Below are 576,716 nucleotides of genomic sequence, written 5' to 3'. Positions count from 1 at the left end.
TTAAATATGTATAACCAAACGACAGAAAGTCATTCAAAAACAACGTTAAGGGATACGAGATAACAGAGAAATCATATGCGCGCTGTGTGTTAAGAATGAAAGGCTTATGTAAAGATTTTATTTGAGGCTGTCCGACGAATCACTGATGCAGGCGGGAATGCTGATGCGTTTCCGCTTGGCCTCACGCAACTGTCAATGTGTTTTTTTCCCCCTACGGGCAGAGGATGTGTGACCGAAATGACATGAAACTACCTTTTCCGTGTTTCCACTTCCTTGCACATTCACTTCGAATGAAATGGGCATAACAGATGAGTAGGGGCGAATGGGTAAGCAAAGCCAACACATGAGACGGATATCAATTACTTTCTGATATTCCTAGCTACGCACGCATAATGTTTAGTTTCTAGGCACTAGAAAATCAACCGTATTGAAAACATTCATGTGTAACATTCTAAGATAAATGAAGTGGTGACTTACTTATATCAATATACCGCATTCTTATGGGTTAGTATCTAAGTCAAGACGAGGCATCTGGAGTAGACGACATTACCTCAGAATTCTTGTGATTCTTGGGAGAACCAACTATTATGTTCCTCCAGAGAATCAACTCTGAAAAATGTCCCATCTCTTAGGTGAAAAATATAAGACAGGAAAAATACCCTCAGACTACAAGAACAGTGTAATACTGCCAAAATTCCAGAAGTTGAGTGCTGACAGGTGTGAATTTTACCGTATCGTCGCTTTAATAAGACGTTACTGTGAAATACTAACAAGAATTACTGATGGAAAGTGGAACTACTAGCAGATGCCGACCTACGGTAAGATCGTCTTGGTTTATGGAGAAATGGATGACGCGTTTGTACATTCAGAAACAAAGTTATGGCTGGAATAAATTATCTGAGCTCTGAAGTAAACAGTGGTAATACACAGGAGGAGAGAAGGTATCTACAACTCGTTCAGAAACTGGATTAATCGTATATATAGTTAGTAATAGTTGGTAGTTGATATTCCTGAGATATATTGAGTCTCACCCTTCTCTACGATAATTTGTACCTCCTGCACTGGGATTTGAACCCGAGTCTCCTGCTCACTATGTGATTTATATATTACCTACGCCTGAGTTACAGGCAGGATTGACCTCTCCTGCTCACTATGTGATTGATATATTACCTACGCCTGAGTTACAGGCAGGATTGACCCCATTTCCCTCGTTGCAAAGATATTGTTCGAAAATGAGAGAGTATTGGCATTACTGGTGCGAGTTTGGATGGGCAATAGCAGAGGGCTGAGACGTGAGTTGTACCGGCGAGGAAGACGTACCAAGGTAGTCAGTACGGCAGTGGTAACTGCACCGCGAGTCTGGTGTAACGGTCAGTGTATCTGCCTAGTAAACAGGAGGCCTCGGCTCGAATCCCGGCACTGGTACAAAATTTAATTCATTGCTTTGGCTTAGATCATTACTTGGGAAAGAAAGAGTAGTTCAAAAAGTCAAAATACATGAAAAGAAGGCATTGATTGGGAAGATACTAAAACATGGTTGTAGCTTAACCTCCACGTTAATCATTCCGACAGTGAGGAGGCAGTTAAGAAAACTAAGGAGAACTCAGAAAAGGAAGTCAGGTTTTACTGAATAAATTAAAAATTTATTGAACAAAATAACTAACGACGATACAGGTAAAGCTGATGTAAAATATGGACTGTCAGTGGCAAGAAAATCTTTCCTAAAAGAGACAAATATATTATTTAATATACATTTATGTGTTAAGAAATATTTTCTGGCAGTGTCTAGAGTTTAGTCCTGTATCGAAGTGAAACGTGAACGATAAATAGAACAGGTAAGAGGAGAATAGTAGTTTTTGAAATGTGGTGTTTAACATGGAAGCTCAAGATTGTATTGGTATATTGAGTACCTAATGAAGAGGTATGGAATCTAAATGAGGAGGCCACTTTGCAGTTTGGTGCTCTTCGAGTTTTTTCGTTGGATATGAAGGAAAATACCCTCCGGTCATCAATCTCCTGAAACAGTACGACGCAATTTTAATTAAAAAAAAAGAAAACAAAAAACTCTAAAGAATCGCCATTGAAAATTAGAACATTTTCGAGCGTTGTTAAGTACAAATTATTTCAAGGCAATTAGCAGTCGCTGGTAGCTAAGTGCGTGGCGTATAAAACTTGTAATCACGTGTTCGCGGGTTCGAATTTTTAGTATAAACTTTTCATTCACTTTTATTTAAAATTTGTATTTATCATCAGATCTAAACCATAAATATCAACATTAAATCACGTTTTTAAATTTAAAAACTTATTTTTATGTTTTATTGCTTGTCACATGAAAATAAAATTTTATGCATACATGCGATTTGCCTTATTGTCAAGTGAAACACTATATATGAATCAATAATACTGTTCAATCTCTACAACTGAAAAAGTATTATATTTCCTATCTGATGTTTCGTATTTTGTAATAAATTTTAATTTATTGTGTACATTGCATTTTCGTGTCATTAATCAGTAAAAATGGAAAGATATTATTCGTATCAACAAATTATGATTCAGATTTTGTTAACTAACAGTTCCATTAGATAAGAAATATAAAATTTAGAGGAAAGTAAAAATGTTGCCTTTAGGGGGAAATGAACCTACAGTCTCGCGATTGCAAGATTAGCGTGTTACAAACTGTTGGTTAACTACAAATCTTTTATTCTCTCAAATGAATTACAACGTTTTACAGATGATGATGCAATGCTTAACCATCAGCAATACATCCTTCAAATTATTGAAATTAACGAAGGAGTTAAAATCAATAAAAAAAGATTATGGCAGTGTAGATTTTGTAACCACAAGAATATAATAAACTTTTCGTCATCTACCGGCAACTCTCTTGATCATATTGAAATGTTTATACAAAACGGTGCCCGGAAATTGTCTAATTTTTGAAGGCGACTTTTTTTAGCTGCAGCTCATTACGATAGAAAGTTTATATTGAGGCACTGACCTTCAAAATTAAGAAAATTGAAGGGGGGCTCTTCGTAACGTCGCCTAGTAAAAGAAGGAATTGCTTCATGTGGGGTATCCTGAATCGTAAATGAGTACTTAATGTTTTAATGGAGAAAAGTTGTGAGGGTAGAAATTGTAGAGGAAGACAAAAATAGAGGAAGTAGGATCTAATGGATTTACGACGCAGCAGTTATCCAGATATGAAGAGGTATCCCCAAACAGATTGTCGTGGAGAGCTGTATCTAATCAGCCTTCGGCCTGATGAGTGAAACAATGTCTTGAGGTAGTATTGTTAACCATAGCAGCTGAGTAACCATTGCAAAAATCGATAGACATAAACGTTTCCCTCTATGCGATAGGTAGTATCGTCAACTAGCACGTTAAAATTAACAAAACAATCGCAAACGACTCAATATGCAGATCTAAGGACAATTTTATGCGGTGTTTTTCATGATTTGGAATCTGGATCGTATATTGTCTATAACTAGTTTGGTTTGGGACATGGATTTCTCGCGTTACGTTTCATTGCCGTCCGTAAGATAGTTGATTTCCGTCAATTTACTGTTCTAAAGCTCTCTCTCTTTCTTTATCTCACACACGACAGCTGTTTCTAAAGTGTTAATGCGTGTTTAGTACTGCAGTTAATCAGCTTGAGTTGCAGAGGCGCTATGACGACTGCGTATACTTCCCTGCTATTGGTAAGCCTTGTGTAGTGTTCGTTGTTGCTGTACCAAAAAGAAGCGGCACCATCATTTTATAAAATTTTAATGAGGGCGAATCGCCGATTTTCTTGAAAGTGGTTTCTGGAGAATGCGGGTACATGTTTACAAGTTTTTAATCTGCATATATTGGAGGAGACAGAGCTGCGTGGTTTTGCTAAGGATGGTGAACATATTGGCCCTATCACAATACGTACATTTTCAGGATGTGGTCAGAAGCCTATGCGACACATCCTATCGCCTCTTGCCTGTCACTTTGTAAGTGGTGTATCTGACATCTCGATAGATACGACTGGCAGAGATCTGATGATGTGTTCTCATATAATGTAACGGGTGGTTGTGAACGCCATTCCGTGTAGAGGAAATAAGAAACACGTAACCACATCAAAGCTTCGGCTGTACTCCCATGTCATCCTACAAATGACTACATAAATTTCTGAGAACTGTAAAATATCAGCAAAATCAGCACACAAACTTAACGTTTTACCATTGATGAATGAGGCGAAGTTTGAAGATCAGCTATCGTGACCATTTTTCAAATGATGAAGTGCTGAGAAGCAGTGGTCTACGCAGCCTGCATAAAATCGTAGCTGAAATAAGGCTGAAGCTTGCTGGGCATTATCTAAGCATGAAAGACAGAGGAATTCCGAAACCAACGCTGCTGTAGGAACCAACCGACGGACGCCTACAAACGAACTTTTGCAAAGGATCTTCAGTGCAGGGACACGAACTGGGCGGAAACTGAAAACCTGGCACTGATCAAAATCACTGGAGGACACTAGTTGCCCAGTATGTTGCCTAGCATGTGAGCAACTAAGTCTAATAACAGCAGGAACAATTCCAGACAACTAGCTACAGCATTTATGAACGCCTTGGTGGAAAATGTCCGAAGCAGACACATTTCCTGCATTTCTCACTGCGTGAATATGGTCCTTTCTAATCATCTGACATGCGTGGAGTAATGGCAGTCTCCGCCCGAGAGACTGAGATTTGGAAGGGAAAAAAAAAGTTTTATACGACAGACTGGATTTCAAATACACCGACCAGAACTACTTGGTGAAGGAAAGAAAAAATTAATAAAATGCTTATTGACTATAAGATTTGACGTGGCAAGAACACAGAAGTTTTTACACGAGGTAACGTGACGCATCGGGATTTGATCTACTCAATGGGTGACATGGCTAGTCTGTTGTTCTGAATTTATTTTATTATATAGCATGCAGAATTCAGTTTCCTATAGAACGATTCTAAATTATCAACAAAACGAACATGAGAATGTCAAGCATTTCAATATCCTTGTCGAAGATCAATATGTAATAAACTCAACATAAGTAAATTCGTAATTTCACTTGAAGTTTGATGCAGGTGAGAAACGACTAGAAAGTGTTTCTGACATCTAGGGAAATTGAATATAATGCTGCTGTTAATCAAAAGTGAAGCCTGTCTCTTATTTAAGAAAGCAAAATCACAATAGTTATTTGCTCAGAAATGAGAAGAGCTATTGAAATCTGCAGCACAGCATGCGCCAGTTCTGCAGATCATCAAGACGCAGATGATGTGAAGAGCTAGCGGCAAGAAATTTACATCCAAATGGTTCCCAGTGAACTGCTGAATATATGCAAATTATTTCAGCACAGCGATTTCTCATTTTAATTCCCGCTTAGCTGTTCATACATATTCCCATTACAATTAATTTTAAAAAGTCACCGGATCTGAAAGCCAACGTTTTCACTGTAAATAAAATATTCGTGAGACGATAAAAAGGTGGGATATGAAGCACCTGTAATATGAAAGCTTTAGTGAAGCGGAGGGAACAAGAGGAAGACGTACATGCAAACATTGATTAGGAAAGATATGAAAATGCTTGTTACGTGTGAGAAATGAAATGGATTAGCAGTTGACTCTCAAAGTAAACAGATGTAATGCGAGTAAAATGGCGCAAAGAATAGTTACTTTTTGATTACATTATTGTCTAACAGTCACTGGAAACAGTCACATTCTATAAATATCCGGGAATAACGCGTACGATGCTACTTATGGTGAAACCATCATACACTCCTTGAAATGGAAAAAAGTACACATTGACACCGGTGTGTCAGACCCACCATACTTGCTCCGGACACTGCGAGAGGGCTGTACAAGCAATGATCACACGCACGGCACAGCGGACACACCAGGAACCGCGGTGTTGGCCGTCGAAGGGCGCTAGCTGCGCAGCATTTGTGCACCGCCGCCGTCAGTGTCACCCAGTTTGCCGTGGCATACGGAGCTCCATCGCAGTCTTTAACACTGGTAGCATGCCGCGACAGCGTGGACGTGAACCGTATGTGCAGTTGACGGACTTTGAGCGAGGGCGTATAATGGGCATGCGGGAGGCCGGGTGGACGTACCGCCGAATTGCTCAACACGTGGGGCGTGAGGTCTCCACAGTACATCGATGTTGTCGCCAGTGGTCGACGGAAGGTGCACGTGCCCGTCGACCTGGGACCGGACCGCAGCGACGCACGGATGCACGCCAAGACCGTAGGATCCTACGCAGTGCCGTAGGGGACCGCACCGCCACTTCCCAGCAAATTAGGGACACTGTTGCTCCTGGGGTATCGGCGAGGACCATTCGCAACCGTCTCCATGAAGCTGGGCTACGGTCCCGCACACCGTTAGGCCGTCTTCTGCTCACGTCCCAACATCGTGCAGCCCACCTCCAGTGGTGTCGCGACAGGCGTGAATGGAGGGACGAATGGAGACGTGTCGTCTTCAGCGATGAGAGTCGATTCTGCCTTGGTGCCACTGATGGTCGTATGTGTGTTTGGCGCCGTGCAGGTGAGCGCCACAATCAGGACTGCATACGAACGAGGCACACAGGGCCAACACCCGGCATCATGGTGTGGGGAGCGATCTCCTACACTGGCCGTACACCACTGGTGATCGTCGAGGGGACACTGAATAGTGCACGGTACATCCAAACCGTCATCGAACCCATCGTTCTACCATTCCTAGACCGGCAAGGCAACTGTTCCAACAGGACAATGCACGTCCGCATGTATCCCGTGCCACCCAACGTGCTCTAGAAGGTGTAAGTCAACTATCCTGGCCAGCGAGATCTCCGGATCTGTCCCCCATTGAGCATGTTTGGGACTGGATGAAGCGTCGTCTCACGCGGTCTGCACGTCCAGCACGAACGCTGGTCCAACTGAGGCGCCAGGTGGAAATGGCATGGCAAGCCGTTCCACAGGACTACATCCAGCATCTCTACGATCGTCTCCATGGGAGAATAGCAGCCTGCATTGCTGCGAAAGATGGATATACACTGTACTAGTGCCGACATTGTGCATGCTCTGTTGCCTGTGTCTATGTGCCTGTGGTTCTGTCAGTGTGATCATGTGATGTATCTGACCCAGGAATGTGTCAATAAAGTTTCCCTTTCCTGGGACAATGAATTCACGGTTTTCTTATTTCAATTTCCAGGAGTGTATAAAACTAATCGTAGGAAACAAAGATATTAGACTTACAGTCATTGGAAAAATCCGCACTAACGATATAGTTCACAGCACTCTCGTACGATCAACATTTGAATATTGTCCCTCAGTGTGGGATCCTATTAGACAGGACTAATACATGAGGTAGAGATTGTCCAAAGAAGATCAGCGCAGTTCGTAACGAGTTCGTTTAGTAAGAGCTAGTCAGTCACGGCGATGATCACCAAATTCCAGTGGTAGGTGCTACAAGACACACTGCTGCATTAGGGAGAACTCTATTGTCAAAATTGTGCGAGCGTACGCTCCCAGAAGAGTGAACTGATTGAGTGTTCCCAACTACAAACAGGATGGTTGTACGAGGGTCACTCCAAAAGAAATGCACACTATTATGTAAAAATACAGTTTTCATTCTACATGTGTGAAAGTTTTACAGTGTGTAGATACATCCTTCCCGCTTGTTTTCAAACCTAGTTCAACCTGTTCCCGTGACTGGTGCCGTCACAGCATGTCTTCAAGATGGCTGCTACACTTGACGTTCGTCAGAAGCAACGTGCTGTCATGGAATTCCTGTGCTGTGAAAACGAGACAGTGGGAAACATCCACAAGAGGTTGAAAAAGGTGTATGGAGATGCTGCTGTCGATCGCAGTACAGTTAGTCGGTGGGCAAGCAGGTTACGTGATGAAAGCGGGCACGGCAATATTGAGGAGTGTCCTCGCAGCGGCAGGCCTCGTACTGCACACACTCCAGACAATGTGCAGAGAGTTAACGAACTGGTGACTGCTAACAGACGCATCACAGTGAACGAACAGGATAGGGGATGGAAGTGTTTGCAGAATACTGCAAGTGTTTCCGTTAAAAAAGGTTAGTGCCAGGTGGGTTCCTAGGATGTTGACAGTGGCTCACAAAGAAACAAGAAAAACGGTATGCAGCGAACTTTCCGAACAGTACGAGAAAGGTGGAGATGAATTTCTTGGAAGAATTGTGACAGGTGATAAAACACGGCTCCATCATTTTTCGCCAGAGACGAAGAGGCAATCAATGGAGTGGCATTGTGCAAATTCACCCAAAAAAAAAAAAAATCAAAACCACACCTTCTGCTGGAAAAGTTATGGCTACGGTATTTTTCGATTCCGAAGGACTCTTGCTTGTGTACATCATGCCAAGTGGAACCACCATAAATTCTGATGCATATGTGACGACACTGAAGAAACTTCAAACTCGACTGAGTCGTGTTCGAACACATCGGCAAAAGCAGGATTTTTTGCTGTTGCACGACAATGCAAGGTCACATGTCAGTCAAAAAAACATGGAAGCGATCAAAAAACTCGGATGGACAACACTGAAACACCCGCCTTACAGTCCCGACCTGGCTTCGTGTGACTATCATCTCTTTGCGAAACTGAAAGACTCTCTTCGCGGAACAAGTTTTGAAGATGATGATTCCCTTGTGCACGCCGCCAAACAATGGCTCCAACAGGTTGGTCCAGAATTTTACCGTGCGGGTATACAGGCGCTGGTTCCAAGATGGCGTAAGGCAGCTGAGAGGGATGGAAATTATGTGGAGAAATGAAAATATTGTTCCTAAAGGATGTATCGACACACTGTAAGACTTTCAAACATGTATAATAAAAAATGGATATTAAAAACTAGTGTGCATTTCTTTTGGAGTGACCCTCGTAATTAAACTTTCGCTACTTGAGATATCCCCCATGAAAAAAGAGTGGACATTGAAACTTTGTGGCATTTGAATTTCCACTTAAGGGTAAAATTTGTTAATTACATACCATGTTTACGTTCCAGTTTACAAACGGTTCTCAGTGTGACTAAGAAGACAGCCTGGAACCACACTAGATACGCCATTTCACAATATCGTTCTCTGCACTTTTCGATCCGTGGACTATGGAATGTTCAGCTGTCATAAGACTGGTCGTGCATTCCTTGAAGGTAGCATATTGGGTCCAGCATTCTCAGCCATGGCAACAGTAACTTCTTCAACAATTTTTGTCGCAAATATCTGTAGACCTCTCCCAGGAGCAGTTCCCAAATCGCCACTTAATTTGAACTTGTGGATCATGTTCTTCAACCCCAGATGGAAATGGTACATCCCCGTTTCCCTTTAATGCGTCGATACTCGTGAAGAGCAGACATACTATTCTAGTTGCTTTGATAAAACAGCTATCGCTATGAGCAATGACCTGTAAACATTATCCAGTCCCATGTTAACTGTCTGCAACTGTTATGTGCACTGAAGCTGTAAGGAGGCAGATTAAATGAAGGTCAGTTTCGCACCTTACATAAGAGTTTTATACATCATAACGGGAAGGTGAATATGTCACCTGACATACTTCGGCGCAAATGAGCAGATTTGCCTATAAATATGCACAGCATGCAATGCAAAGGGGTGACAATCGACAGTACTAACACACCGAACCTATATCCTGCATGTCAATGAGGAAGAGGTGAAACAAGCTGCTGGAGGACACGTTTGATTTGGGAAGCAAATGTGAGGGGCGACGTCCCGGGCACATCATGGGTGGAGCACAACGGAAAGATTTTAAAAGCGACCCATAGTGAGAGACAACGAACAGGCTTTATAAAATGGCATTGGGGAATTTCCAGATGGATACGAACAAACCAGTGATGCAGTCGATCACGTGAACTGCGCATGGTACGCTCGTGATGTATGCATGTAACTTATGTAACTTTTAGGCATCTGGAGCGGGCACAAAATGTCTGATTTGCTGACACGAACTAAGAAGGAGTAAAGTGCCGAAATTTCGACACAGTTTAATGGTAGGCCCATTGCGATTGGCAGAGAGAGAGTTCCCAAAAAATAAGAGGAACGCTCCAATTGGTCGGAAACAGCCATGACGTGGAACATGAAAGGACCCAGGTGGGGGACAGTTTTTCTGCGAGAGACACAAGACCGAAAATTTTGGGGACTCTCCTCTGAACTGGTGTCAGGTGCAGAACGGGGGCATAACACTGTGTACAATTCAGAGGAGGAATTTTGTGTGAACACTGCATTCACTGTGGCTGACATTCAGCTAGATATAAGCTGTAGCATCGTTGAGCTCCAGCAACGAAGAAACGAACTGGCCACATAGTTAACTGTTCTTGTGAGAACTGAGCTGACATTGTAATATGCACGCTGCTCCAGCCATGCGCGTGCATATCGCCATAATTCAAGAGTAGGGATGAGTGCATGTTTTCTCCCCTAACGAGAAACATAGGAGAGGTTTTGCTGATGAAATAAGCAAAGGTTTTGATTAGCTCTTATAGGAATTTCAGAGGACGATAGCAGACATGTAGGCAACAGCTCATCGCAACTAAGGTAAATACCTCGAGCAGAGGTGTAAACTTGTTGGTTCACCAGCTTGTGTCCATTCTGAACTCGAGCAACCTTGAATAATCTTTACTCAGCTTGTCCCAAAAAACTAACCATCCTCCGTAGACTTGATTGTCATTCTAAATAGTACTGAACTTAAAACGAGTATTGGATGATTTGTCGTAATATTGGCCAACTTCATGGCGTAGTAGTAAGAATAATTTTGTAAGGAAACTTCTGGTAAGAAATTTGATATTGTTGTGTTTACAGTTATTTCGATTCCTCAGGACGAAATGCGTTATCTTAACAACTGTCCTAACATTGTCACATTACAACCTATGCAAATTCGTGTATTTCCTTGACAATAATTCTGCATTAAAAACAATTTGTGTACAGCTTCAATACCGTTGTGTTCTGCCATAGAATAAGGGTCCACTCCTTACCCCAGTCATTTATTCTATAGACACTTCTGCACTGACAGGCGTTTTTGCTGATATCTGACGAAAGAGAAAAGGAGTGGAGTGTCAGAAAGCTCATGTTTCAATCCTAAGTCGCCGTACCAGTTCCGGCGCCTAACAGCAAGTCATGACTCTAACACTATTGACAAGTAAATCCTGGAGCGCACAGTCTGAACATCATTCCTTTAGAGTTGCGTACCCATACTATAAATCGTATTCCACCTGCACTGGCTCAGGTAGCGAAAGTTTAATTATCATCATCCTGTGTATCTCACTAAAAGTCCGTAAAAGTAACATTAAGGAGAATCGAGCTCACAAGCAGGATTCGTGAATAGAGCAGAAAAGTGTTGAGTGATTGTGGTACACGGAGTAACCACCTCCTCACAGTTTAAGGTGGTTTGTGAGATGTACATGTAGATGTAGAAGTGTTCAGCGTGGGCAAGAGTGAAGAGTCATTTGATGAGCTAGTAAAGGATAATCCTACGCTTTAAATTTTACTGTTTCTGCGACACGAGTTCCACACCGTCTGAATTACGTAGTAATGCCGTTGTATTTATTTCTTAACTAGGAGTTAAACCCGGCGTGGCCTAGGTATTTATTTGTAGCTGTGAGTCCAAGCCTGCACCACGCTGCTGCTGGTCTTGTTTGTGACGTAATATCTCCTAAGCTATGTGTCGTACAATGACATAATTTTGTAGGTACATTTAGCGAAATATGTGGATACTGTCTGAAATTTATTGCGAATAAAGTTGGTAACAAAGAAGTAATAAATATAAGCGTCATGCATGATGCGGCAGCTTTTAACGCATCGCTTTGTTTGTGGCGTCATATCTTCTGAACTATGTGTTCTACAATGATATAATTTTACACTTAACAATCAGTGATATATGTGCATACTGTACGCAAAATGTCTTGCGAGTACAATTAGTAGTAAAGATATAATAAATTATAACGTCATGCCTCATGTGGCACTTTTACTGAGTGAACAGTGGAAAAGTAGCATGCGATAGACTTTCTTTCATCATTTTGTATGGGTTATCAGAGAGAAATAAATTAAGTAATGACTCTAAATTATGTGTAAAATTTGTTGAAAGTCGCCAAGTGCTCTCATTCTGAAATACTGGATGGATAAAGTCTGAGAAATTACGCCTCATGGGCGACGCTTCTTTTTCACCCCCTCCCCCGACCGTTTGATGGATAGGTGGGTCATACCTCCGTACCCACTGTTACCTGACAGTAAGATATACGAGGTGCGACAATAAAGTAATGAGACTGATGTGAAAAAAAATGTTGCTTACCGTTTTAGTCAAGTTTAGTGTTGTCTCCTTCAAAGTAGTTGCCTTCTGATTGCACACACTTTTTCCAGCGCTTCTGCCATTGATGGTAACATTTATGGAACTCATCTTCTGTAATAACCTCCAAGACCCTCGTCACAGCTTTTTGGACATTTTGTGTTGTTTGAAAATGATGTCCCTTGACAGTCGTTTTGACTCTTTGAAATAGAAAAAAGTCGCACAGAGCGATATCTGGTGAATAATGTGGCTGTGGTAGTACTGAAATATGTTTTGAGGTTAAAAATAGCTGTGCTGACAGAGCAGTATGGGATGGCTCATTATCGTGATGCAGAAACCAATTATCAGCAATGTTCGCACGGACAAAAAGAACTCTTTTACGAAGTCTTTCTAAAACTGTTTTGTAGTAAAACTAGTTAACTGTTTGTCAGGAGGCACGCACTCTTTATGAACAACTCCCTTGGAATCGAAGAAGCACACAAGCATGCATTTCACTTTTGACTTTGACATGCGAGGCTTTTTTGGTCTGGGTGATCCCTTTGAGCACCATTGCGAACTTTGGAATATTGTCTCTGGATCGTACTGAAAAAAACAACTTTCATCACCAGTGATAACACGGCTCAACAATTCTGGATTGGTTTCCGGTTGCTCTAACAGATCGGCTGCCACATTTTTCCTGTTTTCTTGCTGATGTAGTGTGAGATTTTTGGGACCATTTTTGTACAAATCTTTCTCTTACCAAGATCTTCAGTTATTATTAGACGAGCCTTTTCTCGATTGATGTTCAGTTCTTCTGCAATCATTTTCACGGATAATCTCCGATCAGATCATACGAGTTCACGCGCCCTGGCCAAGTTGACATCCATCCGTGGGGTTGATGGTCGTCCACTGTGCACTTCATCTTCAACATTCGTTCTGCCCTTACTAAACATTTTATGCAAATGAAAAACTTGAGCTCTTTACATAACCTCCTCTCCAAAAGCCTCCTGAAGCTTACCCTAAGTTGTCGTCGCGTTTTCACCCAATTTAACGCAAAACGAAATGGCATACCGTTGCGCAATATTATGCACTTCCATTTCCGTGACGAGAGACACAAACACGTGTTAACTTATTACAGCACAATTCACGACTCAGCAGTTGCATCGATGTGCTGCTTGGACTAGAAGCGGCTTATAGACCAGGGTCAAAGATATTGTGCCTACGCAAGCCTGCAGGGTTGCCACATCTTGCAAAGAAAATCAGTCTCATTACTTTATTGTCACACCTCATATGTTTACCAAGTTTTGTTGAAACCGGTTCTGTGGTTTAAGAAGCGTAGAACACACGCGCACACACACAAATATTTTTATCATTTTTATAATACACATGGATTTCAGAACTTGTATCAGTAAGTTTCAAATGTTTACTTCATGCAACTCTGAACGTGATGTACAGGTCAGAAACCCCTGTCGCGCCATTCAGATTTATGTATTCCTTGGATTAACTGAAACCGTCGACGGACCTAGTATGGTCAATTCCCCACATTCCGAGCTTGTATCCAGAGTTATCTCGTCGTCGAGAGGCCTTTAAAATTCAAACCTTTATCTTTCTTTCTAGAGTTTTCTGTAAGACGAAGTTTGAAGATACTGTTGTGGTTCAAAAATGGCTCTGAGCACTATGGGACTTAACATCTATGGTCATTAGTCCCCTAGAACCTAGAACTACTTAAACCTAACTAACTAAGGACATCACACAACACATAGTCATCACGAGGCAGAGAAAATCCCTGACCCCGCCGCCGGCCGCGGTGGTCTAGCGGTTCTAGGCGCGCAGTCCGGAACCGCGCGACTGCTATGGTCGCAGGTTCGAATCCTGCCTCGGGCATGGATGTGTGTGATGTCCTTAAGTTAGTTAGGTTTAAGTAGTTCTAAGATCTAGGGGACTGATGACCACAGATGTTAAGTCCCATAGCGCTCAGAGCCAATTGAACCATTTTTGAACCTGACCCCGCCGGGAATCGAACCCGGGAACCCGGGCGCGGGAAGGGAGAACGCTACCGCACGACCACGAGCTGCGGACTATCGTTCTGGACGGCGGCAATCGCAGCCAAATGTCCACAGCTTTATAAGAAGGCAAAAAGCACCGCTCTGGCAGTAGAAAGTTTTTTTTATTAAAAACACGGTCGGTTAGGTTCGTCCTCAGGTGATATAAATTATGTCTACAACATTATTTTGCGCTCTCCTGATGCCTCTCACGTAAAGGACAGGTAGAGGCTTCAGGACAGCTTAAAATTATGTTTCTACAGTCAGAGCGGTGTGCTTTGCCTTCTGTAAAAAAAGAGAAATGAGAGCTCGTCGAACGGGAGACACTCACCTCGTGGTGGTGGCGGGACACAGGGCACAGAAGATGCGGCCCTTGCAGATGTGTCGGCACAGCCACATCACGCCGGAGCGCACCTCCTCCTGTCAACATGGGGGTAATAGCACCCATTAATCCTGCAAGGATATGTCACGACATTGCTTAAATTCCCGCCCCCTTTTCCTGAAATTGCAAAAAAATAGGTCTGCAACAGTAATCAGATATTACTAGCAACTATCATCAACAATTGAACTCGTGCAGATTTTGCTTGTATACAGAGTGACTCAACTGCCCTTACTGATATTGTTTTATGCAGCCCACAATGTCACTTCTGGCTTTCAAAAACCATGTACGAGATTTTCATATTGTCTCGCTCGCTATGCGCAAACTGTTACTCCTACAGCAAAAATGAATAGGACCTTTTTGTATGAAATTTAACGTAGTTAAGTTTTGTACCGGGATACGTCTTTGCTAGAGGCCACGGTTTTCGATTTATTCAAGAGAAACATACAAAAGTGACCCTCAAACGCACCTCCGCCCCTACACTCATCCGTCACCAGTCAACATTTCTAGTACGTTGTTCGCGGCACTCCCTCCTACCATTGTTCAAAAATTTCTGACTACACCAAGTATTCCACACATTTGACCTTCTTTGGTCCCTATTGATTTGGCTATTACTCCAGCGGCATTGTCGGCTGTTCCGTTAACATTATCAATTAAGCATACCAATGAGAGTAATGAAAGAGTAACGACTTTTGTAAATGTTACACTAAAATTACTTACTTTGACAAACTTAACTCTTACAAGCACAGCAGTTTCGTAGTGATAAGGCCTAATGAATACAATGACGTAATTGTTTATTTTATGCTGTTAAAATTCGCAAAATTGATAGGTAAAATATTCACAAATATCACTTTTACAAATTGTGTGTGCTCGACTAAGCCGGTGGAGTAATAAGGCCAGTCAGTGAAGACCAAGAAAGGACGAATGTGGAAATAATTCGTGTAGTCGCAAATTTTTGTTCAATGGTATGAGGGAGTGTCATCAAGAACATACCGGAAATCCTGACCGGTATGGGGCAGAGCGTGGAACTGGGAGTACGTTTGAAAATCACTTTTGTAGGTTTTCCTTGAAGAACTCGAAAAGTATGGCCTCTAGCGAAAACGTATCCCAATACAAAATGTAATTACGTTAAATTTACTACAAAAAGGTCCTGTTCATTTTTCCGTAGGACTAATAGTTGGCGTATAACGAGGGAGAAATACGACAAACTCGAGCTTGGTGCTTGAAAGTCAGATATAACATTGCAGGTTGCATAAAACGACATTTGCAGCGGCAGCTGAATCAACTTGTATATGAGCTGAATCAACTTGTATTTGGAAAGTAACTCTAATACTTCATTTTATTCCAAATCTTCGACCAATTCCGCTATTCTCGTGCAATAATAATTATCTCTGACTTCCAAATATCACATCCTTTATGGCACAGCAAAAGTGATACATCATTATTTTTATGTGTTTTCAGCTTAAGTTTTGCAACATATTTCAAATTACTGTAGAACTAGTTAAAATTTATTCTACTTCGAATTTTATAGATTTACAAAGTAAGATAATAAAATCGAAAAATGTTTCTTTTCATATAGTTCAACGGCTTTCACCAATTACTTTACTCTTCCTCCGTTGTTCCAGGCGAGATTTAATTGTATTGTTTCAACAATGTGTCGTCTCAGCAGCGATCGGCAGCCGTCTTCAGAGCTAAAATAATAAAACAAAATGAAGCCTAGTTTGAAAAATACAAATGACCCAGAAGAACTTGCGTTTCCATACTGCTTTCCGTAATCTGTAAAAAAAAAAAAAAAAAGGCTAGGGAACAACAGGCAGCAAAAATACTGTGAGATAATGATCTCGGCCTTCTCAGGTAACCTGCAGGTGAGGGGCGCTACTTTCTGGATTCACGAACAAATTCCACCTCCCAATGTGATTACGCCAGCAGGATAACTGGATAACTGGCACTGCCAACGCCTTGGAAGCGGCCAAGCGCAGACCGCCAACGCTCCATTTCTACGTTTGACGAGTCTTGAGCGATGCTTTGGCTACCTCTTCATTAAAGATGGCACTGTGGAATAATGAGATAGATTGTTCGGTAACGTTTTCTAGTGAAGACACCGACAGCAGCGGCACACATGAGTGAGAACGAAGACGACGAGATCACTGGCACAGAGTTTCCAGGCAGGCACCATCCTCCGAATCTCGGCCGAAGAACAACGCCTGGTCACTCTAATCAACCTTGTGACTCCTGTTCTCTCGAAGTTCTCTCTGCAGTAGAGATGATATTTTGCTGCTACTTCCACTCTGCAGTGATCTTCTGTAGTGATTCAGTTATATCTGACTCCACATCTCATACTGAGTCCTCCTCCTGTACGTTATCTTGCTGTAGAGTTCTCGCTTCCCGCACAGGGGGTCCGGGTTTAGATTCCGGCGGGGTCAGGGATTTTTCCTGCCTCGAGATGACTGGGTGTTGTTGTGTTGTCTTCATCATCATCATTCATCCTCATTACGGTCAGAGGAAGGCAATGGCAAATCACCTCCGCTAGGACCTTGCCTAGTACGGTAGTGCGGGTCTCCCACGTCGTCCCCTACGCTCCTCGGAGTACGGGACCCCATCATCATCATATACAGGGTGAATATAATTAAAATTTCGCCACTTGAGGGAGCCCACATAAAAAACGAGTGAACGTACGACAATGAAACTTTGTGCAAACATTTTACTGACATACGGAAGAGAAATAACAAATAAACCGTTGAAAGACACGCATCTTAATTTTAACATCAGAGAGTTATTGAGTAGCATCGTTACGTTGCAGGTGACAAACTTCCTTCAGTGTGACGACCGTCTGCTTTCATTTGCATCCACTACAGTTCGGAAACGCACTAGAGATTGCTCTACTGCTGCGCGAAACGACGGTGGTCCATGGAATATTCAGCTATCGTGACACAAATCGTGCACTGACTGAAGACTGCACATTCCGTCCAGAATTCTCAGCCATGGCGACAGTAGCTTCTTCAACAATTTGTGGCGCAACTGGCTGTCGGCCGTCCCAAGGATCAATTCCTATATCGCCAGTTAATTCTAACTTCCGAATTATGTTCTCCAACTTGGTGCGGAAAGAGGATATCTCCGTATTTCTTTAATGTGCCGATACGAGGACCAGTTATTGCTTTTTTAACTAAAGTGGAATCCGTTGGACACCGCTGGTACCCAGTGACCGTTGAATATTTAATTGGAAATAAGGACAACAGTCAATCGCTGAATCCGTAATTTATTGTACATCTGTATTTCGACTGTAACATCGTCATCATCGGTGCATTACCAGAAGAGTTATATAGGGTGTTTCCGTAAGAGCGAACAGAAATGTAACAGGACAGAAAGAATGCTCCATTGTCCAATTTGTGGTAGGGAACCTAGGGTCGCAGAAGCCAGCCTAAGCAGATGTGGGAGCAAACTTGTCTACTCCTTTGTCTAGCATTACTGTTTCTCAACTTATTTACAGCTAACATGCCTACGAGTTTACCCATACTGTGCTGTTTATTTAAATGTACATACAGGGTGTTTCAAAAATGACCGGTATATTTGAAACGGCAATAAAAACTAAACGAGCAGCGATAGAAATACACCGTTTGTTGCAATATGCTTGGGACAACAGTACATTTGCAGGCAGACAAACTTTCGAAATTACAGTAGTTACAATTTTCAACAACAGATGGCGCTGCGGTCTGGGAAACTCTATAGTACGATATTTTCCACATATCCACCATGCGTAGCAATAATATGGCGTAGTCTCTGAATGAAATTACCCGAAACCTTTGACAACGTGTCTGGCGGAATGGCTTCACATGCAGATGAGATGTACTGCTTCAGCTGTTCAATTGTTTCTGCATTCTGACGGTACACCTGGTCTTTCAAGTGTCCCCACAGAAAGAAGTCACAGGGGTTCATGTCTGGCGAATAGGGAGGCCATTCCACGCCGCCTCCTGTATGTTTCGGATAGCCCAAAGCAATCACACGATCATCGAAATATTCATTCAGCAAATTAAAGACGTCGGCCGTGCGATGTGGCCGGGCACCATCTTGGTGTTCGCAGTGTCGTCTAAGGCAGTTTGTACCGCCACAAATTCACGAAGAATGTCCAGATAGCGTGATGCAGTAATCGTTTCGGATCTGAAAAATGAGCCAATGATTCCTTTGGAAGAAATGGCGGCCCAGACCAGTACTTTTTGAGGATGCAGGGACGATGGGACTGCAACGTGGGGCTTTTCGGTTCCCCATGTGCGCCAGTTCTGTTTATTGACGAAGCCGTCCAGGTAAAAATAAGCTTCGTCAGTAAACCAAATGCTGCCCACATGCATATCGCCGTCATCAATCCTGTGCACTATATCGTTAGCGAATGTCTCTCGTGCAGCAATGGTAGCGGCGCTGAGGGGTTGCCGCGTTTGAATTTTGTATGGATAGAGGTGTAAACTCTGGCGCATGAGACGATACGTGGACGTTGGCGTCATTTGGACCGCAGCTGCAACACGGCGAACGGAAACCCGAGGCCGCTGTTGGATCACCTGCTGCACTAGCTGCGCGTTGCCCTCTGTGGTTGCCGTACGCGGTCGCCCTACCTTTCCAGCACGTTCATCCGTCACGTTCCCAGTCCGTTGAAATTTTTCAAACAGATCCTTTATTGTATCGCTTTTCGGTCCTTTGGTTACATTAAACCTCCGTTGAAAACTTCGTCTTGTTGCAACAACACTGTGTTCTAGGCGGTGGAATTCCAACACCAGAAAAATCCTCTGTTCTAAGGAATAAACCATGTTGTCTACAGCACACTTGCACGTTGTGAACAGCACACGCTTACAGCAGAAAGACGACGTACAGAATGGCGCACCCACAGACTGCGTTGTCTTCTATATCGTTCACATCACTTGCAGCGCCATCTGTTGTTGAAAATTGTAACTACTGTAATTTCGAAAGTTTGTCCGCCTGAAAATGTACTGTTGTCCCAAGCATATTGCAACAAACGGTTTATTTCTATCGCAGCTCGTTTAGTTTTTATTGCCGTTTCAAATATACCGGTCATTTTTGAAACACCCTGTACTTTACTTCCTGCAAGGAAACAAGGAGGTCGAGCCTGATTACTCAGAAGTCATGATCCAAGTTTCGTTTACTTTACTTGTCCATAAGGTGGCTCCGTTGTACCGTACTTACATTGTCCGCCTCGCTGTTTGTGAGAGGATGTGGATATAACATGACGGTGCACCACCTCACTTCAATCTGGACGTCCGCAACCATCTCAGTGCTCTATTTCCTGGTCCCCATATTGGAAGAGGAGTTCCTATTCCATGACCTTCGAGGTCATCTGACCTGAATCGTCTTGATTATTTCCTATGGCGATATCTGAAGTCACTTGTGTACGAGACCGCAGTGGATACAGAGATGGAATTAGTTGCCAGAATTATGGCTATCTGTCATGTGACTCGAAACATACCAGGGATGTTTGTCAGGGTGCGTCACAATCTTGTTCGCCGATGTCATGCTTGAATTGAGGTTGATGGCCGTCAGTTTCAGCACATTTTGTAAGATACAGTACAAATTGGACGTTCATTGTATCAGTGACGGTATTTGGAGTTAACTGTAACTAATGTAAATAAAAAAGTACACAGTAATGTGATTTTATTCCTATTATCTCCTTAAGCTGGTTTCTATGACCCCAAGTTCCCTACCTCAAATTGTTCAGTGGAGCACACTCTATGTCATGTTATATATTTGCACGCTCTTATGGAAACACCCTGTTTAGGCATAAACATGCCAGGACATAAGCATGTGACGGTTATAGTCTAATCATAGATCTGCAATAAATTACGGGTTCAGCGACTGACTACTACCCTTCTTTACATTTGAATTTTGCTTTTGTTTGAATAAAACAGATTTTCTAGTAAAACCCTACTCACCTCGTCCTTACCCATTCTGACTATCTGCAACTGTAATGTACACTGATGCTTTTGTTTCAACCCTACGTCGCCTTACTAGTACCTGCGCGTAAAAGTAAGTCATAACATTAATACTATTAACAACACAAATCCTGCAGCGCAAGTCTGAACATTATTCCTAAAAAGTTGGAAAACATAGGGTAAATAGTTTTCCGTCTAGAATGACTTAAGTAGCGAAATTTTAACTATAAACACCCTGCAGTTACCTACTCATCCCTTTGCTACGAGAACAAAACGAAGTAGTATAAACTGCTAACTTCGTTCTTGCTACAGCGAAACTATTTTCCTCAGTCTTTTACGTCTAACGACATGCATTAAACTTGTTTTTCACGTGCACATGAACACACATAAAATGTCCAGGTAGTATCCTACGCTTTTCATTGACTACACGTTTGTAGCTTCCAACATACAGCCTCCTGATTCCCATAAAAACCTGTAATGGTCAGTTTTAAACAGCAACTACATCAAATGAACCTCTGAAAACATTTTAAGTTCTAAAAGTTTGTGCTAAAATGCAAATCTGAATCTCAATAGGATTTTTCAATCGCTTTTTTTGTAGCTTATACAAGGCGCCCCAGAGGGAATGCTCAATCTCAGGAATATGACAGGAACGATCATTCGAAGCAAAAAAGTCTGATAAATATGGGCTCTTAATTGCATACCCTGAGAGCTATGAGTATTTCTTCATCTTCGATACTGTGAAACAAATCTCTTCTATTTCAAGCCACATGTTTCCCAAAATTTTAGAGGTATTAGTATGGAACAAAACAAGAAAAACATGTCAAGTAACAAGGGTCTCTAAAGTGCATACCTTAAGAGTTATTGACCACTTGCTAATCTCCGTTACTGTGAAACACATCTGTTCTACAACAGAAGTGTTAATAGCTCTTAAGGTATAGACTTCAGAGCCCATGTTTACTAGCATTTTATCTTCGAATGATCGCTCCTGTCGTATCAATGAATATTGATCAGTCCTCTGGGGACAATCTGTATAAAACTGTACAGAGCAGCGAATCTGAAGTGATAAGTCTGATATCGTATCAAATGTGATATGTAAGCAATAACCGTGCATGAAGAACGAAAGAGAAATTTGTGAAAGGCTCTGTACTATTCAGCTGCGGGAAGCAAAGACGACAATGTGCTCTTCTACCTGTGGATGATGCAAATAGTACACTAGCGTGAAGACAAAATGTTTTCAGGACATATGAGAACGCACCGACAGTTTACCTTGTATGCCGCGTACAGAGAAGTGGTGATGTCCCTAGAATACTCATTACCCTCTTATACTATCACATTGTACCACACGCCTTCGCATTAGAGCTCCCTAACACTAGCCAGTGGGCTGACGTACTATTCGGAGGTAACAACATCGAATCCATTTGATGAAAGGTACTTCAACCACCAGTATTTGCTCGGCGAGGAGAGGAAAAGTGGTGTGATATGGAGTGATGCATTTCTTGATCATACTTCGTGCCTACGTCCCAGGTTAAATTACAAACCTATCTCCAGTGTTTCTGAAGAGATGGCATGTAACACTTTTGAAGGTGATACGTCGGCTGGATGGGGACGTTTATACTATCCGACAGGAACAGGCAAAGCACCAGCATCGCGTTTCGCCCTCTCCCTCCCCGTCATGGTGTAAGGTATCAGGCAAATCCAACACCTTCCATGAAAACCCTGACATGATAAGCAAATCCAGTAGTATGTCACATAGCTCCTAATAAATCGTGACATTAAATTAACCAAAGTAATTCGAGTAATGAGTGAGCAAATGGAATACCACAGACTAACACATGAATGCCTAAATGCATGTCATACCTTCCCACCGTGAGACAGACGCAGTTCCGAGGGGAGAAACGAGAACAGAAGCCGAGAGCAGAACTGTGTTAAGCTAGAAGGCCCTACGAAAAGGGACGGACACCCACGTCACCAGCTAACCACCAGGACCACCCCCCAGCCATTGTTAAAAGCTAGAGCCCTCTAGAAGAACAATATAGATCTTACGATAACACTAAAAGGGCCACACCAGCCGCAAGTTTTAGCGTGAGACTTTTTCGCGTCGCTGTTACGTTGCAAACGTTAAAAACATTGCCCCATCACGAAAAGTAACGGCCAGGACCACCCCCCAGCCCATGTTAATAGATAGAGCCCTCCAGAAGAACAGCATAGATCTTACGATAACACTAAAAGAGCCACACCAGCTGCAAGTTTTAGCGTGAGACTTTTTCGCGCCTCTGTTACGTTGCAAACTTTAAAAACATTGCCCCATCACGAAAAGTATAACGTTTCTCATTGGATAGACAGAATTTTTGTAGGCGGAGCTTAAGGTTAACATTGAGACCCTGATTGGTCAGATGAAAACACAGCCAGATAGATTTTTTTTTAACCAACTTCGGTAAATTGTAGTAAGGAGAAGTTAGGAGAGAGTTGCTTCCGAGATGGCGAGCTGTATGGAGCTGCGCCGGCCGACGCTCCCTGATGAACACCGACAAGGTAATGAACGCACGCGATGTCGCATTTTTGAGCGTATAAGGCTTCACTCAGAATTGCAGAAGTCTCATCTGTTACATCCCCTTTTTACGTGATACTAGTGTCGATCGTCAATTGAAGCTCATGGTATTCACATTTGCTACGTAAGTTAAAATCTGAAACGCGATGATTTTTCTGTTATATAATTATTGAGAAGCCACATCAGCCACTGTAATTTACGACAAGTTAGATAAGTAATTAAAGATCATTGAGGGTCACTGTAGACCATTTGGATAGTTTTCTCTTTTGTGAAACTTAATTTAAACCTAGATTGTAGATGTGATATGCCATAGGTCATCCTTCGATCCATTATAGAACTTGGAAACCCACTCAGGGAATATTCGTTCACGTTTTTGTTGAACGCAGTTGGTTTTTATCATCCTGTATTAAAATATTTCCTTTTAGCAATAGTTCAATTTATAAACAATGTTTTGTGAGTAGAATAAAATTTCCAATGGTAAACTTAACTGCTTTTTCGACGTTATTTTACCAGATAACTAAAAATAGGAAAACCTTGAACCCCTTCCACTAAATTTAGTTAGTATTAAGATTCTTTTACAGGGAGTGCAGTGGAGCTGACGCTGAAATCATTAAGTATTTGGTTATATCATCGCTAGTCTCACTGAACTCTTCTGAACTCTACATGTCATGTGTGGTCTGGCGTCTCCTTACCAGCAACAGGTCCCGGGTTCAAACCAGTCAATTCCCCAAAAAACACGCTCAGAGCGTCGTTGCGCGAAAGTGGTAGGGAGACACGACTTAGAACAAACAGACACCACGCAGAGTGTTAGAGAATGGCGACCCTGCCAGGATGGTAAAATACCATGACTGAAGGGTGACCACATGCCTAACTAGGTCAGAAAAAAATCCTGTTGAAAAATTGTCGGAGTAAAAAATTTTTCCCTAAAGTTGTAAATAGTCGAAAACAGTAGCTGCAGCGGTAGATAGTAAGAAAGTATTCAATAGAACGTGAGACATTCTAGCAGAGACAATAGCATAATTAAGTTACGAATTTTAATATTGTTAGAATTAAGTTTTTTCTCCAATGCAAGCGCACAGGTGGCGGATACATCGTTGACAAGTTAGTTCTGACCCAACAAGTAAGTGAATGGATTGTCAAGTCATGTGTGCAAAAAGTTTATGAAACGCGTGAGATCGTATGACCGCATGTTGACGCGAAGTAGGTCGTGTGAATTGCTTTTAAAACAGAAAATAAGGGATTCGTATAGATCAGCAATGGCAGATCGGGACCTTGACCGAATTGAGGAAGAGATCCAACATGAAGATGGACAAAGAATAGAGGACAGTACAACAGACGATGCAGTACCGCGAGAAATAGGACAGATAACGCACCATAACGAGTATAATGTACGCCAAGGCACTGAAAACCTATGTCAGCATACGACAGAGGAGCAGGAAAGTAGAGAGACAGCCGATGAGGATTCTAACTTGCGTCTTGAATACGTAGAACCCATAGCACAAGTAATCAGAGCTCCATCACCACAGAGTAAAAGGAATTCGAGCAGAAACGTGTCACCGCACAGTTCAATGCAATCGGTTGCAAACCAACACTTGGGCGAAAACACATAGCGTAGGACGTCGGAAGAAAACGCAATAGGACCCACCAATCTGCCAGAATTATTACAATTAATGACGGAAACCATGACAAGACAAAATAAAAAATTGCGAACCAAATTAAAATTCAGAATGCAGAAACGACGAACCAAATTGCGGAAATCACGAGACAAATGCGTGAGATTAAAGAACAAAACAAAAAAAATCAGTTACACCTAAGACATATTGAAGACGAGGCAAAAGAATCTCGAGAAGTGATAGGAAACTTAATAACAGGTCACAATCAATTGAGAACAGACATTGACAAGGTACAAGCGGACGTACAAACATTGCGTAATGACATTCAGGACGAGATAAAAACATTACGTAACAACACCCAGGTAGAAGTCAAGAAACTAGAGAAACAGATAAACGTAATTACTAGACAAGCAGCAGGTACAGCGCGTGAAATTGTGAAATTGTTGAAAACAGTGTGTTACGCAAACGTATCACAAAAGAAGCGCTGAAAAGATATGATAACCGCATAGTCAAAATAGAAGCGCAAGCGAAGCAACAATTTCAGAAATTGCGAACAGAGTTGTTACAAACTATTGAAGAGCGTAGTGAACAGGACCGAACAAGCACTGAGTCTGCAACCACATCCGTATCTGTAACAGCACCGGAAAAACAAGCAATTAACGAAGATATTACGCATTTGCGATTCCAATCACAGGCGGAAAGTAACATACGTGAAATCAGACACCTGCACAGCAACAAACACGCTTAGAAATTCTTGATGAACAAACGGCACCACGACCACATGCAGAGCCACAAATGTATGTGTCAAGACAGAAACCAATATCAACAAGCGGAGCAAGAAAAGAGAATACAGATAGAAGAGGCGGAGGTAAGACCACCAAACCCCCGAAAAACGTTCGAATTGATAGCTAAGCGCCAATGCCAAAGGGAATGACGCACCGACCCAGGACAATTGCAGCACCTTGAACAGAGAAGTAAATACCTTATCACGAGAAGAGAAGAAGGAAGAAACAAATCCGCAGGGACCAGATGAAAACGAAGACAGGAAAATAACAATATCGTGTTGGGACGAAATTAATTGGGAGAATACTGACTGAGGAAGATGAATTACCAGAGGCATGCACAACGAATGTAGGAGGAAAGGACGAAGTAATGAGTATTGCAGAGCTATTTGAGATGGAAACCAAGGAAAGCGAATTCATTGAGGATATTGCGCAGTCGACAGAAGTTGAAAATAAATTACTAGTGGGCACACAACCCAACGTATATAATGAAGGACGTTACGAAGCGATAACTAGAGCATTTAGATGCGATTATGTGGAAGTAGCGACGAAGAAGGCGAAGATACACGAGGATGAGGAAAAAGTAGAGTATGTTGAAGAAAGCGTAAATGAAGGAAGAAATAGAGAAGAGGAAATAAAAGAGAGAGAAGTAGCAGTCGAAGCTTATCCTACAGAAAGTTCGAATTCAAAAGGGAAATTCCTGAAAAGACTCATGTATGATTCAGTGGAGGATTCGTTGATGCAAGAAGAAGAAGAATAGAACCAACCCTTTCAAATTCAACCAATTGTGTAGGCCATGGTAAAGCATATCCCAGTCAATATTGTAATTGATAGCGGAAGTGAACTGGCTGCGATCTCAGAAAATTTATTCATGCAGTGTAATGCCAATGAGGAATTGCCAGTTCTGAAAACACATAAAATTTAAGTAAGAGGTCCTATTAGAAACAATACTGCGGAAGTTACGAGACAAACAAGGTTAACTCTTTCGTGTCAAGGTCAAAAGATCGAAGCCAACTTCGTGATTATACCTAAACTAACTGTAGATTTGATTATAGGTGCAGATTTTTTAAATGAGAGACGAGCGATAATAGATATGGGGAAAGGTAGCGTAACATTCGGGAATGTCACACTTCTCTTTGAGCAAAAGCTAAAATTAGAAGAAATACCAGTTATAAACAAACAATTGAGAATGACGTGAGATAAAGAGGATGAAGAATTAGAATGGTATGCACAAAAGGGGGAACCGCCTCAACTCATGTTAGAAGTCCATAAAGAAATCGACGAAAAATTGCAAGAAGTTCAAGGTATTTCGGAACACAGTAAAAGAGAATTAGAGGGTATTTTGCGAGATAAAGCAGAGGTATTTTTACCTAAGACTGGCAGTATTAAACACTTTCAGTACAAGTTTGAAGTAAAACAGCACAAACCATTTAGAGTGCCACCCTATACAATCCCATTAAGCTACAGGAATAAAGTATTCCAGGAGATATCTAAAATGTTAGATGATGATATTATTGAACCAGCTACCTCCACATATAACAGCCTGCTCCATATTGTACAAAAACGAGATGGGAGCATCAGGTTAGGGCTTGATTACAGACAGATCATCACAATCATAATCACTGAGACAGATCGCCCTGAAAAATTAGAGGTATTGATACAAAACTTCCACGGTGCTAAGATATTTTCATCAATTGATTTACGGAGTAGTTTCTGGCAAATAGAATTGGCCCCAGAATGTAGAAAATTTACAGCATTTATCGTATTGGATAGATGTTACCAGTTTAAACGATTGCCATTTGGTTTAAACATATCATCAGCAGCGTTTATTAGGGGATTTAATACTATACTCAGTCCTGAAATTTTACAAAAAATTACTTGTTATGTTGATGATGTGATTATAGCAGAACCCTCTTGGGAACATCACAACGACACATTAAATCAATTTTTACAGATCATGAAAGAGCATGGGGTCACAGTAAATATAACAAAATCCAAATTTGGAAGGTGAGAGGTCACATTTCTAGGACACATAATTTCAGAGAAAGGGGTAATGCCCGACCCAAAAAAAAGGTAATGGCAATCAAAGAATTCTGTACTCCATATAATAAGAAAACTCTCAGAGGATTTCTAGGTCTCACCGGATTCTATAAAAAATTTATTTGGATCGACTCTCTCGCTACACCACGCCTATGTGCATTGACTGGAAAAAACACGCCATGGGTATGGGATCAACAAGCCAATGAAGAATTTTTAAAAGTGAAAAACGCACTAACAACAGCACCGATTTTAGCACACCCTGATCTAACACAAAATTTTTGTATGGCTACTGATAGCGCGAAAAGAGGTTTAGGAGTTGTTTTATTCCAAGAATACGAACAGGCAGGGCTAAGATTATATAGAACAATTGCATTTGCCAGTCGGGTACTCACAAAAAGCGAGAAAAACTATTCAGTCACGGAGCTGGAAGCATTGGCCATTGTATGGGGTTTCCAACGTTTTCGATACTTCCTATTCGGAAGAAAAACAAAAGTATACACTGACCACAAAGCATTAGAATTTCTGTTATCCGCCAAACTGACTCATGGGAGGTTAGCCAGATGGATGTTAATACTACAAGAATTTCACTTCACTATTACACACATACCAGGACCAGCGAATGTATTAGCAGAAGGTTTATCACGATGTCCACAGGGTGCATCCAATAACATAGGTTTGGAAGCAGCAGAATACCAGTTTACAATGCACTATATAAAACAAGTACCTTTCGAAAACTACATTACGACAGCATTGAAAAACATAGGCAAAGAACAGGACAACGATCCCGAAATACTAGCAATCAAACACAAGTGGAGAAGTAAGGATTTTCCAGACATTCGACAGACTATCTTGTAAAAAACCATGTTTTATTTTTTAGACGAAATGTTGCAACGTATGAATGGTTAATTTAATTCCAGATGAACTAATTAATAAGTACATATGGTATACACATTCAAGTAATGGCCACTTTGGACCAAAGAAATGCTTTTTAAAAATAAAACAAATAAGCCATTTTTCTAATATGGAAAGACGAATTAGAACAGAATTAGTCAATTGCAAAAAAATGTATGAGGGCTAAACACGTCACTTTCCAAACCAAACTACCTATGTTTCCAATAATTCCTAAAAAATTAAAACAAATAGCTGCAACAGATTTGATGGGGCCCCTCCCACGCACAAAAAATGGATATATTTTCATATTTGACGTTTTGGAACTTACATCTAAATATGTTACTTTGACACCATTAAAATGGGCAACAGGTCTTACTATAAGTAAAGCATTTAGACAAGATTTTCTGAGACAAGTAGGTCGAGTGGAACTAATAATTTCGGATAATGGCCCACAATACAAATCAGTGCAATGGCAGAACACATTAAAACAACACAAAATAAAACCCATCTACATATCTAAGTACAAACCTAGTGTAAATCCAGCAGCATGATCTATGAAGGACATAGGCACTTTATGCCAATTATATGCAGGCAAAAGACACAACACTTAGGATATATACATTAAAGATTTTCAGGAAGTAATAAATGAAATGCCACATAGCACTACACTACTACCGCCAGTTACTGTACTTAGTAAATATTGAACCCCCAAACATAACCAGAGAAAATGTTAGATTTCCTATTGTACCACATAGACAACACAAACAAGTCATAGCAACAACACTCTCCAGCATCAGAAAGGCAGCCATTAAAAGAAAAGAAAGAGGAGATAGAACAGCAATTAAAAGAAGATAATCAGTAGGCCAGAAAGTATTTCTAAAAACACACCATCTCTCCAGCAAACAGAAACACAAAATACATAAGTTTTACGCTGCATACAAAGTACCTGTCATAATTAGCCGAATTGCTCATGATAATGCTGTGGAACTAATGAACCCAAAAACAGGCAAAACCTTAGGACTTCACCATGTGAGCCATATCAAAAAATTTGAAGATTAATTTTATTAGTGGTAAATAATCAGCAAAATATTTCAAGATTATGTTGCAGATAAGATCGTCAGGAGAAAGAAGAATGAAGGAAGAGGAAGGTGGGAAAAAGAAAGTAGTTTCAATAAAATCAAAAACAAAAATAACACCAATAGTAGCATAGATTAAGGTGAAGCGATAAAGCGTAGATAGTCTAAAAGTATGAAATACTAAAATGCTATACACCACGACACTACACAAAAAATAAGAAACGAATTTTAGGATTCTTGTAGACGTTAAGACTCAAAATATCTTAGAATTGTAACATGGAAAGGGCACAGAAATTGGTAAAGCTTTTTAAGAAAGCGTAAAACAATGGAGGTACTAGACAAATGTTAGATGGTTATAAGTGAAACTTTTTGTAAGAACCATTGTAAAAACTCCAGCAAAGACCAGATGCAATGACCCATAAGTTGCAACGCAAGAAGCATCAAGAAAGAAAAGGACGTAATTAGCAAGACACGATTCCTACAAGGCAGAAGCGTTGAGAGAAGGGAAAGGACAGCGAGACCAACAGAGGGCTCTGGTAGCCGAAGTGGGCAGTAAATCTGCCCGCTAAGCGGAACCCTGCTGGGACAGAACACGGAACCACAGAGTGGCGGAACACAGAAGGCCAAGACAGTCTTGCAACGCCCTGACTCAGCGGAGCGAGCAAAAAACGGCCCGACGAGAAGACAGCATGGGCAAGCCACCACTGGTAAAAAAATATGTGTAAAAGTCACACTACTGCTATTAAATAGCACGCTGATGCACAAAACTGAAGAAAACTTTCACAAAGTAAAAATGACACACCCAAACAATTTATCGAACTGTTACTAAGAGGAGAACTTCAAAGCAACTAGTTATCAATACATATTTCCATATACTGCCCAGAGAAGAACCAAGAAGCAAGTAAGAAGCAGAGAAATAGTAGGAAGAACAGAAGTTGAAGATTCACAAGATTGAGACCAAGAAAGAAGATGGGTGAAGAATAGATAACATACCTTCCCAAATCTCTATCCTATTGTAAACTAGTCGTCTGTAAAGTATTACAACGAAAAACGACCGCTTTCAGCGACACGTAACGATGACTTTCACGCATACAAAGCCAGTAAATCACGAGATTCTGCACTGACAGCTCCATATCATTATGGGACCTCCACAACAGCACCACACACTTGCAAAGCCAACAAGGAACGACGAATGAAGGTGTACATCAAATACTTGCCCACATCCATCTCGCTCAAGTCCATCACCTTCGTGCAAAAACATTCGCCAACCTCATGCTTAAGCATTCATAGGATTGTGCGAATGTGTGAAATCAAATTATGTGATGTAGGAACTGTGCAAAAGAAACGTGTGAAAAACTAAATACATTAAGCACACCAGACAACTAATAAACTACAAAATAACAGTCACTGACTATTGACTTAAGTAAAAAATAGGCTATCGATAAAAATAAGTCATTAGTTCTGAAATGGACAGTATATGAAGAACAAAAGTAAGGCATAATAAACACTAAAACTATTTTTTTCTCATAAAAATAAAAGAATGACTATATTTTACTTATTTTCTCCTTATAAAAACAAAGAATAAAAAATTATCTTGTTGGAGTTTTCCCTTTTTATTTAACATTTGTACCATTTGTTAGGATAATATCTCAATACTTGTGTATGTATATTTCTTTGTCAAAGCAATTCTTGGCAATAATTCTTATTTGTTAGTGTAACAATGTTGAAATGAGTGTCTAGAAACAAAAACATTTTACTTGTACATGATATTTAGAAAATGTGTTAGGAATAGATTTTACTTAATTACTACATTTATAAAAAAAAATATTTCTAAGAAAATCGATGTGAAAGACTCCTCACTTTTGATAACCAACTTCTTAAAAAAAACTAACTTCACACTTAAATAAAGAAATTAAAAATTAATAATAATAATAATAATAATAATAATAATGGCATAAAAATATTCTTCTCTTGTCAATATAAACATTTTTTGAGAATAATGTGGAAGAATATAAAAATATAAATTAGTAATACAAACTAGCATAAAACCAGAATAATGTGGCTGAACAAAATTTAGATAAAGAAATAATTTTTGACTGACTTAGGCAACGAATCAGTCATTGCCTAACTTCAGTGCAGAAATTAAGTTCGAAGGGTGGTGATATGTGAGGTGTCAGGCAAATCCAACACCTTCCATGAAAACCCTGACATGATAAGCAAATCCAGTAGTATGTCACATAGCTCCTAATAAATCGTGACATTAAATTAACCAAAGTAATTCGAGTAATGAGTGAGCAAATGGAATACCACAGACTAACACATGAATGCCTAAATGCATGTCATACCTTCCCACCGTGAGACAGACGCAGTTCCGAGGGGAGAAACGAGAACAGAAGCCGAGAGCAGAACTGTGTTAAGCTAGAAGGCCCTACGAAAAGGGACGGACACCCACGTCACCAGCTAACCACCAGGACCACCCCCCAGCCATTGTTAAAAGCTAGAGCCCTCTAGAAGAACAATATAGATCTTACGATAACACTAAAAGGGCCACACCAGCCGCAAGTTTTAGCGTGAGACTTTTTCGCGTCTCTGTTACGTTGCAAACGTTAAAAACATTGCCCCATCACGAAAAGTAACGGCCAGGACCACCCCCCAGCCCATGTTAATAGATAGAGCCCTCCAGAAGAACAGCATAGATCTTACGATAACACTAAAAGAGCCACACCAGCTGCAAGTTTTAGCGTGAGACTTTTTCGCGCCTCTGTTACGTTGCAAACTTTAAAAACATTGCCCCATCACGAAAAGTATAACGTTTCTCATTGGATAGACAGAATTTTTGTAGGCGGAGCTTAAGGTTAACACTGAGACCCTGATTGGTCAGATGAAAACACAGCCAGATAGATTTTTTTTTAACCAACTTCGGTAAATTGTAGTAAGGAGAAGTTAAGAGAGAGTTGCTTCCGAGATGGCGAGCTGTATGGAGCTGCGCCGGCCGATGCTCCCTGATGAACACCGACAAGGTAATGAACGCATACGATGTCGCATTTTTGAGCGTATAAGGCTTCACTCAGAACTGCAGAAGTCTCATCTGTTACATCCCCTTTTTACGTGATACTAGTGTCGATCGTCAATTGAAGCTCATGGTATTCACATTTGCTACGTAAGTTAAAATCTGAAACGCGATGATTTTTCTGTTATATAATTATTGAGAAGCCACATCAGCCACTGTAATTTACGACAAGTTAGATAAGTAATTAAAGATCATTGAGGGTCACTTTAGACCATTTGGATAGTTTTCTCTTTTGTGAAACTTAATTTAAACCTAGATTGTAGATGTGATATGCCATAGGTCATCCTTCGATCCATTATAGAACTTGGAAACCCACTCAGGGAATATTCGTTCACGTTTTTGTTGAACGCAGTTGGTTTTTATCATCCTGTATTAAAATATTTCCTTTTAGCAATAGTTCAATTTATAAACAATGTTTTGTGAGTAGAATAAAATTTCCAATGGTAAACTTAACTGCTTTTTCGACGTTATTTTACCAGATAACTAAAAATAGGAAAGCCTTGAACCCCTTCCACTAAATTTAGTTAGTATTAAGATTCTTTTACAGGGAGTGCAGTGGAGCTGACGCTGAAATCATTAAGTATTTGGTTATATCATCGCTAGTCTCACTGAACTCTTCTGAACTCTACATGTCATGTGTGGTCTGGCGTCTCCTTACCAGCAACAGGTCCCAGGTTCAAACTAGTCAATTCCCTAAAAAACACGCTCAGAGCGTCGTTGTACGAAAGTGGTAGGGAGACATGACATAGAACAAACAGACACCACGCAGAATGTTACAATGGTACTAGAACTACGCTTGCACTCATCATAGTCACCTACACTCAACAGATACACCTAGTACACAATTCTTACCGTTCGCGATAGTATGATGCTACGCAAACTAAGAAAACCTTTCCAATCAGGTAGCTGAGCCCACCCACAGTGACTCCTCAGTCTCTCTCCCTCAGTAGTGAATACGTTTATTATCTTTTTCGGGTAAGTGACTGCAGGGGCAAGATCTGGAAGCAAAGACTTTTCCTTACTGAGGGTGGACATAGCTAGACTGTGCGGTTAGTCTCTGTGTAATTACAGTGTTCCACTTTGCTGTTCTGCTGGTCACTCATAGTAAACTCCCTAGATTTTCGAAACGCAGTTGTACTTAACAAATAAATGGTACCTCTGCTATGTTGGAAAGTCGATAACAATAATGTTCCACATATTTAACTAACATTTTCTCATAATGGTCTTCGCGATTTAAACGAGCAAGTCCTCAGTCGGTAGTGTATAATACGTACTGATAATTTAGTGTTTAACAACCGAATGAATGTCCAGTACATCGTAGCCAATGCTTGAACAGTATGGCTTCGATAGCGTTACTGTTGGGTTCCTCTGAGATACTGCAATTGATCCGCCTGTATCACTATTTATGTTTTTCATTTATTTATTTATTTATTTATATATTTGTCGCTCACTCAGCCTGACCAGTTTAGAGCCTTAAGGCCCTCTCTCACATCTGACCAGGAACAAAACATACAAAAAATATTACGTAGCAATCACAATAATTATAATTTGCAATATTAGTAAAATAATAATTAGCAATAACAATAATAGTTGCAATAATAATGATAATAAATAGTTGAATTAAGAATGGTATTAATTTGTTATTGCATAACAAACTCAATAATAATAATTTGCATTATTAACAAAAAGTAATAATTTGCAGTAGTAATAGTAATAATACAGTAGTAACACTAATAATAAAGAAATGATGGAAGCATTAAGTATGATGCTGATTAATTTAACGCTTTTGAAGACTTTTTTGGTAGCAGAATAAGTGGAAGGGATAATGACAGAGGAGAGGATTGAAATGAAAGTGAGAATGGCTGCTAAGAAAGAAGAGAATCTCAATGGAGAACTCTGTAGATAATGAGAGGGAAAAGTGTGGAGGAGCCAGGGTTGATGAGAGAGAGCTGCAAGAAGAGATAGCTATTTCGATAGATGATGGGCCATTAGCTGTCTTTTGAAGTTCCAAAGGATTTTAATTTCTGTAAGGTTTTGAGGAATATTGTTCCAAAGTCTGGTTCCTGATACAGAAAATGATTTAGAGAATGTGGCAGTGTTGTGTAGTGGTATAGAGTGGATTTTAGTTTGTTGAGGACGATCATTTCTTCTGTGTCAGATAGTGGCGTAAGGGTTGAAGATAAACAGGAACGAGTGCAATGATTGAAAAGACGATGCAGTAAACACAGGGTACCGTAGTCTGTACGCGTATCGGTAAGTATCCATCATAATGGTTCGTAGGCAGAAGTAATATGGTCGAAATAGCGTACATCACAAATGTATCGCACACAAGTATTCATCGCCAGTTCCAGCCGACGTGAGGTCTCATACGAAAGTCCTTGGGGAATGGGATCACCATAATCAAGGCTGCGAAGCATTAGTGACTCTACCAGTTTTATTTTAAGCTCGAGAGGAAATACTTTTTTAGATTTTTGTTATCTGCAAATCAACCTAAGAAAACTTTGATAGTAACTTTAACAGATTTTAGTTGCTTCCTATAGGTGGCGGGAATTCATAGTGACGGAGCTATATTGACATGTTCCGCTTATAGAATAGCTTAGATTCTGGGCCTTGAATATCGTATACGCTTTCTCCCTTACGCTAAAAAGCCACATTTGTCCATTGTCGGCTGAATATTTCTTAATCATCAACGATCTGACTTGTTAGAAAGTTACTACTAAGGTTCCACATGTTCTAAGACTTTGTATAACATCGCCACTTGGTCGCTAATGACTATGTTTTCGGACGCCACTGCCCAAACAACAACAAGAATTTAGCCACTTTTGGAGGTCTACGTTGTCTTTTATAGGCTTTTCGTTTACTGAGGTTGGGCACCAAACCATAGTTCATATAACTGCTAAGAGACTTATGTATTATCTGGAGGGTTTGTTTAGAATCAGCAGGGAAACTATTGTCATCAGGTACACTGTTAAAGAACGATGTGGGTGTTGAGTTTGTATTATCATTAGTATTACAAACGTTTCGGGTTCCATCAGTCTTTGTACTTTTACTACGCCAAGTGACATCTTTCCCTTGGCGACGTCACACAATTTTCCTGCCCGGTAACTGTTGAGAGATATTCCTATCGTTTTGTCATGTAGTATAGGTAAAGGCATTGTCATACTTATCTTCTTTTATTCTACAATAAATATCTCGATTAAGACGATTTCGACTGCCGTGAATAAATTGGCACATGAAATGCTGTATACAGGTGTCGCTATGTCTCTGGATAGATGACACGTTTCTCTCGACAGAATGTAGGATCACATACATGATCGTCACAAATGCGGGGTCTGCTAATCATGTCACATACCACATGTAATAACGTAGTGCGTCACCTTATACGATAGTCGCTTTTAATGACAGGAAGGTGACTAATCACACAGCCGTTCAATTGAAAGACGAAAATTGTTCGACCTGGCTCCGACATACTGCTGGTATCTTTGATATTACTTTTTTATGTTGGTTCATGCCGCGCAGTGATACCTTCATCTGTTCAGAAGCCTATTTAAAGATAAACTGAAATATCGTGTCTCTATCAACTTATTTGTTTTGGTCAAGTTATTACCAAAGGAAACGTACGAATACTTTATACAAGTATTTAAAACGTTTTATCTTTCTCTCATGTACTGGGTCACTGAACCCAAACACAGTATTTTCACGTGTAAAATGACGCACGTGAAGAACGCCCAAAAAATGAAGCCACTGATGAAAATGCTGTGAAAGAGACCAATATAATAGCTGTCGCTACACACACATTATAAGAAAGAGTACGCTACACAAAGCTTTGTGCGCAATAGATGGCGTGTGTGTTGAATGCGAAGGACAGTTTTCTGAACTAACTATGGGACGTTTTAAAAATAACTAACAGATTATCTTCGCTGATCTATTGTATTAAAGGGACCTAAGTCGACCACTTCACGCAGCAGCACATCAAAGCCGGCTACGTTATAAATACAAAAGACGAAGCTCGTTTTATCTGCTGAAAATATTACGACTCTTGTTGTCTGGGATGCAAGAACGATTTGTTCTATGAACTGTGTTGCAAATGGTACAAAAATAATATGACTACTACACAAGTCTAGTGTACTAACAGGCTGAAAGTACACGTGAAAGTGGCCCAGATTACGAAAGAAAAAAGTCAATTTCTCTAAGACATTTCATCTGTCCACAAACGTTCTCTGACAAAACTGAGAGATTTGAGGCACAAACTGTCGCATCATCCTCCCCATTCACGAGATTCGGCATCGTTAGACTTCTACGTGTTCCCGAAAAAAAAAATACGTATTTCGCACACGTTTACTGTCCAATAAAGAGATTATAGGAGTCCTAGGCGGAAAATTTTCAGACTTCAATAATCAAACTTCGGCAGCAAATTCTGCTCTCTGTAAGACAGCTTTTTCTGTTATCTTCATGGACTGCGTCAACGGCATGGTTACAACTGAAGAATACCGTCTTGGACAAATATGTCTACTTTGTTGTTAAATTGGTGTTTCAGTGTGACTTGAATGGTAACCAAGACAAATAATTTTTATTATATTTAAGCCACTGTTATAATCAATCTGTAAATGGCAGTCACGCAGCCCTAAAAACAAAGTAATCATGTCTATATGGCTAACAAAATCACTTGTTCCAAATTATTTCGGCGGAAAACGTGCTAATAATATTTGCAACAATAAACTACTTCTTACTATGAATGTAGACGATTTTGTGTGCTAAGACTTCCATCTGGTTCATTATGATAGCAAAGCACAAAATTAACAAATATAAGTTGTGATTGGCTTTAACAGAATTATGTGACGACTGCCTATAACAATAACATTTTAGCTTTAGAAATTTTTATTAAACTATCTCTCACAGGCAATTTCTCTCCAGTAACGAATTCCATGTGTACTCGAAGAACATAATCTGTTTTTCGATGTTGAATTCCGACTTATGTCTCCCAGGAGTTTTCATAATGAAAGAATGTCCCACTTTAACACACAATTACCCTCGAATTTTCAGTAATTTATTATAATAATCAGAACCATTATGAGGTCAGACAAGGTATCACCTTATGTAAAGAAAATGTTTTATTCCTCTGGTATCATACACAACCAACACTAGATACAGTACAGTTCACATGAGCGTTCTGACTTAGGTGCTCTGTGGTTCTGGTCTGTATTACTGAATATATTTTAAAAAATTTTTCAACTACGGGGTAACTCCTAAATAAGTGAAGTACACGTAACTCCCATCCCATAACACACCAAGATTATTGATGAGTTCCTGAGAGGTACTTTGCCTCACATGATGAAGTGAAATCTCTGTAACAGTCATGACACTATGTTGCACATCTACATATGTCTGGCACCGTCTCAACATTTACAGAATACTGTATAATGACAGCCGCTGACGTTCATCTGATCTGACGTACTGAGCAACGCTTAGCCCCTGGCTGCAGGCAACTCTTCACACACCTGAGCGGTGGGGGGTGTCTAAGCGGTGGGGAAATCTTTGTAAATACGGCGTTGAATAGTATAGTAGAAACAGTCTATACACGAAGCTTGTTTTCGGAATTACCTGTGATGAACCGACGTTGTATTTTGTCTACACCTGGATTATAGCAAATCTGAAATTCCTCTTAGTCGCTATTACGTCTCTGCTTCATTGGTGCATGCTTCATAGAAGCCCTATATTCTTACGAGTATGTAGTCGTATAACTATGGTAATAATCTTCATCAAAGAACACACATTTGGTATCGAAGCGTTGCCTGCCGTCGCAGCAGAGGAAGATGAACTACATGACGGTTATAGGACGGCATTAAAGAGGATTGTTGCTTGTAATGAAAAACCAGCTGTCGCAAAAGTGACATACGAATTTATAATGGACGTAGGGTACGTAGCATCAACGGAAATAGTGCAATAGAAACCTCATAAGCAAAACATTTGTGCCTACCTGCTATTTCTCGACCTTTTGCAACTACGTGAATACAAAGAACGGATAACAGTGTATAATACTTATTAAAGCTTATATATCTACTAATGGAAACATGAAATTAGCTCCGACAAGTCCACTTTTACGACACTTGCTACTTTAGACGTCTTCATCAAACTGCGAAGCATTAACGATGCCCTAGAATAAATCGGCAATCGTTTCGTGATTTTGTGGGTGTCTAGTAGTAGCATTGACATGAAAGGAAGCTGGTTCGACCTAAGAAACCATTTCATGTAACCATGTTCATTAGACGCGTAAACATTATATCCAGCAGCTTTCAGGATTGTAATGCCCTCATTCCCACACTTGGAAACGTCCAGAATCGTTTGACGAGTTTGATGACGAAAATACACCTCTCCTGGGTCCCAACAAGCTCCATGTAATATATTACGGAGCCGTTATGTCGAAGCTCAGTATTGAGTTAATGTCATCATTTTGATCCTCGTCACACATGGATGATGTAACTCTGGACACCTGGGCGCTAGAGCTCTGACGTGGCCGAGCTGGCCCCTGTCTGCTCTCGTTCGTTTGATTATAAACTTCTGCTACCGTCTCGACCTGTATGCCTGTCTCTGTTTCATCCTCTACCTCACTATCACAATCACGGCCGCAACGCTGCTTTGAGATCGCGTCCAAATGACCTTCCTCATCAATGACCCTGGCGTCCTGTCCTGCTAAAAATGTGCCCATCTCATCTCCGAACCTATTCCCGTCAGTAAACTGCCCCTTATCCATTATGCTATCCTCTTCTGTTTTAGCTTCGCTCGATAATAGTCGTGCCTTCCTTCTCGTTAACATTCATGAAAAACAAATTTATCTAAAATGCACAATAAAATTAATCTACTCCATATATTTTTTACACATAGACATAAAATTTCAACAACGCCTCTCCAACGCTGTAATTATACGCACGATTTGTTGTGGAACAGAAACCGCACACAAACCCGACAAAATGTGATGTGATATGGACACATCATCAAAGGAACACAAAAACAATGAAAAAAGAAATATATACACTGAAAACAAAAACTGTAATCATGCGCCGCTACTTAAAACTAAACGCGGAACTACCAGAAAAAAACTTGGGTATTAATAAAAAAAATTAAGCAAAAAAAATTCTGAGTGTCCCTACTACTAATAATACTTGCTTATCAGAAGATTCCAGGAAAGATCCGAGGCTAAGGGTCGCCATTTTTATGCGAGGTGCCGGGGCTAGCAGTGTATTTAACACTCAATTCTTCTAGAATCTACATGTGTACATGATGCTCTAAGCCCCCCCTATTCTAACTCCAACTTTTGCTGTTGCACAAGGATAAAAAAAATACACGAACTGACTCTAATCAACCCTGCCAGTGGAGTAGAAGAGAGTTTGGCACCTGCAATAATTTAATTTGATAAATAAGTTACATAAACGAAGGTTTCATTAACATAGTGAGGAATCATGGGGTTGCTCTACTGATTAACAGAATGAAAGTTCTGTCCAAAATAACAATATGATTTATTAAGACTAAACACAAAATAATAAACAAAGACACATGAACATTTACAATACATCAAATTGGCTCAAATTGGATACTCAAACAAACGCTGTGAATGTGAAGTTGTCCCTAAACTAGATTGCGAGGATTATGACGAAGTGGTATGTGCAGCCAATTCCTTCCAACTCAAATCTTAGAGAAAACACATAGCCAACCCAACATTAATTGCTGCTACCCATGACAGAACAAGGTTAGAAAAAAGACGAACAGGCGCGCTCTGCTGAGCTCTGATTATCACCTAGGAAAATCCTTATCTGCCGGTGCTGCGGACATACATTACCAAACTGTCTTCTTGACTGCCAGGACACGATCTGGCGTACCGGAGCTGTTGGCTGGTTGCTTCGACGTCCTCGACCGAAAGGCGAGAGCCGACTACCCACAAGAGCACCCGTACAAAACCGAACACAGAACATTCCCGCCCCCACGACAGTGGCCGTGGTTAAACGTTCCAATCAGCAACTCGAAAACAGGCGGAAAATTCCACTCCATTGTCGGAACGCTACCATTCCACCAATGGAGATTCTTGGCGCCAATTTCTGCGCCGATCTTGCTACGTCACGGAGCTATGCCCTGAGCAAGCCAATCACAGTTACTATTTTGCAGAAAGTGCGGGAATTTTCCCACCACAGCTGCCTGGGTACACAAGTCATTCCCACGCCTTGCTGGTAGCCCGCCAGAAAGTGTTTTCGCTAAAGTTTCTGCGAAGTAACGGAACCTTTAGCCCAGCCGCTACTTCAGGCCCTGCGGGCGTGCCTCTTAACAATGTCGGCGTCTGCAAAGCATTCACTCGACTTCCTCACACCCGTCGGCTTAAAGCTTTCCAGATCAGCAGAGCCCGCCTGTCACCGGACCACCCGGGTGACGAGAGACGCTGCGTGGGAAGTCCGCGTGGAAAGGAATAGCAACTTTCCACCGCATGCAATTAGAGAGGAGAATCATAAGATAGAAATATGAGAGGGGGCTCATGCCACCTCTCAATCAAATGTAAATGAAAGCTCAATGTACTTCTTGGTAGTTCACAAGGAGTTATAAAAGTTTCTCTGCGAGGTGCTACAAATCACGGAGTTAACAAATGCTGGCCATTAGTACTGCAGTACCTTAAAGAAATTAAATACCGAAATTTTACTTATTGTGCCTATACAACAGGGTAGGAAAAATCTGCTATTAATTTTGAAGATGATACAGGGTCCGAAATTTAGGGCAGAGAGCTGCCACCATTGGCAACAACAATAGCTCTAATCCGAAGAGTATCTGGTCGAACTGAGCTTGGATGATAGATGCAAGTAGGTCACCCATACTCCTCATGTCAGAGTTCAATAATTTTAGTGGCTGGCGAGTGCTCGCATGTCAGTCTGTGGCAACCCATGACCAGCTGTTTTCAATGGGTCAGAGACGTGGAGAATGCGTAAGCCAGGGCATGTATGTCAGGACAGTACAGGCATCAAGCGACTTTGCATTATCTTGCTGAAAGATAACAACATAGAGACCTGCAAGACAGGGCACAGACACCGGTCTTAAAAACTCAAAAATGTAACGTTTTCTGTCCAAATGACCGGCAATGCAAACCTTAGGTGATCTTGTTGTGTACTCCATGGCATGCCATAGCCTCACTCTATGTGCTGGGCCTCTATAATGATGACGAATACACTCTAGCAACGTTCACAACCTTCAGAGCTTCCACACACGACTACGTCCACAGTGGTGGTATGCTCAAAACCAGAACTCGTCCGAAAAGAAAAGGTGGCGCCACTTCCGTGTGAAATCGTCGGTTGCGCCAGTGAGTTCTCAATGGAGAGACATCTACAAACGTTAAAGTAACCTCTGGCGTGCCACGGGGGAGTGTTATGGACCATTGCTTTTCACAATATACAGGGTGTTACAAAAAGGTACGGCCAAACTTTCAGGAAACATTTCTCACACACAAAGCGTGTTATGTGTACATGTGCCCGGAAACGTTTACTTTCCATATTAGAGCTCATTTTATTACTTCTGTTCAAATCACATTAATCATGGAATGGAAACACACAGCAACAGAACGTACCAGCGTGACTTCAAACACTTTGTTGCAGGAAATGTTCAAAATGTCCTCCGTTAGCGAGGATACATGCATCCACCCTCCGTCGCATGGAATCCCTGATGCGCTGATGCAGCCCTGGAGAATGGCGTATTGTGTCACAGCCATCCACAAGACGAGCACGAAGTGTCTCTACATTTGGTACCGAGGTTGCGTAGACAAGAGCTTTCAAAAGCCCCCGTAAATGAAAGTCAAGAGGGTTGAGGTCAGGAGAGCGTGGAGGCCATGGAATTGGTCCGCCTCTACCACTCCATCGGTCACCGAATCTGTTGTTGAGAAGCGTACGAACACTTCGACTGAAATGTGCAGGAGCTCCATCGTGCATGAACTACATGTTGTGTCGTACTTGGAAAGGCACATCTTCTAGCAGCACAGGTAGATTATCCCGTATAAAATCATGATAACGTGCTCCATTGAGCGTAGGTGGAAGAAACTAAAATGAGCTCTAACATGGAAATTAAGCGTTTCCGGACACATGTCCACATAACATCTCTTCTTTATTTGTGTGTGATGAATGTTTCCTGAAAGTTTGGCCGTACCTTTTTGTAACACCCTGTATATAAATGACCTAGTAGATAGTGTCGGAAGTTCCATGCGGCTTTTCGCGGATGATGCTGTAGTATACAGAGAAGTTGCAGCATTAGAAAATTGTAGCGAAATGCAGGAAGATCTGCAGCAGATAGGCACTTGGTGCAGGGAGTGGCAACTGACCCTTAACATAGACAAATGTAATGTATTGCGACTACATAGAAAGAAGGATCCTTTATTGTATGATTATATGATAGCGGAACAAACACTGGTAACAGTTACTTCTGTAAAATATCTCGGAGTATGCGTGCGGAACGATTTGAAGTGGAATGATCATATAAAATTAATTGTTGGTAAGGCGGGTACCAGGTTGATATTCATTGGGAGAGTGCTTAGAAAATGTAGTCCATCAACAAAGGAGGTGCCTTACAAAACACTCGTTCGACCTATACTTGAGTATTGCTCATCAGTGTGGGATGCGTACCAGATCGGGTTGACGGAGGCGATAGAGAAGATCCAAAGAAGAGCGGCGCGTTTCGTCACAGGGTTATTTGGTAAGCGTGATAGCGTTACGGAGATGTTTAGCAAACTCAAGTGGCAGACTCTGCAAGAGAGGCGCTCTGCATCGCGGCGTAGCTTGCTGTCCAGGTTTGGAGAGGGTGCGTTTCTGAATGAGGTATCGAATATATTGCTTCCCTCTACTTATACCTCCCGAGGAGATCACGAATGTAAAATTAGAGAGATTCGAGCGCGCACGGAGGCTTTCCGGCAGTCGTTCTTCCCGCGAACCATACGCGACTGGAACAGGAAAGGGAGGTAATGACAGTGACACGTAAAGCGCCCTCCGCCACACACCGTTGGGTGGCTTGCGGATTATAAATGTAGATGTAGATGTAGATCTCGCAGCGCGCCTTTCCCAGCTGCCTCGCCAAAGGAAACCGTATCGGTAGTTGGCGTGCTGACAGCGTTGGAGTTGAGACGTCCTTGCAGTGTCTGTGTGGTAATTTGTCTTGCAGCAAACAAGTCCATTTCCCGACTCAAAGTACAAAATATGGATTGCACCATACTGCACGGAAGAGTGAACAATCTCCGCCAAACTTGAAACTTACAGGCACATTAAAACTGTGTGTTGGACCGGGACACTAACCCAGACACTTGCTTTTCGCAAAAAACACTCCTTCTGACTGCGCTATCCAGGCACAAGTCACGATCTGCCCTCACAGCTTCACATCTGTTAGTACCTCAAGCATATCAGCATGGAGTATAACAACGCGGAGATCCTAGCGTGCACTATCAGCTACTGAGAAAGGGTTATTAAGGGAGCTATTGAAACTAGGGAGTGACCTTATAAACAGAGACGGTTGTTTTCGCTCACATTGTGGCAGTAATCCTTTTCTGTGCCTGCTCAAACAACAGAGAGAAATAGTTAACTCTGCTTGCTCAACCATTGTTAATTAATTTTTCTCTATCGATGGTTGTGAGGTACTGCTAGTTGTTTACGGTGAGTGTTGTTTTGCTGTATACGGCACATTTTGATACCTGGACACTACCGGGTGCTTAAGTTGCAACGCGCAGCGATCTCTCCTTTCGTTTGTGTCCTGAAAATGACGAAGTGCTCACCTGCAGACATATCGGCAGCTGTTGAGGACGGTAGCCGGCTGTATGCAAGTAAGTTATTTCAATATTGCGTACGCTGGGAGAAGCTTAAGTTTATCATTGCTTATACCTATGGGGGGGAAATGTCTCGCTGCTTGCTGATGTGTTATAAAAATCACAGTACGTGAGAGAGACTCCAATCTTCACCTTTGTTTTTGTTACGGTGTCGAGACCATGCGTTGTTCCAAAGTTTGCGAAAGTAGTGCACCACATAAGATCTCCTATTGCTAATCGCATCAAGAGATAGGCTTGTTTAGCTTCTGCTCGTGAGATTGACCATTATACTCCCCGACAGGTGGATTTTGTTTCTAAAGAAATATTTCGACCTTATTTGAGGTTTGCTCGGACAATTTCAGCATTTTCTTGTGACTGGCCGTCTCACTGGGAACTTCGTATTGTCACTGCGCGGCTACTGGCGAACGTTGAATGTTCCCGTTTTCTGGAGTTTGCTATTACTTCGCGACGTTCTGTCATCAATCTCATCGCGAAATCTTTGGGTAACTGTGCATTACTTATGCTAACGAAAGGTTTGAACTTTACACTGACGCCAAAACTTGTGACAATTGTTTTTACAAATTCTGTAAGACAGGCTGTTTTTAAACCACATTCGAACGCTGCTGTGGAGGCTAGGAGAGACGCATGTTCCGTACTGACTGGAGCACGTTCGCCCAAGTGTTGTATTACAACTGCAGACAGGTCTTCTTTGAGATACATAAGGGTGTATCCTTATATCGTCATCGTATCTGTGGACACGAGCAACGTCACGGTTGCGTTGCGCAAGCAGGATTATTTTCAGAAGATGCAGTGTTAACTATCCGATCCAGTGTGTTACAGACTCTGTGATGACCCAGCAACAATAATATCGAGGAACACTAACAACCTCCTGAAGAAAAGATTCTTCTGAGAAGACACTAACAGGTTTCTTAACTCTTACTGTGCTGCTCCTTATAGATTAGACAGCCTTCCGAAGGTGTATAAGGTAGTATTTCCTCTTAGGCCTTTTGTCAAAAATATAGGTACTCCAACATACAATGTACCAAAATGTATTTCTTCTCTGTTGAGCGTACTGGTGTGTCAGCGTGCACATTACTTCAGGAGTTAGTCCAGCCTACGAGCGGACAAGTGGAGTTTTGATAATGAGCCCTTTATCATCTGTCGTTGACAAGCTTCTTATGGAAGATTTCGAGGTGTCTTTCCTGGAGTCGGCGGCACTGAAACATGCATGCCTTTTTAGACACGTAACGATGTTTCTGTTGTTTGGCCTCAGACAGCGAGAATTTGGACAGATTTTTAGGTCATCACAATTCAGACCATCCGATTATTCACTTCACTAGGAAGGTGGAAAAGGATGGCGGGCCAACTAGAAACGATACACGAAGATGCAGAAATGACTGAATAAAAGGAAGGGGAATATACGTCATTCTAAATGAAAAGAACAAAAGCAAGGGATACCTCTTACAGCGAAACATCACAAATTAGCAAGCAAGATAAAGTGTATGTAAAATTATGTACTTTTTATACAGAATACAATATATAATGTTTTTCAGTGGAGCAGAGAGAGAGAGAGAGAGACTAGATAATAACGAGAAGAAAGATCTCTCAATAATTTTTAAACCTATAAACCGTTATTTCCTTAATTTTTATGTGCTGGAAATCACAGAAAAAAGGAACGTGATTTTACGTTTTATGAGGTAAGAACAATTAATTCCTGCAAGGAAATGTTCATATTTTTTATGGAAAGAGATTTTGTAAAATTATGAATAATTAAATTTTCATTTTATGGAAGAAGTTTATTTCAAGAAGAAATAAGTTTGATTTTTCTGTATTAGATAAAAATTAATTCGCAGCGAAAAGATCGTTGGCGAGAGAAAGCAATGCTGTAAGGAGACGTTGGAAGATTAACGTGACTGCTCGCGAATGATAGTTCGGGTCCCAGTAATTAGCTTCAGCTATCAATGGGAGGTTTCAAAATCCAAATTTAGAGATCTTCAGAGGAAGTATACTCCAGAGATTCGACATCATTGCAGATATTTATGAAGAAGGTTTTTCACAAAAATAGATGTATTTGTCAATTAAGTACTATATAATGCACTGTCAAAAATTCAGTTTTTATTGAACTAACGCCGTTGTTTACCAGAAGTGTATACTGACGCAACTGGGCATCGAGCAGTGTCGTGTCTGTGAGCTGTAAGGTCAGTGATTGTAGCCGGAGTGTTTTCTTCATTTGATAAGCAGTTGGTTACCTTTGAAAACAAAACGTCATTGCCGTTTGGTGTCCATTTTGCATTTCTTTCTCCCAGCTTCATTGTCGTCTTCATCCACATACTTTACTCTTAAAACACTATTCTTCTTCTCTTATTGAGTTCTGCACTTTAAACATTTTGGCTCTTTTCTTATGTTGCACATTATTATCTTCTAATGTGGACTGCCTCTTATTACAGGATAATTTGACAGTATCTTGTAAGATATGTACATTTATCCCAAACCATTCACCTCATAGAAGATACATATGTCTTGTGATTCTGTACTCATATTCTGAGCACACTTCAGTGTGTTTGTATCTGTCTGTAATACTGTCTTCAACTTAAGATAGTTCAATCAGCTGGGCTTATTACATCTTTCATTATTGGGAGTGTTGCGTTTCCGACAGACGTCTCCTGCATTTGCTTTGCTTAAACGGTTTATTTTTCAGGTCCTCGCGTACTGAGACGTATTGTTTTCGGGTCGTCACTGCCGATACCCTCGCCCTCTTCACTAAGACCTAGAACTCGTTGTCGGTGACAGCGACTGACTAATGAAGCGCTGCACTGTTCTTTATTAACTGCAGCTCCCTCTTCCTCTCACTCTCCCTGTCGCCAATGTTTCACCCCTCGTACTTCGTACGGTGTAGTGAATGAAGAAAGGCTGTCACTCTGCTTTCGACGAGGGAGCTGCATTTGATATTAAAACTTCTTATAAGCAGTTTTCTGAAAATAAATCAAAGTTCATCGAACAAGGTGGTTCCTCTCTTGGTGGCATCGGTGGATGGGCACGTTGTCTGCACGCTGCCCCTCTGGCCATTAATGTCAGCTTTCGGAAGCCATAGCCGGTCCCAGGCCCGGTTGAGAAAGGTGGAAGGGGAGGAGTAACCCATAGTTAAGGGGAAAAAAAACCTTTGTCACCTGCCCCGAGTAATAGTACCTCGAGAGGGACCCTTGCCAGGGATCAGGGATACGGTGAAGACCTCAACGGCAGCAAAGGCGGAGAAGAGGGACTTCGGTACGGCGGAGCTGGTGGAAGAGGCACCTCCTTTTCTCTTTGGGTACAAAAAGAGTGCAAGTAGCGACTGAACCCCAGAGGGGTGGCTACGGACAGCGTCTGACTCATGGTGAGCCACTGAATTTACGCTGGGCATCCTACTGCCTATGTGGAAAGTAACGGGAAACTACCACATTACATTCCCGAGCAGTGCATGGTATGTCTCTCCATGTGAAAGATTCCAGAGTTAAAACTTCCCCTCATTCGGATCTCCAGGAGCGGAACACATTGAGAGTATACGTATTTGAAAGGAAGAAAGGGGCAGTAAAAGGAGGAAAGATAAGGATTGGAACATGGAATATGAGGACACTACTGCAAGCAGGAAAGATAGAGAATGCAAAACAGGAGATGAAAAGGTATAGATTAGATGCCCTCGGTTTGTGTGAAATGAGATGGGGAGAGAATGGGGAGATAGAAAGTGGAGATTATAAGCTATTTTACTCAGGCGAAATCAAGAGCGATGAAAAGGGAGTAGAAATATTTATAGGGCAAAGGGTTGAAAAATAAGGTAATGAAGATACAATATATTGATGGAAGACTGATGATGATACGACTGAAGGGTAGTTCAAAAGATTTGGTGTTAATACAGGTATATATGCCAACCAGCCAGCATAGAGACGAGGAAGTGGAAGAATATTATGAGCAAATACAAGAACTCATCGAGAAAGAAAATACAAATGCCTGTGTTATCATCATGGGGCACTGGAATGCAGTGGTGGGTGAAGGAAGAGATGAAGATGCAGTAGGAAAATTTGGATTAGGAATAAGAAATGAGAGAGGCAAACGACTAATAAGTTTCTGTAAAGAACATTGATTAGCAGTGGGTAACACTTTATTTGAACTCCACAAAAGGAGACATTACACATGGATATCAAATTTGAACAGGGAAAGATATCAGTTGGACTACATCTTGATACAAAAAAGGTTTAGGAACTGTTTGAAGAATGTTAAAGCTTATCAAGGAGTGGATATAAATTCAGACCACAGCCTAGTAATGGGAGAAATACAAGTGAAGTTGAATAAAGTCTGGAGAGGTAAAGCAAAGGAAAACTAAACATAGAAAGGCTCAAAGAGGTTGGAAAAGCATGAGATTTGGAGAACAGATTTATGGAAAAATGGCAAAGAGGTAGTGTTGATGAAAGTGTTAATGACAAATGGATAAAAATGAGGGAACGACTCATGGACTCTGCCAAAGAAGTGCTAGAAATTAGAGTATCCAAAGCACCAGGAAAGAATGGATAACAGAAAACATGTTGAAGAAGATGGAAGAGCGGAAAAAGTGGAAAAGTGTAGGAACTGAAGAAGGCAAAAAGAGGTACAGGAAACTGAATAATGAATTAAGAAGAGAAACTGAAGAAGCAAGGGGAAAATGGATGAAACATAAATGCGACGAAATAGAGAAAATGGAAAAAGAGGGATAGTATGAAATGATGTATAGACTGGCTAGTGAGATAGTTTTTGAACGTAAAAGAAAGAGGAATAACCTGCAAATAGGAAGAGCGGGTGGTGCTCTAGCAGAAGACCCACAGGAGGTTTTGAATAGATGACAAGAATATATTGAATGTCTGTATAAGGGAGATGAAATTCAAAGCGAAATTAAGGTTGAAGAGGAGCAATATGTGCCGGAAGATGGAAAGAGATTCACCATCTTCGAAGCAGAAGTAGAAAAGGCGCTGCAGGAGATGAAGAATAGGAAGGCCTGTGGAATTGATGATTTGCCACCAGAATTGTTGAAGAGTCTGCGAAACAAGGCAAGAAAAGAAATAGTCTACCTCGGTAACGAGATATATGACAAATGAGAATGGCCTGAGGACTTCCTTGCAACAGTTATGATACCAATAGAGAAAAAGAGAAACACTAAAAAATGTGAAGAGCACCGGACCATCAGTCTAATTTCTCATACAGCTAAAGTCTTGGTGAGAGTGTTGAATAGAAGGCTATATGGCAAGCTGGATAGAGGGATTGCAGAGGAGCAATTCGGATTTAGAAGAGGAAAAGGAACAAAAGATGCTATTGGCCTGTTAAGAACTATGGGGGAAAGATATGTGGAAAAAGGTAGAGAAATCTTTGCTGTTTTTATAGATCTAGAAAAGGCTTTTGACAGAGTTCAGTTGAACAAGCTGATGGGTATTTTGAAGAGGAAAGGAGTAGATTGGAAAGAGAGGCGACTGATACAGCATCTATATTTACACCAGAAAGTAAGGATAAGGATAGGAAATGAAATGTCAGAAGGAAGCAGCATTGGACGAAGTGTTAGACAATGTTGTTGCCTTTCCCCACTGTTGTATAACGTATACCTTGAAGAGATTATTACGAAAGGCTTAGATGGGAAAAGAGGAATATGGATTGGTGGAAAGAGAATAGCATGTATAAGATTTGCTGATGACATGGCATTAGTGGCAGAAAGTGAGAGGACAGTGAATAACATGCTAAAAGATCTGAATGAAGTTTGTGTGGAACATGGGATGCAAATAAACACAGCAAAAACAAAGAGTATGGTCAGCAGTGCGAGAAGCAGACTGTCCAATATTAAAATAGGAAAATCTACCATTAGCCAAGTAAGTGCATTTAAATATCTTGGAAGCACAATAACTGAAGACTTGAGATGTCACCAGGAGGTGAAAACTCGAATGGCCATAGCGAAGGAGGCACTCAACAGAAAGAGGAGACTCTTATATGGCAAATTAGATAAAGGACTAAGGAAAAGGCTTGGCAAATGTTTTGTCTGGAGTGTGGCACTACATGGGGCAGAAACATGGACGGTGAGACGAGAGGGTGAAAAAAGGTTAGAAGCATGTGAGATGTGAATGTGGAGGAGAATGGAGAGAATAAGCTGGATGGAAAGAGTGAGTAATGAAAGAGTATTGGAAAGGGTCGGTGAGAGAAGATGTCTGCTGAAGGTTGTCAGAGAAAGGAAAACGAACTGGTTGGGACATTCATTAAGAAGGGTTGCTACCAGATGCTTTGGAAGGATTGGTTTGTGGGAGAAGACTGAGAGGAAGAAGGAGATACAAGATGATAGTTAGTAATGAAAGAGTATTGGAAAAGGTTGGTGAGAGAAGATGTCTGCTGAAGGTTGTCAGAGAAAGGAAAACGAATTGGTTGGGGCATTCATTGAGAAGGGAGTGCTTGCTAGCAGATGCTTTGGAAGGATTGGTTTGTGGGAGAAGACTGAGAGGAAGAAGGAGATACAAGATGATAGACGACATAAAGGGAAGAGGAAATTATGCAGACTTGAAGAGGATTGCAGAAGACCGGACAGCCTGGAGAACTACCATGTGAAAACCTGGCTTTTGGCAGAACACTGATGATGATGATTATCGGAAGCGGAACCACCACCCCTCCGCCAAGTAGTAGCTGCTTACAAGGAACGTACCACAGCTCGGACGGCTCAAAGCGCAAATAAAGATTATTTTAAAATCCGGAGACGTGTCTGTTCTGACACCTATCAAATCCATTTATCTATAAAACTCTGCATCTGTGTACAATCGATATTTGAAAGAAAAGAAATCTAAAGAGTGCAAAAACCGAGTAACAGGCAGTTGTAATTAGAACAGGGACAAGTCATGAACAAGGTATTACTTTGAGAAAAGCTAAACATTTGCTTGGAACAATACGCATTAATACATATTACACGCTATCTACTCGGTAGTCTCTACAAGTCTCAGTGTGGTGCGGAACTGACAGCTTGATGTCTCGGGAGGCGGACCTGGTAGTGTAAAAGGAATTGGGTGGTACTGGGTTGCAGATTGGGTAGAGAGGAGAGATTACTGACATTGAATGTAAACTAGTCATTGTATGTTATCTATGTAACAGATCCATCAGGAACAATTCAGTCCTTCTAAAGACGCCCAAGTCGACTGCCAAGTCGTGGTCTAGTGGCTAGCGTTGCTGCCTCTGCATCACGAGGTCCCGGGCTAGATTCCCAGCCGGGTCGGGGATTTTCTCCGCCAGTGGGACTGGGTGTTTGTGTTGTCCTCATCACCTCATCATCATTCGGGAAGTGCCGAGACTGGAAATGGAAAGATTTGGGACTTGTACAGGCGCTGAAGATCACGATGTTGAGTGCCCGACAAACCAACATCATCATCATGATCGTCGATGGTTGATGATGTTGTTGTGAAGTGGAAATGCGACTGAAGAACCACAGCTAAGCCAAGACCGCACGGACCTCGTGTACTCACAGAGACGGCCAAAAATTGTCCTGCTGAAGGTATGTGTTAGAAAGCGAATGGAATCACTTGTGATTACTGAAGTACATGCAGTAGTCCAGCTAGCATTGTCAATGACTATGAGTAAGGAGCTAAAAATAGTGGGTCACAATGGGTTGTCAGCTCCTCATAAGCCACAAATCTCTGTAGTCAGTGAGTGCTAAGCGACGCTTCAGGTGATGTAAGAACGACGCCACTGGACAGTGGATGACTGAAAACTAGAGATGTGGAGTGATGAATCACGCTGTACCCTGTGGAAATTCGATGCAAAGGTTCGGGTTTGGTGAATGTTGGAGAACGTTACCCGCCATCACGTATAGTGCTAACTGTGAACTACGGAGGAGGTGATGTTACGGTCTGTGGCCGTTTTAGTGGTTACGGTGTGATGTACTTATTGCACTTAAAATACCCTAAATGCGGTAGCGTATGAACACATTTTACAGCATTGTGTACTCCGTACAGTAGAGGAACAGTTAGGAAATGGTGACTGTCAGCATACAATGCAACCTGTCATAATGCGGCATGTGTGAGGCAATAGTCTGCGGACGGTAACATTCATGAAATGAACTGACCTTCCTTGAATCCCGACCACGTTTCGAAGAGGTTAGAAAATCTTCTTCGCTCCAGATCCGCTCCAACACAATTTCCTAGTTTCGGCTCTTAAGGAAAAATGCACTGGCATTCTCCACAGACTTTCAGACACCTTATTGAAAGTGTCCCCAGCAGAGTTCCATTTTAGCGTCATTTGTAGGTATCTGGATATTAATGATCAGATAGTGCAATTATAAAGACATATTTCCTAAAAAAAAATGTTTCTGTTTAATCAGACATTCTTGTCATATTTCCATCTCAAATAACCTCATTACGATGGGACGTTAAACCCTAATCTTCCTTTCTCCCTTCTACCCATATTCACCATCAAAGTGCAAATGTCATATTCTAGCTAAGTGATAAAAATGCTGCACAATGGAACATTAAATGGTAATGAACTGTATGATGTGACGTACTTAAAGTTCACAAGCACCTTTACGGAGTGTGGTAGTGGGTATTTGTGTACGACTAGCATTTCCCTCTTGCCTGTTACAATCGCGAATCGTGCGTGAGAAGAACGGTTGTGGGTTAACGTCCGTATGATCTCTGACTCCTCCGAATTTCTCGTCGTGATCATTTTGCGAGTTGCATGTGGGAAGAGGTTTCGAGTTGCACAACTGCTCTTGGAAAGAAAGCGTCTGCCACTGGAGTTTTTTGAGTATCCCCCAACGCCCACACGCTTACTAAGCGATTCCATGACGAAACTTGCCGATCTTCGCATCCGCTGTGTTTAAAGTATTTTACTGAAATTCCTCATTTGTATTTCGATACCAAACGTGGGAAGAACATACGGCAACACAGCAACTTCTATTATGGGGAACGTAACTCTGCAGTACCGCATACATTAACATATACCGGTTCAAGTGTATGGTGCGAAAAATGGCAATTGACCCTAAATAAGGAAAAGTGTGAAGTTATTCACGTGAGTACTAGAACAAATCAGCTAAATTTCGATTGCGCGATAAGTCACACAAATCTGAGGGCTGTAAATTCAACTAAATACTTAGGGATTACAATTACAAATAACCTAAATAGATAATATTGTGGACAGAGCAAACCAGAGACTGCGATTCATTGGCAGAACACTTAGAAGGTGCAACAGGTCTACCAGAGAGACTGCTTACACTACGTTTGTCCGCCCTATTCTGGAGTACTGCTGTGCGGTGTGGGATCCGCATCAGTTGGGACTGATGGATGAAATCGAAAAAGTACAAAGAAGGGCAGCTCGTTTTGTGTTATCGCGAAATAGGGGAGATAGTGCCACAGACATGATACGTGAACTGGAGTGGCAATCATTAAAACAAAGGCGGTCTTCATTGCGACGGGATCTTCTCATGAAATTTCAATCACCAATTTTCTCCTTCGATTGCGAAAACATTCTGTTGGCACCCACCTACATAGGGAGAAATGATCATCGCGGTAAAATAAGAGAAATGAGGGTTCGCACAGAAAAATTTAAGTGCTCGTTTTTCCCGCGCGCCGTTCGAGAGTGGAACGGTAGAGAGATAGCGTGAAGGTGGTTCATTAAACCCTCTGCCAAGCACTTTATTGTGAGTAGCAGAGTAATCAGATAAATGTAGATAGATGTAGATGTTCAGTGTTTTGTCAAATAATTCGTCATTTCTGACTCTTGTAAATCAACTGGTCATATTTGCCTCGTACTTGGTATAGTCTCTTGGGTGACACGAGCTTCCGTAGATCTTAATTTCTTTTTACGTTCAAAACAACAATTGTAGGATAATGCAGAGTATTACTGGTAAATGACCTCGATGGGTCAGGGAACTGACGTCCTATGTGTTTTAAAATTATCTTTAATCGTTTTTAGCCGTGTGAGCTGGAGTACTTCACTTGACACCTCTCCTTTCGGAAATGAAGTAGTTACGGAGCTTGCGCCATTCTCATGGGAGTGTGACAACGTTGACTCCTTAACTGTCGGGGCGAAGTATGAACACGAGCTACAACAAGAACAAGCGCTGTCGCGTGCATAGGCGTCCATAAGGGACGGAGTGAGAGGAGGGGGGAGGGGTGGAGGGGGTGGCGATAGGGGGAGGGAAGGCAAAAGGGGAACTTCCCACCCTCCCTCTGGAAACTAGAATACGGGGTTTTCATTTGTTACATAACTCTCAAACTCTTCTACAAGTAATTTCGCGGTATTCCGCTGAACCTCTCGTTTAGGCTCTTGTTGCATTACGTGCCTGATAGTAGTGGGACAAAAGTGTCAAAAACGGCAATTCTATAATTTGACCTTTCAAATAGTTCAAATGGCTCTAAGCACTATGGGACTTTACATCTCAGGTCATCAGTCCGCTAGAATTACTTAAACCTAACTAACCTAAAGACATCACACACATCCGTTCCCGAGGCAGGATTCGAACCTGCGACCATAGCAGCAGCGCGGGTCCGGACTGAAGCGCTTAGAACCACTCGGCCACAGCGGCCAGCCACAATTCGGCCTTTCTCCTGAATATATTTCTTCGTACTTGCACGGTTGTGTGCCACTTCTTCCGCTTCAGCCTGAATACGCGGTGGACAGCACTCACCAGGTCATCGAAGATAGGCTGCGGCGCCGGCGCGGAGGACGGGGCGGAGAGCGCGGCTGCACCCGCGCAGAGGGCGGCGGCCACAGCCAGCAGCGGCAGGGCGGCGGCGCTCCGAGGGGGACCCATGGCTGGCGGCAGGCGCGGCCGCCCCACGCCTTTATAGCGGACGCTGATTATGGCGGCGCACGCGCCACGGGCAACGCTGCGCTGCTACAAAGCACCTGCCGTTGCGCAGTCCTCTCCCTCACAATGAGTCAATCCACCGCGCATCTCACAGTCCCTACATCTCACGCGCTGCACATCGCCAGCCACGACTTTCGCTTACATGCCAAAACTCCTCCACCACATCTGTTAGTTCCTCAGATTTTGTATGCCTAAACCGTGGATTTACTTTCAAAATATTTTCTGAAAGAATTTACTTTATTTACTAGCGATTCATCAAGAACATTAACACATTTAATCACACTATGTGAGCGTGGAAGTAGTTGCCAGTGGGTAACTGATGAAAACAAATTTCTTTCAACAAATGGAAACTATTCCTAAAAACCCTTTCTTCCTTTTTTTTTTTTGAACAGATTTAAAAATTATAATTGGAAAGCACCCTCCAAATATAAAGTTACAATTTATGCAGAGGCAGAAATAACTTTTTCTTTTTTTTTCAGTATGAGCTTTCGAGCTGCGAACCTTGCTGCTCCCTTTTAACACGGCCGTAGTCACGACCGCTCACAACAACCTCTGAAAGACTACACTGGTGGCAATCTGCAACACACCAGATTACTTTAAACTAAAAATTTTAACAACTCACACAAACACATAAACTATGCACCCCGTAGGAGAGATGGAAATGGTACAAAACACTCACATTAAAAAAAAATTACTTGCCACCGAAAGTGCAACTTGTTTTTAAAAGAAAACTCATACGGTGTAAGAGTGGCAACTTTATATATTAAAATGACCATTTAAATAAAAACCCATGAAATGCAGTCTTACATAAAATGTACAAACATGCTCTACGTTACACATACACCGCCTCTCAAGTTGATAGGCAAGATAAAATCATATTTCAGGAATTCGGCCTTTACACCTTAAGCAATAAATTCGTTAACACCGAATCCGGCAAACATGGCAGAGGCAGCTATCAACGTATATCAGATTGACAGGGGGATTACTGAACAACCCGAACCGCAGATTGCTCTAACCCGCCCCAACTCCACAAGGGAAAAACGGACCACCCAATTCATAAGTAACCATCTTCCTGTGGGTGGGCAAACGGAGAGGAATGGTGGGACGACCCCAAAACAAAGCGGCTGGTGACCTCACCAAGAAAAAAAGTAGAATTTAAAAAGTAAATGAAACAGCGTATCTCCAATCACTTAACTTCTAAGAAACTGCGATTTCTGGCGAAGACCTGGCGCAGCACCCCCAACGCTCTCCCCGAACACTCCGCTGTCCGCCGCTTCAACGGACGCAGGAAGGCCCGCCGATCTCCTGTCTCACGGCGTCGCAGCTCGCACCGGCCAGACCGATGCCGTGGTTTGACTCCTGTTGCTCACGTGTCGACCGCGAAGCCACTACCCCTTTCTATACGGCGCGGCCCACTGGACTCACGTGGGGACCTCACATGCGCCGACGCTCAAGGCGAACAAGTCATGCTGTGTCTCAGTGTCCGACCGACCAACCGATCGATCCAACCGCCAATGACCGTTCCCCGAGCAACTAGAGCAGACTGGCGCCCTAACGTGCAGACTCTGATGCAGAAACTCATCCTCGACCGGGCGACCACTAGCTGAGTTCTGTTACTGGCGGAGCGACAAGACTCTCATTTTGCCGGCTTTAAAGTTTGATCCAAACGACAGACATACTAGCACTCCGAACGACAGACAGACACTAACTGCCGCACCAATGCGAACGAGAGACAGACCAACAACTGGTGACGCGAGACTGACCAGCCACACCCCAACTGACTAATTTTTTTTTTTTTTCCTTTATTGAATTTCAATTCCCCCCGAAGGGGGCGGGCTGGCAGCAGCTTAGGACACCGCTCTGCAGCCTACAGATTTTCTGACAAAGAGCAGGAGAATAAATAATAATAAAAAACAGGCGATAAAATCGGGGACTTAGTGAGTAACAAGGTGAAAAGAAAACGGGGAAATTAAAACAAGCAACAGAGGGATGATGAAGCGAATAAAAATACATACGGAGCAGACAGGGAAAACAATAGACAATTAAAAAAACACGGCGAATTAAAAAAACACGGCGACAACTGACCAACTGCCACTGGCCAACTTATAGCGCCCCTTAAATGCACGTGAACAGGCAACCTTTCCCCTTTTCCACCAGAGGGAGACACGAAAGCTGCGATTGCCACAGCGGCGCCACCGCCAGAAACGGAGGGCGACTGCTTCACACTTCGCGCTGCAGCGCGCTCTTCAAAACATCAAATTTTATCACGGCTCAATCCCTGTTTTTAAATTTGTAACATTGTTTGGTGATGATTATTACAATGGTTTCAGTCAGCTCGGTGATGTCACTGTCAACGCCTGTACTGGCTATAAACACAGGGTGTCCCACATATCTACATCTACATCTACATCGATAATCCGCAGTTCAACTTACGGTGCGTGGCGGAGGGTACACCGCAAATAGAACGAGGGAAAAGCAAATGTCTTTATGCCTCCGCATGAGCGCTAATCTCTCTTATCGTCGTAGTCCTTACGTGCAATGTATGTTGGATCGTTCTGCTGTCAGCTTAAAAGGACGGTTCTCTAAATTTTTCAGTACTGTTCCTCGAAAAGGCCGTCGTCTTCCCTCCAGGGATTCCCGTTTGAGTTTCTGAAACATCTCCGCAGAATTTACGTGTTGTACAACTCTAGCAGCCCGCCTATGAATTGCTTGCATGTATTCCTTCAATCCGACCTGGTATGGATCCCAAACACTGGAGCAGTACTCAAGAGCAGGTCGCACCAGCGTCATATAAGCGGTCTCCTTTGATGGTGAATCAATCTTTCCTAAAATTATCCCAATAAACCGAATTTGACCATTCGCCTTCTCTACCACAGTTGTCACATGCTTGTTCCATTATATCGCTTTGCAACGTAATGCCAAGGCATTTAAACGGCTTGACTGTGTCAAGCAGGACAGTAGCAATATCGCCTCCGAACATTATAGGTTTGTTCGTCCTACTTATCCTTATTAACTTACATTTTTCCGCATCTAGAACTAGCTGCCATTCATCACACCAACTAGAAATTGTGTCTAGGTCGTCTAGTATCTTCCTCCAGTCACCCAACTTCTACACCTTACCGTACATCACAAAATCATCAGCAAACACCCGGAGATTGCTGCACACTCTGTCCGCCAAAACATTGATGTATAAAGAGAATAACAGTGGTCCTATCACACGTCCCTGGGCACTCTCAACGACAGCCTTGTCTCTGATCTACTTTTGCCGTCGAGGACAACATACTAGGTTCTGTAACTTAAGAAGCCTTCGAGCCACTCACATCTCTGTGAACCCATTCCATATGTTCGTATCTTCTTTCACAGCTTGCAATGGGGCATCGTGTTGAACGCTTTCCGGAAATCTAGAAATACGGAATTTGCCTGTTGCCCTTGATCCATAGTGCAGTATATCATGCGAGAAAACAAGCAAGCTGAGTTTCAAGCGAGCGATGCTTTCTAAAACAATGCTGCTTCGTGGACATAAACTTCACAGTCTCAAGAAAATTTATTGCATACGAAGTATGTAATTTTGCGGATCCGTTCTTTTGCCGTTCTCCTGTCCTTCTTATCCACGGGAGTTACCTGTGCTTTTTTCCCGTCGCTTGGGACTTCGCGCTGAGCGAGAGATTCGCGGTTAATGCAAGCTAAGTAAGAGACCAATGTCGCAGAGCTCTCTTTGAAAAACCGTATTGACATTACAACCGGACCTGATGACTTAATTGTTTTCAACTCCTTCAGTTGTATCTGCACGTCAGGGATGATTATTGCTACGTCGTCACACTGGACTCTGTTCGATGGTCAAACGACGATATGTTTGTACGATTCTCCTGCGTGAACGATTTCTTTGAGCGTGAAATTTAAAATTTCGGCTTTCGTTTTGCTATCTTCAACTGTCACACCAGACTAGTCAAAGAGTTACTGGATGGAAGCCTTACATCCACTGTTTATACAGAGGACCAGAATTTTCTCGTGTTCTCTGCCAGATCTTTTGTAAGGTATGGCGGTGATAGTTGTTGTAAGCTTCCTGCACACGTCTGTTCACAGACGCACTGGTCTCTACTAGCCTTCTCTCGTCGTCATCTGCGCCTTCTCATTTGAACCGAGAGTGCAACAGCCTCTGCTTCCTCAGCATTTTCCGAACCTCATTATTAAACTACCGTAACACTTTTCTGTCCTTAATCCACTTACTAGCAAAATAAGACCATGATTCACAATCTCCTTAATCTTTGCTCATATTCCGTCTAAGTCCATCTTAATGGAATCAAGTGATGTTAGTCCACTGCATAAGTGATATGCAAACAACTGCTTATCCGCAATTTCTAGCAGAAACACTCTCCTAGCCTTCTTAACTGATTTAATAACTTTCGTAACCATAGTTGCTATAATGGCATAAGGATCGCTAATGCGCTTTTCTGTACTGACGTTATCGATAAGGTCCGGCCTATTTGTAGCTACAAGGTGTAAGATATTTCCATTGCGTATGGGCTTCATAACTAGCTGCTCAAGACAATTTAAGAAAAAAACATGTTCATAGGCACTTCGTATGCCTGTATGTCTGTACCCCCAGCAACGAACCTCTAGACATCCCAGTCTACACTCACCTCCAACTAGTAATGCGTGATCTGGGTATTTACGCGCTACTGACCATAGGCATTCTTTGAATCACTCTAGAACTGTCACAGCAGAATCGGGTGGCCGGTAAAAACCTCCAACAATTAACTTGGTTTCACCTAGACCTGTTATACGCGGCCAGGTAACTTCACAGTCACACTCGACTTCGACCTCAATACAGACAATATTTTTGTCGACTGCAACGAACACTCCCCCTCCTAGGATCTCTAATTTGCCTTTCCGATATATGTTCCATCGCTAAATGTCTACACTTCGGGTTTCAGCCAGCTCCCTCTCCAGTGAATAATTTGAGCGCGAAAACTTTCATTGAGCGCTATAAATTTAGGATCCCTATTAGGAATACTTGGACAGTTTACTGATAAAATTGTAACAGTCGAAGTGTCTTTATTCTGAACGCCGTTCGACTGGCAAATGTTCATCAGAGCACCTCAAACTACTGCCTAGCCCAAAAAGATCTCATGTGCACTCCACAAGTAATCTGACACCGTGTAGCTCCTTCCTTAATGTAATCTACACTTAACATACCAAGGGTAGGTAGAAATCTGCAGGCAAGAGTGTCACAGAGCCGACGAATCCACTGGTTGAGACGCTCCACTTGGTTCCAAACCAAAGAATCCCGATCGACTCTGGGGACAATGCTGCAAATTGCAAGGTCTGTTTGCATCGCATGCGTGAGGCCAGTAGCCTTCAGCACTTCTGAGCCGCTTGTATGAACTTAGGATGGACTCTGAATCCATGTGCCAGGCGTCGTTGGTGCCGATGTGAGCCACACGTTGCAGACAACTGCACGCTTCACGCTCGATACCCGCTGGCAAGGCCGTCTCCACATCTATGATGAGGCCCCCTGGTAGACATACCAAGTGCACATCGGTTTTCTTTCCGGCCCTGAAAGCTATCTACCTAAGAGTATAAAGCACCTAACGTTTCAGTTCCCGATAAGTAGTAAAACCCTCCCCCCATGTGGCTGCTGAAGGAGAAGGCTGAAGGAGCGGGCACGTGTACACTCACGGGGTGAATGGGCGAGGCCAGAAACCCGTCTCCACATTGCCGTTCCATCTCGAGTGACGCGAACGCGTCATCACCCGACAGTCACTCTGCTGTGAGGGTGGATTCACTGCGTCGGGAATACTAGCAGTTGTCTTGGTAGCAGAGCTCGTGGGCGAAACAAGAGACACCTGGGATGTCCCGTGCGACGCACCAGATTCTCCGCCAGCGCTGCACCCCGATGCAGCAGGTGAATGTGACTGACCGTACCCAAAAGCGCATTCAGCTGTTTGCGAAATGCCGCCAGCTCCTTCGGCGTCTGCACACAGCTTGCACACATCCTATCCGTCCTAGCGAGACTAGCTGAATACGTAAAAATCAGAAAGACTCCTAAGTACGCAACATGCTACCCGCCTGATGTGTCACCGATGGACGCTGATGCCTCAATGAGCTCCCTAGGTAGCTGTTCAGAAGAAATTAAAACTTCGCTACCGACTGCCAGAATTCAGGGTTACAAAATGTGAACTTTTTCCTCTTGATCGGAATCACGCACGAAATTTTAGAAAATAACTACAAGGAAAAAAAGGGAAAGATAGACACTTAACTTGCCGCTCTATAGACGTATATCAATCGAGGGCTGGAGTCTCTCTGTCTTTCTATAACCGGTACGCCCCACACCCGGGATCAAGTAACAATGAACTAACTCAAAACGAATAGATAACAGAAACGTCAAAAAAACATTTAGTTACCTCGTCTCCCACCTTCCAAACTTCACAGAAGCACTTCTGCGAACCTTGCAAATCTAGCACTCCTGGAAGAAAGGATATAGCGGAGACGTGGCTTAGCCCCATCCTGGGGAATGTTTCCAGAATGAGATTTTCTCTCTGCAGCGAAGTGTACGCTGATATAAAACTTCATGGCAGATTAAAACTGTGAAGAGCTTCTGTTAATAAGAGAAGCTGGAAGTGGTGGCCTTGGGCATCCAGCCATCGCTGCCTTCGTGTGATGACGTTCCCAGCAATACTCTCTAGTTCAGGAGGCATAATGTTGTTAGTTTTTCTAATAATGGTCCGTTTAAGATTGTCTATTGTGCGAAGATTTTCAGCATACATTTTGCTTTTTGGGGTGCCCTATAAATAAAAATCGCACAATGTTAAGTCCAGGGACCTTGGGGGCCCGATGTCTCTCCTGACACATTGGTGATGTGGGCCACACTTTGGTTGGGTCTATGAATTGTTGATCCATCTTGTTGGAATACTGTATACGGTTTCTCTGCATCTGTTAATTGTTCATATAAAGAGTCAAAGATCCCTAGATATCTGCTACTGTTTAAGGCGTAATTGAAAGATATTGGGTCATTCACGTGCATGCCAAACTACACATGTCAGGCACTTGCCTTCTCTGATTGGAGAGGTTCGTCATGCAGACCGGGCTGTTCTGCGACCAAATATCTGCAATTCTGACAAATGAAACGAGGCCTCATCTGATATGAAGTAAAGCAAGGTGTCCAAGCAACAGTTAGCAGTTGATGTTAACAACTCTTTTTTTCTCCTGATCCTCAGATTTCAAATCTTGCGCAACACTCACTTTTTTAGTTTCTTTCAGTTTCATGTCTTTAAGTACACGATGTACGACGTACACCAGCCTACTGAGATAACCTCCTTATCGACTTACAAATTCTGTCTGTAGTTTCAAGTGTTCTCACTGTCAGGCGCCTGTTCCTCTGTACATTCTAAACGGATGCCACAGTCCTCCATTTCCTGTAAATATCTTGAACAGTGCTGTCCGTGTCGAGTTTCCTACCATGATACTTCGCTTCGAACGTTACTTTACATTCCTTGATGAAGCCTGTCTTTCTGTAACATTCCATAATGTCAATTCGCTGTTATAATGTAAACTGCTCCATTTCTGTAACAACTCATTAATACGAGCCTCTTACAACAGCTGACGCACGAACACACAACCGCGCTCAACTTTCCGATAAAATAGAGTGCAGCCAAATTCAGAGATAGTGTTGCCACTTCGTAAGCAATTCTACTAGAGTCCGGGACACTGGTTTATGTGGAACACCCTGTATAAAAAATTATTGAGACGAACCACGTGTTATCTCACCCTTTGAGTCCCAAAAGAACGAAATAAATGTAATTTTAAAATTGTTCACAAAATTAAATTTTACTATCATAGCAAAAAACGAATAAAAGAAGAACTAACAAAAAGGAAACATCCGCTGCTTTAAGAAGTTGGTTTCTTTCGAATATAAATTTAAAATTTTTCACAAATTTAATCTTTATTATCGTTGTAAGCGACGAATACAAGAAAAAATTGGCAAAAAGTTAACCATCATTGTTTTAAATGAGGTGGTTTCACTTTGGAACCACTGAAACGTACAGTTCCTATCCACTCATTGTTAAAACAATTTCGGCGCCGACTGTTGCTTTGTTTCAACGCCATATGTCTATAAGAGACTGGCACAACGCACTGCATTCGTAGAAGTGCCTCAGTGTACCACTATATGGCTCTGTCTTGCAACAGCATCGGTGGTTTCATGCTAAAGGAACAAAATTAATAAAATTATGGTTTCAGGCAGAAGCCGCTGGTACTCGGAGAGTTAAGCAGACAGTGGCCCATATACACATATGCAGTCGACTCTAGCTAAGTCGAATTTCTTCATAAATAGAAGAAATTGTCAAGTCCATTGAAAAATCTAAATTAATGAAAGATTATGTGTTTGGTACATTATCAAAGCAGGTCGCCTGGAAAACACTCTATAATTCACTGTCAGTGGTTTCGTAACATTCGGTGATTCGAATTCTTTCGTCAGTTGTTCAGGTAATTATTTCGTCATTCAAGCCTTCGAGACAGTCCTTTATTTTTTCAACAATGCATAACTTACTTCAGCTCAGAAATCAGTTGTAAAAATGATTTCAAAGATCTACAGGTATATCGCAGAAAAGAATTGGGTTACTGAGATCGTGAACTGGGAACTGGAAGGAAAGTAGATGATGTAGCGAAAAGTTCTGGTATTGCGTAATGCACACTGTCAACAGTCCTTTGCTAAGAATATATGATTGCTGGAAACTTATCATAAGGAAGGAGGAAGCGGGCCCAGGGAGGAAAATTCTTGCGCCTTGAAGAATTGTTATTGGAATAGCATAGCCAATGCAAAAGATAAAACTTACCTGTCAGATTTGTTAACGAGTTACTCGTCCAGGCCTTGAAGTCCCAGCTGATATCGACCTGCTGCCATATATCCTCTCCCATGTGACGTGATGCGGATACGGCATAGAAGGACGTATGGCCAAGTAACTCCTCAACTGGCATGCTGAGTGCGCCCCGCACCAGTTCTCCCACTGAGGAAAAATCCTCGGCAGAACCGGGAATCGAACGCGGATCCTCCTCATGGCAGACCTCTACGCTAACCACTCAGATACGAAGATTATACGCTTTAAAAAAAGACTAAGTCATCCACTCTTAGTCTGGGCGCTGAAACCTTTGCTGCTGGGGAACGGTGGCTCTTAAGTGCAAAGAAAAATGACATCACTTTCTTTTTTTTTAAGAAGGCTTAGTAAGAATATGCGATCGCTGATGACAGTTTCTTCAGCATGAAAAAATGAATGAAACTGAAATTTTCTCATATGTTCTCGACTATCTGTATTTTCCTTTTTGTCAGAAATGTATACAAACAGTAATTACGTAGGTGAAAAATGTCAAAAAAATTAGGTTTAATTCAGGTTTGAGTACTAGTTGTTACTTTCTACTTTCTTTTCTAAAGAAATAGGAACCTTAGCGAAATACACGATCATTTTTTAACTTATACTCTTATTTCGACCCTTTCCAGGTTCGATATTATCACTCAAACTTTCGTCAAATAGAACTCTCAGTTGATCAAAGTTTCTCTGTGGTTCCTTGAACTTGGAATCTAATGTATTTAAGAGACAATCTGATAAGAAGAAACACCAAACATTTATGCCTGGAGCGCCGGCCGTTGTGACCGAGCGGTTCTGGGCTCTTCAGTCCGGAACCGCGCTGCTGGTACGGTCGCAGGTCCGAATCCTATCTCGTACATGGATGTGTGTGATGTCCTTAGGTTAGTTAGATTTAAGTAGTTCTCAGTCTAGACGACTGATGACCTCAGATGTTAAGTGCCATAGTGCTCAGAGTCATTTGAAGCCATTATGCTTGGAGCGACCACACGACGAGATGGTGTCGCCATGATGAATTTTCCGGACGCCACCTGTGTACTGGAGGCACGTGGGTGCTGACTGTCCAAACTATTAATTAACTGTACTGCAGGAGTACATCTCCGTACTGTGGTAGGAAAAGGTACAGAGTTCTCAAATGCCACGAGCTGGGTGGAAACAGAGTGTGGCACGCAAAGCAAAGTCTTCCACACACCGCCGAGGGAAAGGAGCTCACGACACAGGGGAAACCTCACCCTTACTCTGCGTCGGAACAACCCAAGTGCCCGAGTTCCTCATCAATCAGCATCAACTGGTATAGAAGTTTGTATGACCGTCACAACTGGGCCAGGAATTTTCCAGGACAACTGTATCTTATACAAGAGGGACGGAACATTCATGGCGTCCACACCTCGTACATTTTCTGAACAACCGACCCAGAATGTAGAGCTTTTGCAAGTAGTCGTCCATAATGAAGAGGATCCTCAATTTTCTTCAGATATGCTATATTCAGTTCAAGCCACTCGTTGATTATTAGTTTCTATAGAGTTATCTAATGGCGAGAATGTTTTCTGCTACGTAAACTCCTGTTCCACAGAGTCTCAGACGTTTCTTATGGGACTGGTGTTGTGGTTTGATGCAGCTCTCCATGCTACTCTATCTAAGGCAGATAATTTAGCGGGCTAGTTGAGGTGCGATAGGGTGCCTAACTTGGAGGATTTTTTCAACTTGAAAGGCGGGAGCGTGCTCAGCGTACTCGTCATGAAGATGTGGAACAAAATCCAAAGAATGGTTAACGAAAATGTTGAAATAAATATCCTGGTCCTTATTTACGGCGACCTGTTTGAACCACACCCCTCACGCACGGCGGGTTAAACGCCTCACTCGACGCCTTGCATCATTTCAAAAGCCACCTACTGTCCAATTTCTGTGTTGTTTAGTCCACTGAAGACGTGCAACTTTATGTGCAGGTCCCAGTGACGGCCTTTTGCGAGGTACCCGGCTCCAAATATCCGTTGCACGTAATTTTCCTTCGTGATTTTCACTATGATATGGACTTACATTCACTGACACAACTATTGAAAACGTTTTCATTGACAAGGCATGATATTCGTCTCCGCTTCCTGTTTGCCACTCCGAGGGGCGTTCAATAAGTAACGCAACACATTTTTTTCTTTTGAAAGCTGGTTATCCCCCACTCTTTTGTCTACGAATCGCTGTTTTTCAATATAACCCCTGTTCAGTCCGACGGCCTCAGACCTTACTGGAAGCGCCTCTATGCCTGCATGGCAACATTTTATTGATCAGCCTTGCTGCATAAATAACCTCGCCATCACTCACGTACTGCTTACCGCTGGTTGCATTGAAAGGGTACAGTACCACCCGACATTGAAAATAGGTACAACATTCTTCGTTATTCTTGTCAGTGCAACATATTTGTTGTAAAAATAACTCAATTACAATTAATACAGCGAAGCCGGATACCAGTGTGGGAAAGAACGACAATTTATTTATTTAGTTGATCACATGTGCACTCCCACAAAATAAATCCCTACATCCAGTTTGGTGAGATCTGTGAAATGAATGAATGTATGGTCGTCTGCTAACCGCAAATAGTGAATGTGAATATATGATCATCTTTGATACGATCCTTTGGCCACCTTTGGTGGAACCAAAGAGATGAAACTTACCGGAGCTTTGAGCGCCTGAAATGTGGCTGACCAATACTGTAGCATGGTCTTCCCCCACCTCGACAGAGGTGCGAGATGACCTGAAGAACGGCCATGTTTCAGCACTCTGCCGCTAGATCTAGAGTTGGTAAGACCTGTCTTAGGCGTGCTCCGTAAGGACAAAAGAGTGGAGACATGGTATGCATGTGAAATACTTAAGAGTAGTTTATAATAATAATTTCTCTATTTCAGGAACTTTTGTGGGGAGAATTAAATGTCAGGCAGGTAATATTAATGGGATCGTAGTAATCTTCGGAAGTGACCAACGGTCACAATGAAACCACGTGTAGCAATAAGTTCAAATACTTCCGAGTGCTTAAGTTAAGCTGAATTACTAGCGTGTGTACTATAAGTTGGAAATATTTAAGAAATGGTGTGTGCAGGACTTGAAATTAGAGACGAGTACTTCCACGTGGTGAGTACTGTGTGAGTCTCAATCTGTGTATGAGACAAGGGATAAAGAGAAGTACTCGTCCATGGTATCAGTTGAGCACTCGCGTGTGTGATGTATATGTTCTTAATATTACTTTGCGTGTTATGTTTCCGTGTGACGCTTGATTCAAACTATAATACTCTGAGAGAGAAGCAAGGTGAGTCAGCCGTCTATCCAGCAACGCCACTTCACTTGCATTGCACAGGAAGACGTGCATATAACGTCCAGAGTTCGAAGGAGGAAAGAAAAGTTACGAAGTGGGGCAGTGTCGTGTGGAATTGGTATGAATACTAATTGAAGTGGGAAAGCTGAAAGTGATGTGATTATAATGTTGTGACTATTCCTTATGTCGTATTCCATGTTGCAGTGTGGTGTATGTCATGTAATTTAAGTATGTGTGGTTTGCATGGGAGAGTAGCAAGGTAGTTTCAGAGGTAGTGGGTTATGCATGTTCCTTTTGTACCGCGCGGTCTGGAGGAAAGTTTCGTGATGATGGTTGTGAGAGTCGAAGTGTAAGATATAGAAAAAGATCCACCATCCTATCCAGAAAGTGCACTGTAGCGTTAAATAATTACGAGACCATAAGATAGAAAATCACCAATGTAAAGCCATGCCCACTGGGCGGAACTTCTCATGTGTTATTGTTGTAGGTTGTAGAATTTGTGTGTTTAGGTTATAGAATTTATCGGAATAAATAATATGGTGAAAAGAAAAAGATTGGTGGCCTTTTCCTTCGAATTGTATATTGCCATGATATCCATAATTTATAATGTGTGCGCCATTCATATTCAGTGCGATGGCCACGTGTTGATCAAAGCCGTTAAATAAAAAAAAAGAAAATGTGGTGTTGCCAGTACGTAGGGAACTGTCAGAGTTGTGTAGATTACTAATAGTCAGATGTGCGTTTCCGTTGCGTAATATCCAAACAGGAGAATAGCTTTTAACTTAATTGTGAGTACAAGAGTTCATGTTACTTGATAAATAAAAAATGAATCCACTCGCTTGGCAGACCACTCATCTCGCAGGCCTGACTGCTTGATGCCACAGTATGAGCAAGGCATGTGGGTGCCTCTCAGCATCATTCATTGGACGAAACATATGGAAGTCGGAAGGTGCGATATCTGGACTGTAGCGTAGATGAGGAACAAAAGTCCCATCAAGTTTTGTGAGCTCCACTCTGATGCGCAGACTTATGTGAGGCCTTGCGTTGTCTTGGAAAAGGCGAAGTTCGCTTTCGTTTTTGTGGTGACGAACACGCTGAAGTCGTTTCTTTAGTTTCTTGAGGGTAGCACAACACACTTCAGAGTTGATCGTTGCACCGTCGGGGAGGATTCAAGCAGAATAACCACTTCAGAGTCCCAGAAGACTGTCCGCATGACTTTACCGGCTGAGGGTGCGGCTTTGAACGTTTTCTTCGGGGTAGAGGTGGTGTGACGCCACTACATTGATTGCCGTTTTGTTTCCGTTTACAATTAATGAATTTATTCTTCATCATCTGTTACGATGTTCGACAAAAATTTGTCACGATCGGCCTCCTAATGCGCAAGTAATTCCGCACAGATGGCTTTTCGTTTCTCTTTATGGTCTTCTGTTAGGCGTCGAGGGAAGCGGCGGGCACACACCTTCCAGTACTACCAACAGAGACTTCCAGTTGTGCAGCGAGGTGTTTGATTGTGATTCGGAGATCAATTCGAATGAGAGTGTCCGCACGTTCCAACATTGCAGGTATCACAGCTGTATGCGGCCGGAGATCGGACACGTTTGCGCGACCTCGTTGCGACTACGACAAACGCCTTGCCCAACGACCTACCGTTCTTTTATTCACTGCCACAGCAATATCTAAATCAACTGTGGTTACAGTGGTCACATGTACCTCCAACACACCATCCACCGCCGCAGACCCAGCAGATGTATGCACTGCGGCTACCCAACCAGCTTATCCAGCTCAAGTCACAGCTGGTATCAACGACCAAGGTGCGACTCAGTGTCACCATACCTCGCAAGTTCCAGCATCACACAAATTTGGCCAGAACTGACAGATACTGAATGACGACACTAGGCACTAGAGTGCCCTCGAGCAAGTGGACGCAGTACACAGTATACTTACACCCAAACTGACTCCACAGGATGTCCAGATGGTAGAACCCGGGTTCATGCTAACAGACACCAGGGTTACCATTCTGTATCGTCTGAGACCCAGAAGGCATCGACGGGACACAGCTTATTTAAACCTAGAGGAAAAGGAATTCGGTGTCACGTAGCAATAGCGATTTCTCGCTGGAGATGGACATGCAGCTGGGGCTGGTCTCTGAACACACAGCAGTGCACTGCTGGCCACAGCAGGGTAGGCCATTCCATGTGCGGTGGGGTGACCTACAGTGCTATGTTTCCGTTACAAGCCGCACATTGCAGCTTGATAATTTCACTTGGTATTCATTTCTTATAGCACTGTAAACACAAGCTATAGCTGGACTGCCCTGCAGACAAGGACTCCTGAACTACCTGAATTACGTTATTGGATGTGATTTGGATTGACTGTGGAATTTCTATTGACAACTTGGGGTGAAATCTTCTATGGACTGCCACTTCAGCCTGGTATCTATTCTAACACTTCGTGTATCATTTTGCTTAATTATACACGTGGCGATTTTCGACTGTTTAAAATTAAGCACCGTTTAGGGTCTGCGAACCAATGTTAAAGACATGGCGAGATGTCCAATGTCTAATTGTACCACTACTTATGCTGATGGCATCAGGGTGATCACATCGCATGACTCCACAGAAAATTCGGATTCGGTGACCCGACCCGCTGAATCAATCAGTTTGATTCAGACATGTTGTTTACACTGCCTACAAATAAAAAACTTGTACTTCAGGGCAAGTTTGTGAGAAATCGCACATTACAGCTGTACCGCATCTCCAATCAAAGAGTGAGATATACAGTTGCCTGTTGGCCATTATTGACGAGAAACTGAATTTCCAAGCACATGTCAAAGAAATCAGATAACTGCAAAAGACATGCAGAAAATTGTAACAGTATTTATTAACTAATACCGGTTTTCAATGTCTGTGTTTGAAATATAACACCATACCTGTTCGAAAGCAATGGTTAGCTTTCTTCAGAAAACATATGAAGTGAAACTTACTAAGTGAACCCGTCGTAGTCCAATGTGAACCCATCGTAGTCCAGTTGCGTTGCATTCCAAGAGAAATATTGTTCTGACATGTGCTTTTAGTACACCGTATATGGAGACACTCCCAGTTTTGTTAGTTATTTGCCCAAAAGACATAAAAATACGATATCTATGATCTTAGCGCTGATCGTTTAGAGGCTATCTAGCAAAAGTGCAAGGCTACTGGACGATACATCACAGACTCGGAACGAGTAAATGAACTGATGCTTGCTGAATGTCAACGTGACTGGAACGTGTGAAGGCAGGTATATGGGTTTCTCCCAAACATCCATGAAAGCTTGAAACTAACTGAAGCCTTTCCAAAGGCCATGGTATATACCCTGTGCATTTTAACAACGTAGGAAACAGGCACACAATTATGGAGTGGTAAGCACATTTGAATGTGACCACTTAATGAATTTATAGAGGGAATGGACATGAGATCTTATTACGTTTACGTCATAGACCACAACAAGAGAAAGTGGCAGCTGCTTGATACTCTAGTGAACAATGTATCCAATGCGAAATGAAATTAATACTAAACTATAAGATGTGATCAAAAAGTTCCCGTTTGAGAGCCTTGCTGCAGCGTATATGCTAGGTATCGCAACACCGATGCGTGTATATAAGCACTGACATGTAAGCAAGGAATTAGTGTGGCAGTCGTGTCTTTCCGACGTGCGTGTGACAAATGCGGTATCGTGAACTATGGCGACGTTATCACCAAATACGCTCAAATAGGATCAACCTCAATGCTCACGGCAATTTTGCCTGATTGGCATACCAATTCTTGACTGTACGACCTTCGAACGTAAACTTTTTTATCGCCACTTATACAAGAAGTCTCCAGTTGCAAAGTGAGTGGCAGTCAAGGCATTTCATTAAGAATAGTAAACAGCACGTTTAGCGGCTCTGTAAGAAGGTCTGTGTGTGAAAGACAATACTTTCCGAAGTACAATCCTGTTGAAATATGTATGAGAAAATCCGAGTAAATTGCGATCGGTTAACAGATCCTAACCTTTCATTAAATCCTTCGTGGTTGGGTGCGCTGTTGAAGCTGAAGACAGAAGAAAGAAAACTGAAATATTAAATTCTAAAATCAAAAGTTTATTCACAAATAGAAATACTATCGTGCTAATATTTGACCACTCAGTTAGTAGTAGAAGAACATCTTTCTTATAAATTTTTACAAGCCATAGAGTCGCGAAAGCACCATACCCTATGATTTTCAATCTGCTCACAACTTATTTAGAGAAGGTAAACGCGTGCAGCATTCTTCCTTACGACCTATTCAGTGACACCTTTTCCGGTCTTCCAGTGCATGGCCTCACCCAAAAAACTGGATTCTATCTTTCTATGACTGAAGAACAGTAACATCAACTTTGTCAGAAGGAAGTGTAAACGATTGAGCATCCTGACGAAATTACTATGTAGCGCAGCCATCTCTGTAACACATGCATTGCCATTTTGTAGGAAAGATTTCGTCAGAGTCAGCTCAGTATCACGTCTTATTTCAAATGCTAAAATTGTATAAAGAAGCCGAGCTCATTCTTAAACAGCACTGGTATTGCTAAAACTTTTGAGGAAGTGCAAAGTTCAATCTTCTGGTGCAGTAATCCAGATGGTCATTTTACTGAAGGAGGGTCGAATAACAACTTAAAGTTCTTCACAAGTATTACGTCTGTGAAACTTTGGGGTCCTTCTGACTATCTCGACCTCGTGAACTGTATCAAATTTAGCTTATGTCGCACTATCATCTCAGTTCTATGGGTTGCGTGATAACTCCACAAATAAGCACGTTGGATGAAAAATTAGTCAGCCCAGGAGACATCAGGCTAATTCAGTGTAATTTCGCCTGTAGTCTTCATAATGGCCTCTATTCGGCGTGAGGAGAGTCCACAATCATATCAAGCTAAACCACCATCACGTAGAGGTCCCAAATTGCGGGAATACTAATTGTTACGTTTCAGCTGCAACTAGTCCCATACATTTTCTTTGAGATTAATATCGGATGATTCAGTGGACCAGTAAGTATTCATCAAACCAGAAATGTATGCAGCCAGCTTTGTAAATACGGCTGTTGTCATCTTGGAAGGCGGGAGTTCGGGAGTTCCACAACATACTGTCAGGAACATATATATCAAAGGGGAATATTCGGTTACCAAAAATATCAAATGTATTCAGTTAAACTACTGATGACATGAGTAAGTGGTCTCAAGTCATGAAATACACCCCAAAAGAATTAAAGGTCTGTCTCTGGCCTGAAATGCTCCCACCACATAAGGAGATTAAATGCGTCATTGGGCCATTGCACCTGTCGAAATGAGGAAAATCGCGACCACGCTACAGGCTTCCAGTCACTTACTAACCAGTTTCTATGTTATTTGGCCCACTGAATGTGTGTGTGTCGCTGTGAGTAATGACATTTTGAGCGATACCCGTACGCAGATGACCATTGCACACAGTTCCCATCGCGATGTCCACTCAGAAATTGGTGATATTGCACTAAATTCATTGAAAACAGCAATTCCTGTCGTCTTTGTAACCGACTTTCATTGACAAGAACTATCACTTGTAATTGGTTCCTCTCAATTAGGATATTCTTGTTACCACTGTGTTTCATGTGTGCCTCCTACAATACAGCAAAATGCAAATCTGCAACACACTAGCGTTCTGCGGGTGGCCGCGCTTCAGGCGTCGTTTGCCGCGATAGGCACAAGCGTCAACAAGTCCTGCAAGCCAAACAACGATCAGCGCTAATCCCGCATGTTGGTTGATTTTCTGGACAACAGTACCAACAAAAAACAGTAACACGCCGGTTTGTTGTCCCCGGAGTCTCTGGCAGCCGCCAAGAGATGCTCCAAATCCATTGCGAGCAGAGCAAGCTTCAATGAGCGCAGTGCTGCTATTGCGGGCACTAGTTTCCTACAACATGTCACGTACCCACCAGCAGCTCGCGGTGTATCCATGCGCCGTGACAGTATTCAGACCGGTGCTCAAGCACAGATCGGCAGTGTGGTCTCAGCTATCGAACCAGTTATTCCTTCGAGCTCTCTCGGGTAGGCACCAGCTGCATCCACAGTCCATCTATCAGGTGCTCGCCTAGGAACCATCATCGGTCAGTCGCCATGCAGTGTTTATCTTCGAATCACTGCCAGGCTTAGGGCAGTGACTTTATTTCGTCGTACTTTGGTCTTACACCAATGAAGTACTTATTGTGTGATTAACCATTGAACATTTCCAAGTGAATTTGTACAAGTCCGTGATTAGCACTTCCACACATTAATCTTTTGTTACTTATCGTGACCTTTGGCTGTTAATTCATTATTTGCTTTCCTTGTGACGAGTTACTCCACAAAGCAGCTTTTGTTCATGTTCTTTCATATTTATACAATATTATTCTACCTTGTTTACCTGTCGGTATTCTCATTGTTCATCTACTGGCGCATAACACATCAGTTTCTACGTCGTCTTACATGGCTGCGATAGGAACACCATTCCTTATCAACACGTTGGATAGTCTGCAGTGACATTCCATCAAGCTGAGCACCTTTATTCACAGTATGGTCCTGGACAAGTCCAAACACTATAGCTCCATTATGACATTTTGTCACGTTTCACTGCGCTCATTAAATAAAACCGACTGGCACGTAGACTTCACTTCACTGCCATGATGTACTTCAACAACAGCGAAGGATCACATGACCGTCAGATACTAGTTCTGCACCATCCACAGCGATCTAAATCGACCACTGTGCTCTTTTAAATGAGTGAATAATATTTTGTCCCGTGAGCTTACAGTCTCAGTACAGCCGATATAGGTTTTCAGAACAACATCAAATTTTCGACGGGTGAACAGATACTCTTTAACAATAGACGAACAAGACTATCGCAAAATTTTGTTTGTAGAATTTGACTTGGTAAAAAGATCTAACCTGGCCATTCTGTGGTGTACCTCAGAATCGAAGTACGATGATAGCTTCATTCTTTTGAGACTACATGATTGATTGACAATTCATACAGTACAACAGGTGTTTAAATAGATGTGTTAGAACTATTAAAACATAAAATTGAATGAATAGTCCAGTTGTCCGCTGTAGTTGTATTTGTTTAAGTCGATGAGACAGGTGCTCAGCCGGTTTCACAACTTTTTAAGTTGCATCTTTTGGTGTATATACAAGGGGTATTTGGATAAGTTCCGATCGGCTGCGAAATGGAAACGAGTGCGAAAATCAAAAATGTTTTATTTGCAACGTTCATTTCCAACTTCCGGTTACTTATCTACATAGTCCTCTCTCTGACTTAGACATTTGTCGTAGCGTTGTACCAACTTTGCAATACACTCGTCATGTTCGCTTTCCGCGTATTCTCTACGATGGTCTACACCTTGTCGTCTGTCCCAATATGTTGTCTTCATAGCCAGCGGTTCATATGAGCAGAGATGAAACTCAGAGGTAGTCAATTAGGGCTGTATTGTGGGTGAACAAACACTTCCATCAAAAACGCTACAAGAACATCTTCACTGCCCCTGCAGAACGCGGCTAGGAATAGGAATTGCAATGAAGACAGTTTTGTTATGTGCGCTGCATAGATTCAGACGAAATTTCTCACCAGGTCCTCGTATTTGACTGGAAACACTATTTTCTAGGCATCTTTACGTGCTCACTGCGCGCTCATAACTGAAAAGAGCGACGTGACGCGATCGACGGTCGTACTAGAGACACGGCCTAACATGTCTGTGCAAAGTTTCATAGGATTTTCACTGTAGTTTCCATTTCGCGATCGATCGGAACTTACTTTCTGAGTAACCCTCGTAAATGTTGTGAAATTTGGTACAGAAAATTATTACAGAACGCAGCAGAGTAACAGTTTAGGTCGCTAGGCAAAGTCTTAGAGCTCCGCAGTTGATAAAATCCATCATCAGTAAAGAATGTCCACTCGAAAGCCGACACGCTTATGCGTGTTCGTCATCAATATAGGTTGCGTAAGAAGCAATTGAAATTTGTATGTCGAAAGATTCAATTAATTATGAAAGTGATTTCTGCTAGTGTAGATCGTGGAATATGGCCGTTACTTTCATTAGTTTCACACATTTTGCGGGTTTGATATGCATTGACTCTTAATTTTCCACAAGCTATAATCTAAATACCTCACTGTATGGAATAGTATCACACTGCACTAGGTATATGGTATGTTGAATATGTGTGACAAGTTAAAACAATGCGTTGTCGAATGCTCGTTGTAGGTTGGGCAATGCACATCAGATTCTTATCATTCAATTGTGAGATACTGTATGTACACTACTGGCCATTAAAATTGCTACACCAAGAATAAATGCAGATGATAATCGGGCATTCATTGGACAAATATATTATACTACAACTGACATGTGATCACACTTTCACGCAGTTTGGGTGCATGGATCCTGAGAAATCAGTACCCAGAACAACCCTCTCTGGACGTAATAACGGCCTTGATACGCCTGGGCATTGAGTCAAACAAAGCTTGGATGGCGTGTACAGGTACAGCTGCCCATGCAGTTTCAACACGATACCACAGTTCATCAAGAGTAGTGACTGGCGTATTGTGACGAGCCAGTTGCTCGGCCACCATTGACCAGACGTTTTCAATTGGTGAGAGATCTGCAGAATGTGCTGGCCAGGGCAGCAGTCGAACATTTTCTGTATCTAGAAAGGCCCGTACAGGACCTGCAACATGCGGTAGAGCATTATCCTGCTGAAATGTAGCGTCTCGCAGGGATCGAATGAAGGGTAGAGCCACGGGTCGTAACACATCTGAAATGTAACGTCCACTGTTCAAAGTGCCGTCAATGTGAACAAGAGATGACCAAGACGTGTAACCAATGGTACCTCAAACCATCACGCCGGGTGATACGCCAGTATGGCGATGACGAATACACGCTTCAAATGTGCGTTCGCCGCGATGTCGCCAAACACGGATGCGACCATCATCATGCTGTAAACAGAACCTGCATTCATCCGAAAAAATGACGTTTCGCCATTCGTGCACCCAGGTTCGTCGTTGAGTACACCATCGCAGGCACTCCTGTCTGTGATGCAGCGTCAAGGGTAACCGCAGCCATGGACCCGAGCTGATAGTCCATGCTGCTGCAAACGTCGTCGAGCTGTTCGTGCAGATGGTTGTTGTCTTGCAAACGTCCCCATCTGTTGACTCAGGGATCGAGATGTGCCTGCACGATCAGTTACAGCAATGCGGATAAGATGCCTGTCATCTTGGCTGCTAGTGATACGAGGCCGTTGGGATCCAGCACGGCGTTCCGTATTACCCTCCTGAACCCACCGATTCCATATTCTGCTAACAGTCATTGGATCTCGACCAACGCGAGCAGCAATGTCGCGATACGATAAACCGCTATCGCGATAGGCTACAATCCGACCTTTATCAAAGTCGGAAACGTGATGGTGCGCATTATTCCTCCGTGCACGAGGTATCACAACAACGTTTCACCAGGCAACGCCAGTCAACTGCTGTTTGTGTGTGAGAAATCGGTTGGAAACTTTCCTCATGTCAGCACGTTGTAGGTGTCGCCACCGGCGCCAACCTTGTGTGAATGCTCTGAAAAACTAATCATTTGCATATCACAGCAGCTTCTTACTGTCGGTTATATTACGCGTCTGTAGCACGCCATCTTCGTGGTGTAGCAATTTTAATGGCCAGTAGTGTAGTTACGAAATGATCAACTATGTATTCACTGCAGCAAAATTTATTGCACATGTGCATTTATGTTAATTCTACACAACAGCTTTTACCCAACAGCTTGTCAATTAGAGAGCCCAGCTTCGTTAGTGGACCCGGCGTAACTCCCCCAATAATTGGCACTGTCGTAGGCGCCTAGCGCGCCGCGCTGGGCGTTGTGGTAGAGGCTGTGGTGGTGGTGGTGGTGACGATACCGGCAGCAGTGCAGAGGCGGCACAGCAGCGGCTTGTTGCATCGGCAGGCCAGCTCGCAGGCCCGCACCCAGCCGCAACGGTCCGCCGGCGCCTCCTGCGACGCCACAAAAGAGACGTCAGGGTGAGCGGCACGCATCAGCTCCACTGCGAGGTTCTGTTCCTCTCCCACAAACGTAAGTAGTCGGCTACCAACGTGTGAATGGCAACCGTGTACCACGTAAATATACACTGTTACCCATTAAAATTGCAACACCAGGAAATTTCATTTACCGCGTGCATACAATACTACCTGTGCCCAACCAAGCACTGCTCTGACTTAATTTGCTTAAATGAAAAAGAAAGGAAAGAGAAAGCACACATTTCTAACATGGAGCCGACCTCTGGTGGCCCAGCGGTCCTAGGCGCTTCAGTCTGGAACCGCGCGACCGCTACGGTCGCAGATTCGAATCCCGCCTCGGGCATGGATGTGTGTGATGTCCTTAGATTAGTTAGGTTTAAGTAGTTCTAAGTTCTAGGGGACTGATGACCTGAGATGTCAAGTCCCAAAGTGCTCAGAGCCATTTGAACCATCTAACATCGAATGGAACTGGATGTACGTCCTAAACTCCTTCTCCCACCTGTCCCTCTGCATCTCTTCCTCTCATAAGCCTTTCTCATCTGTTCCTCCTTCCACCTCTCTATATACATTTCCACCCACCTCTCTGGCCTTGAGCCTATTTTATTGTTATTACAACTTTATATTCCGTAGTAACATTCTAATCATAAGCCGATAAGCCAGATATACGAATTTCCTGTTCTGTGTGAAATCCGTCGGAGAGGAAAAAACAAACAGCAGATTGCTGTGTATACAATTTATGTTTAAAAATATGTATAATGAGAAACAATTTGTTTAATTGAAACTTCCTAGCAGATTAAAACTGTGTGCTGGACCGAGACTCGAACTCAGGACCTTTGCCTTTCGCCGGCAAGTGCTCTACCATCTGAGCTACCCAAGCACGACTCACGCCCGGTCTCACAGCTCTACTTCTGCCAGTATCTCGTCTCCTACCTTCCAAGCTTTACAGAAGCTCTCCTGCGAACCTTGCAGAACCAGCACTCCCGAAAGAAAGGATATTACGGAGACATGGCAGTTCCAGATTGAAATTTTCACTGTGCAGCGGAGTGTGCGCTGATATGAAACTTCCTGACAGACTAAAACTGTGTGCCGGACCGTGACTCGAACTCGGGACCTTTGCCATTCGCGGGCAAGTGCTCTACCTGCAAGGTTCGCAGGAGAGCTTCTGTAAAGTTTGGAAGATACGAGACGAGGTACTTGCAGATGTAAAGCTGTGACGACGGGGCGTCAATCGTGCTTGGGTAGCTCAGCTGGTACAGCACTTTCCCGCAAAAGGCTAGGGTCCCGAGTTCTAGCCTCGGTCCGCCACACAGTTTTAATTTACCAGGAAGTTTCATATCAGGGCACACTCCGCTGCAGAGTGAAAATTTCATTCTGAATTTGATTAATTGTTTAAATCCCCCACTTCCATAGCTACAACTGGGCGCTACTAAGGAAAGAAAACGGTACATATTTACAGCAGAACACAGAACAGCACCTTCTTTCTTGCCGTATTTTAAGAGAACGCTATATGTAACAACGTTTCACTACTAAACGTCCTTTATTCGCCTAATTTGTTCCTTACTTTTTGACTTTTTTGATAAGGTTTTCCCCTTCATATATCATATATATGTAGCTATTATATACATTTAAAAAATGAAGCCTACTATCCGTCGGAAAGTTCTTTAGAGTATGGTGTTAAAGTTGGAATTAAATCTGTCAAGAGCTTCTCAAGACATTTGCTAACAACGTTTCCACTCTATACTACATATTTTTTCAATATTATGTATATTGAAAATAGGTTACTATAAACTGGCATGTATTAGCATACAAGGTTGTTTCAAAATTTCGAGTCAGTCTACCGACTACTTTTCGAGTTTTACGTATTTATATGTACCACAGGCTGAAATTTCATAAACTGCGGAAAAGAAATCGCAACAACAAAAACGAACTAATGTAGAGAAATGAATTTTTGGGAATACATTCATCTAGATAACATACTTAAAAGAGTGACGTTACAAGATCACAGGTTAATAGGCGCAAGATAGGCCACTGAAAATGTGGAATGCTGATACATTAATAACAGGTGTAACTGTCAGAATGTTGACTGTAAGCATGCAAAGGTGCATACATTGTGTTTTACAGGTGCCGGATGTCAGTCTGTGGCAAGGAGTTCGATGCCTGTTGCACTTGACCTGGCGGTACAGAGACGGTTAATGCTGTTTGTGGATGACGCTGGAGTTTGTCGTCCAATGCTGTCCTGTATGTACTCGACTGGAGGCAGATCTGGTGATCGAGTAGGGCAAGGCAACTTGTCGGCACACTGTAGAGCCCGTTGGTGTATTGGCGAGCGTTATCCTGTTGGAAAACACCCCCTGGATTGCTGGTCATGAACGGTAACACAACCTGCCCTCCAACGAGCTCTACTTTGACACCACTGATGACGCAAATGGCATGGTGTGGTGGATTACACACTACAAGGCGTCTGGCTTGGAGCTGTCCTTGAAGAAACCGATTTGTAGTAGTTCGTTGTGTCACTGCGGCGTCAACTGCTGCTCAGATTGCTGCTGCAGATACAGTGCGATGCGCCAGAGCCATTCGCCGAACATGAGGGCCTTTCTTCTCGCTAGCGCCACGAGGCCATCTGGAGCCCATTTTTCTTGCGACCGTACATTGTCGTTACTACTGCTCCCAGCAATTACGTACAGTGGCTACATTCCTGCCAATTGTATCTGCTGTATTGCAGAGGGAACACTTAGCTTCTCGTAACCCTATTACACGACCTCGTTCAAACTGAGTGAGGTGGTGATAATGGTGTCTCCGTCGCCTGAAAGATGTTCTTGACCAACATCAACTCATCACGTACAGTTGAAAGGCAGCTAAAGCTCAAGACAATTACAGCATGTACTTAAAGCAAAACTGTTTTCCATTCTCATGACGGCGCTAGTAGCGCTACTCTTAAACGACTGGCGTGAAATTTTGAATGGTATCATTTTTCAGGCATAGAAACCCACCTACCACCTTTCGTTTATGCCGCACAACTCTTCTTGGGGTTGCCGTTTTTATCTGTCAACGTATGTAAAGATAGTGGGAAGAGTAAAAATACATAATTAAAGTTGTATTTGACATACTGGATGCGAAATTTAGAACACAGAGCTCCGACCTTTGGCAGCAAGAACGGCCCCACCTTGTTTGGGCATCGAATCGACTAAGCTTTGATGACAGTTATGGCTAGTTATGGGTACGTCTTCCATGCTGCTTCATGTCTATACGTGCATGCCTCTCGACGAACTATGAAAAGATATTTTCTACAAGTAAGCGATCTGAAGAATTTGCTGCCATGGCAAGAGATAAATACCTTTGCACAGAGGTTGATCTAGACATCATGAGCAAAATGCGGTCTTGAGCTCTCTTTTAGAGTGATAAAGTCATCGACGTTTCGAAGACAAGGTACGGCCACAGGTCTTAAGACTTCAGTAATGTAAAGGCTTGTGCCCAAATTATTGCCTATTCGAACCATAGTTTATGTGCCAAGTGATACTCCATATCATCACTCCTAATGCTAGATCCGTATGAAAGTGATGATTGCAATCTGGAAAGTTTCGACTTCCTTGGATCCTACACAAATGTATACGCTCATCGTGATGTACTTGGAAACATAACTCCTCTGAAAAGATGACGTGGTGCAAGTCCTGTGCACTGAGTTGTCATTGTGTGTTCCACTGCCAACGCACGTCACATTGCCGCACCAGTGCAATGATCGCCATGCTGACACTCCATAGTGCTCCAGAAGGTCCCACTACCCCGTCTTACTGCGAACGAGCCCAATCCTGGTCAGACATACGTGAAGCAGCTGTGCGTTTCTGAACAGACGAGTAAACAATATGTCTGTCCAGAATGAGATTTTCACTCTGCAGCGGAGTGTACGCTGTTATGAAACTTCCTGGCAGATTAAAACTGTGTGCCGGACCGAGACTCGAACTCGGGACCTCTGCCTTTCGCGGGCAAATGCTCTACCTTTCTGAGCTACCCAAGCACGACTCACGCCCCGTCCTCACAGCTTTACTTCTGCCATTACCTCGTCTCCTACCTTTCAAAATTTACAGAAGCTCTCCTGCGAACATTGCAGAACTATCACTCGTGAAAGAAAGGGTATTGGGGAGACATGACTTAGCCTGGGGAATGTTTCCAGAATGAGATTTTCACTCTGCAGCGGTGTGTACGCTGTTATGAAACTTCCTGGCAGATTAAAAATGTGTGCAGGACCGGGATTCGAACTCGGGACCTTTGCCTTTCGCGGGCAAGTGCTCTACCATCTTTTTTTTATGTGAGTCGTGCTTGGGTAGCTCAGATGGTAGAGCACTTGCCCGCGAAAGGCAAAGATCCCGAGTTCGAGTCTCAGTCCGGTACACAGTTTAATCTGCCAGGAAGTTTCAATATGTCTGTCCTCTCGAGCGCTAGTCATACATAGGGTTGAGTATGGATCTCCTGAACTCATCTGTTCCAAATTTACATGACACTGCTCGATCGCTACCTACGTGAAGAGCGGTATTGGGGAAAGATACATCGCAGTCTTGAAAGGCTATGTTCCCGCCGCTTTCAAATTCTGATACGTGCTGGGAGACGTATCTCCTCTTACACAACATTAAAATGCGTTTTCTAAATGAAAAACTAGATGGTGTTTCTCCTACCTACTTCGTTTAATTGATCTGAAATGTTAATAATTTGAATATCCAGGCATGTGGTTCATTTCATGTCAGTTTGGCGTTCTTCGCATGCCATCTACATGGTGTTCTAATTTTACCGGACAGCAGTATAGTTTTTTAAGAAGTGTGTACAATTTTTATTCAGTTGCTCCTTCCCACATCATAACATTCATCGCAGACACGACCTCTGGGGCTACATTACTATCTGACTGTAGATCACTGTAAATAAATATTTAAGTATTGTGTCACTCCCAAACTGGTGCTAGCTTGTCTATTTGAGATCGCTCTGGAGAGCTTGCATATCAACTTCCCTAATAACTCACTCATTTGAGTTCCTTTTGTAAGGCTTGCATATCAGTAATTACTCACTCATTTGAGACTACTTTGGAAAGTTGTGTATCAGCTTCACTAATTACTCACTCTAACGTGGCCACACTGGAAAGCTTGCGTATCAGCTTCACTGGTTACTAACTCATCTGAGACCAGTTTGGAGGACTTGCGTATCAGCTTCGCTAATTACTCACTCAAATGAGGCCACTCTGGATGTCTTGCATATCAGCGTCACTAATTACTCACTCAAGTATCTTCTAGTCTGGTCTCACATGAATGAACGGACCCCGTTCCAAATCTTTTCACAAGAGAACAATTTGAGATGGTTAACCAATGCGGACTCTCTTCATCCTCACCCCCAAATGCCAAACTGTTAGATGATTTTTTTCTTAACTTTATTTTTTGTGCTTCGTTTCCCGTCGCCTTCTATCCACCTTCGGAGGCAGCCTGTCGCTGTGAAATTACACACTAGTTACGAACATTTTATTTGCGTCAAAACGAGCTAAAATTCAGGACTCTAAAAATATATCAAAATCTGCGGACATCTTTTTATGAAATACTTCGAATTTATAACCTTGAATGCCCTTCAAATAGGAACAAAATATTTTTATGGTACACTGATGACAAGTTCGTAGGTTTGTTATGTAAGACGGAAGTGTTACAGGTTTTCAATAAAGATGTCGAAAGGGTGTATCTAAATATCATGTTAGTAAGTGAAACTGAAAAGGCGCACTGCACTTTTCTTGGGGATTGCCACAGCTGTGGAACCAGTGGTCAGTTGAGCCACGCAGTCTGAAGGAAGACAAAAGCGTGCCGATGTATAAATGCACACAGTTTCTAGCATAACGATGCTCCTTCGACTACTTTCTCCCACAACTTACGACGTTTGAGCTACAGTTGTTCAGCAATATTTATTATTTGTCAAGACAGATTACTGTCAATTATCTTGAGGTGACTTCTCAAGAAACAGAACATGTCCGTATCGTGTGGTTCTTTTTAGGTGGTGCTTGCATGTTGCAACATCGATTAATCGAATGATGTAGCAGATGATAGCTCATGTACAATTTACAAGAAGTGGGTAAAACTATGCTGAAAACTATCATTTTGGATGAGCAAATAGTAAAGCCGATACAAAAAAATGCCGCTCAGCCTTACTGCCCACTGACGTTCAGTCAATGTCATTTAGTCTGCACCAGTAAATGGCCACAGTTTTGTAAGATGCTTGGTTGTAAAAGATATCTCACCACCTCGTTGTTGAATCAATATGTATTTAGTTAGGCTTTAATCTACGTACCCACTTACCCACTTACGGATTATTAGTCTGCCGAGTTTGTCAATTATTATTGGTCTTACTTTTCATGGCTGATAAACTTCCATCAGAACTCATGAGGTCACTATATTTTGTGTAGGTGCAGTGGATGGTGTTAGACGGGTATGGGCTCTGCAAAAGCGTCATATCTTGAACGGAAAGCCGATCTTGTTTCGTGTGCTGTTAGGTATGTTCCCACTGCTTGAATACTGCTCAGCAGTGTGGGATCCGTACCAGATAGGGTTGATAGAAGATATAGAGAAGATCCAACGGAGAGCAGCGCGCTTCGTTACAGGATCATTCAGTAATCGCGAAAGTGTTACGGAGATGATAGATAAACGCCAGTGGAAGACTCTGCAGGAGAGACGCTCAGTAGCTCGGTACGGGCTTTTGTTGAAGTTTCGAGAACATACCTTCACCGAAGAGTCAAGCAGTATATTGCTCCCTCCTACGTATATCTCGCGAAGAGACCGTGAGGATAAAATCAGAGAGATTAGAGCCCACGCAGAGGCATACCGACAATCCTTCTTTCCACGAACAATACGAGACTGGAATAGAAGGGAGAACCGATAGAGGTACTCAAGGTACCCTCCGCCACACACCGTCAGGTGGCTTGCGGAGCATGGATGTAGATGTAGATGTAGATGTACACGAAATGTCTTTTTGCGCTTAATGGATACGAGATGTTCCCTCCGAAGCTCACTCCTACATGCCGGAGGATGGTAAAAAACAAGCGGGAAACATAGCGTATGCAGCCGAAGGCAGACACGGAGAACAAGTCTACAAGTTTCCACTAACTGAGCAAATGTTTTATTCAGGAGCACAATTGCGCGTTCCTCCAGAAACGAATTGATGACATTTCGGCAGTCGTTCGCCATTGCAACACACATAAATTCCCACAAACGTAGAAATAAATCTCTCAGTGGTATCAGTGGGCCATTAGAGATTACAGACAATCGGGTTTCTAAGAATGCTGGATTGAAGTACGGTAGACTGTCTTTGTTATGATAATAAGAGTTTAATTACTTCAAGCACTGTTGTGACGACCAACTTGCGACCAGAAAGAGGGGGCGTGCCGGGCTCAGCAGACGGGTCCCTCTGAGCTATCTAAGAACATAGCCCAAGCCTGGAAGTTATGTTATTCGTGGTGGCCAATGGGTAAAACCCATTGCGGTACTAAGCGCGAATCATCTGACCGCAGAAATAGCGGCAACGCATAAAATCAGGAATGTTGTTTGTTGTTGTGGTCTTCGGTCCAGAGACTTGTTTGATGCAGCTATCCATGCAACTCTATACTGTGCAAGCTTCTTCATTTCCCAGAACCTACTACAACCTACATCCTTCTGAATCTGCTCAGTGTATTCATCTCTTGGTCTCTCTCTACGATTTTTACCCTCCACGCTGCCCTCCAATAGTAAATTGGTGGTCCCATGATCCCTCAGAATATGTCCTACCAACCGATTCCTTCTTCTAGTCAAGTTGTGCCACAAATTTCTCTTCTCCCCAATTCTATTCAATAGCTCCTAATTGGTTATGTGATCTACCCATCTAATCTTCAGCATTCTTCTGTAGCACCACATTTCGAAAGCTTCTGTTCTCTTTTTATCCAAACTATTTATCGTCCGTACATGGGTACACTCCATACAAATACTTTCAGAAAAGACTTCGTGACACTTAAATCTATACTCGATTTTAATAAATTTCTCCTCTTCAGAAACACTTTCCTTGCCATTGGCAGTCTACATTTTATATCCCCTCTACTTCGACCATCATCAGTTATTTTGCTCCCCAAATAGCAAAACTCATTTACTACTTTAAGTGTCTCATTTCCTAATCTAATTCCCTCAGCATCACCCGACTTAATTTGACTACATTCCATTATCCTCGTTTTGCTTTTGTTGATGTTCATCTTATATCCTCCTTTCAAGACACTGTCCATTCCGTTCAATTGCTCTTCCAGGTCCTTTGCTGTCTCTGACAGAATTACAATGTCGTCGGCGAACCTCAAAGTTTTTATTTCTTCTCCATGGATTTTAATATCCACTCCGAATTTTTCTTTTGTTTCCTTTACTGTTTGCTCAATACACAGATTGAATAACATCGGGGATAGGCTACAACCCTGTCTCACTCGCTTCCCAGCCATTGCTTCCCTTTCATGCCCCTCGACTCTTATAACTGCCATCTGGTTTCTGTATAAATTGTAAATAGCCTTTCGCTCCCTATATTTGACCCCTGCCACCTTCAGAATTTGAAAGAGCGAATTCCAGTCTGTTATTAATACTGTAGAGGCGCCTGTAGAGTCGTTTAATATACTAAATCACTGGCAGAACGAGATTTTAAGATGAATCACTCGAAATAGGAGCCCATTAGTATCCCACTACCGATAATTAGTTATAGTTAATAAAGAGCAGTAAATTCACTAAAATTGTGAAAAGTAATGGTGCCGAAAATAATTAATTTACGATATCCTGAGACACACGCTTACTTCCGACTGAGTGAGAATTGTTTAACGACGCCACGTAATTTTATGTAATTATTTTATTTCGTCCACCACCCACAGTCAATATCCTTCAGTATCTACATCTACAGCTACATAGATACTCCGCAAGTCATTGTGCGGTGCGTGGCGGAGTGTACGCTTCACCTCTACTAGTCATTTCCCTTCCTGTTTCACTCGCAAATGGAGCTAAGGAAAAACAAATGTCAATATGCCTCCGTATGAGCCCTAATTTCTCGAATCCTACCTTCGTGGTTCTTAAGCGCAATTTATGTTCACGCCACTAGAATCGTTCGGCAGTCAGCTTTAAACGCTGGTTCTATAAATTTTCTCAGTAGTGTTTCTCGAAGAGAACGTCGCCTTCCCTCCAGGGATTCCCATTTCAGTTCACAAAGCATCTCCGTAACACTTACGAATTGTTGAAACCTACTGTGAACAAATCTAGCAGACCGCCTCTGAGTAGTTTCAATGTCTTCCTTTAATCCGACTTGGTACAAATCGCAAACAATCGATCAGTACTCAGAACAGGCACCCGTGTCCTATTCGCCATCTTCTTCATAGGTGAACCACTCTTTCCTAAAAGTCTCCCAATAAACCGAAGTCCACCATTTGCCTTCCCTACCACAGTTCTCACATGTTCGTTCCATTGCATACTGCTTTACGGCGTTAGGCCCAGATATTTAAAGGACTTGATTGTGTCAACCAGTACACTAGTAATACTATATCCGAATGTTACAGTTTTGTTTTTCCTACTATTTCGCATTAACTTACATTTTTCCGCATTTAGTGGTAGCTGCCATTTATCACACCAACTGGAAATTTTGTCAAAGTCGTCTTGTATCTTTCTACAATCTCTCAACTTCGACATCTTACCATACACCAAAGCATCACCAGCAAACAACCACAGATTGCAACTCACCCTGTGCGCCAAATCATTTATATATATGGAGAACAACAGCGGTCCCATCACACTTCCCTGGAGCACTCCCGACGATACCCTTGTCTCTGATGAACACTCGGCGTCGAGGACAGCATACTAGATTCTGTTACTTAAGGAGTTTTCGAGCCACTCGCACACCTGAAAACTTATTCCATGTGCCCGTACCTTCGTTAGCAGCCTGCAATGGGGCACCGTGTCAAATGCTTTCCGGAAATCTAGAAATACGGAATCCTCCTGTTGCCCTTCATCCATTGTTTGCAAAATATCGTGTGAGAAAAGCGCAATCTGAGTTTCGCACGAGCAATGCTTCCTAAAACCACGCTGATGCGTGGGCATAAGCTTCTCAGTCTCAAGAAAGATTATTATATTCGAACTGAGAATACGTTCAAGGATTCTGCAGCAAACCGAAATTAGGGATACTGGTCTGTAATTTTGCGGGTCCCTACTTTTACCCTTCTTATACACTGAAGTCACCTGTGCTTTTTTCTAGTCGCAGGGGATATTGTGCTGGGCGAGATATTCATGATAAATGCAGACTAGGTAAGGAGCCAATGCAAGCTACGTGAGGGGCCAATGCCATAAAATACTCTTTGTAAAATCGAATTGGGATTCCATTCGGACCTGGTGACTTACTTGCTTTCAAATCTTTCAGTTGTTTCTCTACGCCAGGGATGCTTATGCTTATTACAATGTCGTCCATACGAGAGTTTGCCCGACGGTCAAATGACGGCATGTTTGTACGATTCTCGTGCATGAACAATTTCTTGAACGTGTAATTTAGAACTTCAGCTTTCGTTTTGCTGTCTTCAACAGCCACACCAGACTGGTCAACAAGGGACTGAATGGAAGCCTTAGATTTTCTTAGTGATTTTACATAAGACCAGAATTTTGTCTGATTGTCTGCCAGACCTTTTGATGCGGTGTGACGGAGGTAGATCTTTTTACAGACCAACGAATCTCTACTGACCTTCACTTGTCGTCATTTGTGTTTTTCCTTTTGAACCGAGAGAGCAACAGCCTCTGCCTCCTCAGCATCCTCCGAATTTCGTTATTAAGCCATGGTGGGCCTTTTACATCCTTTGCCCACTTACTAACTGGGCACGTAACTCCCCAGGACACTAATTACAATTTAAATACCCTGTGCGTAACTGAGAAGGTAGATTCAACATTCTCTTACTGTGAGTTTATGGACTACACTGTGATATACAGAAATATAGAATTATTTGCGGGCAAGAATGCCATGACAATTGCTTTATGTAAATACTGATACTCTTTATTATCTAATTCAACGATTCTGAACATACCGTGAGCTTTTAGTTATTTATGGAGAATATTATGTAAAATATTAAGCGAATGTTGGCATCTGTTAATTTCTTATCCACCCATAGCCCTTCAGATGTATTGCCTGCATAAATCTAAGATCAATTGGAGGAATACTAAAGAGGTAAACATTATCCACGAAAGAGGTCGTAACGAAACCCAGACCTATATATACATCTACCTCACAAGAGACTACCATATATATAAAACTTCCTGGCAGATTAAAACTGTGTGCCCGACCGAGACTCGAACTCGGGACCTTTGCCTTTCGCGGGCAAGTGCTCTACCATCTGAGCTACCGAAGCACGACTCACGGCGGGTACTCACAGCTTTACTTCTGCCAGTATCTCGTCTCCTACCTTCCACTTCCTGTGAGTACCGGGCGTGAGTCGTGCTTCGGTAGCTCAGATGGTAGAGCACTTGCCCGCGAAAGGCAAAGGTCCCGAGTTCGAGTCTCGGTCGGGCACACAGTTTTAATCTGCCAGGAAGTTTCATATCAGCGCACACTCCACTGCAGAGTGAAAATCTCATTCTGGTACCATATATATAATTTTTCCATGCTGATTTTAAAATGACATTTTTAAACCTTTCTATAAGAAAAGAGACAGGAAAGATCTAAATAAGTATCGTTCAATTTGCATATTAAGAGTTACTAAAAAGTTCGGGAAGCTAATGTAATCAAGAATAGTGTCAAACTTCCACAAAAACAATTTACTTTGGTCACCACAGTTTTAAATCATGAATTATTGCTCGACTGAAAATGTTCACCCAGTATTACAACCGCTAAAGAGCGCAGCATCGCCATTTCGTATTTCTTGCGATGTATCCATGATGTTTGATTACGGAATCATAATATTCTCTTAGAATTGTGCGTCACTGATAAGCTTAGTCGTACAGTTTCTGAATTTTTAAAACTCCAACGCGAGGCAAGGAAGATAATTCTCTCGTAATTGCAGAAAACAGAAATTAGTACTGGTACGTATTATAGTCTCATTCATACACTATGCGAACGCTTGCAGAGAGCAAATGTAATTAGGAACAAAAAAATGTTTAGAGTTACTATACTGTAGCACATTCTTGACAATAACTTGGTGAAAATACATGGACCATGTTCACCAGGTCTCAGCAAAATATCAGTGTGATGGTAGAGTCTTCTTCACCGGTCGGACGAATGAAGATAGAAGTGGCAAGTAGTAAACAATATATTTTAGAACAGCAGCACTTTCTATCCTAGTAGTTTTACCAGAAACAGAAGTCAGTACGATACAGGATAAATGTTTTCTCATAGTTAAGGCACTTACTATACATTCATAGAAGTTATCTATATGTAGCCTAGATGGGCAACAGTCTCGAGAAAGCTCAACTCCATAATGCAGTCAGTTGTTGTTGGATTGGAAGACGATAATCTTGTGGCTGTTGTCTACGTTTGCGCCACATGCGCAAACGAGCTACGCTGTAGACTGAAACCAATGAAGATGCTGTCTGAACCGTTCAGAGTTGAACCAAACAGTTCTGATGAGCAAGCTGGTGTTGCCCACAGCAGCAGAAAGTGGTTTGTGTTGGTGTCCAGACTGTGTCTGCCTTTATGCTTATAAGGAAGGGGATAAGTTACTATTTCTCCAGTTTTTCATCGCGCACCATGAAAATCGCTGTGGTTACTCGGTCATATTTTTCAATACCTTTGTGATTTGTCTTCTTGCAAGAGAGGCAACGACTTCACCGTTACTCACATAAAAATAACTTTACTTTTATTGTGACAATACACATCGGCCACCTGTCCCATTTGTGTCGTTACACGTGTGATTTTTATTAACATGAACACTAAATCAGTACCCGAAATAAGACGTACGTTTTATAATCTGCCGGTATGAATGTCATGACAACTGAAAATTTGTGCCAGACCGATACAAATTTTCAGTTATTACCACATACAGAATGAACATTAATAAAACCGAAAAACTGGAGGGAGGGGTTCCCGACTGGAACTGGGAGGAAAATAGGTCCTATGAACATGTGTCTGGAAATGCATCGTTGCCACTGTAGATGGCGCTGACGAATGAAAGTTCCCCTGACCACATTCCGTGTATTCCTTGTGTATTGCAGTCTGTGTGACTGACGCAGCATACTGTAAGCAGCAGAATGGTCCGGTGGTCGTGTCGGGAACAAACCGAGGCGGTGTTTGTATATGGCCAAGCAGACGGAAACTGTCGAGAGGCAGCACGGTTATACCAAAACAAGTACCCTCGTAGACACCAATCACTTCACTCGACATTTCAAGTCCTTTTTGGGCGTTTGTGTGATCATGGGCCCTTTCAGACAGACAAACGTGCAAGGAGACGGCGGACTGTGCGTACACCAGATTTGGAGGACTGAGTTTTACTGGATATTGAGATGAACTCTACTTCAAGCTCCAGGCAAACGGCCTGCCAACATGTTGTACGCAAAAGAACGATTATGTGTGTCCTGCATTGCATCACATGGAGGCCACTTTTAACGTCCGTTGTGACGTCGATGCGATGCAGCTCTGTACTGTGTTGGGACAATTTGCTGTCGTAGCACGCAGACCGTCCATATACGATGTTCAAAGGACCTATCTTTCTCCATTTGCAATGAGGAATCAGTCCCTGCAGTTTGTCGGTTCTATTTACGTTCACCCTGCATTCATTGCACTGCAGGCTCTGCATATCTGAACTGTCTTCTCTGATATCATTTCATGTCACTGTAGCTTCCTCGATTTCATCACAGTGACTCATTCATTTCATTTTGTTGCATGTAATTCATTTCATACTCTAATGTGGGGAATTAGATTAGGAAATGAGACACTTAAAGTAGTATATAAGTTTTGCTATTTGGGGAGCAAAATAACTGATGATGCTCGAAGTATAGAGGATATACAATGTAGACTCGCAATGGCAAGGAAAGCATTTCTGAAGAAGAAAAATTTATTAACATCGAGTATAGATTTGAGTGTCATGAAGTCGTTTCTGAAAGTATTTGTATGGAGTGTAGCCATGTATAGAAGTGAAACGTGGACGATAAATAGTTTAAACAAGAAGAGAATAGAAGCTTTTGAAATGTGGTGCTACAGAAGAATACTGAAGAATAGATGGGCACATCATGCAATGAATGAGGAAGTACTGAATAGAATTGGGTAGAAGAGGAATTTGTGTCACAACTTGACGAGAAGAAGTGACTGGTTGGTAGGACATGTTTTGAGGCATCAAGGTATCACCAATTTAGTATTGGAGGGCAGCGTGGAGGGTAAAAATCGTAGAGGGAGTCCAAGAGATGTATACACTACGGAGATTCAGAAGGATGTAGACTGCATTAGGTACTGTTAGATGAAGAAGCTTGCACAGGATAGAGTAGTATGGAGAGCTGCATCAAACCAGTCTCTGGACTGAAGACCACAACAACAACAACAACTCTTAATGTGATCATACTCACCACTTCAGGCTGCCTGGCTTGCAGAGTTCCTCCCGCAGCCACGAGAAGCGCCAGCATCGCCGCCACCAGTAGGAGCGCAGAGCAACTGAAGGAGGAAGGCGCCATGGGGGTCGAGTCGTACCTCGCAACAGGCGATGACGCTGTCTCTGCCAGTCGGCAGTGCCTTGTAGTTTCGTGCCCTGGTAATAAGGGCGCTCCCGGTACTTGCTTGCTGAGTAACCTTCACGATTCTGCCATCACGCGCTACAGTATTGCTGTATTTTTTACTTGAAAAACGATTGTCAAGGAGGCGCAGCAGGCGTCAGTGGCGTAGCGAAAACCAACAACTCACGTAGGGAGCAAGAGGCAAGCGCAGTTCGTGCTCAGGTTCACAATTTCACATCTGTTCTATCAGAGATGTTAAGCTTTTATGGAATATGTAGTTCATCACATGCTTGGTTTTTGTTCTTATTTAACCCATTACTGGCCAAAACTCTATCGGATCATTTTTTTTTGCAAACTTTTATACATAAATACGTTACATTGAGAGAGTAATTGAATAAAAAGATGTTTTGAAAATTTTCAGTTTATTAGAACAAAAACTATAGACCGTCCCATTTTTTTTGGGACATTGGCCAAATGCGCTATCCAAATTCACAACCTTATTCTCCATGCATAAGAAACAACACAAACAATAAATAAAGAATGTTTTAATATTATTGAATGTCTATTCAGTATGAAATGAAGCAAAACAGTTGTCGTGTACACCAACATTGCACCTATCAAAAATTTTTGTTGTTTTTTTTTCTTGCAGTAAGCACATGTCTTCGTTGTTTTACTTGGCACAATGAAATGATTTCCAGGATATAGTCGTACATCTGTGCTCACCCATCCTCCCATCAATTTGCTTCCTTGTGGTCCTCTGCGTTTTGGTACTGATCCTGTTTTCTTTGATAGGTAAAACATCACTATTCTCCGTCGGACATCCAAAAGTGAGAGCTTCTCATTGGAGTTAGCAATTTGGTATGCACTCTATGTGTTTACTATGCAAATATCTATCATCTGTGTGAATAATGGCCACCACCATTTCTTTGACCTTATCTTCGTCCTATAAAGTGATATCTGCTTGTCAAGTAGCTCTACGCCACCCATATGGACACATCAACAATAAATGATAGTGTAACATGCCATTGTCCCATAATTGGGACGCATAAAATATATCGATATTGCACTTGAAAAAAATCAGAAGTATACGTAATCTTACACGGACATCCATATATTCATAACAAACACGCCCAGACAACTAAATCACAGCTCATTGTCGTCCAGGAACTACCAGCAGACATACAGTGCTGCCAAGTGCAAGAACAAAAAATCGGCACGTTTGTAATTTTCCTGACATGTAGTACTTAGTAAAAAGTTATTTATTTTACGTTTACAGGCATTATAGCAGTTAGTTGAACCTACAGGTGCAACAATAAAAGCAAAAAGCTCCATTGCTTACGTAGAAATAACTAAAATATACGCGTCCCAAAAAAGGGACAATCGCCAGTAATGGGTTAAGAAACAGAATAAACTGTCTGTCCAGTACAAAGAAGAACCCCATATCATTAGCGTGGATAGAAATTACAATGGGAGTCCCAGAGGGTTCAATCAGTGGCGCAGAACTGTTCTTCCTTTATGCTAACAATATGCTATTTTATTTGAATAAGGAGTCAGAATCCTGTTTTCAGATGATAACAGAAATTTTTCTGAAGCAAAGCAAAGAAGCAATAACAGGATAAATAATAAATGATGTTTCTGTGAAAGTTACGGACTGATTTTGCACAAATGGTCGGTCATTAAACTTTGAAAGAACCCCAGCTCATTTAGATTTATACTGCCAAAAATATCTCTCATCCTGTTAACATACACTACTGGCCATTAAAATTGCTACACCACGAAGACGACGTGCTACAGACGCGAATTTTAACCGACAGGAAGAAGATGCTTTGATATGCAAATGATTAGCTTTTCAGAGCATTCACACAAGGTTGGTGCCGGTGGCGACACCTACAACGTGCTGACATGAGGAAAGTTTCCAACCGATTTCTCATATACAAACAACAGTTGACCGGCGTTGCCTAGTGAAACGTTATTGTGATGCCTCTTTAAGGAGGAGAAATGCGTACCATCACGTTTCCGACTTTGATAAAGGTCGGATTGTAGCCTATCGCGATTGCGGTTTATCGTATCGCGACACTGCTGCTCGCATTGGTCGAGATCCAATGAATGTTAGCAGAATATGGAATCGGTGGGTTCAGTAGGGTAATATGGAACGCCGTGCTGGATCCCAACGGCCTCGTATCACTAGCAGTCGAGATGACAGGCATCTTATCCGCATTGCTGTAACGGATCGTGCAGCCACGTCTCGATCCCTGAGTCAACATACAGGACGTTTGCAAGACAACAACCATCTGCCTAACAGTTCGACGACGTTTGCAGCAGCATGGACTATCAGCTCGGAGACCATGGCTGCGGTTACCCTTGACGCTGCATCACAGACAGGAGCGCCTGCGATGGTGTACTCAACGACGAAGCTGGGTGCACGAATGGCAAAATGTCATTTTTTCGGATGAATGCAGGTTCTGTTCACAGCATCATGATGGTCGCCATCCGTGTTTGGCGACATCGCGGCGAGCGCACATCGGAAGCGTGTATTCGTCATCGCCATACTGGCGTATCACCCGGCGTGATGGTATGGGGTGCCTTTGGTTACACGTCTCGGTCATCTCTTGTTCGCATTGACGGCACTTTGAACAGTGGACGTTGCATTTCAGATATGTTACGACCCGTGGCTCTACCCTTCATTCGATCCCTGCAAAACTCTACATTTCAGCAGGATGATGCACGACCGCATGTTTCAGGTCCTGTACGGGCCTTTCTGGATACAGAAAATGTTCGACGGCTGCCCTGGGCAGCACATTCTCCAGATCTCTCACCAACTGAACTGTGGTATCGTGTTGAAGCTGCATGGGCAGCTGTACCTGTACACGCCATCCAGGCTCTGTTTGACTCAATGCCCAGTCGTATCAAGGCCGTTATTACGGCCAGGGGTGGTTGTTCTCGGTACTGATTTCTCAGGATCTATGCACCCAAATTGCATGAAAATGTAATCACATGTCAGTTGTAGTATAATATATTTGTCCAATGAATACCCGTTTATCATCTGCATTTCTTATTGGTGTAGCAATTTTAATGGCCAGTAGTGTAGTATGCCAATAAGAAATAATGAACAGGATAGAAGGTTCTAAATTCATGTGCATGTTAATGAAAATTTAAACTGGAAAAGCCTTATGGTAGAACTCCTAAAACGTTTCCCAACTTCGGGGATGTATAAGTCAGGAAGTTTACGTATTTTTTACATCCTTTCATTCACTAATATCTTGTGGGGTAATACTCTGGCGCAATTCAACGCTTACAGAAAAACATTTCTCACAGGTATATTTTGCAGCGTAGAATATTAACAGCAGCGTCACAGTACACTCATACGTCACCCACGGTACCTGCACCTGCCCATGTTAGGCAATAAATTCTGCCTGACTCATGTAGTACTATCACCGTAAGAGGGTGGTACGGGACTACAAGTCCCACCGCCACACCTCCAAAGTGAATTGCAGTGACAAAGTCACTGCACAGTGGAAATTTACTGGCCCACCAACACAGTTAGACCGCAACAGACCGGTGATGCTGTATTGTAACCTATCACCTCGGACTACAAGTCCATTAAAAAAAAAAAAAAAAAAAACACTCATACAGTTACGAAATTTCTTAAAAACAATCGAACTGACATTGAGAGTAACAGAGATATTCGAAAGTACTACAGTAGAAGGAAAATTCATCTGCATTACTCTCTAACAAATTTAACTTTGGCACAAAAAGAATATACAGATACAAAATTCTTTGACGATCTAGCATGAAATTAAAATGTCTAACAGCAGAAGCGCTTTTTGTAATTTGAACTACAGATGTTTCTCCTTGACAACTCCTTCTATACAAGAATTCTTGCGCAGAAACGATCAGTCATTTTTACGGAAAAAAATTCTAAATGTCCATGATGCGGCCATATAAATACTTTGCTTGGGTATGTTTTGTGTCTGTTCTTCTGAGACATTCCACGTCATACCGTTTATAGCAAACATGATCTATGGACTATATTAAGAACTAATTCAGTCTGTCACCTGTGTATGAATATAGCTGGCAATGGTGGTCACGAGAACGTAAGGTCGCTGGAAGACCGGGTTTCTGACGGTCAGGTGGCACTACCGAGAGGGAAGACCATCATGTTCCGTTTATGGCTCTGTCGCATAGTACTGCATCTTAAGCAGCAATCTGAGCAGCAGTTGGCACCAACGTGACACAACGAACAGTTATAAATCGGTTACTTGAAGGACAGCTCCAAGTCATACGCCCTGTAGCGTGCATTTTACTAACCCCAAACTACGGCTATTTGCGATTTCTGTGGTGTTGAGAGAGAACAAACTGGAACGTTGGGTAGAGGTCTGTAGTGTTTTCTGATAAAAGCCGGTTCTGCCTCAGTGCCACTGATAACCGTATGTTGGTTAGGAGGAGCCCACTTGAGAGCTGGCCGGAGTGGCCTAGCGGTTCTAGGCGCTACAGTCTGGAGCCGGGATTCCGCTACGGTCGCAGGTTCGAATCCCGCCTCGGGCATGGATCTGTGTGTGATGTCCTTAGGTTAGTTATGTTTAAGTAGTTCTAAGTTCTAGGCGACTGATGATCTCAGACGTTAAGTCGCATAGTGCTCAGAGCCATTTGAACCAACCCACTTGAGAGTGTGCAACTAACCTGTCTACGTGCTAGACACACAGAGCCTACACTGGAGCTATGGTCTGAGGTGCGATTTCGTATGACAACAGTTCTCTTGTGACTATCCCACGCACTGCAAAACAGTACATCAATATGGTGATCCGACCTGTTGTGCTGTCATGCACGAATAGCGTTCCACAGGGTGTTTTCCAACAGGATAACGCTCGCCCACACACCGCTGTTGTAGCCCAACATGTTCTAGAGAGTGTTGACATGTTGCCTTGATCTGCAAGATCAGCAGATCTGCCACCAATCGAGCACGTATGGGTCATCATGGGGCGACATCTCCAACGTCATCCACAGCCAGCATTAACCGTGACTGTACTGACCGACCTAGTGCAACAGTCGTGGAACTCCATACCACAAAGTGACATCTGGCACCTGTATAGCACACTGCACGCTTGTTTGCTTGCTTGCATTCACCATTCCGATGATTATACCGGTTATTAATACACCAGCATTTCACATTAGCAATCGCTTATCTCGCGACTACATTAACCTGTGATCTTGAAATGTTAATCATTTAAATATGTTACCTAGACAAATGTATTCCGGAAACTTCATTACTCTACTTATATTATTTTTTGGTGTTGTGATTTTTCCATTCAGTGTACATATGCGTAGTTATAAACGAAAGGAAAGTTGTGAAATGTCGCAACAAAAGAGTTGCGTAATTTTTTACTTCTGACACTCTTTTGCTGAGGGAACCGTGTAACACAGTTTATTATTCTTTGTGCTTCATAGAAACTCCTGTGCTGTCAACCATGACACCAAGACATTATGTTATGAGTCTTCACACCTCACTGCTACAGTGGTAAATTATACACAATTAAACTCCCAATACAATCTGTGTGCAAAATCTACACTGAAGTTAAAAATGTTTTTGTTCTTAGTTATCTGTATGTACATACAAGCAAAGCAGGTATAAAAATGAAACGAACATCCTCAATTTTTTGTTAGATTCCACTAATTTGCTTGAAATTGTTTCTTGTTTAGGCAAAGAAATTAGTCATCAGTTTAACACATCTTCGTATGTAGGTTACCAACTAAAACTAAACTGACTACATTACGTACAGTACACTGCATGAATTAAAAATTCATTGTTCTATATTCTCGGTACATTGACATATCACTTAAGAGATACTGTACGCATAAGAAATTCTTACTTAAATGTACTAAATGACTCCACCAAGCACTTAACAAAATGTTACACACTTAAATGACAGAACAAATGAAAATACGTACTGAGGTTCTTCAGGTCATGGTGGGGGTATAAACCCTTAAATTTATTTGAATCTGCATTAGACACTGTTAACAAAGGTCTACTGTATGGCGACAGTGACGTCTCTATAATTTCCCACTCTAACATTTCCTTTATCTCAATCTTAACTGCCTTTCTTTTCGACCATGGGATGGAATAGTTGGTGTAACAGTAAGTCTTACGGGTTATATCTTCGAGGTTATTTTTGTAGCTTTGTATGAGTCGTGGCTTGGTGTAACTGTAAGTCTTATGGGGTATAACTTCGATGTCATATTCGTATCTTCGGGTGGTTCTTGGCTTGTCTGAGAATACATCCACAAACTGTGTTAACAGACTGAATTACTCGGCTTGTTGTCAATCATTTAGATACCTTCAGATACCTTTTCCTTAATGAAAGCCGTATTGCATTCCACATCATAATCCAAATTGAATGGATGTTGTGCGTGCACAGAATGAGCCCTACGTTTGTCTATAAACAGCACCCTGTTTCTCACAAGCTTAACCCCCGTCCCTTGACAAAACTTAACATACCAGTCTCTAGTTCTTAGCAAATCGAAAACAATAATTTCGTCTTCAACTTTAAAATAGCATTTCCTACATCATAGGTCACTCCTGGTTTTTCTTATACGTAAAAAATCCATGTCAACTATGGCATTTACATATAACCCTTTCACAATTACAAATGTACAACTTATGTCTCCACCTCCAACATTTATCCTATTCTGCCCCTGCACTTTGACGCTCTGAGATTAGGCGCCGATAGGTCCAGAAATTCTGCCATTTTTGACTGTCAAAGTGAGTATCTTTTGAGTTTCATTTAGTCTATTAAAAAGATTATTGGATGAAACATTCACCATGGCTGTCGTATCAAGTATGTTAGTGGTTAATATGCCTTCTATTGTAGCAATGACAGCTGCTTGAACTAATTCTTTACTCTCTTCATTTCACATGGGAAGATCTTTCCAAAGCTCATCTCTTATGTCACTGTCCTACTTCTACGTTAACATGTGTAAACATTCACTACTGTTGCTGCCCCTAGTCCATCATGTAGCTGCATGCATTAGAGGGCCAAATGTGGTCACAGTTAGACAAACCATCAGTAACGGCGGCCGGGGGAGGGGAGGGGGGGTCGCACGTCTTCCACCTTCCTTACGTGGTTTTGTGGCTGCCAACTTTGTGTCGCACTGGTGTTAAGTACACAAACCTTTTACGTGTCTGTATTACTTGTAATTATTGACGTGGTACTCCATTTTGGTACCCCATTTATTTGCATACTGTTTGATGGATATCCATGATCTATTTGTGGTTTGCATTATAACCTGGATTAAAACGATTGCCTGTTGTCGGTACCTGTTAAAGGGCAGTGAATTACTGTTCAGACTCCGATCTTGTATTACAGGCCCTCGGGGTGGAACTGTGCTGTGGCAGCAATAATGACCATCCATGACATGATTGTTTGACCGGATGTCGGATGGAGTGGATTGTCCCACATTATTACCACCACTGCCTTTCGAATCCTTAGGTATTAAATTTATTGAATGCAACAGAGACACAAAGTGTTCTAAATTTTGTATCGGGTACCCATACGAGCTTCTCTCTAATATTATCGGCAACTTGGCCTTCAATATTCTCATTATATCTCTCTGTGAAATGGGTTCAAACCAATATCACTTCTTATTCAAGTAACGCTCAATGTATTTACGCAAGTTACCTTGCTTGCTTTTATATTGTTGTGGGTTGAAAACCTCTTAATGAAGTCGTCCCTGAAAACAGGTTGACTAAATTCTCGTCAGGGCGTCTCTTTCCAGTATCACGCTACTCGAGTGGTTTGTGTTGCCCAAATTCCTTCACCTCCCTGGACGTAGGATGCAGTATTAAGTATTTTTGTCCAAATTTTAGGAAGCACACATTTAAATCTTTTTATGTATGCGATGGGGTAATTTCTTTTCGGTATGGTGATTTCCTTCCGGAAGTAAACCCCTAAAACCGGCGATGTTTCCGCAAACTTTCCTCCATAAATATTGATGACATAGTGGATACCGCCTCCATATTACAAGCTGAGTGACTAGTTAAATGGTTAAACTGACCTGTATTGTCTCTGTACGCTCTGTTGTATTGCCCTGTGGTGGTATGCATCTGACCTGGCTGAGCAAAGGCAGTGCGCCATGAACATTACTTTTAACTACGGACAGCTCCCTGAGTAAATAATTCATCTGAGCAGCTACATTTATCACCACTCAGGGATATCCATCGTTAAAACAGTTTTTATCTGACTTAAATAGTGTTAACTTATTCACTGGTAGTGCCTTGCTTCAGTGAAACTTCTAAGCTAACTCACTGTACTGTGTCCTTCAATTCTGTGTCTGATTTTTCCTTAATTTTTTTCATTTACCCACTTTGCAGAATCATCCTAAAATATTTTTCTTGAGGTTTGAAACGCTCTTGTAACAGTGTATTTTGCTCAGACTTTTCTGACGTCTGCCGAACAGTATTTTCTATTGTCGTCTGTGCTATATGAAGAGATTTCACATCAGCCGACAGTTTGGTAATAGCTTTGGGTGTTCCTTCATAGGCTTATTTCAGTCTCCAAATTTCACACTCGTAAAACAAGTGGTTATTTGAGTAGGAAATTGTTTATCACCTGCCTCCATTCATGCAGCTAATTCTTTTTCGTGCTCGTTCATCTGCGCATCCAGTTCCTTATCGCGTGCGTGTAACATAACTGCAAGTTTTAGACACAGTTCCCTAAATGAATCAGATATTTCACTCGTTTAGGAAATACCTTCCTTTGTGTCTGGTAGTGCTTCTGTTTCCATTTCTGTCGAGTTGGGGCCTATATTCTCAGTTGTTGTATCAGCTGTATTCCGTAATTGACATGGGATTCCGTCTTAGTGTTATCTACGGGATCCATTTCTACGCGTTTTCTAAATATCACCATGCTGCAGACATTAACTAAAGTTTATGTTTAAAAAGAACTTCACTTTCCTTATACCAGCGCAACAAGAATGTGGCCAATAATAAATTGCAAAATGAAATGTGCAACATTACGAAACAAGCTAAAAATGACATTTCAGCTTTGAACCACACCGCAAGTTATTTGTATTGTATACATGATTCTTTAGTACAATGTAATTAATGGATTTAAAACTCCTCAAACATTAAAACTGAAAAATTAATATTTGGTGATGCACCATCTACTGTAATGACTTACGATTACAACGATGTGAAGTCGATCAATGATGTCCTTACCTTTGTTTTAGCGATGGAATTTTTTATTCAAAAATTTTTCGTAATTTGAAATCTCCTTCAGAGTTTTTGCTGTTTCGTGACAGCATCTTTAACAAACATATATTTAAGTTTCTTTTCCTTCAAAATAAAAATGGTACAAATGGCTCTGAGCACTATGGGAGTCAACATCTGAGGTCATCAGTCCCCTAGAACTTAGACTTACTTAAACCTAACTAACCTAAGGACATCACACACATCCATGCCCGAGACAGGATTCGAACCTGCAACCGTAGCAGCCACGTGGTTCCGGACTAAAATGCCTAGAACCGCACGGCCACCACGGCCGGCTCTTTTCCTTCAGGCATTGTAAATTTCTCATTTGTATTTTATATATCTAAACATGAAAAAGAGAAGACACATATTCTAAGTTCACACATAAAATTTCAGTTGTTTTACATATGTGTCCTGTCACAGTCGTCATTCGAAGCGTATCTTCACGTTTGTATATTTTAGTAAGTTCAAAATCTATCTCTAAAGAAGACTACGATTACAGAGAATATAAATGTACGTAAAGTTATCATATGTATAAGTTGTCGCATCGAGTAGACACATTTCCACAGCGATGGGACTGAAAATTAATGTCAATATATAAAAGATACTTTAAAACGAACTTTTAAAAATGTTTCGATTACAACTTATTATTCAAACAGACAGTGTGTCTCCTGTCTTTGTTTAGTACCGTTTGACTGTGTAAGTTATTGAGATCCTCATTCAATAAAATGCTAATTGTAGTATAATCGTACTTCAATTTGTATGAAAGCAGGCTATTTGCGAAAAATAAGAGAATTTGCGTGACTGGTGTATGATCGGTTTAACCACTAAACAATCCGGTCACTTTTTATATGGCCGATTATTCCAGATATACTCAATAGATTTCTTTAACGCAAGAAAGGAAATATGTGATTAAATAAATTTTTAACCACGTCTGAATTAAAGTTATGTTATTGTTAACATCAATTTCCTAATACAACACATGCAGACACTCTAGCACCAAGACAAAGAAAGGAGACAAATCAAGTACTGAAACAGACGATGTGTGCACAAGAAAAGACAAATGATTTTAAAAAGATCATATACATTAGTAGCTTCTTTGACTGTAAGTTTATACCACTAACTGTTTGCCATTCAATGGCCTTTCTGCGCAGATTCTTCTTTTGATAGACGGTCCTATATCTGTTACTTGTGTTTCACACAGACAGTACAAAAAAATTAGCCACTACAGCAACGCTAGAGGCTACTGCAGACGTTGGCTGTGCAGGTCAGACCTCCTTGCACCTACAGCCTTATAAAATCCACTGCCGTGCACAGCAAACATCAGTGTCAATCTCAGTTGCACTGCACTTGTCTTGAAAGTCATCGACTCTATTCTGTGTGTGCATAAACAAATGCTCTTTCCATGAACTAGGCTTTCAAATTTTTGTGTGCAACATATCATCCCAGAATTTATGACCGAACATACAGGAACGAAAATTTAAGACTAGGGGTCCCTCTCTTCCGTTTGTGATGCCTTTCGGTTTCGGTGGCTTGCGGAGCATCGTCCTTCCGGTGTCGTACGTTTTGCGTGGTGCGGCTGTGTTGTTAATAAACTGCAGCAGACTAAGTACCGAAATATACTTAACATGCGTGTGATAATAAGAAAGTGTGAAGGGCATTGTGGGAATGTACAAAATGTTTCGTGTACAAATATAGTAATGTTTTCTAATCGTTAGTATCATTAAATACCAATCACAAAAGCATGTAATTTTACTGAAAAGAAATATAATTTACGCTTCAGTGTTATGGTACCGATGTAAGAGCCATCTAATGGCTGTAACACGCTACAGACTCGTCGTCTTTGTAAGATTGCGTGTCAGTTGTACCGTATATGTCGTGAATGGAACATGTCAAGCTAACGTAAACAAACGGAGTAATGTGCAATTACTGTATATTGTGATTATTGAGACTTAACAATCATCTGTGAGCATGTGTTTTATTTATTTTATTTTATTTACACGTCTAGTTCCGTAGGACCAAATTGAGGAGCAAATCTCTAAGGTCATGGAACGGGTCAGTGCATGAAATTACAACGTAAAAGCAACAACAGATAAAATAAAATGTTAATTAACCCAAAAAAGTGAAGCCACAAGTTTAAGTAAACGCAGTCGACAATACAACATCGGAATCAGCTTAATTTTTCAAGGAACTCTTCAACAGAATAGAGGAAACTCTTTGGTTTCGATTTGAAAGAGCGTGGATTACTGCTAAGATTTTTTAATTCTTTTGGTAGCTTATTGAAAATGGATGCAGTGGTACACTGCACACATTTCTGCATAAGTGTTAAGGAACTGCGATCCAAATGCAGGTTGAATTTCTGCCGAGTATTAACGGAGCGAAAGCTGCTAATTCTTGGGATAAAGCTGATACTGTTAACATTAAACGACAGTAAAGAGTATATATATTGAGAGGACAGACTAGTGAACAGAAGTCGACAAGTGGTTCGCGTGCTTATACCGCTTATTACCCGAACTGCCTGTTTCTGAGCCAAAAATATCTGTTCAGAATGGAAAGAGTTACTCCAAAATATAATACCATGCTACATAAGCGAATGAAAATAACCAAAGTAGACTAATTTTCGTGTCGATCACTTTCACACACACACACACATATATATATAGCCAATCAGATGGACGGCTTGCGGGACTTGTTTAAGATGAGTCAAGCAGAGCAGAGCAATACGCAACAGCCTTCAGCTGTGAGCACTGATGATAATGAGTCTCTGAGCGGTGAGCAGCCGCACCTGGTGTGAACTCTAACTTTTCGCATAGTCAACGAGGTGGAGTATTGGACTTGTAATTCGCGATGAGATTGTGAACGATCGAACTGTGGCAGATGGATATGCGCTCGAGTGTAACAATAACTCCAAATACGGCCACTTTCGCTATTAGTTTGCTTTCTGAATAAACATTATTCTAACCAAATCGCAACTGTGTGAATTACAACATTTATGGCTGGTTAATTTAGTTCCCAATGTTATTATTACAGTTATTATATGTTATATTATCTTTGTATTTCACAAACTTGCAATTAGCCACACAATTTAACCAAATGGTCACAAGTATCTAATTTAGGGCGTGTAATGCGACACGTGTAGTTCAACCCCTAGGCGAGTTTGAGCCAAGAAATTTCGACGAAGAGGAACCGCATGTGAGTCCGAACATAGTTGGGATGTTGGATCGCAAGGCTGATCGAATTGTTGGAAGCATCAGCATGAGACTAACAATCACCACTGTTTAGGTTCTGAAACATGTATTTAAAACTATTCTTTGTTTCTACTGTGCACACTTTTGATACCAAAGACAGCCAACTTTGTGCACAAAGTCAAGAACTTCGTCCTGATGAATCAAAGATGTGGAAATCAGGTTCGGAAAGCAGTTCGTTCAGTCAAACAAACTATCTTACTTTGAGTCGCTGTCCTGGCAAGCAATTTATTGAAAAAAAGACAAACTTCAGCATAAATATTTGAATTATTTCATGCAGAAAGACCATCTGTCCAATTCAGTGACTTTCGATTAACATCAAAAAGAGATTAACTCCCTTAGAGTGTATCTTAAGTTGTAAAACACTCTCCATATGGAATATTATTTCGCAATATGACTTGATATACAGTGGGTAATGGAATGAAGACGATGGACTGAGGTTCTTTTGATACAGTACCTTTAGATGCATTTTATTAATTTTTGTCTGTATTTCCGCCAGAACAGACAGAAATACCAACGAGATCAAAAGTATTGAACCACAAAAATTCAAAATTAGTACGGAAGAAATTACAGCTCTCTGTATTCCCAATTAATGCAATTATACAGACTGCATCACATAACATTGTTAGTAACTGATTCCTGTGTTTACACGGTCCTTAAAATTACCAGTTTCCAAACCCGACACCTGTAATGATTTTGAATTCCTTTGGAAGAGCTCATTATAAAACCTTCGTACATCCATCTTCAGACGGACTTGGGGACGTCAGCTGTTATGTTTTTACAGACATCAAAGAAGTTTTGCATCACCCCGGTTCCAAGAACTCCTGAAGATGGACATCGACTGTGGATATTGTACCACAGACACAGTCCCTTTGACTCCACAGAGATGTCAGCAAACCTGCCCAAAGATGTAAACAACCCATGAGCAGCGCCTATTGGACGGAGGGTTCAAATGGCTCTGAGCACTATGGGACTCAACATCTGAGGTCATCAGTCCCCTAAAACTTAGAACTAATTAAACCTAACTAACCTAAGGACATCACACACATCCATGCCCGAGGCAGGATTCTAACCTGCGACCGTAGCAGTCACGCGGTTCCGGACTGACGTGCCTAGAACCGCACGGCCACCGCGGCAGACGGAGGGGGTCCGACAGCCGATCAGTTCTAGTTATTCCACCAGCAAGGAGGTACACGGCTCGTGTTGTCTCTAGTTCAACCATGATTAGACGGCAAATAGCGCTGTTCGATCGCGTCCGCATTGTTACTTTGTGCCAGAAAGTGCTTTCAACAAGGGAAGTGTCCAGGCGTCTCGGAGTGAAAAAGAGAGATGATGTTCGGACATCGAGGAGATACTGTCGATGACATGCCTCGCTCAGGTCGCCCAAGGGCTACTACTGCAGTGGATGACGGCTACCTACGGATTATGGCTCGGAGGAACCTTGACAGCAAACGCCACCATGTTGAATAAAGCTTTTCGTGCAGTCACTGGACGTCGTGTTACGTCTCAAACAGTGCGCAATAGGCTGGATGATGCGCAACGTCTCTCCCAACGTCCATGGTAGGGTCTATCTTTGCAACCACGATGTCATGCAGCGCGGTACAGATGCGCCCAACAGCATTCCGAATGGACCGCTCAGGATTGGCATCACGTTTTCTTCACCGATGAGTGTCGCGTATGCCTTCACCCAGACAATCGTCGGAGACGTGTTCGGAGGCAAGCCGGTCAGGCTGAACGCCTTAGACGCACTGCCCAGTGAGTGCCACAAGGTGGAGGTTCGCTGCTGTTTTGGGGTGGCATTATGTGTGGCCGACGTACGCCGCTGGTGGTCATGGAAGGCGCTGTAACGGCTCTACGATACGTGAATGCCATCGTCCGACCGGTAGTGCAACCATATCCTCAGAATATTGGCGAGGAATTCGTCTTCATGGACGACAATTCGCGCCCCCATCGTGCACATCTTGTGAATGACTTCCTTCAGGATAACGACATCGCTCGACTAGAGTGGCCAGCGTGTTCTCCGGACATGAAGCCCATCAAACATGCCTGGGATAGATTGAAAAGGGCTGTTTATGGACAGCGGTACCCACCAACCACTATGAGGGATCTACGCCAAATCGTCGTTGAAGAGTGGGACAACCTGGACCAACAGTGCCTTGGTGCACTTGTGGAGAGTATGTCACGACGAATACAGGCATGCATCAATGCAAGAGGACGTGCTACTGGGTATTATAGGTACCTGTGTGTACAGCAATCTGGCCCACCAATTCTGAAGGTCTAGCTGTATGGTGGTACATCATGCTGTGTTTGATTTTCATGAGCAATAAAAAGGGCGGAAATGATGTTTGTGTTGATCTCTATTCCAATTTTCTGTACAGGTTCCAGAGCTCTCGGAACCGAGGTGGTGCAAAACGTTTTTTGATGTGTGTATTTTGGTTGTGCTGTGTCCGCCAGTCACGGATGTAAGCGGAACCACGACTCACTCAGTAAGCGGCGCAGTGTGCGTGTATCAACAGTGCCAAAGGCAACATTAAGACTTACCTACTGTCACCGGAAGGAGAGCCCGTCTAGATATCGAGCTATTTACGTTACTCGTCGTTCACTGGAGTCAGACTTAGAATAGTGTTCATACTTGGAAGGACAAGTAAACTTTTAACAACATTGCCACGCATCGTCGTCATACAAAGTAGTGTAAAATTTCCTTTAATAAATTCTTGTCAGGTGCCGCTAAGTTGTGTTTCCAATGTCTGTCCTTTCCTAGTAGGGTCTATGACGACTCTGTTTAGTTGATGCGTGCTTAACAAGTCTCCTCAGTAATAGCAACTACTTTCAATGGTAGACTGTTCTCTTTCCGCTACCTTTATGTTGGATGTCAAGTGTTTTGGTACACACAAGTATGAATGAATCCTTCAGATGTATTTCATAACAAATACTATTGAGAAATTCATCTATACTCAATCAAAATTCATCATGAATTTGTTTATACTCATCAGATACGTAAGGAAGAACTGTTCTTACATCATTGGCCGATAGGCTGCTGGGTGACCGAATGCAGATCTTCCTGACTGAACTGCTCGGAATGCGTGATCATACTGTAGCATAGGCCCTAAATGATATATGTCTGCTAACGGTGAACCAAGCAGCTTGGCATAACACATGAACTGCTCAAAGCTGCAAATGATACTGTCGTTTATCGTCCAGTAAAATCATCGGAACACGAAAGTAAATTGCCAAACGTATTATGAAAGCTATCTCTATGGTGCGAAAATTAGCAATTTACCCTAAATAATGAAAATTGTGAGGTCATCCACGTGATTGCTAAAAGGAATCCTTTAAACGTCGGTTACACGATAAATCAGTCAAATTTAAATGCCATAAATACAACGAAATACCTAGGCATTACCATTACGAACAATTTAAGTTGGAATGAATGCATAGAAAATGTTGTGGGGAAGGCAAACCAAAGACTGCGTTTTAATGACAGAGCACTTAGAAGTGGAATAATAGAGGACCCTCTGGCAGGCACTTAAGTGTGATTTGCAGATTACCCGTGTATATGTAGATGTACTACATTTTCCGGCCTCGAGGAACGTTTGTCTTAGCAGTTTCTTCTGGCAGAAAAATATTCTAACGGAAGTTTTGCTAGAAGTTTTTAAAATGAAAATTATCTGACGTGTGCACATGCTTGACAACAGGCTAGCTGATATTGCTGCAGTTTACAACGATATCTCATGCGTACTGTAATTCGGTCATACTTTCTTAGCGACTGTTTTACAAGATCGAAGTTATCTGTCGGAAGGAAAAAATGAGACCTGCCTACAATGCCCTTGTAATTCAGATTCGACTCGCCCTTAACACTTGTACGTTTGATTTCAATTTGCTTCCTACAGGAGGTAGTTCTCAGTCTCTTTATGGACTTTACATCAGTTTCTTCCATTTATAAGGAATATTTATGTCACTTTACAAGAACGTACGACAAACTCCAATAAGCCGACCATTCGCATCCTACGAGATGAGAAACAGCAGGAAGAGGGGAAGTAAATACTCGAATCAACCATCTTCAGTGGTGCCCCTGTTACACACATACAGGGCCTCAGTCGCGGTCTGAGACCACTGCCCTGTGTAATTACGAAACTTATTTACCGAATACTTGGCTTTATGAGCGCGGGAGCAAGATCCTTCTGTCACAGTACTTTAAACCCACGGTGTATTTTTCTGGCAGCAGCTAATTTCCTCCAAAATTGTAGCTGAGATCCCTTCAGTATGAATCGATTCATGTGAGGAACACCACTATTTTTACTGCTTAGTATTATGACAATTATACAGCGGTCACTTTGTTAAACAGTCCTCACAATAAAATCTGCCGGTCACTTTGCTAATCATCAATACGCTCGAGTCGTTTCAAGAGGGGCGTAAGACTGAATCCATTTCTACCCAGATATCTTCGTCATGGAGCGTACGATACTAAGGAGAGTAATGAAAAGCCACAGTTGTGGCGGAATAATTTCTCCGATAATGGAGTTCGTTGTCATCAGATTGAATGCTACTATCCTGGGCTGAGTTCAGTTCTCTATATAGAGCATGTGACGCTGTTGGTAGTGACCTATGTTCTAAATAGGGACGTTAAACTCGGTGGCTGCAGTTGTATTACTGTAGAGAAATAGGTGTCTTTGTCTGTTTTTCACGCTTTCTCCTCCATTCAGTCCATAAACAGTCAACACAAGCAACATGAAGGTAAGTAGAAAATTATTCGACCTGGCCGCTGAACACTGTTTCTACGTCCTAAATGCACTTACCTTTCGATGTATTTTCCTTTTAGGACAAATACACATTTCCAACTTTTTCCAGGAAGTAGATTCCAGCCTGGTCTTTGACTTCTTGTCACGGAAGGTTTGCAAAGTACCCTTGTACGCTCCTCACAACCTTTCCGGACAATGCAAAAAAGCTCAACAAATTTACTTTGTAACTTTCATGTTTCTCAATTTTGAAACACCATTGAGGTCAGCTGCATTTCTCTGATAAAACATACTTTTCCCCTCTTTGAAACCCAGGTCGTTTCTTACGTATTGTTTGAGGCCTGTGGACTAAAAGAGCTGCGTAGTATTTGCCAGTTATCGTTTCACTCTTTTCAAGGAAATCTATAATAAGAATCCATTTTGGAATTTGGTCTCACATTTACATCAAAGCACATTCAACAAACACAGAATTCATTTCCACTAAGTTTATTCATAGTTAATTCTTCATTCAAAATGTACCTACTTATTATGTGTGTGCTACAGTTATTTAATCTTCCTCCAGCGCACTATTGCACACTTTTTCGGTTCTCTGATTGCATATACGGAATGTCTGTAAAGTAGATCTTGAAGACAATCACGGCTACGATTGAATAATCGTCTATTTCTTAACTAATAGAAATGATGTGGCATGTTCTTTGTAAGACTTCATCCAATTTTCCTGATTTTTTGTTTAAAGTCGAAAAATTTTTAGGCAGCATGGAATTTCAGTTTACGAATTTGATCAAAACACTAGTTTAAAAATCGTATAAACATTACTCTGTACATCAATTTCAGGTTTTATTTGCAATATTTCACAATGGAACAAAAGCAAAGATTCATAGATGTCATCGTCGTATCAGCGTCATACCTATAACTCTCGTAGCACACATTTACACGGTACAGCACATGCCTCAGAACGCATTGGTTACAATGCTATCTTTACCAAAAGATATATTCATTCACAACAGAAATCAACATTCAAAACTTATATGAACACGAAGTAGCTCTCCTCAGCCTACAACTAGAGTCTCATTTCCAGAGAATTCTGTGTTAAGTAATCGCTCCGATAAGAGTCGTCATCAGTCGATGAAATGAATACTTGCCTTGTTCTGTGTGTCATTGTGTTGACAGACCAATTGCTTTTCACGGTTTATGGTAGCCACTGTGTGCATTTATACGTAGGTGTTCATTTTTTGTTTTGTTTTCGTCTTCTTTTGGTGTTTTTGGGTCTATAATATATTTTCTTTGTACCTACGCACTCTGACTGCTGTAAGAATTGAAATTATTGGTGTATTTAGTCGATGTCAATGCCCTCCCTCTACTGTTACTGTTGCTGTTTTGTGGAGTACTCACTTGTCAAGTAATGGTGACTGGAAGGCACAATTCGATGAAAGAAGGAAAACGGAGGGAGGGGAAATAAAAGATGCAATTTAGTCATTTAAACTGCACTACCATAGCTCTGGTTTGTTTTACTACTCACCAGTAAAGCTTAAATTTGTTGTTAAGGCAAATCTATCGAAATAGATGTAAGTAAATAAGAGATAAGGAAGGTAATTTAGTTTTTAATCAAATGTGAGCCCGAATCATTCTCTTTAATATAATAAAGAACAATAAAAATTAATTTACAAATTTCAAAGTGATATAAAGTAAAGTGCATTCTACTACAAACTGTTACAGATGGTTCACAAGAAACATTAGCTATACTCAGGGAAAAAATTCTGTTTCCGTTAAATATAGCTGCTATTTTGTAACCACGACCTTTCTTTAAACTAGACAAAACATTTTTTGAGTAATTAAGAGAAACAATATTCTCAATATGCATTGATTTGAACATCTTGTCCAGCTGTCTTGATCTCAAACAGAATTTGTAACCAACACTGGGGGCAATAGCACTAAGTGCTGCTGGAACAAAACTATCAGTTGAATCAAGGGCAATAAATTGTTATAATTGTGTTGTTTCTCTTGCTGCACTCACATGTTATTTAACAAACTGTGATTAAAAACTGAACTATTTTATGCACACCATTTTAGAGAGCTGGAATTATCAGATCCGAAGAAGATCAGTAAACATACGTAGTGAAATTCTTATTTGCGTATTTATTCAAATACACAAATATGATCTTCACACCTGCTAATTCTACATCCCTAAAATTGTGTGTAGAATTTAGTTCAATTTTTAACCGCTGTTTCTTAAACAACAGATGAGTGCAGTAAGAAAGTCAGCATAATCATTAGAAGTTATTGCCCTTGATTCAGCTGATAGTTTTGCTACAACAATAGTTGTGTAACGCAGTTTTACTGTCCCCAGCGTCAGTTACTCATTCTGTTTGAAATCATAACAGTCGGACAAGATTTTTAAATCAATACATGTTGAGAAAATTTTTTTGTTTATTTATTAAAAAAATTTTCGTCTGGTCTAAAGGGTAGTTGCGCTTACAAAATAGCAGCTACGTAGGACAGTAACAAAATTATTTTCCTTATGGACAGCTAATGTTTCTTATATATTGTCTGGAACAGTTTCAGACAGAAAAAAGTAGACGTTATATCAGTTTGAAAGCTATAAATTAGTTTCTAATCTTCTTTGTTGCATAAAAGAGAGTCATACTGACTCATACGTAATTAAAAATTAAATAACCTTCCTTACCCCTTATTTACTCATACTTATTTCGGTAGAGGATCAGCTTTAACAGCAAGTATAAGCTTTACAAGTTATTAGCGATGCTGTTAACGAAACTGCATCTCTTATTTCCCCTTTTCTTTCTTTTATCGAATGTTGTCTTCCAATCACCGTTACTTGACAAGTTCGTTAATATTCACACAAACCAGCAATACCTACTAAATAAGCTAATAATTTCACTTCTTACAGCAGTTATACTGTATTTCGTAAGAACAAAGAAAGAATATTAGAGAAGCAAAAATGTCAAAATAAGACGAAAACAAAATAAATGAACACGTAAGTATAATTGCAAGCAATGGCTACCATAAAAAGAGCCAAATCATTGGAATGTATCAACAATAACGACACACGGAACGAGGCAAACGTTCATTTCATTGGATGTTTATGACTCTTATCTGAGGGATTATTTAACACAGGTTTCTCCGGAAAGGAGCCACGTTAATTGTAGGTTGAGGAGAGCTGCTTCGTCACATTTCACTTGGCGCTGTTGAGGTTGCGGCCGTGGAGCTGCGCAGTCCGGACATAGCAGAGACCCCGTGGAGTTGCAGTCCCTTCGGATGATTAGGAGCTGCAGCTGGTGCAGGAAGCGCCCGTAATATGCCGGTGTCATTCATTTTGGCTACACAGAAATCATACGATTAATGATTTATGCACGGATGAACAGAAACAATGATGAGTGTCAATGTACTAGTGTATGTCCTACGTAACAGTATTCGATAGTGGTTGATAACACTAGTCAACAAAGAAAAAAGTTTCAGTTACAAGAACAATGCAATCTGCTTCCGCAAGATGATTCGCTTCTCCATTCCCATCTAATTTCAGAATTTCTGAGCGAGTCTCAGTTTTCACGTAAGAATGAATTTTGTAAATGCTTACCGATAGCCAAAATATACTGACGGAAAATATCGCAACACAAAAAAATAATTAATGCAGAGACATGAAATTACGGGATTAAATTTGTCTAGGTAAAATATTTAATTTTTTTAACTTTGCAAGATCACAGGTTAATGTAAGCGTGAAATAACCCATTGCAAACATGAAATGCTGATAAATTAATAAACTACGTAACCGCCAGAATGTTGACTACATGCTTGCACATGTGCATGAAGTATGTTGTAGAGATGCCGGATGTGAGTTTGTGGGATGGAGTTCCGTGCTTGTTGCACTTGGTCGGTCAGTACAGAACGGTTAATGCTGTTCGTGAATGACGCTGCAGTTGTCGTTTGCTGGTGTCCCGTATGTGCTCGATTGGAGACAGATCTGGTGATCGAGCAGGCCAAAGCAAGCCAAGGGACATGTCAACATTCTGTAGAGCATGTTGAGTTACAACAGCGGTATACGGGCGAGCGTTATCCTGTTGGAAAACATTCCCTGGAGCGCTGTTCATGAATGGCAGCACAATCGGTTGAATCACCAGAATAACGTACAAATTTGCGGTCAAGGTGCGTGCGATAACCACGATAGAGCTCCAGCTGTCATACGAAATCGCACCCCACACTGCAACTCTAGGTGTAGGTTCAGTGCGTCTAGCAAGCTGCCAGTTGGCTGCAGGCCCTCAACTGGCCTCCTTATAAATAACATACGGCTATACTATCACCGAAGCAGAACCAGATTTCCTCAGAAATCACAACAGACCTCCACCCTGCACCACTGAAGTCGCAAATGGCGGTGGTTTGGGGTCAGTGGAAAGCGTGCTAGAGGGCATCTGGTTCGGAGCTGTCCTTGAAGTAACTGTGGTGCCAACTGCAAATCAAATTATTGCTGCAGATGTAGGACGATGCGCTTTAGCCACACGCCGAACACAATTGCCTTCCCGCTCGGTAGTGCAACGTGGCCGTCCGGAGCCCAGTCTTCTTGCGACCCTACTTTCTAGTAACCACCGCTGCCAGCAATCATGTACAGTGGATACATTTCTGTCAATTCTTTCTACAGTATCGCAGAAGAAACACGCAGCTTCTCGTAGACATTTTATACGACCTCGTTTTAACTCAGAGAAATGCTGATAATGGGGTCTTTGTCGCGTTAAAGGCATTCTCGACTTAAGTCATCAAGTCCAGTCTCATAGATGATTAAGGATGTCTGTGCACAGGCTACGCAATTCGCAGAAATTATGGCCCGCTGGTTTACTCACGCTGAGCTAGCACCCGTTAGCCTCACAGATGTGTTCCATCGAGTTCACATCAAGCGAATGTGGTGTCCAATATAGCAGAGTGAGTTCATTATTAGGCTCCTCAAACCACTGTAGCACGATTCGTAACTTGTGACACGAACAGTTATCCACCAGCCTTGGGGAAGACATCAAGCATGAGGGTACGCAGGTCGCCCGCAATAATATTCACGTAGTCCACAGATGCCATGATGGCTACGATTACTAGCACAGGCTCATGGAAACTAAATCCAATGTGCCCAATAGCATAACATAGTTTGTACCATCACGTTCATTGCTTGGTACACGTTTCTAGCAACCTTTCGCCTAGATGACGGGGTATCCGGACACTACTGTCGACTTTCTGCAACAACAATATGATTCATCCGACCAGGCGACACGTTTTCATAAGTTTGCGGTCCAGTCTCGGTTATTTCGTGCCCACTGCAGTCTTAACTAACGATGCAGTTGGGTCAACATCTTCCCATGTAGGGTTCGATTGCTGCGGAACCCTGAGTTCAACAATGTGTATTGAATTGTGTTCTCGAAACACTTGTGCTTGCACCAGCTTTGCACTCAATCGTTAGGCCTGCTGTATAGAGTCTGTTCTGCTGTATAGCGTAAGCAAGCCTCTAACTTTCACATTCTGTGATAAGGCGTTGCCGCCAGCGCCTTGTTGTCTGCTCCTGGTTTCGCCGCCCTTCAATAACTTTACATAGATGCTCACGACAGCTGAACGTGCACAACCGACCATCTTTGCCTTTTCCGAGGTGTCCGTTTCTCGGACTCCGAGGCATAACAACATTCCCTTTGTCAAAATCGCTTGCTCTTGTTGGTTTTGTTGCTATTGTTGTTGTTGTGGTCTTCAGACCGATGCAGCTCTCCAAGCTACTCTATCCTGCACAAGTCTGTTCATCTCCGAATAACTACTGCAACGCACATCCTCCTGAATATGCCTATTGTATTCGTCTCTTGGTCTCCCTCTACAATTTTTACCCCCTACACACACATACTTTCCTTCAATATTACACTGGTGATTCCTTAAAGTCTCAAAATTTGTCCTAAAAACCGATTCCTTCTTCTAGTCAAGCTGTGCCATAAATTTCTTGTCTTCCTAATTCTATGCAGTAGCTGCTTATTAGTTAGGTAATCGTTAGCATTCTTCCGTCGCACCACATTTCAGAAGCTGCTATTCTCTCCTTGTCTAAACTGTTTTTCGTACATATTTCACTTACTTAAATAGCTACACTCGAAACAAATACCTTCAGAAAAGACTTCCTAGCACTTAAATCTATATTTGATGTTAACAAATTTCTTTTCTTCAGAAACACTTTCCTTGCCATTGCCAGTCTACATTTCATATCCTCTCTACTTCGGCCATCATCAGCTATTTTGGGTGCCGAAATAATAAAACTCATCTACTACTTTAACTGTCTCGTTTCCTAATCTAATTCCTTCAGCACCACCTGATTTAATTCAGTTACATTCCATTGTCCTCGTTTGTTGATGTATATCCTATATCCCCCCATCAAGCCACTGTCCTTTCTGATCAACTGCTCTTCCAAGTCATCTGTGTGTCTGGCAGAACTACAGTATCATGGGAAAACCTCGAAAATTTATTTCCTCTCCCTGAACTTTGATTCCTGTTTCAGATTTTTCTTTGGTATCTTTAGCTGCTTGCTCAATGAACATATTGTATAACATCTGGAGTAGGCTACGATCTTGTCTCATTCCTTTCTCAAAACAGTAGTCCCCTTGCATATCCCTCGACTCTTTATAACTGCCGTCTGGTTTCTGTACAAGTTGTAAATAGCCATTCGCTCCCTGTATTTCATCCCTACTACATTCAGAATTTCAAAGAGAGTATTTCCGTTAACATTGTCAAAATCTTTCTCTAAATCTACAAATTATCGAAACATAGGTTTGCCTTTCTTTAACCTATCTTCTAAGAGAAGTCATAGGGTCAGTATTGCCTCGCGCGTTCCTTCTTTCTCCGGAATCCAAAGAGATCTTCCCCAAGGTCGGCTTCTACCAGTTTTCCCATTCTTCTGGATGGAATTCGTGTTAGTATTTTGCAACCATGACTTTTAAACTGATATTTCGATAATTTTCACACCTGTCAGAAACTGCTTTTTTTCTTGCAGTTGGAATTATTACATTTTGTTGAAGTCTGAGGGTATTTCTCCTGTCTCATACATCTTGTTCACCAGATGGAAGGGGTCTGTCTTGGCTGTCACTCCGAAGTCTACTCCCGGAGACTTGTTTCGACTTAGATCTTTCAGATCTCCGTCAAATACTTCTCGCAATATCATATCTTCATCTTATCTTCAGCTACGTCCTCTTCCATCTCCCTAAAATTGCCTTTAAGTTTATCTTCCTTGTATAGAGTGTGTATGTACTTCTTCCATCTTTCACCTTTCCCTTCCTTGGTTAGAACTCGTTTTCTATCTGAGCTCTTGATAGTCACATAGCTGCTTCGGTTTCCTCCAAAGGCTTCTTTTATTTCGCTGTAGACGGTATCTATCTTTCCCGTCGTGAAATATGCTTCTAAATCCTTACATTTGTTTTGCCTTCTAGCCATTCTCGTTTAGCTATTTTGCACTTTCTGTCAGTCTCATTTTTAGACGTTTTTATTCCCTTTTGTCTGCTTCATTTGCATCATTTTTATATTTTCTCCTTTCGCCAATTAAATTCCATGTCTGCTGTGGATTTCTAAGAAGCCTTGTCTTTTTACCTGCTTCATCCTGTGCCGCCTTCACTATTCCATCTCTTAAAACTACCTATTCCTCTTCTAGTATTTTCCTTTCCCCTGTTCAAGTTAACCGTTGCCTAATACTCCCTCTAAAACTCTCTACAACCCTTGGTCCTTTCAACTTATCCAGGTCTCATCTGCTTAATTTCCTATATTTTTGCAATTTATTCGGTTTTAATCTACAGTTCATCACCAACAAACTTTGATCAGAGTCCACATCTGCCCCTGGAAATATCTTACAAATTAAAATCTGGTTCCGAAATCTCTGTCTTATCATTGCATAGCCAATCTGAAATCTTCTGGTATCTCCAGGTCTCTTCCATGTACACAACCTTCTTCCAAAATTCTTAAAGAAAGTGTTAGGTATGATTAAATTATGCTTTGTGCGAAATTCTGCGAGGCAGCTTCCTCTTTCATTCCTTTCCCCCAAGTCCATATTCACCTACGATTTTTCCTTCGCTTCCTTTTCCTATTATGGAATTCCAGTCCCCCATCACAATTAAATTTATCTCCTTTTTTCACTACCTGAATAATTTCTTTTATCTCATCATACATTTCTTCAATCTCGTCATTATCTGCCGAGTTAATTGGCACGTAAACTTTTAGTATGGTGATAGGTGTGGACTTCGTGTTTGTCTTAGCTATGATAATGCGCTTGTGTCACTGGATTTCTGTACTACCTGCCCCTATCGACGCTAAAATCACTCTCCAATCGTTTATGCTCCATTTACATATTTTCCTTACAATGTCACGTGTCCACAATCCCACAAGGCGGCGTCCAGTCTCGTGGTGGGCAGTGGTCATAAGTGTTTGGTTCATAAGCGTATGTGTCTGGCAAAATTACACGCTTTCACAACAATACTTCCAAACGCAAATAGCAAAGAAATCCGTCAGTATACAAAGGAATCAAAGAAATCAGTAACATCAGAGTGAACAATCATCCTTTAAAATACTTCTTCCCCAATTTTCTACGATACTACGCCTCAGGAACTTTGCTTCGTAAGGATCAAAAGTTGTCGCTCATCATCACGACACTCCATTTTCCACCGTCATTTGCCATTTCTCTATTTGAGAAATTATCTGGTTGAACCGTTCTCCCTGTTCATCACTAACGACGCCAAGGTTATCCAATAATATGTTCAAACATCCATTCAAGAAATATAATTTAAGTAACGTATTACATCCGATAATATTTTATGATCTCAGTAGTTGCTCTACATCACGATAGTTCTCTGCCACATTGTTGGCTAAAAACTACTTGTAGGCACTAGTGAACGACAGCCATGCCATTCTTTCAACATCACTCAGTAAATCAAAGAAATGTTCACCTGACCTAAATTTCCTAATGTGTGGTCCTAAAAATATACCTTCCTGTTTTTTATTGGTTTGGCCTACTAAGGACCACCTGAAATAACTAATGTTTGAAACTTCCTGGCAGATTAAAACTGTGTGCCGGACCGAGACTCGAAATCGGGGCCTTTGCCTTTCGCGGGCAAGTGCTCTACCAACCGAGCTACCCAAGCACGACTCACGCCCCGTCCTCACAGCTTTACTTCTGCCAGTATCTCGTCTCCTACCTTCCAAACTTTACAGAAGCTCTCCTGCGAACCTTGCAGAACTTTCTTTCGGGAGTGCTAGTTCTGCAAGGTTCGCAGGAGAGCTTCTGTAAAGTTTGGAAGGTAGGAGACGAGATACTGGTAGAAGTAAAGCTGTGAGGACGCGCCGTGAGTCGTGCTTCGGTAGCTCGGTTGGTAGAGCACTTGCCCGCGAAAGGCAAAGGTCCCGAGTTCGTGTCTCGGTCCGGCATACAGTTTTAATCTGCCAGGAAGTTTCGTATCAGCGCACACTCCGCTGCAGAGTGAAAATCTCATTCTGGGAACTAATGTCTTCTTTTTCCTCGTCTTTCTTTCTTTCCTTCTAGTAGCTATCCATTCTTTCCCTGTGTTTTTCTCTTCTTTCTTCTGTCCACAAAGCCCTTTCTTTTTCTTTGTTTTCTCCTGGGACCTCTTGAAACTTTTTACTTTTGCTCTGAGCTTTTTGCTGTCCCCTATTTCTTCCTCCGTTATTCCTGGTTCTCTCAAGTCTGCTTCCAAATACATCATTGATTTTTTGCCTTTTTGTCATCCTCTTTTCATCTAGCCTCCTTAAGTTTCCATAGAACACAACTCTACTCTTCCCCATTGTGTCTGATATTAGGCCATTTTTTTTCTAAACTTATTTGTGATTTCTTTATTTCCATTTCCCTTTCTCATATTTTGGTCCCAAGACTTTCCTGATTATTTTCTTTCCTTCTTTTCTATTTCACCTAATTGTTTAGCTGTATTTAACAAAAGGCATTCTGAAGCGTAAAGACATTCTGATTTAATGACTGTTGTAGTGCCACAGTTTTGCACTTATGGACATATATTTCTTGTTGTACAGGTTCTTTGTTAGTTGAAAAGCCACCTACACTTGCAAAGTTAGCTGCTTTGTCCAAAGCATTTGACTGAATCATTTCACTTAGATATTTAAATTCTGTGGTCTTTTTCATTCTTCCATAATCAAGTTTCTATCTATACCGGTGCCTCCTTCGCATCTGTCATATATCCTGTTTTCTTTCAAAACATACACATAGGCCTGCTTTTGAAGCTGCCTCTTGTAGGACATTCATCTGCATTGCCGCATCTTCTATAGATTCAGATAAGTTAAGATCGTCTGCAAAAGCCAAGCAGCTGAAACTCAGAATATCTCCTTTTCCCCCAATTCGTAATTTTTTTATATTCCTTCTTCTTCTGTTTCTTACATTTTATTCTCTGGTTACCTTTTGTGGTACACAACTGAGGAGCAGTGGGGACAATGCCTTCCTTTATATTTGCTTCACTACTTCTTGGAAACTGATGTCGCAAATACCCAAATCCGCCTAAAGTTCTGTCCATGGTTCTCAGAAGTTGTTGGCGAGACCGCATTTAATGTGTAGCAGAGGTAGATAGGGTAGACGAAAGGAGTCTTCACCACGTTCTCCTGTCCAGATGGTCATTCATTCCGAACAGATCATTTTTTCCCATGATAATGATTTGTTCTGTCTCTCTTGTCTCACTCGCATAGAAAGCTGCAGCGGTTTGTGTACCCGAGCTGCATGCCTAAAAGAATTGCCATTATCTTCAGATGTCTACATGCATACATGTCATTTGTTTTCCTCATACGGGATAAATGTGATTAGTAGTTTAAAGTTCCCATATGCCTCATTCAGATTAACTGCATGACCTTTCAGAACAGAACGAAGCACTGCTTTCAGGCTGACTTTACTGGATTCTATGAATAGGTGCAACTCATTTACGCTAATATCATGGCCAAGAATTTCCATAACAAATTCGATATCCGTACAAAAACCATTCACTTTTCCCAAAAAAATATACAGAAGAAACAACATGGTGGTCACGATAATCATTAACTTACATTTTGCTTCAAAAAATTTAAATCACGGAGAAGATCGATGAGATCCTCTTGAGACAAAAAGTGTGGTTCACAGTTGCCTTGAAATGGGTCGGCGTGCACACCTCCTTCACTTCCTTCTGCGGTTAGTCACTCTGTTCTTCTTCACTCACAGTCACATACTCAGGAGGCGTTGGTTTTGGCAGTTCTTTACTATGACTTGCAGGCCTTACAGGAGATGATGAATTAAGATGTTGCATAGTTTCCCTTCTTTAGGAGGTTATTCCATCTATGTTTGTCAGACAAAAATAAGTCTTTTGTGTGATCCGTTAGTTACGTCCAATCATGGGGACGACAGAGGATTTGTGACGTGATCCTCTTAACCAGCCTGTCTGCAGTGTAGAGCAAGACGAGCAGCATACTTGGGAGGCCAAATTCGTGTTCTGATCACTAAAGCTACACCCGAAATAAAGCTCGTAATACTTCTTTAAAAGAGTCCAAGTTTCCGTTTTTGCTGTTTCAGAAGTAGCTCTTCAGAAATATAACAAAAAATAATTTGCGCAGTTTACACAGGCATGGGGTGTTTGTTTCTTCTTCTGAACTAACGCAAAACAAACCAAAAACCTTCACGAACTTAGAACAACAAGCAGTGTCTTTCAATGATTGCCAGAAGTCTCATTGCTCAGATGGAAATGGCAACATAAAATATGGCTCTATATGCTCAAGCATGATTTATCGGCAGTGCTGCCAAACTACTTTCATTTTCTGGAGTTAGGTTTGTGAATTGAGGGTCAGGTGTGGTAAGTCCTTTGCAAATATTTCAATTATTTTTCAGTTGCTAAGTCTGCAGAATATTTAAGTTAAGCCACAGTAAGATAAATAACATGTAGCGTTCTCAATTTTTTGTGTAGACCGAGGGTAGCGTGTCAGAAGAAAACTGACCGCGACAACCAAAAACTGATTTCATTTTTGAATACAGCACCCACTGCTTAACAAAGTACAACTTACACATTCGTTGGAAGAAAACTTTTGTTGACCAATATAATAAAAGAACAAAGACATAGTATTTATCAAAGTTTAAGGTGAAAATTTTGAAACCATAGCCGGAAACTGTGCTACATTGATGGATAATGTTGTCGCCAGAGCGCTGGTACAGCTTATCTCAACCTCAAGTTTATCACATCTGCAGGCTAACTTTACCAAATGTCTCATAGTAAATATGATCAAAAATTATACAGTAACATACATCGGACATGTATACTAAAAATAATCATGAAGTGTGCGCGGCTCTTGGTCTTGCGGTAGCGTTCTCGCTTCCCGCGCACGGGGTCCCGGGTCGGTTCCCGGCGGGGTCAGGGATTTTCTCTGCCTCGAGATGACTGGGTGTTGTGTGTCTTTCATCATCATTTCATCCTCATTCACTCGCAAGTGGCCGTAGTGGCGGTAAAGAGCTTGTGGAGCGGCGGCCGAATCGACCCGCGAGGGGTCTCCCGGCCACCAATGCCATACGCTCATTGATTGATCATAAAGTAACTCTTCTAAATCAATTAGGAACAACTATCACTGCCATAAATTCTTTTTGAGAACACATAAATCGGTAGCTCAGTATTCACTACACAGTTACGATACTTCAGTGTATATCTTCACCTATAAAAGAAAAAAAGGATTCGTTGCACAATGAAAGTGAACAGACTTTTTAGCACGATTCAGATGTTCACATCTGATGTGCTTCTTTTAAGAATACTATAATAATCTCACATATTTATTCACTGAAGAAATGTTTTGTCAAATATCCATTCCAGTGTTCGAAGAAGTATTGGTGAAACTCTTTATACTGCCTCCTCGTGAATCTGGCAGTAGTTGAGAATGATTTAAAAGTGCGCAACAATAAAATTCTTCGTCTAAGGTTATACCTTCAGAACTTCTTCGCCACTTTATGTAGATGGTTTGTTGACCGTAGATGTCATCACAGAATCTGATCGAAAAGGAATTCATCTTCATGACTTGCATACTTTGTGTTCATTTGATCGCAAACCTCTTTCTCAATACTACTTTGACACAGAAACTCGTTAAGGACAGTCGCCTGTCTAATGAAGAAGAACGTAATCGTTGATTCTCAGTGTGCTTCAGAAGAGCTCGCTATGTCTCCAACCGAGAATGGGGTAATGCGATGCGTGTACAATGTCCAGTCTGTTAACGTTCCTCGAAAGGTAATTTCCAGCTTGCACAATTCAGCAAGAAGAATTGTCAACACCGGAAGCTGCCCGCCGACTAATCGTTCACCACAGCGATTTCATTCGAATTTTAAACCGCTATCATGAAACACTAAACATTAATTATTTGTTTAGTAGTGGTGACCACCACTCAGCGCCACAAGCTGATGACGGCTATCTACAAAGCATGGTTGTTACGTTCCCCGAAAAGGATTCAACAGAACTGCGTGCTTCATTTTCTGCGACAACTGGGAGGACTATCTTGACAGACGCTACGACACACCTTACACACAACGAATCTCGCGTCTAGGCGTCGATTACAATATTACAAACTGCACTCCCCCACCCACTATGGTGGTGACGGTTGGTAAAGGAACACGTAGAATGAAACATGAGATCAATGGCGTTGGATTCTGTTCACTGTTGATTGCGGGACTTGTCTGACCCCTGTGACAGTCGTAGCAGACGAGATCAGAGCGGTCGAGATCTAGTGCACAGCAGAGCCACAAATGCTCAGCAGCGAGATACGTCAGCCACGTTTTGCGACTGTATAATGTGCGGATGTCGTAGCTTCTCAGCGCTACAGAGGTTAATTTCAGACCTCAAGGCAGAGTTCTTGCATCTATTGTCCAACCGTGTAGTCAGCATTTCGGCAAAGGATTCTCCTTTCAAGACAATAACACATGAGCGACCAATGCTCACTACATAAAAACGTTCCTGCAGGAGGCAGGAAGCAATTTAATGGGACGATCTGTGGTATCTGCAGACAGACTAGACTGAGGTTCCTTGGGTCCAGTTGAAACTTGCAGTGCGCCCTAGCAGGAACGCTCCTCATACACTGGGTGGGCACAGAAGACGTCCTGTGCTGATTGGCTTGAGCATCAGTGCCCCGACCATATTATAGACAGCATGCCAAGGACGATCCAAGCTTATGGCCGTCGAAAATAATAAACTGATGGGAAAAAATTGCAACCCTAAGAATGTGTTGTGCGACATAAACGAATGTTGGTAGGCATGTTCCTACATCTGATAGATGATGTCTATTCATATTTCGCGCCAGTCGCGTAAGAGTGGCGCTAGTAGCCCCATTATGAGGACACAGGTTTGCTTTAAATGCACGCTATAACAGTCATCAGTGTTAGATTGGACATGGTATGTTGATGTTGGTCAAGGATGCCTTTAAGGCGACAAAGACGACGTTATCGATAACTCACTGAGTCTGAACAAGGTCGTGTAATAGGGCTTCGAGAAGCTGCATGTTCCTTTAGTGATATTGTACAGAGATTTGGTAGCAATGTAGCCACCATATATGATTGCTGGCAACGGTGTTCACGGCAATGTACGGTCGTAAGAATACCAGGCACCGGGCGGCCATATGGCGCTACCGAGAGGGAAGGCTATTGTGTTTGGTGTATGGCTCTGGCGCATCTAACTGCACCTACAGCAGCAATTTGAGCAGCAATTGGCACCACAGTAACACAGTGAACTGTTAGAAATCGGTTACTTCAAGAAAAACTCTGAGCTAGCCGCCCTGTAGTGTGCATTCCACTGACACCAAACTACCGTCATTAACGACTTCAATGGTGTCGAGCTATAGCTCACTGAGGGTATGGTGGAAATCTTGCTTGTTTTCTGATGAAAGCTGGCTCTGCCTTGGTGCCAGTGACATGTCTGTTCTGGTTATAAGGAAGCTAGTTGAGGGCCTGCAACCAACCTGGCAGCGTGCTAGATACATTTAAACTACACCTAGAGTTATGGTCTACGGTGTGATTTCTTATGACAGCTGGAACACTGGCGCGGTTATCCCATGCAGTCTGACTGCAAATTTGTACGTTAGTCTGCTGATCGACCTGTTGTGCTGCCATTCAAATGGCTCTAAGCACTATGGGACATAACATCTGCTACGGTCGAACCTGCGACCGTAGCAGCCGCGTGGTTCCGGACTGAAGCGCTTAGAACCGCTCGGCCACATCGGCCGGCTGCCATTCATGAACAGCATTCCAGAAGGGGTTTTCCAATTGGATAACACTCGCTCACATACCGCAGTTGGAAACCAGCATGCTTTACGGAGTGTAGACATGTTGCTTTGGCCTTTTCGATCACCAGATCTGCCTACAACCGAGCACACATGGGGCGTCATCGGACGACAACTCCAGCGTCATGCACAACCAGTATTAACCGGTCCTATATTGACCAACCAAATGCTACATGCATGGAACTCCATCCCACAAACTGACATCCAGCAACTGTACAACACAATGCATGCACGTTTGTGTGCTTGCATTCAACATTCTGGCAGTTACACCGGTTATTACTGTATCAGCATTTCACATTTTCAATGGCTTTTCTCGCGCCTACTGCAACCTGAAATCTTGCAACGTTAATCACTTAAGTATGTTACCTAAACAAAAATGCTTTCAAAATTTCGATTCTCTACATTAATTACGAGTGTCGTTCAATAAGTAATGTCCCACATTCTTTAAAAAACCAGTAATATACATACAGACGTCCTTGTTGCTGCTTCACATCTGATGTTTGTTCTCTGCGCTGGTGAAGTTTTGAAGCACAGTTGGGCGACGAGTAAAGAAAGTTACAGCTTCAGGAAATACAGAAACAGAGTTCTACGATCAGCCACACTCGGGACGTCCTGTCACAGTCACTCTCCAGACATTCTGGATCTGGCGGATGTCGTTATTCGTGCCGACCGGCGCATCACAACTCGACAATTGGCTCTACAGTTGTCGGTCAGCATCGGCAGTGCGTTTGCAATGTTCGAGACTCTCTGATATTTAAAGAGGTGCTCACGATGAGTTCCACGAATGTTCACAGCGGACCACAAGATTCACAGAAAGGACATTTCATCGGAATTGTTGGACCGTTTTGAGACTGACAGAGAGACCTTTCTGTCACGGATCGTTACGGGGGACGAAAGCTGGGAGCACCACTTCGCGCCGGAAACAAACAGGGAGTCCATGGAGTGTCATCATCCTCATTCACCACGAAAGGAGAAATTCAAGACAATCCCCTCTGCCGGAAAAGTTATGGTGACAATCTTCTGGGATTGTGGTGGCGTCATTCCCGTGGATGTTGCCAATCAATTCTGAGGCATACGTGAAGACGGCGAATAAACTCAAGAACCGTTTCAGACGTGTTCGCTCGGACACGAATACAGTAGAAATCTTGCTGCACCACGATAATACACGCCCACGCACAAGTCTGAGAATACGGGAACACATCGCCAAATGGGGTTGGACATCACTGCCTCATCCACCCCACAGTCGAGACCCGGCAACCTCGGACTTCCATCTCTTTGGGCCTTTTAAAGATTCTCTACGGGGGACACACTATGAATATGACAAGAGTGTCAGTCATGCAATGAAAACGTGGATTCGCTTACAGGACAAGAGCTTTTACCATCAGGGAATACACGCTGTTCCACGTTGTTGGCGTATGGCCATAGAACGTGATGGAGACTACGTAGAAAAATAGGGCATGGACGAGATATGTTGATGCATATTGCCACCAAATTCTGACTCTTAACAATAAATAAGTTCTGAGGGAAAAATGTGGGGCATTACTGAGATTTTTTTCGCCAGTGTATTTATTGCAATTGCAGCGCTCGCAACAGCACAGACTGTATTCAATGACTATATTATGACTATGGATCCTTGGCACATAAAAATTACGGCATTGAATGTTACCCAACAGCAGTTTTTATTTCACATTCAAAGCGCTTGCCTTTATTTTAGTTAATGACTTGTTGTTATTTCACAGTAAAGTTATCTTTTGAATTTCATAACACTTACTCTCTAACTCCCTGCCCCCTTTGAATCTAAGTGCATACACGTTCGCGGAGAGGTGGGAGATGCAAAACGTTTTTGAGCGATTTTTGTGTGAACTTCTTCTTAGTAGTCACAATAATTAGATTATAACAAGTGCCTATATATTATGCATATGTGGGTCATACGCAAAATTCTAATTACTTCCTTTTGTGCAACTACTGAGTTTTACGTAGACGAAGAATTATAGTGAAATATATTCCGAAAGAGTGTCACCAATGAATGTATAATGAAAAATCGAACTTCCTAGACTTATTTTTACATAAATATTGCAGTAAGTCATAGTTGTGGAATGGCACATGATTCGTGGTCCTTATAGAATTATGGGTGCCATAGAAGGATTATTGCAGCTTACATTCTCATTAATACGTATCTCCAAAACTTACAGGCTTCTGCTATTGTTCGCACCGCCCCCACCGGTCTCACTGGACTTTGTGGTGGTTTCCGGTGCCTCGGTGGTGGTCGAGGTGGAGGTGGTGGTGGTGGTGGTGGTGATGGTGGAGGTGGAAGTGGTGGTGGTGGAGACCTTGCCCGCCGCTATGCAGAGCTGGCACAGCAGCGGCTTGTTCCAGCGACAGGCCAGCTGACACGCCCACGCACCACCGAATCTATCCTCTGGCGGCTCCTGCGGCAAACACACTTTGATCTACACTCAGCAGGTCTTACACAGTCCACATATGACACCTAACAACAAATCACTGGACATTGCCTAGTCATGGATATTAAACGGTTCGATGTAAGGACCCTTACTCTCCAGTGACTACTGACAGACAACTTCGCTAAGAGACTTCGTAATTCAAATATACACAACGTTCTACAGTTGCTGCGTTTAAAACACATGTTTATTTTTGTTTTTCAGCTACAGCAGAATCTGTGAAGCAATGGGTTGTGGACAGTGACATTCCTGAAATGGACTAGCCTGCCCATAACCCCACCTGACCCAATGTAACACCTCTGGAATACGGTAGAACGTCGATTTCGCTCCAGACCCAGCATGCAACATCACCGCCGTCACTGGTTTCGGCTCTTGAGGAAGAATGGACTAACCACTCCTCCACAGACATTCAGACACCTTACTGAAAGTGTCCATAGCAGAGTTCAAGCTGTCGTAACGGCGAAGAGTGGACACTAATATTAATGTCCACATACTTTACAATGCTCACATGCTTTTCATCAGATAGTGTATAAAAATGGACAAACGCAAGACTCTAGAAGTATGCTCGAATAGTGGAAATATAGCAGATATAGGAAAATTAAAGAAGCCAAAATGCTCAGGCGGCAAGCCGGAATCAAGCAAAGAAGGGAAAGATGACAGGTGGAAGAAGTAAGGGTTTTACATGGAAAATGAAGATATTATTATAACAAAGGAAGAGGAAATAACTGAACATGAGATGAGACGTATGGTATTGCGAGAGGAATTTGACGGAGCACTAAAAAACCCAAGTTCATTGTCCTTCGAGTATACCAAAGTTCCCAGTAATTACTGAGGTCCTTAGGAGAGCCAGAAATGACAAAACTATTCCCTCTGGTTTACAAGATACATAATATAGGTTAAATACCCTCAGACGTCAAGAATACTATAATAATTTCAATTCCAAAAGAGCCAGGTGCTCACAGGTGTGAATATTACCGAACCATCAGTTTAATAAGTGACGCGAATTATTTATAGTAGAGCGGAAACCAGGTAGAGGCCAACTTCGGAGAAGACCAGTTTGCTTTCTAGAGGCAACACTGGCACTACGACTTGTGTTAGAAGGGAGGGTAAACAAAGATAAATCTACGTTTATAATATAGCTTTTGAAACTGTCGTCTGGACTGCAATCTTTCAATTTCTGAAGACAACAGGGATAAAATACAGGGAGTGAAAGATTATTCGCGGCTTGTACAGAATCCAGAATTTGCATTGCATAATTAGACTAGGAGGACATCAAAGTGAATCAGTAGTAGAGAAGGAAGTGGGGCGGTATTGTAGCCTATACCCAATGTTATTCAGTCTGTACAACAAGCAAGCTGTGAAGGAAAATAAGGATAAATTGGGCAGAAAATTTAAGTCCAGGGAAAATAAATTAAAGCTTGAGGGTTAGCTATTGACGTAAGTCCATCAGAGACGGCAAAGGAATTGGAACAGCAGTTGAACGGAATGGGTAATATCTTGAAAAGACGTTACAAAATGAATATCAAAAAAAGTAAAACAAGCGAAGTGGAATAAAGTTGAATTAAATCAGGCGATGCAGAGGGAATTAGATGAGGAAATTAGACACTTAAAGCAGTCGGCGAGTTTTGCTATTTTGGCAGCAAACTGACTGTTGATAGTCAAAGTAGAGACGATATAAAATGCAGAATGACAGGAGAAGCATTTCCGAAAAAGAGAAATTCATCAACATCTATTATACGTTTAAATGCTAGGAAGTCTTTTCTGAAGGTACTTGGAGTGCAGGCTCGTATCGAAGTGAAATGTGGACAATGACTTCTTCATAGAAGACGACAATAGAAGTTTCTTAAATGAAGCGCTACGGAAGAGTGCAGAAGATTGGATGAGTGGCTCGAATCACTAATGAGAAGCTACTGTTCCGGAGTGGGGGACAAAGAAATTTAGAACATAACTTGCCTAAAGGAAGATACCTATTGATAGGATACATTCTAAGGCATGGAGAAATAGTCAGTTTAGTAATGAAGGAAGCGTGAGAGTAAAATTTACGGAGGGAGACCTAGGCTGGTGCATAGCAAAAATGTTTAAATATATGTGGGTTGCAGAATTTACACAGATATGAAAAGACTCGCAAAGGACAGGCTAGTGTGAAGAGGTGCATAAAATCACTCTTAGGACTGATACCAAAAGAATAGCAATATGGCTGTCAAAATTTCGAGTATTTATGTCAAACTTTTCACTTCATAAAATTATTTACTTCGAAGAACGTGACAGTGAATGTTATCTTGTCACTGGTACCTTATTCAGGTTAGACAGATCGGTCTTTGCATTGTATAATTAATATTTTAAAGACAACACAGTTTGGGGTAGCATGTGCCTCAGGGGAAGGTGATAATCGTGGTACGCATGCAGTTTTCAAAAGAATCAGACGCACGGCAGTACTTCACCCGAGAAAAGTATGCCGCGGTCATGCGCACCAAAGCCTTTGTGGTGGAACTGGAATGAAATGACTCCGTATATTAGCTCCAGAGATGCACAATAATTAGGAAGATGTTGTCACTATAAAGTACATACATTGTCCCCAACTGTATGTGTACGTGAGCGAGTACCAAATGCAATAAATGATCAACACTGAGAAGACTTATGACAGCCTACCTCACAGCATCACAGAAAATGGCACTGCGAATTCCTTCCGATTATAAAGGGATGAGAGAAATTAATCGCTATTTACTTCCTTAAAATTTTTTCCTAAATCATATCACCAGTGTGTTATTCTTTTCTTGGTCCTTAGCTGACAGAGAATCATTCAATTTAATGTTTACTATAAACTGATACAAGTGCAATAATGTAGTTAAAATAACAATTGCTGTTGCACAGTTTAATTCATTTGTTGACTGAAATAGTGCAGCACTACCAAACTGATACAAGCATGTGCTATGGACTCCTATAGGGTACTTAGTATTCGTAAATGTACGTATGTCTTGGCGATGTTTTATCAAGACTTGGAATTATTACTTGGGTCCCAATATAATTGTTGCGCGGTGTGTTTTGTACAAAAATACGTGTAGGTTAATTAGAAACATTTTGAGGAAGGATAGGAAAACAGCAGTCACTCACAGTCCCATTGGTTTTTTATTATGCTTGCATATCCAGATTTCCTCAGAACTGTTTTACATAAAACAATAAGTAAAACACCACTTTATCCAACAGAAACGAGCCATTTAGTCGACATACCACTTGAGTGAGCTATAATCCAAGAAACTCCCAGTGATACGTGTTAACATAATTATGATTTTACTGGTGTACAGGCAGAAGGAAGCTGAGGTTCTTGTTTACAACAAACATGACTCAAACTGAGGCTTCTGTACTTGTTGTAAACATCAACCCCGGTTTCCTTCTGTCTCTACACCAGTAAAGTCATTTGGTGACGTTTAGCGTTGGGAGTTTGTTGGATTATAGCTCACTCAACTGTTATGTTTCTATTGGGTAACGTGACGTTTCACTTATTGTTTTGTGTAAATCAGTTTTACTTTCGTAGTTTCCTTGTATTTTAGCACTGAGGAAGGCTATTTATAGCTGAAATCTGGGTATAATTAAAAACCAATGGGAATGCGACTAATTGCTGTGTTCCTAGCCTTCCTTGTAAGAATATACAGTAGCTGTGCATAACGATTCTGCATGCAATCAAAGTTGCTTCATTAGAAACGGTATAGGTTGTTATGAGACGTCTTTATACTAATTGGGCTGTTCAGTTTAATACTAGCATTGCAATTACAAAATCATGCTCTTCTTTTAAATATATGTAATAATTTTTTTCTCTAATTTTCTAATTTTTTGCTAGTACGTCAGTCACACTATTTGTCAAGGTAAATCACCATCCGTTGGTTATAGTATATAGCAGAAACGGTAATTACAGACCAAATACGATATTTCCTTATTTTGGATTGGCGATCGGTTAATTCAGATTACATTTGCTAAAAGCACGTTACACACTTTGTGTATTGTTTATGATTGATGATCTCTATCTTTATGCTTGGCTACAACATTTATTAAGATTCTTCCTTACGTAAAGTCACAATAAAATGTGAAACAGAATGGATAGGATTGCAACTGATTCAAAAGATACCACTAACTCTAAGGAAATTTAAAGAACTGGAAGTTTTCCTTCAGCTGCACAAATTTATTCTTTGTTTCATACCGGTTTCGGTCGCAGCGGCTGTCTTCACAGGAACACTGTATCAACAAAAACAAACGAACAATTTACGCACAAGAGAAAAGAAATTACTTGTCAAGTTTATCGCGATAAACATGTAAAAGTACTTACAAAAAAGCTGAACATTAGATGCATATGTAATTCAAACTTTCCACCACTGGATAACTGCAAACGACTAAGGACATAAAATATTTACAGAAGATAAAACATAATAGGTGATGACTTCGACACTAGCACGAAAGTGGCTTCACTAGGATTAAACAGAACGATCATTAAGGTAGTGTCACAAGGACTGACGATTACATCGACGAACATATGCATATCTGAGAAATCTAGATAGCTTACAATGCATAGTTCATCTTGTAGTAACCTATTTGTGTTCACCTCATCGAACTGTTACTTTAAGCAAGGCTGGCAGGTTCCCCAGCCTGACACAAATGACTATGTTTTAATAAGGTTTTTTTCTATTGTATTGATACGTACATCTTTTGCAAAACATATTCAACTATGTATGTGAAATAGTTCTTTTGATACAGCTTTTCAGAGTAATGAGATGATATATATCTCATTCAAATGTAATGTAGTGGGGCTGCGACACAATGAGCACACTCTGCACAATCAGGCCAACTCCTACAGTGTGGCTGCCCGTTCTCAGTAACATAGCCCCTCCTAACCTGCGCCGTGAACACGCTCTGGTTAGAGAATTTCAAAAAATCATGACCAACCCTCAATTACAAATCCATGAAGATACTCACGACATCCAAGGAAACCGACTCCGGTCTAGGAATCCTCCACTAAAGACCGCACAGGCTCTGCACCAAACCAACTTCAAAATAAATGACCGATGGAAAGAGGAATGGGAGAGCAGAACAGTAGTAAACTGCCACAGTATGCCATGCATCTTTAGTAAACCAAAAGGATTTGATTGCCCTCGCAAAGTTTGGTCAACTCTTAATCGCATCAGAACCAACTGTGGGAGATGTGCCGACTCCTTACACAGATGGGGTAAACTTCCTTCGGCCGCTTGCGACTGTGGCGCTGAGAGACAGACGGTCAAACACATCGTGCAGGAATGCCCACTAAGGGCATACGAGGGTGACCCACAAGATTTCCTAATGGCGACCCAAGAGGCAATCGACTATTTACTATCTAAGCTGGACGTCTGCTTGTGACTGGTCTTCTGTGAGTGTAACTTTACAATTGGCGGTGTCCTTATATACAAACTGTTATTTATTGCTCTGTTTATACATATGTGATTTTTTTTAATCGTGTTGTTTCTGTAATTTTTACTGTGATGTTATGAGCCATACGCTAAATAAATAAAATACGATGACTTCATCATATATGTCATCTGATAAGTCATGCATTGTTGCCAGATTTCTACCCCTCACCTTTCTGCCTCCCCCTCCCCCCTCCAGCTTCAAATGGACATAAGCCAATTGTCATATGTATAATGTTGAGAAATTCAAAAAAATGGTGGGAAATTCAAAACAGGACCCTTGCTCTAAGTATAAAATGGTGCAAAATTACAGGTCCGCAGCTCGTGGTCGTGTGGTAGCGTTCTCGCTTCCCACGCCCGGGTTCCCGGGTTCGATTTCCGGCGGGGTCAGGGATTTTCTCTGCCTCGTGATGACTGGGTGTTGTGTGCTGTCCTTAGGTTAGTTAGGTTTAAGTAGTTCTAAGTTCTAGGGGACTGATGACCATAGATGTTAAGTCCCATAGTGCTCAGAGCCATTGCAAAATTACAAAATCCAAGATGACAGACCTGGATATAGTAGCACAGCCTGCATGCTTGACTAGTCACTTGTCCTAATCGGTTTACCCCAGCACTATGACATCAGAATCCAAGATGGGACTTCAAGATGGTGCACCTGGGCATTAGAGTACATCTGCATACTTGCCAGTTCACTTGATTTACTGTATTTACCCTGGCCCAAGATGGCAGATCTGGTGTTACACATCCAGACTGCATGGTTGCCAGGTCACTTGTGCTAAGTTAAGAATGCAAGATGGAGGAATCTAGGAATATGGGCCCAGGTTGCATTGTTTCCAGGTCGTTTGTGCTAAGTTCAGAACATTATCCTAAGTTTAAGATGGCAGGTAATTTAGAAATAATGGCTTTTCCTTCTCTTATGATGTCACTCTTCACTTGTGCTAATAGTCCACTTGGCTAAGTTTAAAATAGTGTAGCTCACTGGAGCAGCAAGCATGTTTAAGCAATTTCCCTCATCCCAGTTACCCTAAGTTTAAACCAAGTACTGTTTAACTCATTGCTAGGCTAGGAATTATTTTATTTATTTACGCAGATGTGGGCATTCTCACAATGCCTCCCCTTTCCACTGCAGACTGTAGACACCTACCGAGGTGCACTGGGTTGAGCAGAGCAGAACCAGCAATAACATGGCGATGAGTCCCCTTGGCTACAGCAGTATCAGCATATAATGTCACAAGTATGAATATGTCATGACAGTTCCACAGCGCTAACATACAGATCTCAATGTCAAGGGCCTATTAATGGATATCCTTCACAGGTGAATCAATCAACCCATCAGGCATGCATATGTCACATCAGCTAGCCACACTCGGCTGACTTCTTCATTTCTCAGTGGTTTGGAATACAAATGGCAGGAAATTTACACAATCTGAGATATCTTCTGGAACCTCAAATGTGCTTAGTATATCTGTGGTAAATATGCAAATGCAAGGAGCACACTTACACATTACCCCATATTAAAAAATGCTGGGAAATTCAAAATTGTCCTAAGTTTAAAATGTTGTCACATATGCAGAAGCCCAAGCTTATGTACCACTGTATCCAGCTGCATTCTTTAAATTCCTGTTTTCATACAAGGAATTCAACGATCTTAGATGCACACTCATCCTCTGGCAAAAACTTATACAAAGGTTCTGAAACCAATATGTAAAGATAGTACATTTTTAAAATTCACTACAAATAAATAATATATGAGACCAGTGGCAGCTATTAAACAAGTACTTATCCATCTCATCAACAGCCAGCACCACATATATCAAAACACTTAAACCTCATATGCACCCATATGCACCAGCGTGTACCCTCTGAATTTGAGAGTGGAACACATTTATATGAAGTGAAGATGAATCATGAGCATCGCAAATTTTGCAAATATACACTCCTGGAAATTGAAATAAGAACACCGTGAATTCATTGTCCCAGGAAGGGGAAACTTTATTGACACATTCCTGGGGTCAGCTACATCACATGATCACACTGACAGAACCACAGGCACATAGACACAGGCAACAGAGCATGCACAATGTCGGCACTAGTACAGTGTATATCCACCTTTCGCAGCAATGCAGGCTGCTATTCTCCCATGGAGACGATCGTAGAGATGCTGGATGTAGTCCTGTGGAACGGCTTGCCATGCCATTTCCACCTGGCGCCTCAGTTGGACCAGCGTTCGTGCTGGACGTGCAGACCGCGTGAGACGACGCTTCATCCAGTCCCAAACATGCTCAATGGGGGACAGATCCGGAGATCTTGCTGGCCAGGGTAGTTGACTTACACCTTCTAGAGCACGTTGGGTGGCACGGGATACATGCGGACGTGCATTGTCCTGTTGGAACAGCAAGTTCCCTTGCCGGTCTAGGAATGGTAGAACGATGGGTTCGATGACGGTTTGGATGTACCGTGCACTATTCAGTGTCTCCTCGACGATCACCAGTGGTGTACGGCCAGTGTAGGAGATCGCTCCCCACACCATGATGCCGGGTGTTGGCCCTGTGTGCCTCGGTCGTATGCAGTCCTGATTGTGGCGCTCACCTGCACGGCGCCAAACACGCATACGACCATCATTGGCACCAAGGCAGAAGCGACTCTCATCGCTGAAGACGACACGTCTCCATTCGTCCCTCCATTCACGCCTGTCGCGACACCACTGGAGGCGGGCTGCACGATGTAGGGGCGTGAGCGGAAGACGGCCTAACGGTGTGCGGGACCGTAGCCCAGCTTCATGGAGACGGTTGCGAATGGTCCTCGCCGATACCCCAGGAGCAACAGTGTCCCTAATTTGCTGGGAAGTGGCGGTGCGGTCCCCTACGGCACTGCGTAGGATCCTACGGTCTTGGCGTCCATACGTGCGTCGCTGCGGTCCGGTCCCAGGTCGACGGGCACGTGCACCTTCCGCCGACCACTGGCGACAACATCGATGTACTGTGGAGACCTCACGCCCCACGTGTTGAGCAATTCGGCGGTACGTCCACCCGGCCTCCCGCATGCCCACTATACGCCCTCGCTCAAAGTCCGTCAACTGCACATACGGTTCACGTCCACGCTGTCGCGGCATGCTACCAGTGTTAAAGACTGCGATGGAGCTCCGTATGCCACGGCAAACTGGCTGACACTGACGGCGGCGGTGCACAAATGCTGCGCAGCTAGCGCCATTCGACGGCCAACACCGGGGTTCCTGGTGTGTCCGCTGTGCCGTGCGTGTGATCATTGCTTGTACAGCCCTCTCGCAGTGTCCGGAGCAAGTATGGTGGGTCTGACACACCGGTGTCAATGTGTTCTTTTTTCCATTTCCAGGAGTGTAGATGACAAAAAAGAATTTCATGCAACAAAAGTAGCGGTCTGTAACCTTGTTGTGTGTACCTTCGAAACAATGGACTATCAAAATTACTAGGCACTAGACCCCAGACCATCCTGTTCGATAAGATGGTGAACTCTGGCGCCAGGACAGCAGGCAGACGGTAGTTCACATGACCATGCATCACCATAACTGGGTCCACTCCCAGCTCTCATGGAAACTGGAGGTGCCATAGCCAGAGCACAGCTCCATCCACCCAGCCTTATGAGGCGTGCCACCTGTCCCGGAACACACATATTTCACTGTAACCTAGGCAATTTACTACATTCAACTCCAGCATGGGCAGTTTGTTATATTAATGCTGTAAGATGGAGCATATTGCTACAATTTAGCTGTAACTTAGCGTAATTTGTTACATTTGCACTGTGGCCATGACGTTGAATAACTCTAAGTTTGACGCTTGTCAGAAATGTTTCACAGTCTAACTGCAGGCAAACATATTCCATTGTCTCACAACCTAGCAGGCTTGCAGAATTTCTCCAAGTACAGACAAATTTCCACTTCACCTTTTATCTCCTGACACTTATTATCATGACCTTCCGCAATGTTGACCAGTAGAAGACGTCCCCCACAAATGACCTTGATGAAGGAACCACTCTTGTATTTGTTTGAAATTGTTTTTTTTTCCAAATCTCTGTCTTCCCCTACACTTTTTGTTCTCTGCAGCTCCCTCTAGTACCATGGAGGTAATTCCCTGATGTCTTAACACATGTCCTAACATTTAACACCATATCTCAAATGCTTTGATTCTCTTCTGTTCCAGTTTTACCATAGTCCATGCTTCACTGCAATACAAAACCATGCTCCAAACACACATTGTCAGAATTTTTTTCCTCAAATTAAGACTACGTTTGATAATGGCAGACTTCTCTTGGGCATCCATTATGGGTTATTTCGCTGCCCACGTAGAAGAACTTCTTAACTTCATCTTATTCATAACCATCAATTCTGATTTTATGTTTCTCGGTATTCTCATTACTGTTACTTCAGTTTATTGTCAATCCATATTCTTTATTCATTAGACTGTTCATTCCATTCAACGGATACTGTAATTCTTCTTCTCTTTCACTGATGATATCAATAGCATCAGCGAATCTTCTCGTTAATATCCTTTCCCCTAGAATTTTAATCCCACTCTTTTATTTCCATCATTGCTTCTTTGATGTACGGATTGAGTAGTAAGGGCAAAAGACTACACCCCTGTGTTACCCCCTATTTATGATAAGCACTTCGTTCTTGGTCTCCCACTCTTATTGTTTCCCCTTGGTTCTTGAACATATCTTATATTACTCACCTTTCTGTACAGCTTAGAATATCGAACATCTCGCACTATTTTATATTGCCGAATGGTTTTTCCAAGTCAACAAATCTTATGAACATGTCTTGATTTTTCTTCAGTCTTGCTTCCATTATCAACTGCAATGTCAGGAATGTCTTTTGGTACCTTTGCCTTAGCTAAAGCCAACCTCATCGTCTTCTAACATACCCTCAGTTTTCTTTTCCATTCTTCTGTATATTATTCTTGTCAGCAACTTGGGTGCGTGAGCTGTTATGCTAATTGCGCGATAATTCTCTCACTTATCGGCTCTTGTAATCTTCAGAATTGTGTGGATGATGTTTCTCTGAAAGCCTGATGGTACGTTCCCAGTCTCATAGATTCCATACACCAAGGTGAATGGTGGTTTTCTTTTTGTTTTTGTTTTTTTTTCTTCCTTTTTCACCACTTCCCCCTATACTTTTAGAAATTCCGGGAGAATGTTATCTAACGCTTCTGCCTTATTTGATGCCAAGTCTTCCAATGGTCTTTTAAGTTCTGACTCTAATACTGGATCTCCTATCTCATCCCTATAGACTCCTGTTTCTCTTTGTTTCATGGCATCATACAAGTCCTCTCCGTCATAGAGGCCTTCAATTTACCCTTTCCACCTATCCGCTCTGTCCTATCCATTTAACAGTGGATTTTCCATTGAAGTTTTATTGTTACCGCCCTTGCTTTTTATTTCACCGTAGGGTGTTTCGACTTCTGTATATGTTGAGTCAGTCCTTCCGATAATCGTTTCTTTCTGCATTTCTTCACATTTTTCATGCAGCCATTTCGCCTTAGCTTCCCTGCACTTCCAATTTATTTAATTTCTCTCGTATTTCTGTATTCATCAAATTATCTGTACACTTTTGTATTTCCTTCTTTCGTCGATCAACTGAAGTATTTCTTCTGTTACCCATGGTTCCCCCGCTGTCACTTCTTTGTATCTATGTGTTTTTCTCAACTTTTGTTATTGCTCTTTTTAGTGATGTTCATTCCTCTGCCAGCCGGTGTGACCGAGCGATTCTAGGCGCTTCAGTCTGGAACCGCGAGACCGCTACAGTCGCAGGTTCGAATCCTGCCTCGAGCATGGATGTGTGTGACGTCCTTAGGTTAGTTAGGTTTAAGTAGTTCCACGTTCTAGGGGACTGATGACCTCAGATATTAAGTCCCATAGTGCTCAGAGCCTTTTTTTTAGTCCTCTTGAACTGAACTGCCTACTGAGATACACATTATCGCAGTATCTGAATCCTTTAAGAACTTCAAGTGTGTTTCTTCATTATTAAGTACTTCCTTATTCCACTTCTTCACACATTGATTCTTTCTGACTAGTCTCTTAAATTTCAGTCTACTTTCATCATTACTAAATTGTGATCTGAGTTTATATCTGCTTCTGTGCACGCCTTACGATCCAAAATCTGATATTGGAATCTGATCATGATGTAATATCACTGAAATCTTTCCACATCTCCTGGTCTTTTCCAAGTATACCTTTTCCTCCTCGATTCTTGAACAGAGTATTCGCTATTACAACGGAAATTTGTTGCAGAACGTAATTAGTCTCAGGGATACTATCAAGCCCATATTCTCCCATAAAACTTTCTTCTACGCCTTCCCCTACAACCACAGTCTAGTCCCCCATGACTAGTAGATTAGTTTCTCCCTTAGGTACTGAATTACCCGTTCATTATCATCATAAACTTTTTGTATCTCTTCATTTTCTGCTTGCGACGTCGGCACATGTATGTGAAATTTGTTGTCCTTGTTGATTTGCTGTCGTTTCGAATGAGAACAACCCTGCCACTGAACTGTTCACAGTAACTCACTTTGTGTCCTATCTTCCTATTCATACCAAATCCTACCCCAGTTAAACCATTTTCTGCTGTTATTGAAGTTATCTAGTACTGATATGACCAGATATCCTAATCTTCTTTCTATTTCACTTCCCCGATGCCCATTATATCTAGATAGAGCCTTAGCATTTCCTTTTTCAGATTTCCTAGCTTCCCTACCACGTTCAAATTTCTGACGCTCCTCTCCCAGACGCGTAGAACGTTATCCTTTCCTTGATTATTCATTCTTTCGCTCATGATCACCTCCACCTTGGCATTCCCCTTCCAGAGGTCTGAATGGGAGACCAGTCCAAAATCTAATGGAGAGATCATCACGACACTTTTCCAATGACAAGCGTTATGTCCTGTGGGTATACATTATGTTTCTTTAATTCAGTGCTATCCATTGCCTTCTATATCCTCTTGGCGGTGATCATCGCTGAATCTTCCGCCTTTTAGGAGCCGTTTCCCACCCCAAGGGCAACGGAGTGCTCTGAGCTTCTGATTGCTCCTCCGTCCTACTTGCCATTGGCAGAATGATGGTGTTTCTGTACGCCAGAATTCTTCAGCCGGCATTGCTGATGGTTTTTAGTCAAAGTTTGATACTAGCCAAAGACGGTACCCCTAGGACACGGGTACGTCAGATCACACAAAATCCAGTTGCGGTGGCGGTGATAAACAACAATGTGTACAGTTCCGTGAATTTATTCTGAGCGTGGAAATGAGAGATAACAATCTCTTTTCATGTTCATTGTTCATTGATGAGGTTACGTTCCGTTTAAGTAGAGTACCCCAGGGAAGTGTGATAGGACTGCTATTATTTTCTACAGTCATAAGTGATCCAGCGGACAGGATAGATAGTAAACTGCGATTGTCTGCTGATGATGCTGTGGTGTACATCAACATGGCTACTCTGCAATCCACAAGTAAATACCTTGCAGAGGGGTCTTCGAACCACCTTCAGACTACTTCTCCAGCGTTCCACTCACTAACAGCGTGAGGGAAAAATGAATGCTTAAATATTTCTATACGGGCTCTGATTTCTCTTATTTTGTTGTGGTGATCATTTCTCTCAATGGGAGTTGGCAAAAATAAAATATTTTCACATTCAGAGGAGAAAGGTGGTGATAGAAATTTCGTGAAAAGATTTCGCTGTAACGGAAAACGCATTTGTTTTAATGATTGCCATCCCAGCTGTTTATCATGTCCATGACGCTCTCTCCCCCATTTCGCGATAGTACAAAACGAGCCGCCCTTCTTTGATTTTTTTCGATGTCTTCCGTCAGTCCTATTTGATGCGGATCCCACACCGCACGGCAATACTCCAGAAGATGGTGGACAAGCATAGTGTAAGTCTCTTCAATTGACCTGTTGCATTTTCGAAGTGTTTTGCCAATAAATCGCAGTCTTTGGTTCAAGAGCGTACGGATCTCGCAATGCACCATTAGCCTCCAAGGTCTCCTGGCCTAATGGTATTTGATGGTCTTTTTTCTTTTTTTTCGGCGTGAAAGACTCCATCTATGTGCCTTCCCTTCCAAAATATTTGGGTGAACTGCGACGCCGCCCAACGACAGCAGTAAATGCAGTGACTCCAGAGGTGCTCGCTAAAGTATGGGACGAGTTTGATTGTCATCTCCATGTTTGCCACGGAAGGTAGGAAATTTTTTCATGCTAAATGTATTTCTCAAGCGTATGTGTTAAAGATCCACCCTTGTAAAATCGGAAGGTTCTTTTGATTATAAAAGCTCTGTAGTCTTTGCATGTTAAAATGTATTTCTAGTTACAAATGCCTCATTATACTTTTAAAGTTTATACTCGCTCGCAGAAGTTCACTAAGTCTTCAGTGTCTTCCGACTTTTGTGTCCAGTTAATACTGCTCTTTGTGGATGGGTGCACCAAATACTCGGCAGTTTTGATATTAACAAACGTTGCCACAGGTGAAAGAAATGATAAGCGACAGCGAAAATCCTAGGATTAACCAAGGTTCGCAGCTGAGACCTTTATATTCACAGTTAGCCACTTTACCATTGAGTCACGAAGCCGCACTACTCAGTCAATAGTCTCAGATCCGACACGCGGTAGTCCTAGATTTCTCTTTATCCGTCAGTTAAAACTTCTTTCCCCTCTGGCAGTGTTCTTTAATGTGAAAAACGGCGACGCTCTGTAGTTCAGAGTCCACGTTAAACTGTAGGTCCCCGTAACTGGCGAGCAAGTCAGTTGGAAGGTTGGAGAGAGGCAAAGGTACTGCCCACTCCACCGCCTCCACAGATCAGCTTCTCGTGCTCAGCCGGACAGGGCGAAAATCTTCCCCTAGTGTCCTTAGGAATGCACCCTCAGGTGGCTTCAGCTGACCAGGCTGCGGGGACTGAAAATTCTGGCGCATCCCTCCGCAGAGAACAGCACTGACTGGAAACAATATTCGGAAGAGACAGAACACAAGAAATAGTTTGATGGCGCCCAAAAACAGAAAGGTAACCAAGCGTTGTGTGTGTGTGTGTGTGTGTGTGTGTGTGTGTGTGTGTGTGCACTCTAAAGCAAAAAAAAAAGAAAAGAAAAACGACACAACACAATGGAATTATCAGAACTGGTCGAAAATTGGGAAATATGATGTACATGTACAGACAGACAAATGACTACAACTTCAGAAGAACTGGATGATTTTTTCAAGAGAAAGATTGGAGGGACTGAGCAAATCAGTAACGTGTTTGTCCTGTTGTGGCCCCTTTGTACGCAGTTATTCGGCTTCGAAGTGATTGACAGGGTTGTTGGATGTCCTCCTGAGGGATATCGTGCCAACTTCTGTCCAATTGGTGCGTTAGATCGTCAAAATCTCGAGCTGGTTTGGAATCCCTTCCCATAATGCTCCATAAATTCATAGTTGGAGACCTTACTCGACATGGCAGGGTTTGGCAAGCACGAAGACAAGCAGTAGAAGTTCTCGCCGTGCGCGGGCTTGCAGTATCTTACTGAAATGTAAGCCCAGGATGGCTTGCCGTGAAGGGAAACAAAAGGAACGGAACTGTAGAATATCGTGGACGTATCGCTGTGGTGTAAGGGTGCCACGTGTGACAACGAAAGAGGTTTTTTTTTTACTTAAAATCTATTTTATGGAAAGTGAACAACAAAAAAACACAAATTTAGAAAAAACAATTGGGGGGCTCTGGTCAGCTGCTTCATGTAGTCTGCAAGCAGTTCACTAAAATGGTTGTTGAATGAATCATGGACAGAGCACATGACGTCCAGAAAATGCGTTAACGGTATTGATTCTCTTAGGCTCTATTGGACGGTTAACGAAACGTGGACACAGTACTTTCAAACTGAGAACGAAAATGACTCAAAGCAGATGTCTCCATGTGCAAGTACTCCAAAGAAGTGAACAACCACTCCATCAGCTGCAAAAAGCTATGGAGGTAATATTTTCATGTTCTACTAGGCATAAGTCACACATACGTATCACTGATGGAATGAGTACAAAATTTAACTAAGAAGAAAAATCGTCTTTTAAGAGAACAATGCACCCTCTGACATGTCAACGATTTCCGTGGGGAGAATTAACAAATTTCTCTGCTAATCACAATCTCATTCAACCGTTTTCTTCGGGTTTTGCCACTTGCGACAAATTTTTCTTCGTATATTCCGCTGTGTGGCTTGCTGGTAAAAAATTAGAGCCTAATGTAGAAGTCACAAGTCCTTTTATTCTGCCAAATCTATTACTCCTGGAGGTCTTACAAAAGTCGGAAGTCTGGTGGATGAAATATCGTCAGCTAATGGAGACTAGCTTATGAAATATATTGAAAGGCATTTGGAATAAACTTCTTTCGGTTACCATCCTGAGCCAGTTCAGTGTAAGATCTCAAGCTTTCTGGAACTGTTACCTCCCACACTCCCAATAGACCCTCTTTTTTCACGTTTCTTCTAAAACGTACAGTGGGCTCTTTGAAATATGGCTGATCATAGAGTCGCAATTGCTTCCAACCAGGTACCAGGTGAACTAGTAGTTGTGCTGAAATGTTGCAAATTGGGAACAAGTGCCGGTATTTATCTTACGAACAAGAGAAAGAGTTTGATCGGAAGCGGGCCGTGGGGGAGGGGGGGGGGGCAGGGAAATTGCAATTCTATACAATGTCCGTGTGTGTATGGGGTGGGGGAGATTTACTACCAACTGACGAAGCGAAAGATTTTTACTTTCAAGAAAATTTCGGTTTCTTTCACAGTCACAGACGTCAACTGCACCAATGTGTCGTGCTTTAAAACGAAAGCAGTGTATTTACAACGGACAGAAAGCGCTCATCCTTTAACATGTTACGTTTACCCACCAGTTGCAACGACTGCTGCAGGGTAGGGGATTCCCCCGCAGGCACCGACGGCAACAGCAGCGCTGCTGCTAGCAGAAGCAGGATTAGTCGCTGCCCAGTGACGGTATACATCCTGCGCTGTAACTCGGAACAAAGGCTGGTCGAGTGCTGCAGCGGCAGCGGCTGCGATTGCCTTATAGCGCACTGCGCAGGGCCGTAAATGCGCGCCGCACGCACTGCTCTTCACTGCTTTTTATGACCGCGGAACTGGGTCTTTCGCTGTGAGTACCTGTCCAGCAGTAACAGCGAGGAAAGAAAGTAATGGCTCACGAAGAGAGAAAATGAGGTCGGCAGAAAAACCTTACAGTTAAAGACACTGCCGTACTTTTAACACTTCTGAATTCCATAACTAGGTCAGAAAGAGGCTCAACTTCAGTTTCCGCTGTAAACGTTTATGGTATCATCATTTATGGGTTAGAACACCACGACACGTATTTACACTGTTCTACGAGTGCCCACGAAAGGTAGTCCTACAGATTTAAATATTACCTCGAAAAAATCAAGCTGCGACGAGCAACTTGGTGTTGATCGCTCTCTTCATCCTAACCCTTCAACGCAACATATTTTTCACAACGCTGGATGACTTGACGGAGACCGTGGATGCAGAGATCTTTATTTTGGCGTTCAGTATTACTAGCAGTAGTAGTAGCAGCGTTAATCATCCTTGCATCACTGTTACAGAACGGCTGGGCATCTCACAATATTATAAATTAAGAACAGCCAATGAAAACGAGTTCATAGATACAGGCACTTACATACAGGAGTTGGACAAAAATATGGAAACATTGCGAGAAATGCATGCTTGAACATAAATGCAGATGCTAACCAAGCATGCACGGTACGCTGTTGTATTGAGCACGAGCGACACCTGTGCAGTGTCCTCAATACATTGCAAGTGTCTGCCTTGGTCGGAACAGTGTTCTGTACAGTTTGTTCGAGCTAAGTGACTTAGAATGTAGGCATGTTGTTGGTGCTGGTACGATGGCTGTTTCTGTAACGGAGGTAACCGAAGTGTTTGGTATTTCAAGAGCCACCGTATCTAAGATTTATAGCGCATACAGGGAAAGCGGAGAAACATCATCCACTAAGTCACAACGCAGACGGAAGTCTGTATTGAGTGCTCGTATCATACATTGAAGACGTCTGTGACGAAAAATAAGAGGAAGACAGCGGCAAAAGTCAATGCAGAACTCAATGCCGCATTCGCACATCCTGTCAGAACAAAACAACACGAACGGAAGTCCAGAAGCAGGGAACTTCAAAGCGAGCTGAAGCCCAGAACCATTCATCGTTGACACAAATACCCGAAAACATGAAAACGTGCCACTGAAGCCATAAAACCTAGACTACGCAGCAATGAAACATAGCCATTTGGTCGGATAAGTCCTGTTTTCACTGATTTTAAGTTTTACCCGAGTTTACGTCCCAAAAGTGAAACATGGTGGTGTTTCGGTGGTGATTTTGGCAGCCATATCGTGGTGTTACATGGGGCCCATGGTTACGTCGCAAGGTTGCATTGCTGCCAACGATTATGTGGCCACTCTGGTTGATCAGTTCCGTTCCATGGTACAATGTTTCTCACCAATGATGATGCTGTGTTCCAGGACGACAGCGTCTCTGTTCACACAGACTGCTTCGTCTAGGACGAGGGTAAATTGTCGCATCTACCCTGGGCACCATAGTCAACAGATCTCAGTATTATTGAGCCTGTGTGACCCATTTTCGAGACAAGGGTACGTAATCGATACCCACTTACATCAGCGTCAGGTAAACTTGCCACTATTTTGCGGCAATAATGGCACAAGATTCCCTTGAAAACCATAAAGGACATTTATTTATTCATTCCGGGACGACTGGAAGCTGTTTTGAATTCCAGCTGTTTTCCCACACTGGATTAGGCGAGGTAATGTGTTGTGCGTATAGTGTTTACATATTGTTTACCGCATCTACTTACAAACCTCTGCTCCAGAACAGACCATGAAGACCCAAAGGTTACCGACCGGCCGCTGTGTCATCCTCAGCCCACAGGCGTCACTGAATGCGGATACGGAGGGGCATGTGGTCAGCACACAGCTCTCCCGGCCGAATGTCAATATACGAGACCGGAGCCGCTACTTCTCAATCAAGTAGCTCCTCAATTTGCCACACATGGGCTGAGTGCACCCCGCTTGCCAATAGCGCTCGGCAGACCGGATGGTCACCCACCCAAGTGCTAGCCCAGCCAGACAGCACTTAACTTCGATGATCTGACGGGAACCGCTGTTACCACTGCGGCAAGACCGTTGGCACTTACAGACCTACTTTGACAAGGATTCTAAAAATGTCTATCACGTAATGGTTTCTTCGTCCGAAGAAAGAGGGAGTCAATGAGTGCGATGCCACAAGAATACGTGGATGAGGTAAAATTTGAATCCTCATATTTGCACTGCTTGTTTTCCCCCTTTGTTTCAGAGTCATGTGATACTTTCAGCACTCTCCTATGGTGATTGGACATTAAAGAAGTCGTCTGCTGCTGTCACGGTTCTGAGGGCTTTTCGAAGTGGTCTCAGCAGTCGTGAGACCCAGTGGGCGACGCCCTTTGTCATGTTCAAAAAGCCGTGCAACATGTCGGAAGCTGATCCATGACTGATTTTCTCATTTTACAATATCCACTCGATTGTGATACGCCAGTCTTCGAGCACCAGGGCGTGCACGTCTTTCCCGTTTCGAGGTTCCTCACAGAGAAATAGTCTGACACTTCGTCCATTCACGCTTACGTCTACATTTATAAAAAAGGGTTCAAATGGTTCTGAGCACTATGGGACTTAACATCTGAGGTCATCAGTCCCCTTAGAACTTAGAACTACTTAAACCTAACTAACCTAAGGACATCACACAACACCCAGTCATCACGAGGCAGAGAAAATCCCTGACTCCGCCGGGAATCGAACCCGGGAACCCGGGCGTGGGAAGCGAGAACGCTACCGCACGACCACGAGCTGTGGACTCTACATTTATATCCTGCAAGACGCCTTACTGTGTGAGGCAGAGGTACTTCTGGCACCACTACCTTTTCGCCCCTTTCCTGTCAAATTCATGGATGTTGCGAGGGAATAATGACTGTCTGTGAAGATCCATACGAGGTTCAATATCAGTAATTTTTCTCGTCGTGATCATTGCGCATGACATCTGTGGAAGGAAGTTACATGTTTCTTGACTGTTCTTTGAACAAACACTCTCTAAATTTCAATAGCAAACCTCTGCGTGATGCAAAACGCCTCTCTTGTAGCGTCTGACATTCTCACACCGAGTAAACAATATCGTGACGGAACGCGCCGCTCTTCGTTGAATCTTCTCTATGTCTTACATTAATCCAACTTGGTAACGGCCCAGACTAGTGAGCAGTTCTCAAGGATCGGTCGAATAGGTGTTTTTTAAGCTACTTCTTTCGTGAATGAATCAAATTTTCTTAAGGTTCTCAGTCTGAAACCTGTTTTTTCTGCTATATGTTTTTAGTAGTAGGTCCACTACAGATCGCTTCGGAAGTTTGCTCGTAGATATTTTACGGTAGTTACTGTTTTCAGTGATTTATCGCCAATAGTGTAACCGTACAGTAATGGATCTCTTCATCTATTTATGCACAATGTGACATTTATTTACGCCCAGGATCAACTGCTAGTAGCTGAACCAATCGTCAAACTTCTGTAGATCGTTCTACTTTTCGCTACAGTCTTCTGGAGTTGTAACCTTCCTACAGACAATAATATCGTCCACGATTACTACCATGGAGTATCTAATCTTATCTATTAGATCCTTAATACCCTATGTATTGTAAACAACTGCAGCCATGTAACTCGAAATTTTATTTACAGATACATATACAAATTTTGTTCCGTCGAGAACGACGTGTTGAGTTCTGTCTGCAAGAAGGTCTTATATTTATTCTGAAGTTTGGTTAGATACTCCGTCAGCTAGTATTTTGTTCACTAAACGACAGCGCTGAGCTGTATAGAATAACTTCCGAAAATCAAAGAAGACGGCATCAAACTGAGCGCCTTTGTCACGGCACCCTGGTTCCTATGCACGAACTGAACGAGCTGAGTTTCGAAAGCATCTGCAACGAACAATACAAATGCTGCCTTGGTTCATGCTTGCATGCGGTACGATCGGCCCCAACTGAACAGCTCTGTCAGGAGAGTCAATATGGAGTTAGACCAGCTGCTTCGAGGGGCTATTTTGTCAGGCATGGGTTTGTTTCCTGTTGATACTATTGGTAGGTGGGACTTCACAAGGCACGGTCTGCATGGCAGTGGGAAAGGCAAGGATAAATTCGAAGGGATGACAGCAAAATCTTCATGGGAGGAGGAGGCAGAGAAACTCGTGGAAATATTAATTTTTCAGGCTGAGATCAGTGTCCAGTAATTCAACACTGAATGAAATTAAGCTTAATGAGAAGCTCAGACAGGCACATACTAGAGATGCTAAAATACCACAAGATTCTCATAAACGTACAGTGAAAAATAATGTTTAGTATATTGCATCAGAATATCAAAGGATTAAAAAACAAAGTAGATGAGCTTTTTCTTTGCTTAGAAGATTTAGAAACTGAGGGTGGAATAAGTGTACTTGAAGCTGGATATAAGCTTTCAGCATATGTAAGTAGAGACACTATGGAGAGAGTAGGAATTGCCATATTTGTCAAAGTAGTGTGAAAAGTTTAGAAACTAAAAATTTTTGTCTGGAGCAAAATACAGAAGCATGTACCTGTAACCTTAAACTAAATAATGATACTTCCATAACTGTAGCTGTAGTTAGGTCCCCATTGGGAAATTTTTAGCTATTTCTGGAAAATATGGATTCTTTGTTGTGCTATCTGCCAGACAGAGGGAAGCAAATTATTGTTTGTGGGTATTTCAATGAACACTTTCTGCAACAGTGTGATAGAAGGATGACCTTGAAGTAGTACTTGGTTCTTTCAGTCTGACATCAGTTATTGATTTTACTACTCAGGAGGTACAGGAAGCAGCACACTGAGAGATGATGTCTTAATAGACTAAGATAAATTTAATCAAGGGAAACATTTCCTGTTAAGATCAGTCTTTCTGATCATGATGCACAGCTAGTTACAGTATATGACATAGTTCTATACAGTAATGCAAAACAGTCCTCCAAAATAGTGATTCAGTTAACGATTTAACAACTGCAAATTTAAGGAAAGCTTGGTACAATTAGACTGGGATGAAGTGTACAGGACACCTGATGCTAATTTTAAATTTAATGTGTTTCATGATATCTCTATGAGTACATTTGAAGAGGGTTTTCCTAGGAAGACAGTGAAACGTTATTGTAAGATACCATCTAAAAAGCTGTGACTTGCTAAAGGGATAAAAAATCTTGTAAACAGAAAAGGGAAATGTATCTTATAGTAAAAGTAACAGCTCACATGGAATTTATGGAATTTCCCAACAGATAAGTAGGATTCTCAGCCACATACGCAGTAGCTCACTGAAATATTAAACCATTGCACAAAAAAGGGGATATGTCTGATGCTAAAATCTAGCACCCAGTCTCATTTCTAACAGCTTTATCCAAAATTAATGCAAAAATAATGTATTCAAGAGTAGCTTCACATATTTGTAAAACTGAAGTACTAAAGTACTAACAAAATGTCAATTTGGTTTTCAGAAAATGCTATATATGCTTTCACTGATCAAGTATTAAATGCTCTGAATAATCGAACATCCCCCATTGGAATTTTTTGTGATCCCTCAAAGGCTTTTGACTGTATGAATTATGAAATTCTTCTACATAAGCTTAAATATTCTGGTATGAGAGGGATAGTGCACATATTAACTGGAAGGCTGCAGAAGGATGAAATCAGTAGTATAGATAGTGTGAAAAAATCAGCAGAGTCATAACGTATTTCAGAAAATTATTATGTGTTTCTCGGCAAATGGACTCACACTAACTTTTGGGAAAACACAGTACATACAGTTCTGTACAGTAGATGACATAATACCATTGATAAATATAGACTTTGAACAGAAGTCTGTTGCTAAGGCAGAATATTCAAAATTTCTGGGTATGTGCACTGATGACCTGATGAGAAATTGAAATGGAAGAAACATATTGATGATCTGCTGAAACGGCTGAGTTCATCTACTTACGCTATTAGGGTCACTGCAAATTTTGGTGATAATCACATCAGGAAATTAGCCTGCTGTGCCTATTTTCATTCACTGCTTTCATATGATGTCATATTTTAGGGTAATTCACCTTTAAGAGAAGAAGTATTCTTTGCGCAAAAGTGTGTAACCAGAATAATAACTGAAGCCCACCCAAGATACCTTGCAGACAAATTTTTAGGAACAAGGGATATTTACAGCACTTTCACAGTACATATATTCAATTATAAAATTTATTATTAATAACTCAACCCAGTCCAAAAATAATAGCGAAGTGCATAGCTATAGCACTAGGAGAAAGGATAATCTTCACTATTCTGGATTAAATCTGACTTTGGCATAGAAAGGGGTGAATTGTGGTGCCACTTAAGTCTTTGGTCATTTACCAAGTAGCATTAAAAAAGTCTGACAGATAACCAACTACCATTTAAAAGCAATTTAAACGAGATTCTGGATGACAATACTATCAATAGGTGATTTTTTAGATATGAAATAGTAATGGTAAAATAGGCTTAATCCATATTATTTTTACAGGGAAGATTTTCGTCATAACGCATGAGTATAAAACGTGTTCTGTACTTCTACAACGTACTGTCAGTTACGTAAGACTACAAGCAAGAGCATCTTTTTGACTTGAGCTGTTTCCCAACCGCCACGTACCCTTCGTTGGTACAGTGACCTACGATAAACTACCGCCAGAGGAATTTGGGGGGGGGGGAGGGGGGGAGACGGTAAGTCCTTTCGCATAATCTCTGTAGAGCCTCACAGGTATCTCATCTGGTCCAGTTACCTCTCTACTGTTGAGCATTTTTAGTTGATTTTTCAGATCTGTGTTCCCTTATCTCAATAAATGCCATTTCGGCAACCGAGCGATGATTAAAAGCAAGAACCGTGCTAACATCCTCCACGGTGAAATAACTTCGAAATACCGCATTCAGTTTCAGCTTTCCTTCTGTCATCTTCTGTTTCGGTGCCAGTATGGTCAGTGAGCCACTAAATCGAAGATTTCAATCCCGCTTACTGGCTTTACAGAAGACCAAAACTGCTTAAGGGTTTATACTTAAAAATTCATTGACTGCCATATCGCAGCACTCTCCTCACTCGAAATTGGCATTTTTCATCTTCTCTTTGTCTACCAGGCTTTCGCTGCGTTTAAATAGGAGTAGAAGTTCTACTTGTTTTCGTAGCAACTTTCTAACACGGCTATTGGATCACAGTGGATCTTTTCCATTCTTCACAACCTTGCTCAGCACATATTTGTCTAAGATATATTGAACAATGCTTTTAAATTTTACCTATTTGTGCTCCACATCTTCGATGTCAGCGCTCAATATTTGGTGATAACTACTCAGGTACTCTGTAATTTGTATCCTGCAACGCTTTCTTCCCAAAAACATGTTCCCATCTTTTTTTACATTCCTTGTAACAGTCTTAATAGTGCTATCACAGCTTTATGACTTCGATTCCCCTCTCGACGTTAATTGTCTGAAAAGTTAGGGTCTCCAACACATAATACTGAAGTGTCGGTTCGTTAGCTATCTGTCCGAGGTAATTTTCAGACGAGAATTTCAGAACTATCACACGAATCCCGGTCTCTGACACCAGTTTTAATTGCATAACTCTCCCATTCTACAGATGGCAATTTGAGGTCTTAGGAAATTTGGAAATTTGTGGTAAGTTCCTGTGCGACCAAAGTCCTGAAGTAATCGGTCCCTAGGCTCACACACTACTTAATCTAACTTAAACTAACTTATGCTGAGGACAACACACACAGCCATGCCCGAGTGGGGACTCGCACTTGCGACGGGGTGAGCCGCGCGAACCTTGGCAAGGCGCCTCAGTCCGAGCGGCTACTCCGCACGGGATTGAGATCTTATCCTGTTACAATACCATGATCCGCAAAATTACTCGTGATTTCCTCCAGTTTGTCTGAGAATGCTCTGCCAGTACAGCTCTTTACACCAATGACCTATAAAAGCATCAGATTTCCATTCTTTTCATTCCAGCTTTCTGACAACTTTCTGTACCTAATTCTATGTGGATATTACTACGTTTATGCACGACACAAGTACTCTGCTACCAGAGTAGCCGCTTTGTTTGTGTAGCACACGCCTGAACTATTAAGAAGCGAGCCTACTATTCTCCAACCACATGATTACCGTCGGGTTATTAGCATCCGAGGTAGTCACAGAACCGTCCGAGTCCCTGCTTTAGGCCTTCAACTCGACTCAAAACTAGTGCAACGCAATCGACCCTGGATACGATATCGATGCTAGCTGCCTTCACCAATCTAGTAAACCACGTTTGTGAACCGAGGATAGCCTCAAAAACCAGGCAGCAGGAATCATTCGTGCCATTGTCTGCAGCTGCTTGCAGCCAGTGCGTTCAATAGCCGACGGCAGCGCCTGCTTCTCGTGTCAGATGACACCTCCCGGCAAGCGTAATAAGCGTATGCTGGAATTCTTTCCCGGCGTGCCTGCTGTTTCCCTGAGCAGCTCCATTACCTGCGTGACCCTGGCGCTCCCAATGAGCAACAAACTGATTCCGTGCTGGTTCAGATGCGTTACCAACACAGGGCAGCGTAAGGCGTTAAGAAACAGCCGTGTGGGCAGTTGCCACTTTCGCTATACACCCAGTAATACGCGAACTCACTACAGTCGTAAACAGCGAAGGAATTAAGAGTCTCACCGCCAGGATTATGACAGATCGATAAATCCTACAGGAATACGTAAGAAAAGATACTCAGGAAATTTTAATAAAAAATATTTGGAAGAAAAACAATGCTTCTCTCGCAAAACCCTGTTGCGAAAATTTAGAAAGCCAGTATCCGAGAAAGACTGCACGGCACATCCTTTGCATCCGTGGTATTCCTCGTGCGCGGATAATTGCTCCACACGCGAAGGATAGAGTGTTTTGTAGAGTATAAATACACGAAATGAAGATGTAGATATATATTTAATAACTGCGGTTACTAATGTGACCATTTTTTCACCGCAAGAAGCCCAACCCTGGGTCAGAAAGGCTACACTGCCCATGCAGTAGACAAGGCGCACTTACTTGCAGCGCCTTGCGAGCGGCAACCAGTACTACATTTACGTGCCACAAGAGGTAGTGCAAAGGGGCAACAGGCTCCAGACCGCACTATCAGCGAAGACAGGCACCGCCAAGCTGCAGTGGACGTACTTCTTTCTATGGTTTGTGTAGATAATTTTTGCAAAATGTGTCCTTCGCGCGAAATGTACAAAAACAACATGACTAAAGTTGCCGAAAAAGTATAAAAGTCCTTAGTTAATTATTTCTCATCGGTATCACTATTGTAAATTTTTTAGGAAGTGTGTATCAGGACGTCTGCACCATGGAGCCTATCACTAGTTTCTTCTTTGACTTACGACATATTTTCCCCTTTCGAAAATTTAATTCCCTTTAGACTGCAAATCGACAGCAATCACTTTTAGGTGGTTCAATTTAGAAATATTTATCGAAATAATAGCAATAGTTGCATGTTTGTTTAAATTGTGGATTTTTCTAATAACTTGACACCAAATTTCAACAGTCCCATCGCTATACTTGCAGCAATTACTGCATAAAGATCGTAAATGTGGAGAAAGTTGCAGTTAAATAAAAATATGCCATAATATGTTGCAGTAGTAGCAGGCACTAGCACCAGATTCATTTTTTTATACCACCATATCCAAACGGCGTTTGACGTTATATTATTTATTTCAGAATTTCATGAGACTAATATTTCAAAAATAGAAAGACTTTACCGGTCTTACTTTCTTCAAGAATTATCTCCACCTTTAGCTGCGGTTCTAGTGTTTGTGTTGTTGTTGTTGTGGTCTTCAGTCCTGAGACTGGTTTGATGCAGCTCTCCATGCTACTCTATCCTGTGCAAGCTTCTTCATCTCCCAGTATCTACTGCAACCTACATCCTTCTGAATCTGCTTAGTGTATTCATCTCTTGGTCTCCCTCTACGATTTTTACCCTCCACACTGCCCTCCAATGCTAAATTTGTGATCCCTTGATGCCTCAAAACATGTCCTACCAACCGATCCCTTCTTCTAGTCAAGTTGTGCCACAAACTTCTCTTCTCCCCAATCCTATTTAATACCTCCTCATTAGTTACGTGATCTACCCACCTTATCTTCAGCATTCTTCTGTAGCACCACATTTCGAAAGCTTCTATTCTCTTCTTGTCCAAACTAGTTATCGTCCATGTTTCACTTCCATACATGGCTACACTCCATACAAATACTTTCAGAAATGACTTCCTGACACTTAAATCTATACTCGATGTTAACAAATTCCTCTTCTTGAGAAACGCTTTCCTTGCCATTGCCAGTCTACATTTTATATCCTCTCTACTTCGACCATCATTGGTTATTTTACTCCCTAAATAGCAAAACTCCTTTACTACTTTAAGTGTCTCATTTCCTAATCTAATTCCCTCAGCATCACCCGACTTAATTTGACTACATTCCATTATCCTCGTTTTGCTTTTGTTGATGTTCATCTTATATCCTCCTTTCAAGACACTGTCCATTCCGTTCAACTGCTCTTCCAAGTCCTTTGCTGTCTCTGACAGAATTACAATGTCATCGGCAAACCTCAAAGTTTTTACTTCTTCTCCATGAATTTTAATACCTACTCCGAATTTTTCTTTTGTTTCCTTTACTGCTTGCTCAATATACAGATTGAATAACATCGGGGAGAGGCTACAACCCTGTCTTACTCCTTTCCCAACCACTGCTTCCCTTTCATGCCCCTCGACTCTTATAACTGCCATCTGGTTTCTGTACAAACTGTAAATAGCCTTTCGCTCCCTGTATTTTACCCCTGCCACCTTCAGAATTTGAAAGAGAGTATTCCAGTTAACATTGTCAAAAGCTTTCTCTAAGTCTACAAATGCTAGAAACGTAGGTTTGCCTTTTCTTAATCTTTCTTCTAAGATAAGTCGTAAGGTCAGTATTGCCTCACGTGTTCCAACATTTCTACGGAATCCAAACTGATCTTCCCCGAGGTCGGCTTCTACCAGTTTTTCCATTCGTCTGTAAAGAATTCGTGTTAGTATTTTGCAGCTGTGACTTATTAAACTGATAGTTCGGTAATTTTCACATCTGTCAACACCTGCTTTCTTTGGGATTGGAATTATTATATTCTTCTTGAAGTCTGAGGGTATTTCGCCTGTCTCATACATCGTGCTCACCAGATGGTAGAGTTTTGTCATGACTGGCTCTCCCGAGGCCATCAGTAGTTCAAATGGAATGTTGTCTACTCCCGGGGCCTTGTTTCGACTCAGGTCTTTCAGTGCTCTGTCAAACTCTTCACGCAGTATTTTATCTCCCATTTCGTCTTCATCTACATCCTCTTCCATTTCCATAATATTGTCCTCAAGTACATCGCCCTTGTATAAACCCTCTATATACTCCTTCCACCTTTCTGCCTTCCCTTCTTTGCTTAGAACTGGGTTGCCATTTGAGCTCTTGATATTCATACAAGTGGTTCTCTTCTCTCCAAAGGTCTCTTTAATTTTCCTGTAGGCAGTATCTATCTTACCCCTAGTGAGACAAGCCTCTACATCCTTACATTTGTCCTCTAGCCATCCCTGCTTAGCCATTTTGCACTTCCTGTCGATATCATTTTTGAGACGTCTGTATTCCTTTTTGCCTGCTTCATTTACTGCATTTTTGTATTTTCTCCTTTCATCAATTAAATTCAATATTTCTTCTGTTACCCAAGGATTTCTATTAGCCCTCGTCTTTTTACCTACTTGATCCTCTGCTGCCTTCACTACTTCATCCCTCAGAGCTACCCATTCTTTTTCTACTGTATTTCTTTCCCCCATTCCTGTCAATTGTTCCCTTATGCTCTCCCTGAAACTCTGTACAACCTCTGGTTCTTTCAGTTTATCCAGGTCCCATCTCCTTAAATTCCCACCTTTTTGCAGTTTCTTCAGTTTCAATCTGCAGTTCATAACCAATAGATTGTGGTCAGAATCCACATCTGCCCCAGGAAATGTCTTACAATTTAAAACCTGGTTCCTAAATCTCTGTCTTACCATTATATAATCTATCTGATACCTACTAGTATCTCCAGGATTCTTCCAGGTATACAACCTTCTTTTATGATTCTTGAACCAAGTGTTGGCTATGATTAAGTTATGCTCTGTGCAAAGTTCTACCAGGTGGCTTCCTCTTTCATTTCTTAGCCCCAATCCATATTCACCTACTATGTTTCCTTCTCTCCCTTTTCCTACTGACGAATTCCAGTCACCCATGACTATTAAATTTTCGTCTCCTTTCACTACCTGAATAATTTCTTTTATCTCGTCATACATTTCATCTATTTCTTCATCATCTGCAGAGCTAGTTGGCATATAAACTTGTACTACTGTAGTAGGCATGGGCTTTGTGTCTATCTTGGCCACAATAATGCGTTCACTATGCTGTTTGTAGTAGCTAACCCGCACTCCTATTTTTTTATTCATTATTAAACCTACTCCTGCATTACCCCTATTTGATTTTGTATTTATAACCCTGTAGTCACCTGACCAAAAGTCTTGTTCCTCCTGCCACCGAACTTCACTAATTCCCACTATATCTAACTTTAACCTATCCATTTCCCTTTTTAAATTTTCTAACCTACCTGCCCGATTAAGGGATCTGACATTCCACGCTCCGATCCGTAGGACGCCAGTTTTCTTTCTCCTGATAACGACGTCCTCCTGAATAGTCCCCGCCCGGAGATCCGAATGGGGGACTATTTTACCTCCGGAATATTTTACCCAAGAGGACGCCATCATCATTTAATCATACAGTAGAGCTGCATGTCCTCGGGAAAAATTACGGCTGTAGTTTCCCCTTGCTTTCAGCCGTTCGCAGTACCAGCACAGCAAGGCCGTTTTGGTTAATGTACAAGGCCAGATCAGTCATTCATCCAGACTGTTGCCCCTGCAACTACTGAAAAGGCTGCTGCCCCTCTTCAGGAACCACATGTTTGTCTGGCCTCTCAACAGATACCCCTCCGTTGTGGTTGCACCTACGGTACGGCCATCTGTATCGCTGAGGCACGCAAGCCTCCCCACCAGCGGCAAGGTCCATGGTTCATGGGGAGGCTAGTGTTTGTATATGTCTGTAATGGACAAGATAACCTCAGTTTCGATGTGGAGATGTAAATAATTTAAAATTGTATGCTGCAGGATCCTCTGTTCGAATCATGTAAAATATTCTTCATTAATTTTTTCTGAGGTATTTTTTTCTCTCTTTGAGCTTAAAATTGAGATTAAAAGTCTCTAGGTGTATATTGGCAGTAGTAAACACTCATAAGTTTCTTTATGTCTTCGTAAAGACGTTTTGGGCAATTCAATAGTTTTTGTGAAATTTGCACTGCCCGAAAATTTTTTTCCATTTATAAAACACCACTATCATTATGCTTGCGAAACTTCTGCTGCCTGGAAAATTTTGTTCTCTTTTATCCCTACCCTGCTCACAACTATGGCCCTTATCAACTATTTGACGCTAATTGGTGAAAAAACACCTTCAGCACACTCCTTTTTGTTTAAGTTGTCTTTTTCATTTTCATTACAGTCCTTGATCTGTTTGTTTGATTTCTGTTTGTGCTAATAAATTCTAAAACGCATCTCTCTTTTGCCCTCTGGGCAGCCCTCAACTTTTAATTAATTACTGCCATGAAAGTATACGTTTCGCAGTCGTAAGTGAAAACTGGTGAGACACAACGATTGCTAATTTTTCCGTATCGAGTACTTCGAAACTCAGTTCCAAAAGTTTTGTTTAGTTCACATAAATCATTCGAGAACATTTTTGAACCCGTAACTGTTTCTTTTCTTGCCTCTCTAATTGATTTTTGACTTTCATGCAGAAACTTTATCAACAGGTTGTGTGAAAACACTGTTAATTTTTGTGAAATCGTCTATAGGGCTTCCAGTTTTTTTTAATTATTCTAATGAAAGTCAGTTTTACTGCAGCTGTATTTTTTATTTTATTTTCGTTTTATCTAATGTTTGTACAATCGGCATCTAGAAAATATTGTCTCAACTTCAGGTATCTATTAAATGTGCTTGATGGACCGAAGGCTGTAAACACTGTAACTGTTGTTCCATGGCGGGAGATCTCTATGGTGAGTCTACCACGCAGTTTTTTTAATTCTTTCGTGTCAGTCACATTCTACTCTCTGTATCGAAATGATTTTCTTTTACTAATTACTAATTATCAAAATGTGTTGCAGACGCATCATAGACGCCTCCCTTGATGGAACAGCGCAATACTTACGACATTCAGTTCATGAAGCACGCCTAACCGATACATGAAGATGAAACAGTATTGTCTTGAAATCAGCTGTACATACATCAGATAAACGTCACACTAAATTAAAAAGTACAGCTCTAAGGACCTTGACTTTCATTAGAGCAAACATTTTAATTTATACATTATTTTCGGTTTGGTCACTATGATTTTGTTGTAGTCTTCAGTCCCGAGACTGGTTTGATGCAGCTCTCCATGCTACTCTATCCTGTGCAACCTTCTTCATCTCCCAGTACCTACTGCAACCTACATCCTTCTGAATACTCGTACTATATTTTAGGCTTGTTATAATTGATGATCGGTCCTAATTTCCAACCCGCTCTACTAGAAGCATACATTATGTTCTGAAGTTTATCTGCACTAGAAGTAAACAGTACCCTGCCATTACCAAAACGAATATGGCTCTCGTATGTTCTATTAACAAGCGTTCCTTTTTCGCTTTCGCAGTTAAAGTATCTCAGCACATTCACTATGGCTGAAGATACTTTTGATGATAAAGAACCTAGATTCCTGACTCCTAATTAAATTCTTAATTTCATAAAGTTTAGTAAAAGTTGAAATATTGAAGCATATATTGCTTTCTATATTAAGATAGGTTGAATAAATGTATGTCACTACATTTTTCGTTGAATTTTATTCAAAATATATACCTAAATGTATAAATCTTTGGCAAAGGAGTAATACATACTCATCTTCGCATTGTATAATTTTACTCTCGACTTCCAAATAGTCTGTTGTACTATACCCATTTTCAAGCCATCTGATTCCTTACTTTGACTAAAGTCCAGTGTTATTCCTATGCAGTTGTTAATGATTTCAGTCTCGTACAGGATGAAAAGCCTTTGTTTTTTATGTCATGTTTGCACCATATCTTGTGAAGCAAAACCGTTGCAACAATATTTCAGTATTGGGGAACTGTAGCTTTCAGAAAAAATTCTGTAAATAATTTTGCTACGATCTTCTGGTATTATTTCTTCTTCACTTTCAATCATTTCCATTACACTCCTACATTTCTTTTCTAATGGATTCACACATACCGCTTGGCATTACATCCAGAATGACGCTAGTTTAATTATTAACATGTCTGAGTCACTCTTGTGGTACACAGACATGGAAAGAAATCTTCGTACAATGTTCTCTCCGTTATAAGTTTCTATTTTATTTTTTCATACTCTTATAGTTTCCAATAGATTCTCTTTACAAATTTTGATTGTTCTTTTCCACATTCTCTCGAAGACATTTTCGAATAGTTTACTTAGTTCAGCACATTCTGTTATGTTTCTCATATAGCTCGCTTTATTAGTAGTCTTCTTCTATTTGAGATTTTCTTTAAATTTTGCTTCTCATACATGCAACACGTCTTACTGTTTGCTGAAGTAAATTTAATGCATAATCGTCCCTTATCGTCTATGTCCGTACAATTTCAGTTTCAAAGTTGCTAATTTCTTATGATTTATATTTATTATCTGCTACATAGTGAGTTTCTTTCCTTCAGACTTTGTAACTGAAGGGGGTTAGGACCGTCTCATTCTATGCAATACCCATAAAGTTCGATAAAGTAGTCAATTTCATCTTTACTCTCATTCAGTCCATTGCAAGTAAATTTTATACTAAATAATGTCTTCCGGATAAATATGTTCTTCTTCTCGACTCAGTCATTTGACCTAACACCTCTATCAATTTATATATCACATCCAAAGTTTCCAACTTAAGAACCTTTTCATTTTTTGTTTTATGTTTTTTTTTATTTTTGTTCTACTTTTGAGTTAAGATCCCATATCATCATTTTGCAGCTGTACTGACTGCCTTATATCAGTGGGTGTAATTCTTCGTAAAGGACTTTAGCTTTATCATAATGTAAAATTAGACGGATTTCCACGCAATATCTTTTATTTTGATAACAAAACTCACTATTCTTTGCAAGGTGCATTAAACGTCTGTAATACCGTTTTCAATTTACTTTCTTGTTGTAAAGACTACAAATAAATTGCCTTTCTTCTAAAATCAGTGCGTGAAATTCTCTTGCCTCGAAATAATAGATATAATATTTTCTTGACACTACAGCAGTCGGCATGTTCAGGACTTACGATTTGTCTCGATAGAATTTTTTTTTTAAAGAAAAAGAAAAATATTTTTTCTGTATCCGTTAAACGCACAACTTTACGTTATCGGAGTATCGAGACTCAAAATACACTCCTGGAAATTGAAATAAGAACACCGTGAATTCATTGTCCCAGGAAGGGGAAACTTTATTGACACATTCCTGGGGTCAGATACATCACATGATCACACTGACAGAACCACAGGCACATAGACACAGGCAACAGAGCATGCACAATGTCGGCACTAGTACAGTGTATATCCACCTTCCGCAGCAATGTAGGCTGCTATTCTCCCATGGAGACGATCGTAGAGATGCTGGCTGTAGTCCTGTGGAACGGCTTGCCATGCCATTTCCACCTGGCGCCTCAGTTGGACCAGCGTTCGTGCTGGACGTGCAGACCGCGTGAGACGACGCTTCATCCAGTCCCAAACATGCTCAATGGGGGACAGATCCGGAGATCTTGCAGGCCAGGGTAGTTGACTTACACCTTCTAGAGCACGTTGGGTGGCACGGGATACATGCGGACGTGCATTGTCCTGTTGGAACAGCAAGTTCCCTTGCCGGTCTAGGAATGGTAGAACGATGGGTTCGATGACGGTTTGGATGTACCGTGCACTATTCAGTGTCCCCTCGACGATCACCAGTGGTGTACGGCCAGTGTAGGAGATCGCTCCCCACACCATGATGCCGGGTGTTGGCCCTGTGTGCCTCGGTCGTATGCAGTCCTGATTGTGGCTCTCACCTGCACGGCGCCAAACACGCATACGACCATCATTGCCACCAAGGCAGAAGCGACTCTCATCGCTGAAGACGACACGTCTCCATTCGTCCCTCCATTCACGCCTGTCGCGACACCACTGGAGGCGGGCTGCACGATGTTGGGGCGTGAGCGGAAGACGGCCTAACGGTGTGCGGGACCGTAGCCCAGCTTCATGGAGACGGTTGCGAATGGTTCTCGCCGATACCCCAGGAGCAACAGTGTCCCTAATTTGCTGGGAAGTGGCGGTGCGGTCCCCTACGGCACTGCGTAAGATCCTACGGTCTTGGCGTGCATCCGTGCGTCGCTGCGGTCCGGTCCCAGGTCGAGGGGCACGTGCACCTTCCGCCGACCACTGGCGACAACATCGATGTACTGTGGAGACCTCACGCCCCACGTGTTGAGCAATTCGGCGGTACGTCCACCCGGCCTCCCGCATGCCCACTATACGCCCTCGCTCAAAGTCCGTCAACTGCACATACGGTTCACGTCCACGCTGTCGCGGCATGCTACCAGTGTTAAAGACTGCGATGGAGCTCCGTATGCCACGGCAAACTGGCTGACACTGACGGCGGCAGTGCACAAATGCTGCGCAGCTAGCGCCATTCGACGGCCAACACCGCGGTTCCTGGTGTGTCCGCTGTGCCGTGCGTGTGATCATTGCTTGTACAGCCCTCTCGCAGTGTCCGGAGCAAGTATGGTGGGTCTGACACACCGGTGTCAATGTGTTCTTTTTTCCATTTCCAGGAGTGTAGTTACTTGGCACAGTTGCTATTGGCTAAATTTGCTGTTGTAACTTGTAAGTTTAGTAAGTCAGTAAAAAATAAAATGTATGATTCTGTATTAACTAATTTACAAGGGGCAAACAGACGGATTTTCTGATGTACACATGATGTAATTTCTAACGTTATAGGTGCAGAGTTATGACACTGATTTTTAATAGAACTACGTACTTTCTTCTGTGGCATTAGAAAGAGCTTTCGAAGAGGACTTCACCAATATAACATGAGTGGAACGTGATCAAATAGTAACACGATAAGAACGTTGTAAACCACCGTCCCGCCTTCAGGAGACGAGGTTCCACAATCATCAGTCTCAAAGTACCAAACGTAATCAAACATCAACCCATGCGTATTATAAAAATAGATGTATTTATGCGTGCACGTTCGACATCTCCTCCTAAACCACTTAACCGATTTGAACCAAATTTATTACACGTATCGCTGACTGTCTGGAAAAAATCGCTGTGCGGTAAGAACCACCCACCTATTAAAGCGGTGGAGCTGAAAAAAAGCGTAGTCGACGACGCACGACTATACACACTTCGTTAATTCAGTATTTCAGAATGAGATCACTTAGAGATTTGCAACCAACTTTAGACATAATTTCAAACCTATACGAATTTTTTTCTCACTGACAGGTCTCATAAAATAAGCAAACGAAGAGACTTTATCGCTCACTACGTTTTCGCTGTTCGTGCAGTAAAACTGCCGCATCAGGCACGACGTTTCAGTACATTACTTGTCTACTATCAAAGACATTCGCGATGCACATTTTCCGACAGTTTCACATATACCACTAAAAGTATTAACAAAATTACATCATTGTACAACACATACACAAGAGATATGACATCTTAAACACTGAGATGCCTGAAAAACTGCAGCATCATGCGTCACGTTGCAATTCATTACTTCTTTGCTACTAATAATATTCGCAACACCTTTTGCAGACAGTATCCACATATGCCGCTGAATATACCGACGTCATAAACAATGAACTGCGTTAAAACGAAACTGTAGGACGAAATTCCTAGATGTACAGGTAGATTATGTGCACAAATATATGTGTGAAATATGTTCAATATATGTGACACGTACATACGCTGGCAAAGCCTTGGATAAAACAGTCCTAAACCCGTGGATCGATTTCAAATAAATTTTCTACTAGTTACTGCCCACAAATACTGTGAGGGTAATAAGCAGCAACCTACTATTGGCGTAGGAGTGATAATGCGGAGAAAGAAGAGTGTAGGAGGAGATTGATAGACTGAGAGGGAGAAGAAGGAGATGGACACAATAGGGGTAGGAGGAGACGGACAGTGAGAGTGGGAGGAAGAAATTGACAGGAAGAGAAGAGGAGAAGATGGACAGAGAGAGGGGAGAGAAGGAGATGGAGAGAGGGAGTTGGGAGAGGAGGATAATTGATAAAGACGATAAAGAAGAGGAGATGGGAAGAGTGAGTGGGGAGGAGGCGATGGACAAAGAGAGGGGAGGAGAAAATGTACAGAGAGAGAGAGAGAGGAGGAGGAGGTGTATGGAGGGGGAGAGATGGAGATGTACAGAGAGAGAGGAGGAAGAGATGGACAAGAGAGGGGGGAGGAGGAGATGGACATAGTGGGGGAAGGAAGAAATGAGCTTAGAGGAGGCGAATAGGAGAAGATAGAGGGCAGGAGGAGATAGAAGGGGAGGAGGAGATGGACAGACAGGAAAGGAGATGGACAGAGAGAGGATAAACCGATGGTCATAGAAAGGAAAGAAGAGGAAATGGACAGAGACAGGAGGAAGGAAAAGATGGACAGATAGAGGGAAGACGAGGAGATGGAGGTGGAGGAGGAAATGGCCAGGGAAAAGGGAAGAGGAGGTGTTGCACAGAGAGAGGAGATAGTTGGAGATGGACAGAGAAAGGAAAGAGGAAGATATGGACAGAGAAAGGAAGAGGAGGAGAAGGAGATGGACAGCAAGGGAGGGAGGAGATGGACAGATACAGGGAGAGAACGAGATGGACAGATCTATCCGGAAGGAGGAGATGTACAGACGGAGGTGGGAGAAATAGAAGTACAAAGAGAGGGAAGAGAAGGAAAACGACCATAAAGGAAAGAGGAGCAGATAGACAGATAGAGGAGAAGGGGGAGGAGATGGACAGGGAGAGTGGGGAGGCGATAACAGCAAATATTAAGAAACACGACAGGCGTTCAATATGTAAAGCAACACTTTTTTTCTGAAAGCAGATTCATTTCATTCAGGATTTCAAATTGCCATATTATTGCCCACTATTTTGGCTACAAAACCCTATTTTTCAACATGATCTTCGTTCAATGCGACAGCCTTACATCTCATTAGTGGGAGAGACAGTATGTCCGCATGGTACCACTTTAATGGTCGACGTCGGAGCCAATGTCTTGATGCATTAATAACCTCCCCATCATCCACTTACTGCTTCCCTCGGAGTGCATCCTTCGTTGGACCAAATAGATGAAGTCAGAAAGGGTGAGATCCGTCCTGTGGGGTGTAGAAGGAAGAACAGTCTAATGAAGTTTTGTGGACTCCTCTCGAGGACTCAGTCTTTTGTGAGGTCTTGCGTTGTCATAGAGAAAGAGAAGTTCTTTTGCGTTTCCGTAGCAACGAAAACGCTGAATGAGAGTATCTGCAAGTTCCACAGTTGCAAGAGTCACAGCAGTGCGCAGCCGGCCGGCACGCGGGGGATCGGATAGGTTTAGACGACCTTGTTTCAATGATGACAAACGCCTTGTCCAACTGCTCACCACTCTGTTGCTCACTGCCAGTTCTCCGTAGACATTCTGTAAGGGCCTATGAATATCTGACATGCTCTGGTTTTCTGCCAAAGAAACTCAGTGGCAGTTCTCTGGTTGGAACGCAGCTACACTACAGACGCCATTTTGAAGGCTACTCATAGCGCCGTCACCAGTCGCAACTTCATGAAACTAGAAGGGCTAAAGCAGGAATAATGCTCCATGTCTCACAACAGATTCCGAATTTTTCAACCAAACCTGATGGAGAAAAAGTGTGTTGCACTGCTTACTGAACACCCTTCGTACATAGAGTTTACAGCTATACGTTTAAGCATTTATGCACAAATCTGATATGTTTAAACTCTGAAGATTAATAATTCAGTAATACAATAGGAGAACATTTAATCTATATAACTAGGACTGTTAATTAAAACAGATACGTTTAATCGGAGTTCAGCATCTAGTGCATGAAGCCAATTGATAACAGGCGGAGTAGCATTAATCAAGTCACTGAGTGATCCTGGGTACTTTCTGAGACGGCAGCCTCTGACAGCATGCGGAGCGGTTTGTTATCGTAACATTGCACCTGGTTCTTGCCCTGTTCAGTCTTGTGCACAAGAAAACGAACTGCGACAAAGGCTCTTCTCAGAGCCAAGCAGGACCAAGTATCGATGTTTTTGGAGGAGCAGATAGACATAGGGAGGGGGGAGAAGGAGATGTTTAGAGAGGGGAGAGAAGGAGATGTTTAGAGAGGGGAGAGAAGGAGATGGACAGAGAGAGGGAGAGGGACGAAGGAGATGGACAAGTAGAGGACTAGAGTAAATACAAACTCCGGCAACGGCAGGTACTCAGTTAGTTCAGAGATATATGAAGGACTCAAAATGATGACCTTAAACATTGATGGACATGTGGACTTACAATGCCATAGGAATTTCATAAACTTAGGGAGTCATCATCGTTGCTGACAGACCTCTTGCTCTGATTTCCCCCTCAAATAAAAGCCCAGAAGTGTTAACTCATGTGATTGCACAGGCTGTTTTGTGTTTCCCCAGTGAGCGATCCAACGACCTCCAAATATTCTGCTAAGCATACCTGTAACTATGTATTCGGAATCGGAGGGACATCCGTCATGTTGTTATCGTAGGAACTGTCTTCCATCCAGTGGGTAACGTACAGTTAGGAGCTGTAGATACTTGTGGCTATTTAGAATCCCTTCAATAAAACAGGGTCCAACGACGCAGTTATTGAACAGTTGTTGCATACATTGACAGACCATGGACATTGTGTGCCCACTTTTCTCAGCGAGCGTGGATTTTCCACTGTCCAGTTGCGCATATAGCGAAGATTGATTTGCTGTCGGTTTGCAAACAACACAGCTACACTTTTAATTTTCGTAGACACCATTTGGAGAACTGTAACCGAGGTTGAAAGTCATTTGCTTGGAGCAATATATGGAAGGGTGAAATACTTTATACTGTAGTATTCGCAGAACATTCCTTTCGCTCACCCAACTCCCATATTCAAGCAGCCTCCTAGTGACATGTGGATTGTGGTTTTCGGTCACATACACTCCTGGAAATGGAAAAAAGAACACATTGACACCGGTGTGTCAGACCCACCATACTTGCTCCGGACACTGCGAGAGGGCTGTACAAGCAATGATCACACGCACGGCACAGCGGACACACCAGGAACCGCGGTGTTGGCCGTCGAATGGCGCTAGCTGCGCAGCATTTGTGCACTGCCGCCGTCAGTGTCAGCCAGTTTGCCGTGGCATACGGAGCTCCATCGCAGTCTTTAACACTGGTAGCATGCCGCGACAGCGTGGACGTGAACCGTATGTGCAGTTGACGGACTTTGAGCGAGGGCGTATAGTGGGCATGCGGGAGGCCGGGCGGACGTACCGCCGAATTGCTCAACACGTGGGGCGTGAGGTCTCCACAGTACATCGATGTTGTCGCCAGTGGTCGGCGGAAGGTGCACGTGCCCCTCGACCTGGGACCGGACCGCAGCGACGCACGGATGCACGCCAAGACCGTAGGATCCTACGCAGTGCCGTAGGGGACCGCACCGCCACTTCCCAGCAAATTAGGGACACTGTTGCTCCTGGGGTATCGGCGAGGACCATTCGCAACCGTCTCCATGAAGCTGGGCTACGGTCCCGCACACCGTTAGGCCGTCTTCCGCTCACGCCCCAACATCATGCAGCCCGCCTCCAGTGGTGTCGCGACAGGCGTGAATGGGGGGACGAATGGAGACGTGTCGTCTTCAGCGATGAGAGTCGCTTCTGCCTTGGTGCCAATGATGGTCGTATGCGTGTTTGGCGCCGTGCAGGTGAGCGCCACAATCAGGACTGCATACGACCGAGGCACACAGGGCCAACACCCGGCATCATGGTGTGGGGAGCGATCTCCTACACTGGCCGTACACCACTGGCGATCGTCGAGGGGACACTGAATAGTGCACGGTACATCCAAACCGTCATCGAACCCATCGTTCTACCATTCCTAGACCGGCAAGGGAACTTGCTGTTCCAACAGGACAATGCACGTCCGCATGTATCCCGTGCCACCCAACGTGCTCTAGAAGGTGTAAGTCAACTACCCTGGCCTGCAAGATCTCCGGATCTGTCCCCCATTGAGCATGTTTGGGACTGGATGAAGCGTCGTCTCACGCGGTCTGCACGTCCAGCACGAACGCTGGTCCAACTGAGGCGCCAGGTGGAAATGGCATGGCAAGCCGTTCCACAGGACTACATCCAGCATCTCTACGATCGTCTCCATGGGAGAATAGCAGCCTGCATTGCTGCGAAAGGTGGATATACACTGTACTAGTGCCGCCATTGTGCATGCTCTGTTGCCTGTGTCTATGTGCCTGTGGTTCTGTCAGTGTGATCATGTGATGTATCTGACCCCAGGAATGTGTCAATAAAGTTTCCCCTTCCTGGGACAATGAATTCACGGTGTTTTTATTTCAATTTCCAGGAGTGTATTTTAGTCTTCTCACTTCCAGTTTGTTGAAACGTTTTTATAATGTTTTCAATGATAGGTCATGAGAACTGGGCAAGATCAGGCTGCCTTTCAGTATACCAGAACTATAGCTACAGACTTTCAAAAGTTGTTTAGGCATACCTTCTGAGTGTTTTGGTACAAGGGTCCCACTGCCCCTGGCAACTCGTTACGGAGCAACAACGCAATTATGATTTATTCGGTTTGTTACCCTAATCATCCTTGTTTCTGTTAAAATATCTACAGCATAGTGAAGTATCCTGTAATACGCAGTTACCAAAACGTGCTATGGGGTGGAAGGTTGTAAGACGCCCCTCGATAGATCAGCGGTGCTCTACACACAGAAAGCAGCTACACGAGTAGCACGGTACTTGTGGCGTGCACATGGGTTTGTTTTTAGATTAGGTTCCTCCACACGGGAAACAAACGGTTGGCCTGAAAAATTACCAGTTCATGACACTAATTTGGGTGCGCCAAATGTAAAAATTGTTAGTTCGCCTAAGCAGATCATTCCAAAGGATTTAAATATGCTAAATCTCAGGTCAGTAAATTGGCGAAGTGTCTGTAGCTAGATCCCCGAACTAATCTCCTAAAGCCGGCCGTTGTGGCCGAGCGGTTCTAGGCGCTTCAGTCTGGAGCTGCGCGACCGCTACGGTCGCAGGTTCGAATCCTGCCACGGGCATGGATGTGTGTGATGTCCTTAGGTTAGTTAGGTTTAAGTAGTTCTAAGTTCTAGGGGACTGATGACCTCAGATGTTAAGTCCCATAGTGCTCAGAGCCATTTGAACCATTTTTTTAATCTCCTAAATAAACAGTAGCAATGCCAATATTGTATTAGGTACTGAAAGCTGGTAAAAACCAGACATAAATAGCAGTGAAATCTTGAACTCGGATTGGACACTGTTTAGGAAAGATGCTATGGGAGGTGGTATGTTCATTGTAGTTAAAAGCTGTTTAAACACAGTTGAGATCGATACTGTGTCGGACTGTGAAATAGTCTGGATAAAGCTGTCAATCAGACAAGGATTGGCCATTGTATTAGAATGTTTTTACAGACTACCAGCATCCGCAACGAACGTGGCAGAACGTTTCTGGGAAAGTCTTGAGTACATAGGAAATAAATATCCAAATTATCCATTAGTTATAGGTGGAGACTTTAATCTGTCATCAATTGACTGGGAAAATTACAAGTTTATCGCAGGGGGCAGAAGCAAAGACTCGTGTGAAGTTATTCTAGGAGCGCTCACAACATACAACCTTGAGCAATTGTTTAGGAAACCAACTCGAAATGGGAACATGGCGACAAACAGACCTAATCTCTTTGAGGAAGTTAACCTAGAAGAGGGTATTAGCGAGCATAATGTCGTTGTGGCTTCTATGTCAGTGGAATCTGGGAAAAAAAAAAAAAAAAAAGGATACAGCGTAGAGTTTTTCTTGTTTGGGAAAGCAAATAAAAGAGTCGTTAATATCTTCTTAGTCAGCTCCAAGCATTCACCGCGGGACACAAAGATATTGAGCATCTTTGGTCGGAATTTAAAGGTATTGCCCACCACGTGCTAGAGAAATATGTGCCTAACAAAAATATAGGGGAAGGAAAGGAACCACTTTGGTACAACAAACATATTAGGAAGTTGCTAAGAAAGCAAAGAATTTTGCACAGTCGTTTTAAACGTAGTCACTGCCCCGCTGACAAACAGAAATTATGGGAAATGAAAGCAGCTGTCAAAAGGTCAATGAGAGATTCTTTTAAATAATTTGAAAGCAATATTTTATCTGCAAATTCTAAAAATAACTCCAAAAAAATTTGGCCGTACGTAAAACCTATGAACGCTACAAATAATTCAATACCTTCTCTTGCTGACAGTACGGGTAATGTAACGGATGATGATAAACAGAAGGCTGAAATTCTAAACCTAGCTTTCAAAAACTCGTTTACGGCAGAGAACTGCAGCATCATTCCCCCTTTCAATTATCGAACAAACGCAAGGATGGCTGACATAGTGATTAGTGTATCTGGGATCCTTAGACGATAGGAAGGCATCTGGCCCAGACGGTATCCCTGTAAGATTATATGTCGACTATGTTACAATTATAGCACCATTCTTATCCATCATCTATCAGAGATCATTGGAACAGCGGAAAGTTCCATGGGACTGGAAGAAAGCCCAGGTCATAACAATCTATAAAAATGATAGAAAATCGGATGCACATAATTACCGGCCAATTCATGGTATACAACAGGCTCTAGATACCGGCTTCCAGGTTGATGCTATTATTTCTCGAATTTCGAAAGGCGTTCGACTCAGTTCCGCACTGTCGCTTGCTCCAAAAAGTGCGTGCTTACGGTCTATTCGATGACATATGCGGTTGGATAGAAATTTTTCTAACAGACAGAGAGCAGTATTTCGTCCTGAATGGGGTGACTTCAACAGGAACTTCAGGTGTGCCCCTGGGCAGCGTAATAGGTCCGTTGTTTTTTACGATTTACAAAAACGATATGGTTGATGGTATTGACAGTGGCATTAGACTGTTTGCCGATGATGCTGTAGTCTACAGGAAAGTAGTATCACACTAAAGTTGTGAACAAATCAATGAGGATTTGCAGAAAATAAGTGCATGGTGTAATGACTGGCAGCTATCTCTCAATATTAGTAAGTGTAACCTACTGCGTATAACAAGGCCAAAATCCCCATTAATGTACGAGTACAAAATAAATGCCCAATCTTTGGAAGCGGTAACATCCGTCAAGTATCTGGGTGTGACTATTCGAAATTATCTCAAATGGAATGATCAGATTACACAAGTAACGGTCAAGGCGAACTCTAAATTGTGGTTTATTGGTAGAATCCTGAAGCGATGCATTCCTTCAACAAAGGAAATTGCTCACAATATGTTATTCGTCCATTCTTATTGTTCGTCTGTATGGGACCCTTACCAGTTGTGTCTGATTCAAGAGACTGAGAAGGTCTAAAGAAGAGAGGCAAGATTCGTGACTGGCACATTTAGCCATCGTGAGAGCGTTACAAATCTCATTGAAAGCTGAAGTGGGACAGACGACGCGCTAAACGGAAGGGGCTGCTCACTAAATTCGGGAATCGGATCTTCGCCAAGGATGTAGAGCATATATTATCACCACCAACTTCCAAATCGCGCAATGATCACCATTCAAAGATAAGGGAAATTAGATCTCGTACTGAGGCGTTCAGGCAGTCGTTTTTCCCTCGCTCGATCCGCGAGTGGAACAGAGGGGGGAATATGACGTCGGCGTGAGTTGTTCCCTCCGCCACACACCGCTTGGTGGCTGGCGGAGTATATTTGTAGATACAGATACAACACGGCACACAGAGTAATGCAGCAACGCTCAGACGAAACACGAATATTTTTGTCAGACTGTGTTCAACCTGTTCCATAAGTGTGTAGTACAGCACGTAACAAATGTAGAGCTGTTCCCTGAGAGGTATTGAAATTGTCGACCACCATGATTACGGCAGAGTGTACAGCGACGCACCATCGACACGCTTAAGAAATGCAGAATTTTGACGTACTACTTCCGCGCCTGCGATAATCCTAGCAACGAGGTCATTGTAAATATCGACAGAAATCTCGTAAACTACGTTTTTCAAATGCTCCCAGAAGAAGACGAGAAGAAGTCCGTTAGTATCACATGCCGGTGATGTCCGCATTGTTGTGCACCGTCTTCAGTGCAATACAGGTACAGAGATAATTGGGGAAAGAAACCAAATGAAATTCAGTAACCCTGTAACGAGCCACAAGAGACCGTGGGTTTCGCCCGAAGAGAGAAACGGGGAGTCCCAATAAGCACCTGATTCATAGGACATTATCTCGAGCTGCACCCATTTCGTATCCCTGACTGTTGCAAGATTAATTTGTGTCTCTGACACCGTAATGAAAATCAGTCAACCATAATCCTATTTCACGTTATTGATATCGTAACTGGTGTGGGAGCATGAGCATGGGAGTGGAGCCTTTCAGCCATATCGTACACATAGGAGAGAAGGAGATGGATAGAGAAAGGTGGAAGGATGTGACAAACACACACAGAGATGAGAAGAACAGAGTGGGAGAGGAGGATATGCACACAGAGAGAGGCAGGAGGAAAGGAAGAATGTGGAGGAGGGGTAGTGGGCAGATGGAAAAGGAATAGGGTCCGAGGAGATAGACGAAGAGAGGGGGAGGAAGGGATGCACAGGGAGAAGGGGGCACAAGGAGATGGAAAGAGTGTGGGGGGAGGAGGGGTGTACAGAGACAGAGGGAGGAGAAGTTGGACAGATATGTGGATGGAGGAAGAGCAGTACAGACAAAGGGGACGATGATATGGATGGAGAGAGGGGGAGAAGGGGAAGGTGGAAGGTGGAGATAGGTAGTGGGCAGGTGGAGAAGGAAGAGCGGAGGTGGAGATGGACAAAGAGAGGGATGGTAGAAGATGGACAGAGAAAAGGGGAAGGAGGAGATTCACAGAGAGAGGTGGAAGGAGGAGATGCGCAGAGGGGAGGAGAATATGAACAGAGGGATGAGGGATAATGAGATGGGCAGAGAGAGAGGGATGAGGAGATGGACAGAGCGAGAGGAGGAGGAGGAGGAGGAGGGGTTGTGTGCAATACATTTGTCAAGTGCAAGCGAAGCAGCGGGTGAGAGGTTAGTCTCCCATGGGTTGCAATATTAGGCTACGAGCCAACCAGCAAATAGAAACTACTCATGCTTTCGAAAATTTCAGGTGACAGGAAACTGAACGCGTAATAACTATGATTCAGCTCCTTCCCACTTACGTCGGACAGGTGCCAACGATAATCATTTCTACAAGTGTCGAAAGAAAGAAGGTGATTTGAATAACTTGCTGTTTTCCTGCAGTTGTTTCGAAGTACAGCAGTACCGCTTGTTGTAACAAATTTGTAAAATAGGTGTAGCTTCGAATAGCAGTTCCTGTTTTATCCTGTGTTAAAACACGCTAAAATACACAAAGTCCTTCTTTGTCACGAGATAGTAACGTATGTTTATTAAATTTGGTGTACTGACCCTGGTTATTTAAACAATCTAATCTCCAGGTGTACGCCTCAATATCTGTTGAGCTTTGTTTTTTTTAATATTCTGTTTTGTCTATAGCTGGTATCATGTCAAGATTCTTTAGGTATTAGTCTTGTGCCTGTGAGGATACTGTTAAATTTAAATCGTAGTTGAAACTCTTTACAAGCACATCTGCATCTATACTTCACAAGCCACCTTACAGTGTATAGCGAAGAGTACTTTGTGTGTCACTGTCGCTTATCCCCTTTCCTTGTCTGCGCAAAGAATGATTGTTGGTACGCCTCAATGTCAGCTAGATTTTCTCTCATTTCACCTTCCTGCTCTTCTCACGAAATGAACGTAAAAGAAAGCAATATAATTGTTGACTCTTCTAGGAACGCACGCTCTCGGAGTTTAACAGTAAACCACACTGTGATGCAGACGGATCCTCTTGTAGTGTCTGCAACTGGATTTCGAAGATCGTTTCAGTTGCGTTTTTGCGCTTGCTAAATTAACATGTAGCGAAACGCGCTACTCTGCTTTGGACCTTCTCTATTTCTTCTATCGGTCCTGTCTGGTACGGATCCCAGACTGAAAAGCAATATTCATGTGTTGGTCGAACGAGGGATTAGCAAACCATCTCCTTTGTGGTGGGTTACAGTTCCCGAGGATTCTTTCACTGAATCTTATACTGGTACCTTTCTTAACTCTTCTTCTTTTTTCCGGCCTTTCTCCCGTATCTTCACGCGGTCGGCATGTTAATTTGGATTTGGCATTGTTAGTGTCATGTAGTGGTATGGGTGGCCCAACGTCCTTTCTGTAGGCACCCCTGTGTCCCCTGCATTTATCTGAATGTGATCTCGACAGACTAAGGGGTCACATTCCAGTCGATTATTTTAATACGACCGGCTCGTAATTCGTGTATGTAAACTACAGCTTTAATCGTCTTGTTGAAGCTCAGTAGCCTGCTTATATATGTATGTGTGTCGATGGATCGAAAATTCCATAAGAGAAATATACTGCATATGCTTTTACATGTCCTCAGCAGCAAGTCCGAATAGCCTTCTAAATGCATAAAAGCGCCTCTATTTTTAAAGCAGAGACAGTCGAACATTTGGAAGCACTCAATTTCGTATCTTCAGTTGCTTCCTGAAAGCTATTAATCGTCTCTGACTACCAGAGGGTCGTTAAAAATATTCAACACCGGAGATGGAACAAACAAACTACCGTTAATATTTGATGTCGCTTTCGAATATGTTCGTTGTGTACACAGGGGGCAGACAATCCATTTGCTGCGTGTGCTTTCCCATGCTGGCATCCGCTGTAGCAAAGAAGTTGACTTACTAACGAAGCAAGCTGCATCTCTATTCGTAAAGGTCCGTCTTCAATTCACAACTACCGGTTTCGGCTATTCCCATCTTCAGATCTGTTACAAATAGAAAAACAGTGGTGTAAGCAACTGAATTCAGTTATCTGAAGCAAACTCTGTATTAGGTCTAGTGGAACGCAAGAAAAATAAAAATATTAACGTGGTTAACAGTCATGCATACCAGCCATACATACCATAATAATATTCTGATGTAGGAATCAACGCCAAAATCTATATGTCCAGGTACATAGTAAGTGCTGATGTTGGTCTGGATGCGTGCAGCATTTATACAAATGACTGAGGCCAGTAGAGGGCACTACAGCTAGGATACATGATTAATCAGTGTCATAAAATCAATAGTTAAAATGGAATGTGTGAGGTCACTAATTAAAATTACCTCATATAGCAAAATTACAAATGAAGTGCCATAGCATGATCGCGTGCTCATGTACAGACTTTAATTCTTCAGTTGACAAGCTCCATCTGTAGGCACTGCCCTCGACCCGAAATTGCCGTACCGTATACAGACTACTTAGGTGAGGTCAAGTGCCAGGGAAAACATCAAGTACGTGAGATATCGAACGTGCCTCAACAAACGAGTGTTATAACCCCTAATTCTGGACATCTCTGGAGATATCGACGATTTCCATTGGAATGGTTCCTTGGTTTCCATATTTATAAATACACGCGATTTTCTGTTGTAATGTATCGTAAAGTTTTAAAGAAACAGAATCCACTTCAAAGGCTATAAAGAAGGCAAGGTATAATTATTTTCATTTTCCGATGACTTTATAATAATAATGATTTCTTTTCATTTAACAAGGTCAGACTTATTGATTTTTATCTCCAAAATATAGACGTTATATAAAGTGAAAATGGTCATTGTTAATTGACGACCTGCTTGATGACGAATAACCGTGTTAGTAGTTAGAATACACAAAGGAAATTACTTTGTACAAACTTGATCTGACTTCGTGTTAAGATGCAGGCTCAGCCTTCAAATGGTTCAGAACTAACAACAGAGCACTTATGGCGCTAGACTGTTGCGTCAACGAACAAGTGGCTCCCAGTGAGATTAAATGACTAAAAATCATTTACTTCGTACAAATGAAACAAGAAAATTGAAAGACAGATTATTTTACAAATTAAAACACATTTTGGGATAAATTGTCCAATTATTACTGGTAATTCGTGCCGCTGCCAACAGATGAAAAAGGAGAAGACAAAAGCAGAACTTTTTTTAATTTTTTTTTACACACACAGGTAAAGTAACTGTACACTCATATAACAAAGATTAACACGAAGTCAGCTATTTATAAAGATGAGTTTCAAAAAATACTTTGACTTTTCTACAAGTGTAGACCTGTACCGTTCATTTATCGAAACTTATGTTCACAGACACTGTAATCACTCACAAATCATTTACTTCTTACGTTTCACAAAAAGACGCGTTGTACCACCATCTCTCGATTCCGCTTTAACTACGCCTCTTTCCTTCTCCAGCTACGTAGAATCAACATTTACAGTTCTTCTACATGTGAGTGTTATTGTGAGTGTTATTCTGGATCGGAAGCTGACGTAAGCCACACCACGCTTGTAATATCCCCCTCACTTATCGACCTTAATGACAGTGAAAAATTAAACCGCGTGTACCTAATGGAAATTTGGGAAAAGCAATCGTCACCGAAGTCAATTTGTCGGTAAAGAGGGAGGAAAGGATTACATCTAAATGAAAGGAAAAATGCTAATGAAACTGGTGGAAATTAATTTTGAAAAAGGGGTAAAGTTAATAAAGAAAGTAAATGTGCGGCCGTTACGTTAACAATCAACTAGCGGTAATTAGATATTTGAGATTTGGGGGAAATTACGGTCGCCAGTCCTAAGGACAATTACCATAGTAACTGAAAAAGAAAGATTATTACACATATAATTAGCACTAGAAGCGTGGCAACTGAAGGTTGACAAGCGTAGTGTGAAAACTGAAAGTTTGTCAGAAGTAATAAATTTCGCTACACTCTGACTTAATTTAGCAAAAGAATTAATAAAACTGGAAAAATCGAAAGTTAATTTAGTGACTGAAGTTAGTAGTGACCTTTCTTTCTGAAGCACATCGAAATTCAGTAAAATACGGTTAGTCTTGGACTACCTCAAGAATCATTTCAAAAGCTACTTGAATCTACGCAATTTAGAAATAAGAGATTTAACTTTGAACTTGAATTAAATGATTCTGAACAATTAACAATAGTAAAATTTAGTACGTACCAAGCTGAGCTGCAGTCACAGGTAAGCTAGAATACGGTAACAAAACTCGCACTCTTAATTTGTGCTTGTGTAATCTAAATATTGTAGCCAGCTACGAATACCTTAACTGAACTTTGAAATTAAAGTAGTGAAATAAAACGATGCTGGCGTTTGAATTTCAACGACACTCGGGTTCATTCCGGAAAAGGAAGGGGCCCTGCTTGGTAATGCAACTGGGACAATGAGCAACAAATGTTCATGCTAAGTTGCTGTAATTTCGCGAGGCAAATGGAACAATTTTAAAAGCTGAGGTCTGCCATACAGTTCTAAAACTTTACGTGCTTCCAGTCTTCCTTGTTGGTTGATTGAAGGTTTGAAGCCGTCGATCGAGGAGGTGGCGACAGTCACTCATTGTCGGCCGTCGCTGTTGCAGAAGCTGGATGTTGGCGCGCCTTCTTCTCGACACGGTCACCAGACGAAACGGGCTCTTGATGTGCGCCAGCTAATGCTTCCCGTCCGCGACACCATGCCAGAAACTATCATCGCGAGTCGAGCGCAATTACATGCTGCCAAACCCCGAAAGCGCGGCAACTCGCGGGAGCTTCACACAACACACCTGCTCCACTCGCTACTCCAGCCAGACTCCCTCTGCCCGCGCTCCACGCGGCAGAGTTAACACTACCAAAGATCCTAAACACTTTCGTTCTCCACACGACCTATCGATGTATTCGTTCGATAGCCTAGCTTTCCCTAGGCAAGACCCAGAGTAAAAATACAAATAATACTTACAAAACAACCAATTATACATCGACATAAATGCATAAATATATATATATATATATATATATATATATATATATATATATATATATATATATACAAACAGTAAAACAATTACAATATATAAAGAGACAGAAATGTCATATCTTGAGGTAACAAAACAAGGAAAAAAAATTATAGTACAATAGATGGAAATAGGAGGATATGCATTTCCGGCGTTACACGCTCTCTGTCCCAGGTTTGACTATGAGAGGTTGGGCTTTTTCAAAATACTGCTGAGTATGAGGCACCATCACCCTCAGTCGGCTTCTTCTAATTTTATTATAAAATGATTGTTAATTTCTGTAAGAGTATTGGCAAAAATTTCTGGGTTTTGATGGTACGCACGTTTCATTTCTATGTCTTACTTGTAACGAAATCTGTCTCGGGCATGGACGTGTGTGATGTCCTTAGGTTAGTTAGGTTTAAGTAGTTATGAGTTCTAGGGGACTACTGACCTCAAATGTTAAGTCCCGTAGTGCTCAGAGCCATTTGAACCATTTTGTGACGAAATCTCAGAAATGGCGGGAAATGATAAGTCATAGCTGCCTAATTTACTTCTAGATCTATTTGTTAACAATTTATGGCGAGCAAAATTGTGACATCTTGGCCTCTTACATCTGTCAATATCTATTCTCTTCATATAATTCACTGGACATTGTAACCATGTGTGTTTGATCGCTAAATAGAGGCCCCTCTCCGGAGGTCAAATTAAAAGGAAAAAAAAAGAATAAATTACGTCTGCCAAACCGCGGCCGGTTTTTTCGCATCCCTTTACAATTTGTGTCAGTAAACATCTGTCAAATGAGTACTTAATATTGAGTTTTCTCTGTGTACAGCTTTTTATGTTTGTACCAAATTGTTGACAGCATGATTCAATAAACCAAACTCAAATAACAAAACTAAATTAAATTAAAAAAACTCAGGATGTCCGTAGTTAAAGTTCCAGATTCAGAACGCTGTAGAAAGAGAACACTGTTCACAGAATGACGTCAAATTTGAACAGCGTGTTATTTACGCATAGGAAAACGACATAAAACAAAAAAAGTTACAAATAGATGCCACTGTAAGCATCTTAACATAAATGGGGTTGGCTACAAACGACAGTTGAATTACAATACGACAACTATACTTGGACTTGTACTGTTCAATGTGCATGGCTACACAAATTCGACAGGAAACAGTTGTGACACTGTCATTTAGGTAAGCCCATCCACCACGGCAAGGTCGTACCACATCGGATGGTAAAACTCGTTTTTGAATTGTCCTGAAGCCAAAAACCGTGCAAAAAGTAACAGTGAAATCGATTTTGAATTTTCCTGGGGTCAAAAAGCGCTTAAAAAGCGAAATGACGTCAGTTTCTAATTGTGGTGAGACTGGCGCAAGGCATGTTCAGTATGCAGTCCATCGTTTTCTGTCGTAAGTCGGAATCGAGAAACAGTATGTTCCACAACAGAGTGGAGTGTCTGGAGGGTCACGTTCAGTTGCACAACGCGTGCCTTCCGTTCAGTTACATTCGTAGTTGGAACACTGAACACAATATCTTCCAGATAACCCCGCAGCCGGAAGTCACACGGATTAAATCAAGTGGTCTGGACGGCCAGTTCTCTGCAGCAGACACTTCACTGGTTGTGCAAATGTGCGGAGGAGCGCAGTCTTGCATTAAAATGACCCTACCCACACATCCACGTTGTTGAAGGTTTGGTATGACATTAGTGCGCAAAATACTCTCATAGCGTTTACCATTGATAGTGCAGGTAACAGGACCCGCAGGACTCACCTCCTCGAAAAAATGTCGCCCTACAATGAATGATGCTGTCAAGCCCCACCATATAGCCACTCTTGCAGAATGAAGTGAACCGGCTGATATGCGTGCGGATTTTCCGTTGGCTATATTATGCAATTCTACGTATTGATGTGCCTTATAGATGGCTTCGTATGTCCACAGAATGTTCCATGGCCATTCATTGGCCACTTCCATGACAGCAAGATATTCCAGAACGAACGTTTGTCTTAGTGGTAGGCCATCAGGATGCAACTCCTGAACATGGGTGATTTTGTATGGATAGCAGTTCCGTATGTTTCGAAGGATTTTATGCACCGTGCTCTCAGGCATGTCCAACTTTCGAGCAATTCCCCACACACTGCATGTTTGGACACCACCGCTCGCCCCCCCTGCAGTGCTGTGGCAACATCTTCTACAAAGTCTGATCAACTGCTTCAAAACGACCTGCGTATTCGAATTTTGAAATTACTTTCTCCAAAACCTTAGCATACATCGGAACATTGCCTTTTCTACATCTAAATCTACATCCATACTCCGCAAGCCACCTGACGGTGTGTAGCGGAGGGTACTTTGAGTACCTCTATCGGTTCTCCCTGCTATTCCAGTCTCGTATTGTTCGTGGAAAGAAAGATTGTCGGTATGCCTCTGTGTGGGCTCTAATCTCTCTCTTATTTTATCCTCACGGTCTCTTCGCGAGATATACGTAGGAGGGAGCAATGTACTGCTTGACTCCTCGGTAAAGGTATGTTCTCGAAACTTCAACAAAAGCCCGTACCGAGCTACTAGGCGTCTCCCCTGCAGAGTCTTCCACTGCCGTTTATCTATCATCTCCGTAACGCTTTCGCAGTTACTAAATGATCCTGTAACGAAGCGCGCTGCTCTCCGTTGGATGTTCCTATCTCTTCTATGAACCCTATCTGGTACGGATCCCACACCGGTGAGCAGTAATCAAGCAGTGGGCGAACAAGTGTACTGTAAGCTACTTCCTTTATTTCGGAATGCATTTCCTTAGGATTCTTCCAATCAATCTCAGTCTGTCATCTGTTTTATGGACGATTAATTTTATATGGTCATTCCATTTCAAATCACTCCTAATGCCTACTCCAAGATAATTTATGAAATTAACTGCTTCCAGTTGCTGACCTACTATATTGTAGCTAAATGATAAAGGCTCTTTCTTTCTGTGTATTCGCAGCACATTACACTTGTCTACATTGAGATTCAATTGCCATTCCCTGCACGATGCGTCAATTCGCTGCAGATCCTCCAGCATTTCAGTACAATTTTCCATTGTTACAACCTCTCGATATATTACAGCATGATCCGCAAAAAGCCTCAGTGAATTTCCGATGTTATCCACAAGGTCATTTATATATATTGTGAACAGCAACGGTCCTACGACACTCCCTCGCGGCACACCTGAAATCACCCTTACTTCGGAAGACTTCTCTCCATTGAGAATGACATGCTACGTTCTGTTATCTAGGAACTCATCAATCCAATCACACAATTGGTCTGATACTCCGTATGCTCTTACTCTGTTCATTAAACGACTGTGGGACATTGCACAAGTGGTTTAATTCGTACCTAACTGGAAGAGTGCAGAAAGTTGAAATAAGCAGTTCTCATAATATGCAAAGATCAGCACAATCCTCAAACTGGGGAACTATCAAGAATGAGGTTCCACAAGGGTCAGTCTTGGGTCCTTTGTTGTTCTTAATATATATTAATGACTTGCCATTCTATATTCATGAAGAGGCAAAGTTAGTTCTCTTTGCTGATGATACAAGTATAGTAATCACACCTGACAAACAAGAATTAACTGATGAAATTGTCAATAATGTCTTTCGCAAAATTACTAAGTGGTTCCTTGTAAACGGACTCTCACTGAATTTAGATAAGACACAGAACATACAGTTCCGTACAGTAAATGGTATGACGCCATTAATAAATATAGACCTTAATCAGAAGCATATAGCTAAGGTAGAATATTCAAAATTTTTGGGTGTGTCCATTGATGAGAGATTAAATTGGAAGAAACACATTGATGATCTGCTGAAACGTTTGAGTTCAGCTACTTATGTAATAGGGTCATTGCAAATTTTGGTGATAAACATCTTAGTAAATTAGCTTACTACGCCTATTTTCACTCATTGCTTGCATATGGCATCTTATTTTGGGGTAATTCATCACTGAGGAATAAAGTACACTCCTGGAAATGGAAAAAAGAACACATTGACACCGGTGTGTCAGACCCACCATACTTGCTCCGGACACTGCGAGAGGGCTGTACAAGCAATGATCACACGCACGGCACAGCGGACACACCAGGAACCGCGGTGTTGGCCGTCGAATGGCGCTAGCTGCGCAGCATTTGTGCACTGCCGCCGTCAGTGTCAGACAGTTTACCGTGGCATACGGAGCTCCATCGCAGTCTTTAACACTGGTAGCATGCCGCGACAGCGTGGACGTGAACCGTATGTGCAGTTGACGGACTTTGAGCGAGGGCGTATAGTGGGCATGCGGGAGGCCGGGTGGACGTACCGCCGAATTGCTCAACACGTGGGGCGTGAGGTCTCCACAGTACATCGATGTTGTCGCCAGTGGTCGGCGGAAGGTGCACGTGCCCCTCGACCTGGGACCGGACCGCAGCGACGCACGGATGCACGCCAAGACCGTAGGATCCTACGCAGTGCCGTAGGGGACCGCACCGCCACTTCCCAGCAAATTAGGGACACTGTTGCTCCTGGGGTATCGGCGAGGACCATTCGCAACCGTCTCCATGAAGCTGGGCTACGGTCCCGCACACCGTTAGGCCGTCTTCCGCTCACGCCCCAACATCGTGCAGCCCGCCTCCAGTGGTGTCGCGACAGGCGTGAATGGAGGGACGAATGGAGACGTGTCGTCTTCAGCGATGAGAGTCGCTTCTGCCTTGGTGCCAATGATGGTCGTATGCGTGTTTGGCGCCGTGCAGGTGAGCGCCACAATCAGGACTGCATACGACCGAGGCACACAGGGCCAACACCCGGCATCATGGTGTGGGGAGCGATCTCCTACACTGGCCATATACCACTGGTGATCGTCGAGGGGACACTGAATAGTGCACGGTACATCCAAACCGTCATCGAACCCATCGTTCTACCATTCCTAGACCGGCAAGGGAACTTGCTGTTCCAACAGGACAATGCACGTCCGCATGTATCCCGTGCCACCCAACGTGCTCTAGAAGGTGTAAGTCAACTACCCTGGCCAGCAAGATCTCCGGATCTGTCCCCCATTGAGCATGTTTGGGACTGGATGAAGCGTCGTCTCACGCGGTCTGCACATCCAGCACGAACGCTGGTCCAACTGAGGCGCCAGGTGGAAATGGCATGGCAAGCCGTTCCACAGGACTACATCCAGCATCTCTACGATCGTCTCCATGGGAGAATAGCAGCCTGCATTGCTACGAAAGGTGGATATACACTGTACTAGTGCCGACATTGTGCATGCTCTGTTGCCTGTGTCTATGTGCCTGTGGTTCTGTCAGTGTGATCATGTGATGTATCTGACCCCAGGAATGTGTCAATAAAGTTTCCCCTTCCTGGGACAATGAATTCACGGTGTTCTTATTTCAATTTCCAGGAGTGTATTTATTGTAATCAGAATAATAGCTGGAGTCCGCCCAAGATCATCCTGCAGACATTTATTTAAGGATCTAGGGATATTCACAGTAGCTTCTCAGTATATATACTCTCTTATGAAATTTGTTATTAACAACCACACCCAATTCAAAAATAATAGCAGTGTGCATAACTACAATACTAGGAGAAATGATGATCTTCACTATTCAAGATAAAATCTAACTTTGGCACAGAAAGTGGTGAATTATGCTGCCACTAAAGTCTTTGGTCACTTACCAAATATTATCAAAAGTCTGACAGATAACCAACAAATATTTAAGAAGAAATGACAACTCCTTCTACTCCATAGAGGATTTTTTAGATATAAATTAAGAAAAAAAAGAAAAAAAAGAATTATAAAAAAATTTAAAAAAAAAACAAAAAATAAAAAAGTTGTTATATTAACTTAAATATGTCGTTAAATTAACTTAATTATGTCATGTATTGGAAAATTTGACTCGTTCCACATCATTACGAAATATCGTATTGATGATCCACGGAACTAGTATTAATATAATCTGTATCGAACGCCTTCGGAAATCAAGAAACACGGCATCTACCTGGGAATCCCTGTCTATGGCCCTCTGAGTCTTGTGGACGAATAGCGCGAGTTGGGTTTCACACGATCGTCTTTTTCGAAACCCATGCTACTTCCTACAGAGTAGATTTCTAGTCTCCAGAAAAGTCATTATACTCGAACATAATACGTTTTCCAAAATTCTACAACTGATCGACGTTAGAGGTACAGGTCTATAGTTCTGCACATCTGTACGGCATCCCTTCTTGCAAACGGGGATGACCTGTGCCCTTTTCCTTTTCTTCATACTCTGTCTGGAACTTCTGCAGGATTACGGGCTCATAGTCACTGCTTTCTTGAAAGAGGTTTACCAGCAGTGCGCGATCAGTCATGGATACGGTCCTGTCGGGCGGCTCAGACGTGAACTAAGGAGCAGTTGTGTGCTGCGTGTACTTTTTTTCGTGACGTTTCCCCATATTCATAAATAAACTGTCAAATTTGACGTCATTCTGAGCCGTGGTTCTCTTTCTGTGGCGTTATCAAACTGAGTACGAGAACAAGAGACAGGAGGTACGCAGCCACTACACGGTGCTGCCGCAGCACGGTCGCTGGGCGAACTACGCGCCGACAGCGCCACCTAGCAGGCGGGCAGAAAGCCGCGGCTTCTGGGAGAGCTGGCGGCGGTCCAGGTAGAACCCGCCGGCCGACGCCGATCGTAGACTGCCGGCTGTTGGCGCAGCTGGGCGCAAGGCGCGAGTAGAGAGTGCGAGCGATGGACGAGCGCAGCGGCGGCTGTTCGGATGGCGACAGCTTGACCAGGGACCAGACGCTGCTGCTCCGCCAGAAGTATATCTCGTGAGTACTCTGCCGTTCTCAGCATGTGTGCTTGTTCGTTCCGGAATTCATTTTGTGGTAATTTGGCTTATCTCTACACATCTACAGCTCAGCAAGCCACCTTAACAGTGTGCGACGCATATTAATTCTGGTAACACTATCAGTTCCCACATTCTCTGTTCCATTCACAAATGGTGCATTGGAAGAACGACATTCTATAAACTACCGTATGAACTGCAATATTTCTGATTTTCGGGTTGTTGTCAATTCGCGAAACACATGTGGGAGGTGTCAAATATCGTCTGACTCTTCTTTGAACGTATGCTGTCGGAACTTCAGCTGCGACCCTCTGCGTCATACACGACGCTTGTCTTGAAGCAACTGCGACGGGAGTTTGTTGAGCATTTCTGTAATGCTCTCGTGCCAACTGAACAACATCGTGAAAATAGTTGCCATCGTCGTTGGGTTTTCTGTCTTTCTCCGTCTCTCTCCTCTGTTAATCCTACTTGGTAATGGTACCAGACTAATAAATAACACTCAAGAATACATCAAACACGTTGTTTGTAAGCCGTTTATTTCGTGGTTGAATTGCTTTTCCTTAGGCTGTTTCAATGAATTCCAACCCGGCATCATATGTTCCACAATTAGAGGTGTGTGGTCATTATACAGGTTGTCTCTGGAGGAATGGTTAATATTCAGGGCTATGACAGGAATGATCATTCGAAAGTAGAGTAAAAATGGGTTCTAAATTGTATACCTTAAGAGCTTTGGGCACTACTTCATTTTTGATATGCATTTTAGATCCCATGTTAACTAGACACTTTTTTCTTGTTTAGCCGGCCGGAGTGGCCGAGCGGTTCTAGGCGCTACAGTCTGGAACCGTACGACCGCTACAGTCGCAGGTTCGAATCCTGCCTCGGGCATGGATGTGTGCGATGTCCTTAGGTTAGTTAGGTTACGTAGTCCTAAGTTATAGGGGACTGATGACCTCAGAAGTTAAGTCCCATAGTGCTCAGAGACATTTGAACCATTTTTTTTCTTGTTTGCGTCCATACCACGATGTCTCAACACAAGGAAACAAAAGAACTTGCGCAAGAAGAGATTTATTTGACAATATCGATGCTGAAGAAGTGATCATATCTCTTAAGGTACGCATTTTAGAGCCCATATTTACTAAACTCTATTGCTTCGAATGATCGTTCCTGTCATGTAGCCCTGAATACTGAACATTCCCCATGTTAAACCCTGTATTTAGATCGCTCCGGACTGTTATCCATAAATACTGTACGGTGCTTACTGTTACCTTTCACCAACAGCATAATAGAGCAGTAATCGGTCTCTGCGCTTATTTACGTGCAGTATGTTCCATTTCGTTCCGCACATGTTCAACCGCCAGTGCAGATACCAATCTTCCGTACTCTACAGGTCGTCCTGCGTTTGGCTAAGTCCTCTAGTGTTACCACAGTCCTGCAAACGACAACATCATCTGCAAACAACCTCGTGGAGAGATTTCGGCGTTTTACACTAGATCATTTTTATATATTGCTAAGGACAGTGGCACTACAAAACTCCCTTGTGATACTCGGGAGTTACAAATCTGGTCTCATACTAGATAAGCTCGCATTTTGTTCACCAAACGAGAATGTGGAGCACTATGGCTAAGTCAAGTAAGTCAAACAAGACGGCATCAAAATGGACTTTTTTCTTATGTAACATTTGGTCCTACCACTCGTACGAATTTCTCTGCCAGACCCACCGACCGGTTTACAGTTCTTCTTACGCGACCTTCCACAACCGCGGTGTCTTACAGGAAAGCAACAGCTGCTCGTGAAACGGACAAAGCCTTTTGGTGGTATTCAGATCGTCGACCTCGTCTCTCTGTCTCTGTTAGATTTTTTCATTTGTTAGTAACTAACACCTCCACGGAGTGCATTACTTTTAATTAAAAAGTTTGCTTCAGTCAGTACACAGGTAAAGTATTTATGACTATACCAGTTTCAGTACCAGTAGTCCATAAACAGTTTGACATAGCCATCGTTCAAGAAGTGGGTATGAGGTATTCGAAATGATTAGTCAGTTGAAACCGTAATAGCCGTTAAACAGTTGATGTGAGCATTCAAATAAACTTTTACCTCCATCAACTCCTTTACATCCCAACTCCACGCTACGTGAAAATGCCGCCAAAGTAAAAGAACAATAGCGCCTCCTTTGCGATGTAGAGACTGACTTTAGAAAAATATCGTCTACACTGATCAGTAACACAATTATTCGATAAATGATCACAAGAAATGTGTTGTCCTATGAGACGAATCTGTAATTGAAGCTAAAATCAGCAATGTTATATCCTTCAGCTTCACATAACATTTCAGCAAATTTGCATTTCAGTCAATTACGTATTGAATTCAGGTCCCCAGAGAAACGGCCTGGTGTTTAATAATTCCGCTATTTAAGAACCGATGTTATTTGCGATCATAATCGGTACATTCATTCGAAGATTCAGTACTGGAATTACTTTTTCGTGGCGTCTTCCAGACATCTGCTGACAAATCTCCTAGCTGCACAACATTATAAACGTAGACCGTTACTATAACAGTGGTCTTTTTCACGCAATAAGACAACGCTAACAAGTTTTGCCTTCTTAATACGTTACATACCGATCCGTCATAAATCATGTAAAGATAAGCTCGTAACTCAGTATGTTAGATGCATTACACGGGGCTAACGCCGAAAAAAGGCATTATTAATGCAAATGTCTTATTCATGTTCTTTTTAGTGTGCTGAATCTTAATGTGGTGTATCATTACAGTTAGAATTGGTATATTCTCTAAAAAAATTTAAAAAAATTAAAAAAAAAACATTTTTAGAGATTTCAGTGAGACACAATTTATATATTACTTCAATTAAAAATAATATGAAGTTGTAATTTCTGTGCAACTGTTGTACTGCTTGATAAATATTGTAACTTTTATGATAATCTCTTTGGCCCTACCTCTTCTTATGCAGTAACCCCTTGGATCCGTAACAAAATCTGTCATTACCTCCACGTATTAAGCTGGGCCAAGTTAACAGTTTGTGAAAGCCTTAACCATCTTAACCAAAGATGGACACTGTTTCGAGTATGTCTTCCAGATTTTTCCTCAACCATGGGAAGCGAAATTGTAATAAGTTGTGTCTGTTGGACCTGACACACGAAAAGTTATGTTAGAGTCCTGTTTCGAATCAAAAATAGCTGAGTGAGGCTTGGTCGTCATTCTGGAAAGTTACAACTAAGTTTTTAAGCAACAAAAACGACACGTTTTACATTACTGTTGCACCTTAAATAATAATAACCGTCAAGAAGTTGGAGTGCTTGATGAGCTTCAAGATACCCTTTTTTTAGTTGCAGTGGTGTGAGTGTTAAGGGTGCAATTTGTGTTTGATTTCCGTAAATAGCCCAAGGAAATTTTAGAGAAAATGTTTATTGGTTAGCTGACCCCAACACATTCTAAATGAGCATTTAAAAATAAGTTTATATTAGACGTAAACATTTTTCTCTTATTAACGTGTTACATTTCGCACATCCCAAACATCATCTTTTCTCAGTTTACATCCTTGGTTAATAATTAATGAACGATATCTGTATTTCTTTGCTTAATGATAACCTTTGCATTGTAAACAAAAAAATTAAGTGCATAGCACATGTGTGATGCTCAATACACATTTTAAAAATATTACGAAATGTGCCACAATAATTTATTTACAACATGTATGCCATGTGGAATTCAAGAACATATACATCGAGCTAGAAAATCAAACGTACCGCAACAACACAAATCGTCATCTACTGGAACGTATGTAAGTGATTACAACTATTTGCATCATATATAAAAATGCGAGCACTTCAGCGTATTTTTATTAATGAACCAACTGACAAGTAGCACTATATGCTCGAATATTCTTGTACAGTGTGGAGCAGGCAGCACATTGTTCACCAAAACATAAGTGTAACGAAAAATATTATCCGTCTGAGGATTGGCATGCTAGCCCGAAACCGGCTATGGCGCTAAAATAAAACATTAAAAAAGTATTTGTGGCTGGTTGCGTCATTCACTAACTATCATTAACGGCCGCGGAGTTCACAAGATCCAACACGGATAAAATAACATCATATGAATGTGTTTTATATCGTGACAAGGTGCTAGCAATCAGTTCCCAGGTGAATGTGGCGCGAGTTGAAATGGTGGAGGCTGCGTCAGTCCATAAGCTAAATTGTTAGGTACTCTTTGAAGCGAATGAAAACTTCTCTTCTTCCTCAGTGATCGGCTAACCACAGTTCACTTTACCTATTGCTCTATTATTTTTCATGCCTCTGAACAAAAGATTCTTATGAATCGTATGCTTCTATGTGGATTTGTAATGAATGTATGATGCAATGGGGGGAATGGTTCTCATTAAATTTGAGGTTTAGCTTTTCAGAACGCAATTTTTGAAATATCTAACGACATTTGACTCAAACTATTTTAGTACGGGTACAGATAACCTCGATGTTGTGTTCTCAAATCATGGTCACCGCAATCACAACAGTCCACCATCGATATAATCTAGGACACAACTGTCTCCTAGCATGTATGTGGATGTGGCCACTAATATAGTTGACTTGGCAGTAATTGAATTCAGTTTTCACTGTCTCTCTCTGCACTTCAAGACACAATACCTAAGATATGACATGGTTAAACAATAATCCAGAACAGTGCTCAATTGGATTTCGTACGCCTGCCAAAGGAAAAGTTCAAGTGTCTATACGTGACTAGGTTCACAATTACTATCTACTACAAAATTTCCCTTCATGGCCTGCATCGCTTAAAGGAATACTTCTGTTCTTCGACCAAACACTAGTCTGTGACTATGGTACAACAGTTGAATGATTTCTCCCAGGGAAAACAACACAGAAAAGTATACAGGAGGGACTCCTGCAAAGCATGGAACACCAGCAGAGAGGTAACGGCAGATTGAGCATCTACATCCATATCTGAATTCCTAGTCACCTTATGCTGTGTGGTGGAGAATACGTAGTGATCCAGTTTCATTTTCCCCCTTCTTATTCGATTCGTGGAAATAAAGTCTTCAGTCCGGAACCGCGCTGCTGCTACAGTCGCAGGTTCGAATCCTGTCTCGGGCAAGGATGTGTGTGATGTCCTTAGGTTAGTTAGCTTTAAGTAGTTCTAAGTCTAGTGGACTGATGAGCTCAGATGTTAAGTCCCTTAGTGCTTAGAGCCATTTGAACCATTTGAAATAAAGAGTGTCGGTTCCCCTCTTTTTATGCCAGGATATATCTAGCTGTGACACCGTGATCATTACGCAAGATGTATGGTGCGCGAGGTTGGGTGTCCCTTGATTTGTTTTGAAACTTGAACTCGTGGAATTTTGTGAGTAAGAGTTTCCGTGATGCAGAATGGCATTCTTGCAACGAACAAGTTATCTGTTTCGTGCGTGAATTCCACTTCCTTGGAATTTGCCCCAGTAAAACTCTGCCTGGCATGATACTGCCCCACCGTCCTGCGTCCGCGGCACGATGCATGTCTCGAGTAGCGGTTCGCCTGGTTGATGGCGTATGCGGACACGACCATCGACCTTGTGTGTTGTGTAATAATAAACGTTGTTCACCTGACCAGGCGACATATTTCCATAGATCCACGGTCCATTTTGACGATCCAGTGCCCACTGCAATCATAAGAGACGATGCCGTTGGTTGAAAATGGAAACACGCATGGGTCGTCTGCGGCGGTGTACCAGGTTCAGCAATGGGTGCTGAACGGGGTGCTCTCAAACACCGTACTCTCTCGTCGTATTTCCCACCACACCGTCGCCTATCTTGCTCTACAGAGTGCGCTAGCCTCCAACCTCCACGTTCTGTGACGAGGCGTAGACGCCCAACACCTTGTCGCCTACTCGTGGTTTCACCGTCCTTCGACCACTTTCCGTAGATTTTCGCGGCAATAGCGCACAAACAGCCGACGAACTTCACCGTTTCCGAGATGCACGTTCCCAGGTGCCGGGCCATAAAAATCCGCCCTTTGTCACAATCTCTGATGTTAGTGGACTTCCTCGTCGATATCGCTGCCAGAATGAGTTCCCTTTCGTCTCTGCTCCGCTTCTAGATTTCCCTAACTGCGTCACGTGCCCGTAACGCCATCAGTGTTGGGCAGTGACCGTAATGTTTTGATTCATCATTGTACGCGTATGTATTTACGTGAGTGAGTATGTATGTACGTATCTAGGAAAATTACACGCTCTCGCAGCGAGACTTCCAAAAGCAAATAACACACAAAAGAATAGTACACAAAAGAACAAAGGAATATGTAACAGAGCAAGGAATCATATTGAAAAGTATTTTCTTCCTGATTTCCTGCAATACTTTGTCTCAGGAACGCCGCATCATAAGGATCACCCGCAGTCTCACAACACTGTGGTACTCCAATTCCCGTGATAACGTTTTTCCATTTGAGAAATGTCCTGGGGAAACCGTTTTCAGTGTTCGTCACTAACGGCGCCAAGGTTAGAAAGTAAGAAGTCCAAATCATGATACAAGAAATAATATATTAAATTCAATAAGTTGGTACGATCTCAGTAGTTTCTGTACATCGCAATAGTTCTGTGCCCTGCGGTTGGCTAGAAACTCCTTGCTGCCACTTATGAAAGAGAGCCTTGGCATACTTTCAACATCGCTCAACAAATCAAGGAAATGTTCACCAGACTTTAATTTCCTAATTTGTGGTCCTACAACTATTTCCTGCTTTATTTTTGCTCCTTGCTCCTTGCAGACTTCTCTCGCGAATGCATGAATGTGAATGAAGTTTTGCCCATAGTTTTCACTAAATCTTTTGACGAGACCCAATTTAATGTGTACCGGAGGTAGTCACTCATTCTTGGGGTAGAGTGGAGTAGACAGAAACAGAGGCGAGTTTTCATCACATACTTCTGTCCAAGCAGTAGTTCATAACGAGCAAGCGATTCTTTTCCCCAACAGCGATTTGTTCTTTCCCTGCTGTCCCGTTCGCGGCGATATGGGATGGGGAAATGTAGGACTCCCCTTCAAGGGTGCACTATACAAAGGAAGCAGCTACTCAGGTCACAGAACACTTGCGGGGTGCAAAGGGGCTATTTTAGGATAAACGGCAGTTTGATGTATTCTGATGAACACTTGCCAGAAGACACACGGAGGGCGAAGCCAGACCGCGTTCAGAGTAATGACACTTCGACTGTCAAAATTTTCTCACTAAATTGTCGATGTATAGGTAACAAAGTTCCCGAATTTACTGCCCTCCAGGAAATTGCACTTTCTCAAATTATTCTCGGGACCGAGAGCAGGCTGAAAAACGTAGCAGAAAGCTCTGAGATATTTTGAGATTCACGGAGAACATACTGAAAATACAAAGTAGACACAATTTCTAGTTGATATGATCGAGCGAGGTGGCACAGTGGTTAGCACACAGGGCTCGCATTCGGGAGGACAAGGGTTCAAACCCGCGTCCGGTCATCCTGATTTAAGTTTTCCGTGATTACCCTAAATCGTTTCAGGCAAATGCCGGGAGAGTTCCTTTGAAAGGGCACGGCCGACTTCCTTCCTCATCCTTCCCTAATCCATGGGGCCGATCACCTCGCTGTTTGGTCCCCTCCCACAAAATACGAACCAAGAAACCAACCTTGGTGTGATCAATGACAGCTAGCTCTAAGTGTAGCAAAATGTAAATTAATACAATAGGAAAAACAACCGCGTAACATTGGAATACAGCATTTTCAGTGTGCTGCTTGACGCAGTCACGTCGATTAAATACCCAGGCGTAATGTTGTACACTGATATGAAATAGAACGAGTATGTAATAACTGTAGTAGGGAAGCGAATGGTCGACTTCCGTTTATTAGGAGAATTTTAGGAAACTTTGGTTCGTCTGCAAAGGAGACGGCACACAGGACACTATGCTACCCACTCCTGAGTACTGTTCCAGTCTTTAGGATACCTACGAGGTCGGATTGAAGGGAGGATATCGAAGCAGTTCAGAGGCGGGCTGCTAGATTTGTTAACGGTCGGTTCGAACAACACGTAAGTATTACGGACACGCTTTAGGAATTCAAACAGGAATCCCTGGAGGGAAGGCAACGTTCTTTTTGGGTACACTATTGAGAAAATTTAGAGAACAGATATTTAAAGCTGCTGCCAATGTACATTATGAGGAAGGATCGCAAAAATGAGAAATTAGGGTCCGCATGGAAGTACATAGATAGACGTTTTTTTCCTCGCTCTATTTGAGAGTGGAACAGGAATAAAAATGACTGGTACTGGCACAGGGTACCCCGCCACAAAGCGTACGTGACTTGCGGAATATATACTCCTGGAAATTGAAATAAGAACACCGTGAATTCATTGTCCCAGGAAGGGGAAACTTTATTGACACATTCCTGGGGTCAAATACATCACATGATCACACTGACAGAACCACAGGCACATAGACACAGGCAACAGAGCATGCACAATGTCGGCACTAGTACAGTGTATATCCACCTTTCGCAGCAATGCAGGCTGCTATTCTCCCATGGAGACGATCGTAGAGATGCTGGATGTAGTCCTGTGGAACGGCTTGCCATGCCATTTCCACCTGGCGCCTCAGTTGGACCGGCGTTCGTGCTGGACGTGCAGACCGCGTGAGACGACGCTTCATCCAGTCACAAACATGCTCAATGGGGGACAGATCCGGAGATCTTGCTGGCCAGGGTAGTTGACTTACACCTTCTAGAGCATGTTGGGTGGCACGGGATACATGCGGACGTGCATTGTCCTGTTGGAACAGCAAGTTCCCTTGCCGGTCTAGGAATGGTAGAACGATGGGTTCGATGACGGTTTGGATGTACCGTGCACTATTCAGTGTCCCCTCGACGATCACCAGTGGTGTACGGCCAGTGTAGGAGATCGCTCCCCACACCATGATGCCGGGTGTTGGCCCTGTGTGCCTCGGTCGTATGCAGTCCTGATTGTGGCGCTCACCTGCACGGCGCCAAACACGCATACGACCATCATTGGCACCAAGGCAGAAGCGACTCTCATCGCTGAAGACGACACGTCTCCATTCGCCCTCCATTCACGCCTGTCGCGACACCACTGGAGGCGGGCTGCACGATGTTGGGGCGTGAGCGGAAGACGGCCTAACGGTGTGCGGGACCGTAGCCCAGCTTCATGGAGACGGTTGCGAATGGTCCTCGCCGATACCCCAGGAGCAACAGTGTCCCTAATTTGCTGGGAAGTGGCGGTGCGGTCCCCTACGGCACTGCGTAGGATCCTACGGTCTTGGCGTGCATCCGTGCGTCGCTGCGGTCCGGTCCCAGGTCGACGGGCACGTGCACCTTCCGCCGACCACTGGCGACAACATCGATGTACTGTGGAGACCTCACGCCCCACGTGTTGAGCAATTCGGCGGTACGTCCACCCGGCCTCCCGCATGCCCACTATACGCCCTCGCTCAAAGTCCGTCAACTGCACATACGGTTCACGTCTACGCTGTCGCGGCATGCTACCAGTGTTAAAGACTGCGATGGAGCTCCGTATGCACGGCAAACTGTCTGACACTGACGGCGGCGGTGCACAAATGCTGCGCAGCTAGCGCCATTCGACGGCCAACCCCGCGGTTCCTGGTGTGTCCGCTGTGCCGTGCGTGTGATCATTGCTTGTACAGCCCTCTCGCAGTGTCCGGAGCAAGTATGGTGGGTCTGACACACCGGTGTCAATGTGTTCTTTTTTCCATTTCCAGGAGTGTATATGTAGATACAGATGTCGAGAAGAATTTCATTTACCTTCAGACGTCCACTTACACGCTATTTGTATTTCTCATTCTGGATAGATGTGATCAGTACTTTAAAGTTCTCATATGTCTTCTTTAGATTAATTGCACGTCCAACTGGAATGGAAGGAAGTAAGCGTCCTTTGTGGAAAATCACTGCTTTCAGACTAACTTTACTGGAATACGCGCCACTCATTTACACAGAAATCATGGCCAGACTCGATATCACTAAACAAAAGCTATGTCATCTTCTTTGCAGGAATATTCAGAAAAAACACCATGGAGATCACTATAAACATTAATATAGGGTGAGCCAGCTACAATGTTCACCTCAGATGTTTCATGGACCGTTTAACATATTACAATCCTCTTTTTTCCTAGATGCAGTATGAGAAAGTCCTCACTAAACGGCATATAGTCTCCTTTCATAGTCGCGTTGGTTCCAGTGGGACTATGGTAATTATTACTGCTATATAGTATCGTCATTCTAAAACAGACGAACTGAATGGAGTTTCACTCTTCAAAATCCGATTGGTAGTTTCGGCGAGATCAAAAAATCTATGCACAAGTTCTGACGAACCAAGAGGATTTGAAAAGTCCATTGTTGCAGCATGTGTAATGACACGGGAGAATTTCTTCGGTCTGTCCAGAAGTTTTTGCACCAGCGACTGCAGCAGTGCACTACAGTGAACGATGGGTCTTTTAAGTAAGTGTTTATTATTGTGATTTCATTTTTATTGCTGTCACTGATGTCATTTTACAATTTAGCTGTGTATCTTGACATTAAACTCATGATGCAAAGTTAATACTTAACAATCTTCATACCTCAGTTTCCTTGTTTTACAAATCCACTCAATTTTTGACGTGGACCTTTCTTTCCAAGCTCTGGCAGAAACAAGAGTAGAAATGTTACAGTAGTTAACTGTTGAATTAACCTTAGACGCTATGTTCTTTGCCTGCTAGTTGGTGTGTCGGTGCTACCACATGTAGTAAAGTGTGATTATTATCAGTTTTAAACTAAACCTCTCTCCACATTTCGCATTTCTAAGAAGGCTCTTAGCTGCGTCAAGCTGGAGCGCCCCACAGCCTAACGCAGAAGTTCCGTATAACACGAACTTGTGCCTAAGACAGCAATAGATTTCATGTTCAAAAGAGATAAATCCTAAATTGTAAATATTGTAATTTCTCTGAAACCACTAATTGGATTTTAAAGTGAGGAATGCCGTCGAATTCGTCTCTTTTAAAATTTCGATACCAGGAGCAAACATTATTATATCCATGTGTAAAAGCGAAGTTGATAGTGATATCTTTCTAACTAATATGGCGATTAAAAGATGTAGTGCGTCGCTTAGTGAGGACTTTTTCCTAATTCAAGTGGGTGAACACAGAATTATGGTATCTTAAAAGGTTCATAAGCGCTTCAACAATTTCTAGCAGGTGATAATAAGTGAAATGACATGTATTTTACAGTGTAGCCAACGCTCGTAACCTTTCTGCCTTCCAGGACAGAGAAAAAACTACGACTTTTGTATCTATCTGTGTACTCTTTCAGACAGTATTCGAGAGCTTCGAAAAGAGGGATACGGTTCATACGACACGCGGTAGTTGTAAGTGATCTGTTCCACAAAATGTTGGAATGAATTTATTAAGTATGATGCGGAGACTGCCGACAATTCTCTAACGCCGTTAAAACATTAGATGATGCCTTCCATTTATGCGACGAGTTATTACAAAGTTATATACCAGGTTTCATATGAATCAATAAGAACACGATTTAGTGTATATGCCTAATCAGATCTTGCTCCTTTCTTAATTCAGTCCTGCATGCAATTTACTGTGGCACCAACCAACAAAACGCCAGAGAATCATTCATGAGAAATTGATGACTCATTTCAAACACGTATTCACAGATCTGCATGCTATCTATATATACTCGTAGTCCTCTCTGTCCGTCAGTATTTGCTTAGTAAATTGGCTATTCTGCTTCTGGAGGAGAGAGAGAGTTTTAACGACGAAGAGTTCTGACAAGATAAATATCTGGTTACCGTCCATCGTATCCTTTGCACGCGAAGAGGATTTAGTGAGAACAGCTGGCAAAGAATGTAGTCCTGATAGCTCCTAAAGGCAGAGGTTTGTCATTGTATTATACAGACTGCCGTATTCCATTCCAAACATTCCACAACAGCTCCGTTACAAGATTCCTAATTTGAACATGACATATGCATGAAGATTCAAATCGCCACTAACACCGTGTATCAGCACGACGACACTAACTCCCTTTCTCACAAGAAATGAAGAGAAAGTGATGTCTAAGGGAAACCACAGGATTAAAACGACATTTAAAATAGACGAAGGCTTTTGTGGTTAGATTCTCGCTTTGACTCTGACATTCTCATGGTCATGGCCAATTCAGATGTTTATTTGCGCTTATTCTCCTACAGGTATTTCTTCACCGTATCAGGCTTTTCCGTTACGTGGCTGTTTGCAGCCCATCTTTTCTTAGGCACCATTTCTTATATAATCATCAGTCTTCCGACACTACATACATCATCCTCCACTTCTTCCTGGTCGTTGTCTATCTCTTTCTCTCTGTATACAAACCGCAGACAAGCTTTGTCCCCTTCAACTACTGTTACATTCGCTGTACCCATCACTACTATGTTAATACCTTACCACATATCGCGCCATCTTGTTCTCCTACAATTATTTCTCCTTTTCCACTGGGTTTATCCAAATTTTGTAGTTTAACAAAGCATTGTTCTCGTTTCTTTTGCGCTCCTTTAGTGTCATCTTTGTTTTATTTCTCCCGACCTGTGAATTCTCTGCTATGTTTCTTGTCTATTATAACTTTCCCTTCTTTCAGCAGAAGGGGCCGCGCCCTTTATGGACCTCAGCTTTGGTAACTGTTTTGCATTATCCTTGCAGTTTATTATCGTTACCAGCCTTGCGTCGCACATTCTCTATTACCTCTTAAACAAACAAATTAAACGCCGTTAGTAATAAGCTGCAACCTTAAATCATTGTTAACATGAACTTCTTCATTTTCAGCATTTGTTACTCCCATTTAATTTGGTAGATATAAATATCTAAACACTGATCAAATGTATCAAAAACATGTAGACTATACTAAGAACTGCCTCAGAATGTCAGGTCAGTGACTATACTGTATATTCAACAGCTCATCACTGCTAACTGTTTAGTAGTGTTGGGTGATAACAGCAGAGATAAAAAGCAAAGTTGACAGTGTCGAAAAAATAATCCGGAAGCATCTACCGTTCTACATAGTGTTTACAAGATGGTTGTCCTACCGCCTTTGTGATACGTGCGTGCGTAAGTCGATCTGCTATGAATTGATTATGGGCCGTAGCCGATCCAATGCTGCATTCATCTGTCAAAAGTTGATGCGTAATTTTTATCCCTATGACGAAAGAAATCAGCAAGATTCCTAGAGTTTTGTGGAACGTCTGAGACATCAAATTCCACTTTCATGCTTGAGGGGATCTACAAGAGGTAGTGAAATGAAAACAAGGCACATGGGAAAAATTAAGTAAACAATTTATAATTTCAAAAGTGATCACCATAACTGCTAATACATTTATCCCTCTGCGAGACAAAACAGTCAAGGCCTTCATGGAAAAATATCTGCGGTTGCCTACAGAATCGTGATGGTACCCAGGCCTGGACATCTTCGTCTGAATCAAATCGACAGTCACGTATGTCTTTCTTCAGGGCTCCAAAAATATGGAAATCGCACGGTGAGAGATGGGAACTGTATGGGGGATGTGTAAGGCCTTCCCAGCGAATCTTGTGGTCCACCCATATGTTGCCAAGGTTGTTTAGACTACGCTGCAGAAGTTTCACTGGGAATCTGTTACACATAATCCGTACAATCCGTCTCTCCCCATGCGATTTACATATTTTTGGAGCCCTGAAGAAAGACACTCGTGGCCGCCACTTTGCTTCGGACGAAAGGTGCACGTCTTGGTACAATCATGGTGCCGCACGCAACACTTTTCCATAAAGGCATTGACTATCTTGTCCCACAGTGGGAGAAATGTATGAACAGCTGTGGCGATTACCTTCTTTCATTTGTACTGTTTTTATTTGACTGCTCCTTATACATATATACTTCAGAAGCCACTGTACGGTCCATGGCGCAGGATACACCGTAACTATATCATCGATTTTCTTTCTTCTATATTCGCGTAAATGAGCGATGGAAAAGAGGCGGTATGTGCTTCGATGTGTACTCTAAAGTCTCCCATCTTATTCCCGTGTTGCCTGCACGAGATTTACGTTGCTGACAGCATAACGATTGCACAGTCATTTTCGTATACAAGTTTTCTAAATTAACACAAACAGGTGTCGGAAGAACTACGTCGTGTTTCTTCCAAATCTTCCTATTTCACTTCCCAAGCACTGCTGTTCCATTTTCGAATGGGTTATAATCTGTTACGGTCTTAGCACCGCATCTCTGAGTCAGTTCACGTGTGTTGTCATACCTATTTGATGTCGTCTCCAAACGCTGTGACAACAGAACTGATCCAACTAGCGTCATATATGCGATTTGTTTCACAGGTCCATTGCATTTTCCCAGAGCCCTTGAACAAGTCTGAGTCCTCGATTCGCCTTACCCGATACTTATTCTACGTGATCATTCTATTTCATATCGCTTTTTATTATCCCGAAAAATGATTTGACGCTCACATACCCCGTGCAGTCAGATTAATGCCAAAAGCTTCAATAACCACCTTTTGCAGCGCGAACCACTGCGAGGCGTGAAAGAAGTGTCACTGAGCTTCTGGAAGGTGTCGACATGGACGTGGAGCCCTGCTGACTCCAGCACGGTAGCCAGCTGCGCTAGGTTTCTCGGTTGAATCTCCAGGGCGCGGACAGGCCGATCGAAGTGGACCCAGAGATGGCCAGGGGAGCATGGTAAACTCATCTTGGTGCACTTCGAACCACACATGTACACTACTAGCTGTGTGATACGTTACATTTCCCTGTTGGTAGATGCCACTATGAAGAGGAAAAATAAACTGGATGTGTAGGTGCACATGGTTCCCAATGATAAATGCACACTTGCACTGAATTATTGAGCGTTCCAGAATTATGAGTCCACCGAGGGAATACGAGGAACACATTACCCAGACGATAACGTTCCATCCTCTGGCGTGGACCCATTTGACGATTGCTGCAGCGTCGTACACGCCAATGGCCATCTGTCCGATGGGACATAAAAGTGGTTCGCCTGAAAAGGCCACCTCCCGCAACTCAGTAGACATCCAGTGTTGGCGTGCAAATTCCAGCCTTCGCCGCCGACGAACAGCAGTCAGTATGGCTGCATGAACCGAGCACCTGGTGCGGAGGTCCACACGCAGTAACGTTCGCTGAATGATAGTTGAGAACACACTATTGAAACCCTCTTGCCTCATCTCGGCGGTCAGTTTCTCAACAGTTGCACGTTTATTCACCCGTAAACACCTCCGCTGCCGTCGTTCACCCCTGTCGTCTATGGTTTCTGGTGCACCACAGTTGCCTCTGCGCCAGTTTTGGAAAGTGCTATCTTGTCAAGCACGGTGTACTTGAACTACATCTCCACACAAATAATTTACAAACTTTGCCTTTTTGGAAATGCATCCATCCTTGGCCCGAAACACAATGAACATGTCCGTTTGAACATCAAATAAATCGTTCCGTTTCCGCATTAAGACAACAGCTGCATTGTTTTCTGCGTCCCCCAGACATGCCATGTATACCCTCACTGATAGTGCTACCACCGACCGCCTGTGCACTTTGACGCCGAACATGGACGGTAGTCACATTTATATGACTGCACTGTGTGTGTTCATTATTTACGTTATAACCGGATACTATTGGGATCTTTCTTTTTGTTATGGGTGTTATATTTCGTTTATTCACGTTTAAAGAGAATTACCATTCATTACAGCAAGTGCAAATATTCGCCGAGACTTTCTGCAATTCCGTAAATTCTCCAAACAACGATATTTTCCTGTGCACAACAGCGAAATGTCTTGTAGTGCTGCTGATCCCGTGTTATATATTGTTTATATAAACTGAAAACATTAGAGGTCCCTTTCCTCCACCTTCAGAGACATTCGATGTTATTTTCGTTTCTGTGGAACATTTGTTGACCGTTATAACGGTCGGAGTTCTATTAGTCAAATTTTCCTCCAGCCAGTCCCCGTAAGATTTAGGAAACAATCACGTGGTACAGTGCGGAACGCCTCTCGGAAATTCAAGAAGATGGAATCTACCTGTTATCCCCTTCTAGTGCTTGTAAAATTTCCTGTATGAATAAAACAAGCTGTTTTCAAACGAGCGGTTTTTCCTGAATCTTCGCCAGTACTTTGAGAGAAGCTTGTTCTCCTTCAGGAACGTCACGATTTTTTAGCTTAGAATATGCTGTAGGCTCCTTCAACAGATATAGTTCAGTGGTTTTGATCTTAAATAGTATGCAGCCAATCTTCTTACCCTCTTCGTAAACAGGAGTGACTTACAGACTTTTTCAGTCTACAAGGCTATTCATTGTACAAGAGATTCTTTTATATATTTATACTAACTTTGTCATTGCGGTTTCGTCTGCGTATGTGTTCGACACATATACTGAACAGACATCCTGCTCCCCCTCCCTGTAACTACCTCTTCCTCTCTCTGTCTGTTCACCTCATGCGCCCAACTATATCTATCTCGTCCTCCCCACTCTGCCTGTCTCTTCATCTCCTCTTCCTCCATTTGCCCATTTCTTCCACCCCCCAACTCTGACCATATATTCCTTCCTCCTCTCTCTGATCATATCCTCCTCCCCCTCTCTCTTTCCATCTCTATTTACTTCTCTTCCTTTTCCATCTGCCCACCATCCCTCTACACTTCTCACCTGCCTCAGGCATCTCTCCCACCTCCCCTTTCTCTGACCATTTCCTCCTCTCCTTAACTCTGTCCATCCCCTCCTCTATCCATCTCAACCTGTCCCCAGCAATGCTCATTGACATGTGTAGCCCCTGGAATACAAATCAATAAAGTGGCCTACATTGCTCCCACAACATGGCTGTCATGCAGGGCATGCAACACATCAGGGGCTTGAATGTCATTTACTTGCCCTTGATGTACAGGTCACTGTGCGAAGTAGGACGATTAAGCAGGCCAACATTACTCAAACACAACACATCTGTGATACAGGGCAACGTACATTTCCAGACCAGAAAAATATTTGTTGCCCCTGACATGAAGGCTGACCTGCAAATTATGGTCATTTAGTAGGCCGATACTGTTCCCATACAACATACCTGTTATGCAGGGCAGCTTATATGCCAGGGGCTGGAAAAAACAGGTTTCTCTGTGTATGGAAAAAACAGGTTTCTTTGTGTATCTCCTCTCCTATTGGAGGTAGGAGGTTACAAATCCCACAGTGCTGATACACCTGAGGCCTGCTGTTTCTGTGTCAGATTTGACTGAAATCTATCCAGAGATTTGTGAGGAGATCACAGACATACACATATAGACACTACTATATATATATAAAACAGATTTACACGTCCAGTTCAAATAGGATGAAATCGAAGACCCAATCTCTATGGTTTTGCAATGAGTCAGTATATGAAATTGTATCAGAAAAATTAATTATAAATAAAATAAAATGCAGACAAATCCAATGCAGATGACCAGCTGTTGACTTTACTCATGTAATCAATAATATAACAAGGGAAGTTGCTTAAATTTTGTTCCAATAACTCCCAGAGAGAATAAAGGGAATGAGCCATTACAAAATTCTTCACCTTAGACCTCAAACAACGAAGATTATTGATAATTTGTTGTTTTTTTTTGTATGTTATCGAAAATGATTGCCGCAGAATACTGTGCCCTCTGTGCTCAAGAATCAAGGAGTTGTCATGCAAATTCAGATTGGATTACTACCTAATATTAACTAAATGAAAGCTCCTAATTCTGTGGAAGAAACTCATATCGCTAACAATAAACGACATTAAAGAAAATATATATAGAAAAGGCATGCCAGAATTCCCAGAATCCTGAACAGAGGTCGTCATAATATTCTCGAATTTTCACCACACATTGCTCTAACTGCCTATTTCTGAGACAAAAATGACCTTTGAAAATGGGAAGAATATAATGCTGCACATCATCCAAACAAGCAATTTAAATTAATTATCGTGCTGGAACATCATTTATTGCAGATACTGCTCCAATGGTACATGGAGCTGCATTCATCTTTTGAACAAAATCCTGTACATGGACGCTCCATGACAGCTTACCAGCTATCTGAACACTTTGGAATTTGTATTGTTCAGACTCACTGATCATATGCTCATTCTGTGCAATCAGAATATCAGCTTTAGCTGAATCATATGCTAGAAACTCTAAAAACTGAGTCTTCTTTTTTTTTGCATCAGATTACACCGAGGTGACAAAAGTCATGGGATACCTCCTAATATCGTGTCAGATTCTTTTGACCAGCGTACTGCAGCAACTCGACACGGCATGGACTCAAGAAGTCGTTGGAAGTCCACTGCAAAAATATTGGGTCATGCTACCTCTACAGTCGTCCCTAATTGCGAAAGTGTTGCCGGTGCAGGATTTTGTGCACCAACTGAACTGTCTATTACGTCCAAGAAATGTTCGATGAGATTCATGTAGGACGATCGAAGTGACCAAATCTTTCGCTCGAATTGTCCTGAATGTTCTTCAAACCAGTAGCAAACAAATGTGATCTGACGAAATGGTGCACTGTCATCCACAAAAATGTCATCGTTGTTTGGGACTATGAAGTCCACGAATGGCTGTAAATGGTCTCCAAGTAGCTGAAAACAACCATTCACAGTCAGTGATCGCCTCAATTGGGTCAGAGTACACAGACCATTTCATGTAGACAGAGACCACACCATTATGGAGCCACTGCCAGTTTGCACAGTGCCTCATTAACAACTTGAGTCCATGGCTTCATCGGGTCTAATATCTGCTCTTGTCAGGTGAAATCACCTGATCAGGTCACGGTTTTCTAGTAGTCTAGGGTGCAGCCGATATGGTCACAAGCCCAGGAGAAGGGTTGCAGGTGACGTCGCGTTGTTAACAAATGTCGTGCTGTTAGCAAAGGCACTCTCATCGGTCGTCTGTTGTCGTGGAAGAAAGGATATTGCGGAGACATGGCTTAGCCACAGCCTAGGGGATGTTTCCAGAACGATATTTTCACTCTGCAGCGGAGTGTGTGCTGATATGAAACTTCCTGGCAGATTAAAACTGTGCGCCGGACCGAGACTTGAACTCGGGACCTTTGCCTTTCGCGGGCAAGTGCTCTACCATCTGAGCTACCCAAGCACGACTCACGCTCCGTCCTCAGAGCTTTACTTCTGCCAGTACCTCGTCTCCAACCTTCCAAACTTTACAGAAGCTCTCCTGCGAACCATGCAAAACTAGCACTCCTGAAAGAAAGGATATTGCGGAGATATGGCTTAGCCACAGCCTGAGGGGTGTTTCCAGGATGAGATTTTCACTCTGCAGCGGAGTGTGCACTGATATGAAACTTCCTGGCAGATTAAAACTATGCTGGACCGAGGCTCGAACTCGGGACCTTTGCCTTCCGCGGGCAAGTGCTCTATCATCTGAGCTACCCAAGCACGACTCACGCTCCGTGCTCGCAGCTTTACTTCTGCCAGTACCACGTCTCCTACGTTCCAAACATTACAGAAGCTCTCCTGCGAACCATGCAGAACTAGCACTCCTGAAAGAAAGGAATTGCGGAGATATGGCTTAGCCACAGCGTGGGAGAAGTTTCCAGAATGATATTTTCACTCTGCAGCGGAGTGTGTGCTGATATGAAACTTCCTGGCAGATTAAAACTGTGTGCCGGACCGAGACTCGAACTAGGCATCTTCGCCTTTCGCGGGCATTGGCGGTAGAGCACTTGCCCGCGAAATGCAAAGATCCCGAGTTCGAGTCTCGGTCCGGCACACAGTTTTAATCTGCCAGGAAGTTTCACGCAATGTTGCTTGACTGTTAGCACTGGCAACTACACGCAAACGCGGCTGCTCTCGGTCGTTAAGTGGAGACCGTCGGCCACTGCATTATCCACGGTGAGACGTAGTGCCTAAAATTTGCTATTCTCGGCACACACCTGACACTGTGGATCTCGCAATAATGAATTCCATAACGGTTACCGAAATGGAAATTGGCGTGTATCTAGCTCCAATTACCATTCCGTATTCAAAGTCTATTAATTCCATAATTATATTGGAAACCTTTCCACGAGGATCAGCTCGGTATAAATGACAGCTCCCCCAATGCTCCGGTATTTTATACCTTGTGTAGGCGATGTTACCGCTATCTCTATATGTGCGTATTGTTATCGCATGACATCTGTTACCTTAGTGTATGTCTTGAACTACACTACTTGATACATCTACATATATATCTACATATATACTCAGCTAGCCACCAAGCGGTGTGCGGAGGGCACAACTCACGCCAAAGTCATATTTCCCCACTCTGTTCCACTCGCGGATCGCGCGAGGAAAAACCGACTGTCTGATAGCCTCTGTACGAGCTCTAATTTCCCTTATCTTTGAATGGTGATCATTGCGCGATTTGAAAGTTGGTGGTAATAATGTATGTTCTACATCCTCGGTGAAGATCGGATTTCGGAATTTAGTGAGGAGCCCCTTCCGTTTAGCGCGCCGTGTATCTGCAAGTGTGTCCCACTTCAAACTGTCTATGAGATCTCTAACGCTCTCGCGATGGCTAAATGTACCAGTCACGAATCTTGCCGCTCTTCTTTGGACCTTCTCAATCTCTTGAATCAGACCGAACTGGTAAGGGTCCCATACAGACGGACAATACTGTAAGACTGGACGAACTAACGTATTGTAAGCTATTTCCTTTGTTGAAGGAATGCATCGTTTCAGGATGCTACCGACAAACCGCAATCTAGAGTTCGCCTTACTCGTTACTTGTGTAATCTGATCATTCCATTTGAGATCATTTCGAATAGTCACACCCAGATACTTGACAGATGTTACCGCTTCCGAAGACTGGGCATTCATTTTGTACTCGTACATTAATGGGGATTTACGCCTTGTTATACGCAGTAGGTTACACTTACTAATATTGAGAGATAGCTGCCAGTCATTACACCACGCATTTATTTTCTGCAAATCCTCATTGATTTGTTCACAAGTTTCGTGTGATAATACTTTCCTGTAGACTACAGCATCATCGGCAAACAGTCTAATGCCACTGTCAATACCATCAACCATATCGTTTTTGTAAATCGTAAAAAGCAGCGGACCTATTACGCTGCCCAGGGGCACACCTGAACTTTCTGTTGAAGGCACCCCATTCAGGACGAAATACTGCTCTCTGTCTGTTAGAAAACTTTCTATCCAACCGCATACGTCATCGGATAGATCGTAAGCACGCACTTTTTGGAGCAAGCGACAGTGCGGAACTGAGTCGAACGCCATTCGAAATTCGAGAAATATAACATCAACCTGGGAGCCGGTATCTAGAGCCTGTTGTATATCATGCACAAAGAGGGTCAGTGTGTCTGGCATGTCTGCTGTTTCCTAAAACCGTGCTGGTTTCTACAGATGAGCTTCTCAGAGTCTAGAAACGTCGTTATGTCTGAACATAAAATATGTTCCACAATTCTACAAGAAATCGAAGTCAGTGAAATTGGCCAGTAATTTTCTGCATCCGATTTTCTACCCTTTTTATAGATTGCTATGACCTGGGCCGTCTTCCAGTCCCGTGGAACTTTCCGCTGTTCCAATGATCTCTGATGGATGATGGATAAGAATGGTGTTGTATTTGTAGCATATAGCACTCCGTCTTCAGGCCACAAGTGGCCCACCGGGACCATCCGACCGCCGTATCATCCTCAGCTGAGGATGCGGATAGGAGGGGCGTGTGGTCAGCACACCGCTCTCCCGGTCGTTGTGATGGTTTTCTTTGACCGGAGCCGCTACTATTCGGTCGAGTAGCTCCTCAATTGGCATCACGAGGCTGAGTGCACCCCGAAAAGTGGCAACAGCGCATGGCGGCTGGATGGTCACCCATACAAGTTCCGACCACGCCCGACAGCGCTTAACTTCGGTGATCTCACGGGAACCGGTGTATCCACTGCGGCACGGCCGTTGCCTATTTGTAGCATAGTCAACATATAACCTTACGGAGATACCGTCTGGGCCAGATGCCTTCCTGGCGTCTAAGGATCATAACTGTTAACAATTCCAGATACAGTAAACAGCTGGCCGGGATGGCCGAGCGGTTCTAGGCGCTACAGTCTGGAACCGCGCGACCGCTACGGTCGCAGGTTCGAATCTTGCCTCGGGCATGGGTGTGTATGATGTCCTTAGGTTAGTTACGTTTAAGTAGTTCTAAGTTCTAGGGGACTGATGACCATCGATATTAAGTCTCATAGTGCTCAGAGCCATTTAAACCATACACTAAGCACCATGTCAGCCATCCTTGCGTTTGTTCGACAACTGAAAGGGGGAATGGTCTGCAGTCCTCTACTGTAAACGAATTTTTGAAAGCTAGGTCTAGAATTTCGGCCTTCTGTTTATCATCATCAGTTACATTAGCCATACTGTCAGCAAAAGAAGTTATTGAATTATTTGTAGCGTTAATAGATTTTACGTACGACCAAAATTTTTTGAGGTTATTTTTAGAATCTGCAGTGCCCGTTTTGCCTTCAGCATCGTTCACTTCGATAAATAGGCGCCAGAGATCGGCTGGACCTGCCGCGTGCTTGTTGCTGTGCCAGCCGAGCGCCGTGCCCGCGCCTCAGCGGCGTCTCCAGACGAGTTGACCTCTGCCGCCAGCCACAGCCGCAGCCGCAGACGCCGGCCCTCTCTGCCGGCTTTCGCAATCGGCGGCGCCCGGCCCAAGGTGACGGCGAGGCGGAAGCGCCCAGGCCGTGGCCGCACGTATCGCGCCGGGCTTGAATTACGGCGGACACGCCGCGTAAAGTGGCCGCGACAGTCGCAGGCGCAGCCGCAGCCGCACTCCCACCGCCCTAGCGCATTGCGCAAGCAAATTAACTGCGCCGATGCTGCAGCCCGCGTGACTCCTAGCGCTGTTACTCGTATCGTTTCTTCGCTAGTGTATGTTCTCCCTCGCTCAGCTCAGTCACGGATCTCGAGCGATGGCCTTCAGCAGTGGGGCGTTAAAATACACTACTGGCCATTAAAACTGCTACACCAAGGAAGATGACGCGCTACAGAAGCGAAATTTAACCGACAGGAAGAAGATGCTGTGATATGCAAGTCATCAGCTTTTCAGAGCATTCACACAAGGTTGGCGCCGGTGGCGACGCGTACAAAGTACTGACATGAGGAAAGTTTCCAACCGATTTCTCATACACAAACAGCAGTTGATCGGCGTTGCCTGGTGAAACGTTGTTGAGATGCCTCGTGTAAGTAGGAGAAATGCGTACTATCACGTTTCCGACTTTGATGAAGGTCGGATTGTAGCCTATCGCGATTGCGGTTTATCGTATCGCGACATTGCTGCTCGCGTTGTTCGAGATCCAATGACTGTTAGCAGAATATGGAATCGGTGGATTCAGGAGGGTAATACGGAACGACGCGCTGGATCCCAACGGCCTCGTATCACTAGCAGTCGAGATGACAGGCATCTTATTCGCAAGGCTGTAACGAATCGTGCAGCTACATCTCGATCCCTGAGTCAACAGATGGGGACGTTTGCAAGACAACAATCATCTGCATGAACAGTTCGACGACGTTTGCAGCAGCATGGACTGTCAGCTCGGAGACCATGGCTGCGGTTACCCTTGACGCTGCAGCACAGACAGGAGCGCCTGCGATGGTGTACTCAACGACGAACCTGGGTGCACGAATGGCAAAACGTCATTTTCTCGGATGAATCCAGGTTCTGTTTACAGCATCCTGATGGTCGCATCCGTGTTTGGCGACATCGCGGTGAACGCTGTAAGTAGGCTGTTTATGTTTTCTTTATGTAAGTTTGCTGTTTATGTTGTCCTTTCCTCTTTGCTGCCTTTTCCAAATATGTAATTGTGTGTTGTCCTTTCCTTTTGGTGTTATCCAACTATGTGTTTGTGTACCCTTGTGTTTTGTGTTTTTTTTCTGTCTTTATGTGTTTAGCTGATGAGAGCTATGTTGTAGAATTTTTCTAATACTCTGTTATTTACCTTGTAAAGATGTTTAGACATTATTTATTCTGTTTTAATGCTCATGTGTGAAGTTGACGTTTCAAAAGTGATTCTGATCTTTTATTTTTGTACTCATGTCATCATTCCTGTAACACTGATGTATATGTTTATTTCTACTCTTTTGTAAAGCCCCTATTACTACAAATATTATCTGTATTGTTATGTCTTTATTGTTGTATTTTGTATCTTTGTAATTGTATTCTTATGTTATATAATTGTAATTGACGCCAGTTAATCAAATTAAGTAACTTGAAAGCATTCATTTCACTGCACACATTTCTGTTGGTCATAGTATATGGACAATATGTGAGAAGTAGGGACTGTTAGTGTTTGCACGTGTGTTACTAATTCAGCAAGGGACTGGATAACAGCATTGCTGGTTCTAAGGACAATTCCAAAAACTTTGTGAGTGCACAAGTGGTGGTTATGGACTTGCTATCTTCTCTGCAAGACTCTTCGATGGTGATTGTGCACCTGCACAGTCGCAACAGATGGCTGCTGGCCATCTCTAGAAGGACTACAGTGGGTCTACACCTCTGGTGGCCCACCAATACTCTCTACAAGGACTACAGTGGGTCTACACCTCTGGTGGCCCACCATACTCTCTACCAGGACTGCAGTGGGTCTGCTCTGTGATGACCTACCTACCAATCTTCTTCGAAACGTCGACTGACTCTGCTGTGGGTTTGCTCTGTTGTGGCCCATTACCTGTCAGCATGTCAAGAGTCAGCACTGTCTTTCTGTTGGAAGGACAACACTACTTCTTCAAGACTGCATGGAAATCCACTACTTCTGTGTGCAATTTCTTTTACTAATGAGACTTTGTGAAAAAAACTGTAATTACTATTATGATGAATGATCAGGACTGTCTTTATGGACTGTGAGAAAATTTTAGCTTTTGACCAACATTGTATCAATAAGTGTGTGCATTGGATATCTTTGTTAGTGTAATTATGAAAAATTTTATCAAATCATTATTGGCCACTGGCCAAAAACATTTGTAAAATTTTTTGTGGGGAGCATGGGGGCTATGTAAGTAGGCTGTTTATGTTTTCTTTATGTAAGTTTGCTGTTTATGTTTTTTATTGGCAACGTTACGTAGCGCTCTCTATATGAAAATCACTGGCTGTGCTGTGTGCAGTATGTGGCTAGTTTGAATTGTTGTCTGCCATTATTGTCATGAACTGCTATAGCTGGATGCGAACAGCGCGTAGCGCTGGGCAGTTGGAGGTGAGCCGCCAGCAGTGGTGGACGTGGGGAGAGACATGGCGGAGTTTTGATAATCTGTAAGACTGAATGTCAATTATGAATATTAAGGTAAATACATTGTTTGTTCTCTATTAATATCTTTCATTTGCTAACTATCCCTATCAGTAGTTAGTACCTTCAGTGGTTTGAATCTTTTATTTAGCTGGCAGTAGTGGCGCTCGCTGTTTTGCAGTAGCTTGAGTAGCGAAGATTTTTGTGAGGTAAGTGATTTGTAAAAGGTATAGGTTAAAGTTAGTCAGGGCCATTGTTTTGTAGGGGTTATTGAAAGTCAGATTGCGTTGCGCTAAATAATATTGTGTGTCAGGTTAAGCACAGGCTTGTATAATTGTTCTAAGTGGACGTTTCACATGTAAAATTGTTCTAAGGGGACGTTTCAACGCACATTGGAAGCGTGTATTCGTCATCGCCATACTGGCTATCACTCTGCGTGATGGTATGGGGTGCCATTGGTTACACGTCTCGGTCACCTCTTGTTCGCATTGACGGTACTTTGAACAGTGGACGTTACATTTCAGATGTGTGACGACCCGTGGCTCTACCCTTCATTCGATCCCTGCGAAACCCTACATTTCAGCAAGATAATGCACGACCGCATGTCGCAGGTCCTGTACGGGCCTTTCTGGATATAGATAATGTTCGGCTGCTGCCCTCGCCAGCACATTCTCGAGATCTCTCACCAATTGAAAACGTCTGGTCAATGGTGGCCGAGCAACTGGCTCGTCACAATACGCCAGTCACTACTCTTGATGAACTGTGGTATCGTGTTCAAGCTGCATGGGCAGCTGTACCTGTACACGCCATCCAAGCTCTGTTTGACTCAATGTCCAGGCGTATCAAGACCGTTATTACGGCCAGAGAGGGTTGTTCTGGGTTCTGATTTCTCACGATCTATGCACCCAAATTGCGTGAAAATGTAATCACATGTCACTCCTAATTTGTCTAATGAATACCCGTTTATCATCTGCATTTCTTCCTGGTGTAGCAATTTTAATGGCCAGTAGTGTATGTGGCTCAGCACGGCGCTGAGGTTGACTTCGTGATGATCCGGTTTTTTGCTGTGCGTTCTCAGCTACAGCGCTCTGGGACAGCTTCCGAATCAACCGCTTTGCTCTTCTATTGTTTAACTATTAGCTCGTAGCTTTTTCCCTTAAGTTTTATAAACACGACAGACACACGTAACAGAGACTTTAGTCATCAATAATATATTCTCCTTCAATATTTAGAACACTCTACCAACACTGGGGTAACTTTTCGATTCCGCGACTGTAGAAACCGGGTAGTTTTAAGGCGAGGAACCCTTCGAGCCATGTTCGGAGCGCATTTCCATCCGCAAGGGAAGATCCTTGATAGTTGTCCGATAGGCAGCGATAAACGTCAAAATCTAAGAGCGCAAGATCAGAATAAGGTGCGTGTGCGGAATGACTTCCCAACCCAATGATTGTGCAGCGTATCTGTCAGTCTAACAGAATGCCGGCGGACGTTACCGTGGAGTAGCATCACTGCACGCTGCCTTCCTGGTTGTTGTTCTTGGACTGAGTCTGTAAGACTTCTCAGTTGCTGAAAGTAAGTTTCAGCAGTTACGGTTACACCTCGGGGAAGCAATTCGTAGTTCACAACCCGTCGCTGCTCCATCACATGCCTAACATTTTTTTTGTGTATCCACGCATGTCTTTGTACGAGGAGTTGCTGCTTTGTTTGGGCTCAACCTTTCCTTTCTTTTCCTTGTGTTAGCATGAATACATAATTTCTCGTCACCAGTTACGATACAGGATAGGAATGGTCGGTGTTGTTCACCAGCCAGTTGATGACGAGCAAGCAGAGACGTACATGTGGCCATCCGCTGATTCTTGTGATTTTGGCTGAGCATCAAAAGCCAATTATTTGCAATTGTACAGTGAGCTTTTAATGCAATTTTTACTAATGCAGCTGGCCATTCCCCTTCCTTACCACCTTGTGAGATTATGATTTACAACCTGTTTCACTCAGATGAAGTTTTTAACACATATTGTCATACTCTTGTTGACCCTCAATAGGAATGTATGTATCTGCATGACTACAGCTAACGATGATAGTTTTTGCTGCACGTTCACCAGTTTTTTATTGTTTGCACGATCTGAAGATGGTTGTAATAAGCAACCGAAACTAGTCATCGTGCTTTAACTGTATAAGGAAAAATTCATGGCCTAGGCATCAGAAGCTTTTTTTTAACTAAAAAGAAATTATTTCATAAATTCTCGACATTTACACGTAATCTCATATACGAGCATTTACAACCCTTTTGCGACGTTTTCGGTACTGGGCATCGTAGTATCTGTAACATAAAAGGATACACAAGGAACAATTTAGAAATGCGAATGAAAAAGCAGGATATCACGAACTTCGTAGTTTGGTAAATACAGAACCAGATATTGAAAAGGAAGAGGACTGTCATCAAGATAATGACATAAATAATAAAGGACGGGATCAACATTTTGTCACTGTAGTACGTCAGGACCTGTATATGTCCTAAAAGATCATTGAAAAGGCAAGCTACAATTAAATTTTATAACATACTAAAGCCAGTGTTTGACATAAACATTAACATTTAAAAAAATATACAAAAAATTTTTAGTAATTTCGTCCCTCACAAAAATTCTCAAATATACAATTATTGGAACTATTTTCCGTTATAACACTGCCAATCACTTTCACTATTATAAGTCACTTGAAAGAGCTTTTTCAAGTTATTTTCAGCCTTCGAAAGATGTGAAATATATGAATTTGTATGTCTATGCAGATGCAAAGCTTGTTTCGTGATAACAAAGGAAGCATTTCGCACAACGAATCCATTTCTCTCGGACTTCGTTTTCTCATATGGAAAAAGTAAAGCGAATAAATTCAGTTTCTACAAAAATTTTCAAAAGGTCAAAATAGGAACTGCACGGGGGACGAAATTACGAACATCCGCAGATTTATTGTAACGGCCGCTACAGCAACATAAACTAAACCCTTGCTATAACGGTTGCACACGTGAAACTACAACACACGACTCAAATAGGACCCCAATAATTGAACACAGATCAGTGCTCACACTAGGAGCTGCAGGCTGTTAATTTGACAGCTGCACTAACTCATTTCAGCATAAAAAATTTAATTCCCTCCCCCCTACACGGAACTTACTCATGCTGCACACAACAGATTCTCCCCAAAAAAACAATGGACTGAGGCCACGCATAAACGCGCATGTAATCATTTAACATCTGTGGAAATTGGAAATTCCGTGTGGGACGAAATTAGGAATGGGAATGCTATTACAGCCCCTTACCTTATTTTTTATCAAATTTCTTCCCTTTCTCCAAAATTTTCTTTCACTATTTAGGAGAAAGTTGATTAAAACTGGATATACGGATCAAACCAAGTACATCAAGATCTCTGTAATGCCGCCTTTAGTCTGATAACGCTCGGAACTACTGGCAGCCGTCATTTCGGGGAGTTGTAGATAATAGTCATTAGCGGACGTCTGTTCTTTTCCTTCTAGAGTTTTTTTAATGTTTTGCTGAAATTTTCTCCAATGTTGGCGCTTCTTGGAGCAGTGTTTTGTAGAGAAACATTATCTGATAAGAAATAGGTGAGTAATTATTTCGATTAAGCACAGTTTCCAGTGTATATCAATGTTTGTGTGATGCACATTATGTGAATCCTAACTTTTCAATGCCACGTTTTGTTTAACGTACACCAGGTGGGGAAAAACCGAGTTTAAAGAAATAAACAAAAAAAAACAGAATCACAAGGCAGATCACCACAAGTGAAACTATTAGAAACTGAAGCGTTTCAAGATGATACTCCTCAAGCCAATGTGCTCCACGATGAAGTTTCTCAATCTTCTACAACCGGAAAAATTTTCCAGAACCGCATGATGAATTGGTAATTGGTCCTGCGACTTTGGAAATGACATCGAGAAGATTGCTTGCGTGACACGTACGTAAGCATCCTCTCTTATCACCTGTATCCATTCATGACTGTGCATCCCGACGGATGTCGGCAATTCCCGGAATACAGTGCGACACCCTACACGTCCATAATCAGTACAGAGTGGCTCCGGGAACGCTCTTCTGCGTTTACACTCTTCCGCTGGCTGCCAGACTCCCCAGACATGAACATTATTGAGCATACCTGGGATGCCTTGCAACGTGCTGTTCAGAAGAGATCTCCACCCCCTCGTACTCTTACGGATTTATGGACAGCCCTGCAGTATTCATGGTGACTGTTCCCTCCAGCACTACTTCAGACTTTAGTCGAGTCCATGCCACGTCGCTTTACGGGACTTCTGCGTGCTCGCGGGGGCCGTACGCGATATTAGTCACGTGTACCAGTTTCTTCGGCTCTTCATTGTATAAGAGGTAATAATTCGTTGGAAATCGGTAATCACCAGCTAGAGATATGGGTGCTCTTACCTCTGGAGGCAACATGGTTTTTTGGTGCAGCACATGTGACCAATCTGTAAGCCGTCTATCTGAGTTCTCCAGTTCTGTTCATGGGGGACCACATATTATGGCTTTTGCACAGAGGCTCTATGTGTTTTAAGTCAAACACTTTTGATCCGTTAAAGATATTTATAATCTCTTCTCACTTACACTAACTCTAACCACGAGCTCGTAACTTTATTAATCACTCAAGTAGATGCGTCAACTTCGTTTCCTGAAATAGAAATTGTAGTTTTTGGGCCAGAATAGCAGCTCAGTATAAGACATTTTCATAGGTATGACAAGAAGTGCAGAGAAAAGAAATATATGTAATATTGGTAATTTTGTGCTGTTGTCTCGACAGTCTGAAAGGCCTACCGTCTCAAAGTTCACTCTACTCTCACATCCCGTCGAGAGTGACGTAAACGTCACGTATCCCTCGCCTCGTCGGCGCTTGCCTCCATAGAGAGTGACGTAAACTTCCGGATGTACACCGTTCAAACGGCCACAGCAACAGCGCAAAATTTCCAATATTACACATTTTCTTTCTCTTTAACTTCTTATCAGGTCGACAGAAATGTCTCCTTCTGATCTGCTGTTCTGGCACAAAAAAACTGTAGTTTCATTTTACAAAACGAAGTTGGTGCCCGTTTCTAAGTGTTTAATGAACGCGTTTCTCTGTGTTTCATGAGCTCACGGTCAAAATTAATGTATGTGAGAAGAGATTACAACTTTCTTTACTAATCAAAAGTATATGAGTGGAAATGGTTTGGCGTCTTGCCCGTTCAATGGAAAAACTAATTCTCATTTCAGTGGACACTTAAACACACAACATTTTTTTGATTTATTTAGCGTTTTTCTTCAGTTAGCCTGAATATAGCTTCTCTTTACAGCGAATAAGTGGAAACTAATACATCAGACACCAGAAATGTGTAATACACAGGAAAACATTGCAAATGACTCTGCTTTTATCCTTCTTTCTTTCTTTCTACAATGCCTGTCGTTTTAGAGAAAGTCAATAGCAATTCAGTGAACGCTCATGAAGCGCCATCTGCGTTTTCTTTCCCATAACTCGCAATTTGGACCCAAAGAGCGCATTTTGAAGACAGAGTCTTGTAATTTTTTCTCGATACTGGTTTCGTGGACATCACTATATATCTTTCAGATTTTGAACTATAAGTATATCGGGTATCCATTTTCGGTGGCTTTGAGACAAGCCTAGGTCATCAGTGAGCAACAAAACAATGAAATATAAGGGAGACTTGCTGTTGATAAAAATATACAGCAACTGCTGGAAAGTTATAACAGGTGCCACTTTCAGGTCTTTTCAGCCTTCAGCCTCAGCATACGAGGGTGTGAGGTATTACACGTCATGTATATTACTCGGTCGACTTGTTACAATTGAGTTTATAATATCTAATTCTGCCCTTCAGCGTGACAATGCCAAATCACACGCGAGCGCTGCGATCTCTCCAACAATCCGACGCCTGGGGGTTCTCTGTCATCTATCAGCCTCCACCCATTCCCGATTTGGCACCACCTAATTTTCATCTGTTTCCAAAACTTAAAGAACACCTTCGAGGACTTCAATTTGATAGTGGTGAAGCGGTGCAAGTAGACGTGAGGTTGTGCCTCCGTCAACGAAGTCAAACTCCTACAGTGAGGGTATCAACAAACTGGTCTCCGGTTGAGAGAAATCTTTTCGTCGACAGTATGACTATTGAGAAATAAATATGTAGACGTGAAGAACAAAGATGTAGAGCGTTAATAAAGTTTGTTTAATTTAAAAAGCTTTAAGAATTTTCACATAAAAAATTCGGAGGCATTACTTCAGTAGGCCCTCGTTAAATATCAGTATTTTAGTATTGAGACGACAAAGCTGACATTTTACGCTGCAGCTAAGCTCTAAAATTATGAAAATGACCAATAACGGCAGACACCAGTAATCGTCGGTGTGAAATCGGAACTGTGACGGAAATGAATGTTCAGTTAAAACAGTGAAAGGCTCTGCTGTCGCGCTATCCTATCGAAGAAGTATTTTTGCGCGCCTGCTACGGGTGACATTATCTTCTATTCCAAGGTCTGTGAAACGCAGGTGCTTACGCTAGCCACATAGGCGGGCCGCTAACATGGGGAAAAGGAAACCCGGCAGCGAGAAGCAGATTTCCAGAATCGATTTTTGAATGTTTACATGACCAGCCGAAAGCGGTATTGGGATATTGGTTTACGATATCTGATTTTGGGAGCCCATGTAAACATAGTGACAGTCACAACAGTTCTGCCCATTTGTTATACACTGCAACAGCAGCGCTCCAAGCGGACAGAAAGCTACTTTTCTGCATACAATATCGAGTGAGTGCGAACGGTATCGGTTAAACTGATTTGTAACATAGTTTTTACAACAAGGAGCGTACGTAGTGCCATAAAAATCTGCATTAACTAAAAAACATGATATCACATATATGTTTCTTTAATTTTCTAAAGAGGCAGGGAGGTACGAAACGGTATATTAGAGGACAGTTTATTTACGATTCTCTTGTAACCTACAGATATTTATTGAAGAATGTCGTTTTCTTTTAAGCACAAAAAATAGCTAGTAAACAGCAGAAGAAAGATGTCGTGTATCTACTCAATGTCAATTTTCTTCGCTGCAATACAAATCAGTTGTCTGGAATTTAATACCGTCATTATTGAAAGCGGCAAAGACGCCACCACAGCCGTAGATGAAGGGAATGCCTCACAGACGTAATAAGAAACGTGAAAAACAACAAAACTGTTTCCGTATACAGAAGAAACCAATTTCACAATTGTTGCTTCATCTGAGAAAGGAACGCTAAGAATGTTAAATGCATTCGCTTTTGAAACAAATGTATTTACATTTACGAAAACATTCGTGTACTGGAAATTCGAGTGGAGCGTAAGAATGTGCGAATCATTAAACTCCGTACGAGATTGTTAAGTGTCAAGGAAAATGCCTATCCAAATAAGAACAGACAACAACAGAGATATATGCTTTTCATGTATTTATACTCTGAGCTATAATTATACACGTATTGGGAAGTATTTCTTTATGAATAAATTGTAGATCTCGTCACTGAACCAGTGAGGTTCTGCTATTTTTGCGTTTATTACACATTCATTCATACCTTCTGATAATTTACTAATGCTTTGAACACACAAAATATGAGTACTACTTCTTTGGTTAAAAAAATAATTGGAAACAAAAATTAATCTTACGAATGGCTTCCTCGCCGCTAGGGACGCTAGCGTTGTTCCAGCGGTCAGACGGTAACGATTTTCACGGCTGTGAATATGTTAAGCCTAGTTTACACGACGACATTGCGTTTCGCCACTCGTTGGGTGGAATGAGTTGCACACAAATTATTTCATGTTTGACTGTAGACACGGTGCCACCAGTATACACTTCAGTTTCGTCGTTTTGAGGGTCTCTGAGTCGTGCCTGAAATGAAAGTTTTGGCAGCAGCACGTCGCACGAGTTGTGATGGAGTTAAATCTTGTTGAGTGGAATCACTGCATAAGGAAAAAATAAGAATTGTGTTTCGATTCGTGACTGGATGAAGAACACACGTCAACTCGGTTGCTGAGCATCCTTGCTGAAATAATTTATAATGGAAGACCAAAGAAGTTCTTTCAGTTATCTTAGAATGTCCCCAGAACCGTTCACATTTCTTCTAAATAGAGTAAGTTATGCGATGAGGAGTAAAGATAAACTGACTAAACCAGAGGTTGTAGAGAGTTTCAGGGAGAGCATAGGAGAACAATTGACAGGAATGGGGGAAATAAATACAGTAGAAGAAGAATGTGTAGCTCTGAGGGATGAAGTGCTGAAGGAAGCAGACGATCAAGTAGGTAAAAAGACGAGGGCTGGTAAAAATCCTTGGGTAACAGAAGAAATATTGAATTTAATTGATGAAAGGAAAAAATATAACAACGCAGTAAATGAAGCAGGCAAAAAGGAATACAAACCTCTCAAAAATGAGATCGACAGGAAGTGCAAAACTGCTAAGCAGGGATGGCTAGAGGACAAATGTAAGGGTGTAGAGGCTTATCTCACTAGGGGTAAGATAGATCCTGCCTACAGGAAAATTAAAGAGACCTTTGGAGAAAAGAGAACCACTTGTATGAATATCAAGAGCTCAGATAGAAACCCAGTTCTAAGCAAAGAATGGAAAGCAGAAAGGTGGAAGGAGTATATAGAGGGTCTACACAAGAGTGATGTACTTGAGGACAATATTATGGAAATGGAAGAGGATGTAGATGAAGATGAAATGGGAGATACGATACTGCGTGAAGAGTTTGACAAAGCACTGAAAGACCTGAGTCGAAACAAGGCCCCAGGAGTAAACAACATTCCATTAGAACTACTGACGGCCTTGGGAGAGCCAGTCATGATAAAACTCTACCATCTGGTGAGCATGATGTATGAGACAGGCGAAATACCCTCAGACTTCAAGAAGAATATAATAATTCCAATCCCAAAGAAAGCAGGTGTTGACAGATCTGAAAATTACCGAACTATCAGTTTAAAAAGTCACAGCTGCAAAATACTAACACGAATTCTTTACAGATGAATGGAAAAACTGGTAGAAGTCGACCTCGGGGAAAATCAGTTTGAATTCCGTAGAAATGTTGGAACACGTGAGGCAATACTGACCTTACGCCTTATCTTAGAAGAAAGATTGAGGAAAGGCAAACCCACGTTTCTAGCATTTGTAGACTTAGAGAAAGCTTTTGACAATGTTGACTGGAATACTCTCTTACAAATTCTGAAGGTGGCAGGGGTAAAATACAGGGAGCGAAAGGCTATTTACAATTTGTACAGAAACCAGATGGTAGTTATAAGAGACGAGGGGCATGAAAGGAAAGCAGTGGTTGGGAAGGGGATGAGACAGGGTTGTAGTCTCTCCCCGATGCTATTCAATCTATATATAGAGCAAGCAGCAAAGGAAACAAAAGAAAAGTTCGGAGTAGGTATTAAAATCCATGGAGAAGAAATAAAAACTTTGAGGTTTCACGATGACATTGTAATTCTGCCAGAGACAGCAAAGGACCTGGAAGAGCAGTTGATCGAATGAACAGTGTGTTCAAAGGAGGATGTCTTGAAAGGAGGATATAACATGTACATCAACAAAAGCAAAACGAGGATACTGGAATGTAGTCGAATTAAATCGGGTGATTCTGGAGGAATTAGATTGGAAATGAGACGCTTAAACTAGTAAATGAGGTTTGTTATCTGAGGAGAAAAATAACTGTTGATGGTCGAAGTAGAGAGGATATAAAATGAAGACTGGCAATGGCAAGGAAAGTGTTTCTGAAGAAGAGAAATTTGTTAACATCGAGTATAGATTTACATGTTAGGAAGTAGTTTCTGTAAGTATTTTTATGGAGTGTAGCCATGTATGGAAGTGAAACGTGGACGATAAATAGTTTAGAGAAGAAGAGAATAGAAGCTTTCGAAATGTGGTGCTACAGAAGAATGCTGAAGATTAGATGGGTAGATCACGTAACTAATGAGGAGGTATTGAATAGAATAGGGGAGAAGAGGAGTTTGTGGCACAACTTGACAAGAAGAAGGGACCGGTTGGTAGGACAGGTTCTGAGGCATCAAGGGATCACAAATTTAGCATTGGAGGGCAGCGTGGAAGGTAAAAATCGTAGGGGGAGACCAGAGATGAATACACTAAGCAGATTCAGAAGGATGTAGGTTGCAGTAAGTACTGGGAGATGAAGAAGCTTGCACAGGACAGAGTAGCATGGAGAGCTGCGTCAAACCAGTCTCAGGACTGAAGACTACAACAACAACAACAACACTAATAATTATTAATATTAATAGCAATAATAATTCGAAGCAGGCCGCATTAAGAAGAGAATGGTTTGCAAACTATTTTCTTGAACATAGATCTATACAGTTGCAATATTTCAAAATCCTAACATATGTGAATGGAGATCACTGTTGCGACGTTTTAAATATATGATATTGGATAAAGAATACAGCTTCTTGATTTGTGTAGCCCTACCTCCTGTCAAGAGTATTCCTTAACAGACAGTCGCCAACTCAAACGATGGGATTTTAGTCTTGTAGATGAGAGCATTGCCACATCTAGAATTACTCGCTTGTCTTTTTCTTAACTCAGTTTTATAAGTGCTCCTAACCCAATAAATATTGCCCTACAGCTCAGATACTGTCAAACCATCTTTGTTCTGAGTTCTGATCGCACATGGCGGTCTCAGGAGCAGCGATATGTTGGGTATTTTTGTAATAAGTATCACTGAAATCCCACAGACACCTATGCAGAGCATATATATCCAAAAAGCGAACATTACTCTTCGTTCCCAACTTCATATTTCAGTTTGTCTACACTCTACGAATACAGAAAACCTCAAAACTCATGCAACTAGTGTCGCCAAAGTTGGAACATGCCGAAGGTGTTTAGTTTCACCAACGAGTTGCGCAAACGCGTGGCACGCATGCGCAGTGGCCGGTAGCATAGTTGCCTGCAACCTCGTGTCGTCGTGTAAACTCGGCTTTAGACTGTTGTAAGAGTTTCTATCAGCTTCAAGCAGCAATTTAGAAAGTGCACGCTACGCAAAGATACCGACAATACTTAACCATACTGTCATATGAAACCACTGTGTAAATTAAACCAATGATGACTGAACTAAAAACAATAGACCTTGTAGAAATAACTGCCCAATTTCTTTGAAGAATATCAGTGATTGTTGCAGTAGACTTGGCACTATTATAAGTCGGTTGGTACAGAATGAATACAACTAGTGACTATTACAATCTCATATTTTTCTTGCTTCTTTTGCAAACAACCGCTAGCCGTGGCTGCTGCGCCTCCACAGCATTTGTATTAGTCTTAACTAGGTCCCGCACGCCCTGGAACGTTCGGACATTCTCTGCAGAAGACATGAAACTTTTTTTTTTCAAAATTATTGATAAAACGATTTCTCCCAATTTCTGCTCTTCTCCCTTCACTCAGCATCACTTTGGCTTTCATTATTCTAGCTTTACAATTGTAATTAATATTTTAGCGAGAAACAAAAAACAAAGAAATGTTTGTAACTGGACCATTACAGGGTGTCCCATTTACAGGAATGTAAAGATAGTAAAAACAGTCGTTTTATATTCACAAAAAAGTTCTGTTGTCGATCACTGCTAGTTACTTTCTGCTAGTCTTTCAAAACCCGATTAACAACAACTGATATCCTTCCACTACTATGATTAAATTACGAGAACAAGAATGTGTACATTAAATTCATGAAATTCTCTGGGTCGTTCCTCTTGGATGTTACTTTTTGTTGTCCTGAGGTAAACGGAAAACTGAGTAGCGGACTATGACGATAATGGTTAGATGTGAGCCGTTAACAAGTGGTGAAACCCTGTGGATGCTGCGTGTAGTCCGTGCTGTGGTCTGAAGAGCACCGTCTTCTAACAGTGGCAGCCGTGCGCTGCAGTTGCGTCCGGGGCGGACTCGTGCAGGTGGATGCCAGCTACGACTCTCGCTCGAACTCGTCACTTAGTCTTGCGCACCTCCCTTCCAGCTGCTGAACTGCCTTCCTGTAGGCCTACCAGGATCCCTCCGCTGGCTTTCTGAGAAATTTTCTATGGGCGTGTCCACACATCTGACTGGCAAGATGAAAAACTTTACCTGACCAATCTATTTAGTTCGTTCAGTACTGATTGTGAGTTCCCCTGTAACTTCTGCAAAGTGGCATTTTGAAATGTGTGTCGTTGTATGCGTGAAGATAGACTTTAGTTCTGTCTACTGGCACCAGATGGCGTTCCTGCTTCCGATCGGTGCCGCAGTGCAGTAGCACTTGTTCGAGCTTGCGAGCATGCTTGGAGACATCGATGGGTACATGTAAGTAGACTATCATGGGTAACGGTGGACAGTGGTTTCTCTAGAGGGAGGGAGTGACTGCTTCAGACATCCACAAGAGGCTAGTAGCCATATCTGGGGAAACAACGAAGTAGCAGATCTGTGTTTCATTGTGTATCAGATTTCACAGACCGCAGGGATTGTGGTGAAAAACGCGAAAGCACTGGGCGTCCAGCAAACCACACAATGCCTAGAGTTCAATGACTTGATAATGGGCCACATGTGTACCATGTATGATGAACTAGAGAAAGCAACAGGTCTATCGCGAGGAACCCTCCACACCGTGATCCATGAGGATTTGAAGACAAAGGTGTGTACATAATGGGTGCCCCAGTACATCCATTGCGCCGAAACGGAAGCGTGTGGAGATTGCAAACAGTTGGTGCAACAGTACAGTGCAGATCAAGCGGAGTTCTTTGAGTGTATGGTCACCATCAACGAGTCACGATGGTTCCACCAACCTCCAGAAAAGGAACGCCAGTCTGTGTAGTGGAAGCATACTGGGAGCCCTTATCCCAAGGAGTAACAGCAAGGGCTATTCGTGCACAAATAATTGGCGACTGTGTTCTAGGATCAGGAAGGGATACTGTGACGGATTGTCTGCCTACTATTACGACCGTAAACGGTGATCGCCACCGCAGTTCACTGCACCAACTCTGCCGACGTATTCAACAATGCGGCATACGGAAAATGGGTCGTAGAGCTCTCCTCCAACTCGACATTGTGCTTCCACATGAGACCGTTGCCACCATACGTGAACTACAGCACTGCATCGCCCGGCGAAACAGGGTGAGCAGCTCTTACTCACGCGTTGCCCATCACTCACTTTGCACGCGCACGCGGAAGCACGCGGCCGGCAATCGCCTCACGCGCCATCACGCGGCACTCACTCAGAGCGGGACAGGCGGTACATGGCTCTGTCACGCGGGTAACAGACGTGGCGTGACAGACGATGTGACAAATGGCGTTTCAGATACGTGGCACTGGCGTCTCACTCGTTTGTCTCGACACTAATGGAAACCAGAATAGATAGTAGTGAGGCACCACATATTCCTTAGACATTGTTGGATACATACTGGGTACATCCTAATGTGAATGAACGTTGTGCTTCGAAGGTGTTTTAAAGTACCTTGCTTTACTGATCTTTTTTCTTTTTTCAAGGGCACACTACCATTCGAAGAATTGTTGCTAAATGACCATGGGAACATCGGAACTTCTGTAGCAACCTGAATATTTACTCAAATAAATAGATAAATAAAAACTTGCTGATCGCTACTGATAATTATGGGAACTGCTGAACTGTATTGGTAGAACACATTAGACTGAAAGCCGATAAGACTATATTTCCATTTCATAATTACAAACGGTTTTCCTTTTATAGTTTTGTTAGTTGTTTCAGATGCAGATGGATTATTTTCATCAACTGACATTGGGGAGTACGTCAGCAACAGTGATGGGAGAGTATTAATAGAAATCAGTTTTGATGTCACGGTAAAACTGTATTACGGTATCAGCATGAAAAATATGATGCGCCAGTTGTCCAGATGCTGTAATTAGTTTAAAAACACATGTTTCGGGAAGACATCGTCCCATTACAGGATGACATAATATTTTTAAAAAGCTTGATAATGCGAGCATATCTTCCTGAAACATGTTTTTAAATTATATGCAGCACACGTCTGGACAACTGGTGTGTCATATTTTCCGTATTGATAAAATGACCTCAGTAAAGCGTTATTTAGAGCGGAGCTCCCGCTTCCGGATCCTATACCTACACAAGACCGCAAATTTCCTTATTACTTCTTTGCATACGAAGTTCCTGCTCTCACAAAACACATAACGAGGTCACATTTTTTTTTTCTTTTTTTTAGTGATGAAATTTACATATTTGATTACAGATTAGCTAGGGGAAGGAGGTATGTAGAATGTTCTTTTGGTATGTTAGCGGCAAAGCTCTGAGCGTTGGTTCACAAGAAACAACATTACATATTTCTGTTTAGTTCTATATCTTCTTTCTTTCCACAAATTCCTTAAATTAATTTCGATTATTACGCCTGTCTCTGACATTTCACTTGCAATCGTTTGTCACTCTTTATCTTCTCCGTGCTCGTAGCTCTATTCAGCACTGTTGTTCAGCCTGATCTTTCAAGCTGGGTGCAAGACACGTGCCACACTTGTTCCGCAGCTGTCTGAACGACATCGCGTACACGGCTTGCCGCCAGGGTGGTTTCACATTTAAGAGGTACCTGTCCGAAAGAACACACGCCACACATTTATATAACTGATTCAGCGCGATGTGCAATGAATCCACAACCTTCAGTGTGGAAGCACATTTACATTCGACCTCCACTAGGAATCTAAAATTAATGAGCATGGACGACATAGATGGGAACTACAGATAGGTGGCGCTAGTTGGGCATGTGATGTGGCCAGAGAGTGTGCCGAGATCGTCCGCGAATTTGCAATAAACACTGTGTGCCGATGGCGCAGTGGTTAACTTAGTTCCCCAGTAAGCAGGAGATCCCAGATTGGAGTCGCAGTTTGGCACCCGTATTCACTCATCGCTCACGATTCTGCGCGAAGTCCCGATGCAGCTGATATCATTTGTTCCTTCCCTTTCCTTTCTCCCCCTCCCCCTTCAATTTACATAACACGGTAAGAACGTAAACACCAAAGGCTCCGTCCACTCAAGCTGTTGTAGACACACTGAACAATCTCGTACTGGCGCGTCTGATGGCATGTGGTTCCCTGTTATCTAGCTACAGTTTACGTCACAATGTGATGTCTTGAACCATGATTTTTCTGTTCAACATAAATTTCCTACATAGCAGATACACTTCAGTTATAATATCCCTAATAATTCACCATACGTCTGACAGACAGTACCACTCACTTATTTCAATGACTCATGACCACTGTCTGATATTTCGGATATGAACACAAGCCAGACTTGATTTAATACACTACTGGAAATGGAAAAAAGAACACATTGACACCGGAGTGTCAGACCCACCATACTTGCTCCGGACACTGCGAGAGGGCTGTACAAGCAATGATCACACGCACGGCACAGCGGACACACCACGAACCGCGGTGTTGGCCGTCGAATGGCTCTAGCTGCGCAGCATTTGTGCACCGCCGCCGTCAGTGTCAGCCAGTTTGCCGTGGCATACGGAGCTCCATCGCAGTCTTTAACACTGGTAGCATGCCGTGACAGCGTGGACGTGAACCGTATGTGCAGTTGACGGACTTTGAGCGAGGGCGTATAGTGGGCATGCGGGAGGCCGGGTGGACGTACCGCCGAATTGCTCAACACGTGGGGCGTGAGGTCTCCACAGTACATCGATGTTGTCGCCAGTGGTCGGCGGAAGGTGCACGTGCCCGTCGACCTGGGACCGGACCGCAGCGACGCACGGATGCACGCCAAGACCGTAGGATCCTACGCAGTGCCGTAGGGGACCGCACCGCCACTTCCCAGCAAATTAGGGACACTGTTGCTCCTGGGGTATCGGCGAGGACCATTCGCAACCGTCTCCATGAAGCTGGGCTACGGTCCCGCACACCGTTAGGCCGTCTTCCGCTCACGCCCCAACATCGTGCAGCCCGCCTCCAGTGGTGTCGCGACAGGCGTGAATGGAGGGACGAATGGAGACGTGTCGTCTTCAGCGATGAGAGTCGCTTCTGCCTTGGTGCCAATGATGGTCGTATGCGTGTTTGGCGCCGTGCAGGTGAGCGCCACAATCAGGACTGCATACGACCGAGGCACACAGGGCCGACACCCGGCATCATGGTGTGGGGAGCGATCCCCTACACTGGCCGTACACCACTGGTGATCGTCGAGGGGACACTGAATAGTGCACGGTACATCCAAACCGTCATCGAACCCATCGTTCTACCATTCCTAGACCGGCAAGGGAACTTGCTGTTCCAACAGGAAAATGCACGTCCGCATGTATCCCGTGCCACCCAACGTGCTCTAGAAGGTGTAAGTCAGCTACCCTGGCCAGCAAGATCTCCGGATCTCTCCCCCATTGAGCATGTTTGGGACTGGATGAAGCGTCGTCTCACGCGGTCTGCACGTCCAGCACGAACGCTGGTCCAACTGAGGCGCCAGGTGGAAATGGCATGGCAAGCCGTTCCACAGGACTACATCCAGCATCTCTACGATCGTCTCCATGGGAGAATAGCAGCCTGCATTGCTGCGAAAGGTGGATATACACTGTACTAGTGCCGACATTGTGCATGCTCTGTTGCCTGTGTCTATGTGCCTGTGGTTCTGTCAGTGTGATCATGTGATGTATCTGACCCCAGGAATGTGTCAATAAAGTTTCCCCTTCCTGGGACAATGAATTCACGGTGTTCTTATTTCAATTTCCAGGAGTGTATAATGATATACACTTCAACATTTATGACATAAAATGAAAAATTATATTTTACTTTCATTGGAGTATCCCCCTTGGATTTAATGTCTGCCTTACAAACTCAAAGGCAACGGCCTTGCCGCAGTGGATACACCGGTTCCCGTGAGATCACCGAAGTTTAGCGCTGTCGGGTGTGGCAGGCACTTGGATGGGTGACCATTTTTCGGGGTGCACTCAGCCTCGTGATGCCAATTGAGGAAGTACTCGACCGAATAGTAGCGGCTCCGGTCAAAGAAAACCATCTTAACGACCGGGAGAGTGGTGTGCTGACCACACGCCCCTCCTATCCGATGGGCCACTTGTGGCCTGAAGACGGACTGCATGTTACAAACTCGAGGCACGCAGTCAACACAGTTTTGTATCTGTTGCGGGTCTATATGATTCCACACATCCTCAACGACATTCCAGAGATGTTACTTACTTGTTACATGAACTTTCCTGATGCGTCTGTCCACTGCACTCCAGACAGTTTCAATATTATTACAATGAGGGCTTTGGAACGGCCACACCACATGTTTCAGAACCTTCTGCTTTTTCTTTGATGTAATGTACTTCTTACAGAACGCCGACCGGTGTTTTGGTCATTATCCTGTTGTAATGTGAACTCTATGTTCCCCCCACCCCCACCCCCAACCATAAATAAACACCCACCGTGTTTAACTGTAGGGAGAATGAACTTCTGGGTCACCCTTTCTCCATCAGATCCACAAAAAAACGAACTCCTAGCAAAAAAAAAAAAAAAAAAAAAAAAAAAAAAAAAAAAAAAAAAAAAAAAGTTTAATTTCCATTGATCGGTGAATAATACCTTCTTCCGTTCTTCATGTGTCCACTTACTATGTTTCGTAGCTTATCGAGTCTCTGCTTTTTATTTATGGGCTTCAGAAGGTGTTTCCTCGCTGTCACACGTTCTTTCAAGCTGGCATCAATCAGTATTCTTTTTACTGTGAAAAAAATTTTTTTTTTTCCTGTGCATTTCTATCAGTGCTGCGTGAATGACTGCTGCTGTTTTGGACCTATTTCTCGTACCAGTAATACTGATGAATTTCTCATAACTTTGAGATGTTTTACGAAATTATCCTGGTCATGAAAATCCTTATTGCTACCTGTTATCTTCTGGCGATGAAGGGCGTACTGCATTCCCCTTGCCGGCCGGTGTGGCCAAGCGGTTCTAGGCGCTTCAGTCTGGAACCGCGCGGCCGCTACGGTCTCAGGTTCGAATCCTGCCTCGGGCATGGATGTGTGTGATGTCCTTAGGTTAGTTCGGTTAAAGTAGTTCTGAGTTCTAGGGGACTGATGACGTTAGATGTTAAGTCCCATAGTGCTCAGAGCCATTTGAACCATTCCCCTTATCCCCTTATAGACGTGCCACATTGTTTCATATTTTTGGGCATAGATAAACCTGTATATCGGAGTGCTACAATAGTGCAGTATGTTTGTCTATATATATGTCCACTCTTGGAGCCATAATAACGATTTGCACACTTCAACTGTAACTAAGAAATTGTAGCGTAGTAACCATGTAGTATGAATCAAATCACCCCTTGAAGTGCACTGCCGATATTACAACACTGCAGGAAACAACAGAGCAATGTACATTGAGCATTCATTTGCGACAGAGGTAAACAAACATAGTAGGTTAAGATAACTATTTTGTAAGTACACAGCACTCTTCTGGATAATATTGCATGTAAATGAAAACACATACACTTGACATGTTTAAGTGTTTGATACTATTTCTTTTTTACTCAAACGTAGCCATGGTATTATATGGCATCTACAAAGACAGAAAAGGACTTGAAAGAGCATTTGAACGGAATGGACAGTGTTTTTTTTTTCTTTATTGTAATTCAATTCCCCATCGGGGCGGGCTGGCAGCAGCATATGCGCTGCTCTTCAGCCGAAAGACATAGAACAAACAAGAGAAGACATTTAAAAATAACAAAGGAGAGAATATGGTGAACATAGATATAAAAAAGGGGGAACATCATGGAAAAAAACTGTGAAAACTGTTTAAAAGTAGCACACACAAAAAGCCACACACTGCGACAATTAAAAGAACACAAGGCACAGTACGACTGGAGCATAAAAGGTATCGACGGATGGCGGAGCACATAACAAACACTGACGGCGAACCTCAAGGCAGTACACAATTAAAATCACACCTCTTGACGCACAGGAGAAACAGCACTAAACACAACACTGATGTGGCACACTGACGATGATCAAAACAGAGGATCTGCCAGGCGCAAGGAGATGAGGGAGACCGGAAGAAGTGAGGGAGGGAGGGAGGGGAAGAGATGGGGGAGATGAGCGGGGGGCGCGCTGAAGAGGGCCAGGTAGGGAGGGATGTGGGAAGGAAAGAGGCAAGTATGGGGTGCAGAATGGACAGTGTTTTGAAATTAGGATATAAGGTGAACATCAATAAAAGCAAAACAAGGATAATGGAGTGTAGTCGAATCAGATCGGGTGATTCTAAGGCTGTCAGGTCAGTTAAGTGAATGTGTTGTGTCTGTTCTTTCGATCATTCTCCTAGATGGGCAATGGATTCACCTTCTTCGGTGTGGATGCACAAGTACGTTCCACCTCCTCTGGGAATCACAGAGTAGCGAGCACGGGGAAAATCGACAGGGACTGCGGATAGGTGGCGCTCGATGGGAATGTGGGTAAGCCATGAGGCGTGCCGATCTAGTACATTCAGTTGCGATAACACTGTGCCCTGGATGGCGCAGTGGCTAAAGTACCTACCTACTGAATTTAAAAAGGAAGTGATAGTCCTTTGTGCACCATAAAATTTTCTGTTTACTACTTGGCAAAAAAAAAACTCAAGAAGACATTTCATTTCTTATATTGCGCAATGGCAGCCTGGAAATGATATATGCTTTGTTCATTCTATTCTCATTACAAATTGGAGCAAAAGTTTATTTTCCCTTCCTCATAACAAAAACGATTAAAAAATTAAAAAAATAAAAAAACCCTAAAGAAGGCATTTCATTTCTTATACTGCTCAACGGCAGCCTGGAAATGATATATACTTTGTTCATTCTATTCTCATTACAGATTGGAGCGAATGTTTATTTTCCTTTCCTCAAAAAAAGAATAAATAAAATAAAACAAAAAATAAAAAATCTAGTAGTGCAACGTAAGCGTCGAGCACCGTAGATAAGACGTCGCGAATAATAATAAAAAAAAAAGTGAACAGGAGTTCCCAAGTTCGAATCCAGGTCCGGCACAAATTTTCGCTTGTTGCCACTGATTCCTCGTGCAGCTGACATCAACAATCCCTTCCTTTTCTTTCCTTTCTCCCTGCTCCACCTTCAATTTACATAAACTAAGACTAGAAAAAGAGACACTTAAAGTAGTAGATGAATTTTGTTATTTGGGCGAGAAAATAACTGATGATGGCCGAAGAAGAGACCATATAGAAGACTGGAAATGGCAAGGAAAGCATTTCGAAGAACAGAAAATTGTTAACATCGAACACAGACTTAAGCGTTAGGTAGTCTTTTCTGAAGATATTTGTCTCGATTGTAGCTGTTTAAGGAAATGAAATACGGACGATAAACAGTCTAGACAAGGAGAGAATAGAAGCTTTTGAAATGTGGTGCTAGCAGAAGACGGCTGAAGATCAGATAGGTCGATCACGTGACTAATGAGGAAGTACTGAATAGAACTGGGGAGACAAGAAATTTGTGGCGCAACTTGACTAAAAGAAGGGATCGGTTGATAGGACACATCCTGAGACATCAAGGGATTACCAATTCAGTATTGGAGGGAAGTGTGGGGGTAAAAATCGTAGAGGGAGACCAAGAGATGAATACACTAAGTAGATTCTGAAGGATGTCTGTTGCGGTAGTTATTCTGAGATGAAGAGGCCCGCACAGGATAGAATAGCATGGAGAGCTGCATCAAATCAATCGTCGGTCTGAAGATCACAACAACAACAACTCACAGGGAACAGGACATCAGTTATTGGATTTATTGGAATTTATGAGCGTTAGTGTAATCTTTGTGTGAGTGTGTGTGTGTGTGTGTGTGTGTGTGAGAGAGAGAGAGAGAGAGAGAGAGAGAGAGAGAGAGAGAGAGAGTGATTAAAGTAAAGATATTTTTGCGTCTTACGTCATACAAGGCGTTTAGAGTTTGTATTAGTGATACGTTTTGAGCTCATCTTGAGGGTTTGCGGATACTGATAGAAATCTGATTTAGGCATTAATGTCATTCAAATTATTTTCGTCGAGCTCGGGTTTTAAGACTCACAGTTTATCGCTTGGAATATTTTGTCGATGAAGCACCACTGTCACACCTTTGGTGTCTTTGTTAACTTTAGTCTCCATCAGTTCCGAATAATTACTGCGATTCAAGCTTTTCTCCGTTTATGTTGTTGTTGTTGTGGTCTTCGGTCCAGAGACTGGTTTGATGCAGCTCTCCATGCTACTCTATCCTGTGCATGCTTCTTCATCTCCCAGTACCTACTGCAACCTACATCCTTCTGAATCTGTTTAGTGCATTCATCTCTTGGTCTCCCTCTACGATTTTTACTCTCCACGCTGCCTCCAAAACTAAATTGGTGATCCCTTTATGTCTCAGAATATGTCCTAACAACCGATCCCTTCTTCTAGTCAAGTTGTGCCACAAATTTCTCTTCTCCCTATTTCTATTCAATACCTCCTCATTAGTTATGCGATCTACCCATCTAATCTTCAGCATCCTTCTGTAGCACCACATTTCGAAAGCTTCTATTCTCTTTGTGTGTAAACTATTTATCGTCCACGTTCCACTTCCATATAAATACTTTCAGAAAAGACTTCCTGACACTTAAATCTATACTCGATGTTAACAAATTTCTCTTCTTCAGAAACGCTTTCCTTGCCATAGCCAGTCTACCTTTTATATCCTCTCTACTTCGATCATCATCAGTTATTTTGCTCCCCAAATAGCAAAACTCCTTTACTATTTTAAGCGTCTCATTTCCTAATCTAATTCCCGCAGCATCACGCAACTTAATTCGACTATATTCCATTACCCTCGTTTTGCTTTTGTTGATGTTCATCTTATATCCTCCTTTCAAGACACTGTCCATTCCGTTCAGCTGCTCCTCCAGGTTCTTTGCTGTCTCTGACAGAATTACAATGTCGTCGGCGAACCTCAAAGTTTTTATTACTTCTCCATGGATTTTAATACCTACTCCGAATTTTTCTTTTGTTTCCTGTTTTGCTTGCTTAATATACATATTGAATAACATCGGGGATCGGCTACAACCCTGTCTCACTCCCTTCCCAACCACTGCTTCCCTTTCATGCCCCTCGACTCTTATAACTGCCGTCTGGTTTCTGTAAAAATTGTAAATAGCCTTTCGCTCCCTGTATTTTACCCATGCCACCTTCATAATTTGAAAGAGCGTATTCCAGTCAACATTGTCAAAAGCTTTCTCTAAGTCTACAAATGCTACAAACGTAGGTTTGTCTTTTCATGATCTATTTTCTAAGATAAGTCGTAGGGTCAGTATTGCCTCACGTCTTCCAACATTTCTACGGAATACAAACTGATCTTCCCCGAGGTCGGCTTCTATCAGTTTTTCCATTCATCTGTATGGAATTCGTGTTAGTATTTTGCAGCCGTGGCTTATTAAACTGATAGTTCGGTAATTTTCACATCTGTCAACACCTGCTTTCTTTGGGATTGGAATTATTATATTCTTCTTCTCCGTTTATATGTTGTACGAAAAAAGTTTGCGGACGATGGCCGAATCGTCATGCCCTCCATGTACAATATTCCACGATCGACAGAGTTGTTATCGCAGTGTTGGTACTTCCTTTCAGCTCGTCACCCGAGTACTCCTCGTAGTCAACATTTATGTAAGAAGGAAACACTAATTTTCGAGGAATCTCTGTGGAGGTAATGTGTACAGCGCCTGAAAGTGAGCTGCAAGTGGTCGAAATACAAGTCTGATAAATACCAAAAAAAAGAAAAAATCACAAAAGCTCTACCCAGGAGCGCGGGTTATGCTTGTACGATAGCAATTTGTTTTGACAGGCGGCGATAGTGAACCCAGCGCTCTTGACTGTAGATTAAGTTATCGATGACCTAACTTCACCTTTGAGTAAGGTTATATAGGACGCTCTGCACTGCTATTCTGCAGCACGCCCTCTGCGTAATACGTCTCCAGCTCCGTGATTATCCTTAGCTAACATATAAAGCTCGTGTAGTTTTGGTTGTCTCCACATTCCACCTCTGTGGCTCATTAATTTGAAGTTGTATGCCTATCGTATTCTCTTCCTGTCTTGACAACGAGGCCTTCTAGTTTGTTGGTTTTATTGCTGTTTCACTGCAGTATCTAAGCTAATATTGTATGTAACATTCATCCACTGTCTATCACTTTATTCTTTTCCATAATTACCGTTATTTTGAGTACATTCTAAACAGCGTAGCTGTCGAGATGTTGCAGTGTGCACTATGATGTGCTTGCAGAGGGCACTTCCAGTCGTTCCATGTATTAGGGTTCCTTCTCGTTCCATTCAAGAGTGCAAATAAAGGGCTCAAGATGGTGTCACGCCTACAAAATGACACCCGCTCGATCCCACCTACTCGCGTTGACACACGCAAGCACTCCATGTGCCGGGTAGGTTTTGCTGAGGAATAATTCTTAAAAAAATTCGATACGTTGTGCTGTTTCTGAGTTAGTAGTACTGAAGTTGGCCAATCTAGCCGCTCTTCCCTCAAATTCGAGCGGACAGTCAGATACTATTGTGTCAGTCGTTCTCGTAGCGTAGATGATAGCGCACAAGACTGCTCAGCCTATGGCTCGGGTTCGATTCTTACTACCGTCCCATGTTCAATTTTTGCATCGCTCTCCTTTTTGGTTTTAGGAAACCAAACGAAGAACATGTTTGACGATACCGTGTCTGGTGTGTGGCTAACTCGGTAAGGGCGCAACGTACCGACTTTTTTTCTTAACAATTATTTCTCATCACAGCATAACCTGCAACACCCCTACAAGCTTTTCAGACTGTTTCTGACCACCCTGTGTAACTGCTTAACTGCTACTGTGCGTGTTTCAATTAGTCTAATCTTGTCTTCGAGGTCTCTACGGGTGCAAAACGCGGACTACGATACATTCATTCATTCCTCACTTAATCCTCCCTATTTCGCGGTACAGTTGTCGTTTATCTTCAAACATCTACAAGTTCAGGTTTTTCAGTCCATCCATGACGCTCTCACGCGAGCCTAAAATAACTGTGAACATTAGTACCGCCCGTCTTCAATATCGCTTGGTAGCCCTATTTGTTATTCGTTCCATAAACCTGAACAACATTCTAGGATGAGTCGTCCAAGTGTTTTGTAAGCAATGTACTTTGTAGGTTGACTACATTTTACCAATCTCCTACCAATGAACTGAAGTACATTTTGTTTTAGCTACTGTTGAGCCCATGTGATCATTTTGTTTCATACCCCCACAAAATGTCCCGTCAAGATATGCTACGACAGCTGAATCCAACTGCGACTCACTGATATTGCAGTTATAGGATCGACTAGTTACGTGCTGTTCTGTGCAGTATTCGGTGTCGTAATTCGGATGGAAGCTGGCACAGATACTTGTGCAGTCAGGGCAAGCGGAAAACAGTGTTATACTAGCAACCTTTCGCAGAGCTTAGCGTTCAGCACTCTGAAGGAAGAAGACATGAAAAAAAGGAACGAAAGTGCCCAGAGGTACTGCACCTTGTGATGTAACAAAATAAAAGTGATGTTGTTATTCAGTGGAAAAGTTGGAATTTGAGATTTCGCTTACTGTTTTATCAATCACAACTGGGATAAGAATCATGGATCGACCATTGTCATAAAATATTGCATTATGAAATGTGAATAGTCTTTACTTGCAGTTTGGCGTGGCTTGAAGTAGTCACAGCTTGCGTGCTATTGATTAAGAAATTGCATTATCGTCTTTCTAATTACTTCATGATCGTAGATACGATCATACCCAGTCGTGAAGTTATTGTTATGACAAAACAATTTCCTAAGGGACCAGAAAGTTCTTAAGGGCGCAAAAACAACTGTAACATCACACAAAAGGGAAATTCAATATTAAAGCTGATGTAATAAGACGATAAAACAGTTTTCTTTTTGTCAATGTAACACACACGTTGGACTGCTGATCGTGGTGTCTGTAATTTTAGAAAACTGCATACTTAAAATGATGAAAATAATACTGAGGAGATGATAGGAATGAGCACTGCTAAATGATTCAATACTTCCAGAACAAATTTTTATTATAACTAAAACATATGTCGTACCTTATGCTTAGTACTACAATGACTGTAGATTTTTATGTCCGTTCCATGTCCATTTAGCGCTCTTTTATATAGTCATTGTCCTCTTGAGTCGCCCGTGCGTCGTCACGGTAAGTTATAACAGTTCTTCCTTTTACATTTCACTCAAACTTAGACGGAACACGTTTTTATACATTTAGTAAAAAATTAGATCAGACCGCCAAAAATCTGCATCGTCTTGCTTAAGAAAAACAGTTCACGTTTATAGCGCTCAGGGCTTCATTTGTTCTCCAGCGAACAAAATAGTGAAGGATCGCATATCGATCTGTATTCTTCTGTTTATATTGCCACCCAAAGAAAACGAATTACACTATTTAGGATATTCCACCGTCGCTATGCGACATCTTATTATACATTAATCATTCTTTATAGACAAGTATTTGCCTTCTGGCTGAAAGTGTTAACTATTTGCTGTTTTAATGAAGCCAAAAATAACGAATGTCGCAACCTCCAGTAAATGAAAAATCACACCATCTTTTTAAAGGCATACTTTTCTCTTCGTTGGACTACACAAACTGTTTATATTTTTAAAATTTTTGTAGATGCGTAATGTAACAGTGTGGCCATGGTTCCGTAGTGAGTAGAGTACGAGACTCCAGACATGGACGTACCAGATACAGTCCTGAATATGAGCGAGTATATTTTCTCGTTCCAGTCTGTCCAGGACGGCCCCAGTTCCACGCAGCCTGATATCAAATGCGCACCCCTTTCCCGGGAGTAAAAGGCTGCCGCCGCCGCCCACTCCCTCCTAGTGCCGCGGCAGAGAAAGGCTACACTCTACCCGTGGTGAGGCTAAAAGCCACGTCACGGATTTGTGCCACAGACTACTTTATACTACAACGAGCTGATAAACGGACACTGACTGATGTCGGCGTTTGACCTCGCTACGTGGGCAGCCACTCTGTTCGGACGTATAAACCACAGGCCTCACAAGGGACGGTGACTTCTGCTGTGGGCGCCGGTTGCCCATTGGCCACTGCCGTTGCCGTGGTCCACGTCGTGGATTGGATGATTGGATCAGACAGAGGAAGGCAACGGCGAGGGGGGCAGTACCGAGTAGAAGCAAGCGCACGTAATCCAGTATTGAGTATGGCAGTTCGTGTCGTGTGCAAATAAAGCGGGAGTAAGAAGCACAGTTCACTGTTTTGTATGGCACGGTCGTTGACTTGGTGATTAATCGCCAGGATCATCACAGAATTAGAGTCTCAAACTCCAGTTGGTAAGGTAGCACAAATTCCGTCAGTCGTGGCGTACGGCCTCCAAAGCTCAATAGTCTGTTCAAGTAGCATCTAAAGAGTCTGTCTATTCTTTCGTATAGGCTAACCGTCCTGTTACAGGCGTAGCGGCGCGTATCGCTCGTTGTCTTCTGTCATGCTCACTTGATAATCATTGCAAACGCCGTTGCGGTACTCTAGAATTGATCTCACTTTCGACTTCCTTTGCTTCCCGAAAACAGTTCAAGCAAATCAAAGTTTTCCATCCGTGAGATTTCATACCACTCCCAAGTATTATCTGAAAATACGCAAGATATGTGCCGTGTTCCAGATGTTCGTCATTTACCTTACTTCCGGATCTTTCTCTTTGTTGTGGACTTTATTTCACACTTGTCTACCTCGAAAGAGAACTGCCATTCATTACATAAGATGAAAACTCTGTCCAAGATTTCCGGTATTTTCTTATGATTATCCACTGACGATACTTACTGCAGACAGCAGAATCGTCAGCGAACAATCTGACAGTGATGCTCGTCCTATCTGATAAATTGTTTATCTACTGTATACGAGGTGTGTTCAATAATTAAGGCAACACATTCTTTCTCTAGGCCAATTTCGGTTGAAAAAATGCGGTACTTGTTGATGGACATCGTGGAATATTCCCGCTTCAGTCGCTATCGTTTATGAAGTTCAGATAGGTCTTCTCTTCTTCGGTTATCAACCCACAGGTTGGTTGGCAGCAGCACGCCATTCCGTTCTTTTGTCAACTTTCTTCTTCATATCTGCATAGGTCCGGCACCCGATGTCATTTATTACTTGTTGAATGTAGGTTAATCTAGGTCGTCCTCGGCGAGTTCTTCCTTCAATGATTCCTTCTAATATTCTCTTAATGAAATTGTTATGCCGTAAAATGTGACCTATGAAGGTTATTCTTCTTTTCTGTATATTTCGCCAAAGAGATCTGTTTTCTTTCACTCTTCTGAGGACATCTTCGTTTGTAGCCTTGTCTCGCCAGCTGATTTTTTCCATTCTCCGGTAGCACCACATTTCGAATGCCTCTAATCTTCTCTTTTCTTCTTTTCCACAAGTCCAAGTTTCACATCCGTAAAGGGCTGTACTCCACACATAGGTTTTCATGACTCTCTTTCTTACGTCTAAACTAACATTTCTACTCGTCAGTAAGTTCCTTTTTCCATTGAATGCTATTTTGGCAAGTTGTATTCTGTTTTTAATGTCACTTTTGCTCCTTCCATCTGCTGTTATTTTGCTACCTAAGTAGTTAAATTCTGTAACCTGCCCTAGTTTCTCTCCCTTTATTGTTATTCGTATGGGTTCATTGTAGTTCAGGGCGCCACTCACCATCACTTTAGTCTTTTTCTTATTTATTTTCATTCCATACTGTTCTTTTAAGGTGTTTTCCATTTCATTGAGTGCGGCTTCTAAATCTTCTTTCCTTTCTGTAATTATGGCGATATCATCTGCATATCGCAACATATCTATTTTCATTCCGTTAAGTTTTATTCCTACTTCAATATTCTCTCTTATTTTGTCTATTGCTTCTTGGATATATGCGTTGAAAATTACTGGAGATAGTGGGCATCCCTGTCTCACTCCTTTCCTTATTCTTGCTGTTTCTTCTTTGTTTTCCTTCTTAACTAAGGCTGTTTCATTTTGGTATATTTTAAAGATTATCCTTCTATCATTATATTTCAGACCAGCCTTCTTCAGAATTCTAAACATTTCTGGCCATACAACATTGTCAAATGCCTTTTCGAGGTCTACGAAGGCTATAAATACTTGTTTGTTTTTGGAAATTTGTTTCTCAATTATTAGTCTTAAAGATAAGATTGCTTCCCTCGTCCCTACACCGCTTCTAAAACCGAATTGGTCTTCACTTAGAGTGCTATTCAATTGGTTTTCAACTCTTTTCAAAATTATTCTTATTAGAATTTTTGATGCGTGTGAAAGAAGACTGAGTGTTCGATGGTTTTCACAGTCCATAGTAGATGCTTTCTTAGGTATGGGGAATATGATGCATTTCTGATAGTCTTCAGGAACTTCACCTGTTTTGTATATTTTCTGTATGAGTTGCAGTAATGTAGCTTTCATTTTGTCTCCTGATTTCTTAATTAGTTCAGAAGGTATATCATCAACACCTGCCGCTTTCTTATCTGGTAGTTCTTTTAGTGCTTTTTCAAATTCATCTTTCAGAATTGTGTCCCCTAGTTCTTCTTTCTCTACTTCTTCGCTTAATTCTATCATATTATCTGTTAGAGGGTCTCCTTGATATAGCTCTTCAATGTATTCTTGCCATCTCTTCAGCGTGTCATATCCAAATAGTACCTTGCCCTCTTTGTTCTTTATAGTTCCTGAAGATTTTACTTTCCGTTTAGCAAAGTTTTGTTTTATTGTTCTGTAGGCCAAGTCAGTTTTTCCTTTAACCATGTTTTCCTCCACCTCTTTACAAATGCTGTTGAGGTAATTTTCTTTTGCTTTCCTAGATTCTCTGTTTATTTGGTTTCTAAGCTGTCTATATTTGTTTTCGCTTTGCTCGTCAAAGGCATTTTTGTATAGTCTTCTTTCTTCCATTAGACAAATTATTTCAGGTGTTATCCACTCTTTCCTGTTTACAGGTTTGGCTTTCCCAATAAATTCTTCTGCTGCTTTATGTATGCCTTCTTTGATTTGTTTCCACTCCTCGTTAGTACTCCCGGGAATAATGTTTGATGCCATCTCATCAGTTTTCCGTGCATAAGGGATCACTAGTTCTTCAGACTTTAGGTTATCTCTGTTCCATACTTTGTTCGTTTTTCTCTCTAATCGCTTGAGTTTGAGTAAGCATTTCATCATTACAAGGTTGTGATCACTATTAATATCCGCAGACGGGTAGCTTCTGCAGTCCTTGATTTGGTTTTTAAAACGCGATTTTACTAATATATAGTCGATTTGGTGTCTTCTAGTATCTCCTGGGGCTTTCCACGTGTACCTTCTTCTTTTATGGTGGTTGAAAAGGGAGTTCGCTATGACCAACTTGTTTTTGGCACAAAATTCAATTAGCCGGCTTCCTCTTTCGTTTCTATCTCCTAGACCATATTTCCCTACAATTCCGTCAACTTCCTCTTCTCCAACACTAGCATTCCAATCTCCCATTATAATTAAGTTCTCTTCACCTTTAACATAATTTATAACTTTGTTGATGTCTTCATACACTGTTTCTATTACATCGTCTTCTTCTGCCGATGTCGGCATATAGACTTGTACTATTACCGTGTTCTTTGGTTTGGTTCCAATTTTGACTAGTATTATCCTAGAGTTAAATTGCACATATCCTGTGACTAGATTCCCGAGTTTTCCTTTTAGAATTATTCCAACTCCACCGATTCCAGTTGTTCCTTGGTTAGTACCTGTATGAATGATACGATAATTTCCTGATCTGAAGTCTCCTGGTTCAGGCCATCGCATCTCAGATATTCCTATTATGTCTGTTCCCATTCTGTCCATCTCTAGTTTGAGGTTCTCTAATTTCCCGCATTGGAGGAGTGTTCTTACATTCCATGTTGCTATTTTTAGTGTATTCTTCAACTTTGCCTGACCTTCCATTGTCCCCACCCGGAGATCCGATTGGGGGACTATTACTCCGGATTTATGTTTAACAGAAGATTCTGGCATGGTGCGCTACTGATTCTTGGGATATCTTGAGTGATCTTTAATGGAGTGGTTTCCCGTTGCCTTCTCCATCCTATGCCGTTGACTGTGAAGTTCTTCCGCCTTTAGGAGCAATTTCTCACTCCAAGGACAAGAGAGTGCCCTGCCTCTATCCGCTCATCCGCTCTCTTTGAGACCGTTGGCACTTGATAGGGGGCGTTTCCTTATTCAGATAGGTGATGGGGCTAAACGTAGCCTTCAAAATGGCGTCTGTAATTTAGATGCGTTCCGAGTAGTTAGCTGTTATTGAGATTCGTTGGACGGAATAGCAGAGCAAAGCAGATATTCATAGAATGTCTACGGAGACCTAGTAGCGAACAAAAGCACGGTGAGTCGCTGGGCGAGGCGTCTGCCCTCATCGCAACAAGGTCGCGCAAAGTTATGCCATCTCCCGCGTGGCGGCCGGCCGTACACAGCTGATTCGTGCAATGTTAGAAAGTGTGATACTCTCACTTGATGTGATCGAACAACACAATCAAACACCTCGCTGCTCAACTAGACCTCTGTGTTGGAAGTGCTGACATAGTCGTCCACCAGTTGGGCTACTCAAAGGTCTGGACCTACTGGGTTCGATGTCACCTAACAAAAGACTTTAAAGAGCAACTAGGGACTATCTGTGCGGAACTGCATGCAAGTTACGAGGCTGATCGTGACAAGTACTGTCGAACATCTTCACACGCGATGAAACATGGATTCATCAGTAGGAACCGGAAACAAAACGGCAATCCATAGAGTGGAGCCATACAACCAGTCCGCCGAAGAAAGAGTTCAAAGCCGCACCCTCAGCCGGTAAAGTCACGGCGACGGTCTTCTGGGACCCTGAAGAGGTTATTCCGTTCGATGTTCTCCACTCATGGCGGAACGAGCAACTCTGAAGTGTATTGTACTACCCCAATGAGTTATAAGAGTCGAGGGGCACGAAAGGGAAGCAGTGCTTGGGAATGGAGTGAAACACGGTTGTAGCCTCTCCCCGATGTTATTCAATCTGTATATTGAGCAAGCAGTAAAGGAAACAAAAGAAAAATTCGGAGTAGGTATTAAAATCCATGGAGAAGAAATAAAAACGCCCATGACATTGTAATTCTGTCAGAGACTTATGGGACTTAACTGCTAAGGTCATCAGTTCCTAAGCTTACACACTACATAACCTAAATTATCTTAAGGACAAACACACACACCCATGCCCGAGGGAGGACTCGAACCTCCACCGGGACCAGCCGCACTGTCCATGACTGCAGCGCACTAGACCGCTCGGCTAATACCGCGCGGCCAGAGACAGCAAAGGACCTGGAATAGCAGCTGAACGGAATGGACCGTGTCTTGAAAGGAGGATATAAGATGAACATCAACAAAAGCAAAACGAGGGTAATGGAATATAGTCGAATTAATTCGGGTGATGCTGCGGGAATTAGATTAGGAAATGAGACGCTTAAAGTAGTAAAGGAGTTTTGCTATTTGGGGAGCAAAATAACTGATGATGATCGAGGTAGAGAGGATATAAAATGTAGACTGGCAATGGCAAGGAAAGCGTTTCTGAAGAAGAGAAATTTGTTAACATCGAGTATAGATTTAAGTGTCAGGAAGTCTTTTCTGAAAGTATTTGTATGAAGTGTAGCCATGTATGGAAGTGAAACGTGGACGATAAATAATTTAGACAAAAAGAGAATAGAAGCTGTCGAAATGTGGTGCTACGAAAGGATGCTGAAGATTAGATGGGCAGATCGCATAACTAATGAGGAGGTATTGAATAGAATTGGGGAGAAGAGAAATTTGTGGCACAACTTGACAAGAAGAAGGGATCGGTTGGTAGGGCATATTCTGAGGCATCAAGGGATCACCAATTTAGTATTGGAGGGCAGCGTGGAGGGTATAAATCGTAGACGGAGGCCAAGAGATGAATACGCTAAACAGATCACAGAAGGATGTAGGTTACAGTAGGTGCTGGGAGATGAAGAACCTTGCACAGTGTAGAGTAGCATGTAGAGCTGCATCAAACCAGTCTCTGGACTGAAGACCACAATAACAACAAGGATATTAAAGAAACGATTTCAGCGTGTTATTCGCCATAAAAATGAAAATGAACCTCTCCTTGTCCATGACAACGCAAGGCCTCACAGAAGTGTGTGCACCCGGGAGGAGCTCACAAAACGTCATTAGACTGTTCATCATCCACCCTGTAGTCCAGATCTCACTCCTTCCGACTTCCAACTGTTTGGCCCAATGAAGGATGCACTCTGCGGGAATCAGTACGTGGATGACTGGGGATTATTGATGCAGCAAGAGGTGGACTCCGACGTCGACCAGTAGAATCGTACCACGCTGGCATACAGGCCAGCCTAGTAGGGTGGCGTAAGGCCGCCACATTGAAATTATGTTGGAAAACAGGGGTTTTTTAGCCAAAAGAGTGGGGAATAATATGGTGTTTTGGATTTCTAAATGAAACCAAACTCCTTTCAGAAAAAATGAGTTGCATTGTTTATTGAACGTCCCTCGTATTAACTACATTAGTGGGCTCTGTAACATTCCTTCCAGATGTTGCGTTTCTGGCAGTTCAATATAATAGATTTTATTGTATTATTCGAAAGCTCATCGAACCAATAGCATACGGATAAAAATATTACATATCTATTAAGTCACTACTCTACAGTGTGGAACAGAGACGAATACCATTTGAAAATCTGGGTAAAAGGAATCTACTTATTCATTTGGATTTGCTATTTACAACATATCGTATGTAAATAAAGATGGCTTTTTGTCACACGAGTAGTTTCTCTTGAATCCGTGCTGAACCTGTTGAGGGAATTTTTCTATTTCCACCTGGTATATATTTATATTCAAGCTTAAGATACACTCTACGATCTTGCAACTGGTAGACATTAGGGGTTTTGTTTAGTGAGTCTGAACACCGTTATCTGAACCTTTCTCTAAGCAAGTACGATCTGCGCTCTTTCCCAGGTACGTGAGACAATTCTAAATAAATATGAGTTAGGATATGGGCTAATCTCGTGGTGTACTGAATGCAATATCGAATAGGAATTTCGTCGAGACCTGATGCCTTGTTCACTCTGATTAGTCTAAAAGTACACTTTCTTGAATAATGCTTAAATCATCTTTTTTAAGGATTAGGTCACGCAGATTCATCATATCTTCTGTTCTTTATTTTATATTTCTTCACAGGTACACCTATCGTCGTACGCGTCAACAAGCAATAAGAACAATAAAGTTTCCTCAGAGTTCGGCATTTTAAACGACATTTTCAATTTAAGACGTAGTGTATATAATACGAACTGACAGATATTCCTAGTTCTATTTGTGTGTGATGCAATGTTCCACTATTGCCGATATACGAGAAAAACCCTGCTGGCAAAGAGCAGTGATACCATCCACATTTTTATCAAGTTCCCATGGCACAGTGCTGACGGCACTGTCACTGGAAATTGCGTTACGACAATGATGTGGTGTAATGTGTCTTAAACGAAATATATTTCGCTGAAGTGTAAGAACAAATATGCGCCCATATATTGTGTACAGATGCCGAAAGAGAATGCGTACTTATTCTCGTTGTTACCAATACTGGCAATGTACGAGGGCTATTCTGAAAATGAGGAACGATGCGGCTTTACACAGACGTTTTGGGCAGTGTCTCTAGTATGTCCCGTCGATCGCATCGAGACGCTCTTCTCAGTTGTGAGCACACTGTGAGTGAGTAAAGGTGCCTTCCCTAGAACAACAATGTCTCCCGCCAAGTAGGAGGGCCTGCTGAGAGGCTTCGCCTTAATGAATGCAGCCCACCTAACACAGCTGCCACGCACTTCCTTCTTCATCGCAATTCTCAGCCGTACTCTGCAGGGCAGTGAAGACGCTCCTGCAGCCTTTTCGATGGGAAGTGTTCGATCACCCACAACACAGCCCTAATTGGCTCATCATCACTGCTATCTTTGTTCTCATGAAACGCTGGATACGAAGACAACACTTAGGCGCAAGCTATGCGCTATAGACAAGAGTAGAGAATTATCGGAAAGCACTGGCGACTGCTTTCTATGACGATGGTGTTGGAAATTTGGTATAACGCACCGACAAATGTCTAAGTCATAGCGGCGACTACGTAGAGAAGTACCTGGAAGGTGTAGTTAATTGTGCATAGAAAACAGTTTTGATTTTCACTGTGGTTTCCATTTCGCGACCGGTCGTACCTTACTTTCCGAACAACCCTCGTACTTCAATCCTTATCTCTGCAGCGACAGTTCACTTCCTCCTTGACAACTAGGAAATCATTAATACTGCGTTTACATGTACTGGTATTTTAGGCATTTAGCACACATTAAATTAGTAAGGCGGATATAAGTGCAACTATAACGTCCACAGAGGTGAAGAATAATACCATTACTGTCGTTTCACACGTCTAATAACACCAACAAGAATACAAAACAATATAAAAACACGAAAATAAGTAAATATTAGACGACTTGATACAGACATTGAGAAAATTTGAATTGGGAGACAGAAGAAACAGTTACAGGCACTAGCAATTTACTTTGCTGAAGTAAAATCTGGTTAATACAGCATTAACAAACACATAATGCACATGTTAGAGGAAAAAATCTAAAGAAGGAAGGCGAGTCTGAGATTCAAATGCAATATTTGTTTTGAGCAGTCTACCGGTATTTACGCACTCATCGTTTGGAACTACCTTTGAAATATAGGTTTGTATACGCGAAACGTACTTCCAGTTGTGAATGTGGACAACCATGTACTGTGTAATGGAATGATGACGATGAAAATTTGTGCCTCACCGGGATTTGAACAGGGATATCCCGCTTATCGCGAGCGGTCGCCTCGCCAATAGGCTATCCGAGCACGCCTCACAGCCATACCCAAACATCGATATATCGCAATCCATGTGTCTGCAAAATGCACTCGTACATTCATGATGTATATTCCCACTCGGGAGAGACATTTCGATTGAAAGTCACTTGCCCAGTGTCGGCAGATAAGTACGACATTGCAGTCCATGTCTTGTTCCAAAATAGACGCAATGTTCCTTCGTATGCGCTTGCATGCTCGACCTGCTACCACATATGTTCAATGGGAAACAGTTATAGTGATGTTCCTGGCCACGAGAGTACCTCAGCATTACGCATACAGTTCATAGAGACACATCTCATTTTTGAACGAGCACTGTCTTGTTAAAAATGTCACCAAGATACTATGGCATGAGAGGTACCACATGAGGACGCAGGATGTCTGTGATGTACAGTTGTGGCGCCAAAATTCCCTCAATCACTATCAGCCTGCAGTCATACCTAATGGCTCCCTACACCACGATGTAAGAAGCAACGCCTCTGCGCCTCCCCACAAGACTGAAAGAATATCACCCCTCCCCAGGTCACACTCATACTAGTCGTCGATGGTCATCCGCGGAGAGCAGAACCGCGATTCATCGCTAAACACAATGCGACGGCATTCATCAGCAGTCCACGCTTCCCGGTCACGGCACAACTCCAAATGCAGCCGTATGTGTTGTCACGTTAACTACAGCCTGCGCATGCGACGCTAATTCCTTATTCAGGCTGCTGTTACTCTCCGAGAAATAATGTGGCATGACACAGAATTCTGCAGGGAGTCCGTCAACTGTTCTCCGTTGGCAGGCGTAAACTTGAAGGGATTACAATGTGCTTGGTTTATAGTCCTCTCCTGTGCTGACCAGATGTGGTCGACCACAACCTTGACAAGTATATCTGCCTTCAGTTTCCCCTGCAGTCCAGTTTCGGGCCACTGTCTCATCTGAATGCCCTGGCAGTCAGGATATTGCACGATTCTACCAGTCGACCAAGTGGAGACCCGACTGTTAGGTGCTGATACTGCCGTCTCATACGAGAACGCGGCAGCTCCGTTGCCTTAACAGTGATCACAACATCTGATACTGTTCGTGCTCCTTGTATTCTATACCCTGCCAGGTGTGGTGACACCACTAAGCACGAATACCATTAATGTATTCTGGGCCGGCCGCTGTGGCCGAGCGGTTCTAGGCGCTTCAGTCTTGAACCACGCTGCTGCTACGATTGCCGGTTCGAATCCTGCCTCGGGCATGGATGTGTCTAATGTCCATAGGTTAGTTAGGTTTAAGTAGTTCTAAGTTCTAGGGGACTGATGACCTCAGATGTTAAGTCCCATAGTACTCCGAGCCATTTGAACCATTTTTTGAATGCATTCTGGTGGCCGTTCTACCTATGAAGCAGAATTGCATCTCTAATCATTTACATGCCGACTAATGGTGTGTGTACGAATACGAAGTTACATAGACATTCTACCATGTCTTGTGGCTGTTTCCCCTTTTCTGTCAAGCAGCGTATTTAAACTAGCCGTAAAAGTGTTTAAGCCTTTCCAGCGTGTAGCTAATGTAGTTTTCCGCTTTATGTATGGGCGCTGGTTTGGATCGACTCGGTTCTGTAGTTACGGGCAGATCTCCAGGCCCGCCGATTTGCTGGTCTCAGGCGTGACAAAAGAATCCTACTCTGGATGTTGGAAAAATTCTGCATAGCCTTTTGTGACGTGCAGGCTGTAGATATCTTCGACCAGTTGGCGCCTGCCTTTTAAAAGAATCTACTCTTTTATAAGTGTCAGTGCTGCTGTCCATCACTTAACCTCACAAGTGAACATGTGACCCAGCAGGAGGCGCCAATCTGCTTCCGAGCCGGCGCAGCGATAGCAACATCTCTCACGGTCACACAATGCGCCAACTGGCTTCAAAGCCTATACGTTGCAATAACAGAATTCGAAATAGCTGATGGCAATTTGGCGGATCAAAAACTAGAAATTTAGCACATTCGATTACATCTTCGGGTATAAAGAACTGTGAGGTCGCTAGACGACGAATTAAAAGTCGAAATTGCCCTAATGAAATGTTTTATTCAATATTTTACGTTTTTACATCGAAATCATAGTCTATCTGTTGCTTGCGTCATTACTGCTTTCAGAAGGGTCGTAGTCAGGTTTTCCACTGGGAGATGGTTCGAAAAGCAGATCATTTACCTCAAGTGTCATTTGTTTATCTTCTTTAACCGTTATTTTCAGAACTCTCTAGAGGAGTGGACGCGAAGATGCCTGAATGCAATGAAATACGGCATGCATCGTTTTCTTACGGGAATTTTTGAGTAAAATCTTCTCGGTAACGCCGGATTTCCTTATTCTGAGCTTCTTGCGCATCTTAAAACAGCCGTCCAATCGACAACGAAGTAGCTTCGATTATGGGCTATCCATGCATCAAAACTATGAGGACTGATGTCGTCATCGGGCAGTCCGCTGAAGCTGGCACCCGACTTTCGAGAAACATGTATTTATCTTCCAGAGTTCTCAATAGATCTGTTTTAATTCTAGAGTTAGCAGTACAAAACTTGAACAATTCTGCAGCATTTTGTGAAACTAAACAATATTACATGCGAAAATTTAAATCTGGTAAAAATTATTTCCCAATTTGCGAAAATAAAATTATAATCACAATTTCCAATAGCTCCTCAAGAATTCTACAGAAAACCCTAATGCCTTTTTTGTGCAGATAATAGTTTATGAGATAATGTGGCACTGGTGCACGGCAGAAAAATGACCGTCCACTAAAACGTGAAAATATGTGCACTCAAATACATTTGAACTCGTTACCTATACAATTAAGCTACTAGAAGCGCTATTTTCAAAAGTAGAGCCACACAGAGGAAATTTTGTAGCCAAAAATTCTGGATAAATTGTAGTAGTTTGGTTTTAAGTCGATATATGTCATTACACCGATTAAAATTGTCATAAACATTCCTTCTGGAGTGCCACCCTATATACTGACAACACTAGGCAGGTTCATTGTCATATATTAAACAGGCTACACCAAACGATATCTGAAAAACATGTCGTTGTCCGATTTACTGTATACCGTCAACTTTGACTGCACGTATTATATCGACTTGAGACTGGAATGACACCGCAGCATAGGAAAAATATGCACCAGTAGAGTCCGCGGGAAAAGTGCACCTTTTTTCTATTCTGTCCAGGTTTTGAAGCGAATCGGTGCATTGTGCGTCGGCTCAAAAATTGTCCTCAGGTTCAGCAGACCACAGACTGCCAGTTCGCACACTTGTGGCTCTGCTGCATGATAGTCTCGTAGTATCGGCTGTGTTGCTGATACGGAGAGAACGTGTTTATCTGACATTCATACGTCTGTAATTCTATCTCGAAATTTTTTTCTCGTGAAATCTGATGAACCAGTTTGGAGTTTATTTCAGTCTAATGGTCGCCAATCAATTAGCTAGTCGCCAAATAAGTAATGTATGAGCTACCACTTGCTCCTTTCATTTTCATTAATAATATTTATATATTGTATGTTTATTATTATTATTATTTTATTACATTCAGTGTTATTTTCATTTTGTAATTTTACTTCCATATTTCGTTATTACTTTTTTTGTTTCAGTGAATTCTGTGTATCTTATGACTTGTCACCTGACACTGTGTCATTGATACAACTGTTCAATTGAAAAAAATAACTTATATAAACGAAAAAAAGCGAAGAGAATGATGATATACAGTGATCTGCGTGTTTCCAAGAAAACTATAGGTTAGAAGGAGCGTAAAGGAGGGTTAAGCGTTCTGTCAGCGTCAAGATCACTGGAGACAAAATCCTTAAGTCAGATAGCCTCGAACGAGAGAAGGAATGGGCCATGGACATGGATATCGAATGATCCCTGTATTCTCCTGAAACCAGACAACGGCATAATTTAAGACAGGATAGCGAGGTGAGGATCTGAATCGGGTTGTTTACGAATACGAATCATATGACTGAACCACCATGATGCTTTGTTTGGTTGTATGTAATTCATTCATTCATTCATTCATTCATTCACTCATTTATCGTGTCCCGTAGATTTCCTCGAGAGGAAAAATTCCTTAAGAATGTGAAACGATCAATGTCCACACTAACAAAAAAACAGAAACTCTTAGAATAGCTGTGGTTACATAAGCTAGATGTAACACACCACAAACGAAACCCGCTACTCTGAAAACCGAAGCTGCTGCTTGCTCAGCTATACTGAGCAGCTGCTGTTTATCTTCTATTGGTAGCTTAATATATACGAGCTGCTCTTACAGCTTAACGCTGAGCACATTAGCTCGCCAGATAGGGAGGCGGATCGAATCCTAGCGGCTCATTAACGTAGTGTGGGACAGCGGCCAGCCTGAGTATGGTTTTTAGGTTGTTTTCGACGCACATTTAGGCGAATTCTGGACTGGTTATCAATCTCCGTCTCAGAAAATACGACACACAATCAGTGACAATACGATACATTTCAACGAATCGTAGTCAAATACTGCACATGACTTTCCTCTTTCAGGTTAAACGAGGACTATGGCGACAGAGAGGTGGGGAGAGGGGGGAGGGGCATCTGATCACAGAGTTAAAATAAATTTCATATTTACACAAAACATACATATTTTTATCATGTTTACACGACCACTGAGAATTGTGCTTCTCGCTGTGGAGCGGCGCGGGTATTCAAGCTTTCCTTCATCTGGTTGCGATTCTTTTCCTGTTCCACGCCGTGGGGTGGCAGTATTATTCAAGCGCTCTAGGCAACTGTTTCAATGTACTGACCTTTTATTTTGAAAGTGGCTTGAGTACATTCTTTTATAATACCGAGAATTCACCTAAAGTAATTTTACACTAAATTATTATGTGATGTCTCATTTTTTCAGAAAGAACTCTCGTTGAAGAGTCTAACAAAATTCTATTCACAGCTATTCGATGCGCCTGGATGATAGGTCATACATCACACACTAGTGTATTGTTGGTAGCATAATTGATAAGAGTCCGAGCATGCGCCACTAGTGGTACGTGCCGGCCATTGGTTCACACGCTAGTGTGTTGCTGGTAGAATAATTGATAAGAATCGAACACGAGTCACCAGTAAGTGGTTCATACTGCCTAATGGCTCATACACTAATATACTGCAGGTAGCGTAATTGGTAGAGTCGAGCCCGAGCCACTAGTGGTACACGCCGGCCAGTGGTTCATGCAAAGCTAGTGCATTGCTGACAGTATAATTGACAGAGTCGAGCATGAGCAACCAGTCGTACATGCCGGTCAATGGTTCATAGGCAAGCGTATTGTTGGTAACATAATTGGTGGAGTAGAGCACGAGTCACCAGTGTACCACGCCGGCCCATGGTTCATATACTAGTTTGTTGCTGGTAGAATAATTGATAAGACTCGAACACGAGCCACCACTGGTACCTACGGGTCAATGGCTCGCACACTCGTGCATCGCTGGAAGCATAACCGTTAGAGCCGAGCACTAGCCACCAGTTGCACACGTAGCCCAATGGGATAATCTGGCGCAAGTGATTGATGGTACACGCCTGCGTGAACGTGCTAAATAAAGAAGTCACCTGTATCTAGCAACACAGGTCAGTTTACAATATCATTACTACTTGCAGTGCAGATAACGGGAATTTTTAATCCTTGAATTCAGATAATCAGATAAATTGTAGAAGGTGTAGCTAGTAAAGTATCATAATAATTTTCCTTTGATTCGGTAGGAATCCCCAAATTCTTATTTTGTGGTAAGTGAGAGCTTGTTCAACTCTTTTGCATCAGAGTACTTAGCTCCACCCTGAACCCTACACTATGAAGCAAAATCTGCAGAAAGGTTATGTTTGCGTCTTGTATTGCGACAGTACAAATGGCTCTTCATATGAAATTGATTGTGTTATCAGTGAAACACATGATTAAGTAGTTCTAGGAAGTGAGGGAAAGAGTTCCTAGATCAGACACAGGGGAGAGACAACTGAGTGGGGAACGTCAACTAATGTTTACGTCAGGCAGTCTCGAAATTGTTTGGAAAAGAATGTGCTGCACTGAGTGCCTTTGTCGCCCTTCAAACAGCGGGTCCTTAAGACGCTATTACGGAAGACAACGGTCATGCACCAGATGGGAAAGGTAATTTACCGCAGGCGGTCGGCTCCGCTCCCTCAGTCGTGGGCAGCGCCGACACTTAATCCTTCAAGTGACTGCCATCCAATGCTTACATAGAGGACAGCAACTGTAGCCGGCTCGTGCCTTTCGATTGATAATTAAAAGAGAATCTGTTGCCTTCAAAATCTTTTGGCAGAAGTTGACACGAATGCTTAACGCGAAAAGTCATATATATACCGTTATTTGTGATTCACACACAGGGTTGAAAGCAAAATAGAAATATACAGGGGGTGGATAAAAATATGTTAACACGTCGAAAAATGGATACTTGAACGTAAATACAGATGATATCAAAGCCTGCAGGTTAGGCTGTTGTGTTTGACCAGAAACGGCACCTGCGCAGTGGCCTCAATATTTTGCAAGTGTTAGTCGCGGTCAGAACAGTGTTCTGTGTAGTTGTGAGTGCATTGTGTTGAAGCTAAATCAACTGGAACGTGGGCAAAATTGATGGCGCTCTTATGGTGGTTGCTTCGGTAACAAAGGTAGCAGAAGTGTTCGGTGTTCCAACAGGCACCGTATCGAAGACATACACCGCATACAGGGCAATCGGATAAACGTCATCCCCTAAGTCACAACGCAGACGAAAGTGTGAGTGATCGTAACAGACGGTCATTGAGGAGGATTATGACGAAAAATAAGACGACGAAAGTTGCAAAAGTTACTGCAAATACTTGGAATTGAAGGGGACCTGGAATTCCAAAATCAATCATCAGCGACGCAAATGCCGGCAACAGGAAAACATGGGGCCTAAGCCATGAAACCTGGACTGTGGAGCAATGGAAGACAGTCATTTGTTCGTGTGGGTATTGTTTCATACTGTAAACTAGCTTAGTGTACGTCCTCCGAGAGACGGGAGTTGGTTGAGGATTTGCGCAGCGATATCGTGGTATCTCATGGTGCCAATAGCTACTCTGCAAGGTCGTATTATTGCCAATGATTATGTGACCATTTTGGCTGATCAGGTTCATCCCATGCTACAATGTTTTGTTCCCCAATAGTAGTGCTATGTTCCACGATAGGCCCCTGTTCACACAGCTCACATCGTCCGGGTCTGGATTTGTGAGCACGAGGATGAATTGCCGCAATCCCCTGGCCACCATAGTTACCAGAACTCAATGTTATCCATGGACGCCATAGCTATCAGAACTCAATGTTACTGGCCTCTCTGGTCTACTATGGAGAGAAGAGTGCTTGATCGCCATCGTTTTTTAGTTTTTTGGGTGTGTTGTGCGATGGCCAGGGCACTACCTCCGGAGGAGGATGGTCCCTCGACTGTGCGGGGTAGGGTAGCTTATTGGGGACACAATTTATTTGAAAAATGGGGCACCTTGTTTTGCATTTGGGAGCCTTTGGGCACGGTTTCTCGGTCCTTGAGGCGCACAATCCTGGTATTTCGGAACATATTTTCTATGTTGTTGCGGGTTTTCCGTTGTATGTTCTGGTATTGCAGATTAATTTGAGATACTTCGTTGTTCTTTAATCGTACTGTAGGATGGATAATGGAACACGTACTTTATGCCACTGGGCTGGCTCAACTGTTGCCAATTCTCGGGGTTGTTGTCGAATAGGTCTGAGCCGTTCTATTTTGTCAAAGAGTCTTCTTGCGGTGGTGTTGATCTGGATGTCTACTGTCGGCATGTTGAGTTCTGCATGGATTTGATTTGTACTGGTCCACCATGGGGCGTTAAGTATGAGTTTGAAGCATCTGTTTTGTAGAGTTTGTAATGGTTTTCTGTTCGATTTGCTGGTAATGCCCCACGACGAGCAGCCGTAGAGCATCATGGGTTGTACTGTTGCTTTATAGATGTTGAGTTTAGTTCTATAGTACATTTCTTTACTGGCCAAGAGAAGATAAATTGAGTGGATTGTTCTTGATATGCGTTGTCCTTTGTCTTCGATGCGTTGTTTGATTGATCGCCATCCATCTCTATCATCCTGTCCTGTACTTCTTACTATTTTGCAGAAAGGAAGGTTGGAAACAATCCAGGACCAGTAAATATCCATTTTGAGACGACTAGAAGCTGTTTTGGGTGTCAAAGGGTTCCCTACACCGTATTAGACACGGTAATGTGTTGTGCTTTCGGTGTTTCCATGTTTTTCCTTGGCTGATTGATTTGGGGGAGGGGATCAAACAGCGAGGTCATCTTTCCCATCGCGTTGGGGAAGGATGGGAAAGGAAGTCGGCCGTGCGCCGTCAAAGGAACCGACCCGACATTCAGCTGAAACGATTTAGGAAAATCACAGAAAACATAAATCAGTATGGCCGGACGCGGATTTGAACCATCGTCCTCCCGAATGCGAGTCCAATGTGCTAACCACTGCGTCACCTTCGCTTGCTCCACGGTTTGTCGACCTCCTGTACGTGTCCCAAAGTTAGGTGATTAATCTAATACTATAGGTTGAAGGAATGATAAGCTAGAACAAGGGTAAATTATTAAAATTAATTCCTATTGCAGAAAAAAAATGCGGACGTGAATATAAGATGTTTGCACAGAGAAGGAATGTCAGTGTAGACTCACGCACGGTCATACAGGCAGGATGTTAAAGAGATATGAATCATTTAATTGGGTACTATCTATATCGATGTTGTAGCACTCCTTTACACGTACACATATTATGAAGTCAAACTATACACCTAAGAAGAATGGGAAAGAAAACTGAGATTTCTTTTTAAATAGCTACCAGTTAGGCTTTGCGAAGGGTAAAGACACCAAAGAGTAAGTTCTGCCGTTGCTCTTAACAACGGAGTTAGGACTCTACAAAAACTTAAGACACCTTAGTAGGATTTGTTGATCTTTGAAAAGTGGCAATCTAAAGTGGTGCAAAAGATTTGAATTCCTCAGGAAAAAAACTGACATACACAATAAGAAAAGACGTGTTGTTAGCATGGTGTTCAAGAACCAAGAGGGAACAATAAGAATGGAAGAGCAAGGGAAGTGATCTTGCTGAAAAGTGTGTAAGGCAGGGGTGGAGACTTTCGCCTCTGTTGTAAACGTTGTATATCGAAGAAATGTTACGGAAACAAAAGAAGTGACGTTTTATTTTAGGGTGAAAGAATATGAGTCATAAGATTCGCTGACGATCTTCTATGAAAGTCAGGAAGGAATTGCGAGATGTTAAGTGGAATAAATAGCTAAATGAACACCAAAGGTGGACTGGGAGTAAATTAAAGAAAGACGAAAGTAATGAGAGAAGCAGAAGAAATGGGATTAGACAATAAATTAACATGGAAACTGAGGAGCAAGTAACAGACAATGTGCGGGAATTCTGTTGACTTGTAAGCAAAATAACACGTGAAGGACGAAGCAAGGTGAATACTAGAAAGACTAACACAAACGAAGAGAACATTCATCACTGAAAGAAGTAAACTAGTAACAGACATAGATCTTAACTGAGTAAGAAATTTCTGAGAATGTACACTCTAAGACAAAAAAAGAACAATTCACCACAAAGAAGTTATGCAAAATTGGTCACAAATTGACATTCATACAGCTATCTACGGCAAACGAAAATTGTAAACGGATGAATGTGTGACGCTGTAGCGCAGTTCCACTGCGCAACTGGCAAGGATAGTAAACAGGGAACATGTCGGTACCAGGGTATAAATCTTTGCTAATTTCATTCCCTGTACTCAGTTGGACAGTAACTGTGCCTCGCTGACATATCATATATTCCAGCAGTCGTTATCGACGTATGTGAACCAACTTCTTTCACACTTCAGCCAGACTGACTCTGTTGTTGTGTGCCAGTAAAGTAATCCATTCGAGTTATGAGAATGCGCACTGATTGAAATACAGGGTTATTACAAATGATTGAAGCAATTTCACAGCTCTACAATAACTTTATTATTTGAGATATTTTCACAATGCTTTGCACACACATACAAAAACTCAAAAAGTTTTTTTAGGCATTCACAAATGATCGATATGTGCCCCTTTAGTGATTCGGCAGACATCAAGCCGATAATCAAGTTCCTCCCACACTCGGCGCAGCATGTCCCCATCAATGAGTTCGAAAGCATCGTTGATGCGAGCTCGCAGTTCTGGCACGTTTCTTGGTAGAGGAGGTTTAAACACTGCATCTTTCACATAACCCCACAGAAAGAAATCGCATGGGGTTAAGTCGGGAGAGCGTGGAGGCCATGACATGAATTGCTGATCATGATCTCCACTACGACCGATCCATCGGTTTTCCCCTTACAGAGGCATCCAGAAGCTTTAAACTGCGCATACCATCGCCGAATGGAGTTAGCAGTTGGTGGATCTTTGTTGAACTTCGTCCTGAAGTGTCGTTGCACTGTTATGACTGACTGATGTGAGTGCATTTCAAGCACGACATACGCTTTCTCGGTTCCTGTCGCCATTTTGTCTCACTGTTCTCTCGAGCGCTCTGGCGGCAGAAACCTGAAGTGCGGCTTCAGCCGAACAAAACTTTATGAGTTTTTCTACGTATCTGTAGTGTGTCGTGACCATATGTCAATGAATGGAGCTACAGTGAATTTATGAAATCGCTTCAATCATTTGTAATAGCCCTGTATTGCTATATACATCTCCATAGCCATGTTCCGCAGTAGTCAAATCACTCTGACGTGTTTGGCGAAGTTAAACTTCTCGTGTCCGTTCGAAACGTGGATGATTGTCCACCAGCATGGGTGTCATCAACGAACAGAAATATTTTAGAGTTACACGTAATGCTACAGGGCATATCAGTTATACAAATAAGGAACAGGAATGGCCCTAACACTGATCCCTGGGACACCTCCCATTTGACTATACCCCACTCAGATCCCACATTACAGCCATTCTCAACATTGTGAATAATGACGTATTGCTATCTGTTGCTAAAGTAAGAGGTGAACCGTTTGTGAGCTACTCCCCGTATTCCGTTACGATCCAATTTCTGGAGTAATATTTTGTGATCAACACAATCAAACGCCTTAGTTAAATTAAAAAATATGCCTGGCGTTCGAAACCTTTTGTTTAACCCATCCAGTACCTCACAGAGAAAACAGAATATAGCATTTTTAGTTGTTAAACGACTTCTGAAGCCGAACGGTACATTTGATAGCAAATCGTGTGATATAAAATGAGCAATTATCCTTACATACACAGCCTTCTCAACAACTTTAGCAAACACTGATGGCATAGAAATAGGTCTAAAATTGTCTACATTATCCCTTTCTTCCTTTTTATAAAGCGGCTTTGCTGCTGAGTACTTTAACCCTTAAGGAAACTGGCCATTTTTAAAGGAAAAATTACAAATATGACTAAGTACAGAGCTAACATATGCAGCACAGTACTTTAATATTCTGCTAGGCACTCCATCATATCCATGAGAGTCCTTAGTCTTCAGTTATTTAAATATTGACTCAATAACCCCCTTGTCTGTATCACAGAGTAGTATTTCAGACATCAATCTCGGTAAGGTATTTGCTAAGAATGTTATATGATACCCTGTAGAAAGTAAATTTTTATTTAATTCATCAGAAATGCTTAGAAAATTATTGTTAAATACTGTATATATATCTGATTTGTCAGTAACAGAAATATTTTTTCTACGAACTGATTTTATATCGTCGACCTTGCGCTGCTGAGCAGTCACTTCCCTTACAACCGACCATATGTTTTAGTTTTATCCTGTGAATTAGCTATTCTATTTGCATACTACATACTCTTTGCCTTCTTAATAACCTTACAGTACTGTTTGTAATGGGCTACTGTAGCTTGATTGTGACCACTTCCAACATTTTGATATAATTCCCGCTTTGTTGTACATGATATGCTTATCCCACTAGTCAGCCACCCGGGCTGCCTATTACTGCTAGCACCCCGTTTAGAACGTTCTAATCGAAAGCAACTCTCAAAGATCATGAGAAATGTGTTAAGAAAATCATTATACACTCCTGGAAATTGAAATAAGAACACCGTGAATTCATTGTCCCAGGAAGGGGAAACTTTATTGACACATTCCTGGGGTCAGATACATCACATTATCACACTGACAGAACCACAGGCACATAGACACAGGCAACAGAGCATGCACAATGTCGGCACTAGTACAATGTATATCCACCTTTCGCAGCAATGCAGGCTGCTATTCTCCCATGGAGACGATCGTAGAGATGCTGGATGTAGTCCTGTGGAACGGCTTGCCATGCCATTTCCACCTGGCGCCTCAGTTGGACCAGCGTTCGTGCTGGACGTGCAGACCGCGTGAGACGACGCTTCATCCAGTCCCAAACATGCTCAATGGGGGACAGATCCGGAGATCTTGCTGGCCAGGGTAGTTGACTTACACCTTCTAGAGCACGTTGGGTGGCACGGGATACATGCGGACGTGCATTGTCCTATTGGAACAGCAAGTTCCCTTGCCGGTCTAGGAATGGTAGAACGATGGGTTCGATGACGGTTTGGATGTACCGTGCACTATTCAGTGTCCCCTCGACGATCACCAGTGGTGTACGGCCAGTGTAGGAGATCGCTCCCCACACCATGATGCCGGGTGTTGGCCCTGTGTGCCTCGGTCGTATGCAGTCCTGATTGTGGCGCTCACCTGCACGGCGCCAAACACGCATACGACCATCATTGGCACCAAGGCAGAAGCGACTCTCATCGCTGAAGACGACACGTCTCCATTCGTCCCTCCATTCACGCCTGTCGCGACACCACTGGAGACGGGCTGCACGATGTTGGGGCGTGAGCGGAAGACGGCCTAACGGTGTGCGGGACCGTAGCCCAGCTTCATGGAGACGGTTGCGAATGGTCCTCGCCGATACCCCAGGAGCAACAGTGTCCCTAATTTGCTGGGAAGTGGCGGTGCGGTCCCCTACGGCACTGCGTAGGATCCTACGGTCTTGGCGTGCATCCGTGCGTCGCTGCGGTCCGGTCCCAGGTCGACGGGCACGTGCACCTTCCGCCGACCACTGGCGACAACATCGATGTACTGTGGAGACCTCACGCCCGACGTGTTGAGCAATTCGGCGGTACGTCCACCCGGCCTCCCGCATGCCCACTATGCGCCCTCGCTCAAAGTCCGTCAACTGCACATACGGTTCACGTCCACGCTGTCGCGGCATGCTACCAGTGTTAAAGACTGCGATGGAGCTCCGTATGCCACGGCAAACTGGCTGACACTGACGGCGGCGGTGCACAAATGCTGCGCAGCTAGCGCCATTCGACGGCCAACACCGCGGTTCCTGGTGTGTCCGCTGTGCCGTGCGTGTGATCATTGCTTGTACAGCCCTCTCGCAGTGTCCGGAGCAAGTATGGTGGGTCTGACACACCGGTGTCAATGTGTTCTTTTTCCATTTCCAGGAGTGTATTTATCATCTATGTTATCGGCACTATAAACATTCTGCCACTCTCCGTTCCTTGATAAGGTTTAAGAAACTCTCTTTTGCTGTAGGATTAACTTTCTTACATAGTTTGTAATTATGTGTGACATTTCTTTGAGTACAAAAGCCTTTTAGTATTAAACTCGTGCATCATGGTCTAAAAGGGCATTCACTCTTTTACTAACAGAATGCCCATCTAGTAATGAAGAACGAATAAAAATATTGTCTATGGCTGTTCTACTGTTCCCCTGCACCCTAGTCGGAAAAAAACACAGTCTGCATCATATCATATGAATTTAGGAAATCTACCAACATCCTTTTTCTTGCACCATCATACACAAAATTTATATTGAAGTCACCACATATAACTAATTTCTAGTGCTTCCTACAAGGTGAATCAAGAACTCTTTCTAGCTTGAGCAGAAATGCTCTGAAGTTAGTTAGAGTTAGGGGAACGATAAACAACAATTAGAAGTGTAGTTTCACTAAATTCAACTGCACCTGCACAAAATTCAAATATCTGTTCAGTGTAGTGTCGTAATGGTCTATGTACTCAAATGGAATACTGTTTTTTACGTTCATAGCGACTCCCCCACCCCGCAATGAACTCTTTGAAAAACAGCCAGCTAATTTGCATACTGCTAAACGAAGCCTCTGAATTGTCAAATTATTTAAGTGGTGCTACCAATAATTTCAGAGTCAACACCTATAAGCAGTTCACTAACTTTATCTGTAATACCTCTTATATTTTGATGAAATATGCTAATTCCTTCTCTACTTGGAAACATGACGTCCTCTGAAAGTGAGCCCTTAGTTACTGGGACTTCCTTTAAGCAGGTATACCTATAAGTAGACTTCAATCTAAAAAAGGTACACCGTGCGGGGTAGCCGCACGGTCCCGGGCGTCTTGTCACGGTCCGTGCGGCTCCCCCCGCCGGAGGTTCGAGTCCTACCTCGGGCATGGGTGTGTGTGTGTTGTCCTTAGTGTTAAGTTAGTTTAAGTTAGACTAAATAGTGTGTAGGCTTTGGAATCGATGACCTCAGCAATTTTGTCCCGTAAAACCTTACTACAAATTTCTGAAAAAAAAGGTGCAGCTCTAACACCAACTACTACAGGAATTTTTCCATAAGTGAACCCACCACCACCCACTACAGTGTCACCCAACAACGCCATACACCATTCGCGCTAACTTTATTCTGTTACGATTCACTCGACACTTTTAATACTTAATACTAGGAAGTGGCTATTTTTTGCGCTGCTGCTCTGTAGCGTAACTGTTCCGGGCCGCCGCCCCAAGACTCAGTGTCCAGTTATCAACTAGAGAAGAGCTCCCGTGATACTACGAGGGTCACCCAGGAAGTAATGCACCACATTTTTTTCTTCAACAATAGTTTATTGAACACAATGCAACGTACACCCACGGGAGACTGACGTATATTCTACACTGCCTATTCTTCTACGGAATCTCGTAATCTCCTTCCTATTCCATAGCTTTCCTCCAGAGGGACACACGGACGTGTATATCCTGTTGGTACCACTGCTTGTCCTGATCATGAAGCCATTTCTTCACTGTGGGTATTACCTCTCCGTCGTCCTCAAAATTTCTTCCACGAATGGCATCCTTTAATGACCCGAATAAGAGAAATCTGAAGGAGCTAAATCAGGGATGTGGAACTTGCGTGTGGCTGAGCGTTATCATGTTGAATCAAAAAAATCTCCTAGAGTATTGATTGCATCCACACTTTCTTTGCTGATTGATAGCATTAGTGCCAACTGCCGAGTCTTTATGCGACGGTCTTCGCGAATGAGCACATTTAGCAAGATGCATGTTGTCAGATGTGACAGCCGTGGATGGCCTCCCCGAACGCTGTAGCTGTAAATCACGGAGCTCTGCCGAACCGTCATCTCGTAATGGCCTCATTCTATTTGCCGAGTGACTGTCGGTACTTCTGCCGACTGCACGCAAACTTTTGTGAATATCCCTAATAGTTTCTTTCTTTGCACTCAGAAATCCAATGACGACATGCTGCTTGTAACGTACGTTATTTTGAAACATTGCTGCACCTACGCTGTATGTTAGAGGAAACGAAAAGTTTGCACGCGCACTACGGAAATTTCAAATAATGCATACCTAATGTTTCATTTCACCATTGTCGTTGGCTGAGAAAAAAATTGTGCACTACTTTCTGGGCGACTCTCGTATTAAGAAGTATGAGCATCAGACTTATAAAATCTAAGTGAAGTTTCCTCGGAAACAATACTATTACATTTTTCAGGTTTTCCCGACGATCTGTTGACATCTTGAGGTGTGGGATGTCCTGTCCCATATCATACTACACTCCTGGAAATGGAAAAAAGAACGCATTGACACCGGTGTGTCAGACCCACCATACTTGCTCCGGACACTGCGAGAGGGCTGTACAAGCAATGATCACACGCACGGCACAGCGGACACACCAGGAACCGCGGTGTTGGCCGTCGAATGGCGCTAGCTGCGCAGCATTTGTGCACCGCCGCCGTCAGTGTCAGCCAGTTTGCCGTGGCATACGGAGCTCCATCGCAGTCTTTAACACTGGTAGCATGCCGCGACAGCGTGGACGTGAACCGTATGTGCAGTTGACGGACTTTGAGCGAGGGCGTATAGTGGGCATGTGGGAGGCCGGGTGGACGTACCGCCGAATTGCTCAACACGTGGGGCGTGAGGTCTCCACAGTACATTGATGTTGTCGCCAGTGGTCGGCGGAAGGTGCACGTGCCCGTCACCTGGGACCGGACCGCAGCGACGCACGGATGCACGCCAAGACCGTAGGATCCTACGCAGTGCCGTAGGGGACCGCACCGCCACTTCCCAGCAAATTAGGGACACTGTTGCTCCTGGGGTATCGGCGAGAACCATTCGCAACCGTCTCCATGAAGCTGGGCTACGGTCCCGCACACCGTTAGGCCGTCTTCCGCTCACGCCCCAACATCGTGCAGCCCGCCTCCAGTGGTGTCGCGACAGGCGTGAATGGAGGGACGAATGGAGACGTGTCGTCTTCAGCGGTGAGAGTCGCTTCTGCCTTGGTGCCAATGATGGTCGTATGCGTGTTTGGCGCCGTGCAGGTGAGCGCCACAATCAGGACTGCATACGACCGAGGCACACAGGGCCAACACCCGGCATCATGGTGTGGGGAGCGATCTCCTACACTGGCCGTACACCACTGGTGATCGTCGAGGGGACACTGAATAGTGCACGGTACATCCAAACCGTCATCGAACCCATCGTTCTACCATTCCTAGACCGGCAAGGGAACTTGCTGTTCCAACAGGACAATGCACGTCCGCATGTATCCCGTGCCACCCAACGTGCTCTAGAAGGTGTAAGTCAACTACCCTGTCCAGCAAGGTCTCCGGATCTGTCCCCCATTGAGCATGTTTGGGACTGGATGAAGCGTCGTCTCACGCGGTCTGCACGTCCAGCACGAACGCTGGTCCAACTGAGGCGCCAGGTGGAAATGGCACGGCAAGCCGTTCCACAGGACTACATCCAGCATCTCTACGATCGTCTCCATGGGAGAATAGTAGCCTGCATTGCTGCGAAAGGTGGATATACACTGTACTAGTGCCGACATTGTGCATGCTCTGTTGCCTGTGTCTATGTGCCTGTGGTTCTGTCAGTGTGATCATGTGATGTATCTGACCCCAGGAATGTGTCAATAAAGTTTCCCCTTCCTGGGACAATGAATTCACGGTGTTCTTATTTCAATTTCCAGGAGTGTATTATAGATGAAACAACGTAGTAGCTTGTCATTAAACTTATAACCGAACCTAGTGCTGTACCAAAATCGTACCATACACTTGGCTTAAATAACGACAGGCGCCGTCGACATTTAAAAATAGTGTACATAACATCAGTACTGTAGTCTACCCACCACACTTTGCAAATGTCTTCGACCAACTACACGTATAGAGGAACTCCTGAAAATGGTTCAACATTCAGCCCTTCTGGCTATTAGTGCTGTGGTTGTAGAGACTGATGGGTTTTGCCTCAGTAGCAGTCTCTCTATTGGTTTCTATCTCCTTATTTGCTCCCCTATAAGGTGTTGCTTTTCGACGACACCTGTGTTTACGTCCTAACATTCAAAATAGCTTTCATTAATGTCATCAGAAAACGTCAATGCCAATCAACATGGATTCCGAAAACCTCGATCATGTGAAACCCGACTTATACTTTTCTCGCATGAGGGCATACAGAAAGCTTTTCATCAAGGCAATCAGATAGATGCAGCATTTCAGTTAGTGCCGCATCCACGCTTATTAACGAAAGTAAGATCATATGGCGTTTAAAGAGATTTTTGTGGCTGGATTGAGGATTTTTTGGTAAGGAAGACACTGCAAGCTATCTTGAATGGAGAGTCATCGGCAGATGTAAAAATGCCCCAGAGAAGTGTGCTGGGACTCTCGCTGTTTGCATTAATGAAGTTGCCGAGAACATTAGTAGACTAAGATACCTCAATAAGTTTACTCGATTGAAATTTTTTTTGTATTAGAATGTTCTAACGGAAAGCAACTCTCAAAGAGCATGAGAAATGTGTTAAGGTTCAAATGGTTCAAATGGCTCTGACAAGGGAACCTCCCCATCGCATCCCCCTCAGATTTAGTTATAATTTGGCACAGTGAATAGGCCTTGAAAAACTGAACACAGATCAATCGAGAAAACAGGGAGAAGTTGTGTGGAACTATGAAAAATATGCAAAATATACAAACTGAGTAGTCCATGGGCAACATAGGCAACATCAAGGATAATGTCGGCACAGGAGAGCCGTGGTCCCGTGGTTAGCGTGAGCAGCTGCGGAACAAGAGGACCTTACTTCAAGTCTTCATCCAGTAAAAAGTTTAAATTTTTATTTTCAGACAATTATCAGAGTTCAGAAACTCACACATAATCAATCTCGCTCTCCAAAATTCCAGGACTTGTTCAGATTTGCTTGGACATATGCAGGATTTGACGGTCTACACACGGAAAAATTTGAAAACGTTAAAAACATATGTTTTGACGGAGCACAGAGAAAACTGTGCGACTGTGAAACTGTTGCATTCATTTGTTGCAGTTTATGTGACACACTCTTATGTTTTCATCACTTTTTTGGGAGTGATTATCACATCCACAAGAAAACCTAAATCGGGCAAGGTGGAAGAATCTTTTAACCCATTCGCCAAGTCCGCAAGTTAGGTGGGTCGACAACATATTCCTGTCATGTGACGCACATGCCGTCACCAGTGTCGTATAGAATATATCAGACGTGTTTTCCTGGATCAAATGTTTTCGGTTCCCACTGGAGAGGCACGTCCTTTCGTCTACTAATCGCACGGTTTTGCGATGCGGTCGCAAAACACAGACACTAAACTTATTACAGTGAACAGAGACGTCAATGAACGAACGGACAGATCATAACTTTGCAAAAATATAGAAAGTAAACTTTTCGCTCGAGGGTAGACCAGAACCAGGGACCTCTAACTCTGCAGCTGCTCACGCTAGCCACAGGACCACGGCGCTCCTGTGCCCTTATTAACCTTGATGTTGCCTATGTTGCCCATGGACTACTCAGTTCGTATATTTTGCTTATTTTTTCACAGTTCCACACAACTTCTTCCTGTTTTCCCGACTGATCTGTGTTAAGTTTTTCAAGGCCTATCCACTGTGCCAAATTATAACTAAATCTGAGGGGGGTGCGATGGGGAGGTTCCCTTGTGAGAACTATGGGACTTAACATCTATGGTCATCAGTCCCCTAGAACTTAGAACTACTTAAACCTAACTAACCTAAGGACAGCACACAACACCCAGCCATCACGAGGCAGAGAAAATCCCTGACCCCGCCGGGAATCGAACCCGGGAACCCGGGCGCGGGAAGCGAGAACGCTACCGCACGACCACGAGATGCGGGCAAATGTGTTAAGGAAAGCATTATATTTATCACCTATGTTATGATGAACAGTTCAGGATAGTGTACCTGGGAACACGTGACATTTCTGATCGTTGTTTCAGTCTAGTGACTGATTTTAGAATCACATGAAGGACTTGGCAATAGAGACCGCCATAAGCATTTTTCGCCATTTCCCACCTTTTTGTTATTTTGGGACATGATGTTCTGTTTTGTGCAGCATTTGTAAATATTATGGATTCTATACATTTAAATGTTGTGTAATAAAGCTATTTGCAGGATATTGCATCCTTCAGGTACAGAGTTTTATGCTGAATAAAATTCTGTACATTTTTAAAGCTAGTTTCTTAGCGTGTGGATGGTTGAGCCACACTTCGTCGTTTCTGCACCATATATTGTACCGTGAAGTGAACAATTTTCTTTAATGTCTTAACAATTTTCTCTAGCTTAAAAATGGAACTATGTGTTAGTTAGCAATAGCCTCTGATTCAAAATGTTTTTAACTTATAACTGGTTTTTGGTGCTACTACTTCTTAATTTCATTTCACTTACTGGTTATCGGTATGTGGCAGATCAATAATGTAACACACAGATTATTAAATACAGTACTGACATGATTTGCTCAATTTCCACACTTTTAAATTTGAATGCAATATTTGTTCCTAGGTACATGCCATGCTTTTCACATTTGGGAAAACCATACGTTACCAGAGTTATTTTTGTAATTTCAGAAAAAGATTGCAGTGCACATAAAGTGAATATTATCGTTTCAAAATAGATTAATAAAACATATATTAAATTTGTATTACAGAGCTGGCTAGGGGCAGAAGCCTGAAAAATGTTGCAAGGTACAACTTTCTCTCCTACCAATTGCACTCCTGAACATTTTTACTGCACTGTATATTTCTCTTGCCTGTTTCTTCGACGTCATTCATGATGTTTACTATTTTCTTTCCTGTGTGCTCATTACGCGTGTGAGCGAAGGCTTCTACAACCGTCGTCATCTTCAATAAAACTTTTCTGGGTATATGACCGCAATTTTATCTTGTTATCTAGACCAACGTTTCGGCCACTGTAGCAAATTATCTCCATGAAGGTCGTGTATTTGCCGGACCGTTGGTCGGTATAGCAAAATGCTGTCATACACGGAAAGGTTTCATTGCCCTTTACACATTATTTTAATCTTATTACAATGGATTTTCATTACTGAGTTTCAGTCTTGATCTGTGAACATCAACCATGTTGTTGTTGTGGTCTTCAGTCCTGAGGCTGGTTTGATGCAGCTCTTCATGCTACTCTATCCTGTGCAAGCTTCTTCATCTCCCAGTAACTACTGCAACCTACATCCTTCTGAATCTGCTTAGTGGATTCATCTCTTGGTCTCCCTCTACGATTTTTACCCTCCACGCTGCCCTCCAATACTAAATTGGTGATCCCTTGATGCCTCAGAACATGTCCTACCAACCGATCCCTTCTTCTAGTCAAGTTGTGCCACAAACTTCTCTTCTCCCCAATCCTATTTAATACCTCCTCATTAGTTATGTGATCTACCCATCTAATCTTCAGCATTCTTCTGTAGCACCACATTTCAAAAGCTTCTATTCTCGTCTTGTCCAAACTATTTATCGCCCATGTTTCACTTCCATACGTGGCTACACTCCATACAAATAGTTTCAGAAACAACTTCTTGACACTTAAATCTATACTCGATGTTAATAAATTTCTCTTCTTCAGAAACGCTTTTCTTGCTATTGTCAGTCTACATTCTATATCCTCTACCTTGACCATCATCAGTTATTTTTCTCCCCAAATAGCAAAACTCATTTACTACTTTAAGCGTCTCATTCCCTAATCTAATTCCCTCAGCATCACCCGACTTAATTCGACTACATTCCATTATCATCGTTTTGCTTTTGTTGATGTTCATCTTATATCCTCCTTTCAAGACACTATCCATTCCGTTCAACTGCTCTTCCAAGTCCTTTGCTGTCTCTGACAAAATTACAATGTCATCGGCGAACCTCAAAGTTTTTATTTCTTCTCCATGGATTTTAATACCTACGCCGAATTTTTCTTTTGTTTCCTTCACTGCTTGCTCAATATACAGATTGAATGACAACTGGGAGAGGCTACAACCCTGTCTTACTCCCTTCCCAACCACTGCTTCCCTCTCGTGCCCCTCGACTCTTATAACTGCCATCTGGTTTCTGTATAAATTGTAAATAGCCTTTCGCTCCCTGTATTTTACCCCTGCCACCTTCAGAATTTGAAAGAGAGTATTCCAGTCAACATTGTCAAAAGCTTTCTCTAAGTCTACAAATGCTAGAAACGTAGGTTTGCCTTCCCTTAATCTCTCTTCTAAGATAAGTCGTAGGGTCAGTATTGCCTCACGTGTTACAATATTTCTACGGAATCGAAGCTGGTCTTCCCCGAGGTCGGCTTCTACTAGTTTTTCCATTCGTCTGTAAAGAAGAAGATTTTCCATTCGTCTGTAAAGAAGAAGATCAACCATATGTGATTGAATTTTATCCGTACGAAAGGCAAAAAGCACAAGATCAACAGCAAAACGTTGGTAGTTCAGGAATGTTCCACTAGTATGTGTTTAGTTTTCTTTTTCCCTGTTTAGGGATCTTAAAATAAGAGCTGCTAAGAGTAATTCTGTTAATATGGAATCTTCTTGTCTCACTTCTGTTTCAGATTTTAATTTTTCACTACCATGAAGAAGTATAATAGCAGCTCTAGCGTTAATACATCTGTGTACGCACATAGATTGAATGAAGGTCTTGTTACTCAAGGCTATTCGTGCATATTTTGTCGAAACTGGGTCAAAAACTTTCTCGGTATCTATAAACCTCAAGAAACAGGTTAGTTGTTCCTAAACATTACTCTGTTCTGTGACTTCGTTCACAACTTCAAAGTCGTTCAGTGTGCTATACAATTTATCAGAACTCCCTTGTTCACTTTCTCGATTAAAATTCAGTGTCTTTCTAAGCATTTAGTGATAATTTTGGTGAGTATCTTGCAAAATCTGGACGATAAATGATTTCCGAATGGATAACTTTACGATTGTAGTGAAAAGTGAAAACAAAATAGTTTTATACGATAATATTTTGTTAGGATCACCATTTTCCCAATGACGATGCTAGAAAGGTGTGTCGCCAGCTGTTGCCTAAATAATCTAAATGATATTTTCCACAGTCGTACAGTTGACAGGAATGATCCTTCCGTTGTACATCGCCAACGCTCGCTTTAATGCCCATGGGCTTCGTTAGACGCAAAATACTAAACAGCTAGCATACAGGACCATAGACACTCCCGAACGGCCGCGCGCCGCTCTGGTTATTCGTTCAGCTACTGGTCGTTTCAACGGTGCTGAGCTATTGGCAATTCAAGATGTCTCCTGCCTACTTGAATGTACAGAATTACCTCTTAAACCGCATTCAGTACTTAATAAGACAGTTGGAACCCCGTCTTACTTAGCACTCCTTTAGTCCACAACTCCGTGACAGCGATATTTTTGTGACGAAAAAGTTCGCATATTTTGATTGCCCTAACAATTCTGGAAGCATGTGTAAGTCATCTTATACCCTGTGTAAACCGAGCACAATTATTACAGAACGTTACTCAGCACATGCACGCGCTGACGCTCTCTAATGTATTTACATGCACTACGAGGCATTGAATGTTTTGTAAGTTGTATGTTTTCTCAGGACACTTTCGTACGTTTGCAATTTATTTAAGATAAAGTGTTAAACATAAGTAAAAAAATATCTCCGTATCAGTAACATTCGGGTTTTTTTTCCAATAAATGTTCTAATGATCCTCTACCCTTGCATTAGCAGCCATCACACAGTAAGTAAAACTACAGCTGCTTATCGGATTATCTGCTGCCCGGAAATGAGCGTAATCTTGAAACAGCATTTGCTTAAGCACAACAAACCGCATGACGTGACGAGAGACTGTTTTGCAAGTCACACGCGGAAACAAATGTAATGCGGCTTAACACCTCATTATCGTTCACGCTGGCACACTGGAATCCAACGGCTGGCAGCCGCCGCGCACGTGAGTGTGGGCGCTCGCTTCATGAAAAACTGGTCGGCCTCGAAAGCATTGCGTCACCTAAGTGAACCTACTCCCTCTCCCACATCAGGCGCGGCTGCCGTTCTGATACAAAGAAGCCCGTTTACAACAATTGCTTGGAGAGCCTTACTGCCGTGATGACTGAAATGTGTGACACAGCAACATAGTCGACTATAACACTACTCGACACCCATTTTGCACTTGGGATGTGAAGTATCAATTAGCACTTATTTTAGTGTGTCCGAATCTCTTTTTCAAAATGTTCTACCACGTAGTATTTCTTAGTTTTTAAGGTTTTTTAATTGTTTATCTCCCGTACTTCGCCTGTTTCGTGTTGCTTCTTTTAGATGTCTAACGTTTTAATTTTTATTGTTTTGGTACAGGAAGATCTCCTTATCGTCAATGAATGGCAGGTGTGACAAAGATTCTAATCTTTACTTACCTTTTACCTTCAGTGCGTTTGCAACCTTTGATATCAAACTCACAAATATGAAATTAGTTGCTTGGACCTCTTTCAAAGTACTTGTGAAGAGCTTTTTGGGTAACAGAAGAGATGGCAACTATGTTTCCATTGTCAGTGGTCTGGCTGACAGTTACAAGAACATGGGATGTATAACGTCGCTTAAAATTCATTATTTACATTCCCACCCTGATTTATTTCTACAAAATTTTGGAGCAGTAAGCAATGAGCAGGTTGAACACTTTGACCAAGACACCCGTACAGTGGACACTGTTACTGAGGTCACTGGAACGCTTCGATGATGGGCGACTACTGCTGGGGTATTCTTAAGGAAAGTGTTAAAACAGCAAACAAAAAATTTTTTCGAGCACCAGAGAGGATTAAAACTGAAAAATGTTGTGAACTACTTTATACCTTCTATTCACGTCATTTCCATATGTTTTAAAGTTCTGAATGTGTATATATATATATATATATATATATATATATATATATATATTGATTATTTTAACTATGTAATGCTGCTAATACTATTTATGATTTTGCTACGTATCTAGGATATATGACGTGGTAAGGAGAAGCTGATTTTACCAGTGAATGTGGGACCGCAAAATTAGGTAAATTCACCTATTTACAAACTAGATGCAGAAAAAAGTTTAAATTTGTTGATTATTGTATTAGTAATACAATGTCGATTGCGACCACTAACAAATTTATAACAACAGCGCTACACTGGTGATTTCTTGCTGGTTCCATAGATACCATACAATCCTTCTGAAATTGCATTTTAGGATCCATGTAAAAAACCACACTTCGAATGTTGAAGCCGGTTAAATTCATGATCCCATATTATGCTACCACGAATTCAGGATACATCATGCCCAAAGGTCATAATAGGACAATCGGTTTCATGGGGGACCTATTAATTTGGGTAATTCCAAAATTGCGTCAAATATCAATATGGCGCCATATTGAAAGTCAATTAAATGACTGTTCTGAAAAGCAAGGTTCATTCAGCTAATGCTAGAGGACAAAATGTCATGTTTTAAACATCGAACTGTAACCCAAATGTATCACTTGGATTAATCATAATTTTAAATTTTGCATAACTTTGGAAATATTCAGTAGAAGTGCCGCACAACTGCTATATTTCTTACCGCACAAGAGGCCATCAGCTGATAAACTGCGAGCTTTATTTGACGTATTTCTGGCAAAACCCATCATCAGATTGTCTGCAAACCAGAAATACATGGCATCTAGCAGATTCTATAACTATGCAAAAAATACACAAGAGTATGAAACTACCTATCGTCAAAATCAGGAAGCTGAAATGCACATCATGAACATTTTGATGATCGGAAATATAAATACAGTATGTAACAAAGCTGCCATGGCAAACTAACTGACTAGCAACAATGCAGTAACTAGGAAGACAATTTAAGCCACCAGGGGGCAGTGATGAATACAAATACAGCGCCACGTAGCGTCAAAAGCAGAAAAATTATTATTATTATTATTATTATTATTGTTATTATTATTTTCTTTTTCATAAGAAATACAATATACAAAATTTAATATTTACAAAAATTTTCAATGTGTGAATTATAAAATGAACAGTAACTTAAGAAATACCATCGATACGACAGACATACATCTAAACTGACAGATAAACAGAATAAAAATTCCAAAACAGTAACATAAATTCAAACCTTCTTACAAAATCACATAATGAACCATGTGCAGGGAACCAGTTTAAGAAGGTACAATAAAATAAAAATAATAATAGCAGTCACAGGATGGGTCAAGGACTCAAACTTTCAAAAGATTAGGTGAGGCAGATCCTGCAAGTAAAACTCATTAAAAGGTAAAATACGTAAAGTGATAATAAAAGACCATAGGAGCACAAAGATAATAAAACATTAATTACTATAATATACGACGACAAGGATGCCAGGGACCCGAACCGCTCTCGAAACACGTCAGATAAAGCCATTATTTTATCAGCTGGTGGCTTCTTATTTAGTGACCAACACAGCAACTGTGCAGTACCATTACTGATTTGCAATTAGGTCGCATCCTTCCTACGTGACTTTATGTCAAAATTACAAGTTCGGAAACATTACTACTCGCAGAATCTAAGACCAGTTTTGGAATTAGCACAAATTCCTGTAAGAAGAGACTTCCACTGTCGTTTTGCTGTCATTCACTACCACACCATTCACTGACATTCGATGTGACATCATTTGACTGTCGTTTTAAATTTCCTAAAAATTGTATTTATTTTATTTTGCGAAGATTGCGGAGTGAATTGTGGAAGGAATAACTGACTCCAATATTGTTGCTACCACATTAATATCGTATGTCACGATTAATTTAATATACAAAGGACGAATTTTTTTATGTAAAAACTAATATAGATTAAAATACTACTAGTCATCAGGCTAGTTAATTCAACTATGAAGTACATATTATTATACATCGTTTTTATAACCTCACATCCCTTAAATTAGTGGGGAGAGGTCTGTGCATTTATAGATTTTTAAAAGAAACCACAGGTGTTTTTGAGTGAGCTGACGTTGCGATAGGTCGTTAGAGCCTTAACACTATATTTTTTGCTATTTCCTACGAAAATTAGGTTGGCATCACTGGGAACTTTATTTTTCCTCTACAAGAAAAGTTTTAGTAGAAATATGGAAAATATTTTCGATGAAGATAAAACTGTAAGACGACTGAATACATTTTCGTCAACCCGTGATAACTTCTTGTGGCTCGCCAATTGAATGTAAATCAATGCAAAATGTGCGGATACCACCTGAAGAGCATAGAGTAAACTTAGAAATGCGTTGTGGTTAGCTAATAGAAATGGTATTTTTATCTGTATGAAAATATTTAAAAGCAGTAGACTTACTATGTGCTGCTGATGAGTCATTAAGAGTATTGTTGGCCAAACTGTCGAAGTTCGCTTTCTGGATCCTAAATATGTGAATATTTTTATATATATCTTTCGTGGAAAAGTAAAGAAGGTTGGGATTGACTTGGACAAAATGCGCCTCTGATCATTTGTATAGTTCATACATTTCTCTTCAAAGTGATTTGAGCAGACGTAGCTCGTTGTAGTTCGAAACAGTTTGTTCAGTTTCATATTTGCTGCCCACCTCTACGTTAGCTCCTGTCACTTCGATCCGTACAATTGAACGCTAAACTTACTTTAGGCATGTGTAATTTGTACTTCACTAAACAAATTGCAAAGAAAGATTAAACTATTCATCAAATAAAACAGTTCAGTTTCCACGTAGAGAAACGATATATTTGCTCCTCTCAGTGTTCTGACCATCGTCAATACGGCCGCTGAGTTAACGTCGGTTACCGCAAGGAACGCTGTCAGTCGTGTGTTAGTCACTCTATGAAATTTAAAATAGTTGATGAATCATGACTCTTTCCTTCCTTTGTCTCTGATGTTGCGGAGCAAAGAGGCCGATGTATTCCACGTACGACTATAACGTCACGTGTTTGGCACGCAGCTAAGGTCAAAAGTAGAAGGGTTGTCTGTTAATGTGTTTGCGTGTTTGTCCATGTACTGTGCAAAACGTGAAAAAAAGGAAAGATTTATCTTTGTCTAAGAAAGGCCGTCGAGTAGCAAACAACTGTGAGTGCCAGCGCGATATTCATTCATTAAAAATACGCAGAACACCTTAGTACATGATACAGGTAAAGCTAAGAGGGAAAGTCGTGTGGAGATAACAGGTTTCTTCAAAATAAGAAGAGAATCGTACGAACCACATCCAAATAGGTGAGACGCGCTCTAACGTAACAGCATGTCAGATCGTAGAGGCAAGCGAAGATAATGTACAGAGCAGAATATGCGTCAGAGGTGGTTCTGAGGAACGAACTTGCGATCAATGATCGTATCAAATCGAGCGTAACTGGTATACCTACTAATATCAGAAGAAATATTTCAACTTTTACGCGTATTCTGTAGAGAGCCAAGCTTCAAGCTTTCTTTATTTTCCATAATATTAGGCTGATGTGTAAGTTCGTAGCGTTTTTGTTTTGCACGTTGGTTTTCCTGTTACTATGCGTTTATTTATCGATCGTTATTTTTTATTTGTAGTTCATTGTTGTTCTTCGGGTTTACACACTGTTGTTTTATCACCTGGAGGTAGTGACTTCAGGTGCGTACGCTAGAAAATGGAGTGCCAAGTGGAGAAATCGGAACATTTCCGACATATTCTTCTGTTTGAGTTCAGTAGAGAGGTGACAGCAGTGGAGGCACTGAGAAACATTTGGGCTGGTATGGGGATAATGCTATTGGAAGAAGCATGCCAAGAAAATGGTTTTCTCTTTTTAAGGAAGATTGTTTGGACATTAGTGACTGTGGTGTGCGTACTGTAAGACCTTCAGTACACACACCATCAGATTGACCTGACGCTCTAACAAAGTAGGCGAGTGTCAGTAATATGTCTCGTGGTCTTATCGTGGCGTCTTTGTCTTCTGCCGTTTGGTCAGACGATAGAAATGCCACTTGCACGCTTAGAGTAGCAGATTGACGGTGACCAACTTTAAACAGAACTTGATTAATTTTCACACACATTTATTAAAATAATAACAAGCATAAAAATTACTTAACTTCGTTCTGGATGCTATTTACAATTGACAGTCTGAAGTTCTTTTGGTATTGGTACGTTAATCTTATTCTCACATATATCTCTGACACTTGAGAAAAGTGTCTATACATTTATCTTCATTGCTATGTACAGGAATATGCTAATATTATTAGGTGCAGACTGAAACTTGGCTATAGACTGGTGCAGACAAATGTAGAACTCGTACAGACTGGTACAGACTAATGCAGACTGGTACAGACAAATGCAGATTGACTAATCGGAGGTCTGTACACCCATTATAAGACCTCGCGCGTTCATGTATCACTGCGCGAGTGTGATCTGCGAGGAGAAAAGGTTCTACGTTAGCAGCAATCTCATTGACTGCGTTACATATAAATACGCAGATCGGCGGAAGCAGAATTTGGTCCGTCTCTATGGCAACGCCATCTCGTAGTGCGGAGATGGACGAGCGCTGCGCCTGCACTGTTGTGCTTAGTGGGGCGCGCTCTGGTGGGAAAGTTGTGTACGCGCTAATTACGCGGAACTATGTACACAACAGTGACTCTCCATGTTCATGAAGACTTGTATGGGTTGATGAAGACTGTTGGAGAGCACTGATCCACAATGATGCACGTCATTCTACTCAAGAACTGGCATATGTAATGAACTATGATCATTCCACCATCGTGCAAAATTTGTATGCTGTGAGGAACGCTCAAAAATGGGTACTGCACGCTCCAAGCCAAAATCAGGAAAAAGCTTCAACTCCCCGTACCAATACCTGCGCGCATCCACAAAAGATGATGTTATGCATCTGGTAGAGCAGCGACGATGTGGTGCACTATGAGTTGCTTCCCCGAGGTGTAGCCATCACTGTCTATATTTATTGTCAACAACTGAGCTGTCTTGCAGACGCAGTCCAAAAGCAACCACGAGGAAGACTGCGAAAAGTGATTTTATTCCACGATAAAGACCCGCACGTATTCTGCTAGACTGACAAAAGCACTACACAGGAGTTGGGTTGGGAAGTCACTCCACACCCATCTTATTCACCTGATCTTGTGCCCTCAGATTTTCACCTTTTCCACTCTTTATCAAACAGCCTTCAAGGAACTTCCTTTCCGGATGAAAATGCACATCGAACTTGACCGGTTCTTCACCTCTAAACAACGTGATTTCTTTTGTCGCGTAATCGAAAAGTTACCCATGTATTGGTATACTGTTCTACGTAGTGAGGGAGAATGTTATTCATGACTAAAGTCTCTGCTAGATGTATGTGTTGTGTTTATCAAACATATGGAAAAACGCTACGATCTTATGCAACAACCCAATATTTTCTAATTTATAATCATCATCAGCGTGTTCTTTGTACTGGGTGGATATGATGTTTATCGTACTAGCGATTACGTTTTAGAATTTTTAGTGCAATTAGAATGAACGATATAGGAGTGACACAATATTAGATGGAATGTACAATGGAATTCATCTCACGGAAGTAATTTTGCTATTCAGAACGCGAAGTGCTATAACAATTCTGGGTCCAATGTGAACGTATATCACACTAACCTATAATCTGAGTAAATGTCATTGCAGGCTCGTACAAGGCAAACGTCTTAGCAAGCACAGAAAGAATGTTTTATTTATTACTATATTTTTGTGGTTTATTTTCAATACTTTCACCTATATAGCTACCGTAACTGAAGAAACAAAGCCGACATGCATTAGAGCAACTAGTACGCTACCGACGCAACGTCATTTTGACATTTAAGAAGAAATTTTCCTTGAGCTATTGCAAATATTTGATTTTTTATTCCCATTTCACTTAATTTGGTTGGTTTTAATCAGGTAACTGCTTAAAAACTTGCACATTAGACATTGCTGCAGCGCTCTAGTTGTTACCGAAGCAGAAGAGACTCGAAACATTTGAAACGTGGTGCTTCAGAGGAATGTTGAAAATTAAGTGTACTGATAAGGTAAGGAATGAGATTCTTTAGGGAATCGGCCAGGAAACGAATACATGGAAAACACTGACAAGATTAGGGGACAGGATGGTAGCACATCTGTTAAGACATTTCAATTACTGTTTTCCGTTCTCAAAAGTGATCCTCTGTGTCTACTATTCTCTGTTTGTTCCTCGCGACTTCTTCGTTGTTAAACGGTTCAGCTTCCCTTGCCTGTTACCATAAAATGTGTTTTGGCTCATCTCTTTCGGAAAGACTGTCTGTGCTCGCATGTATCCTGATTCGATCGCGACTTATCAACACCGGTATCTGATCTTAACTTTATCCGAAGAGATATAAAACAACTTCGAAAGATTGTGAGGCTAAAACTAAGTCTGTGAAACAGATGCTCCTATTGGTACTTTGGAATAAACATCCGATTCAGGACAATGCCGTCTCTGGGTTCAGCTCATAAATATCGCTACTGCAAAAACAGACCTTACGTCAGCTGGAATTTTCCTACGGATACAGAGTTGTTTTGCAGTTAATATATCTAATGAAAGCACTCTTTGTGTTACAGTTGGAAAGAGCCTATTTCAATTATCGTCATAATTTCTTTGCAAAACATTGTCTCACATCATGACAGATGCCATTTTTTTCATGATATGACTCTACAGTTTAGTTAGACTTCTGCGTCGAAGTTTTTTAGAGTATTAAAAAGCCTGTATATGTAACAATTTTGGTAAGAGAGAGGTATTCGACTAAAATACCTTGAGTTTTAAATTATTCTGCAGTTTAAAGTCTGCTTTGGCTAGGCCTATGAAACGAAATGATGAAATGCACAGTAGAGATTTCTCGAGCAATTTGAAACCATGTGTGAAACATTATAATTCACAATTAACTATATATCATCTGTTTCTGTCACCTGAACAACCATCACTGACATCGTCTTAATATATGTTACAGTGGCATGTGTTAGGAGTAATATAAAGCGTTTCAGAAATCATTAGTTTGTGAATATTGAAGTTTTCTGGGCATTATTAGTATCCCATGAGATTCGGGACACCAGCCGGATAACATTGACATCTTGCCACGATATTTCGGCAGGTAGCCAATCTCACATGAGTTTTGGACATTACACTTTACAATGTAAAACTCGCATGATCAGCCGAAATATTGTGGCAAGTTGTCGACGTCATCCGTCTGCAACCCCGAAACCTCACGGAATACCGTTAGTTTGGTTTCATTTGTTGTTACCATCCACTATTATTAGCACCACCAACATTCATCACACTGTAACAGCTTCAGGTGTTTGACGGATTCACATTACGCGTTGAAGGCCGTCACAGTTTACACTTGATTTGCTACTAAGATGTACATAATACGGCAGGTCATAAGGAGCGCCATGCCACAAGAAAAGTTGTCGATCTCGGCAGGTGTGAATTGTGTAGTATCAAGTAAATAGTCGCCAAATTAAGAAAAATACATGATTTCCTTTAAAACTCCGATGACAGGAAGGAAATCGCAAGATGAGTTTTATGTGTCAGTGATGTACGGGTGCGCTGCGACCCTGAGCACGGGACGGCGGCGTTCATGTGGTTAGCTTCCAAGTTCCGGAATCGGAGGCTTGCTGGATAGAGTCCCGCTCATCAGTTTTAAATTCATTTTTTTTCGAAAAGCAGTCATATTATTTCGTACATATTACATATGACAGGTAATACGATGGAAATACACTTGTAATTGTATGAATTGTTATTGAATTCCCAGTTTAATTTGGCTGTCTACTAATTTTTATGTTAGGGATGAAATAGTGAAAGCAGCAGAGGATCGAATAGGTAAAAAGACAAGGGCTAGTAGAAACCATTTAGTAACAGAAGAAATATTGAGTTTAACTGATGAAAGGAGAGAATATGACAATGCAGTGAATGAAGCAAACAAAAAGGAATACAAACGCCTCAAAAATGATATCGACAGGCAGTGCAAAATGACTAAGCAGGGATGGCTAGAGGACAAATGTAAGGATGTAGAGGGTTATCTCTCTAGGGGTAAGACAGACACGGCCTACAGGAAAATTAAAGAGACCTCTGGAGAAAGGAGGACCACTTGCATGAATATCAAGAACTTTGATGGAAACCCAGTTCTAAGCAAAGAAGGGAAATCAGAAAGGTGGAAGGAGTATATAGAGGTTCTATACAAGGGCGATGTACTTGAGGACAGTATTATGGAAATGGAAGAGGATGTAGATGAAGATGAAATGGGAGATATGATACTGCGTGAAGAGTTTGACAGAGAACTGAAAGACCTGGGTCGAAACAAGGCCCCCAGAGTAGACAAAATTCCATTAGAACTACTGACAGCCTTGGGAGAGCCATTCCCGACAAAACCCTACCATCTGGTGAGCAAGATGCATGAGACAGGCGAAATACCCTCAGACTTCAAGAAGAAACCCTACCATCTGGTGAGCAAGATGCATGAGACAGGCGAAATACCCTCAGACTTCAAGAAGAATATAATAATTCCAACCCCAAAGAAAGCAGTTTAAGTCGCAGCTGCAAAATACTAACGCGAATTCTTTACAGACGAATGGAAAAACGGGTAGAAGCCGATCTCGGGGAAGATCAGTTTGGATTCTGTAGAAATGTTGGAACACGTGAGGCAATACTGACCCTAAGACTTATCTTAGAAGAAAGAATAAGGAAAGGCAAACCTACGTTTCTAGCATTTGTAGACTTAGAGTAAGCTTTTGCCAATGTTGATTGGAATACTCTCATTCAAATTCTGAAGGTGGCAGGGGGTAAGATACAGGGAGCGAAAGGCTATTTACAATTTGTACAGAAACCAGATGGCAGTTTTAAGAGTCGAGGGACATCAAAGGGAAGCAGTGGTTGGGAAGGGAGTGAGACAGGGTTGTAGCCTATCCCCGATGTTATTCAATCTGTATATTGAGCAAGCAATAAAGGAAACAAAAGAAAAGTTCGGAGTAGGTATTAAAATCCATGGAGAAGAAATGAAAACTTTGAGGTTCGCCGGTGACATCGTAATTCTGTCAGAGACAGAAAAGGAAGAGCAGTTCAACGGAATGGACAGTGTCTTGAAAGGAGGTTGTAAGATGAACATCAACAAAAGCAAAACGAGGATAATGGAATGTAGTCGAATTAAGTCGGGTGATGCTGAGGGAATTAGATTAGGAAATGAGATATTTAAAGTAGTAAAGGAGTTTTACTATTTGGGGAGCAAAATAACTGATGATGGTCGAATTAGAGAGGATATAAAATGTAGACTGGCAATGGCAAGGAAAGCGTTTCTGAAGAAGAAAAATTTGTTAACACCGAGTGTAGACTTAAATGTCAGGAAGTCATTTCTGAAAGTAATTGTATGGAGTGTAGCCATGTATGAAAGTGAAACGTGCACGATAAATAGTTTAGACAATAAGAGAATAAAAGCTTTCGAAATGTGGTGCTACAGAAGAATGCTGAAGATTATATGGGTAGATCACATAACTAATGAGGAAGTATTGAATAAAATCGGGGAGAAGAGGAGCTTGTGGCACAACTTGACTAGAAGAAGGGATCGGTTGGTAGGACATGTTCTGAGACATCGAGGGATCAGCAATTTAGTATTGGAGGGCAGCGTGGAGGGTAAAAATCGTAGAGGGAGACCAAGAGATTAATACATTAAGCAGATTCAGAAGAAGCTTGCACAGGATAGAGTAGCATGGAGAGCTGCATCAAACCAGTCTCAGGACTGAAGACCACAACAACAACAACAACTAATTTTTATTATTACAACAATTATTACGCGTCTTTTATTTCTACAGGCAAGCTAAAAACTTTACCAAGTGCCGTGAAACTTGTGCATATTTGACTGAAAACGAAAGAGATATTGCTTCTCGTGTCGATGCTAATAAAATACATTCAATCGCACATCGCTAATTTTCGGCACCGATATTCACGAAAAGGTTACGTTATGTATGGTTTTCATCCAGAGTCTCGGAAGAAAGAAAAATTTTCCAGAATGTCAGCGATCTTTGTTTTTCGTTAGAAACTCTGGGGATTCCTTGTGCATGAAGGAAAATTGTATTCATTCGATGCAGTTCAGGTAGTTGCCGTTTTAGTTTTATGTTTTCCTTGTCTGTACGGAAAACCTCATAGTGCAACTTGTAATGTCGAAAGCATATCCGACAATTAATCGTACATTACCTTCACATTGTGGAATATTGCATCTCATTGTATTATTGAATAAAGTTATTTACACCCTTATTTATCGATGCTTACCTCTCGCTTCCCAATCTTGTCCTTCGGCCTTGAAACCTGTGTCTTCAGATCGAAGCGACCAGGGCAAAGCAGTTTTCGGTACCTCACGCGACTGCAGGTATAAGGCATTTCATAAATCACGACAGGCCTCCATTTTCAGAAAAACGTTATGCGTTTGGTCGATTACTTGTCGATAGTCACAAACATATTTGTTGTGATAGTAAAAATTAGCATTCAACCAAGTAACAAAGGAAATTCAATAGAAGTTCATGAAAATGCATGTGTCTTCTCATCATATTAACTTTCAGGTGTAGTATGTAGGGAATAGTATGTCTTATATTGAAAAAAATAGAAATTAAAAAAAAACATGAGTGGGACTCGATCCTCTGAACGCTAACCAAAGGAACGCCACCAGCTCCTGTTCAGGATCGCACCGCGCCGGTACATCATTGACGAGTAAGACTTCTCTTGCGATTTTCCCGAAGTCGCCTAAGTGATACGCCTTACTTCTTGCTCGTTATGTTATCCTTATGGACTACTAAAAGTGCACGAAGTTTAACGTAAAACCGTAATCCGAACATCTTGACCTCCCTTTGTGAGTCTGTATTACAGATAACGGGACGTCATTCCATGCTACTTCACCTCTATGCAAGAGTTTATCAGACATAGAGGCTGTTTCTGGGCAACCCATGACCGGGTGTTTTCAGTGGGTGCAGAAAATGATGACCAGCGCAAGAATCAAACACTCTCCGTATCGAGGTAGGTCAGGGCAGCGCAGGCAGCATGCTGTCTTGCGTTAGCTTCTTGAAAGAGTCACCGAAGACAGGGCGCAGTCAGCGGGCTTGTGCCCAATGACGCTCCGTACCATCACGTCAGTTTTGAGGTCTTATAGCGATGACGAACGTAACCCGGCAACGTTCGTTCTCCTATGAGCCTCCACCGAAGGATACGCCCATCCGCAGAACCAGAAACGAGTGGTCGAAGTACTAACAGTCGCTGGTCTTCTATATTTTTGTCCTATGGCCCGTGTAGATGTCTATCTTGCTGCCTACGACCCTATTTGCTGGCTCAAGGTATGTGACGTGGCTGTACAACGTTGCACGTCCAAGCAAACAATATACCTACCCTCTCAGGCGCTAGTCGGGTGGGGCCGTTAAGATCTTGCATAGCGTCGAATATGGACTTCCTAAACCCATGGATTCCATATTCGCAGTACAGTTGTGGGATACCAACCAACGCAAGCAGCAATATTGATAAACTGCAGCCTCAATCCACCCACTCTCTGACTCCGACACGTTCTGGCAGACGCTCCTACTTATTACACCAAATATGACATGTTCTTCTCACAATTAAACAACATTCAAATGCAATTTCTCAATGAGCAATAATCGTTCGTTAGACACAGAATCCAGGAGGCGTTACTTCCACCTGTTTTGTTCCGTTGTGCTGAAATGCTGATTACTTCCATGTTCAACCATGTAGTACACACTTCATGCCCTTTGGACGTTTGTTGATTGCTGCCCTCATTGTGTTGCAATTTTATGGCCAGCATTGCATGTTGTTCAGAATATATGCCAGAACGAAACCTCCAACACCGAGCACTGTTCTACTCTCGGAATCGCGAGAAATGCCTCTCAAAATTTTGTGTCACTAACAGGCGGAAAAGTACAAGGTGATACACTTGCCTACGGGTTTTACGCAACCCGCAACGCCTTCAAATACCGTGAACAAGATTTTCGTATTCTCTTGCTAGCTACACGCAAATTATTCGTCCTAAAGAAAAAAATAACAGGACTTTTATGTAGGAAACTTAATGTTTTTAAATTTTGTATTCGAATACGTTTTCGCTAGAGGCTGTAGTTTTCGAATTATCCAAGAAAAACTTACAAAAGTGACTTCCAAACACGTTTTTCGTGAATAACTCGAAAACTGTGGCATTCAGCGAAAACGCAACCCAGTGCAAATATAACTAGACTGCATTTCCTACAATAAGGTCGTGTTCATTTTTTCTGTAGGACTAATAACAATTGCGCATAGTGAGCCAGAGAATATGAAAATCTTTAGTGGGGTTTCAAAAGGTTTTGCAAGTTGCAGAAAACCCATAAGTAGGGGCAGATCTCGGAAGAGTTACTATTTCTCTATGGAAAAAAAAATGCGTGCTGATGAACACCTACCGCTACATAACAGGAACGCTTCGTCACTATCCAGTACATCAGATGAACCAGCATTCCGAAAGTACTTTTTCTCAAGCACTTGCTTACTGTTTTATAAAGATACTTGTCAGGATATAACATGGTATGGAAGTGAAAGTTGGACACCAAACAGTTCATCCAATAAGAGAATAGAGGCTTTCGAAATGTGGTGCTACAGAAGAATGCTGAAAATCAAATACATAGATTGTGAAACTAATGAGAGGGCTTTTATTGAATTGAATTGGAGAGAAGAGAAATTTATGGTAGTACTTTACTAAAAAAAGGGCTCGGATAATGATAACCAATTAATCGTCAGTTTCGTAATGGAGGGTAGCGCGCGCGACGTGTGTGTGTGTTTGTGTGTGTATGTTTGGGGTAGTGAGCGAGCGGGGGCAGTAAGGATACAGAGAAAGACCAAGGCTTGACATTGTAGTAAGCGGATTCAAACTGATGTAGGTTGCAGCAGTTGTGCTGAGATGAAGAGACTTGCACAGGACACATTAGTGTGGAGAGGTGCATGAACCCTGTCTTCGGAGCGAAGATCACAACAGCAACACGTTACTGTTTCTGTTACATTGATGTATGTTTGTAATGTCAAATAATGAAAAGCACTTGATTATTTTGACATAAATAATGTAGATACTTGATATAAATGTTATCATTTTGTACACTTACTTTATCTAAATCCTGAAACTATTAAGATCAACATTACCAATACTTTACAAGTGCGCTGTTAAGTTCAGCTATATTTAGATTCTACAGGTAATATTCTTGCAAATATATTCTAAGGCACTGCAGATCGCTTATGACACGTAACAAAGCACACAGTCTAACAACTAACGAATATCATAATGTGCGTCGTAACACAGACGGAAAGCGCTAGTTATTTGAGAATGACAGTTTAAGCTACAAATGCTCTCCAAAACTTAAGGACGAGATAGATAAAGTAACGTAATATATTAACTACTCGGTGGAACTGAATTAAAGAGCAGTCCGCAGGAAGTTGCAGGTCACTTGGCTTGAGGTCAGCGTGACTACAGCTCCAAATGGGTTTGACACCACCACGGGAGTCAGTTGAAGGCACCGAAAACGACAGTGTGTGTCAATCATCCAGCAGTTACGATGCGCTGCAGTGGTGTTCAATACAACATTACCCGAAGACAGCATTTGGATGACTTCACAAGAGGAAGAATCATCGCGAAACTGGATGAAGGACGAAGTGTGACGAGTATAGCCCAGTAGTTTCGTATTGCTCGGAGCATTGTGTCATAGGCCTGTGCATTGGTCCGAACCACAGACACTACTGCCGAAGGAGAAGCAGACCACGGTCAACTGCAGTAGCAGATGACGGGTACATGGACTGTGCGGCTGGTCCCGGCGGAGTTTCGAGTCCTCCCTCGGGCATGGGTGTGTGTGTTTGTCCTTAGGGTAATTTAGGTTAAGTACTGTGTAAGCTTAGGGACTGATGACTTAGCAGTTAAGTCCCATAAGATTTCACACACATTTGAACATTTCTTTTGACCGGTACATCGTGCAACAGACCAAAGAGGCCCACGTCATCCTGCGGGAGCAATTTCAACCACATTTAGCAGAACAGCAATGCACACCAGAACAGCAATGCACACAATCTCATGCTCCACAGTGGCACGGCGACTGCGCTGGGGTATACCTTCACCCGACGTCCAGCACACAGTGTTGTGTTAACACTCGCGCATCGGCGGCACCATTTGCGATGGTGCCAAGGGCATAGCGAGTGGGGCAACAAGGAGGACGTCGCGTGTTCTTCTCATATGAGAGCAGATTCAGTCTCGATATAGATTGTGGTCGTACACTAATATGGCGAGAGGTGGGAACACATAATGCACCGAGAAACTATGTCAAACATGATCATTTTGGTGTTCAGGTGTTATGGTGTGAGGAGGCATAGTGGAGCATGGACGTACTGTCCTCCAAATCTGTGAATACGGTACGCTAACCCGTCAACGTTATTGTGGCGCTGTGCGCCTTCCCTATGTGCGTCTTTTCCAGAGTGCATTCGGTTCTGATTTCACTTTTGTTTAGGACTATACGCAACCGCATCGAACTGCGCACGCGGAGGAACTCCTGGAACGAGAGGACATTCGGCGAATAGACTGGCTGCCCGTTCCCCGACTTAAATATCGCCGAGTACGTGACAACTTCGTTGGAGAGACGTATTTTAGGACGTCCACATGCACCAAGGATCATCTAGCAGTCGTCAGCCGCCCTGGTGGAGGAATGAAACGCCCTACCAATTCTGGAGCAGGTCTTTCTATGTGTAGTTCAAGTTTCATCTAGCTGTGTTACCTAGCAGTGATACAACATGCAAGAGTTACTTTCGACGTTAAGTTTTTCACTTAGTTCCGTGCACATAGTGTCGTGAACTAAACAGAAGTGTTTTGTAAGTGCGTAATGGAGGAAATGTGTGCGGCAGCCTTATGGACGGCTTCGGTTACGTCTCCCTCATGCTGGGAGACCTGATGTATGAGGTGTCGGTGCAGGGGCACATCTGCTGTTCCACTTGGCCCAGTGGAGGCGTTGTTTTTTTTTTTTTTTTTTAAAAAATTCTTTATTAACACAATACAATACAACTCTATAAGAAATACAGAAAATAACCCACTACCTTAATAATTAGTGGGTCTAAGTATTATACTACTTCTAATACAGCAAAATCTACTTTTTTAGTAACTGGCTAACTTATGGACAAGGTTAACGCCACACTATCGGAGGTGGAGGAGCGCTCACGAGAAGAAGAGGTCAGAGGTGAGGCGCAGCTGTTGATAGCCCGGTCGCGGGCCCGGCCAGTAGGCGGGCGGTGCTGGTGGTGGCCTTGGCCCCAGGATGTGCGGACCAGCGCACGCCTCGCCAAACACGGCCCCTCGGACGCAGATGCACTTCCTGCGCTCGGACTGCTCACCATTCCGCCACATACAACACTTCTGCGTTCACCTTGACGCACCGACCGATTTTTCGTTTTTACAGCTTCAGTTCTGGATCATGTCGTCGTTGTTTTTGGTCTTCAGTCCTAAAGCTGTCCCCCACGGGACGGGCTAGCTAAAGCCGTCATCACACGGTACGAGTTAGCTAACGTTGACGTGGAGCTTTACGAGTTTTGTGACGTCGCTTACTGTTATTTCAAGTTGACGAACCATTACCTCGTGTGAAATATAAAATAATATCTGAGATATTTCAGCAATATGATACTTTTTTTTCCTTTATTGTGTTTCAATGCGCCGTCTGGGGCGGTCTGGCAGCAGCATATGCGCTGCTCTTCAGCCGAAAGACAGTAATTATACAAAGACGACATTTAAAATAACAGAATGGAGAAAATATGGCGTACATAGATATAAGAAAATGGGGAACAGTACGGAAGAGAACAGACAAAAAGAGGGGGACAGTAAAATGGAGATAAAAACCGTAAAAAATTAGCACACACAAAACAAAACCACACACTGGATCATAAAAGTATCGACGGACGGCGTAGCACAGAACAACCACTGACAATAACACTGCCGGCCGGAGTGGCTGTGCGGTTCTAGGGGCTACAATCTGCAACCGAGCAACCGCTACGGTCGCAGGTTCGAATCCTGCCTCGGGCACGGATGTGTGTGATGTCCTTAGGTTAGTTATGTTTAATTAGTTCTAAATTCTAGGCGACTGATGACCTCATAAGTTAAGTCGCATAGTGCTCAGAGCCATATCAACCACAATAACACTATGTATAAGTCCAGCACACAATTAAAATCACAGCACTTGACGCACAGGAGAAGAGCATCAAACACAACACTGACGTAGTACATGGATGACGATGAGCAAACAGAGAGGATCTGCCAGGGGACAATATCATACGAAATGTTGAACGTATAAGAGGCTAGAACGCTCTCTGGAGAATTTGCGAGACGCCATGCCGTGTTTGTCGTTTTCAGCTGAAGCCCATGTGTGGTGGGTTTTATACAGAGCGTTCATAAATTAGTTATACCAAAGTAATCTTTAATTTTGAAAAGGATAAATAACTTCCAGAAATGCTTGATACAGCGCTGACTGCAATATATCTTCAAGTTTTATTCCAACTTAATACTGTTAGTTCCCGGTGTTCCCGCTAGGAGGCACACGCGAATGAGCTACTGTCATCAGTCACCATGGAGTCGTGCAGTGTGTGCACATTGTTGTTCATGGCTGGTTTCATGAATCCAAATTCGCTACTGCAGTTCAGAGATAATTCATGACTAAATATCGCAACCCAAGACAACCTCAGAGACAGTTATTAACTGGTGCAATCGTTTCACCAAAACTGGCTGTGTATCACACAGGACGCTGGTCAGGGTCAGCCAGCAGAGTCGGACGCAGCAATTGAACAAGTTCGGCGGTCTTACGTTCGTAGTCTTGGTAAACCAATGAGACGTGCGCGCTTAGAATAGAATATGTCTCGTTTTGCGTGCCCTACGGATCTAAGACTGCCGAATTTGTTCCGTCTTAAGGTAACGGCACATTGAAGATTCATCAAAAACGAGCCGTCCTTGGTAGAATTTGTCATAATTAAATGTCAGTTAATAACACATCGGCAATTGAAGCCTACAGAAGATCATAAAATGAAATACAATTTCAGCGTAGCGTAATTGGTAAAGGCGTGGAGTTACGAAACAGACTGTAGAGCTTTCGCGTTTTCCTGTATCCAGATTTTTTTTTCACCTTCGTATCTTGTAAAATGTTGTCAGGACATTTCCTCGAAGTCTGGTAGTCAGGAATTTGTCCGTATCGCCTCCCTCTCCTTGTAGACAAATATTGGCGACGTAAATTAGCATGTCTCTTCTCAAGAATTTTGGCTAAAATATTATTGAAAGCTAAAATTCGTCTTTAAGGCAAAAATTTTTGTGAAAACCAAGATTCATCTTCACATCTAAAACTCTCGTCTAAAACAGAATTACTCTTGAGAGCTAAAATCTTTTCTGATATACACTCCTGGAAATGGAAAAAAGAACACATTGACACCGGTGTGTCAGACCCACCATACTTGCTCCGGACACTGCGAGAGGGCTGTACAAGCAATGATCACACGCACGGCACAGCGGACACACCAGGAACCGCGGTGTTGGCCGTCGAATGGCGCTAGCTGCGCAGCATTTGTGCACCGCCGCCGTCAGTGTCAGCCAGTTTGCCGTGGCATACGGAGCTCCATCGCAGTCCTTAACACTGGTAGCATGCCGCGACAGCGTGGACGTGAACCGTATGTGCAGTTGACGGACTTTGAGCGAGGGCGTATAGTGGGCATGCGGGAGGCCGGGTGGACGTACCGCCGAATTGCTCAACACGTGGGGCGTGAGGTCTCCACAGTACATCGATGTTGTCGCCAGTGGCCGGCGGAAGGTGCACGTGCCCGTCGACCTGGGACCGGACCGCAGCGACGCACGGATGCACGCCAAGACCGTAGGATCCTACGCAGTGCCGTAGGGGACCGCACCGCCACTTCCCAGCAAATTAGGGACACTGTTGCTCCTGGGGTATCGGCGAGGACCATTCGCAACCGTCTCCATGAAGCTGGGCTACGGTCCCGCACACCGTTAGGCCGTCTTCCGCTCACGCCCCAACATCGTGCAGCCCGCCTCCAGTGGTGTCGCGACAGGCGTCAATGGAGGGACGAATGGAGACGTGTCGTCTTCAGCGATGAGAGTCGCTTCTGCCTTGGTGCCAATGATGGTCGTATGCGTGTTTGGCGCCGTGCAGGTGAGCGCCACAATCAGGACTGCATACGACCGAAGCACACAGGGCCAACTCCCGGCATCATGGTGTGGGGAGCGATCTCCTACACTGGCCGTACACCACTGGTGATCGTCGAGGGGACACTGAATAGTGCACCGTACATCCAAACCGTCATCGAACCCATCGTTCTACCATTCCTAGACCGGCAAGGGAACTTGCTGTTCCAACAGGACAATGCACGTCCGCATGTATCCCGTGCCACCCAACGTGCTCTAGAAGGTGTAAGTCAACTACCCTGGCCAGCAAGATCTCCGGATCTGTCCCCCATTGAGCATGTTTGGGACTGGATGAAGCGTCGTCTCACGCGGTCTGCACGTCCAGCACGAACGCTGGTCCAACTGAGGCGCCAGGTGGAAATGGCATGGCAAGCCGTTCCACAGGACTACATCCAGCATCTCTACGATCGTCTCCATGGGAGAATAGCAGCCTGCATTGCTGCGAAAGGTGGATATACACTGTACTAGTGCCGACATTGTGCATGCTCTGTTGCCTGTGTCTATGTGCCTGTGGTTCTGTCAGTGTGATCATGTGATGTATCTGACCCCAGGAATGTGTCAATAAAGTTTCCCCTTCCTGGGACAATGAATTCACGGTGTTCTTATTTCAATTTCCAGGAGTGGAGAACCTCCGTAATCAACTGCAATGTTTTTTGAAAGTATCGTTTCTAAGCTGAAAATTCTTCATGAAACTAAGACTTTGGTGGATCTCAAGAAGGTTCACCAAAATATTAGTGGAAACAAACTCTTCTTAAAATCAAATATGTTCTTGGAAATAATCAAGATTCGTCTCTGAAACTAAAACTCTAGTCCGTAAATAAAATTACTCTTTAAACTAAAACGTTCTTGCTTATCTGAAATAAAACAACTCTACTTCCGAGAGAATTAAAACGGCGAGCACTTTCTGGTATTTAACAATTCAAAAGGAAAAGTTAATACAAAGTCTGAAGCAACTTTTTCTCCTAATGGCTACGGTAAACATGAGAAAAATAATGCAATTAATAGCTATGTTGAAGTAACCCAAGCTAGGTAGAGCACCGAACTGATTCATGAAGTTGCGAACATTCAAATAATAGCCTTTTTGGGGTCCACTGTGCAAACGCTGAGTTGACCTTATGAAGCTCCTGTCGGTATTCCTCCAGGCCCGCTATATTAGGTGGCAGTCTCTCCTTACTTTTCCAATAAACTTACCGAGCAGCTAATCTCATTAAAAAATCTTCCAGAGATACTACGATGACTGTTAAAAGTGAGAACATTCAGCATTTCAATCTACATCCACAATTTGCTACCGATCGCCACCATACTGAAACTTAAGCAACGAGCGATAGCGACACGGACACGCTATAAAAGCATTAAGACGGCTACCTAGCAGTGCCGATGAATGCATTATCCAAGCTCCGTCCTGGCCGAGAGCCCAACTGCAACTATGTCGCACCACATCAGTAACTGGTCTCCAGCATATTGTCAACAGGCAAAGATTAACTTGCACTGGTAGCCACGGCTACAACACGTGCAGTGGAAGACTTTATCGATAACTATATACGTATGTACATCTAGGTTATTTACATACGGCGAATACACTGCCGTGTGAGGACACTGTACGCTCTCAAGATTACACGGATTATCTGTCTTTCCTTTTTAACATAGCCACACAGTTACCTAATTAGTTTTCATGTGTTACGTCTCATTTTTACGAGCAGTGTTGCTTCGTAAACTCCACACATAGTACCTCCCTGCAGAAGAACCAACACTGCTCGCGTTACTTAGGAGCTATCTGCTGCAGCATGTTAGTGAGGACTTTTATTTGACCCTGAACTGTGCCCTTCCGCTACGATGAATCTCGTTAAAGTCGATCGACTCGTTGACAGTGGACGAGCTGGTTACGATTGACATGTTCCTGCGCTCTGCCGGAAAAAGTGTGACAAAAAAGAAACGAAATTGATGCTGTACTTACCAAATATGCTCATTTTGCGGTTCGATGGTCATGCCATCATTATCAGGATGAATAAGATATCTTTAGATGTTTGGATTTGCTTGTGACATACACATGTGTTGTCTGTCAACACATGTGTACATCCAGTACCTGTTAGTGTCCATCCTTCCCCATTATGAAGGCTTGAACTCTGCTTTGGACACTTTCAAAGAAGTGTCTGAATGTCTGTGAAGGAATCGCAACCCATTCTTGCTCAAGAGTGAAACCAGAGAAGGTAATGATGCTGGACGCTGGAGTCTGAGAGAAGTCATAACGATACAGCCTTCCCCAAAATTCATATGAAACGTCTGATACCACCTTTTTTTTATATGCATCCGGGTAGTTATCGAACAATTCAGTGCTTCCTAAGGCCTTGTATGTGTGTCTATATACAGGGTGAATCACCTAACGTTACCGCTGGATATGTTTCGTAAACCACATCAAATACTGACGAACCGATTCCACAGAACGAACGTGAGGAGAGGGGCTAGTGTAATTGTTTAATACAAACCATACAAAAATGCACGGAAGTACGTTTTTTAACACAAACCTACGTTTTTTTAATGGAACCACATTAGTTTTGTTAGCACATCTGAACATATAAACAAATACGTAATCAGTGCCGTTTGTTGCATTGTAAAATGTTAATTACATCCGAGATACTGTAACCTAAAGTTGACGCTTGAAACCTCCGACGTTCAGTTGCGTGTTATAACAAACACGGGCCACAGTCGGCGAGCAGCATCTGCAGGGACATGTTTACGATGACGACCGTGTTTACTAGTGTGGCTGTAGTGCACTGTTGTGGTTTGGTCTAGCTGTCGCAGTGTCCGCATGTAGCGCTTGCTGCTATTGTTATTCTGCATTCGTCTCCGCACGCAGACCAACTGTAGTACACCGTGTTACCAGACGTCTGTGATAGTGTAGTGTTGTAGGAACTGTGACCATGGTGTATTCGAACTCTGAAAAGGCGGAGATGATACTCATCTATGGCGAGTGTCGACGAAATGCAGCTGAAGCCTGCGGGGTGTACGCAGAACGGTACCCGGACAGAGAGCATCCAACGTGCCGCACATTGCAAAACATCTACCGCCAACTGTATGCAACAGGTATGGTCGTAGCACGCAAACGGGTCCGTAACAGGCCCATCACAGAAGAAGCGGGTGCAGTTGGTGTGTTAGCTGCTGTTGCCATGAAGCCACACATGAATACACGGGACATTGCGAGAGCCGATGGACTGAGTCAAAGTAGTGTCATGCGCATACTGCATCGTCACCGCTTTCACCCGTTTCATGTGTCGCTACATCAGCAATTACATGGTGATGACTTTAATCATCGAGTGCAATTCTGTCAATGGGCATTAACAGAGAAGGCGTTGCAGTTCTACCTGTTTACCGATGTAGCTGGTTTCACAAACCATGGGGCAGTGAATCTACGGAACATGCATTACTGGTCCGTGGACAATCCTCGCTGGCTCAGACAGGTAGAGCGACAGCGACCGTGGACTGTAAATGTATGGTGCGGAATCATTGGCGACCACCTCATTGGTCCTCACTTCATTGCAGGGGCCCAAACAGCTGCAACATACATCGCGTTTCTACAGAATGATCTACCAACGTTGCTCGAAAATGTCCCACTGGTGCACCTGCACATTCCGCAATTAACACTAGGCTGATCCTTGACAGGATTTTCGACGGGCGTTTCGTAGGATGTGGAGGACGCATAAATTGGCCAGCCCGTTCTCCTGATCTTACACCTCTGGACTTCTTTCTGTGGGGTACCTTAAAGGAGAATGTGTACCGTGATGTGCCTACAACCTCAGAGGATATGAAACAACGTATTGTGGCAGCCTGCGGCGACATTACACCAGATGTACTGCGGCGTGTACGACATTCATTACGCCAGAGATTGCAATTGTGTGCAGCAAATGATGGCCACCACATTGAACATCTATTGGCCTGACATGTCGGGACACACTCTATTCCACTCCGTAATTGAAAACGGAAACCACGTGTGTACGTGTACCTCACCCCTCATGGTAATGTACATGTGCGTCAGTGAAAAAGACCAATAAAAAGGTGTTAGCATGTGGACGTAATGTGCTGTTCCAGTCTATTCTGCACCTAAGGTCCATCACCGTTCCCTTTGGATCCCTACGTAATTCGGTGCTCTCCGATACACACGATCGAACAGCGGAGGAGTTGTACTCAAGCGTCAACTTTAGGTTACAATATCTCCGGATGTAATTAACATTTTACAATGCAACAAACGGCACTGATTACGTATTTGTTTATATGTTCAGATGTGCTAACAAAACTAACGGGGTTCCATTTAAAAAAACGTAGGTTTGTGTTAAAACACATACTTCCGTGCATTTTTTTTTTTTTTTGTTTGTATTAACTAATTACATTAGCCCCTCTCCTCACGTTCGGTCTGTGGAATCGATTCGTCAGTATTTGATGTGGTTTATGAAATATATCCAGCGGTAATGTTAGGTGACTCACCCTGTATATATATATATATATATATATATATATATATATATATATATATATAATTCTGTCCTATTTGATAAAAAACTTGATATTCATTGCGAAAGCATGTGGAATGTTCTGGAAGAACGCGCATTGTCATAATTATCGGTGGATTTTTGTCATTGATAAAATTTTGTACATATACTAAGTTAAGTAACTAATCAAGAAATTGAAGCCCTTAGCAATAAATAACTAGGGACTACAGAGATGTTAGCAAGAAAAATCAATGCTTCTAATTAAAAAAATGTCAATCTAAAAATCCAGTAACAGAAGACCTCATTATCTTGAGAAACAGCTTAAAAGTTTTTACCAAGCGATGTATTTTCATACTGTTAAAATTCTATATAAAGCGACGCAGCGATACTGCGACAAGTCAGTTTTGAAGTTACTTTTGGAAGTGAAAGAGATCTGTGAAGACTGTCCGTGTTTTGTTTACTTGACGAGTGTGCAGTTCGGATGTCAATTAATGAGAATAAATTTTGTGAAGCATGAAAATTTCACATTCATTCATTAATGGACCAGGCAGAAGAAACTCAACTAACATTCAACATGAATCGTTACGAAGTCGACGTTCTAACTCATCCCAAAGGCCTCCCATTGGGTTCAGATCGCAGTTCCGGGTAGGCCTGTCTATGTCAGGAATGTTCTCATGCATAAACCATTGTCGCACAGATGCTGCATTATGACTCACTGCATTGTCATGCTGATACAAACAATAGTCGTTTCCGACCTGTTCCTCTACTGTAAGCAGCACAGAATGATGTAAAATATATAGTCATATCCTTCCACATTTAGCGTGTTGTAACGCCCCAACGACAACCTTAAAGTCAATTAAGAAAGAACATGAAGTAGGGAAAGTTATCTTTGCAGTTACGACATCTTTGCCGATGAGCTAACACGAAAGAGTTTTGTCAACAACTACATTGTACACCACTAAGCATATTTGTTAGCGAAAGAGAAAGAAGAAACATCGTATTTCAGCAGTGGACAAATATCCATGTGACAAATGTGAAATTAATATCTCAAAAGTTAAGTCCAAAGAAATGTCATCAGAGATAACTTTTATGTGGAAGAGAGTTGTAAGCGCAACGAAGATATTCAATGCGCCTACAATGCTCTTCCACAGAAGAAGTCGCTTGCTAGAACTCATCCAGTGCAGACGTACGAGAGCAGTTCTGATCTGAATTATTAAGATAGCGAATCGTGACGAGTGTTTGTTGCGTGACGGGATTCACGGCTTAAGAAACTGATTTTATGAACTGAGACAGGAACAGATAGACTCATTTAACCGTGCACTACGGGTTAATTGAAATCTAATAACGGAATTAGTGAACATTGGACTTGACTTTAAATTAGTTGGACCTTAAGGAGAAGTGAACATTCTATGAAAGAACACACGCAATTAGTCTTGAGTAGGACCCATCATGAAGATAAAAGAATTACGCTAAAGTGTTGAGTTGTGGTAATTGCCAAGAAACTATAACCCCATCGGACTGACTTAACTAAACTATTCCGTGTGCGTGTGGTGCGGGGGTTATAAGTATTTAGTGACAAAATAACAATAAACTGTTCGTTACCAGATAAATATCCGGTGTGGACTACATCATTAAATAGTTTGATAAATGATTAAACTAACGACTACTCATGAAAGACTGTTTCATTGAAGTGCAAATATTCACGCCATTAGTTGAAAAGTGAACTTGAAAATATTTTCGTATTACGACGCAATCTTACAAAGACTGAATCAAAGAGTATCTCTGGATATCGCTGCATACCAGCACAATTCCATAGCAACGAGACAACAGCGTAAGAAAAAACTGGTAACTAAAATATTTCCTCGCAATCAGTGATGTGTGCTATGCGAACGAGATAAGAATCAATAACTACTGCAAATCCGGGCAATTAAAATTACAATATTAATAATAAAAAGCATCAATTATACGAGTTCGCATAAGTGGAAACGCTACCGACTTGTAATTGAGATACAACGACTACGCGAGGAACGCCTTTTCGGAAGTTTTGCAGGTTTTTTCTCCCGTTAATCTACGGGACTGACGTTATATCGCATCGTGTCTCTACTCTGCCGCGAGAGCTGTGGCAGTAGCATCTCGGCGGCGTCGACTACATCAGCACGCTGTTGGAGTCCGGGGGCACGCGCCACAGTGTCCTTAAGCGCATTAAGAGGACCACACCGTAACCACTAAACACTCCCCGTATCTTAAGAGCGCCTCCTCCGTACTTCACTGTTGGCACCGCACAAGATAGCAGGTAACGTTCTCGAGGCATTCGCCAAACCAGACGCTTCCTCCAGGTTGCCACAGGGCATAGGATGATTCATCAATCCAAATAACTCGTTTCTAATCATCCACAGCCCAGTGACGTTGCTCTTTACACCACCACTAGCGTCACTTGGCATTGATTACAGAAATATCTGGCTAATGAATTGCTGATAGACCATTGCACCCCGGTCTGTTTAGTTCCCTGCACACAGTCATTGTGATAGCTGGACTGCTAGCAGCACTTCACAGATGATTTCTTTCCCAGATTTCATGCTTCGGAGTGCTCGACGGCACCTGTCCACCAGTACATTAGGTCTGCCTAGTCTTGGTGTAGTTACGATTATGTGTTCGAGTCTCCAAGAATCATATCACTAACACTCGGCTTGGGCAGCTTTAGGAGTTTTGAAATGTCTCTGATGGACTTGTTAATCGGGTAACATCCAATGACTACATCACGTTCTAAGTCACTGAACTTCGCCGACCGACTCATTCGGATGTTACGGCTTCTTCCATTTATACTGGCGGGGCTGCCTCTCATGACATCTAGTATTCAATTCATCATCACATCAGCATGTACGGGTATTTTTGATCAGATAGTGTATTTGTGACAGCGCAGTGAGAAGGCCAAAAGCAGAAAGACAGTCACACATTACCACAGCACGGCAAATAGAAATGAACTACAGCGGCGTTTGCTTAAGCGATTTAGGTAAGTACAGTATATCTACACTGAGACGGCCAGTCGAAAATCAGACTAGTTGTCCTCGCGAAAGCTAGTGAAGAGTTTGTTTTGGAAATGGGCCTTACTCAGCTTCACATTGTTTCTATTTTATTTATTTACCTTCAGTCATCACTCGTCACTTTTTGGCCATAAACCAGTAGTGATGCCGGATCCCAGCCTGAAGATTTCGTTGTTGGCAAGAGTGGTTGCTTGAGCATGGGGCTGCAAATCTGAAAGTAGCTGTTTTCCATGATCTTCTCCATTGCTTTTCAAGGACAGTTTTGCTGACGGGTCTATAGCCGATAAAAGTATTTGTCTTGTAAACAGACGTCCCATACCTACACTTCGTTTTTATTTAATTTCGTATCATTAGTCCCGAATAATAGAAAAATTATATAAAAGCGATGAGTAGCTATGGGACGTCTCATTCCAAGACAAATTTTTTATCAGCTACAGACCAGTCTGGAAAACTATCCTTGAAAAACAGGGGAAAAGATAATGGGAAACTCTGATGCAGTGCCCTACCATCGCGTCACCTTCCTCGATTTTCGGTGGCTAATAGTTCTATAGCAGTGAGAACAATTTCGTTCCAGTCGTATAAAACTAGTACATACTCACCTAATTTCATCAGTAGAGAGTGCACACACATCTAACGCTCAGTTCTATACCAGAGGCTGGAAGATAATATGCAATCTTTCCTTATGAGCCAACTACGCAATTCCCACGGTGAGGCCCCTTGAGCAGTCTTTTAACTTGCATTATTAACTAGACGGAACATAAATCAACGAAGAGCGACACACATACACACAAATCTGTGCTTAGCTATCGTCACCAACGTCTACAGCTTGCACCTTGACAATACTACCACTCTTTCCTGTTTTGCCCCTATCCTCTTCATTTCTTGATAATGTTGTCGCTTTATTACTTCCAATAGTTCCATGATTTCCTTTCTAGGCATCCACCTGTTTTTATTTCCCAGCATTTTCTCTCGTAATTTATAAATTTATAGCGAACAAAACTTTATTTTTCCTTTTATGAATGGTTACTACGAGGATTCCTTTCAGCAAAAGGGTAATTAAATATTAATGAAGGGAGTGAGGAATATAAATTTTAAAAGCAAATTTCTCCTTGACATATCCTTCGTATCATCACGGATTTCTTGACACACACATACACACACACACACACACACACACATACAGGATGTTACAAAAAGGTACGGCCAAACTTTCAGGAAACATTCCTCACACATAAATAAAGAAAAGATGTTATGTGGACGTGTGTCCGGAAACGCTTAATTTCCATGTTAGAGCTCATTTTAGTTTAGTCAGTATGTACTGTACTTCCTCGATTCACCGCCAGTTGGCCCAATTGAAGGAAGGTAATGTTGACTTCGGTGCTTGTGTTGACATGCGACTCATTGCTCTACAGTACTAGCATCAAGCACATCAGTACGTAGCATCAACAGGTTAGTGTTCATCTCAAACGTGGTTTTGCAGTCAGTGCAATGTTTACAAATGCGGAGTTGGCAGATGCCCATTTGATGTATGGATTAGCACCGGGCAATAGCCGTGGCGCGGTACGTTTGTATCGAGACAGATTTCCAGGACGAAGGTGTCCCGACAGGAAGACGTTCGAAGCAATTGATCGGCGTCTTAGGGAGCACGGAACATTCCAGCCTATGACTCGCGACTGGGGAAGACCTAGAACGACGAGGACACCTGCAATGGACGAGGCAATTCTTCGTGCAGTTGACGATAACCCTAACGTCAGCGTCAGAGAAGTTGCTGCTGTACAAGGTAACGTTGACCACGTCACTGTATGGAGAGTGCTACGGGAGAACCAGTTGTTTCCGTACCATGTACAGCGTGTGCAGGCACTATCAGCAGCTGATTGGCCTCCACGGATAAACTTCTGCGAATGGTTCATCCAACAATGTGTCAATCCTCATTTCAGTGCAAATGTTCTCCTTACGGATGAGGTTTCATTCCAACGTGATCAAATTGTAAATTTTCACAGTCAACATGTGTGGGCTGACGAGAATCCGCACGTAATTGTGCAATCACGTCATCAACACAGATTTTCTGTGAACGTTTGGGCAGGCATTGTTGGTGATGTCTTGATTGGGCCCCATGGACCTCAATGGATCACGTTATCATGATTTCATACGGGATACTCTACCTGTGCTGCTAGAACGTGTGCCTTTACAAGTACGACACAACATGTGGTTCATGCACGATGGAGCTCCTGGACATTTCATTCCAAGTGTTCGTACGCTTCTCAACAACAGATTCGGTGACCGATGGATTGGTAGAGGCGGACCAATTCCATGGCCTCCACGCTCTCCTGACCTCAACCCTCTTGACTTTCATTTATGGGGGCGTTTGAAAGCTCTTGTCTACGCAACCCCGGTACCAAATGTAGAGACTCTTCGTGCTCATATTGTGGACGGCTGTGATACAATACGCCATTCTCCAGGGCTGCATCAGCGCGTCAGGGATTCCATGCGACGGAGGGTGGATGCATGTATGCTCGCTAACGGAGGACATTTTGAGCATTTCCTGTAACAAAGTGTTTGAAGTCACGCTGGTACGTTCTGTTGCAGTGTGTTTCCATTCCATGATTAATTTGATTTGAAGAGAAGTAATAAAATGAGCTCTAACATGGAAAGTAAGCGTTTCGGACACATGTCCACATAACATATTTTCTTTCTTTGTGTGTGAGGAATGTTTTCTGAAAGTTTGGCCGTACCTTTTTGTAACACAAATTACCAATTACACTACCCCGCTCCTCACGTTCGGTCTGTGGAATCGATTCTTCAGTATTTGATGTGGTTTACGAAATATATCCAGCGGTAATGTTAGGTGACTCACCCTGTATTGCTTCCCCCTACTTACACCTCCCGAGGAGATCACGAATGTAAAATTAGAGAGGTTGGAGCGCGCACGGAGGCTTTCCGGAAGTCGTTCTTCCCGCGAACCATACGCGACTGTAACAGGAAAGGGAGGTAATGACAGGAGGTAATGACAGTGGCACGTAAAGTGCCCTCCGCCACACACCGTTGGGTGGCTTGCAGAGTATAAATGTAGATGTAGATGTAGACGTCGTGTTATGACTCAAACAGCCGGCCGTTGTGGTCGAGCGGTTCTAGGCGTGTCAGTCCGGAACCGCGCAGCAGCTACGGTCGTAGGTTCGAGTCCTGCCTCGTGTATGGATGTGTGTACTGTCCTTAGGTTAGTTAGGTTTAAGTAGTTCAAAGTCTAGGGGACTGATGACCTCTGATGTCAAGTCCCATAGTGCTCAAAGCCATTTGAACCATTTTTGACTCAAACTGTGGAATAGGTTGCATGATGCGCAAATTCACTCCCAATGTCTATGGCGAGGTCCATCTTTGCAACCACGACAGCATGCAGCGCGGTACAGATGGGCGCAACAACATGCCGAATGGACCGCTCAGAACTGACATCACATTCTCTTCACCGATGAGTGTCGCATATGCATTCAACCAAACAATCGTCGGAAACGTGTTTGGAGGCAACCCGGTGAGGCTGGATGGCTTAGACTCACCGTCCAGCGAGTGCAGCAAGAGGAGGTTGCCTGATGTTTTGGGTGGCATTCGTTATGTGAAGCAGACGTATGCCGTTGGTGGTCATAGAAGGCACCATAATGGCTGTACGATACTTGAATGCTATCCTCCGATCGATAGTGCAACCATATCGGCAGCATATTGGCGAGGCATTCTTCATGGACGACAATTCGCGCCTCCATCGTGCTCATCTTGTGAATGACTTCCTTCAGGATAACGACATTGCTCGACTAGCGTGGCCAGCATGTTGTCCATACATGAACCCTATCGAACATGCCTGGGATAGATTGCAAAGGGCTGTTTATGGACGACGTGACCGACCAACCGTTCTGACGGATGTACGCCGAATCGCAGTTGAGGAGTGGGACAATTTGGACCAACAGTGCCTCGATGAACTTGTGAATAGTATGCCACAACCAATACAGGCACGCATTAGTACAAGAGGACATGCTACTGCGTATTAGAGGTACCGCTGGATACAGCAATCTGGACCACCACCTCTGAAGGTCTCCGCTGTGTGGTTGTACAACATACAATGTGTGGTTTTCATGAGCAATAAAAAGAGCAGAAGTGAGGTTTATGTTTCTCTACTCCAAATTTCTGTACAGGTTCTGGATCTCTTGGAACCGAGGTGATGCAAAATATATCCAAAAGAAATTTTCATCACCTCATATATGATGAATTTTTTTTGGGATATATATATATATATATATATATATATATATATATATATATATATATGAGAGTCAGAGTGTGAATGTGAGAGTTTGTGTGAGAGGTCCCGTACTTGTATCTTCGATAAGTAGGCATGTTGATTTACGATCTTTAAATGAACGGTTTCCGACCCATTTCTTTTATTTTATTTTTCCTTCTGTTCTGAACGGTTTGAAGGACACGCCAATTTCCTCTTGTTTGCCTTTATTTGTATCTCAGAGAGATATTAGCACCCAACGGATTTATTTGTGGTATATATTATAATCTCTGTATTTCCCTGTAATTTTTGTCCCCCACGGCTCCTTCCAGTACCAATGATATCTTAGCACATGTCTCATCATGGGGTCCCTTCTGCTATTCGTACTTAGTGTTTTCCACACAGTCCTTTTCTCAGATATCTTGCGCAGAACATCGCCATTTTTTCAACCTATCAGTACACTACATTTTTACCATACTCTGCAACAGCATATTTCAAAAGCTTCGAATCTCTCCTTTTCCAGATTTCAATCATATACAGATTTTATATTGCAATTTGCAGCTTTTGTGGAAACGACGACGCCGTGAATATTACTGTGAATGCATCGACGAGAAGAACTGAGGAAGGAGCAAGAGGGAAACAGGGAGCTGGCGAGGCCGCCACCGGCGACCGGTGTCCGTGTTGCGAAACCCGCCACCTGTTGGCAGCGGCGTGGCCTTCTCCTCTGCTATTTGCTCATTAATCGCTGGATCTCCGCCATTGCGGACATACCGCCGTACACGTACACACTGTTATTGTTCGCTATAGATAGTGCCCCCAAGTAAGCCTCCTCGAAGTGTACTCGCACCATTCTCTTAACTAGCTTCCTAGTCTCACGAAATAAAGACTGTCGACGTTACGGTACTACTGTAGCCGGAAGTCTTGCAGTAGCACTGTGTTCAAACGTCCTCCTACAAAATCCCTATAAGTGTGTGACTGAGTCGTGGTGATCAAGAAAACTTCCAACATTTCGGCAGTTGTTATGGGATGCCGAGACGAGGGGAAGTAATGAGAATGGTGCGATACTAAGTCCTATAATTTGAATCCTACTTCTGGAGTCTTCAACAGTACACCGTGAACGTAGCATTCATGGCGAACTTATTCTCCTTATTTTCCCGACTGCGGCAACTCCGCTTACATTATTCAGATTCACAAACAAATACTTCCTTCCTTCTTTTTTTGGTACAATAAAATGATTTTCTCAGTTTTTTTTACAAATACTTTCTTTTATTCCAGATAAATGTAATGGACTGAATCTGCTTTTCTTTCATATGCAAGAGTTAGATTCATAGTAATTGTTAATAGCTTTCAGTTTCTACATTTAGTTGTTATGTAATTGTTATCTTCTACGTGCAAGGAAGTTCATTGGAAGGGAGTATTATGCGGTCCGCTCGGCACTCCATACGGCGTTGGTAGTTCCGCAGTGCCTGCTGTAGTGTCGGGATTTCTGCTAACTCCATCTACCGCACATACGTACTCATGACGCTTCCGAGTTTAGACTAGTGTGTTGCCTGTCTTATGTAAAAATCATTGGTGAAATGGAAACTGAAAATTATTGAAGTTAGTATGTAGAATCAATGAGACTAGAGAAATTGTAACTTTACTGTATATAATATTGATTTCATATTATTGTGTTGTGAATTAAACCTGGACTTATTTCCTGTCTTAAACTTCGTGTATGTGTATTGTTGTCCCGAACAATGCAAGCGGTGTATTTACGAAAACTCTATATAGTAAAAATCAGTCGCCAAACTATCTGAAACTGTATACCTGTGTTACAATTAGCTTCTGTCAAATTAATTAGAAAACCAAGACTGTAATCTAGAGAAATGGTCCTGTGTAATCTGTGTTATGTAGTGAAGCGCACAGTGCTACAGTACGCCATGTCATAATTCGTGAGTTGCAATTTCAAGACACAAAACTAATAGAATGTAGAATACTAGGTAAAATTACAAACTAACTTCTGAAAGAATAAATAACCCAAATGTTTCTGTTAAAATTACCTGTAAATTTAGGTGCGCAAACTGACTAAATAAAATACCAAACACGACTCCTAACGATGAATGGTCATATTATCTTGACTCTACGCCTAATGTAAAATAGGCCCTAACAAGGTTTTATCTCGCTTACCTGTGGCAACGGAAACAGGGTACTGATCGAAGTGATGAGCATAAAAAATGCGGCGTAGCAGCAACATAGATAAAGAAAAGAAAGCTTTGCACAGTGCAATGCGAGGACGTATAAGCAGATCATGCCTTAGTTTTAGTCGCTGTGTTCCACTCAGTGCAATGCGGCGACACACATAATCAGAAAATAAACTTCCGTGAGGAGACGTTGGTACAGTTTAAACTTGTTAAATGATTGGAAAGGAACTAATCTTTTTTTAAAGAACTATACTGTGAATAATGAAACTCATTGTCTAATTATTACAATAATCTTTGCAAATTTGAATCCGTATTTAAATTATGATTCTGCCATAAAATTAATTATTGAAATGTTAAAGGAATGGTAGATCTATAATATATGAATGCAAGCCATATGAATAGATAACTTGGTTAGTCATTTCTCAATAATGAACTGACTCAAACCAATAAAGAAAAATCCTACTACAATTTTCCATTATACAAACACATCTTAAAGTACACACAAGCAAGCAGTGCAACAACAACATCACCTGAAAATTCTAGCTTCTTAAATTAAACTTTACCAAATCTCATTTGCAAAATTCAGTAACCTCCGTATCTTTATCTCTTTGCTCTGCAAGCCATTTCCAGACCGCTCATTAGTATGACACTCGACTCATTCACTAACATCTCTCAGAATGCTAGAGCAAAGACAATGTTACTAACTACCAAATACCACATTGCTCGTACTCAGAACCTCTGTGGCTTAACAGATCGACTATTGGAAAACTCTACTTGAAAAAAATCCAGTATACAAATATGAACTATTACACATCGAATGTAAAAAGAGTTTACATTATTTTTTTTAATACCAAAAATAAGCCAGAAACTTTACAAGATGTTATCAGATTTTCGGAAGAGTGATATCAGCCTTTCGTAAGCTAGCAAACGAATATAAATTTGGAAATTATTAGTCAGTCAGATTGAAATATCATGCACCTATGTCGCTGACCAGACTAATATACCAGTGGATGGAAAATAAAATAAATTATCTAGTAGATTACGATCAGCTTTGCTTTAGGAAATGTGAAAGAACCGAGGAGGCAACTCTGGCGTTATTCTTGATAATGGAAGCAAGACTTAACAAAAATCAAATTACTTTCATACAACTGGTCTACCTAGAAAAAGGGATCGATAGTGTGTATTGATGCTACATCCTCAGAAAATATGGTATACGGTAAAGGGGAAGATAGGTAACATGCCGTAAGTCCAAGAGCGAAGAGGGAGCAATAAAAATGAAACACCAAGATGAGTCCTTGGATTAAAAAGAGCGTAAGGCAGGGATGTAATCTTTCTCCACTATTGTCAACCTGAATATCGGAGAAGCAATTAGGGAAACAAAAGAAAGATTTTGAAATGGTATTAAATGTTAGTAGCAAACAACATCAGTGGTAAGATTTGCGGATGACATTCTTATCTTCTCTGAATGCGATGAAGAAACCATACGACTTTTTGAAGTGCCTAATGAACATTGAATATGGATTGAGAGTAAACCAAAGAAAGATAAACTTATGCTCAAACCTGGGGACCTTGTAAGAGACGAAGCGAAGGTAGTGTGCTACATTGGAAGCAAATTGTTTGATGGAAGGAGAACATAAGAACCAGATTACAATAAACAAGCATAACGTTTTTCGCAAGTCTGCAGGTATGAAAAATACATCTTAATTTGAGAAATAAATTTCTGAGAACGTATTTCTAGAGCATGGCATTGTAAGGCAATGACTCGTTCGAAATGGGAAAAGTAGAAAAGAAGAGAATCGAAGCGTTTGAGATATGGTGTTACAGAAAGTTGCTGAATATTAAATGAACTGATAAGGTTCTCTGCAGAATCGTCGATGACAGGAATATGTGGTAAACACTGACACTTCAGGAAGGACAGGATGGTAAGTGATGTGGTAAGGCCTAGAAAAGCCATAAAGCGCAAAAATTATAGGTAAATAAATACCAGGTTGTTGTAATTAAACTGACAGTGTTCTGAGTGCTGTAGTGCGGGTTGTACACATCGCAGGAGAATTAGTTGTCCAAGATGGCCGCCGAGTGAGATCACAGGTATCTTCTTCGTCCGCTAAAAGAACTTGTTTAAGAGGAAATAGTGTAAAATTTAAATTTTCTTTGTTTTGTATACTTCATGTAGTTTCCCATCGTATCACACAATTGAATATTAGCGTCCCAGCAGGCTTTTTCTTGGAAAAACTTCGTGTTATCTGAAGTCCCGATAATCATGACATAAGTTATCTGTAAAAAAAGTATTCTATACCAGGAGTACATCTAATGATGGTCTCTAACTAGAAGTCTGTAAATATTTATGTATACGAATTAGCTTATTTCAAATTGGTCTAAACTTGTAAATACTTTGGCACGCCCTATATCCCTGTAAAAAGAAATCTACGGATGAATAAAACTACTACTACTACTACTACAGGACGCTGAAAACATCGTAGGTTTGTCCAATAATAATCGGTGCGCTCGTGGAGTGTTAGTTCCACTTTCTGCCACCAGGCGAAAGCATGGCGCTTTACAGGGAATGTTTCCTGTTTTGATGTCAGTGTGCTGTTTGTAGCTTGGCGATGCAGGTTTATTTCTTTTGTGGAGTGACGGTTGGTGTAAAGGGTTAAAAAGGTTGAAGTTTTCAGTACGAAACGCAATGTCTATTGAGAAGAAAGTAAAGTTGTTTTAGCAAAACGGCAGCAAGAATATCGCTGACAAGCGGCTGCAAAAAGAGGCCTCATGTCAATAAATGGACTAAAGAATATGATCAAGAAATTTGAAGAAACAGGCGAATTAGGTGGTGCAGTAGGGAGAGGGAGGCGGCCCATTCCCACGTCAGTTGTTGACGAAGTTGCTGTAGCTGTAGCCGACCGTTGAGCTCAAGCCTCAAATCCTGCAGCCAGTGCTCGACTACTCTCTCCTCCAGTCAACGGTTCAAAGGATTTTTCGGCACTAGTATCCCTATGAAATTCCGAATGTGTTCCAAATGAAACCTCAAGATAGACTACAACGCCGTGACTTTGCCTTCATTTTTGGCACGCATGGAAGTCGAAGACATGTGGTTGGGGAACATTCCTCGGACGGACGAGGCACACTTTATTCTGCACAGTGCCGTGAATGCACAGAACTGTCGCAAAAGAGGTTCTCCTCCGCCACATGTTGTGTTGGAACATCCACTGCACTCATTTTATGTGACTGTGTGATGTGGCTTCACAAGCTCCGTCATTTTTGGTCCATTTTTCTTCGAGGAGATGACATGTAGCGAGCCTGTTAGAAGTAGAGTGACATCTGCATGTTATTAGGGTTCTTCTTGTGAAACACATGATTCCAGGTTTACAGTAACGTATCTGTGTCCACACTACTATTTCTGTGCAAGTTGGGGCGACACCGCATTTCGTTTGCCAGCCGAAAAATTCGCTTCAAGTAACCTTGAGTGACGATCACATAATCTGTAGGCAATTTCAACATTTGTGGCCTTCCAGACCCCACGACCTAAACGAATGTGGCTTCTAGTTGTCGGGATATCTGAAAGATCGTGTCAATCAGGGATGTATTCGGACTCCTGATCTGAAGGATGGCATAGGACGACCATCACTCTGATTTCACTACATATTCTTTGAGCAACTGCCGACCATGCCGTGTTCTGGGTACAGCATGTTGCTGAGCTGGGAGACGGTATTGAACACATGTTGTAACTTGTGACCATACCCTAATAAAAGGTGTCAGAACCACAATTATCATGAATTCGATCGTTCCTCCCCTTTTCCTCCACCCACACCACTTTCTGACTGCTTACACCGCCGTATTTCCACCTGGTAGCAGAAAGTGGAACTATTATTTTTTTAGTTTAGCCCGTGAGTGTACCTATTATGAACGTTCTTACGATGTTTCATTGTCCTGAGATTATACAGCTCGCACTGCAGCACTCAGAATACTGTCAGTTTAAATATGGCCACCCAATACAAAAGGAATGGAGGAGGAAGTTAGGTGTAAGCAATACAGGATAAGGATTGCGGCAGGCAACAATTAAAGAGTCACGAGACAAATGACCAAAAAAAGGTGCTACCCTAACTGTAAAACAAAATGATGTTAAATAAGTTACTGGAAGTTTTCCTCTGATTTTATAGCAAAAGTTACCTTTGACACCTCTACCATATTGCTGCCATCTGCTCCAATCGAAGCCTACTGCAGAGTGCCTAGATCACCAACAATCCACGATGACTGCATAACGTATGAACAAAATCAGCTACACAAAACCACATAAAGGTCTGGCATACCATCTGCTGGGAAAACAACCATGATAGACGTATGATGCGTTGTCATATTTTTAGAATAATATAACCATATTAGTAACTAAAATGGTATATTTACTTTGGTGCCACCCAAGACGTCTATTAGTTTCACTGCTACACCGTACCCTTCTGATACTTGCCTGTCCAGTATTCTATTGATAAAGCAGCTGTACACGGCTAAGATTCTTACGTTTGATTTTTTTATACTGCAGTCAATCTAACCACGAACAAGCGTACATATCCTAAACATCTGTATAGTTCTAGTCAGTGTGGAATCTCGGGTTTTCATTTATTCTGTATAGATCGGAAAGTGGCCTCTAGCGAGTGAAACCGGTAATTTTCATCGCAATTGTCTTGCAACTGCGAATATTTAGGATCAATATGACTTCATTCGTACTAAGGTGGATGTGTTTCTAAAGCTATACGTGTCCCTTCCTATCGATTCCATTCCGCAGAATACTTTGACCAATTGGCAGATGACTTCGCCCCACACTTTTGCTTTGGACAAATTATTATTTCAAGAGGTAACCAAGAAAAACAGTTATCTGCCGTATCAAAATAGTCTTCGGAGTGAAGACCATGACGACGACGACAACGACAACAACTACTACTAGTAGTACTAGAACAACAACTACAAAAGTGAAAAATGCTTTTGACAATCAAGATATAAGGGTGCGAACTTGCTGTGTTGAAAGATGGGCCTGGGAGAATACGTCAGAAGTACTGTGTAACCTGCGGTCTACAAATTCTCACACGTAGTGGCTGCTGTAAGGTTTGTCAGTGAAATCGAAGTACCGTAAACTGGGCATAATTTGACCGCTGTGGTTACTTTGACCACCTCATACACCAAAAGTTTTACAGCTCTCTGCTGGCTCTTATTTGAGTGTTTAGTGCACACAGTTTGGTGGTAACGTTCCATCAGTAAACACCATATGACGCCATGTAGTGCCGGTTTTATTACGCAGCAGGTGGTGGACCTGTTTAGGCTTGTAGTTGTACACGAAGAAGTGTGTTAAAATCTGGTTGTGCAAAACCCACAAATATCGTTTTACTGCAGCCCCATCGATGTTTACAAATCTACCATGTACGTTACTCGCTTAATACTCAAAACAGACCACCAATTAATTTTTTTTTCACATGTGTATATCTGCCAGTATAATACGATTTCTGAGGTCGTGTGCATTATTTCTCTGTTTTCGGCTTTTTTGACCATCGACCAATCGACCATTGTTATCCCTCGATTAGAGGCACAATATAAACAGTGTTGATGCCACTGACATTGTGGAACTAAGGAATACTAATATTAGTCATCGGTATATAGACGAAGGATCATTCGTAATTGTTAATGCGCCTACAGCTAAGGAAACAGATGTTAGTCATATATTGTTCAATATGCAAGCTATTGTGATTCATGCAATGATTCAGGTATAACATATAATGTAAAATATCTCTGGGAACAAGGAACGAAATCTGTTTGCCCACAAGTACCAGATAGTGACTCAATAAATGAAGAACAGATAACCTTAGTTCTAACTGCACCAGATGTTTTGAAACAAGGATTTGGATTTAATATGGATAAAATCCAATACATTATGCTCAATTAAGTTTGGTGCTATGTGTGTGGTACTCTATCCTAGTACCTTTCATTAAATTTATAATTTTGATGATGGATCCCACTGATTGATTTATGTGCCATACTAGGTTTTTTTCTTTTATGTGACCTAATAAAGAGCTTAAGGAAACTACAGATCAATTTATTTATTTCTGCATCTTCAAAGTTTCATTGTGTTTTTGAAGTACTGACCACAAATGGAATGGCGGTTAACAGCTGTAGTGGAAGTATAGACCGGTCGATGTAGCCCCAAACCCATGCTAACTTTGACCACCTGTACTTTTTCCATTGCTTTCTCTCTATTTTGTACCAATTGGTATGCAATTATTTCATACAAGCGCCTATGTTCACTATCATAAATATCACAGAAGTTAAAAACATTCATGATGATCACATTTGAATCTGAAAATCGATCAAATTGTACCGTGTTTACGGTACTGCACACTACCACCATGCTTTTCTTGGTATTAGATGTGTATATAAGACGTAGCAACAACACAGCAAATTCATAACGCTTACATTACAGTAATCTGGGATCATTATGATCTGTTTGCCTTCTGCACTATTCATCCTTCGAGTGACATCCTTCACGGCAGTGACTATATGAATGCTGCCATCGATAACTCAGGGTCATGTTTGTGTTTGCAATATGGAATGCTACATAGGTCACGCTATAAGCTAATGTCACATGTGTTATCATCGACATGTTTATTCGTTGCTACAAATTTGTACTTCGATGTCTTTATCTATGTAAACAGACATTATTGTTCTTAACGGAAATTCATTTGGGCTTCCTGTTATTAAAACTGCAATAGTTTATGTAATAAGTGTAATGTTGTCTCTGAGTTCTTTATTTTAATGTTACAGTTTTTGAAAATTTAACACCCTAAGGGAGCGAAGCAGAGGATGAAAATTTTTACGAAATTATTTCATTATAAAAGCATTTTTAAAGATAAATTTATGAACGTTTGTATGCGGCTTCTCCGTTAGAAATAAAAAATACGCGTTTAATTGTTTCTGGAATTTCATCCTGTACGGGGGTGGAACAGCGGATGAAAATTTTTAAGAAAACATTTCGTTAAACTAAACCAGAAGTACCAGATTTGATAAACGTAGCTTAAAAAATGCTTTAGTAATTCTTTAATAATGATTTACTTTTTAAAAAGCCTTCATCCACTATTTCACCCTCTCTGGGGTAAATTTTCAAAAATGCTGGAACACGTATTTCTTTGTTTCTGACCGAGAAACCAAATACTGTACCAGTTTTCGTAGATCTAGCTTCAAAATCGCCTTAGCAGTGACATAGTTTCAAAAAGCTTCTCATCACCTATCTCACTCCCTTATGGGTGGAATTTCTAAAAATCCCTTCTTATACAGCGCTTACTGTATAAGATCAACACTCTCTGCAAATTTCAAATTTCTGTCCTCAATTATTTAGGTTGGACAATGAATCAGCGAGTGAGTGAATCAGTCAAAAGTTACATAGCCTTTTATATAGAGAGAGATGAACAACAATTACACTACACTATTATACACTAATTAGATCTCCAGTACTTATTGTAACATATATAGAAATTTAATTATCAGCAGGCATTAAATCTGAAAAATGAAATCACATCTTACCACTAACATTTCAGCAGCGCAGCTGTCTTTGTATTCCATTGCTTTGCAAGTGTTCTCCTGTGGGACCTAAAGTAACGTACGTGTTGTAGGAAGTTCCATTCGCAAAGGAAACTTAATAACTTGTCAGCATCTGCCGTCTGTGCAGCGTGCGGAAAACAGCTTACAGTCGAAATCTAATACACACACACACACACACACACACACACACAGAGAGAGAGAGAGAGAGAGAGAGAGAGAGAGAGAGAGTTCTGGTTAAGCGTGCCGAGCACCTGTTGTCCTCGATGAGACTAGTCACCACTCCAGAATGTCACCACTTCAAAATGCAGCACAAGGTCTTCAGACATACGGATCGAATTGGTTTACACACAGAATCTCCAGCTCTTTCTGTCGTAGATAAGAGTCTAAACTTGCAGGAACTATCTAGTTCTTCCACTGCCTTGACGTCGGTGTGCGCAGCACTCTGTAACAGTGGTAGTTAATTATTACTGTAGCAGTTGTCGTTGTTGTTGTTGTTGTTGTTGTTGTTGTGGGTGTCAGCCTCATGTTTATTAGGGCTTGTAGCTGTATAGTGCGTGGAAGTTTTGTTAGAATTATTAAACAATGAAACTCAGAATAAATTTTACTAGATACATATCCTTCAGAACAGCAGCTCTTCTAATCATTGCTCTGACATGCCTCCATAATATTATATAGAATTGGTTGAAGATCGGCAGAATTTGAAATTCTGACCGGATTTCCGTTTGCTATCTTCAGTGCGGCGCCTATATGTCCACTGCGTTGTTGTTGTCGTCGTTGTAGTCCTCCATTCGAAGAATGGTTTGATGTAGCTCTCCACACTAAACAATCTTGTGCCTTCCTTTCATGTTCGCATGATCACTGCATCTATATACATTTGAATCTACCTGACCTTTCCGTAGATCTTTTATCGCCCATAAAAATGGTTCAAATGGCTCTGAGCACTATGGGACTTAACATCTATGGTCATCAGTCCCCTAGAACTTAGAACTACTTAAACCTAACTAACCTAAGGACAGCACACAACACCCAGCCATCACGAGGCAGAGAAAATCCCTGACCCCGCCGGGAATCGAACCCGGGAACCCGGGCGTGGGAAGCGAGAACGCTACCGCACGACCACGAGATGCGGGCTTATCGCCCATACTTACCAAATTAGCTGTTGATTAAAACGCCAGGGTATGTCCTATCAACATACCCGCTCGTTTAGTCAGGTTGCCTCTTCATTAGTTACTCGGTCTTCCCCCCTAGTCTTCAGCGTTTCAAAAGCTTCTTTCTTCTTCTTGCCTGCACTGTTTATAAGCCATGTTTCACTTCCATATAAGGCTGCTCTCTATACAAATACCTTCAGAAGAAAGAGTGGAAGAGTCGTATGACGTTACAGCGTCGTTTGCTGGGAGATCCCAACGGACCGTTCAGCTGCCTAATGGGGAAGGCATGGGCGGAACAAGGCTGGAGCCTGAAAGAAGCAAAGGAAAACAAAAAGCACGGAAATATTAAAATGGAAAAGTTAGTTGGTTCAAATGGCTCTGAGCACTATGTGACTTAATTTCTAAGGTCATCAGTCCCGTAGAACTTAGAACTACTTAAACCTAACTAACCTTAGGACATCACACACATCCATGCCCGAGGCAGGATTCGAACCTGCGACCGTAGCAGTCGCGCGGTTCCAGACTGTAGCGCCTAGAACCGCTCGGTCACCCCGGCCGCCGAAAAGTTAGTGAAAACAATTAGTCAAGTGCTGTCTTTCCCTATGCTAAAATAATCAAAGTTCGTTTTGGAAATCAATACGAGGTATAGATATGCGAATTATTTTTGTACTTCAGATAGCTAAGGATGCTGTGTTCAGTTCATCTATGTACACATAAATTAAACCATATGTAACACACGGAATGAAAGATCACAGAGATGTTAAGTGTAATTGAATTTGAAATCGACTGAAGCTATTGATAAGTTCAATGAAGGTACTCTTTCCATTCAACATTGAAAGCTAGGATTGGTAGCGACGGAAAAAAGTGAATATGTCCGAAGTCGTGCAGTCTTTTGACGTCTATAGTAACAGCTACTTTCTCCACCCACTGCTCCGAGAGTCTTATCAGAGTGAATGACAAAAGTATTACTCTCGTATCAGGGGGTACATAGTGGTGTAAGAAATCGTGTACAAATGATTCATACTGCTATAAATTATTTAGCATGGAAATGAAACAATGGCTCCAGAGTCAGCCGTACTGCGCTTAGTTCAAATGGCTCTGAGCACTATGGGACTTAACATCTGAGGTCATCAGTCCCCTACAACTCGAACTACTTAAACCTAACTAACGTAAGGACATCACACACATCCCTGCCCGAGGCAGGATTCGAACCTGCGACCGTAGCGGTCGCGCGGTTCCACACTGAAGCTCCTAGAACCGATCGGTCACAACGGCCGGCCTGCGCTTAGTACTGTATGATCGACAAATAGGGCAGCGAGAGAAGTGAACATATTACCAGCTGGAATTACAGCGACCTCTACCGATTCAGTACCAGGGAGACGAGACAAGAAGAAAATGTGGATGCACTGTACTGGTTTTGAGAATGCAAAATGCATTGGTTCAAACAGGATAAATCTGACCCACCTCAAGTAATTATACGTACTTACACAGACACACTTATGATTTTAAAAGGCTAATTATTTTTCTGACAAAAATACAGCTTAATTCTGGAAATTCGGGTACAATGCTTTAAAAATTCTTATTAAGATTATTTTTTATGATAATGCAAGTGTGAAAAACCAGAGTTTTAAAACACCATGGTTTGATAAAACTATCTACAAACATCAAAAAAAGTTTTGCATAACCCCAGTCTCCAGAGCTCCTGAAGATAGGCGTTGACTGTGGATATTGTATCACAGACACAGTCCCTTTGACTGTTCAGAGATGTTACTAAACCCACCCAAAGATGTACTCGTAAACAACCATGCATGAGCAGCGTACATTAGACGGAGGCGGTCCGACAGCCGATCAGTTCCAGTCATTCCACAAGGAAGGAGGTACACGGCTCGTGTTGTCTGTAGTTCAACCATGTCTAGACGGTCAATACCGCAGTTCGATTGCGTACGCATTGTTACTTTGTGCCAGGAAGGGCTCTCAACAAGGGAAGTGTCCAGGCGTCTCGTCTCGGAGTGAACCAAAGCGATGTTGTTCGGACATGTAGGAGATACAGAGAGACAGGAACTGTCGATGACATTCCTCGCTCAGGCCGCCCAAGGGCTACTACTGCAGTGGTCGACCGCTACCTACGGATTATGGCTCGGAGGATCCCTTACAGCGACGCCACCATGTTGAATAATGCTTTTCGTGCAACCACAGGACGTCGTGTTATGCCTCAAACTGTGCGCAGTAGGCTGCAGATGATGCGCAACTTCACTCCCGACGTCCATGGCGAAGTCCACCTTTGCAACCACGACACTACGCAGCGCGGCACAGATGGGTCCAACAACATGCCGAATGGACCGTTTGGGACTGGCATCCCGCTATCTTCACCGATGAGTATCGCATATGCATTCAACCAGAATATCGTCGGAGACGCGTTTAGAGGCAACCCGGTCAGGCTGAACACCTTAGACACACTGTCCAGCGAGTGCACCAAGGTGGAGGTTCCCTGCTGTTTTGGGGCGGCATTATGTGGGGCCGACGTATGCCGCTGGTGGTCGTGGAAGGCACCGTAACGGCTGTACGATACGTGAATGCCATCCTACGACCGATAGTGCAACCTAATCGGCAGCATATTGGCGAGTCATTCGTCTTCATGGACGACAGTTCGCGTCCCCATCGTGCTCATCTTCTGAATGACTTCCATCAGGATAATGACATCGCTCGACTAGAGTGACGAGCATGTTCTCCAGACATGAACCCTATCGAACATGCCTGTGATAGATTGAAAAGGGCTTTTTGTGGACGACATGACCCACCAACCACTGTGAGGGATCTACGCCGAATCGCCGTTGAGGAGTGGTACAATCTGGACCAACAGTGCCTTGATAAACTTGTAGAAAGTATTCCACGATGAATACAAGCATGCATCAATGCAAGAGGACGTGCAACTGTGTATTAGAGGTACCGGTGTGTACAGCAATGTGGACCAGTTCAGGTCTCGTGCATGGTGGTACAACATCAAAGTGTGATTTTCGTGAGCAATAAAAAGGGCGGAAATGATGTCTATGTTGATCTCTATTACAATTTTATGTACAGGTTCCGGAACTCTCGGAACCGAGGTTATGCAAAACTTCTTTTGATGTGTGTGTATGAGCCAAATACCGGAAGTGCTTCGCGCGAAGACTTCATACGAGAGTGTATAATTGGTAGTAATTTGATCTGTGAGAATTGCAAGTTTCATAAAACTTACGCTTATCCAACAGAAATTGCCTTGGATAAATCGTGATAAACAAACTGCATGACTGTTTTGCAAAATCAAGTAACTGTGAATATAACATGCAACAATCGTCGCAAATGTTATGTCGAAATTGATGTCACATCAATGTGGATTTGGTGAACGTAATAAAGAGAATCAATAAGTAAACAAATTTACCGCATCGCGAAATTAATACTTCGGATTACGAATGCTATTATGAAATAAATAGTTTTTAGAAGGAAAAAGTAATCGGGTATCGTAAGAACGCACTCTACCGCTATAACGGAAGTGAGAATGTACAGAATGAAGTGAAAACAAACGATTCTAGTAAAAATGGAAACTATTCGAAAATACACTTCAATTATATATCATTTCATTCCCAAATTACAAATACTGTAGATGAATTGTTGGGCCCTAAATCGAATCAAAACCGACGGGAACTGACAAAATAAGAAATATACTATAATTTTCTCAAAATACACCCCTTATACCTGAGAAAATGCTACTACATGAAAGAGGCCATAAATATCATAGAAAGTAAACTTATAGTGTAGGATATTTTTCCGAAGTTTGCTGTTGTTAGTAATGGCTCCCATGACGAATGAGGGAAAGTTAATCCAACGAATCAGATACATACAGATAGCCAATCAGATTCTAGGAAACATTATTTTCTTCGCGAATAAATATAGCTCACACTATATTAGGAAATCGATGCCGCGCGGAGTGGCGCGAGGTCTAAGGTGCCAAGTAACGGACGGCGCAGCCCCTCCCGCCGGAGGTTCGAGTCCTCCCTGGGCATGGGTGTGTGTGTTGTTCTTAGCATGAGTTAGTTTAAGTAGTGTGTAACTCTAGGGAACGATGATCTTAGCATGAACATTTGAGATATCGAAATATTTCTAAGAAACAAATCCTCGTAAATCGAGACATATTAGGAACTAAGCCAAATAAGCATCAAAACGAACCTACTGATTACATAGAATCGTCAGTATGTTGTCAGCCAACGACAATACACGTTTGTAAATAATATCAACTGGTTTTTTTTAATAATGGGTCGTAACTGAACCACATCGTCCAAATATTAGACAAAGTCACAAATAAAAGTAGGTTATTTTAAAGAGGATCATATATTTCGACATGCGATACAGATCAGCGGAGGCATCGTACATTCGTGTTCGCATTCGTTTCCTTCGACTCCTCATAATGAAATCTGCACGCTCCGTCTAATACAGACCTCTTCCTACAGTACAGGTGGGGCTCTTAACACAGATATTTTCTTGGTCTTCACGAGTAAACTATTGGATTCTAAGCTCTGACTATGCTACATATCAGCGCGTCACCACAGATACCTTCTCCCGGTCAGATTCGTTGCCTTTGCCAACTCACAACAAAACTGTTGCATTCCAACCTAACCTAGACCTTGTGCTATGCCACAGAGCAGTCTGTCACCGTCTGATTTATCAGCCGTTTTAGCGAATGACGCGCGGGCTGTCGACCGCATTTTTCTTTTTAAATCGCCGAATCAATATGGCGAGGGCCATTTAATTCATTTTTATGGTGTTTTTTAGCCCTTCCTCCACGTGCCTGTTCTTAGCTGTCTCCTATTCTGTTCATTGAGACTGACGTATAGTCGTTTCGCTCCTCTCTGTGTTCGTGTTCTACAGTTTTGACTTGGGCGCGTATGAGCCCAGTTGTTTTTTGCGCCCTAAAATAAGACAAAACAAAAAAAAACACGGACGCCTTTTTTACTGTGAGATTCGATGGCTTTGGCCACTTATATAGAAATCGTCACAGTCCACCTTAACCTAGACCTTTGACAAAACCAATCCATTATCGTGACATTAAGCAGTTTCATTCCATCACAAGATAACCACTCTACCGGAAATTCTGAACTGTTTCCATAATTTCTAAAAAAAAAAAAATCTCTTTTCACTCTGTCTCCTTCTCGACATGCACTGAATTGAAGTCTACAAATTCGCTAACACCAACAACTGCCAACATCAGCACGCAATGCAAGAACCTCCACACAGTAAGTTCCTGTTAAACAAAACTAGTATAGAAATGAAAATTACAGTCATAGGTATGCAACAGTACTTACAAATACCAGAAGAGTGTTCACAATAGCTTGACGTCTAAGAAATCAAGGCTACCTATGAAACTATTTTTTACAAATGAAAACCATCCTAAGGCTGTAAAACCAAATATGAAACAAAATTAACGAAAGAAAAACAATTGTAAATTTTTTAAATACAACAAAAAACCATCACTATTTCAAAACAGAAACCGAACTCTCTTTCTTTGGCATATACATTCTCCCTGCACCTTCCAAAAAATTCTCAGGAAAACACCGATTATGTGGAACTTCTTCCTCCAACATTCTCATCTAAATGACTCTATAGAACTGAAATTCTCCTTTCCTCCGCCCAATAATACTTTTTATTGCCCCCAATACCCTTCAATTGCATTTGCACATACCACTGTCTTTTTTTTCTATAAGTTCAGCGGAATGGTTCATAGCAAAACGTAAGTACCGAACTTCGCCTAGCGCCTTGTAACGAGCCCACCCATCTGAAATTATAATTGACTCCCAATATTTTCCACATCTTTAAAATCAGGAACAGTACTAGGTTCGCAACTACCTCCATATTTCCCGAAGCTACTACTAATGCTCGGAAAACAATTTCAAATCCAGCGCAAACACAGACTTCCGTTTCTGATGAATATCAAAGATTAACAAATTACTTTCTCTGTAAAACAAAGAGATTGTGATCGATACAGTGTAAGGCTACATTCAAAATACGCAGCGAAACGTGACGTCACAGTGGCCATTACGTCACAGGTCAAAGCTGATGACTAGTATATCTGAATATTTATGTTATGCGTCCACAGGAAGGTGCAGTCGATTAGACAGTTGTGTTTTGGGTGGCACGGATTACCAGGACTCATGTTTGTTTATAGCTTACCTTCTAACTGCTGTCTCTGCTGCACGCTTTTACTGCATAGCACAGGACCGTCCGTGTTGCTCGTCAGTCGTCTCTTCTCATACTGTTACTCAGCAACGGCGTGGGCCGTAGCACAGCCCCCTGTATTGTTGAGAACTACGGCACGTCGCGATATGTTTTAATCTTTGAGGATACGAGAAATGCCGGGGGCGTAACACTAGGCTGAGACGAACGGGGCAATTCCCCAGAGGATAACGTATATCTGAAGAGAAGAAAAGCAAAAAATTGGCCAGCTGCAAGAAGTACTAGCGCTCTGATGGTTACGTACAAGTTACGTATACTGTATATACATTTCAACAATCACGGTAATCGAGAATCTCGCCGATTTTTCCCTGTTATCTGGCAAGATATCGGTTCCGAGAATTCCAAGACTTTCGAGAATATTATAATTTTAAGTTAAAAGTCGTATTACAAATGACAAAAGAAACATATTTTTCGTGTGATATAATTACACTTTCCTGGTTTTATAATTTACTTGTACCTTGAGATCTTGCTTCTCGCTAAATTTCATGATTCTAGGTTACCGGGAAATATCCTATAAGTTTTAATGAGTGAGTCTGCGAGTATCAAAATGTGTGACATAAATGGCCGCATCTTTTGATCTCATTGACTTATAAGCTAAACATACTTTCACCAACAATGGGCCATAGACTTTAGTATGTGAAATAAATTTCAACTTGACACGTCTACCAGTTCTTGAGGAAAAAGGGAGCTTAACAGACGGATAGACAGATAGTCGGACATCACATGATAAAAAAATATTTTCGTCGTGTAATATATATTTTTTTTACTTTACTTGTACCTTGAAACCTTTGTTGTTGCCAAATATCATGGTTCTAGGCCAACGGGAACGACCCTGAAGATTTCATGAATGAGTTTTTTGAGTATCAAAATAGATAGGTGACATAAATGTGCGTATCTTTTGATGGCGTTGACTTAGAAGCTACGTGACTAAAGACACCAAACACATCCGTGCCCGAGGAAGGATTCGAACCTGCGAGCGTTCCAGCAGCGCGGTTCCGGACTGAAGCGCCTAGAGCCGCTCGGCCACAGCTGCCGGCCACCTTCCATTTCAGGTGTAACATGAGGAGGGCGTGAACCCCATATACGAACGTTATGGCGATTCAGTTTGCCTGATGCTGAAATGTTGCCTCATCGGATAAACAAATCGTTCCCGAAAAGTCGTTGTTTGCCTCAGTCTTGCCTGGCGGCAGTACGCATCAATTTTGTCGGTCTCTTTGCAGACTACTGCCGTTCCTTATCCACGTTGCCGTCTGGAAATATGACTGACCCGCCCACTTTTTATGGATAACACCTACTGTTAACGTAAATGACGTATGCCTTCCATACCATGTCCGAAAGTTTCATTGCTCTTGGGTATCGGACGTCGTCTGTATGATCCAGGATACACACTGAGCTTTCTCCTGTGGCATCCACATTTATCAGGTTTTTAGGTTCAATTTCGCTTCAAAACGGCGTCACCCTGGAAGGTAAAAAGCTTCGTGAGTTAGCTTATCGTTATGGTATAATGTTCCGCGTGTATCTGAAATAAGAGTGAGTGGCTATGTTTTGTTGAGTTGTGAATGGGGGGGGGGGGGGGGGGATGAGAGTAGACAAGAAACTCCCAGGGCCTCTGTGATTGTATTTAAGCTCCTGGTTTTCTTCCAAGGCATGCAATGGCCCTTAGCATTAGGAGTATGAGACTTGTGTCTTAATGGTACCTATGTGACATAGGTAACTGTAATGGGTATGTGAGCAGTACAGCGTCGTGTTTGTGTTCATGAAAAAGGGAGAAGGGGGCAGGGGGTGAACCGTGGTGCCGCCGGGATTACCATCCCATCTGACGGACGGTTCACCATCAATAATTTCACTTGCCTTCACTTCGTGAAAAACTGAGGACAGGTTTGGAATTTTATCCAGGACAATGGGGCTAAGTCTGGTGACAAGCAATTTTACACCACCTGTTCTTTCCTTGCCATCCAAATACTTGGCTCCACCACCAAGATTCGAACCGGCCATCTGCAAGTTTAGCAACACCGTTTAAGCATACATTAGCGACAGCACCTACAGAAGTGGTTATACTTTCAGAGAAGACTTGCTAACACTCAAGTTTATATTTAATGAGGAAAGCTTTTCTAGTTACCGTCAGCCTACATTTTATCTCTCTTTGCCGTCGCCGGTTATTTTGCTGTTAAATAAAAGGGTCTCATGTAGTAATTTCAGCTTTCATAGTCTGATTTCCTCAGGACTAACTGAGTTAACTCGGCTACATTTCATCATCAGATCAACCAATCGTTGGTTGGTCGAGTTGGTGAAGGGAATCAAACAGCAAGGTCGTCGGGCTCATCGGATTAGGGAAGGATGGGAAAGGAAGTCGGCCGTGGCCTTTCAAAGGAACCATCCAGGCATTTACCTGAAGCGATTTAGAGAAATCACGGGAAACCTAAATTAGGATGGCCGGACGCGGGTTTGGAATCGTCGTCCTCCCGAATGCGAGTCCGGTGTGCTAATCACTGCGCCACCTCGCTCGGTCGGCTACATTTCATTTTATTTTTGTTGATAGTGATCTTATAACCTCTTTTCAAGATGACATCCATTCCAATGAATCAATCTTCCAAGCATTTTGCCGCCTCAGTTAGAATTACAGTGTCATCAGCAAACTTTGAATTTTTATTTCTTCTCCATGAACTGTACTTCCGTTTGCAATGTTTTCCTAGTTTCCATCTCGACTTTCTCAATGCCTCTTTTCATAATTCTATTCTTACAATTAGAACTGTCCCTTGGTTTCAGTACAAGTTGTAGGTAATCTTCCTCTCTCTTTATTTTATGACATAACTTCAGAATTTCAAAGAGTGTATTCCATTTCCACTGTAATATAGGAAAAACCACGGCATTCTTGGTAATGGTCCACATAGTTGCACCACCGTGCGCCAAATTAGTAAGTGGTATTCTTCACGCCACACAGCAAGAGACAGTCCTTTACAACATGGATGTCCCAGTTGTCCGATAAATCCTGCTGCTGATATGATCCACCATAGCCTGCCACAATTTCTTCGACTAAAAGTAGCCAGCTGCTTCTATTGCACCTGGACCACATTTTTGAGCCATATTTTCGCTACTGTGTTTAGATACGAATGTGAATATTACTTTACGAACTTCGCCTTACCATTGAGTAACATCTGCGGAAAAGTGAGAACAAAACAATAGGTAAATTGCGAGGCCCACCCAGCTAGGGTGCTGAAATTCCTCACTTGATGGCTGTTATAATATGCCACAACTCGTCCAAGAAGATGCTTTACATAATGAAACCACTAACGTATATATTTTCTAGTACAATAAACCCTTTTTATTAAGCTAAGTATTGAAGGAGGAGACGTAACTGAAAGGTGTAACGAAAGAAGTTGATCATTTCATCACAAGTGAGAGGGTCTTGAGGTGACAGGCGCAAATAACATATCACCACTTTCAACAGCAACTTCAGCTAATTGGTACCGCGTGGTGGTGGTGACTGCCGTGTTTTAGTGGTCCACCTGTACTCGTCTTTCCCACAGAGGCTGCAGCTCCTGGGTCTCAAACTCTTCCAAATTTCTCTAACATTTAAGCAAATTTCAACACCAGGAGCTATGTCACCGAAAGCGACCTTATTCCACAAACATAACATTATACAAGTGATGGGTTGCAGCAATCTACGAGGGTTGGAACATAAATAGTGGCAACTATATAGTCACAACCGACACAAAAGAGTTACATGTTTACACCTCTTACTGTCCTCCAAAGTAGTCACCAGCGTTGTGGAGAACCCGTTGCCAGCGATGTGGAAGGCGTAGTATACCGTTAGCAGAGCCTGTTCTGTTGATGGTGCGAATGGAGCGGTGATTCTCGTGAACGACCGTGATGGTGTTATCCTAACGCATTACGTTCCTCCACGGCAGACAGTCAGTGTACAGTATTACTGTTCGTTTTGGAGCATCACCTGCGACCAGCTTTTCCAAAGAAGCGGTGACTCTTCCTGCGCAACTCACCCATCATTTTGCACGACAATGCGCTTGTGCATACAGCTCAAACTGTGGCTGCTCTGTTCGGTCGATGTGACTGGGAAGTACTACACCGTCCACCATACTCCCCGGACTTAAGTTCTTGTGACTTTGATTTGATTCCGAAGACGAAGGAACCACTTCGTGGCACTCGCTTCAGAACTGTTCCAGAGATTCGACAGGTAGTAGACCGGCTGCACTCGCACCATCAACAGAACAGGCTCTGCTAACGGTATACTACGCCTTCCACATCACTGGCAACGGGTTCTACACACCGCTGGTGACTACTCTGAAGGACAGGTGCAAACATGTAACTCTTTTGTATTGGTTGTGAATAAATAGTTGCCACTATTTAAGTTCCAACCCTCGTACATGATCTGTGACTTCGTTATTTCGGTATTGTATGAAACTCATATACATTGCAATAGGAGTCCCTAAACTTCATGATACAGATTCAACGAGGGCTTTCATATTGTCTTAGAGACAATACGTTTTGTATGCGATCCCACAATACCCGCAGATTTTGGTGGAGGGCTGTGACGAATACATCTCCAACCCGCTTTGTGTCAGGTGGCGTTCGTCACGCTAGCAGTGATAATTGTCGTGTTTCGAAAACAATTTGTCCATTGCTTGGCGACACCAGGGCGTCGAGAGTCCGTATTGTGTACAATAGTATACTAAACCATTACACTTGTGCCCGCCTTCAGGCTGCGGCCACTCTAGCAACATGCTACACGTAGGTAGCCATCTCTGACGAGCCGGAACGGGACTCGTATGGAAATGATACATTTTGCTGCTGAGCACGTAGACAGCGGCTTTCACCTGCTCGTTGCATTCTGCGGCATTTATAGTTTCTGGAGAACGGAAGCTGATACAAGGCCATGTGTGCCTCTAATGTAGCCTACGGGAGATGGCACAGGTCCGTCTACAAAGAACCACTCTCCGTGACACATCCGTAATCGAACCGACCCTTTGGACTAAGCTGCACATTCTTCTACAGCTGTCCCGGTACAATGGCGGTCATTCCGTGTTTTAATAACATTGCGTGGTCTAATTCTCTCTCGTCGCAATGTACAACCCTCTCCCATCTAATGGTTCCACATGTGTATTACTATCGCAGCTGAGTACCCTGCACGACCTGGAATGCTATGGAATGATAAGGTTATTTCCTAAAAACCTAATTATTCTGCGCCGTTTGAAACCATATGACAGGATTATGATTTTTGCCTTCATTTATCCATTTATTTTGACCGCGCTTCTTCCTTTCCGCCCACATTAGGAACGGCTGTGCTATAACTACATTTGGAATTATTCACACCATTAAATTTAGTTACATCTACGACAGTACTCCGCAAGCCGTTCGGTGGTGTGTGGCAGAGAGTACTTCTGGTACCACTATCTGATTTCTACCCTCTCTTCAGTGTTCCATTCGCAATTGGCGTGTGGGAAGAATGACTGTCGGTAAACCTCCGCATTAACTCGAATTTCTCCTGTTTTGAATACGGTAGGAAGTAATACAGTATACTGTCCGACTCGATCCTGAACGTACTCTATCGGAATTTCAATAGTATACGACCCCGTGACGCACAACGCCTCTCTTTCAGCATTTACTACTGGAGACGGCTGAGCATCTCTGTAACTCTCTCGCACAGACTAACCGACACTGTACGAAACGCGCTGCTCTTCGTTGGATCTTCCGTTTCTCTTCTATTACTCCTATCTGACAACGGACCTAGAGGGGTGAGCAATACTCAATAATCGGTCGACCAAGTGTTTTGAAAGCCACTTCTCTGGTCGATGAGTTACATATACGTAAAACTCTTTCTATGAATCCCAGTCTAGCATCGATTTTTCCTACTATCTGTTTTATGTGGTAATTCCACTTAAGATCGCTCTAGATGGTTACTCCTATATACCGGGTGATCAAAAAGCCAGTATAAATTTGAAAACTTAATAAACCACGGAATAACGTAGATAGAGAGGTAAAAATTGACACACATGCTTGGATTGACATGGGGTTTTATTAGAACAAGAAAAAAACACCCCATATTGGTAGACGCAGGAAAGATCTCTTGCGCGCGTTGTTTGGTGATGATCGTGTGCTCAGCCGCCACTTTCGTCATGCTTGGCCTCCCAGGTCCCCAGACCTCAGTCCGTGAGATTATTGCCTTTCGGGTTCCCTGAAGTCGCAAGTGTATTGTGATCGACCGACATCTCTAGGGATGCTGAAAGACAACATCCGACGCCAATGCCTCACCATAACTCCGACATGCTTTACAGTGCTTTTCACAACATTATTCCTCGACTACAGCTATTGTTGAGGAATGATGGTGGACATATTGAGTATTTCCTGTAAAGAACATCATCTTCGCTTTGTCTTACTTTGTTATGCTAATTATTGCCATTCTGATCAGATGAAGCGCCATCTGTCGGACGTTTTTTGAACGTTTGTATTTTTTTGGTTCCGATAAAACCCCATGTCATTCCAAGCATGTGTGTCAATTTGTATCTCTCTATCTACATTATTCCGTGATTTATTCAGTTTTCAAACTTATACTGACTTTTTGATCACTTGGTATTTAACTGTAGATATTGTTTCCAAAAATTTGTCATCAATGGTGTAGTTTTACAGTAGCGAATTTCTTTCTTATCTATGTGCTATGTGTTACATTTATTTACATTCAGGATCAGCTGCCAGTCCCTGTACCAATCATCAATCCTGTGCAGGTCCTTTTTTAAATAGCTACAGTCTTCTGTACACAGTCGCGTCGTCTACAGATAGTTACATTTTTCCGCAAACTTCGGTGTATTGAAATGTGCCTCTCCTAAACAAGCAACCGTACTTCCACTCCGTGTACGGCTGGACTGTGCATCCGAGTATGTACATGTTAGGAAGAAAGTGTCACCATCATGTACGACAGACCACATTCTGCTTCCATCTCCATCACTTTTACCTAACATTTGCAACCATCCTATCAAATTAACTAAAGACTAAAATACCATGGACTAGCCCTTGTTCGTCAACTAACGTGGAAAAGCCAACTACCAACCATCAGACAGAAAGCCCACAATAAAGTTACCAGCTGACCGAACAAGGGGGTTGCTCCCCTCAGCATTCCTCCACGCCTACAAAGATTTAATCCGGCCTACCCTCCCCCATGCTTGCGTCACCCGTACCTCAGTCCCTCTACAGTAGGATTAATCCCTCCAAATTTTCGAACGACAAGCTCTCTATCTTGCTTTCCTCATTCGTTTTACAGTCTTCGCCAACTCCCGATCAGTTCATTGAATTGCCCACCACACGCTGTTTAGCGCCCGAAAACCTCAAACCACACACACACACACTTGTACGCATCGAACACTCTGCCCAGCCTATATATTCTGCTAGTCCAGCTCCAACAATCCCATCGTTTTCCTTCTAATTTCCAATCCTGATGTTCTATTGCATCTCTGTTAACACATTTCATCAATCCTTCACCTAAATACCCCCCCCCCCAAAAAATCACTCTCCTTGTCCTCTCCCAATGCAACCTCAATAGACTCACACTCCCCGGAAATCAAATCTATTATGATATTTATCGCTCTTATCACATCTAGCCCATTCGTCTTCGCATCACCCAGTCTACTATTATGAAGTAGAAATGTCAGGATAACACAGAGTCTACAGCCTCTCAAGTGATACGACTATCTGTCAAGAGCCGACTGGGCTCGGATGTCATGGTCGTAGCAGAATCCACCGATCACAAAAAAAAATACTACTTATAGAAAGCATCACTTGTAACATACATCTTCTGAATATGGAGTATTTTCTTACATTTTTCTTCGCCGTTGTCTACTTGACGAGGGCGTTAGACTTATCTTTATATAATGTTCTATTGTATCAGTGGCACTTGTCTTAGACATAAGAGTTGGAGATTGATTTATTATTAGCCTCCTGAAAAACGGTAAAATAATAGGCGTCCTCGTTATCTTTTCGTAATTCATTTTTCTTGTAAAACTTGGTCTGCTGACTTCAATCTCCTGAATTTTCCTTAACTCATTGAGTAAGCTACCCTCTGTAAACCTGCCCTCTTAACTTCCAAAACGGTATATGTAAATTTACGAGGCAATCACGATATTATAACCTCACGGCCGGCCTTGCTGCATTTTCGACTTGTCTTGCCTTTGCAAAACGTAGTGATACTGCTTGGCCTAAAGCACCTGTAAAATTTCGTAGCATGTTGCCCGAAAGAATGCAGACCTACAGTAATGCAACGTGGTATCATCGGAGAATCGAAAGCGAGGATGCTGTTTTGTTCGATTTACGTGAATTTTTTCATAAAATTTCTTGCGTGAGATGGACTTCGTCGTCCTTTTCTTCTTTGTAATTTTGTACAATTCATGTTTATCAGATAATGCCGTGTTACATCGTTGCTACTCTAATGTTTGTTTTGAACTTTACCATAATGAGACACTCTTTTCTCTTTCTTAACTGTTGCATACGGTATCATTAATTATAATCTGTGACTATACCTACGTCTGCTTCTCAAGCTGAGCTATGACTAGGGCACACAGGAGCAACAGCTGTACCGTATATTTAACGGCAATACACACATACCTGTCAGCAAGCTCTCAAAGTAGCAGGTGTCCTTTACATTCGGTGCTTTTACTTCTTATGTTCGTGACCCCACGGCCCTGTCATTACGAGTCCACCTTGCCCTGGACCTCCATCAGACAGCCGCCTACAGCCGGTTCGGAAACAGGCTAAACGGGATTCTGTAATGGCCTGTCATTGTGAAGACCTCTCTGCCGAGCTCTGAAAACATGCCAGAGCTTTCACGCCCCATTCTTTGTACACAACGGGAGCGTCGTAAGTGTTTGACAAAAACTGCGTTAGGATTAATTCAAGAGAAAATCTCTATGATTCACGTAATGAAGACAACAGCTATCAGAAATGAGACAAGATATTGTCTACTGCGGGACTGTTCTTCACTTCAGGGCAACTGACAATAAGTTAAGACTGAAATCAGCCTAACAAATTCCATCTACGTCAAGCTGTAAATCCATAATATTATGGTATTTCATGCTTACAGTTTATGCATGAACGTTCCATTCGAAACTATGCGTTACTAATGTCCTGTAGGAACAACCTGTGATGTGAATCTTTCGAGAATATTCATGGCGCTTTCACTAGATTAAGAAAACCAGGATTTATGCTTTGAAGCAGGTCCAAGCCATATTAGCATTTAGCTTCAAATGCAAAAGAACACCTCATTATGAAAAACATAGTCAACCAGAATGAACTGTCCTTATGCAGCAAAGCGTGCGCTGATTTAAAACTTCCTAGCAAATGAAAACTGGTTCCCGAACTGGAACTCGCCCCGAAAACTTTGCCTTTCTCTGTCACATACTCTACGGTCTGAGATTTTCAGACACGACTTGAAACCTGTCACAGCTCTCTTTTCACCAGTACCTGTTTCTTATCTTCCAAACTTCACAGAAGTTCTCCTGCGTACCTTGTGGGACTAGCACTCCTGTAAGCAAGAATATTGCCGAGAAATTGCTTAGCCACAGCGTAGGCGATTATTTCCCTGTGAAATTTCATTCTTCAGTGAAGTGTGGCTGTTTTGAATATTCTTTGCCATTTGTCTGCAATATCCTTTCGTCCAGGAGTGCTATTTCCACAATGTACGCGGGAGAACTTCCGTGAAGTCTGTAAAATAGTAGGCGAGGTACTGACGGAATTTGAGCCGTGAGGTCGAGTCCTGAGTCGTATTTGGATAGCTCAGTCGGTAGACCTCTTGCTCTCGAAAGGGAAAGGTTCGGGGTTTGAGTCCTGGTCGGGCATACAGTTTTAACCTCCCAGGAAGTTTCATAACCTACCATTCTGCACCAGATTAAGGGTTTGCTTTTAATAATGTACTTATAAACTGTTTATACTCCACTGTATCTTCTGATGTCTCTTTAAAGGCTGAGCGATAAAAGGCCTTTAACTAGAATAACAAAATAAATTGTCCCGTTTTTCACGCTGGCAGGAGGAGAGCTCATACTTGCTGAAATGTCAGGCACAGCCCTACGATTTCAGCATTTAGTAACCGTAAAATTTTCACTGCAGTTAAAAGTCCCCCATTCATTCGGGAATACACTGATACTTGAACAAGAGCAACAAAATTCTAAGTTACCTCTTATGTTGTAAGAGATTAGAATGTGTCCAACTGGCATTCCTATCTCACAGTCAGCAAGAAGATGTGGGATTCAGGCTAGTGTACGACCCTGTTAATTCCTCTAGCTCGTAGGGAAGTAACGTACAGGATTGCACTATGGCTTGTTAAGAAAAGTACAAATCTATATAGCCCTCTTATTTAAAGTATCTTTACATCCTGTTTAATGGTGCAATTCGCCACTCCAATTTTGATTTACTGAAAATTTTAATAGCGGTCACTTCGTTATATTAAAATTAATGATCTTAGCACTAAATACACATTACACCTAAATTGATCTATCAGAGATATAGGAAGATTTGTATATTTTGGAATAACACAGTCCTGTTGTAATATGTTTATTTGTGTTTGATGTTGAGTTCTGTCTAGATCAAATTACTAGATCAAGTGATATCAAAATCCATCTTTACTTCGAAGCTCTTCGGCTTGCAGACAAATGATGTTCACAGTTTATAGCTATGTGTCATATACTTTTCATTTGGCATATCACATGTTAACGCAGTTGTAAGCATCTGCATAATGTTAGCTTTTTAATTAAGATCTTGAAAATACGATTCAGAAAAATAGGCTTAACGTTAAGTGCAGAAACAGTTCCGTAGAGTAAAAGAGTTTAGCTTGCTGATGTGGACGATTTGGTGAGTAGATACTGCCTATAGCTTTTACTAGATGGGATGAAACTTGAATCCCACTGAGCAGTAGTGATCTTCCAAAAGCTTCAGGACGTAGTGACTGGCTCTCCCGGAGACCGCCACCTCCTGCTGCCCATTTGCTCCTGACACTCAGCCGTCAACTTCTCTTGTCCGTGTCACGTACTTTACATCCCCACAACCCACTCGACCTCAGCCCACACCTGTCATACTCCGACTGACCTCGCCAACTGCAGCCAGAAGGAGGCATTACCTTACACAATTTTTTACCGGCAAACACTCTGCTGCAAAAAGAAATATCCACTCTGCGCAAGATCTCCCTATGACATCTGTTTGGTCTGTACAGAGCGCCAACAATCCTGATTTTTTCTTGTGTTACGACTTGGGCTATATGGATTTATACTAACTCTATTGGCAAATCATGCAATTAAATTACAGGGACGTTATAATGAAACTTCAGCTACTTGAGAGCCCCCATGACAAATTATTAATCGTAGGACAATGAAACTTTGTCGAAACATTTGTAGGGACATGTGGAAGAGAAATAACAAATAAACCATTGAAAGACACACATTATAATTTCCACATGAGAGAGTAATATTTACTAATTTCGTACCATTTTTAAGCTCCAGGTTACAGAAGTTGCTCAATGTGACTACCATCTGCATCCACGACAGCCTGAAACTGTATTAGACATTACTCTACTGCTGTCCGAAACAAGGGTCGACCATGAAATGTTCAGCTGTAGTTGCACAGCACGTGCACCGCTTGTAGATTCTCAGCCAGGGCTACAGTAACTTCTTCAGCAATTTGTGGCGCTATTGGTCGTCGTGCACTCCCAGGAGGAATTCATGAATCGCCAATTAATTCTTCAACCCCCGTGCGGAAAAAGGGCGTCTCCGTATTCCTTTAATGCGTCAATATTCGCATAGAGCAGCGGCACTATTTCTGTTGTTTTGATAAAACAGCTTTTTGAGTGAAGCCCTGATCACCTTGTCCAGGCCCATGTTGACTGCCCGCAACTATGAGCACGATGATGCTTGTGTTTCAGTCCTATGTCGCCGAACCATTAGCGGCACATAACGGCAACACAGGGTACTAATGCTACTAGCAACGCACATCTTGCAACGCACAGTCTGAACATCACCCTTCTAAAGTCTTCCTGCTACATTGGCTCAAGTAGCGAAAATTTAATTACAACCACTCTGTACTTGTTTCAAAACTACACAATGTGAACCATAATCAACATTAATGATGACTTACAGTTTAAAAAATGCATGAGCTGGAAAGGGAATAACTTACAATATACTAATGCATAGTTTTGCATACTGATAAAATTTTCATGCGCTTCCAGCCCCGTCCAGTGGTTTAAAATCCACAAGCTTTTGGTCGAGTTCTCCTCAGCCATTGTCAAGTGATGACTGTGTGACTGTGGTGCTCGCCGCACCCCTTCAACTTTCTGATGGCCGGGTTCTAATTGTGCTTAGCTGCAGGCCACCGTCTTTATTGAGGGTGTTGTCAGAAATTTTTAACTCAATCACTTCTTCTATAACACTGCCCCACAAACTAGTAGTCCGCGTAGTAACATGCAATATGGTGTCCGTTTTCTAAAGCGTATTTCACCACCACTGATTTCTCAGGAATCCATAGGCGAAAACATCCCTCGTGTTCCACCTCCTCCCCCTTACCCAGTGTGGCTTCCGGCCCTCCTTCTCCGCTAAAGACCAAATCCTTGACCTCGTTCACCTTATCTCCCTCCAGCTCAACTCCTGTCGCTCTGCCATTTTTGTTTCCCTCGACCGCCAAAATGCCGATGACCGTGTATAGCATCCCGGTCTCCTCTTTAAACTCCAAACCTACGCCTTGCCTATCAATTTTGTCCACCTGATCGCTTCCTTCCTCACGCGCCGTCCTTCCTATGTCACCCTCCACAACACCAACTCCCGTATCTTTCATCCTGCTGCTGGTGTCCCCAAGGGCTCTGTCCTCTCCCCTCTACTTTATGTCTTGTATACGGCTGACATGCCCAAGCCACCACACCTGTCCACCTTCTCCAGTATGCTGATGACACTGCCTTCCTGGCTCTCTATCCTACCCTTCAATGGTCCCAACGCACCCTCCAGACCCACCTTAACCAGTTCACCACTTGGTGTAACCAGTGGTTCCTCTGTCTCAACCCCTCCAAAACCCAGGCAATCATCAGAGGCCGCACCACCTGCTCCTTCCGTCTCCATGATTTCTACCTCACACTTTATGGTCATCCCATCCAACTCACCCCCACCCTGAGATACCTTGGCCTCACCCTCGACTGTCACCTCACATGGATGCCTCACCTCCAGACCATTCAGCAGAAAGCCTGTTCCTGCCTCCGCCTCCTAAAACTCCTGTCTGACCAGACATGGGGATTGCATCCTTCCACCATCCTCCACACCTACAATTCCCTCATCCATTCTATCCTCTGTTATGCCAGCGTTGCCTGGATCTCCGCACCAACCCGCTTTTACGAGGCCCTCCATATCCTTGAACACCATGCGCTCCACCATGCCTTCCGTATCTGCCTTCCTTCACCCACATGGCTCCTGTATGAACTCATCCCCTTCCCCCACCTCCTCCTGTTCCTCCAAAATCTCCGCATACTTTACATTGTCCGCAGCCTTGATCACCCCCACCCCCTGGTTTCCTGCTTCCTCTCCACCCCCCTCCCCTCCCATCCATTGCCACGCCTCTATCGCTATATCCCTCCCTCTCTCCACCTACACACCCTCCATCTCCTTCACAGGGCAATTTCCAGCACCTCCCTCTCCCGCATGATGAACTCCACTGTGACATGTACCCTTTCTTCCAACTATAAGCTGGCCTTGTTCCCCCCCCCCCTCCCCAGGGCCCCCTTTTTTCCTCTCCCCTCCTTCTCCCTAGAATGGATTTTCGTCCTTCCTCCCCCCCCCCCCCTGAGCCTCTGCCCTCATCCTTGACTCTTTCCCTCCCACGTCCCTCCCTACCTGGACCTCTCTGGTGCGCCTCCCACCCATCTCCCCCCTCTTTTCCCCTCCCTCCCTTTTTCCCTTCTCCCTCCTCTCCTTGAGCCTGGCAGATCCTCCATTTTGATCATCGTGCCACGTCAGTGTTGTGTTTAGTGCTGTTTCTCCTGTGCATCAAGAGGTGTGATTTTAATTGTGTGCTGGTCGTGTAATTAGTGTTATTGTCAGTGTTTGTTATGTGCTACACCATCCATCGATTCTTTTATGCTCCGGTCATACTGCGCCTTGCTTCTTTTAATTGTCCCAGTGTGTGGTTTTTTTGTGTGTGCTACTTTTTTACGGTTTTTATGTCCATTTTACAGTCGCCCCCTTTTTTGTCTATTGTCTTCCATTATGTTCTTCCTTTTTGTATCTATGTTCACCATATTTTCTCCTTCATTATTTTTAAATGTCTTCTATTGTTTGTTCTGTCTTTTGGCTGAAGAGCAGCGCATGTGCTGCTGCCAGCTCGCCCTGATGGGGAATTGAAATACAATAAAGAAAAAAAAATCGTGTTCCACACAGCGCTGTTCAATAGTGTGTACAGTCTGTCCGATATAGAAATGTCTGCACCCACACAGTATTTTATATACTCCTGGCGTTCTGAGTCCAGCATCCTCTTTCGCAGGCCTCATTAGCTGTCGAATTTTAGCTGGTGTCCTAAAAACCGTATCGATTTTATAGCTCTTTAGAAATCGGCTAATCTTTCCTGTTTTTGAGCCACAGACTGGCAAGAATGCAAGTTCCTTCGCGCCTTTCTCGGAGATCATCTGCTTACGTTTCTTCGGCAAGATGGCTTGCGAAATCTGGCGGTTGTTGTAGCTGTTTCCTTTGAAGAATTTCGGTAAGTGGCTCAGTTCCTTTGGAAGGCTTTCAGCGTCCGAAATGCTTACCGCTCGATGCACCAATCTCCTCAGAACAGAACTTTTCTGCGAAGGATTGTAATAGCTGGTAGCATGCAGATATCGGTCTGTGTGGGTGGTTTTCCAATAAACGCTGCGCCAGCTTCATCTGCTCCGAGAGAGGATACATCATATCGGAAAGCAGTTGGATACAAACGGCCGCGAACTAGTGGTCGTCCACCGGAGGCTGACGGGGATGCCATCAGCTTTGGATTGGGACCGGATTAATTCAACTATACTAGCACAACAGATATCATCGAAGAGGAAAACCACAGAACGGCAGAAAGGAAAATTCAGTCGGCTTTCACAGGAAAAACCTGGGGCAGAAGGAAAATTAACAGAATGCGCTGTTTAAATATGATGACGAGTAACATCGACGCTGGTGCCATGTCGGCTCTCAAGAAGGGTCTTAACTTCGCACCATCTCCAAGAAGCATCCCTTTCGTTGACATCATAAGTGGTGTGGAGCACCGGTTTTTAAGTTTCCCAGTGAAACTGCACAAGAAATCCGTTATGAAGCGAGCCACATCCTTTCAAAACCCAAGCCACCAACCTCGAACTTGACAAGAGCTGAGCGTAACGGTCTTCACGAGCTACGCAACGATCCTCTCATCGCAGTTTCACCAGCGGACAAGGGCAATGTAGCCGACATTATGGAACGATTCAACTATGACGCAAAGATCCTGTTGATGCTGCAGGAGGAGACGTATCAAAAACTTTCAAGGGACCCAACATCCAGAATAAAGCTTTTAAAGCGGTCTTCACTGGAAGAGAATGTTGTTAAAAAACTCATCCCTCAGGCGCCTCGTCCACCTACTTTGTATGGCCTTCCCAAGGTTCTTAGGGGCACATTCCTCTACGCCTCATCGTTAGCACCATTGAATCACCAACGTACAGACTAGTTAAACATCTGGCCAACCTCCTTACTCCGCACGTTGGTCATTGTGAGCACCACATCAAGAATACGACCGACTTCATCAGTCGAATTAAATGCTTGCGTCTCGGTGAAGGAGATATGATGGTCAGCTTCTATATGGTGTCATTGTTCAGGCGGGTTACGTTGAACTACAATATGACAGACATTTTAAACGCTCAGTAAACATGGAGTATCTCCTTGTTCGAAACGGATATGTATGACACACGTAACGTCATTGTGTAGAGTGTGATTATCCAGAGCAACAATGCAGTATAAGAGATAAATGAACTCTTAATTACTGTGTACATGGGCTGCATCACGTTCCTGCAGAGGAATTCGATTAGCAAAGCATTTTCTGAAAGCACTCCTTTCAAGGACCATTGAGACAATAAAACGGTTTATGGCCTTCACGAAGACGAAATACGTCTGCTGTCACTTAGCTAGGTAAATCAAGATTCAACTACAGGAAAAGAACGAAAGAAAGAGGTGTATGACATTGTTAGCTGGGAGACCACCAGGGGTAGATTCAGTCACCTAGCTGGAAACGGTGATTTTCCTCCACACACAAAGGCCCCTTTTCTCGTGTTTATCTGCTGAGTATAAGTCACAGTGGTGGATATGTGTATAGCGAGGTATCATGTCCGGTGTATAAAGAAGGGAAAAAGAAGAGAATGAAACCTGGTGCCGGCCCATAGTACCCATAGTGAGAAATTGCAGAGAGGTTCGGAATTTAATGAAGTAGAGTGGCGCAAATTTTGATGTTTAGGAACACTCCGCCACAACCTTTCCTCCTTACGCCGACCAATGACTGATGGTGACGATTTCTTCTACCGCTAGGATTCGAACCAGCTACCTCTGACTGAGCACCAACGTAAAGGCGTGCCCAAGCGACCTCGGTGTGTCGATGTGAATACCAGTGTAGATGCTATCATAGCCACTGGAAACACACGCTTCTGAATCATGTCGTGGGCGGTCAACATGATACGGCATCGTCATGAAGGCGCCTGTGCTCGGTAGTGAATGACGTCACCCTTATGGTGGCTGCAGCAATGGCAGACCTAAGCTGAGATGGGTCCTGCTCCTTCGAGTACATCCGTCGACGGCGAGCCTTGTGGTCCTTGGCTGGACCTTTCAGATCTCGATCGCTTTGGTTAAAAAATTTTGCCCAGGTCTGTAAGCAACTGAAGCATGTATATTTAACCATCTGACAATCTCTGTATGAAACTGTCTTGTCTCCAAACCGTCAACGACCTTCAATAGCAGTTCGTCTGGCATATGCTGCCCTGCGCCGTTCGACCAAATTGATTACTCCGGGTAAAGAGAAATGTTCGATACGAGTCGTCGGCTTTGGCCAGTGACATAAAGTGGCAGCTGTCGCGTCATTTTCTCGTGCATATATTCACAGTTTTGTTGTTAGCTGGCGAAGCCAACGAATATGGAAGTAAAGAATAAAATCTGGTTGTGGTGGCAGATTTATCTGTGGCGTAGTCCGAGGAATAAGTTAGGATGGAAGGCACCAGTTTGGTTGTGAGTTGGCAAAGCCAACGAATGTGAAAATAAAAGGTATGGTTGTGGTGACATACTGATCTGCTGCTTAGCCTATTCGAAAAAAGTCACCAGTAACATCAAGTTACAGTCGCCGTGTCGGTTACGGCGTTTGTCGCATGTTTCCTATATCACTGTCCAAAACCGACGACTCGTATCGAGAAGTGCACTATATCCAGTTATTCCAGTTGCCTTCTCTCATTTTTTCCAACTTCCGTCTTACTCTTGAACATTTAGATGATTGCCACGTGCAGATGGCTCAAGCAGATTGTGATGCTTCATGTTTGTATGTAATAGTTTCGTGCAACACTTCTCAGGTTTTGTGGCTCTACTTTATAAAGCCCCGGGTTTTGTCCTTTGACGCTAAATTATGGAAGTCAATGTAAATTAACGTTTGAGATTTGTGCTATGTAAGACCATCTGGATTTATTCAGCAGTCCTCGTCTTCCGTAACAGTTCCTCAATTCTTTAATTTTAAGTAAAGAGGAGAAAGATGTTCCATTAATCGTTGCATAAAGAACGAAAGATGATTCTTATAACATTCTCGTCTGGACATTAATGTAACATGAGAGTAGCTTTTGCCGAGACATACAGGGTGTAACGAAAGTGTACGGCGCAAATTGCAGGACATATTCCTCACACTTAGACGTAGAAATTTGTTATATGAACATTGGTCTGGAAATGCTTTGTTTCCGTGTTACAACTCATTTTCTGAAACTCATTAATCATAGGAAACATACACGAACAAGACGCACCAGCATACCGCATGAAACTCTTTCTCACATATGTTCAGCATGCCTTCCGTTCATCAACACGGCGTCGTAGGAATCTCGGATAAGCTAATGTATCCCTGGTGTATTGCGTATTGTTTCGCAGCCATCCATATTACGGGCACAGAGACTCTGGTCATCTTGTACTGGAGTTCCATACACAAGAGCTTTCGTATGCCCCACAAGTAAAAATCCAGTGGGTTTAGGTCCGTAGAGCGTGGAGGCCAGTTAATTGGTCCATCTCTACCTACCCATATGTCACCGAATCTGTTCTGAGACTTACGTCTTCCCTATAACCCCGCTCCAACCCACCCACTCAAAAAAAAATAAAAAAATGCAGGCTAGAACCCTTGGAGGCCTTGAAGCAGGTGAGACACAGATCATAATCTCACCAGAGTTACAGCCTCGTCCAGACGCCTTGGAAGCGTTGTGAAATGCACATCGTAGGCTAATACAAGGCCAGCCAAGAGAAACCGCTCCACAGTAGCAACGATACCTGGCTTTAACTGCAACTTGAATGTAACCACTCCTCCCAACAGAGCCGTCTGCAAAAATTGTAAGCGGCAAGAGATTCTCGGTTTCCTACAAACTTTATATCGTAGGTTCCAAGCATTCCAAACGTCCGACGATGTTTTCCCGCTCACTACAACACAGAAAGTGGCTGTTTATTGTGGAACAAGAAATATTGAATTCGGGAAATGAGCGAATAGATGAATATGGTATTCATTGATGAACCCCGTTTCAGTTCGCAGGCTGATTCTCGTCGCACTCTCATCTGGAAGGGACGTAGTAGCCGACACAGTCTTAAAAATGTCGTGGAAAGAGACGACCAGCTGGTCGATCGGTGACATTTTGTCAACGTCCAGGGGAAATGTCTCAACCCCACGTGCGTTTGCTCAAGTCTTTCTGGATTGATTTCTCGCAGGCACTGACACCTGCCGTATGGACTGATCTATGAGCTCTCCAGATCTGAATCAGATAGAGCAGCGTGTCTGGGATATACTGCTGACCATCAGCCTTTATCAAAGATCCTTTCTAAAGCTCCGCACAGCCGTTTCTCCGAAAGTGGAATGACTACTCTCGAACCATCAGCGTCAATGCCAAGCGTGTGGCAATCATATGCCTATTAACATTTTTATTGTGTTGAAACAGATTTTCACTTTCTTTTACTTTCCTGATTAAGCTACTGAACATTGCTCATTACGTTTCTCATATGTCTTGCGGCTAAGTACCATCGTATTCTGTAGCTCATCAGAAATCCTTTTCAGGAAAATTGCCCTTGGTTATTAAGCGAGTATGAATGTTCTCACCTGTTTGTGTTATCAAAGAAGATTGTAAATATGACCAACGCCACACTATTTAATAATATTTCTTTGGTAAGATCAGTAGCGCGTGAAAGAAATAGCTGCTGCCAGTGTTTCCTTCTTCGTGGTGGTAATATTTACACTTCGTCTGTTCATAATCTTGAGATAAAACTGTTTAAAAATTATATCTGTTTCCTTTGGCTCAAATGGCTCTGAGCACTATGGGACTTAACTTCTGAGGTCATCAGTCCCCCAGAACTTAGAACTACTTAAACCTTACTAACCTAAGGACATCACACACATCCATGCCCGAGGCAGGCTTAGAACCTGCGACAGTAGCGGTCGCGCGATTCCAGACTGTAGCGCCTAGAACCGCTCGGCCACTCTGTTTCCTTTCCTTCCACTAATAAATTACAACCGTGGTTTCTCCAATATAACAGCTATACCATTGTATCACCATTACGTTACAGAACATAGCCATCACAAATACAAGGTGAAGAAAAAATACCGGACTTGGAGGTAGCCTTGCGACTCCTCATCCAGATCGAAGACAAAAGGTTTTGTAGCAAAATCAGATCAGGTGCATTTTGAAAAATGTATGAAAACATGGAACTGACAACAGTCACATCTTAAAGCGCATCAGAATGTACAGAATAACTCGTATCGTGTCCCCACTACCAAAGTAGAGAGAGTTAACTGCTGCGATATCAATCGCACATCCACCATGGCGCTATGATCGAATCCTCGTCAGGTTCCTTTCTTTTACTTTCAGACGTCCGTTCCCTACTTCTTGTTGTTCATAAGCAGGACATCATTTTGTCGTATGACAATGGTGTCCTTAAACAGCATGCATGTGTCTCCTAACCGCGCATTGCACAGCTGTAACTGGTCCTGTCTAGTTCAGGTAGCGCGGCTTCTCCATGGAGTACACAAGCGAAGAATACGTCGACATGCTTTCGGTGCTGGGTGAATACGATAACCAAGCTGCTACTGCTGTTTCTGCTCGCGCGTGCGCTGCATGGTACCATCAAAGGCGCTGTCCCGATAAGAACGTTTTCCGTCGCCTGGAGCAACGCCTTCGAAAACCCGTAACCTTTGCTCTCAGGTAATGAACGATTCTTGAAACTGTTCCCCAATCATCTTGGCGTAGTACCCATGATATTGCAAGGCAGTTCCAGATATCTCAAGGACAGGTTGTTTAAGTGTTGCACGATGAAGGACTAGATTCATACTATTACTCATTAACTCAACACTACCGCCCAGAAGACCGCATTTGACGAGTACAGTTTTTTGAATGGCTTTTGCACCAAGTGGAACATAACGAACAAAAAGAAAAGGTTCAAATGGCTCTAAGCAGTATGGGACTTAACATCTGAGGTCATCAGTCCCCTAGACTTAGAACTACTTAAACCTAACTAACCTAAGGACATCACACACATCCATGCCCGAGGCAGTATTCGAACCTGCGACCGTAGCAACAGTGTGATTCCGGACTGAAGCGCCTAGAACCGCTCGGCCACAAAGGCCTGTGATAACGAACATTTTATGAATAACGTGATATGGACTGTCGAATCTAGCTTCACTCGTGAAACTATTTTCAAACTCCACAACAGCCAGTATTGGCCGGAACAGAACCCACTTATCACCCGTGAACGTGGTTTTTAGGCACGCTTTGGCATAAACCTATGGGCTGTAATCGTCGGAGGTGTACTCTTGAGCCCTTACCTATTGCCGGACAAGTTGAATGCACACCTGTACCGTATGTTTCTTTGCAATACTTTGCCTGACGCACTAGAAAAGTGCACCGCTACAGTTTGGAATGAATGTGCGTAACCAGTGCTTTTTTTTCTAAAAAAAAAGTTTGAGGGTACTCCAATATGGGATAAAATTGGTTATATACAACTGAAGCATGGGATACTACCCGTCTGCTTTTAGCCATGACGTCATCGACATGTCGAACTACAAAATAAAAAAATGGTATCGGGCTCTTCAGTTGACTTTACAGCTCAAATGACGCAGGCGATACCGAGAAACACACAAACATACAAGAGAATGTGGTATCGAACACTTCAGTTATATCACGTCAAATGAATCATGCAATTTGACCGTACACAAATCCGTTTAGCACTACCATCGCCCACTATTAGCGTGTGAAGGTACTACATGCTACATGCTTGTCGAACTGGCTGCCAGCGATTCAGTTGTCGAGAACGGTTGCTGCAGCTTCGAAATGCTTGAAACAGTCAATGACATCGATTTGCCCACCAGAAACTGTATTGGTATCGTTCGTATTGCAATTACCAACACGAAAAATGAAATAAAAAATTTACATCCGTGAAATAAATCTTTGGCAATCTTCCAAGTTCTCAACATTGTAAAAAAATTACTTTGTCGACGAAAACGTTTAGTGGTACGCATCCCCCAGCGTTCCCCAGAAAAACAGTACTACGCGTAACGATTTAAATGAAGTGTTTTCAAGGAAATGGATTGGTCGTGGAAGTCGAGTGTTTTGCCTCTACAATCACCAACATTAATCCACTACATTTTTATTTGTAGGACACTTAAAGGAGCAAGTTCATAGTACTCCACCCATGGATGTACACGACCCAATAGCTCGTTTGCATGCTGCTTCGGCACTGGTGGATGCAGTGAGTTGCGCAGGATTCAGCAAAGTATGATCCAGCGAGTGGCGAAGTGTTTGCAAATGCAAGGTGGGCGCTTTGAACATCTTCTCTAAAATGGTTGTTGCTTGTACTGTCTCTGTGAAGATGACAGTGTACACAAAAAAAAATCTCCTGTGGTACTACGGCCTGGTGCATGTCTTTCAATTGGTTGCCACTTCGGCGACCTGCGTGTCCCAGACGCACAGAACTGAGTTACAATAGCCACTGTTATTTTCTGTTGCTTTATTTGTGTCACGTACGAAACAAAGTGGTCGTTTACGTCTATAAGAATTTCATGTTATGTCTTAACCTTAAAACAAAAGTAACAGTAACAGAATGAAATACAAAAGATACCGCATTTTAGAGGTGTAAATTGGTTGCAATTTGATGTTTTAACCAAAAAAGAAGTTCGGCGCGAACGCGACTCGAACATCGGCGAGTTTGGGAATCCGCTCGATTCGGTATCGCCTCGCCTCACTGACCTAATAGGAGAGCTCTGGTACAGTGTAGAGTTCGTTCTACCTGTTCTTGGTCACATACAGACAGTTACAGCGTTGCCAGAGCCTCCTTATTTAAAAAATTGCATTTCTGTTAATCGTACTGGGGAGAGTAGGTTTTGCTGCATACACTTTTGACTTGAATTGGAATGAGGAATTGCATGCCGACCTCCAAGTGCGGCATTTTTTCTTCATACTGTATGAAGGCCTCCAACTGCTCGTCATTTACAAACAATGTACGAATTGCGATTCCTGGAAACAGTCTGTCCGATTTTATTTCCAAACCTCGGCCTGTTTCTTCGATCGTCACTATTTGCAACAATTACCATGTTTAACCGCTGAAAATGAAAAAAAGCAGTCTTCTTTCTCACTAGTGTTCATAATTTTACAAATAGTGATATGTTTTCGTACATTTACATACTAAACGTTTCTCGAAAAATAGTGCGGTTAATTTACAAACACCAGAAAAAAGGCTGACTGATGTCTGCTGAAGAAGTTATTGATGATTTTCAGGTATTAGTAATAATCTTCACTGTTAATACATTAAACGTATTAATTGCGTTTCAGTATTTTCTAGCAGTCCTATAGCGCTCATTCAACTAGCCTTCTAATATTCTTGCAATACTGTTGCTGCACATACGTATCATTCTTCCGCAAACAGGGAAGACCACCAGATAACGAAAAACAACGAGATGATGCGTGTGTTTCATTTCTGTAGAGTGCGCCTGTCATTGGTCAACACAGTCGTCAATACCACGTAGAAGCAGGTGGCCTAAGACACCGATGGGAAAATACGTCCGCTTACAAGCGGCGTGAGGGCCCCCTTCGTGACTTCTGGGAGAGATGAAAATACTGCATCCTTTTATACGACAGTTAATAATTTTCTTTGACTTTTGACAAATGTCATAGAACGCAGCTGCCACAGAGAGGTTTTAAAACACTGGATTGCGTCACCGTTGCAGTCAAGGACGTGACGTAATCCACAACACTGTACTTCACGGAACAGCGATCCGACATGACTACATTAGCTTTCACGGTGTTTTCTTGTGGACTTCATTAAGTATCTGCATTCAAGATCTCTGCAGTCTCACTGTTCACTCGCGTCAGTCTTTTTGCTATTACAGGAGGTCGCTCCGTACTCGCATGATTTTTCCAGGATCCAGACGGCAGAAGATGGGGCTGAATATGGAAGGAAGGAGAGGCTGGAACAGTAGATGTGGAGGAGAGGGAAGTGCCGGGAATGATATATGAATCCACCTCTTAAGGTGTCCTCATAGAGTTCGGAACTGATAGCGATTTTTCAATTGCTCGTTGTGTTAGTCACCTCACTTTGTGGTTGGATCGCCCGTTTTGCCGTCACGCGTTCTTCCTTCATAAACAAAAGCAACAAACTCCAAATTTTCAAATCAAATACAGATTTAGTAAGTCCAGTCGACAAAAATTAACTATGATTTTACAATATTTCTATCGCTTAGATGTGAATGGTCAGTACAATTTATCGAGGGCATCTTTCGATGACATAAATGGTGCTCTTCCTGTGCTCTGCCACAGATAGTGCTCTGTACAAATGAAATGCAACATCTGATGATAGTGAAGGGACATTACGTAGAACAACTGTCTTGTAATTTAAATTGCCATCGGCAACCACAGCTGATGTGGGAATAGTTTTGCTCTTACAAAAGCAGATTAAATCTAATTTGTAGAAAATGCTTGGATTAAAGACGACTTTTATTTCTCTGTGAGCGCCACTCGCATTCGAATCTTCATCGATTATCCAGACATCATTCGAAGACGGATACTACGGAAAAACGCGGAACAGTGTTCACACGATTTCAAAATTTCAGTCGGGAGTAAGACGTCAGATGTGAACTACGACTCGAAATACACGAAATGAGGTGATATTAAAATCATCAACGAATAAATGTAGGAGAATTAATCGGCTGGAGCACTGGATGAGAACATACGAGGGTTGCCCAGAAAGTAATGCGCCGCATTTTTTTTTTCCTTCAACAATTCTTTATTGAACATAATGAGAATTACACACGCAAAAGAATGGTGTCTTATCTACAAACCCTATTTTTCCACGGTATCTTTTGTATTTCCTTCTCGTTCTATGACCTTCCTCCCACGTGAAACAAGGGCGTGTATGCCTTGTCAGTACCAATCCTTGTCCTGGTGACGGAGCCAGTGCTTCACAGAGTTAATCACTTCCTCATCGACCTCAAAACGTCTTTCACGAATGGCATCCTTTAATTTGTCGTCGCGAATGTCAACCTCAGCTCGCTGCAACATGTCAGGTGTGACGGCTGCAAATCGTGGAGCTCCGCTGAACCGCCTTCTGATAACCTCACCCTCCGTGACCAGCAACTAACTACTTCTGTCGACAGTAGATGCTCCATAGACTTTGCACAAGCGTTTGTGAATATTCCTCACAGTTTCTTTCTCCGTAGTGAGAAATTCAATAACAGCATGTTGCTTGTAACGTACATCACCTACAGACGCCATTTTGAAACTGTCCTGCAGCTACGCTGTGTCGGAAGCGACGGAAATTTGGCGCGCTCACTCAGGACACTTCAAATAATACATACGTAACGTTTCGCGTTCGTAGCATTGTTTTCGCCTGAGAAAAAAAAAATGCGTTGCATTACTTTCTGGGCAACCCTCGTATTTCATAGTAAAAGATCCAGCAGAAGGAATCCTGATGGGACGAAAAGCCATAAGAAGGAATCTGTAACTCCTGACAGATCATATTAACATAAATTTTGCATTTCTGAAGCAAAAAGATGGCAGAAAAAGCGAAAGATAGAAGAATTCTTTCCAATGAACCACGAACTCTACAAACGTAACCATCTCGTCTCGAAACACGTTCTTCACTCGTGGCTGCAGCGCTGATGAAGATATGAACGCTGACAGAGAACTCGTTTGCTTCTCATAGCTTAATGGATCAGAGAACTGTTATCCACCCTTGAAAACACTCAGGCTCTCATAAGGTGTATGATCGCACAGGGTAGCAGTCCAAGCTTCTGCAGAACGCTGCGTGCTGTTAGTAACGGCGTGAACAAGTCCTGTGGGTATCGACGTCAATTGCCTTCGAGAAGTGCCCATAAGCAGGATGCCAAAGTCTATAAGGTGTGTTCTATAAGGACACCTGACGTGTGCTAGGTAGGTCCCCTACCAACGACAGTCATGTCAACCAAACACGAGTTTCTCGGTCATTCGGTGGTACCCGCTGTGTCTTCAGAAAGGCACTCCAAGTCGATTGCAACTTCTTTGACGGTCCGTAACTCGTTTCTTCTGCTTGCAATCGTCGTACATCCCTCCTCCGTATTTAATAGGGTAAATATTGTACTGAAAGGTGCTTGTTGATTTAATCTGACTAGTGGCACTATAAAGCCGAAGGCGTTGTCGCTGTGGTAACACCTGTTCCCATCAGATCACCGTAGTTAAGCTCTGTCGGACTTGGCCATCATTTGGATGGGTGACCGCCCAGGGTGCCGAGCGTGGTTTGCAGGCGGATGCCCTCAGCCATTGTGAGGCCAATTGAGAAGCTGCTTGACTGAGAAGTAACGGCTCTGGTCACGAAAGCTGACAACGGCTGGGAGAGTTGTGTGCTGACCACGTGCCCCTCCATATCCTCATTCAGTGATGCCTGTAGGCTGAGGATGACACGGCGGTTAGTCGGTACCATCGAACCTTCCGAGGCCTGTTCGGACGGAGTTGACCTGAATAGTAGTATAAATCTTCGTAAGTATCAGGGGTTCATAATCGATAATCACTTGTCAACAGTAACAGCTGATAGCTTCTGTCCTACTACACTCCTGGAAATTGAAATAAGAACACCGTGAATTCATTGTCCCAGGAAGGGGAAACTTTATTGACACATTCCTGGGGTCAGATACATCACATGATCACACTGACAAAACCACAGGCACATAGACACAGGCAACAGAGCATGCACAATGTCTGCACTAGTACAGTGTATATCCACCTTTCGCAGCAATGCAGGCTGCTATTCTCCCATGGAGACGATCGTAGAGATGCTGGATGTAGTCCTGTGGAACGGCTTGCCATGCCATTTCCACCTGGCGCCTCAGTTGGACCAGCGTTCGTGCTGGACGTGCAGACCGCGTGAGACGACGCTTCATCCAGTCCCAAACATGCTCAATGGGGGACAGATCCGGAGATCTTGCTGGCCAGGGTAGTTGACTTACACCTTCTAGAGCACGTTGGGTGGCACGGGATACATGCGGACGTGCATTGTCCTGTTGGAACAGCAAGTTCCCTTGCCGGTCTAGGAATGGTAGAACGATGGGTTCGATGACGGTTTGGATGTACCGTGCGTGTACCGCCAAACACGCATACGACCATCATTGGCACCAAGGCAGAAGCGACTCTCATCGCTGAAGACGACACGTCTCCATTCGTCCCTCCATTCACGCCTGTCGCGACACCACTGGAGGCGGGCTGCACGATGTTGGGGCGTGAGCGGAAGACGGCCTAACGGTGTGCGGGACCGTAGCCCAGCTTCATGGAGACGGTTGCGAATGGTCCTCGCCGATACCCCAGGAGCAACAGTGTTCCTAATTTGCTGGGAAGTGGCGGTGCGGTCCCCTACGGCACTGCGTAGGATCCTACGGTCTTGGCGTGCATCCGTGCATCGCTGCGGTCCGGTCCCAGGTCGACGGGCACGTGCACCTTCCGCCGACCACTGGCGACAACATCGATGTACTGTGGAGACCTCACGCCCCACGTGTTGAGCAATTCGGCGGTACGTCCACCCGGCCTCTCGCATGCCCACTATACGCCCTCACTCAAAGTCCGTCAACTGCACATACGGTTCACGTCCACGCTGTCGCGGCATGCTACCAGTGTTAAAGACTGCGATGGAGCTCCGTATGCCACGGCAAACTGGCTGACACTGACGGCGGCGGTGCACAAATGCTGCGCAGCTAGCGCCATTCGACGGCCAACACCGCGGTTCCTGGTGTGTCCGCTGTGCCGTGCGTGTGATCATTGCTTGTACAGCCCTCTCGCAGTGTCCGGAGCAAGTATGGTGGGTCTGACACACCGGTGTCAATGTGTTCTTTTTTCCATTTCCAGGAGTGTAGTACACATCAGAAACTTGTCCAACCAGATATTGCATCTTTTACTGCTTTTAATTGACCGTCAATCATAATCATAGTGGTCATACCGGGTTCTAACTAAATTATGATTCACCTTAACTCTGCAACTGAGATAGAGTATTCTCAATCTAACCCTACACACGATAACGCCAACCCGGTACAGCCTTATGGAGACGACTACGTAATCTTTCAGTGATATTTGCGGCTTTAAGACTTATACTACTACTGTGGCTGCACTGGGACAGACTAACACTTTTACTGCCCTTATCTTGGAAAGCTGACATTAAATTTGACAACAAAATTATGATGAACTGCTAAGCATCATTATCCGGTATGAATTCGTACCAGAGGGAAAACAGACGGGTAAAAATAATCAGCACGTTGAGGGCTCTGTATGTTAAGGGAATGGATTCCAAGATTCGATAGAATGTTAGCCATGCAGGCACAAGGCATGCTTAGTTAGATAAGTTATGGAACGTGGCTAAAGGAACTGAGACATCAGCAGAAAGTTCTACAGAGCAAGCACGGGTCATGATCGGAGTGGCTAAGTTAGTACACCGTTAATTAAAGCTTCGGTAGACGGTAACAGGGTGGAGATCTTAATGGACCACGCTCTTCTAAAAGAACTGATTGGTCACTTTCGCACACTGAAAGCGTGGCTCTAAGTAGACTTATTCTGTATGTACGCACAATCAAAACAAAACTGAGCAACACAGAATGTTCATTCCGATGAGTACTGACGCTGACAAATCCCACCGTGGTCTAAACTCCTCACTAACCTTGCTTACAACTACACGTTTTCTTACCGTTTCAGCTTACAAACTGAATCAGCTCCGCACGGCAGCAACCTCTGAAATCTTCCATCAGCCTTCTGCTACGTCCTACGTAGATGTGATATAAACAACAGCCTATATATATCTGATACTTTCAACACCGAAATTACTGTCTATAAGTTCCCACCGCTATCTGATTCGACTCTACATCTTCCCACAGCTATCTATCTATACTCTACATCACAATTAACTCTCCACCATCCACACGCATCTGGTCCTTATCGCTCCCCACACCTATCTGACAGTCCTCTATGAAGCTCCACAGTTATCTCTCTTTCGGTCAACGAAAGACACGGTTTCTCGCTTCGTTTTTCGTAGCCCTACTTCATCAATCCACTGTCACGCTTCTCTTTGTTCCGCTCTAGGCCAATCAGAGCCCGTGAAATGCGCGTAGTAATACAGCTTTTAGACTCTCTTGCGAAAAGAGAAAGGTACCAGATCCTTCTAGAAGCTTGTATCAAGAGATCCTAAAAGCCAGTGAACGTCCCGCCTAAAAATTCTGTGTGGAAGCTCGTTTATCCATCCGCGTGCGCCTCACGAGTCACGCAGGTCACACAAGAATGTGCCAAGGCTCATTCCGACCGTTTTTTAAGTGCGTCCGTCCTCTTATTCTCCAACTAAATGTAACAGACATTCGTTGTCCTCCTCTAGCAAGTCATCTACAACTACATATACATGGATACTCTGCAAATCACACTGAAGTGCTTGGCAGAGATTTCATCGAATCACCAACACAATAATTCCACTCTCGAACAGCGTGCTGAAAAAATGAATACATATATCTCTCCGTGCGAGCTTTGATTCCCGTTATTTTATTGTGAGACTCTGTTGGTTGTGCTGTTGTTTTCCCTGATCGAGTCGTCAAGTTACGGCTTCCTGCAGCGTTTACCATCTTTGATACCGAATTGTTTGCGATGTTGCGGGCATTGGAGTAGATGAGATGTGTTCCCAGTCTTAAGTTTCTCATCTGTTCTGACTCCCTGAGTGCCCTTCAGACCATGCAACACTTGTACCCAGCGGATACGGTCGTCCAGAACATCCATGATGCCCTACTCCACCTGCAACGGCAGGGGAAGGAGGTTTCTTTCTGCTGGGTGCCGGAGCACGTGGGTATTAGGGGAAACGAACTGGCGGATGTGGCTGCCAAAGATGCATGTTCCCTCTCTCACGTTGTTGAATGTGCCGTCCCCCTCCATGCTGTTACCTCCCTTTTGCGTTTTCGTGTTATGCGTCAATGGGAAGAGGAGTGGCTGGCAGTCGGTAAAAATAAGCTGCGTCTGGTCAAGGCCACCACACGGCCATGGCGTACGTCCTACCAGTCATGCAGGCGGGATGAGGTTCTCCTCACTCGCCTCCGCATCGGGCACAGTCCCTTAACAAACGGTTTTTTACTCCGGCGGGAGGACCCCCCAATCTGCAGTGCTTGTGGCGTCCACATTACGGTCCGCCACATTTTACATTCCTTTAATTCTCTGACCAGAGGGCGGTGGTTTCCTTGCCACCGGAGTTGCCCTCTATTTTGCAAGACGACGCAACGACTGTGGTTAAGGTCTTACGGTTTTGTGTCCTGTCCAGTTTGTTGCCTCGGATTTTAGGGAGAGGATTTTAATGTGCTGCTGGGTGACTGGCTCACCCAGGCTTTAGGTAAGAGGTCCGCCAGTCACGATTACCTACTTGTTTCACTTCGATTTCTGTTCTCTTTTCCTTGTGTTTCCTTTCCTCTTTTAGTGCGTTTCTTCTCCTCTTGTTTTGCCTCTGTAGGTGAGGATTTTGAACTGCGTCAGGTCTGTGTCTTTTAGCCGTTCTCCTTGTTCGGTGTCCGTCTTCGTCCCTTCATTGCATGTGTTCCTGTTTCTATGCGTTTGGGCGCTGATGACCACGCTGTTTAGCGCCCGAAAACCTCAAACCACACACACACATCGTTTCTCCCTCTGTAGGTGGAAGTCAACGAAACATCTCCGCATTCGGAGGAGAAAGTTTGTAATTGAAATTTCGTGAAAAGCTCCCGCCGCAACGAGAAACGCCTTTGTTTGAATAATGTCCACCCAAAACCCTGTATCATGTCCGTGGCACTCTTTCCACTGTTTCTCGGTAATACAAAATGTGCTGCTCATCTTTGAACTTTCTCGATGTGCTCCGTTGATCCTATGTGGTAAGGATCCCATACGGCGCAGCAGTACTCCAAAAGAGGACGGACAAACGTAATGTAGGCAGTCTCTTTAGTTGACCTGTTGCATCTTCTAAGTGTTCTGCCAATAAAACACAGTCTTCGTTTTCCTTCCCTACAATATTATCTATGCACTCTTTCCAATTTAAGTTGTTCGTAATTGTAATTCCTAGATAGTTAGTTGAATTTACGGCATTTAGATTTGATTAATCTATCGTGTAACCGAAGCACTCAAGTGGATGGCCTCACATATTTCAATATTTAGGATCAATTGTCAATTTTCGCACCACACGAATGTCTTTTCTAAATCGTTTTGCAATTTGTTTTGATCTCTTGATGACTTTACGACAGCATCATCTGGAAACAATCGAAGACGGCTGCTCAGATTGTCTCCTAAATCGTCTGTATGCATAAGGTGCAGAAGATGTCCTGTAACACTGCCTTGGTAAACACCAGAAATCACTTCAGTTTTACTCGATAACTTTCCGTTAGTTATTATGAACCTTGACCTCTCTGGCAGGAAATCTCGAATCCAGTCACCTAACTGAGACGATATTCCATAAGCACGCTATTTGATTACAAGCCGCTTGTGAGGTATAGTGTCAATACCCTTTCGGAAATCTTGAAATACGGAATCAATTAGAAATACCTTGTCAATAGCTCTCAACACTTCGTGTGAGTAAAGAGCCAGTTGTGTTTCACAGAACGATATCTTCTAATCCATGTTGACTGATTGCCTATAGACCATTCTCTTTGAGTTAATTCATAATGTTCGAACAAAATATATGTTCTAAAATTCTGCTAAGTATCGATGTAAATGACATGGGCCTGTAATTTAGTTGATTACCCCTGTTGCCTTTCTCTAATATTGGTGTGACGTGTCCAGGTTTCCACTCTTTGGGTACATGTCATTCGTCTCAGACAGGAGAAATTCGTCCCAACAACCAGCTAAACTTATATTTTCATGCAAGGTAGTGAACAAGCACAGAGTAGAGATTGCTAATCATAAAGTGCACTTAAAAAATAAAACAGGTTACACAAACACATCCTCTGGGTTTATTTTAAAAATAGTCGTTGTTGTTGTTGTTTTGGTCTTCAGTGCAGAGACTAGTTTGATGTAGCTCTCCATGCTACTCTATCCTGTGCAAAGCTTCTTCATCTCCCAGTACCTACTGCAACCTACATCCTTCTGAATCTGCTTAGTGTATTCATCTCTTGGTCTCCCTCTACGATTTTTACCCTCCACGTTGCCCTCCAATACTAAATTGGTGATCCCTTGATGCCTCAGGACATGTCCTACCAACCGATTCCTTCTTCTAGTCAAGCTGTGCCACAAATTTCTCTTCTCCCCAATTCTATTCAATACCTCGTCATTAGTTATGTGATTTACCCATGTAATCTTCAGCATTATTCTGTAGCACCAAATTTCGAAAGCTTCTATTCTCTTCTTCTCTAAACTATTTATCGTCCATGCTTCACTATCATACATGGCTACACTCCACACAGATACTTTGAGAAAAGACTTCCTGATACTTAAATCTATACTAGATGTTAACAAATTTCTCTTCTTCAGAAATGCTATCCTTGCCATTGCCAGTCTACATTTTATATCCTCTCTACTTCGTAGGTTACAGATTTGTAATTTATTTATTACGCGTTTCGCTCGGATGGGGCTTCATCAGATAATCTTAAAATTAATACCAATGGGACGTATCACGTTAAAATTAATGCCAACAGCATACGCCACATCTATGTGACAGAACATAAACAGCAGGAAATGGAGGAAAGTCCTTATGGCGATCTCCAGTGCGCATTCCTACATCTGATTCTAACATCAATCACTAGACTAAAGCACCGGCAAAATACATCGAGTGTTCCTAGGTACAATATCCTCTAGGTGCAAGACACTCCAGTCCACTTAATGCCACTTCGACATTTGTTGCCTACCAACTTCACTGTATTGCAGTTTTAATGACCAGAATTGTAGGCAAGTGCCTATTATGCAATCTCTGAAGGGTATATATACAACGAAAACTGGGCAAATTCTTTCCACAGTAAGCATTTACAGCTGAGTATTTGTTAAAGAAATTTACGTATTACAATAAATTGAAGCTTACGAGCTAAAATGGCGGTCGTCCAAGACTTTTCCCAAAGCAGATGTTGTCCATAGCATATAATTTGTTGGGCAAAACATTTGCTGGGGAAGCACATGCCTTCGCATTATCATACACAGTCGTGCCTGAGTGGTGGGTGCAGAATCACAAAGCAAGAGTAATTCATTCCGTGGACATATATACGAGCGCTGCCAGACAAGGATCGAACTGCGCGCTCCTTTCACTTTGAATGCACTGGTGGTCCAAGGCCGGCAGTGTGGAGTGTGTCGCCCATTGAACAAGAGGAAATGTTGCTCACCTGGTGTGCCAAGTCGAGCTGCAACACCTCTGCGCCCTACTGTAACAAATCACCGCCTGACACACGAAGGCCATCCGTAGATCGCTTTAGTCCCTGAGTAATATAAAAGGCGTCACGTACGAAACACAATAGCGCAAGGTGGCAGCTGCATATATTTAGCTTGTATCTGTGAAGAATTTTTATAACTGTTCTCTGCTACGAGCAGGGCTATCGTTTACGTCCGGCAAGAGCAGCCTATAAGTTATAAGATAATTACAGACGAATTAGCGCTTGAGGTGCCGGTACAGTCCTAATTATGTCGAGCAATCACCGATCAGTGTTCCTCAGTAGCCGAGGTCGGTAATGCACGCTCAGGCTGTGGCGCTCGACTCGTAGGTAACCGCTGGTGCAAGAAATTCTCACCGCTGGTACTTGGACAAAAGGGGAGTAAATGCGTCGTGGTCACGTTCCTAGTCATCTGACTTCGCACCACTGTTCTGGATTAAATACCTAATCTCTTCGTATTGTCTCATGGGCCGGCTTCATGTGATTGTTGGGGATCCTTCCGTCTGATGGGGATCTTCAGCTCAGCAGTCCAATTGCTACTATTTGAGAGAAGTAGGGTATGTGCCTCTTCTGCCTCCCCTCTCCCTTCATCTGTAAAAATGCAAATACAAAACTTCACTGCACAAGCACTCACTATACTCATACATGCATTCCACACAGATACACACTTGAAGGTTCATACCAGATTGCCAAAAACCGTCTCCATCATCCCCTTGCCTAGGATGGCAATGTGGAATTCTCGCTCACTTCCTGGGTAGAGAAACGATTGGACCTCCATTGTGAGAATGACCACATTTAGGAGAACCCAATTAGTACTGAGGATACAGAGCAATCATTCTGTTGACTCCAGACCCAAGTGCGTGGAATATGAATATAGACAGTGTACAGTGATTAGTTAACTGTATTAATGTATTTTATTATTGATGGCAGTTTCAGTGACACAGCATTTTTTTTGACACCACAGTGAGAATAATACTATTCTGGCTGATGTAAATTCTTTTATGTTACTTAGTGAAGACCGATTGATCATAACCTGTGGTGAATGTGACTGCAAATATTTATGTGCTGTGTGACATTACATGCACAAAATAGTGTTTATTTACAGAAAGTATGGTACAAATTAAAGAGTAAAAGTCGAAACTGCCAGTGAGAGTCTGTAGTAATCTGGAACAGACTGCATTCCTTAGTGTTCCTGTTACACCCCAAAGACGAATTACGCACAAGAATTCTATGTACACATGACATGCAGTGTGACAGATGGTGCCCCTATCTAACATGCTGTTTGGTTGGTTGAATGACATGGGGAAAGGGACCAAACACCGAGGTCATCGGTCCCGTTGGGTTAGGGAAGGAAGTCAGCAGCGCCCTTTCAAAGGAACCATCCCGGCATTTGCCTGAAGTGATTTAGGGAAATCCCGGTAAACCTAAATCAGGGTGGCTGGACGCAAGTTTGAACCGTTATATATATATATATATATATATATATATATATATATATATATATATATATATATATATATATAAGAGAATCCGGCTGCCGGAATTAAACATTGTAATGCATGATGAATATCCCATACTTTTTCTGGAAATAGTTTGAACAGTTCGCATGGATTCCACGACAAATCGCAGTCGCTCATCAGACTCGAGGCGCTCCTACGACACATTAAATACTTTCGCTCACGGTTTTACATTACCTTGACAACCATCTCTCGCTGTGTTGAACTGAATCTCAAAAAACTAAGAACTCTCGAGTTGATGTACAAAGAAATTGAAGGAGTCCGGTTCTTGCATGGTAAATTCTATGGAGTACTTGCAAAACATTTTCTAGAATGTTTGGTTGTTACTAGTTACTGCGCATCCAAAAGAAAGTGTTACATTGACAGTTTTACACGAAATTCCTTACCCCACTTGTAAAGTTGCTTCCAGAGTAGAAACACAGATGTAGTTTACAGATGACCCACTATATTACATATTGTAGACGACACGACATAATAAGACCCCAGGCAGTTCGTAAGGCTGTTGTGAGCGTTTGACTGCGAGGCGTCAACTTCTGCAGCCGAAAACAGTAGCCGTCTACAGAGCTGTGATAACACGGAGGCGTTCCATAGAATCGTTTACAAAATCGCGTTACCTCGCCGGTCAAGGCAGGCCCTCAAAGCTGCCAGGCCTAGCCCACTGCAACCACCAGAGCTCAACTTACGCCGATTTAACTAACGGAAAAATAACTCCAAGGCGCGCCTTATCAAAGAAATAATTGTCGTGACACATTACCGCGCGAGTGTGTTTCGACGCTGAACTGTGTCCTTACTCTGTGACTGGTTACGAAAAACTGTGCATCTCAGTGGCACTGGACGGACAGTTTACCGTAGGTATATTCTTGTTCTCCGTCGGAAAATGTGATTTTATAGGTCTGTCACAAAATAAATGCTGCAAATACGTGTACTTATCTAAACACATCGGATAAAAGGATCTGTCAGTGCCGGAAGACATCTCGCTGATACCGTGTAACACCGCCTTCAGCCTTGGTAAAGTCATCAGTTTATTACGTGTACGTTACTTCCAGCTGACTCATAGATGATTGGATCCCGTAGATACACCAAGCTGCGGGACGGTTGACTGCCACGCTTCACCAGCTGTTGCAAATAATCCCAACATCTTTCTGTGGGATTAACGTCGGGTAATTTAGGAGTCCACTCGAGGAGCAATAGCCTGAGTGCTCATCAAACCAGGAACATAATCGTGCTGCCCTGTGAACACAGCTGTTGTCACCCGGGAAAATGGGTGCGTTCACAGCAGTTCATCGTGTGAAAGAAGGCAACACTTACTCGCCGACAATGTAGAAATAAACACCCTGCTTCATTTTCACGGTAACCTGAGTGACTAGATCCAAGTCATGGTACGAGAAACACCCATAAAATATCAAAGCACCTCCTAAGGCTTCAACCACATCCTTTACACAATGAAACGTCGGTTCAAAAAAATGGTTCAAATGGCTCTGAGCACTATGGGACTTAACATCTATGGTCATCAGTCCCCTAGAACTTAGAACTACTTAAACCTAACTAACGTAAGGACAGCACACAACACCCAGCCATCACGAGGCAGAGAAAATCCCTGACCCCGCCGGGAATCGAACCCGGGAACCCGGGCGTGGGAAGCGAGAACGCTACCGCACGACCACGAGATGCGGGCAAACGTCGGTTCAGTCGACACCTTGCATGTTATTTATTTAATGCACGGTCCAGTCCCATTAATGTGACCACCACCTATGTTCGATGTCAACGTGCAATAACCACTGACAGAGTGCAGGAAGCAGCACTAGCAGTGGAGGGTACATAAAGCGTGCCGGGAGACGCGGAAAACAGAGCAGTCGTTGTCGTAATGCGGAAACGGAGCGATTTATCTGACGTCCAGAATGGCGTCTCATTGGCTTTCGAGCCAAGGGTGTAGGCATTTTCGAAACGGCTAAGTTTTTAAATTGTTCGCATGCCGCCATGGTTAAAGTATTCCTTTCATGACAAAATGGCGCCATCCAAAACCGGCGCCGAGGCAACTGCGATGCACCACTGGCACAGTGAACTACAGCTGCGGAGACGTGTGCAGGCGAATAGACATGCATGTGCTGAGCAACCGACCGCCCAGATGGACCGAGGGGCTACCAACAGTGTCTCTTCAACGACCGTTGAGCGAACGTTGCTGAATATGGGCCTCCACAGCAGCCACCTGGTCCGTGCACCCATGCTGACTGCTGTTCATCGGCGACGAAGGACTGGAATTTGCACGCCAGTACCGCAACTGCACGCCCAGCGAATGGCGACAGGTGGCCTTTCTAGATGGATCACGTTGTACGCCCCATAGGACAGATGGCGATTGCAGTGTACGGCGTGAGGCTTCTGATAGCAAACACCTTGCGAGAATCTTCAGAAGGATCCAGGCCAGAGGAGGGAGAGTTATGGTCTGGGGAATGTTTCTGTGGCATTCCCTGGGTGCTGTCGTCATTCTGGAAGGCAGAATGGGCAGAATGGATCAACACAAGATTGCATCTATCATGGAGGACCGTGTCCACCCCTACATGCATTTCGTTTTTTCCTTCGCACTATAGCATCTATCAGCAGGACAATGTAAAGTGCGGCGCAGCTCTCAGTGTAATTACGCGATTTGAAGATCGCCAGGATGAGTTTACCATACTCCCCTGTCCACCAGACTCTGTAGGACCATCTCGATCGGGCTGTTCGTGTGATGCATCCTCAGCCGAGAAACCTGGCGCAGCTGGCCACGCCAATGGAGCCGGCTTGGCTCCACATCCCCGTCGGTACCTGCCAGAATCTTACTGACTCTCTTTCTGCCGGTCCTGCAGTTGTCAGCGCCGCAAAAGGCAGCTATTCAGACTTTTGGACATTATCACATTAGTGTGACTGGATAGTGTATAACTAGACTTCTTTAACAAAATTGCATTGGGAATACATTTGGCAGAAACCGGCGACACTATAGGCAATATCGAGAGTTGTATGCGTATTCTACAAAGAGCGGAGAAGGGTCGCGCTCTCGATTTGTTGGAGGAGTTGGAGATTTACAAGCCAAAAAGCATGAGCCCACTAGGGTACTCAATGGGCAAAGCGATTTTGTGCCCAACGCCTACTTTGCTTTGTTTGATAACGTACTACGATAACCAATTTTTTTCCTTTATTGTTATTTTAAACAGCTGTACATCAGGCGGGCTGGCAGCAGCATTCTACGCTGCTCTTCAGACTCAGTATTGACAATGAAAAATATGAAGAAGACACATAGACTGAACAAAATGGTGGGCAAAAAACAGTAGACACTGAATACAAAAAACACGAAGCCGTTCACACTCGACGAGAAACACACAGAAAACTGTCGGCAAGGCGCACAAACAATGACGACTTCGACGGCACAGGTGAACGTTATAACCAAATTTTATTTTTTTTTTCTTTATTGAATTTCGATTCCCCCCGAAGGGGCCAGGCTGGCAGCAGCTTAGTATGCCGCTCTTCAGCCTACAGACTTTGTTAGAAAGATGAAGAGAATAAACAATAAAAACAGGCGATAAAATCGGAGACTTAAAGAGTAATATGGCGATAAAATCGGAGACTTAAAGAGTAATATGGCGAAAAGAAATCGTGGAACTTAAAACAAAGAACAGAGGGATAATGATGCTAATAAAATACATACGAAGCAGACAGGTAAAACAATAGACAGACAATTAAAAAACACGGCGACAGTCTGGTTTCTGTTCGCAAAAGACATAAAATTCACACCTAGTGACAGCATGGTTTCTGTTCGCAACACGAGAAAGACGAACAACACTGAACGGTCACTGGAACACTGCACTAAAAAGTTGGCAAATGTGACATACCACAGCCGAGAGCAGGTGGGGGAAACTGGACAGATGATGGGAAAATAAAAAAGGGGGGAAAGGAGAGTAAAAGCGAAGGGGGGGGGGGGAGCCGGGAAAGGAGCTGATGGAGGATGAGGACCCATAAGAGGGGTGGGGGGCGCTGGGCAGACGCGACAGGGAGTGGGGTAAGCAGAGGAGGGGAATACAAAAGGATTCGGCGGGGGGGGGGGAGAAGGGAGGTAGGGAGAGGTTTAGTGGGGAGAAAACAGGACGGAAGGGGGGAAGAGGGAGCCCAGGGAAAGGACAGAGGAAAGGAGGGGAAGTGAGGATCAGAGTTGATAGGAGGGATAAATGGAGGGAGAGAGGACATCATCCGGGTGGGGGAGTTGATGGAAGCCACCTTGGGAAAGGAGATGTAGGGTGTAGAGATGGAGGGTAGGGGGGACACAACGGTGAAGACATGGCAGGGGGCGGGGATGGGAGAGGAGAGGAGCAACCAGGGGGTGAAGGGGTCAAGACGGCGGGAGGTGTAGAGGATGCGGATATGTTTGAGGAATAGGAGCAGATGGGGGAAAGGAATGGAGATCATAGAGGATCCGCGTGGGAGACGGGAGGCATATACGGAAGGCAAGGCGGAGTGCATGACGCTCAAGGATCTGGAGGGACTTATAGAATTTGGGGGGGGGGGGGGGGGCAGATATCCAGGCAGGACTGGCATAACAGAGGATATAACCAAACTTTTTTTTTTGTTTTTTCCTTTATTGAATTTCAATTCCCCCCGAAGGGGGCGGGCTGGCAGCAGCTTAGGACGCCGCTCTGCAGCCTACAGATTTTCTGACAAAGAGCAGGAGAATAAATAATAATAAAAAACAGGCGATAAAATCGGGGACTTAGTGAGTAACAAGGTGAAAAGAAAATGGGGAAATTAAAACAAACAACAGAGGGATGATGAAGCGAAGAAAAATACATACGGAGCAGACAGGGGAAACAATAGACAATTAAAAAAAACACGGCGACAGTCTGGATTCTGTTCGCAAAGTGTAGATATAACCAAACAATGCCTCGCGTATTTATACGTAGTCTTACTTGATTTATGTCGAGAACTTCCATACATTAGTCGCTCTAATCCTGTAACTGATTATGTCCTACCTATTCATGGAATGTATAGCCAGACTATATAATTTTATTTATTGACTGTTAATATGTAGTTTAAACGTTTTCTGTGGGAGACATATCACGTTGTATGTAAAGCCCTCTAATGGTTAACTTCTTAAGATCGGTGCACGACTACATAACAGCCTGGCGGCCGACCCAACAGAGGGCGCTGATCATTGATCTGTCCTTTTTTCAGCTGTCATATAGACATTTCAGCTTTCATAAGCAATTTATAGGTTGCTGCAGGCAATCTGTTACGTATATTAATTGTTGACCATAAATTCACCATAAAAAAGGATCGGTCCTTTCTCTTCATATATTTCCTTTTAATTATTTTATACGGGTAACTGTATTCGTCTTTTAATGTATCACAATTGGTTCCTATCATAGTTATCAATTTTAAAAGTCTGCTACATGTATTTTACCTAATGTGTTTTTATCAGATTATGTTTTTTGCGTAAATGATGACTGCATCTAAGCCCAAACTAGCGAAATCTAGGGAGAATGTAGGCAAACAGATTTCTAGTAGTTCCTGTACTTCAGTAGCCTATTCTACGACTTATTTTAGATCTATGTGATGATGCTATGCTGATTATATTTATATGTTTTGACAATGCCATTATGGCCTTCTCACTTTAGGACATGGTGAAAAAAATACGTTTTACCGTATTTTATTTGTGCATTTCCCTGGTTGTATGATAGTATATTGTGATACGTATTGTTGTATTATGTTGAAAGACACACTGCTCACTAGGTGTACATATTTGTATATTGTAGATCTGAGGATGGTCATTACGGACTGAAACCGGTCATGGTGTAAAGAATTGATATTGTGATCAAAGACTGGAATAACAAACATTTGACAGTATTGGATCACTGTTTGTATAAGCGACCATGTCGCAGTTGGTGAAAGCATTTTAATTATTACATTTTTCTCTCTACACACAATTTTTATTACGTTACCTTTTACCCTTTTTATATGTCGATCTATGTAAATGTATACACTAGCTCACCACCTGTCCGCTCTCCTGTCAGCTTTCGCTTCAGCCAGGGCAAATGCATGCAGCTTCCAGTTATGTTATGGCTATGAATGGATAACTGTCAAATTAGTCCTATTGGACACACAGGTATTTACTGGCGCCAAGTTACGAGGAGTAACGATGATTTTTTTGTTTTCCGTTTGACTACGATTTTATTACTCATTATCTGTTCTTATTTTGAGTATTGTCACAGCTTTTAACTTTAGATTTTATGTTTCACTGTTTACTACGTATTTACTTGATTCCTTTATTCCTACAGGTGTAGAACCAGTCTAATTTTTGTATTCTGTCACACCCAAAATTTTTCTTTGACTTTGCTCTTATACAAACGTAAGTTACTGCATGATATGGTTATTGGTGGTATATCAAGTTTTTGTATAATTTGCGTCTCTTACGAGCATGGTATGTCTAAAACTTTCTTCGGTATAACAATGTTTAGTTGCATGTAGTTAAAGTTCATATAATATTTATGTACCATGCTCGTTCCTCACTTTATATGCTGACGTTTTTATGATGAGTCGTCGGTTATTAGCTTTATATTTGAGTTTCCCTTCAGATATCTTAAGCTTGACGCTTATTCCACAAAAATGAAATTTCTCCCAAGGTGCCTTCCTGTTTTTTCTACTAGTTCGCAGATCTGGGGATGGTTGCGTTGACAACTGAAACTAGTCTAGTCATCAAATTTTAATTTCTGTATACAGGGTGTTAGGGCATAAGTGCAGATATTGTGATCATTGGTACCTTCATATGTGCACACTTGAGTGTATTACTGGTTTTTTTTTCTATGTGTCTAACAATCTTACTGTAAACAGGTCACATAATTTACTGCCTGATGTTTGTTGCACGGGCGTTCAAATGGTTCAAATGGCTCTGAGCACTATGGGACTTAACTTCTGAGGTCATCAGTCCCCTAGAACTTAGAAGCACTTAAAACTAACTAACCTAAGGACATCACACACATCCATGCCCGAGGCAGGATTCGAACCTGCGACCGTAGCGGTCACGCGGTTCCAGACTTTAGCACCTAGAACCGCTCGGCCACTCTGGCCGGCTGCACGGTTCGGACTGCAGCACTAAGTGGACAACGCTTGTCAGTGTAGACTAACCGCACTGCGTCCACACTACAACACCTGAGCTGCTCCCCAAGAGAAAATAAAAATTAATGACTTGCTCTTGCCACAAGTACTTCGAGATACTAACCAATCTAAAAACGTACTGTTCCTAATAACTATAATCATTAGTCTGCAAACGAAGTAAATAACGACGGAATGTCGTTCAGCGCATTGTCCTCAGCCACCAATAAATATATATGCAGTTTTACCACTTACACCCCGTATGAACGCGATGTAGGCAATTAAAATTTTGAAACATGGTAAAATCGCGACTCGTCTGACCAACTTAGACGCCTCCAACCAGTTACTGTCCAGTTTGTGTTATTTGTCCTATTGAAGATGTGTAGCTTTATGTGCTTCTGTGGTGTGCGTACTGTTAGATCTTCGGTATACACACCATCAGATTATTTGACTTGTCGCTATAACGAAGTAGGCTCGTGTCAGCAATATGTCTCGTGTGGTCTTATCGTGGCGTGTTTATCTTCTGCCATTAGATCAGACGATAGAAATACCACTTGCACGCTTAAAGTAGCAGATTGACGGTGACCAACTTTAAACAGAACTTGATTAATTTTCACACACATTTATTAAACTGATAACAATCATAAAAATAGCTTAACTTGGTTCTGGATGCTATTTACAATTGACAATCTGAAGTTCCTTTAGTCTTGGTATGTTAATCTTATTCTCACATATTTCTGATACTTGACAAAAGTGTCTATACATTTATCTTCATGGCTGTGTATAGGAATATGGTAATCTTATTAGGTGCAGACTGAAACTTGACTATAAACTGGTACAGAGTAATGTAGACTGGTATTTTTTTTTCCTTTATTGATTTTCAATTCCCCCCGAAGGGGGCGGGCTGGCAGCAGCTTAGTACGCTGCTCCACAGCCTACAGACTTTTTTTTAAAAAAATGGAAGAAGAAAAGAAACAAGAAAAACAGGCGATAAAACGGTGACGTCAAGTGTAAAATGGCGGAAAAATGCGGAAAGTTAAAACAGAAAGCAAAAGGGGTTGGCAACGTTAATAAAAGACACAGGAATCAGAAAGTAACATAGTGCACACACAATTAAAAAAACATGGCGACAGTCTGGTTTCTGTTCGCAAGAGATAAAAGGCACACCCAGCGACAGTATGATGGCCATTCGCAACACTTCCCAAAAAACGCAACACGGAACACTCACTGTAAAAAACACTCACTGTAGAACATTCAATGTAGAACACGCACGAAAGTGGCGGCACAAAGATGACACTCCCGAGCCAAAGGCAGATGGGGGGGGGGGGGGGGGGAACCTGGAGGAGGGGGAAGAACAAGGAGGGAGGAAGGAAAAAAAACGAAACGGGGGGGGGGGGGCAACCAAGGAGGGAGAGGACTAATAAAGGGGGAGAAGGGCAGACTCGAGAGGGAATGAGAGAAGGCAGAGGAGGGAAATGTAAAAGGACTTGGGGGAGAGAAGGGGGCAAAGAGAGGGGAGGTGGGGAAGAAAGAGGATGGAAGGGGGGAGAGGGAGCCTGGGAAAAGGACAGAGGAAAGGAGGGGGAGTGAGGATCAGAGTTGATAGGAAGGATAAATGGAGGGAGAGAGGGCATCATCCGGGAGGGGGAGTTGATGGAAACCACCTTGGGAAAGGAGATGTAGGGTGTAGAGATGGAGGGTAGGGGGGACATAACAGTGAATACATGGCAGGGGGCGGGGATGGGAGAGGAGAGGAGCTACCAGGGGGTGAGGGGGTTCAAGGCAGCGGGAGGTGAAGAGGATGCGGATATGTTCGAGGAATAGGAGCAGATGGGGGAAAGGTATGAGATCATAGAGGATCCGCGTGGGGGATGGGAGGCATATACAGAAGGCGAGGCTGAGTGCATGATGCTCAAGGATCTGGAGGGACTTATAGAATATGTGAGGGGAATATATCCAGGCAGGACTGGCATAACAGAGGATGGGACAGATTAAGGATTTATAGGTGTGGAGGATGGTAGAGGGGTGCAACCCCCATGTCCGGCCAGAGAGGAGTTTGAGGAATTGGAGGCAGTTGTGGGCTTTGGATTGGATGGAGTGGAGATGAGGGAGCCAAGTGAGGTGACGGTCAATGGTGAGGCCAAGGTAGGTGAGGGTGGGGGTGAGTCGGACAGGACGGGCACAGACAGTAAGGGAGAAATCCAGGAGCCGGAAGGAGCGAGTGGTACGACCTACGATGATTGCCTGGGTCTTGGAAGGATTCAGTTTCAGGAGCCACTTGTTACACCATGCAGCAAAAAGGTCAAGGTGATTCTGGAGAAGGCGTTTGGACCGTTGGAGGGTAGGAGCAAGGGCGTGGAATGCAGTGTCATCAGCATATTGCTAGAGGTGTACTAGAGGGGAGGGGGGTTGGGGCATATCTGCCGTGTACAGGAGGTAGAGGAGACGGGAGAGGACAGAGCCTTGGGGCACACCTGCAGTGGGGTAGAAGGTGTGGGAATTGGCATTATGGATGGTAACATAGGAGGGTGTAGACTGGTACAGACAGGTGCAGATAAATTCAGACTAATGCACACTAATGCAGACGGGTGTAGACAAATGCAGACTAAGGCAGACAGACTAATTGGAGGTCTGTACACTCATTATAATACCTCAAGCGTTCAGGTATCACTGCGCGAGTGTGATCCGCGAGGAGAAAAGGTTCTACGTTTTAGCAGCAATCTCATTGGCTGTGTTACATATTAATACGCGGATCGGTGGAAGCAGAATTCGGTCCGTCTCTAAGACAGCGCCATCTCGTAGTGCGGAGACGGACGAGCACTGCACCTGCGCTGTTGTGCTTAGCGGGGCGCGCTCTAGTGGGAAAGTTGTGTATGCTCTGACTACGCGGAACTATGTACACAACAGCTTCCGTGATCTTTGACCTTTTGTGAGGTAGCAGACTCCAAATGTCCATTGTATGAGCTTCCCTCCACAATGTTCACTCGGGAACTGTTGGAAATGACCCTGCTTTCGCTCACAGCAGCAATTCCTGATGGGCTTTAAACTTTTAAACCGTTTGTCGTTGACAGAGTGTAACGCTTGTCTCCGGCCCATTCGTTTAGGTTCGTTTACGACCACTATTCTTACTCCACATTATATGGCTGCGAGTAGTACAACATCGTTCTACACACGTTGGACAATCCGCTTTGGAGCACCAACAGATCGAGCAAGCTCATTCACTGCGTGGCCATGAACACGTCTAAATACGATAGGTTCTTTCTGCAATTCTGTCACGTCAGCACGTCGACCCATGTTGCTGCGCTGAGTCCATTCAAGTGACTGTCATATAATGACCACTTTACTGCTACAACCTAAGTCAGCAGTGGAGGATCACATGACCGCCTAGTACAAAGAAAGCAGTGGAGGATCACGTGACCGTCTAGTACACCATCTACAGCGTTCGAAAGCGATAGGTGTTCTTTTTTTATGAAGTTTACTGATAATTTGTGTGATGAACTCATTTCAATTTTGAGATCTGTTAGTACATTCATACGATACTTCTTATTTGGTACGAACGTCCCAGCCAAACAGCAGTAGCAGCTGAATTAATATTCTCTCCAAATGTTGAACTTTGTTCGAATGCTCATAGAAGTTCTATTTTCCGATACCGAGTGTCTGATGAGATGTGTAAAATAATTTTTTAATTCGATATTGCAGTGCAATGTTCCTTCGGAGACGCATGCATATCCGAAGGAATAGCAACTGTGGTGACTGCAGACGTTATGAAATACATGAAATGTGTTCACAATTGCAAATGCGAACAGCCTCCGCTGTATAAGGGAATGACACCATGAAAATTTGTGCCGGACCAGGACTCAAACCCGGACTTCCTGCTTTACGAGATCGAACGCCTTAACCGTTTTGGCTATCCGTGCACGAGATCGACCAGACTCAACATCCATTTTTCGTCTTTCCTGCGTCACAACGTGTGCTCGTACACACTTTACGTAATTCCCGTAAAGAGGAGGACATTTTAATTGAAAGTTGCTACCCGGTATCGTCGGATAAATATGATAATACAGTTCATGTATTGTTAAGAAGACGACATACGGAAGTTCGAGTCTGGGTGTGAGTCGTACACGTATAGTCAAAGCAGTTAAGGCGATCGCTCGCGTAAAGCGGGAAATCCGGTTTCGAGTCCCTGTCCCACAAAAATTTTCGTTGTCGTTATTCCCTTATACTGCTGGCGGTTGTTCGTATTCGCATTGTGAATACATTCTATGTATTATCATTGTTCGCTGTCAATGCATGTTATAAAAATTTATGTGCTGTATGTATGTACGTATGTATACCAACTAAACAAACACTGTTTTTAGCCTTGTTTCACAATTTATTATTAAAGTTATTACACAACCTAGGTTTCGGGTTATAAGCCCATTTTCAAGTACATTACTGATTCCCAAAGATGATAATACATTGATAAACGTGATGACGAGGCAAAGATAATCTCAACTTCTTAGGTATCGATCCATAGCTTAATGTACACTTACATCAATGATTATTTTTTAAACAAATTACATCCATTATTACACTTTCACCAATTATATTACAATGACCGGACTTAAGTTATGCATCAGATAAGAAATAATATGAACCAATGGCACACTAACATAAAGGTCAGCGTGGAGTTTGGGGGGCCCAACATAAATTTCCTGGACATTAGCTTAAAGATAGAAGAGAGTAACCATAAATTTAAAATTTACCGAAAAGATTCCTTCACTGACACTTTCATCCCGGCTTCCTCCCAACATCCTACAACCCGCAAACTTGCATCATTCCATCACATGATACACCGTCTGCTTTCTATCCCTATGTTCCAAGAAAACTTTGACCACGAACTTAACTCAATAAAAACAATAGCCATAAATTAGACCCCAGCACCACTGATAAAATTTTAGGTAAAATGATGAAGAAGCAAACCAGGTCCCTACTGTCCCCAATGAAAAACACAGACAAACAGGAAAAGAAACGGTGCAGATTATCTTTTATAGGGAAAACATCAAATAGAATAAGTTACACCTTGAAGGCAAAGGGTTTCCCTGTGTTTTTCTATGTCCCTCAGACAATAGATGGTTTCTTGTTCAATGCAAAAGAAAAACAGCCAGCTATTACAAAAGGTGGGGTTTATAAAATCACCTACCGGGAGCGTCAGTCTTGCTACATTGGACAGACGGGGAATACCACAGAAGCTGGAGATTGAGGAAGTCTGATTCAGCTTTTGCAGAACATTGCCTGAACTATAATCACAAATGCGCAATAGATGTACAAGTTCTACACACAGAGCAAAGAGGGGCCAAACTCGACCAATTAGAAATTTTAGAAATTAAAAAAACAGATGTGTATATCCCCACACCTATTATTAAACGAGCAAACCTAATTCAATTATTCACCTCTTTCAGATGAGATCACAACCCCAGGATAGAAGCAAAACTTTGGGCCCCAGTCCATCGTAGTTAAAAATATCTTAGCTGATGCATAACTTCAGTCCGATCATTATAGTATAATTGGTGAATGTGTAATAATGGATGTAATTTGATTAAAATAATGGACGTTGATGTTAGCGTATTATCATATTTGGGAATCAATGATGTACTTGAAGATGGGTTTATAACCCGAAACCTAGGTTGTGCAATAACATTAATAATTAATTGTGAAACAAAGTTAAAAACAGCATTTGTTTAGTTGATTTACAAAGTTGATTCAATTCAAATGATTTGGAATACGTATGTATACGTCTGTATTCCACCTCTCCTCCTAAACCACTGGACCGTTTTCAACCGTCTTGGTACACATACTCCTTACTGTCAGCAAACAATCGCTGTGTGTGAGTGGGGGGGGGGGGGGGGGGGGGTAAGAACCACCTATATGTCATAGTTCACAAACAATGAGATGCTTGAAATACTGTCGCATCATGTATGACTTTTAAATTTATTATCCAGTGCTACTGACGCTATTCCCAATAAATTTCGCAGACAGTATTTACATATGTCTCTAAACACACCTATAAAATTATATCATGGTACCACACATAGCTCAGTAGATACGACGTCATAAACATCGACATGCGTGAAAAATTGCAGCATTGTGCATGACACGTGATTACTTCTTTGCTACTAACTCCATTCGCAACACATTTAGCAGACGGTGTCAACAAATGCTGCTGAATGTACGTGCACATATATATCTTTGTATGGCAAATACTTCAAGACACATGACGCCAGAAACACTGAGATGCGTGGAAAAATGCAGCGTCATGCATTAAGTTTTAATACCTTTATTCTTTGCCGCTTAAGGCATTGCTACAGTCGAGTCAATTTAAGGAAATCCATAGAACCTGGCAGCGCCTTTAATAACTTTCAGCTGCGAAGCGCAAACGGATTCGGCGAAAAAAATTGCTGTCTGTAGTGCTATGAAGAGGCGTTGCCGTAGACACTTTTAGAAAATCGCGTTGTAGATACTCGAAGCAGTTGCGCCCAGTTGCCTCGACATGTAACTGGAAGTATTGTTTATAATCAAGTTGTGAGCTAACGAAACATTATAGAGAATTTGTATTGTGCATATTGTTTCTTAATTTGGATACTGTATTTATACATTTGTACATCCTTGATATTTCTTTGTACGATTGTTTCATAACTTCAAAAGTGTTTTCCCGTATACATGTAAATGAAATTTTTCCAATATTACACTACAAACACACTTCATTTTTTTTCTAGCCTATAATAGAAAATTGACAAAATGAATACTAGGGTAATGCCGGGTTTGTCATGTAGTTACTTATAAAAATGTGTTTGGTAAAACAGTGCAAGAAAGTCCTTCAAATGATATTAATTCAGTCAGAGATATTTTTTTTTCTAAAGAAAAGCTTGCAAACCATAGAGTAGAGATATCTCTGGAGTGAGCATTCAGAAGCGCAGAATTGATTTTGTGTTGTCAACATAAGTTGCCACAATGGTCACGTGATCTCGGGACGCCGTAGATTTGTCCGACATTTGCCCTATAAATTTTGAATGTTGTCATATCGCTAGTAAAAGATTTCCTTCGTACGTGCTGTGGATTTAGTATAGACGTTTTGCAGGCACCATAGCAGTTTACGTCTGATATTTGAAATAAATTGGGCTCTTTGCTTTGAAGAGCAAAATGAACGAGCATGACGTCACAGAAGCTTCACGCCAGCATGTATTTACGTCTTTCATGTCACATCTCGTCAAGTCGCTTAACACAGTACCGAACGGCGAAATTGGGGTTTTGAGTCACCATCCCAAATATGCATTAAATGTTACAGTATAGTATCAGAACTGAGGAGCTAACAACGACAAAGTTTGTCAACAGCCGAAGCAAACTTTATAACCTATGTTCTTGATCAGTTATGTTTGGTAAATTACTGAGAAGTGAGACAACGTTTCAAAACATCGACAATTATTTGCTAGGGAAAATAAGTACATTCATACACATCAAAGAAAGCTTCAAACGAATTAATGAAGCCTGTTAAACTTATCCATTATGTTTTTTCTTACGTAATTAATAACGTCATAGACAACTGTATTTTACTCCTTCATTAAAGCTGACTTTTTTGCTTAAAATGTCAGATGGTGGAATTTGCTTCGTCTACTTATGTTCTTATACATATACATTGTGGACGTCAGCGCTGTTGTGTTATCGTAAATCCGAAATAACTTTTCGCTTTCAGATATACGTCCTCGGTTGTGTAATAAAGTGGAAAAAATATCCCAGTCGTCATGGAACATCTCCAATTTGTCACTAAAACAAAGCGCTATTATAAAAGAAAGATTATGAAGATACAACAGTACAAAATTCACTATTATAAGGAGAATGAGCGCGGCGAAAACAGGTTAACTTAAGATGTTAACAGACTGGTACCGTCAAAATTTTCTTCCCGAGAAATCTTGACGTACCGTGAAATGACGTGACGTTCCGTTGACGACCTGTGCGAATGCCTCCATTCGAAAGGTATTGTAGAATGTTTCAATGTTATGTGACGAGACGTGACGTCACCTGATGGCGGACGCGAATTGGCGTTAAACAATCGACGTCGTCCCTAGATCACGTGACAATTCCAATTTAATGTTGACAACATGCGCAGGACGCAATGCTCACTCCAGAGATATTTCTACTCTATGTTGCAAACCCAAGAAAATAAACTGATCAAGGAAGAACTCTCGCGGCACTGTATTCGGAAGAAGTGCTGACACTATCTTCCTTTGACTATGCCCAATAAGGGTTATATCGATTTCCCAGAGCTGTACGAAGGACTGGATTATTATTTCAAAAGACTGCGCAGCTACATTGCTGCACTGCTGTAGTGTTCCTTCACTAGTATCCTGCATCACAACGGGACATGATATGTAGACAATCAGTGGCGCTTGGATAACGTCTCTGGTATCCGTCTCACGGCACGTGTTATATAGCCTTCGAAAGCGTACTTATATAACATCTGTTCTGTGTAGTAGGCTGGCCACGCGAAGTTCTTGATGTCAGGCTTAACTGAAGATATTGTCCACACTTCTTGAACTCCAATAGCCGCACTTATTTCGCATTATGAATCGTCTTGTTAAGCTTTATTTCATAAGGTCTTCTCTTTGCAACGAGTGCTGGTCTGAATATAGAACAAGTGCTACACAAAACGATCTTGTACTTCACCTACAAATGTACGTTCACATTCTTAATTTTTTTAGAGCCTATTTTTTCTAATAAGTGACTGAAGACTCAAATGTACCTACATTCTGTTTTGCAATTATCTCTGTACGCAGGCTCTGTTTTCATCAGCAGATTTGCAGAATTGACGGCATGTGCGTCAGAAATGAAAGAGAATTTGTTGTCGCTTTCCACTTACGCATCTATCTACACTGCGTAATTTTTTTACAACGGAACACTGTAACTGAGAGTACACTGAATTCTTCCTATTTAACCTCTGCCACGCAGCATGCAAGGCCGGCCGCGGTGGTCGAGCGCTTCTAGGAGCTTTAGTCCGGAACCTCGCGACTGCTACGGTCGCAGGTTCGAATCCTGCCTCGGAGATGGATGCGTGTGATGTCCTTAGGTTAGTTAGTTTAAGTAGTTCTAAGTTCTAGGGGACTGATGACCTCAGATGTTAAGTCCCTTAGTGCTCAGAGCCATTTGAACCATCTGAGCAGCATCAAAACTGAATTACGGAACGAGCACTAGACCGCTTATTAACTGCAGCAAACTACCGAATTTGACGGTTATGTACTACATTAACTACTAAGTGGAAATAAATGAAAGTGCGGGAGCGTGTTGCCAGATGTTTCCCAGTCGTGCAGAGAAAGTTGGAGATAACGTGGCGTGAGGTCAGTGTGGCTATAGCGCGTTGGCGCCGCAAAGCGAGACAGTTGTAGGAGAGGGAAAGGTGTGTGTGTGTGTGTGTGTGTGTGTGTCAAGCAGCGAGCAGTTACGGTGCTCTGTGGTGGGGTTCTTCGTTACGACGTGACCCGGAGACAGTATATGAATGATTTCACAAAAGGAAGAATTATCAGGAAACTGGACGAAGGACGAAATGTGACGAGTGTAGCACAGAAGAGAAGATCCAACGGAGAGCAGCGCGCTTCGTTAGATGATCATTTAGTAATCGCGAAAGCGTTACGGAGATGATAGATAAACTCCAGTGGAAGACTCTGCAGGAGAGACGCTCAGTAGCTCGGTACGGGCTTTTGTTAAAGTTTCGAGAACATACCTTCACCGAGGAGTCAAGCTACGTATATCTCTCGAAGCGACCATGAGGATAAAATCAGAGAGATTAGAGCCCATACAGAGGCGTACCGACAATCCTTCTTTCCACGAACAATACGAGACTGGAATAGAAGGGAGAACCGATAGAGGTACTCAAGGTACCCTCCGCCACACACCGTCAAGTGGCTTGCGGAGCATGGATGTAGATGTAGATGTAGAAGTTTCATATTGGTCACAACGTTGTTTCACAGGCATGGGGAACGTTCGGAACCACAAGTACTGCTGCCGAACGAGGGTCGACCACGTTCGACCACGTTCAACCACAGCATCAGATGACCGCTACGTTGTGCATCTGGCATGAAGGGATCCACGGCAAACAGCTAATGTAATTGCAACCACATTTAACAGAACTCCAATGCACGCAGTCTCACGCTGCACAGTGGACTGCATGGGGGTGGTGTCCTTGTCCGACGTCCAATACGGTGTGTTCCGCTGACGCACGCAGTTCTGAGCACCATCTGCAATGGCGTCGAGAGCGTAGGAATTGGACCAAGGAGGAATGTGGTCGCGTGGTCTTCTCGGATGAGAGCAGTTTCAGTCTGAGTAATGTTTCTGAAGGTACCCTAGTATGGCGAGGTGGTAACCCGTAAAACACCCAGGGACATTGTCGAACATGATGGTTTTGGCGGTCCAGGTGATGTGGTGTTGGGAGACATACTGACCTCAGAATCTTTGAACACGGAACACTCGCCGGTCAACGTTTTTCTGATAGTGTACTCCTTCCACATGTGCGTCTTTTCACGAGTGCATTCGGCCCTGATTTCATTTTTATGCATGACAACGCGTTACCGCATCGAACTGCGAGCGTGGAGGAGCTCTTGGAGGAGGAGGAGAAGGGGGAGGAGGAGGGGGAGGAGGAGGAGCAGGAGGAGATTAGTGTTTAACGTCCCGTCGATAATGGAACCGTTAGAGACAGAGCATAAGCTCGGATTAGAGAAGGACGGGCAAGGAAATCGGGCGTGTCCTTACAATGGCACCATCCGGAAATTTGCTTGCAGCGATTTAGGAAAAACACATTAAACAAAAATCAGATTGGCTGGACGCGGGATTGAACCGTCGTCCTCCCGAATGCGAGTCCAGTGTGCTAACCACTGCACCGCCTAGCTCGGTAGGAGCTCTTGAAATCAGAGTCCCAATGGACTGGCTTGTTTGTTCCTCCGACTTAAATCCCATCGAATATGTGTGTGAAATGCGTAGGGGAAGCGAAGCGTGTCCACATGCACCAACGACCATCCAGCTGCACTGTTGGAGGACTGAAACGCTCTACGGACAGAACTCTTCTCCGACCTTGTCGCCAGCATGGGAACACGTCGCAGAGCAGGAATCGCCGCCCACGGTGATCAAACACCATATTAAGAACCATGTTCCGCCCTTTATAATGTCCAGGGAACCATTATGAACCACGGTGACTCCAGTGTAATTGTTGTCTTTGAATAAAAGTGTCATTTCTATTCGTGTCATTGATATTTCTTTCAGTTACCTCCTGTACCACACTGTAGTAGTTCTTCCAACATACAGTCTGGCAGTGGCACATTAGGTGATAGTCACTTTCATCCTTATTTTTTGGCCTCAGTGTGTGCATAATGCAAATAAACTGCCACGAATCAGACGAAAATGTTGAACTACCGAAATTTCGGAAGACGTTTCCGCTAAACAGGAAATCTGTCATTAGCAAAAGACGTCAGGAATGGGAGGTATTCAGACACTTACTGACAGCTTAAAACTGTCTGCCGGACCCCGACTAGAATCCTGATACCTGGTTTTCTCGTTCATCTTCTTATCTACTGGGTTAACCGAGCACGTCTCACGGCCGAGCGCCAAGCATGAGTAAGGCACAATCTCTGTTTTTCTGAAATGAAAGATAGCTTGTCGCTAGGATTTCATTCTTATTAGATACTATCGTTTATTTGAGGAGTTTTCATATTTGAGAGGGTGGCACAGGTTCCTTGTTTGGCCATTTTCATTTTTATCCTTGGCTCTTTCCGTCATCTATTGTTGCAAAATTTTTTTTGGGTCTTTGTTAGTTCGCAATGGCAAAACTTCGCTAATTCCTACAATAAACAAACGTCCTGATGTGAAACTGATGTGTTTTGTAGTCTGCACACCAAAAAATCTTTCGGTGGTGAAAATTAACGACTTAAGCAGAGGTGAACTGAGTGCGGCCTGACATTTGTTCCAGGGGCACCTGCCAGTTGCACTTCGGGCGCAGTCCGCTCAAGGTGGTCCGCTCCAGTGGGCCCTACCTGTACGACGATGACGGCTTCCGCTACATCGACTGTTCCTCCAGAGTCAACAACGGTGAGTGTTCCGCAGCCCTGCTGCTGTTGGCTGCATAAGAGCCAAGGCCGACGATACCGCCAGTGCCGTTTCTGCTCCCAAAGTGAGTGTACGGCTATAGTGCACACTGCTCCATTATATTCACTATCTTCTCAAAGGTATCTGCCCACCCCCATGTAATGCAGCACTGACCACTAGATATCGCAAGAGGCACACCCGCCAATGTAAAAGGAGGCGGGGAATATTGTGTTCTCAGCAGCGCTGCAGTCACAGCAGAAAGAGTCGACCAGGAGGGCTCAGTGACTTCGAACGTGGACTACACATTGGATACAGAACGAGACTTTCACTCTGCAGCGGAGTGTGCGTTGATATGAAACTTCCTGGCAAATTAAAACTGTGTGCCGGACAGAGACTCGAACTCGGGACCTCTGCCTTTTGCGGACAAATGCTCTACCATCTTATTTTTTCCCTATAACTTAGAACTACTTAAACCTAACTAACATAAGGACGTGGCACACATCCAGGCCCGAGGCAGGATTCGAACCTGCGACCGTAGCAGTCGCGCGGTTCCGGACTGAAGCGCCTAGAACCGCTCGGTCACCATTGCCGGTAACCATCTGAGCTACCCAAGCACGACTCACGACCCGTCCTCACAACTTCAATTCTGCCAGTACCTAATCTCCTACCTTCCAAACTTCACAGAAGCTCTCCTGCATACCTTGCAGAACTAGCACTCCTGGAAGACATTGCATGTCAGCTGAATAACAAATCCCTCAGCGACATTTCGACCTTTCTAAAGATGCCCAAGTAGACTGCTGGTGATGTAACTGTGAAGTGGAAACGCGAAGGAACAACCACAGCTGAACCTAGACCGGGCAGACGTCATGCAATGTCGGACACTGACCGACGAGCATTGTGGAGGGTGGCTTTTTACAAAATCGCATAAAATCAGCTGAAGGAAGTACTCGTGAGTTCCATGTTGCTACCAGTAGTCTAGCTAGTACAATGACTATGCTGCCCTATGAATATACAAATGTGCTGCATTTTCCCATTCTGTAAAGCCATATGATAGGTGGGGACAGAACAGGATATAGTACAGTATTAATATCGTGACTGTGTTTACTTTCCTTGATATCTTACTTATTACAAATACGCTAGTGCTTACTTTTGAGCATATTTTGCTCGTGTAGTCCCCTCTTGGAATGTAAATGCCGTCTGGCTAGGGCCTCCCGTCGGGTAGAACGTTCGCCTGGTGCAAGTCTTTCGAGTTGACGCCACTTCGGCGACTTGCGTGTCGTTGGGGATGAAATGATGATGATAAGGACAACACAACACCCAGTCCCTGAGCGAATAAACTCTCCGACCCAGCCGGGAATCGAACCCAGGCCGTTAGGTATGACATTCCATCGTGCTGACCACTCAGCTACCACGGGCGGACAGTCCCACCATGTCAAGTGTTGATTGACAATGACACCAAAGAATATGTGATGCCTTACTTCTTTGTGAAATGAATCACCTAGTTCAAGGGCGACACTATTGATCCTTCCAACTAATATATTACAAACATAATTTGCATGCTAAGAGAAATGGAAATCCGTTGGACAAAAATATGGTAACACCGAAAACACAACACATTACCATGCCTAATACTGTTACGAGAACTGTTAGCAATCGGAACAGCTTCCAGTCGTCGCGGAATGGATAAACACAGTTCCTCTATGATTTTCGAGCGAATATTACACCATTCTTCCTACAAAATAGACCACGAAGGCTCAATAACATTGAGATCTGGTGACTCTAGTGGCCAGTGAAGATGCGGCAGTTATCCTCGTGCTCTCAGAACCTGTCCGGGACGTTGCGAGCTGTGTGAACAGAGGTCCTTACGTCTAAGAACACAACAGCACCGTTGAGGAACGAACAATGTACCATGGGATGAACCAGATCAGCCAAAATGGTTGCATAATACTTGGCAGTAATGTGACCTTGCAGAGTATCCATGGGGCCGATGGAATGCCACGATATGGCTGCCCAAACCGTCACCGAACCCTTGCCAAGATTCACTCTTGGGACGTAAACTCGGCCAAAAGCTGGAAATAGTGCGAGACAAGACTCATCCGGCCAAATGAGTTTCTGATATTACCCCATAGTCTAGGTTTTATGGCTTCGGCATCAAGTTTTCTTGTTACTGGTTTTGCATCAATGATACAGTTCCCCACAGTCGTGTAATGAACAAAGTAAGAACATATGGACTATCAGACCAATTGTGTGATTGGATTGAAGAGTTCCTAGACAACAGAATTCAGCATGTCATTCTCAATGGAGAGATGTCTTTCGAAGTAAGAGTGATTTCAGGTGTGCCGCAGGGGAATGTCGTAGGACAGTTGCTATTCACAATATGTATAAATGACCTTGTGGCTAACATCAGAAGTTCAATGAGGCTTTTTGCGGGCTGTAGTATATTCAGAGGTTGTAACAATGGAAAATTGTACTGAAATGCAGGAGGATCTGCAACGAATTGACGCATGGTGCAGGGAATGGCAGTTGAATCTCAATGTAGACAAGTGTAATGTACTGCGAATACGTAGAAAGAAAGATCATTTATCATTTAGCTACAATATAGCAGGTCAGCAACTGGAAGCAGTTAATTCCATAAATTATCTGGGAGCATTATCTGATTTAAAATGGAATGATCATATAAAGTTGATCGTCGGTAAAGCAGATGCCAGACTGAGATTCATTAGAAGAATCGTAAGGAAATGCAATCCAAAAACAAAGGAAGTAGGTTACAGTACACTTGTTCGCCCACTGCTTGAATATTGCTCACCGCTGTGGGATCCGTGCCAGATAGGGTTGATAGAAGAGATAGAGAAGATCCAACGGAGAGCAGCGCGCTTCGTTAGATGATCATTTAGTAATCGCGAAAGCGTTACGGAGATGATAGATAAACTCCAGTGGAAGACTTTGCAGGAGAGACGCTCAGTAGCTCGGTACGGGCTTTTGTTGAAGTTTCGAGAACATACCTCCACCGAGGAGTCAAGCAGTATATTGCTCCCTTCTACGTATATCTCGCGAAGAGACCATGAGGATAAAATCAGAGAGATTAGAGCCCACACAGAGGCATACCGACAATCTTTCTTTCCACGAACAATACCCTCTGCCACACACCGTCAGGTGGCTTGCGGAGTATGGATGTAGATTAGTGGTTTTAGAATTCCAGTTCGCCCCACAATTCCATGCTTCCGGAGCTTCCTTCGTTTTATTTTGGCGCTGACAGGGTTTACGAGTGCGACATTCATTTTTGAAGTGCCTTCTGCAATTGTCGTCGTCTTATTTTTCGTCGTAGTCCTCTTCAATGACTGTTGTCACTATCACTCAACACATACTATTTTTTCCCTTTCCCTGTATCCGATATAAATCTTTGTTACGGTATCTCTTGAAACGCCAAGCACTTTGGCTCTCTCGGTTACGGATGCACCCACTGCGAGAGCACCAGCAATTTGGCCACCTTCGAATTCACTTAGCTCTTGTGTAACACACAACTGCACAGAACACTGTTCTGACCATGACTGACAGTCGCAACATACTGAGGACATTGTGCTAAGGGCGCCCACACCCGCGGGCAAGAGGACCGCTTCCCCCCCCCCCTCCCCCCCCCCCCACATCGTAGCTCCATAGCTCTCGGAGAAAAGAAAATCTAGCATTGTCAGGTGTTTTTCTTTCAAGAAAAGGATTTAAAAGTCCGTAATAAGTGGCTATTTAACAGGGTCGGAATTGGAACTTTTTTATGGCTACTTAAAATTCCCAATAGTCTTCCGAAATATTAAATATACTCCATACCCCCAGGTATACCTCCCTCCCCCTCCCTCATCAAACAACTAGCGTATGGGTGCCCTTGCGTTGCGCAGATCATGTTCATAGACAGATACAACAGCGCAACATGCAGTTTTGCTTAGCATCTGTATATTTCATGTTCAAGCACGCATTCATTGCGGTGCATCCAAAATTTAGCCAACCCCTGTATATGACAGTATGTGCCCCAAGCGAACTGAACTAAAACAGTCACAAAAACTAGTTGTAGGGGAGGCAGATACCGTACTGATATTTGCTTTAATTAACTACAAAGGAGATACCGGCAGCTTATATAACCTTGTTCGCTCGATTGTTGAGCGTTGCTAGTCAGTGTAGTGCGCTTGTCAGAAAGGATAAATAGAAGAAATAAAGTAGATCCAAAGACAAGCAATACGTTTCATGATTGTTCCATTTAGTAAATGCATGAGCGTCAGTAACAGCAGAGATTTCAAGAAAAGCGCTTGTAACTTATCATTTCGTCATCCAGGGGCCTGTGCGGGTTGCTATTGTGAATGGCAAGGCCAGTTCCATTCCTACATCTACATCTACGTACCTATTCCGCAAGTCATCGTACGGTGCATGGCGGAGGGTGCCACGTACCACTGCTAGTCATTTCCTTCCCTGCTTCACTTGCAAATAGAGCGAGGAAAAAATGAATGTCTAAAAGTTTCTTTGCGAGCCCCAATTTCACACATCTAATCTTCACGGTCTTTACGCGAAATATACTTTGGCGGCCGTACAATCGTTCTGCAGTAGGCCCCAAATGTCTCTAAATTTTGGCAATAGTGTCTTGCAAAAAGAGCGTTGTGCTTCCACCCGAGATTACCATTTTAATTCACAAACCACCTCCGTAATACTTGCGTGCTGAGCGAACCTACTGGACCGAGCGAGGTGGCGCAGTGGTTAGACACTGGACTCGCATTCGGGAGGACGACGGTTCAATCTCGCGCCCGGCCATCCTGATTTAGGTTTTCCGTGATTTCCCTAAATCGCTCTAGTCACATGCCGGGATGGTTCCTTTGAAAGGGCACGGCCGACTTCCTTCCCTAATCCGATGAGACCCATGACCTCGCTGTCTGGTGTCCTTCCCCAAAACAACCCAACACGAACCTACTGGTAACAAATCTAGAAGCACGCCTCTGAATTGCTTCGATTTCTTCCTTTAATCCGACCTCTTGAGGATCTCAAATACTCGGACAGTACTCCAGAATGGATCACACTAGCATTCTATATGCCGTCTTCTTTAAGGATGAGCTACAATTTACGAAAATTCTCCCACTAAAACGAAGTCTAGCATTCCCCTTCCCTAGTACCATCCTGACGTGCTCATTCCATTTCATGTCGCTTTGCAACGATACGTCGCGATCTTTAATCGATCAATCGATGTGACTGCGTCAAGAAGCACCCTACTGGTACTGTATTCGAATGTTACAGGATTGTTTTTTCCACTCATCCGCATTAACTTACATTTTTCTACAATTAGAGCAAATTCGCATTCATCACACCAACTAGAAATTGTATCTAACAAGGGAACATTCCCAAGTATCAATAAACAATCTTGACGAAACTCCCCGCGTGTGTTGAGGGGGCAAAATAGTGCATACGTATTTTTTTCCCCAGTTTCACTTTTGAGGGATAAAACACATCCCGAGAGGTAATTTGGCATTTTAGATTTAGTGGAAATATCCTCGAAACGATTATATATAAAACATGTTTATCGTATAATAATAATAACATGTAATTAACGTTCTTGAAAACTGTGTAATAAACTTTCGTTATAATTTGAAATTTTGCAAATAGCCCACCAACATTAATTAATTTTGACAGTGAAAAATTTTGTTACATCACACATTAAAGAAGCTCTCAAGCAGTATACGTCCCTGTGTAATAAAACTTCTTCCTCTTCTTCTTCAGTTCAAGTATTAGGCAAGTTGCCTCCAACGGTGCCGATCTCTTGCATGGTCTTCCTACTTTTTTTCCATCTACACGTTCCTTCCATTTTCTCCTATTTTTCTTTACTTTCTCATTTAACTTATCTATTCCTCAATCTTTCCTCATATCTTTATGTCTTTTTCGATTTTCCCTTGCGCATCCTTCCACTGTTTTTAGAAATCTCATTTTCGAGCCTTTATTCTAATTTCTTGGTGTGTTGTTGTTGTCGTCTATGCTTCACTTCCATAAGTAAGGGTTGCTACTGCTATTGTTTTAGGATTTCTTTCCTGGCTTTATTTTGCAAACTTTATACAATGGTTCCATGTATGAAAGCAAATATATTTAAATTTTAGTCCAAGTCATATTCGTAATTGATGTCGCGTCCTAGATATTTAAAATGTTTTACTTGCTCTAAGATTTTATTATTCTTAGTGGTTGTCTGCCCTGAAATGACATCACTTACGTTTTGTTTACAAAGTTAGGTTGTAATCTGAGACTATCTGCTTCAAGTTATAGAGTCCATCTTCATTCTCCGTAATCAGAGTTGGGTCATCTGCATATAAAATTACATATAGTCTAGTGTCACGATCTGAAAGAACTCCATGTATGTTCAACCTCTTCCATTTGCTGATAACTTTTTCGCCGTCTATGTATAGACTCTTTTATTTATTTATTTTTTTTATTTGTGAGGGGAGATGGATAACCTCGTTGAGCCATGATATTCCATAGTATTACTCTATTCACATTATCGAAAGCTTTCTCAAAATCCACAAAAGCGAGATGGACTTCCCTATTGAACTCTCGTCTCTTTTCTATAACTTGTTGCAAAACCATTGACAATAGTTGATCAGCCATTTCTATAAACTGACTGTTCTTCAAATATTAACTGTCCCGTGATATTTTTAAGTCCTGCATTCAGCATTTTGGCATACAATTCATAGGCTGAATCCACGAGGCTTATACCTCGATAGTTATTATGTTTATTTTTATCGCCTTTTTAAAGATGGATAGTACTTTCTGCCTTCTTATTTATCCAGCATTGATTAAATATATGGAGAAGTCTGAAGCTGCAGGAATAACCCTACATATCTCCACAGTTCCATATTAATACCGTCTAAACCAATGGTTTTTTCTATTTTTTAAAAAACTTTTAGAGCTTCCGTCAATTCTTTCTTTTCAATACCGTCCAGGCCTTTGTGTCATTTAGCTCAGGTAATGTCTGAGTTAAAGTATCATAATACCACAATTTTTATAATGAGCGATCCATTTATTGTCTCATGCATTATTGAACACGTATACGATCATTTTCTTGTCTGTTGAGTGTGTTTATCACTTTATAAGCGATAGTTCGTCTGTCATGTAAATCATGCTCTACATTGCTAATAAAACGTTCCCATGATTCTGCGTGCTCTTTCCAGGTTACGTATTTCGCGTTATTTCTCTTCTCTTTATATTCCTTATCCTTTACATTAGCGAGATTATTTATGTAGGCCTTGAAAGCTTCTTATTTTTCTTTAACTGCTTTTTCCATCTCTGACGTCAAAGTCCTTACTCCTCTAAGTTCCCTGTATTTCCTTTTCTTCTCCAGAACCTCATTATTTATGTTCGGTATGGCTGTTTCTTACTTTTTCTATTCTTCTTCGAAGTCTTCTACTGTTTCTAAATTTGCTAATGTTTTTGTCATCCGCTTTTGATAGAGATCTCCCATGGTGCAATCTTCTAAGAAGTGAACTTTAAGAATTTGATCTTCCTTTTGATCCTGAACCGTTTTCTTCGGTTTTCTCCGTTTTGCTTGGATATGTCTTATTAATGCCAATATCCACTCCTCGATAAACTCTGGTATCTCTAACCTGTCCAGGAAATCCCTCATTTATTATTACATAATCTATAATAGGTCTATATCGTCTTGCTGTCGAGGTAAATTTGTGTGTGTCTTTCTTGCTAAAGAAGCTGTTGGTAATTTTTAAATTATTAAATGTAGCAAAATCTCTGAGTATTTTTCCGTTTCCATTACATACGTTTTCTCCAAATGTGCCTACTATTTTTGCAATTGGTATATTTCCAGTTCTAGCATTAAAATCTTCCATAAGTAAAATCCGTTTTTTTTTTTTTTTTTTTTTTTTTTTTTTAACTAGACATAATCAATTCTCTTCGTCAGAGCTTACTAACGTACTGAAATGTGCCTCATACAAATCAGCATTTAGAGCGATCCATTTATTCTCTCGTGCATTATTAAACACGTATACGATCATTTTCTTGTCTGTTGAGTGTTTTCATCACTTTATAAGCGATAGTTTGTCTGTCATTCAAATCATTCTCTACATTGCTAATAAAACGTTCCAGGACGCGTCAGTTTTTCCTTTTTCTGGAGCATAAGTCGCTATTACTCTTAGGATTCCTCTTCGGCCATTAATTCCTACTGGAACAACGCGTTCATTTACATATTGATACTCCAATATTTTATCTTCCCATTTTCTACTCTTTGTTCCTGCTTTAGTCCGCTGTACATCATAATATAGTCGTCTACATATTTAGTTGCAGATCTTTTCTTCTTTCTTTCTCTAATTGTTGCCAAATCTATTGTCTTTTCTTTCAAATGTTTAGCTAATTCGTCTTCCTTAAGACCAATTCGCCTAACATTCCACTTTCCAAGCTCCATTAAACCATTTCCTCTTGTTCCTATTTCTTGTCCGTGTCGTATCCAGTAATCCGTCCTATTTCCGAGGGTAGACTGAGTACTGCAAATACATGTATTGGGTCCCTGAATGGGGTACTGACCCACTGCAGGTAAGACTGATGATGGAACTGTCATCTCTGAGTTTTACCAGTCGCAGCTGGTAACTAATAAAAGTGAGTACCGCACAGAATTTCCTCTGTACTCGACGTTATGGTTATACCGCCCATACTCGGTCGCCAGAGCTTGGCAGGGCACACCACAGGCCGGTGAGGTTGACAGCTGGATGAGAGAGGCTGTATATTCGCATCATCATCCCATCAGTACTCCTATAATAAAGTTGATTTCTGAAATATCGTTTTTGGAAAATAAGCTGTACGCATTGTACTGTCGGATTGTTTTCAACTTACCTAAGAAGAATATCTAAACATTTAATACTGTTCTAATTATTTTCTCATATTTGTTTTATATTTTAAATTGTTATTTTACGTTTTACATTCATGGGTTTAGTTTACCTTTTCCCATACGTAAATTTTGCTAATTTAAAATAATAAGTAACTCATTTTCACTATAGAAAATAATTACAATAATGATTTGAAACGTCCCCTTTGAACATTTATACATGACTGTGCTTAAACTGACACACAATATTTTTAGCGCAACGCAATCTGACTTTCAGAAATCTCTACAAAAGAATGGCCCTGACTAACATTAACCTATACCTTTCACAAATCACTTACCTCACAAAAATCTTCATTACTCGAACTACTGCAATACAGCGAGCGCCACTACTGCCAGCTAAATAAAAGATTCAAACTACGGAAGGCACTAACTACTGATAGGCATAGTTAGCAAAATGAAAGATTTTGATAGAGAACAAACAATGTATTTACCTTAATAGTGTTGAAAAATCATAATATACATAGCAATTCATAATATCCAGTATTACAAATTTCAAAACTCCGCCATCTCTCTCCCCACATCCACCACTGCTGGCGGCTCACCTCCAACTGCGCATCGCTACGCGCTGTTCACATCCAGCTGCCGCTGCCCAACACTACAATGGCAGACAACAATGCAAACTAGCCACAGACTGCACACAGCACAGCCAGTGATTTTCATACAGAGAGCGCTACGTGGCGGCGGCGTTACCAATATAAGAACCTAAACAGCCTACTTACAGATTATCTGTAAGGAAATGCTTAAAACCTAAAGTTTCCTTACACCATGCACATAAAATGAACGAAATTTCTTCACGTAACATGCACGACGCAGAAGATAATATAAAACATTAATTCAGACTGTCGCGGATGATCCTCTAAATATCCTGATTTGTATCAGGCATACTTCAATGCATTGGTAAACCTGGGCGAGGTGAAATGATTTGGTACTAGTGCCTGCAGCTTGACTGCATTGCTTCTCAAGTGGAAACTGACAATATAATCATTCCACAGAACTAGATCTGAAAGTCTACTCACAAATTTCCACCAGCGACGAAAGCCGTATATGTTCCATGGCTGTCTCTGTGCCATCGAGACCTCTGGGATTACCAGATGTCCTCGGGAATGACACTCAAAACCGATTTCTTCGCTCTGACTACCCTCTTTTTCATAGATTTAAAAGAAACTACTGATGAGTTTGGACCGAGAATTCGAGAATCTCTTTTTGAAGCTCTAAATATTCTCGTGACAGCATCGAATTCCGGTAAGCAAACATCTGACCAGGTCAAAAGGTAATTGAAAGATATTTTCTTTCCCAGTGAGGAAGAGATATTTGTATTATTGTCAGATTCTTGCGGTGATCGGTGTGAAAGAACCGTTTAGAACATCGTACCTGAGGACAAGGAACTTGTTTATCTGGTGATCCCAAAGAGCTCGACAGCACAGGTACGGCCGTGGGACGTACACACTTTTCGATGTTGGGACAACTTCGTTAGAAGACTTTTAGATATAATTCTGTTGAATGATTCTGGTGTCAACCTCCACCTCAGAAACAAAATGATCAAACTGCATTCATCAGTACAAATGGTTCAAATGGCTCTGAGCACTATGGGACTTAACATCTGAGGTCATCAGTCCCCTAGAACATAGAACTACTTAAACCTAACTAACCTAAGGACATCACACACATCCATGCCCAAGGCAGCATTCATTAGTACAAAATCGATTCTCTTCATCAAGGCTTACCAACGTATGAAAAACGCCTGATACAAATCAGAATGACAATTTGAAATCCTGTTGTTTTTGTTTTACATTGCGTACTCCGTAGTGTATGTTACGTGAGGAAATTTCGTTCATTTTATATGCATGGTGAAAAAAGGTATGTTTTAAGCTTTTCTTTACAGATTATCATTACTGTAATAATTTGCTATCATAATAATGAGTCACTTATTTTTCAATTAACAAAATACTAGTATTTGAAACGGTAGACTAAAAAACAAAAAACCTTGAATGTAAAACGTAAAATAACAATTTACAACATAAAACAAGTATGAGTAAAATAAATAATTAGAACAGTAATGAGTGATATTTTAATTAGGTATGTTGAAAATACTTCGACAGTACATTGCAAACAGCTTATTTTCCAAAAATGGTATTTCAGAAACCAGCTTTATTACACAGTAAATTATGTGGCAAGTGATGATCGAAGGGATCGCTGTGTCAAAAATCTACAGATACCAGTCATTGATTGCTGAGCGCTATTTTGACCGGAGCAGAGGTGATATTCTTCCTACACGTCGGTCAGGGAGCCTGAAGATGGCGTAATAAAATATAAATAAATAAATATAAATATAAACTGGAAATTTAGATGACTGAAGGTGTTTTGATTCGACATTTTATACTGAGCAGCCGAGGTCCCACAATTATCTGAATAAAGATGGATTTACAGAGACTTCTTTAATGTATGTGTAACAAAAGTTATCATTTGTCAAAAGTAATTAATGGTGGTGATATATTTTGCGAAGTTTCAAATTATTACAAAAGTTGATCATACAGTTTTCAAGAACATTAATTACATATCACCTTTTATATGAATCATACTTTTTTTGCGTATTATCGTTTCGAAGACATTCCCATTACCTTTTGGATGTGTTGTACGCCTTAGAAATGAAATTGGGCACGAACAAAAAAATAAATATTGAACTATTTTGCCCCTCTACACGTCCGCCAAGTTTCACCAAGATCGTTTATTGACACTTGGCAACGTTCAAAAATGGTTCAAATGGCTCTGAGCACTATGGGACTTAACAGCTGAGGTCATCAGTCCCCTAAAACTTAGAACTACTTAAACCCAACCAACCGAAGGACGACACACACATCCATGCCCGAGGCAGGATTCGAATCTGTGACTGTAGTGGTCGCGTGGTTCCAGACTGAAGCGCCTAGAACCGTTCGGCCACTGCGGCCGGCTTTCGCAATGTTCCCTTGTAAGTCATCTTGTATACTCCTTCAGTCACTCAACGACGGCACCTTCCCAAACATCACAACGTCATCAGCAAACAACCGTAAACTTGTTGCTCACGCTGTCCATCAGAATTTTTACGTATTCATGGTGGATCACCTAAAACTTGCACCGCTAATATTGCGGAAATGATGGAAAGTGCTACTGATTTGTGGTTTTCACACACTGGATTGGTAGTCAGGGGCTCATATTATTAGCCAGTCAACAGATAGTGACAACATTTAGAACGTGTATTTTTTGAGCAAACATACATTTTTTAAAAGGAACAATGTCTATTGACATTAACAGGCAAGAATTAGGGTAAATTACGAGGGTCACTTCTAAAGAAATGCACACTATTTTTGTAAAAATAGAGTTTTCATTCTGCATGTGTGAAAGTTTTACAGTTTGTAGATACATCCTTCCCGCTTGTTTTCAAACTTAGTTCAACCTGTTCCTGTGAGTGGTGCCGTCACAGCATGTCTTCAAGATGGCTACTACATTTGACGTTCGTGAGAAGCAACGTGCTGTCATAGAATTCCTGTGCTGTGAAAACGAGACAGTGGGAAACATACACAAGAGGTTGAAAAAGGTGTATGGAGATGCTGCTGTCGATTGCAGTACAGTTAGTCGGTGGGCAAGCAGGTTACGTGATGAAAGTGGGCACGGCAATATTGAGGATTGTCCTTGCAGCGGCAGGCCTCGTACTGCAAACACTCCACACTATGTGCAGAGAGTTAAAGAACTGGTGACTGCTGACAGATGCATCACAGTGAACGAATTGTCACGCTACGTTGGGATAGGGGAAGGAAGTGTTTGCAGAATACTGAAAGTGTTGGCGTTAAAAAAGATTTGTGCCAGGTGGGTTCCCAGGATGTTGACAGTGGCTCACAAAGAGACAAGAAAAACGGTATGCAACGAACTTTTGGAACAGTACAAGAATGGTGGAGATTAATTTCTTGGGAGAACTGTGACAGGTGATGAAACATGGCTCCATCATTTTTCACCAGAGACGAAGAGGCAATCAATGGAGTGGCACATGCAAATTCACCCAAGAAAAAAAATCGCAACCACACCTTCTGCTGGAAAAGATATGACTACGGTGTTTTTCCATTCTGAAGGACTCTTGCTTGTGGACATCATGCCAAGTGGAACCACCATAAATTCTGATGCATATGTGACGACACTGAAGAAACTGAGTCGTGTTCGACCACATCTGCAAAAGCAGGATGTTTTGCTGTTGCATGACAATGCACGGCCACATGTCAGTCAAAAAACCATGTAAGCGATCACAAAACTCGGATGGACAACAAACTGAAAGACTCTCTTCATGGAACAAGGTTTGAAGATGATGACTCCCTTGTGCACGCTGCCAAACAGTGGCTCCAACAGGTTGGTCCAGAATTTTACCGTGCGGATATACAGGCGCGGGTTCCAAGAGGGCGTAAGGCAGTTGAGAGGGATGGAAATACTGTTCCTAAAGGATGTATTTACACACTGTAAAACTTTCAAAAAAGGAGAATAAAAGATGTATTCTAACAAAAAATAGTGTGCATTTCTTTTGGAGTGAACCTCGTAGAACTTCGGTTGTGTTTGTTGGAGGACTCTAGTGCAAGTCATTTACGAGATATCGTGTTTTGCAAAATTCCCACACCGACACTTGTACAATGCGTGTGGTAGCACACACTAAAGAACAACGCAAGTGCATACACTAGTTATGTGGACCTTAGCCAGTAACAAGACAGTTAACCATCACAGGTTGTGTTCAAAGTGACCACCAGCACTGGCAAAACATGCTTCCAGTCTGGTATGGAACCACTGCTGCCCACGTGCTATCATTTCAGCGGAGATTTCGGAGCAGGCTACAGTAATACATCGTTGCATATCATCTGGTGTAGTTGGCATTTCCTCATATACAGCGACTTTTAGCGTTCCCCCCAGAAAAAAATCCACAGGCGTGAAATCTGGGGAACGGGCCGGCCAAGGTACAGGTCCTCTGCGTCCAGTCCAACGATTTGGAAACAATTCGTGAAGACATGCGGTAGTACTTCGTGCACTGTGGGCTGAACAGCCTTCATCTTGGTACCACAGGTTTCTCTTAGTGTGCACAGGAACGTCTTATACATCCGTGGGAGATGGTCTGTTGGGAGGCTGCGATACTTATGTGCGTTCAGTGTTCCGTCTGTGAAAAACAGGCCTAAACTGATGGTTCACTATCCCGCACCAGACGTTTACACTCCATGGGCGCTGACGTTCCACCTCACGAAGCCAACGGGGATTGTCAACAGATCAGTAAAGCATGTTTCGGCGGATTACGTGGGCGCGACTGATAAATGCGGCTTCATCAGTAAACAAGATACATGATATATCTGGAGCATACTGTCTTAATGCCCATGTACAGAAGTTAACACGATTCCCATAAACGTTTCCATACCGCTCTCGATGGAGACAGATGTGACAGGGACTGAACGTACGTCGATGGAGAAAGCGTGGGACACTTGCCTGACTCGTGCGGGGGAGCTGACGTGTGAATCAGTTGCAACAACAGCAAGAACATTAATTTTCCCCCTTCTGTCGTCACTTGTTTCCTTCTGCTACATTGTCTACGTGTTACAATACCACTTTCCCGTAAGTGGTTGAAGAGGTTGATAAATAATTGCCGATATGATTCATGTCCATTGGGATATCTTGCCGCATACCCATACAAGAACGAACGGTATTCTTGCTACACTATCCATGAGCACGTCGGCTTTTTCTGCATTGGTAAATCCCATCGTCCAATCACAACCTACTGCTTGGACTGTCACACACTAACTGACTGCACTCAAGAAAAACACAAGCACACTGTAAGTAAACATAGCAACAACGTACCTAACAACTACGCAGGTTGAATGGGAGAAACAAGTGTCGATGTGGAAACTTTTCAAAATACAATATCTCATAAACGACTCGCACTAGCATCCTGCGACAAATACCACTGACATTCTAATTTATCCTGCTTCTAGTCTGTTAATTTCAATAGACATTGTTCCATTTAAAAAGGTGTGTGTTTGCACAAAAAGTAGACTTTCTAAGTATTATTGCAGTCTGTTGATTGGCTAACAATGCCAGCCCATGATTACCAATTAATCTGTGAACACCGCACATCAGTAGCACTTTCCGTTACCGCAGTCCTTGTAGTTCAAGTTTTAGGTGATTCACCCTGTATACAGAATAAAAGCGGTCCTATCGAACTTACATGTGGTGCTCCCAACGAAACCCTTGTCTCTGCCGAACATCCGCTGTCGAGGACTACGAGCTAAGTTTTATTACTTGAAAAGCCTTCGAGCTACTCACTTAGCTGGGAACCTAAACAGTAAGCTCGGACCTTCGTCAACAGTCAGCGGTGAGATGCCATGTCAAACCCTTTCCGGCTTCTGGGGTATGGGGGCTACTTTCTAGCCTGGAGATAATGGTCCCCTGTTGCCTTAATCCGGCTAAATGTGTGGTGGTCGGAGCCGACCCTGCTATTTTCAAAGGCGAGAGATTTCCACAGGCTGACTGGTGTTCCCAATAATACCCGTTGGCAAACAAACCCTATGAAACGTCCCCTTAGAAAAATTAGTGAATTACTGTGCTGGTAAACCCCTTACGTTATCTGATTTTCAAACAGCTGAGCAAAACTGAACGTACTCAGACATTTCTCTCATTACTTATTCTGATCATCACTAAACTGACACACAATACTTTTAGCGCAACGCAATCTGATTTTCAAAAATCCCTACAATGGCCCTGACTAATAATAACCTACACCTTTCATGAATCACTTACCTCACAAAAATCTTCATTACTCGAACTACTGCAATACAGCGAGCGCCAATACTGCCAGCTAAATAAAAGATTCTAACTACTGAAGTCACTAACTACTGATAGGCATAGTTAGCAAATGAAAGATTTTGATAAAGAAGAAACAATGTATTTACCTTAATAGTGTTCAAAAGTCATAATAAATATATCAGTTCATGACATCCAGTCTTAAAATTTACTGTCTCTGATGGACACACGTCCAGGTCATCCGCTCTCAAAACTCCGCCATCTCTCTCCCCACATCCACCATTGCTGGCAGCTCACTTTCAACTGCCCAATAATGATGGGGAGCTCGTGAATGAGTCGTTCAAATGAACGCTTCACTCCACTGAAGTGTGAACTAACCACTCAATTTCAATGAACTGGTACTTCAAACTCTTCACAGATAGCACACTCCACACTTTTTTCTAGTTCACTCACTCTCTTCCCCTCTCCCTCTCCCACTACATCGGCGCTACGTCACTCATCCTCCCTTCACTTCAGTCCTCCCTCTACTGCCTGTCGACGAATCGCGCGGTGTTTGTGGCGAACAATAGGTTTACGAGGGGTTGTGGAAGTGAGGGGCGAGGGGAAAGCAGTGTCAGTTGCTTCCTGCAGTGCTGACATCATTACCCGTAACTATCTGTGCAGTTAAACTTCGCGTCTACGGGTAGCCTACCGTTGGCAGCGCTTGCAGACAAATGAATATTATAGATATAAACGAAGAGGCTGGCTGTGTGAGCACGCACAGCCAACATGAAAATAAAAGGTTTGTTAATAACACTGAAAGAGGGATTTTACCTGAAATCGTACTAATGACTACAGGTGACAGTTTACGTTTTGAAGCTGGAGGGTTATTATTCTCAACAAAAATAAAATCTACTTTATCTGAAATCGTACCAGTGACCACAGGTGACAGTTTACGTTTTGAAGCTGGAGGGTTATTATTCTCAACAAAAATAAAATCTACAGTAAAACTTCTGAATAATTACTTAACGTAGACTTTGTGGCAGTGGTAAACAAATTCATTCTATTTTGGATTAAATTTTAAAAGGTACTTAAAATTGGACTGCATTTCGTTGGTAGCCCTAGTTTCCAGTCCATTAATACAAATAATGTTTCATTTGGCAGATAAAGACTTTTTTTGGGCGCTTCATGAGAAAAGATTAAATGTAATACCTTCTTTATATGTGACAGGCTTCTCTGTTTATCTTTCCTTTGTCCCCTTCGACCATGATCTATTTAACTCAGACGCTGTAAGAGCGTAAAACGTCGCGTGCACGTTACTGCATAGTTCGGCCATCTGTTGGTAAAATTATGAAGTATTACGAAGCTTTATTGTACGAGCGACGCGAAGCGAGCGTAGCCGCGGCTGAGCGGCGAACTAGGCAACTTCGCCAGGCTTCCGTACTTCATGAATGAACTACTTCATTTGAACGCTTCACGGCAAAGAGTGAAACGAATGAAGTAGTTCACGGGAATGAACGAGTTCGACCCATCTCTACTGCCCAACGCTACGCGCTGTTAACAGCCAACTGCCCAACACTACAATAGCAAATTCCAACAATGCAAACCAGCCACAGACTTCACACAGCACAGCCAGTGATTTTCATTCAGAGCGCTACGTGACGTCACCAACACAAAAACCTAAAGAGCCTACTTACAACCCCTGAAAGCGTAGGCAGGTAGCAACACCTTGTAGCAATTGTTCCGTGCATTAGCAGGAAACAGCCAATACTGAAGTGGCTACATTCTGCTCTTGACGCTGATTGGCCGAAAGGCCTGCGTGTTGAGATGATATTGTGGGGCATATTTGGAGCTCGTAAAATAGAATGTCGGCTAGCAGTCTTTGTGGGGTGCAGGGGGCGAAGTTGTGCTGTGTATTTCAGAAGTTGGTAGTCCGTGATCAGTAAAGTTGTTCTCTCTCCACGAAAAGTTTCGAAGGTGTTCGATATTGCGTCGTAAGCAGAAGATGAAGAGATAGAGCAAGTATATGTGTATACTGAAAGGGTAATTCAGTATGTGAAATGACACGAAATTCTAATAATTATGGGGGAAGGAACAGAGCGGAGGGTTACGGGAGAATATGGGCTTGGCAGCAGGAATGAGAGAGGAGAAAGATTGACTGATTTCTGCAATAAATTTTAGATGTTAATAGCGAATACTCTGTTCAAGAAAGAGGAGGAGGCGTACTAGGAAAAGGCACAGAGGCACGTGAAGATTCCAGCTAGATTACGTGGTCAGACAGAGATTTCGAAATCAGATATTGGATTGTAAGGCATTCCTGGGTGCAGATACACACTCAGATCACAATTTAATAATGATGTAGAGTAGACTGAAATTTAAGAGAATCGTCCGAGAGAAACTGTGCAAGGAGTCCGATACTGAAGTGCTGAGGAATGATGAGATGCATAAAGATGTGGATACTGCGGTAAGGAATACCAGTGCCAGGGGAGACAGCAATACAGCAATATAAATCCCTTAGGTATGAAAAACACTACTGGCCATTAAAATTACTACACCAGGAAGAAATGCAGATGATAAACGGGTACTCATTGGACAAATATATTATACTAGAACTGACATGTGATTACATTTGCACGCAATTTGGGTGCATAGATCCTGAGAAATCAGTACCCAGAACAACCACCTCTGGCCGTAATAACGGCCTTGATACGTCTGGGCATTGAGTCAAACAGAGCTTGGATGGCGTGTACAAGTACAGCTGCCCATGCAGCTTCAACACGATACCACAGTTCATTTAGAGTAGTGACTGGCGTGTTGTGACGAGCCAGTTCAGTTGCTCGAACACCATTGACCAGACGTTTTCAATTCGTGAGAGATCTGGAAAATGTGCTGGCCAGGGCAGCAGTCGAACATTTTCTGTATCCAGAAAGGCCCGTACAGGACCTACAACATGCGGTCGTGCATTATCCTGCTGAAATGCAGGGTTTCTCAGGGATCCAATGAAGGGTAGAGCCACGGGTCGTAACACATCTGAAATGTAACATCCACTGTTCAAAGTGCCGTCAATGCAAACAAGAGGTGACCGAGACGTGTAACCAATGGCACCCCATACCATGACGCCGGGTGATACGCTAGTATGGCGATGACGAATACACGCTTCCAATGTGCATTCACTGCGATGTCGCCAAACACGGATGCGACCACCATGATGCTGTAAACAGAACCTGGATTCATCCGAAAAAATGATGTTTTGCCATTCGTGCACCCAGGTCCGTCATTCGGCACACCATCGCAGGCACTCCTGTCTGTGATGCAGCGTCAAGGGTACCAACCTTGTGTGAATGCTCTGAAAAGCTAATCATTTGCATATCACAGCATCTTCTTCCTGTCGGTTAAATTTCGCGTCTGTAACACGTCATCTTCATGGTGTAGCAATTTTAATGGCCAGTAGTGTACATAGTAAGTGCTGGACAGCCATGGCGAAGCGGCTGTAGGAAAGATGTGGAGAAATCGAAAAAGAAATGTACGTAAGGAAAACTGACTCAGTATACAGAAAAGTCAAAACAGACTTCAGTGAAATTAAAAACAAGGGTGGTAACATTAAGAGTACAGTGAGAACTCCGCTTTTAAACGCTGGGAAGAAAGCGGATAGTTGAAAAGAGCACATTGAAGAAGGCCTTTATGACTGGAGGGATCAGACTTTCGGGAAAATCTCATCCAATTTCGAAGACAGCAAGGGCAGAGAAGTGCAAGAACGATAGCACAGTCAGCTTAACATCTCATGCATCCAAGCTGCTCACAAGAATGATATACAGAAGAACGAAAAAGAAAGACAGTTCTTATGCGCGTGACGATTGGAACAAGACTGAAGAAAAATCAAGACATGCTCGTAGTATTTGTCGTCCTAGGAAAAGCGTTCTGCAATGTAAAATGGTGCAAGGTGTTTAAATTCTAGAAAAATAAGCTGCAGGGGAAGAAAGAACCAAGAGGGAACATTAAGATTGGAAGACCAAGAATGAAGTGCTCAGGTTAAAATGACTTAAGACAGGGAAGCGACTTTTCGCCCATTCTGTTCAATTTATGCACCGAAGAAACAATGATGAAAATGAAGCAAAAGTTCAAGAGTGGGATTAAAATTCAGGGTGAAAGGATATCAGTGATAAAATTCGCTGATGGCACTGCTGTCATCACTGAAGGTGAGTAAGAATTGCGCGACCTTTTGAATGGAATGGTCTAATAGGTATACAGTGTGAATTTAGGCTAAACCAAATAAAAACGAAATGAGAATCGTGAGAATCTTAACATTAAAACCGGTGATCACAAAGTAAACGAAGTTAAGGAATTCTGCTATCTTGGGAGCAAATAAATCCGTGACGGACGAAGCAAGGAGGATACAAAAAGCGGACTAGCTAAGGCAAAGTGGACGTTCCTGGGCAAGAGAAGTCTACAGGTATCAAATACATGCCTTAATTTCAGGAAGAAATTTCTGAGACTGTACGTTTGGAGGCTTGGAGCACGGGGTTGGTATGATAGCAATTTATGGACAGTGGAGAACCCGGAACAATAGAGAATCCAAGCATTTGAGATGTGGTGCTACAGAAGAATATTGAAAACCACGTGGACTGATAAGATATGGGATGACGAGATTCTCTGCACAATCGGATGAAGAAAGGAAGATAAGGAAAACACTGACAAGAAGAAGGGACAGAATGATAAGACACGTCTTAAGAGATCTGGGCGTAACCTTCATGGTACTGGAGGAAGCTGTAGAGGATAAAATCTCTAGGGGAAGACAGAAGATGGAGTACATCCAACATATATTTGAGGACTCTGAGATGAAGTTGTTGGCACAGAAGAGGCAATGTAACCAGTCATAAGACTGATGACCAAAATAAAAAGTGATTCATTAAATTCATGTGAAGCATTGTTCATTTTTTTAATGTTAAGTGTCTATACTGGAAAATTTCTGTCGTACTCCTTGTACTGCTTCTGACATTTTGCAAATAATGATGCTATTGGTCTTCGGTAAGTTTCTGTGGGACGTTTAAGGTGTGGCCACAACGTGGTATGCAGCTCTTGCCTCAATATAGTGTGGCTCTTTTGGATTTGTCAACGTTGAAGGTGCACTGTCTTCTTGTCGCCTTGATAAGAAATCCACTTGAACTGTGCTTACCAAAATACATTACATTTTGAGTGTCCTAAGTTTATGGGCATTATAATTTATAGCAAGTTTAACGGGTCTTGGCATATTCTAGATCTTCACAGAATACAGTTTGGCAAATTATGCATTGCGTTGATTACCCTTTACCCTGGTCTTTAAGCTTCAAATATTACCACCACATCTCAATACTTATTTCCTTTGATGATTTTTGTCTCTAGTAACTATTCTCTTGTTACACGTAATAGTGGTCAACATGATCACAATACAAGTTCTAACAACGATTTACTTAGGAATCTAAAACATCTGAGTCTTGTACAAAAAGGTGTTCATAACTCTGTCACAAAAATTTTCAACTTTCTTCTATCAGATATCAAAGTTCAGGTCAGTGTCTTTCTTACATTTAAATCTAAATTAAGAAAATACCTTATAGGAAAGTCCTTCTACTCTCTTCATAAGTACTTGCAAATAAAATGATAGTTGTAAATTAATATTGTCCTTTACCCTTTGCAATTTTTATTTTGAGAGTTTATATTTTTAATTTGTTAGCCATAATTCATCTTACTATTCATTTACGATGGGTAATGTACGAATTTTCTTTTCTGTACTATACTTACTTTCAGTAATTGTGTGATTTCCCTAAATCGCTCCAGGCAAATGCCGGGATGGTTCCTCTGAAAGGGCACGGCCGACTTCTTTCCCTAATCCGATGAGACCGATGACCTCGATGTTTGGTCTCTTCCTCCAAATAACCCAACCCCCCCTCAGTAATTGTAGTTCAACTTTAAAAGTTATTCACCAGTTTACACTACACTTTCGTTACTGTACAAATGTTCATTATGTTCTTTGTGTCTTTATGTTTCTAAACCTGACTCGTTCCACGTCTTTCTGACTTACACCATGTGATCAAAAGTATCCAGACAACTGGCTGTAAATGAATTACAAGTTCGTGGTGCCCTCCATCGGTAATGCTGAAATTCAATATGGTGTTGGCCCACCCTTAGCCTTGATGACAGCTTCACTCTCGCAGGCATATGTTCAATCAGGTGCTGGAAGGTTTCTTGAGGAATGACAGCCCATTCTTTACAGAGAGTTGCGCTGAGAAGAGGTATCGATGTCGGTAGGTGAGGCCTGGCACGAAGTTGGCCTTCCAAAACATCCCAAAGATGTTCTATAGGATTCAGGTCAGGACGCTGTGCAGGCCAGTCCATTATGGGGATGTTATTGTCGTGTAGCCACTCAGCCATGGCGCATTATGAACAGGTGCTCGATCATGTCAAAAGATGCAATCACTATCCCTGAATTGCTCTGCAACAGTGGGAAGCAGACGGGTGCTTAAAACATCAATGTAGGCCTGTACTGTGATAGTGCTACGCAAAACAACAAGGGGTGCAAGCCCCCTCCAAGAAAAACTCGACCACACCATAACACCACTAACTCCGAATTTTACCGTTGGCACTACACATTCTGGCAGATGACGTTCACTGGGCATTACCCATACCCATACCCTGCCATCGGATCGCCACAATGTGTACCGGGATTCGTCACTCCACAAAACGATTGTCCGCTGTTTAATCGTCCAATGTTTACGCTCCTTACTCCAAGTGAGGCATCGTTTGGCACTTACCGACATGATGTGTGGCTTATGAGCAGCCGCTCGACCATGAAATCTAAGTTTTCTCACCTCCCACCTAATTGTCATAGTACTTGCCGTTGACTCTGATGCAGTTTGGAATTTCTGTGTGATGGTCTGGATAAATGTCTGCCTATTACACATTATGACCCTCTTCAATTGTCGGATGTCTCTGTCAGTCAACAGACGAGGTCGGCCTGTACGCTTTTGTGCTGTACGTGTCCCTTCATGTTTCCACGTCACCATCAACATTGGAAACAGTGGACCTAGAGATGTTTAGGAGTGTGGAAATCTCGTGTACAGACATATGACACAAGTGACACCCAATCACCTGACCACGTTCGAAGTCCGTGAGTTCCTCAGAGTGCCCCATTCTGCTCTCTCACAATGTCTAATGACTACTGAGGTCGCTCATATGGAGTACTTGCCAGTAGGTGACAGCACAATGCACCTAATGCGAAAATGTATGTTTTTGGGGATGTCCGGATACTTTTGATCACACAGTGTATCATATTATGGATTCACAAAATTCATAACAAATAGACAAAAAATAAATAACTGAAGCTGTACGGGACTGTCCACAGTCAGTCACTTTCCATCGAGTTACTTGATTGTTGTTATCTGTGCAGTAACATTGTTAACGAACATTGTGGTTATTGCTGGCGTCCTAACAGTTACGTTATTAAGCTTAAATATAAATGAGAGAAAACAGTGTTTGGAGAGAACTGGTAACCCAGTGTGCCTTTTGTACCAAATAACAGTGCCACAGTCTGAAACATTATCAGGATACTAGCCAATAATTTTAGTACCGACTCTCATGTTGGTTTGCAGTTAAGGAAAACTAAATCGTCTTTACTGAAAGAAAATCTTCAAAGTCTGAGAAAATTTTCTTTGGGTGAGTCTACAGTAATCGAAGACCATCACAAATTTCCATATTTGTAAGATACCTATAAAATGAGTTGGAGTCATAGAATATCTCGTAGTTCTTAATCTCAACGTTTCGTCTAAACAATGCAGCACTCTTAAAATTAGTTCTGTAAGTTTGTGATATCTAAAGGAAAGGGCAGTGTCCACCCCAGGAATAGATCATGGAAACATAGAGTGTTCTTCCTATGCATGTGCTGGAAAAAAAGTACGATTCGGGGAGGTCAGAAAGCCACACATCTAAGATTGCCCAACACCTCCACTGGGCACAAAATGTTGTACACACAAACTTTTTTTAGAGGCAGGAATAGAGAGAAGTCACAGGATGTCAATTGGAGACTAGGGTGGATATACCTCAGGTTTCCTTTTGATATAGCACCTTTTATGGGCAAATATATTGTTCATACATTTTCTCTTGCTTCTTAATATGCAGTTTTTTCAACTGATGGTCTAGAATTGGCGTGACATCAATTTGTCACTGGTATTGCTTTACTCTATCTAGAAAATTTGTGGGAAGAATTCCGTCATCATCACAGTAAACGTAAGGGGTGGAGCCATATCCTATGCACATTAACAAATCCGTGCATGAAAACTGTGGGATTGTTCTTCAACCAGTTCAGATATCACAATTTGTTTTTGCTTAGCGTTTCACAGCTATGGTTTTCATCTTTCACAAACCTTAGTTTCATAGTTAATTTACCATAATCCTTTTTCTTATGTTCCTTTCACTTAAGCAATTTCTTTCATAAAAATCTTCGATCTTCCAGTCCTACAGTGTGTAGTGGTACTTCTATATCTTTTAAACTGTGGTTGTAGTTATAGGATGCCTTCCATCAGGATCATCTTCAAGAGAAGTCTGACACTGAACTTTGCTGCACATTTTATAACTGTTGAAAATTAATTAACAGTCTCCTTGTAAAACTTCATCCCCACTATACGAATTTCCATTGGTGTTTAATCATTTAAAAAATTAATTTTACACAATCACAGAGTTCCAGCACATTCATTTGAATTAAACACGACTACTTTAAAAAGTTTTATGGATTTACAAAAAAAGCTATAGATTATCAAAAGAAAAGAAAATCTTATTTGAATAGCAGAATGCAGACAGTTGAAGTCAATGGCACGGAATCTAAGTAAATGTCAGCGTAAGTATTCCATGCTGTGTCCAATCCCATTATTTACCTGTATATTAATGAGCTGCCATAGCATAACAGGACCAGCTACTGCAAGCAACTATTTATAGATGTGTAACATCAGAAAAATAGTGATGTTGAGGAATGAAGTACTGTCAACTCATCTATTAATAAAAAAAATGTGTGGTACATACATATTTTATGGAATCATAAGATGATAATGGAACAGAGTACAATTGCTATTAACTTTGTTAGGATAACAATTGTTTCAAAACTCTCTTCAGATAATTGTACAGAGAAAGTGGCATGCAAAATTTTAGAGTTAGCCTATATCTGCTCTCAGAAAAATACACCTCTTTGTTTCTTGAAAATTACACCTTGACAGACAGTCAAGCAGCTCTGTGACATGACATGTAACAAAGAATAGGGTTAGTGGTGATGGCCTGGGCAATGCAGGAACTGCTAAAAGAGAATCCATACGCTGTCTGCCAATCTTTGTCACTGAGGTAAAAACAAAGTATTTCATCCTGATTGAACAAGCGTCAGATGCATTCGGTAAACATGAAAGAACATCTGCATTTGAATGCTTGGCTGGTAGGGAGGAAATGACTTTTATAATTATATCTACTAAAGAACAATGCCTGCCTTTCAAGTCTATGCACCATCGTGCTGAGAGGTGGTGCCATGGGGCTAAAGAGAGACACTAATGGCTTGTGATCAGTTACCATATGAAACATAAAACCATAGAGAAACACTTCAACTTCTTGATAGCATAAATATAATGGGAGCCTCAGTCTCTACTTGAGAGTAATTTTTCTGTGTATAATTAAGCATCTCGGATGCAAAAGTAATGGGCTATTCTAAACCATCTGCACAATTTTGTGACAGCACAGCTTGGAGCCCCAGTTAGCAAATGACCAAGAAAAGGACAGAATACAAATCATCCTTCAACATCTTGAATGCGTGGTTGCAGGCAGGAGTCCACTGGAAGGCTGTGCCTTTCTTAAGCAGTCAATTTAGATAATAGGAGACTGAAGCTGCCTGCAGAAGGCACTTGTGGTAATACATGACTGCCTAAGAATGCCTGGAGCTCCTTCACATTAATGATGCATGGAAGGACTGCAGTAGCCATTATGTAACTGTCAGTCAGCTGAATCCCCTGATGAGATATAACAAGTCCCAGGTATTCTATAGAGGGTTGGAATAATTGTGACTTTCCCAAATCGCCCTTATGACTTGCATCACTCAAGGTCTGAAACAAAAGACAAGTTATGAAGGTGGTTCTCAGTGGTGGGACCAGTAACAACAATTTTGTCAAGGTAATTGATGTAACATGGAATTTGTTACATAAGTTGCTCCAAATAGCATTTAAAAATGGGCAGTGCATTTGCATTGCCTAAAATCTAACTGTTGTGTCTATAGAGGCCATGCATGAAGTATATTAACAACAAGACACTAACATGATTCCTCATCAAGTGGAAGCTGTAAATATGCTTCTGACAAATCTAGCCCCAAAAAAATTTGTCCACCTGCCAGCATTGTCATAAGTACATCTGAGCAAGGAATGGGTTATGTATTGACCACAGACAATGAATTAACCATCACTTTAAAGTCACCACAAAGATGGAGTTTGCCCATCAGCTTCTTGACAATGACTAACGGTGTAGCCCATTGCCTTGATAAAATGGGTTCCATGAAGCCTAAAGCTGTCACCCCACCTAATTCTTCCTTCACTTTCATGCAAAATGGGAGTGGTACAGGTCTGGTACAGGAAAAATGGGGTCATACTGTAGATTTGAGAGTGATGTGCACCAAATAATCAGTAACCTCACTAGGTTCTGGTGAAAACAGAACAGAATATTCCTCACACGTGTCATCCAACTCTTGATAAGGCACAAAATCCAACATGAAATGAACAGAATCAGAGACTGTAAATCCAAAAACCTGGAAAGCATCCAAACCAAACAAATTTTCCTTTAATGTCACTGGTGAACCATCACCTTGCAAGTTGTTTCTGCAGTAAACTGGCTGAGAATAGGAATCTGCTGTCTACTGTGACAGACAACATGGTGCAAAGTAGCCAGCTGTGGAGGAGAACCAAAATGGAGATAAGTACTAGAGTTCAATAACAAGGCCACTGTGCTCATATCCACACGGAGGCATAAGAAGGTCCCATTAATATGCACATTCGTGAACAGTTTCTTAGAAACAATTGTAGCATCTTCACACACATGACTAATAACATTAATGTCCATAGGTTAGGGTGTGAGAAGCACAGCAGAAGCTGACTGAGCATTGCATTCAGATGCAGTGTGACTTTTCTTATGACACAGATGGCATGGCACCCAACACTGCAGACAAGCTGGTTGGTCATGTTGGACAAAGCAAGCAGCGCATGAGGGCAGTCACTTTTGGAAGTTTTTCCTCTGTAACCATGTTTGTGAGGATCATGGTGGCTGGATATGCTGTCTGATGTGACCTCTGCTTCTCAAGACATACTAGATGTTTATGCCAGTTGCTGTCTGGTTTGACAGCGACTATGTCAGCTCAAAATTATTAACTAATGACCAGTGGCATGCAAAACCCAAAATGCTTGCATTATCTTGAGTACTTCTTCTAAAGAAGGGTCTTCAAACTACAATGCCCTTTGGCAAACTTCCTTATTGTTAGCTGGCCCTAAGATAGCATCTCTAACCACAGTATCTTCATCAAATTCATGAGAGTTAGCAGTAATAAACAACACTCATGTTTTAACCTCACAGTTCTGCAGCCCAAGTGTGACAGTATTAACGGGGTTGTTTTCTGCACTGATAAAACTCCACTAGTATGGAAATCACATGAGTATGGTTATGTTAACAGGCAAACAACACATTTTGTCAAATAAGAGAGATGTAGAATCCTGAAGGGGGCCTAACTTTCATAATGCACAATACATGACAGAAAATGAGCTGTAGTGGAAGCAGCATCTCTTACAGTGAAGAATTGTCACAGGCATTTTTCGCACAATTCCCAGTCTTTGGCAGCTGCATTGTATGGGGGAAATGGAGGTGGATAGCCCAGCAAAATCTGAGGTCTTGTTAACAGACTCATCAACACCCTGTGCAGCATGGCTGTGTGTTCCTGTTGTTGCATTTCTAAGTGCCACTGGTTTTCCAATTGCTGCTGTAGTAAACTCAGCAGAACAGTTTCCAACAACATTGTCACAATTTTGCATGAAACATGTGAATGTCATTAGCATATATGCAATAACACACCATTGAAAATGCCAATAAAATACAGTCATTTTAATGCCAAAACCATAAACACATTCTGTGTATGTCATCCTTGTACACAGCTATGTCAGTACCAGTTTGACATACAATGATCCATGAGCAAAGTGCAGTTAGCAAAAGAATAAATCATTACAGAATGAGACAGAAGCCACTCTGTTCCAGGGTGATGTTTCTGTGTGGTGACACTGGGTGACAGCTACAAACTCCGCTCTTGATGCATAGTGTCAGCGCTGTCTGGAATTACCGCCTCCTGGTATCTGAGATTAGCTGCCATGCACCCTTGTGGGCTTATTGAGTAACACATGATGGGGCAGTGCCTGCTGAACTTTGACAGACACTGAGGTGCCAGTGCGATTGATGTGGTAAACGTGGGTTACTACAGAGTGTATTTGGTTTATCTTCATATTTTTCTTAATTTTGTTTTTTGGTGTAGAAGCAGTTAACTTTTGTCTGACATGAATATGATTTTGTATCACTTCTTATCATCATAGTGCTTGTTCTCAGAAATTTGTTTTAGCCATTTTCTGCGTACAAACTCATCAATCAACTGTTGTAGATTTTAGGACAGAAGTGGGGGTGTTTACATATTTTTTTCATAGTTTCAGACCCTGTAGTCTTATGGAATTATCTCCTGTGGCATTACAGCTAAAGTAAATGAAATATTTATTCAGCATAACTAAGCAATAAGAACACTGTGTAATAATGCATCTTAAAGAGGCCTTTTCAAATACTGCAATCTGACATTTATACTTTAATTATTTTTCTCGCTAGTAACAAAAATCTATTTCAATTTGACTGTAATGCCACAACCACAGCACAACAGACAAAAATAATTTCTAAGTAGATTATTCTTTTCTAGGCCGATGACATTGTAATTCTGTCAGAGACAGCAAAGGACTTGGAAGAGCAGTTGAACGGAATGGATGGTGTCTTGAAGGGAGGATATAAGATGAACATCAACAAAAGCAAAACGAGGATAATGGAATGTAGTCGAATTAAGTCGGGTGATGTTGAGGGTATTAGATTAGGAAATGAGACACTTAAAGTAGTAAAGGAGTTTTGCTATTTGGGGAGCAAAATAACTGATGATGGTTGAAGTAGAGAGGATATAAAATGTAGACGGGCAATAGCAAGGAAAGCGTTTCTGAAGAAGAGAAATTTGTTAACATCGAGTATAGATTTAAGTATCAGGAAGTCATTTCTGAAAGTATTTGTATGGAGTGTAGCCATGTATGGATGTGAAACATGGACGGTAAATAGCTTGGACAAGAAGAGAATAGAAGCTTTCGAAATGTGGTGCTACAGAAGAATGCTGAAGATTAGATGGGTAGATCACATAACTAATGAGGAAGTATTGCATAGGATTGGGGAGAAGAGAAGTTTGTGGCACAACTTGACCAGAAGAAGGGATCGGTTGGTAGGACATGTTCTGAGGCATCAAGGGATCACCAATTTAGTATTGGAGGGCAGCGTGGAGGGTAAAAATCGTAGGGGGAGACCAAGAGATGAATACACTAAGCAGATTCAGAAGGATGTAGGTTGCAGTAGGTACTGGGAGATGAAGAAGCTTGCACAGGATAGAGAAGCATGGAGAGCTGCATCAAACCAGTCTCAGGACTGAAGACCACAACAACACAACAACATCCTAGTGCAAAGTTCTTTAACATTCTTCCGTGAGACATAGGCCTAATACTAGAACTGGAGAGAAACTACAAACTGAAAAGTAAATTAAAAGCTATATCTCTACTTTACTAAGCATACTGTCAAAAATTATCTAAATATTTAAAGTGAAAGATGAGAGACTTTTGTTATCTTCACAAGAAATAGCTACATTCTTTGTGAACAGGCCCAAGTGTTGAAAATATAGATTACTATTATTCTTTGATAAATACCCATTTTGTGCTGTAAATGTCAAGTAATCAATAGGAGTCAAACAACAGCTATTTATTAAAACAATTTTGATATTTGAATTTAATTTTTGTTAGCACAAATAGTGTTTGTCAAGGTATTGATAGTTCATTGTTCGTACATAGTACAGATTTAGTTTCTACCAGCTCATTCTCATTATTAATGCATATGTTCACTTGTTCCACACCCCTGACAGTTCTTCTTCATGATAGACCAGTCACAGTAAGTAAAGTATCATCTTTGTCTCATGATGAAGTGGTACCAAATGATTTGGGAAAACATGCTCCTATAAAAGTTGGTGACAGTGAAGTGAAACAAACTTCCAACCATGTTTCAAGCAGACCCAAAAAATTACCAAAGAGAAATGAAGAATTTTTATGGATTATTCCAAGGGAGTCCAACCGCCACCCAACATAGATTCCAGGGCTGGAAAAACAATTAAATGTTCTCCATTGCCCCATAATACTGTACTCCTCCCCTCCTGTGAGAGAAACTCTGTCTTATTTCTGCACTTAAATCTCAGGTCTCTGAAAAATAAAGCTGATGAACTTGGTATACTCTTAAAAAGTAACAAAAGAATGATTTTATGTACAAATGAACATCGGTTAAAGGAAGAAGATATAGAACTGTATGTACCATCAGGTTTCAAATCAGCTACATAGTACTGCAGAACCAGTGAACCTTATGGGGGTTCATCCATATACATTAGCAATGATCTAGACTTAAAGTTTTCTGTTCTTAACGTTAGTGACTTATGCATTAAAGGTGTTTTTGAAGCAGCTGCTGTGATTATACCTAGTATACAGCTCATAACTGTTTCTTTATATCACACTCCTGAAAGTAATGTAGCATGATTTATAGAATGTTTAGAAAAACTTGCGATCAGTATACAAAATATACAAAATACAAAATATTAATTTTTGGAGATCTAAACATAGATATTAGGAAAATGACAGCCAGAAATGTTAATTTAGTAAATATTTTAAGATCCTATAGTCTAACTCATTGGCTTCGAACCACATATTGGATGATCTGAGAAAATCTTTACTTTGCTCCTTCAGTTTATTTACGTCCTTCCCTGAATATTTGAAAGTTGTATCATCTGTGTAAAGCACAGATTTGCATGGCATATTGCTGGGCAGGTCATTTCTAAATATTATAAACAGTAATGGCCCAAGCACTGATCCTTAGGGAACACCTCTAGTGACATTCAGTAACTGTGACTTTTGACCGTTGTAGCTTACAGTTTGCTTTCTGTTACTGAGATATGATGTAATGAGGGAGAGTTCAGATCCCTAATGCCATAACACCATAGTTTTTCCAGCAGTGTTGTGTGGTTTACAGAATCAAATGCTTTGCTTATGTCCACTAGTGTGGCTTCAACAGATAATTTGGATTCAAAGAAGATTGCACAATAGAAACAACATTTTCAACAGCATTAATTGTTGGTATCTGGGCCCTAAAACCATACTTAGACTTAGTCAGTATATTGTTTCTTGACAAATGCATGTTAATTTGCTTTTGTATACAATATTCGATTATTTTTGAAAAAATAGGTATCAGAGAAATTGGACGATAATTATTAGTGCAGGATTTATCACCCTTTTTGTGTAATGGAATTACTACTGTCTTCTTTAGACATTCTGGAAAAATACCACTGTCAAATATCCAATTTCTGAATGTGCAGAGGGAATGATATCAAGTAGATTATTTTTTTAATCACAAAATTTGAGAGGCCATAAATATCTTCTGATCTGGAGTCACTTAACTTTGCCACTGATTTAATTACATCACTTATTTCCACATGTCCCCAATTACAGGTTGGCATGGTATCAGCAAAGTTTTGTAAAAACTGGTTTATATAAGTAGATTGTGAATTTGATTTTGAACTCTTCTTATGAGGAGATGAGGGATTAGGGTTTGCTGCATTGATAAAAAAGAGGTTAAATTCATCTGGGGTGACATTAACATCAGTTGTAACTTTTACACTATGACTACCTGTACCTAATTTTGATTTAATGACCCTCCGCGCAGCCTTACAATTATTATTGGAGTTTTTGATGAAGTTATCATTTGCTCTACATTTTGCTAATCTGATTTGTGATCTATAGTGTCTCTTGAGGCTAACATATGTTGCATTGTCAACACTACCACTTTTTACCTTATCATACCATATCAAAACCATTAATGTTAGCTTTTGTAAATATGGTGTGAACCACCTATGTGGAGTAGTTCGACCATGCTTTCTTGCCGTAGTTTTGTTTCGTTTGGTAACCATTGGACAGGAGGTATTGAGAATTTCAGATAGAGAACTAACAAACCTGCTACAAGCCTCCTCAACATTGTTGGAAGCATATATTATATTATTCCACTTTAGTACCTTCAGCTTATCCCTGAAGCTATTTATGCTTTTATCATTCAATAACTTGACATACCGGGTTGGTTCACAATCCCCCATTGTTTCATTAATTGTTAGTTTTACCCATATGCCTTTGTGATCTGTCAGATGGTCGACATTAAGGAGTCCCAATTCAAAATCATCTTTATGTATATTTATGATAAAATTGTCGAGACAAGACAGTTGTCTTTTGGGACTATAATTTGCACAGAAGAGATTATGGGATCTTAGCATGTTAAGCAAATTAGTATCTTTTTTTTTTCTTACATCAAAATTTAAATCTCCTAAAATTACTGTCTTGTGTTTGGTATACCTTTCTGTACAGCAAATAAGTTTATCTAAACACTCTAGAAATTGATCAGCATCACTATCAGGAGAATGGTGTATTGAAATAACTGTGAGTTTTAACGTTGGTAGTAGCATGACAGCCACTTCAAGAATGCCTTTAACATATATGTCCCTAATATCAGGCACAGTATATCTTAACCCTAGGTTGTCACTTATATATATTGAGGAACCCCCATAACCTTCATTGGGTGTGCAGTAACTTGTAATTAAATTAAAACATGGTGGTACATACAGCTTTATCTCTTCTTCTCTTAACCAGTGTTCATTAATACATAATACTATTCTATTGTTCGCATTCAATACAACACCAAGTTCATCAGCTTTATATTTCAGAGATCTAATATTTATGTGCATGAATAATATTGATTTTTCACAGCAAGAGGAAAGATGTGTGGTGTCTTGGGCCCAATTGGATGCACATATGGTGGTTTGCCTTTCACTGGTCCTCTGTTTAGTGTGGTGATGGTGTTATGTTTTGGTAGTGGCTGGACTTCCTTGTAGCAGGCCTTAAAAAATCATTACTTCTCTGTAGTATTTTTAGGTTCTGTTTGAGGCTCGGGTGGCAGACTTTTTTATTTAACTTCCTGCATAATTTATCTGGCATGGGGGATTCGATATAGGCCTACCTGATAACACATTAGTGTGGGATGGCTGATTTGATGCACTAGATAACACTTCACTATGGGATGGAGATGATACAATATTTACTGAGGTTTCTGTCTTCTTATCTGCTAATGGAGGTGACATTTTTGTTGTCTGTTTCTCAAGGTTCTTGTTTGTTTCACATGTTACATAGTTTATGTGGGCAGGCTGAGTGGAGGCACTTGATAACACTTTGGCGTAGGATGAAGGTGGTGATACAATACTCACTGTGGTTTCCTTCCTCTTTTCTACCAGTGACTGCAGTGTAACTGCTACAGTTGTTGTTGACACAATTTCTGCTTCTGATGCTTGTGCTGCTGCTGTTATTGGTGTTATTGCTTGAGCTGGTTCAGATTTTGCTGATTTTGCTAGCGCTCTAGTTGTTACTGAATTTTATTGTGATGCTGTAGCAATTTGTGGTTCTGCAGCTGCTTTAGTTGTTGTCTCCAAGACAGATTCACTTCCTGCATGGTTGCTTTCAGTAATGTATTGGTAGTTCATTATAATGGCTGGTACTGACTCATAGATACTCTGTTTTTCATATGTTTCTAATGTTTCATAAATTGATTTGCACAGAGATGAATTGCCTCTTCTATTCAGGTGCATGCCATGTTTTGTAAAGTTGCGTCTATCGAGGAAATCGGCTGATAGAAATCTTATGTTTGGGTACACTTTACACACTGTTCGTATCTGTTTATTTGCTTCCTTACACGACTGCATACTTTCCGATCGTAATGGTTTCGTAGTACTTCTGCCAGTCCGCGCCCGTGGCTATCTGAGTAGATATTTAACTCGGTGAGATTTCCTGAAGATTTCTTATTATAATTAAAGCAACCTCTAAATTAGGATACCCCAGATCTGAAGATGCTTATGGCCTGTCAAACTTTGTAATTAAAAAAATTGTAGATCTCGTATCATATCCTCTTTGCATACTAATAAACTGGATGTCCCCTAGTGGACACTTTCCGGAATGTCTCTAAAAGAGAGTTGTCATACCATTTTACAAAAATGGTGACAAGACCTGTATCAATAATTATAGACCAATTTCACTTGTGCCTTTTCTCTCAAAAATAATAGAATATTGCATACTGCAGCAAATATTCATACACCTTTTGGACAATAATATGTTAAATGATTCTCAGTATGGATTTAGGTCAAACTTATCAACAGTCAAAGCAGTTGAAAACCTTATCTCTTTTGTACTAAGCTCATTTGAGTCAGAATTATCTGCTGAAGCCATTCAAATTGACTGGAGTAAGGCTTTTGACTCAGTTAAACACAAATTATTAGTAGATAAACTGTGTTGCTATGGAATCAAACACTTGGAACTCTCACTAATTGAATCATACCTCAGCAATAGAAAACAAACTGTTCAGTATAATGGCCAAAAGTCACAGACTCTATGTATAAAACAGATGTTCCTCAGGGCTCAGTGCTTGGCCCTCTACTATTTATGTTATTTATAAATGACTTTCCGAGTAACTTACCCTGTACGTCTATCCTCTATGCTTATGACACAACATTAGCTAATTCCAGGAAGGATATAAACAAATTGAAGGAGGAAAGTGAAGAACGTCTCAAAAGATCTAATATCTGGTTTAAAGCTAATCAGTTAACTCTGAACCATGAAAAGACTGTCAAGATAATCTTCAGTCTGTCAAACAGTAACACTGAGTTATCATCTGTTAAACTACTAGGAATATATGTTGACTTGAAATTAATATGGGACACACAAACAGATTATGTATATCAAAAGTTATCATGAATATAATAGAGGAAAACATTCCACGTGTGCGAGTGTATACCTGTCCTTTTTTCCCCCTAAGGTAAGTCTTTCTGCTCCCGGGATTGGAATGACTCCTTACCCTCTCCCTTAAAACCCACATCCTTTCGTCTTTCCCTCTCCTTCCCTCTTTCCTGATGAAGCAACCGTTTGTTGCAAAAGCTTGAATTTTGTGTGTATGTTTGTGTTTGTTTGTGTGTCTATCGATCTGCCAGCACTTTCGTTTGGTAAGTCACATCATCTTTGTTTTCAGATATAAAAGTTATCATGAGTTATCTACCTATTAGCCAAACTACACACGTGTTACACAAGATTTATTACTTCATTCATACTACGCCTTCTTTCACTGCACTCGCTGAGTAGCAGTCGAGGGTTGAGCATCGCTCCTCTCACTGGCGTACTGTCAGCCATAGGCCCCCGCTTGCACGGGAGTAAAAACAGGAGTGATCACCGGCTCTGTTTTTATTAAAACATTGACGGGCACTTGCGCCTAGGTCTTAGCACGGACGGCACTTGGAGAAAATTTTGCAGGGCGTCGCCTGACAGAGTTGTCGTGTCTTCTCGTCGTTGTGGAATGTCGAGCTTGGGCGACGCCTTGGGATCGCGGCGGTCTCTTTCCGCCGACGACACGAGGCGCGCTTTCTTGTTGCCGCGGGCCGCGCGGCCGGCCGTCTCGAGCACCTCAGCTGCCGCAGAGTCAGTCTCTGCCCCCCCCCCCCCCCCCCCAGAATAGGGAAAAAGTAGGCCAGGACCTGGAAGCGGGCCGCGGAACCACAGAGAGGTTTTCCGCCGCCCCCGTCCAGAATTCCGCGTCTGCCATCGTGTTACTAGGGTCAGCACTGCAACCGGAAAACCCAACGGTGCCAACAAAAGTTGCAACTGACAATAACCTGGCAGCAAGCCCCCTTTCCGCAACCGACATGGCAAAACCACATAATACACAAACAAACAAATACATCGTCAGTATTTGCGATCCCGCCCCTCCCTCCCCTCTCCTCAGCCCTCTCCTGCTTGCCAACAGCCGTGGCCTCCTTGCTGACCATATCCGCAACCTAAATGGCAAGCAGAAGCCCAGTCAACCGACAAAAATCCTTCCCAAACCCGCAACTGCCACCCAACCCCCTACCCGATCCCAGTTCCTTAAATCCCCCCCACTCAAGTCCACCACATCCAAGCAGCGGCGTGTGAGGAAGGACAAGAAGGAGAAGCACTCCAGGGGGAAAAAGCACTCCACCACCACCACCCCAACCACTTCCACGCCCTCTGAGGAGCCTGCGCCCCCGACAGCACCTGTCGTCGTCCTAGGAGGGGACCAGGAAACACTGGCACTGGAAGGGAACCGCGTAACCGGGCAGGATTCGGATGGTTTCGTTCTGGCGAGGAAAACCTTTCGCCAGCCGAGGCTCCCGCCGGCCCGGGGAGTGGAACCCACCCCGAACAGGTTCCAGGCGGTGGCCAATGAGCCAGAGACACCACATGACACAACAACACAAACACAAAACCAGGTCACCCACCACCTCCCTCCGATCGTCGCGGAGTTCACTCGGAACTACGAGGAACTCTTCGAAATGTTAAAAACAGCAATCGGGGGAGGCAATTTCAAAGCAAAACCTGCTGGTGGTGACAAAATAAAAGTAACATTACTGACACTCGAGCACTACACCACAATAAAAACACTTCTCAACAGCAAAAACATACCCCACTACACTTTCCCCACAACAAAAACACGCAATAGAAACATTGTCATCAGAGACCTACCGAGACGAGTGGCCCCCCAGGCGATCAAAACAGACCTGACTGCCCAGGGGTACATCGTCAAGGCGGTCCAACAGATGGGAAACATAGGCAGCAAATGGCCCCTGTGTCAGGTCACACTGCCAGACGTCCCACAGAACAAAAGGGACATTAAGGCGATCCTGGCGGTCCCTGTGACCACTGAACCACTGCGCCGCAAAAACAAGACGGTGCAGTGCTTCAGATGTCAGGGCCTCAACCACATTGCGGCACACTGCTCAATGGCAGTGAGGTGCAGAAAATGCGCCGAGGCCCATGACACACGAACGTGCAACATAAAACACACGGACCCGCAAATAAGGTGCGCGCTGTGTGGCAAAAACCACACAGCGGGTTACCAAGGTTGCGAGGTCCATAAAAGACACACACAGCAGGCAAAGGGCGCAAAGGCCGCCCCCCACACACGAAAAGAAAACACCACGAACCCATCCAGACACACAAGAAACCAAAACATGACAACACACACAGACAAGGCCTGGGTAAAACCAAGGCCAGACACACCAAGGGCAACATATGCGGAAGTGGTTTCTCCCCCGAGGAACCATGAAAGCATTGCCCAACCACCACAACATCAGACACCAACACAAGAACAACACCGGGAAATACACAGCAACAACGACCAGGTCCACCTTGACGGAGAAGGCCCTGGGAAACCCCAGACACACTTCCCCCCCATGGATCAGTTGTTAGGTGTAATGGTGCAGACCATGAACCTCGTCATGGAAATGATGAAGGAATTCAGGGAAGCCCAAAAGCAGAACACACAGATCCTCGCTGCCCTTCAGGCAACAGTCCAGCAGTCGCTCCCCTCTGCGACTTCCTCAGTAGTATCAAAACCCCATCATGGATAGACGACCAAACATCCAAGGCCTGACAATGTGCATCTTTAACGCAGACGGCATTGTTAATCAAGAGGTCGAGTTCAGAGAACTCATGAAGGAGTTCTCCATCGACATATGCATGATGGGGGAAACCCACCTAAAACCGGGAATAAAAGCGACAGTCCCCAACTATGTTAGCTATCGCAAAGACAGGCCAAGCCAAGGTGGAGGGGTGGCCATATACATAAAAAGAGGGATCCCCCACCACCAGGTATTCTTACCAGCTACCAACAAAATTGAAGCAGTGGCGGTGGAAGTAACCACTGCCACTGGACACCTAACAATTGTTGCAGTCTACCGACCCCCACATGACCAGATAGATGAGGGAGACATAGCTGCTCTAGGGCAAATTGAAGGCAAACTCGTAATAGGGGGAGACTTCAATGCCAAACACCCTGACTGGAATTATAGAGTAACCTCCAGAGCAGGCGCCAAACTGCAACAACTAGCGCGCACCCACCACTTCGAAACATGGGGTCCAGTCGAGCCCACACATTTTCCGAAATACGGAAGCAGGCCCGATGTGTTAGACATAGCTCTCACTAGGAGGATCGCAGGGTTTGTGACCGCAAGGACAATCAACAGAATGTCCTCCGACCACAACCCAGTGATTCTGGAGGTCGATGTGGGAGAATGGGTAGCACTCCCACGGTACCAGACGTCGTACAAACGTACAGACTGGGAGCGATACCAAGAAACTGTCGCCTCTGATATCGCTCGCGCTCCGCCACCTACTGCCGAAACAGTAGAACAAGCGCTACAAGACCTAACAGGCAGCATCTTGCAGGCAGCGGAAGAAGCCACCCCTCACAAAGGGATGGCCCACCACCGCAAATACAGCTCCCGGAACACTTGCTAGCTCAAATTCGACATAAGAACAGAGTAGCAAAAGAGTGGAAGATCACCAGAAATCAGGCCACCAGGAGGCTGCTCAATCGTCTACAGAGAGAACTGAAGGTAGCGCTCAATGAGCACAGAAACCAGCAATGGCAAAACCGCCTCACAGCTCTCAAAGTAGACGACCATACACTATGGCAAGCGACAAAACAGTTTACAAAACGACGCGCTAGGATGCCGCCACTGCATGGCGAGCGGGGACTGGTCTACAGCCATGCTGGAAAGGCCAACGCCCTCGCCGACTCCTTCGAGAAGCAGTTCCAAGCGGCAGAACCCCAGGATGACGAGCATGAAAGAGTGGTCCGTCGTCAACTGGCTGTCTTCCTCAATGCCGAGGAGGACCCAGAGGACGAACCCATACTTTTTGCCCCCGAGGATGTGGCAAGAGTAATCAGGTCTCTCCCTACAAAAAAGGCGCCAGGGCACGACAGTGTCACAAATCAGTTAGTCAAAAAACTCCCACCCACAGCGATCACACACCTCGCGAACGTCCTCAACGTGATTACTCGATCCCGTGTTTTCCCAGCCTGCTGGAAACATGCGGAAGTGGTCGCGATACACAAACCAGGGAAAGACCCTCTATTCCCGCAGCACTACAGGCCGATTAGCCTCTTGCCAACTCTCAGCAAGATCTATGAGCGCCTCCTGCTAAGACCCATACAAGAACATATTACCAGAGAGCAAATTCTGCCGGATTTCCAATTTGGCTTCCGACAGAACCACTCTGCCCCACAACAGGTCATGAGAATGGTTGAAGCAGCAACAGAGGGCTTCAACCACAGAGGCTACAGCGGGATAGTGCTACTAGACGTAGCCAAAGCCTTTGATTCAGTATGGCATAGAGGGCTACTCTACAAGTTGTACACACAAGGGTTTCCCGGGAGCATAGTTCAGCTGATCAAGAGCTACCTCACGAATAGGACTATCTCCATCAAAGTAGAAACTGCCACCTCCACCAGAACGCGTATTCGTGCTGGGGTGCCACAGGGATCGGTCCTGGGGCCCGTATTGTACAGTTTGTACACTGCGGACACACCAACGGCCTCCCTGGTGCACACCGCACAGTACGCTGACGATACAGCCTTCTACACGAGAAACGCGAACAAGGACCTGGTCATCCGTAGGCTACAAAAGGTTTTAGATAACACAGAAACTTGGGCCCGTCGCTGGCGCATCACCATTAACTCTGAGAAGACGCAGGCAATGCTGATTACCCGCAGGCTCGGAAGGCGCGATCCTCCTCAACGTCCCCCCCACCACCTTCACCTAAATGGAACCCAACTCCCCTGGCGCAGAACCGCCAAGTACCTTGGCGTAACCTTGGACTCTCGTCTTACGTGGAAACCCCACAAAGACGAGGTCCACAGGAAGGCCTGCGCCAGAATGTCCATCCTATATCCTATCCTGAACACAACCAGCTCCCTTCCCTGCCCACTAGCATTAAATGTGTATCAGGCCCTGATCCGGCCAGTAATGGAGTATGCGTGCCCTGTCTGGGGATACGCGGCAAAGCAGCACCTGGACAAACTCCAGAGGCTGCAGAACCGCGCCCTCAGAAGGGCACTGCGCTTACCTCTTGGATTCCCTACAGACGACTTGCACGCCGCAGCCGAAATCCCACTCCTGAGAGAGCGTTTCCAGGATCTGGCAAGGGCCTTCTATGAGGGTTCTTCCAGATCCAGAAACGCACTCATCCACTCCCTAGGTCGGTATGACATGTCCCTCGATAAGCACAAGCGCCCTATGACGATCTTCGACGACTAAGTCGAAGAGAAAATCCCTACACCAAATCCATCATCCTGATCCTTCCCATACAACAACAAACTTCTCGCCCACCTCAGTCAAGTACCAGACACACTCACAACAATCATCACAAATCACAGACACCAAAAACTACAGAAAAATCACACACACACTTTCACAGGGGAGTAAAAGCCTAAAGGCTACAGACTCCCCCTCACACTTCCCCAAAGAGGGGAAAGCAAAAGATGAGAGCAGGCAGTTCTTTCACTGCCATCTACAATATGGCATTCTTTTATGGGGTAACTCCCCAGGAGCCAAAAAAAATTTCACTTGGCAGAAAAAAGCAATTAGGCGTTTTTGTGGCAGCTCTGACAACAAGACCTCATGTAGACCTTATTTTAAAGACTTAAAAATTCTCATAGTCCCATCTCTTTACATATATTGTTGCCTATTAAACATAAAAGAAAACTTAAACCACTACACTATAAGGAAATCTGTTCAATACTCGACAAACAAATATGATTGATATACCCACAAACCGGCTTAAGAAAACTCAATGTAGCTATGAATACATAGGCATAAAATTATTCGACACTTTACCCATACAGGCTTAATTGGTTTCACTGGATATTTTCAAAACTAAAACCAAAGTTTGAATGAAGGAAAATACTTTCTATAATATAGAAGAATTTCAGAATAGTTGTAAAGACGACCTAATTTATTGATAAATTAAGGCTTACTGTTTTGTACAGTTATGGGTGTAGAGGCAGCTATAAGCTTATAGGGTACAACACTGCTATATTTTTTACCAGGTAATATTTTGTTATATGAAACATAATGTACAAATAGCTATAATGCTTCTGACGACATTGATTGCATGTTAATGCTGATAAATTAAAGCTTACTGTTATGTATGGATATGGGTGTAGAGGCAGTTATAAGCTAATAGGGCACAAGACTGCTATATTTTACCACGTAATATTTTGTTATGTAAAACTTAATGTACAGATAGCTGTAATTCTTTTGATGTTATCAATTGCATGTTAATGCTGAAAGATGGATAAAATAAATAAATAAATTATATAGAACAGAATGAATGAATGAGTGAATAGGGAATCTGCACAGACTCCTTTGCTCTAAATCAGGGTGACACACTGTGTGGGTCAGAAAGAGAAGCATCATGTCTGGCCAGAAGATAAATTATGCAGTTTCATTACCAATCACATTAGATCAGTTCATTGTGCATAATAGCTTTGGGACCAAGAAGCAAAATATTTGTTGAGTGACAGCCCATTGTCTGATTTCTATTAACGTATCCTAGTGTCCTATTTGTCTCCAGTTGTGCAAATGGTGGAACTGAGTTTCATTGAGCAAATATTAAACAGAGAGAAATTGAACAACTAATTGCTTCCAAGTCTTGACATCATTCCTCTTCTCTCCCATAAGATTTATTATTCAGCTATTTACTGCAATTACTTAATGGAGCAACTGTACACAAAAATTGACAAACAATGAGCAAATTATGACTAGCATGACGCAGACATTACTCTGCACCGTCTGTGCTTCACAAAATATTGGCATACAAAACACTGAAAATTAATTTTAGTAGAACAGTCAAGCCACATCAGAACACATGTTTTCACTTTTCCTTCATATTGTATAAAAATTGTCTGTATGATATTCATTAAGCATAGACAAACATTGTGGTGAGAGAGTGCAAACTGCTGTGTGCTGTTCATGTTCTTAATCAGACACATAGGTAGACTGATAAAACCCATTACCAAGACAAAGCCTACATCTCTTGAATAGCAGATGTAAAATCATAGTCAAAGTCATTTGTCATAATTACATGATACACTAAAGTTGGCATATAATTCTGGATATTGCTGAACATTAGTGGGGTTAAGTAATTTTATACTATCGTCTCTTCTTTGGTTTAATACAAAACTCCAGTTATGAAAATTTTGTACATTCCTAGGCTGTAGACCACCTACCTATGTGCTGAACATCAGTACAACAATGCACATTAGTTACTTTGCCTATGGAAGTAACTAGGAGGAAGAGGCTGTTTAGAAGCACAGTCTGACATCACAAAAAAGAGTTACTGAGCAGCAGTATATTTGTTGCAGTGGGCCACTGCCATCCTGCTACAGTGGCTGCAGCGGCCTCACAGATGGCAACACTGACTTCACCCCTGGCTGAGCCAGGTGTTATGCCAGCGGAAGGCATAGAAGAGCGCTATTGCCAGCGCCTGCTGGAGACGCTGCCACCCAATTTTCAGACCTGCCTCTTCACCAGCTCAGGGTGAGTGCTGCAGCGTCATATCCACAGTGTTCCACATGTGCTGGTGGGGAAAACAAGCCTATTTGTAACAACTTAGTAGTGCAAGTACAGTCTGTTGTAAAAAGTCACCCTACCAACAGCACTCTATTTGAAATACTCCAAGGATTTGTAAATGCAGATGAAATAAGTCTATATCAGAGATGTGTTTTCTTTCAGAATCAACCACCAGAGTGCTGAAAGAGTTTGAACATGTCAATGTTTTAGGATCCCACAAGTTGGTGCATTCTGCTTGTGTCTGTATATGTGTGGATGGATATGTGTGTGTGTGCGAGTGTATACCAGTCCTTTTTTCCCACTAAGGTAAGTCTTTCCGCTCCCGGGATTGGAATGACTCCTTACCCTCTCCCTTAAAATCCAAATCCTTTCGTCTTTCCCTCTCCTTCCCTCTTTCCTGACGAGGCAACCGTTGGTTGCGAAAGCTAGAATTTTGTGTGTATGTTTGTGTTCGTTTGTGTGTCTGTCGACCTGCCAGCACTTTCATTTGGTAAGTCACATCATCTTTGTTTTTAGGTATATTTTTCCTACGTGGAATGTTTCCTTCTATTATAACCATATCATTAATTTGAACCCAACAATTACGTTTGTTATTGTCGCCTTTGCATTTCGAAATCTTTCCTGTCGTCTTATTTCTCTTTTTTCTCTTTATTTTCTCTTTCTGTTTTTACCAGTAGTCTCACTTTGTATTCACCTTCCCCTTTTACCGTAATCTACTATACAATTTTATCCCGCCTATATATGCTCAATAATACGTAACCCACTTACATATCATAACCAAAAAAACTTTATTTTCCGCTTTCAGCACTACCGCTGCTATAAAATCCACCGTGTCTAGTTCAATAACAGCTGCTTTCACGTATTAAACAACCATTTCGGCTAGTTCTAATAACTTTCACTTTATTTCCACTTCCGTTTTTCGCACATCACTGATCATTTTAGCCGCTCCCCAAAGGTTTTAACGTCATTATTTCTACAATTGTTAGCCCCATTTTCATAATCTTTCACCACAACACCACTCCTTTTAATACGTTTTTTCGAAATTTTCCCGAATTTCTCCGTCCTTTAACGTGATTTAGCGGCAACACAACCACCTAACCTTTATGTACATCGCTGTCTACCAACCCAAGTTCACCACAGGATCAACTTAACCAACACTTTTTCGCCTTTTTTCATACCAGATCTCCAGTAAATGGTCTGCTTGTGTCTGTATATGTGTGGATGGATATGTGTGTGTGTGCGAGTGTATACCCGTCCTTTTTTCCCACTAAGGTAAGTCTTTCCGCTCCCGGGATTGGAATGACTCCTTACCCTCTCCCTTAAAACCCAAATCCTTTCGTCTTTCCCTCTCCTTCCCTCTTTCCTGACGAGGCAACCGTTGGTTGCGAAAGCTAGAATTTTGTGTGTATGTTTGTGTTCGTTTGTGTGTCTGTCGACCTGCCAGCACTTTCATTTGGTAAGTCACATCATCTTTGTTTTTAGGTATATTTTTCCTATGTGGAATGTTTCCTTCTATTATAACAATATATATATATATATATATATATATATATATATATATATATATATATATATATATATATATATATATATATTCTTTTAATGGTGATTTGTATGTGCTTCTGTTGACCTAAGACTTTTAAATTAGTTTATATGTTATTATTAAAAGATAGTTATTCAGTATGCCAGAATAATGAAAGTTAGATGGTGACCAGGAAATTGGGAAATTCTGTAATAATTGATCATGTATTAAGATTTGCAAGTAAGAATAATTGCACACTTCACTAGAGATTCAAAAACAGAAATGCTTCAAGGGAACTCATGCAGAACATTAGGAAATATTTTAGGGATGTAATGGAAGCCCTAAGGTATCAGGAAGAGAAGAAGATATGCCAGAACAAGAAAAAAGCGAGTGTGTCTGAAAAAAGAAATGAGAGAAGATAAAGAGAAGTGAAATGAGAGCTGCAATGCAAAGAAAAGGAACAGAAATGGGAGAAAGAAGGAAACAAGACAGAATGAGAATGTGAGGAAAAGGATTAGAAAGAATTCTTAGGTCCACTGATAGCTAAAAATGAATTTAAGATTCAGTTAGGTAGGTTGTATAAGAAAAGTAGAAATTTTTCTAAACAACCAGCAGAGAAATGTAGGAACATCAATTAGACTGCAAGGGAATACATAGTAAGATATTGTAAGGATTAGAGGATGCCAATTGTGAAACCAAGTGAGCTGACGAAAATTATAAGGGAAGTTCATAAAATTGGAAATAGGCCTATATGACAATGTCAGTGAGAGAGAAAGAGTGCCACTGCAGAAGCAACTGAAAATATGAGTGTCTGTTGAATAGTATGATGCATAGGACTATGTTCAATGCCAGAAGAAGTGATGGAACAAGAAGTCTCAAAGAACAGATATTTAATTCAGCTGTTAATGGAAGAGAAATTGTTATCAGCACTCATGTCATCTTGGGCAAACAGGCCTAGTATCATAGTATTTGTGATAAATAACTCAGAACGAGTGTTAAAAATACTAGGCCAAACAGACATAAACAGTGAAAAACACACAGAGTGGTAAAATGGATATTACAGGGATTTGGCACAAAAAAAGAAAATTCTGAACAAACACTCAGCAACAGTGAAGTGCAGCCAAATAGCTAGAAGAAAATATATGGATTATGATTTAGGCGTTACCACACATATCACTAAGCCAATGAACTGTAAACTGACAGTTTTTCAAACTTCAAGTACCATAGGTGCTACTTAGTCAGAACAGAAATAAAACCCAGAACATGGTAGTCTGTAAAAGGAAGGTGAAAAAAAGGAATGAATGTTAGTGTAAATAGTGTAAACCTTACACAGTAGATGATAGGAAGCATAGTTATGAACATAAATTATATGTGGCAATATCAGATAAAGTAACAGTGCACATGCAACTAATATAAACTGTGGGAAATGGACATACTCTTAGTGCACAGAAACAAGTTTATATGTGCAACTTTTATCCTAATATAATAAGTACTGACTAGTAAATAGAAAAAACTGTGTGGGAAATAATGGAACTAGAAATGTAAGTAGTTATACAGAGGTACAGATGTAGTTTCATTTGTTCTATTGCTCAAGCACTGGACTGATACACTAAGAACTGACAGGATGCCAAATGGGCTATAAATTGCTCTAATGACAGAAATGGAATGTGGAAGCAACAGGCTTCACATCTACACTTTGTTGCAGCAAGCTGTGCTATTTATCCTCATAACTGGAAACAACAGAACCTGTTTCATCCTGAAACATTGTGAGGAGTGGTCAGATTAATACTAATGTTTTAAAAGCCTGTAGCCAAAATGTCTCTGTACCTCTGTCTGCAGCAGTCAACAATATAATAGAATCAGGCACCTTCCCAGACAGACTCAAAATAGCACAGGTAACACCCATTTTTAAGAAAGGTTACAACAACAAAATAGAAAACTACAGACCAGTCTCAATCCTTCCTATATTTTCCAAAATAGTTGAGAAAGTTATATTCAACAGGATTATAAACTTTCTTAACAAACACAACCTGATGTTCAAAAATCAAAATGGATTCCTAAAAGGTAAATCAACTAGCACTGCAGCTGCTCAACTAATTGAAGAGGTGATAAGAGGTATTGAAAGCAAGGAACATGTGCCAGGTGTATACCTAGACCTGGAAAAAGCCTTTGATTGTGTGAACGTTGACATCCTATTAGACAAGCTATGGAAAATGGGCATTAGAGGCGCTGCTTATGACCTAATAAAGTGTTATATGAGCAATAGAAAACAGTTTGTTCTACTTAAAACGGAAAGTGGTGTTTACAAATCAGAGATCACGTGCATAAAATATGGTGTGCCCCAGGGCTCGGTGCTGGGCCCCCTTCTGTTCTTGATCTATGTAAATGATATTAAATACTGTACTATAAATTCCAAAATTGTTCTGTATGCCAATGACATGTCCATTGTATGTAAAAAGGAATCATGTAATGAACTAGAGGCAGAGTGCAATAATGTGACAAAAGAAATTGTTCAGTTTTTTAATGAAAGCCACTTACATGTAAGCACCAGTAAAACATGTTTGATGGAGTTTAACAAAAGTAGTTTGAATAATGAAATGAAATTATACATGGACAATGAATTGGTAAAGAAAGAGTCTAGTGTAAAATTCCTTGGCATAACAATCCAAAGCAACCTGAAATGGGACACACATATTGACTCCCTAGCAACTAAGTTGTCAAAAAATGTATTTGCAATCAGTACTATTGGCAAGTTCTGTAGAGACAGTGTAGTCCTAAAGACTGCATACCATGCTCTTTTCTCCTCCCACTTGAACTACGGTATTGAAATTTGGGGGGCAACAACCAAAGCTAATCTAGATAAGCTACTCATTCTTCAAAAAAGGGGTGTGTGAATAATCTGTGGAGCAAAATACAGGGAATCTTGTCGCAACTTGTCTCCAAAAACAGAGGTGTTAACTGTTGTAAGCACATACATTCTAAAAGCCATATTGCCTGTGAAAAGACTGCACCCAAACACTTATTCAGATTTCCACCAATACAATACTAGAAATAAAGAAAGATTTTACATTGGCAGCCACAGAACAGCACTTTATGAAAGGGGGCCTCAGTATGCATGTATAAAATTAGCTAATGCACTGCCTAGTGCAGTCATGGCTCTTCCTACAATTAAACTGAAACATCAACTTAAGAAATTTTTAGTAATACACCTTTTCTACTCATTAGAAGAGTACCACACTTATATGAAGAACAACAAATGCTTTTTGAAATTATGTGAATATAAATCAGTAAACATCTTATTGTAATTTTTTGTAAATTAATGACGTATTCAGAAGAATGTGTCTTGTGTATTGTACAAATAACTTTAATCATTACTGTTTCTTTGTACATGTGCAGTGTACCATTCGATGTTGAATAAAGCTATTATTATTATTATTATCCAATAGTGACTCAAACTTAATACTGCTATTTCACTGATAGTGAGTATGGTAAGAAATCAAAACATGCATTCACACATAATGTTCCATAAATCCTGGATGTGGAATGAGACAAGTGATGATTAACAGACGAGCAGCTGCTGATTTTATCAACTAGTTCACACTAAATGCTTATCTAACTTCGCTGATTTCAGATAACACTGACAGTTGGCTATATATAGGAAAATTTAAAAATTCATTTAATATGAACATCAGTGTTAACTGGCATTTACATCCCCAGAGTACAAATATTCTTCTACATTATAGACAACTCATAAGGTTACTTCAATTTTGAATGTCTAGTGATTTATAATTTTCAACCTGATATCTGCTGGAAACCTATTACAGACTTTTGTGCCAGAATATAAAACTCCATTTTGATGCAGGATGCAGGAAAATATAAAACACTTTCAGTTGTATATGAACTTTTACAGGAACACAGCCAGTTTTATGATGGCAAATCATATCTGGTGTGCATCTAGAAGATAGGAAATGTACAGTCAACATTATGATTAAAAAAGAACAGATATGTATCCTAGTAATCTATGCTCTATGATGACCAATATAAAATACTAACTATCAGTAAAATATTTAAGCCCTGATATGGAAAGGAGAGAACTCAACCTTCTCAAAATAAAATACTGTTACCCACAACAAGCAGGGCATTGTAGTTCAAATTGACCAGTTGAAAAACTGATATGATTTTCTTTCAAGGGCGTAATGCCATAGTTGTTCAACTGCTTGGTTATTGATTCTGGGCTTGTTGTATGCTCTTGTGTCTGGTCTACTTGGTTTTAATGACTTTTACACTGAAGTAATTTATAATTTATATGGTTGTGTTGTGTCAAAGGGGCCTCAATCATTCCTGTGATATTTGGATATGCGTGAAAATGTTTGTAACTTCCTGCTATGCATGTGGTGGTGCTTGTGCCATCCATAACAGACATGAGCACAATGACTAGCAGTGTAGCCCTGCATGGCAAGGTGGTAGGAGGGTTGCCGCTTCCTGGTATGAAGTGGGTTTTCTCAACCATGAGCTTTCAGTGTTGCTAGCTGGGGCTATTTACCTTTTCTTGTTTTCTTATTTTGCTCTTTCCATTGTAGGTAAATGCACTTTCAACATGGCAAGTTGTCTACTGGTCAATTTGAACTATAACACCCTGCTTGTTTCAAGTAACAGTACAGGGTGATTCAAAATGAATACCACAACTTTAGGAATTTAAAACTCTGCAACGACAAAAGGCAGAGCTAAACACTATCTGTCGGCGAATTAAGGGAGCTATAAAGTTTCATTTAGTTGTACATTTGTTCGCTTAGGCGCTGTTGACTAGGCGTCAGTGTCAGTTGATGCTAAGATGGCGACTGCTCAACAGAAAGCTTTTTGTGTTATTGAGTACGGCAGAAGTGAATCGACGACAGTTGTTCAGCGTGCATTTCGAACGAAGTATGGTGTTAAACCTCCTGATAGGTGGTGTATTAAATGTTGGTATAAACAGTTTACAGAGAATGGGTGTTTGTGCAAAGGGAAAAGTTCTGGATGGCCGAGAACGAGTGATGAAAATGTAGCACGCATCCAGCAAGCATTTGTTTGCAGCCCAGTAAAATTGACTCACAGAGCTAGCAGAGCGCTGCAAATTCCACAATCAACTGTATGGAGAGTCCTACGAAAAAGGTTAGTTATGAAACCTTATCGTCTGAAATTGGTTCAAGCACTGTCTGCAGCTGATAAGATTAAAAGAATCAATTTCTGTGATTTTATCCTTGCTCAAATGGAAACAGATGAATCTTTCATTTCAAAGATTGTGTGTAGTGATGAAGCAACTTTCCACACTAACGGGAAAGTCAACCGTCACAATTTCTGTATATGGGGCACTGAGAATCCGCGGGAAACAACTCAGTATGAACGTGACTCGCCTAAGGTGAACGTTTTCTGTGCCATTTCAGCCAATAAAATTTTTGGTCCCTTTTTCTTCGAAGGTGCTACTGTAACTGGACTACAGTATCTGGAGATGTTAGAGAATTGGCTGTTCCCTCAGCTCGAACAAGAAGCACAACAATTCATATTTCAGCAGGATGGAGCGCCACCACATTGGCACTTATCTGTCCATAACTACCTGAACATCAACTACCCGAGGCGATGGATCGGCCACCAGGCAGCCCGTGACAGAGCACTTCATCACTGGCCTCCAAGAAGCCCTGATCTTACCCCCTGCGATTTTTTCTTATGGGGGTATGTTAAAGATATGGTGTTTTGGCCACCTCTCCCAGGCACCATTGATGATTTGAAACGAGAAATAACAGCAGCTATCCAAACTGTTATGCCTGATATGCTACAGAGAGTGTGGAACGAGTTGGAGTATCGGGTTGATATTGCTCGAGTGTCTGGAGGGGGCCATATTGAACATCTCTGAACTTGTTTTTGAGTGAAAAAAAACCTTTTTAAATACTCTTTGTAATGATGTATAACAGAAGGTTATATTATGTTTCTTTCATTAAATACACATTTTTAAAGTTGTGGTATTCTTTTTGAATCATCCTGTACTTTATTTTTAGAAGATTGAGTCCCCTCATTCCCTTATCAGGGCTTAAATGCTTAACAGACATGTGAGAATTTCATATTGGTTGCCATAGAGCATAGATTATTAAAATAGGTATTTGAGTTGTTGTTTTATTTATTTATTTTTGTCATGATGTCGATTCTACATTTGCTATCTTGTAGATGTGCGCCTGAAGATGCAATTTGACATTATGAAATCCATCATGTTCCTTTGAAAGTTCATATACAGCTGAAGGTGGTTTATTTGAGAAACATTGATTATTTTAGCCATGGTTGTCCTCAACAGAGATCTATTTACAGTATATGGAAATTCTTTTTACTTCTAATATTGTAGTTACCAAGCAAGGTGGTGAAGTGGTTAGCACATTTGACTCGCATTCAGGAAGATGACAGTTCAAACCCACATCCAACTGTCCAGATTAAATTTTCCATGATCTCCCTAAATCACTCCAGGCAAATGCCAATAAACCCAATATTCCTTCCTCCTAGTATTGTGGTTATGAATTTTTTGGTTCATTATAAATTCACTTTTATTATCAATCAAAAATACCATTAGAGAGCAAATAATTTTTCCAAAATCCTTAGGAGATGAAACTTCCTGGCAGATTAAAACTGTGTGCCCGACCGAGACTCGAACTCAGGACCTTTGCCTTTCGCGGGCAAGCGCTCTACCATCTGAGCTACCGAAGCACGACTCACGCCCGGTACTCACAGCTTTACTTCTGCCAGTACCTCGTCTCCTACCTTCCAAACTTTACAGAAGCTCTCCTTAGGAGATGTATCCAGCCAGCATAATGTAGGAATCAAGGTGTGTGTGTGTGTGTGTGTGTGTGTGTGTGTGTGTGTGTGTGTGTGTTTTCCTTCCTTTTCTGAATAAGACTGGTCAAAAGCTCTGTGAGTAACAGTCTTTTTGTTATAACTGTCTGCAACTCAATGTACCATCCTTACAGTGAGTAGCAATCTATCCTTTTCATAATAGTTGTTACTTTCCCCTGAGTAGAATTGTGGCATTATTGTTGTATGAGTGTACACATTTAAGCTTAGATCATTAATATACAGAAGGAACAGAAGTCGTACTATTACTGATCCTTGGGTACACCATATTTGATTATAGTCTGACAAGAGTACAGAAACAACAAGAATATGAAAAGGATAGATTGCTGCTCACCATATGGAGTAGGTGTTTAGTTGCAGACTGCTGAACATTTTAGCTTTCTGATAAAAACAGTTCTTCTACTAAAATAAAAAAAACTTTCACAAACACGACTCACACACACACATAGCCATTGTCTGTGGGTGCTAGGGCCCTACTGTGAACTGTAACTGCATCTGACTTGTGCAACAACCTGTTGAGGTAATTGGCAGAATAGGGATGGGGAAAGATGCAGCAGGGACATGGTGGGCACAGTATGGACTGCTAGGTGAGATTTCATCTGCACATTGGCACTACTCAGAAAAGCTGATGTTGGTAGGTTGGATCCAGATGGTGCATCTGTGAAGCAGTCATTGAAGTGAAGTGCATCATGTTGGGCAGCATGTTCAGCAACTGGGTGGTCCAGCTGCCTCTTGGCCACAGTTTGGTGATGACCATTCATGCATACGGACAGCATGTTAGTTGTTATGCCCAAGTAGATAGCAGCACAGTGGCTGCAGCTTAATTTATAGATCACATGATTGCTTTCACAGGTAGTCAGGTATTTGATGGGATAGGAGAAGCCTGTAATAGGACTGGAGTAAGGGGTATGCAATGATTTATGTGATAGGTCTTACCATCTAGATCTATGGCAGGGATGTAAGCCCTGAGGCAGGTTGTTGTCCCATCCTGGACTTTCCATGTTTGACATGTTGAGAAATAATTTTTTGTTACTTATTAGTGCACTTGATGCTTACTGCTTACTTATTTTTGCCCAGGAAGGAACTGAACCAGTTGCGGGACAGACCTCAGAAATCATACTTTTCAAGCTTTGATGGCAGAATCCTTTGATCCACCAAATCAAAAGCTTTTGATAGTCTGATAAATACTTCTGTTGACTCCTGATTCTTGTCCATCAGGCTAGGTTCACAGTTGATGCCCTCATACATAGCCATTCTTGTTGACCTCTCACTTCTGAATTCTTGTTGCTCATTACGTAGGATATTGCTTTTCTTTACAAATTCTGTAAGTTTGTCATCTATAAAATTTTCCAATATTTTTGAAATGCAAGAGGAAACTGTGATAGGTCTGTAGTTATTTACATTATCTCTCTCACTTTTTACATATACCGGAATAATCTTAGATGTATTCAGTACATTAGGAAAAGTGCCTGCTTGAAGTGAGTAGTTACATAAGTGTGCAAGTATTTCAATTAGGTTCAGAGCACACTTCCTTAAGATTGTTGCAGGGGCATTATCAATGCCTGCAGTTTTTGAGTTTTTTAGTCCTTTTATTGCTTTTGCTACTTTATCTTGTTAGACGTTGCTGATGTACATTGACCTACTGCATATACTTATTTTATATTAATTTAATTGAATATTCTTATTTATGCTTGATTTTATCATATTATCAGTAACACTTATGAAAGAGTTGCTAAACATGTTTGCTTCTTTTAAGGAGTTTGTTAGCTTTTTATTTTCTTGTACATGATGCTCTATTTTTGCCAGATTTTGTGTGTGTGTGTGTAACTCTCTACATGTCCTTCACCTCATTTGTTGATTTATAAATGTATTCATCATTATGCATTGTTTTTGCTGCTCTTATTAATTTTCTTAGCATTGTGAAATATTTTTATAGTATATGTGTAATTCAAGTGAGGAATTATTCAAGTAATACATTTTATGAAGTAGTCTCTTCTTCTGGTATGAAACCTGTATTTCCCTTGTGGTCCAACTGTTTGTACTATAATTTCCCCTTGTTGCTAAAGTTTTCTGCAGAAATGTAGTTAAAAAGAAATGGGTTTGTGGTGACTCTGAACAATAATATTGCTGATGGACAATGTATACACTCACTTTTGGAGCCATAGTTAGTACACTCTGTGGTTTAGTATTGAACAGATGCTACATATTGTGCTAAGTCGAAATAAAACAGTGTGTACAGAGTGCAGCGTGGTTGGTAATAGTTCAGACTAGAGTATGAAAACCAGCACATTAATGACACTGAGTCGTGAATATGTGATTTGCATTTTTGATTGTGATCACCAGCATACGTGCCATGCTTACTACACCATCTTGCCAGACTTTCGACCAACACCAGTGTGAGTGCTGTGGATGTGTGAAGTGACGGTGACTACTGACATAGTGAACAAAGTGAAAATTTTGATCAACCTCAAATTACTAGTGTATCTTGTGTGTTGACAATGATGACTTGCAACATTAGTTACTCTACAGGTCCAATAATAGGCACACTACATCAGTACTCCACGTATGCGTTAATACAGTGCCCTCACTGTATACAAAATTTAACATGACAAACCGCACCTCGAATGACCACTGTGTCACCAATGCAGGCCACACAACAACAACAACAATGGGCTTCCACCCCTACATTATCAACTGGCTTTCCTCCAATGGTGACTACCTCAATGGCATAATGTCACCAGGCAACTGTGGCAAATATCATGCATTTCAAGATTTCAAGCTTCCAAGGACTCATCTCAGGCGGCATTCCATATCACGATGGAACAACACCAGCTGGAAAACAGTCATGGTGCCATGTTGCCACTGCCACCATACGGCAGACAGTACAGCAACTACAAACCACAACATCCAACACACATGTAAGCTGTCAGCACACCATGCCCCCTCACCAAGCCAAACATTAAGCTCCTGCCATTCCGTGTGGATGATGCAATGTTATGGTTTGCTACAGCTGAATGCCTTTTGCACACTATGACATAACACAGTTCAGAAAAATTCGTTGCACTAATATGTCACTTAGATGAGCACACCGAGTGAAATCCTCCTGTCACTGCCACCCTCCAATAAATATGAGGTGGCAAAATGAGTGATTCTGAGAAGATTCACACACCCACCAGAACAATAACTATATTAAGTGTTGACAATGGCACTCCATCACAGCTGTGGCGCTGTAGCCAGCACTCAACTGACACAAAGGTCATCAATGATTACACATTGTGAACAATCTGGGTTGCAAAGTAGCTGACTGCAGTCCAAACAGCACTGATAGTCCACAAGCAGCAACTGAAGGAAAACAGACTCACACCGGGCAACAGAATATACGCCTTTGCATGTCAGGACAGCTGCCACCCAGACAGATCGCCCCACAACATCATGCCACACTGCAATGTTGGTTCACCACAACTCACTACAGAACTACATCTGCACTGCCCCAGCAGTAGTGACATTCAGCCACCACGACGAACTACCATGACTGAATCAGACAACGCTGATGCTGCATGCTGGTACCACTGAACATTTGGTAGTAAGGCACAAAAATGCCAATCTCTGTACTGGCACCCAACTGCTACCAGTGGGAAGAAATAGGCACACTCACCTGCCACATAACAACAAGTCGTTACTGACTACAATCACCATGCGAGGAGGTGGAAGCATTGTCAACACAGATGTCGTAGACGACACTCAGTTACTGATTGACACAGGGTCCAACATCTGTATACTCCCACATCACCTTGCTACGGTGCGATACACCTTAGAATATCTGCACCTCATGGCCACCAGTGACAGTCCTATACAGGTATGCGACACCATGACCAGAACAGTGACTTTCACCAATGGAGTACAATGCATGTGGACTTCCTACGTAGCCAATGTCATGCAACCAGTTGTCAGGGTGGACTTCTTGTGACACTTCAAACTTTCCTCTGAGTTCTAATGGTTAGCATTGTACCACCATGACACACACATCATCATCCACCATTCCATCCTCCACATCAGTGCCACCTTATGCAACAAACATTCACTGCACTGGACAAGTTGACTACAAACCACTTACAATTCCTGGATGCGCGTGAAGAAAGCCCCTCATTGTGCCTGCAACTTCAGTCACTTACCCAGGAGCTCAACATGGCCTCTGACATAGTTGATGCATTAAAACAGCAATGCACATGCTGATCTATGGGACCCAGAGCTTCCTCATTGACTGCACCAGAACCACGCCCACAGTCAACTTGGGTGGACAAGTTGGCACAGGTATGTACTTTGCATTCTGCCTCGCCTGCCTCCCTGGCCCATGCCAGTGTCATTGCAGTCAGTGTATTTGTGTGCCATACAAAATGTAATGGTCCATAGGATTATCATTACACTGGAACCCGTGGTACAACACAAGCTGTGTAGACTAGATCATTAAAAACTCAACACTGCAAAAGCAGAAGCAGTCAATCAAATAATGTCATGTGGTGTGCTTCAACAATCTGACAGCCCATGGGCCTCGCAAATGAAAGTGGTTCCGAAGAAAGACAGGACAGTACACGCGTGCAGTGATTACTGTACATTGAATGCTTGAACTGTACATGACTCCTACCCAGTACCAAACATTCAAGACTTTATCCACAAACTAGCACTGATTGCAAGAAAGCATATTCAAAAAATTGCAATCATCATGCCTTTCAGTTTGTTTGAGTTCTTGGTAATGCCATATGGGGTCAAAACACTGAGAATATGTGGGAGTATTTCCTCACTGCTACATCTACATAGATGATATATTAGTGTTCTCTAAAGACAATGGAGCACTTGACAGACACCTCAAGCAAGTTCTTGTGCCTTAGATGAAGTGGGCATTGAAATTAACAAGGACAAATTTCAGCTTTTCCAGAAAGAAGTCACATTTCTAGGATACACCATCTCTGCTTCAGGAATATGTACAATGGATGACCAGCTGGCACTTGTATGAAATCTCCCATGATCACAATTGTTCCACGACCTCCAGTGATGTCTCAGGATCTTAAATTTTACCAGACAAACATCCCACATGCAACAGACATCCAGGCTATCCTCACTGATGCATTAAAATGACCAAACATCCATGAACATTGTCGGCCCACATGGACTGACGATTTTCAAGTGGCTTTCACACATTCAATTGGTAGTTTGGTTTCAGCAGTGGCTTTAGCCCACTTGGTACCAGGCATGCTTCTTACAACTAATAACAATGCCAGCGAGGTAGCAATAAGGATGGTACTCCGACTAATCATTGATGAGCAAGTGCAACCATTCTGGTTTTTCTCCAGAAGGCTCTTGAAAGCCCAAACACAGTATTTTGCATTTGACCAAGAACTTTTAGTAATCTATGAGGCTGTCCACTGTTTCAGTGAGGATATTGACGGGGGAGCAGTTGTGATTTATACAGACCATAAACTGATCAACATCCATCAACATGAGGTATTCTGAGACAATTTATATTTACTATGGATGTCTGCTACTTAATGAAGCGGATAACATAGTGGTGGACTACCTTTCATGGATCAATACCATATTGCTTCAACTGGACTGTCTCAAAATGGCATGGGAACTGATGTCAGATCCATTGATTTGGCACGTACTTCTGACCCAGCAACCAGTTTCAAGATTGAACATTGTCAGCTATCAGACACAGATGCAGTTCTACTCTTTGATTCTTCACTTGGAAAACAACAGCCACTGGTCCCAGTGTCCTTTTGCAAAGTCACTTTTTGGTCATTACACAATCTTTTCCAACTGGGAATATGGTCCACAATGAAGCTTGTATGGCCAAACATTAAAAGTGACTGCAAAGTATGGACATGCACTTGCAAATGGCTCTGAGCACTACGCAACTTAACTTCTGAGGTCATCAGTCGCCTATAACTTAGAACTAATTAAACCTAACTAACCTAAGGACATCACACACATCCATGCCCGAGGCAGGATTCGAACCTGCGAGCATAGTGGTCGCTCGGCTCCAGATTGCAGAGCCTAGAACCACACGGCCACTCTGGCCGGCTGCACTTGCGTTATCCATCAATAAAGCAAAGTCAGCCATCACATGCAACCACTGCTAGGCTACTTCACAGTTCCAAGGGGATGACTTTTTAACGTATCATTAGGACAAAAATGCAACCTCTGCATATGTGATCGTGTGACATGATGTACTAAGGTGACACCAATGACCAACATCGATGGACTAAGACGACATCAATGACCAACATAACAGTGGTAGCCATAGCTGCATAGATGGATTGCCCAGTTCAGGTGTCCATTCACAATAACAATGGACCAAGGATGATGGTTTGAGACCTTGCTGTTTGAAGCATTATGCAGCGTGTGCAGCATTCACTGCTGGCCTACGACAGCATATACCACCCGTAGAGTAATGGTCTTGTCAAGAGGTGGCACAGAACAGGTGAAAGCAGTGCTCTTGTGTCACAGCAGTGAATGAGTAGAAGCACTCCCTTGGGTCTTGCTAGGGGTGTGAACTGCCACAAAAGAGGATCTACAGGTGTTCCTGGCCAAATTGCATTATGGAGAGACACTGTGACTACTGATGGGCAACAGCCCACAATGATTACCAGAACTACTACAGGTGTCACAGAGAAGAATTCAGTGCATCACAATCCCATTGCCACAGGCTCATAAAGCACTACCTACCTTCATGCACAAGGCTCTGGCCATGACGCAATTTGTCATACTGCGTGACAACACAGTCCGACCAGCACTCACACCCCCCTACAAGAGCCTGTACCAATTCATCAGCCACAGTGACAACACCTTCCAAACCAAGGTCAACGGTGAACAAAAAATGGTGGCAATCAACTGTCTGAAGCCACCGTGGGTCCTGAAAGATCTCTCCACTGATACCACACCACTTTCATTGTTACATCCCACATCAGTGGAACGTGAATGTCCAGTGTTACCCACACAACAGCCAACAACAGGGGATGGCGAAGTGCCACCTCAGTTTTCAGCTGATTTCAATGCCCCCCTTCCCCCCCCCCCCACCCTCCCCTCTGTGACACCTCAAGGATTACAATCTCACATAAGTGACAGCAGCTATTCATCACAATGGTAGTGCCCCCACCTGTGCTCTACACTCCATGGGGGGACTCTGTAGGGACTCTAAACAATATCAGTGACAGACGATATATACGCACTCTTCTGGAGTCATAGTTAGTACACTCTGTGCTTTCATATTAAATTTATTGTTCTAAGTGGAAATAAAATGATGTGTACAGAGCACAGTGCAGTTGGTAATAATTCACTATCATATCACCTAGACTGTGAAAACTCACCACATGTTAATGTATCAAATCAGATGTTGAATTTTTCATTTTGATCATTATTTTTGTAAACCTGTGACCATTTTTCTTTTTTTATTAAGTTAAGTAATTTATATTATCCTGACTATAGCTTCTACATGTGGTTCTTAAAGACATCTTGTTAACAGTACTACCTTTTACATTCAACCTTAGTATTTGAGCAATATGGTCACTAAGGCCTACATTGAAAATTTTTTCTGAAGTGCTGAGTAGAAACTGACCAAAAACCTTCTGCCTTTAAACTGTAGGATGTTGCAAGGTTCGAAAGGGCAACTCTGTTTCTATTTTTTGTGAGAAAATCAAAGTTGAAGTCGCAACAGATTATCAAATCACACTTCATTTTATTTACTTTGTTCAGTAATGACTCCAATTTCTTTAAGAAAAGTTCATAATTTCCAGATCTGGGCTTTTGCACTTATCCACACAACTGCTTAACACTTCAAGTGAAAAGAAGGGAAGGAGGGCGTACATGTATGCTTTGTGATGAAAATCCATCTTTCTGTTGTTGGAGCTGTGTGGATTCTCTTGCATGCTGCATAAGCTCTTGGGTGCCATTTTTCATATTTTTTAGTAGTTTAATTTGTGGTTTATTATATGTAAGAAATTTTCTGTTTTGACCACAGTTCAAATGTAAACCTCACCTTTATCATTAATGTCAGTTTACCAGTCATATTGATTCCATTTAATTTCATAATTTTTATGAATTTTACTGTATCACTGTATAACATAGTTTTAAATGCACTCTAATATATCAGGTATATATTATTTAACATACTGAATTCTGTGTTGTCATTGTGTGCTCATTAGATAATTTCAATTAATTTTGTTTGTTTAGTGCAGAAGCCAATGATTTGGCTCTCCAGCTTGCAAAAATGTATACAAAGAGAAGAGATGTTGTTGTCATTGATGGATCTTTCCATGGTGCTGTTAATTCACTTCTTGAAATCAGTCCAAAGGCTTTCAAGAACCTTCATACAGGTATTACTTCTTCAGGCAATATTTGCTGTGCTTTAGTATCAGTTAGTTCATTTTGTCACAATTTGCATTTAATTAGAAAAGTGTAGGTTTTTCAACATATTCTAGTCCTGTAATTTATTAATTGTATTGTGCTGTGTGCTCAGTAGTAAATGATGTAAAGCTAATTCAAAGTAATAGATTGTTGCCTACAGTTTTCAGTGTTTGTTTCTTTTTGTGACTCTGGTTCAAAAACACCGCCATCAGTCTGAAAACATTTTATAGCTCATGTAGACAGTTTCTGTGACAGTCTTCTTTACCATGAGCACAACCCTTTAAAATATAATAAGACGATTCCTCCCTTGAATCCAGAATGAAGGAGATGGGGTGGTGTCCACCACTGTGAGGGTGGGTCATGAGTCACACTCGGATAACTCAGCTGGCAGTTCACTTGCCCATGAGAGGCAAAGGTCTGTGGCTCAAGTCTAAGTCTTGTACATAGTACCAGTAAGTTTCATATTCCTTCCTTGTTTGCCACTACTGCTTGGGTTTTAATCATCTACGTAAATCATAATCTAGTTGTACAAGTTTAAGTGACTGGTGACCATACAGTGACATCACATGATTGATCCAGATCCAAAAGGAGTTGCATATGAATGAGGCTGCATTTGAATTACTGTATAGGCACCCATTTCATGTGCTGTCCACTGTTTGATGCACTCTCAGCACATAGCCACAAAGGTGTGATTCCACACACCAATCTGCATCTACCTTCATACACGTGCCATCACTTTGGGAGATGTTCTGCAGCTCTGAACAACTGTAGAGAGAATACAGCAGGAAAGAAATCCTTCAACACCCTGGCCTTCCTTCAACAGTGTTGAGATGAGGTCATCTTAACACATTTTGCAAAACTGTGGCACCCAGTAAAACCAAGGAACACCAATTGGATATGATGGAAGGTGGGCATGACCATAGTAAGGGAAAACATTTGCTTCACACAGAGACAGATAGCTGGATAAGAATACATTATTCATACTCACATGCCACCTATTAGCACATTACCAGTACATAACCTCATAGTGCATGAAATGCACCTCATACACCAACAGCAAAACAGAAAAAAGTGAAAAATGTTTCACATATGCAAAAGGAATCAGCATATTTGTCAGGAGCTCAGGTGAAGCACAATGAGACCAGTAATGCTGGAACACATCTGATAGAGAAAGAACTGGATTCGGTTACAACTTCAGCCCTCTCAAAATGGATGAACTTTGAAGTTATCCCAAGAACCATACTGGTATGGGACATTATTAGTGTTTTGGAAGGAACAATTTGTTGCTTGCTGACAGAAAAAGTTGAGAAAAAATAAGCAGGAAACCTGTAGGGTCATTGCCACATTCAGACTTGTGAAACCAAATATGATATCAGCGGAACGTTTGACCTTACAGTCAGTAGGGGAAGATGTTGACACAATGATTCTGCTTGCAGACAAAGGGAATACAATGACACTAACGCATTCCAGCAACTACTGTAAGCTCTCTCTGTTACAGGACCTGACCTACAGTCTCAAGAAGGCTATATAATGACAATGACTAGGAAAACAAATAGCTCTGCTAAATATCTCAGATCTACCAAAAGAGGTGAAGGAGTGCCAAACATGTATTTACATCCCAGAATCCATAAAGAAGAACTGCCTCTTTGGCCAGTAAGCAACACTATTAGCTCACCACCATATGGAATGGCCACATACTTAACTAAACTTGTGAAACCCCTTGTTGGACACTGTGATAACCATTTCAGGAACTTTGCCAGATTTGTAACAGTACTTAACAGGTGGAGTAGAGAAATGATCTTTGATGTAAAAAAAACTCTTCGTGAAGGTGCTCTTCATGTCTCCTTGGGATTTCTGGAGAATCACTTAGTCACTAATAGAAAACCCTTTCTACATGCACCCATCATACCATAGTTCAGCTGCATTGGGGAGTTTCATGAATAAATAGATGGAGTAGCCAAGGGATTTCCACTGGTCCCTGGAATGGCAAATCCCTGCATGGAAAACATTCAGGAGGTCACACTTCAAATACCCAAGCACTTGTTCTTACCACCACCAAAGATATAAAATACACTCCTGGAAATTGAAATAAGAACACCGTGAATTCATTGTCCCAGGAAGGGGAAACTTTATTGACACATTCATGGGGTCAGATACATCACATGATCACACTGACAGAACCACAGGCACATAGACACAGGCAACAGAGCATGCACAATGTCGGCACTAGTACAGTGTATATCCACCTTTCGCAGCAATGCAGGCTGCTTTTCTCCCGTGGAGACGATCGTAGAGATGCTGGATGTAGTCCTGTGGAATGGCTTGCCATGCCATTTCCACCTGGCGCCTCAGTTGGACCAGCGTTCGTGCTGGATGTGCAGACCGCGTGAGACGACGCTTCATCCAGTCCCAAACATGCTTAATGGGGGACAGATCCGGAGATCTTGCTGGCCAGGGTAGTTGACTTACACCTTCTAGAGCACGTTGGGTGGCACGGGATACATGCGGACGTGCATTGTCCTGTTGGAACAGCAAGTTCCCTTGCCGGTCTAGGAATGGTAGAACGATGGGTTCGATGACGGTTTGGATGTACCGTGCACTATTCAGTGTCCCCTCGACGATCACCAGTGGTGTACGACCAGTGTAGGAGATCGCTCCCCACACCATGATGCCGGGTGTTGGCACTGTGTGCCTCGGTCGTATGCAGTCCTGATTGTGGCGCTCACCTGCACGGCGCCAAACACGCATACGACCATGATTTGCACCAAGGCAGAAGCGACTCTCATCGCTGAAGACGACACGTCCCCATTCGTCCCTCCATTCACGCCTGTCGTGACACCACTGGAGGCGGGCTGCACGATGTTGGGGCGTGAGCGGAAGACGGCCTAACGGTGTGCGGGACCGTAGCCCAGCTTCATGGAGATGGTTGCGAATGGTCCTCGCCGATACCCCAGGAGCAACAGTGTCCCTAATTTGCTGGGAAGTGGTGGTGCGGTCCCCTACGGCACTGCGTAGGATCCTACGGTCTTGGCGTGCATCCGTGTGTCGCTGCGGTCCAGTCCCAGGTCGACGGGCACGTGCACCTTCCGCCGACCACTGGCGACAACATCGATGTACTGTGGAGACCTCACGCCCCACGTGTTGAGCAATTCGGCGGTACGTCCACCCGGCCTCCCGCATGCCCACTATACGCCCTCGCTCAAAGTCCGTCAACTGCACATACGGTTCACGTCCACGCTGTCGCGGCATGCTACCAGTGTTAAAGACTGCGATGGAGCTCCGTATGCCACGGCAAACTGGCTGACACTGACGGCGGCGGTGCACAAATGCTGCGCAGCTAGCGCCATTCGATGGCCAACACCGCGGTTCCTGGTGTGTCCGCTGTGCCGTGCGTGTGATCATTGCTTGTACAGCCCTCTCGCAGTGTCCGGAGCAAGTATGGTGGGTCTGACACACCGGTGTCAATGTGTTCTTTTTTCCATTTCCAGGAGTGTAGTCTTGGCTTGCCAAAGATATGTATAGAATATCTTATGTGAATATGATTGCCAATACATATGGCAAATGCAGCACTGTATCTTGAAGCTTTGTGAGGGTTCATTAGGTGTCTACATCTGGAACACAGAGAAAAATTAGCAGGGACACAGCACATCCTAAATGAAGAACATATGTTTGGTTCTGAGAACACCAAGCTGTGTTGAACCAATTGTTTTTGGGAGAGCATAATAAAAGAATTGATAGAGGAATCCATGAAAGTCTTGTCAGTTGAGATGAGTGCTGTCAACTCAGTTGCACATGGATTCCCATGTTAGCAATCATGCACCAGCAGTGGGCAGCACACAATTTTGATAAAACACAGTATATACAGTTCCGTACAGTAAATGGCACAACTCCAGTAATAAATATAGACTTTGAACAGAAGTCTGTAGCTAAGATAGAATTTTCAAAATTTTTAGATGTGTCCATTGATGAGAGGTTAAACTGGAAGGAACACATTGATGGTCTGCTGAAATGTCTTTGAGTTCAGCTACGTATCCTATTAGGGTTATTGCAAATTTTGGTGATAAGAATCTCAGTAAATTAGCTTACTATGCCTACTTTCATTCACTGCTTTTGTATGGCATCATATTCTGGGGTAATTCATCGTTGAGTAGAAAAGTATTCATTGCTCAAAAACGTGTAATCAGAATAATTGCTGGAGTCCACCCACGGTCATCCTGCAGACATCTATTCAAGGATCTAGGAATCCTCACAGTAACCTCAAAGTATATATATTCACTTATGAAACTTGTTGTTAATAATCCAACCCAGTTCAAAAGTAATAGCAGTGTGCATAGCTATAACACCAGGAGAAAGGATGATCTTCACTATGCAGGGTTAAATCTAACTTTGGCACAGAAAGGGGTAAATTATGCTGCCAAAAAAGTCTTTGCTCACCTACCAAACAGCATCAAAAGCCTGACAGATAGCCAACCAACATTTAAAAATAAATTAAAAGAATTTCTAGATGACAACTCCTTCTACTCATTGGCTGAATTTTTAGATATAAATTAAGGGAGGGAAAAAAACAACTTAAACATTAGTGTCATGCAATATTTTGTGTAATGTTATATCTTGTACAGACATCTTTTATTAACCTGACACGTTCCACATCATTACAAAGTGTCGTATTCATGATCTATGGAACAAGTATTAATCTAATCTAATCTAATCTAATCTAATCCACCCAGAGATTTAAACACATCCTCTGGCCCTGATTCCAACCATCTTTCTCTTTCTTCCTCCTTCTCCCTGACTTCTGGTCACATAAGAACCCCAATGCCCACATCTAAGGGGAAATGGCAGTACTCCATTGCATATAAATAGGAGAATGAGGGGAGGGTATCTGCAGTATTTTTACAGTTCATCAGAATATGATGAATATGACACTCATCATAACATCGTAATATTTTTACACTACCACCTGGCTTGTAATGCCTGAGAGATTTACATCAGCAGTGTCCATCAAGAAACATTCACACATACTCCTTAGTGAATGGACTTCTCTTCAGAATTTATTTCTTCATCTTCTTTGATATTACAGCCCTTGATGAGGCTTGTCCTCCTCAGCAATCTGTTGCTATGCAACTGTGTTCTCTATCTCCTTTTTCTATCCTCAGATCTCCATCTAGGTAAGGTCAGTCAACACAATGTTCAGCCACCTTGCTCGTAGTCAGCCCTTCATACTGCTGGAATAAAATCTTCCTCTCATTTTGGGCATTCAGTCATCTGCCATCCCCTCCATATGTCCTAACCAGTGTATTCTCTGAGATTTAATAAATTGTTCTATAGCTTTCCCTTGTATAATCTGTTGTATTTCATGTTTGTATCTTATTCTCCAACCCTCTGTTCCTCTCATAGCCCCATCAATTTGGTGTAGGATTCTTTAATTCCCCCAGATTGTTTATATCTGCTTCTGTTATCATCCACATTTTTTTATTTATATGCAGTAGCAACTGGCCATACAGAGGAATGGCATACTCTTAACCACGTTGTTCTTGTATTAGAGAATTTTTAAATATTTGTACGTCCACATAACATGCCCTATATTCTGCTTGTATTCTTTTGTAACACATTGTCTCTGATTAATATCACTGGTTAAATGGACACCAAGATAATGGAAGCAACTGACACCTTTAAAAGATTTATTAGAGGTATTCAGGTCTTGAGGTGTCTCTTAGCCTTCAAATGGGACATTATCACATATTTTGTCTCGTTTTTGTTACAGAAAGTCCAATTTTTGCTCCTCCTTTCATTACTTTGTACATTTCTCTAAAAGTTTTGATTTCACTTGCCGTAATTCCAGTATCATTCGTATATACACATATATGACTGGATTTTATCATTACTGTACTTCTCTTGTCTGTTTCTTGAAAAGGAGTATGCAGAACTAAATTGAACTGGACTGCAGAGAAACCATCACTCTGTATCACTCCATCTGTAAAATGAAAGCTCTTGGTCACTTTTATATTCACCTTTACTTTCACCATTGTGTTCTTCTCTGTTAATGCTAACCTTCTCAGTCTGTCACAGATACCATACTATTTTAGTGCTTTGTAACTTACTAGCTGTTACCTGTGCCTGTACAGACATATCAGTAGTTCTGATATGGTGAATGATTGTGAGTAATTAAGCTGTTGTATGTGTAATAATGTCAGCTGATGTACACTCCTCCCCCCCCCCCCCCCTCCACCCATCCTCCCTAAAACTGTCACAAAGCTCAATGACATGACACACACTGCATCACTGCTGAATGGTTACACTGAGGGGAGTGGGCAGGAGCATGATTCTGTGCAATGTGCTATTGACATTGTTGTATATGCTGTGTACATTATTCAACAATTTTAATAATTTTTTGATATGTTCACTGATGTAAAAAAATTGTATTACATGTTTGATAACAAATAACTTGTCAGAAGTATCTCCATTTGGCCATAAACCACATAAGTATTCTCTGAGGATATTTTCAGTGCACTGTTTTATCTTTTTGTGTAGCACCCCTGAAAATCAAGCACCCCTGAAAAATCAAGTCCAGACCCAAAAGCAGGGTCATCAATGAAATACAATACTCAACACTAAAAACAGATTTATTATGGACACCAACATACAGACAGAACAGAACTGCCTTGTGGACAGTGTGTGTTGCTGTTTACACAAACAGAGTATGTTCCACAATACACAAACATAAGAAACTTCAAAAATCTTGTAGAAATGATCAATAATAGAAAAAAATATTTGCTGGTGATCAGATTTGAACTGGTGACCCACAGCATGCCAGCCAGTGATACTAAACACTACTCCACACTGCATGCAACACAGCTGATGGCTTGGCTGACTTTCCTGGAGAAACAGCACCCCACTGTTTCTGAAGTTCTCATTGGAAGCAATTACAGCATTCTATTTATGGATCATGTCAATGGTCCTCTGTCTGGAGCACTGCAAGATCTTCATCTTTGGGTCATGTTGTCACATCCTCTTGACTAGTTTCCTTGAGTTGGAAATATTTCAGCACATGTCAGATTGGCAAGATGGCCACTGCAACTGTCGTTGCATGAAACAGCTCCTGATTTAGATGTCATTTTTGTCAGGCATAAGCTGTAACTGACAGTCAGTATTTGAAGTCCTATATGCATAAATGTGCAGGACATTACTGGTTAGATCTGTAGACTTCATAAACTATTTAAAGAATACAATTAAGTTTTGAAGACTGTTCCTTCACCACATACATCGAGAATTGGCCACCGGTCAAGCACTTGTTGCATTCTACAACATCCGCAGCTGCATTGTGTCAGCCATACCATGTGTCAGCACCACCAGCAGCAGTTGGGACACCACTCTGCGTCAGGAGCTGTCAGTTGTCTTCCTTGCTGGCCACAGCCATGCCCGACTGTGGGCGCATCAGCCGACAGCCTCTTAAAGATAAAATTCTAGAAGCAAGCAGACAAAACAGTGTGCTTCTCTGTAGTAATAAATTAAGCCAGTAGACAATGCCCTGTCACATCAAGTGTGTGCTAGTGCCTCATCACACCTGCCAATAAATGACAGAACAAAGGAGTTTTACCAACCATTGAATATAGTGACAGAATTGAATTGCCTGTGGCATTGTTAATTTTCTTCAAGAGGTGAAGAAAGTTCCTGCTGTTGCAACAAACAAACTGATCGAGAAAGTGACCAAACTGACTACGTTTTATTTCAGGATGCTTGGCTAGGTACAAGAGCTGTGAAAGGAGAATGAAAGATTACATTAAGAAATCCTTAAATCAGATATGTGGGCACTGAAAGCCTGTGTTGAGCTTCTACAGCAAGAAAACTCCAAGCTGACAGAAAAGTGACTATGGCTATTCCTTCATATGCTGCTGCTGCAGCTTCACAGAAACCAAAGCTAAGTACAACAGCTAAGATACAGAGATCAGTTGGAAAGAAAATCAACACAACCTTTATTAGATCCACCAAGAACAAGAATGTCAAGAAGAAGCTTATTGATGCAACAAACCCGAGGATAGACAAAATTAGGATCAAACTAACCTGAACAGCCAATAGCATTGTCGTAGTGGAAGCAGATGATTGTGGCTGCAAAAAACATAAAGAGAAAGCTATGGCATACTTAGCATTAAATGTGAACCACTGAGAAAGAAGAGGCAACTGCTAATTGTGTGCAATATGCCCAAGGAAGTGGGGAACAAAGAACATTTAGAAGATATACACACATCAAAAAAAGATTTGCATCACCTCGATTCCAAGAGATCCAGAATCTGTACAGAAAATTGGAATAGAAATCAACATAAACATCATTTCTGCCCTTTTTATTGCTCATGAAAACCACACATTGTGTGTTGTACCACCATACAGTGAGACCTTCAGAGGTAGTGGTCCAAATTGCTGTACACACCACTACCTCTAATACCCAGTAGCACGTCCTCTTGCATTGATGCATGCCAGTATTCATTGTGGCATACTATCCACACGTTCATCAAGGCACTGTTGGTCATGACTGTCCCACTCCTCAATGGCAATTCAGCATAGATCCCTCAGAATGGTTGGTGGGTCACATCATCCCTAAACACCCTATTCAATCTGTCCCAGGAGTGTTTGATAGGGTTCATGTCTGGAAAACATGCTGGCCACACTAGTCAAGCAGTGTCATTATCCTGAAGGAAGTCATTCACAATATGTGCATGATTGGGTCATGAATTGTCGTCCATGAAAGTGAATGCCTCACCAAATTGCTGCTGATATGGTTGCGCTATCAGTTGGAGGATGGCATTCATGTATCATACAACCATTACAGCACCTTCCATGACCACCAGCGACATGGTAGCATTACTGTCAAGGTACCTCTGAGCCATAATCCATAGGTAGCAGTCATCCACTGCAGTAGTAGCCCTTGGGCAGCCTGAGCAAGGCATGTCATCGACAGTTCCTGTCTTTCTGTATCTCTTCCATGCCTGAACAACATCACTTTGGTTCACTCCACGATTCCTGGACACTTCATTTACATCTACATCTACATCCATACTCCGCAAGCCACCTGACGGTGTGTGGTGGAGGGTACCTTGAGTACCTCTATCGGTTCTCCCTTCTATTCCAGTCTCGTATTGTTCGTGGAAAGAAGGATTGTCGGTATGCCTCCGTGTGGGCTCTAATCTCTCTGATTTCCCTTGTTGAGAGCCCTTCCTGGCACAAAATAACAATGCGGACATGATCGAACATGGTATTGACTGTCTAGGCATGGTTGAACTACAGATAACATGAGCCATGTGCCTCCTTCCTGGTGGAATGACTGGAACTGATCGGCTGTGGGAGCCCCCTCCATCTAATAGGTACTGCTCATGCGTGGTTGTTTACATCTTTGGGTGGGTTTAGTGACATCTCTGAACAGTCAAAGGGACTGTGTCTGTGATATAATATCCACAGTCAATGTCTATCTTCAGTTCTGGGAACCGAGGTGATGCAAAACGTTTTTTGATTGGTGTATGTGAGCTTAACCTGTGCCAATGTATAAGATGTAATCTGAAGAAAAGATACAGCTGAGATTCCAAACCAGACCCCAAGAGAATTCCTATTATTCTCTCTCTCTCTCTCTCTCTCTCTCTCTCTCTCTCTCTCTCTCTCTCTCTCTCTCTCTCTCTCTCTCCCTCTCTCTTCCTCTCTCTCTTCTCTCTCACTCTTTCCTCTCTCTTTTCCCTGGTTTGGTGCAGCCCACCATGAATTCCTCTCCTGTGCCAATCCTTCATTTTCGAGTAGTACTTGCAGCGTACATTCTCAATTATTTACTGCACGTAATGCAATCTCTGTCTTCTCCTACAGTTTTTACCCTCTACACTTCATTCTAACACCATGGAGATTATTCCCTGATGCCTTAACACATGTCCTATCACCCTGACCCTTCTTCTTGCCAGTGTTTTCTGTGTGTTCCCATCTTCATTAATTCTGTAGAGAAACTCCTAATTCTTTACCTTATTGTCCACCTGATTTCCAACATTCTCTTCTGTTCTGGTTTTCCCTTTGTCCATGATTCTCTACCATAGAATGCCAAGCTCCCCACATGCATTCTCAGAAATTTCTTCCTCAAATTAAGGCTTATGTTTGATACCAGTAGACTTCTCTTGACAATAAATGCCCTCTTTGCCTGCACGAGTCTGCTTTTTATGTCCTTCTTTCTTTGTCCATCATGGGTTATTTTGCTTCTAAGGTAGTGGAATTCATTAACTTCATCTACTTAATGACATTAACTTTGATGTTAAGTTCCTCACTATTCTCATTTCTGCTACTTCTCATTACTTTTGTCTTTTTCTGGTTCACGCTGAATCCGTATTCTGTACTGAATAGACTGCTGATTCTATTCAGCAGATCCTGCAATTTGTCTTCAATTTCACTGAGGACAGCAATGTATTCAGCAACTCTTATACTGATATCCTTTCACCCTTAATTTTAATCCCACTCTTGAACCATTTTTTATTTCTGTCAATGTTTTTTTGATGAATATATGGAACAATATGGCCAAAACACTGCATCCCTGTCTTACAAATGTTTTACTCTGAGAACTTCATTTTTGGTCTTTCAGTCTTATTTTTCCCTCTTCATTCTTGTACATATTGTGTATCACCCATCTTCCCCTGTAACTTACTCCTATTTTTCTCATAATTTTGAACGTCTTGCATCATTTCACATTGTCAGACATTTTTTCTAGATCAACAAATCCTACGAGTGTATCTTGATTTTTCATCAGTCTTGCTTCCACTATTGATTGCATAGTCAGAACTGCCTCTCTGATGCCTTTACCTTTCCTAAACTGATTGTCACCTATCAGATCCTCAATTTTCTTTTCTGTTCCTCTTGAAATTATTCTTGTCAGCAGTTTGGATGTGTGAAATTTTAAGCTGATTGTGTGACAGTTTGTGCACTTATCTGTCCTTGCTGTCTTCATAATTGTGAGGACGATATTATTCTGAAAGTCTGATGAAAGGTTACGAGTCTCATAGATTCTTTGCACCAGCTTGAATAGTCATTTGTTGTCACTTCCCCCAATGATTTTAGAAATTCTGATGAAATGTTATCTGTCCCTTCTGCCTTGTTTGGACTTCCAAATCATCATTTCTTTTTCTATTTTTTCACATTTTTCCTGCAGCCATTTCTCATTAGCTTCCCTACACTGCCTACTTATTTTATATTGCTTTATACCTGTCTTTCCCTGTATAATTGTGCACTTCCTTCTTTCATTGAGCAATTGAAATATTTCTTTCATTACCCAAGATTTCTTCGGAGTAACCTTCCTTGTTCCTCTACCTGACTGACCAACATCTGTGATTGCCCTTTTCAGAGATGTCCACTCCTCTTTAACCAAATGCCTGCTTTGATATTCCGTATAGCAGTATCCACATCCTTAGCGAACTCATCATTCCTGAGTACTTTGGAGTCCCACTTCCTTCCACACTGGTTCTTCTGAATGGTTCTCTTAACCATCACAATACCAAGCCATTTTCAGTAATGTGTATTACCAAGAGGGAGGGCGAAGGGGGTACTTCATGCCCACCATAAAAAGCATTTAAAAATAGAAAAAATTCATTAATTGTTCTTGAATTCCATTAATAATGTAATAATGTACTTTTGAAAGCTCTATTGATGCATAATCAGGATCCAGAACCTGAATACTTCTTTTAAAACTGTTTTCAAAAATGCATTTTATATCTGTCACTTATTTCTTCATTTAAGTTTACTAAATCTAATTATCTTGAGCAAAATTAGTAGCAAAAGTCATTATAGTACTATTGAAGTACACATCACTATACTTAAAAAATATTACAAAAACTTGAGGTAATGTACAAAAATAGCTTAGGTATGTAACACTGTTTTGTGAGAAGAATTATTCACCACTTTCTTCAGGATCTACTTCACATTTGGAACATACAACAGTTCTTTTGCTGTGTTTACCACATGTGTATCTCTTACAATTGTTACAGATTATTGTTGTTTTGTTGTACTTTTCTGCTTTTGAATGGCTCTTTCTAACACACAAATAGCATCTACCTTTGCCTCCGTGAGCTTCCTTTGCACCAAAGTTCTGCTTGATTTTCCATCCGAGAATGCACTCCATATTGAAACTACAGGCTTTGGCAGTACTGCAATATTTGTAACCCTTTCTTCAATGTATAGTTTTGTGAGCTGTAGTCCCAGTACTTGAAGAAAAAGTCATTGCTTATTAGGTCTTTTCTTATTCCAGTCTGGGAAGCTCAACAAAAATAGTGAATAACTATTTACCACAGCTATGTCCACAAGATTATACAAAATGGACAGAGGCTACCTTCTTGTAGCCCTCTTAGTTGAATATTTCCTCACCATTTGATCTATCATGTCGACGCCACCTTTAGTCTCATTATAATGTAAAGTTATAACTGTTTTCTTCTTAGTGTCAATAGGTGAACCAATTGCAGCGTCATAATGTTGAGATGATAGAAACAGCATATTTCTTTTGTGTTTTTCACAGGGTATATAAGAAACAATTGTGAATGGAATATTTCTGGTACTAGTACCACTGAAAGCAAATTTACTAGAATGTAATTCTCATCTTGAGATATCTTTCAGTTCTTGAGGTATTTGTTTCCTGTTAGCTTTTAATGATCTCCGTAGATCTTCGGCCAAATCTGTTGAAGTGTAATATTGTCTGTGGTGACATTTCACCCTGATTTATGTGTAGGAACCACCAAATGTTTAATCATAGCTGCAGTGGAATTAGATTGTTGTGTACCATCATTTCTTTTCCCAGCATAAGGCTCCATACTGATAACATATCTTGTTTTAGCATCTGTGAGCATGCAAATAAGTATACCATATTTACCAGGTTTTTCCTTCATGAAGACCTAGAAGGGACACATGCCACAGAACAATAACAACATTTCATCAATAAAGTGTGAATTTTATCAAAAACTTCTCGTGTTGCAGAATACTCATCATGTTTCCTGTGATCGCTTTGTGGCTCTTGTTCATCAACTCTTGCTATTTTAGTAAGCTGCTGGAATCTGGTTCAGCTCATGGCAGCAGTACAAACAAACCTTCCTGAAGTGTAGGACCATAACTCTGTAACAGATGACTTACTGTCATTTTCCTTCGCCATAATAATAAGTAGCCCTGTATATGCTATGAATTCAAGTCTGTCTGTCTTGGGTATTTTCTACCTCAATTCCTCATCATTTGTATGCTTTATTATGATGTTGACAATTTCTGGAGACAAAAACTTTTATTGTTCCTACTTTAACTTCATCTCTTATGCCTTCTCTTTCTGTCTCTATGTTTTGTGCTGCTTGTCTTCTAATGTGAGGAGGTTTGGAGCTATAAATTTTTCCAGTGTTTGTAATATACTTGTTACTAACCTTGCAAGCTGTGTCGTCATCAGTTTCAGGTGCCCATAGTTCATCTTCAGCATCTGTAGGTACTCTATCATTGTCCACATCCTCACGCACAACACATTCCTCTTCTGGTTCATTCACTACATTTGTTTGTTTCAATTTGAGAATCTGCAGATTCTGTTAAAATCTGTGGTAGTTCTCTGTCAGTAAGTGACTGTTGATACATTTTCAAACATAGTTGTATCTAACACTGGACTGAGTGCCACTGAACAGGAAACAATAAAGAAACAAAGGGAAACGAATCATTGTTGAGACCATTTTTGCTGTCAACTCAGAGAAATATAACATCCATGTATTCTAAGGCCATGTAATGCTATTTGTGGAGTTAGACAATTGTTGTGGGAAGTCACATCCACTACCATACTACCAAGAGGGGAGGGCAGAGATTCTGAAATACACTTACAGCTAGGAAGCAAACTAAATAATGAATATGACAATCAGATGTTGGTGTTACCTATTACTCAAAAAGAAATTACTATCGCACTTTCCAAGGTGAAAACTGGAAAGTTACCAGGTCATGAGGGTATATATCCACTGATTGTGCCTTATTTGACAGCTTTACTAAACAAGGCATTATGAATCGGTAGGATTCCACAACTTTGGAAAAGAGCTGGTCCTGTGATTAAAAAGGGAAAGGATAAAAAGACCTGGCACCACCAGAAAGGTAATTCATGATTTTCTTATTAAATGTATTGGTTTAAGTTCATAAGTGTCTGCTTTATCACCCATTGCTGGTGCACATGGAGCCCTTGGGTTCAACCAAAGCCAATATGGTTCAGGAAAGTGAACTCTATTGACCAGGCAGTTAATACAGACATTCAGAGTGCAGAAAATCCAACTCCAAAGTATGCAGTTGCACTCGTGATTGTCATCATAAGCACATTCACTAATACATTTCTTATAATGGCCATTTCACAGCAGCTGTATATAAATTGCAGTTGTTTCAAAGAAAATGCCTTTTTTGCATGCTCCACATTGAAATTTTTATTTTTATTTATGCACCCAGACGTGTTTTGCCTTTTTTACAAGGCATCTTTAGTGGGCGTCAGGTAACTTCAAATTCATTGCATCTAAGCAAATTGCTTTTTCACATCTGGCAACCAGGTGGACATCTTACAGTTCACTTTCAGTTCACTGTTTACGTTACACATCACTGTAACTGCATCTTTTGTAAAAAAAGGTGAAATGCGTCTGGGTGCAAAAATAAAAATTTCAATGTGCATCATGCGAAAAAGGCAATTTCTTTTAAACAACTGCAATTTACATTCAGTAATCTTTGAAGGGATGTAATGTTTGCATGCCTACGAGATCGTCAGGCCCCAGATGTCTGTACGAGAGCTTTGTCAATTACTGCAATGAATGCAGTGTCCAGCAGATTGCAGGGCAGAACAAGATAATCAAATAGATTACTGAGGACTCTCCTCAGGGCTCCATAAGTGGTCAGTTGATCTGAGATCATAGTACCGAACTGTTATTATGTCTGTTATATGAAGCAGATACTGCTGAAGGTCTCATTGCATACACATATGACATCATAGTAGTTGTATGTGTGGCCTCCAGGGTGAGACTTAAGGAAAAGATGAATAATGTGTTTGTTCAGATGAAGTGGTGGTACATGGGTAGGAAACTGACTGTAACTGTTCATAAAATCACACAGAAACGTTTGAAGAGAAAACTTTTTCTCACCAAAAATCATTCCTTGAGTCTTGATGGAATCCCTATTAAACACTGTACTTTTTGCATTCTCCTTGATGAGAAAAGGAACTTTCTAGTATATATAACATCCAATACTTAGAAAGAGGCTAAAACTATGCATAAGACTGCCCATGTCGGCACTGCCAATTGTTATTACTGTTCCATGCAGTGCTGTCACATCATGAAGGTATTTTCAACATTATTGTGTGCTTCATTGCCAGTGTCTGGGCAGATTGTCTTTGACTGAAGAGCCACAGAACAATATAGTGACAAATTAAGCTAAGTGTCCTTCTGAGGCTAGCACTACACTTGTCAATGATTTACTGGTGATTCTTGATGTAAGTTCCTATGGATATCATGGTACATTACCAGGCAGTGCTGTATTCATCAGTGCATGAACAATATTATTGTGTGCATGAGGCTACAGGAATTCATATTATGTATAAAAGAGGGCTACGAGCCCAGAAGTTAGATAAATGGCAGTCTGACTGGGACACTAGAGGCACCGAAGGTGGGTATAAAGCTTATTGCTGAGCATCAGGAACAGCCTCAGACTGCACAACTTTTCCCCCATGCATGGCACAGTGCAGCAATTAACAGGTCATGGTCCACATCCTAAAGATCTGGTTTGAGTGGGATCAATCTACGTATGCAAGAGGGAGGTTCCACTGATCATGTCATTTTCAGTTGTCCCCATCTGCAGGTAAACAGAGAATGCAGACAATTAGACTGTGATCTGCAAACTATTATAAGTGACAAGAACTTATGGGCTACAGTTAATATGATTGCACATCAAATATTTGACAGGTAACTCTCAACTTCCATACTGTAAGATTGAGTGGATGCTCTGAATGTCAAAATAACATCAACACAGTATGGAGAATGACTGGCATGAATTTAACTACTTTTAAGAGAAACTTTAAAAGTTATTTACCAACATCCCTCCCAAGACCAAACCTCCATTTATTCACTGTAGACTATCACAATAGTTCTCAGTCTAGCCTGTTATCGACTGGAACTTGTAAATGACCATTAAAATTACTACATAATGGAAGCAACATTGAAATTGATGAAATACATAATTAGCTAAATTGTGTATTACAAAAAGTAATTACCTTGTAACACATTGCTCAATCTCTAGTAGTGTTGTGCAATAATTGTATATACAGAGCATTTGAGAGATGCATCCTCACATTAATACATCCACAGTGCAAGTGTTTTTACCTCATAAATGTCCAAATTCATAGACAGTACTCCCAGTAACAATGTATCTACTACAGTGAGACCTCCTTAAAGAGGTGATAATCAGAAAACAATATTAGTGCTAAGTATGTCAGATGTCAATGACTCTCTTGAATAAATTATATAGCGATTAATAACAGAAATATTATTTTTTATGATTTCTGCTGTTAATAGAACAGGTAATTTGACTAGAGAGGGGTTTTGAAACACATTTGACAAATCTGTATTTTAGAGTTAATTTTCTAAAAATATGACTTTTGAAACACTGTTCATTAATTTAAGAGAGAAAAAATGAAAATAGAATTCTAGTATTAGCAAGAATAAAAGTCAGTTGTGTTTTGGTGTTGTGGATTACAATGCAGTTTGAAAATTACACATTTCAATAAAACTTCAGTCCAGCACATATGACAAAATGTGGAAGATTTTCCAGATTCTCCATCAACTAAGCTTTCTGGTCAGATGTAAATTCTTAAAAAGGTAATTACTTTTTGTAATACACAATTTAGCTAATTATGTATTTCATCAATTTCAATGTTGCTTCCATTATGTAGTTACTTTAATGGTCATTTACAAGTCCAGTCGATAACAGGCTAGATTGAGAACTATTGTGATTTAAATTGCCTTGTAATTTATTAGTTTTGATTTGCCACATACAGCCTATTCAGATGCAGTAGCAATTTTGGTTGTAATTGAACACTGTTGATAGGGACAGAGAAGTAAACTGTTATGATATTAAGTAACTATAGGCAACATGGATAGTATATAGAAGGATTTCATTCCAATTATAAGTGTTATTTGCTAAGCTAGAGTGTAAAAATGTCTCAAACAAAAATGTCTCCTATCGTAAGAGGGTCGTACAAATTCATGGCCATTCCTGCCACCCTTCTCTGTATGCATTCCATATGCCCTTTATCGTATTTGGTATGAGTCCCACATATTTGAGCACTATTCTAGGATGGTTTTCACAAGTAGTTTGTAAGAAATCTCCTTTGTAGATTGGCCCCATTTTCCTAGTATTTTACCACTAAACAAGTCTGCCGCATCCACCTCATTTACCTACAACTGGGTCTATGTGATCATTCCATTTCACATCCCTACAGAATGAGTTACAATCAAGCATTTGTATGAGTTAACTGTTTCCAACTCTTACTCATTGATACTGATGCTACATAAGTACACAATTTTACATTTGTGATCTTTTAAAGCAAGTTTCCAGTGTTAACACAACTTTGAAGTATTTTCAAGATCTATCTCAATATGTGTGCAGCTTGTTTCAGACACTAATTCAGGGTAGACAAATCCATCACCTGTGAATACTGTTTGCAATATCATTAATATACAACATGAAAGCAAGGTTCCCAATGCACTTGCCTGAGGCATACCTGAAATTACTTCCACATATGTCAGTGACTCTCCATCCAAGACAAATGTACTATGTCCTCCTAGCAAAATATGCTAACAGCAGTAATAAATTTTTCTTAGTACCCTACACAATTGTGTGTTTGATAATAAGTGTAGATGTGGTATGAGCTGTTTGGAAGTTGAGAAACATCGCATCTACATGTCTACTTTTATCCACGGCTTTCAGTATGTTGCTTGAGGAAAGTGTGAGTTAGGTTTTTATGATTGATGTTTTTGGAATCACTTCAGGTTTGCATGGAGGAGATCATTCTGTTCAAGATACTTCATCAAATTTGAACTCAGAATATGTACTAAGATTCTACTACAAATCAGTGTCAGGGACACTGGATGGTAGATTTGTGGATCACTTCTGCTACTCTTCTTGTAGATCATTGTGACCTGGGCATTCTTCCAGCTACTTGGCACGGATCTTGTTTTTTGTGTGTGTGTGTGTGTGTGTGTGTGTGTGTGTGTGTGTGTGTGTGTGTGTGTGTGTGGGGAGGGGGAGGGGGCATGTGCAAATGTGCAAGCATGCTATTTCTCAATGCCACTCACTGATGCTAATTCCTATTTCACTCATCTTTTCAGTGGTATGAGGATTAAATTAGGGCAATTCTCCAGTATTTTCCTGTTAAAGAGAACATTTGAAAATGCCAAATGCATTTCACTCAGTATCTGTCTACCTATAGCCCTATGCTCTGTTTTACACCTTTTAAGCAGAAGTCTCTGTTTCTTTAGAAGTTTATTTAACTGTATACCATAAAGAGTTCCTCCCATCATGAATTTTCCTACTGGATAAATACAGAGGCTGGACAAAAATATGGAAACACTACAAGAAATGCATGTTTGAAGATAAATGCAGATGCTGGCCAAGCCTGCAGGTTGCATTGTTGTATTTGACCACCTGTGCAATATCCTCAATATATTTGAAGTATCAAATAGCTCAAATGGCTCTGAGCACTATGGGACTTAACATCTGAGGTCATCAGTTCCCTAGAACTTAGAATTACTTAAGCTTAACTAACCTAAGGACATCACACACACCCATGCCCAAGGTAGGATCCGAACCTGCGACTGTAGCGGTCGCGCGGTTCCAGACTGTAGCGCCTAGAACCGCTCGGCCACACTGGCCGGCTTTGAAGTATCAGTCTTGGTCAGAGCAGTGTTCTGTGTAGTTGTGAAAGCATTATGTCAAAGCTAAGTGAATTCAGATGTGAACAAATTTTTGCTGCTCATGTGGTGAGTGCTCCCATAACAAAGGTAGCTGAAGTATTTTGTATTTGAAGAGCACCATACTGAACATTTATACCGCATACAAGAAAAGTGATAAAACATAATCTGCTAAGTAACAACATGGCGAAAAGAGTGTATTGAGTGATAATAAAAGATAGTGGTTGAAGAGGATTGTGACGAAAAATAAGAGGACAACAACTGCAAAAGTCACTGCAAAATTGAATGTCACACTCACAGACCCTGTCAGCACCAAACCAACAAGAAGGGGCTCCATAAACAGGGAACTGCAGAATCATCTGGAATCCCAAAACCACTCATCAGTGATGCAAATGCCTGTAACAAGGAAACATGGCTCTGAAGCCATAATACCTGGACTATTGAGTAGTGGAAGAAAGTCCTTTGGTCTTATGAGTCATGTTGCATATTGTTTCCAACATCTGGCCAAGTTTACATCCAAAGAGTGAAACACTGTTGCGGTTTGGTGGTGATTTGGACATTCATATCATGGTATTCCATAGGCCCCATGGGTATTCTGCAAGGTTGTTTTATTGCCAAGTGTTATGTGACCATTTTGGCTGATCATGTCCATCCTGCTGTATAAGGTTTGTTCCCCAATGGTGATACTGCGTTTCAAGACAATATGGCACCTGTTCCCACAGCTTGCATCATCCAGGACTGGTGTTGTGAGTACCAGGATGAATTGTTGCATCTTCCCTGGCCACCACAGTCACCATATCTCAATATTATTGAGCTTTTGTGGTCTTTTTTGGAGGGAAGGTTCATGGTCACTGTCTATCACCATTATCATTACCTGAACTTGCCACATTTTGCAGGAATAGTGGTGTAAGATTACCTTTAAAACCACACAGGACCCGTATTCATCCACTCTGAGATGACTGGAAACTGTTTTGATCCCCAACAGTTTTTCTGCTCTGCATGATACATGATAACATGTTGTGTTTCTGGTGTTTCCATATTTTTGTTCCCTCCTTGTACCTATCTAGTGCATGGTCAACTATTCTTTTAAACCTGAACCATAATTCCTTTATATGCTTATGTCCTGAGCTGGAAGTTTCAAGTTCTTCTCTGAGATATGACACCGTTGCTTCTTTATCCTGGTTACTGGACATATATGTCTTGTTTTAGTTGCCCTTTGTATTTTGGTAATCATTGTTGCTACAACTGCCTCATGGTCACTGATATCTGATCTACAAAGAGATTAGATCTATTTGTTTGCTGCTGCACTTCACAAATGCAGTGCCAAAGTAATCCCAAGAAAGAATTTAGTTTGATTTGATCGAGTTATTCATTCAGGTATCGTCTCACAACGATATAGGATTTTTCATCATAATACAATGAAAATAAATAGCTCAAAATATACATACACACAGAATATATAAATAAGCTTTTGTGAAGATAGGGCAGGTGTTGAGCTGTCATATCAATGAATAAACCATCCTGGCATTCACCTGAAATGATTTAGGAAAACCTAAATCAGAATAGCCACAAAAAGCAAACTACATCCTCATGAATATGAAGTAAATTATTATGTTGCTATAAAATGGTATCTGTTAATATAAGTGATGTTATTATTATTTTGAACCCTTCCATTACAGAACAAATTTTGACTGCGAACAAATCTGACTTTGCAGACATTCACCCTGTCTATACATTTTACTGATACCCATTCCTTTTCATTCATATCTTTCCTTCTGTGTATAGCAGATTTCTTTAATCTTTGTAATTAGTGACTTACCTATCCTGCTCAATGGTTCAATACAGCACCTCCTTTAAATCCCTCACTCTCCTAAAAAGTTAATCACTTTATAAGTAATTTTACAATTGCATGTTTCCTGTGGATAGTGTTTCAGTTTGTATGTTTTTCTTTTATATCATTCTTGGAAAGACATGAAGTAACCATTGTCATTTGTAAAGAATGCAGTGATTTAATTCATGAGGTATATATACACTTGTCACCTCTTTCAGTCTCTAGGAATCATTAGGTTTGTACTTTTAGTTTTCTACTAATGGTCTTACTAGTAGTATTATGTAATGGCTCCAGTGCTACAAGCAGCTGAATTGCTATGTCACTGGGTACATGCTACATAACCTTCCAAAATGTGATTAAACGTAACCCTTTACAGCCTGACCCAAGGCAGGGGATAGGATAGTCCCTTAGCTTTTCATAATTTAGAATATGGGTGGTTTCTTTTGTTGCCTGTGTGTCAACTTACATGAATACTGCTTTAAATTAGAAAGCAAAATAAATAACTTACAGTTGACACCATGAAAACCAAGAACTCAAGGGAAACTATTCAAGGTTACATGATCCACATTCCATAAAGTTGTATAAAAATCAGTCATGATTATGTCTGTTGCCATGGAACACATTTCAGATGATCCATCTTAAAAGGTCAGTTTTTTCCAGTGTTCATGAAAGATACATTCTTGCCTATGTTTGGTTGATGCTTTCTGGTTTACAGCAGAATCTTAGAACTGGAAATGCCGGGTGAAGCAGAAATGTTTAAGATAGCTACCAACCACAGTTATCTTTCCTTAAAGCTATTCCTTTTAATTGTTTTGTTTGTAGTTACCTTCAATGCAAATACAGGATCTTCAGGGAGTACTGTGGTACTTATGTTCCTTACTTTCATCACACTATTGATGACATGAGATCCTCCATCTGTTACTGTAGTTGTGGTTACTGCCTCTCACTTGCAGGCTCCTGGTGAATACATATGAAGCTTAGATGACTCCACTTTCCTCTGTGAACTTCACAATATTAGAATTCAGTCAGATGCCTGCTCCAGATCCAAAATTGCACACGGAAGTGTTTGGGTGGCTGTTTCTACATGTGGAGATTCAGAATATCTATTTGAGCAAAAGTGACTTTACTTTTCCTCCAATTTGTCTTCAGTCTCCTTGCTCAGTATGGCTTCTGAGACCCTTGAGTGATCTTTCTGAACCAACTGAATTTTATTTGTTTCTTCATAGGACCACAGGATCAGTGATAAACCTCTTCCTACTTTACGTCCAGCTGGGAGTAATAACAGCACCACTGTAGCAACTGATAGTTTCTTATAATAGGTATTTTGAATAACTTACATGGTTATGTTGCATGGCTCTTTTTTGTATTTGATAAACCTTAATTTCTTATTACTTTGTACAATATGTTCTCAGTGAGGATGATAGAAATACTTTGTTCTCTGTGTTTCAGAAAAGAAGCCATGGGTACATGTAATACCATGTCCAGATAGATACAGAGGAAGCTATAATGATGCATCAACTGCTGCAGAGAAATATTTTATTGATGCTAAGAATGTTATAGACAAAGCTGTACAAAATTCAGGACCTGTGAGTTTCAATTTATTACATGGTTCTCAAACTGAAACACAATTTTAAGTTTACTAAAATGAATTTCTCTCCCAGATTGCATGCTTCATAAGTGAGCCTGTGTTTGTAGTCTACGGTGTAGTGGTACCACCAACAGGATGGCTGGCAAAAATCTACAGGTACAGCATGCTTCAAAATAATATTTCAAATTACTAAAACAACAGTTACTATAATGATAAATTTTGAAAATGAAATGTTGCATTGAACCTTGCATGGCAATAATGAATAATTATAGATAGCTGTAAGAAATAAATCGTAACTCCTATATAAGATGTTAACACTGCACATTATGAAGGGGAAATGCAATAAGTTGGATAATGGCAGACATAGGGATGAAGTATTCATTCAGTTCCAAAAAACCTAACAATATAAATGCAAATGTCTTCATTGTTGGCTAGTATTACACATATATTTTATGAGTTATAACAATTATTATAAGTATAATTACAACAAGTTGTGCTGCTTCTAATATTGTCAGTACTGTTATTATGATTTATTATGCTATGTTTAAAATCCTAAAACTTGTCCTGTGACCCTTTCCTTTAAAAAAAATCATTGTGGGCTGGCACACAGTTTATGTTTTTGGGACATTTCATAACAGTGATTACTCCCCTGTAGAATGAAAAAAATCCAAAGGAAGGAATCTTTGGTGCTCTTTAATTCTGGTAACAATATCCTCAGTTGTGGCTAGGACACTTTGTGTGATATCTTTTTTCCAGACAAGCTAGTATAGTAATAATTGCAGGAGAAACTCTATGAAATTTTGAAATAAGGAGATAAATACTGGCAGACTGGTGTTGCCATGTAAATTGTGAGTCACAATTGAATACTTCAGTCAGTATGAGCATGGGCCACAGAAGGCTAGGTTGTGAGTGCAGTTCCTGGTCTGGCACACTTGATTGAGCTGTTAGGAGGTTTTAGATTCATTTTATGTGTCAGTTTCATATAGTGTAAGGAAAAGTGTAGGGAAGTTCTCTATTTTTTACAAGTGAATTGCAGACATTGATGTGTGCCCTCCAGAATATATAGTCATTGTTGATATTGTCATTTTTATTGATGTGATTGCTTCAATTATCATTAGCAAAGGAAAGTATTAACTAATGACAACCTAACATCAAATCTAATATCAAATTTCAATGAAGGGTAAAGATAGTATGCAACTCTCTGGGCCCATACTCACACACTCTCATTCATACTCTTAGCTTAATTATTTCAGCATTGTCCTCATATAGGCATCCACTGCTAGAATATATGCAGTTTGTTTTGTTTCCCCATTTTATATCATATTATGCCTTCAAATTCAAGTAGATCTTTGATGCACATTTGACCTCATACACTCATTTCACTACACATTCACTTCAATAGCGTGCACCCCAGCATAGCCACGCACCTACATGTTCCAAACTTATTCAGAAAATAATTTCCGCAGGCAGGACAATGTAATTTTTTGTCATAAATAGTAGCTATGGTACATGATTAATGGAGTCAAAGAAAGTTAACAGAAGTTAAAGGATGTGTTAACATTTTTCAAAATTAATGTAAAAAGTAATCCATTACTCTAAAAGTTAACTGCATCAATTAATGATTAACAGCTTAAGGTCTTGTGCCCAGCTATTTTTATTGCCAGTGATAAAAATCAATCACAGTTGAACTGGATTAGCACAACTCTACAAGAGACACAAATAATTTTCATGTGGACTCGTCTAGGATTATGGGGGAGGGGGGTGGGACAGGGGGTTCTGTTGTGAAGATCTTCAGCTATTTCCCAACACACTGTGAGTCATTGTAAATGCAAAAGGAAGCTGTAAACATATATTATTAGTCCATCTTTCTACAAATTGTCTAATTATCTAGAATTGAGAATTGAAGGCTCCTGTTGTCTGCATGACTAGTAAAATTGTTCATGTATCTGTTGTGATAAATAGCTTTGTGATCAGGTAGATATTAAACTAATAATGCATGATAAACAGCAGCTGTTTGATCATGTAAGTACTGAAGAAGTAATAGGTGCTTACTAAAAGTGAGAAAACTGGAGGTTCCTTCTTGGTGTTGACTTCCCTGCAATTTCACCATTTTAGCCTAAGTAAATAGAAATAATTTACAGTAGTTTAACAATTACAATTTTTATTTAGTTTACAGCAACTGCTTCTCTTGTCTAAGATCATCCTTCATGACTGAATGTTTGGTACAACATGAACTGTTTAGAGGATGACAATGTAGTTTTCTGTCAAACCATAAGAAGCTTTATAAATAAAAAGGGTGAACTTATAATATCAATTAAAGAATGTGAAAGAGCAAGTGCAATATCAGCAGATGTAGTGTCATACCATAAGGTCACTTTGAAATCACTGAAATAGCAAATATGAAATAGCAAATATGGTTACAAGCTGATATCACACAGTTATTGTTGTAGTGGTAGAGATGGTGATAGTGGTGACGGTGATGGTATCAGCAGTAGCAGTAGTAGCAGTATTAATAGTGGTCATAGTATTTACCTGTGGTTCACTTCTACAAGGCAATTGGACATTTTATGTTATTACAGTTCATGAAAAAATAAAAGTAATTCGTATACACAGGCTTTTACGTACTTACAGGTCTAGTTTGACAAGGATGGTGTAGGAATTCAGCTGTGGACTTATTGTAGGAGATGTATCAGTACTAATCTATACTCCATCCTGAAGTGTGTGGAAGAGGGGACATCCTATTGTGCCAGTTATTATGGTTTTCTGTCAAACCATAAGAAGCTATTGCCCTAGTGTTCATCATACCACCAGACTGCCATTTCTCCTGGCACACACTTTACTGAAATATATCAACTGAAATATATCAGTGTTTCATACTAAGTTAAACACACTAAGTTTCTACTATTCACATTGCTAAAGTATACATTCAGAGTTATGCAAGTTATTTTAATGTATTACCTAAACACATACTGCAACTACTGCCAGTACCTGCTCTATTTTGCAAAATTCCTATTTGAAAGAGACACCTTATAGCTGTTCTGACATACTCCTAAGCTTTGGGGAAACCCATGGTTTCCCTTGCATGTGCAAGGCACGTTCTTGGCACAGGCTGGCATATTGCCCTTTCTGTCAGAATATCCAGCACCCTACATTGTGCATATTGGTGCCTGGGGCGAAGTGTCCTGATAAATTGCCCTGGGTGCATACCATGGGTGTTAATTGTTCAGCACTCAGGGTTTTACAAAATACTAAAACTGAGCCTAAACCCAGAATAATGAAAAACAGGATGGTGGAAAACCAAGAGTACAAAGGTGTAAGGATTGCCCAAGTGAAAATCTAACATATGAGCTGCTACGTAATGTATGTTGCTGCTATCCAAGTTGAATCACCATTGCAGTCTCCATCTGCTTCTATCACCAGAATTAAGCAACCCTTCTTCTTCTGTGTTGATTGATCAGTCTTCAAGCCATGCCATATGTGGCTCAAGAATGTAGCAAGTGGCAGGAGCTGTTTTCAAGTGTGGCAGGAGCTGTCTTCAACTATGTCAGGAGGCTTTTGACTCCCACCAGGGGCATTCTGGATTCATATGATGGCAGGGGGAACTGGCTGGAGCTATACAATTGGTGAATAGAACAATTCTTTTTTATTCCATTAGATTGAACAATTATATGTGCAGTCCTTTTCCTGGGTACTGTTTGGCACCACCCCACATTATTGCAGTATCAGGGCAGCATGCATAGCACACAGCCTGGCAATGTATTCATACTGCTGGAGGGCAGATTGCTTACTTTCAGAATTCCAACACAGCCATTTCTGTTGTGGCAGCAGCCAAGCAAAGCCTTGCCATGGCTCTGCTTCCAGAAAGAAGCAGCCAGTGGCATCTTCTAGCAGATGACAGCCTCAACCAGAGTCAGTCTCTGGATCACAGACTGGGGAGAAGGTGTCAGAGAGTGCCTGGAGAGTGGCTGGCAGATCCATGTGGCACAAAGCAGGTTTGCACCTAGGAGCATGAGATGTCAGCTGTTTGCTTCATGGACAGGTGGGGGGGGGGGGGGGCAATCAGCAGTTTGTGACCCAATAGTGGTGGCAGCAGCATCATAAGTACAGCATCATCTGGCACAGCATAGCCCTGCTGTACTGATTACGATTGTGCCAGTAGAATGTTGTCAAGCTCACAGTGGTAACTGACGTAGCAGGATTCATAACAGTACCCTGCCATCTTGATGAGCTGCTTGGCTGGACAATGTGTTTGATTACAGCTGTCTGGGGCTGACTATATGGAAGATGCTTCATATGGAAGTTCTTTGAGTGGGGGCCAGTGTCTTAGGCTGGGCTGTTCTCATGTGGAAGCAGGTCAGAGTGGGAGTGGCACAGTAGCAGAGGGTTGCTGTATCAACAGGTAATTGACTGTGGCTGCAGGAACTCTCATATGGCACTGGGCCCTGGCTTTGATCTTTCCATTACAAAGGGCATAACATTCTGATGGCATTATATCTGTATGTTCACACTGCTTCAGCTGAGAATCACTATTAATTCCTATAATTGGTGTGTTTGTTACACAGTGTACAGAGGTACCATCGACATGTAATTTAAAATGGTTACTTTCCTTCTTCCAATTACATTTCATAGAATTTGTTTTCTTTACATTAATGCACCTTTATTATATACTGACTCTCTGAATGTACTGACCTGTTATAAACTTCATTCAGTGGTTCATCTGATTTCTCTGCAAGGACTTCTCATTTTCTCAGTGACTGTCATATTGGTGTCATCAGCAAAGAAATTTTGTTCCTAATGATTAACAATATTGAAATAGTCATTGATGTATATCATGAACTGTACATAAGTTCTCTTGAGGAACTCCCATGTTAATGCATTTTGTTTAAACAGAAAGACTGTCCAGGTCACAATAAATTATTTATTTTTAATTGCAGTACCAATTTTGCACCATATGATGACCATCTTCAGACCAGAGGTTTTGATGACATGAAGAGCCACCCACCAGTACACAGAGTTACTGTGACTACCAACCAGTTACCAGAATTAAAAATAAATAATTATTGTGATCTGGAACCCCCCCCCTCCCCCCCCCCCCCCCCCCCCCCCCTCCGTCCCTCTTGTTTTTTCTTCAAAATTCTGTAATTTATGCTCATTGTGGGTCCTCAGTGACATCAGAAATTAAAATATATTTTGGTTCTGATAAGTGTTCCACTAAAAGTTTAGCTTTATTTGAGGTTTTTGTTATCTTTAACCCTATTTGCTATGTGCAGTTTGAACTAGTTGTTAGCTACGCTTCTTATTCCTAATGATTTTAGCTTAGCTAGTAAAATCTTATGATCAATGGTATCAGAACCCTTAGAAAGATCTGAGACTATGGCTGTGACTCACTCATTGCTATCAAAAGTGTCAATCATCAGTTTTGTGAACTGTATTATTGCTGATTCTGTACGTCTGTCACATCAGAACTGACTGTAATTCACATAGAAGGTTGTATCTACAAAGATAATTGCTTAATCTTTTTTTTAAATAACTGATTCATTCATTTTTGAGAATAATATCAGCATAGAAATGGGCCTTTAGCTTTCTAAGTCTTCTGCATTACCTTCCTTTAGAAGAGTCACAACTCTTGCCCCTGGCAAGCTGCCTGATGTGAACACTTATTTATTATGTTTATTAAGGGAGCTTGTGTACTCTGTATGGACTGTTTCAGCACACAGATTGATACTCCATCTAAATCTCCTAACTTTTTATTTTTTACATTTTGTACAGTTTTACTGACTTCATGCACTGTGTTGGTAAAAATATCATACTTAATAAGCTACGTAATCATTTACAGATGTTGTATTTGTTTTGGGGACTTTATGTTGCAATTCCTCTTGCAATAATTGGAAAGAGCTCATTCACAAAGTTTCTAACTGGTGTGAATCATTTATTACTTTATCTCTGTCGTGTACTTATTTGTATTATATTTTTGTTTGCTTCCCTCTTTTCTCTGTTTAAGAACATCCCCAACTGTTTTGCTTTCATTGTCTCTGCTTTATATTACTTTGACTTTTTGGCAGCAATCAGCTCCCTTCTATAAATATTTTTATCCTATATTAAAAATTTAACTCTTATGACTTTTTCATGAAACTGAGATACTTAAGAACTTGGATGAATTTCTAATACTAGTTGTTATCAATCGAATTTTTTGAGATGTTGCTACTTATGTAGGTACTTCTGAAACTGTAATTTCAAAGTTTAGTTTCAATAATATTGAGGATGTAGAGAATTTCCCATTTACTTTTATTTCTCTGTACACTTCATCCCAATTTTTAAGTTTGTAGTTTATAGATTTTTTTTCAGTTCCTGATTTTACTATTATTGTTTGGCAGAAATGATCTGACAATCCAAGATCTTTTACAGCTACATCACACTTTTTACTGTGCACATATGTGACCACATGATCAGTTGCTGATGCTGTCATAGTTACCTTTCTTGCACTTTTGATGAACAGGGACATGCTAGAGCACTTCCAATCAACAGGAACATGCTAAAAATATATAGGATGTTTATAATGCTGCCACTAGTTTCAGTTGTATTTGTGTGAAATTTTGTAGTTCAGACTTATAGAATCAGCAACAGAAAAGGGCTAGTGCCTATATATACAAAAATCACTGAAATTTCCCAAGCCCTGTTGTTTAATAAATATATTACATTGAACAGGTCTTTTGCAGGCTGTGCCTTTACAGACAATTGAGAAATACACTATTTAGTGAGACTGACAGTTCACAGACCACCAGTAATAAATATAGTTCCATTTTAATTACATAAATAAAAATCAAATGTATGTATGTATGTGTGTGTGTGTGTGTGTGTGTGTGTGTGTGTGTGTGTGTGTGCGTGTGTGTGTGTGTGTGTGTGTGTGTGTGTGTGTGTGTGTGTGTGTAGGGGTGGGGGGGGGGGGGCAATGACTGTATGAGTCAGGAATCAGAATATCTGCCAAAAGTTCTAAAAAGCACAAATGTTGTTTACAATCAAAGCTAGAGTGCAAATTTTATGTGGTACTTGTGAATCATAGAAAAGACGGTATGTCATGGTACACACATCCCTTGACAAGATAAATAATATAATATGAGAATCTATAATTTCAAGCAGGACCTATCTGGTACGTATGGTCTCACACAAAGGATAACACAGAAGTCAGCTTATGTGTGAAATGCACAGTTTTTTTTTAATGCATCTGAATTTGTGACATTTTCTGCACTAACATGTCTTAAGCTGAATGCTGTAGCATCAATTTATCTCACTTAAAATTCAAAAAATTCCATACCACCAACAAAGTATGTCTTTCACCTCAGATGACTAACAGTACAATTACAGAAGCATTAAATGTGACCCGTGTTTCATAGCATACATTCAACTATCAACTGTGCACAAAATATGACAAGCTGAGTCATTTAGACAACCTACTTTGTCAGAAATTCTCCATCAGAATAAAATGGTGCTTTAATTAATACTTCCTCTATTTTTTGCTGATTCTCACCATTTATTTTATCAGTAAATATGTAAAGACAAACTTACTTGAATGATAAATATTAACAATTTATTCCTCATGTGATGCATTATAAATCTAACAAGTTATATTTTACAAATCCCATGCACAAAATGTTTACCACACTAAAATATTCTCGGGTTTATGTACTTTATTTTCTGTTTTCTTGTTTGTTTACTATTACTATTAGCATTAATCTTTGATTCTTCAAATTGTTAAATTTTGTGTGTGTGAAGCAAATGGTACAGTTTGTTTTATAATTTAATGTTTTCATAAAGGATGTGCTGGAGATATATGTATTTTGCAATTGTTTTGCTGTACATTCTCGATTTCTTACTTGTCATTTCTAGATCCAAAATTTATCGTTAACTGTAAGATGCCTGGGACCACTAATAAAGAGTTAAACATAAGTAATTTATAATATTCATGTCATTATATACATACACACATCATACTTTACTTGTGAGGTTTTGCAACTGAGTGGGTAAGTGCCAAACTACAAATCAAAAGGTGTAGAGGTTTGATCCCTGAATGGTACAAGGATTTTTTCTGTCATTTATCACTTCATTTATTCCCTACCAAATCATAAATCCAAAGGTGTGAAGGTTTGATTCCTGAATGGTGCTAGGATTTTTTCTATCATTTATCTCTTCTTTTTATTCCCTGTCAGTGCTTTCGGTAAGTAAAAAACATTAACTTAAATTGTGCTTTGGATACCACATTCAGCTATAGGCCCCCCCCCCCCCCCAAAAAAAAAATATCTTGGAGGGGGAGAGAGGAGGTTTTCAAACTGCTCCTAGTAGGAGCAAACTTCATTAAGCATTATGGTGTTTAAGCCACCATGTGGGTTGAGGATAGCTTTGTTAATACGTTCCCTAACTTGTTACTTGTCCTCAACAGTTCTTGCCTGTGCAGGGGTCTGTGGAACAGAATTTTCTCTCTCTCTCTCTCTCTGTGTCTCTGTCTCTGTCTCTCTCTCTCTCTGTCTCTGTCTCTCTCTCTTTCTCTCTCTCTCTTTCTCTCTCTTTCTTTCTCTCTCTCTCTCTGAGTGTGTGTGTGTGTGGGGGGGGGGGCGGGGCGGGGGGGGGGGGGGGGGGGGGGAAGTGGGGGTGCATGTGTAAGGGGTGGAAAAGGGGATGGGGACAATATATACGTGATGAGTCTGCAAGTGGATGAATAAAATAAATCCCTCTTTCCTTATTACTGGGACTGATGACACTGTAGTTTGGTCCCTTTACTCCCCAAACCAACCAACCTTATCACAGTTATGTAACTTGCGTGTCATTTACTAAATTGAATTGTTACTTCTGGTTCTAGTTATACACCCATGAATCTTGCTTGCTTCTGGATCTATTTATCCAAAACTTTTTGTTTCTGTATTATTTTTCCAATTACTTCTTTTGCATTTTGAGTAAATACAAATCAGTTTGAAATGATTCTTCTTGAATATCATTATCAAGGCCTTACATCAGTAATTTATCTACTTCTATTTCCACAGCTACATCCATGAGAATGGAGGCTTGATTATAGCAGATGAGATACAAACTGGCATGGGAAGAAGTGGAAGTCATTACTGGGCTTTCCAAGCGCTTGGTGTAGTACCTGATATTATTACCATTGGTAAACCTATTGGAAATGGTCATCCTTTTGCTGCTGTAATAACATCACATAAGATTGCTAGTTGTTTAAAAGCAAATGTAAGTAATATTTATAGTTTTTTAATTTTATCTACAAAGAATTATTGTTAATGTTCTTAGACATTGTGGGGTGAGTTGTCTGTAAATCATTGTCTGTGATGAAACAGTCTTAACTATTCAGTTCAAAGTTTATAATTTGTGAGAAACAACACTCACTTGACAGTACCTTTTCAACAGCATGTGATAGGGTTTTATAATTTTTTATTATGATTTTCAAGTGTTTTCAAGTGGTAAAGTATGATGTGGCAGAAAGTCTGAGATTTGGCCTACTACTGTTTATACTGTACATGAATGATATGGCAATATCATTAAAAGAAAATGTAATCAGGTATGCAGAATATACATCATTCATTGTAAGTATTAGCTCAATAAATGATTTAGAAGTAAGAGCTATCAAGGACACAGAAAAAGCAAATGATTATCTAAGTGAAAACAATCTCTAAAATAAAATAAAACAACTTACATGTAAATACTTGCAAAGAGAAACTAGACAAAAGACTTCAGGACACATTAGTAATGGAAGTTGAAAGTAAAAAGTTCAAAGCAAGTAGCAGTGTATTCTTAATGAAGAAATCATTCCAGACAGTTGACGCAGATATAATATCAAAGATGAACTATGGAACATCGATCACGTCAAACCCAACTCGCACTTTTCTCACATGTCATACTGAAAGCTTTGGACCAAGACAATCAGGTAGATGCAATATTTCTTAATTTCTGAAAAGCATTTAACTGAGTAACACACCTACATTTGTTGTCAAAAGTTCACTGATATGGCATATCAAGTGAAATTTGTGACTATGTTGAGGTTTTTTTGGTAGAGAGGATGCAGCATGTTATCTTGGGTGGAGAATCATAGTCACATGTAGTAGTAACTTTGGATGCTCCCAGGGAAGTATGTTGGGACCCTTGCTAACCATGTACATTAATGACCTTGTGGACAATATTAATAGTAACCTGAGACTTTTTGCAGATGATGCAGTTATCTATAATGAAATACTATCTGAAAGAAGCTTCATAAATATTCAATCAGATCTTGGTAAGATTTCAAAGTGGTGTGAAGATTGGCAACTTGCTTTAAATGGTCAGAAATGTAAAACTGTGCATTTCACAAAACAAAAAACAGTATCCTATAAGTATAATATCAATGAGTTACAATTTGAATTGACCAACTTACACAAATACCTGGATGTAAGATTTTTAGGGATATGAAATGGAATGATCACATAGGATCAGTTGTGGGTAAGGCAGGTAGTACACTTCGATTTGTTGGTAAGTACTGAGGAAGTGCAATTAGTTTACAAAGGAGGTTGCTTACAAATCACTCGTGCAATCAGTTCTAGAATATTTCTCAAACGTGTGAGATCCATACCAGATAGGACTAACATGGGCTATTGAATACATACAGAGAAGGACAGCATGGATGGTCACTGGTTTGTCTGATCCATGGGAAAGTGTTACTGAGATGCTGAAGAAACTGAATTGGCAGACTCTTGAAGAGAGGCGTAAGCTAATTAGAGAAAGTGTACAAACTAAGTTTCGAGAACAAGCTTTAAATGACAGCTCTAGGAATATACTACAACTCCCTATGTATCACTCACATAGGGATCACAAGGACAATATTAGAATAATTCAAACAGAGGCATTCAAACAATCATTCTTCCTGTGCTCTGTACATGAATGGAATGGGAAGAAACCCTGATAACTGGTACGATGGGACTTCCCCTCAACCATGCACTTCATGGTGGTTTGCAGAGTACAGATATAGATGTAGATGTAGAATTCATCTACATTTATCATACTGAATTCTCATATAGGATAGAGCAGCAAAAATGCATATAAACTGACTGCTGAAGTTGCAAAAAGAGTGATCAGATATACTGGAAAGCTGTCACTAAGACAGTCCCACAAAAACAAAAGCAATAAACTTAAAATATTGACAGTCCTCTCTGTGCATGTACGTTACTTGTGTGGGAATGCACAACAATGTCACTAGTGCCCCAACTTAATGAGACTTCAGGGAGATTCATGTCAAAGAACATCATCCCTTTCTTCTTGAATGGTACAGTGTATGCTTCTGAAGTGTTTGAGACTCTTGTAGTAGTAAGAAAGTAACTGAAAATTATTTTAGGAGTTTTCATATTGAATGGATCAACTCTAAGAGTTTTTTAATAATTTATTTGTGCTAAAATAGTTTATTATGTATCTGAATACAAACAGCTCTATTTTTTGTGATTATTTTTCTTACTTCACATAACTGCAGTGTTGTTTCACAGACAACAGTGCAAAATTTTCTGCCTGAAAAATTCTCTGAGTTGCTATATCATCATCTGTTTTTTATATATGTTTATTTTTTTCAAAATCATGTTACTACAGTTTATGGAAATGTGGGAAACTGAAATTACACACTGCAAGTCTTCATGAATATGTAGTGAACATATGTTGATGCTAGTAAGGTTTATGTGCAGAAAGTATTTGACATGGTGTCCCACTGCAGACTGTTAAGGTCCAAGCACACAGAATAGTTTTCAAGATATGTGAATGGCTTGAAGACTTCTTAAGTAATAGAACCCATTATGTTGTCCTTGATGTTAATTGTTCTTTGGAGATATAGGTATTGTCATAAGTGCTCCAGGGAAGTGTGATAGGATCACTCTTATTCTCTATATACATAAATGATCTGATGAACAGAATGAGCAGTAGTCTGCAGCTGTTTGCTGATGACACTGTGGTGTATGGGAAGGCATCATCAATGAGTGATTTGAGACAGATACAAGATGCCTTAGACAGAATTTCTAGTTGGTGTGATGAATGGCAGCTTGCTCTAAATATAGAAAAGTATAAGTTAGTGGTGATGAGCAGGAAAACAAACTTGCAATGTTAAAATACAGCATTGGTAATGTATTGCTTGATACAGTCATGTTCATTAATTATCTAGGCATAATGTTGCAAAGTATGAAGTGGAATGAATACATAAGGGTGGTAGTAGGGAAAGTGAACTGTCGAGTTCAGATTGATTATTGAGAGAATTTTGGGGAAGTGCAGCTCATTCTTAAAGGACACCACATACAGAATATTAGTGCTCCCCATTTTTGAGTACTGCTCAAGTGTTTGAGATCTATACCAGGTCAGATTAAAGGATGACTTCAAACCAATTCAAAGGTGAGCCACTAGATTTGTTACCAGCAGGTTCAAGCAGCACACAAGTATTATGGAGATGCTTCGGGAACTCTAATGGGAATCCCTCGATTGAGAACAATGTTCTTTGCATTGAGAAAATTTAGAGAACCAGCATTTGAAGCATGACTGCAGAATGAGTCTATGCCTCTGCTGCACATTTTACTGAAGGATCACAAAGATAAGATAGACTGTGGTTTGTATGGAGGTATATAAACAGATGTTTTTCCCTTCTATACTCATATTTGTGAATGGAACAGGAAAGGAAACAACTAGTAGCAGCAAAAGGTACCCTAATTTGTGCACCATATAATGACTCACAATGTGGATTTAGATGTTACTACTGCATCATTGCTGTAGATAAGATTAATACCACAAAAACTTCTGAAGCTATAATGACTGCCAATTCTAATCTAGTTGATAGTGAAATATGTTGTTCTTAATAGTTTAAGCAAGTAAAAAGACCTTCATTCACAGTACAGATGCGGACCAGTGGCAGCAACAATCGGACTTTCAGTTCTCTGTGTAATAGAGGAAGAACATCTACTCCACAATGCAACTATGACTGGAAAACTGCTAAAAGAAGAACTCCTGACACTCAAGAAAAAGCACAAGCATATTGGTAAGCATTTCTCAAAATAAGTAGCAGAAATAAAAATTATTATATCTCAGATTAGTCATGTTTATGATAATTTTATGGAATGTAAACACTCTAAAGGTAAAGGAGATCAGTCACCAAAAATACGAAACATTAAATCATCAACAAGGAGTGTAGGGAGAGAGAGGCAGGTGCAGGGGGAGGGGTTGGGTGCAGCTAGCAGCTTAGAGGTGGACAGCTTGTTTTCCAGCTAGGAAAAAGAGAGGAAGGCGTGACAGGTGCACAGGCTATACATGTGATACACAGTTGTTGGAGCCACTGGGGCATGATATACACTGAAGGCAATATGGGGATGTGAATTGCAAGGGGGTGACAGGATGGAAGAAGGGGAGACTGTTGGGTGGACGTTGTGAAGACTTTGGGTCATTGAAGATTGAGGCCAGGTTGATTACAGGAGCAGAAATATGTTGCAAGGATAACTCACACTGCATAGTTCAGAGAAGCTGGTAGTGGAGGAAAGGACCCAGATGCCTCGGGTTGCAAGCAGCTATTGAAATTCAGCATGTTATGCTCAGCTGCATGTTGTGGTCAACTTTGTTCTTTGCAACAGTTTGGCAGTGGCCATTCATCCTCATTGATAGCTGTTTGGTAGTCACACCAACATAAAAAGCTGTGCAGTATCTGCAGCAGAGTTTGTATATGACATGACTACTTTCATGGATGGCCCAGTCTCAGATGGGGTAGGATAAGACTCTGACAGAACTGTATTAGAAAGTGCTGGGTGGGTGTACTTGCACCTTGGTCTTGCAGCTGAGCATAACATCCTCAACTTCAATGGCTGCTCCACAACCCAGGTCATCTCAAAACCTTCCCTCCACCACTAGCTCCTCTGAACTACATGGATGGGAGTTACCCTTGCAACAAATCATCTGCTCCTGTAATTATCCTGATTTCAATCCCCTGTAGTCCACTATCCCCGCACCCTTCCCCCAACCAACAGTTTCCCCTTCCTGCATCCTGTTACCCCCTCCCAATTCATGTCCCCACAGCAACTTCAGTGTGCACTGCCTCCCACTGGCTCCAGCAGCCCACTGTCAATATAATTCATAATGATTCCTTTTTTTTTTTTCGAATTTTCCTAGCTTGTAGGGAAGTAACCATTATACAACTGTTCCTGGAAAAAATTCACTTCTTTTTCAGTTAAATTTTTGCAATGGGTACTATTTTTGCTGTATCTATGTACAATAATTTGTCCCATTGTCACAAAAACTGTTGCTCAATACTCTGTATCTAGAAGTAATATACATCAAAAAAGAGTTTTTATCTACTGCTGATCTTATTGGATAAGTTATTGTGGGAACAAATGAAATGCTTTCATGATATTTATCAAAGAGTCACAAGAGTTACTGCCTTTTGAAAAATAACATTAAAATCACTATAAAATAATATCTTCATGTTAAATAAATTGAGTCTCTTCAGTTGTACTCCTAATTCAAGTATAGAAATAGGCACATTAATACTTGCTACTCAGTAAACATTAATAAATAATTGTGGTTAAGTTGTGTTAGTTTGGCCACAGGAAGTTCAAAATCATTTTCTGTTGGGATAGTGTGCAAGGGCCATTCAGTAAGTCCTTAGAAAAAGATAGAAAAACAATTTATTCTTGGATTTATTTTTATTTTTCAACATAATTCCCCTTCAACTCTACATTCCTTATCAAGTGTTGCTCCAACTTTTTTAAGCCATTAAAAAAAAATACGATTTTGTAAGATCTTCAAAATAGGTCTCTGTTTGGGTGATGGCATCCTCATTTGGTCTGAACTGTCATCTGTGAGCCATTTTTTCAGATTTGTAAATTAAAAAATCCTTGGGAGCCAAATCTGGTAAATGTGGTGGATGTTGCAATAATCTGAATTTTAATTAGATAATTCTGGCCCTCAAAACTGTGCAGGTTTTCAGCTGTGTATTGTCATCATAGAAGAGGGTCTTTTTCAAATGAGAAAATTTTTCCTTGATATCTTCTTTCATCCACTGCAAAAACAATGCATATTACTCTCTAATTCCAGAATGAAATTTTTGTTCTGCAGCAGAGCGAGCACTGACATGAAACTTCCTGGCAGTCTGAAGCTGTGTCTGGAAAGTAGGAGATGAGATACTATTGAAAATAAAACTGTGAGAATGGTTTGTGGGCCATGCTTGGATGGCTCAGTTGGTGGAACACTTGCCCACAAAAGGCAAAGCTCATGAGTTCAAGTCTCTGCCCACCACACAGCTTTAATCTGCCAAGAAGTTTTGTATCAGTGCACATTCCACTGCAGAGTGAAATTTTCATTCTGGAAACATCCCCCAGGCTGTGGCTACACCATATCTCCACACCATCCCTTCCTCTGGGAGTGCTAGTCTTACAAGTTTCACAAGAGAGCTTCTATGAAGTTTTTAAGGTAGGAGATGAGGTACTATTGGAAATAAAGTTGTGAGACCAGGTTGTGAGTTCTGCTTGGATAGCTCAGTCAGTAGAGCACTTGCCCACAAAAGTCAAAGGCCCTGAGTTCAAGTCTTAGTCTGGCACACAGTTTTAATCTGCCAGGAAGTTTCGTACTCTCTAAATATTGTTTGTCCCTTTTTCAAGTAACTGACTTAAATGATTCCATGTATATCCCAAAAAATATGGCCATACATTGTCAGCTGATTCCATTGTCTTCACCTTCTTCAGAGCCCATTCACCTTCAAAAACTCACTGTTTTGAGTTTTCCTTAGTCTTTTGCATGTATTAGTGTATCCGTGTTTCATCCACATTATTTACTGATGTGGAAACAAGGCAGAATTTTGGTGTAAAAGTGGGGAAACAGTCTCAGTATCAAACTAAACTGGGAGCAAATTCAGCAGCCGTCAAGCTGAAAATTTTTCAAACCCAATGTTTCGTGTAAAATTGAAAATACTGTACCTGTGCTATGCCTGTGACCTCAACTATTTTGTGCACTTTGATTCATCAGTCACTCAAAACCATACCATGGATTTTGTTAATCATTTTTGGGTACTTACTTCCACCAGACATCCCAAACACTGTTCACCTTTGTGGATGTACGGCCACATTTAAACTCATTTACACAACTGTAAACAGTTGTAAACCCAGGAGCAGATGTGTCATGAACTTAATCCAACATTGATCTGTTTTGGTTTTTAGCCTTTTAAACAGAAGTGTTTAATCATCTCTGAAAACTCACTTTTTTCCATGCTGTGAAATAAACACAAGATCATTGCCTGATGCTTACTACTGGCAAACCACTTTGATACTACAAGTGTCATCTCTTGGATTTTCTAAGACATACTGAATGACCCTCATAACAATTACTGACCTCACAGAAATTTATCTGCTCTTTTACAAAGATAGTAATGCCACCATGTATGGAAAATTAACTGTTAAAGTTGATACCCAATATATAGCCCTCAATTGAAACTTTTTTTATTCCATTACTTCATAGCCATTGTTCAGTTTTGGTAATTATGTTAATGTTCAGTTTATATTGCTCTAGCACTTCATAATGTAATTTTCTTTCTAAAGTATTTAGCTCTTAAAATAAACAATAATAGGCTCCTAGGTACGATAGTTGTTTCTATTTTCTTTATTTATTTGAAAGTATTTGTACTCATGCATGAAGAATTTGATACAAGTAGCTGAATAGTGTAACTGAGAATGAGCAGCAGTTTTTGAAAGCAGTAGTTTGTTTATGTCTTTCATATTGTGTGAATTTTATTCAATCCCAAGTGTAAATGAAGTATATCTTTGAGACATGTATGGTTTTTTAACTTAATTTGTTTTTCCCTTTCCACTCTTTCCCCTTCTTCTCCTTTATACTCCTTCCTCCTGCTTCCTTCACAGCCTTCATCCTCCAACTGCCACTTCTTGTTATTTATCCTACCCCTCTTCATTGCTCTCCTATTCACCTGCTGCTTTTAACCTGACATGTACTCTCTCTTTTATTCTCACACCAGCTGTTCATTTTTTTCTCACCCTTCTCCCATCTCTTAACCCATCCTACTCAGCTTCTCATAATGCATACCCATTGCTGTTTTAGGATAACCCTCTAAGCATGGTAGTAATATAATTAGAATGTACTGCAGTGTGAAACTTAGTGCTGTGCAAAATTATTCACATGATGTCTCTAGGGTGGAATTGTTTTATGTCTAAGTCTGTATTCTTTTTGCACTACAAAGATATTGTTAACATCTCTGGTGTAATGGTAACAGGTGATGTGAGAGGAATAGGACTGATGATTGGTGTGGACATTGTGTGGTGCCAAACTACAAAGAAACCAGCTCCAGAAATAGCAGAAAAAATATCTTACAGGTAGCACATTTGGCTTCATTTACAGTGTAGGTAGTCATGTATTTATTTTATTATATTTTAATATTAGGCACAAATCATGAACTAATTCACCAAATTACTTTATTTTGTGGTAGCAAAAAAATGCACATATAAAAGTTAGGGAAATTGCAAGATGTTGGAACCAGTGGTGCCTTTTTCTGGCAGAAGGGTTGAAGGGAACTGCAGAGGGCTGAAGGAAAAGGATAGGAAAGGTTTGCGAAATGGAGGAGTTTGGGAAAATCACCCAGAACTCAAGGTTGGGGAAGACTTAGCAGACAGGATGAGAAGGAACGATTGATTGTTGGAGACTGCACCAGACAAAATTTGAAAAACCGAGAGCTTAAAGGTGGAAAACAGGTTAATAAACAATACAGAGATTACTAACAAAACATTATGCAAGAGTTAATAAGAGCGAAAAGCTTAGTGGTAGAGGTAGGGGGGCAGGGAAAGATAGACAGGTCAGAAAATGGAAGATATAGGAAACTAAACAGGAGTGAATAGAGGAATACTTATTGAGAAGAAATTCTGAGACCAAAGATATTAATGTAAATTAGGACCAGGTGGGTGGTAGGAACCAAGAACTTATTGCAATTCCAGTTCTCACATGTGGAGTTATGAGAACTAGTGTCTGGGGAAGAATTCACATGGCATGTGTGGTGAAACAGACACCTGGTCATGACTGTCAAGTTGTAGAACATCCCATGCAACAGGATATTGTTTGTTGCCAGTGTAAAGTCTCTGTCTATGTTCATTCATCTTGACTGATAACTTCGCAGTAGTCGTACAAACATAAAAGGGTGAAATGTGTTTACATAACAGCTGGTACATGAAGTGTCATTCCACAGTGGACTCTCCCTTTGCTAATGTATGCTTTGCCATTTACAGGGCTGGTATAGGTGGTGGTAGGAAGGTGCATAGGGCTGGTCTTACAGTGAGGATGGTCACAGGGGTAGGAGCCACGGAGTAGGGAAATGGTTGCAGAAGGAGCATTGTATTTGACCAGGATATTGCAGGTATTGTGGAGGGGTGGAGACCACAAAAAGCTATTCCAGGTGTGGTGGGCAAAATGGACCTTCTTTCAGGACACAATTTTAGGAAGTCATAGCCTTGTCAAAGTAACACATTAATACATTCAAGAGCAGGATAATTGTTTTTTGTTGAATCAGCACTACCAGAATTGGATGTGATGGCCTGGGAAACCTGCTTTTCAACCAGGTTGATGGTGTAATTACGTCCAGTGAAGGCTAAGGTGAGAATGGTGGTGTATTACTGTAAAGATTCTGCATCTGAACAAATAAATTTGACTCAAATACCAAGGCTATATGGGAGGGAACATTTGAGATGGAAAGGATGCAACTGTCAAAATGTCAGTACTGTTGTTTTTTTAAGAAGTTTACTGCAAACAGAGATGTTTAACTGCCCCTTCATAGGGATGAGGTCGACATCAAGGAAATTCCAAAAACTTTTAACAGGTCAGCCTCACTATGAGTTAATCTGGCAAAGATGTTGTCAATGTATCTAAACCAAACCAGGGCCTGAAGGCTTATGGATCCCAGTAAGGCTTCCTCCAAGCGACCCAAGAAAGATTGGCACAGGAAGGAGCCATCCTGGTTCCCATGACCATGCCAATGATCTGTTTGTATGTCTGCCCTTCACAGCTAAAATAGTCATTGGTAAGTATACAATTGATTAAGGTGAGCAGGAAGGACATTGTAGGGTTACAATCAAGGGGGGTGCTGGTTGAGATAGTGTTCAGCAGCAGACAGACCATTTACATGGTCAGCAACCCTGAACCCAGAGTTCTTGGTGACTTTTCCAAACTCTCCCCATTTCCTAAACCTTAACAGTCCTTTTCCTTCCCCTTCAACCCTCTTGCCAGAAGAAGGAGTCACTGGATCCAAAAGCATACAAATCTCCTTAACCTCTATATGTGTGTTGTTCTGCTACCGCTTGGTGAGTAATTTTTTTATCTACCTAGTTACATTATATTTTCAGAATTTCATAATTTTCATTTCTACATTATTTGGTAATACTGACATATTCATATGATATGAATGTACCAAGACTGTGTGTGATCCATAGATTCTTACCTGTAGGAATTCCTTTTAGGACTTTTTGTGAATCAGTAATAACATGAAAAATACTACATAACTGAGTTAAAATTAATTTTTGATAGTTACTGTGAAATTCAGATTAGCATTACATTATGAGATCTTCCTAGAATTTGGCTAACAGATTTAACCATAATATAGACTCAGCTATTTTATGATGAAGAATTCTATAGAATATACCTGCAGAGCATCTTACTACAACAGATATCATAATCCATAAGAACAGCATGATCCAAATCCCTATAATTTCCAGTTTGATTCAGTACTCATCTGTAGTTAGTCAATCTACTCATCTGGACTTCATCTTGTCTGTAGTAAAAGCTTCCATTCTGTTGCTGTGCATATTGTTCATCGTCCATGTTACACTTCCATAAAAGGATACACTCTGTATGAATACTTTCAGAAAAGACTTCTTAACACTCAAATTCATATTTTATGTAATGTATTTCTTGTTTCTGAGGAAGCACACTTCCCATTTCCAGTCAACATTTTAAACCCTTTTTACCTCTGATGTTGTCCATTATTTTGATGCCCAAACACCAAAACACTACCACTTTCACAGTCTCATTTGCTAAAGTAGTTCACTAATCACCAACTGATGTAATGCTAATACACTCTTTTCAAGATGCAGCATTCCATTCAACTTTACAGATTGAATAATATGCTATATTGCCCCTTATAATTATTACATCTTTTAACACTACAGTTTGGTGTCTGTGCAAGTTTTAAATAACCACTTTCTCCCTGTATTTTATCCCTAATAACTTCCAAATTTCAAAGATTGTATTCCAACCAACATTTCTGAAAGTTTTTCTAAACTACTTGTGCTGTAAATGGTTTTCTTCCAACCTATTTTCTGGAAATCAAAGTTATTTACTCCTAGGTCACCTTCTACCAGTCATTCTGATCTTAACATATTGGAGCCTAACAGGTCAGCAATCCAGTTAACACCCAGATCCTGAGGAAATTTACTATCATTTACAATTTTCTAATAAATTTACTAATCCACATACTCTTTATGCAATATCAGCTTAACCTTCCATCCTTCCTCTTTATGAATATGTATACATTAAGCTCAAATAAATTATACAGGTATCTGTAGGTATTACTCTAAATATACTGTTTTCCAGCATTTTTATTTTTCCCCAAAGTGGACAAAATTTTCATAAATCGTAGGGAATGGTAGGCTATTGATTTAAAATCACTTGTCAGCACGAAATATTAAATGCTTCATTTACAGGTAAAGTGTTTTATAGTGAAATGTTTTTTCTCATTTTTACAAATTAGAGAACTTCATTCGGGCATGAAATCTTTCAAAACACTTGGGAATACAAAGGCCTATGTTACATGGTCTACAGTAGTATCTGGTCTCTTTCCTCACTACCTTTCCTGCAGCTTTCCCTTGTTCCCAACAGACTTTGCATCTTCTAGCTGAGTTTGTTTTCTTTTTTGTTGGTGGCAGTTTCTCAGAAATATGACATGCTGTGAGTCTGTTTGCACTTGCAACTTTGATGCTGAATGTGTGTCATTATTTAGTTCTCTCCTCCTTATTCAACCAATTTCTTTGCTAATTTACAGATAAAATCTGCTAATGCACACTTTTTTGATATCTTCATATTGTGTATAATGTTGGCATTCGCAACTGCCCTCATAAAAATATGGAAGAAATTTTTTTTTTCCACCATTTTACAGTCTTTTACTGGAAGGAACAGTAACTCATCAGCTGGTCTCCTCTGTCAACACTTGTTTTAGGCAAGTTGTAGTCTAGTACAATGTCTGGCTTTACTATCTCAACATATCCCCACCTGAATTTTACACAGACATGAGGAGCAGTCATCTAATGATGTGCTGACAACATGTGTACATTACGTTTGTCTTTCCATTTCAGGCAGAAAAGGTGTCCTTTGTGGCAAAATGTCATTTCTCCTTTCTTTAGTTTTTTATTTTTAGTTTTAGATCTCTAGGCAAATCTATCCTGTTCTTCATCACAGTTCCAACTCCCAATGTACTTCTTTCCCATAGTCCTTCAAGGACAGCAGGACTTGTATAAAATATGTTCATGTATACCACATGTACTTTTCCCAAGTAAGAGGAACATAGCCTCAGCAGCAGGGATTTGACAGAATTGTCAACATTTCCTTTTCCTCCAAGTATAAACTTCAGCATTGCACATGTAACCTGTTTGAGTATCACTTACAACATACAGTTTTATCCCATATTTCTCTGGTTTGTCTTTCATATAAACAAGGAATCCAATTCTTTCTCGAAAAGGACATATTGCTTCACCCACAGTCAGATTTCTTTGTGGATAAAATGGTTTTTGCATCTATCTGTGAAAATGTCCCAAATAGGTCTTATTTTATGCAGAGGGTCATGGCCTGGCTCTGGTTGAGGTATCCATAGCGCATTATTGTTCACATGCAGCATCCTGTATATGGAAAAAAATCTGTCTCATGGCTTTAGCTGAAAAGCAAATGATGAAGCAAGTGCAGGGTCTTCAGACCAATAATCCATAGTTTAGGTTTCTTTACAACACACATATGCAAAACAACTGAAAAAAATTTATATACTTCATGTATCCTCACTGTTCTCCATTTCTTCTATAAAGATTTTGTTTTGATTCTGTTCTGATGGCAAAGTTCAGAAATAGTATCAGTAGCATATATATTTGTCACTGGCTTTACTTTTAGAGACATGCTGTGGTCAAAAAATTGCAACAAACAGTCTAGTTCCATTGAAAATGTGTCGACAGGAACCTTAATTCCACTTGTTTCTTCAAACAGAGGTAATTCAGGGGGTGCATCGAAATTACACCATTCATTATGAAGGCCAGGCTGTTGAACTGAATGACAAACCTAACAAATAGAAACTTGTCTATTAGCTTCTTCATACTCACTGCCATTCTTTCCATCAGCAGCACACGTGAATCATCATCATCTTCTGAAAAATTGCCGATGTCGTCCAAAAGATCATCAAGTTCTGAGCCATTGTTCAAGACTTCTTCAATCTCCAAGTTTGACCAGCAATGTCTGTTAGCCATATTCACTGTTTATGTTTTTGCACGTGGGAAGGACTCACACAACAGCACAACATGGCAGCCAACATAGAACAAAACAACCTTCAACAATATTCTGAGCATGCACGCAGGTCATGTGACACTGGTACCATTCACGAGAGACTGGTGTGTGCTAGCCATGACAAGCCAAACAATTAGTCTTGCCACTTACAAATGTAAAACATGCATTTAAATCACAAATAATTTTTTGTGGATGTTTGTGTTTGTTTGTGTGTCTATCGACCTGCCAGCACTTTTGTTTGGTAAGTCTCATCATCTTTCTTTTTAGATATATTTTTCCCATGTGGAATGTTTCCCTATATATATATATATATATATATATATATATATATATATATATATATATATATATATATATATATATATATAAACAAAGATGATGTGACTTACCAAACGAAGGCGCTGGCAGGTCGATAGACACACAAACAAACACACAAAATTCAAGCTTTCGCAACCAACAGTTGCTCCGTCAGGAAAGAGGGAAGGAGAGGAAAAGACAAAAGGATGTGGGTTTTAAGGGAGAGGGTAAGGAGTCATTCCAATCCCGGGAGCGGAAAGACTTACCTTAGGGGGAAAAAAGGACAGGTATACACTCACACACACACACCCATATCCAGTGCGGTCTTTCCCTCTCTTCCCTCTTTCCTGATGAAGCAACCTTGGGTTGTGAAAGCTTGAAATTTGTGTGTGTGTTTGTGTGTTTTTTATTGTGTCTATCTACCAGCACTTTCTCGTTTGGTATGTCACAGCATCTTGGTTTTTTATATATATTTTTCCCAAGTAGAATTTGTGTGTGTGTGTGTGTGTGTGTGTGTGTGTGTGTGTGTGTGTGATGTAATTTTTGACAAAGGCTTTTGATAGTCAAAAGTTTATATTGTGACAGTCTTTTTGTTATGCCTACTGCAACTCAACATCTCCACTATATGGTGAGTAGTAGCTTTCATTTTCATAATATTGTTACATTCTGTCCTGGATTTTCCATTGTTCGACGTGTTAAGCTGATGGTACTGTAGTACCGACAGCTGTCAGCATTTGCTTCTCTGGTGATGGTAGTATTACATACTTCTTTAAGTTCAAGGGAATTTCACCTGTCTCATATATCCTACAAATGAGGTGGAACAGTTTTGTCATCGTTGTAACTCCCAAGAATCTATCATTCTGTGAAAATATTACGTATGTCTGCTCCTGAAAACATTTTGTGTTGCAAAATCTGGTTCTAAATTTTTGTCTTACCATTTGTAATGTATATTTATCTTCTAGAATATTGTCCTCAGGATTGTTCCCTGTGTGTGTTCAGGATTGTTCCTTCTATATATTCCACCCACCTTTCAGCCTTCCCTTCTTTGCTTAGTACTAGCTCGCCATCTTAGGTTTCGATGTTCATACAACAGCTTCCCTTTACTCCATAGGCTTCAGATTTTTTATATGCAACATCAATATTTTTTGTTGCATTTTTATGATAGTTAAACTTAGTAATCCTTGTGTTATTTCATGAATTAAAAGTCAGTCTTGTCTATTTGCCTAGTTTAGTTGTTTCTTTGCTCCCTTCAGTATTTCACCCTCTTAAAGTGACCTTTTTGTGATGAAGCAAGCTGGGATGATTTTAATTCCCCTCTTGTTTTGCCATCTCTTTAAATTCGTTTTTTCACTTTTAACTATTTGCCATTAACGTATGTGAATATAATCTGCATCTTAATATAAGAGAAAGGCTTGCTTTAATTTTAAACAGTATAACACCAGATCTAATTCTGTGCTTAGTTTATGTATGTAATTGATTCTATAATTTATTTCAACTATTCCTAGTTAGTATCTTTTGCTGTAGGGTGAAATCAGTAATTGTTTCGTAACTTAAATTCTATTGTTGATGTGAAATACAAATATAAATTCTGTGATAACTGTAAACAGTTGGAAGATGAAACACTAGTAATCTTAAAGTATCTATTTAGCTCTATTCGAAAACATGTTAGCAAAACCTGCCCTTCATTAATTCCAAAGAAATTAACAGTTTTGTCAAAAGTATTGTTTTCATAACCATATATGTTAATTTCATCTTTTAAACAAATAATTCGGCCTAACACTTGTAGTAGAAGAAACTGTTAAAAAGACACAAGTTTTTGATGTATTCAGTTAATTTAATGAGTTAAGTTTTAATTGTAATTTCTGTAAATTAAACTTCAAACAATGTGTAGTTTCAGCACTTCTTATTTTGATGATATGTAAGAGCCCAATTTTTGGTCATGAGACAGTCAGTACACCGCTGGGTTTCAGATGAATCTGTGTTGCTTGGAATGACAACAATGCATTAACTTAACAGTGAAATAAGTGTTGCACCAATTGGCCGTATGTTAGAACACTGACAGCGCCTGCTCCATGTGTACCTGATTATTCTTCAAGAACTGTGAACTTTGTGGTTAGGTTTTTGCTGCTCGTAGATGTTCAAGCATAAACTATTGTAGCAGTATGTGGATGTTTCGCCTGTTAACTATTAATGAGGCTTATCGAAAGTTAAACAATAGCACATTGGCCATATAACCACATAATATTGGGGGTTATGAACATAAAGTAAAAGACAGTGAAATGAAATTGTGCATTTGTTGGCTACTGCATTTACAGTAGTCAGTGCCACAATTACAAACCCCATTTTTCAGCCAGTGTAGCAATGCAGTACATCAACACTGAGCACAACAAATGAAGAAGCACATAAAGCAAGTGGAACTGCTACATGTTCATATTCTGCTCTCTTGCTTTCTACACCTATATCTTCATCTATACCCTGCAAGCCACCTTATGGTGTGTGGTGGAGAATACTTTGTGTTCCAGTGTCACTTTCCCCCTTTCCTGTTCTGGTTGTGAATAGTCTGTGTGAAGTACTGTTGTTGTTAAGCCTCCATATAAGCTCCAGTCTTTCTAATTGTACCTACATTTGCTTCTCATAAATGTCTGAAGTAGAATGCACTATATCAGTCGATTCTTTTAGAGATATATGCTCTCAGAATTTAACAGCAAGCCACACCATGAGGCTCAACACTTTTATTATAGCAGCTGCCACTGGAGTTGACTGAGCAGCTCCAGGATGCTTTCATGCTTACTAAATGAACACGTGAAAAAATGATTTTTCTCTTCTTTATATCCTCTCTATTTCCTCTACCAAACCTAGCTGATAAGGATTCCAGATTGATCAGCAGTGTTCCAATATTGGTTGAACAAGATCTTGTGATCTACTTCCTTTGTGGATGGATTAGACAACCTGAAGAATCTTCCAATGATTATCAGTCTGGCAGCTGCCTTACTTGCCATTACTTTTGTGTGCCTTTCCACTTTAAATCACTCCGTTCACATTCTCATATATACTAAATGGATGTGACTGCTTCCTGTGATTATGGTGCAGTCATGTAATCATACAATAATGGATCTTTCTGCATATTTATGTGCAATACATTACATTTGTTTATGTTGATTGTCAATTGCCACTCCTGTGCCAACTGTCTATTCTCCAATGACATCATTGACAAAAAGATTTAAGGAACTTCTGATAAATTCCACCAGATCTTTAATGTATGTCATAAAAACTAATTGTCACATAACAGTCTCTTTGGGTACACTCATAGTTATTTTTATGTTTGAAGATTCCTCTCCGATAATAATGGCATGCTATATTCTGTTTACTGGGTTTGCTAGGAACTCTTCAATCCAGTTACACAGCTGATCTGATACTCCAAACAGTCATATTTTGTTCACTCGGTAACAATGCAGCACTGTATTGAAAACTTTCTGGAAGTTAAGAAACATGGCATTAACCTGAACACCAGTATCTATTGCTTTCTGGGTCTCTTGGACAGAAAGAGTGAGCTACGTTTCATTTGACTGTTGTTTGTGGATTCCATGTTCCTTCCTGTAGAGGAGATTTTTGGTCTCTAGAAATGTTATTACATGCAAGTTTATAAAATGATCTAAAATTCAACACAAACTGACATCATTATTGTTTTGCACATTTGTTTGATAACATGTCTTGAAAATGGGAATGACCTGCACTTTTTTCCAATAACTAGGAATGCTTTGCTCCTTCCCCGATGTACTGTAGGCAACCACTAGAAGAAGGGGGTCATGTTCTTTGTCATATTCTGGGTAGAATCATATTGGTATCTCATCAGATCCAGTGGTGTTTCCTCTGTTGAGTAATTTCAGTTAATTTTCTTTATCCTTACTCACTTATTTTGATATCTGTCATTTCACTTTGTTCATTATTGGCTAATGCTCCCTTTGAAGATACCTACAAACTCAGGTTTCTCCAACTATAATATCTGCATTTCATTATTATTAAATTATAGTCACAGTTCACATCTGTTCCTGAGAAAATTCTGTGGATTCAAATCTGGTTTCTGCATCTATATCTTGAAATTACAGAGGATGTTTAAGGAGGAATATCAGATATTTTGAGAGGTGGAAGAACAGACAAATTTGAATAAAATATTCCATATAACAGTGTCCAATTAACAACTCACAAGAAGTGTTAAGCAGAAGCAAATGAATAAGTTCAAAGTTGCTTTTCATAACTTTCACCTTGAACTTCAGTGTACTTTTGAATTTTATTGACAACACCACATGTAGCTCTTTGGAGGTCATGTCGGCATTCTATTATGAGGGCAGCACTATTCATAAGCAGAAAGATTAGTTTGTCTCTTGTGTTTTACTTGTGCTTTGTCAATTTCACCTTTCAGCCATCCACATAAGCAAAAATCTAACAGCATGAAGTCCACAGACTTGTCCATGGACAAGGAACATGAAACATGGACATTTCTGTTGATCCATCTCCTGTGGAATGTTAAATTTAGATGATGACTAGAATGTGCAGGAGCCCCATCATGCTGGAAGAACATACCCATCCTTAAAGCCAAAGGGACATTTTCCAATAATGCTGGAAAATTTGTTCAGCAGAGTGTAGATAACAGCATCGCATAAGATTATGTGGCTATGCAATAGGACCAATCAACTGATTGCCATCATACTACATCACAGACTTAGAGTGAATTTTCATCAGACTACCAGTGTGAGTTAAAAGTGTTATTGATACTGTCATGAGTATGAGTGCTTACCAGCACAAGACACAGAATGAAATAAAAGGCTCAAAACTAAACAAATAGATAATAAAATGGTCCAAGGAAATGTTGTTGTGGTCTTCAGTCCTGAGACTGGTTTGACAAAATTTCCTGACAACGAATGAAAGGCGAAATTTTGTGAGTGGATACTGTAATTGCACGTCTTACTGATAGTTTGAAGGCTCTAAAAGAACAGTTTAACTGTATGAGTGCAACAAACAATGCTTTGGTTCATTCAGATGTTCGAAAATGTGGACCAAATTTGCAAAAGGAAAAACAAACAGCAACACTGCTGAATGTTCCATTAATTGTGTTACGTCACAAGTCCCAGTAAAAGTAAATATTGCACAAGCAGAAATGGAATTAACAGCAAAAGAAACCAGGAATCAATGCAATACAGCTATGGCAGAAACTAAAGTTCTTATGTTGACTGACAAAAATTGCAGAAACTGTGCAAGCCTGTTAAATGAATTATCACAAGAAACACTCTCTGTAATGTCCTTTGTTAAGCAAGGCACATTTTTAATGAAGTTACTTGAGATATTCATAGCAAAATCAAACACCTAGGAAAAGAAGACACACTAATAGTCTTGATGGATCAAATGACAGCAGAAACTGGAAGATCACCTATAATTTCAGAAATGCTGTAGAAGAGCTAATCAGGAATATGTTACACACAAGGGGTGATACTGTGTACAATTCCATATCAGCAAGACAGGGGACAGGCAAATGATGTCATATATCAGCTGAAGAAGTACATTGTAAAATCAGGTGAACAATACAATCATGCCACAGTACATGATGTAAACAGATTCCTAAGAAGACAAGATTTCACATGGCAAGGATTGCATAGAAACAAAAGAGGAAGAAAGAGACTATGCAGAGAATTAAAATATGCAATAACAACCAAAAAGCAGGCCACAGGCTTGGGAAAAACATAGCAGTAACCATCATGACAGAAGCAAAATCTTCTATAGAATCAAAAAACAGGGAAGACAGGAAAACTGGACCATCAAATTCCAACAGTGAGATAGACCACACTGAATTAACAAAAATAGAAGCAGATGCAGCATTAACAGCAGTACTGGAACACACACACTGTAAAAAACAGGAAGATCACAATGTGTCAACAGAAACAACTGATAGTGGATTAAGCATAGTAAAGGAACCATCACACACAGCACCACAAAAAGATTGTGAAATACATCAAAGCATACAACCAACAACTTCTAAAGTTGAACAAATAGAAAGGAAACCATCGTAGACTTTGCAAAGAGTATGAGCAGTTCCCTTCTATTCAGCAAGAGTTTTTATTCCACTTCCAACAAAAGAGAAGAAGGGCAAGATAAATAATAAAGAATACAGCATAGTCACATATCAAGCTCCAACTACAACAGATACTCAGCAACCCAGGACTCATAAAGAGAAAAAAATCATTAAAATCTTGTACCAAAATATTAAGTATGTAGGCAACAAAAAACTTGAAGTGGAAGTGGTCCTGAATAAAACACAACCAGATATATTATGCATCAGTGAGCATGGGCTAAATGAAGCAGAACTTAGCAGCCAAATAATAAGAGGCTATGATATTATTAATTATTTCTGTAGATCAAAACATACAGGGTGGAGGTGTTGTTATATAAGAAGAAAATTGGAAGTCTATGAGATACTGAATATTGTAAATAAACCTTCCAGCTTGCATTGAAAAAGATTTTGAACTTACTGGTGTCAAGAGTGAAGAGCTCAGAATTATCTATGTGTTCAGGTCCCCAGGTGGTAATATTACAACATTTCTGAAAAAAGTAGAAAAATTATTGCTGAAGATTAAAATGAAAGATGATGTAATATGTAGAGACTATAGCATAGATATGGGTAAAGAATAAAAACCAAAACAAAAATTCAAAGAGACATTATTACAGTGTAACATGAAAACAATAATAGATGTACCTACAAGAGCGATTGACCATAGCCAGACCATCATTGACAACATAATCACAAATATTTAAAATAGTAAATGTGAAGCAAAAGTTCTAGAGACAGCAATCTCTGACCATCATGGGTTAATAATTCAAATCCACATAAATAGGAGCTCAAAAATGGAAGAAATGCAAGATAAGAAAGAAGTCAGTATTATCAATGTAGAAAACATGAATATTTTCAAAACAACACTGAGGAAAGAAGAATGGACCAAAACAATGCAAGCACAAGGTACAAATGAAAAGTATGATGCATTTCTTAACATACTAGTGCCTCACTTTCATGTAGTCTTCCCCAAAGTAGTCTATCAGAAAAAGCAGGGTCACAGCAAGAAATGGATTACAAAAGAAATAATTGAACTCAGGATTGTAATGAAGAAACTCAGACAAATAGGGAATATAGAGGCATATAAACAGTATCAGAAGACGTACAGGCAATTAATAAGAGAAACAAAGCCATTTCAATAAACAGATCCATAACAAATTCAAATCAAAAAAGTAAAACAATATTGGATATAATCAACAATGAAAGATATAGCCAAAAAAGTGTAAAAAACAGCAATTCTATTAAGTCAATTAGAACTGATGACAACATAGTTACAGATGGAACAATATATGAAACAACAATTTTATAGGTGCTGTATAAAAGTTAAAAGGGGAAAAACATCATCAGTGGTCGAAGCAAGCTTAAACACTTGGCCAACCATCCCACTCAATGTTCCTGAAACCAGAGACAAAAAAAAAGAATACATAAAAATAATACAGAAATTAAAACCCAAAAAGTCTGCAGGAGATGATGAAGTATGAAATTATTTATTAAAACATGTGAATGAAGAAATAATCAAACCTCTTTTGGATATTGCCAACTGCTCATTTAGAGAATGAGTATTCCCATAAAAATTAAAAGTAAGCAAAGTAGTTCCAGTCTTTAAGAAATCAGAGATATTAAGTACAGAGTGCCTCAAGGATCTGTTCTTAGCCCACTTCTGTTCAACCTGTTTGTAAACAATATTGAAGTCAGTGAGAAAGATAAAAAAATACTATATGCAGATGAAGTGACACTGATGAATGTAGAAAATGATCTTGAAACACTGGAAAGAAGTGCATTTATATCAATAAATATCACAGTACAGTGGCTTATACAAAATGACTTAATTTTAAATCTAAAAAAGACAATGTTCTTCATAAATAAAGAAAAGGATGAACACATAGATATATTCATAGATGAAACAAGACTGGAAGAAGTTACCATTATTAAATTTTTGGGGGTTACTGTTGACAGTAAGCACTCCAATATTTGTTCTGAAACAGCTTGCATATTATGCCAACAAGGAGCTTCTATATACAGTGTACCATGCTCTATTTGAGCCATACCTACAATATGGAATTACTGTTTGGGGAAGTTCCAGCAGCAAAAATACAAAAAGAATATTTGCATTGCAAGAAAAAGCAGTTAGGACCATTTTGAACAAGAAACAAAGAAATTCATGCAGAACTGTTTTCAGTAGCCTAAAAATACTGGCATTTCCTTCTCCACACACTTACAACACAATAATATAATTAATAAAAGGAAATGCAGTACTAGAAAGAAATGCAAACTTTCACACATATGAAACAAGAAATAAAGGCCAACTAAGAAGTATATAACACTGACTGAGAGTTGCTGAAAAAGCTCCTCGACACTCGGGTGTCAAACTCATATAGTGCCTTCCAAAGAGTTTACAGGAAAATGTGAGCAAAAAGACATTCCAAAAACTTATAAAAGATTATTTAATGGAAAAAGAATTTTACAGTGTAGAAGAGTATATGCATCAATGAACAAAAAATGCTACTACTACTGTTATAGAGGTATTGTAACTAATTGAAAATATTTGTATCATCGCGAAGTAGGGGAGGTAGTGTCACAGACATGATGCGTCAACTGGAGTGGCAATCATTAAAACAAATGCGTTTTTCGTTGCGACGGGATCTTCTCATGAAATTTCAATCACCAGTTTTCTCCTCCAATTGCAAAAACATTCTGTTGGCACCCACCTACATAGGGAGAAATGATCATCATGATAAAATAAGAGAAATCAGCACTTGCACAGAAAAATTTAAGTGCTCTTTTTTCCCGCGTGCCATTCGATAGTGGAACGGTAGAGGAACAGCTTGAGGGTGGTTCATTGAACCCTCTGCCAGGCACTTTATTGTGACTAGCAGAGTAATCATGTAGATGTAGATATTATGATATGTAAATAACTTGAGAACACGAATATTGAGAAAAAATGTAAATATGAGTGTAATGTAGTATGTAAATAATTTTCAGGACCTAAAAAATGGGTGAAAAATGAATGCAACTTTATTATAAGTATTGCCACTTTGATGCATTAAATTGTAATAAATGGTTAAATATTGCAAGAAAATACGTTTAAATTGACTTGTCCTATATTCCGAGTACACACTTTGCACAAAACGTAATCAAATGGGACCAAATAAAAATCAATCAATGTTTTATTCAAATTAATCTATACTAAAATCTCTTAAATTATTTACTGTTCCTCCTAGAACTCTTGTACTCTTGCCGATTGATATCTCCAAGTATCTTCCCCATATGAAACCTTCTCTCATGATACGTAATCCATATATGAGGAATGGTTGAATTATTCTCTTTAAAAAATTTTGTCAGTAGGCTTATTTTTCATTCCTTTGCCTTATTCCAGGCACTCCTAATATTTTTTGTTCTCTTACTATTCCTACTACTGAATTCCTGTCCTCTGTTGCAATTAAATTTTTGTTTCCTTTAACACAATAACTTTTTACCTCATCAAATGTTTTTTCCATCTTTTCATCAGCTGTAGAGATAATTGTCATATATTCTTATAGTACTGTGGTAACTCATGTCTTTGTGTTTGTGTTAGCCATGACGATCTGTTCACTATGCTAGTCATACTACTTTAATTTCATTCTTATTTTCTTGTTCACTGTTGGATCTACTACTGCAATTCCCTTATCTGATTTTATAAAACTGTTCTTTCTGCCACCACACTTCAATAATTACCATTGTAATTAAATATAACCTATTCATTTCTCTTTCCTTACTCTGTAAAGTGAACCTTTGATGATTTGTAGCCCACTGATGACAGTTTTTTAGAGCTATAATGCCAGCTCACCAAATGTTGTTTCATCAATAAAGAGTACCAATAACAGAAATTCGATGTTGGTTGTGTGGTACAACCAGCAACAAATTATTTCTCATAGACGAAAATACGCTATCAGTTATCCATGCAATAATTGCAGTGGTAGGTATATTATCATTTTAGGACTCCAACATTCCAACACTCCAATTCCTCCAATGCAGATTTATTTTTCCTGATGACAAATCTGCCATTATCAAGGCTTATCATGTACAATTCATTCTGTTGTATACTATGTTCCCTGCCATTGCAGCCTGTTCCACAGTACAGGACTTTCTCTCTGTGGTTGTTCATCCTTACAGTCAGTTAAATGTGTTGATAAACAGAGGTTTGCAACTGTTAGACATCAGTTCACTGCACAGGTAATTCTCCCTTTACTGGATTACACAATATGAGCTATGAAGCTGTAATGTATTGTGTCAGGAGGATATGTAGGAGATATTTAGCATTAGGGGCCATCACAAAGGTACTGACCATGTGCTAAAGAAATTAATATTAGGTTTAACACTTACAATAGTATCTTATTTGTATTTATCAAATTGTTATGATAAAAATATATCTGCTTGACATGAATTTCATCTCCTTTACTTGTCAGACATTTTATAATGAATACATGTAGACAATTTGTTTTCCATAACTCAATGGCATAAACTACCTGTTCATTACTTATCTGTATACATCTTTCATTTCATAAACAATTAACAGAATATAGGGTAGTCAAATATCAAATACTCATATTTACCTACCAAGTGTAGCCTTTTTTCTTTTTCTTCTTCAAAAATTCCATTCAACATATTAATATAATGCTTCATCCACACACACACCTCTCTCTCTCTCTCTCTCTCTCTCTCTGTGTGTGTGTGTGTGTGTGTGTGTGTGTGTGTGTGTGTGTGTATGTATGTGTGTGTGTGTGTGTGTGTGTGTCCTGGATGGACATAGGGATTGTGTGAAGAGGGTTTGGGAGTGGGTAGTTAGTGGCTTGGAGGTAGGGAGCAAGTTTGCTAACTAGGAATGTGGGAGGGTGGGGTGGCAGGTGCATGGTGTGCTCATGCAAGTACTTCAACACTTGTGTTCTCATGCATTTGACTCATTAATGTTCTCAGTCTATATTCTTAATGTCTTTGTAAAGAATTGTTTGTGGTAATGTAACTCTGTACTGTTGTCTGCTTTTAAGTGAGAGAAGAGAAGTACTAGTTACAACAATTAAGAATTCTTAAAATAATAAGTTTCTTGAAGAAGTCTCTGCAAGATGTAGTATTAATACCAGATGTAATTCTTATTATAAGCTTCTGTATTTTGATAAGTTACCCCTGGAAGTTGATTTTTCTCAGAAAATGTTTCTAAAGTTGATTAGTTAATGAAAATATACAGATTAAACTATTTCCTTCATTTTGAATCCCCTAAAGCAAAACTCATCCATACTGAAACATAAGGAGTTAGGCCTCTTCATTAATTCTAAGGTATTGTTTTTCACTTCAAGCTATGGTCTACCTGCAGTTCCAAAATCTGAGCACTACTTACTTCTTGCATCCCATAACCATAACTGTTGGTATTCTATGAGAATAATGTCTTGACAACATTATAATTTCAATAAATGCAGTATTTTCAGCTGTATGCAATTACTCTTCCATAAGAAATAATTACAGATTAGGAAAGACCACTTGAGTGTAATAGAAGGAAAGAAAACTGTGGTGATGAGTATTTTAAATGAATCTTCATGAAATGGACAGTGAAATTATTGCCGTGAATGTTGTAAACATTTGTGCTAGTAACTACAAAAATGCTCTTTCTTTCCACAGGTTAAAGGATGAGTTTGTCATAATAGCCAATGAAGGTGAACATGGCAACATATTAGTACTTATGCCTCCACTATGTCTGTCTGTTGATGATGTCAGTTACATAGTCAGCAAACTGGACAAAATCCTTACAGAGGTTGAAGTTGTGGATAGTCATGCCATATATAGTATCCTCAGCAATTCTCTTCCAGACAGGTAGGAAGTATACATTGAGATAATGAAGACTGCAATTTAGTATAGTATTTGATAAGTAAGCTGTTGCCAATGCTCGTGTGTGATGATACTGTAATGACAATTGTTACTAAATTTGCAAATGACAATTAAATGTTACTTTTTTGAAATTATCTTGTATGTTAGTGTGTGTTACATAGATGCAAGTGGCAGGTATTTTTTTTTTAACTAGAGTACACACACACACACACACACACACACACACACACACACACACACACACACACACACACACGAAACAGACACCTCTGACCTCTGCTCATGTTACAAAACATATTCTAAGTGGCCGACATAGGGTGCAATGCTCGTGTGTGATGTTATTGCAGTGACAATTATTACTAAATTTGCAAATGACAATTGAATATTACTTTTTAAAAATTATCATTTATGTTACCATGTGTTACATAGATTGAAGTGGCAGGTATTCTGTCACATGGGTACTAGAATTGTGTCCCAAATTTGACAGCAAAGTCATTAGTGCAGTCCAGTGCCTAACACTGAAAGCAGATTATTACACAAAGACATCGAAGTGAAAATGTGGGTGGAAATGAACTGCCTCCCAAATGAAGAATACTCCTACAGGAGGAATTTCTTTACATTACTTAAGGGATCAAACTTCAGGAGATGATTCTTCTCCTGGTGAGAAAGGAATAAAAAATTGATAGTGACATATATCCAGAAATGGATGGTGAGTGTACAATAAAGGAATTAGAATTGGGACATTACAATTCACATTACATGATATTGATTTTGCCCATGTTACAAAAAATATGCAAAGTGTCCAACATAGGGTGCAAAGCAAGTGTTTTCACATTGCATTATGGATTGCCTCACTCTTTTGAATGATCCAGGCTGTAGCTGAATGGTGTAACAGACTACACAACTATGCTGTTCAAGTGTTTGCACATCAGCAACTAGTTCAGCATATACAATAGTTTTCCAGAAGCCCCCCACAAGCAACGTTCAAGGGGGACCAAAGTGGACAAGCAAAGGGGCCTCCTAGTCCTATCCGTTGACTGGGTATAATGTTATTGAGGTGTTGATGAACAGTGATACAGAAATGGGCTGGAAATCCATCTTTATTGACCAGATTACTTCTTGTCTTGTTATAGCCCCATCAAGCAAAAGAGGCAGAATTTTCTATAGGAATTCTTCATGTGTATGTCCATTAGGTGGTGCAGCAAAACAAATTGTCCGAGTAAGGGGTTACCAACAATCCCTGTTAAAACTTTTGTGTTAAATTGTTGCTGATGAGATGATTCAACCAGCCCTTGTGGTTTTTCTGTAGCCTATTGATGATGATCGTGTAGGGTTTGTATTGTATTGTATTGTATTGTATTTATTGGTCCAGTAAATCTTACATGTACAGTACAGCACATCAGATATTGGACAGGTCAAAGTATATCTTACAATTAAAACACTTTAGAAACTAGAAAATTATGTTCACAAAATTTTACAGCACTTCATATACTGGGCAAGTCAATGTGTAAGTTATAATTAAACCACATTAGAAACTTGAAGTTTACAACTGAACACATGTATAAGCCAATATTAACGATTAAAGTATTTGCATGATCCTCTCTTAAGCTCTAAGGATTTTTGAGGAACTCTTCTACACTATGAACTGACATGTACACTAGAGAATTACATTCACAGAATTTTACTTCATATACTGGGCAAGTCGCTATACAACTTATACTTGAACCTCATTTTAAACTTGAGAATTACATCTGAATGTATTTATAGGCCAATATTAATGGTTACAGTATTTGCATAATCATCACTTAGACTCTCGAGGATTTTGGAGGAACTCTTCCACACTATAAAAGCAATGTGTCAACAGATATTCTTTTAATGCTGCTTTAAAATTTTTACATCTGTCATTACTTTAATTTCTCTTGGCAATTTATTGTAGATAATTTTTCCATGGTGTAATGTTCCTTTTTGGCACAAACTGGTTTTTGTATGGAGTACATGAAAGTCAGTTTTCTGTCTTGTATTATGATGATGAACATTTTCATTTTTGGGGAGGATACTAGGATTTGTTATTGTATATTTCTTTATAAACATTGCACTTTCAAATAGGAAAATACATGGAAGGGGAAGAATCCCCATCCTTTTAAATAATGGTCTACATGGTTTGTTCCTTTTTATTCCAGCCATGATTCTCACTATTCTTTTTTGCATCCTGAATAGTTTTAGGCAGGATGGCGAATTACCCCAAAAAGTGATCCCATATTTTAGGACAGAATGTATATTAGAATAGTAAACTGTCATTAGACAGTCCTTATGACAGCAGTTTTCTAGCACTCTCATTAAATAACACATGGTACTTAGCTTCTTTAATATGTTGTCAATGTGAGTTTCCCATCTAAGATTATCCTGTAGCCAGATCCCCAGAAATTTTGTATTAGGCACACTTGCAATATCCGTGTCTGACATCTGAATTCTTATATCCTCTTCAATGTTTCTCTTGATATTATGAAAATTTAATGCTACTGTTTTGCTTTTATTTATTATTAGTTTGTTTTGGTTGAACCAGTTTACAACATTTGTTAATGCCTTAGACAGTCTTGTCTGTAGTATCTCTGCAGTCTTCCCGCTGACTAATATGCTTGTGTCATCTGCAAACTGGATAGTGCTATGGTACTGGTTGGCTGATGTTAGGTCATTTATATATATCAAAAATAGGATGGGGCCAAGTACCGAGCCCTGCGGTACTCCATATTTTACTGCTTTGTAATCAGAATAATGTCTTGTTGATTTATTTTCTTTGTGAAAATGTATTTCTACTACTTGCTTGCGGTCAGTAAGATATGATCTAAGCCAGCTGTTAGGCATACCTCTGATACCAATTCTTTCAAGCTTCTGCAGCAATAGAGTGTGGTCTATGATGTCAAAAGCCTTAGACAGATCAAGGCATATGCCAGTTACTTTTTGTCCACTATCAATTTTTTCAAGTACTTCACCCAGAAATTCATATATTGCTGTTTCTGTTGATCGGCCTTTCCGGAAGCCATGTTGGGTTGTGGATAATATTTTGCACTTTTCTAGAAAATCTAGCAACCTCTTATGAAAAATTTTTTCTAGTATTTTAGAAAATGTAGATAACAAGGCAATAGGTCTATAATTGGCTATGTCTTCTTTCTTACCCTTTTTGAACAGTGGTTTTAGTTTCACTGTCTTTAAGCAGGAAGGAAAGACTCCATTTGTTAATGAATGCCATCTCTACCAAGTGTCGTTTCATCCATGAGAGTACTGATGACAGACATCCAATAACAAAGGTGGTGTGTTGCAGCAACCAGTGACAAAGCTTTTCTCATGGAGGGAAATTTACTCTCAGTTATTACTGCACCTGTTGCAAATTATGGATAGCTTCAGTTTTCATGCAGGGGTGCACGACACCAGGATATGTATCTGGAGCATGTATTGTGTTTGGTCTCTATATCCTGTAGAAACCATTGTTCAAGAGCTGGTGTACATACATCCCATGGCTGCTTAGATTGTTCATTTCTCTGAAAGGACTCATGCTCACACAAATGTCAAAAATTGGGTGTGAAGGTTTTGTGAGTTGTATGGCACTGTCTATCAGGGAAAGTGGCTTTGTAAATCTGTATGGTCTCTCTGACATTTCCATATGCTTTATAACAGACAAAAACCATCTCTTCAGGCCCCTGGAGAGAATAAAATTTCCTTGTGCTTGAGTTTATCTGCAGTCACATAAACTGCAACATGGAGAATAATGATGTTCATCAGTGCTATCCATGTTGACAAGTATACACTAACTAAATAATAAATTAACACCAAGTAATATGTTAACATATTTTCCCAACAGTAATTGCTTTATTACAGACTCACCATTCATTTCTGGATGTATGTTGATATGAATTTTTTTGTTCCTTTTGAAGTTTTTCACCTTATTCAATACTGACCCTGTATATTTTGAATGTCATAGTGTAGTGGAAATATTTTGTTAGCATGACTTCTTCTGTAATTAAAAATTTAATTACAAATATTAGTATGAGCATGGAACCAAACCTGGACTTTTATGATGCAGCTAGTGATTCTAACTACTACACCAGGCTAAATGATGCATAGGGTGTCACTTCTTCTCCTGTGAAAACAGTGACCTGCTACTTATGAGACTTTTACAGAGCCAAATGCGGCTTTCTGGTTCTAGTTCTTGTGAAAGATTCATAGGATGCTGAGTAGTACCTAAGTGTATGACTTTCTCTATTATTGTGTTAAACAGTAGTGGCATCGACTTCTAAAATGTCTGTGTGTATGTCAAACTCCCTTGATGGTTGTCCCTAGTGTTTCACCTCTGCTCATGTCTCTGATAACTACGCTATCCAACTTTATTGGTACATTATTTTACCTTCATATGTTATACAGTCTTAGCCTGTTGACACTATCATGTTTCATGTAATAATCTATAAATATTGCCTAAATTATTCTTTTATACTCTCAGTGTTTCCCCAGCATTTGCTTCATTGTAAGTATTACACTACCAATGTGAAACCCTTCCAAATAATATGGAAGTACCTGTTCAGTCAACAGGTTAATGAAAGGAGTATGTGTGGCAGATCTTGCAGTTCATTTTGCTACTCTTCTTCTGCACTGGGATAATTACACATGATTTCCAATCTTCTAAAATTTTGTTACACCTCCATGTTGACTGAATGAGGCTATAGTTCTCCCTGCAGCATTTTCCCTCCTGCCTTCAACATATTTACAGTTGTTCTGTCCTAACTGAGGATCTTTCAATATTCTTTCTTCCAGTCACTTCTCACACACCTTTCTCAGTGACTACAAACTCAATTTCCATCTCGTATCTACGCTCAAAATTCATGAAACTGTTATTTGTGCATTCAGCAGTCTCTCAAAAGCTTTATACCCTCTTTCCAGTATCTTCTCCTTGCTTGTGAGCATCTGTCTCAGTTGTTAATGATCTGTGCCTCTCTCTTGTATCCATCCTATTTTTCATCTTATGTTCTGGAACATTTGTGAACTGTTATTCTCATTACTCATTCTCTCTATTTTCTCTATCATGTTCAATACAAATTTCATTTCTTAATATGTAAAATCTTAGCTGCTAGCTTTGTTCTATTCTTGGATACTTTCTTTTCGCTCTCACATTGATTGTCTTGCATATACAGGTCTCTTACTTTCCACATGGCTTTCATAGTCCTCCCACATGCCACTTGGAACCGTGTCCTCTTTTGTCTTTGAGTTTTCTTCTAATATTTCATCTGTTGCCCCTAACACAATTGCTAGTGCATCTGCCCATTTACCACTGATGTTCTTGTCCTTTTCCTTTAAGTCTTGTGTACAGATTTGAAGCTATTTCTAGCACTGTTGGCTCACTTCTGGATGCCTTTGCCTTACTGTATAAAATTATTTTGTGATGTGGTAAATTCAGTCTTCTGTAGCACATCTCTGGCTACATCCTACAAATAACTAGGATATAGTCTGCATCAGCATTTCCTCACATCAATAACATTTTTCTCATGACTCCCTTCTGTTGGAATTTGGTCTGTTTGTATGGTTCTGAAGCCCTCAGGTGATTTAAATGGATACCTTTGTGTAGGAACATAATTATGGTAACAAGAAGTTTCTAGTTTGCTGTAAAACTGGTCAACTGCAGTCCATTTTCATTTATTTAGCATATATAGGATTTTCCTCCATATTGTGTGTCTATAGATCATTCCTTATCCTTGCTTGACATTGAATTTATCCAACATTTTTAATTTACCCAATATTTTTTCACTTCCATGCTGCTGGTGTTTATCATAGAGTTGACTAGCTTCCACCAAAATCAATCTGATCCTCATCACTGACTTTGCTTAGTACATGTGCATTCACCCACATGATGTTTTGTTATCTGACCATGACACAATAAATATGCATAAACATATCACTCCAAAAGAAAAGGTATCAAAAATGAAGCCTAAATGAACAAAAATGTAATAGCCTTAGGAAAGAAGATGCTGGGAAAAAAATCTTCATAGCATCATAAAGTGACATATTTTATAAATGTCTTTTCTTGCTATCTATCTTTTCTTACTATCTCAATATAATATGCCCAGTAAAAAGACTAATACCAAACTCGCCAATAAAAACAAAATGGATAATGAAGGATGTCTTGGTTTCTAGGAACAAGATAAAAAGGCTTGCTGGCCTATCGCAGATTCAATTTGTACAAAATCAAACCCACAGGAACATACCAATAAACATTATATGATCAGCAAAACAAACTATAACAGAACTGAATATCATCATAAAGCACTTCAATTACTATTTTGCCCCATCAGGCAAAAAACTAAGGGGGAAAAAGACAAATACTAAATACAGGGGTAGAGGAAAAGAACTGGTGAGGTTTAGGAAATGTGGAGAGTTTGGAAAAGGCATCAGGACCCTAAATCAGGAAAGACTTACTGAACAGGATTAGAAGGAAAGATTGATTGTTGAGGACTGCACTGGATGAGTCTACCTTTTCCTTGCATTGTTAAAAGAGAGTTATGAAAGGCATAGTTACTGTGAAGAAATGCTGAGAGCAATGAAATTAACATAAATTAAGGTCAGATGTGTAGCCAAAACCAGACATGTTGTAATGCCAGTTTCCATCTGCAGAGTTCTGAGAAACTGGTGTCTGGGGGAAGAATCCAGATGGACATGTAGTGAAACAGGCACTGAGGTCATGACTATCATGTTGTAGAACATGCTGAACAACAGGATATTGTGTGTTGCAGCATACATCCTCTGCCTACACCCATTCATCCTAACTGATAACTTGGTGGTAGTCATGCTGATGTAAAAGGCATTACAAAATGTCCTCTGTTCTTGCCATCCACCTGGCCTACATTTACATTAATTTCTTCAGTCTCAGCATTTCTTCACAGTAACTATACCTCTTTCCACTCCCTTTAAGTGTTCTATATCTTCCATTTTCTGACTTTCCTATTTTTCTCTAGGGACTGATGACCTTAGTAGTCAAGTCCCATAAGATTTCACACACACTATTTTTCTCTGCTCCCCTTTCATCTCTATCACATACAATGCACTTAGCTTTCCACTCTTATTAACTCATGCACAATTGCTGGAATATCATCTACATAAATTAAATACTGTATTCATGAGCCCAAGAATCCTCTTAAGCAACTAATCAACACATCATTCCTGGAAGGAATTTTTCCAAACTGCTCAAAGACAATATTGATAAAACCAATACTAAAATGGAAAATGAATACAAACCACAAAATTATAGACCCATAGCTCCTCTACCAGTCTTCAAAAATATCTGCATGAGCTTTTGCACAACAACTCATTGCATTTCTGATGAAATATGAATTAATGAACAATAACCAGTTTGGCTTCAAGAAAGATAAATGCACCATATATGCTGGCATAGAACTCAACAGTCTTGATGGATCCAACATAGGCATTGACTGTGTAGACCACAAAACTTCAGTAGAAATATTAGGAGTATGTGGTATAAGCAGCCATGCAAGAGACTGGATCATATCATACCTGAAAAACAGTGGCCAATATAAGGAAATTACAAAAATGACAGGATAGAAAATAAGATATGAAGTGATAATTCTACATGTCACTGTCCCACAAGTTTCCACTCTTGTCCTATTACTTTTTACTTTATATGCAAAACACATCCTACACATTATCAGTTATGGTAATTTTGTAACTCATCCAGATGACACATATGTAATGTTCAAGAATAAAGACACAGAAAATCTGGAAATAATAGTCAACTTAGAAGTAAATACTGCTATATAAAGATTTACTGAATGAAATTTGCATAACAACAATATTAAAACACTTCATCTAAATTTAAAACTGAAAAACCAACACAATGAAGATATCACCACTGGTATAGATGAGTACATAGTAGAGAACTCCAAATACACAAAATACCTTGGAATAATAATTGATGAAAATATAAACTGTAATAAGCACATAGAATATATATTTGGAAAACTCAGCTTGAACCTAAATGTGCTGCACAAACTGAGCTACCTAAAAGACACAAATACTATGAAAATGATATACTGTGAACTAACAAAATCAAGCAATGGGATCTCCAGGCCAGAATACCAACAATGTAAGGAAAAGATGGATTGCTACTTACCATAAAGAAGACACATAAAGTTGTTGACAGGCACAGTTAAAAGCATTCACACACACACACACACACACACACACACACACAGAAGCTAAAGAAGACACGTCAAGTTGTAGACAGGCACAGTTAAAAGGGCACACACACACACACACACAAAAAAACTGCAGCATCTTGGGCTGGAATGAAATGAAACTATCACATGGGATGCAAGCAACAGTCTGGAGGGGCAGAGGAAGGGAAGGGATAGTAGTGTATGGGTGGGAAGAAAGACGAACACTGTCTGGTGGAGTGTGCAGGGACTAGAATGCCAACAGGTGAAGCATTAGGAAGGTGTGGGGCAGGGATGCGGGGTAAAAAGGAGCAAAAAACGAGAAGATTGGGGAAAGATGGGCAGATGTGTTGGCAGAGGGCTGCAAACAAACAGGATGTGAGCTTAGAATGGGGAGGAGATGATAGGTCAGAGGAGGTGGAAACTGTTGCGTAGAAGATGTAGGGATAGTATGTTACCATAGTTTGAGACTGGGATACTTACAGAAGTGGAGAATGTGTTCTAAGGATAACCCCCATCAGTGCAGTTCAGCATTCATGATCACTTTTTCATTTACGCAGTGAGCATATTATAAGATAAAGAGCAGAGGTCCTAGTACTGAACCCTGAGCTACTCCATATTTTACATGCTGAAAATCAGAGTAGACATTTCTCTCTGTATTTCCAGATTTTATGTTTTATTTCAACACTATAGCCTGTTTTCAAAAAAAGGTTTTTATTATTTCAGCAGCTTTCCCACTTATGTCATGGCAGTCCAGTCTTTGTAGAAGAGTTTTATGGTAGACACAGTCAAAAGCTTTTAAAAGGTCTAAATATACATTAGATACTTTCTTTTGATGGTCCAATGCCTCACTGATGTGTGTTATGAAGTTTGTCACAGCAGTCTTGGTGAATCTTCCCTTTCTAAATTCATATTGTGCCTCATTTAAGATGTTATGCTTCTCTGTGAAGTTTATGAACCTATCTTTCACTACTACTGTTTTAGATGGAACAGGTGTGATTGTTATGGGCCTATAGTTTCCAGGCTCTCCTTTATCCCCTCCTTTGAATACTGGAACAACATTACTCATCTTTAAACATTTTAGGAATATTCCTTGCTTTGTTACTAAATTTATCAGGAATACTCAAGGCTTAGCAAGATCTCTAGCACATTGTTTGACTATTTTTGCTGAGATGCCATCCAGACCTTCTGTATTTTTATTTTTTAGTGCTCCAGTTTTAGAAGTTTCACCTTTATAGCTATATAGTACTGGTTGAAAATATTGTACACTTGTTTTGGATTGTTCACTTCTTTCCCTTCCCTTTTCAATGCTATATTTGTATCTTTCAAGGCTTGTGATTCTTTTCTGTTTTCATTTATATAGTTCCACACTGTTTTAAAGTTGTTAGAAGAAGATTGTATTTCAGATTTTTGGTGGCTGGCCTTTGCTTCTCTTATCATCCTAGTGTATGCCTTCTTCTTACACTTATAAGCCTCATGACCAACTTGACCTTTTCCTTTCTGATATGTTTCAAAGAGTTCAATTGGTTCATCTCTCACTTTTTTAATTTCTGTGGTGAATCATTTTTTGTTTGGTTTATGCCTAATAGTTCTGCATATGTACACCACAGGAAGATTACCAGCTCTTTATTACACTGTCCTCTATGTACAAGGTGCTATCCAAAATTTTCAGGTCTGGTGCTACCATCTTTTGAAAACCTTACCTTTGGACTAATGGTCACCATCACCCTTGAAGTAGTTCCCATCCACACGTACGCACTGATCCCAGCGCTTCTGCCACTGGTCAAATGTTTTCTGGAAGTCCTGTTCTTTGAGGGTGTTTATCACTGCCAGCAATGCTTCTTGAATCCTCTCTACAGTGTCGAACCAATGGCCTTTCAACTTGAGTTTCAGTTTTGGGAATAGCGCGAAGTCGCTAGGTGCCAGATCTGGTGAGTACAGGGTACAACCGCTGTGTTGTTTTTTGCCAAAAAGGTCCTGGTGAGCAAGGGTGTGTGACAGGGTGTGTTGTCATGATGCAGCAGCCAGTTCCCTTGATGCCAAAATTCGGGCCATCACCACCACACGTTTTCACAGAGCCATCACAAAAAGTCACAGTAGTATGTGGGATGGTTGGGTGGGATGAATTCGTTGTGCACAATTCCCTTGGTATCAAAGAAAATGGTGATCATACTCTTCATTTTGCTCTTCACCAGTCTCGCTTTTTTGGGTCTTGGAGAGCCCAGGCTCTTCCACTGAGATGATTGTTGCTTTGTCTCTGGGTCATAACCATAAATCCAGCTCTGGTGATAACCCATGACAAGAAGGTTGGATCATCAGATGCGGTCTGATGAAGATTCGTGCACACTTCAACCGCTGTGCCTTCTGATCAGCAGTCAAGATCCTTGGCACAAATTTTGCGGTGACACGATGCATCCCCAATTCATCAGTCAAAATTCGTTGACGTGTCCCATAACCAATACCCACTTCATCTGCAAGGTCTTGAATGGTTCGACTTCAATCCGACGGAACCAATTGTTGAAGTTTGGCAACAATGTCTGGCGTTGTGCGGCTAACAGGCCTTCCACTGTGAGCATCATCTTCGACATCTGTACGGCTGGCCCTGAACCAAGCATGCCACTCAAACACATGTGTATGGCTCACGCTCTGTCCCCCAAACATCTGTTAAATAATTGCAAGGGGCTCCATAGCCCTTTCCCCGAGATTCGCACAGAATGTGATACACACGCACTGTTTTGGTCACAGATCCATATTAAAATCACCACACACCAAACACAGAGTATTACAGAAATCAATGTGGACACACAACATGTCCTCCCAACTAAATGCCACTGGCCACTGTGCACACTGACTCATCACATATGCAGCTCTCGCCACCTAGTGGTGCAAAGATCTACTACTCATACTTTTCAGATGGCAGCACCAGTCACGAAAATTTTGGATTCCATCTCGTACATATCATCCCACTTTTAAAAAATTCTAGCCTGTTCAGATTGCTAAGGTTAGTTCATCTAAATTCAGCCACTACATTTTCCTCAGTTTTTATGTGATCTCGTATTTCAGTTGTTTGTCCAAAATGGTCTGCAACAACAGTATTTACAACCTGAACTTTTTGTCTGTCCGTTGGTATATTTGACAGAACATGGTCTATTAATGTGCTAGATGTTTCTGTATGTCTCGTTGGATTTTTTACATGAAACTTGAGACTGTATGTCCTTATAATGTCTTGAAAACTTCTTGTGTAGCCACCAACTTTAAGCATGTCTGTATTTAAGTCACCAGCTATTATTACATAAGTGTATTGCTTGTTAATTTATGCAGTAGCACATCAATTCCTAGTAAAAGTTTTTCAATGCATGAGATAGATGACTGGTATATTCCTAACACAAATGCATCCCCCCACACCCATCCCCACTCCCACTATGAACTTTATTTGTACTGCTGCTGATTCAAAGCAAAATTCTGTACAGTTTGTGATCTTCTGTGGAGTGGAATCCCCTGCTTTGCTGTCTATATATAGTGTTACTCCCCCCCTTATGAACAGTTCTGCAGTAATATGCTACATTTTATATCCGATTAGAATGAAGATCTTTAATTCCTTCTCCTTTAAACCATGCTGTCATTATGAAAATGTTGGACACTGCAGCAGCTAATAACACTTCTGATTCTTCTGATTTGTTGGATGCATACTGAATAGTTTGATGCAGTATTTTTAAATTGGATTTCTGAATCTATTGCTCCACTTGCTATATTGGTTTTGTGTCCTGTTCTTGGTGCTTGACATGGATCCTGGTGTTGCTGCTGCTGCTGTCAGAAGATCTGCTCCTGATGTTTGCACTGCTTTTGCTGTTGATGCTGGAAATACTATTTCCCTGGATACTAATGTGATCACCCCTTATTCTAAAAAAAACTTCTTGCTTGTAATCTAGGGCAATAGGATCCTATTCTTAGCTAAGTTTGTCAAACAGTTCACTTAACTGAGAAACTGGCTTGGCCTTTCCTTTTCTATTTAGGTGAAGGCTGTGGCTTGTGTGATCTTTACGATTCATTTCACTAAGGTCTACCAACTGTATGTAATTGAATTTGTCACACAATTTTTTTATCTCAGAATTGTACAGTTTCACTTGTTACCCCAACAAATGATGCCATATGTCATAAGTGAATGGAAATATCCTAGGTATGCAGCTTTAATCATTTCCAAGTCACAAACAGATGAAACTGAGTGAATGGCAAATGCTGCTGAATTCAGTCTTTAACATAGGTTGTTGATGTGAACTCACTAGTTTAGATTGTGATGATTAATAGTTTTGTGCTACTTTAGTATTCTCAAAATTATTAGTTATCTATAATCTAACAAATTATAGCAATGTATCTTGATTGTGAACTGATTGCAAACTAAACTGATCTCCATTTCTAAAGCAGTTAACATTTTCATAACTGAAACAATCTTTATTAATCAGCTCTTCTGTTGAAGTATTGACTTACAGATGATGTAGACACTATCTTTTGTAAATAATTTTAATTTCCTCTTTTAATTTAAATTTTACTACCGTACATCAAATATTTAAACTTAAAAGCTACATATAAATTATGCAATGCTACTGTCAATAAATGATTCTCATTTATAAAAGTCTTCACTTATGACATATGGCATCATACTTTGGGGTAACCAGTGAAATTTTGCAATTCTGAGCTAAAAAAATTGTGTGGCAAATTCAACTACATACAACTGGTAGACCTTAGTGAAATGAATCGTAAAGATCATACAATCCCCGGTCTGCACCTAAACAGAAAAGGAAAGGCCAAGCCAGTTTCTCAGTTAAGTGAACTGTTTGACAAACCTAGCAAAGAATAGGATCCTATTGCCCTAGATTACAAGCAAGAAGTTTTTTTAGAATAAAGGGTGATGACACTAGTATCCATGGAAATAGGATTTCCAGCATCAACAGTAAAAGCAGTGCAAACATCAGTGTCAAAATGGAAAAATGTGCAAACTGTTGCTAAATCATTAGAAATGGAAATCAGTTTGGGGAATGTTAGCATTGTTTTCATGTGCAACATTGTATTACAATCTGTGTGAGGAGACACAGAGAGCATCACTACCGCTACACAGTACAGGAAAAACAATATCTAATACTGAAACTTTGAGGTGATTTAGCCATTCTGCAAGTTGAGTGAAGCAGTGTTTAACATACTGTCAACAATGAGGTCAGTACAGATGGAGCACAAGTTAACACTGAGGAAGGAAATTATCCATGTTCTTCCAAGGGAACCATCCCATCATTTATCTTATTAAGAGATTTAGGGAAATTATAAAAAACCTAAATCTTGATGGTCAAATAGGACTTCAACCACCACTGTCCCAAATATTAGCCCATGTTAGAATACTGGATTATAGGTTGCTTCTAAAATGAGTGAGAAGATATAGAGGATGTTGCAAGTCTTACAGCTTCAGTACAGACCTTTGCAATAGCTTCAGTGCCTTGGGTATAGCTCACCTGGCCAAAATGTATATGGCAGGTATTACATCTTAATGTTTCTGGTAAGAGGCGCAGTTAATTACAAGATGCATCAAGTCCAAATAAAGCAGTATCCATACTATTCCAGTGATTTGAAATGTGTTGCTTAGGTCTTTTCTTAGGGTAAATTCTTCTGAAACACAGAGTAGTAAAGTAAATATAGTTACACAGCTGAAACAGCTGCTCTTGCAACCCATCATGACCACCTCTCCTGTGACTACCTCTTCATCTCATACCAGTCCTTCACACTTATCCCTGATGTCTTTCTTTATTTGTTATTCCAGTACCTGTCTTCCCCTACAGCTTTTTCTCACTTCAGCACACTCAAGTACCAGAGAAGTTTTAGTTCTAATGGAATCCACAGCAAAAACTAATTATTTGAATGACAGTAACCCACTGCCCTGTTACTTAGGTTAAAATATGCTTTTATTTTGTATTCTTCTCTACTGTGCAGTTTCAGCTGTTAAGCCATTTCCAAGTGTACAGTAAAAAACCATTTGGTCATACATGGTAAAAATACAGTTGGGTGACCACACTTAAATAACATGATACCCAGCTTCTCTAGAACATTTGTAATGTAACATGATGACATTAATTGTTATTAAAACTTGTGCTGACTTGATAGGTCTCTTCTGAAGCTGTCTTTGTAATCAGTCAGTGAATCTGGTCACACTTCCTGAGAGACATAAACTTTCTGTAGTAACACCCATCACTTACCTGGGGTCATAAAATATCTGACAGACAGGAAAGTAAAATTTGAAAGCAAAGTTTCTCCTTGACAGTTTCTTGTATTTCATAGAAGACTTACTGATTCACATTTGTATGTTTAAAAAAAAGTTATAAATGTTCAGCATGTAGCCAATTTACAAATAAATTTTTGATACGGATGTAATATGAGTTCTTTCACATAATTATGATTTATCTAACTAATTGATGCATGGAACATGAAACTAACTATCTAATTAATCTAGAAAACTGGACAGAAAAATTCACCTCTAATTATACCCCGTTTAATTTCCTATAGCCATTTCTGAAGTCTTTGAGATTGTGGCCTAAGACATAATGCCAATGATTTTTTTCTGAACAGAATTTGTTAATTCCCTCTCAGATTACATTTTATAAAATATCATCAATAGAAACAGTGATTCAAACTTCACAATTTAGGCTTGGTAGAGCTAAAGAAGAAAAATTGTTTTGTTGGTATATTCTATGGCATCATCAAAGCATTTCATTGTGTGAACAACAAACTTGTACCAGGCAAACTAATTTATTATGGCATTAATGACATCTCCTTGCATGGCTATAATCTTATATTAACAACAGAAAGTAAAAGGTTGCATTGATAACCTATGTCACATGAATACAAGTAAATTTAGACCAAAGGAAGATAATACATAGTGACCCACACTGAATCCACTCCTGTTCTTGATGCAGTTGAAGATAGGAGTCATTTGTACATGATGTGTGATTGCTTGTGTGAATATGTGTGTGTTTCCTTTCTGAATACAGCTTTAGCTGAAAGCTTAATGAGGAACAGTCTTTTCATTGTACCTGTCTGAAAGTCAGTGTGTCATCTTCACAATGAGCAACAATCTATCCTTTTCATAATATTGTTGCGTAGTGAGTGAGATGTAGCTGGGAATTTTAGTGAAAATGAGAGTTCCAATCTCACAGCTCATGTTAAACAGTCTGATGCAATTTTTGCAACATCTCACAGTAAACATACATACTGATAATATATTCCAGAGGCAAAAATAGAATGAAGTTAGGCCGTGACACTTCTCTGCTAAACTGGAGTGTCAAATTATCTTTAGAGTGGGTATGTGTAGCGGAACTTTTCATGTTCCAGCTGCATGGTGAGGTACCCAAGCAACATTGACGATCAAATTGCCCTGTTAATGGCAAGAGTATTAGAGATGGTGGATTATGTCATGTAGACATAATGGGGTTGTCAGGTTCGGTAGATGCTGCTATGGATTACCTTAGACCAGACATTTCAAGTAACTTCCATAATATGAATTTGACCCTCACTACCTCAACAGAAATAATGTCCATCATAAAATCTTTAAAATCAAAAACATCTAGTGGGTATGATGAAATATCAACAAAGTTAATTAAAGAATGTGATTCTGAGCTAAGTAACATATTAAGCTATCTGTGTAACCAGTCGTTTATCAGTGGAATATTTCCTGAATGGCTGAAATATGCTGAAGTTAAGCCACTGTTTAAGAACGGAGATAAAGAAATCGCATCAAATTTCCGTCCAATTTCACTGTTGCCAGCATTCTCAAAAATTTTCGAAAAAGTAATGTACAGTCGTCTTTATAACCATCTTATCTCAAATAACATACTGTCAAAGTCACAGTTTGGATTTCTAAAAGGTTCTGATATTGAGAAGGCTATCTACACTTACAGTGAAAATGTGCTTAATTCATTAGACAAAAAATTGCAGGCAACTGGTATATTTTGTGATCTGTCAAAGGCATTTGACTGTGTAAATCACAATATCCTTTTAAGTAAACTAGAATATTATAGTGTAACAGGAAATGCTGCAAAATGGTTCAAATCTTATATCTCTGGCAGGAAACAAAGGGTGTTATTAGGAAAGAGACATGTATCAAGCTATCAGGCATCATCCAACTGGGAACTAATTACATGTGGGGTCCCACAAGGTTCCATTTTGGGGCCCTTACTTTTTCTTGTGTATATTAATGACCTTTCACCAGTAACGTAACCAGATGCCAAGTTTGTTTTGTTTGCTGATGATACAAACATTGCAATAAATAGCAAATCAAGTGTAGTCTTAGAAAGATCAGCCAATAAAATATTTGTGGACATTAATCACTGGTTCCTAGCCAATTCTTTGTCACTAAACTTTGAAAAAACACACTACATGCAGTTCAGAACTTGTAAGGGGTGTCCCAAGAGTATATATCTAACATACGACGACAAGAAGATAGAAGAAGTGGACAGTGTTAAATTCTTGGGATTACAGCTTGATAATAAATTCAACTGGAAGGAGCACACCACAGAACTGCTGAAGCGTCTTAACAAATCTCTGTTTGCAATGCGAATTTTGTCAGACATAGGGGATATAAAAATGAAAAAGCTGGCATACTATGCTTACTTTCATTCCATAATGTCATATGGGATTATTTTTTGGGGTAATTCATCAAGCCAAGCTAAAGTTTTCCGGGCACAAAAACGTGCAGTAAGAATTATATGTGGTGTGAACTCAAGAACATCCTGCAGAAGCCTGTTTAGGGAACTAGGGATACTAACAACAGCTTCCCAATATATTTATTCCTTAATGAAATTTGTCATTAAAAATATATCACTTTTTCAAACCAACAGCTCAATTCATGGAATCAATACTAGAAATAAGAATAATCTTCACAAGGATTTAAAGTCACTTAGTCTTGTACAAAAAGGTGTGCATTATTCAGGAACACACATTTTCAATAACTTGCCAGCAGCCATAAAAAGCTTAACAACCAATGAAATTCAGTTTAAGAGAAGCCTAAAGGATTTATTGGTGGCCAACTCCTTCTACTCCATTGATGAATTTCTTAGTAAAACCAACTGATTTGTATATAAGTACAACATAATTTCTGCACAATTTCAGTGCAGTAATGTGTTCACTGAAAATTTGTGTGTGTGTGTGTGTGTGTGTGTGTGTGTGTGTGTAAGCGTGTAAGTATAATCTAACTTCTGCACCATTTCAGTGCAGTAATGTGTTCATTGTAAATAAGTATTACAGTAGTTGTATTACATGTTTATTACCTTATAAATAAATAAAAAACTTTTTTATTTTAAATTCAGTGCATTAGTATTTGTAAAATGACTCTTAGTGTTCATTAAAAAATGACGATCATTCCACTTGGGACCTGTGGAATGGTAGACTAGCTTATTTGTTTTAGTTATAAATATCTGTCATGTATTGTTGTTTTTCTGAAATGGTCCACATCCTGGAGGACCTCCTCACTACGGATCAATTGGAATGAAAGTAAATCTAATCTAATCTAATCTAGACATGAATATGGTAGGAAATTTGATGCAGTCTTTCTGAAGGAACCATCCCAGCAATCACATGAAGTGATTTAGGACAACTTGAGATGTGGTGGGATTTGAAATCTGCTCCCACTGAATTTGAGCATAATTTCTTACTACTAAATCTCATCATTTGCATATGTCACTGTATAGTCTACAAAATTGGACAAAAAATTTTGTAACTGAGTGTTGGTGCATTATGGCATTACAAAAGCCATTTATGAAACATCGAAATAGAGATAGATAAATGATGATATTAATGTCTGTACCATTTGTTTCAGCACACAAGCGGAGTATGGAATGAGGTGGCCTGAAGACCAGCTAGAATCTGATAATGAAGACAGTAGTGGCAGCTCCATAAGCAACCACTATGATTCAATGGACTGAAATATATTATTTGCAGTATTTTAATAAGTTATTATAAAATTACATTATGTAGTTTATTTGCCTTCAATACTTAATTCTATCTTCAGGAATCTGCAAATGCCCAAAAAATTGATGTGCATGATCCTACTATATACTGAACAAAACAGACACATTGCTACCATGATATGTAAAACTTTTTTTCTGTTACTGACAGAAATATAATATTTTCCAGCAGCTGTTTTTTATTGTATAATAAATTTTTAATGAAAATAAATTTTTGGTAACCTTGAAATCTACTTTTCATTTATATTATGTAGGAACTCAGTATCCTTAAGTTTGTAGTCATTTTGTTGCTTCTCATCAGTTCAACCACCAAGATATTTTTTGTGAGAGCTTTGTTTTTTAATTTCCTATTAGCTATTAATGAAACATACTTGTTTTTTGTGCAGAATAAAAATCTGCCAAAGAATGGATTTTTCTTTATATCAACAGCAATATACAATAGAGCAGCAGTGAATACATCCTTAGTGTGCGCAACAACCACATCATGCCAGTTCACTCAGAGCTGCAGCCCAGTCTCTTCATGCCGCACCTGTTGCATATATGGACCATGCAACTCCCAAAAGTCAAGCAGCAGAAGTCAGACTGAATGCTTTTTCTTGAGAATACAAAGGCTACACTGCAGGAAAAGTATTGGCTTAGGCATGGCCAGATGATTATGTTGAATTCAAGTCCTGCTACTGATGGGCATGGCAGATCATTGAGTTGACCATCTACGGTCACATCCAGGCTCATGTGAGGTGATGCCACTTGGGGCATCTGAGCAGAAGGATGTAGCCACTGCAAGACTATATAGCAGTAACACACTGCCCAAAAGCCAGTGGCTTCTGCCCAAGAGGGATGTCCGTATAAGTCAGGCGCAGGCTCTGGCTCTGCTTGCATCATTATTTAGCCATGTACCTTCCTCCAGGGGAATACTACAGTCAGGAATAGTGTACTTTCATTCATTCATTTTTAGTCAGATGAGCGTTAAAGATTGTTGTTCTACAAGTCTTGCATTTTGTTTATACATTTCTCAACTGAGTTCCATAATTCCTTCAAAACATTCAGTTAGACATCACTGAATGAATCTTCCTCAGTATCTATATCATTAACTATCTAGTCCACTCACTGAATGCGACATAGGTAAATATTTTATGGTGCCCATTGTGTTGGTCATTGATTAGGTTGCAGTTGTTGCTGTGCAACAGATTGTTGAAATAGGTCATCCTTCTTTGGAATACAGAACCTTCTCAGCCCAGCATTAAAAAAGAAGACAGAATGGCTTTGAGAACCCCTTGCATTGCTTGATCAGTTAGTATGCAGCCCAGCAGCAGAGTTGGATGAGCAAAAGAGCAATATTACCATCCTCTCTGGATAAATGATGGCCCCTTACCAATACCAAGGAAAAGGACATCACCAGGAGAAGAAAGAAGAAGCCAGAACCAGCAACTACAGACAAACAGTGCCTGGGTCAGGGTAGTTATTCTGGAGAGTGGCCAGGTGCAGTGCAGCAGCAGATAGCAGACAATGTGAGGTCACAGATAGCCCACTGAGGTGGGTTATCAATTTCATGAGATCACAGACAGTGGTGCAAGGCAGTGGACAGCACTTATCAGTAGCAACAGCACCAGCAGCAGCACCTGGCAGCAACAATGGCAGCAGTAGGAATTATCACACTGAGTAGAATAGCCTAGCAGGCATGTCATGTGATGCTGATAGTGTTTCATTTGATGGCACTGATGCACAAGTCACCCAATTGGCAGTTTATTAGTTTGTCAGAAGCACTCAAATTAATAGCAGGCTCTGGTGCTGAGAATACTCTGAATGACTTCTTCAGTGACTGCAATTAGCATTTGAATTCATAAATCCAAAGCAGCTTGATACTTTGTTAAAATTATAAAATTAAAGCAGTTGGCTCTGCATTTGTGAAGTTGTTAGTCAGAGAAATAAGTGCTAATTGGTGAGGCATGCATGCCATACTATAGTCTGACTAAAATTACTTGATTATTGACACTTCACTCAATATAGCTAGTTTCTTCCAATCAGAGCACTCAACGTCACCCCCGAACCTGTCACCATTGCTGAACTGTCACAACAATTAGTTTACTTCCAATTCCTTGTCCAGCTTTCTTTCTTGATGTGTTTTGGTCCCAAATCTTGGGTCTGGCCCTTTTATTTCTTATTTCATGATACATGATGACCACACCACACAGCACTAACCAAACACTACTGGATCCTTCTTCACAAGATGCAATTCAGAGTCATTTATAGAGATCGGCCTGCATTAAGTAACCTTTGCACAACATTGTGTGAAGCCAAATTTTTGAAGGCTGTCAATTTCTCTTTGTGGCTGGGACACTACAGTCATAATTACAACAGCACTTTGCAATGTAATGGAATAGTGTAGTGGTTAGCATATTAGCCTGGCATGTCAAACATTAAAGATTCAAGTCTTGATTAATGCAGACAAACTTTTTATTTTTTTAAATTTAATCAAAAGACTTTATCATTTTTATTCAGTTAATTGGTTTACCCTAAATGTATTTTTTTTTAATTTCTAGTACTTTGCCACAACATTTTCATCATCATACTGACCTTTTTATTTGCTCTTATTTCTCTTCCTTACCATTCTTTTATTGTCTGGAATCTACATATGTCGTTTACAACCTGCAAGCAAGTGGTAACCAGGACTGCTCATTGGTTGGTAATGCAGCATCCTGTGTAGCCAGTGTCAGAATGGTTTCAGGTAACCAGTGGCAGGAAAAAATTAAGTTTGCTTTTACAGTTAAACCCAAAATTTTTGTGCAGAAGATGACTATGCAAACAAACATAGTATGAAATATTTCAGTTTTTAGTTTTCTCATTGAGGTTAGCCTTAAACACTGTGAACAAAGCACCTGTGATTTTAGTTTTGCTATAGATTGTTGATTGCCATTTTTTGGATACATTGCACATCATAAGGTTGTGGTTAGGTTAGGATATGATCATATTATTATTTATGGCTTCCATAACATTGTCAAGAAAGGCATTGTCAAGAAAGGCACTGCTGAGGATGTTATATTTACTAATTCTTGCACCTGGATGCAATGCAGAATCACTTCAGAGAAGCTATCAGAGATACTTTGCAAGAGCTGAAGCTTCAAGGCAGCCTTGCACTCATCTGGAAGTTAAACAGAGCAGTGTTCATCGAAGGGGTTTACAATGTTAGAATAAAGACCATAGTGTGTGGATGTGGTGAACAATTAATGTTAGCAGAGGTTATAAAGCTGCTCTGTTGGAAGAGAGGATGATAGCCTTAGCCAGAGAAAAGATGAGCACTCAAGGTGGTGGTTTGGTGCTGCAAAGTGAAAAGAAAGCAACAAAGCATTTTACTTGTGGGAAGCCAAGTGACACAGCACGAGATTGTTGTACAGATAAAAAAATAAGCATGGCAAGGCCAGTTGTATCAGGAAAAGATAGGAAAACAGACAGATTGCAAGTGGTAAGGTGTTAGAAGCATAACAGGCCAAGTCACAGTAGCCCATGTGTAAATTTGAAGTCCATGACATGTTTTAAATGCAAACAAATTGATCACTATGCAACAGACTGCTTGGAGAACACTTATCAGGTGCAATAAGCACAGCAAAAAGTAAAGGGCAGGGAAACTATGCAAGGATGTAAGAAAACAGTCACCTTATCCCTTGTCCACAAATATATTAACAGTCACGTGGGGAAACAGAAATGAATTTATAGAACTGGAGTGCCAAGAAGTCATAGCAAATCAATTGACGTTTCCTGTGGATCGTGGGGCCCAAATAAGCATAGTTCAGAGAAGTAGCTTCATAGACAGCAGAAGGTACAATCTCGCTGAGACTATTAAGATTTTCAGAATTGTTAATGTGGTTGCAAGGACAGAGGGAACTATATAACACTCAGATTACAAACAAGAAGTAGAAAGCAAGTAAGGCATTTTCCAACATAATCAGTAAAGATGTGCATGTTCCATTTTTCCATTTGTAAGGCTGGTAGACAGACTTCTTTCAGGAAAATTGAGTCATAATCAATTATACCAGTGGATGCTTGTGAATCCACATGGAATGGATTGAAATTAAAATGGGAGGAAAAGCGTGAGCTGCATGCAGTGCAGTTAGGTATTAGAATTCAGGGAATTGCTAATTCTGTTACACAGATACAGGAAAGAGAAGGTTCCTTTGGTATAGGTTCAGACAAGGAGAGGAAAGCTCATAGAGAAATGACAACAGAGCACAAGGTGAGCTCCACAGTACATTTACAACAAAAAGAAGGCTCTTTAGAAACAGGCTTAGCACAAAGTGCATAACACATATAAATTTGAGGGCAAGTAGAGACAGAATACAAACAGTCAACCTACAACAGAGGCAGGGAATGGTGATTGCTGGAGAAGAGCAAGAGACACAAGGTAGGCAGAACAAGACTAACAATAGGGCCTTGAGAGGAACAGGTGTGCCAAATAAGAATAGAAGTGAACAGAAGGAGAGAGACTATCATTCTGAAACAAGAGATCACCAAGGGCATGTATCTACCTGAGGCATTGGTAAAAGTGTAAGCAGGAGAATGTGTTACAAGTGTGACTAGAATTCTCACAGCTAGTAGCAGAAGCAGTACCAGAACAGGAGCCATTCACAATGAGTCATATTCATAAAGGCAAGCCAAAGATAAATGCTTTTAAGTATACAAGAAGGGAATATCCACATGAGTCATCTGAACATAGAAGATAAAGCATCTATTACAAAGCTATGTACCGTGTACAGTGGCTTTTCATTTCCAGGAGGCAAGTTATCTTATAAGATAGTATTAGGCATGAAATTAAATTGACACCAAAATCAGAATGTAGGATGATTTGCTTGCAACCCTCCAGAACATCACAAGCTCAAAAAGAGCAAGAGACTAATAAAGATATTACAGGATGACATCATAGTACCTAGCAAATGTGGATAAAACTTTCCATTGATATTGATTCCATGGAAAGCAAAAATGGCTTTTAGTTGCAGGCTGTAGTCCTAAATTCAGTGCATCCATTGCTGAAAATAATGAAATAATTCTTGATGATTTAGGAACGGTGAAATACATCTCAAACCTGGAGTTAACAAAAGGCTGTTACCAGGTGTTATTAGGCAAAGAGAATTGAGAAAATATGGCTTTCTATATGTCATATGAGCATTACACATACATTACAGGAGATAAACAAAGTTGTAAATGAAATATGAGCACGCAGCAGCCTTGTCTTAAAAGACAGTCCCACAGAGCATGACTGTACACCTCCTTTTTTTAGAGAAAACGACATTACAGGCGAAGGAAAGTTAGAAACCACATTAAGTGGAAACTGCAGCAGTCTAATTCATTCAGATAATTGTGTAACCATAGATCATGTAGCGAAAATAAATGAATACAGAAGGTTCTGTGAAAGTAGAATACCATTATGTAACAGTGACAGTTTCCTCCTCCTTCATATAAATGTACAATCTCTTAGGTGTAAAATCAATGAATTACAATACTGGCTCAATAAAATCAACTGCACTGTTCTATGCATCAATGAACACTGGATGAAAGATACTGAAATAGACTTGTGTGTTCCTCTTGGATATTTGTTAGTTACAGGCTACTGCAGAAAAAGTATTACACATGGGGGGTCTTAATATATGTCAAGAGTAACCTTGAAATGCATTACTCAGTTATAGACCTTAGTAGAATATGCCTTGGAGCTACAATAGCAGTAGCTGGTGTGGTAATGCACGAACAGAAAACTGTAATTGTCTCAATCTATCGAATCCCAGGCTCTGATGAGATAGTGTTTATAGAAAAAATTAATACTTTAATATTGTTATTGTCAAAATTTAAAAAGCATAGAATTGTAATTGTAGGTGATATTAACATAGATATAAGGGCAAAGAGAAAAAATGTAATTCATATGATTAACACTCTGAAGTCATTAAACTATTACTATCTCAATGAAAAACCCACTAGACTGAACGCATGCCTTGATAACATAATTATCAATGTACAAAGAGACTCCATACAATGTGATGTAATAGAATTAGGAATATCAGATCATGCAGGGCTATGGCTTCAAATAGAAAAGTCAGCCTACAGTTCCACAGAGAGGGAAGTGACATATAGAATACTAGGTGAATCCAATGTAAACAAAATGATAAACCAGTTAAAAGAAATGGATTGGACTCATGTAATGGATAACAAGAAAATGATTAATAAATGTTTTTCCATTTTCCTGACAGACATCAAGCATATAGAAGAAATGACATGCCCCTTGGTAACCAAAAGATACCAGAGTAATATTACTCATAAGCAACAAAATACTAACAAGTGGTACACCCCACAACTTAACAAACTCAGAATACTACTGATGATTATGAAAGACAAATCTCATAACAGTGATAGGGACAAGGAAAATTACACTAAAATGGGAAACCTTTACAGATTAGAAATAGAAAATGCTAAGTGCTGTGCAAATGATGAATATATTTTAAATTCTAAAAATAAATGTAAGGCTGCCTGGACTGTCATTAAAAGGGAAATTAATAATACCAATAAAGAAAGGAGTATCCCTATTGACTGCAATATTCTCAATGAATATTTTGTAAATAGCGTCACCATCCCACCCATCAATTCTGCCTCTGATGCAGAAGCGTTGCTCACTTGTGCAAAACAGACAAGAAGTGAGAAGTTCACTTGGACCCGAATCACATTAAATGATATTCATAAGTCAATAAACAAATTAAGTAATTCCAAAACAGAAGATTATTATGGACTCAGTAATCTCATCATTAAATGTACAGCAAAAGAAATTGAAATGCCACTTATCTCGCTATCAAACAGAGTACTTGATGAAGGAATATTCCCCGACTGTCTTAAGCTCACAGTTACATTGCCTGTGTATAAAAAAAGGTGAAAGAAACCTCCCAAATAACTACAGACCCATTTCAATAGTACCAATCATATCCAAGTTAGTAGAAAATTGTGTGCATAAGCAGATATACAGGTATTTTGAAACCAACAAAATTTTAAATGAACAACAGTTTGGCTTCAGGTCACACCTATCAACTGTAAAAGCAGTAGAATCTTTGGTAAGCAATGTTTATGAAGGATATGAAAAAAGGGTATCAATGTCTGGAACACTTATTCACCTAAGTAAAGCTTTTGACTCGGTGTCACATGACATACTCATCAAAAAGTTAAAATACTATGGCATTGAAGATGACACACTCCAACTATTCAGATCTTATCTAAGCAATAGGTTACAACTTGTATATGCAAATAAGCAGAGGTCAGAAATACTCCATATAGAAAGAGGAATATCCCAAGGCTCTGTTCTTGGACCTTTTCTTTTCATTGTCTATGTTAATGACTTACCGTGTAAGAACATACTATATGCTGACGATATGACATTAATAATTACAGGAGAGAACTTACAGAGTGTACTGGACAAAAATAGAGAAATGATGCAAATGGCTAATTACTGGTGTTAGGCTAACCAGCTGTGCATAAATCAAACAAAAACAGAAGAAATAATATTTAATCGCAAAGTAACTAAAAATGAAAACAAAACAGTGAAATTACTTGGACTAATCATAGACCAAAAGCTCTCATGGGAAGGACACACCAATTATCTATGTAGTAAACTAGCATGAGTACTTTTCTTATTGTATAAATTAAGAAACAGTGTGAGCAAGCAATTGCTACTCTACTCATACTATGCTTTTTTTCATTCCCAACTGCAATATGGAATATTGCTTTGGGGTAACTCCCCAGGGGCTGAATGTATTTTCAGATGGCAGAAGAAAGCAATCAGGTGCATGGAGGGGTTAGCACCCAGAGAGTCCTGCAGAAATTATTTTAAATCTCTTGGCATAATGACAGTGCCAAGCATGTACATATATAACTGTCTAATATATGCCAGAGAAAATCTAAAAAAATTGAACATGAGATGTGATGTGCATGCACGCAGTACAAGAAACAGTCACCTGCTGGACTTGCCTTCCACAAGACTTGCTGTAGTCCATAATAACTATAAGTACTTAAGCATAAAATTTTTCAATAAGTTACCATGCTCAGCTCATACAGTACCACTAAATAAATATAAGAATACATTGCAAACCTGGCTAAAAAACAACGAATTCTATACAACTGAAGAATTCTTAGAAACTAATCATAAAAATATATGTTTTACCTAAGTTATGAAGAATGTTTTGATATTATATAAGTTAGTTATTTACTGTGATTCTGTTCTTATGTATGTATTTAATTACTGTATAAAACATTGTTTTACATAATGCTGAAGAAAAGGTCTTTAGTTCCTTTTCTCCCATTTCTGTAACTATTTGAATATCGCACAGAAACCAAAACCCTCTGTAAACTTTGACTAAGCCAATTGTATGAAAAATACTGAAAGGCTGATAAAAATATTCTATTCTATTCTATTCTAAACGCCCATGTGCATTAAAACAGATCTAAGTACCTTCCAGAAATTGATGAATTCTGTTTTGACAGGACTACAGCATGACAAGTTTTTCATCTTCCTGGAAAACATGGTGATGTTTAGCTCTTCCTTAGTGGAACCCAATTGTGGCTAATAGAAGTATCTAAAGCTACAGGTGGACAAATGTGAAAGAGGTGTGCTACTTGTGCCATATGCTTTCGGTCACTGGTTTGAAGCCAGATTCACAGAAGGCCAAGGTGATAAAGGAATACCCACACTCTAAAACAACGAGACAACCGAACAGTTATCCATATTTTGTCAGATATTATTCATATTTTGTAAGCAACTTCAGCAAAATCATGAAGCTGCTACATGAATTCTTAAAGAAGGAAGTACCTTACATTTGGGGGTTTGAGCAGGAAAATACTTTTTGGCATTTGAAAGAGAAGCTATCCAGTACACTGATACCACAGTATCTCGACACTGAAGAGTAATTCATAATCATGACTGTCACTAAACAGACGCCTATTGGAGCCATTTTAAGTCAAGAAGAGGTCAGAAGTGACTTACCTGACCACATCACATATCCTTTAGGATGCTGAATAAGGTGGAAGGAAGGTATATTACTATCTAGAGAGAGAGAGAGAGAGAGAGAGAGACAGAGAGAGAGAGAGATGTTAGCCATTTTTTGGCCAGTCAAATATTTTATACCACACATATTTGGCAGAAAGTTCCTGATATGTGCTGACTGTATGTCAAGGATACAGAAGAGCATATCCAGAAATGTGAGACTGCTGAGCTGAGAACAGCTGAAGAAATATCGTGAGTGAACACAAAAAGGATGTGAGGCTGTAACGGTATCATGATTCCCTAGTGGGAGAACCAATGAAAGAATAAAAAAGTGCCAATTATGAAATAGTGTGAAGAAGGATATAAAAGAATATGTCTGGAAATGCAAGATCTGTCAAAAGAACTTACTAGCACATACTTAAGAATGCCTACAGAAATCACAAAGACACCAGTACACATTTTTGATGAAATGAAACTATATGGTTCCTGAGACCTTTCCACTTCTCAGATAGCTATGATGTATATGTGCAGACTGAAGCAACAAATAAAAATTTGCACCAAGCCCAGAAGTTGAATCCAGATCTCCTGCTCACTAGGCATACATGCTAACCATATGTGACCTTGGCACAGTTGTTCTGCACAACTGCATCGACTACCCTAGCATGCTTCCCTCCTAAAATATTGTATCAAGGTACAGAATACCGTCAGTACCGCTGAATGACAGGGGAAGTAATATTAAGAGTGAAACCATAAAAAGAGTACACTATTTGTTGTGAATCAAAAATGGCACAGACTACTACCATCCTCGAAAAAATGGAGCATTAGAGAGGTTGCATCAAACATTAACAGAGATGTTCGGACATTATGTGAATAGAGTGCAACAGACTGGGATAGTTGGCTTCCTAATGCAGTTTTTTGTACAATATGACACCATATGGTGCAATGGGATGAATGTTACATGAACTATTCATTGGAAGAGCATGAAAAATTCTGGAGACACTACAGAAATATCCATCTGGACTGAAGTATAAGTTTGATGATTATGTTGTAGAGCTAAGAGAGTGTATGCAAGAAATGCACTCACATGTGAGAGAACAAAATGTAGAATCCAAAATAAGGAACAAAGAAATTTACAGTGTAACCTGGAGAGTTGTCAGTTATTTTAATTTGCTAGGTAGCTGAAGGCAAAATTTGAACATGTGCTGGTTCTCGTGGGGCAAGCCATCGAATTTGGAAAAGGAAGATAGGTCTTTTGCATATAGCGTAAAAGTACAGAACATGCATTACAGAGTCATATAGAAAAGTTAAAAAGGCATAAGATTTAATTGGTCAAGTGGCATGATATAAATTTGTATAAAGAGAGAGGAATCTTAAATTTTGTGGGTAAAGTCAGAAGGCGTCAGCACATATCTGAAGGCAAAGATGGATGTCTTAGAAGGGAACAAAAACAGCTGCTCAGACTTTTGAAGGGGCAATTGACAAAAGTTAAAGCAACTTTTACTAGTTTTGACCAAACACTAAACACTATATCAAAAAATGAAAAAAAGAAAGAAAATGATCATGCAGGGAATGAAACAGTAAGCCAACACACAATAGAATATGAGAACAGCACTGCAAATGGTTACAGGGAGCAGTAATTTTGATCACAGTTAACAAAGAGATTATACAGATTACAAGTTTATTTGATGAATTAGATTGGGAATATGATATATTAATATCAGCAACAGAAAACACTCAAAAGGCAAGAGTAGTATCCCAGCAGATGCAGATGGAATGAGGAACTTCTTTTTGTACACTGCTCCTGGAAAGGAGCTACTGCTAATTGATGACACAGAAAGACAGTATATAAAGCTAAGTAGTAGGCAGTTACAGTGTAAAACAATATTTATAATTTTATTCATGTTTGACCTTGAGAGCTGTGTGGCTAAGATGCTGTAACCAGTCTGAGAAGTCTCGAAGAACTGTATGCAGAGGCTAGTAGTGTTAAACAAAAGTCTAAGGATGCCACTGAGTAACAGTGAATGACCATTTGTACCCCTGATGGACAAAGGCATTACCATCATCTATCATGAAGAAGACCCACTAATATCATTCTCCAAGACACAAGAAAATTAAAATTCCTAGGAAAATGTCATGGATATACTGCTCAAATGGATACAAATGAGCATGTGAAACAAAAAAAATTTTTACTGGTAGTGACATTGTGCTGAGCTTTACCATTGAAATCAAGTGCTGCATAGTGAATACTGAGAGGAAAAATGTTAACGAACTTATGCTGGAACTCCCTGGCAGATTAAAACTGTGTGCCAGACTAGGACTTGCCTTCCACAGGCAAATGCTCTACCAACTGAACTATCCAAGCACAACCCATGGCCTGTCCTCACAGCTTCACTTTTGCCAATACCTCACCTCCTACCTTCCAAACTTCACAGAAGTTCTGCATACCTTGCGGGACTAGCACCCCTGCAAGAAAGGATATCATGAAGATATGAATTAGTCAATGTTTCCAGAATGAATTTTCACTCTGCAGTGGAGTGTACACTGATTTGAAATTTCCTGGAAGGTTAAAAGTGTTTGCAAGAATGGGACTTGCTTTTTGCAGGCAAGTGCTCTACCAATTGGAGAGTGGGAAGTTAGTAGGTGAGGCATTGGTGGGAGTGATGCTGTAAGGGCAAGTCATGAGCTATGCTTGGATAGTTCATTCAGTAGAGCACTTGTCCATGAAAAGCAAAGGTCCCAGGTTCAATTCCTAGTCTGGCATACAGTTTTAACCCACCAGAAAGTTTCAAATCAAAACACACTCCACTGTAAGGTGAAAATTCATCTGGACTTGCCAATATATCCTGTGGTTAGGCCATTAGATAACCTAAGAGCTGCAGTGCATAAGCTCAATAAATTGTTAATCAGTGCCCAGATAGGGAAATAGTGAAGTATCGTCCTACTCAAAGGACATTGAGAGACAGTGAGAGATCCCATTTGCCTGCTACGTATGTGCATAGTGGTGTTAGGTGTCTTTGTCTCTCAAACACAATACCATATCTAAATGTTGTAACAACAGACAAATGCCACTAGCATACTTCCAATTATGCTATGAAATGTAAATCATTGTAAAGTTGATTGTAAATGAAGTGTGTAGTACCCTTTAGAAAAAATAGAATTGTAATCATGATAGAAAGTATATTTTTATTGAATGTAAGCTTTGTTTCTTATTATAAAACAAACATATATTCATTTTACCATAGTAACGCATGTAGCTCCAGTAGCACATTTGGTTAGTGCATAGTGAAGCATTTATGTATTTCTTTTATTGATCACTATAAAACAGGTATGTATCTCTTTTGGGTATGATTGTACAGCAATTATATATTTCTTTAGCCTATTATTGTACAGAAACTGTGAACTTCTTTTAGATAAATGAATAAAGTTTGTGTTAAACTTGTGCAAAAATGTGTTGTTGCTGAGGACAAGTGTTGAATATATGGATAATGCAGTGCCCAAAAGACAAAGAGGAGAAGCCAGAATAAATGATTTTGCTTGACAATATACAGGCAATGCCACAGGAAGGGTGTTAGCTTAGGTATCACTGGATGTTAACATGGTACTCAAGAAATCATGTGTTGCTGCCGATGGATATGGAAGGGCATTGGGTTGACCATTGATCGTATGTGGGGCCACCATATAGAGAATAAGGCAGTAGCATATCTCCCATGAATCAGTGGAGAGTTACAGTTCAGACAGGTGGTCTTCCAAGAGGGATGTCCATACATGTCAGGCCTTGGACCCAGATTTATTCACTCTGACTCTACTTACATCATTATTTAGGCATGTACCTTCCTCCAGGGCAACATTAAAGTCAAGAATAGCATAATTCCATTAATTCATTTGTTTTTGCTCAGATGAGCATTAAAGATTGTTATTGTTCAATTCTTGCCTTTTGTTCATATATTTCCTGACTGAGACCCATAATTCTTTAACATTCAGTTAGCCACTTCCACATTAGTTAAATTAATGAACCTTCCTCACTATCTATGTCATTAAATGATTAGACCACTCACTAGACACGACACCAATAATAATAATTCTTTAGCAATTCACTACCATAGCTGAACCCATCATTAACATAGTGGGTCTTTGTGTGCAGCTCCATCAACAGGTGTCTTTCCTCGCTGTCTTTAATCCTTGAGCAGGCATGCCAATTTTCATAACACTCATGAGTGTGGGATGCACTTTGAACATGTGTAAAGATAGCTGTCCTTATGTTACCAGTGTAACATGTACAATCAAAATCACAGATTTATCTTAGTTTAATTAAATGCTGACAAAATAAACTCATATTATATTTGCTAAAACACTGTTTAATTAAACAATAATATAATAAACTTCCACTGTATCACACTGTTACAGTGTACAAGTGTCAGCCCACAGCAATGACCCACACAGAGCACTAAACAGTGCAATTACATCAGATCCCAGCCAAACACTTATTCAATTACTAATCAACTCATAGAAAACTGTCTTGTTGTGGGATTTAGCTGTTAAGTTGGAATCTGGATCATTTTCTTTCACAGATCCTGAATGTTTTCTCACCTAGCTCATGGTTTATTGTATATTGCTTCTGCACACTGGAACGTATTACAACACAGCTTATCACTGTCTTAGCTGAAGCAAAAATGAGGGAATAGGTAGTAAAATAACAGTGGAATGATACAAGACATTGTTATTTGTGGTTGGGCCACTTTATAGGTAGGCACACCCACTTGAGTATTAATTTACACCCACATCATTATAACTTTCCTCCACATTATTTCATTTTCAGCCTTTTCCTTTAGTTGGAAACCAAGCCCTGTTTTATTTGTTGTCTTTTTACATTCATTGTTTGCTACAAATTTGTAATTCTTGGATTTTTGTGAAAACTAAATAAAATTCTCATCTATTCCGAAACTGTGCTCAAAGTTTTTAGGATGCCCTGTTTTATTTGTTGTCTTTTTACATTCATTGTTTGCTACAAATTTGTAATCCTTGGATTTTCATGAAAACTAAGTAAAACTCTCATCTATTCCAAAACTGTGTTCACAGTTTTTAGGTTGCACCAGATTAGCAGTGAGTTTTAGAAAACTTGATATTACTGTCATTTGTCAAAAACTGAAGCTAGGTTCATTTCAGTTTCATTATGGAACATACCATTCTCATGTTCACACATGATCACTGAAAACAGATGGAGGAGCAACTGCTTCAGCAGCAACAATAGCTTACTGAAAAACTTGTATTGCAGTGCATACACCATTTTCTCCCACCTGCACCTTCAGCTCTCATTCCATTTATAGCCTTTGACAATGTACAAGACTGGGGTAACTTTGCCTATTTCTTATAGCGCTATCTTTCATTGACTCATGTCAGGGACACAATCACTGTATTAGGTGCTGGTACAGTATGATGTGAATGTCTTTTGACAGCTTCTGAAATTTTCTCCTCAGTAGAAGGCTTCCTTACTGAACCTTGAACAATTCAGAGATGCTAACTTAGTATTTTGACTGATGTATTTACTATTCAAGCATTTTTATTTTATTAATTATGATAACCAACCAGGCATTAACCCCTGAGATGCAAGGCATAAGATAATACCATTTTGTCTTCTCCAGTTTGGAGTGTAGTCTGTTGGATGCAAATATTCTTATATCAGATTAACTCTCACAGGATGTGTTTGCCCCATGGCTACGCACTGAAGCCTTTAGTTAGTTAGTTATTATTCAAAGTAGTCCTCAGCCAGTATAAATGATGTGCAGTGCTTATCACAAAATTTTGTGTTTATATCACCTTTCTACCTATTTAGATGATCATCTTGCACTGATGAACCTCCTCTGCATATTTGTGTTGTGCTTTGTCATCTTTCACCAAGTACTTCATTGAGCATAAAACAGCTGAATTATCCTGTTACCATGCCTCTAGTACTAGCGGTACCAGATGCATAGCAACAGTTTGTCACAGTAGTAATAGGAATATTGTACCACAATCATAACAGATAGAAGTAAATGCAATTCACTCTTGACATCCAAAGATTACACCAAACCCAAAATAGGTGGTTTTGACTCACTCAGTTGCAGTTCAGTTTCATCATAATCAGTCAACACCTCCATTTTGATCAGAGCAACAGAAGCATACATTTCAGAAGTGACTTATTGGCATGTAAGATCTGCTCTGCTTTCGAAACCCACCATAGCACTGGTTCCATGTGGGCCATCACCAATTCTAAGCTAATAGATTTGGCACACATGCACCAAATACAGATCGGTAACATGCATTCTCATAGCAGTCATTTGAGATGATATCCTAAATCTTTGAACTGGCAGGTGATGTCCGATGTTGTATTGAGTGATTTACGCATATAATTTATATTCCTGTCCCAATATGAATCCACAACAATTTTCCCATGATGTCAGTCTTGTCCTGTAATTTTTAGAGCATACTCCAAGCCATTCAAACCTTGTGATTTGGTGCTTGAAGATCTCCATCACTTGGTCACATTATAATTTGTGTTTTACATTCCATCCAGCACTTGGGCATCCACTAACACTGCTGAGAGTCTGTGGTGAGTTCAGACAATGGTCATGGTGTAGGTGACTCCAAAAACAGGCCTGTGGGGAGGGGAGGGAGAGAGGGGAAATCATATTAATTTTGTGAAAGGTGGACTGGTGAAGAAAACAACACACAATTCCTTGCAAAATAATACTCAAATCTTTCAGAAGGCCATGTTTGTTAATCACTAAGTAGATAAGGCTACCACTTTATAGTACATACATACTGCTTACAACATATTTAACTGCGAGTATAGTTTTGTTTAAGATTGTACATATTGTTGTTCTGTCAGAAAGAGAATGCACAGGTACATCCAAATTATTCCTATATTCAGATTTTTAGTACCTTTTGACAGAAGAAAAGTCATTGTGAATTTAAGGTGCAATGGTACAGGAAGCTTTTAGAGTCATAGCCATCTCACATTTTCAGTAGCAAGGGGGATTACAGCAAATGGCAACATAGTTTTGACATTTCACAACAAATGGCTCCGCATAAGTTTTCAGCTAGTCATTGTATCTATTACATGTTCTAGCTTTCTTCAAACTGAAACTGAACTGATGTGCCTGTCTGTCAGTATTTGAGCAGAGTTTGCAAATATTACAATTTTCTGTTTCTGGGGGTAGAGGGAAGCTGCCAGCCTCAACCAATCACTGGGTATTCCATAGTGATCATATGTATCCTTGGACGTTCCCTTATCACACCCAGTGGGCAATGACTGTTCTCAGCCATCAATTTAGTGAAATCATATTTTGAGCTGTCCCCTGATGATAAATTACAGACGTTTCTGGTAATTAACACCATTGCCTGAATAGCACACAGGCCCTTCTCAGCATTTTCTAAAACAACTTTTATATGACCTAACCTATAACAGAATTTACATTCATGATATGACACTGATCAGGACAAATCATGCTAATTATTTACTCAACTTAAAATAGTATTTTTTTTATTATTATTATTACCATAGCAGACAAGTCTTTAATGTAATCTACAAAACTGATACTTGTTCCACATGAGATATGAATATCTGGAACATGTTCTCAGGAAGGACAACTTACTGTCAATAAATTGTCATCCAAGAGTGGTAGCTTGCAACATCATCACATTTTAATTTGCATTAAGCAAGATTACAAATTATCCCGGACACCACCTCAACCACAGCACTGCTGAGTAAATTTGTTAAAGTCAATTTTCCTTTCATATAGTCCCCTTAAATTAAACAGGACTTCAGTTGTACGAAGCACTACCCATTGGCATTGCTGTTGTGTACAAGCTACACTGTCACCCATTAATCCTAGCACCTAACGCATCAGCAAACATAATGCTACTGAACCACTGTTTTGAACACAGCGGCCATGGAGAGGGGAGGGGGGATGGTATGACAATACAGCCATTGCAGTTCGTTATTAAGGTTAGTTAAGGCCGTTAAATTTTAAATATAAAGCTTTTTTAGGCATAAAAATTTATGAATGTCAGTATTTTTTTACAATAAAAGATTTATGCTCATTTCACATGTGCAATTTGCTATTAAACTGCAAATTCAGAGGGAGTTCTAGTTCATTAGTGATGTAATACTTGTTGACAAGGGCACCTGCATTTTTGTGAAGTTTTTCCACAGTTTATTTTGATTTGGAGATTATTTAGAATATCCCAGTAAGATGTTGTTTAGATCCTTGTCACCTTCTATATTTTGACCACATGTGGGAGACAACCACTCCACTCTATACAGGTGCACAGAAAAACATGTCCAAATCTTATTTGAATAACTGACATCACATATATCTATAGAATATTCTTCTGTCTGTATCAAGATTTGTTATTATTCTGCAATAGTGTGATGTCTACATAAACCCTTTTCCATGTTGTGGTATTTGCAACTGGTGTTCCCACTGCTCTTATGCCTCTTTTTTTGAAATGAGGAGAAAGGCAGAATGTGGAAGTTGTGTAAATAGTGAAGAACTTTCTTTGATGCTGCTTTGTTGAGCAGCATACCTGAGTGTCCCTTTCTCCACATTAGATCAATGTTTTTATTTTCTTTCTTGGCTTTTATTGTTAATTCCACAACATCATAAATACAGCTGTTATTAGATATGTTCTTCTAATGCTCTAACTGTTTCACAACATTTCTAGAGTAGGTATGAATTAATGTTTTGCTCCATTTTTGGTACCAAACATAATTTTTTTCATTAATTGTAGTCACTCAATTGTGGTGACAAAAAATTTTTCACTATCTGCAATTCAGGGCAATAATATGCACAACAAACTTTATGTGTTTGAGGAAATCTCAAAACCCACTTTTCAGAAAGGTAGTTTCACCATTATTACTGGTTAACTACTGACCCATACTAACTTGTAGGGAAAAAGACATCAGGCTGACAGGCTGTTGTTTCACAGTGATTACCAAATCACAGGTGGCAGCTAAAACAAGTAAGTGGATTTATATTTTAAGCAAACTAGATAAAGAAGCAGTAGTGTCACAGCTCAGTAAGGAACTGAAAAGTTTAGCTCTGGAGAGGAAGATGTAGCAGAATGTGGCTCAGTTTTAAAAGAATAATTGACCATGTGTGTGATAGATATGTACCTAGTATAACAGTTCATAATAAGAGAGCTTCTCTATGGCATATAGTCACTGTGAAGGAACTTCTAAAGAAATGAAGCCCATTGCATATTAGATGTAAACAAAAGCTTAGGGCTAGAAGTAGGGAGATGCTGAATGGAACTTATTTAGCTGTCAAGAAGGCAATGTGTGAAGCCTTCAATGACCACTGTAGCAGAATATTGTCAAAGGAACTCTACCATAATCCAAAGAAATTCCAGTCATATACTGTATGCAGAGTGTTAGTGGGGCTAAAGTTAATGTCCAGACACTCGCAGATGAAACAGGAACTGAAATTGAGGGTAGCAAAGCAAAAGCAGAAACAATGAACTGTTTTCAAATGTTCCTCTAAAAATGAAAAATCCTCTTGCACCAGTGTAAAGAGGCGTAATATATATATTTATGTCAGTGGTGTTAAGGAACAGCTGAAATCACTAAAATTTAACAAAGCTCCAGAACACAATGGAATCCTTCAGATTATATGCCAAATTTGAAGCTGTATTAACCTAGTAGTAGTAGTAGTAGTAGTAGTAGTAGTAGCTTTATTCATCCGTAGATCTCTTTTTACAAGGACATGTCAAAGTATTTACAAGTTTAGACCAATTTAAAATAAGCTAATTCATATACACATACATTTACAGACTTCTAGTTAGAGACAATCATTAGATTTGCTCCTGATATACAATACTTTTTTTTACAAATAACTTATTAAATAAAGTAATGCCACACTGCTCGCTTATATCTCACTATTACTCACTGCATACTATACACACATTGTTTCATAACACTTCACTCACTATGCACAAAACACACACACACACACACACACACACACACACACACACACACACTGGTGATCTTTGGGCCATTTGCTGTACCACAACTTCCCATTTGCTATCCTGAAAAACTGAAACAGCATCCCTCTATAATGAGTGAGATGTTGAGCTCAAAAAGAAGAGAAGGTGTTAGTATTGTGCTGTGCATAGCTTGGTGGTAAGTATTTCTAGAAAGGAAAAAAGAAGGAAAAAAACATAATGTGAAAGTGTTGTGTGGAGTGTTGGATATTTTATAATCATTATTATTATTCAGTTGTATAACATTTTTTTATCTAACCCCTACTCTGTTTTATCTAAGTAATTGTTCAACGTATAGAAGGTATTGCATGACAAGTACTACTTAGCTGCCTTTTTAAATAAGTGTATTTTTGCAATTTCTCTGTAGTTAATTTATTGTATAGTTTTATTCCTTGGTAGAAAGTGCTGTTTTGACTTTATGTTTATTTTTTCTTGGTAAATGTAAGTTGAATCTAGCTCTTGTTGCATGGCCATAGACAGAGCTGTTTGTGCAGTAATTACCAATGTTATTTTTTATGTGTACAACTGACTGGTAAATGTATTCACATCAAGCAGTTAAAATCCTCACTGTTTTGAACAGATATTTACAATGAGCTCGACTAGTATTTTTGGTTATTATTCTTATGGCTCTTTTCTGAGGTTTGAAAATTATGTTCATATTATGTGCATTTGTTCCCCAAAAAAGAATGCCGTAGCTAAGAACTGAGTGTACATATGAATAATATGTAACTAAAAGAGACTGCATGTTACACACTGATTCTAAGGGCATAACAAGCTGATGACATTCTGTTTGCAAGTACCTTTGTGTGTTCACACCACTTCAACTGAGAATCAATATTCATTCCTAGAAATTTTGCATTTGTTGTACAGTCTATAAAAGTGCCTTCTACATTTTATTTAACATTGTAATTTTTTCTCTTCAAACTGAAATTCATGTCATTAGTTTTCTTTATGTTCAATGTCACTTTATTGCTTGTTGACCAATCATAAACTTCCTTGAGAGTTTCATTTGCTTTCTATGCAAGGCTTCCTCTTGTTTTCTCAGTGATTATAATATTGCCGTCATCAGTGAAGAGAATTTTTTCAGCATGAGAAACACTACTGGGAAAGTCATTGATGTATATCAGGAATAGTACTGGTCCTAATTTTCTACCTTTCAGAACCCCTATATTAATGTATTTTGGTTCTGATAAGTGTTTTACTAAATGTTTAGATGTATTTGAAGTTTGTGTTATCTCTACTCTTTGTTCCCTATCTGCTAGGTATGATCGAAACCAGTCATTAGCTACCCCTCTTATTCCTAATGCTTCTAATTTATTTAATAGAATCTTGTGGTCGACTCTATCAAACACCTTAGAAAGATCCAAGAATATGTCTGTGACACACTCATCTTTATCAAGAGCATCAAGTACAATTTTTGTAAGCTCTACTATGGTTGGCTCCATATTTTTACCACTTTGGAAACCAAACTGTGATTTGCTTAAAAGATTGTATTTATTCAAGTAATTCATTACTCTGTCTTTCATAATTGCTTCTATATTTTTGAGAATGGTGGCAGCAGGGAAATGGGCTGGTAATTTTCTATGTCTTCTGCATTACCTTTCTTGCCTGTTTTAACTGCTCTGGAAATGTCTCCAATGTGAAGCATTCATTTATTATATTTGTTAAGGGGTCTTGTATAATCCCTATGTATTGTTTCAGTATGCACATTGGTACTTCATCTAAGCCGACTGACTTTTTATTTTTTAGTTTTTGAACAGTTTTATTGACTTCATTCTCTGTGATTGGAAGTAACATCATTGTATTTAGTGCAACATTATGTACAGGTGTTACATTTGTTTTGGGGAATTTTTGTTGTAACTTCTCTGCAATACTTGAAAAATGCTCATTTATGTAGTTTGCTAAGTGTTGTGGATCATTTATTACCTTATCCCCCTCCCTTAGCAGTATGTTATTCTGCATTTGTTTTCCTCTCCCCATTTCCTTTTTTACAACATCCCAGACTGCTTTGCTTTTATTCTCTGCATTATATATTATTTTGTCATTAAATGACTTTTTTGCAGCAGTCAGCACCTTCCTATAGATCTTTTTGTGTCTATGATATAAATTTAAGAATTCTGGATCATTGTGAATCTTTTTCATGGAACTGAGGTGTTTAAGTTTTTGGAAGTAATTCTTAATACCTGCTGTTACCCATCTGTTTTTGTGAGATGTTGATACAGACATGCATACTTTTGGAAATGCTTTTTCAAAGTTCAAGGTAAACAATGTGGAGGATTTAGAGAATTTCATATTCACATTGGTTTCCTTATACACATCATCCCAGCTTTGTTTTGCTAGTTCTTTTGAAAAAATTTTTATCTTGGTTTCTGATGGATGTCGTTTGTAGGTTTGTAGTTTAGGGAATGACTCAATTCCCAATTTTACTATTGTTATTTGACAGGGATGGTCTGATAGTCTGTGATATTTTACATCTACATTACGTTTTTCCTTGTCCATATTTGTGGCCTCATGGTCAATTACTGATGCAGTTGTTGTATTAACCCTTGTTGCATTATTGACTAGTAGGGACATGCCATAACTCTGAAGGATATTTATGGAGGTGCTGCTGGATTCATTTATGATATTATTGTTGATGTTGATGTCCCCACACAGAATTATGTTGACTTTTTTACTTGAGACTTTATCTAGAACTTCTGTTAATTTATTGAAAAAAATGTCCACACTACCACTGGGAGATCTATACACTATACTCTATTTACTATTATCAACTTTAGATCCATTGAACAAAAACCCATGCCCTGTAATTGGAAGAAATAACAAGTGACACCCGTCTATCCTATCCCAATATCCTTGGCATCCATTTGTTTTAGAATCTTAGAGCATAGAGATGTAGAGGTAGATGTAGATGTAGATTTAGATATTCTGAGCTCAGACTTGATGATATATCCAAACAAAATGACCTCCACCATGAATTCTAAAAATATCGATCACAAGAAACCCAACCAACACTTTTCTCACATGACATCCTGAAAGCCATGGATCAAAAAAGTCATGTAGATGCAGTATTTCTTGGCTAACAAAAACAACTTGACTCAGTAGCACAAGCATACTTATTGTCAAATGTATGATCATATCGGGTATCAAGCAAAGTTCATGATTGTAGTAAGGATTTTTTGCTGGAGAGGATGCAGCATATTATTTTGGATGGAAAGTCACTGAAAGATATTAAAGTAACACTGAGGTCACTCCAGGTAATTGTGCCAGGAACCTTGCTATTCATGTTGTATGTTAATGACTGTGCAGACAGTGCTAATAGTAACCTCAGACTTTCTGCAGATGGAGCAGTTAACTATAATGAAGTACTCTCTGAAAAATGCTACACAAATATTCAGTCATATCTTGATAAGATTTCAAAGAGGTGTGCAGATGGATAATTTGCTTTACATGTTCAAAACTGTAAAACTGTGCACTTCACAGAATGTAAGAACACAGTATCCTATGACTACGGTATCAATGAGTCACAGCTGGAATTGGTCAACTCAGGCAAATAGCTAGGTGCAACCATGCACTCAGTTGACAAAGGAGATTGCTTACCAATCACTTGGGTGAGCTGTACTAGGATATTGTTCAACTGTATGGGACCTGTACAAAATAGGACTAATGAGAGATATTGAACACATACAGAGAAGGGCAGCATGAATGATCACAGGTTCATTTGACCCATGGAGGAGTATCACAGAATACTGAAGAATTCAAATTGGTAGTCCCTAGAAGATAAATGGTACCTATCTGAGGACCCCTACTTAAAAGGTTTCAAGAACCAGCTTTAAATGGTAATTTCAGAAATATACTACAACCCTATATGAATCATCTCCATAGGGATCATGAGGACAAGATTAGATTAATTACAGCATGCACAGAGGCACAATCACCTTCTCACACTCAGTATATGAATGAAAAGGGGAGAAGCCCTAATAACTGGTACAAACTGAAGTGCCCACTGTCATGCATTTCAGAGTGGTTTAGAGAGTATATGTGTAGGTAATAATGTTTACTAAAAATTAGTAAGATTCAGTGCTTACATACCAAATGAAACATCAGTCTGAGAATAAACAAGTCTTTTACTAACAGTGGCATTTGTTTGCTTGCTTCTGGGTATCATCTTTCTACCAGATGCTGAGCTTCGGCCAACACAATATTATGAATTAGTGTGGTTCTTTGAACCACAAACTTTTTAATTAGTAGATCTCTACCCATGTCAGGAGGCATATTTCACTTTTATTAGACAGCCTCATTGCTCTTAGGCACTTCCTAATTGCCCAATATTGAAGTACATTTATTTTTGTAGTACATTTTTGAAATGGTTTTGAAAAGGAAACTTCTGTATCCTATTACAGAGCACATCAGTCTGTAGTCTGACTGTTGAGGCTATCCAGTTGTGCTCCCCACTTCACATGACTTTCAATATATAAGACATTCCTAGCTTTTCCTGGTTGTCACACATGTGTATACAGTTCAAATGATGGCTTACCCAAGTATTTGCAAAGATTACATTTAATTATAATTATTAGTTACTTAGACAGTTAAACAGTTGTTGGTTTTAATCTTAATTGCTGTTGTGAAAAGATGAAAACAATGGCAGCTGGCTATTGATGACAACACACAGCTACGCTTCAAAGTCCACCTCCAAGTAGTTTAGACATCTTAGCAGCCCACTAAAATTACAGCTGTGTGTTATGGTAATGGAAAGTTCTGGTGGAATGTAAATAATTTAAGAAGTAAAGGTAAAAAATCACAGAATAGCACAAGCATTGAGTCATCAAAAAGAACATAAACAAAACTGAAAACTTTGCTACCTTTCATGCAAATTCTTTTCTGAAGTAGAGTACACAGTCACACAGAAACATATATGCATATGTGTGCACACACATATCTGTGTGGCTTCATTGTGCAGGCACTATGTAGTCAGCTGGCCACTGTAGCCATACAGTAGGTTTGCTTACATATATGTACTGTATCTCTAAAGATAATTTGTCTGAAAGTTATCAAAGTTTTCAGTCTCTATTATGTGTCTTTTGACTATTCAATGTCTCTAATTTTCAGAGAGCTGTTACCTTTACTCCTTAAATTATTTACAGTCATGTACTAAGAGTTTATGTAACAAGGCACAGTAAAATAATCCAGATGTCATTATGTTAACATGATTATGGCACATGATGTATGTAATATTACATATTTATGAAAATGTATTAAAGACAAAACTATTCAAGAACTTATGATACATCATTTACAATGTAATTTGATTCATTTTTCCAAATCCATGCAATTAACAACCCCTTTATAGTGGTTATTGTCACCAACTGTCAATATTTAACTGAATCATGGACATCATCACAGCATGTTTGTGGACAACTGGTAGTGCAGCTTATGCTTGTGCTGTATCACTTTGAGTCTGAGACACAATGTTGTGGAAGGAAAAGATTTTAGGACAACAGTGACTGTAAGAAAGGGAGAAATGGCCCTAATCTTTATTTTAACAATAGGGATTACTCAAAATGACTAACACAAAGCAAAAGTAACAGAAATTAATGAGTTAGAATCATCATCAAATGTGTCAGGGATCACTGAATCAGAAACAGATTCTGTAGTTTCAGAAAACAGTAGATTTCACAAAATGAGTAGTGCTGCTGCACATTCAGCTACTCAGGTGTCAATCCTGACCTACATTCAGGGACCAGGTAGTGCTGATTAAGGTCATGCATAGTCCATAGCAGGGCCCCTGTTCAGCAATATGAACTCATATTTCTAAATTTCACTTCACTAATATAAGTGCTATGCACTTTTGACATTTAAGCCATACTCTTAAAACATCAAACATTAATCAGACACTAAACTTTTATTAGCTCCATTCACATAGCACATTGTTTATATTTGTAAATAGTTAAATGCTGCCTACTATGCTTTCCTACCCAATAATAAAATCACTAATTCATTCAGATAGCTAAGAATCAGGACTTCACCCCCTCCCCCTTTCATCATGAAATACAACATTCTGTTGCTGATTGCCCAAATCCCTTAACTGACAGTGAAAATGTTAAAGCAGTCTGCTGAACAAGCCTCCACATTATTCTTATCACACTGACATTAAGTAGAATGCTATGATGATAACTCAGGCAATGAAAAAGCAAGTTGCTTTATTGTCTCTCAAAATGAAACCACTTGCCAGTGAAGTACATCTCACTTTGTTAACTACTTTGCACGACAGTGTTCTGTTTTCATATTATATGTTTTTCATTTGAATTTGAAGACTTTTGTGATAGAATCCTTGAATAAAAAATTCTTGGTAAAAATATTATGAAAAGGATAGTTGCTACTCACCATATAGCAGAGATGTTGAGTCACAGTTAGGCACAATGAACAGATTGTCAGACAGTGAGCCTTTGGCCAACAAGGTCTCTAGCAGCTGAAGCCAGACTGTGAGCTGCAGCACGTGATGGGAGAGGCAAGTGGGTTGGGGGGGGGGGGGGGGGGGCAGGAAGGAGGAGGCTGGGGCAGGGAGTGCGACAGATAACAGTGTAGGGAGTCAGGATGGTAAAGTGGTGTTTGTTGGGGTGTGTAGAGAGAAAGTGGAGAGAGGGTAGGGCAGCTAGGTGCATTGGTAGGTTAGATGATAGGTGGAGGAGAGAGGCAGGGGTAGCAGAAAAAGAGAGCAGTAAGAAGGCTGTGTGCATTGGTGAAATAGAGGGCTGTGTAGTTCTGGAATTGAAACAGGGAAAGGGGAAGATGGGTAAGGACAAGGACTAATATGGTTGAGGTCAGGAGGGTTACAGGAATGTAGGATATATTGCAGGGAGAGTTCCCACCAGAACAGTTAAGAGACGCTGGTGCTGGTGGGATGAATCCAGATGGCACAGCCTGGGTGAACCAGTCATTGAAATGAAGAACATCATGTTGGGTGGTGTGCTCTGCAACAGGATGATCCAGCTGTTACTTGGCCACAGTTTGTTGGTGGCCATATATGCGGACAGACAGCTTGTTGGTTGTCATGCCCACATAGAACGCAGCACAGTGGTTGCATTTTAGCTTGTAGGTCATATAACTGGTTTCACAGGTAGCTCTGCCTTTAATGGGATAGGTGATGTTTGTGACAGGACAGGAGTAGGTAGTGGCGGGAGAATATATAGCACAGGTCTTTCGTCTAGCTCTATTACAGGGATATGATCCAGGAGGCAAGGGGTTGGGAGCAGGGGTTGTTTAGGAATGGATGAGGATATTTTGTAGATTCAGTGGATGGTGGAATACCATTTTGGGAGGAGTGGAAAAGTTTATGGGCAGAACATTTCTCATTTCAGGGAATGATTATAGGTAGTCAAAACCCAGGCAGAGAATGTCACTCACTTGCTCCAGTCCTGGGTGGTACTGAATCACGAGGGGAATGCTCCTTTGTGGCTAGTCGGTGGAACTTTCAGATGTGGTGAGTGACTGGAAAGATAAGGCACAGAAGATCTGTTTTTGTACAAGGCTGGGAGGATAATTGAGGTCTGTGAAGGCCTCAGTGAGACCCTTTGGATATTTTGAAGGGGATTGCTTATCACTACAGATGGAATGACCATGGGTGGCTAGGCTGCATGGAAGGAGCTTTTTGGTATGGAATGGGTGGTAGCTGTCAAAGTGGTTGGTAGATTTGATATGAACAGAGGTGCTGATGTAGCCATCTTTGAGGTGGAGGTCAATAATGAGGAAGGTGGCTTGTTAGGTTGAGAAGGATCAGGTGAAGCAAATGAGGAGAAGGTGTAGAGGTTCTGGAAGAATGTGGAGAGGTTGTCCTGACCCTCAATACAGATTACAAAGATGTCACCAACGAATTTTAACCAGGTGAGTGGTTTGGGATTCTGGGTGTTTAGGAAGGATTCCTCTAGATGGCCCATGAATAGGGTGGAATAGGACAGTGCCATGTGGATGCCCATAGCTGTACCTTGGATTTATTGTGGCTAATGCCTTCAAAGGAGAAGTAATGCCTTCAAAGATGGCTACATCAGTACCTCTGTTTATGTCAAATCTACCAATTGCCAACAAGACCTCCACTTCAATAGCTGCCACCCATTCCTTACCAAGAATTCCTTTCCATACAGCCTAGCCTCCCACAGCTGTCACATGTGCAGTGATAAGCAGTCTCGCTCAAAATGTACAAAGGATCTCACTGAGGCCATCACAGACCTCAATTATCTCCCAACCTCGTACAAAAACAGATCTTCCATGACTTATCTTTCCAGTCAACCATCACCTTGAAAGTCCCACCTACCAGCCACAGAGGAATATTGTCCTCATGCTTCAGAATCACCCATGGCTGGAGCAACTGAATTTTATGTTCTCCGCCAGGGTTTTCGCTACCTATATTTGTACCCTGAAACGAGAAATGTCCTGCCCACTACCCTTCCCACTCCTCCCACAATGGTATTCCACCACCCACTGAACCTACACAATATCCTCTCCATCCCTACACAATCTGTGCTCCCAACCCCTTGCCTCCTGGCTCATCTCCCTGTAATAGAGTTAAATGCAAGACCTATGCCATATATTCTCCCACCACTACCTACTCCAGTCTGGTCACAAACATCACCTATTCCATCAATGGCAAAGCTACCTGTGAAGCCAATTGTATGACCTATAAGCTAACATGAAACCACTGTGCTGCATTTTATGTGGGCATGACAACCAACAAGCTGTCTGTCGGCATAAATGGCTTCCAACAAACTGTGGCCAAGGAACATCTGGACCACACTGTTGCAGAACACACCACCCAATATGACTTCATAGCCTGTGCCATCTGGATCCTTCCCTTCAACGGCAAGTGGGAACTCTCCCTGCAATATATCCTACATTCCTGTACCCCTCCTGACCTCAACCTTCATTAGTCATTGACCTTAGCCATCTAGCCCCTTCCCTATTTCCATTCCAGAACTACACAGGCCTCTATTCTGCTAATGCACCCAGACTTCTTACTGCTCTCCTTTTCCGCCAGACCCCCACTCTCCCTCCACCACCCCCCCCCCCCCTCACCCCACCACCAAACTCCGTCTAACCTCCCGATGCACCTAGCTACCCTACCCTCTCTCCACTTCATCCCTACACATTCCCACAAGCAGCACTTTACTGTCTCCAACACCTACCCTGTTACCCCTCCCCCTCCCCACCCCAGTCTACTCTACTATTCCCTCGACCCAGCTGCCCCACCCGTCATGTGCTGCTGCTCACAGTCTGGCTTCAGCTGCCGGAGACTATTTGTGTCTTTTTTGACAAAAGGCCCTATTGGCTGAAAGCTCTCTCTAATAGCCTTTTTTGTTGTGCCTATTAGTGACTCAGCATCTCTGGTATGTGGTAAGTAGCAACTATCTTTTTCATAATATTGTTATATTCCATCCTGGATTTTCCATTGTTAAAGTCTCGATAACTGTCTCAATCATTTCATTAGCAGCTTCATTTGTCTATCATCAAACTGATGAAACTCCCACTTTTATGCCTAAAGGACAGCATCTGATTGGCGGCATTACATTATGATGACATCATGGAAATGGCACATAATGAGCTCATACCCTCTATGTCTGTAGATTATGTTCACACTCTCAATACAGCATACCTTGCAGAGCCATCACTCACTTTGTGCAATGAACTCTGAAAAGTCTTCCCTGTGTTTCTTTATCAAGTGTATGATTCCATGCAATACTAAGTGCATAGACTGTGTCTCTATTGAAACTTTTATCACATAGTCCAATTTCCACTGCTTCTCTAATCACGGAGCCCCAATCATTGGCCAGAATTCTCATATGTTCAAACATAATTTTGTTTTTATTTCATAAGCTGTGCTCAGCAACCAATGATTTTTTGCAATTCCTCTACTTCAGGTGATGCTGTTTTTCAACACAAAAATCAGCAATAGTTCATATTGATGGCCTCATGTAACTGTTGACACACTTACAATGAGTGGCACTCTCAGACCAAGGTTATCTTTAATAGTTAGCAACATTCTTTAGTTTTCCTGGAGCAGTGAAAGACCAGTCTGATTTTTTGCCTCTTAGAAACCTATCTATCTTACTAGTTGTTGCACTGTAGACTGGAAGGCATGATGTTTTGATCAGCACAATCTCTTGGTTTTCTTGGCTATGTTGACCTACTATCATGGAATGAATATTTATTCCTTCTGAATGCTGTACTTAGATGATTCATCTTGGTGTTGAGGTGTTCCTTGTACAAAATAGTCCTGGCTCTGTGTATTAGGATGTTCAGCCCAGTTCTCTTATGAGCTGGGTGGTGAAAGCTATGCCCATTGAGATACACATATGTGCACTTCAGTTTTTGATACACAGACTGGCCAAGTTGTCCATCTGCTTTCCATGGCCAATACATCTAACTTTCCATCCTATTCTATCCTTGCTGTAAATCATGTTTGGATGCATACTGTTCATAATATCAATGAATTTCTGCAGTGACTCACTGGCACATGGATAGAAGAATATATTGTCAACATATTTGAAGAAACATAGGGAATAGAGGGGGGCACTATTTAATGTTCATTCTCTGAAATCTTACATGGAAAGATTAGCTATGACTGGTGATTTTGTCAAACCTATGGCAGTTCCATCACATTGAAACCTTGTGATTTTATCCAAATTTTTTGCACCAGTTTTACTGAAAACTTTTTATCCATATCTATCCAGCAGTTCATTTTGACCCACAGAACCAAACTGCCAACAATTCTTTTGTCAAACATATGCAGCCCAAAGACAATATGGCTAAGTATTTCCGAAGTTAGAATAAACTGTTATCTTTTACATATGTAAAGTAGTTTTTTTTTAAATTTCTAAACTATTTGCATGTGTTTTATACAGGACCATATGTTTGGACATACACTACACAGTAATCAGTGACATCATCTCACAATAAATATTTTCACTAATTGAGAAGAATAAAGTAAACATGACTCCAAGCTTTAACCATTATTGAAATTGTCACCAGGCGGAACTGATAACAACCTGCTGCTGCATGTACTGACTTCTACAGATTGTCCTGAAGTTGGTTATAAGATGCTACAGTGCACATTAAAAAGTAAAATTACTTGAAGTATGAAATTATAAAGTTTAGATATGTGTGGGACACTCCTCACATAATGAAATGTTGGAGCAAAACAGTGGGGAAAGTCTGACCTACAATGTGTTTAGCGCTGGAAGTTGGAAACCTTACTCTATGACAATTGGTGGAAGAAGGAGCACACTGACTGATATGGAAGGATTAAATACTAAGTATGTAGATGAAAACTTTACAGAACTATGTTGAAACAAGGTAATACTGTAAAGGCACAAACTGAATAAGCTAAGATTGATGAAACAAGGAGCTTTCACACTTTGAGAGTATTTTGGTTGTCCAACTGTTTCCCTTTAATATGTCATTTAGCATGAAGATATATCAACAAATAATATTCAGGTGAGTGTTATTACCAGTGTGCAGTAAACAATCTGTGCCAACAACATTGTAACATGAATTTGTGACAATTTTTAGTATGTGAAATGTAGTTAACTGAGTAGAATTATGATGAAGTATTCAAAATGCACACAATTTCTTGTCAATTATCTAATAATAATAATAATAATAATAATGTTCATTTGTCCATGTTAACTTTACAGTCTTGGACATCATCATTTTTTGTACAATTATGTCAATATCATGTCATTTCAAGAATGAATATATACATCAAGTAGCACATTGTATATCATTCCATGCAATAATGTTATAAACACATTAGCACATTATATATCACTCCATACATATAATGATACACCAATTAGCCAATTATAACAATACCACCACTAATATACTGCAGCATGTAAAAGAATAAACTAACAGTACTGCAGCTCAGAATTCTTTTAATGATTATAAACATCTTTCTATTAACAAATTTTTCAACTTTCCCTTGAAAAAATTGCCTTGGAGATGCTCTATATTTGTTTGCAACTTATTATAGAATTGTCTCTCAGTTACATATGGACTGTGGTCTGTAGCTTTCTTGTTAGTCCGCATCCTATGATAGTCACTTTTGACTCGAGTATTGTAATAATGGGTGTCACTGTTCTTTACACTATTTTCCTCATTCTCTTTTTCAAACATTATGGTCTTAAATACATAAAATGAGTACACAGTCAGTAATTTATAATTTTTGAAACAGTCCCTAGAGGACACATTTGCTTATATTAGCAATTATCCTAACTGCTCTCTTTTGAAGCCTGAAAATGCGATCCATAGTGGGTGCCCCACCCCAGACCTCCATCCCATATTGCAGATGTGAGTGTATTAACCCATAATACACTTGTTTAAGGACAAGGGGAGCTATTATTTTTGCAAGACAGTTTAGTAAGTAAATACACTCCTGGAAACTGAAATAAGAACACCGTGAATTCATTGTCCCAGGAAGGGGAAACTTTATTGACACATTCCTGGGGTCAGATACATCACATGATCACACTGACAGAACCACAGGCACATAGACACAGGCAACAGAGCATGCACAATGTCGGCACTAGTACAGTGTATATCCACCTTTCGCAGCAATGCAGGCTGCTATTCTCTCATGGAGCCGATCGTAGAGATGCTGGATGTAGTCCTGTGGAACGGCTTGCCGTGCCATTTCCACCTGGCGCCTCAGTTGGACCAGCGTTCGTGCTGGACGTGCAGACCGTGTGAGACGACGCTTCATCCAGTCCCAAACATGCTCAATGGGGGACAGATCCGGAGATCTTGCTAGCCAGGGTAGTTGACTTACACCTTCTAGAGCACGTTGGGTGGCACGGGATACATGCGGACATGCATTGTCCTGTTGGAACAGCAAGTTCCCTTGCCGGTCTAGGAATGGTAGAACGATGGGTTCGATGACGGTTTGGATGTACCGTGCACTATTCAGTGTCCCCTCGACGATCACCAGTGGTGTACGGCCAGTGTAGGAGATCGCTCCCCACACCATGATGCCGGGTGTTGGCCCTGTGTGCCTCGGTCATATGCAGTCCTGATTGTGGCGCTCACCTGCACGGCACCAAACATGCATACGACCATCATTGGCACCAAGGCAGAAGCGACTCTCATCGCTGAAGACGACACGTCTCCATTCGTCCCTCCATTCACGCCTGTCGCGACACCACTGGAAGCGGGCTGCACGATGTTGGGGCATGAGCGGAAGACGGCCTAATGGTGTGCAGGACCGTAGCCCAGCTTCATGGAGACGGTTGCGAATGGTCCTCGCCGATACCCCAGGAGCAACAGTGTCCCTAATTTGCTGGGAAGTGGCGGTGCGGTCCCCTACGGCACTGCGTAGGATCCTACGGTCTTGGCGTGCATCCGTGCGTCGCTGCGGTCCGGTCCCAGGTCAACGGGCACGTGCACCTTCCGCCGACCACTGGCGACAACATCGATGTACTGTGGAGACCTCACGCCCCACGTGTTGAGCAATTCGGCGGTACGTCCACCCGGCCTCCCGCATGCCCACTATATGCCCTCGCTCAAAGTCCGTCAACTGCACACATGGTTCACGTCCACGCTGTCGCGGCATGCTACCAGTGTTAAAGACTGCGATGGAGCTCCGTATGCCACGGCAAACTGGCTGCCACTGACGGCGGCGGTGCACAAATGCTGCGCAGCTAGCGCCATTCGACGGCCAACACCGCGGTTCCTGGTGTGTCCGCTGTGCCGTGCGTGTGATCATTGCTTGTACAGCCCTCTCGCAGTGTCCGGAGCAAGTATGGTGGGTCTGACACACCGGTGTCATTGTGTTCTTTTTTCCATTTCCAGGAGTGTATTACTAGAAACCTTTTTACAGGTGGAGCCGATATGCTCTTTCTTTGCAGTGCTTTAAAAATTCTGTACAATCATGCACGCATAATCCTGAACAATATTATTATTTTCAGTGTAAACTCTTAACAGTAAATTTTATCACAAAAAGCTAGCTAGTGCGTCTGTGTTGCCACTGACAGTGTAGCGCACGTAGCATGTGCTGCATGTAATGTATAACTGAACCTTCTCTTGAACCAGCAGTAAATACATCCAGCAGTTCATCTTGATTTCAGTTACTACTAGGTTGTCATAACTGAAATTGCCTAGAGATGATGTAGTTGTTACCAAATGTTTCTCAAAGCAAATCTTTCACCTGGCAAGCAATATGTGGCGTAGCCCCACCTAGCAGCAAAATAACGGTGTGGCAATAGCTGCATTCTTGCAAAGCTGGAATCAAGTATTGTACAAGGAGGTCCTTATAACTTGCAAATGTCACTGTACACCTAAAAGGCCCCCAAGATGTCATCTTCTTGAAAAAAAAAAAAAATGGACAAAGACCGAAGGAGCCTTTGAAATCACATAAGCTGAGTGCAGGGTGAATGTTCCTGCACAACATGTGGCAGAGTAGAATCACACATGCAACAGTTCTGTGCATTCCAGACACCATGCAGGGTAAAATATGTCTCACCTGTCCAAAGAATATTCCCCAGCCACATCTCATCCATTTCCATGTGTGCCAAAAAATGAAGGGCAAAGTCATAGCATTGTTGCCTATCTTGGGGCTTCATTTGGTGCAAATTCTGAATCGTGTAGATATACCAATGTGAAATGCACTGCAAAATCTTTTGAACTGTTGACCAGGGGAGAACAATTTCTGCTACACAGCTTGAGCACTGGTTGCAGAATTTGAGGCATGTGTGCTATAATACAGCAAATTCATCAACAACTTCCTCCCTCTCCCTGAAACACCACCAAATTCACCTGTTTCTTCAGATTTCTTGATGACATTCTTTAGCCCATTGGGGCCTTTTGACAGCTGTTTCTGTCAGCAATATTCCCACAGTACAATGCTTCTATTACTGCTGTTACAATAAAACAACGTTACCAGCAGTGCGCAGTCTTTCTTCTCAATAGCCATTGTGTTTTTTATGGAAAACTTCAACCTTCTTATCCCTATACCCAATAGTCATTTCAAAAAAGTAATCAACACATGTTGCCAAGTGACAAACAGCATATTGAAGTCAAAACAGGTAACATTTCAAATTCTGATTGCTAACGGTGCCATATTTTCACTTGGTGGCAGAAAGTGGAACTATTATTATTATTTTTTTTTCAGCATTCTATGTGCACACCAATTAATGGATGTACCTAGGATGTTTCAGCTTCCTGCAATGTTTACAGCCCACAGTGCATCACTCAGAACACTGTCAGTTTAACTATAATCACTCAGTACAATAAATGCTATTTCAGCAAAAAGACTGAATTGAAAAGAGTAATTGTGAAACAGAAAAAAAACTGATTGTATCAAGTATAAAATGTAACAAAAAACTCCAACAAGAATTTCATACTACACAAGCGTGAGTATCATCAGAAAAAGGACATTTTCCAAAAGCTCACAAACAAAATGTCAGGTCAGATCATTCAGGAAGGGGAGAAAATGGGAAAAAAACAAAAACAAAATATAGATACAATAATCATTTATCCAAATAAGTGGAGGTGGAAAACTGAAATGTAATGGAGTGCATGAAATCTGGCAGAAATAATATATTTAACTGTAAAGGAAGAAAATAAATGTCAGCACTACAAGAAGTATGTACTCTTTTACAAGAAAGGAAAAGTGAACTTAGTGATGACAAGCTCTCATGTTTTATGAAGATGGCATCTGTTCTTTTGGACATGGCTAACTGGCTGATGATCTTCTTCATTGCGGATGCATACAATTTCAGCCACGAGTAATGGATATAATGGCAGGGGCACTATGAATGTAGTGTGTGGACTATAAGTTGAGAATGTGGGTCTCACGGGGAGCATGCTGGTGATAAACCCCTACAGTTGCACAACCCTCTGTGCCCTCAGTGGCTCAGATGGATAGAGCATCTGCCATGTAATCAGGAGATCCCGGGTTCAAGTCCCAGTCAGGGCACACATTTTCAACTGCCCCCATTGATGTATATCAATGCCCGTCAGCAGCTAATGGTATTGATTTAATTGTAATCTCATGTTTTAAGCCAAGTGGTAGTATCAACATACCATGATTTGTTGATGGGTATTACAATAATCAAAACGTCACACAATTGGTGTCTTAACACTGCCACCAGACTAGAAACTCCAAAGCTTTTTTTCAGTAGTATCTGATGGGAAGGTCTACATTCCCACAAGTGGACTCACTGTTGTCACAGATGTTGCACATACATACAGTTATTTGAATGTATGTGTTTCCAGCATTTAAAACATCGCTACAACCATCCCATTCCATTTGCAATTTCAGGAATGCGCAGGACATAGTGCGAGAGAAAAAATCAATTTGCGTGTTGTTATATGCATGCATGGGCTGTCAAGTGTTAAAAGAGCATGGAAATCATTCATTATTATATCACTATTAATCACAGCAAACCACTGGCACCAACTCCAAGTGCTGGCCACAGCATCACAAAGCTTGTATTCTCAGAAATTCCCTGATAGATTTCACTTCATTATTCAGTGTTGTGTGACCTGATATTATCCACAGCCCTTTGTAATGAAATAAAAGGTATGGGAGTGATGTGATACTGTGTAGACAACAGAAGTGCTAAATTTTCTCTGTAATATAATGTCTGATTCACCTCTTAACAACAGCAAGGCAATAAATTTATCACATCATTGATAGTACTTATGGCTAACATTAATAAAATATGTCATTTATTCGTTTATTTATGATAGATGTTTGATGTGTTTAAGAGTTAATTTTTGATCCTTTATTATTAATACATATTTGGTTCAAGTTATTTATCATTTGTTTTACCAAAATTCCAGTCCAGATTTACACTTCTGTTTATGTCTTTTACTTAGTCAGTGCCTTCAACTACCCTAATGCAAAAATACATCAAATGGTTCTATGATTTTATAATTAATTTGAGCTGTTTTTCATTTTCCTGTGATATTTGTTATACATTATTTAAGTCTTATTGTAATTAATTTTCAGGCCTGTGTTCCAACTTGTTCTAGTAAGGCCTTTCATTTGTTGAAGCTTATCTTCACTAGAGGCAAACATTCCACAATGAAAATGTCTCAAAATCTGGCAGAAACTCCAAAGAGATTTTGGTTATATGTAAAGTACACTAGCAGCAATACACAATCAGTATACTCACTGCCTGATAGTATTGGTAATGTCACTGACGACAGTGCCAAAAAAGTGGGGTTACTAAATACGGTTTTCCAAAATTCCATAATAAAAGAAGATGAAGTATATATTCTAGAATTAGAATCAAGAGCAGTTGCCAATATGAGTAAGTCAGAAGTAGATATCCTCGGACTAGTGATGCAACTCAAATCACTTAATAAAGGCAAGTCTTTCAGTCCAAACTGTACACCAATTAGGTTTCTTTCAGAGTATTCTTATCGAATAGCTCACTTTACATGAGTGAAAAGTTGCACAGGTCACACAAATACAAAAGAAAGGAAAAGGGAGTAATCCACTGAATAACAGGTATATCACTGATGCTGATTTTCAGTAGGGTTTTGGAACATATATTGTGTTCAATAATTATGAAATACCTCAAAAAAAATTATCTGTTGACACATAGTCAGCACAGATTCAGAAAATATCACTCATGTGCAACACAACTAGCTCTTTATTCTCATGACATAATGGGTGTCAACAATAAGGAATCTCAAATTGATTCCATATTTCTAGATTTCCAGAAGGCTTTTGATACTATCCTCACAAGTACTGTCTAATAAAATTGTGTAGTTATGAGGTATTGCCTCAGTTGTATGAGTAGATTCATGATTTCCTGTTGGAAAGCTCACAGTTTGTAGTAAGTGACAGCAATGCATCGAATAAAACACAAGTGATATTGGCATTCCACAAGGAAGTTTTATAAGCTCTCTGCTGTTCCTAATCCATATAAATGGTTTAAAAGACAATTTGAACAGCCCTCTTTGACTGTCTGCATATGATGCTGTCATTTACTTACAGTAAAGTCATCAGAAGATCAAAACCAATTGCAAAATGATTTATACAAGTTATCTATATGGTACAAAAAGTGGCAAAAGATCCTAAATAATGAAAAGTATGAGATCATCCACATGAGGATCCACTAAATTTTGGTTACTTGATAAATCACACAAATCTAAAGACTGTCATTTCATCTAAATACTGATGGATTACAATTATGAACAACTTAAACTGAAATGATCACATAAATAATGTTGAGGGTAAGGTGATCAAACATGGAGTTTTATTGGCAGAACAGTTAGAAGATGCAACATATTCATTAAAGAGACTGCTGACACACTGCTTGTCCATTCACTGCTAGAGTATTGCTGTGCAGTATTGGATTGTTACCAAGCAGGATTAATGGATGACATTGTGAAAGGTTCAAAAAAGGGCAGCTCATTTTGTACTATCACAAAATAGGGGAGAGGATGTCATGGTTATGCTATTCAAGTTGTGGTGGAAGTCATTAAAACAAAGGTGTTTTTTGCTGTGGCAAGATCTCACAAAATTTTAATCACCAACTTTCTCCTCTTAATGCCAAACTATTCTGTTGAAGCCCACTTAAATGAAAGAAGTCAGAGCTCACGGAAAAAGATTTAATTTAGAATTAATTTTAATACCTTCAGCTGCTGATGGGCATTGATATATACCTACGGGGACAGATGAAAATGTGTGCCCCAACTGGGTCTTGAGCCCGCGATCTCCTGCTTACATGGCAGACACTCTATCCATCTGAGCCACAGTGGACACAGATGAATAGTGCGACTGCAGGGACTATCTTGCACATGACTCCCACGAGACCCACATTCTCACCTTGTATCCACACACTACATTTGTAGTGTCCCACCCCAACACACTCATTACTCGAGGAAGACATTCTTACCAAGCCCAGTAAGAGTTCAGGGAATATGTGTGCATCCGCACAGAAGAAGGTCATGGCCAGCATTGCCAGAACTATATACTTATATGGATATGATTTCTGTTCTTTCAGACATGTCTGAAAGAACAGACACCATATCCATATAAGTATACAAAAAGATTTAAGTGTTGGTTTCTCCTGTACACTGTTCAAAGTGGAACAGTAGGAAAATAGTATGAAAACAGCTTGATGGACCCTCTGCTAGGCCCATAAGCATGAATTGCAGGGTAATCAAGTGCATGTAGACAAATACAGAGAAACACCAGTTTTACATTTTCGTGCAGCCCAGACGTAAAAACCAAACAACTGAGGAAAATGCAAAATCAAGGAAAATGTTAAAACCCCCAAAATACAAGCAAAAACACACATAATTGTCATATATGATTAGAAATTGTAAACCTCACCAATAAATAATTGTATAAAATCTGTATAAGTGAAGGAAATTAAATGTACAATATAATGTTTCTAAGTAATTTGTAGTAATGAATTTTATCAGCTCTTAAAATATCACAGATGTGTAACAACAAGTAAAAACTTGTCAAAAAAATGAAATTGATATCTGGGTAAAAGGTAGTCAAGCTATTTTCTGACATGCTACAACCACAAATTATGCGTCACAACAAGCATTTTTGAGACACATCTGTCCTTCGTGTTCACACAGAAAAATCAGTGACTCATGAACATTGTGAAATAAACCAAAAACTGTGAAGTGCTGTGAAAGACATCAGAATCTAACATTTGGAGGTGTGTATTTTCCTTCTGTAGCTAATGACAGTTTAATTGAGCAGACTTCAAGCTATGTACGCACTAAGCTCAAAACATGTTTCTGGCTATTTGGTGTGGATACCATTTGCAAACATCTACCCAAAGCAATGTCTCCCCTCTCTGCAATGGCCTAAAATATTCCCTTAATTCCAGCATAACCCATGGTGTGGACAATCTATCTTTTGTGCTGCTTATAACTCATTCAGTCACACTGAAGATCAATAGGAAGAAAATGGGAAGAAATCAAGCAAGACATTGAGTAATAATGTAGAAACGAGTAAACCTTACTAGGAAGAAACGTAAAATGAGGGCATTTTTAGCTTTGATCTTATGAGTTTTTCACAGGGGCTAAGAATTTATGGTGTGGAATTACGGAAAATGTAAAATCAGCGAATGTAAAATTGAAGTTCCACTGAAGATGTAGTCAGTAAAACAAACTAGGTTAAATGTGATCCATTAATATGCAATATTTTTTTGTTTTCACAGTTTAAGGATCCAAAAACGTTTTCAAGGATTGAGTAGAACAGTTTTAGAAAAGTAGAGATTTTGTTAAAGTCTCTGAATTTCAGACAAAATTGCAATTTATATTCATTGCTCTATCTGTCATTTCATTCAATATTTACAACTTGATCATTGTGCTACTTCTAAACTTAGCATGGTCCTTCAACTGACTAAAATAAGATGTTCTTATTTTTCTTGAGCTTTAATCATTTTTGTTGAAACATAAATGTTTCTTGGTATCTTTCATTATATCTGTAATGGCTTCATATAAGTATGAAGTTTGCTACTGATCAACTCAACAACTATGATATAAACAACAGACTAGCCATCAACACTAAAAGCTGTTTCCATGAACTTCCACAACACACAAAACACAAGTCCCTCTCAACTGCTTGTAACAGTAAATAACCAACTGATAGAAACTAACACTGAATTCAAATTCCTGTGACTAAAATGAAACAAACATATTGATTAGGTAAACACTGAAATAACTACTGGTTGCTTGTGTGTGTTACAAGAAAGTACTGGCCAGAAAAAGTAAAAGGTATGTAATATGTATGCATACAGGAACATCTAAGATATAGTGTGATATTCTGCAATAATTCTGCAGCACTTGGCACTTCTAGAACACAGAAAAAGAGCCATGAGGACCATTAATGAAAGCAAAACTAGAGATTCTTGCAAATCCATTTTCAGAAAGCTGGAGCTCATGACACTATCTTGCATTACAAACAATGCAAAACAGTTAACTTCGTGTGTTACATGCTAATACATAACTTTGTCAAAAGGAAGCATTCCACAGGGGCCTTCAAGCTGCTCAATAAGTTCCTCACAAGTGTATAGATTATTGAATTCAGCACACAGTATTTTAAGACTACGAAGTCTTATTTGCTGTTTCACTATTTTTACTATATATAAAAAAATATCTGTATCAGTAAATCTGGTGGTTAAATGCAACAAATGATCTTTTCTGTGAAAAAAATCTTGTTTAAACCTGTTGCAATGCATTGTAAACAATAATTTATCCAGTGTTAACATTAACATAATTTTGCCCAATAACTATAATACACTTAATAATTTCAGATCACATGAACCAAATTAATAAAGTTGTCTGGCATTAATTCTGTGGAGTAATTACTGTATTTTCATCAATAATTATGTGTGTGTCTAATTCTTTTCTCGAGCTATGCAAACATTTAAAGAAATCATGTAATGTTTATACAGTTATCTCTCTTTTGTTACTTAATGTGCCATTTGTCAATTTAACTGATGAAATTTTATGTCTATTTAATATGAGTTTATTGTTTTCGTCATACTTGTACTCCTTTTAACTGTTTCTGTAAGCAAATTTTCATTGTAGTGTTTGACATCTTGTCACAGATACTTACAAATAATTCTGTTTAATTCAGCATATCCTATCATATTCCTATTATCATTTGCTTGAAATTTATGTTTTGGGTCAAAATGACCCAACATTAAATATACATACAGCAAAAAAACTCCTACCAACACACATTTTTATCCAGTTATTGACAATGTTATATATCAATATTTGTTGAAAATAACCTGTAGCCTACTGATAATAAATCTATATAACTATTGTGTCTGTCTGTTTGACCACACTTCTCCAAAACTACTAGACAAATTTTCGTGGGGTTTTAGCAGCTAACTTGAGCACAGTTTGGGGCACCATATAGTCTTTCATTCATTAAAATCAGATCATGATAAAAAGGATATTGTGATTTAAAGTTTTACTAAAACGATATTGCCTTTCTACTTGAACACAATAATCTCATTCACTGGATCATCAGAGGTAACTTGGCCTAGCTTGGAGCACTGTATATGCATTATTTCACCAAAATCATACTGCAGAAAATAAAGACACTGTAACTGAAAATTTTATACGTACTAATATTTATAAATGTGAAAGTAACTCTATCTGTTACATTTTCATGGCTAGTCCTCTGAACCAATTTCAATGAAATTTTTTATGGAGATAGCTTAAACCCTGAGGAAGGACATAGACTACCTTAGAAAGTGTCTACAACAAGATACTTATTGATTTGAAGACTATTATGCAAATTAAGGAAGAATATTTACTCTTTGAAAAAGCTATTTACTCTTTGTCATTTGATCTTTATCATATTTGTGGATATGCTATTATTGGTTGATATGTTCTATGTGATATGGTCCAAAGTAATGAATACAATGTTTATACAATATTCAATTTGTTTAATCCATACTCCCACACCATTTATTTCATAGTTTACACATTACATAATGTGTAGCTATTTCAACAGCATGTTCCATAGATGTGTGCTCCTGCCCATGCCTTTCTGTATGCACTACTTGGCAACAACACTAAGCATGCTGATGCATCACACATTGGCACAACTTAGCAGGGGGGACAAAGGTGTGCACATCATGAGCTAAGCTTAAACAAACAGGCAGACATGTGAGGGCAGCTGATGTTATTGCATGTACAGTAGCTTACTTACTCACCATTATCCATCACAGAAAAACTATGCAAGCACAGCTGCAGGTAACAGCTAGTAAATATAACCTTAATATTAATATTAATATCAGTAATACTCACAACTGTATTTTTTAAAAAAATTCTCATAATAATAATAATAATATACAGAAATTTATTGAAGTAAATTTCTTATTTTAATGTTCATAATGGACAACTCTGAAATAACAGTATTCAATAAGACATCCTTCTTAGAAATAATTGTGTGTGTGTTTGTGTGTTAGAGACGCTCTGTAGAGGGTCAAAATATGAGAGTGATTAAGTTAATTAAAGGTAGGGGTTTTACAGTAATAAAATTAGTTAAAATGTAAAGAATACTGGGAGCCAGTAGTTGTATGTGTGTTACAACCAGTTGCACAGTTCAGTGAGTTCAGCAACATGAAGGAGGACACTGTGTCAACGCCCAGCTCACCACACAGCAGAAGATGTGGCAAGGAGCAGCTCACCACTCACCAGGGTGTCAATATCAAGGGTGGTAATTTGGTCAGTTATGCCAGCTGAGCAACACCAGAATATTCCACCAAACTATTGGGGAAGTAGAATAGTAGACATCAGTGGCAGAAAGCCATATATCAGGACCAGCAGCCAGCTCATCAACATCATCCATCAGTGCTGGAATGATGCAGAACCTGTGTCACTTAGCTCCACCATAAGCTCAGAGTCATCACTGCCAACGCAATCATTGTAATAGTCATTGTCATAATGCAGATTGTCACTTAGGATGCTGATGCCATAACTACCACTGGACACCATCAACAGGCAGGCACCTGTCATGGAAGTCATCACTTGGGGTACTTTGTGGTAACACAGTTGCCATCATCATGGGACGCTGCCATCATGAACCCCATGACTGGGGCAGGAGTCAGTGACCCTGGCCCAGCGACACCAGACAGCCCCCGCCGGGGATGTCTGCTGAGACAGGGCACTGACCTGTCCCTCTGCCACATTCCCCAGCTGCCAGAACAACAGAGGCCCGTGGTGCGTCGTTCCAGCTGCAGCAGTAAATCAGTCAAGGCCACAGCGTCACTGTCAAGGCAGCAGATTTGAGTTATGCCAGTGCAGCTTCAGATGCAGCAGTGGGTGCACATGTGAATGTCTGCTGGTCAGCTCTGTCACTGCCGATAATATTACAAATGGAAGCAAACCTCACCCAGAGGTCCCACAACCAATGTATTGCAGTTGATCAATAAATGTTGTTATTCTGTCATCAGGGATCATCCATGGATGCACCTTCACCATCCTCTTCCTCACACCCAGCAGAGAATCCATGTTCAAATCTGGTGACAGGCAGTGAAATCCCATGCCTGTTAACACAGCCTGTTTCCATTGGTATCAGAGGTAGCCATTAACACAGGCATCAGTAAGACTGCTGAAGTATCATGGAGGATTGATCTCTTGGAGTTAAGAGTCAGCAGTATGGATCACCTACAGCAATGGTGTACCACACATCAAAAAAGTAAGTGCCAGTTTCAGTTATTTTGGTTTCAATCCTGTTGGGTCGTCCCTTTTCCTGTGTTTTGTCTGGATCATTTTTCTTTCTTTTTTTTTGGGTATACTTTTTTCTTGATTAAATTATAGTCATGGCAAAGGAACTTTCAGCTGCTGAGGTTACAAGCAACTTAGGGGTCAGGTAGAGAAACTACAGATAGAGGGAAAGTAACCTCTAAGCGATGGAGAGGAGCCGCCACATCACAACCCACTCGCTCTTGATGGTACTGCTGTGGCATTGTCACCCCATTTACAGGGAAACAGGGGGAAGATGTTTTTATCTTTTTTGATAATTTGGCTTCTGCCATCAAATTGAGGGACAGAGTAAGGAGCACTTATTAAGTGTTTCTAGATTGAAGTTAATGGGAGATGCTGGGGTACATAATATGTGTAATGCAAATCTGAGGGAGGCTAAAACATTTGGTAGGGTTAATAGAGAGGTATCAGAAGAAGAACACTGCAAGATATTGTCAGGAACAACTTACTAGAGTTTTTCTTAAGCAGGATGAATCAATTGAAAGTTATGCTGACCGTATTCATAACATCAATGTAGGTATCTATGAGCTCATGGATGATGATAGGGTTAACTTGGTAATTTTGCAGGAAGCAGAGCAGAGGGCTGTTGATGCTTTTTTGAAGGGGTTAAAACTGGAAAAGTCAAGAAAGGTTTGCTTAGAATTTTCTAAGTGTTTGAGTGAAGCAATGGATATTGCACTATCGCTAGAGGAAACTGAGTCATTGGCTAGGCCATGTGAATGTCAGACAGTGCTTAGTATGGACATTAATCGTTTTCAGTGTGGGCAAAAGGGTTATGTAGAAAGAGACAGCAGACAGCAACACTGCAGGTATTGCACAAAATTTGTTCACTTGGATTGGCAGTGTTGTAACAGGAAACAGAAACAACAGAAGTTTCAGTTACTGGGTTGATGTTACAGGCAGCAGTTAAATGGTGCAGTGGATGGGGTGTCCACTATGCCTGCTCGTAGTAAGAGTTAGTGCATGAAAGAAAGCAGTGGCAGACTTCTTTCTGACTGGCTATGTGGGGGATAAATTATGTAAAATGTTGTTGGATACTGGTTCTCAGGTATCAGTTGCAAGTGAGTGACTGAGGCAAACAGGTTAAGTGCACCAAGCTGGACGTTAAGTGCCATAGGTGAAGGACATGTAAATCCACTCAGTGCTGGAATGTTGAAGTTCTAAATAGCGAAGGTTAACTTCCAAAGTGGATGCAGAAGTTCTTCCCATTGTTATCGGTAAGTACAAAGTGATTCTCAGTCCTGATTTCTGGTTGCACATCACGCCACAATTGACCTGGAGTGGTATATGGTAGAACTGGATGGAACTTTGTTTCAGCTAGGCTCTGTAGCTGGAATACTTTCACTGTTGCAAGATATGCCCTATGGCCAAAGGAAACCAATTAAACTGCATACAAAGTCCCTTAAGGTCAATTCGCAGGACTGTGTACTGAAAGGTACAGGAAAGATAGTCTGGATTGATGTTGGTACTGACCTGCCAGTGAACTCGTTGTGTATCATTGATCCTTTGGCAGATAACAAAGTGTTAAATGCAGTTAGTTGTTTTATACAATGTAGCATGTCCTACATTCACGAGGTAGGAAGCATGAGGGTAGTGCCTATCAGTACTGATAATTTTGGTCCCGAGGAAGTAAAGTTTTTCGCAGGGTGTGCTAGTTACAAATTTAGAAGTGTTAGATGAAGATGAACTAGACCATGATTTTACAGCAAACTGCACACTGCTAGAAGGGTCTGTTGGCTAGTCTGTGCTAAGGTGTAAGGTACCACACCCGGAAGCACAGGAAGAGCATTAATGGAGAAAATGTTGAGTCAGTACGTGGAATTATTTAATCCATTGGGTCCATTACCCACAACACTGATTGTTCAGCACCAACTTCCTACTAGAAGTGAAGCACCCATCTACAAATGACTGTATCAAGTTCCAAGGTATTTACAGTTGATGATAAAAGAGTTTATAGATCAGCTACTTAGAGGGGCATCACAGAATCTAGTTGTATTCTGCGGTTCACTTCCATTGTAATTGTAAGCAAAAAATGATCAGATGGTGGCAAAGCATATTGTTTCTGTTGTGATTACCAGTTCCTTGACCAGAAAATGCTGCCAGATGGCTGTCCTGTGCCTAATATACCAGAGACATTGGACAACTTGGATCAGTGTCAGTACTTCACAACACTGGATTTGTAGACGGGTTTCCTCCAGTTGGAAGTAACACCGGAGGACTGACCAAAAACTGCATTCTCAATGCCAGCTGGGCATTTCCAGTTTCACCGTATGCTTTTTGGAGTTAAAAATGCGCCAGCAACCTTTCAATTGTTGTTGGATAGTGAGTTAGTTATGTGAATAAAAATCAAAACAGTGAATGGTATACCTGGATGGCACATTTGTGTATTCAAATAATATTCCTGAATTTCTGAAGTGGCAGCATGAAGTGTTTGATCATCTGTGCACAGCATGGTAATGTTGAGTTTAAAGGAACGTCATTTTGTACTGCAAGAAGTTTGATATTTGGGTCAGATTATAGGGCAGGTTGGAATCTGTACTGATCCAAAGCTAGTTGAGGCCATTCAAAATTTTCCAACACCCACCAAGATAAAGGAATTGCAATCTTATTTGGGGCTCACAAATTTTTACCACAGGTATGTTCCAGAATTTGCAGAAATTGCAAGACCTCTCATGCAATTGCTGCAGGAAGGAGTGAAGTTTCATTGGACAGTTGAGTGTGAGGTGGCATTTGATAAGTTAAAAGATCTGTTGACATCTAGCCTCATCTTGGTCTATCCAGATTTTGAAAAATAGTTTATTCCTTCTCATGATTTGACCAATTTCACACTGGGAGTTATTTTGAGTCAGGAGGTAGATGGACACCTGAAACCATAATCATGGGTCAAAGTGCAAAATTTATGTCAGAATTAATGCAGCAGCTATGCAGGCTGTTGCGCATTAAAAAATTACAAACAAGCACTCCGCATCCTCAAGCTAATGGTCACACAGAATGAGCCCACAGGACAATTGTAAAAATGTTGAGTTTTAGCACATATTCCCAGTATAACAATTGGGATATCCTATTGACCTTTTTCATCACTGCAGTCAACTCAAATGTTGAACAGAGCACAGGGTTATCCCCAATGAAGTAATTTTTAGGGGCAAGATGCTGGTATCCTGTTTGAGTTTTTCAAAGCCCCACCTCAAGGAGACATCTCATCAGTGAAGGGTTTTGCTAGGAGAATGAAACTTACCTGAGACAAGTACAAAAAACGAATACGAAGGCCTTTGAAAAACAGGAAAGGGCAAATGATGTGAAAGCAGTGTTACCTAAGTACTGTGTGGGTCAGTGGGTCTTGTTAACCAATTATTATATGCTGAAGGAGAAAACAAAACAGTTTGTGTCATGGTATAATAGCCCTTACCAGGTAATAGAGATGATGTCAGTGGTTAACGTTAAACTGCAGCTCTGTACATGTCCTTCGATAGTCCACATAAGCCAAATTCAGCCACTTAAGGAAGATTCAAACAAACTGACACATGTGCTCTCAGTTTCCGTATAAGGGAGGAGACAAACATGGACAAGGAGAAGAAAGAGGAAAAACTGAAGCAAAGGAAGAATGATAATATGGCAGATCATCAGTATATGCTAAGACGTAGAGCAAGGATGCAGGACTGACAGTAGGAATTTCTTTTTGCATGGCAGCTATGATAACAGGAACCATAGCCATCACTATGGTCCATTCCTTAATTTATGTACCTAACTTACCTTCCTTGGTTTTGTCCCCACCCCCAAACACCTTTCATTTCTTAATGATTTCATTGATGGGGACCTGCTCACTTCTCTGGATCAGAAGATTACCACCCAACATGGTTGTGTTACCATGGAACATCTCTTGGAGCATGTGAAAAGCTACTGAAGTAAGCAGCAGCAGCAGTTGGTGGTCACTGCTTCATCAACAACAGCCACTTGTATATTCCTTGTGTTGATCAGGGTAATGTATTTCTTGTTCAAGAGAAGAGCTGTTCAAATTCCACCCCTCCCAACCTTCAGCCTGCAGGTTCAAATTAATTAGAACAGCAGGCCCCTGACAAGGCAGTGTAATGACTGAACAAGCAGAATAAGTGTACTCAAAGGACCATAAGAAACAACTGTGTATAAGAGGGAGAACTGTAGTGTAATTAGTAGTGACAAGCCATAGACTCAAAGGAACTGAACTGTGTAAATATTGTCCAAGTCCAGTATTGGTATAGGGTTCAGAACCATGTACATAGAGTTGGTTGTAAATAGCTGTAGAGGCAGAATGTGAGGTCACATTCTTTATGTAGAAGGAGGGAGTGTAGAAGGTCAAAAGATGAGAGTGATTAAGTTAGTTAAAGGTAGGATATTTGCAGTAATAAAGTTAGTTAAAATGTGAAGAATATTGGGAGCCAGAAGTCATATGAGTGTTACATTTGATCACATTGTTCAGTGCTATGATACCATGGTGTAATTGAGTCAGTAGAACACTGAGTTCAGCAACATGAAGGAGAATGCTGTGTCAATGGCCAGCTTGCCGCACAGCAGACGCTGTGACAAGAAGCAGCTCGCTGCATGGGGTGGAGGAGGGGCAGGAGGGAGGGGCAGGGTGTCAACACTGAGGTTGGTAACTGGGTCAGTGATGCCTGCCAAGTAACACCAGAATATTCCACCAAACTACTGGGAAAGAAGAACAGCAGGCAACAGCAGCAGAAAGCTGTGTTTAAGGACTAGCAGCTAGCTCATCAAAATCATCCATTGTGAGGCATTGTAGTGTTGCAGAGTCTGTGTCACTGAGCACCACCACCAGTTGAGGGTCATCATAATAGCTACCACTATAAGGCAGGTTGCTGCCTAGGAGGTGCCAGAGTGTCACCACCATCGTAATTACCACTGGACACAATCAACAACCAGGTGCATGTCATGGAAGTCATCACTTGGGGTGCTTTGTGGTAATGCACTGTTACCATTGTCCTGGGATGCTGGTGTCATGAACGCCATGACGGGAGCAGGAGCTGGAGACCCTGGCTCACTGATGCCAGACAGCCACCACTGGGGATGTCCACTGAGACAGGGCTCTGACCTGTCCTGCTGCCATGTCCCCCAGCTGCCAGCACAACAGATGCCCATGGCACATCGTTCCAGCTGCAGCAGCAAGTCAGTGCAAGGCTAGAACACCACTGTCAAGGCAGCAGATTCAAGCTATGCCAGTGCAGCCTCAGACACAGCAGCAGCAGGTGTGCGTATGGATGTCCAACAGTCATGTCCATTGCCACCAAGAATATTATGAGTGGAAGGAGACCTTGCCCAGAGTGCCCACAAGTGCTGTACTGCAGTTGCTCAATAAAGGTTGTCACCAGGAGCCATCTGTGGACACATCCTCATCATCCTTTTCCTCAGTCCAGCAGAGATCTCACACTCAAATCGTGTGACAGGCAATGAAGTCCCATTTCCACTGGTACCAGATGTGGCCATTAACAGCTCAATGACAAGGTTATCAGTGTCCATAGAAAGTATTACATCATTATTTTTTACTTTTGTGATTGAAGTTTGGACACATATACTCATGTAACTAAAGGGGGGAAGGTGAGAATGGAGAGAGAGGAGAGGGGTGGGAATGAAACAGTGGTTTTCAGTACAGGTAATTACGCTCAAAAGCATTAACATTTATTTTCTGACTTTTATTCTTACTCATTGCAGTTTGGACACAAGCAGGTGATGAATTTTTCAAAAGTGCTTATTATGTTTTCTACATAATGTGTTTGTTTTATTATCATTCCATTCTGGACACAGCTTACAGTGTGGACCTTAAGTAGCTTCCTTTGTTGTCACTGATTATGACATTCATGCCACATACTCGGGGTTTTGGATGCATTTGTCCACATTCAGAGAATCTACTTTTCTTGGGAAATGCTTCCTAGATGCAATGTGTTCTGGTGCCAGTGACTTTCCCAGTTTCGCCGAGAATATTCAGCCACTCACTGTTTGACATATCCATTATTTCATGCCTTGCACTGATGAAACTCACCATTACCATAAAGCATATCAGAAACATAAATATATGTGTCGGATCATTATGACCAAAATGTTAAGTATGTAACTATTAATGTTTACAACCAAACTACCTAAAATATTTTTATATCATATTGATTATGCATTTTCAGAGAATGTCGCCAAATTTCATAAAGTTTCTAGGTATTTAAGTAATTAGAAACAAAATTTATAACCAATTTGGGTCATACAGTTCTGAAAAGAACAGCAGGGTTAATAGCTGCCTAATTTCACTTGAATTTGATTTTATTTTGCTATCTTCATACCTGCACCATAGTTTGTTGTTTGCACATGAATCTGCATTGAATAATTCCCCATTTTGTTTACATCTGTATAACCTTTATTTTCCAAGATACTGAACTCATTGCTTAATTTAATTTGGAATATCTCCCAGTTGTCAAACAAATTTTCATAATCTACATTTCTGTCTTCCTTTCTAATGAATCTATTTCTTCAAAGCTGTGTATTAAGGTAAATATGTTTTCGTTCATACAACTTTTGTCACAAATTTTGTTTTCTTATGAAAATACCCCCCCTCCCATGAACCATGGACCTTGCCATTGGTGGGGAGGCTTGCGTGCCTCAACGACACACATAGCCGTATTGTAGGTGCAACCACAACAGGGGGGTATCTGCTGAGAGGCCAGACAAACGTGTGGTTCCTGAAGAGGGGCAGCAGCATTTTCAGCAGTTGCAGGGGGAATAATCTGGATGATTGACTGACCTGGCCCTGTAACACTAACCAAAACGGCCTTGCTGTTGTGGTACTGCGAACGGCTGAAAGCAAGGCGAAACTACAGCCATAATTTTTCCCGAGGACATGCAGCTTTACTGTATGATTAAATGATGATGGTGTCCTCTTGGGTAAAATATTCCGGAGGTAAAATAGTCCCCCATTTGGATCTCCAGGCGGGGACTACTCAAGAGGATGTTGTTATCAGGAGAAAGAAAACTGGCGTTTTACGGATCAGAGCATGGAATGTCAGATCCCTTAATTGGGCAGGTAGGTTAGAAAATTTAAAAAGGGAAATGGATAGGTTAAAGTTAGATATGGTGGGAATTAGTGAAGTTCGGTGGCAGGAGGAACAAGACTTTTGGTCAGATGAATACTAGGTTATAAATACAAAATCAAATAGGGGTAATGCAGGAGTAGGTTTAATAATGAATAAAAAATAGGAGTGTGGGTAAGCTACTACAAACAGCATAGGGAACTCATTATTGTGGCCAAGATAGACACAAAGCCCATGCCTACTACAGTAGTACAAGTTTATATGCCAACTAGCTCTGCAGATGATGAAGAAATTGATGAAATGTATGATGAGATAAAAGAAATTATTCAGCTAGTGGAGGGAGATGAAAATTTAATAGTCATAGGTGACTGGATTCGACAGTAGGAAAAGGAAAAGAAGGAAATGTAGTAGGTGAATATGGATTGGGGATAAGAAATGAAAGAGGAAGCCGCCGGGTACAATTTTGCACAGAGCATAACTTAATCATAGTTAACAATTGGTTCAAGAATCATGAAAGAAGGCTGTATACATGGAAGAACCCTGGAGATATTAGAAGGTTTCAGACTGATTGTATAATGGTAAGACAGAGATTTAGGAACCAGGTTTTAAATTGTAAGACATTTCCAGGGGCAGATTTGCACTCTGACCACAATCTATTGGTTATAAACTGTAGATTAAAACTGAAGAAACTTCAAAAAGGTGGGAATTTAACGAGATGGGGCCTGGATAAACTGACTAAACCAGAGGTGGTACAGAGTTTCAGGGAGAGCATAAGGGAACAACTGACAGGAATGGGGGAAAGAAATACAGTAGAAGAAGAAGAATGGGTAGCTTTGAGGAATGAAATAGTGAAGGCAGCAGAGGATCAAGTAGGTAAAAAGACGAGGGCTAGTAGAAAGCCTTGGGTAACAGAAGAGATACTGAATTTAATTGATGAAAGGAGAAAATACAAAAATGCAGTAGGTGAAGTAGGTAAAAAGGAATACAAACCTCTCAAAAATGAGATCGACAGGAAGTGCAAAATGGCTAAGCAGGGATGGCTAGAGGACAAATGTAAGGATGTAGAGGGTTATCTCAGTAGGGGTAAGATAGATACTACCTACAGGAAAATTAAAGAGAACTTTGGAGAAAGGAGAAACACTTGCATGAATATCGAGAGCTCAGATGGAAACCCAGTTCTAAGCAAAGAAGGGAAAGCAGAAAGGTGGAAGGAGTATATAGAGGGTCTATACAGGGGCGATGTTCTTGAGGACAGTATTATGGAAATGGAAGAGGATGTAGATGAAGATGAAATGGGAGATACGATACTGCGTGAAGAGTTTGACAGAGCACTGAAAGACCTAAGTCGAAACAAGGCCCCGGGAGTAGACAACATTCCATTAGAACTACTGACAGCCTTGGGAGAGCCAGTCCTGACAAAACTCTACCACCTGTTGAGCAAGATGTATGAGACAGGCGAAATACCCTCAAACTTCAAGAAGAATATAATAATTCCAATTCCAAAGAAAGCAGGTGTTGACAGATGTGAAAATTACCGAACTATCAGTTTAATAAGTCACAGCTGTAAAATATTAATGCGAATTCTGTACAGATGAATGGAAAATGGAAAAACTGGTAAAAGCTGATCAGTTTGGATTCCATAGAAATGTTGGAACACGTGAGGCAATACTGACCCTACGACTTATCTTAGAAGAAAGATTAAGGAAAGGCAAACCTACGTTTCTAGCATTTGTAGACTTCGAGAAAGCAATTGACAATGTTGATTGGAATACTCTCTTTCAAATTCTGAAAGTGGCAGGGGTAAAATACAGGGACTGAAATGCTATTTACAATGCAGATGGCAGTTATAAGAGTCGAGGGACATGAAAGGGAAGCAATGGTTGGGAAGGGAGTGAGACAGGGTTGTAGCCTCTCCCCAGTGCTATTCAATCTGTATATTGAGCAAGCAATAAAGGAAACAAAAGAAAAGTTGAGAGTAGGTATTAAAATCCATGGAGAAGAATAAAAACTTTGAGGTTCGCCGATGACATTGTAATTCTATCAGAGACAGCAAAGGACTTGGAAGAGCAGTTGAACGGAATGGACAGTGTCTTGAAAGGAGGGTATAAGTTGAACATCAACAAAAGCAAAACAAGTATAATGGAATGTAGTCAAATTAAGTCGGATGAGGCTGAGGGAATTAGATTAGGAAATGAGACCCTTAAAGTAGTAAATGAGTTCTGCTATTTGGGGAGCAAAATAACTGATGATGGTCAAAGTAGAGAGGATATAAAATGTAGACTGGCATTGGCAAGGAAAGCGTTTCTGAAGAAGAGAAATTTGTTAACATCGAGTATAGATTTAAGTGTCAGGAAATCGTTTCTGAAAGTATTTGTATGGAGTGTAGCCATGTATGGAAGTGAAACATGGACGATAAATAGTTTGGACAAGAAGAGAGTAGAAGCTTTCAAAATGTGATGCTGCAGAAGGATGCTGAAGATTAGATGGGTAGATCACATAACTAATGAGGAGGTATTGAATAGAATTGTGGAGAAGAGGAGTTTGTAGCACAACTTGACTAGAAGAAGGGATCGGTTGGTAGGACATGTTCTGAGGCATCAAGGGATCACCAATTTAGTATTGGAGGGCAGCGTGGAGGGTAAAAATCATAGAGGGAGACCAAGAGATCAATATACTAAGCAGATTCAGAAGGATGTAGGTTGCAGTAGTTACTGGGAGATGAAGAAGCTTGCACAGGATAGAGTAGCGTGGAGAGCTGCATCAAACCAGTCTCAGGACTGAAGACCACAACAACAACAACAACAATGAACATATCTGTGTGAAAAATTTCAGACTATTGGTGGTAGATGCACATTATTCATCATCGTTGTTGTTGTTGTTGTTATTGTTGTTGCTATCTTGAGCCTGTAGATGTTTATTGCAGCCCCCTTGCTATGCTATTCGGCACAAGCCTCTTCTTCTCTCATTAACTACTGTAACTGATGTCTGTTTGTTTCTTGGTTCCCTCCATAATTTTGACCCCCCCATACTTCCCTCTAATACTAAACTGACGCTCCCTTAATGTCTCAGAATTTGTAGTATCAAGCAATCCTTTCTTTTAGTCAAGTGCTGTATGCCAAGCAACTTGCATAGTACAAGTTGCATAATAGATGCATAATTAAACTTGTCCCCTGCAAGCAGTATTTGCAAACATATTACTATCTTTCCAAAATGTCCAGCTCTTGCAATACGGAGGGGGCAAAAACAATCAATGAAATTTCCCATCAAGTTCTGTGATGTCTCAAAGGAACTGGATTCAGATGTCATAAAGATTGCCAGTTCAAGCCCATACAGTGTAGTGGGATGGATCCAGTAGAAAGTGTCTTTCAATGTGTCTCACAAAAAGTAGTCTTGTTTCTTGAATGAAAAAGGGCTAATGATGTCACTGCTGCATATCACAGTCCAAGCAGTAACTTTGGGAGAACACAGTGATTTCACTTCAGGTAAATGAGGATTTTTGGAACTTCAAAATTGTCAATTTTGTTTATTAATGAATCCATTCAAGAGAAATTTTGCTTCACCTATGAAACTGACGCAACCAACACTGAATCCTTCATTATAAATCATTGCGAGAATCTGGTTTGCAATGTCAACCCACTGTCACACAGCTAATACAGGTACGGTGTGGTGGCTTTGGATTTTGAATGGAAATATTTTCTGCATGCTGGAATACTTCAAACTGCTCACCTCTACACTACTTCAGTCAGATACCCTTGGATTTTTCTGAATAATTCCAGAAACAATGGTGACATTTTCAGAAGTAACTATGGTTTGACTGGGGCAAACATTCCCCCTAGATCTTCAGCCATGCTGCTTTCCTGTTGGAAACTGGTGAAGAGTTGTGAATGGTTTCTGCATCAAGCCCTTTTGGAACATCAAAGCATGTTTGAATAGTGTACCTTCTTGCCATAGGGCTGTGTTCTGACCTGTGTATTCCAGTATGAGATAAACACGTTGTTCAATGGAATACATGATTTTAACCTCTTCCTTCAGTATACCAATCTCCTTTCACATTTCAGTGGTGGGAATGATTACTCTGAGCTGCTTCACAACATTTATATGCACTAAATATTGTGATTACAGTGCCATCTGTTAGCAACTTTTCAAACTATTTCGAAACTTCAATATGAAATTCTTAAATGTTTCACAATGAACATACCTTTTGTTGCACTCATCTGTTGCTCTTAGTTTTACACATATTTAATTTTGAAGTCATGGGATCCTTCACAGGACACCCTGTGTCAACAGGTCAGATGGAGAACCAGTACCAAGCAAAGAAGGGAAGCTGAATTATAGAAGGAATGCATAGAGGGGCTATACTAGGGAAATGAACTTGAAGGCAATATTATAGCAAACAGAAGGCAGGTAAGTTGAAGATGAGATGGAAGATATGATAGTGCAAGAATAATTTGACAGAGACTGAAAGACCTAATCTGAAATATGTTCCATGGAGTAGACGATGTTCCCCTCAGAACTGCTGATATCCTTGGGAGAGCCAGCCATGACAAAACTCTTCCACCTGATAAGCAAGATACACAAGACTTGAAAAGTACCCTTGGACTTCAAGAAGAGTGTAATAAATACAGTTTGAAAGAAAGCAGGTGCTGACAGATGCAAATATTATTTAACTATCAATTTAATAAGTCATGGTTGCAAAATATTGTCATGGATTATTCACAGAATAGTGAGAAACCTGGTAGAAGCCATCCTTGGGGAAAATCTGGAGATATGTAAGAACATGCAAAGCATTACTGGACATACAGCTTTTCTGAGAAGATAGGTTCAGCAAAGGCAAATATACATTTACAGCATTTATAGACTTAAAGAAAGCTTTCAACAATGTTGACTAGAATACCCTCTTTAGCAAGGATGAAATATAGAAAGCAAAAGGTTATACACAACTTGTACAGACAACAGACAGCAGTTATGAGTCAAAGGGCATAAAAGGGAAGCAGTGATAGATGAGGGAGTAGCCTATCCCTGATCACACTCGGTCTATACATTAAGCAGGCAGTAAAGGAAGCCAAAAAAGAATTTGGAGAAAGCATATGGGACTCCTTCATTGGCCATCCTGTATTTATACAGCTATTTTCTCAAAAAGGCCCTTCAATGTTCTTATAGGTGAAATCTATCTTTCTGTTCTGGCGTAACGACAAGTGCCAGCATGAAGATCAAGAACAATACAGCAGAGAGGACTGTGAGATGATGTAAGCCAATAGCATGCTGACTAGAACATCACCACAACAGGAGCCACATCTGCACAAAGAGAATAAAAGTGACACGCCACCTAGCCTCAGCCACACTAGTAGACCCGGACGAGAAGAGAGGACTAGAAGAGCCGCAGTGTTATTAATGAGAGCAGTGACTTATGAACCTGTGTGATTAGGGAGCATGGAAATTGTATATATCAATGGATATTGATTATTTGCATGTTGACAATTGCTTGCGACCCATCATGTAGAAACAAAAGTTAAGTATTGTCATTTCAATTAATGTAATATACTCCATTAATATGATTTGCTTGTATGTTGTCTAGTTATCCCAGAAAACAGCTTCCTAGGCACCCTATATGAGACGAGTGGACAGGCCCCCACATTGGCAATGAGTTACCAGAAGGTTCCAGTGCCTGGCGGCCATGGACTTTTCTGTAACGTTTTGATGGTGCCTTAATTCTCTCTTGTGTTTTCTTTGCAGGGACATTTACTTGCTTTAACAGTCGCTTTTGTTAGTCAGTGTTTTCAGGTGGGTATTGTAGAAATTTTCTTTACTTTTGCACTTATTTTTCTTTCTTGCCTTGTCTGTTTCTTGTATTAGTTTCTTCTAAAATGCCCACCCCACCTATCCCACCCCATGCTCAGGTGCCACAGCTGCAAGCATTAGATTGAACACAGCTAATGCAGATGTTTCAGTTCCAGATGCAGCAAATACATCTACATCTACACCTACATTTGTGCTCCGCAAGCCACCCAACAGTCTGTGGCGGAGGGCACTTTATGTGCCACTGTCATTACCTCCCTTTCCTGTTCCAGTTGCGTATGGTTCGTGGGAAGAACGACTGCCAGAAAGCCTCCGTGCGAGCTCGAATCTCTCTAATTTTACATTCGTGATCTCCTCGGGAGGTGTAAGTAGGGGGAAGCAATATATTCGATACCTCATCCAGAAACGCACCCTCTCAAAACCTGGACAGCAAGCTATACCTCGATGCAGAGCACCTCTCTTGAAGAGTCTGCCGCTTGAGTTTGCTAAACATCTCCATAACGCTACCACGCTTACCAAATAAGCCTGTGACAAAATGTGCCGCTCTTCTTTGGATCTTCTCTATCTCCTCTGTCAACCTGACCTGGTACGGATCCCACACTGATGAGCAATACTCAAATATAGGTCGAACGAGTGTTTTGTAAGCCACCTCCTTTGTTGAAGGACTACATTTTCTAAGGACTCTCCCAATGAATCTCAACCTGGCACCCGCCTCACCAACAATTAATTTTATATGATCATTCCACTTCAAATTGTTCCGCACGCGTACTCCCAGATACTTTACAGAAGTAACTGCTACCAGTGTTTGTTCCACTATCATATAATCATACAATAAAGGATCCTTCTTTCTATGTATTCGCAATACATTACATTTGTCTATGTTAAGTGTCAGTTGCCAATCCCTGCACCAAGTGCCTATTCGCTGCAGATCTTCCTGCATTTTGCTGCAATTTTCTAAAGCTGCACACTATCTACTAGGTCATTTATATATATATTGTGAAAAGCAATGGTGCCATAACACTCCCCTGTGGCACACCAGAGGTTACTTTAACGTCTGTAGACGTCTCTCCATTGAGAACAATATGCTGTGTTCTGTTTGCTAAAAACTCTTCAATCCAGCCACACAGCTGGTCTGATATTCCATAGGCTCTTACTTTGTTTATTAGGCAACAGTGCGGAACTGTATCGAATGCCTTCCGGAAGTAAAGGAAAATGGCATCTACCTGGGAGCCTGTATCTAAAGTTTCTGGGTCTCATGAACAAATAAAGCGAGTTGGGTCTCACATGATCGCTGTTCCCAGAATCCATGTTGATTCCTACAGAGTAGCTTCTTGGTTTCCAGAAATGACATGATACGCGAGCAAAAAACATGTTCTAAAATTCTACAACAGATCGATGTCAGAGATATAGGCCTATAGTTTTGCGCATCTGCTCGAGACCCTTCTTGAAGACTGGGACTACCTGTGCTCTTTTCCAATCATTTGGAACCTTCCATTCCTCTAGAGACTTGCGGTGCACTGCTGTTAGAAGGGGGGCAAGTTCTTTCGTGTACTCTGTTTAGAATCGAATCGGTATCCCGTCAGGTCCAGTGGACTTTCCTCTGTTGAGTGATTTCAGTTGGTTTTCTATTCCTTGGACACTTATTTCGATGTCAGACACTTTTTCGTGTATGAGGATTTAGAGAAGGAACTGCAGTGCCGTCTTCCTCTGTGAAACAGCTCTGGAGAAAGGTGTTTAGTATTTCAGTTTTACGTGTGTCATCCTCTGTTTCAATGTCATCATCATCCCAGAGTATCTGAATATGCTGTTTCGAGCCACTTACTGATTTAACATAAGACCAGAACTTCCTAGGATTTTCTATCAAGTCAGTACATAGAATTTTACTTTCGAATTCACTGAACGCTTCACGCATAGCCCTCCTTATGCTAACTTTGACATCATTTAGCTTCTGTTTGTCTGAGAGGTTTTGGCTGTGTTTAAACTTGCAGTGAAGCTCTCTTTGCTTTCGCAGTAGTTTCCTAACTTTGTTGTTGAACCACGGTGGGTTTTTCCCATCCCTCACAGTTTTACTCGGCACGTACCTGTCTAACACGCATTTTACCTACGTTGCTCAACGTAGTGCACCATCTACTGGCCAATGCTTTGCACTTGATGGAACAAGCACCACCTACAGGAACACCTACTACTATACCACCTTTTCACCAGTTTCATGAATACGAAGAGGAATGGCAATTTGAAGTGCACATACTTGCTCACAACGTACCAGGTACTGTGAAACTTCCATATCTATTATCCACGGTTGTAAGAGCAATGTTCCAATTAACTCAGAAGTTGTTTCCTTACACCACTCTGAGTGAACTTGCTCGTGAACATGTGGTAGATTCACTAACAGACTATTATGACCAACAAGTGAATGTGGTAGCAGCTAGGTATCAATTTTTAATTGCAAAAAACTATTGGAACAAACTTATCATGAGTGGGTAACAGATTTGCAGGGTATGACAAGGAAATCCAAATTCAAATGTGCTTGTGGTGCTTTATATTCAGATGTCAAACTTAGAGCACACATTTTGAAACAGTCCAATCCACCATTTCAGCAGGTAGCACAAATACTAGATCAGTATGATTGTGGTGCCCTGTTAGCTGATAAATCTGAGCAGGTCGAGTCCCTTGTTTGAGATCGCCCCATTCAGCGGTAACTGGTGCGAGCCATGCCGAGTAAACAAAGCTCCATGCTGCATAAGCAGTTTGCTAAACAGGTGGATACATAGGCAAACAGAATTAAATCTTATCATCAGTGTTATTCACAGCACAAATGCCAAGACTGCCTCTCCCAGCAAGCTCAGCAGGAAAAGACATGTACAATCCATATGTTTGCAACAGAAGAAACATAAGAATTCAGCTCACTCACAAAAATCTGGTCACAAGGCCCATGTCATTAATGCAATATATTCAAAGTATGCAACAGGCATTAGTAAAACTAGCAGGCATACAGTTTCTTCTATTCATTTACTTCTTTGTGGGAAACATGTGACATTTCAGTTGGACACGGGTGCCTCTGTCACATTGCTAAATTATCACACATATGAACTGTTAGGCTCCCCTCACCTGTCTAAAACTAGCACACAACTGACAATTTATAACGGACAAGACATTCCCGTTCTTGGAAAGTGTACATTGTCTGCCATGTATCACTCGCATATCCAAACAGTGACTTTTATGGTGCTATAATCATGTGATGGTGAGAACTTAAAGAATTTCAAGAAGAGGAGCTGTTGTGCCCGTACAAGCTAGTCAATGGGCAAGTCCACTGGTTTTGCTCCCCAAACCTTCAGGTCACATTCACCTCTGTGTTGACTTTAAGTCTACAGTCATCCCAAAAACTGTGATTGATACTTATCCACTGCTACACCAAGAGGATCTCATGGACAGATTAGCTGTTGGATGCTATTTTTCAAAAACTGATTTGCGCGACCCATATCTTCAAATACCGCTTGATGAAAAATCTAAAAAAGAGTGTGTAGTGAATATTCATTTGGGTTTGTTTAAATACTTGCATTTCCCTTTTGGCAGTGCTTCCACACCCACCATTTTCCAACAGTATTTTGAACAGCTGACTGCACAAGTGGCAAACTGTTCAAACTATTTGGACGATATTGTCGTAGTTGGTCATACACCTGAAGAACATAGTGTTATCTGATGCAGGACTTAAGTGTAGACTCGACAACTATGATTTTTTTAAACCTGAGTTGCAGTATCTTGGTCATGTCATAAACAGTCAAGGTGTTCATCCTTTTCAGTTACATTTGTTAGCCATACGAGATTTGCCAGTTCCTTGCAGTGTCACAGAATTGCAGTCAGTCTTAGAGAAAATGAACTATTATATTCGGTTCATACCAAATGCTGCACAAATAGCAAATCCACTGCAACACTTTTGTCAAAAGACTGTCCCCTTCGTTCGGACAGATGAGTGCCAAGTAGCTTTTCAAAAACTTAAAGATGCTTTCCCCAGAGACTGATGCTTAGTGCATTCTGATCCTGACAAACCAGTTGTATTGCACACTGATGATTCCTCTTACAGAATCGCTGCAGTGCTTTCGCACATTATTGGTGATAAAGAAAGGCCTATCGCTTTCACATCAAAAATGTTCTCCAAAGCTCAGTGTAACTTTTGCCAAATGGAGGAATGTGCTTTGGCTATTGTGTATGGTGTCACCAAATTCCACCACTATTTGTAAGGCAGAAAATTCTACTTAGTAACGGATCACAAGCCTTTGCAGTCCTTGTTTCATCTGACAAAACCAGTTCCTGTACAAACTGCCCAAAAATTGCAAAGATGGGCTTTGTTGTTGTCTCAATACCAGTATGAGATTGTGTATCATCTGTCAGCTCAACACGGTAACGCAGATGCATTTTCACATCTTCCAATTGATCCTGATACAGACTTCGATGCTTCTGCTGCATCTTGTATATTGATGCTCAGGATTCTGAATTGCATCAATCTTTTCTGCTAAAGTATAAGAAAATTGCACAGGCCACAGAAGCTTGTAACCTCCCCCTTACTAATCAGCCTATGCTGCTTGTGATATAAAATATGACCATAGATCGCATGTATGCCTAATGGATTTTTAAAATTGGATAAGGCTGTTTTTCTCAAAGAAATAATAGCGATAAGTAGGAGGAAAGTGTACAACAGACCCTTTTGATGGAAAAGTCTACTAAAAATAAAAAGTAATTAAACCGAACAGGGCTATAATTTGGAAAAATGAAAGTTATTTTGTGCATTCACTCATGAACAACACTGGACAGAAAGGGGTACCACTGATCATGAATCCAAAAGTTACACTAATGAATGGAAAGGAAATAATTGATGGTTGCCAGCCCACTAGGGTAACCTAAATCAAAATCCTGTACAAGATGATCAGAAAGAAAAACATGTATTATTCAACACTGACGTGGCAACTGAAGGTTGTCACATTGTTTGACACTAATTTTAAGTGAGTATGTAACTATAAAAAAACTGAGAAGTCAGCCTTACGTTATGTTTGTCATTAAATTTTGAAAAAAAAAATCAAGTAATGATTTGAAAATGTACAATTCAACTGTATGTTAGTACTGAACTTCGTTACATGAACAATGACATTCAGTGACCTCAACGTAACTTCATCAAAGACATTTATTAAAAAAATCAAGCACTTTTACTTTGCAGTTATTTATTTTGCAAATTGGATTTCAAATTATTGTCTGAACAACTGAGCCTTTTTTAGTGACTTGAACAGAAATAAATAATAGAATACATGCCAAACCAAACAGCCATGTGCTCCATGCTATATGTAAAATAAATAAAACTTCCACCCTATTAATTTGTGCATTTCTTTAGATTTGGATTTTCTCCAGTGATTGATTCTCAAGCTTGAAAAATGAAATTTCTTTGCTTTACTCATATGCTGAAGCCTCTGTTGTACAACAGATAATTGAAAGTAGACTGAGGATAAAATTCTTAAAAGTGAAATTATTCATTAATAAACTGGCTGTAAATTTCAATTTGTTTCTTATGACACTCAGTCAGCATATAAGAAAAAAAAGGAAAAAGGACCCTGCTTGGTAACAATGTCTGAGGACAATGAGGACACAGTCACCCTGAGTTTATTTAAAAATACATTTTATTGTTCAAATCACATTCAGTTGTGCTGCTGGGTTAGCTGTTAATACTAACTACCAATGAACAGTCTTACTTTAGTGGTGTGCATATGACAAAACTCAGAGCCGACGACGAATCTGTGTTGCTGGAACTGCTGCTGTTGTTGAAGATGGTAGCATCTTGTGGAGCACAGCATTTTGCTAACATGCATTCGCACATCTTGGCCTCCTTCCTTGCATAGCATAAAGAACTCTGTAGTGCGCCAGTACTTTGCCTGTCGGTACGGCCTTGCTGTATAGAAAAGTGTGATTCTTGTGCTAAAACTTTGCAAAAAGAAGTGTTGCAATTACTTCGCCAAGGACACTGGGGGATTGTTTGTATGAAACAGTTAGCACGCCAACACTATACTTGGCAGGGTAAGGATGCCCAAATAGAGCAGATGATGTCACAGTGTCACGCATATGCGGAAAATCAGTTTGCTCTGCCACAATGGACTAAGTCACAATCACCATGGCAACATGTGCAATAGACCTTGCGGGACCTTTTTGGAACACCTGTTGGTCGATTGTGGTTGACTCATATAGCAAGTTTCCTTTTGCTGTGTCAATGAATTCGACAATGTCATGTAGCACAATTCAAGTGTTGTCCTCTATTTTTTGCCCTGAAGGTTCACCTGAAGTCATAGTGTCAGGCAACAGCCTGCAGTTCACATCAAATGAATTTGAAACATTCTGTGAATGCAGTGGCATACATCATCTCACTAATGCATGATTCCATCCACAGTCAAATGGTGAAGCGGAATGTTTTGTCAGAACATTCAAGCAGCAGATGGCCAAACTTCGCTCCACACACACCAGGGATCAAGCATTGCAACTTTTTCTCTCCTACTATCATTCAAATCCAAGAGATGGACCATCACTCATCACTGGTGGAATTGCTTCACGGCCGCTGCCATCAGACCCTCCTCCACCCTCCTCAGCACCCACTGCTGAAGGAAGGCTGCAAGTATTGCTTTGTGCTGCATACTATTGTCTTTTACAGGGTTTTTGGTGGCAGCAGACGGTGGGCGCGAGGCAAGATTGTTGACTTGGCACTTGAATGTCTCTTATTTCAGGTCCAGATGGCTTGCAGTGCCAACATCAAAATCAGCTTCACATTTTGTCATGTACACAATGATCTTTCAGTGTCTCTTCCCCCAGATTTACAGATCTCCAGGACAGCATGGCCACAGCAGCTGCCAAAGGGTGTCATCACGACACCGGGGGATGGGCCCATAGAGATGAAGCCTTTGCCTCCTCCACCTCTCATCCTACTGATGGAGTTGGACCTGTCCACACCACAGCAGTCACTGCCTTCTTCATCTGGTTCATGGCATCATGTGGAGGACACATACCATTCTGGTAATTTTTCAGGGGACATTTCTGCAAGAGCAAAGGCCGGATGGTGCAGTATGACCAGAAGCTTGATGTCCCTGCAGCCCCTTCACTGGTGGTTTCAAATGCCTCTTGAAAGTGTCAAGGATCAACATCCCACAATTCTTTAGAACAGCACCTTGCTTCTGGTAATTTTTCAGGGGACATTTCTGCAAGAGCAAAGGCCGGATGGTGCAGTATGACCAGAAGCTTGATGTCCCTGCAGCCCCTTCACTGGTGGTTTCAAATGCCTCTTGAAAGTGTCAAGGATCAACATCCCACAATTCTTTAGAACAGCACCTTGCTTCCTGCTGTACAGAGCAAATCTATAACCAACTCATTGGTCATCCATTCTTTTGTTGCAGTGAAATATGACACCAGGCAACAACTTTTCCTTTGACATAATTTTATGACTGAGGATGACACCGAGTTGCATTTTGTGCCATTGGCAAGCACACAGAACATCACAGTGACCCGCAATTTCTCACTGCCTGTAGAGTGAACCAATACACTTTTGGTGTCTTTCTCTTCAGCTGTTGTACAGGATGGCATGTCAAAGCAAACTGGAGTCTCATCAGTGTTTCATATTTTCCCTAAGAGGTAAGCATGTTCCTTTCTGTCTTTTAATGTGTCACTGGTACTCAACCAATTTCTCCAAATATGATACTGTAAGTCACTGAATGAGGTACAGTGGACTTTGCAGTGCAAGTTCACTGAGTTCTTTCATCCTTGTTGACCACCCAGAGATGGCTTTAAATTGAATACCATGTCTCTGTGTCAATTCCAGTAGTTTATTTCCTGTGACATCATGGGATACAGCTATTTCTTCTTTATGTTTCTCACACACAAACACCACTACTTCCATTTCAGCATTTTTAAAACATCCACTACACACATCCAACAGCCAAAACATCCAAAAACATCAAAACAACATCAACATCAAAACAAGACACCTAAAAAGCCACTAAAAGCTATCCTAGTCAACTTTGAAAGTTTCAGTCATTTGTCCTTTCATCACCTCCAAACACTGGCTTCTGTGACACCATACTTCATGAAAGGCATACAGTCGTTTGTACATTCTGCATGCCTAACACACATGATTTTCAAATGAGTATCATAGTATGTCTGCTTCCTGTTGCAAAATTTGATGCTGACCAAATATTGTTCCACACCATAAGTCATTACATACTTTACTATGCAGTTTAGAACTAGGATCTCCAAAATCAAATAATGACCAATAAAAATATTTGCTACAAAGAACACTACCTGTTGTCATACAACAATACTCAAAAGACACGCATATGTTTAAGGTTAAAGTGGTAGTCATGGCATACAGAAGAGTTACATCTTACTGGAAGCTCAAGTTTCTCTTCAGTAAAGAAAACTCCACATCACATGCCACAAATGCAGGATGACCCTCTACTTCTAGGCACACAATTTTAGGAAAATACTTCGTCTTGGATTTGGAGGCATATGAACAATAGCTGGAGACCCAATTCCAGCATCATAAAAACATCTCAGGACACCATGAGAGAAAAATGCAAGTAGAGTTTTGCATGGCCAATGATTTTGGCATCTATGCTGGTTGTCATAAGAATGTTCAAGATACCTCATTATGTATTATTTGAAAATATGTTAAACAATTCTACAACATATGGATGTCAATGGTAGTTCTGCTAGCTTTCAGTAATTATAATGCTACAATTTATATATAGTTCTTGTCACTTCAGTGCCATTGGAGCCTGATGATAATCTTGACATTCAAATGGGAATCTCTTTTCAGCTGCACAAACAGCACCCCAAAACTATCCACCATCCAATAGATCTACATCTACATCCATACTCCACAAGCCACCTGACAGTGTGTGGCGGAGGGTACTTTGAGTACCTCTATCGGTTCTCCCTTCTATTCCAGTCTCATATAAATGCCACAGAGTATTCTATGTTGCAGCATGTTTACACCTTTACGAGACTGCTGGGCTCACAGTTTCCTCTTAAGCATACTTACCTCAATAATTTCCCTTTGCTTTTGCAAAATCCTGAAAACCTTCCAAGGCATCAAACAAAGAAGACAATATCACCTACCATGCAACATTCCAATCAAACATCTTGAAATTCATCTGCTAATGATATGGGTTTATGTACCATGCCAAAACCTTGCCATAAGAACTCCTGCTGTCCAGCAGTGACGCAGGCCTGCCAAAAAATGATCAGCCAGCGTCAAAAATAAAACTTCATCCCAACATTTATCATGCCAGTGGTTTGTGTTCTGTCATATTCACAGTGTTCGTAAGATTACTTCCAATTTCATTTCATCGCCCTCTTTGTAAATTAAAGGTTCATTCATCTCCACATTCTACCAAATTTCCCCGACATCATTCAGATGTCTTACACATGACCAAAAGCTATAACAAGTGCCTTTACACGTATTTTTACCATGGTAGGGTTTCTACAATTGGCAGTCTCACACAGTGGACTCCAAATCTCTGTTCATACTGTCACACTGTTCTTAATACACAATAGTATACATCTTAAATCAACTCAATTCTATCCATATGGAAATCAATCAGCACAGTTGGCTGATTCATTTAGATACTACAAGTTGTAAACTGCTATAGGGCACTTACGACTTTCCATCAAATGTTGCAGACAACACCTGTCAACTATCTCACAGTGGCAGGAAACAGTGCACTTGTTAATATGAAGCCAAAAACAGATCCAGTAGATTTAATTTTGTCAGACACTGCATGCCTCAACAATACACATTAGTTTCAAAAATAAACCCGTAAGGTCATTATTACATTCATCAGGTCATTTGTTCTGAATTTAAAGTGCTACCTTTAAGCTAGATTTGCAATTAGTCAATGGCAGGGAATATTACCTAATAGGCTTAAATATGCTGTAACCCATTAACAAAGCAGGAGGCATATAAACCATCTCCAGATACAGCCATTTCATCCCTTCCAGCATTTTAAAGTGAGAAAATTGTCTGTGATAATTTGTTGTTGTTGTGCTCTTCAGTCAAGAGACTGGTTTGATGCAGCTCTCCATACTACTCTATCCTGTGCAAGCTTCTTCATCTCTAAGTAACTACTACAACCTACATCCTTCTGAATCTGTTTAGTGCATTCATCTCTTGGTCTCCATCTATGATTTTTACTCTTCACGCTGCTCTCCAATATTAAATAAGTGATACCTTGGTGCCCCAAAACATGTTCTATCAACCAATCCCTTCCTCTAGTCAAGTTGTGCCACAAATTCCTCTTTTCCCCAATTCTATTCAGTACTTCCTCATTCATTACATGATCTGCCCATCTAATCTTCAGTATTCTTCTGTAGCACCACATTTCGAAAGCTTCTATTCTCTTGTTGTCTAAACTATTTGCTGTCCATGTTTCACTTCCAAGTATGGTTACACTCCACACAAATAATTTCGGAAAAGACTTCCTGACACTTAAATCTATACTCGATGTTAACAAATTTCTCTTCTTCAGAAATGCTTTTCTTGCCATTGCCAGTCTGCTTTATATCCTCCCTACTTCAACCATCATCAGTTATTTTGATTCCCAAATAGCAAAATATCATTTACTACTTTGTCTCATTTCCTAATCTAATTCCCTCAGAATCACCTGATTTAATACGACTACATTCCACTACCCTTGTTTTGCTTTTGTTGACATTCATCTTATATCCTCCTTTCAAGATACTGTCCATTCCATTCAACTGCTCTTCCAAGTCCTTCGTTATCTGTGCCAAAACTGCAGAGTCATCAGCAAACCTCAAAGTTTTTATTTCTTCTCCCTGGACCTTAACTTCTGTTCCAAATTTTTCTTTTGTTTCCTTTACTGCTTGCTCAATATACAGATTGAATATCATCGGGGATAGGCTACAACCCTGTCTCAGTCCCTTCCCAACCAATGCATCCCTTCCATGCCCCTCAACTCTTACAACTGCCACCTGGTTTCTGTACAAATTGTAAAAAGCCTTTCACTCCCTGCATTTTACCCCTGCCACCTTAAGAATTTGAAAGCAGGTATTCCAGTCAACATTGTCAAAAGGTTTCTCTAAGTCTACAAATGGTAGAAATGTAGGTTTGCCTTTCCTTAATCTATCTTCTAAGATAAGTCGTAAGGTCAGTATTGCCTCATGTGTTCCAACATTTCTACAGAATACAAATTGATCTTCCCCAAGGTCGGCTTCGACCAGTTTTTACAGTCATCTGTAAAAAATTTGTGTTAGTATTTTGCAGCCGTGACTTATTAAACTGACTGACTGGTAATTTTCAAACCTGTCAACACCTCCTTTCTTTGCAATTGGAATAATTACATTCTTCTTGAAATATGAGGGTATTTCACCAGTCTCTTACATCTTGCTCACTGGATGGTAGAGTTTTGTCAGGACTGGGTCTCCCGAGATTATCAGTAGTTCTAATGGAATGTTGTCTACTCCCGGGGCGTTGTATTGACTTAGGTCTTTCAGTGCTCCGTCAAACTCTTCATGCAGTATCATATCTCCCATTTCGTCTTCATCTACATGCTCTTCCATTTCCATAATATTGTCCTTAAGTACATTGCCCTTGTATAGACCTTCTATATACCGTATTTACTCGAATCTAAGCCGCACTTTTTTTCCGGTTTTTGTAATCCAAAAAACTGCCTGCGGCTTAGAATCGAGTGCAAAGCAAGCGGAAGTTCTGAAAAATGTTGGTGGGTGCTGCCACAACTAACTTCTGCCCTCGAATATATGTAGCGCTACACAGGCATGCTTTGTAGGCACAATGATAAATACTGGCACCAAAACCTCTGCGTCAGTAAATAAATTTAAAAAAAAGGTGGAATACGAGCTTTTTTCTCCACCCTGAGTTTCAACCACTGGATTTTCATACATTATCCAACGAAGTAAATACAAATTCCATATTGTTCATCTTCGAATGTAGCAGTATTTCAATGTACTACAAAAATCTGACTGGCAAGACTGTTTGGGATGTTTGTCAATATGGACAACTCTACGTTCTGAATTTTTTCTACCTGTGAGAAGAGATGGTTGCTAATAGGAACTTTTATGAATTGTGAATCACATGCAGTATTCTCTTCACCATAAGAATAATACAAATATAAACATTTTGCAAGGTATTGTTTCATGTTTGCTGCTATCTCATTATTCTTATGCCTAATAGTGATACAGTCAGAAATGAAGCACGGCAATTGACTAGATTTTTAAATCTAAGATGACTCTAATTTCTGTGCAGAATGTAATGTACAAAAGAGGCGTCTGCAAAGATTTTCAAACGGAGAACAATTTTAGCTAAACTCTCGTTCAGGACATCTATCATACGCAGTTTATTATTTGGTTCTTGTTCATCATTATCAAAGAAAGCAGCAGTGTAAGTAACAATAAATAGCAGTCTCTTGCCATTGTTTTGCTAATGAGACAATTCCTCTTTGTGTGTGTGTGTGTGTGTGTGTGTGTGTGTGTGTGTGTGTGTGTGTGTGTGTGTAAGCGGCGGTAGCGCACACAAAAGCAAGCCATGCTGGAAGCGGCGACAGGTCGCAAACACTTATTATCAGAATGCGACAAACAATGCAGGACACAGTATAATAATGCATTTTCAGCATAGAGTGATGTAAACACCTATAACAAAGAGAACGGCACTTATCAGATCAAAGAAAAATAAGCAACCGATTCAAACCAGACGAAGCAGCCTGACACATAGCAATGGCTACCTGGTAAAGCTTAACTGCTAAGCTTACAACTCGAACCAAATTACTGTAGCTGTATCATCATTTACTCTACCTAAATTGTGGCTCATATTACAATACACCAACTTTGTTTTGATTTGGAGGTGTGGCCTAAAACTTTTCTCTCCCCTTGAATTTCGAGTCTCAAATTTCAGGTGCGGCTTAGATTCGAATGCGGCTTAGATTCGAGTAAATACGGTACTCCTTCCACCTCTCTGCTTTCCCTTCTTTGCTTAGAAATGGGTTTCCATCTGAGCTCTTGATATTCATACAAGTGGTTCCCTTTTTTTCAAAGGTCTCTTCAATTTTCCTGTAGGCAGTATCTATCTTACCCCTACTGAGATAACCCTCTACATCCTTACATTTGTCCTCTAGCCATCCCTGCTTAGCCATTTTGCACTTCCTAACGATCTCATTTTTGATGTGTTTGTATTCCTTTTCACCTGCTTCATTTACTGCATTTTTATATTTTCCCTTTGATCAATTAAATTCAATATCTCTTCTGCTACTAAAGGATTTCTGCTAGTCCTCGTCTTTGTACCTATTTGATCCTCTGCTGTCTTCACTATTTCATCTCTCAAAGTCACCTATTCTTCTTCTACTGTATTTCTTTCCCCCGTTCTTGTCAATTATTCCCTAATGCTCTCTCTGAAACTCTCTATAACCTCTGGTTCTTTCAGTTTATCCAGGTCCCATCTCCTTAAATTCCCACGTTTTTGCAGTTTCTTCAGTTTTTATTGACAGTTCATAACCAATAAATTGTGGTCAGAGTCCACATCTGCCCATGGAAATGTCTTACAATTTAAAACCTGGTTCCTAAATCTCTGTCTTACCATTATATAAACAGTCTGAAACCTTCCAATGTCTCCAGGCCTCTTCCACATATACAACCTTCTACCATGACTCATAAACCGAGTGTTAGCTATGATTAAGTTATGCTCTGTGCAAAATTCTACCAGTTGGCTTCCTCTTTCATTCCTTACCGCCATTCATTATTCACCTAATACTTTTCCTTCTCTTCCTTTTTCTGCTGTCAAATTCCAGTCCCCCATGACTATTAAATTTTCATTTCCCTTTGCTGTCTGAATAACCTCTTATCTCATCATACACTTCTTCAATCTCTTCGTTATCTGCGGAGCTAGTTGGTATATCGTGGCTACAATAATGCATTCACTATGCTGTTCATAGTGGCTTAACTGTGCTCCTATTTTTTTATTCATTATTGAACCTACTCCTACATTACGATTATTTGATTTTTTTTTTTTATTTATAACCCTGTATTCACCTGATCAAAAGTCTTGTTCCTCCTGCCACCAAACTTCACTAATTCCCACTATATCTAACTTTCACCTACACTTTTTCCTTTTTAAATTTTCTAGCCTACCTACTGGATTAAGGGATCTGACATTCCACGCTCCGATCCTTAGAACGCCAGTTTTGTTTCTACTGATAATGATGTCGTCCTGAGTTGTACCCACCCAGAGATATGAATGGGGGGACTACTTTACCCCCAGAATATTTTACCCAAGGGACACTGCATGCTCTCAGGAAAAATTATGTCTGTAGTTTCCCCTTGCTTTCAGCCGTTCGCAGTACCAGCACAGCAAGGCCGTTTTGGTTAATGTTACAAGGCCAGAACAGTCAATCATCCACACAGTTGCCCCTGCAACTGCTGAAAAGGCTGCTGTCCCTATCAGGAACCACACATTTGCCTGGCCTGTCAACAGATAGCCCTCCATTGTGGTTGCACCTATGGTATGGCTATCTGTACTGCTGAGGCATGCAAGCTGCCCCACCAATGGCAAGGTCCATGTTTCGAGAAGGGGATGGGAGGGGAGGGGGGATGTCTGATAATTTACTGACTCATATTTCTGTGCATAGCCTGCTAAGTACCTCTCGGCTTGTGTTTCATAAGGCATTGCACACGGATATACCCATATAATATCTTACAAATCAAGTCCTGTTACAGCTAAAAGAGATTTTTCTGTATTTTCTGTGATTTTGCCATAGTTCTTCATGGTGTGGATCACAAAATTCTGCTTAGGAAACAATGGTGTTATCATATCAATGGCATGCTTCTTTCATAGATGAAGTCTTAGAAGATCACACTGATAGAATGTCACAGGCATGAAGGTAACATAATAAAGAGGGAACAGAAAAAGTCGGGTTCAGGAGAACCAGTACTGGGACCATTACTATTCTTAACCTACATAAATGATATTCAAATAACTTTAAAGGGTGGTTCAACAACTCTAATATTTGGTGATGACACAAGCATAATGATCAAGAGTCCAAATTCAACCTTACCAGACACACCTCAGGTAAAAGGTATACAGGTCTACAACTGCTTCACTGCAAACAGTAAGTCTTAATCTCACCATCATCATCGTCATCATCATTTAAGACTGATTATGCCTTTCAGCGTTCAGTCTGGAGCACAGTCCCCCCTATAAAATTCTTCCATGACCCCTATTCAGTGTTAACATTGGTGCCTCTTCTGATGTTAAGCCTATTACTTCAAAATCGTTCTTAACCAAATCCAGGTACCTTCTCCTTGGTCTACCCCGACTCCTCCTACCCTCTACTGCTGAACCCATGAGTCTCTTGGGTAACCTTGCTTCTCCCATGTGTGTAACATGACCCCACCATCTAAGCCCGTTTGCCCTGACTGCTACATCTATAGAGTTCATTCTCAGTTTTTCTTTGATTTCCTCATTGTGGACACTCTCCTGCCATTGTTCCCATCTACTAACACCTGCAATCATCCTAGCTACTTTCATATCTGTAACATCAACCTTATTGATAAGGTAACCTGAATCCACCCAGCTTTCGCTCCCATACAACAAAGTTGGTCGAAAGATTGAACGGTGCACGGATAACTTAGTCTTGGTTCTGACTTCCTTCTCGCAGAAGAGAGTAGATTGTAGCTGAGCGCTCACTGCATTAGCTTTGCTACACCTCGCTTCCAGTTCTTTCACTATGTTGCCATCCTGTGAGAATATGCATCCTAAGTACTTGAAACCACCCACCTGCTCTAACTTTGTTCCTCCTGTTTGGCACTCGATACGTTTATATCTCTTTCTCACTGACATTACTTTCGATTTGGAGATGCTAATCTTCATACCATAGTCCTTACATTTCTGATCTAGCTCTAAAATATTACTTTGCAAACTTTCAATCAAATCTGCCATCACAACTAAGTCATCCGCATATGCGAGACTGCTTATTTTGTGTTCACATATCTTAATCTCACCCAGCCAGTCTATTGTTTTCAAAATATGATCCATAAATATTACAAACAACAGCGGAGACAGGTTGCAGCCTTGTCTTACCCCTAAAACTACTCTGAACCATGAGCTCAATTTACCGTTAACTCTAACTGCTGCTTGACTATCTATGTAAACACCTTTAATTGCTTGCAAAAGTTTGCCTCCTATACCATAGTCTCATAGAACAGACAATAACTTTCTCCTAGGAACCCAGTCATATGCTTTTACTAGATCTATAAAGCATAGATACAGTTCCCTGTTCCACTCGTAACACTTCTCCATTATTTGCCGTAAGCTAAAGATCTGGTCCTGACAACCTATAGGAGGCCTAAACCCACACTGATTTTCATCCAATTTGTCCTCAACTAGTACTCGCACTTTCCTTTAAACAATACCTGAGAAGATTTTACCCACAATGCTGATTAAAGAGATACCTCTGTAGTTACAATCTTTTCTGTTTCCATGTTTAAAGACTGGTGTGATTACTGCTTTTGTCCAGTCTGATGGAACCTGTCCTGACTCCCACGCCATCTCACAAGGACGCATATTAATGGCATCGAAAGAGACATTACAAGCAGACAGAGTGGCTGGTTACTGTTTACCTTCAGAAGGCAAAATTACTGTCCTGCTAACATACATATTCAAAAGTCCTAGTTC

The 576,716-nt window shown here is 41.3% G+C and overlaps 1 protein-coding gene across 2 annotated transcripts; it reads left to right on the top strand.

Moving 5' to 3' along the window:
• The first annotated feature begins 183,402 nt into the window (after positions 1-183,402).
• Positions 183,403-504,092, top strand: LOC126187960 (5-phosphohydroxy-L-lysine phospho-lyase-like). Of its 2 annotated transcripts, XM_049929343.1 has the most exons (11): positions 183,405-183,580; positions 369,048-369,166; positions 411,480-411,654; positions 428,303-428,445; positions 450,704-450,840; positions 450,916-450,998; positions 459,875-460,073; positions 463,728-463,872; positions 468,097-468,196; positions 485,449-485,640; positions 503,716-504,092. In XM_049929343.1, exons 1-11 carry the CDS (start codon positions 183,498-183,500, stop codon positions 503,819-503,821), a joined length of 1,482 nt encoding a protein of 493 aa, XP_049785300.1. In that variant the 5' UTR covers positions 183,405-183,497; the 3' UTR covers positions 503,822-504,092. The 2 variants fall into 2 exon arrangements, with proteins under 2 accessions (XP_049785308.1, XP_049785300.1); XM_049929351.1 differs by lacking the exon at positions 503,716-504,092 and having other exon boundaries at positions 183,403-183,580; positions 468,097-468,222; positions 485,449-485,586.
• The last annotated feature ends 72,624 nt before the right edge of the window (positions 504,093-576,716 follow it).

This window comes from Schistocerca cancellata, chromosome 1 (genome assembly GCF_023864275.1).
Source record: "Schistocerca cancellata isolate TAMUIC-IGC-003103 chromosome 1, iqSchCanc2.1, whole genome shotgun sequence".
Lineage (NCBI taxonomy): Eukaryota > Metazoa > Arthropoda > Insecta > Orthoptera > Acrididae > Schistocerca > Schistocerca cancellata.
The sequence above is the reverse complement of the archived record's forward strand: the minus strand, read 5'-3'. Positions and strand labels throughout refer to the sequence as shown.

What these genes read in the sequence shown, in the direction of transcription:
- LOC126187960 (XM_049929343.1), top strand. Translation starts at nt 183,498, where the DNA reads ATGGACGAGCGCAGCGGCGGCTGTTCGGATGGCGACAGCTTGACCAGG. An exon ending in TGCCTCTTCACCAGCTCAGG is followed by an intron (nt 411,655 to 428,302) that starts GTGAGTGCTGCA and finishes TTGTTTGTTTAG; the next exon opens with TGCAGAAGCCAATGATTTGG. An exon ending in GAAAAAGCACAAGCATATTG is followed by an intron (nt 463,873 to 468,096) that starts GTAAGCATTTCT and finishes TAATGGTAACAG; the next exon opens with GTGATGTGAGAGGAATAGGA.